Consider the following 484,183-nt stretch of genomic DNA (forward strand, 5'->3'; position numbering starts at 1 on the left):
AAAGACATTACTACTGTGTTTATTTGCTTTACATATCAGGTTTTTGCCACTTGTCAACAAGGGAAACCTGTTCAAAACTCAGTTTCTTGCATTATACAATAGGTCCAACAACTTGGGAAAATTTACTTTAATTGCATAACATAGTGTATGTGAGGAAAAGTTTGTTCAGGCATATTAATTTTTCTAGGGACATCATTTAGCGCCTGTTTTCTTCCTTTGTTTCTTCCTGAGAACCTTCTTTATTACAGGTTTCTATTAAATCTGTTTCTGAAATAAGAGTGGAGTGAGTTGACAGAAAGTCATGAGTTAAAATGTAGCCATCTACACTAACAAATTTTAGTTAATCAGCATCTGCCTCCCTAACTGTGTGGTCAGTGTGGGAGACTCAATGTGCGGGGCCCCAGGTTTCATTCCTAGACAAATCGGAGATTTTCTCCACTTAGGGACTGGTTGCTGTGTTGCCTTCTTCATTATTTCATCCTCATCAACACATAATTTGCCAAAGGGGCATCAACTAAGAAGACTTGGACCAGGTGACCAGTCTACCCAGTGTGAGGCTCTAGCGACATGTACATTTCATTTCATTAATTCAGCAAGTGCTGCTGCATTTTCTTGAGCTTCAATGGCCATAGAGCATCTTGTCCTTGCCCCCTAAAACCCACTTTGTAACAGTTTTAGGCTTTATTTCCCTTACTGCCAAGCCAATCCAATTTTGTGCATCCAGGAGAGAAACTGAACATGAAAGAGCAAACACATTTTCAGTTTCTTCAACACTGAGAATAAAAAACTGCATGAATAATCACATATAATGGAACTTGAACATGTAAATAATCCACTGGTCCATGGGTTATGTGAGATTGGTTGAACCTGGCAGGAACCTAGCCGATTTCACATTTGGTAATCTTACTTTCAGGTGGCAGGTTGAATTGTGCAGGAAAAGGAAAACTTGTCAATTTCTCTTTTTCATTTTGGCATTGAAAGAGTCCAGCCATTTTTGCATAAGACCACTCACCATCCACATATTTTTATTGCTTTGCCATGTAAGTGGAAGGTTACTGACATTTATGTTTTTGAAACAATGTGACTTTACCACCACCTCTCCAATCACCAGTGGCTTCTCCATTCCACCTAACATGTTTCCGCACAGCAGTACTGTGAGTCTTTCCTTGAGGGCTATTCTGCCGGTGCACTTATCACATCAAATTGCTACAGATTTTTAGGGCAGTGCAAGACAAAACAGTTCTGTTTCATCAGCACTGAACACATCTTCTGGGCCATAACTCACAATAAGGTTTTACATTATTGTATTCCATTCTGTTCTACTCCCTGCTCATCTTTAGCTTCCCCAAAACACTTCATTCCACACAATTCTGTGTGCCTACTTTGACATTATCCAGGCATTCTGTGGATGCCTTAAACTCTGTATTTCCAAGCTCTTTAGTGACTTCCAGAGGCTCACTCTGCAACATGGGTCTAGACAAATAAGTTTTTTTTGCCCATTTACTTACGAACCTTTCCCACACTGTCTCATTAGTTTCTTCATTTCCCATCTTCTTTGCCTTTCTTTTCATTCGCACATTCCCTTTCATCCATTCATCCCATATCTTATTCTTGTTTTTTAAGGTATCAGAAATTTCTGTTTTACCACATTTGAAACACAATACTATTTCATTCACATAAAGTTTATCTTTCTCACTTGCCTTAATTACCTTCATCTTTCTGTTAAGTGTTAGTGATACATACTTTTTGTTTGACATCATGTTATCAATTAAAGTGCTACTAATCAAGTGAAATTGGCAGAAAATAATGGAGATAGTGCATTTCTTTGGAATGCTTGGCTTTGCTGGGAAAACCATTTTTTTTAACAGAACAGCACCCACCTCTTTCACTGCGCAGATTGCAACAGTGTTTTCATAGGTGCGTAACACTGTTTCAGTCAGTGCAAGCGCATGTCGATTGTAATGGAACACAAGGAATGCTGATAGACGGGGCATTCTGGAACAAACCATTCTCTTTGATGTACCAACATGGCATGTAACTTGTTAGTTGTTGCACAGATTGGTGCAGCTTGCTGTCTACAACCGCAGTGTCACACTGGATCGAACCTCTTTTCTTGGTTTGCTACCACTTAACAACATTGTCATGGCTGTACAGTCTTTGTGCTAAAAGAAGCGTCCTTGTAGACTTATGAATAACTGATGTATGCTGTAATACAGTAGTACTGTTTAAGCTCTTTGCCACACTTACCACGGGTTATTAATTAAGTCTTAAAATTTGCATTTCATGCCCACCTTAAGCATGTTCAGCTTTATACAAATACTAGTATGTAAAAGTGTACTAAATGCATTGGGACTGAAATACTTGTATGGTTTGGGCAGATTTCTTAATTATATACGTTCCACTATGATCAAGTTTTACTGTGTATGTAAAATATATCTTTTTATGTTGTTACTAGCAATATGGAAGTCACCTTTTTTTATTTAGTGATCTGAAATTACATTCCCATATGATTAAAGCCAAGGTAGCCAATGAGTTATGAAATAAAGCTACAAAATATTCACAAAAATAATTTATTCACACTCCCACAATGCTAGGATGAAACTGAAAACTAAAAACATATGAAACAGGAAAAAAAGGAATGACTGAGAAAATCCTCCTGAACATTAACAAAAAGGCCACATTAATACCGTTTGATGTGGACAAACAGGGAATAAACAACGGAAAGTTCTTATTCAGTTTTGATGCTATCTCTAACATTTGATTTGCTTTTGAAACCTCACAGTTGTTCATGTTAATGGATTTATTGCATTATTTTCTCTATTTTTTTTAAATTGTGAATGTCATAACCGAAATTGAACAATGTTTAGAAAGTTACACTGTTGACTGGGTAAAGTGTAGACCAGGTTCAATATATGATTAGACAAATGTGGGAATCTTCCCAAAATATACTCAAATTGTTTGGTAGAATCAACATTCAGTAGCCTAGAACTGCATCAAGTTGATCCTCATCTCTCCAGTTTGTCACATTATCGTGCAGCATGTCAACTGAAATCCAAGATTTGTAGCTCTGTGACTGCATGTGGTACTGTGTTGCAACCATAGACTTTGAGGAGATCCCAATCCCAGAGAGCAGATCATCTTTTGCCTCAAAATTTCACACTTTTGTCCCTCTCTTCTAACACAGAAAATGTTTTTATTTTTTAAACTGATGTGTGGGACTGACATAGATCAGAGATGTGCTTCATGCTGCCCTTGTGTGCCAGACTGTGGATTACTGGCTTTATGATCTCTTGAATGTTGTCACGCACCACATTGCACTGCCATTTGGAACCACCCTTGCCAACCACCTTTCCTCCCTTGCTGCGCCCAGTCATTTTTCTCAAAAACAGCATGCAACAGGGTTTCTTTCTGCAACTCAGTAAGGGCTAAATGAGGGAGTGACAGACTGAAGACATATTGAAAAGGCATTGTGAAGTTATTTTGTAAAGGTACATGTCCATCTTGATTACAGATCAGTACCAAAATTTCAGCTGCACTTACATATTGACATATTTTTCCATGGACGGAGAGACAACTAAGAAAACCCAAGATATACAGAGAGTCCCAGTAGGAATTTTCAGTATTCAGAGATGTGACAGGAACGATCATTTAAAGCAAAAAAACTCAAGTAACCATGAGCTCTAAAATGTGTACCTTAAGAGTTACGAGTACTTGTTCATCATCGATACTTTGAAACAAATCTCTTCTACTGCATGCTCTTTACTTTCCTCATCATTGGAGGGGGAAGTAGGGACCAAAACAAGAAAAAAATGTCAAGTAAAAATGGGTTCTAAAATGCATATCTTAAGAACCATGAGCATTTGTTCGGTAGAAGAGATGTATTTCACAGTAGCAAAGCTGAACAAGTGCATGTTGCCCTTAAGGTGCACACTTTAGAGCCCATGGTTACTAGGCCTTTTTGCTTCGAATGATGGTTCCTGATATGTCCCTGAATATTGACCATCCCTCCTGGGATGGCCTGTGTTGTGACAGTTGAAGCTGCAGTATTTCTCATCACCAATGGCAATGTTACACCAGCAGTACTGTGGAGTTGCAGACAATGATTGCTACAAACTTGAGAAAATTTCATAATGTATAACAAGTTTGTATACAGGTTCCAGAACAGGGGAAGTGTCCCCTCTTTACCCCCAACCCTTTTGCAGACACCTATGATGATGAATATATATTTTTGTCATAACTTTTATTATGTGTTGCAGGTGTTAAAAATGTCATCAATATTATCTCAATATTTTATGGATTTTAGCTAACCATATTCTTTGCTAATTTGTAAGAAACATAGCTATAATAATAGGTGCTGAAACAGGTGATTTTGAAACTTCCACCAAACGTACAATTTATTCATAGCATTATAAAATAAATGCAACATAAATTGACATTGCTTGCAAATTAAAATGTCCATCACTTCAAAATGACAACATCTAGAGGCTGCCATTTTCCTTCACATACATTTCAAGTCCTTTATGGTATGTTTTGCATGAATGGCACTGGAATTCAAATAACTTACTCCCAAATTTGGTCCTTCAATTTCTGAATGGTCTGTCATGGGTCACACTGGAAGATCTGAGATTTCAGATTATGCCACAGGAAGAAATCAGAAGCTGAAGTATCAGGGGATCTTGGAGGCCGGGAAATGTCCTCTTTCTTGGAGATCAGATGACCAGGAAATATACTCTGTAGCGCATTACCCGGTTGCCATGAGATATTGCATTGATCCCATTTTGTTGGAAGAATGTGTTTGCAGTTACAGGAAGATCAGCAAGTTCCCACACTAGGAAATGGTTCAGTATGTGAACATTCTGCATTCACAGTAGCAGCATTCCTTCAGTCCTCTCCCTTTTTTTTTTTTTACACCATATCACCGGTTTTCTCACAGTTCTGTATCTACAGTTTTTGATAGCATTTGCCTATGGGACAGGGGCATGATGTACTAGACTCTAATGAGCACAAAATACATGCTGCATGACCATGTAGTTCTCCTTGGTTTTGTATTATGCCTTCATGGCAACACTGCTTTCTGACCAGTCCATGATGTCATATTGAGTGGACATCGATATCAGAGTCAATGGCAAATGTTTATTGTCAAGATGGCACCACTCCCATTTTCTATTCTAGGTCCAGGGTCGCCAAATTTCCTGTTTCACAGTCGCGACTGTTGAAACATTCACCCATATCCCGATCTGACCTGGGCACATCCTGGTGCAGTCTTGTGCATAATTCCCATGCACAGGGCTCTGGGGAAGTGTGTAACACCTATGGCAGATTGGGATAACACATACTAAAATCACTTATACCAGGACTAGTAATGTTTTTGGTCTTATTGTTGCTTGTTTTTCTTGTACATTTGCAGTAGCTGCTGTTTTTTTCTTCATATTTCCACTTCTGTGTCATGCAATTGTAGCTTTTGATCATTAACTCAATTTTATTGTGTAAATCATTGCCTATACAGAATTTTAGAACAAGTATTTTGTCAATAATTCTGGGGTTGGACATTAATATTTATTCACCTCAGGAGGTATGTTTGCAACAATGCACATGAGATGTGATAAAAACTAATGGGAATTTTTTAATTTTGTGGGTTTTACATATCCAGTTTTCATATTTTTTTATCTTGTTGACACACATGTTCCTGATATATGCTTGCATTTTTCATCTGTTTTGAAGATTTAGTTTATGGTTAATAGTTGAAAAGGCTATGTGTATTTTTGAGTGCTTGGCTAATTTTTACTTTAAAAAATATGGATCAAAGAACTTTCATTAAATTTTGCTTGAAAAATGGAATAAAATGCAACACCACATCCATAATATTGACTGTGGATTTTGGTGAATCTACAGGATGTCTCGCGAAAGAGTCTGGGAGGAGTCCGGGTCGCATTTGCCAGCTGTTGCCACTGCATCTGCCAGTTGTCGCCATGCTAGGCACTAGGACACCAATACTTTGTGTGTGTCCCCTGCACTGTGTTACTGAGTGTACTGGTGTTTTCTTCTGAGTTTTTTGTCAAGTTTAATCACTTCAAATACTGTTGCAAGATGTAATTATTGCAACAGCGCCAAGTCCAGGGCTCTCCCTGCCTATATGTTGCTGTGCCCTGTCCTCAGACAGAAAAACCATTCACCTGTCTTCTATCTGTACAACTGAGTGTTTGGGTGTTTTGTTTTGAGTTTCCAGGTTTTGTGTATGTATATGTGAAGGATCAATGAATGTTTCTTGTGTTGAACTATGCAAAAACAGAACTGTATGTGGAATGTCGGTTTCAATTCATACGAAAATTTCCCAGTGTGCATGTTCCCAATGATTCAATGATCCACTGATTAGTGAAGAAATTTCAAGAGCCTGGATCTGAATTATAGAAACAAAGCCCCAAAGAACCTAGTGTTTTAATTAAAAATAAATTAGGCAAGCTAGGGGAGGCCTTAGAAAGAAGTCTGAGAAAATCTCTGCACCCTTTGGCACTTCAGACTGGCATGTCAAGAGCATCTGCTCACAGAGCTGTGCACAAGTTGAAATTGAAACCTACAAAATAATGATAGTGCATCAACTGAGGAACTCAGACACTGTTGCTTGACATTGTTAATGCAACTGGCTGTTACAGTCTGTGCATGATGGGGAAGTTGATCCTGATATGTTTCTTTCTTTATGATGAAGAATGGCTGCATTTGTCAGGATATGTAAATTCTCAGAACAATCAACGTTGGAGCTCTGAAATTCCTCATGAATCACATCAACAACCTCTGCATAATGTGAAAACAGGAGTGTGGTGGGCAATTAGTACAAGATGAATTATTGGACCAATTTCTTTCCACAAAACAATACCTTCTGTCAGGTATGTGAATAACACACGGTATCCTTTCTTTTTTTTTTTCAACAACTACCGTCCAACAAAGAGGTATATGGTTATTTAATGCAGGACAATGCAATACCAAGCACTGCCAATTCTTCTATGACAGCAATAAGAAGTGTTTTTGCTGACAGGGTAGTTGATTGGTCTCCTTGTTCTCCAGATCTAAATCTGTGTGACTTTTATCTTTGGGAAATGTTAAAAAAGAGGTGTAGGCAACCAATCCCCATATGCTTGAAGAGTTGGAAGACTGGATCCGGCTAGTCATTTCCCACATTTCAGCAGCCGAAATTCGTTGAGTATTTGCTAATGTGTTCAGGAGGTGCCAGGCTGCTGTTACCACAGAGGGACATCATTTTGAGCAACTACTGCAAATAAAGGTAAGTTCAGTTAATCAGATGGCAACATTGTTTATGCTTAACTCAGAGGAGTTGCATACCTAGCCGGCTACCAGCAGAGTAGTGCCCGAGAGTCGGGCACGGCGGTGGATGTGGTGGTGGCGGCAACCGTACTATGAGTACTATGAGTAAGATGAGCTTGTGAGGGGTCAAATGTTACAAAGAGGGCTTAGAAGATGTTGAAGACAATGACTGCCCTGGTTACCCTAACAAATCAATTACTGATGACAATGTGGGAGAAGTAAAGGAAATGGTTCTTGGAAATTGCCAAATCATCATCAGAGAGGTTTTTCATGACGTTGGCATATCCTTTGGCTCAAGCTAAGCAATTTTTATGGATGTCTGGCCACGAAATATGTAGCAGCAAAATTTGTTCTGAGATTGTTGAATTTCCACCAAAAACAACATTGCTCAAGAATTGCTGAATAAAGTCAACAGCAATCCAAAACTTCTAGAGAAAGTTGTAACAGGAGATGAAATATGGTTATATGGGAACAACATCGGAACCAAGGCCCAGCTGTTGCACAGGAAACTGCACAGAGAGACACGACTGAAAAAAATTCGACAAGTTCGATCACAAATGAAGGTTCTTCTCATTGTTTTCTTTTATTACAATGGCATGATGCTACATGAATTCTTGCCCTATGGTCATATGGTCAATAATAAATACTACCTGAGAGTTATGCACTATTTGTGTGAAGAAATCCAAAGAAATAACCAGAATTGCAGCAAAAATACTCATGGATATTGCCTCAAGATCATGCTCCCGCTCACACCTCAATGCTTGTTTGTGATTTTTTGGAAAAAAACTAAACTGTTATTTTTCTTCAGTCACTGTGTTCCCCGGATATGGTCCCCTTCACTTCTTTCTGTTCCTGAGGCAGAAGAGAACCATGAAAGGATGTTGTTTTGCCACCATTGATGAGGTAAAAACAGAATCTCTGAAGGAACTGAACAGCATAAAGAAAAGTCGAGTTCCAGAAACGCTTCCAAGACTGAAAAAAGCGCTGCACAAGTATATTATACCTGGGGACAAAGTTGATGTTGTTGAACAAATAAAGATTCTTTAAGAAAAACAAAAATCCCTGTTACTTTTTGATCACACCTCATATAAATATTGAAAAGATGTTATTGATGGGATCTGTGAATTAATTAAAATATAATGACATTTTTTTTTTTTTTTTTGAAAGTCAACATTTAATTCAATTTCATATGAAAAAGTCACACAACCAAAGCTGTAATAATATCAGAAGCTTTTTAATGATTTAAACTATTATACAAGGCAAGAGACCTGCTGTAAATCACAAATTTTTGACTGTAACTTAATCAATGTAACACTGGCAATAAGGAAATGCAGGCTGTGTAATTGTCATGATTTTCTTTAATGTAGCATGGGTGTAACCACACAAGTCAGTATGGAGACAGAATTTTTCAGAGTTCAGCTAGTATGTGAAAGTCTTTGTCACAATCAAAATATTTTACCGATTTCAGTTAATGTAGTGCAAATGAACTCAAAAGTCATGTGTACATCAGTTCCTTAATTACAGTGATAAGTTTTTGTTCCACTGTGCATGATGAATCTAGTTATAAAAATTATATTACAGCAGAGTAGAATATACAATAACCACCCCTACAGGAACAAGGATAACTTAAAAGTAACATTCTATTGCAAACAGTTCTAATATTGAGCAATACCTTTCAAAAAGCAGTTACGTCCAAATGACATAAGGATTTGCTATTTTTTGTATAACAGGAAATGACCACAGAATTGATGCTGCCATTGGCCACAATAATAAAATACAGGGTGATTATAATTAAAGTTCCTGTAAAAACAAAGAACCAGTGATTAGGATGACATCAAACTGGAATGGAATGTTATAGAAGTAGGAGGAAACATTACGGTAACAAAGTTCATGAAAATTTTCCACCAGATCTCATTGTAATCAGCAGAATATGCATAATAAATTATGAGGGATACATGATTTACATCTGAGATATTTGGCATGATTGTTTAAATGCAGGATCATGCACCATTGGTAATCCTAAAGAATGACCACTGTGCACCAATCGAATTGTTGGATGCAATAGGCAGAAGACATCCTTCGTTGATACTGCACATTTTAGCAATATTGGTCAAAATAAACTTATGCTGCAGTATTCTTCAGCACGCAAGTGTAGAAGTATGTCCAGAATTGGCTAAGTGAAAAATCCATGCAATACACACATTTAGTTATTTACAACAGCTGACAGGAATTTTGCCTTGTGAGAGATGGCATGTACAAGATCGTCTGCTGATTTGAAGTTCTAGATTCACATATTTTACTGTTCATATCAGTTCTGTGTAATCTTTCACTAATTGCATCACCCATTTGTATTCTGAAATTTTGAATATTTGCGAGTGGCACGATAAACTACTACTTGTATTGTCAACTACCGACTTTAACTAAACTGTGCTCTTTTAAAAAAATTCAGAACAGTACACTATCTTCATTCAAAACAATCATTCTCTTACTTCATTGTACAACTGCTTGACAAACATGTTAATTTGAGAATTTTCAGACGCGTACAAAACTATATTTTAATGAATTACCAATACGAGTGTTTTGGTTATGTAATTTATTTCATAGCAAATCAGCATTGGTGGTTTACAGTTCAGCCAAATATTACATCACCTGTGAATTTCATTGGGTATCAATGCAAATAAACATGCATTTTTGAGAAGTTTTGGAAGCTACCATTGTCCTTTGCATAATCTATTATCAATCTGTAGTAAATCAGCATTTGTAACTTAGTTACAGTAGCAGATTTTCTAACTAACATATTGTGTTACATCTAGTTTTCCCTTAAATAGAAGCAGCCCTGTATGTTATGTGTGTTTATCATAAATTAACTCTGTTTTACAGGTTGCTAACAACTATAACTAACATCAAAACGTTTTAGGAAAATATTAATTTTTTCCACGTGTTTTTCTATTGCTTTAATAGAAATTTTGTTTTTATGTATCTGCTTCAGTTCTTATAGGTAATTATCACCTCTTTAGCTCAACAGATTAAAAGATAATCACTGGGCTTAATTTAAAGTTAATTGTTCATTGCCTGCTAATAAGTTTCACCAGTCAAAATGCAGGCCTACTGCGAATGCTGCTCTCAAACACGAGATGAGTTGCATGATGTTTGTAAGCAGCTGGAAATTGCCCTGATTACAGGTTGGTAACTGGTGCGAATCAATGTGTTGGAAGAAATCCCAAGAGTCATGTACCTCTGATAGATAGATCAGACATACCTCAAGTACTATCCTCTCCTGTGAATTCTGTCTCCTCCCAGAAAGTACAGGATATATCAGTACCTGTCCACTTGACTGCAAGTGGTGTGTCAATGGTACATCTAGGCATCCTGTACAGGGTGGACAGGCACCAGGGAGGACTCAGGATGCTGTACCGACCCCCCTAACCAACAAGACTGAGGTGCTGTCTTTCACTGAAACTGAGCCAGTGGGCCTCAATACACATGTTTTGGGGAAACTTGTTTTGTCCAGTGTCAGGAGGATGCAAACACAAAAGTTTAAGAGCCTATTAATCATCAGCAGTTCTTTAGCAAATGATTTTATCCTTAGGGAAATGGCAGCAAGGGGCAGGTGAGGTCATCAGGTGCACTCAGTCTCTATGCCTGCATGCAGCATTCAGAATGGTGAGGAGGCTATTCTAGCAGCCACAGAGAGCAGGGTGCGACCAATTGCAGATTGTGATCCACATAGGAACAAATGATGCCTGTCATCTGGGTTCCAAGGTCATTCTTGGGTCATTCAGGTGACTGGTAGAGAAGTTTGAGAAGACCAGAACAGTGTGTGGAGTTTCAACAAAGCTCACAATTTGCAGCAATGTCCCCAGAACTCATTGTGGTTTGGTTCTGAGTCAAGTGGAAGGATTGAACCAGAGACTTCGAAGGTTCAGTGACAATGTAGGCTGCGACTTCCTTGACTTGTGCCATAGAGATGAGAACTGTAGGGTTCCCTTGAAAGGGTCAGGTGTGCACTACAAGTCAGAGGCTGCTACTCAGATAGCTGACTGTGTGTGGGATGCACACAAAGGCTTTTTAGATTAGGCAGCTCTCCATCCAATCCAGAAAACAACAGCTATAGGAAATCCAAAAGTATCAGTGTAAGATTGGTAGAAATGCCTCCCACAGATGAAGGTATTAAAATCATAATGGTAAACTGCTGAAGCATTCACAGAGTTTGAAGCACTCATGAAAAGCATAGACGATCACATACTACTAGGTACAGAAAGCTGATTGAAACTTGAAATTGACAGCAATGAGATTTATGGGGAAATTAAGTGTATATCAAAAGGATAGGCAAATGGGAAATGGAGGTGGTGTATTTGTTGCAGTAGACGAGAAACTCAGATCCACCAAAACAAAAACTGAAGCTGGGTGTGAGATCATTTGTGCAAGACTCAGTATTAGGGGCTGGCAGAAAATGACAATTGGATCCTTCTATCACCCACCAGACTCATCTATTGATGTAACCAAAAACTTTAGAGAAAACCTCAGTTAACTTGTACGTAAGTTCCCCAATCATACTGTAATCATCTGTGAAAACATTAAACATCCAACAATTAATTGGGAAGCTTATAGTTTCGTTATGTTGGGCATGATAAACATCCTGTGAAACTTTACTAAATACTCTCTCTAGACTGATTGAAATTGGAACTGTGTGTAATGAGTGGCTGTTTCAGGCTATGTAAAAAACCAATGAACGAGATAAATGATGACAACTTTTCCCCAGAGAATTATTTATGGTGACAGTCTATGGTATGACCGAAGGAAAAAAAAAAATCATCGCTTGCTGTGGGAAGATTGCAAATCGTCTGTCGAATATCATTACTTGATGATAATGGACCAAATTCTCAGACTGCGCCGCTTTAATTCAGATGAGTAACTGTGCTTTTAATTTCCTAATTTTAAACAGTGTTGTGTAATTTTTTATTTATTTATTTATTTTTTGTTTGTATGATCAACAACGAGACTACAAAAATGAATGAAGAGAAGCATGTAGTCAGTGAATCTGTAGAAAACACTTCGGACCTAGGGTCAAGTATCAGTGAACTATCGTCCAACAATTACCAAGTGTACATCAAAGTTTTGATGGAGATGGTTCCAGCAAAAATGTCACCACAAGTACTCCAATTGCACAGGGAAGAGTAGGCACAGATGACTTGTTAATGTTATTAATGCAGCATATGAAAGAAATGAAGGAACAGATGGGATAGATGAGGCAAGAAGCAAAGGAACAGATGGGACAGATTAGGCAAAAAGTGAAGGAACAGATGGGACAGATTAGGCAGGATACTAGTAAGATAAGGGAAACCCAGCATGGTTTGGCAGCACTAAAAGTTACTGTTGAGACAGGGCAGGGTGAACTCAGTACTCTTGTAGGGGCAGTAGAAGGAAGGTTAGAGATATTAGAAACTAATTTCACACCAGAATTGTCCAAAAATGAGGAAAGATTCGAAAAACTAAATGAGCACATAGAAGAAGAAAATTCCAAACTTAAATGTAGAGGTTGTTCAGACTAGGAGAATCTTATAAGAAAAAGGAGAAACTTACAAAAGGAATTCTGAGTTAAAACTTACAGACATTTCTAATCTAATAAGTAATGTAGAACTGAAATGTGATGAAAAAATAGATTTGTGTAAAAATATTGCTGTAGATTTAAGTAAGAAAGTTGTAGAATTGCAAGAGGGTTTAGCCCAAGAAATTTTGTTAGCAATATTAATTGTGTATGGGGTGGTACCCCTTTAAGATGCTTTTCAGGAGATGGAAAATTGTATCTTGTTGATTTTTTAGAGCATAGTCAGGATAATTTTATTAATGACATGAAAGACAATGTTAAAATTAAATTTGTTAAGCAATTTTTGGATGGGGAGGCAATCTCATGGGCCAATCAGAATGTAAATTCTACCATGTCATATGATGAATTTGAAAGAAAGTTCTTAAATAAGTTTTGGTCAGAATATGAGCAGGCTAGGATTAAAAGTGAGTTTTTGAATGGTTGAATGTAAAGGGAAGGTGATGGTAGCTTGAAGTGTTTTTGTGAAAGCCAATTGAGGAAATTAGTACACTTAGAAAAACCTTTTGATGAACTAATACTAACAGATGCCTTAAAAAGGTTACCAAAAAGAGTACAGTGGGAGTTGATTTATGGACCAGACGACTCTGTAGATAAGTTCGTGAGACATGTAGGTAAGTTGGATAGAGACTTTGAGAGAAATGAGAGATTAAATAATGGCAGATTTGGCAGTCAACCATCAGGGGGTGGGGAAGGGGGAGTGGAATCAGAGCAGGAATCAAGGCAGGAATGATAATGAAAATCAGAATAATAATCGTGGTTACAATAGAAATGATAACAGATGGATCAACCATAGTAATGGGAATGCAAAAAGAGGACATGACAACAGGGAAAGACCTTGGGAGACTAGTAACAGACAATTAGATAATCACCCATCAAGACAAGGCAATTGAAACTGACAGACGGCCCATTGCGAGCCTGTAAGTTTGAGGCAAGAAATGTGTACCGAAATCAGGCTAACCACCACCGGCCAGAGACATTGAAAATAATTACACAAGACACAGTAATCGAAGATATTGGAGTGGAAATGCCAGAACTAATGAAAGAAGAGCACATCTACATCTTATAACATCCCAGCTGCTCAACACCAAATTAAAACATTCCACTTCAATTTGTTTGCACTTATAGCGATCCCAGCTTCCTCAACCAAATTATAACATTTCAGCTCCTCAACACCAAATTAAAACGTTGCATTAGGAGGTGTCTGCTTCGTGCAAAAGGTCTTGAGTTCATATTGACGACAACAAGTAATTCTTCATTACAGACGTTTATTTACAAACAGAACTGACAGACTTCACAGACTCAACAACTGACTCTCCGAGCTAACCGCACTGCATATCCGAACTGGCAACTGACAACTCCTAGGTATATTAATATCTTTCCAAACAATGAGAGTCTTTGACAATGTTTTGTTTATAATACGATAGCAATTCACGACTTAAAACTAAATTAGACATTATAGAATTTTAGTACAGATTAAAGTAAGTAAAAGGATCAGTACATATAAATTCTTACAAGCATAATTTCCAAATAGATTTTATAACATTTTTCTACCAGCTTCTGGGTAACCTTCACCAGATTTGTACCGATGTTTCCAGAAATATCTTGACATTTGATTCTGGATATTTCTTGAGTGATTTAGAACAACTATTTATATGTAAAATGATTTAAATCGTGTTTCAAAACGTAAATAAATCTTTTTAGCAATATTTCTTGATACAAATCGTCTTTTGAAATTAGGTTATGAAACAGTTTTCACAAGTTTTCGTATTTTTGTGATCATAATATAGAATTTCTCCATAGGAAGTTCCAGAAGTGTGCATTAAACGTTCATTTACGGACTTTCTCTTTAGCTGGTGAGTTTTTAAAAGTATCTTGTCCATATTATACGAAATAATCCAGCTCAAAACTGATAATTTATACAATTAATCAGAGCTACAGCAAACAGTGAGTCTTTCTTTTACAAAATGAAATATAATTACAAAATTGAATGAAAATAGGTTACTAACACTAATATATATTTACATTAATTCTATTTTTGTTCTTTCTGTGCAAAATGTCCTAATACAATATACAGTACAATATTTAAACATCACCAAAGTTTCCCTTTACATTTTGCATATCTGTATCGACATCCCCTAAAAGTCTACAGTATCGAATACTTCAGTATGTCCCAATATGTCCTGTAATATTACAATCTACATCTACATCCATACTCCGCAAGCCACCTGACGGTGTGTGGCGGAGGGTACCCTGAGTACCTCTATTGGTTCTCCCTTCTATTCCAGTCTCGTATTGTTTGTGGAAAGAAGGATTGTCGGTATGCTTCTGTGTGGGCTCCAATCTGTCTGATTTTATCCTCATGGTCTCTTCGCGAGATATACGTAGGAGGGAGCAATATACTGCTCGACTCTTCGGTGAAGGTATGTTCTCGAAACTTTGACAAAAGCCCGTACTGAGCTACTGAGCGTCTCTCCTGCAGAGTCTTCCACTGGAGTTTATCTATCATCTCCGTAACGCTTTTGCGATTACTAAATGATCCTGTAACAAAGCGCACTGCTCTCTGTTGGATCTTCTCTATCTCTTCTATCAACCCTATCTGGTACGGATCCCACACTGCTGAGCAGTATTCAAGCAGTGGGTGAACAAGCGTACTGTAACCTACTTCCTTTGTTTTCAGATTGCATTTCCTTAGGATTCTTCCAATGAATCTCGGTCTGGTATCTGCTTTACCGACAATCAACTTTATATGATCATTCCATTTTAAATCACTCCTAATGCATACTCCCAGATAATTTATGGAATTAACTGCTTCCAGTTGCTGACCTGCTATTTTGTAGCTAAATGATAAGGGATCTATCTTTCTATGTATTCGCAACACATTACACTTGTCTACATTGAGATTCAATTGCCATTCCCTGCACCATGCGTCAATGCGCTGCAGATCCTCCTGCATTTCAGTACAATTCTCCATTGTTACAACCTCTCGATAGACCACAGCATCATCTGCAAAAAGAGTCAGTGAACTTCCAATGTCATCCACCAGGTCATTTATGTATATTGTAAATAGCAACGGTCCTATGACACTCCCCTGCGGCACACCTGAAATCACTCTTACTTCAGAAGACTTCTCTCAATTGAGAATGACATGCTGTGTTCTGTTATCTAGGAACTCCTCAGTCCAATCACACAATTGGTCTGATAGTCCATATGCTCTTACTTTGTTCATTAAACGACTGTGGGGAACTGTATCAAATGCCTTGCGGAAGTCAAGAAACACGGCATCTACCTGTGAACCTGTGTCTGTGGCCCTCTCAGTCTCGTGGACGAATAGCACGAGCTGGGTTTCACATGACCATCTTTTTCGAAACCCATGCTGATTCCTACAGAGCAGATTTCTAGTCTCCAGAAAAGTCATGATGCTTGAACATAATACGTGTTCCAAAATTCTACAACTGATCGACGTTAGAGATATAGGTCTATAGTTCTACACATCTGTTTGACGTCCCTTCTTGAAAACGGGGATGACCTGTGCCCTTTTCCAATCCTTTGGAATGCTACGCTCTTCTAGAGACCTACGGTACACCACTGCAAGTAGGGGGGTAAGATCCTTCACATACTCTGTGTAAAATCAAACTGGTATCCCATCAGGTCCAGCGGCCTTTCCTCTTTTGAGCGATTTTAATTGTTTCTCTATCGCTCTGTCATCTATTTCAATATCTACCATTTTGTCATCTGTGCGACAATCTAGAGAAGGAACTACAGTGCAGTCTTCCTCTGTGAAACAACTTTGGAAAAAGACATTTAATATTTCAGCCTTTAGTCTGCCATCGTCTGTTTCAGTACCATTTTGGTCACAGAGTGTCTGGACATTTTGTTTTGATCCACCTACTGCTTTGACATAAGACCAAAATTTCTTAGGATTTTCTGCCAAGTCAGTACATAGAACTTTACTTTCGAATTCATTGAATACCTCTCGCATAGCCCTCTTCACACTACATTTCGCTTCGTGTAATTTTTGTTTGTCTGCAGGGCTTTGGCTATGTTTATGTTTGCTGTGAAGTTCCCTTTGCTTCCGCAGCAGTTTTCTAACTCGGTTGTTGTACCACGGTGGCTCTTTTCCATCTCTTACGATCTTGCTTGGCACATACTCATATAACACATATTGTACGATGGTTTTGAACTTTGTCCACTGATCCTCAACATTATCTGAACTTGAGACAAAGCTTTTGTGTTGAGCCATCAGGTACTCTGTAATCTGCTTTTTGTCACTTTTGGTAAGCAGAAAAATCTTCCTACCTTTTTTAATATTTCTATTTAAGGCTGAAATCATTGATGCAGTAACCGCTTTATGATCGCTGATTCCCTGTTCTGCGTTAACTGTTTCAAATAGTTCGGGTCTGTTTGTCACCAGAAGGTCTAATATGTTATCGCCACTAGTATATGTTATCGCCACGAGTCGATTCTCTGTTTAACTGCTCAAGGTAGTTTTCAGATAAAGCACTTAAAAATATTTCACTGGATTCTTTGTCCCTGCCACTCATTATGAACGTTTAAGTCTCCCAGTCTGTATCCGGCAAATTAAAATCTTCACGCAGAACTATAACATGGTGGGGAAATCTACTCGAAATATTTTCCAAATTATCCTTCAGGTGCTCAGCCACAACAGCTGCTGAGCCCAGGGGCCTATAGAGACATCGAATTACCATGCCTGAGCTTGCTTTAACCATGACCTTCACCCAAATCATTTCACATTTCAGATATCCAACAATTTCCTTCGATACTATTGTACTTCTTATCGCTATAAACACACCTCCTCCTTCACTGTTCAGCCTGTCTCTGCGGTATACATTCCAATCTGAGTTTAGGATTTCATTATTGTTTGCGTCTGGTTTCAGACAACTTTCTGTCCCTAGCACTATTTGGGTGTTGTGACCGTTTATTAATGAGAGCAGTTCTGGGACCTTTCTATAGACGCTCCTGCAGTTTACTATTAGCACATTAATATTGTTATTCCTTGTTGCATTTTGCCTACTCCTACCTTACCGCATCTCAGGAGGCGTCTTGTCGGGCTTAGGGAGGGAATTCTCTAACCTAAAAAACCCCCATGTGCACTCCACACATACTCCGCTACCCTTGTTGCTGCTTCCGGCGTGTAGTGCACGCCTGACCTATTCAGGAGGACCCTACATTTCTCTACCCGATAGCAGAAGTCGAGAAATTTGCACCCCAGATCTCCCCAGAATCGTCTGAGCCTCTGGTTTAAGCCTTCCACTCGGCTCCAAACCAGAAGACCGCGATCGGTTCTGGTAACGATACTCCAAATAGTTAGCTTTGATTCCACCCCGCGAGCGAGGCTTTCCGCCTACCTTGTGACGCACCAGATTAGCAAATTACAGTTTGACAGTAAATTCTGGAAAAGTATGAATGAAAGTGTGGAAGATAGAAGTATTAGCATGTGTAAGAAGGTTGAAGAAGTTCCATTAGAGGAGGAAACTATATCAAGCCTATATAATGGTGAAGAAGTTTGTGAAGAATGTGTTGGTAATCTTGATGAGTTTGGATTAAGTAAGTTAATGGAGGAAGACTCTATCCCTGTTAAGCACTTAAGTGATGATACCTGTACTAGTATACTTGTCAACAATTCTGGTGATCATTGTAAAGATGTTGTATAAGGGTCTAGTATTGGAGATGGTAACATGTGTGGTAATGTTGATAGTGAAAGTGTCAGTAGTAATGTTGAATGGGAGGAAGAATTAGACAGCAAGGTGTATATGGAGGTTAAAGAAGATTTAATTAATGGTGAAGAAGATGATGTCAGTAGTATTTGTGAAGAATATGAGTACCAGATTGTACCAATGGAAACTGGGAAGGTATCATCAGATAAGGAACATATGATTTAGATGTGATGCTAGAAACTTTATCGGATACTTACAAGGGTTATAGTGACAGTGACAGAGCAAAAAGAGTCATCAAGATTATTTGTGATTGCATTCCAACTGGGAAGATAGAACCAATCAGCAGGCTTACAGTGAATTCTGTTCCACGAAAGGTAGACAGTGTGTAAAAGAGGGACATGAGATCAAGCAATCATCTGATGTAGCTCCAAGTAAAATTCAGTCGAGTAAGAGAAATTGTGCAAGCAAAAATGGTACAAACGACTTGGACTTTAGAGTTTGAAGATGATTTGTTGCATGAAGATGAGGAAAGCAGGAAGGTAAAAGTTTTGGGTTGCCCGCATATATGTATAAAAGTTGCAGATTATGAGGGAGTTTGCCTCTTAGATACGGGTAGCCCTGTTTGTGCCATTTCTGAAAAATTTAGAGACCAGATAAGACACAGTACTGATTTTGAAGAATATCCTGTTATTGGAATCAAAGTTAAGGGGGCAACTACTAGGCACAGCAAAGTTGTAAACAGGCAAGCCTTAATATCTTTCACCATTAATGACGTACAGTACAACCAAGGATGTTTTGTAGTACCTGACCTCAATGAAAATATTTTGTTCAGAATGAATTGGATACAAGGAGTACATGCAGATTTTGACTGGAATAACAAAAAGTTATGGCTTACCAACCCAAAGACAGATGTAACACATGTGACTGAACTAATCATCCAAAATTGCCTAGAGAATAATTTTCAAATTAGAAAAGTGATTTGTGCAAATGAAAAGATTGATGTTAATGAGGAAGACAATGAAGATTAGATTAGATTAGATTAGATTAATACTTGTTCCATAGATCATGAATACGACACTTCGTAATGATGTGGAACGTGTCAGGTTAATAAAAGATGTCTGTACAAGAAATTACATTACACAAAATATTGCATGACACTAATGATTAAGTTTTTTTTTTTTTTTTTTTTTTTTACTTACTTTATATCTAAAAATTCAGCCAATGAGTAGAAGGAGTTGTCATCTAGAAATTCTTTTAATTTATTTTTAAATGTTAGTTGGCTATCTGTCAGGCTTTTGATGCTGTTTGGTAGGTGCCCAAAGACTTTTGTGGCAGCATAATTTACCCCTTTCTGTGCCAAAGTCAGATTTAACCCTGCATAGTGAAGATCATCCTTTCTCCTGGTGTTATAGGTATGCACACTGCTATTACTTTTGAATTGGGTTGGATTATTATCAACAAATTTCATAAGGGAATATATATACTGTGAGGTTACTGTGAGGATCCCTAGATCCTTAAATAGATGTCTGCAGGATGACCGTGGGTGGGCTCCAGCAATTATTCTTATTACACGTTTTTGTGCAATGAATACTTTTCTACTCAACGATGAATTACCCCAGAATATGATGCCATACGAAAGCAGTGAATGAAAGTAGGCATAGTAAGCTAATTTACTGAGATTCTTATCACCAAAATTTGCAATAACCCTAATAGCATACGTAGCTGAACTCAGACGTTTCAGCAGACCATCAATGTGTTGCTTCCAGTTTAACCTCTCATCAATGGACACACCTAAAAATTTTGAAAATTCTACCTTAGCTACAGACTTCTGTTCAAATTCTATATTTATTACTGGAGTTTTGCCATTTACTGTACGGAACTGTATATACTGTGTTTTATCAAAATTTAAAGAGAGTCCGTTTGCTGAGAACCACTTAATAATTTTGTGAAAAACATCATTTACAATTACATCACTTAGTTCTTGGTTTTTGGATGTTATTACTATACTTGTATCATCAGCAAAAAGAACTAACTTTGCATCTTCATCAATGTGGAATGGTAAGTCATTAATGTATATCAAGAACAGTAAAGGACCTAAGACCTTTACTGTTCTTGATATACATTAATGCAGTGAAGAGAAGTATGCTGAATTAGTGGCCACCAAACTAAACGAATCATTTTTCATCAAACCATATGGAGTACCCATCTCAAAAAGAAAAGCTGTGGAGATGAACTACAAAAGATGGAACTGTGGGAAGTGATTGAAAGATGCGATAGTGCATACAAAAACCCATTGGTGGTAGTTTCCAAACGTGATGGTGGAGTAAGACTTGTGCTGGATTCAAGACATTTAAACAAATACCTTAAGAGGGAAACTGTTCACCCTGAGAACATAGATGAGTTATTACATAAGATTGAACATATGAAGTACATGTCTAGTTTAGACTTAACAGCAGGTTTCCATCAGGTACCATTGGAGATTCAGTCTAGAAAATATATCGCATTTTTGTATGGAGGAAGATGTTATTGCTATTGTGCTGTACCATTTGACCTTAATGTATCAAATTGCAGAATTTATCTGAGCATTGAATTTTGTTCTTGGAAAAGAACTGTTAAGCAAACTAATCCTTTATGTTGATGACATACTTGTAACAGGAAACAGTTGGGAAGAACATATACATTTGTTGGGTGAAGTGTGTTACAGATTGAGACAGGGAGGCATGTCATTTAAACTAGAGAAGTGCAAATTCAGAATGAAACAGCTCAAATTTTTAGGCCATACCATCTCAGAAGAAGGAATCTTACCTGATGAAGAAAAACTTGAAGCCATTACAAAATTTCCTGTGCCCAAGACTAAGAACCAACTTAAATTGTTCTATGGAATTTGTGGCTACTGCCAGAAGTTTGTCAGCAATCAAGCTTTAAATGCACCATGTTTGAATAACTTGTTGAAGAAGAACTCCATTTGGGTATGGGACAAGGATTGTCAGGAAGCACTGGACAACATCGCCAATGGCCTTGCTGCAGTGGTAACACTGGTTCCCATCAGATCACCGAAGTTAAGTGCTGTCCGACTGGGCTAGCACTTGGATGGGTGACCATCCAATCTGCAGAGCGCTGTTGGCAAGTGGGGTGCACTCAGCCCTTGTGAGGCAAACTGAGGAGCTACTTGACTGAGAAGTAGCATCTCTGGTTTCAGAAACTGACATACGGCTGGGAGAGTGGTGTGCTTACCATATACCCCTCCGTATCCACATCCAGTGACGCCTGTGGGCTGAGGATGACACGGCGGTCAGTCAGTACTGTTGGGTCTTCATAGCCTGTTCGGGAGAAGTTTAGTTTTTAGTTTATTTGACAAAATCAAGAAACAGCTGAGGAATAGTAAAATGTTACACAGACCTGATCTTACAGAGCTGTTTTGCATTATGACCAACAGCAGTGACTACGGTCTCGGAGCTCATTTTTTCCAAGAAAAGATTGTAGATGGTGTGATGGAGCATAGGTCAATAGCTTTTGCTAGTAGAATTTTACAAAAACATGAGAAGTCATACTCTACTTAGTCCAGTCAAACTGTCAGAAAAAAAGCCTGTACCTTGCAAAAGGTGGGTTTTATTTTTTTAACTCGTTCATATTGTTGGAAAGGTTAGAAAACCAAGTTTTGTCAACAAAATTTCTCTTGGGAAAGCTTTCTGCAGTCAAAAAACTTGAAAAATTTTGGAATTTTTTCAGTTTTTTCAAAATATTTGTTTCATTTGCTCCTATCGCTTTGACAACTATTTTCTTTTTTAAAGAGCACAAAATTCTCTACAAATTTGATTCTTACCAATTTTTTCTAGCCCAGTATCCAAGGCGCTAAGCGGGTCAGAAAATACCAATTTTTCAAATTTCGAACAAAGTGGCAAATTACCTAATTTTTGAACACTGTTATTTCAGTTTTTATTTGTGTAGTATAAACATATTACTCATCATGTTATTCATTGGAATTTACCATCCCACTCTGCTGCAGAGCCAGGACAAACAGCATCATATTCAGTAACTACGAACACATTCACGTCGGATTGTGTGAAGTTTATTTTTGTTAGAATATGTAATACGATTGCATGCAGGTGACGTACATTTCCTACAGTTGATTTCGTTAATGATCAGTTATAAGAAAATAGCCCAAAGCTATGTTTCTTACCTGCTACGTCATTTTGGATCTCAATTTGCTATCGTCTTTGATGGGTATCCATGTGAGGGAGACAAATGTAGCACAAAGAGTGCTGAGAGGAATCATAGGTCCAAAAAACATTCTTCGGTTGACGTTGTGGTTGAATCAGAGATGGTGAACCAAGTCCCTCAGGACAAGTTCTTGTACAATGAATGAAACAAGATGATCACACTTCTTAAAAAGGAATTTCTGGAGTGTAGCATTGAAGTGCACCAGGCAGAAGAAGATGCTGACGTTATGATTGTAACATCTGTCATTGTAGGGGAAGATGTTGACCTGCTTGTGCTCATGACCGGTTTGGGGCAAGGCATTGAAAACTTATTTTTCTTAAAGCCAGGAAGAGGAACTGTAGAAGACAAGTGGTTTTCCACTGCATCTTACAAGTTTGACAGTGAATATATTCTGTTCACTCACGCCTTTAGCAGATGTGATATAACATCCGCTTTTTTTGGTCAAGGAAAAATTAAGTGCTGCAATATTGTTGCAAAAAATGAACACCTAACCTCAGCACTTTGCACGTTCAATAAACCACATGCTACCCGTGAAGAAATAATAACAGCAGGAGAACAGGTTACTATCACATTGTATAGTGGAGGTGTCAGCAGTTCCCACACACTAGGCCATTTGCGGTACCAGCTATTCGCCAGGTCTGCCACAAAAAGGAAACTGAAATTTGCACGGTTGCACCTACACATGATGCTGCACATCATTCGTTGCGGACTTACCAACAAGTCCAAAGTTGGATGGGAAACTGGAAACCTCCTGATAAATGGGGCTGGAATCACAGTGACCACGGTCCAATACCCGTTATAATGAGCCAAGATCCAGCACCTGAAGCACTTCTTCACATTGTTTCATGCTCGTGCAAGCTGAACTGTGGCGGAGCATGCTCCTGCAGAAAAGTGGGTTTGAAATGTTCTTCAACTTGCAATTAATGTATTGGGGGTCAACTGTGAAAACGTGCCAAAATTTTTATATGAAGACAGTGAAGAAGATGTTATGGAGGATGTTGAGGAAACTGCTGACGAAATCAACGAACTTGCTGAGGCTGACTCGCTGTTTAAAGATGAGGTCAATCTGGGATCAACTCTATGTACAGACCCCGAATCCATAACTCAAGGGATTTCTGGTGACACTGAGGAACCCGGTCCATCAAAAAGTTGGAAGTAATGCTCATATCTGTCTCAAGTGCGCTAAGTGCGATATTACAAGTATTACACACCCAGAAGTGTCAACATTTTTAAGTAACTGACAATGCATTTTAATTGTAATAAAGCTACTTATTTTTAATGTCTACTGTGTGGCTTTTATACACAAGAATAATTAATTACCTAATTAGGTTGTGTCTTAATGATGTATTTTTATATTTATAGTTTTACAAATACCAGGGCTCTGAGGTGGCCCATACTGAACTTCAGGTAGTGTTGTAAGAATCACAATAGTTGGGTGCCCAGCAATCCTCATGTTGCATACAGAGAAATTGAATACCTGAAAGTGAGGTGGTAAATTCCAACATATAACATGATGCATAATGTATTTATACTACACAAACAGAAACTGAAAAAATAGTGTTCAAAAATAAGGTATCTTCCCACTATGCTCAAAATTTGAAAGATGGGTATTTTTTGAGGCGCTGTAGCGCCTTAGATCTTGGGAGTAGAAAAAAAATGGCAAGAATCAAATTTGTAGAGAATTTTGTGCTCTTTAAAAAAGAAAATAGACGTTAAAGTTATAGGAGCAAATAAAACTGAGATATTTTGGAAAAACTGAAAAAAGGCCAAAATTTTCCAAGTTTTTTGACTGCAGAAAGTTTTCCCAAGTGAAATTTTGTTGGCAGAACTCGGTTTTGGAATCTTTCCAACCATATGAACGAGTTGAAAAAATAAACTCTTCTACCCCACATTTTGCAAGATATATCTGCTATTTGACTGGACGATCTGTCACCGAAAAAGAATTGTTAGCAGTCTATTGGGCTTTCACCAAATTCAAGAATTACTTATTAGAACATCAAATAGTGGTACACACAGAACATAAGGCTTTGATCTATATACAAGAGTATACTTTGCGTCACAGCAGGATAACCAGGTGGGCACTATTCCTCCAGCAGCTCAACTATACAGTAAAGTATATAAAAGGTGAAGAAAATCTAATTGCTGATGCTCTATCAAGATTGCCAATGGGAGGCGAAGCTGAAAATAACAGTGATAAGTGAGAAAAGGAATTTCGGATTATGTATCTAAAAGGAGTGACAGTTGAGAATTAAATCAGGAAAATTTGTAAAGTCATCTGTAGATATCAGAATCATGATTCCAACTGGAAGTTAGTTAAAAGTTATGTGGGTAAGAGAGGATATGAGAAAGTAGAGCAGTATTATAAAGTGCACAAGGGTATACAGGGTTATACGGGGACAAGGAAAATGACAGTATACTTTTCCTCGGAACTGTAAAACTTCTCAATCCTTTGAATCGTTATGGTTTTATACACCAGCGTAGAATTTTTCAGCCCTCTAGAAGACGAAACTCAGAAAAAAAGACAATGTACCCTGCACATTTTCGTATTACGACAGTATAAATTCGAATTCCACCAAACACCACATGTTACTTTCTGAAGCATTGAAATCGAGATTGTGGTGTGCTTTTGTAAGCCAGTCACAGCTCATGCCACTTGATCTCGCCAGCCCATGACAGCAGATATTCAGAGCTTAGGACACGTGATATAGTCAGCCAATAACAACATCACTGTTAAGTAGTGCGAACACACAAATAGAAAAAGTTAATGGTGTACATTAATGTGCATAGTGTTGCTACAAGAAAAGCAGAGCTTTCACATATAATATTGGTCTCGACGTTTAATAAGCTGCAAGAGAAGCTAAACTTTCACTTATAATGTTGATCTTTTTTTGTTATACTTTAAGATGCATAACACAAATGTGTCAGTAAAATTTTTAATACCAACATAAATGTCAGATCTTCTGGGCTCAAAATTTTTACTAAATGGCCCTCCTCAAACAGTCGATTTTTAAATTAGAGTCTAACGCTCTGTGATTTATAATTAAGAAATTCATCGCACATTTCCATTTGCGTAAAAGGAAATTTACTTTGAAAGTAACGCTTTTCAATCAATCATTCGCAGTATTTTCCCCGCGACGTTTCGGAAAGAGGTTCGTTTCAGCAGTTGCCAGATAACAGGCGTCACCGCACTTGCGCACCTACAGTGACGCAGGAAGTTCGTATGTGTAAAACATTAAAAGATCTTACATTATGTCATAAAAGAAACAAGACATCAGAGGAATTTCATGAACCATACCAAAATGCATAATTCGGCTTAAAGTGCACATTCCTAAGTCCAAATTCGGTTGTAAGTTTTCTTGGCTACCAGTACTGCATTATCTCATTTTTGGTTCTTTATTATCACATAATGATATATGTGCTAGAAGATGAAAACATGCTCTTTTAAATTGCAGCGAACAGTCTAAAGTAGCCAATAGTGTGGAATTAAACACTTCATTTCAAATAAATTGACTGCCTCAGCGGAAAAGATTAATAAAGCCATGTTTCTTTTGAAAATTGACAAAAATAACTTCATTGTTCCGCAAGGTGATTAATGGCTGACTGAAATTGCCTCCTGAGGTAGATACCCCGGTTTGCTCCCAGTGAATATGGCAGCTTGCGCCCGCCTGTGAGATTTTTCCGGGTAGCATCTTGCTGCTTGCTTATACAGCTAACAACCACACTTTTGTAGCCAGAAGCGGGAGAAGGTACATGCGTTGACTCAACTGCGCATGCACTTGATCCCGATCGCAACTGCTCAGAAGAATCTAATGTTAACAGTTGTGACACCATGCTCATCGGAGGCAATTTGTTGTTACGAAGCACTGCATAGTCTTCCTAAAGCCTTTGACACACTTTTCTGTTGGCAGACGCTTGTATGAGCACTGTTTTGTTGTTTTATACGGTGCATTTCCTTTGCAACTTAAGTTTTATTTTCGTTTTCTTTTTTCTCTCGTTCATGTTTTGTTGCTGCAGTATTATTTTTCAGTAGAGGGATGCAGTAATATCGCTTGTTAGAGTATTATTTCTTACCAGTCAAAATAACAAATATTTAACTGAAAACTAAAACAAAGAAATATCCCGGAATTCTACAAAATTCCCGGGTTTTTCCCGGATTAAAAAATTCCTGGGTTTTTCCTGGATCTCCCGGTTCGTGTACACCCTGGTATATTTTTTAGGTGATACAGTGCAGACAGTGATGCTTGGAGATTGTGTTAGCCAGAGCAGTATATTGAGGTATTGATAAGGTATGTACCTAAGAGTTTCGTACATTGTAGGACACTGAAATGCTTCCAAAAGAGCCAAGAAAATGCATTCTTTTACAACATTTCCATGAGACTGAGGATGCAATTATCTACATGTGACAGGTGCCAGAGGGTAAAAGTTAGTAATCAAACCTGCAAAGGATATATGCAAAACATCTTGCCAAAAGAACAACTACAACTTGTAGCAGTTGATCTTTATAGATCATTGCCTAAGGCTAAAGGAGAATTTTGTTACTTATTTGTCATGGTGGATCTTTTATCAATATTCATTAAACTACATCCATTGAAGAAAGCAACAAGTAAGAACATCATTTTGAAAATTAGAAGAGACTATTTCACAGAGGTAGGAAAACCAAAGAGCATACTTTCTGACAATGGGGCACAATTTACTTCTAAACTTTGGAAAACATTTGTTGAGAATGAGAACATAAACCATATTCTGATATCTGCCTATCACCCGTCAAGCAATCTGGCTGAATGTCACATGATAAAAATAGGGATATTATTTAGAACTTATTACAACAAAAATCATGTAAGTTGGATAGAGTATGTAGACAGCTTTGAAGATATACTGAACAGCTTACAACATCCGTCTACTGTGTTCTGCACATATGAAATAATGTACCACCAGAAATGACCGAATCTGATCAATGAATTAATTGAATTCCCAGCATGTACGGTTATGAGTCCACAGAAAAGAGAAGAAATAGTCAAGAAATTAATGGAACAACAAAGGAAATTAAGGAAAAACAAACATGATAAGAAGCTGAAACCTACAAATTTTAAAATCGATGATCGGATCCTGGTGAAAACACATGAAAAATCCAAGGCTACAAGTAATGAATTCAAGAAGTTCTTTGACATATATATTGGTCCATTCAAAATTCAGTCTATGCCACTCCCAAATGCATACAGGTTAGTTTATCCAAAGTCTGGAAGGTTATTTGGTTTACGTAACATAACTGAACTGAAACCCTATAAGCAAGTGTTACACACCAAGAAAAAAAAGATAATGTAAAAAGCTCTCAGAAGGACACATTTTTGTCACAAGTGCATGATAAGCACAAGGTCTCCAAGCTATGCAGCTTTCTATTTTCTTCTTTTCATTTTCGGATGCTACATCTTTCACTCATCTATAAACCTGTAATGAAGTTATCTTTTACTGTAAATACTATCCATTCTCTGTAGTATAAGTTTTCTATATGTAAAATGACTATTGAGTGACATTATTTGAAAATGTAAACTGTGTACTAAATTTGCTTTTCCTACAGTAGTAATTGACCAGTTGTTGTAGTTATACTCTGTAGAGCATGTATTTCATTTTGTGGGTAGTTCTTTGAGAGTTACAGGCATGGTCATGATTTTATGAATTTGCTAATAAGATATACAAATGGACAATGTTAAAGATGTACACGTGTTACTAAATGGACAAGTTGCACTGAGACAAAAGACATTTTGTGAAAAGTTTATTATTAGAAGATGGTGTGATGATGAACAGTCGGCGAGTTCATGTTTGATATCGTAAAGAGTTAAATGAGATCCGGGGGTGTCAAATATACTGTATAGTGGAATACACTGAAATATTAATCAAAAAGAAAGGATACATATATAATTCATTTTGTTCATTGATTTTAATCTGTATATTGCTAAATCTTTACAGTTTAGAGATGCTTGTATTTGTGTAATTTTGTTTATAAATATGCTAATCGTATAGGATATTATGTGAATGATTTTGACGTACTTATACCTGAAGTGACCTTAATTGAAACCTGCACGAGTACCTTGAGTAATGAGTTCATCCCTGTTCCTACCCAGAAAACCTAAATATGCTTATCGTATAGGATATTATGTGAATGATTTTGATGTATTTATACCTGAAGTGACCTTAATTGAAACCTGCACGAGTACCTTGAGTAATGAGTTCATCCCTGTTCCTACCTAGAGAACCGTATCCAAGATCCTTACCTGACCTGGATGAAAAAATTAAAAACTGTAAAACTAATAGTGGACTGTGCTGTTGCAGCATAGATACTGCCAGAAAAAGAGGGGTTGCAGACACAAGATGGACAGCGCAAAAGGACTGATGACTGTGAGCTGCCAATTCCTTAAGAAGTGCAATGTGAACCAGTGACTAGAGTAACAGCTAAGAAAAGAAAACTTTTTTTTGATTTTTTGGATTGTGTATATGTATTTAGCTGCCATTCATACAAGTAAACAAGTAATACTTGTAAGAGTGGCTGGGGGTGTTTGTATAGCAATAATACAGCCTTCCCCAATACGCTAATGAAGAGACTGGTACCACCTTTATTGTATGCATCCAGGTGGCTGCCTGGCGAGTCAGTGCTTCCTAGGGACTTGATTGTGTGTCTTTATATATATATCATTCTGTCCAGTTTGCTAAAACATTTGGTATTCATTGTGAAAGCATGTTGAATGTTCTGGAAGGATGTATATTATCGTGATTGTCTGTGGATTGTTGTCATTAACAAAATTATGTACAGGTGCTTAGTTAGATGTTTAATGAAGAAATTGAAGTGTTAAACATTTGGCACCAAATATTAAGAGGATGTGGAAATGTTGGCAAAAGTGGCCAGTGCTAATGACCTTAATTGCAGTTGGTCGGTGGGTTGACACAGAGAACCTCATTATCTTGAGAAATGGCTCAAAAGTTATTACCAAGAAATGTAGTTTCATTTGTTATCTATTTTTATGTTCTCCTTTGTAATTAATATCCTTTGTAATTACATTTCTAATTAACTCTCCAATTGTTTACATCACACAACTTTCCTATTTTCAGAAATTGAGACCTTATTTGTAAATTTTACGTATGTAGTCAGCTAAAGCACGAGATTTGTACTGTTATTGAGTGTTAGTAATCAAATCCAAACTGTGATTAATTATGTAACTGAAATAATACAAGAGACATTATGGAATTAAAGTTCAGATCGATTTTAATATTTAAAACCAGTGATGATACTATAAAAATTACATCAATTATATTGTATTTTACACCTTATTTGGCTGTAACATCAGTTTCTTTACGTTTTGTAAATTTTAATTGTAACATCAAAATCATACAAAATTAAAAATGGGTTATTTTGAAATTTATTACTAAAATTCTATATAAAGCGATGCAGCGAAGCTGCAAGGGGTCAGTTGTTGAGCTGCTGTTTTGTCAGTCAGTCAAATAGATCTGTGAAGTATGTCAGTCAGTGTTTTTGTTAAAGTGACAAGTATGAAGTTCAGATGTCAAATTTTGTGAATTTGGAAGCTGTTATATTCTTTCACCAAATGAACTCCAGGCAATAGAAAGTTAACTTAATGGGAACGATCCAAGCAGAACATTACAATGAGACACCTGATATGTCTAGATACTACTCTGACAAGTGACATGTACGTAGGCATCCTGCTCTTCTGAGTTTAAACACTTCGGCTGGCCACCGGACTCCCCAGACTTCAACATTATTGAGCATATCTGGGATGCTTTGCAACATGCTGTTCAGAAGAGATCTCCACCCCCTCATACTCTTACCGATTTATGGACAGCTCTGCAGGATTAATTCCCTCCAACACTACTTCAGACGTTACTTGAGTCCATGCCACATCATGTTGTGGCACTTCTGCGTGCTCATGAGGGCCCTACATGATATTAGGCAGGTGTACCAGTTGCTTTAGTTCTTCAGTGTGTATCCAATAAAACTTCAATCAAACTTGGCTGAAGTCTCTCATTAACAATATCATGACTGGCCTTACTCTAGCAAATTCTGGCATAATGCCACGGTCCTGACATCTCATTAAAAAACTTACAGAATAAAAGTTTTGCTCTCTTGCCACATAGCTTGTTGAAACTTTTTATATGTGAGGCCCCATCTCCTCCTTATAATGGCATCTTATGTGAAATTTAAAGTTTTCCCAGCAAATTAAATGTTCGAAGAGATTTTGTGACTGCAGCCTGTCATCGTAAAATTCACCCCATGATATTTTGACTGAACAACTGCCAATCATCCTCAGGTGAGCCATTGAAGACTGACGAAGAAGTTCTCTGCTTTGCCCTATGCAGCATGCTGAGAATATTGTGGTGCATGCACCAGAATCATGGTGACACATGGACCACACCGCCTAGCAGCACCATAAATGCACTTAAAACCCATGTGCATTGAACGCATACAGTGTCGGATGCAGACAGTTTGCCTAAAGAGCTTGCACAGTTAAAGATAGTGTTCAGAGACAATGGATAATTTACCTGGTAAATTAACACAGCATTCTCAGCTAAATCCAAGAACCCTGAAGGGGAAAGACGAGAATGTGCCTACAAAGTCCCTGGCTTTTCTTTCCTTCATTGGAAATATTTCCTTCACAATAGCAAGAAGTATTGCATAGCATTTTCAGGTGAAAGTGATTTTCCACCTACCATACAAGATTTCAGACCCACTGGAATAGTAAAGGATAATTTGTTATTGCAGCAGGTGGAAATTTACAAAATACCTTGCCAGTGTGTTATGGTCTTTATAGGACAAACAACAGGCACAGTGGAAGAATGCTCACAGAACATTGCACTCACCTTATGTAATCCAGCAAGTTGGCAATTGTGGAACCCTGTTATCTTCAACAGACATTCAACAGAATATGACAAAAGATTCTGTTGAAATATGTACCATGAATGTCTAATGAACCTTGACTGTGGCTACCAGCTGCATAATGTGTGGAATCCTGTTATCCCCGAGATTTGGTCCAGACGAAGACACCAGAATACTCTGATGGCTGCAGTGAACAGCAGTGCCAATGGCAGCTGACCTTTGCAGTGCCATTGGTGAGGCCACTGTTACTCGGCAGTGTGTTCCATCTGTCGCCATGACTCTAGACACATGCATGGCAATATTCTCCCTAGGTGCTATACTGGGCAGAGCTGAGAACATCTTCTTCAGTCTTTGATAGCTCACCTGAAGATGACGGGCAGATGACCCGTTGAAATACTGAGGAGTGAAGTTAACAATGACCAACTGCAATCTTGAAATCTCTTTGAACATTTAAGTCACAGGAAACATTTAGAATTTTACACTGGAACTTTCATTGCAATCATACAATCACTCTGTATACACACACAGTTCGGCCAAAGTCTCAACTAGCTTGCAGTCACACATTGTTTGAAACATATACTCGTATTTTGATAATCATTCATTAAAATTGCAGTAGTCTCTTGACAACGAAGAACAAGGTAATAATATCATGTAATCTCTGGAAACACAGAAATGTGCGTGCTCACATGCACACACACACACACACACACACACACACACACACACACACACACACACGCTCGCTCACACGCACTCACACACACACACACACACACACACACACACACACACACAAGCTTCTGTACAGCACAAATCACACCTGGGTATATCCTGTAAAACTGCTTGTGCAATCACACATGTGTATTGTCCACAAATTAATTTCAAAAGGGAACCTGGTTTAGATGTGGCAAGCTTGTTCAATCAAAAAGCATCTCCTTTTAAAGTTATTACCAAGACACTTATGAGACATTGAGCAAATGTAATTTTGCAGCTCCTTTCATGAAGCCATACGACTTATCGTAATAGATGACCTATAAACATTCCTTGATGTCACATGCATCATATCCACCACGTTTGCAGCCATGGTGAAAGCTGTGGCAAAACTTTTTGCCATGGAGGGGGAACCCAGATAACACACCTCAGTTATAAGCCATAGTATTAGCAGATTTTTGTACAATAAATGGTTTCGAGCACATCCTCATCCCATTTATAAGTGTATCTACCTCACCCCAACCAACAGCAGCTCTGAGGAGCTGAGATTTTCACTGTAGGCACCAGATGCTGGTACACTGTCTTTGGCCTACAAACTGCAACAGCAACCCCGTAATAACAATGTTCCTCTTCAAAGTAGACTCAGCAGTTTAATACTACACTTACAAATGCTCCCTGTGGTTGTCAGCTAGTACTATAGAGGCCAGAAGCTACTCACCATTAAGGCAGTTGGTGGTGATGTCACATGCCACCAAAAGCAGCTACTAACATGGTGGCCTGAAGAACCTACACCACCATTACAGGAGTCAACTTCTAGGCATTACCAGCCCTACCCACAACACACTAAAACCTACGATTTCCATCGATGTGGAGACAGTAGGAGTAAGAGCAGAGACCATGCCAGCGAAGTTACTTAGCAAAGTCTGGAAATTCAAGGTTGCAGGACCTCTCATGCCTGGAGATTTCTAAATTACCTGCATTTACCTCATCACCACTGATCCAGTAGACAGTGGAAGACAATTCAGTATGGCACAGTTTTATCGTTCTTAAGTCATATTACTCCAATAGCAGCTTTGGTATTTATGAACACATTCTGCTGATATCACTTCATCTCACCCAGTGTATGCCACAGTCATCTTCCAAATCCAGTGCACTACTAGTGTTATTTCCATATTTTCCATATAACCTGCTTTCTTTATTTAGTTCTAAGTAGCTGTTGTCAGTATCTTTGTGATAACCACAAGCTTCCTAAGTGACTTTTTGTAATGTTTCCCTAAGTATTCAGTATTCAATAATGTATATTAAAAACAAAGATTCCAAGACTTACCAAGCGGGAAAGCGCCGGCAGACAGGCACATGAACAAAACACACAAACACACACACAGAATTACGAGCTTTCGCAACTGGCAGTTGCTTCGTCAGGAAAGAGGGAAGGAGAGGGAAAAATGAAAGGATGTGGGTTTTAAGGGAGAGGGTAAGGAGTCATTCCAATCCCGGGAGCGGAAAGACTTCCCTTAGGGGAAAAAAAGGACAGGTGTACACTCGCACACACACACACACACATATCCATCCGCACATACACAGACACAAGCAGACATATGCACTTGCAGAACACATGCAACTACACTTTGACACAAATATTGGTTATTTTAAATTATAGCTGCTGGTAAACCTTTCAGGATGTGAGGTTGTGGTCCAGGAAACTCTTCTGTCCCTTGTGGACCATGACCTCAAATCCTGAAAGGTTTCTGAGCAGCTATGTAATCCAGTCATGAAAGCCTTCATTCTATTTTAAATTATGTTTACTAGTTGTCAGCTTTCCACACCCATCCCCAACACTATTCCTATAGGTAGTCATTATCATCATTGTCATCACAACTGTCACCCATCTGCACAGTGATTCTGAAACTTATGAATTTGATACCAACATCCATACCCTTAGGGGAGCTAAGGATATTTAAGCCCTGCACTAGTTTTTTTTCCCAATTAGTAAGTCATATCATACCAAGTGTGGGTGAAATAGTTCCAGTCATTCCAGAGCATAAGTGTAATTAAAAGAAACAGAAATCAATTTGGAGAAGCAAATTTGGTTGAGTATATCTGTGGGAGTTGGTTTCTCAGTTGACAAGATACCCATACAGAAACCCAAATGAAAATATTCAGAGCATTTTATGTATATTATGATAACGATGTGAATTAATATTTTGCAAGAATTTATAGTGGGACAAAATACCATTCCATACTTGACTATAAGATGACCCTGGATATAACATGGCCCCTGTTTTTGAAGAGGCTCCATGACAGAATTTTATTTTTACAATATTGTGAGTAATCAAATATGCAAAATGTTTTATTGATGTAAAGTATCTTAAGCTCTGCCTAAAAATATTAACATCAACCTATTGTTAACAGTCATAATGTTTTCTTAGATAGATTATATGATGTTGATACTCAAGTAGTTTTTGCCAAAGGCTGTGGGATATCACAACCTGGTGTTGTTCTGCATCGCAGCATAAGCCTCACCATTTTCATCATCATCATGTAGCAGCTCATAGTTGCTTTGAATTCAGATATGCATGAAGTTGAAAATTTCCTCTTTGCCTCCAGTGACTTCATTCAAATAATTGTGTTATGCTGGTGCTTACTGAACAACCTTCATGAATTCTTTCCTGATTTAGTCTCCTGAAGTTCGGCATGTAGAAATGGCGATCTAATTTGTTATTCTTTATCTGATGTCATTTATGGACATTCACTTTAGTGTCATCAAACTGTCTTCCTGCTGCACAGCTGATGGTAGCCACTGCTCTGTGAATAACCATTAACTTAAAATTAATGTCATGTACTCTGTGTGAACCATTTGTGAACTGCAGACTCTTAGATCCACGATGTTCAACAGGGTAAAAGCTGTGATTACTTCTATTATCAAGCACTACGACTTACCATTCTTACAGCACTAAGCAAAGTGAATATGCTACCCCTAGCCTTTCTAGTGCTACCATTTCTGGCTAATGGTATGTTTCATTATTTGTTACCAACCTTAAAAATCAACAGTTCTGCTTTATTGCTGTTGTTGAATCTTATGTTTCATTTATTGCACTGCATTTTGCATTCTATGTGAATATATTTACGTCAGAATTAAATTTTCACATGACAAATTTGGGAAAAAAAACACCTTATAGTGAATAAATATGATAAATAATGTGAGTGGGTAGCAACTGTCTTTGTAATGAGGTACTCTTTTACTTTCCTTCAGAATATCTGGGAAGTTTCAATTTCCTGCCCAATTCCTAATGGCAACCTATTATAGACTTTTACAACACAATACAAAACTCACTTTCGAAACCTATGTGGGAATACATAGACTATAAAGAAATTACTTTTGCTTCTTGTATTGTGAATCTGTTGTGACGTTGGTAAATTTGTGCCTGTTTGGGGTTTGAACCCATATTTCCTACATATTATATGTAATCACCTTAGCCATGGGACTATACACTTCATGGAAGTGTAAGCCTAAATGTTCAGAAATCATAAGTGGAAACATCAAGGCCAATGAACATCAAGTCTGACCTGGAGTCATACTCAGATAGCTTAAATGTTAAGGTGATTGCTTGCAGTATGCAAGAAATTACATTCTGAGTCCAAGTTAGGCATGATTGTCAATTGCCTTACAATTTAACTAAACAGTATATTCATCATATCTGAATAATTAACACTGGTATCATTTCACGTCCTTATGTTGTTCTGACTTCGTCCCCATTAATCCATTCATTTCATTTCAGTGCGTTTAATACATTTCTAGTATTGCAGTTGTGCATTGCACATGATTTCACTCTTATTATTAGTCATAAATAACATTAGAGAGTACATGTATTAGCACACAAAATCACTGAAGAGGCATTTGCAAAATGATTGTTTATCAGCTATACATAATATTCTCACTCCACCCTTCAGTAGAATAAATACTTTTTTTGATCTTAGCTATATTATTCCAGAATATTATGCCATATAATGCTGTTGACAAAGAATCCTAAAAATCTGGTCTGCAGATCAACACAATTAAAGAGATTTCTAAGTGTAAAGCAGACAGAACTGAGTATTTGTGGTCGTCAAGTTATCAACATGCTGGTGCTACCACATTTTATGTCATCTGGATGTCTAGGATCTTCACACATGAAGCCTCATACAGTATGTCCCCAATGGTCTCTAGTTCTGGCACCTGTAAGTCTTTTTCATTTGTTTTGAATGGCATAACATAGGCCTTTGTAAAATTAAAGTTTAAACTGTTTGCTGTGAACCTGTTCTGAGTTGTAAGCTTCTGGCTGTGCCTCGTTGGGATGTGTATGGGTTCTTTGTCATTATGTTTCTGTATAAGCAAACTTAACAATTTTTTCCGGTGTCTTGGTCACTGGGACTGTGCTGCCTGCTGGTAACAAAGGGATTGTTTTTGCTGATATCACATGCTATAACAACTGCATAAAACAGCACCATCTCACTCAGGGTGCTACGAAGACACATGCTCAAGCAACCTGAAGAGTTCTTGAGCCCTTTCTTGTGATGGGTTTCAGGTACTCAACAGTGTCGTCGATCATGTGTGTGTGTGTGTGTGTGTGTGTGTGTGTGTGTGTGTGTGTGTGTGTGTGTGTGTGTTTTGGGGGGGTGGGGGGGGCAACATGAAATGAGTTTAATTCCACACCATTCTGGTTTTTCTAGTACAATTTTAGGATCCACACGACTTAAAGCATTGGAACAATTGCAGAAAATGCTGACAGAGTAATTTTTCTTGCTCAGTTCCACCACATTTGAATTTATGAAGTAGTACCATAGAGAAACTTTAAGGAAGCTAACTGTCAGAAAGGAAGTTGAACATTTTATTACAAACTACTTCCTCAATTTTTTAAAAGATTCCATGGAGGAGAAGGGCCGATATTTAAAGTCACTTTCCTGTGTTACATTTTATAAATGGTTATCACATCACTCACTTCATTCTTTCAGGAAATAGGCCTTGACTCATTGCCTGATTGCAATTGATGCAATGACACAATGATTTTTGTGATGCTTTTCACAGTTTATTTAGCAAAACTGATGACTGGTTCTGAAGTATGCAATGTCTGTCCAGTTCAGTTTAATGGATATGATTTTATGGTGCATTTTTATCCCTGTATCTTCAGTTAATATTGGCAAGAATTCTTTGTATTCATAGGCCAGTTATCTGCCTCACTGCCACTGTCATCTGGGAGCTGAATATCGTTTACTATACAAGTAACTTTGTTTAATGCCTAATAATGCTTTAAATTGACTTTTTTCTTGGAATTTTGTGTTCTGTGTGTGTAGAGCATGATTTTTTATTTTATTACAGAGTGAAGAATCATGGAACATTGTTTTTTCCCCATCAGTTTCCTGATTAGTTTTAATGTGGCTCACTATACATCATTCTCCTGGACCAATGTCTTCACCACTGAGGAGCACTTACAATTATTCACTGGATATTTTCCAATCTCTATATTACCCTACAGTTTACTCCTCTACAACTCCATCCAGTAGCATGTAAGTTATTGCTGGGTGTCACAAATACATACTATTAACCTGTCTTTTCTTCTAGTCAGCATTTTCTACATACTCATTTCCTCATCAATTCTCAGGACCTGATCTTTTCAGCATCCCCCTATAGCACAACACCTCAAATACTTCAATTCTCTTCTGGTCTAGACTTCCCACAGGCCATGATTAGTTTACATACAATGCTGTGCTAGAGAACTACATTCTTAAAAATTTCTTTCTTCAGTTAATACATACATTAGGTACAAGTCAACTTGTTTTAGTGAGGAATCTCCTCATTGTCCATGCTCTACTTATGTCCTCCCTGTGTTGTCTGTCAGGCACAATTCAATGTATGTAACACCAAAACTGGGAACCACGTGGTAATTTTATTACTATCCTTGTTTCTATTCCTCCTCATTACTTTCATTTTACCTTAGTTTTACACTTGATCGGCTCTGTGACCATTAGACTGTTCATTTCACTCAAAAGGTACTGCAATTATTCTTTAAAAGTGAGGATAGCAATGTCATCAGTGAATCTACTCATGGATAGCCTTTCACCCTGAACTCACCCCACTAATGAATTACTCTTTTATTTACATCACTGCTAATTCAATGTAAGGGTTGAACAGTATGGTAGAAAGACTGAGTCCCTGACTTCTGACCTTTCTAATCCTAATACTGTACTTTACACTTTGTCTTCCATTCTTATTGTTCCCTCTTGATTCTTGTATATCACTCTTCTTTTTTCCTATAGTGTGTATATGAGGGTTGTACCAAAAGTAAGATTCCCAATGAGCTACAGCCTCGAGGGAAGGTGCTAGGCTAAATCTGACAACAGTGGCATGCACAGTGGTTCCCCCACTCTCAAGCCCGCCCATCCATGATTTGCTACATTGTTCAGTGTCGGCTCAGCAGCCGTCAAAGACTGAAGTGTTGATCACTGCTCCTGCCAAGTGCAAGATTCAAGCAGTAATACAATTTCTCCATGCAAGGAAGTTACTGCCCATGAAGAGTCATCAGTAACTGACTGAGGTTTATGGTGAAGAGTGCACATCCATTCAGCACATCTACAGTTGGTGCAAGGCTTTTGCTGAGGGTCGCATGGAAGTTCACGATGATGAACAGAGTGGAAGACCGCTGGTATTGGATGTGATTGTCCAGATCAACAGTGAGCTGTTCAAAATTCGAAGGGTCACTGTCCATGAACTTGCTGAATGCATTCCTGAAACTTCGCATGGCACAATTGAACAAATAACAGAAACGTTTGGTTATCACACAATGTATGCTCGTTGAGTCTTCCGGGTGCTGAGTGATGGACACAATGAGCAATGCCTTGAATGTGCTCGCAGGTTTCTTCAAAAGTGTGAGGGGGGAGGCAACAAAAAAAAGTGGTTGGACTCTATTGTCACAAGAGATGAAACATGAGTGTTTCATAACACCCCGGAAACAAAACAACAATCTCATCAGTGGTGTCACTCCGGTTCACCGCCGCAAAAAAATTCAAACAAATGCAGTCAGTAGGAAAGGTTATGGCAATTGTGTTTTGGGATCAGAAGCGGGAATTCCTCATCGATTTTATGCACCCTGAAATGACAATAAACTCAGACAGATATTGTGAAATATTGACCAAACTCCAGCGAGCAATCTAGATCACCAGAGGGGACGATTGACAGAGGGAGTAGTGCTTCTTCACAACAATGCTTGACCCCATGTCGCTTGTCAAACACAGGAGCTTTTGAAGAAATCTGGGTGGACTGTTATGCCCCATCCCCTGTATAGCCGGACTTAGCCCCCAGCGATTATCACCTCTTCCCCAAGCTAAAGGAACACTTAGGTGGCAAACGCTTCAAGAGCGACTATGAAGTCCGAGCAGAGGACACACCCTTTCTGAACGGGTTGGCAGGAGACTTCTTCGACTTAGGAATACAAAAGCTTGAGCCCCGACTTCAAAAGTGTGTCAAAAAATGGAGACTATGTTGAAAAATAGACAAAAGTGTAAGCTTTTCAATGATGTATAAATTAATAACAATAAACAATGTTTTCTATTTCTAAAAAATATAGGAACCTTACTTTTGGTGCAACCCTCATATATTTTTCTGAGAATTTGGAACATCTGGCACCCTTTTATGATCTCTTAACACTTTTTCTAGGGCAACATCCAATACAGGTATCTTGATTTCTTGTATACTCTGCAAACCACCGTGATGTGCATGCAGAAAATATGTCTCATTGTACTGGTTATTAGGGCTTTTTTCTGCTCCAATCATATATGGAGATTAGGAAGTAAATTCCTAGATTCATCACTTAAAGCTGGTTCTTCAGACTTAGTAAGTAGGTTTTCTCATGACAGTTTAGATTTTTCTTCATGAGTTTGCTAGTTCAGTTCTTTCAACATCTCTGTGACACACTCCTGCAGGTAAAACAAACCTGTGACCATGTGTACTACCCTTCACTGTCTGTGTTCAATATTGCCTGTTAGTCCGATTTGGTATGTGTTGCACACACTTGAGCAATATTCTATGATGGGTTGCACAAATGATTTGCAACCAATGCTTTTTGTAAACTGTGCACCATTCTACCAATAAACTGAAGTCTGCCACCTGCTATATCTATGACAACCTATATGATCATTCCATTTCATATTCCAACAAAGTGTTACATCCAGGTATTTAGATTAGTTGACAAATTCCAACTGTGACTCCTTGATATTATAGTCATAGGATACTATGGTTTTATGTTTTCTGAAGTGCACACTTTTACATTTCTGAACATTTAAAGCAAGATGCCAATCTTTGCACCACTTTGAAGAAGATCCGACTCAATATTTGTGAACCTTCTTTCGGGCAGTTTTTCATTATAGATAAATGTGTCATGTACAAAAGTCTATGTTACAATTAATATTGTTTGCAAGTCATTAATATACAACATGTACAGCAAGGGTCCCAATATTCCTTCCTGGGGCATATCTGAAGTTATTTATGTCTGTCAGAGACCCTCCTTGCAAGATAACTTGCTGCATCTTCCCCATAAAAAATGCTGAAGCCAGTGACAAAATTTACTGGATACTGTACAGGACCGCACTTTTGATAAGTGTAGATATGGGACTGAGTCAAATGATGTTTGGAAATCAAGAAATACTGCATCTACTGGACTGCCTCAATCGATGGTTTTCAGGATGGTGTGAGAGAGAAGTGCAAGTTGGGTTTCACTTTGAAATCTATGGAGGAAGTCGCTCTATTCAAGATACCATCTTATGTTTTCTTCCCCTTGACACAGGACACAGCATTTTGCCACAGGTGAAGTGAGCCTCATTAGCACACTTTTATTTTCATTGGAAGGCAGCACCTAAATTTGTTGATTAGGGGGACAGGAGCAATCAGAGTATATATATAAAAAGAGGAGGTAGGCCATTTTGGCCCATGGCAAGCAAGAAATTCCCAGATGCCCTTGTGCACTTCAACATCACTATGAGGACTGTCATGACTCTACATTCAGCAGAACTCTTAAGTCGTGGTGTGCATTCAAAGAAAATAACTCGTTTGGTGTCACTCATGGACAAGGGTCACTGTAATTGTACCATGGCAGAATGTATTAATACTGCTTGAAATATGACAACATTATTAATCACTGTTTTTCCAAAGATGAACAACTGCAACATGAATGGATAGTTCAATACAAATGTTTGGACAAAGTGAATGTGAAGACTGCACACATATGTTCAATACGTTTTTGGGCTGAAGTTTCTTGAATGAGATTAGAGACTCAAACTTCTACTTTCACCTTCAAGAAAGAAGCTACTGCCCATATCATAAACATTGCAAACTGGCATGGGAAAGAAATTACAGACAGCAGGGATGCAAGCAAAAAGGTGAGAAGTCGAAACATAAATACCACTCAAAATAATTACAACTGAAAAATTACAATAAAATAAATTCATTCACATAAATTCAATGCTTTTTTCAAGCGATACTGGATTACCCTGCAGCAGTGAATGACTCACTCCACTGTGGATGAAATAAATAAACTATGTTGTTCAGTTTCATTAGTTTTTTCTCCTGGATATTATAACTTCATGTTGTTGTTGTGGTCTTCAGTCCAGAGACTGGTTTGATACTCGATGTTAACAAATTTCTCTTCTTCAGAAACTCCTTTACTACTTTAAGTGTCTCATTTCCTAATCTAATTCCCTCAGCATCACCTGACTTAATTCAATTACATTCCATTATCCTCATTTTGCTTTTGTTGATGTTCATCTTATATCCTCCTTTCAAGGCACTGTCCATTCCGTTCAACTGCTCTACCAAGTCCTTTGCTGTCTCTGGCAGAATGCAGAATTAAAATGTCATCAGCGAACCTCAAAGTTTGTATTTCTTCTCCATGGATTGTAATACCTACTCTGAATTTTTCTTTTGTTTCCTTTACTGCTTACTCAAGATACAGATTGAATAAGATTGGGAAGAGGCTACAATCCTGTCTCATTCCCTTCCCAGCCACTGCTTCCCTTTCATGCCACTGAAATCTTATAACTGCCATCTGGTTTCTGTACAAATTGTAAATAGCCTTTCACTCCATATATTTTACCCCTGTCACTTTCAGAATTTGAAAGAGAGTATTCCAGTCAACATTGTCAAAACCTTTCTCTAAGTCTACAAATGCTAGAAACATAGGTTTGTCTTTCCTTAATCTATCTTCTAAGAGACGTCGTAGGGTCAATATTGCCTCACGTGTTCCAACATTTCTACAGAATCCAAAGTGATCTTCCCCGAGGTCGGCTTCTAATAGTTTTTCCATTCGTCCGTAAAGAATTCACATTAGTATTTGGCAGCTGTGGCTTATTTAACTGATAGTTCGGTAATATGCACATCTGTCAACACCTGCTTTCTTTGGGATTGGAATTATTATATTCTTCATGAAGTCTGAGGGTATGTTGCCTGTCTCATACATCTTGCTCATAAGATGGTAGAGTTTTGTCAGGACTGGCTCTCCCAAGGGCATCAGTAGTTCTAATAGAATGTTATCTACTCCTGGGGCCTTGTTTTCACTCAGGTCTTTCAGCACTCTGTCAAACTCTTCACGCAGTATCGTATCTCCCATTTCATCTTCATCTACATCCTCTTCTATTTCCATAATTTTGTCTTCAAGTACATCACCTTTCTATACTCCTTCCACCTTTCTACTTTCCCTTCTTTGTTTAAAACTGCGTTTCTGTCTGAGCTCTTGATATTCATACAAGTGTTTCTCTTTTCTCTAAAGGTCTCTTTAATTTTCCTGTAGGCAGTATCTATCTTACCCCTAGTGAGATACGCCTCTACACTCTTACATTTGACCTCTAGCCATCCCTGCTTAGCAGTTTTGCACTTCCTGTCAATCTCATTTTTGAGACGTTTGTATTCCTTTTTGTCTGCTTCATTTACTGTATTTTTATATTTTCTCCTTTCATCAATTAAATTCAATATTTCTTCTGTTACCCAACGATTTCAACCAGCCCTCATCTTTTTACCTACTTGATCTTCTGCTGCCTTCACTACTTCATGTTTCTTTCCCCCATTCCTGTCAATTGTTCCCTTATGCTTTCCCTGAAACTCTCGACAACCTCTGGTTTAGTCAGTTTATCCAGGTCCCATCTCCTTAAATACCCACCTTTTTGCAGTTTCTTCAGTTTTACTCTACAATTCATAACCAATAGACTGTAGTCAGAGTACACATCAGCCCCTGGAAATGTCTTACAATTTAAAACGTGGTTCCTAAATCTCTGTCTTACCATTATGTAATCTATCTGATACCTTTTAGTATTCCAGGGTTCTTCCATGTATACAACCTTCTTTCATTATTCTTGAACCAAGTGTTAGCTATGATTAATTTATGCTCTGTACAAAATTCTAACAGACGGATTCCTCTTTCATTTCTTACTCCCAATCCATATTCACCTACTTTGTTTCCTTCTCTCCCTTTTCCTACACTCGAATTCCAGTCGCCCATAACTGTTAAATTTTCGTGTCCCTCCACTATCTGAATAATTTCTTTTATCTCTTCATACATTTCATCAATTTCTTTATCATCTGCAGAGCTAGTTGGCATATAAACTTGTACTACTGTTGTAGGCGTGGGCTTCATGTCTATCTTGGCCACAATAATGCTTTCACTATGCTGTTTGTAGTAGCTTATCCGCACTCCTATTTTTTTATTCATTATTAAACCTACTCTTGCATTACTCCTATTTGATTTTGTATTTATAACCCTGTATTTGCCTGACCAAAAGCCTTGTTCCTCCTGCCACAGAACTTCACTAATTTCCACTCTTTCTCCTGATAACAACATTCTCTTGAGTGGTCCCCTGCCGGAGATCTGAATGGGGGACTATTTTACCTCTGGAATATTTTACCCAACAGGATGCCATCATCATTTAACCATACAGTAAACATGCTCTTGGGAAAAATTATGGCTGTAATTTCCCCTTGCTTTCAGCCGTTCGCAGTACCAGCACAGCAAGGCCGTTTTGGTTAGTGTTACAAAGCCAGATCAGTCAATCACATAGACTGTTGTCCCTGCAACTACTGAAAAGACTGCTGCCTCTCTTCAGGAACCATACATTGGTCTGGCCTCTCAACAGATATCCCTCCATTGTGGTTGCACCTATGTTACGGCTATCTGTGTCGCTGAGGCATGCAAGCCTCCCCACCAACGGCAAGGTCCGTGGTTCATGGGGGGAAGTATAACTTCATATCTTCTGGAAATAAATTCTCTCTCTCTCTCTCTCTCTCTCTCTCTCTCTCTCTCTCTCTCTTCCTCTCTTTACAATTTGTGTTAATTATTTCAGGGTAAGACTTGCAACTGAACTCTTATACCTGCAGATTTCACTAACTGCTCTGGAAGCCTTAATAATAACAGTGTTAATTGAAGTGTAATGGATAAGATCCACACCTGACATGCTGAAAGTTGCAAGTTTGAATCCTATTCACTGCTTGAATTTTTTTTTTTATTTTATAACTTTAGAAACTGTCACCAAACTAAAGTCAACCAGACCACAGCTACAGAAACTATTCATGAGCTCAGTGAAATAGTGAGTTCAGAAACTGAGGGCCAGGACTGAACTTAACAAAACTAAAACCACAGAAAAAAAAAGAGTGTGACGTAGCCTTATGAAGTAAAACAATGGTTCTTTGCCATTTTCTTTCATTGAAATGGATAAAAAGGTAACTGGTACAAAGAAAAAACCAAATTAACACAAAAGTGTAAGCAATGTATTGTCAAAATGTTTTACATCAGGCAAATATGATGCTGAATGAAAACAAAAGGGTGAAGTGGAATTCAGAGAACACAGCCTTAGCATTGACTTTAAGAACTCTAATGCCAAAATCCTATTCCTATTTGTGAAAGGGAAGAACTCCTTTGTCATGTAGGGCAACACTCCAAAAATGGACAAGGAAATTTAAATGCAGACTGGATAGGCAACTATACAGGAACTTTTTAAACATAAAAAGGTTTACTAATGATAACTACCACATTATTGAACTACACTTACATGCAACTGGATGAGCAAGGCAAAATGGCAGCATGCCTATTTCCATGATGAACAGCTCTGGCCTTGAAGTATTTTCTTATCAAAGACATTGAAAGTAATTTTACTGAACTCTTTGGCAATATATTGAACTCTAAAGAGTTCCAAGACATGGATGTTCAACATCATCTCTGTGTAGTGGATTTGGAATGAATCTCACAATCCAGGAGGATACTTTAAAGCGTTCCTAGACATTTTTTCAGCAATTCTAATTAGAGACAGAGACAGATTTATGTTTTTTCCCCCCCGAAAGAGGTTATATTACATCAATAAAATCTCTCTTCTCTGGAAACCCCGTCAGTTTCTGCAGAATTAAACACAGTGTATTCTCAATGTGACATTGAATGAAATTTTGCATCCCTATGTTTAATTGTCAGTGAGCTCTGAATAAATGTTGTTGATGAATCGCAGAAAGCCCAGAAGCCAAGTATGTTGAAGAAAATTTATTTACAGATGTGGTAACAGTGTGTGACGACTCTGTAATCTTGGATGTTTTTCCAAATGTGGTGAAATACACTGCAGGCTACATTGTACGTAAATGTCAAAACATTGATAAATAGTTAGGTTTTCCAGCAGCAAGAAATGATGTAGGAAAACATAATGCAGACTGAATATCAATCCTGTCTCATGGTTGTCTTTACTGATTTTCTTGTAAATGGAGTGAGCAAACAGAAAAATGTCAAAGTCTCTGAGCTTTCTTTTGAAACAAAAGCTTCCTGAGACATATGACAATTATAGCCCTTCATGTAAGGACATTACTAAAAATTATGTATCTGAATCAAGAAGCAAAGCTGGTAACTGTGAAGAAATGTGCCACATGGAGGAAACAGCTATGGATTGTGTCTTTATGCGGTAAACGGTAATTGAAATGTGGAACAGGTTACATTAATATCTGCTTCTTTATCATGCAAGTGAGCTATTTGTATCTTAAATATAATTTATTTAGTCCCAATGTGTAATACATCTGTCATGCAAGGCTTAGCCACAGGCTGGGGGATGTTTCCAGAAACATCCCCCACGTTGTGGCTAAGGCTTGTCTCCGCAGTATCCTTTCTTTCGGGAGTGCTAGTTCTGCAAGGTTCGCAGGAGAGCTTCTGTAAAGTTTGGAAGGTAGGAGACGAGATACTGGCAGAAGTAAGGCTGTGAAGACCGGGCGTGAGTCATGCTTCAGTATCTCAGATTGTAGAGCACTTGCCTGCACAAGGCAAAGGTCTCAAGTTCGAGTCTCAGACGGGCCTATGGGGTATCGTCTCAGTTGTGCGACTGGATTCATGATTTCCTGTCAGGAAGGTCGCAGTTCGTAGTAATAGACGGCAAATCATCGAGTAAAACTGAAGTGATATCAGGTGTTCCCCAGGAAAGCATCTTGGAACCTCTGCTGTTCCTTATCTATATAAATGACCTGGGTGACAATCTGAGCAGTTCTCTTAGGTTGTTTGCAGATGATGCTGTAATTTACCATCTAGTAAGATCATCCGAAGACCAGTATCAGTTGCAAAGCAGTTTAGAAAAGATTGCTGTATGGTGTGGCAGGTGGCAGTTGATGCTAAATAACGAAAAGCGTGAGGTGATCCACATGAGTTCCAAAAGAAATCCATTGGAATTCGATTACTCGATAAATAGCACAATTCTCAAGGCTGTCAATTCAACTAAGTACTTGGGTGTAAAAATTACGAACAACTTCAGTTGAAAAGACCACATAGATAATATCGTGGGGGAAGGTGAGCCAAAGCTTGCGTTTCATTGGCAGGACACTTAGAAGATGCAACAAGTCCACTAAAGAGACAGCTTACACTACACTCGTTCCTCCTCTGATATAATACTGCTGTGCGGTATGGGATCCTTACCAGGTGGGATTGATGGAGCACATCGAAAGGGTGCAAAACAGGGCAGCTCATTTTGTATTATCACGTAATAGGGGAGAGAGTGTGGCAGATATGACACGTGAGTTGGGATGGAAGTCATTACAGCAAAGACGTTTTTCGTCGCGGTGAGCTCTATTTACGAAATTTCAGTCACCAACTTTCTCTTCTGAATGTGAAAACATTTTGTTGACCCCAACCTACATAGGTAGGAATGATCATCAAAATAAAATAAGAGAAATCAGAGCTCAAACAGAAAGGTTTAGGTATTTGTTTTTCCCGCGCGATGTTCGGGAGTGGATTGGTAGAGAGATAGTATGATTGTGGTTCGAAGAACCCTCTGCCAAGCATTAAAATGTGAATTGCAGAGTAGTCATGTAGATGTAGATTATTTGTAATTGGGAGAACAAGAACACTTAAGAAAATTTGCACTCTTTATAGCCTATTAGTTAATAACTTGCCATTTTGCGTCATAAAATTAAATACAGGATACATAAAATCAATAAAGACAAGAGACAAGCAAGAAAGTACACATTTCTTCAATCCTTAGCTCCTAGCATTTTTTCTCTCTAATCTTGTCACAGCTTGACATGGTGTGGTTGCCTTTCCGTGAAACAATCTGTTATCTCATCAAAGTTCGTCAAACGTTTTGCTATATATAAAATCGAAATGTTGTTATCTAATACTTAAAAGGCTGTTAATACAAACAATGCCAAAGCCTAGAGGGTTTCTCGATCTGATTACTTCTATTTTGTCACTGTCTGCTAGATAAAATAAAATAGGCCTTTCTAATATTGCAGCACTTTTGTAACACACACCAGATAAATGAGACTGTTTTGCCACAAATGGTCATAACATGACAGAATATAATTCACGAAGTACCAATGTCAAATGCCTATTAGGCCTACTACAAGCAAGAAGCTTTATGTCAGGAAACAGTTTCACATTTCATTCAAATGCACCAGTTTCTCAAGCATGAGATCAAAAATTAATATTATGAAATTTTTATATAAATTTGGAATCATCTTATTCTTCCTTTATTTGTATGATGTCCCCAGTTTTTCTCCTTCCTCGTTCTAACAAACAATCCTGTCATGACTAATTCTGGAATTATTCCTGCCTTTGCCAAAACCTATTCGCCGGTTAACGTCACTAACCCTGACGGAATCACCGGTTTAGTTATCCCTGATTATTCTCCCGTTGCGTGTTGTTATGTTCGTACAAACCTTTTTCCATGCTACTTCCAGAATGGAACTTAAGTGGCTGCTAGATGGGGGCTGTACAACTAGCCCTTACTAGTGTAGCGATCTGGCCAAAAATTTTCTGACAAAATTTCATTTTCCTGGATACACCGAGAAGATAATACGTAATCTTTCTTATCTGTTAGTTGTTTATTTCCACTCTGGTAGTCTGAATCTATGGATTTCACTAGTAATTATAACAATGCTGATCATTCACAAACCCAAGCAACAACATAATCAGACAGTGATTGGCATTCACCCGTTCGGCTTTACTCTGCTCATCTCATATAGCCCCGTCCCCTTTCCTCTGTGAAAGTTTATTTCTAAATGCGGCGAAGATTTTCCTGACAGAGCCATCACGTGCACTATGCACGCATTCAAAAATCAATTTATGATTCATTCAGAAATCAACTTAAAATGTGTTCAAATACCTACAGGGATGAATTTAAAAATCATATGAATAATCTATAGACCAACATGTGCTGGATGCTAGGTGCTTTGTGAAACAAGTTTTTTTTCCCTCAAGAATATGAATTTGGTGCCCCCTTTTCCCGATAGCATCTATGTGCTTGCTGTGACTGCTTGCACAGTCCTGTATGTCTAGCTACCTTTGCACAGATAACAGTCACATTCCTGTAGCCAGAAGCGGGAGAATCTACTACTCAAATGCTACTCAACTGCACATGCACAAGAGCCCGCTCGTAACTGCTGAAACGAATCCAATTTGTTGTTATGAAGCTTTGCATAGTCTTCTTAAAGCCTTTGGCACATTTTGCTGTTGGCAGACACTTGCATGGGCACTGTTTGTCGCTGTTGTATATGGCGCATTTCCTTTGGAACTTAAGTTATTTCCATTTTTTTCTCTCATTTATGTTTTTTGTTGAAGTATTATTCTGCAGTGTATCCTTTGGTAGAGTATCTGTTCTTACCAGCCAAAATTACAAAAATTTAACTGAAAACTAAAACAATGAAAAATTCTCAGAATTCTAAAAAATTCCTGGGTTTTTCCCGGTTTTCTCGCGGATGAAAAAATTCCAGGATCTTTCCCAAATCTCCCGGGTCATGTACACACATCCTGGGTCATATACACACAGTGCTAGCCTCCAGCCAATGATATGGGATGACACAAAATGTTGTGGCGAGTTTGTTACTTGTTCTCAGATGGCAGTCGCAGATGTGAACAGGTTACAACTTGCTTGGTGCACAGTATGGCTATCCTCCCTTGTGGTGGTCAGATGTGCTCAACAGAAAGCCTGACGAGTATGCGTGCCCTCACATCCCATACAGTCCAACAATGGGCCACTGTCATATCTGAATGCCCCACAAATTATGGTATTCCCCAATTCGAACAGCCAGCCAAATGGTCCCTACCAGGTCTGCTAACTGCACAAAATATGAATGACACTAACGTACTCTGGTGGCTGTTTTATCTGTGAAAAGTGAATTGCAACTCTAATCATTACTATACCCACTGATGATGTGTGCATGTACAAAGTTGCATTTATGTCCAACCATTCTAGGAGCTTCACCTTTTTTTCTTTCAGGTAGTATAAATCCTCTGCAAAAGTGAGAGGTTACTATTAATATTGTCTGTCAAGTCTTTCATATCATTAATACTAATCATGAACAATATGGTTCCCAACACACTTCCCTGAGGCACACCTCAAGTTGCTCCTACACCTGTCATGACTCACCATGCAAGACAATATAATGCAGCCTTTTCTCACAATTCCATGTAAAGAAAAGTTAATAGCAACTCACGAACCTGTAAGAAGAGCCTTGCATGATGCCTACAATAATTTTTACAGTCAGATCCTGGCTAAAGGTTAATCAGAAAATTATAAGAAGTTATGGGCATATGTAAAATCAGTGAACTGATCTAAACCTTCTACTCACTTTCCCAGGGATCTGATGGTATTAAAACTTGAAGACAGCACACAGAAAGTAGAAATTTTAAATTCCACATTTAAAAGTTTATCTGCAAAAGAGGATATTACTGTAGTAATGTCTGATCACACACAGAATCACAAATGAATGATATCAATATCAGAACACCTGATATGGAAAAACGTAAAGTGAATGAGGCATGTTGCACCACCTGGCGCGCTGCATTTCTGGATTGATTTGCTGACAGGCCACTGCAATCTGCCTCCATACGTTGGCCAGATTCTGTGGTCTTCGTGCAAATGACTGTTGGCTTGACAAAACCCCCAGAACACTCTGTTAAGCATTAGGCTGGGGCTATTATGAGGCCAAGGGATAGATACACCATGGTACTGGCAGTACCAGTGATCACTGGTTATCTGGTTTCAGTTTTCCTACACTATGAGAACCCAATGCTGCAGAGTGCCATTCTGTTGATAGATAATGGTATCCAGTATCCCATCTTGCTATAACTGAGGGACCATATACTGACGGATCATTTCAAGGTCACTGACAGCACAAATAGTCTTATCCACAAAAAAGAATGGACCAATAATGTTGTACCAACATCTGAAAACTCGCTGTTCTCCAAAGAAGTGTACTAAAATCTATAATGTTTTCAATATACAGGGTATCCCAGAAATGTTGCAACAAATGTCTGGAAAAGGTGCAGCACATCATAACAATTGAGAATTGCACAGAAACCAATGGTTACAAACATCATGATATGACACTAGGTGGTACTGTACACGAGAGTATCAGAGGGGAATGTGAGGAGTTCCTTACTCAAGCACTAACCAGAATATGAGAAGCATGGAGCAGTACATGAATGGTGAGCTTGCAGGTATGCATTTAACATATGGAATAGTTGAGAGCAACGGACGAGGCACTGCACACATTTATCAGAACATTTACCAGACAGATATCAACCATAACACAGTTTGCATGTCTGCATTGAAATCTGTGCGAGTACAGGTCATTAAGAAGTGGCAGGACTAATGAGGGCAGGCCATGATTGGCACATTGTATCATTAGGGAAGAAAATTTGTTGAATACTGTGGAGACTAATCCAAGCACCATTCCCTCCGACACAAGAATGTTTTTTAGCGGTGTCCAGCAAATGATGAGTCCTTATACACCTTTCAGCTCCATACAGTGCAGTTACTGCACCCTGATAACCAAAACATGTGTGTGCATTTTGCACAGTAGTTTCTGTGTCAATGTGGCTGAGATGTGCATTTTCCAGCTTATCGGTTGTTCACTAATGAGGCCACATTCACTAGGGATGACAGATTCAGCCACCACAATGAGTACTTGTGGACATCAGAAAACCACCCTTCATGTGTGACACCATGCAGCAGAACATCGTTCCACAGTTAAAGTGTGGGCAGGTTTGGTTACTAACTGTTTAGTTGGGCTGTAATTAATACCATCTTGATTGATCACCACGAATTATCAGACATTTCTGAAACAGTTTCTTCCCGTCTAGGTTGAAGATGTCCCGGCAAATGTGAGGCACAGCATGTAGTTCCAATATGATGGGGCATCTGCTCATTTTGGACTGGCTGTTCCTTGGCATTTGAACAAGTGATTCCCACGTCAATGGATTGGGTGTGGTGGGCTGTTTCCCTGGCCCCCACACTCACTGGTTTTATCAAGCCTTGATTTCTTTCTGTAGGGAGCCATGAAATCTCTTACATACCACAATCTTGTGGAGTCTGAACTGTCTTACACCGTATATACTCATTATTCCCAATAAATGTTCCAAATGAATCACTCTCATTTCCTTTCAGAGCTTTGACCTCTGCTACTACTTACTACCCTGATGTTGGCGGCCATGGGTTGCTACACAATTCTCAACTGGCAATGATGTACCCCGCCCCACCTACAAATCCTGGGACATCCTGTATATAACTATCAGCAGCATTTTAAGTTGTTTGGTGATGATGAAGTTGTATATATGAAAGTACTGTCACTGGGCGACTGTAAGGGATTGCAAAAAAGACCTGGACAAAGTTTGCACTTGTTGGAATGAACGGTAGCTGTCTTTAACTGTAAGATGACGTGCACAGCAAAGAAAGAGAGTGGTATAATACCTGATTACAATATTGGTGATGAACACCCTGCGCATATAACCTGTACGTTTGTAGTGGTAATACTAAGAAGCCATATGAAATGGGACAATCATACAAAATTAGTATCAGGAAAGGAGAAAGGGTGATTTAGCTTTGCTGGAAGAGTTCTGGGAAAGTGCAGTGTATTTGTAAAGCAAATCATGTACAAGACACTAGTGTGGCCATTTCTTGAATACTGTTCCAGTGTTTGGAGTCCTTATGAAGTATACATGACAACAGATATAAAACGAAATCAGAGGCATTGTGGTAGGATTGTAACTGGTCAGTAGCAATGTTCAGAGAACTTAAATAGGAAAGGAAGATAACTCTGTTCTTATGGTACCATGCTGGGTGAATTTAGAGGACGTATATATGGAGATATCTGTACAACCATTATTCTGCCACTGATATATGTCTCACAAAGGAATTGTGGAAAAATGAGTTGTGTAGCTGTAATGTAGGTCAAGGAATCCTCAATCTAGTCACAAATTTTGTTTGCTACTCCATACTATTATAGTTTTATTAATAAGCATTGGTGTGGTACTGTATCAGATGCTTTTTAGTAATCAAGACACATCGTACAACATCCATTTGACTGTAGATCTGTAGCTTTCAGGATGTCATCTGAGAAAAGCAAAAGTTGTCTTTTGCAAGACCAATGTTTACAGAATCTATGGTTGTAGGCATGGACAGGGTCCTTTTGTTTGAGATACCTCAGTGCGTTTCAGCTGTGAATATGTTCTTTGATTCTATAACATGTGGATCCTTTTCTGCTACTTTCTCATGACCTGTGCTTTCTTACAACTACTGCACACAGTTTTTGTTCAGAGGATCTATGGTGTATAATGCTTAAATGAAAGGCTAACTTATCCACAAATACTGTATAGGATCCCATAAATATTCCATCAGACCCTGGCACCCTGTTAAATTTTAGCAATTTTAGATGTTATTTGGCACTGCTGACAATAATATATGCATCATTTGTCTTTGCAGTGGTATGAAAATTAGGCTGGGGTAGTAATTCTGTATCTTTTGGAACAGTTGAAAACAGAAGTGAGCACTTCTGATTTTGATTTGTTAGCCTCAATTTCAGTTCCAGTGTCATTCACGATTGTATGGATACTAATTTCGGTGCCACAGACTTCATGCACTGCCTTTTCTAACAGCTGAATGTGCTTCATTTAGTATATATCCATCTATAGCATTATGTTGCCTTTTAGACCTATTATAATTATTGTTTCCTTGGAGTTGCTTTACAAGAGATATTGTTTCCTTGGAGTTGCTTTACAAGAGATATTGTTTCCTTGGGGTTGCTTTAGAAGAGAATAACATGTATAGTCCTTCCCACCATGAACTGTTCTCATAAGTGTATATATATTCAATGCCTTGTGTGCTTTTACATTTTAGTCACAGTTCTTCTATATGCTCTTGCCCAAAGCTAATTGTATAATGTTCTTCATTGCAAAATGATGCTACTCCCTCTTTACCAAGTTTTCTGAACACATAAATTTTTTGACTTGTTTTAGGCACCTTTTGTACTTGGGCAATCTTTGTCTCATAGTTACTAACACCAGTTTAAACATGCGCATCCTCAAAAAGTTTGGAACTATTTGTTGCCATTAGATCCAGTATATTTCCCTAATGAATGGGCTTCATAAAAATTTGTTCTAGGTAGTTTTCAGAGAAGGGTTTAGTATTATTCACCAGATGTCTTATCATACTCATCACTTAAAAAGACTGCAATTATCCCAATCATTTGTTAGATAATTGAAATTCTGTGAGCAAGCCAGTACGTCTCAACCTTCTCCGCCAGTTGCTGGAATGATCCAAACATGACCTCAAACCCCAGACAACAGGCACCATTTGTTGCAACATGCATCACAATCTGCAGTTTGTTGCACTGTTCCTGGAATGGCTGCCTGAATAACCTCTTCAACATACTGAATGAGGCCTTTAGGCATACATTACAAGTGCACAAGATGATGCTTCCCATACCTTGCTGCCATTTCACTAAAAGGTACCTCTATTTACCATACTTTAGAACTGCTGATAATTAATAGGAGCCTATCCTCTTGAATTTGTCTTCTCTTGACATGGGACACACAAGATTTTTCAACAGGAAAAGTGTGTCTCACTGTAACAGTTTCAGTTTCAGCAGAAGACAGCACTTCAAACTTGTTGGTTACAGAGATGAGCGTAATATCTTCTGGTCCCTATATCCCCTGTACAGAGCGTCAAGAGCAGCCACCGACACATCACCCGCAGTCAAGTGGACAAGAGGTGATAGATCCTGCACTTACTGTAGAGGAGATAGTGTCTACAGGAGAAGATAGTAGCTTCAGTACCTCTGGCATGCATCTCTTGGTAGTACTCCGAGCACACCCATTCGAAGCAGCTTCTAACTGTATGACACCAGGCGGGGGGTTTTCCAGCCATGTGAAAACAAAATCTAGCTTGTCCCATGCCCAGAAACAGCTTTCACAGTGTGGTTACATTATGTCTGGTGCAATGTTTTATAGAACAGTAAATAAAGTTTTCTGATTGTCTTTTAATTTCTGTGTTTGTTATGCTATGAGCATTACAAGTTCCCTTTAAGAACTGGGCATTAAAAAAAATTTCTGTAATGACAGCAGAAATACACATGATGAAATCTGAGTTTTGCATGTGGTTCTTGGAACTTTTGTCTTTTTGAATTATGTTTTATTTATCTCATAACGTACATTTGCAATCCATTTGGTTTGCATACAGGAGACATGTCAAAAATTTATAGCACAGTTACAATGATTTTTTCCACTAATAAATAATAGCACTAAAATAAATAATAACAATAGAAGGATATTTCTTTGAATATGTAACACATTGTATCCAGCTCAAATTTTGTTTGTCCTGCATGAATTCGTCCACTGAGTAATAACATTTCAATGTCAATGCCTCATACAGCTTTGTTTTAAGTGGACCTCAATTCATCTGCATTAACTTCTTCGCTTTTAATTTATTACACATTTTCATTCCCATGTATTTGGCTTGCTGGGCACAAAGTCTGAGGTGGTGAATGGGGGGCATATAATTTTCTTTGTTTCTAGTATCATGTGAATGGACAAAATGTTTTCCCTCAAATAATTCATGTCTGATGTACAAAAATATAATAACCTCATATATGTATAGGGATGGCAGAATTAATATTTTAAGTTTTCTAAATAATTTATTTTAAGTTTTCTAAATAATGGATAACATGATACGTTATGATTTGCAGTGCACATATTTCGAATGACTTTTTTCTGTATTTGTAGCATCTGCACTATGTTTGTTGAGTTACTCCAAAAAACAATACCAAACCTAATAGAGAATTCAAAGTAGTTTGTATACACTACTTTTTGTGTCCATGTCAGTTGCAGTTAATAATATTTGCATTGAAAATCCAAAGCTGCTCACTTTGTTTGCTAGATACTCAGTGTGAGCCTGTCAGCTCAAATTTTTACCTACATTTATACCTAAGAATTTGACTGAGTCATTTCTTCTATATCTTGGTTGTTGTGAACAATCTTAATCTGCTCACATTTTGACTATTTGGTTTTGAATTGCATCATGTGAGTCTTAGATATGTTTAGATTCAACCTATTTAGCTGAAACCAAGTTTCTAAGGTACTGAAGGGACTGATAACAGATTGAGGTAAGATCACTAAAAATCTAACGTAAGAAATTAAAAAATAATGTTGAGTTACCAACACTTAGAAACATTATTATAGCCACATAGATGTACAGTACTCTGAAATATGGGGTGAGCACATTGTTTTGGTAAATATACTACAACCAAAACTGTATAAAGCATAAAAATAGCAATGGCAAAATCGAGCAAGGCAGCACAGCGGTCAGCACATTGGATTCACATTTGGGAGGACTATGGTTCACAAGTATGTCTGGCCATCCTGACTCAGGTTTTTTGTGATTTCTCTGAACTGCTTCAGGCAAATGCCAGGATGGTTCCTTTGAAAGGGCATAGCCGACTTCCTTCGCCATCCTTCTCTAATCCAATGGGACACGTGACCTCACTGCTCACTGTTTGCCCCCCCCCCCCCCCCCCCCCCCCAAAAAAAAAAAAAAAAAAAAAAAAAAAAAAAAAAAAAAAAAATAAATAAAAATAAAAAAAAAATAAAAAAATCAGCCAACCAATGGAAAAATGCTCCTGTCCAAACACAAAAAGGTGAACATGCTCCTGTGTAAAAGGCTGAGTGAAAAGTGGGATAGCAACTGCTTCATTCTGTCTTCCTCAGCACCTTTAAAAATTTTCCCAAAAATTTTGTCGTGTGACCATATTAGCTCACTTTTTAATGTACAGTTCATCTCTCACGCCCACAAACTCCCCTAACTGTAACTCGCACAAGCCCACCAGTCCATTTCTATGTCGCTCATACCCATCCTCTCTCAGTTTCCCATTCTCACTGACTCATTCAGCCTTATTCATTGTGTTTTTCTAACTGTCACTGTCACTGCCTCCTGTCTTACAGCCACAGTCTCCTTCTTTCTGAGTTACTGCTACTGTCTCTATCTCTCTCTTTATCAATGTCATTGTCACAGACTTCCTCATTCTTACTGGCTCTCCCCCCCCTCCCAATTTCTCCTTCTGTTTACTCCTCTCCCACTAGTACTGTCTCCTTCACTCTTTTGCTAGCACTGTTCTGCACTGTCAGCTATGTTCCACTGTCACTGTGACTCTCTCTTTCTCCCACACTTCCATTGCCTCTTTCGCGTTCTTTCTACAACACAATCATTGTCTACTACCTTCCAGTATTTATCATATTTCTGTTTTTTTCCCACTGCCACTCTCTTCTTCTCCCTCAGCTTACGGCGAGAATATGTTCACATTGCAAAATTTTTGGGAAAATTTTTAAAGGCATTGAGGAAGGTAGAATGGGGCAGCTGATATACCTTTTTCAGCCAATGACTTTTCAACAGGAGCAAATTCACTTTCTTGTACTCCAATAGGAACATTTTTCCACTGGCTCCCTTCTTTTTCCTGCCACAGCAGGGCATGTCACTTAAGAACTTTATGGGTCAGTAAAATTTTGGTAGTTTACTTACGCGAAACTGAAATAACGCAAAGATAATTTTGCAGCTCAGACCAGATTATACATACAAAAATATTTTTTTACATGCTTTTGTACTACAACAGAACACTTCTTACAATAACAGAAACATTTTACTGCATACTTCTCCATGCTATGTTACTTTATAAACAACATTTTTGACTCACACCAGAATTTTATGTGCGTATTTTATGTGTACAAGTAGGATAACTTTGAACCTCTGTCTCAGAATGGATAAAGATATTAAGAATATTTTCAGAGTTGTTTGAAATGGGTATCTTAGAAATATATCGAAACATTATTCCCATTTTCTATGCATAGCCATCTTGGAATCTGCAGCTTGGTTTTGTTACCCAAAAACCATGATTTTGGGTGTTTTTTGATAATGAATAAAGATTTTTGAAAACAGGAAGATGGCACTTCTAGATAAATGCCTAAATAATATAACACAAAAATTTGGGCAATTTTCTGTGGTTATTTATTATGCAGATTTTACCCCACATCAGATTTTACACGTGTATTTTACGTGTAACCCTAAGTTAACTTTGAACCTCTGTATCTCAGAAACCTACAAAGATATCAATAAAATTTTCAAGGTTGTTTGAGATTGAAATTTTCAAGGTTGTTAGAGATCGGGATCTTAGGAATATACCTAGAAAATTCCAGGCATTTGCTGTGCATAGCTTTTGGAAACTGCAACTCAATTTGGTACGAAAACACAGTAAAAAAAAAGAATAACACTTTTCTGAGTTTTCTAAGGAGTGGCCATGAGCTTATGATGCCTCCCAAAAGCCCCTTAAAACTTACAATTGACCACATCAAATACAAAAAGGACCACACAGTTTTCTCCATTTACCTAAGCAGGAGGAAGCATGTAATATTCACACTTTGACCCCCTGTATTGTAGTATAGTGATACTAAGCTGATCCTTTTTGTTGGATATACAAATAGTTCAAAGTCCAAGGACTTTCCCAAACAACTGACTGTGCCTTCTTGTCACCAACAGAACCTGAGGTATGAGCACTGGAAGAACCCCATTTTTGTGTGCGGCATTTTATATCATATTAGGCAGTATGCACCCACGGTCTAAGGGTGTACTCGCTTCGGCGGTACATGTACTAAAATTGGAACAATACAGAGAAGATTAGCATGGCCCCTGCGCAAAGATGACACGAAAAATTGTGAAGCATTCCACATTTTTGTAACTTTATTTTTAACGCCAGCATGGTAGCTCAGCGTGTTCGGTCAGAGGGTTAGCAGGCCTCTGTAATAAAAAAACTGAGTTCACCTGTCAAAGACGAACTTACACAGATGTCTTACAACGTCCGCCCCAAGCGCATACAATGAACGGGGAAAAAAAAAGAGGGGGGGGGGGGGGGTAGCATCTTTGATTAGTAGTCAAAACATCATCGGTCCTGAGTTAAAAACCCACCACTGCTTAAATTTTGATTAATAACCAGCACTGGTGGTTGAAGAAGTCTGGCATAAGAAGTCACCCTCCATCTGCCAACAGCCTTGTCAAAGAGAGTGGAGGAGTGAACACAGCAGCTTCAGGCCATTCTGTTGTCCTTGGCGTGGGAAACTGCCCCTAAACATGGAAGAATCAGCAATGATCATTGGCATGAGGGCGCAGAAGACAATGGAAACCACTGCATTAAAGACACGTAACTTGTGTCCACAGGACATGTGGTCTGTAAGTGTTGAGATGTCCTCTCCATTGGCAATAATTTACGGAATAGTCCCCCATTTGGATCTCTGACTGTCAAGGGGGAGGTGACCATGAGAAAAAGATTAAAAAGCCAATGAAAGGGTAACGTTCTTTGAGTTGGGGCATGGAATATCAGAAGCTTGAATGTAGTGGGGAAGCTACAAAATTTGAAAAGGGAAATGCAAAGGCTCAATCTAGACATAGTAAGTGTCAGTGAAGTAAAATGGAAAGAAGACAAGGATTTCTGGTCAGGTGAGTACAGGGTGATATCAACAGCAGCAGAAAATGGTATAATGGATGTAGGATTCATTATGAATAGGAAGGTAGGGCAGTGAGTGTGTTAATGTGAACAGTTCAGTGATAGGATTGTTGTTATCAGAACCAACTGCAAACCAACACTGACAATGATAGTTCAGGTATACATGCTGACATTGCAAGCTGAAGATGAGGAGATATAGAAAGAATATGAAGGGTATTGAAAGGGTAATATAGTATGTAAAGAGAGATGAAAATCTAATAGTAATGGGGTACTGGAATGCAGTTTTAGGGGATGCAGTAAAAGAAAATGTTACAGGGGAATATGGGCTTAGGACAAGGAATGAGAGAGGAGAAGGACTAATTGAGTTCTGTAATATATTTCAACAAGTAATACCAAATACTTTGTTCAAGAATCACAAGAGCAGGAGGTATACTTGGAAAAGCGCAGGTGATAGATGAATGTTTCAGTTAGATTACATCATGGTCAGACAGAGATTCTGAAATCTGATACTGGATTGAAAGGTGTACCCAGGATCAGATATAGACTCAGGTCACAATTCAGTAGTGATGAAGAGTAGTCTGATGTTTAATAGATTAGTCAGGAAGAATGAATACACAAAGAAGTGGGATATGGAAGTACTAAGGAGTAACGAGATATACTTGAAGTTTTCTAAGGCTGTAGCTACAGCAATAAGGAATAGTTCAGTAGGCAGTACAGCTGAAGAGAAATAGACATCGCTAAGAAGGGCCATCAGAGAAGTTCGAAAGAAAAATATAGGTACCAACAAGGAAACTGCAAAGAAACCATGGGTAACAAAAGAAATACTTCAGTTGACCAGTGACAGAAGGAAGTACAAGAATGTGCAGGGAAATTCAGGAATACAGAAATAAAAAATGCTGAGGAATGAAATACATAGGAAGTGCAGGGAAGTTAAGATGAAATGGCTGCATAAAAAATGTGAGGAAATCAAAAAAGAAATGATTGTTGGAAGGACTGACTCAGAATATAGGAAAGTTTCAACAATGTTCAGCAAAATTAAAAGCAAAGGAAGTAACATTAAGAGTGCAATGGCAATTCCACTGTTAAATGCAGAGGAGAGAGCAGCTAGGTGTAAGGAGTACATTGAAGGCCTTTGTGAGGTGGAAGATTTGTCTGACATGATAGAAGAAGAAACAGGAGTCGATTTAGAAGAGGATTAGATTCAGAATTTAAGAGAGCTTTGGAGGGCTTAAGATCAAATAAGGCAAAAGGGATAGATAATATTTCATCAGAATTTCTAACATCAATGGGGAAAGTGGCAAGAAATTGACTATTCAAGTTGGCATGTAGGAGATCCAAGTCTGGCAACAGACGATCTGACTTTCGAAAAAATATCATTCACACGATTACACACCGGAGCTAACCAGTGCAAGAATTATCACACAATCAGCTTAACAGCTCATGTAGCCAAGCTGCTGACAATAATAACATATAGAAGAACGGAAAACAAAATTGAGAATGTGTTAGATGACGAAAAGTTTGGCTTTAGGAAAGTTAATGGCATGAGAGAGGCAATTCTGGTGTTGCGGTTGATTATGAAAGCAAAAATAAAGAACACTCAAGACACTTTCATAGGATCTGTCAACCTGAAAAGTGTTCGCCAATGTAAAATGGTGCAAGATGTTTGAAATTCTGAGAAAAATAGAGTTAAGGTAGAGGAAGATATGGATAATATACAATACGTATAAGAGCCAAGAGGGAATAGTAAGAGTGGATGACCAACAACAACATGCTTGGATTAAAACGAGTGATTAAAACGAGTGCAAGACAGGGATGTAGTCTTTCACCACTACTGTTCAATCTGTACATCAAAGAAGCTATGACGGATATAAAAGAAAAATTCAGGAATGGAATTAAAATTCAAAATGAAAGGATACCAATGATATGATTCGCTGATGACATTGCTATCCTGAGTGAAAGTGAAGAAGAATGATGTTCTGAATGGAATGAACAGTCTAATCTGTACAGAATATTGATTGAGAGTGAATCGAAGGAAGATGAAAGTAATGAGAAGTAGCAGAAATGGGAACAGCGAGAAATTAACATCAGGATTGATGGTCATGAAGCAGATGAAGTTAAAAAATTCTACTACCTAGGCAGCAAAATAACCAATGATGGACGAAGCGAGGAGGACTTCAAAAGCAGACTTGCACTGGCAGAAAGGGCATTCCTGGCCAAGAGAAGTCTACTTACTAGTATCAAACATAGGCCTTAACTTGTGGAAGAAATTTCTGAGGATGTATGTTGGGAGCACAGCATTATATGGCAGTAAAACGTGGACTGTGGGAAAACCAGAACAGAAGAGAATCTAAGCATTTGAGATGTGGTGCTACAGATGAATGTTGAAAATTAGGTGGACTGATAAGGTAAGGAATGAGGAGGTTCTGTGCAGAATTGGATAGGAAAGGAATATGTGGAAAACACAGACAAGGAGAAGGGACAGGATGATAGGACTTCTGTTAAGACACCAAGGGATGACTTTAATGGTACTAGAGAGAGCTGTATAGGGAAAAACTGTTGAGGAAGACAGAGACTAGTAATACTGAGTCTGTATTCTCCGTTAACACTTTCTTCTATTCCTTTCCCTGCTATAATACCCCAATTACCTATGGTTATTAGATTTGTACTTCCCTTTAGATATTCTGTTACCCATTACTTACTATAACATACTCTTGTTATCTTTTTGTCTTCTGCTTGTGACATGGCATATATACCAGATCCACTGCTGTTGGTTTCCTGTCACTTCTGACAAGGATAGTCCTATCATTGAAATGCTCACAGTAATTCAGTCTTTGGCCTATCCTTCTACTTTCAACAAACATGCACCATTTTCTGCTGCTATTGATATTATCCTGTGTTCATGAGTGTTAATATCTTTATCTTCTTCCCAAGTCACATCACTAACTCCTACTATATCTAGATTGAACCTTGGAATTTCTCTTTTAAGGTTTTCTCCTCCCTACCACATTCAGACTTCTAATATTCCCTGCTCCAATTCACAGATTATTATTATATACCTGGTTTTATCTCCTTTTTTCCCACATGGTCAGTTCCCCTAGACAAACACCTCCCAGAACTAGATGGGTCTTTAATGCAATGCTTTCCATTGCCTTCTGCATTTTCATTCCACTGACTGCTGATTCTTCCACCCTCTGGGACATTTCCACTCCAAGGGCCCTGAACCTCCTTTGGTCCCATTGACTGGGTCTTGGCAGAATGATTGGGAAGAAATAAGTTTTCCATGTAGTGTTTGTCCATGGTAAGCTTCTTCCCAAATTTTCTCTGAATAATGTGACTGGGTGAGCATTTACAGTTCTGTGGAATTGTACAATTCCCTCCTTAGTTAAACCTGATTAGTGGTGATGCTTCATTGCTTTTAACCAACCACCATTGTCAGATAAACCACTTATTACGGGCACACATCTATTTTATGAAAACCAATTGGATTCAGAAATAAATTATCAGTTGCTTGTGTGTTATGTCCTTCTGATGTTGCTGGGAATGGTACTATTGTGAACAAACCAAAGATGGACATAGTTACCTCTATACAATTTTGATCAGTAGTATCAATGGTGAAATCAATATTGAAATCTCCAAATAAATGACTTCCCAATTATTTGTTATTAGTACTGTCTTTAATTGCTTAATCAAGCTTACAAACTTCCTGTGGGTTCCTGTACACTTTTAGGGCCACAGTTTTACATGTTTTCAGGTATACTGCAGATATATGTAGCACCAAAAGAACTGTTCAATGCAGCACTCCCTTAAGACTATGGCCTGGGACTTTGATCCACGCCAAAAGAGTAGTTGGCAGCCCTGGCACAATTTGCACACTCTTGAATATTGATCTCGTGAAGATAAGTACTTAATTTTGTGATAACTGTCAATTAAGTTAATATTACACCGTAAGGAATTTAATTACAGTCTATTTCGTATTACCTGTTGAAGGTTTCACTAGTTTCAAAGTATTTCTTGAATAAAAACAAAAACATAACCTAAGAGCTGGTTTTTGCATACTTTATATGTAGCTTTTCTTACAAATTTAAGACATTTGCATAATTATTAAGTGAAGAATTTAGCTTTTTTCCATTACACATATATTTAGTAGTGCCATATCTATTCACTTAATTAAAGATTTTAATTTCTATCTTGTTATTTCCTTTCAAAATACATAAACTACATACTGCACATATGCGATCTCAGGACTAATTTTTTGGGTATACAAATCATGATTTTCAACAGTTAGTTTAAGTGCATTATATTATTATATTAATAGTATATATGTATATTAGTGTTCCACATAACTTTGGTGACTATTGTGATCTGTAGTTAACAGAATATTACTTCTATTTCATAGATAAATTTTGTGAAAATATTGTAAACAACCAGCGAGGCATGCTGTTGAAATATCGTGTGAGAACAACGTGAATATCCAGCTGGATTCCAGAATATCCAAGATATTAACAGATCGCCGGGAAAGCATGAAGAATTACTTAAGAGTGAGAAGTGTTTGGCTGCTATAGGAAAGTTAGTTCTGGGACTCTGTGCAGCTGTTGTTACAGATGGTTACATTGAAAGGGGAGGGGGGGGGGGGGTATGTAGTGACATGGGAATTGGGGAAGTAACTGGGTCTCTTCCATGGGATTGCATAGTATGTTCAAGGGATAGCAAGATAGCTGAACTGGAAGGGAAGATTAGAGCCCTGAATGTTGAACTGGATAGTGCTACAGAGGAACTGAAGATGTTATGGGGGAAGAAGGGTGAAGGCAGGCGAAGTGGTAGTAAGCAACAGAGGCCACAGAAATAGAACAGTATTTGACAGTTTCATCAATGGCACAAACAACAGATTTGCCTTGCTACCTCAGTCAACAAAGGAAGAAGCTCAAGTAGATGTAAGTGTAATCAGCACTCAACAGACTTTCACTACGAAACCAGCTTATTCAAAAAAAGTAGAAAGTAGGAGGAAAGTTATGTTGTTAGATAGTAGCCATGGAAGAGGTGTGGGCCAGATATTGCAGGAAAAATTAGGTGACAGCTACCAGGTCACTAGTATTTTCTAGCCCAGTGCATGTCTTAGCCAAGTGATAGAGGATGTAGGAGCATTTTGCAAGGGTTTTACAAAGCAGGATCATGTTGTGGTAGTGAGTGCAGTGGAAAACAGTACTTATAGGGACCAGGGCTACAATGTCAAGTGCGACCTGGTAAAAATAGTGTCTGTGGTGAACCATACAAATTTTGGCTTGATTCCTGCTTTCATGCATTATTATTAGCCCCAATTGAACAGCTCTGTCAGGAGGGTCAATATGGAGCTAGATCAGCTGCTTTGGGTGGTTGCTTTGTAAGGCATAGGTTTGGTTCCTGTTGATAGTATTGGTTGGTGGGACTTCACAAGACATGGCCTGCATTTCAATAGGAAAGGGAAGGGTAAATTGGCTGGGATGATAGCAAAATATTTAAGGGAAGGCACTGGTACTCATGGGAGTACCTCTTTTTTAGGCTAAGATCAGTGTCCAACCACCCAGCATTGATTGAAATTAAGCTTGATGAGAAGCTCAGACAGACAAGTACTAGAGGATTAAAATATCATAATATTCTCATAACAGAATAATGAAAAATAAAGTTAGTATGTCACAAGATACTCATCAGAATATGGGGCATTAAAAAACAAAGTAGATTAGCTTTTTGTTTGTTTAGGAGATTTAGAAGTTGAGGTTGGAACAGATGTACTACGGCTGTCTGAAAATCAAATAGTTACAAGTATGACAATGGTAAATGTAGTTGGATAAATGTTTCCAGCACTTGTAAGTAGGGAAACAATGGAGAAAGGAGGAGTTGCCTTATAAGTTAACATCTGTTATAGTGTGAAAAATTTGGAAAATAAAAAAAATTGTGTAGAGCAACATATAGAAGCATGTGCTTGTGAGCTTACACTAAATAATGGTACTTTGATAATTGTAGCCATTTTTAGGTCCCCATTGGGAAATTTTCTGCTATTTTTGAAAAACTGGGTTTCTTTGTTGTGCTATCTGTCAGACAGAGGGAAGCAAATTTTTGTTTGTGGGGATTTCAATGTAGATTTTCTGAAAGAGTCCAATAGAAAGCTTGACCTTGTAATATTACTTGGTTCCCTCAATTTGACATCAGTTATTGATTTTCCTACTCGGGTGATAGATGAAAGCAGCACACTGATAATGTGTTTATAGAGCAATATAAATTTCCTCAAACAAAAACTTTTCCTGTTACGAATGGTCTGTCTGATCATGATGCATAGCTAGTTACAAAATTAAAACAATTTGGAATATTGTTTCTATCAAACTCAATGAAAAGTTTGTTAACAAGAAGTCAGAAATAAAAAACATTTTTAATAATCATTTTTAAGTGTTGTAGAGAAAACAGGATCCAGCTTTTCATTATGAAATGCAAGGCAGTATCAGGCAATACCTATGCAAATTTGATAAAATTGAAATTCAACCCGTCTGTATCCGGGCACCCCCAAAAACATATGTCTTCCATATTAGGTGCATTGTGATACCACCTACTGCCAGGTACTACACATCAGGGACCTCAGTAGTCATTAGACATCGTGAGAGAGAAGAATGGGGCACTTGGTGGAACTAAAGGGCTTCGAACATGGTCAGGTGGTTGGGTGTCATTTGTGTCATATGTCTGTATGCGAGATTTCCACACTTCTAAACACCCCTAGGTCACTGTTTCCAATGTGACAGTGAAGTGGAAACATGAAGGGACACGTACAGCACAAAACTGTAGAGACCAACCTTATTTGTTGAATGACAGAGACCTCTGACAGTTGAAGAGGGTTGTAATGTGTAATAGGCAGACATCTATCCAGACCATAACACAGGAATTCTAAACTGCATCAGGATCCACAGTTAGGTGGGAGGTGAGAAAACTTGGATGGCCTCATAAGCCACACATTACGCCGGTAAATGTCAAACAACGCCTCACTTGGTGTGAGGAGCATAAACATTGGACAATTGAACAGTGGAAAAACATTGTGTGGAGTAACGAATAATGATACATAATGTGGTGATCCAACTGCAGGATGTGGGTACGGCAAACATCTGCCAGCGGGTGTAGTGCCAACAGTAAAATTCGGAGACAATGGTGTTATGATGTGGTTGTGTTTTTTGTGGAGGGGGCTTGCTGCACATACAACCAAGAAATTCACGCAGCAATAAAAGGTAAATTTGCCAGTCTTCCACTTTTTCTCCTTTTTTTGCATATTTTTTCTGTTTCATTTCAATATTATTTTATGCTCAATCATAAAAAGTTCCATGTTGAAAAAATCTGCTATCAATGTTCATAAGGTGCTGACACATTGAATTTTGGAACTTGATTGAAGATCAAGCAGTGTTTGGTAATATTTCACTATCAACAAATGTAATACCACTCCTATAACTATTTATGGCATAGACCTAACTATCGGCGTAGGTTACCTGCCTTTAAATCACGTGTGCTGTTAATTAATGTTTCTAACTATACACGTATCTGAAGCCACAAGGTGTGTAAATTGCCATTAAGATAATTTAGGGCAATATGTAACAAAAGTGACAGGAATAACACCCAACATAAAGGAAAAGCAACCTCTCACCAATAGTAGACTGATATGGGGCACACAGAAACGTGCATCAGAAAACTATGTACACTCACTTTTGAGCTTTTGTTCTTTCTCTAGTGGAAGCACATACATTCACACACACAGAAACCACAAAGACACATGCCCATTGACCACGGTGATTCTGACTGTTGATTATTGACAGCAGTTGCCTGGGCAGTTGGGGATTGGGAGAGAGGGACGGACACATGAAGGAAGGAGAGGGTAGTGGGATAATGTGATGCAGGTCTTTCCGCAGATGACTCACCAGCTGCACAAGGAGTTCAGAGGGTACAGCATATAAAGGGAAGGGAGAGGGAGAGAGCTTGCTAAGGAAAGGGAGGGGTGGAAAGGAGAGGAATATGGAGATGCGGAGGGAAACAGGGAGAGAGTAAAAAAAGACATAGGCATAGAAAAGGCGGTGAGAGAGGGAGAGAAAGAGATGGAGGAGGAGGGAGTGGGGGAGAGAAAGAAAGAGAGATATTACAGATAGAGAGAGAGAGAGAGAGAGAGAGAATGCCCGCATGTGGTTGGGAAGGGGGATGGGTTGGGTTGTTCGCGGAAGGAGACCAGACAGCGAGGTCATCGGTCTCATCGGATTAAGGAAGGACAAGGAAGAAAGCAAGGGGAAACTACAGCCGTAATTTTTCCCGATGGCATGCAGCTTTACTGTGTGGTTAAATGATGATGGTGTCCTCTTGGGTAAAATAGTCCCCCATTCGGATCTCCGGGCGGGGACTACTCAAGAGGACGTCGTTATCAGGAGAAAGAAAACTGGCGTTCTACGGATCGGAGTGTGGAATGTCAGACCCCTTCATCGGGCAGGTAGTAAGAAAATTTAAAAAGGGAAATCCATAAGTTAAAGTTAGATATAGTGGGAATTAGTGAAGTTTCGTGGCAGGAGGAACAACACTTTTGGTCAGGTGAATACAGGGTTATAAATACAAAATCAAATAGGGGTAATGCAGGATTAGGTTTAATAATGAATAAAAAATACGAGTGTGGGTAAGCTACTACAAACAGCATAGTGAACACATTATTGTGGCCAAGATAGATACGAAGCCCACGCCTATAACAGTACTACAAGTTTATATGCCAACTACCTCTACAGAAGATGAAGAAATTGGTGAAATGTATGATGAGATAAAAGAAATTATTCAGATAGAGGAAGGAGATGAAAATTTAATAGTCGTGGGTGACTGGAATTCGAGTGTAGGAAAACGGAGAGAAGGAAACATAGTAGGTGAATATGGATTGGGGGTAAGAAATGAAAGAGGAAGCCGTCTGGTAGAATTTTGCACAGAGCATAAATTAATCATAGCTAACACTTGGTTCAAGAATCATAAAAGAAGGTTGTATACATGGAAGAATCCTGGAGATACTGAAAGATATCAGATAGATTATGTAATGGTAAGCCAGAGACTTAGGAACCGGGTTTTAAATTGTAGGACATTTACAGGGGCAGATGTGGACTCTGACGACAATCTATTGGTTATAAACTGTAGATTAAAATTGAAGAAACTGCAAAAAGGTGGGAATTTAAGGAGGTGGGACCTGGACAAACTGACTAAACCAGAGGTAGTACAGAGTTTCAGGGAGAGCATAAGAGAACAATTGACAGCAGTGGGGGAAAGAAGTACAGTAGAAGAAGAATGGGTAGCTCTGAGGGATGAAGTAGTGAAGGCAGCAGATGATCAAGAAGGTAAAAAGATGAGGGCTAGTAGAAATCCGTGAGTAACAGAAGAAATATTGAATTTAATTGATGATAGGAGGCAACATAAAAATGCAGTAAATGAAGCAGGCAAAAAGGAATACAAACGTCTCAAAAATGAGATCGACAGGAAGTGCAAAATGGCTAAGCAGGGATGGCTAGAGGACAAATGTAAGGATGTAGAGGCTTGCCTCACTAGGGGTAAGATAGATACTGCCTACAGGACAATTAAAGAGACCTTTGGAGAAAAGACAACCACTTGTATGAATATCAAGAGTTCAGATGGAAACCCAGTCCTAACCAAAGAAGGGAAACCAGAAAGGTGGAAGGAGTATATAGAGGGTCTATAGAAGGGCGATGTACTTGAGGACAATATTAAGGAAATGGAAGAGAAGGTACATGAAGATGAGATGGGAGATACGATACTGCGTGAAGAGTTTGACAGAGCAATGAATGACCTGAGCCGAAACAAGGCCCCGGGAGTAGACAACATTCCATTAGAGCTACTGATGGCCTTGGGAAAGCCAGTCCTGACAAAACTCTACCATCTGGTGAGCAAGATGTATGAGACAGGCGAAGTACCCTCAGACTTCAAGAAGAATATAATAATTCCAATCCCAAAGAAAGCAGGTGTTTACAGATGTGAAAATTATCGATCTATCAGTTTAATAAGTCACAGCTGCAAAATACTAATGCAAATTCTTTATAGACGAATGGAAAAACTGGTAGAAGCCGACCATGGGGAAGATCAGTTTGGATTCCATAGAAATATTGGTACACGTGAGGCAATAGTGACCTTACGACTTATCTTAGAAGAAAGACTAAGGAAAGGCAAACCTACGTTTCTAGCATTTGTAGACTTAGAGAAAGCTTTTGACAATGTTGACTGGAATACTCTCTTTCAAATTCTAAAGGCGGCAGGGGTAAAATACAGGGAGCGAAAGGCTATTTACAATTTGTACAGAAACCAGATGGCAGTTATAAGAGTCGAGGGGCATGAAAGGGAAGCAGCAGTGGTTGGGAAGGGAGTGAGACAGGGTTGTAGCCTCTCCCCAATGTTATTCAATCTGTATATTGAGCAAGCAGTAAAGGAAACAAAAGAAAAATTCGGAGCAGGTATTAAAATACATGGAGAAGAAATAAAAACTTTGAGGTTCACCGATGACATTGTAATTCTGTCAGAGACAGCAAAGGACTTTGAAGAGCAGTTGAACGGAATGGATAGTGTCTTGAAAGGAGGATATAAGATGAACATCAACAACAGCAAAACGAGGATAATGGAATGTAGTCGAATTAAGTCAGGTGATGTTGAGGGTATTAGATTAGGAAATGAGACACTTAAAGTAGTAAAGGAATTTAGCTATTTGGGGAGCAAAATAACTGATGATGGTCAAAGTAGAGAAGATATAAAATGTAGACTGGCAACGGCAAGGAAAGCATTTCTGAAGAAGAGAAATTTGTTAACATTGAGTATTGATTTAAGTGTCAGGAAGTCATTTTTGAAAGTATTTGTATGGAGTGTAGCCATGTATGGAAGTGAAACATGGACGATAAATAGTTTAGACAAGAAGAGAATCGAAGCTTTTGAAATGTGGTGCTACAGAAGAATGCTGAAGAGTAGATGGGTACATCACATAACTAATGACGAGGTATTAAATAAAATTGGGGAAAAGAGGAATTTGTGGCACAACTTGACTAGATGAAGGGATCGGTTGGTAGGACATGTTCTGAGGCATCAAGGGATCACCAATTTAGTACTGGAGGGCAGCATGGAGGGTAAAAATCGTAGAGGGAGACCAAGAGATGAATACACTAAGCGGATTCAGAAGGATGTAGGTTGCAGTAGGTACCGGGAGATGAAGAAACTTGCACTGGATAGGGTAGCATGTAGAGCTGCATCAAACCAGTCTCAGGACTGAAGACCACAACAAACAAACAACAAAGGAAGAAAGTCGGCTGTGCTCTTGCAAAGGAACCATCCTGGCATTTCCTGGAGCGATTCAGGGAAACCACGGTAAACCTAATCAGGATGGCCAAATGTGGGTTTGAACCGTCGTCCTCCTGAATGTGAGTCCAGTGCACTAGCCACTCCACCACCTAGGTCTAAGTGGTTGGGGATGGCAGTGACGGTTCTGGATTGGGGGGGAGGGAGTGGGGATGGCAGCACCTGCTCTGGATGGTGGAATGAATGGTGTGGATAGAAGACAGGAGGCAGTGGGAAACTGGTTAGTGGAGGTTTACGTGAGGGGGACTGCGAAAGCACAGGCTATGATGCAGATACAATCCTGTTCTGTACAGTTCAGAGAAGCTAGTGCTGGAAGGGAGTATCAAAATGGCTTGTAAGGTGAAGCACCTGTTGAAGACATTTGCATTTTGGTCTATAGTGTATTCAGCAACCGGGTGGTCAAGTCTGCAGTTTGTCACAGTTTGGCAGAGGCTATTCACGTTAAGTAGACAGTTGGTTAATTGTCATGCCCATATAAAATCCTGCACATTATTTGCAGTGTGGATGATATGCAACATGGCTGCTTTCACAAGTGACCTCGCCTTTTGTGATAAAGGAAATATCTATGAATGAACTGTGGTAGGATGGGTGTATGAGACAATTCTTGCACCTGGCTCAACCACCAGGGAATAATCCAAGGGGAAAATGACTGGAATAGTGACAGACAAGGATATTCTATAGATACATGGATGGCAGGACCCAACTTTGGGTGATGTGGGTAGGATATTCCTCATCTCAGGGTGCAACGAGAGGTGGTCAAGCCGCTGGCATTTCACGGCCAAGGTGATAATGGGTGAGTAGAGTGCTGGTTGGTGGCTGATTAACAGGCTTATAGGAGCCAGAGGAGATGGCATGAGAGATCTGTTTATGGCTGAACTGGATGGGATACCGTCTGTTAACAAAAGCTCTGGTAAAGATATCAATATATTTCGACAACTCGTGCTTCCTAGTGCAGCTATGGCATCCACAGGTGATGAAGCTGTAATGAAAAGACTTTTTGAAATGGAACCGATGATTGCTGTCAAAGTGGAGGTACTATTGGTAACTGGTCTGCTTGATATGAACAGACTATTTATGCAGTCATCTGAGGTGGAGATTGATGTCTAGAAAGGTGGCTCATTGAGCCAAGAGGACCATCCGATGAAGTGGATTTGGGAGTAAATGTTGAGTTATGGAGGAAAGCACAAAGGTTGTCCTTGTCATGACACCACAGCATGAAAATGTCATCAATGAATGCGAACCAGACAAGGTGATTTAGGTATTGACTGGAAATGACAGATTCTTCTATATGGCCTATATATAAGCTGGCATAGGATGATGCGATGCAAGTAGCCATGGAAGTACCATGGATTTGTTTATAGATTAGTCATTTGAAAGTGAAATAATTATGGGTCAGGGTTTTGAAAGAGGTGGTAGGTTTGGTATCAGGCAAGCAATGGAGATGTTGATGTATAAGGCCACCAAATATAGTGACCAACAAGACTTCTGGTGTAATGGGACAGGAACTGTGGAAAGGCAGTGGAGGAAGTGAGTGGTGTCTTGAATGTAGGATGGGAGGTTAATTATAAGAGTTTGGAGGTGTTTATCAACAAAAGCAGAGATTTGTACTGTGGGTGCACTGTACCCCGCCACAACAGGATGACCAGAAAGAAGACCTATGGAGCTGAGTTTGTGGAATAGGTAAAAGGTACGAGTGCAGGGGGAGGTTGCTGATTCAGAAATGACCTAAGGTGTTGAGGAGCTGCTGGAGGTCCTGCTAAACTTTGGGGACGGGATCATGGTTGTAAGTTTTGCTTCCAGAGGTATCAGAAAATTGTCAGAGACCATCAGTCCCCTAGTCACCATGGTTCATGACCTGTGTGGTTGAGCCTTCATGTGCAGGAAGGATTATAAGGTCTGGTTTGGTTTGCAGGTTATGGATAGCTGTTGGTTCCATAAGAATGATGATGGATTCACTGGGGACGGATTTAGGAAAGGAAGGTGAGACCGGGTTAGAAGTGAAGGATCTCTGAAAGGTTACCAAAGGAGGACTGGGTGGAAGGGAAGAAGGATCATGATTGGAGGGAGGTTGGAACTGTTTTAAACAAGGTTCTGTGTGGCTTTTGGTTGGCTGTTGTTGGTGGAGTGCGTGGCAAAGAAATGATTCTATGTAAAGAACAAGTAAAGGAAAGTCGTTTACAAGTCCGACATGGGTGAACTTAGTTTTAGGATTAACATGAGGCCTTTAGAAAGTGCTGAGATTTCTGTGGGTCAGAGTTTTGGCAGAAAGGTTGACAATGGTGACAGGATTTTTTTATGAGCAAAAGGCATTTATCGGGAACATCACATTTGTTAATTGTTCCAAACACATATGACATTTCCTATCATGTCTATTGTTACTCATACTACAGTTTGCACACACTTATCATAATGCATTTTGGTGTTAACTATTGCACTTGGTGCAAACTCATATTACCGGGAAAATAATAAACTCATCAAAGTTCCCTGTATATAAATGTAGATAATAAACTTCACTTGTGAAACAGCACCTCTACTGTTTCAAACATGACTGGTGTTACTCACTTCAAACCTGGCTAAAAGCCTCTACCAGTATCAGCCACTGTTCACATTGAGCTCATAACTGCAACTGCTCTGGTGGTACCAAAACTTGCTACCTCCTATCTGTGGGTAGGAAGTGCTCACAAGAATGTTGATCTATGCAACTAGGATAATGGTATATTTTGATAGGTACATATCATCCTATCACTATCACTGCCCTTACACAATGTAATGTATTTTACCACTTAACATAGTGATGTAGGATGGATGTTAGATTGTCTGGTATCACAGTTTTAATACTATCATTAAGATGTTATAAATCACTAAGATACCTGATGAAGACCTGAAGGAAGAAATTGGTTGTGAATAAAATAGAATTTAGTAGTAGCTCTTCTTGACTGACACGATGTTTTAAAAATTATAATGTATGTTTTTTAATTTGTGGATTCAAACTATGTCTTGCACAGGGTTTAATACCTAAAATAAATTATGCTGAATAATGCAATAATATAAACTGTCAGATATAACAAATGCAAACAGGCCTCCATCATAGTTTTTTTTTTTCAATCAAGCAAAATACATTTTCAGTAATGGGATGCTACAGTAGCTTTTAACAACAAAAATAAAGGTATAAGTGCACATCAATTATCTTTCAAGACAGATTTTATACCTCGACAACTGAAGCGGCCAAATCAATTCAGTACATGATGTCCAACATTAGTAGTTTCGTTGATAACATGAGTGATGTCATGCTTTCTCAAAGCATAAGATATATTAAAAGATTTTACATCAAACCTACCTTTTACTTCCTCCATGCATGATGATTCTGGTTCAATACGTAACTCTGAAATTGGGAGAACTGTATCCTCTCCCATAGTTCTCGAACAGTCTTCCGCGACACACCGAAAGTAGTGGTCAAATAAGAATTTAACTTCATTGTTATACTGCTCGATTACCTGAAACACATTGTTACTTACAAAAGAAAGTTCCTGCAAACTATAAATAAAGTAAGAAATATAAAGTACATCAGAAGATATCTGATAATGGACAGAAGTTTTATTTCAGGCAAATAACTAAGATTGTGAAGCCAGAAACATAATGAAGTAGAACATTTGTACAATTACATGTTTGTTCCTATCACAACTGCATACTGAAATAAGGACAGGAGCACACACAAATGAATGAGATTTTAAATTTCTGTAATCTCTACCCTACATCGCATTCCTTTCTTTTCAAGTAGATATCCATTTCAAATACTGCAGCTAATATACTTAAGTAAACGTTACTGTCACCATCCGTGAAATACTCAATCACATATCTAAAACACAGTTTCAAACTTACTAGCCAACATAATCAGCTGCCCCTCAACATATGACAATTATGGAATTCAATGGACCTGGTGCATGTTTCTAGAATGCCATTTGAATATACCAACACAAGTTCTGAGATGCCAGTAATCTTCATTACAAATAGATAGATAATATTACTAGATAATGCCCATAAATTTTACTTGCAGATGATTCATTTATATTAATTTAAGACCAGAAGTCAGAAAACAATCCTGTCTGCATCATCTGTACAATAAACCATCTAGAAACATGGTTTCAGCTCAACTGGGTAACATCTACAGCTACATCCACATCTACGTGATTACTCTGCTACTCACAATTAAGTGCCTGGCAGAGGGTTCAATGAGCACCTTCAAGCTCTCTCTCTACCGTTCCACTCTTGAACAGCGCGCAGGAAGAACGAGCACTTAAAATTTTCTGTGTGAGCCCTGATTTCTCTTATTTTATCATGATGATCATTTCTCCCTATGTAGGTGGGTGCCAAACAATGTTTTCGCAATCGGAGGAGAAAACTGATGATTGAAATTTCATGGGAAGATCCCGTTGCAGCAAAAAATGCCTTTGTTTTAATGATTGCCACTCCAATTCACGTATCATGTCTGTGACACTATCTCCCCTATTTCGCAATAATACAAAATGAGCCACCCTCCTTTGAACTTTTTCAGTATCATCCGTCATGGCGGACAAGTGTAGTGTAAGCAGTCTTTTTCGTCGATCTGTTGCACCTTCTAAGTGTTCTGTCAATCAATCATGGTCTTTGGTTTGCTCTACCCACAACATTACCTATGTGATTGTTCCAACTAATGTTATTTGTAATTGTAATTCCTAAGTATTCAGTTCAATTTACAGCCTTCAGATTTGTGTGACTTATCACGTAATCGAAATTTAGCAGATTTCTTTTAGTAATCATGTGAATAGCTTCACACTTTTCTTTATTAAGGGTCAATTGCCACTTTTTGCACCACACAGATATCGTATCTAAATCATTTTGCAATTCATTTTGGTTATCTGATGACTGTACAAGACATCATCTGCAAATAATCTAAGAGGGCTACTCAGATTGTCTCCTATGTTGTTAACATAGATCAGGAACAATAGAGGGCCTGTAACACTTCCTTGGGGAATGCCAGATATTACTTCTGTTCTACTTGACGCCTTTCCGTCTATTACTATGAACTTTCCGACAGGAACTCATGAATCCAGTCGCACAACTGAGACGACATTCTATAGGCACACAGTTTGGTTAGAAGACGCTTGTGAGGAACGGTGCCAAAAGCCTTCTGAAAAACTAAGAACATGAATTCAATTTGACATCCCCTGTCAATAGCACTCTTACTTCATGGGTATAAAGAGCTAGTTGTGTTCCGCAATAATGTCATTTTCTGAATTCGTGCTGACTATGTGGCAGTAAATAGTTTTCCTTGTGGTACTTCATAATGTTAGAATACAGTTTATGTTCCAAAACCCTACTGCAAATCGACGTTAGAGATATGGGCTTGTAATTCAGTGGATTAATCCTATTTCCCTGTTTGGGTATTGGTGTGACTTGAGCAACTTTCCAGTCTTTAGGTACAGTACTTTCTCTGAGCGAGCGGTAGTATATAATTGCTAAAAATGAAGCTACTGCATCAGTATACTCTGAAAGGAACCTGACTGGTATACAATATGGACCAGAAGCCTTGCCTTTATTAAGTGATTCAAGCTGCTTTGCTACACTAAGGATATCTACTTCTATGTTTCTCATCTTCACAATTGTTCTTGATTGGAAATCGGGAATATTTACTTCATCTTCTTTGGTGAAGGAGTTTTGAAAAACCGTATTTAATAACTCTGCTTTGGTGGCACTGTCATCAGTGACTTCTCCGATGTTACTGCGCAGTGAAGGTATTGATTGTGTCTTGCCACTGGTGTGCTTTATATATGACCAGACTCTCTTTGGGTTTTCTGCTAGATTCTGAGACAGAGTTTCGTTGTGGAAATTATTAAAAGCATCTCGCATTGAAGCACATGCTACATTTTTAACTTCTGCAAAACTTTGCCAATCTTCGGGATTTTGCATTCTTTTAAATTTGGCATGCTTTTTCATTGCTTCTGCAACAGCTATCTGACCCGTTTTGTGTACCATGGGGGATCAGTACCTTCACTTATTAGTTTATGTGGTATATATCTCGCAATTGACATCAATACTATCTCTTTGAAATCATTCCACATATTTTCTATGCTTACGTGATCACATCGGAAGGAGAAGAGACTTTCTCTTAAAAAGGCGTTAAGAGCATTTTTATAAGCTTTTTTAAATAGATGCACTTTGTGTTTCTTTTTGCTGGATGTGGGAGTTAGGGTGTTCAGCCTAGCAGCAACTGCCTTTTGGTCGCTAATCCCTGTATTCGTCATGATACTCCCTATTTGTCCAGGATTATTTGTTATTAAGAGGCCAAGTATGCATTCGCAACCATTTATGCTTCGAGTAGGCTCAGAACTAATTGTTCAAAATAATTTTCTGAGAAAGCATTCAGTACAATTGTAGATGACGTTTTATGCCTGCTGCCGGCTTTAAATGTATGATTTTTCCAGCATATTGAGGGTAGATTGCAGTCACCACTGACTATAATTGTATGAGTGGGGTACCTATTCGAAATACGACTCAAGTTTTCTTTGAACTGTTCAGCAACTCTATCTTCTGAGTCAGGGGGTCAGTAAAATGATCTGATTAACAGTTTTGTCCAATTGTCGAGTATAACCTGTACCCATACTATTTCGCAGGAACTATCTAATTCAATTTCACTACAAGGCAAATTAGTTCTGACAGCAATAAATATTCCACCACCAACTGCATTTAATCTATCCTCCCTGAAAACTGTTAGATTGTTTGAAAAAATTTCAGATGAAGGTATTTCCGGCTTAAGCCAGGTTTTGTACCTATAACTTTTTGAGCTTCAATGCTTTGTATTAGGGCTTGGAGCTCTGGTTCTATCCCAACACAACTATGACATTTTACAACTACAATACCAATTATTTCTACAACTATCTTACTGCATTTTACCTGCCCCCTTTTAGATGGACCGCTGTTCTGTGGTTTCCTGAGACCCTTTAACCCTAGACATCCCAGAAAACTAAATGATACAGTTCAGATCAAAACAGCCAAAATCCCTCAGTCAAATTCCTGGAATGAAATCTAGATATATTGTAATAAACAAGTTGAGTATCTAGAAAGCAAATTATGTAGCTTTGCATTTGAAATGCAAATATTAGGTACTGCCATTTACATGGACACCAAGAATTTATTTATTTATTTATGTAAACATTTTTTAAGCTCATTCAACATACTGCATATACTGAAACTGCCGAAAAGAAAGACCACAAACAGGTGTCTTGCACATCCAAGGGAATCATGTTGCTTGTTATTTAAAACCTGCAATTATTAACAGTTCCCTCTATATAGGTCTACGATATCATTGCCTTTTTTGCATAGGAATTTACAATCATTTAAGGAAAAATGTTCTGAACATAGATGTATTACAAAGAAGATAACTTAAAGCTCCCTGCTCATTGTTTAAATTTACATGCTTGCTCATTGTTTAAACTTACAAGCATGGTGCCTCTGCATATCAAAACTAAAAGGAAGGAACACTCTGAGTATGAAGCTACATTCATTAAAAAAAGCTCCATGATACTCTAGGTCAGAGATCATACTACTCAACTGCAGAGTTCAATGAAGGATGAATTAATTATCTGAGCAGAATATAGCTTTCAGTAGGCTTGTTGTGTAAATGTAACTGTGAAAACTTACATTAACATGAAAATATTGCTGAACCATGGACCTTGCCACTGGTGGGGAGGCTTACGTGCCTCAGTGATACAGATAGCCGTACCGTAGGTGCAACCACAATGGAGGGGTATCTGTTGAGAGGCCAGACAAACATGTGGTTCCTGAAGAGGGGGAGCAGCCTTTTCAGTAGTTGCAGGGGCAACAGTCTGGATGATTGACTGATCTGGCCTTGTAACACTAACCAAAATGACCTTGCTGTGCTGGTACTGCAAATGGCTGAAAGCAAGGGGAAACTACAGCCGTAAATTTTCCCGAGGGCATGCAGCTTTACTGTATGGTTAAAATGTGGTGCTACAGAAGAATGCTGAAGATTAGATGGGTAGATCACATAACTAATGAGGAAGTATTGAATAGGACTGGGGAGAAGAGAAGCTTGTCGCACAACCTGACTAGAAGAAGGGATCGGTTGGTAGGACATGTTCTGAGGCATCAAGGGATCACCAATTTAGTATTGGAGGGCAGTGTGGAGGGTAAAAATCGTAGAGGGAGACCAAGAGATGAATACACTAAGCAGATTCAGAAGGATGAAGGTTGCTGTAGTTACTGGGAGATGAAGAAGCTTGCACAGGATAGAGTAGCATGGAGAGCTGCATCAAATCAGTCTCAGGACTGAAGACCACTACAACAACAACATTGCTGTCTCTCATTAATTATAGTTTTATATGCATTTAGTTGTATTGCCCATTTTTTGATATATATCCTGTACTCTTAACTCGCTGATCAGAAACTGTATGTTACGTGATGAATAAATCTCAATTCTTTACTCCCAACATTTCATTTGAAGAATCAGATACTCTATAATAATTTTTACATGAAAAAGGAAGTAATTCTATTGTGTAATCAGGAAATAAACAAACACAAAAACAGAAAAATTTAATTTCCTATGGGAAATCATAACACAAACTGTTTGGATGAAGAAGCCCTTCAGGAATGACTAAACAAACTTAAGAAGGCCTACAAAAAATTATTTACAGGTTATATATTATAGTCCTGGGACCTATGTGTCACTGTGTTTATTGCCACTCTTCTTTCAGTTCTTTATATATCACAGCATGAATTTGAGAAATTTGATCATATGCAGAGAAATAAAAGTTAAATAAGTGCCCATTGTGCATTGCCAACTTTAGGAAGAGGTCAACATACACCGTTTATTGAATGACTTAGTGTACAGTCATTACAATTAATGTGAATTGTGACAACGTGGTATGTCTTTATCACTTGATATGTACATTGGCAGTGTTGGACATTGCAATCTATTACCTGATGCACAGCAGCTACAAGATGGCGGCCACGTCATATAGTCAGTCATTTTTATGTATTGTAAAAATTTTTAAAAAATGAACCACTAACTATTGTAATTAAATTATATAACCTAATCTAAAGAAAGAGAAAGCATTTATCCATCTGCTGAATGAAACAGTTCATTGTATTTTGTATTTATACATAAAGGAAAGATAAATCAATTCAGGTTCAAGACCAGTGAGTTAAATATGTTGCAATCAAGTGCTCTACTCTGAAAATATTATTTACTTTACCAAATTGAAGTTGATCTATTGGTATTTCAGAAAAAAGGAGAATGAAATAAGTGTTGAGTGCCCAATTTGAAATCTCAGAATAGTGTGATTCAAAGAAAATGTATAAGTAGTTGACAATAGAAATGAGCTACATTTGTTGATTAAAAAAAAATGAAATACTTAATTGGAATTTTTTTACAAATGTCATATTTTCTACAATATGACAATATTATGAAAAGGATATACTTCTACTTGCCATGTAGAGGAGGATATGAGTAGCAGATAGGAAAAACAAAAGGACTGTTACACATTTGAGCTGCTGGTTAGTCGGTTGGTTTAAAAGATGGGGGAATGGAGCAAACAGTTAGGTCATCGGTCCCTTGTTCTGAATAAGACAATGCCACAAGTGTGAGAATAAAACAAGCAAGACTGAAAACACAAAATTGAGAGAAAGGAAAAACCACAAGAATGACAAAGGGCAACAAACACTTCAATGGAAAAAAGGGTAGAAGAAAACTACAGAAATGCAAAAAAACAGATAGAAGAGATTAAAATGACAAAACAGATTACCATGGATAGCTGACCATGAGAATAAAAGGAGAAGCCAGCCTCTCTGAAACACATTAAAACCTCCACCCTAAAAGCACTAGGGTGGAGGACACAGAGGGACAAAGGACATGCGCTAAAACTTAGATCAAATGATTAACCCAACCCTCACGAATAAAATGTAAAACTAAATTAGCCAATGAGGCGTTGCCAGATAAAATCAGCGGCAATGAGTCTGGTAACTAAAGATTTCATTGCAGGACAGTCGAAGTGGGACAGTGCACCAGAATATGGGCCACTGTCAACCAGGCAGTGCATCAACACTGTGGTGGGTCTTCACGGTACAGGAGGTAGCCATGCATCACCTAAGCATGGCCAATGCGGAGCCAGCAGAGAACCACAGAGTCCCTGTGGGAGGCCCGCATGGAGGACTGCCACACATTCGTAGTCTCCTTAATGGCACGCAGTTCATTGTGTGTACTGAGACTTTGCCATTCTGTCTCCCAAAACTGAAAAACCTGGCAATGTAAAGACAAATGCAGGTCAGTTATTGGAATGCCAATCTCCTTAAGCAGTTTCCGTGTAGCCTTATTGGCCAGCCTGTGAACAAGTTCATTGCCTGGGATTCCGATGTGTCCTGGGGTCCACAAGAACACCACTGAACCACCGGACCGTTCCAGTGCACAGATGGACTCCTGGATGGTTGCTACCAAAGGATGACGAGGGTAGCACTGGTTGATAGCTTGTAGGCTGCTCAAGGAGTCAGTACACAGGAGAAATGACTCACCTGGGCATGAGCAGATGTGCTCAAGAGCACAAAATATAGCCACCAGCTCTGCAGTGAAAACACTGCAGCCGTCAGGCAAGGATTCCCTTCAATATGTCCTCCATGGACATATGCGAAGCCGGCATGACCATCAGCCATCCAGCCGTCAGTCTAAATCACTTCATGGCCTCAGTACACGTCAAGAATCGAGATGAAGTGACATTGAAGAGCTGCAGGGTGAACTGAGTCCTTTGGGAAATGTGAAAGCTCCAGGTGAAGCTGCAGCCGAGATGTACACCATGGAGGTGTACGTGATTAGACCTCGAGTATAGGTGGAATAGCAAGGACTCCAGTTCAGACATAAGGGACTGGACATGAATTGCAATTGTAACCCCTGACCTAGGCCGCCAATGAGAGAGATTAACCGCCATCTGTGGGAAAAGGAGACGGTAATTTGGATGTGCAGGAGAACTACGAACATGTGCAATGTAACTGGAAAGCAGTTACGCATGCCTGACCTGCAATGGAGTAACTCCAGCCTCCGCAAGGACGCTGGTCATCGGACTCATCCTAAAAGCTCCCATCGCTAGTTGAACGCCACAGTGGTCCACTGGGTCGAGTAAACACAATGCTGAGAGCGCCACCGAACCATAAACCAGACTCCCATAGTCAAGGTGGGATTGAACAAGGGCTCCGTATAGCTGCAGCAGTGTAGAGCGATCTGCACCCCAGCTGGTGTTGCTCAGGCATTGGGGACATTTGAGATGCTGCCAGCACTTCCGCTTAAGCTGACGAAGGTGAGGAAGCCAAGTCAATTGGGCATCAAAACCCATTCCTAAAAACTGATATATCTCCACTACAGTGAGGGGATCGTCAGAAAGGTAAAGTTCTGGTTCTGGATGAATGGTACGATGCTCTCAGAAGTGCATGACATCTACTATGTCTACATACATACTGTGCAATCCACCATACGGTGCGTGGTGAGGGGTACCTCGTACCACAACTAGCATCTTCTCTCCCTGTTCCACTCCCAAACAGAATGGGGGAAAAATGACAGCCTATATGCCTCTGTAAGAGCCCTAATCTCTCTTATCTTATATTTGTAGTCTTTCGGCGAAATGTAAGTTGGCGGCATTAAAATTGTACTGCAGTCAGCCTCAAATGCTGGTCTCTAAATTTCCTCAGTAGCGATTCACGAAAAGAATGCCTCCTTTCCTCTAGAGACTCACACCCGAATTCCTGAAGCATTTCCGTAACACTCGCGTGATGATCAAACCTACCAGTAACAAATCTAGCAGCCCACCTCTGAATTGCTTCTATGTCCTCGCTCAATCCAACCTGATAGGGATCCCAAACGCTCGAGCTGTACTCAAGAATAGGTCGTATTGGTGTTTTATAATTGGTCTCCTTTACAGACGAACCACATCTTCCCGAATTCTACCAATGAACCGAAGACGACTATCCGCCTTCCCCACAAGTGCCATTACATGCTTGTCCCGTTTCATACCGCTTTCAATGTTATGCCCAAATATTTAATCATATGAATATAATAGAGGAAAACATTCCACATGGGAAAAATATCTCTAAAAACAAGATGATGTAACTTACCAAACGAAAGCGTTGGTATGCTGATAGACAGACAAACAAACATAAACATACACACAAAATTCGAGATTTCACAACCTCAGGTTGCTTCATCAGGAAAGAGGGAAGGAGAGGGAGAGATGAAAGGATGTGGGTTTTAAGGGAGAGGGTAAGGAGTCATTCCAATCCCGGGAATGGAAAAACTTACCTTAGGGGGAGAAAAGGGCAGGTATACACTCGCGCACACACACACACACACACACATATCCACCCGCACATATACAGACACAAGCAGACATTGTAAAGGCCTATCCTGTGGTGAACATGGGTTGGTAAACAACAATGTGCACAAAGGTTAGGTGGTTGTGTTGCCGCCAAAACACGTTAAAGGATGGAGAAATTTGTGAAAATTTCGAAAAAACTGTGTGTAAATGCATTAAAAGGAGTGGTTTTGTGGTGCAGATTATGAAAATGAGGCTAACAATTCTCTGCCGAAGAAATAATGATGTTAAAACCTGTGGGAAGCGGCTAAAAATGATCAGCGATGTGGGAAAAATGGAAATGGAAATAAAGCGAAAGTTGAAACTTCCTGGCAGATTAAAACTGTGTGCCGGACCGAGATTCGAACTCGGACCTTTGTCTTCTGCAGGCAAGTGCTCTACCAAATGAGCTACCCAAGCACGACTCACGCCCCATCCTCACAGCTTTACTTCTGCCAGTACCTTGTCTCCTACCTTCCAAACTTTACAAGAGCTCTCCTGCAAAACACATGACTTTGCAGCTAAAAACTGAAAGCCGTGGGCTAGGGTCCATGACTGTGCCTTGTGGATGGCTCCCTGTAGGCACCGCTCAACAACACCAGTACTAGTGGAGCAGTACAAAATGCAGAAGTCGTCTGCATACAGAGAGGGTGAGATGGACAGCCGTAAAGCTGCTACTAGACTGTTAATGGTAACTAAAAATAGAGATACACACAATACAGAGTCCTGTGGGACCAATTCCTCTGGATATGGGGGGGGGGGGGGGGGAACTATGGGAGGCACCAACTTGGACATGGAAAATATGAAGCGACAGGAAATTCTGGATAAAAATCAGAATGGGCACCAGATACCCCACTGATATAATGTGCCAAGCATATGATGTTGCCAGGTCATGTTATACACTTTTTGTAAATAAAAAAAAGAGGGCAAAAAGGTGTTGGCATCTGGCAGATTCGAGGGACACAAGATTATCAGTAGTAGAGAGACCTATGCAGAAGCCACCATGGCACAGAGGCAGTATGCTACGTGACTCCAGGACGCAACCCAACCACCGACACACCATACGTTCCAGCAGCCTACAATGAACATTGGTGAGGCTGTTGGGCCAATAGCTATCCACATCAAGCGTGTTTTTGCTGGGTTTGAGCACTGGTATGATGGTGCTCTCCTGTCATTGCAATTGAAAGATGCCATCGCACCAGATTTGGTTGAAGATCGTGAGGAGATGTCGCTTGATGAGAGATGAATAATCATGTGACTGTGGATCTGATTGGGCCCAGGAGCTGTGTTGGGGCAATGTGCAAGGGCACTGAGGAGCTCCCACTCTGTAAATGGGGTGTTATCGGGTTCACTGTGGCATGTAGTAAACAAGAAGACTTACACTTCCATCCGCCGTTTGAGAGTGCGAAAGGCTGGGGGGTAATTCTTCGACACAGAGGCGCGAGCATAATGCTCAGCACAGTGCTCGGCAATCGAATTTGTGTCGGTAGATAACACACCATTTATGTTAACACCAGGAACACCTGCTGGGGTCTGATGCCCAAAAACTCATTTGATCTTTGCCCACACTTGGGAAGATGACTTATGGCACCCAATGGTAGACACGTACCTCTCCCAACACTCCTGTTTCGGCCTTTTGATAAGCTGGCGTATGGGGACACAGAACCATTTAAAGGCTATGAGGTGCTCCAGGGAAGGGTTCCACTGTAGGGCTCGTCAACACTTCTTAATTGCCTCAACGTCTTCTGGCAACCACCACGGGACTGTCTTTTGCTGGGGGCACCCTACAGAATGAGGGATTGCGTTTGCCACCACAGTAATGATCACTGTAGTTACCTGCTCAACCACCATATTGATGTTACTGTGTGAGGGAGATTCAACGGTGACAGCAGAGGTGAAAGTTTCCCAGTCCGCCTTGTTTAAAGCTGATCTGGGTAGGCGGCCATATGCATGACACCAGGGCACTGACAAGAAGATGGGGAAGTGGTCACTAGCATACAGGTCATCATGTGCTCTCCAGTGGATAGATGGGAGAAGGTCAGGTCTGCGAACCAAGAGATCAATGGCCAAACTTGTGGCATGTGCTACACTGAAATGTGTGGTGGCCCCAGTATTTAAGAGGCAGAGGTCAAGTTGTGACACTAAATTTTCGACATCTCTGCCTTGCCCAGTAAGAACTGTGCCACCCTACAAGGAGTTATGAGCATTAAAATCTCCCAAAAGCAGGAAAGGTTCAGGGAGTTGATAAATCAGTGCATCTGATGCGTTCAGGGATACTGCACCATCTGGAGGAAGATATATGTTGCAGACAGTTATTTCCTGCGTCGTCCAAATTCTGACAGCCAGAGGGGTTTGAAGGGGCCCAGGTTCACTGCATACTGAGTTCAGGACATAGACACAAACTCCACCTGACACTATTATAGTCACTACAGTTCCTGTAATATCCCTTAACTGCGGAGGGTAGAAAGAAGGTGTAAAATGTAAGAGTTGCCATAGCTCAGCCAAGTGGTGGAAAAAGCTCCGCAATTCCACTGGAGGATGATGTTATCGTGAGGCTTGGTAGGCGTGAAGTGCGCCAAGAGGCAGGATATGCCTCAGGGTCACCTGCTGCCTCTGACTCAGTATTTTTAGCCATTCCTATGGTGGATGCTTTCTTAGCAATCATATACAACCGCTTGCTTGACGAAAGGTTTGTTACTAAAGACTGGAAAAGTAGCATGGGTCACACCAATATTCAAGAAAGGAAATAGGAGTAACTCATTAAATTACTCACTGTACTCGAACATTATGAATCACTTTGAAGAAAATGACTTATTGATACATAACCAACACGGATTAAGAAAATATTTTTCTCATGCAACACAGCTAGCTCTTTATTCCCATGAAGTAATGAGTGCTGCTGACAAGGGATCTCAGATCAATTCCATATTCCTAGATTTCCAGAAGGGTTTTTATACCATTCCTCACAGGCGACTACTATTCAAATTGCATGCACATGGAGTATCGTTTCAGTTGTGTGACTGGATTCTTGATATCCTCTCAGAGAGGTCACAGTTTGTAGTGATAGATGGCAAATCATCGAGGAGAACAGAAGTGATATCTGGCATTTTGCAAGGTAGTGTCATAGGCCCTCTGCTGTTCCTGATTTATATAAATGATCTAGGTAATAATCTGAGCAGCCCCCTTAGATTGTTTGCAGATGATGCTGTAATTTACCATTTAGTAAAATCATCAGACAATCAATTCCAATTACAAAGTGATCTAGATAGAATTTCTGTATGGTGCGAAAAGTGGCAATTAGCACTAAACAAAGAAAAGTGCAAAGTCATCCACATGGGTACTGAAAAAAATCCAATAAATTTTGGGTACACAATAAATCACACAAATCTAAGGGTTGTCAATTTGGCTAAATACCAAGGAATTACAATTACGAGCAACTTAGATCGGAAAGAACACATAGATAATATTGTGGGGAAGGCGAAACAAAGACTGTGCTTCGTTAACAGAACACTTAGAAGATGCGACAAACCCACTAAAGAAACAGTCTAAATTACATTTTTCCGTCCTTTGCTGGAATATAGCTGTGCAGTATGGGATCCTTACCAGGTAGAACTGACAGAGGACATCGAAAAAGTGCAAAGAAGGGTGGCTCATTTTGTGTTATCGTGCAATAGGGTGAGAGTAACACTGATTTGATACATGAGTTGGGGTGGCAGTCACTGAAACAAAAGCCGTTTTTTTTGCGGTGAGATCTACTTATGAAATTTCAATCACCAACTTATTCTTCTGAAAGTGAAAATATTTTGTTGACACCCACCTACGTAGGGAGAAATGATCATCACAATAAAATAAGAGAAATTAGAGCTCGAACAGAAAGATTTTCCCACGCACCACTTGAGAGTGGATTGGTAAAGAAGTAGTATGAAAATGGTTCGATGAACCCTCTGGCCAGGCACTTAAGTGTGAATTACAGAGTAACACTGTAGATGCAGATGTAGATGTAGATCCCCACTGCATCCTCAAATGCAGAATTGATAGGGAGTGGTGGTTTTGGGGCCGTCAGAGGGTCTTGTTTCTTAGCAGACTTCTTCTTAGTGTGCTTGATCTCTCACTTCTCTTTAGGGGGTTGCTGGGAAGATTTCTCCGAAGCTTCAGACATGGAGGAAGACCATGAAGCTCTTCGTCCAGCAGCTTTTGGCTCCTTGAGCCACTGGCGATTGTCCACTGTGGCAGTAATGGAGACCTTAGAAGAGAGGGCCCCAAGGGACCCCTTCTGCACGAGAGGAGCCGGAGGACACTGTTGCTTCTCTAGCATGGGGGAGCGGACCGATGTCCCCTGCATTTGGGGAAGGAGAGGGGGGGGGGGGGGGCCTCACTCCCAAAGTAGGTGCTTTGACATGTGCCCAAACTTCCAGCACTTAAAGCGCCACATAGGGGAAAGGGTGTATGGTTTAACGTCATAGCTGTCAACCATCACCTTGACCTTTTTGGCAGTGAATCAACAGCCAGGATGAAGGCACTGGTGGCAACTCTGTTGTCTTTGTGTCCTCTGTAAACGTGCCAGATGAAATGAACACCCCGCCATTCTAAATTGGTGCAGAGCTCGTTGTCAGACTGCAAGAGGAGGTCACAATGGAAAATAATCCCCTGGACCATGTTGAGGCTTTTATGGGGAGCGACAGAAACAGAAATATCACCCAGCTTGTCACAGGCAAGTAATGATGCTCGGAATTGGGCTCTGGATGCTGTATGAATCAAGACTATGCCATTTCACATCTTGGACAGCGCTGTCACTTCTCCAAACGTATCCTCCGCTGTCACTTCTCCAAACTTATCCTCAAGGTGTTCAACGAAAAACTGAGGCTTCATAGGTAGAAAGGAGTCCCCATAGGTTCTGCTACAGAATAAAAACCGAGGCGAATATGGCTCTCTCCATTCTGTAGCTCTGTGTTCCTCCCATAGTGTAGCAAAGGAAGGGTAATGATTTAGGGTCATACCTGTCAACATTGTATTCTGTCTAGCCCTTCTTAGAGACTGCTGGTGCCATACGGTCACCAGCAAGAGTTGACTTAGTCTAGTTCATTGCAGGTCATCCACCCAGATGCTACCCACTCCGATCAGGGGCTCTCCCCAAGTGTGCCACCCACACACAGCAAAGGCCAACTGGCATGCTGGCTGTTGCCAGGAGTCCTGATGCCCCAGGCATCTATTCCTTGGCATCCGTTGGGAGTTTACAGCTCAGGCATCAGCAGTGCAATCCCTGTGTTGTCAGGGGGCTACCACCAAATGGGTACATGATGGCAGTCCCACCACAATGGACCGGCTACTGTGCTGGATATTGGGTGCGGAGAAATCCAATATTGTCATGGGGGCGGAAGAGGACAGGAGACAATGGAAGAAGATGACATACCCTGAAAAGTGTCCTCACCCAAATAGCTCAATTGCAGGTGGAGATGCAAAGCCACGACAAGAAATTCTGGAGATCAAATCCAAGGCCTCTCGTGCACCACATAAGGCATCCTTACCCATATGGCCTGCACTTCTGTAGAATTTTGAAAGTGGCAGGTCAAACAATATAATGGCCTGAAAAGTGTGAGACTCCGTTTAGTCGCCTCTTACGATAGGCAGGAATACCTTGGGCCAATTCTAACCCCTGCACCTGCAGGGGGGTTGAGCTGCTGGCCCAACACCTTCTTGTAAAGTAGACAAACAAACAAACAAACAGATACACACACACACACACACACACACACACACACACACACACACACTGTCTCTGGCTGCAGAGGCTGGACTGTATACAGCAACTGCACCTGCACCTGGGTTGTACTGGGGAAAGGTGTATTGTTGCTTGTGGGAGCACGTAGTGATGTAGTGGGAAAAGGGAGGGGGGGGGGGGGGGGTGCAAAAGGTGAGAAGCAGAGGACCGGAATGAGACTGGTGGTTGTGTTAGTGAAATGAATATAAGACTGTGGTAGTGCTGAAGTGGGAACTGGAAAGAGGACTGGTATGTGAAGAACAGGGGCTATTGAAGGTTGAGACCACGGAGGTCATGAGAATGTAGTATATATTGCAGGGAGAGTTCCCAACTGGGTAATTCAGAAAATATTATGTGGGCAGGAAGATTCCAGACGGCACAGGCTATGAAGCAGTCATTGAAGTGCAGCACATTGTGTTGGGCAGCATGTTCAGCAGCTAGGTGGTCCAGACATCTCTTGGCCACAGTTTGACAGGTGACTTGTTAGTTCACACGCCCACACAGAAAGTAGCGCAGTGGTTCAAGCGTAGTTTGCAAATCACATGACTGTTTTCACAGGTAACCCTGCCTGTGATGGGATAGGCGATGCCTGTGATGAGACTGGAGTTGATGAATGTGGGATTATGTATGGGACAGTTATTGAATCTAGATTTATTGCAGGGTTATGAACCATGAGGCAAGGCAAGGGGTTGGGAGCAGGGGTGGAATGGGGATCGATGAGGATATTGTATAGGTTTGGTGGGCAGTGTAATAAAACTGTGGGAGGGTTGGGAAGGGTAGTGGTTAGGGTATTTCTCATTTCAGAGCATGACAAAACCCTGGCAGAGAATGTGATTCAGTGCCCCAGTCCTGGATGGCACTGGGTCATGAGGGGGGTCGTACAATGGGAATATGGGAGGTGATTAAAGAGACAAGGCATAGGAGATCTATTACTGTACAAGGTTGGGAGAGTAATTTCACTCTGTGAAGACTTCAGTGAGATCCTTCGTATATTTAGAGAGGGACAACTCATCATTACAGAAACCACTGTGACAAATGGCTAGGCTGTGTGTGGAAGTATCTTCTTGGTATGGAATGGGTGGCAGCTATCAACATTGAAGTGTTTCAGGTTGTTGGTAGGTTTGATATGAACAGAGATACTGATGAGCCATCCTCCCTCATCCATCAATCTCAGTCTCATAACAGGCATTACCTATCCCATCAAAAGCAGGCACACCTGTAAAAATAGTCATGTGATATGCAAACTAATCTTGAACCACTGTGCTACTTTCTTTGTGGGCATGAAAACCAACAAGCCACCTGTCAGCATTAACAGCCACTGGAAAACTGTGGGCAAGAGACAGGTGGGCAACCCAGCTGCTGAATGTGCTGCCCAACAAAATGTGTTCTACTCCAGTGACTGCTTCACAGCCTGTGCCATCTGGATGCTTCCTACCAACACCAACTTTTCTGCATTACACACTCCAGCACTACAAAACCTTCCAGTCCACTACCACAACCACTAGTCTTTTTCCAGTCCTCTACTTCTCTCATTTTGCACTCTCCCTCCTGTCTCCAACACATCCCTACACATTCCTGCAGGGAGCACTACATCTTTCTCCATCCTACGTGCTATCCCTCCTCCTCCCCACCCAAGCCTCACGCTTACCTCCCACCACCCACAGATTGCTTCTCCTATCAGGCACAGCTGTTGTATGCACTCCAGCCTCAGCAACCAGACACAATGGTCATGTATGTGTATGAGAGTAGTACTTGCATGAATTTTTGTGTGCTTTTCACTTTAGAAGAAGGGGTTTTGACCAAAAGCTCAAATGTATAGCAGTCTTCTTTCTGTGCCTGTCTGCAACTGAAGCAATCTATTCTTTTCATCAAATTGTTGTTATGCCATCCTGGATTTCCCATTGTTTGATCTTCTATATTTCACTACGTGTACCAACTAGTAACAAAAATAAGTAAATTTACAAAATATTCTAAAAGTTACATATAAGAGAAGAGTTATTCTATGTTAAGTCTTTTTTCCCATATAACAACAAAGTTTTGAATATGAGTGTATTCCAAAAAATTCTTGAAAATTAACATAAGACAACTGTTTTAACCCTCGAGTGGGAGTGCCTGTGTATAAAGTGTGCCAACCACAAATAAAATTGATTTGCACCATTCCATTAATGTTTCACAATTGCGAACCCATTATTCATTAATAAAGTTACCTCCACTTTCGAAAATTGTTTTCCCTGAAAGGTAATTCAAATCACACAGAAGTGAAAAAATATACCATGGATTACCCAAGGGATAAAGAAATCATGTAGGGCAAAAAGGAGACTGTATCTACTATCTAGGAACAGCTCTGATGTTAGAATTGTAATGCATTATAAAGAATACAGGAAAATATTAAAGCAAGTAATCCAGAAATCGTGTTGTTGTTGTTGTTGTGGTCTTCTGTCCTGAGACTTGGTTTGATGCAGCTCTCCATGCTACTGTATCCTGTGCAAGTTTCTTCATCTCCCAGTACTTACTGCAGCCTACATCCTTCTGAATCTGCTTAGTGTATTCATCTGTTGGTTTCCCTCTACGATTTTCACCATCCATGCTGCCCTCCAGTGCTAAATTGGTGACCCCTTGATGCCTCAGAAAATGTCTACCAACCGATCCCTTCTTCTAGTCAAGTTGTGCCACAAACTCCTCTTCTCCCCAATTCTATTCAATACCTATTCATTAGTTATGTGATCTACCCATCTAATCTTCAGCATTCTTCTGTAGCACCACATTTCAAAAGCTTCTATTCTCTTCTTGCTCAAATTATTTTTTGTCCATGTTTCATTTCCATACATGGCTACACTCCATACTTCCATACTACACTTTCAGAAACGGCTTCCTGACACTTCAGTCTATACTCGATGTTAACAAATTTCTCTTATTCAGAAATGATTTCCTTGCCGTTGCCAGTCTACATTTTATATCCTCCCTACTTCGACCATCATCAGTTATTTTGCTCCCCAAATAGCAAAACTCCTTTACTACTTTAAGTGTCTCATTTCTTAATCTAATTCCTTCAGCATCACCCGACTTAATTCGACTACATTCCATTATCCTTCTTTTGCTTTTGTTGATATTCATCTTATATCCCACTTTCAAGACACTGTACATTCCATTCAACTGCTCTTCCAAGTCCTTTGCTGTCTCTGACTGAATTACAATGTCATTGGCAAACCTCAAAGTTTTTATTTCTTCTCCATGGATTTTAATACCTACTCCGAAGTTTTCTTTTGTTTCCTTTACTGCTTGCTCAATATACAGATTGAATAGCATCGGGGAGAGGCTACAACCCTGTGTCACTCCCTTCCCAACCACTGCTTCCCTTTCATGTCCCTCAGCTCTTATAACTGCCATCTGGTTTCTGTACAAATTATAAATAGCCTTTCGCTCCTTGTATTTTACCCCTGCCACCTTCAGAATTTGAAAGAGAGTATTCCAGTCAACATTGTCAAAAGCTTTCTCTAAGTCTACAAATGCTAGAAACGTAGGTTTGTCTTTCCTTAATCTTTCTTCTAAGATAAGTCGTAGGGTCAGTATTGCCTCATGTGTTCCAACATTTCTACGGAATCCAAACTGATCTTCCCCGAGGTCGGCTTCTACCAGTTTTACCATTCATCTGTAAAGAATTCGCGTTAGTATTTTGCAGCTGTGCCTTATTAAACTGATAGTTCGGTAATTTTCACATCTGTCAACACCTGCTTTCTTTGGGATTGGAATTATATTCTTCTTGAAATCTGAGGGAATTTCGCCTGTCTCATACATCTTGCTCACCAGATGGTAGAGTTTTGTCAGGATTGGCTCTCCCAAGGCTGTCAGTAGTTCTAATAGAATGTTGTCTACTCCCGGGGCCTTGTTTCGACTTAGGTCTTTCAGTGCACTGTCAAACTCTTCATGCAGTATCATATCTCCCATTTCATCTTCATCTACATCCTCTTCCATTTCCATGATATTGTCCTCAAGAACATCGCCCCTGTATAGACCCTCTAAATACTCCTTCCACCTTTCTGCTTTCCCTTCTTTGCTTAGAACTGGGTTTCCATCTGAGCTCTTGATATTCATGCAAGTGGTTCTTTTTTCTCCAAAAGTCTCTTTAATTTTCCTGTAGGCAGTATCTATCTTACAACTCGTCAGATAAGCCTCTACATCCATACATTTGTGCTCTAGCCATCCCTGCCTAGCCATTTTGCACTTCCTGTCGATCTCATTTTTGAGACGTTTGTATCCTTTTTTGCCTGCTTCACTTATTGCATTTTTGTATTTTCTCCTTTCATTAATTAAATTCAGTATCTCTTCTGTTACCCAAGGAGTTCTACTAGCCCTCATCTTTTTACCTATTTGATCCTCTGCTGCCTTCACTATTTCATTCCTCAAAGCTACCCATTCTTCTTCTACTGTATTTCTTTCCCCATTCCTGTCAATTGTTCCCTGATGCTCTCCCTGAAACTCTGTACAACCTCTGGTTCTTTCAGTTTATCCAGGTCCCATCTCCTTAAATTCCCACCTTTTTGCAGTTTCTTCAGAAATCGTGGCAGCTTTGTTATGAGAAAAAGATAATTACATCAGGCAACAAAATAAAAACTGGATGGGATATAGTGAAGACAAGAGAGTTGTGGGACCAAAAAGGAAGTGGAACAGAAAGCTCAAAAATAAATGAGACTGTGGTAACAATTGCAAGTAGTGTTGCAAACCTCTTAAACAAGTACTTCATTTCTGTTACTGACAGCTTGGGGTTATGAGGTTCAGTAACAGTGCTGGTTGTAGGTAGTGTTCTAAAAATGAACAGCATAGAGACAGAAGTGAGACAATTTCTGCAAAACTTGACCATCATTTTGCAGGACAATGTTCAAACACGTAAAGTGCAAGCTGTTACTGATTTGTTTGACTGATGGGGCTGCTAAGTGCTATACCACCTACTGCACCCCCCTGACTTAAGCCCTCGTGAGTTCAACTGAGTTTGTAAACTGAAGGAAGCACTTCACAGCATTCGCTTCAGAACTGATACAAATTCGTCAGGCAATAGTCTGCGTCGCTTGAACTGTCAACACAACTGGCACTGCTAAGAGTATCCTGCGACTTTCACATTGAATTGAATTTTATTTGATCCTGTAAGATTACATTGTGTACAGTAAATGTACGTGTAATATAGGACATGTCAAAGTGTTAACATTCCTTATCACTTATTTTTCTACACCTTTAGCTTACATTTTTACATTACTGATAATGAGTAACAATATATACAAATTTAATGGCATAAGTATTCTGCAACACTGTAAAACTCTTTTTCAATGAGATAGTCTTTAAGTTTCTTTGGAAAGTCATTGTGAAGTACACTATCTCGCAGGGTTTTGGGCAGACTTCTTAGTAGTCTGATACCAAAGTACTGGGGTCCTTTTTCTAGCATTGCCAGTCAGTGGGGTATGCTACGTACTTCATTCTTCTTTCTTGTATTGTGGGTGTGTACACTAGCATTTGTAATCCAGTCCTCACTACCTTTTGTGATGTACATCACTGGCAATGGGTTATACATAATGCTGGTGACCTCTTCTGAATGTCAGTAAAACTTAGAAACACATATCTATTTTGTACAAGCTGTAAACAAATAGTTGCCACTATTAAAGTTCCAATCCTCGTACAAACATTGCAATAAGTAATAAGTCAAGTACAGATTTAGAAATAGTCGCTTAACAAATTTTCACTGGCATTAATAAGTGGTTTAAAGCTAATTCACTGTCATTAAACTTTGAGAAGACCCACTGTATGCAGTTCAGAACCTGTAAGAGATTTCCATCCAGCATGTGTATAACATATGAAGACATGCCGATCGAAGAGGTACACAGTGTTAAATTTCTGGGATTACAACTCAACAGTAAAATCAGTTGGGAAAAGCATACCAGAGAATTGCTTAAGCAGCTAAACAAGTCTGTATTTGCAGTGAGAATGATGTCAGATGTAGGAGAAATAAATATAAAAAACTTGCATACTTTCATTCTATTATGTCATACGGGATCATATTCTGGGGCAACTCATCAAACTGAGCAAAAGTTTTTAGGGTGCAAAAGCATGTGATATGAATAATTTGTGGTGTAAATTCAAGAATATCATGTAGAAACCTGTTCAAGGAATTTTGTATTCTAACCACTGCTTCTCAGTATATTTATTCCTTAATGAAATTTGTTGCAAGTAATACATCTCAATTTCCAAACAATAGCTCAATGGAAATGAAGTCCCACACTACTTGTCAGAGTGTATGGGAATGATGCTGGACACCCGCACCACCGTACTACTCAAGGTCCTAATGAAGGTGGTTTGCTGTTGCCTTCCTCCGACCCTAATGAGGATAAATTTTAATACTGAAGGCAACACAATAACACCCAGTCATCTTGGGGCAGCTCAATGCATACTATCATTACTAGGAATAAGAACAATCTACATAAAGACCTAAATCACTTGCCTTGGTCCACAAAGGAGTCCAATATTCAGGAACACGCATTTTCAATAAATTGCCAGCTACCATTAAAAACTTGGTTTCAGATAAAGCATGGTTTATACAGAGTTTGAAAGACTTTTTGACAGCTAACTCCTCCTACCCTGTAGATGAATATCTTAACAGAAACTGTTAAGCTAGTGTATAACAGTGTTTCATTCTGACAGCGTGTTAATTCTATAAGTATTAGCTGTTCCAGTTTACCGCACTGTATTCACCTATTTCAACAATCTCTTGACAAATGATCAGGGTAGTAAGTATTATACTCAAATGCTTTATGTTTTACTTTCTGACATGCTCCACAGCCATGACAATCATCTCATTTTTGGGTCTATGGAACAAAAACTGAATCTAATCTAATCTACCTATTCCTTCAGTTAACATAGTGAGAAATTGTGTTCTTATACAAAATAAGTAGTGTGCTGCGTGAGAAAGAAATAATGTTCCGGGCAAGAAAATGACCCAGTAATGAGCTAGCAGCTCAATCCCATAATAAGACATCTGTCTATAAGATAATTAGTAGTCAAATAGGCAGTTGTTGGGATCTGATCTAACTGCACTGTTTCATGCTTCGAGTGGTCATTATTGTGGGACAACACCTGTCTGTGGTAACAGAGTGATATAATGAAACTTTATTTTTTTATTGTTTAATTGGACATGGCTTTAACTCATATAATGTAAATTTAGTTTACCATATTTTCATTAAGCAGAGATTAAAGTGTGTCCTGGCTCATACATGTTTACCTGAGTAACGTAAAGACAACTATTCTTTACACGTATACAAAGTAGTTCACGCACCTGCTTGTGTTATGAAAAATAACGTGCCCATTCAAGGGTTAATAGACAGTGTTTAAGGAAGTCTAATATTTTGAGAGGCAGCATTGGTCATCAAAAAAAGCAACACAAGTCCAATAAATATTCCCTAGAAACATGTACTTTCTGAGATCTGAACGACTGTTTATGAATGGGACTCACTGTAATGTCCATCTATGGCAATCTTTCTAATGTCCTTTGGCATAAGGAATCGCACACTCTTTGAAGTTGGGCTAGCTCTTATTGTGATGGCATGCATTGAACACATGATCCTATGATGTCTATATGTCACTGGTATGGTGCAGACCATTTCATTCAAGTGTCTCCGTAATCAAATCTTTAGAACTGAGATCTGGAGTATAAGAAATCCCCATGTGTGGGGCATCCTCAACCAATCTGAAATGTCTGTGAAATGTTCCTGCAAATTACAGTGAAAATTTGCTGTTTTAGTATTGTGGACGTACATCTGTAATCTTAGCTGACATGATATTTCATATACTAATATCAGTAATATATTACTGAAAAAGGCATAATGAACCCAATTTTATTCATGGGGTACGACTGTCAGTAACATCAGCTGCCATTTTGTTGACTGAGAAATAGTGCTGGTAATCTCTTTCTGTGACTGCAAGGGGATTTTCATCAGACCACACAAGATGATTATGAGAATTTGTGACACCACCTCTTGTGAACTTCAACTCATTAGAATAAAATATTAGGTCTACACAACACTTTTGCAATATCCTTTGGAAGAACTGCAAACTTCCATATTCGTCTTGAGGCCTTAGGGTCTGGATGTGGTGAACCTAGTGTGGATACAGCAAATGTTAGTGAAGTATTGCTCAGACAATAAGATGACTCACATGTTCTGCTGATGTCATCTGTTAATGTGTAGGTTCCACGATTTCTAATCACTAAATATATCAGGCAGACAAACTCAGAAAGTCTTAAACCATTTACCTTGTGGGGTGCTTGAGGAGCTGTGCCCTAAGACGATGGAAAATTCAGCCAAACAGCTTAGCTGTTGGTGTTGTATGATATGGATATTTTTCAGTACAGAGGGCATGAGCTCACAGGCTATTACCATTAGCTAAAAAATTGTAGACAATCATATTTCAACATCACTTATGGAATAGTACAGTTCCATGGATAACAAGATGTGAAAAAGAGAAAAGAAAATGTACTCAACCATTTTTATGTACAAGCAGCACAGTGACAGTAAACAAAAAATGAACCCATTTATTTAAGTAGGTCAGACATCACAACACATAACCAGAGTTGTGAGTAATTCACTGTACAGCAACACACACTAACATGAACAAAATGTCTTTCACTGCCTCCTAAGCACAAGTGTTCAGATTTCAGAAGGAACAGGTTTCTGAATCCATGTTTATTGCACTTTTCTGCTTATGCAGAATGCTACTACATTCCATAATATTTTAACACTTTTTTAACACCCTGTACATATTTTTTCTAATGGTGATTATAGTGGCTGCATATGACATAAATGCTGACAATAATAACCAGCATCCTTTATTGCATTGCACTAGTTATCTACCTCACACAGAATCTGCATTTCAAGTACTTGTCCCTCAAGGCAGGAAAAACTTAAAAGAGTATTTTCTTTCATGTGCATCTGTACACATGGGAATATAAAGAACTTAAGCTTTATCCACCAAGAATTGTAAATGAGACTTCACTATCATTTTCCGCCCTGATGTCCAAAATTTGATCCAGTGACTTCTGTTTGATTTTGGAAATTAATTGATTTAGTCAAAAGTGTGAAACTGAACAGAAGAATAGCTTGTTACCAATCAGTTCATTAACATCTCTCTAAACTCCAGAAAGTTAAAAAATGGTATATGCCTTCAATTTCAGCTCATTTAAATATTAAGAAGAGCATAGAGTAAATTTATATATGGTACAAACTCATTTTCTACTTACAGATCATAAGATGAGATATAAAACCAATAGGATAAAAATACTATACCTCAACAACTTCAGTTGGCAGGTCTTTTAGTTTCACAACAGAATTGCAATACCTATTCTTAAGCATTGCACGATGTAAACGTTTGTGAGTGAAGAGATGAGCCATCAAGAGAACAACATTTAGCTGTGTTTCTTTTGATATACTTCCATCTTTTTTAGTAACACATATTTTGTGTAGAAGTCCACTCCGCAACAGATATGCAAAAACAAGATTCCCTGGTTCATGATAATGTAAATGTGTCACTATCCCCGACGAAAGATGCTGTGGTCTGCCATTATCATCCAGAAGTTTCTGAAACAATAAACATGAGTAATCCATAAACCTTCAAACGCTGTGAAAAATATACAAGCAAGAAGGACACTCATTATGAAAAATTAAGATGGTGTACCAGGCAGATGAGATTAACTCACCTATTAAAATTAACTAATGAAATAAATGAGCAAATATTTTTTTCTGTAGTAGGAAACATTTTTTTTAGATGTATTATTTTCATAAACAGATAGTCCTGGATGGAACACAAGTAATGTAAGGAGCAGAGGTAACCTCTCACACAACAGACACACAAACAAGATTGAAAGTGATGCTGAACTTTGCAAAGAACTTCCTCTTTACAAGATTTTATATAAGCAGTAAATTCTTTTATGGTTCTAAGAATTTTTGAGATCTATTCCTATCTATGCACTCTCAGTGAAGTGGCACAATGCCATAAAAGGAATCACATAATGCACCGGTGAGTATGTGTAGGGGGTCTTAATGAAAATAAAGAAGCTGTCTAATATGCCACTGAAAGGGCAAGATGTAACCAGCTGTGGATTGTGGTGTACATTGGAACGAATGTTGGATTCCTATGGGTCTTACAATCAAACTGGTAGAGAAAACAGAGAAGTACAACTCTGCTTATAGAATTTCAACTAAGCTCACAATCTGCACTATTGCCCCTATGACTGAACATGGCTCCCTGGTTCTGAGTGATATGTGCCACAGGGTTGAGAGCTGGTCAAGTATCAGAGGCTGCTACCCAGGTAGCAGGTGATATCTGGGATGCATGCAAGTGTTTTTTATTTGGCGACTTTCTGTCCAGTCCAGATAATGGCTGTACTGGACCCCAAAGTATTAGTATAAGACCCACAGACGAGACTATTAAAATTCTAGTGATTGACTGCCAATACGTTTGAAACAAAGTCACAGAGTTTTAAGACCCCTTAAAAAGCAGTGGAGCTCACATAATACTAGGTACAGAATGACAAGAATGATAGCCCATACTTTAAACAGACTTCGTTGAGATATATGGACAAAATCTAAATGTGCATCAAAAGGATAGGCTAATGGAAAGTGGAGGTGGTTTTCCTGTCACAGCAGATGTGATACACAAATCCATTAAGACAAAAATTGCAGCTGCAAACAAGGCTTTTTTGGCAACACTCAGTACCAAAGACTGGGTGTGAATTTATAATGTGTCCTTCTATTGACCATCAGACTAATCCCCAGGTATAAATGAAAACTTTAGAGATAACCTCAGCTTGCTTGCAAGAATGTTCCCCAATCATATTGTAATGATTGCACGAGGCTTTAATCAACCAACAACTTGGTGTCAATTACAGTTTAGGAAGTGGTGGGTGTGAGGAGACAACCTGTTGAACAATGTAGATGCTTTTTCTGAAAACCAGTGGTATGTGCACGGAGTGGCAGACTTTGGTTCATTAGTTATGCAATCTGTATGCACATATATTGTTTACAGAATATTCATGGGACCCATCCTAGAATATTGCTCAAGAATGGGACCCATACCAAGTAGGATTGAGTGGGAATACTGAACTTAAACAAAGAAGGCAGCACAAATGGTAATAGGTTAGTTGACCCATGTAAGGGTGTCATGGAGATGCTGAAAAGCCTGAAATTGTACACATTTTAAGACAGATATCAACTATCCCCCAAAAACCTGCTGGCAAAGTGTCAAGAAAAAGCTTTAAGTGGGGCATTTGGAAATATACAACAACCCCTTTCATACTGACCAATCTCATTGTTAAAAATATTTTCCAAAATATTTGAAAGAGCTGCATGGAAACAGATAGTTAACTATAATAATCTGCATAATATTATCCAGAACAATCAGCATGGTTTCCAAAGAAGACACTGCACTGTGCAAGCTATAAATGAAGTTATTATAAAAATTAGTAGTAGTCTAGATAAAAATATGAATGTATTGGGCATCTTTTGTGACCTAAGTAAAGCCTTTGACACAGTAGATCACAAACTACTCCTTCACAAGCTACAAGCATATGGTTTTAGTGAAAATTCACAGAGATGGATGTCATCATACCAATTAAACAGGAAACAAAGAATAGTAATAGAAGAAACTGGTAAGAGAGTCTTCTCAAGTTGGAAAAAGACAGAACAAGGTGTGCCACAAGGATCTGTCCTTGGCCAAATATTATTCCTATATTATATAAATTACCTGCTGACTAACATAAATACAGACACTATTCTTTATGTGGATGACTCTACAGCAATAATCTGTTACAAGAAAAGTGAAAATTTAAATAGTCGTCTTCAGTAGTCCCTGGCTGAAATTGAGGCCTGGATGAGAAATCAGACCATGTAGATGCTATGTGTCACTGTCCAAATAGTCTAATATTTGGAATGAATGTTATAAGCAGTATAATTACAAACACCATTAAAAAAAGTTTTATTACATGTATATTTTGTATCTGTGATTAGGTATGGTATAATTTTTGGGGGATCAGAGAAAACAAACTTACAGACAGTCTTTAGGCTGTACAAAAAAAATCATTAGAGTCATGGTAGGTGCAGAAAAAAGACAATTGTGTTGACCTTTGTTCACGGCCCTTGATCTTATGACTGTTACTGGCCTCTCTATCCATGAGACAATTAAGTTTTCTAAACTAAATCCACAACTTTTTGAGGATAACCTGTTTAAGCATGATTATGAAACAAGAAATAAATATCAGTATAAGTTACCAACTCCTAGGCTAAAACTGCTGGCGAAGACACCTTACTATATGGGTATGAGGCTGGGGAATAAAGTCTGTGAAAAATTTAAAAATTATGAACCAGAAGAATTTGGACATCATTTAAAAAAATACCTAGCAAGTAAATATTACAATGTAGAAGAATTTATGACTTCTAATAATTTCCGGGTATGCAGCCGGATCCCGTCGACATTCTGCCACGATATTTCGGCCCAGAGACGTCCGGCCATCATCAGGTGAGTACAAAACTACATAATATTATCCAGATTATCCAGTTGTGTACTCACCTGATGATGATCGGACGTCTCTGGGCTGAAATATCGTGGCAGAATGTCGACGGGATCCGGGTGCATACCCGGAAATTATTAGAAGAACAAATATGCTGGGAAAATTTCATAAGTCACATCGAATTTATGACTGACTGTCACAAATAACTGTGTCTGATGTTACATTTTATTCTGTCATGCTAAAAGAGTACTGTAAGTAAATACTTACTCTTAATTTTACTTTATTTTCAGCATGATTATTTTAAATCATTTTGTGGTACTTAAAATTACAAAATAACTGTAATTATTCTGTATACTTGCAATTAGAAAGTAGCTTTAAACTGACAAGTCACCTATGTACCAATCATCTGATTGTGTATGACAACTTATGTGACAATAAAGTTTCTATTCTATTCTTTTGCTCCTACAGGAGCTATAAACATAAGATCAGCCTAGTTACAGTCTGCACAGAGGCATTTAAGCAATCATTCTTGCCACAGTCCTTACATCAATGAAACAGAAAGAAGTCCTCATAAGTGTTACAAAGGGAAGCATCTTCTGTCATTCACTTCAAAATGGTGTGCAGAATATACATATGAACATAGTTATAGACAGTTTGGAAGACCACTAATGATGGAAATTTATTAAGACTAATGTCAAACAAACAGACCTGACCCCTTAGATAAATAGGCAGTAGTGGCATATTTCTAAGAAGGACCGTGAACCTGTAGTTCTCAATTTCAGCATGTAGAGGAACTGTGACTGAAGTTTACAAAAACAGGTAACCACACATCAATAAATATGTACCTAGTTTAACAGTTCACAGTAAAAGGGACTGTCTATGATATTGCTAGGTAACACACTAGTGTAGCACTTGACCTTAATGTCTAGTTTAGCAACCAATGCAAAATCACAAATACTGTAATGTCCTGTAATTACTATTAGCATCTTGCATTCTTTGTTTATTGCTGTATGGGTTTACAAATGCTGCTGAATTCAAACACACATTATTTCCATTTTGGAGTACACATATATTAAGTAAAATTTACACTATAAAAACTACTGCAAAATAACAACAATAATTTCAGTTATGTTCAATAATGTATTTCACAACCAGATAAATTGAAGTGTGCAGAATGTGTGAAAATGTTAGCATTTAAAGTAACTGCATAATTAAAAAGTAATTTAAAGTCATCTGGAATTAACTGTTTACAAATCTCATTTTCTAAAAATATATACAGAAGACCACATTAAATCAAAATTCTGTTTATTTTAAATGTATTTGTACTTTTTGGTAAAATTCAGTACCCTAAACTTTTGTAAAACCACAAGTTTTAACGTCAGGTTTAGTTATGTACAAGTCTCAATAACAACACCATAAAAGAGCACTGTTGCATATTTATAAAGGCTTGAGGCAGCTGTGCTCACCAGTACAGCAGAGTTAAGTTGTTGACAGTGTTAAGTTAGTTGTAGCTCAGTTATTCTCAGGCCAGTGTTTGTTAATATGTAGAAACCTCCAGATCATATTTTTGAGCTCATATTATTTGTTAAACTTTTAAGATGTAACATGAGTTGTCTTGGATGTGAAAGTTAAATAAAGAATGTACTAAGTTCTGTTTTTGACTGCTACTGGAAACAATAAACACAGGAACATATGGAATTAGATGTCTAGCTGTTAAGGTACATGGAAGAACTTCGTTATTCAACAACCCATACTTTAAGTACTTTATTTAAAATTAATTTCTTTCTGCATTACAATTCAACGTAAATTGTCTCTCAATGATATTCATTGGCTTGATGTTTTGATAAAATCATCTAAAATTTCTAACTTAACTTCTTGCTTATTTCAATTAATGGCTTTTGTTATTCTCAGTAACCAGATAGTGACATTAGAATATACTGCCTTTGCTTTTACATCTGTTGCACAGTAGTAGTAGTTTCTTTACAAAGCACAGATCCAAGAGCTGCTAAATGAAATGTGTCCCACTGTCTGAAGAGCAATGCATGAAGGCTTCAATGATTTCAATAGCAGAATCTTATCAAAACACCTTTCACAAAACCCCTAGAAATTCTGGTTACTTGTACATATAAATGCTGTCAATGGCATCAAAGATAATATCCAGATAATCATTGATAACACAGGAACAGAAGCTGAGATTATCAAAGCAAAAGCAGAAGTGTCTCACTCTCTTTTCAACTATTCCTTTGTAGGAAGATACAGGACTACCATCCCATTCTAATTCTTATACCACTACCAAGATGAGCGAAAAAGATATTAGTATCAGCAATGTTAAGCAACATCTGGAATTGCTAAAATTGAATTAGGCTCCAGGGTGTGATGGAACCCCTATCAGATTCTATTTAGAATTTGTGAATGAGTTAGTCGCTCTTTTAACCACAATTCACCACAGATCCTACTGTGCCCAGTAGTTGGATGAAATCACAGGGCACACCCATCTACAGGAAGACTGACAGAAGTGATCCATAAAGCTACTGTCCAATATTAAATATGTGTAGTATACTCTTAGAATACATTTTCAATTCAAACAAATATGGTATCTTGAACAGAAATATCTCCTGTGGGCCAACCAGCATGGGTTCTGTTAACAACTTTTGTTTTTCTTACATGACATCCTGATAGCCACATATAAAGGCAGTCAGACAGATGCTATATTTCTTGACTTCCAAGATGCATTTGGTTCAGTACCATATCAAGGCTTGCAAAGGTATGCTTATATGGGGGTACCAAACAAAATTTCTTGTTCGGGTAGATGCATCCTGGTATCTTGGATGGAGAGTCAATGACAGATGTAGAAGTCACTTAAGGTATACTACAAGGAAGTGTGTTAGTTCCTTTGCTGCTCGCATTGTGTGTTAATGACCTTGAAGACAAGAGTAACTTCAGTATTTTGAAGTTGATTTTATTGCCTATAATGGAGAACTGTCTGTGGAAAGCTGCTCAAATATTCAGGTAGGTCTTGATGAGATTTCAAGGTGGTGCACAGATTGACAAATTGGTTCAAATGTCCAGGAATGTAAAATAGCTTTACAAGATAAAAACAACTAGTATCCTATGACTACAAAATCAGTCACAACTGCAACCAATCACCAAAAATTCAGCTTATATCAATTTGTGGTTATATGCAACTGAATAATCACATAGGCACAATCATAGGTAAAACAGGTGGTAGATTTTGATTCATTGGTAGGATACCAGGAAAATTCAGTCATTCTACAAAGAAGATTGCTTATAAGACACTTGTGTAACCCATTCTAGACTATTACACCAGCATTTGAAAGCAAATAAATCACCAGGTGTGGATGGAACCCCAGTTTGATTTTACAAAGAGTGCTCTACAGCATTGGTCCCTTACTTAGCTTGCATTTATCGTGAATCTCCCACCCAGCACAAAGTCCCAAGTGACTGGAAAAAAGCACAGGTGACTCCAGTATTTAAAAAAAATAAAAAATAAAAAAGTAAAAAAGAATTTAAAAAATTAAAAAAAGAACCGGGCCCGCAAAATCACAGACCAATATCAATAACTTCTGTTAGCCACAGAATCCTTGGTAGTCTCAGTTCGAATATAATAAATTTTCTTGAGACTGAGAAGCTTAACTCCATGAATTAGCAGGTTTTATAAAGCATTGCTTGTGGAAAACTCAGCTTGCTGTTTTCTCACATGGTATACTGAGAACTATGGATGAAGGAAAATGGGCATATTCATTATTTCTAGATTTCCGGAAAACATTTGACATGATGCCCCATTGCAGGCTGTTAATGAAGATACGAGCATATGGAATAAGTTAACAGATATGCGAGTGGTTCGAAGACTTCTTAACTAACAGAACACAGAATGCTGTCCTCGACGACGAGTGTTTGTTAGAGAGAAGGTTTTTGTCAGTAGTGTCCAAGGAATTGTGATAGGACCACAGTTGTTCTCTACATACATAAATAATTTGGTGGACAGGGCAGGCAGCAATCTGTGATTGTTTGTTGATGATGCCATGGTGTACAGTAAGGTGTCAAAGTTGAGTGATTGCAGGATGATACAAGACAACTTAAACGAAATTTCCTAGCCCTAAATGTGCAAATCTAACTTAATGTGGATTAGTAGGAAGATCAAACCTGAAATCTGAGCAGTTCTCTTAGGTTGTTCGCAGATGATGCCGTAATTTACTGACTAGTAAGGTCATCCGAAGACCAGTACCAGTTGCAAAGCAGTTTAGAAAAGATTGCTGTATGGTGTGGCAGGTGGCAGTTGACGCTAAATAACGAAAAGCGTGACGTGATCCACATGAGTTCCAAAAGAAATCCGTTGGAATTCGATTACTCGATAAATAGCACAATTCTCAAGGCTGTCAATTCAACTAAGTACCTGGGTGTTAAAATTACGAACAACTTCAGTTGGAAAGACGACATAGTTAATATTGTGGGGAAGGCGAACCAAAGGTTGCATTTCATTGGCAGGACACTTAGAACATGCAACAAGTCCACTAAAGAGACAGCTTACACTACACTCATTCGTCCTCTGTTAGAATATTGCTGCGCGGTGTGGGATCCTTACCAGGTGGGACTGACGGAGCACATCGAAAGGGTGCAAAAAAGGGCAGCTCGTTGTGTATTATCACGTAATAGGGGAGAGAGTGTGGCAGATATGACACATGAGTTGGGATGGAAGTCATTATAGCAAAGACATTTTTCGTCACGGCGAAATCTATTTATGAAATTTCAGTTACCAACTTTCTCTTCCGAATGCGAAAATATTTTGTTGAGCCCAACCTACATAGGTAGGAATGATAATCAAAATAAAATAAGAGAAATCAGAGCTTGAACAGAAAGGTTTACGTGTTCGTTTTTCCCGCGCGCTGTTAGGGAGTGGAATGGTAGAGACATAGTATGATTGTGGTTCGATGAACCCTCTGCCAAGCACTTAAATGTGAATTGCACAGTAGTCATGTAGATGTAGATGTAGATGAAATGTTTGGATACAGTATTACTAGTGTCCTGCTTGACACATCAAGTTGTTTAAATTTCTGGGAGTAATGTTTCAAACCAAATGGGGTGGAATGAGCATGTGCGAACTGTGGTAGGGAAGGCGAACTGTCAACTTCAGTTAATTGGGAGAATTTTAGGACAGAGTGGTTCACCTGTAAAGGAGATCACATAAAGGACACTGATGCGACATATTCCTGAGTACTGCTCAAGAGTTTTGGATCTGTACCAGAGTGGACTGAAGGATAACGAAGTAATTCAGAGGCAGGCTGCTACATTCATTACGGGTAGGTTAGAACAATCAAATGGGAATCCCTGGAGGGAAGGTGATGTTCTTTTCGAGAAACACTATTGAGAAACTTTAGAGAATTGAAGCTGACCGCTGAATCATTCTACTGCTGCCAAAATACATTACGCTTAAGGACCACAAACGTAAGATAAGAGAAATTAGGGCTTATACAGAGGCATATAGACAGCTGTTTTTCTCTTGTCCTATTTGCAGGTGGAACAGGGAAGGAAATGTCAAGTAGTGGTAGAGGATCCCTCTGTCAGACACAGAACAGCGGCTTGCGGAGTATCTGTCTAGTTGTAGATGTGGGACCTACATGGTCCAGTCACATTAGTGGGACCACTGTCATGGAGGACATATAAACATGTCAGAGGGATGCAGAAAACAGAGCAGTGATGCATAAACGAAGCAATTTATCCAACATACAAAAGGGCATGAACACTGGCTTTTGGGCTAAGGGTAGAAGCATTTCCAAAATGGCTAAGTATATAAAACTGTTTATGTGCAGTTGTGGTTAATGAAGCAGAATCTCAATTAACTAAATGATTAATGGAAAATCTCAAATAAAGATGTGAAACAGATACTAACAAAGAGATAGAGGGGCTGGCCAGTACTTACCTCAGCTCAGTACAGCCGATAGATACACAAAAAAACAGAACCAAAAAGCTGTTTTCCTTTCCCTGTTGATTCATAACCTGGGTTGTGAGTAACTGATTCCACTTTCCCTTCTTCCCTTTCTTTCCCCTCTCTCCTCCCTCATGAATGAACATTTGTTCCGAAAGCTAGGAACGTAAATTTCCGGTTCTGTTTTTTGTGTATCTATTGGCTGTACTGAGCTGAGGTAAGTACGTGCCAGCCCCTCTCTCTCTTTGTTAGTATTAATCTCAATTAACTATCATTTATGGACTATAGGGTGGCCAGGATGCTAAAAAGGTCAGTTAATCAGGAGATTGAAACAAGTCACTTAAAAAGCTCAAAACGCTCTAATAAATCAAAATTATTTAAAACAATTACATTTCTAATAAAAAGACAGGAAAACAGAAAATTTTAGACACTGAAATCAAATTAAAGAGTGTGAAATATTTTTTGTTTCAATTTCTTTGCTGCGTCATGCCACTTCTTTGCCCATAATCTGTCCATAGATGTAGCAGTTGAATGTTGTTCCAAGTATTTGAAGGCAGTCTCAAACACTTCCGTTTCCACATAGTGGATGATCTTTTCTTTCTTTTCTTCATCATCTGACTCCTCTTGCTCAACACTACACTGTTGGAAAACAAGATTGTTGATATGATCATCTTCAGTTTCTTCCCTAGTAACATCAGCAAAGTCACCTTCTGCTAGCCATTACTCTACATCAGCAGGCTGTATATCATTCTGAAGAATTTGCGAATCAGTGACTAAATCTGCAGTGTCTGTTTCATTAGTTTCTGGAAGTTCTTGTCCTTGGTTTAGACATGAAAAAACCTTCTTCCACGATTTTTGTAGAGTGGTTAAGCTCTCCCCAAGCTCAAGCAACTGTGTAAAATGAATTTTTTATGATAAGGCTTTTCACTGCTTCAAAACAATCACAATCCTCTTTTGTTTTCTCTAAGTGCTGACTTATTTCCTCCTATATTGTTTTAACCTCTCAGTAATACCCTGGTCCATTGGTCTCAAGATTTGCCAATTACAAATGTCTTTCCTGATAAAACCAACCCCACACAGTGTAATGCAAAAGCTAAAGTCCTCTTTTGTTTTTTCAATGCATTTGTAGTTTTGAAAGTGTTTTCACCATCTATGGTTAACAAAAATCTTCAAGATTAGTTTGGTTATTTTTCCATTCTTTAATAGTTGTCACTTCAACACCCATTTCAAAGGCTAATTTAGTGACTGACTCATCTCTGTCAAGTTCTTGAGAAACATTTAGTTTCCGTTCAATTGTGCATACAGCACCTTCTTGATCTGCAGCAATTTTTAGTCTTCAGCACATGTTCATAAATGATATAAAACTACATTTCTACTTTAAAATTAAAAGAAATACAGAAATAAACTTAAAAATGGCATGAATAAGACAACAGATTAAAGAGTAAAGTAAAGCAAACATTTCAACAGTACAGTAGTCTGTCAACTGAGAACATGTGAGGAGTGTGACTCTGATAGACACCTGCTGTGACAGGAGGAAAATTTATCGGTAACACTGGCACATTGTTTAGATGTCAGATGGATGGCAATATGGCACTATCTGCAATTGGTGGCAAGGCAACTGTGATGCATCGCAGGCCATAGATGACAGGGGTGAATGACAGCTGCAGAGATGTGTATCAGAGAATAGATATGACACTACTGAGGAACTGACCACCCAAATAATAATAATGGCGTGTGACGAGGGCCTCCCGTTGGGTAGACCGCTCGGCTGGTACAAGTCTTTTGGTTTGACGCCTCTTCGGCAACTTGCGCGTCAATGGAGATGAAATGGTGATGATTAGGACAACACAACACCCAGTCCCAGAGCGGAGAAAATTTCCAACCCAGCCGGGAATCAAACCCGGGCCCTTAGGATTGACAGTCTGTCGTGCTGACCACTCAGCTACCATGGGCAGACACCACCCAAATGAACCAAGGAGCTACCAATAGTGTCCCCTCAATGACTGTTCAGTGAACATTGCTGCATGTGGGTCTCTGCAGCAGGCACCTGGTTCATGCACCCATGCTAGCTGCTGTTCATCAGCGATGAAGACTGGAATTTGCATGCCATTACTGTAACTGAAAATCCATTGTGAAGCAACAGATGTACAGCTGGCCTTTTTAAATGAATCATATTTTATGTACCATCAGGTAGATGGCCATTGCCATGTATAGTGCGAAAAGTCTGAAAGCAAACAAAAGTCAGAAGGCTCTAGGCTGGAGGTGAGAGCGTTATGGTCTGTAGAATGTTTTGTGGCATTTTCTGGTTGATCTCCTTGTTCTGGAAGGCACCATGGACTAACATACATACACATCTATTCTTGGGACCATGTCCACCCCTACATGAGGTCTGTAATAACATTATGAGAAGGAAAGTTGCCTTCAAAGGCCAATGGCTGAAATCTTTAATTGTGAGAGTTTTTTTTGTTGTGCCCATCTGAGTCTCAGCATCTTCACTATATGGTGAGTAGCAACTTTCCTTATCATAATATTGTTACATTCTATCCTGGATTTTCCATTGTTTGATTTTTGCCTACATATGGTTTGTTTTTCCTTGGTACGATAGCATCTACAAGCAGGAAAATGCGATGTGTCACAGTGTACATACATGGTTCAAAGTGCACCGGAATGAGTTTACCGTACTCCCCTGGCCACCAAACTATCTGGATTTAAACACATTTGACAATCTGAGGTACCACCTCAATCGGGTTGAACATGCTGTGGATCCTTAAGTGAGAATCCTCCTGCAGCTGGACACGGCACTGGAATCGGCATGATCCCACAACCCCATTGATACCTTCCACAGTGTCACCGACACTCTTCCTGCATGACTTGCTATGGTCTGCACTGCATAAGGTGGTTATTCAGGCTTTTGACAGGTGGTCGCATTAATGTAAGCGGACAGTATATTTCAAACAGGTCTAACTAGGGATAACGAACATGTGTAAAAAAGGGTGAGCAAATGGTGACAGGTTTGTTTGTTCTATGGGAGGGCATCATGGAAATGCTAGACACTTGAACCAGGAGACATTTGTAAAGGGATACAAACTATGTTGTGAAAGGCTACTTACAAACTTTAAAGAATGTGCTTCAAATGAGGAATCCAAGAATATGACATGAAATGAAATCCCAGTGGTTTTTGGAATGTCATCAGTGTTATGTCTCTTGTGTGCAATCTTTAACCCCCTTAAGTTGGATATTAGTAGATTTATTTAATAAAATTTATTTTGATTGCTTCTCTTTACGTTTTTGCTGAGCTGCACCTGCTATTCAGTGGCCCTGCTACAGCAGTATTCACAGGACTCTTTCTTGTGCATGGATGGGTGCTGAAACAGAGCATGATTTGTCTTCCAAGCTAGTCAACTTTAAATCTCTGTATTCACTCTCTATTTTAAAACATCATCATTTTCCTTGTTTTTCACAATGCACTTTCATCTACTACAAGCTTGACAGACTGTCTTAAACATATGTAGCTTGTGCAAGAGCAAGACAATATGTGTATTTTAACATAAACCAATTCGACAGTTCTTTGTCACAACATCCATTGTAGCCAGCATCCACTGCAGTCAAGTCCTTTTGTCTTTTTCTCCTTCTCTTCAAAACACCTTCAAAGCTTGCCATCAAGGAACAAGCAGCCCCACACAGCAGGTGGATACGGTCACTTATCATCTTGCATTGTAGAACTGATGGGTTCAAGCTGTTCTCCCACCTGCACATAATGTAATAATATCTCCCACAGTGGGATGTTCCGACATGTATTACTAAACATAATGAACATGGGAGTGGGACATGTCATCACAAAAATGTGATTTCACACTTAATCAGATGTGATCACTTAATCACATGATCAGATGAAAGATGTCATGTGAACCATCTTAATCAACTAATTACAACAGGTTGATAACTGGGCCCTTTTCTTTCAATCCCCATCTCTATAACTTTCATTTCTGCTTTTATTAATCACGCTCTAGTTTGCAGAACTCTGTTTCTTATATTTATGATATGCATTGTCTTTGGCAGCATTATTTTGTATAAAATACAACTACAACATCAATTAAAAATTCTCTGTATACATGATTGTATGTAATCATCTCAATATAATTAAACTTTCTTTTCCAGAATCAATGAGAGCTTTTCTCTCCTCTTCAATCCTTTGCCCTTAAAGTTACCTTCTATTTGACGTCTTCTGTATGCATCATATTTCACTTTGCCACTCGACTATGTATCTTTAAATTACCAAACACTTATTGTGTCTGAAATTTTATGTTTATTATTTGTTTAGCCAATCATCTGTATAATTCTCCTGTAGTTGCCATAATCACTAATGAAATATATTACATTTTTATTAACTTACTCCCATACAAGGGTTTTTTGTTTGTTTGTGGATTGTTTACAAGTGAAATAATTCACAAGCTTGCTTTTGCCTTGTCACCTTATATTGACGAATGTATGCTGTGTATCTTTTATGCACCAGTGGTAGCCACTGCTGCTTCACTCCCACTCAATGAATGTTTAAGCATAGGCTAGCTACCTTCTTTCTTTTACGCATCAGAGGAGCTACATGCTTATTTGTAAATTCAATCTGCAACTGCTAACTGCAAATTGTGGACATTTAAAAAATCAAACGTGCACAGAAAAACTGCTGTCTTACTTTGACACTAATCAGGTAAGTCTCTTTACATTTTAATATTTTGGATAACCCTTGTTGACTGAGAACAACAAGTACTTACTTCTACACCACCATCTAGGAGCAGGTGTTTCTTCATTCTTTTCCATTTGAGATGTCAGCGTCCCTTTAAAAATCCACCTTCCATGATTTGGTTCAGGTCATTCTTTCTGTAGAGGCACCTAATCTAAGTGTTGGCCCTCCCTTCCGAAGGTCCATGTACCCTTTACTTTCCAACACATTTATCATATCAGGAACACTGCGTCATAAACACTCACCAATATGTGCCCACCCTTTTTCCTTATTCATTTAAACAAAGACAATGCTCCTTAACCCTCTGATTCTTCCTGGTTGCTATACACTTTCTTTCCCATATTCCTCTAAATTTACATTCATACCTATAATTCTTTTCATTTAGTATGTCAGTGCTGATATTCCATATATAGTTTATTTTTATAATACCGTATTTCAGATCACAGATGTCTGTAAACTCTTCACTACTAATGCTACCTAAAAATATTGTTGCTCTTATTTTAAATATATTAGACTGTCCTAGCACAAACGTATTCTCTTTTTAAAACTATAAGGAGTACACAAGTGTAAAGTTGTGGTTTCTCGTTACATATTAGCATGCCACAACCTCGTTTAGGGAATGGTTTCCCTTCCTCTATACCTCTTATATTTGATGTTCCCACCATGTTCTTAAACAATCATTTTCCATTTTAACTAAATCTGGAGGACAGTATGAGATAATATTAGTTGAAAAAGTAAGAAACTGCATCAAGTACATTGAATCTTTTTTTTTTTTTTTTGTTTTGTTCTTTTCTTTTTTATATGAGTAAGCTATATGAAAACTGAATGACTTATAGACCACAATGAAGATAAATTAAGCAGTCGTTTTGTGGCAAGGATAATGTTTTGATACATTTGCATTAAAAAAATAGAAAGGAAGAAGATATACGCTCTTCAATTTATTAATTCCTGTATCTTCTCTTGATTGTTTCTACAAGTGGTAGCGAGTGGATGTACGATTAAATCCATCATACCAGTATTGTTTAAAAATGTGTATTTCAACTGTACCTTAAATAAAGTTATAAAAAGTTATTAGGAAAGCAAAGTTTATTTGTACATTCAGCACAACCACACCAATCTGTTCATTATTTTGCCTGCTGCCAAGACTGTATCAGGAGGTATGCAGCAGACAAGAGGAATTTGAATGAGCGTCACAGAAGTGATCCTGCATCAGCATTGTTATAATCAGGACTACGCACAATGGAATTAATGTGAAGCAGTACGTAATTCAAATCATGCATATTGATCTTAAATGTACTGACATTGAAGGCCTGTTAATATTTGTACCAGTTAAAGTTTACCCAGGATATGTGCACAGATTCATAAATTACCTTCCAATTTCTTTCAACTATTCTTTCCAATCATTTTTTTAGTAATTCAAGCAGCAATTATTAATCAGTTTCCATTATTTGCCTGTCCACATATGTCACTCTTCACAAGGAAAACTAAATGGGATATATTGAAACAGTTAAATCGGTAAACCTGACATATTTCAAGCCACCAAGCTCAGTTTAAGTTTAGTTTCCCTAGGGACTTCATTTTCTTTATCATATCAGTAGCATATAAATTTTTTTCTATTATTAAATTGATATTACACAAATATTTTTCTTACCCTGTTTTTTGGGATCTACTAAACATACTCCTTCTGAATGTGGCATACCCACTATTTTAAATGGTCAATAATATCTCTAAAATTTTGCTACTCTTTCTTTATGTATGAGCTATAGTGATAATTCTTAATCAGTACTAACTTTCCATTGAAATACTGGTGTAAGTCACATTCTCTTTGTATCCCTTCACTCTTGTGGTGACATTTAATTGGCTTATTGTACCAGATGATCCATAACAGTTGAATGCATGGCTCACTTTGTCTATAAAGCAAGCCCCTTCACTCTTGTGGTAACATTTAATTGGCTTATTGTATCAGATGATCCATAACAGTTGAATGGATGGCTCACTTTGTCTATAAAGCAAGCCCAATGTGCCACCACCTGAACAGACTTGCAACTCAGTGGTTGAACTTCCCCAGGTGGGGACTTCTGGCCATCAATACCATACAACCATTTCATTTGAAACGCAAGCAAAAATATTACCATCACCATCACTTAACATAAAATAACTACTTACGAAAGGTGACTATTTTGCCTTGAGTAAGTGAATAAAACCACACAAATATAAAGAAAAGATTTCTATAAGACTATAATAAATAAAAGTATGCACAGCAGTGTACCAGGTTAAGTGTGACACCATGTCCATGATGATTGATGATGTCCTCAAGATTAACTATTATAACCTCCTCCAGGATGGGAGCATATACCCAAATTAATTCTCCTTCTCCTGTTCCTCTTACAAACATTACTACTCTCACTACAGAATATAATGTGTTTATCATATGTAGCATGCGTAATACCATGCACAGCCCACTATAACTAAACTTTTTTCTTCTTTATGGACAGACGTGTATACTTAATTCACACACTACATAATGAGTCCATGGCAATGCACTCCAGTACTTCCTACTGTTGCCACACTTGTTATCGTAACACTCAAAACACAAAAACCCCTTTATGCCACACCTGGTATTCTGAAACACTGTTTATAAATCTCAAATCTTCCTCAATGTATTCTTTAAAATTTAAACATTTTTCAAAGTCATGGTATTTACTATCACAGCTCCATTTGATATTTTTTATTTTTCCCAAGATTTTTGAAATTCTTTTCTATTTTAAACTTTTAGTTGTTTTTCTGTTCTACTAATTTCTGTTGTGTTGCTACAAATTATTCAATATGGTCTGAGTACACTGTGTTCTGCTAAATTCTCTACTCTCTCCTAATACCTCTACCCAACCTCAAGTATCTGAGATTTGATTATGTATATCTTCAAATTTCTGGGTTGACAATTCTCCTAGTTGTTGTATCTTATTGTTCACCTCTTTGAACTGTTCTTTAACCTCATTCCTTACCAAGTTGTGCTGTTTTTGTATCTTAACCAGTACCTCCTTAGGTAACTATAATAATTTCGCTTCTATATTAAATGTTTTGATATTTTCTATTTTTTCCCAAAATTTTTGAAAACACTTTCTATTTTCAACTTTTTGTTGTTCTTTCTTCTCTACTAATTTCTGTCTAGAGTCTACTTTTGTAGCTACTTCCTTCCCCTGTCTCTTTAAATCTGACAATGCTTGTCCCTTGTTGTAATAGCATTAGACACTGCTTCAAATTTTTTCAAATTTATCTGAAGTGTGCTGTGGATGGTGTGTGGAGATGAGACATCTTCTTGTCATCATCAGCTGCTTGAGCTATGATAAGGACTGTGGAGTGAGTTAAAGCACTTTGTCCCACACAGGAAATTTTCTTAGTTAAAGAATGACATCTTCTTGCATTTCCGTGTCTCATTTGATTTCAACATAGCTGTGTCTACCATTGCTGTTGAGTTTCTATGGAAAATGAAGTAAAATCTTGAAGTTACCTTTTTAATTCAATTTTCTTTTACAAATATTTGAAGTTACTTTTCTTCTTGTAGATCACTTTATTATGGTGCACTGCATACATTTATTCTTCTTTATTGTTTGTTGTTTGTTTCGGTCATATTTGGCAGTGACAAATTTTCCCAAATTATTTTTTTCAAAATTTGCACGGAATCTTCTTCTTCTCTCTTTCTTTAGCACCGATAACCAGCATCCTGTCACAGTTGCTAAAATGAAATGGAACCATGATGGCACTTGGTTTGGTATGGCATGATGTTACATCTCCTTTATGCAAACTGTAATCCCCTTGTTTGATATTAGCAGATTTATTTAATAAAATTTCTTTCAGTCACCTTTTTTTAAGTTTGCTCAGCTATATCTGCAATTCAGTACCATGTTATTGAGCTCCAGCAGTCTTTATAGGACTTTTCTCCTTTTGCATGTATGGGTGCTAAAAGAGAGCATTATTTGTCTTCAAAGCTACCTGAATGACATTTACAACTGAATATTAAACCTCCTGTATTAACTCTATTTTTTACAACATCATCTAATACAATACAATCTCGTATACTAAGCAGGTTGATAGATCCTCTTATCCAAGTACAACAAAAATTGGTAGATGTCATGCATGAGTACAGCCTTTCGCGGGCAAGTGCAAGTGCAAGTGGTAGAGCACTTGCCCAAGAAAGGCAAAGGTCCCGAGTTCGAGTCTCGGTCGGACACACAGTTTTAATCTGCCAGGAAGTTTCATATCAGCGCACACTCCGCTGCAGAGTGAAAATCTCATTCTGGAAACATCCCCCAGGCTGTGGCTAAGCCATGTCTCCGCAATATCCTTTCTTTCAGTTGTGCTAGTTCTACAAAGTTCACAGGAGAGCTTCTGTAAAGTTTGGAAGGTAGGAGACGAGGTACTGGCAGAATTAAAGTTGTGAGTTCCAGGCGTGAGTCGTGCTTCGGTAGCTCAGATGGTAGAGCACTTGCCCGCGAAAGGCAAAGGTCCCGAGTTCGAGTCTCGGTTGGGCACACAGTTTTAATCTGCCAAGAAGTTTCATATCAGCGCACACTCCGCTGCAGAATGAAAATCTCATTCTGGAAACATCCCCCAGGCTGTGGCTAAGCCATGTCTCCACAATATCCTTTCTTTCAGGAGTGCTAGTTCTGCAAGGTTCACAGGAGAGCTTCTGTAAAGTTTGGAAGGTAGGAGACGAGATACTTACAGAAGTAAAGTAAACAGGGCAACCAAGAGCACAGGAAGACTTTAGTGCCATAAAACTGAATGACAAGTGTACTAACAAACAATCTGAAATTGGAAATATTTTCAATAATCATTTTTTAAATGTTGTGGAGAAAATAGGATCTAGATCTTCACTAGAAGAGGCAAGGCTTCTAATAGAAGAGGCCATACCTGTGCAGTTTGAAACAACTGTATTTCCACGAACCTCTCCCTCTGAAATCAGTAAAATAATAAACTCACTGAAAAGTAAAAGCTCTTATGGAATTGATGGCATTTTCAGCAAGATACTTAAAGCTTGTAGGATTCTCAGCCACATATGTAATAGCTTTTGGAGCAGGGTGTTTTCCCCGATAGATTGAAATATGCCACTGTAAAACCATTGCATAAAAAGGAGGATACGCCGGATGTCAACAACTATCACCCAATCTCTCTTCTGACAGCTCTATCAAAAATTTTTGAGAAAATAATGTATTCAAGAGTAGCCTCCCATATTTGTAAAAATAAAGTACAAACAAAATGTCAGTTTGGTTTTCAGAAAGGCTTTTCAACAGAAAATGCTATATACGCTTTCACTGATCAAATATTAAATGCTCTGAATAACCGGACATCACCCATTGGTATTTTTTGCGATCTCTCAAAGGCCTTTGACTGCGTAAATCATGGAATTCTTTTAGATAAGCTAAATCATTATGGTTTGAGAGGGGCAGTGCACAAATGGCTTAATTCATACTTAACTGGAAGAATGCAGAAAGTTGAAATAAGTGGTTCATGTAATGTTAATACAACAGCTGATTCCTCAAACTGGGGAGCTATCAAGTACGGAGTCCCACAGGGTTCGGTCTTAGGTCCTTTACTGTTCTTGATATACATTAATGACTTACCATTCCATATTGATGAAGATGCAAAGTTAGTTCCTTTTGCTGATGATACAAGTATAGTAATAACATCCAAAAAAACTAAGAACTAATTGATGTAATGTAAACGATGTTTTTCACAAAATTATTAAGTGGTTCTCAGCAAAAGGGCTCTCTTTAAATTTTGATAAAACACAGTATATACAGTTCCGTACCGTAAATGGCACAACTCCAGTAATAAATATAGACTTTGAACAGAAGTCTGTAGCTAAGGTAGAATTTTCAAAAATTTTAGGTGTGTCCATTGATGAGAGGTTAAACTGGAAGCAACACATTGATGGTTTGATGAAACGTCTGAGTTCGGCTACGTATGCTATTAGGGTTATTGCAAATTTTGGTGATAAGAATCTCAGTAAATTAGCTTACTATGCCTACTTTCATTCACTGATTTCGTATGGTATCATATTCTGGGGTAATTCATCGTTGAGTAGAAAAGTATTCATTGCTCAAAATCGTGTAATCAGAATAATTGCTGGAGTCCACCCACGGTCATCCTGCAGACATCTATTTAAGGATCTACGGATCCTCGCAGTAACCTCACAGTATATATATTCACTTATGAAATTTGTTGTTAATAATCCAGCCCAGTTCAAGAGTAATAGCAGTGTGCATAGCTATAACACGAGGAGAAAGGATGATCTTCACTATACAGGGTTAAATCTGACTTTGGCACAGAAGGGGGTAAATTATGCTGCCACAAAAGTCTTTGGTCACCTACCAAACAGCATCAAAAGCCTGACAGATAGTCAACCAACATTTAAAAATAAATTAAAAGAATTTCTAGATGACAACTCCTTCTACTCATTGGCTGAATTTTTAGATATAAATTAAGGGAGGCAAAAAAATCTGACTTAAGCATTAGTGTCATGCGATATTTTGTGTAATGTAATATCTTGTACAGACATCTTTCTTTAACCTGACACATTCCACATCATTACGAAGTGTCGTATTCATGATCTATGGAACAAGTATTAATCTAATCTCTAAAACAAGTACCTTTTCGCCTGACTCACCTTACATATCTATATGAAACATCATTCATTAAAGAATGTTTATCTTTAATAACAAATATTTATTATTTTTTCGAGTATAGTTTGGAAAAAATCTTTTAAGTTCAAGCTCTAATGCCACCAGACATACACACCATCACGTCAGCAACCAGAGGCATGATGAATGTGTCAGGAGCATCAAGTTCTTGCTATGACTACTTTTGTTAAAAATGAATAAAGAAGAAAAGATATAATTTGTATTGAAAAACTTTCAGTGTGTTTTGAGACCTTGAAATGTCAAGTGTTGTAATCTGGTTTTGTAATGTCATAACAGTCACTTTATTGAAAATATGACACTGTATGCATGTTGTTGTTGTTGTGGTCTTCAGTCCTGAGACTGGTTTAATGCAGCTCTCCATGCTACTCTATCCTGTGCAAGCTTCATCTCCCAGTACTTACTGCAATCTATATCCTTCTGAATCTGCATAATGTATTCATCTCTAGGTCTCCCTATACGATTTTTTCCCTCCACACTGCACTCCAATGCTAAATTTGTGATCCCTTGATGCCTCAGAATATGCCCTACCAACCGGTCACTTCTTCTTGTCAAGTTGTGTTACAAACTCCTCTTCTCCCCTATTCTATTCAATACATCCTCATTAGTTACGTGATCTACCCATCTAATCTTCGGCTTTCTTCTGAAGGACCACATTTTGAAAGCTTCTATTCTCTTCTTGTCCAAACGATTTATCGTCCATGTTTCATTTCCATACATGGTTACACTCTGTACAAATACTTTCAGAAACGACTTCCTAACACTTAAATCTATACTGAATGTTATTAACAAATTCCTCTTCTTCAGAAATGCTTTCCTTGCCATTGCCAGTCTACATTTTACATCCTCTCTACTTCGACCATCATCAGTTATTTTGCTTCCCAAATAGCAGAACTCATTGACTACTTTAAGCGTCTCATTTCCTAATCTAATTCCCTCAACATCACCCAAAAAAATTCGACTACATTCCATGATCCTCGTTTCGCTTTTGTTGATGTTCATCTTATATCCTCCTTTCAAGACACTGTCCATTCCGTTCATCTACTCTTCCAAGTCCTTTGCTGTCTCTGACAGAATTACAATGTCATCGGCAAACCTACTCCGAATTTTTTTTTTTTGTTTCCTTTACTGCTTGCTCAATATACAGATTGAGTAACATCCAGGACAGGCTACAACACTGTCTCTCTCCCTACCCAACCACTGCTTCCCTTTCATGCCCCTTGACTCTTCTGGTTTCTGTACAAATTGTAAATAGCCTATCACTCCCTGAATTTTACCCCTACTACCTTTAGAATTTGAAAGAGAGTATTCCAGTCAACATTGTCAAAAGCTTTCTCTAAGTCTACACATGCTAGAAACGTAGGTTTGCCTTTCCTTAATCTTTCTTCTAAGATAAGTCATAAGGTCAGTATTGCCTCACGTGTTCCAAGATTTCTACGGAATCCGAACTGATCTTCCCCGAGGTCGACTATTACCAGTTTTTCAATTCGTCTATAAACAATTTGCATTAGTATTGTGCAGCTGTGACTCATTAAAATGATAGTTCGGTAATTTTCACATCTGTCAACACCTGCTTTCTTTGGGATTGGAATTATTATATTTGTTGTGATAGTGCCACGACATTTAACAGTGCCGCCACGACAGTACGCACAAATGGCGATAGAGGCGCTCCGCAAATCGGATGAGCGCGGGAGCGCCACCTAGCTACGAACGGCGCCGGCCGCATCTCACGGCACGGCAGTCGAATACGAGAGACTGAGTTGTAATCATGTGATCAGCTATTGTTTCTAAGAGAGAGTGTGAATATCCACGCAATTATTGTGATTAAAGGTTATAACACTTTTTGGCAACGAGGATGGGATATTTTCACTGCATTGTGGATTTGCGTGTTCGTGACGGGGCAGACATGGAACAGCTTATGCAAGCGCTCATTGAACAACAGACACAGCTGACGGCTACTATTCAGGCTCAACAAACACAGCTGACGGCAGCGATTCAGGCATTGTCGACGTCGCTTAGTCATCGTCTGTCTTCCTCTTCTACGCCTCCATTCCCTCCTTACGACGAGGCCGCTGAAGACTGGGAGGATTATGAGAAGCGTTTGCGGCAACACTTCTTGGCTTTCAGCGTTGTCGATGCTCCTATGTGTAAGTCGTTATTTCTATCTTGGATTTCCCCTCGAGTCTATCAGCTGCTATCTCAGTTAGCCCCTCTGCGGGAACCCGCCTCCCTGTCCTTCCAAGAAATGTGTGACTTATTGTCTGCCTTTTATCGAAAAAACACCCATGTCGTTGCCGCCCGCGTGGCGTTCTACCGGTGTCGTAAACAGCCCCATCAATCTTACCGGGCTTGGGCGGCGGAACTACACGGTCTGAGTAGGAAATGTCAGTTTGTCACGGACACTCATCACGAGTCTTATGCTGATTCAATGGTTAGGGATGCTATTCTATGGCTTGCTCCTGATAAAGAAGTTCGGCAACATGCCCTACAACTGCCAAACCCGTCGTTGTCGGAATTTCTAAGCATCGCTCAATCCTTTGAAGTGTCTCACGCTGCTGGCGCGCAAATAGACGCGTGGTGTGATGTAGGCGCTGTACAGTCAACTCTCGACAAGGACAATTTGCCTGTTGCACATGAGAACGAAGATGTGGCGGCAGTTCACTCGCGTAAACAACGTCGCGTTGGGCCGCAACGCTCGCAGCGAAACCAGCAACCACAGAAGCCGGTTCATTCCGCGCTTCCTTCTTGCCCCTGTTGTTTCGTACAGCACGACAGGGCAGTGTGTCCAAAACGTTGGGCCACGTGTAATTCATGCAGGAAAAAAGGCCACATTGCTTCTGTGTGTCAGTCCCATAAAGTTTCTGTCGATGAGGACGAGGCGTCGGACATGGATGTTCACTGTGTGGTTTCTCAAACAAATAAGTTGTTTGTTACTGTTCGTGTTCTGAGTAAAGACATCCGCATGCAAGTGGACACTGGCTCTGCAGTAACTCTCATGAATTCTCGCACGTATTTGGCGTTGGGCTCCCCTCCTTTGTCTCCAGTTACGCGAAATCTGAGGACTTATAATCAACAGAAAATTCCTATCATGGGCCAGTTTGATGCTTCCACTGCCTACAAGTCTGTTGTTCGGCCCCTCACGTTTTATGTGGTGGATCATGCGGGCACTGAAAACTTGTTCAGTTATGATGCTTTCCAGTTGTTCGGGTTCTCCATTGATGATGATGTGCACCTCATATCTGAGGACATTCCGTATCAACAGCTGGATGGATTGTGTTCTGAATTTTCGTCCATGTTCTCTGCTGGTCTGGGTTGTGCCAAGGATTTTGCAGCCCACATTACTCTTAAACCTACGGCTCGCCCTAAGTTTTTCCGGGCACGCCCTATTCCGGTGGCGTTGCGTGCACCTGTCAAGGCTGAGCTAGACAGGTTAACAGCTTCAGGGATTCTTCTTCTGGTTACCTCCAGCGAATGGGCATCGCCGATCGTGGTGGTTTCTAAACCAAACGGGAGTCTGCGATTGTGTGGTGACTTTAAAGCCAGTGTCAACGCTCAGAGCCTCATTGACACTTATCCTCTTCCTCGTCCTGACGAGTTGTTTACCAAGCTCGCTGGGGGCCAGTTCTTTTCCAAACTTGACTTATCGGAGGCGTACCATCAGTTGCCGTTGGACGCTCCTTCCAAGGAATTTCTCGTTATCAACACTCCTTGTGGGTTGTATCAGTACCAGTGATTACCATTTGGCGTCGCTAGCGCACTGGCCATTTTTCAGCGGTTTTTGGAACAGCTCACGGCTTCCGTTCCCGGCTGCATAAACTATCTGGATGACATTGTTGTCACGGGAGCCTCCACTGCGGAGCACCTTCGTAATTTACGTTCACTGTTTCGGGTTTTGCATTCGGCTGGGTTGAGGTGCAATCTGGACAAGTCACAGTTCTTCCAACCCTCCATTGAGTATCTTGGTTTCCACTTGTCCCGTGAGGGTATATGTCCTCTCCGTCAGCACGTTGCGGCCATTAACACTCTACCCCGGCCGTCTACGGTCAAAGAACTTCAGGCGTTTCTAGGCAAGATTGCTTATTATCACGAATTCATTCCATCCGCAGCGGCGGTAGCTTATCCTCTGCATCAGCTGTTACGCAAAAACGTCGCCTTCTGTTGGTCCGACGGTTGTGAGCAGCCTTTTGTCCACCTGAAGGCTCATTTGCAGTCGGTGCCTTGTCTTGCCACATTCCGTCCGGGTCAGCACTTGGTTCTGGCAACTGACGCGTCACAGTATGGCCTAGGGGTTGTTCTCACCCATCGGTATGAGGATGGGTCGGAACGACCCATCGCCTATGCTTCCAAGACCCTCAATGAGGCGCAACGGCGTTACTCTCAAATCAAAAAGGAGGCGCTCGCTATCATTTATGCTCTAAAAAAGTTCAGCCTGTTTTTGTATGGTTCTAAGTTTCACCTCATCACCGACCACAAACCGCTGGTCTCTCTGTTCAGCCCCTCGGCGTCACTTCCGGATAAGGCAGCTCACCGCCTGCAATGTTGGGCCTTATACTTGTCTCATTTTCATTATGAGATTCACTATCGCCCCACGGCCCAGCACGCCAACGCTGATGCATTGTCGCGATTGCCGATGGGCCCCAACCCTGTTTTCGATCATGATGAACTCCTCTGTTTCCACACTGATGAGGAAGAACGTCGTGCGGTCGAGGGCTTTCCACTTACAGGTTCGCATGTCGCGTCGGCTACTGCGCGGGACCCAGTCCTGCGTCGGGTGATCGATTTTGTTCAACGAGGTTGGCCGGACAGGACCAAGGGCCGGGCATCGGATCCCCTTCGCAACTACCGTGCCTTGCACCTTCGTCTGTCTGTTCGTGATGGTGTTGTTCTTCTGGCCATGGATGGCGCATCTCCACGGGTCGTGGTGCCAGCCTCTCTTCGCAAAGATGTTCTCAAACTGTTGCACGGAGGCCATTGGGGTATTTCACGGACTAAGTCCCTGGCCCGCAGGCACGTTTATTGGCCCGGTATTGATTCGGACATCGCCCATATGGTTGCTGCGTGTGGCCAGTGTGCTCAACAACTGGCGGCACCTCGTACAATGCCCTCTCCGTGGCCTGATCCAGCTCAGCCATGGGAACGGGTGCACGCCGACTTTGCTGGTCCCTTCCTCGGTACTTATTGGCTACTGTTGATTGACGCCTTCTCGAAGTTTCCGTTTGTTGTTAGATGTCCGTCGCCCACCACTGCGGCGACGACGCTGCTGGCTTTGTCCAAAATCTTTGCGCTAGAAGGTCTTCCATCCACGATTGTCACGGACAATGGCCCTCAGTTCTCTTCGCAGGCCTTCCGTGATTTTTGTACTGAACAAGGGATTCATCATGTTACCGCACCTCCCTTCCATCCGCAATCAAATGGGGAGGTTGAGCGCCTTGTCTGCACTTTCAAATGCCAGATGAAAAAATTCCTTAGTGATCTTTCCACAGATGACGCCCTGCCGCAATTTCTGAGTTCTTATCGCTTCACGTCTCTGTGTGATCGCAGCCCTGCTGAACTCTTGCATGGCCGCCAACCGCGCACTCTACTGCACCTGCTTCACCCTGTCAGGCCTTGTACTGTGTCCCCTAGTGCGGGAAAATACTCGGTGGGCGCCGACGTGTGGGCACGAGGGTTTGGATCTCGCCCTAAATGGATTCCAGGGGTGGTCAAGGCACTTCGCGACCGCCGGCTTTGTGAAATCCGTACGGGCGACGGCACGGTTGTTTGCCATTATGACCAGATGCGCCCACGAGTGGTGGCCAAGCCGGTGCCACCGCCCCATCCTTCGCCTCCACCAGCCCGAGATGCCAGTCCTGTCACTGCTGCCGATCTACCGTCCGTGTTGATGCAGCCGCCGTCGCTGCCGCTTCCGAGTACTCCAGAACCGGCCCCAGTCGCGACGCCGCCTTCTCCGGGACCCATCTCGCTGGAGCACACTCCGAGGTCAATGAAACCTATGGATGCTGCTCTGGAGTTTTCACCCATCATCTCATCCAGGAGGCACGTTCCACGCACGAGCTTCCGTCCTGGACATTTTCGACCATACTCTCGTGTCTCTGCGCTGGATCTCCTCAGGGCCTCACAAGAGGCCATGGATGTCTCCACGCTGTCCATGTCTGCAAGGAAGTGAGTGTTTATTTTTTTCAAGGGGGGAAAAGTGTTGTGATAGTGCCACGACATTTAACAGTGCTGCCACGACAGTTCGCACAAACGGCGATAGAGGCGCTCCGCAAATCGGCTGAGCGCGGGAGCGCCACCTAGCTACGAACGGCGCCGGCCGCATGTCACGGCACGGCAGTCGAATACGAGAGACTGAGTTGTAATCATGTGATCAGCTATTGTTCCTAAGAGAGAGTGTGAATATCCACGCAATTATTGTGATTAAAGGTTATAACAATATTTTTCTTGAAGTCTGAGGGTATTTCACCTGTCTCATACATCTTGCTCACCAGATGGTAGAAGTTTGTCATGACTGACTCTCCCAAGGCTATAAGTAGTTCTAATGGAATATTGTCTACTCCCGGGGCCTTGTTTCTACTCAGGTCTTTCAGTGCTCTGTCAAACTCTTCACACAGTATCACATCTCCCATTTCATCTTCATCTACATCCTCTTCCATCTCCATAATATTGTCCTCAAGTACATCACCCTTGCATAGATCCTCTATATACTCCTTCCACCTTTCTGCTTTCCCTTCTTTGCTTAGAACTGGGTTTCCATCTGAGCTCTTGATATTCATACAAGTGGTTCTCTTTTCTCCAAAGGTCTCTTTAATTTTCCTGTAGGCTGTATCTATCTTACCCCTAGTGAGATAACCCTCTACATCCTTACATTTGTCCTCTAGCCGTCCCTGCTTAGCCATTTTCCATTCCTGTCGATCTCATTTTTGAGACGTTTGTATTCCTTTTTGCCTGCTTCATTTACTGCATTTCTATGTTTCCTCCTATCATCAATTAAATTCAATATTTCTTCTGTTACCCAAGGATTTCTACTAGCCCTCATCTTTTTACCTACTTGATCCTCTGCTGCCTTCACTACTTCATCCCTAAAAGCTACCCATTCTTCTTCTACTGTGTTTCTTTCCCCCATTCCTGTCAATTGTTCCCTTATGCTCTCCCTGAAACTCTCATCATACATTTCTTCAATTTCTTTGTCATCTGCAGAGCTAGTTGGCATATAAACTTGTGCTACTGTAGCAGTCATGGGATTCGTGTCTATCTTGACCACAATAATACATTCACTATGCTGTTTGTAGTAGCTTACCCGCACTCCTATTTTTTTATTCATTATTAAACCTACTCCTCCATTATCCCTACTTGATTTTGTATTTATAATCCTGTATTCACCTGACCAAAAGTGTTGTTCCTCCTGCCACCAAACTTCACTAATTCCCACTATATCTAACTTTAACCTATCGATTTCCCATTTTAAATTTTCTAACCTACCTGCCCGATTAAGGGATCTGACATTCCACACTCCGATCCGTAGAACGCCAGTTTTCTTTCTCCTGATAACGACATCCTATTGAGTAGTCTTCGCCCGGAGATCCGAATGGCGGACTATATTACCTCCGGAATATTTTACCCAAGAGGACGCCATCGTCATTTAATCATACAGTAAAGCTGCATGCCCTCGGGAAAAATTACGGCTGTAGTTTCCCCTTGCTTTCAGCCGTTTGCAGAACCAGCACAGCAGGGCCGTTTTGGTTAGTGTTACTAGGCCAGATCAGTCAATCATCTAGATGTTGCCCCTGCAACTACTGAAAAGGCTGCTGTCTCTCTTCAGGAACCACACGTTTGTCTGGCCTCTCAACAGATACCCCTCCGTTGTGGTTGCACCTACGGTATGGCCATCTGTATGGCTGAGGCACGCAAGCCTCCCCACCAACGGCAAGGTCTGTGGTTCATGGGATGGTGGGGAGGGGGGCGGGGGGCGCGGACTGTATGCATAGTGCTGCAATAAAACTTTTGTGATGTGTTGAAGTTAATTCAACACTTGTATTGGTTTATACTGGCAATGTTGAGAAGAGAATACCCAAAGAAGTGGTACTAGCAAGAAAATGATGAGATTCACTTTGACACTAATGATAAAATGCAAGTTATCTTGGGTTAGTAAAAACTTGCACAACTGGGCACTATAGCTTTAATAATATGATTTGTGATAGGAGACCAACTCAAGGTGATAACTGATATTGAAATATTCTTTATTTATAACATTCTAAAATGTGCAGTGAAGTGAGTACTGATTTTTAAACTGAATTTGCATTTAATATGGAAACTGTATATTATGTATCAGAGACTATTTCATTCAACTGCACTGAGGTAGTTATGATATCGGGCAGAAAGAAATAACGTGGTTTATAAAATCAGAAGTGTGAATACTTGAAGTTTCATGAGATTATAAGACAATATACCTTCTGAAAGTGAAGAATATTTCAAATTAAATAATCTGTGTTCATAAAGAAACTGACAATGTGCTAAGCAAAGATTCTTTATTTCTTTCTCTTTTTGTTTTAGAACAAAGATGTTTTGACTAACCGAGTGAACTGACTGTAAAAATGCTGTAGTTGAGCAGGATGTCTTGGTTGAGACAGCAATGGAAAAATCAAATGGTTGAAATGGGTCTGCGCATTATGGGACTTACCTTATGAGGTCATCAGTCCCGTAGAACTACTTAAACCTAACTAACTTGAGGACATCACACACATCCCTGACCGAGGCAGGATTCGAACCTGTGACCGTAGTGGTTGTCGGTTCCAGACTGAAGCGTCTATAACCACTCGGCCACACTGACCGGCTGGAAAAAATCAAGATCATCTTTGACTGAGCATAACAAATTCCTTAATCCTGTTAGTGGTCAAAAGATATGCTTGATGTTGTGTCTTATTAAAAAAACTGGTTTTGAAAATAACTGCATTTTCTTAGTATCTTATAGAACTAATGCTCATATTGAGACCATAAGAGTGGATAAGAACATGTCTGTAATCACTGAATTCTCTTCAAATGCATGTGAGGAGCATTCTCCACAGGTGTAGCTCACGATATGATGAAGCATCAGCAATGTGGGCATAAAGTACCCAAACAAAAGAATTTTCAAAAAGAAAATTTCTTCTGGAAGAACCAAGATACAATTGAGAAGATGAAGAACAAAATCCACACAGAGGCTCAAGAGTAAAGAGGTGGCCCTTGGGCGAACAAGAGAAATTTGCGAATACACTTCTCGAGTTTGTGGCACATCATATTGTGCAAATCCCTCAATATTTCATTGATACAACTGTTCAACATCTTCAGGTGGTACTAGATGCTGTTGCCACTGCCGTGAGACATGACTGATTATATTCAAGCAGCAGCATCGACATTTGTCAGGCAAGGAGCAGGCAATACTTGTCCACAGGAAGACGCTCACAGTTGGAGGAAAGCAGAACACCATGCCCGGGGTCAGGAGCCAAAGAAAGGCCTTCGGCATATGTCCTGTGGGCAAAGACTGTGCTTCTCTGGTTAAAAAGTGAATTAAATCTCAGCAGTGCACTGCACTGAGCCATGAATTAGAAGTTCTTGTCCCTTTTGTTTGAATTTAACAGCAGCCAGTGCTGGATCCCAGGCAGTGCTTACCTGAAATCCTGCATCCCTGTTGATAAGATTGTCCACCATATGTATATGTATGCCTCCTTCAGAAAATAGCCCCAGAAATGTAATACTGCTGATGAAATTTCAGTCTTCTCATAAAACATGTTATTCCCCATTTTCAGGCAATGCTCCACTATTGCTGATTTATCAGGTTGCCCCGGGTGTGTATGTATGATGATAGTGTTAGCATTCTTGCACAGTTCAGCAAGTCTGCCCAATATTAGATTTCCCACATTAACATAGGATATTATATACGGCATGTTTCCTGAGGTCAAGATCATCTTTGACTCAACGTAACAAATTTCTTAATTCTGCTGGTGCCCAAAAAACACACACATGATGTCAAGCTTCTTGAAGATTCTTTCTGTTCTTCTAGACGAACTGCCAAAATATGACAAGAATGCCATTGCGAGTAGTGCCTCCATATCTTCATTTCCATCCCTGCTCTGAACTTGCTTAGAACGGAATGCTTGATTAGTCTGTGAGGCTCCAGCTCTTGGTTGATAAATATCTACAGAGCGACAAGTTAAGAATTTATCTTTTCCTGTGTTTTCCTCATAGTATATTTCTAAAATGTTGTGCATTTTTTGTGGTATAAGCTTGCATTCTGTTAAGAGTAGCACAGTTTTCATTTCTTCTGAACAGCCAACTACATAGCTAATTGAGGCATCAGCATCCACTGTTGACACATCAGGAGGGTAGCAAGTTGCATATCTGGGATCTGTCTGCTTTTATAGTTTATGTTTTCAGTTAGTCTTAGTTTACTTTTTCAGTCTTGCTAGGAGGAGTAGGATGTGTGCATGCTAAGTACGGACTCAGGAGGAGCTGGCCGCAGTTTGCAAACAGCTGGATGCACTTTTGGCTATGGCCAGTCACCTTCAGGCTGCTGCCTCAGTGTGTAGCAATGGGTCTCCACTTACAGGATGGTGAGAGGTGGATGGTAATGTGTTAGTATGACTCAAAGCTTATAGTCAATGTGGAGACTGATCACCTGGCCTTGCCCATTCACCCTGTGAGACGACAGGTGGCCATTCCTTCAGTACAGTCCAAGCAGACACATGGGTGGGGTGGGGTGGGGGGTGGGCGGGGTTGTTAGTTACCCGGAGCTCCAACGTTAGGAGTGTTATGGAGCTCCTTAGGCAGATAGTGTTCGAGGCTGCAAAGAAGCTCACAATTTGCAGCATCGTTTCCAAGGTTGACCAGGGTCCTTTGGTTTGGTGTCAAGTGGAGGGTCTAAACCAAAGGATTCATCGAATTTGTGATGGTCCAGGCTGCAGGTTCCTACACTTGTGTTATTGATTGGAAATTTGTAGGACTCTGCTTGATAGGTAAGGAGTGCACTATGTAGAGGAAGCAGCTACTCATAGAGCAGAGTACTTGTAGAGTGTGCATGAGACTAGGCAATAGTTTGAGATACAGTGGTGAACATTCACTAATCAGTACACAGCTAGGGAAGTCCGACTGCATTCAGAGTAAAGACATTTCATGTGTCAAAATTTTATCAGTAAACTGTTGAACTATTCGTAACAAAGTTCCCGAATTTACTGGCCCTCAGGAAAGTTCTCACCCTCAAATTATTGTCGGGACCAAGTACTGGCTGAAACCCGAAGTGGAAATCTCTGAGATATTTAGCATGTCATGGAACATATATCAGAGAGACAGATTAGAGCTCACAGGAGGGATGTGTTCTTTGCAGTTGAAAAAAATATTGTCTCAACTGAGGTTCAAATTGAGTGTGACAGTGAAGTTATCAGGTTGTGTACAACAGGTCTAGGAGAAACCAAGTTAACTGTTGGATGTTTTATCCAGTCACCCAATTCTGCTGTGATAGTCCAAGAGTCATTCAAAGAATGTCTATGGTCTGCAGCACATAAATACCCATATCATGCATAGCTAGTTGGAGGCAACTTTAACCTACTGAGTATACACTGTGGTACCTATGAATTCACTGCAGATGGTACAGACAGGCAGTTTTTTGAACACATTTTCTGAAAACTCTCTTCAGCAGCTAGTTTGGCAGCCCACTCATGATGTAAATATCATAGTCCTCATAGCTACAAATAGGCCAGACCTTACCAACGACGTCAGAATAAAAATGGGGTTTAGCAATCGTGATGTTACTATATCAATTATGCTTCCAAAAGTTAATAGATCAGTCAAGAAGGCTAGGAGAGTATTTCTGCTGGAAAGAGCAGATAAGCAGTTGTTAGCATCTCACATAGAGTATGGAGTGGCATCAGTTAGTTTCAGTATGATGGATGTAGAGGAATTATGTGCAGAGTTTAAGGAATTGTAAATTGTAGTCTAGAGAATTATGTGATTAGTAAGTGGATGAATGACGGAATAAGATTTGGAAACTGCTGACAAAGCAGAGGCTGTTGCACTCTCAGTTCACAAGAAAACACAAAAATGATGACAAGCAAAGGTTAGTAGAGATTTGTGCATCTGTGAGAAGACTTACATGCGAAGCATACAACTACAACCATCTTCACACCTTAGCAAAAGATCTGGTCCTACATAAAATTGCTAAGTGGATCTGAGGCTTCCATCCAGTAACTTGCTGGCCTATCTGGTGTGGCAGTTGAAGACAGCAAAATGAAAGCCACAGTTTTAAATTTCAGTTTCAAGAAATCATTCATGCAGGAGAATCATACAAACACATCATCATTTGATGATCGAATAGACTCCCATATGGGCAACATAGTAATGAACATCCCTAGCATAGAGAAACAACTGAAGAAGTTGAAAACAAGTAAGTCGCCATGTCTGGGCAGAATCCCAATTTGATTTTTCAATGAGTCCTCTATGGCACTGGCCCTTTACTTTTCTTCCATTTATCGCAAATCTCTCACCCAGTGCAAAGTCCTAAAGGACCTGAAAAAAGCAGAGGTGACTCCTTTGTTCAAGGGCATGAGAATAGACCCACAAAATTACAGATCAATATCAGTAACATATTTTTGCGTCACAATCCTCAAACATATTCTCAGTTCAAATATAATAAATTTTCTTCATACTGAGAAGCTTATGTCCACGAATCAGCATGGTTTTAGAAAGCATCACTCAGGCAAAACTCAGCTTACCCTTTTCTCATATGATGTACTGCAAACTATGGATAAAGGCAACAGGTAGATTCCATATTGCTAGATTTCCAAAATGCATTTGACACAGTGCCTCATTGTAGGCTGTTAAAGAAGGTACAAGCACAAGGAATAGGTTCACAAATATGTTAGTAGCTCGAAGACTTCTTAATTTATAGAGAACCCAGAATGTTGCCCTTGATAATGAATGTTCATCAGAGACAATGGTATCATAAGGATTACTGCAGGAAAGTGTGATAGGAACACTATTCTTCTCAATATACATAAATGATTCGGTGGGCAGCAAGCTGTGGCTGCTTGCTGCAGAAGCTGTGGCATATGGTAAGGTGTTGTTGTTAGGTGATTGTAGAAGGATATAAGATGACTTAGACAAAATGTATAGTTGGTGAGATGAATGTAGGAAAATGTAGGTTAATGTGGAAAAAGAAACCCATAATGTTTGGATACAGCATTAGTAATGTCTGGCTTGACACAGTCACGTCAGTTAAATATTTGGATGTAATGCTGAAAAATGAAACGAGCATGTGGGAATTGTAGTAGGAAAGCTGAATGGTTGACTTTGGTTCATTGGGAGAATTCTAGGAAAGTGTGGTTCATCTGTAAAGGAGATCACAGACTGGACTCTTCTGAGACCTATTTTTGACTACTGCTCTAGTGCTTGGAATCCATACATGGCCAGATTAAAGGAAGACATGAAGCAATTCAGAGGCGGGCTGCTAGATTTGTTACTGGCAGGTTTGAACAATAAGCAAGTGTCATGGAGATGCCTCAGGAACTCAAACAAGAATCCCTGGAGGGAAAGTGACATTCTGTTCGAGGAACTCTATTGAGAAAACTTAGAGAACTGGCATCTGAAGCTGACTGTAGAACAACTCTGTTGCCTCCAACATATATTGCAGAGAAGGACCACAAATATAACACACAAGAAATCAGGGCTCATATGGAGGCATATAGACAATTGTTTTTCCCTCATTCTATATGTAAGTGGAACAGGAAAGGTAATGACTAGTAGAGGTATGAGGTGCCCTCCACCAAGAATCGTAAGGTGGACTTCAATGTACCATTGCAAATGTAGATGTAGATGTAACTTCCTCAGAATAGCCGTTCTGTTTGAATACCATTCTTAGGTGTTGTAGCTCACCAGGTAGACTCTCAGTATCTGAAACCACATGTGCCATAATTACCAAAGAGTGTAAGACACTTACACATTGTGCAGGATGATGACAACTTGTGGCCTGCAAATATAACTCCGTGTGACTTAGTCTGCAATAGACACTGTGTCACAGTGTGTAACCATTAGATCCAGGAATGGTAAGAAGCCATCTTTCTCCATTTCCATGGCAAATTGTATATTTGAATGGAGTGAGTTCAGACACTGGAGGAATATAGCTAATATCTCTGTTCCAGGGTGCCACACCACAGATGTATCATCTAAAGACTGCCAGAAGCAGGAATGATGGAAATTTTATCTCACATAATTTGCTATCAAATGTGTAGTTCAGTTAATGGTTTAACAACTGAAAATGCTATATTCTCTTTTCTCTGTGAGGTACCGCATGGATTAAATAAAAGATTTCGAATGCTAGGCATCTTTTTTGAGTTACCTCTGGCTTTTGATTGTACTGATCAAAAAATATTGCTGCGGAAGCTGGTCCATTATGGAATACGGGCAATAGCTCACAATCAGTTCACATCTTACTTTAACAACAGACAGCAAAATGTCATTATTCACAGTGTTGAGAATGGCTTGATGTGGGGCCCAGTCAAGTGGTGGGTGCCCCAGGGATCAGTGCTGGGGCCACTTCTGTTCATTATTTATATAGAAGATATGCCCTCTAGTATTACAGGTAATTCTAAAATATTTCTGCTTGCTGATTAACCTAGCTTGGTAGTAAAGGATGTTGTGTGCAACATTGGCTCTGTTTTAAATAGTGCAGTTCATGACATAAGTTCATGGCTTTTAGAAAATAAATTAATGTTACATCACAGTAAGACTCAGTTTTTACAGTTTCTAACACAATTCAACAAAGCCCAACATTTTAATTTCACAGAATGTGCATATGATTAGCGATACTGAACAGTTCAAATTTCTAGGTGTTCAGATAGATAGTACACTGTCATGGAAAGCCCACATTCAGGCTCTTGTTCAAAGACTTAAAGCTGGCATTTTTGCTATTCAAATGGTATCTGAAGTAAGTGATAGTCCGACATGAAAAGTAGTCTAATTTGCTAATTTTCATCTGCTTATGACATATGGTATTATATTTTAGGGTAACTCTTCCCATTCTCAAAGGATATTTTTAGCTCAGAAATGGGTTTTTCTGGTAATACACGGTGTAAGTTCGCGAACCTCAGCTTTCACTCAGTTAATACTAGGCAATCTGCGTTGGACTGCACTTCCTTGACCCTTGTGCAGAAAGGTGTGCAGCATACTGCTGCCCCCATTTTCAGTAAGCTGCTACGAGAATTCAAAAATCTTAGCAGTAATCAATGTGCATTCAAATCGAAACTGAAGAGGCCTTGTGGGTCCCTTCTTTTATTCTGTTGAGGAGTTCCTTGAAAAATTACACTAATTCCTCTGTTATATTGTTGACTGCATTTACATAAACTTACGGCTTGTCTTTTTTTGGGGTTCATAAACATTTTGTTTTATCTGTTATTACTTTTATGTTGTAATTTCAAGTACTGACTTGGAGATTTGCTCCTCAATTTGGACCTACAGAATTAGATGTGTAAAATAAATAAAATAAAGCATTAATGTGATGGTCTATGTGAGATCAAATATGGGGCTTACTAGAGCGGATCTGTGCAAGACGGGTTGAAGGCATTTCAGGGCAGGGCAGTCTCTCTCTGTAACTCAATAATATAGGAATTTGTGAAGGACTTAACATGTTGGCAGGTCCCTGAGCATTGTCTTTCTGGAGCTATAATGTCCTTATCATGGGATGGCAATGGCAGTGAGAAAAATAATTAAAATGTATATAGTTTATGCTTTGTTTTTAATGTAAGTTTATAGGTCCATCCATGGAAGTAGTAGCTACTTTAGACTGTGTCTATTTAAAAGAAGCCTATAGTCGATAATATTTCATGAAGGTAAAGGTATGGGAGGATATATATGACATCCAGAAATCATAATATTAAATAAATTAAATTGAGCTGTGGAAGCCACATAAATCTTCAGCATTAGGTTAGTTTGATTGGTTGGTTTGGAGCGAATGGAACTAAATTGCAAGTTCATCAGTCCTTCACCTATTAAGTGGAAAACCAGGAGTGGTCATCAAACGAAGGAGGCAAAAGGCAAATAGGCGAAGGACAGATATCCTAGAAAGCCTATGTGTAACTAACTAACACACACACACACACACACACACACACACACACACAGGGAGAGAGAACAGCCTAGAAAAAAGACAGCACAGTCGTTAAAAGATCAGAGAAGGCAAGGCATTAAAACAGAAAAATGAAAAATAATGAAGAGAATAAAAAGGAGGGAAGTATAGAGGCCAGATTGGGCCACCGAGCAAGTGTCACCAAGGAACTCCTGGGTGGGCATGGAGGGGGGTGGGGGGTGGGGGGGTGGAGCGGGAGAGGGATGCCCTACCAAACCCTCAGGTGGTCACTGAGGCCATAAAGCCCTACCTTACAGGAATGAATAGAAACAACCTTCACAGGCAAAACATAACACTAGATCAGTTGCTTTGGTGTCATCTGCTAACACCAGAGATAGTGTGGCAGGAAGATTAAGGTGTTACCTCAAAGCAGCCAAATTAGAGTCTATGAGTAAATGAACTACCATCAGGCAGGCTCTGCATCGGCAGTGATCACGATCCTCATGTCAGAGAATATGAGTCAGCCAAGAGTGCCAATGCAGATTCAACAGAGGAGGATGTCTTCCCTGCAAGAGACATGCAGGGGAGACTGCCATTTGGTTGTTGTCTCCTTAATTGTTTTCAGTTTATTAGGGGAGATCAGGACTTATTATTCTGAATTCCAGACTTCCAGTAATCAATGGCATGTAAATGACCAAAGGTCTGCTTCGGGGGCCCTCATTCTCACAATCTGCATCCAGGTGGCCAACTTGTCCAACCGGTCAGCTCATTCATTTCCTGAAATCCCAACATGCGATGGTCCAAATGAAAATAACTGGCCATTCAGCTTGATGGAGGTCAGAGACAAAATCCTGGATACCTGTAAGCAGTGGGTGAGGAGAGTAGCACTAGTCTATAAAGTGAAGGCTGCTATGGGAGTTACTACAGATTAGGATACTCTTGCCAGTGCAAGAATGAACATGGTTAAGAGCTAGTTTTATGGCCATTAATTCAGCAGTAAAGACTCTGCAGCCATTTGACACAGAGTGGAGTTCACTGCACCATGCATGTGTGGATGCAGAGCCTGTTCATCTGTCGACTGTTGAGTCACTGATGAATACAAATTGTGAACCTGGGCATGTCTTGAGAACACCCAAGAACAGGCAGCAAAAAATTGTGGGGTCAGCAGAATCTCTTGGAACAAAGGATATTTCAAGACAATTCTGAGGTCAGGGCATATTGTGGCAGATGCGATGTCTCCCTGACCAGAGGTGATAATGGAGAAAGTTGCAGTTTCGTAGAGACAGATTGTAGGCACACAGCAATCATTAACCCAATTCTGGCTCACTGTTGTAGGAGGTAGAGCTCACATCCACGGAAAAGGAGATGGTAGTTGGGATGTTCTGGGAAGCTACGAATGCATATAGTGTAATTCATGAGCTGTTGTTAGCACCTGACAGGTAATGGAGGGTTCCAGCCTTGACTAGTAGGTTGTTTACAAGGCTAGTTGAGAAGGCTCATGTTGCAAGTTAAAACCCACAATGGTGAATGGGGTCTAGTATCTGCAATGCTGAGGATGATTCTGAACTATATGCAAGACTCTCATAATCGTTTGTCCCCAGTAGCTGAGTGGTCAGCATGACAGAACGTCAATCCTAAGGGCCCAGGTTTGATTCCCGGCTGGGTCAGAGATTTTCTCCGCTCAGGGACAGGGTGTTGTGTTGTCCAAATCATCATCATTTCATCCCCATCGATGCGCAAGTCACCAAAATAGCATCAAATCAAAAGACTTGCACCCGGCAAACAGTCTACCTGATGGGAGGCCCTAGTCACCAAGACATTTACATTTTTACTCCCATAATCAAGACAAGACAGATTAATGGCTTTGTAGAGATGCAAAAGAGTAGAGAGATCTGTACCCCAGCTAGTGTTTCTGAGGCAGTGAAGTGTACTGAGGTGTCGCCAGCACTTTCACTTAAGTTGGTGGAGGTGGGGAAACCATGTCGGCTGGGAATCTAAGACCAGTCCAAAAAATTGTGTCTCTCAACTGCAAGAAGTAATTAATTGTGTACGTAAAGGTCTGGGTGTGCATGGGCAGTACAATGGCAATAAAACTGCGTTGTATGAGTCTTGGTGGCTGCCCCTTTTGTATGGTGCTCTGTAGGCAACGCTCAGCGACACCTGTATTAGAGGAGCAACAGTAACAAAAAAATCGCTGGCATATTAGGAGGGAGATACCGAAGACCCCACAGCTGCCGCTAGACCACTGATGGACACCAGAAAGACGGGGACATTCAAATCACAGCCCTGAGTGAAACACCCACTTGAACTTGGGACATATGGTGCGACAAGAAGTTCTTTTAAGAAAATCAGGATTGGAGTCCACATACCTCACTCGTGTAATGTAGTAAGGATGTAATGATGCCATGTCATGTCGTAAGCCTCCTGTAGATCTAAAAACAGAGCGATGAGGCACTGGCGACATGCAGTGGCTGTCTGGATGGTGAACTCCAAGTAAACCAAATTATCAGCAGTAGAGCAGCCTTTGCAAAAACTGCCCTGAGATACAGCCAAAAGGCCCCAAGACTCAAGCAGCCAACATAGCCTCTTCCTCAGCATGCATTCAAGCAACTTACAGACAATGCCAGTAAGGCTTATAGGGTGATAACTATCTATCTTTGGGGGGTTCTTACCTAATTTCAGTACCGGAACTATCACGTCTTTCTTGCCACTGAGATGGGAACTCACCCTTGTTTCAGATCTGATTAAAGAGGGCAAGGACGTGACACTGAAAATCCACTGGAGGATGTTTCAGCATTTGGTTTTGGATGTGGTCTGGCCCTGGGGCAATATCAGGGCAATGGGATAGGACACTGGAGAGTTCCCATTCACTGACTGGAGTATTGTTTGGATCCAGATGTCTTGTAGTAAAAGGTAAGTGCATCTGTTCCACCCTCTGCTTTACGAGTGAAAAGGCAGCTGGTAGTTCTCAGACATAGATATATGAGCATAATGTTCAGCAAAATGTTCGGCAACAGTCACTGGATCAGTATAAATGCCACTTTGTACACCAGCAAGGGACTGGAAGCCGAGATGTATCTCATCTTTGCCCATAACTGGAGAGCTATGTGATCCAATGTTGGAAACTTAGCATTCCCAAGATTCTTGCTTTCGTCATTTTATGAAGTAGCGGTCAAGGGTATGGAGCCATTTAAAGGCAATGAGGTACTCCAGTGAAGTGTGACACTTATGCTGTTGGAGAGCACGTCTACAATCTCTAATGGACAAGACATCTCTAGGGTCCACCAGGACACCGTCTTCCGACAGGGAGATCCAATGATGAGGGGATGGCTTGGCTGGCTGCCAAAAGAATGGCTACCATTGTTCGCTGAGTAGCCACATCGATACTCCCTTGTGATGGAGAGGACAACAGCAGAGGTGAACCCATCCCTGTCAGCATGACGGAGAACCCATATGAGTGGGCGTCCAGGGAAGCAATGTCCAGAGAGGGACAGGAACATCTGGATGTGGTCACTATCACACAGGTCAATGGGAACTCTCCAGTGGATAGATGGTAGTAGATCAGGGCTGCAAAAGGAAAGATCAATGGCCGAATAAGTTCTGTGTGCCACACTGAAGTGTGTTGATGCATCAGAGTTTAAGAGGCAAAGATCGAGCTGTGCCAGTAAATTTCTGATGTCTTCACCATGGCCAGTGATCATTGTTCCACCCCACAAAGGGTTATGGGTGTTGAAGTTGACCCAGACCAGGAAAGTTGGGAGAAGCTGAATGAGTTATGTAGACAGTACACCCTAGGACATGACATCATCGGGAGGGTGATAAACATTATAGATTGTAAAATCCTAATGTGCCCTTACCTGAAGAGCCACAGCCTCCAAAGGTGTATCGTGAGGCATGAGGTCACTATAGATAGAGTCCAGAACATAAGTACACACTCCACACAATAGTCTCACACAGTCAGTATGATTCATACAACAATCTTGGTAGCCAAAAAGGACAGGAGTCTGACTTGCTTGAAAACACGTTTCCTGGATGGCAATACAGAATGCAGAGTGAGTGCTTGAAAGCTGCACAGCTCAGACAGGTGGAAGAAAATTATGTTACAATTCCACTGGAGGAGTCAGATAGTCTGAATACTAAGGGTGCATGAAGTGACTAGGGGATGTGGGAGGGGGGGGGGGCAGTTTATGATCTAGAGTCATGTGCTGCCACCGTTTCAGATGTCGGGGGATCCACTGACATTGCCTGGGGAGATGTGGTGCCTCAGGAGCCACCAGGATCTCCACTTTGGGCAGAGAAGGAATACAAGCAGAGTTCGGTGGCATGGGGCCCATCAGTTTTTTCTTCATGCTAGAGCACTTCCATTTGTCCTTTTTCTCCTTAGAAGACAAGGACTGGCAAGGTTTCCCTGAATTGGTTTCAGGGACAGAGGAAGGTCGAGAAGTCCAGCAGTGAACGGACTGTGGTTCCTTCAGGCACCGGTTGCAATCTGGCTGGGAACCAGGAGAAACTGTGGAGGATGGAGTTCTGAGTGACCACTTCCTAGCTAGAGAAGCCGAAGGAGAATGAGGCACCTCTGGCTGGGGGCAGGGACTTGTATGCCAGCACGTGGGAAGCCAATACTCCCAAAGTAGGTGCAGTGGAAGCACTGGAAGGACCCCCAGCTGCCTAGGGGTCAGGCATCAGTGGGCCACTCTGAGGGCCCACTGTAAGAGGCATAACACAGGAAAGCACCATTAACAGAGAAGGTGATGACCCTACGGCTGTAGCATAAGATTGGGTCATCTGTATGGGATTAAGTTGTTCATACTTTTTTCTGGCATCTTGATATTTGAGCTTCTCCAGTATCTTATACTACTGGATTTTCTTCTCATGCTTAAAACTGGAGCACTCTGATGAGCATAGAGAATGGAGCTCACTGCAGCTTACACAGCTGGAAGGAGGGGCACAACAAACATTCACATGCAATAGATGACCACAATCTCTGCAGGCAGGGGTAACCATGCAACCAGAAGGGTTAAGTCTGACTTACATACACTTGAAGCATCTCATAGGAGGAACATAGGGGTTCACATCACAGCAGCAGACCATTACCTTGACCTTCTCAGGCGTCATTTCACCCTTGAAAGCCAAGATGTTTTACTTTAGTTCTCTATGGACATGAAAAATGAAGTGCACATCCCACCCATCACTCTAAGTTGGCCTGCAGCTCTTTGTCAGATAGCAAAAGAAGATCACAGTGAAAGATGATGCCCTAGACCATATTGAGACTCTTGTGGGGAGTGACAGTCACAGCTGTGTCACCTAACAATTCACAAGAGAGCAGCATCTGGAGATGGCATTTTAATCAGGATGGAGCTGCTCTTCATCTTAGAGATGGCTGTAAATTCATTGACACAATATAAATGTTGTCACCAAAAAGGCGTCCCTGCCAGTCCTGGTACAGACCAGGTACTCAAGGGAGTATTTTTCTCCTTCTCATCCAATCCTATGTTCTCCCTCAGCATGGTCAGGGAAGGGATTGTGTTGGGATCAAATTTCGTGGCATCATTTGAGCTCTTTCCATTCAAAGAGATTTCTGGGCCTGTGTGACCATCAGCAGGAGAAAGTTTAAGTCACTTCATGTACGAACTATCCACCATGGTGACACATACTCCCCAGGAATCACCCAGCCTAAGCAATGCTACCTGGCCAGTAGTTTGTTGCTGGGAGTCCCCATGTACCAGTCATCATGGGCACATACATATTCCATGACATACACAGGGAGTGTACAGTGCAGGCAGTTTTGAGTGTACTACAACAACTGGAAGGAAGAGTGTCAGGGTGAAAAGGTACAGAGGCAGATGATACATCACAGTTGATGACCTTCTCTGCAAGACATGCACTTCTGTAAAAATTTGGAAAAGATGATATGTCAAACCAAATAATGGGGACCATATTATCATTAATGGAAGGTGAAGACAGTGCTGGGAGTGAAACTGGAAAGCAAGACAAAAATCGTGAACCAAGTCCAAGCAGGGTTTGCACCAAAAAGACCAACCAATGGAAAGTCAGAGGAGGTACAAGATAGTGTAAGTACAGGTTTGTAGCACAGAAAGAGGTAGCAGAGAAAAATGAAGAGACAAATATGCCAGCAGGTTGTTTCCCTATTTGTAATAGCAATGACTTATGACATTTTTGGTAGGAATGGAGAAGAAAGAAATCAGAAATTGCCTTAAATTATAATCTTATTTAAGAAATGCCTCACTTTTGTTGGGTAAAGCATGGTTATAATATAGCTTCCTCTACTTTTATAGGATAAAAATTAGTAAGAAAGTGTGTTTACCAAACTTATTGTTACGATTAGATATAATGTCGTGTCATGAAAGGAAATAAATAGAAAATTATTACCTGCAATACTGTTGATGGTAAAGTTTAAACAAACAGTTAAAAACATTTCCCTGTACAAAACTGTGTTAATAGGGTACATAAATGTCAGTGTAAGTGTGTAAAGATGGTACTAAATTTGGAAACAATATTAACATTTCAGCACCCGATAAGAGAAACAAGCCAATGTTAACAGTATTTGTTAAGGACTAAAGGTGAGCCCACATATACATGGGACATTCTAATAAACATACACTTTTCTACTTAGCCATAATCCCACTGAAAAGTGTCTCATTAAAGAACAACTATGGAAACAATAGGTATTTAGTATATGACATAAAATGTGAAAATGAGTTAAATGTACTATACTTTCACAGCAAGTACAATATGAGCAAACACAAGGTGCCTCCATACAAAAAATTAAAATAACTTGATAAAATCTATACCACTCTAAATTGATAATTAATGGTGTGGAATCTTTATTACTTACAATTATTTAGTATTAGAATAGTGTATAGTATATAGTAGCTTGGTTTTGGTTATAACAGAATCACAAATGGAATGATTGTTATTATGTTATTAGTAGCTGACAGATTTAAAAAGGTTGATGAAACCATACATCATTACGCTTAGAGGGCATATATCATTGTGCTTAGTGGGAGATTAATGTAGTGATATGAAATATTCGGTATAATTATTGATTTTTCCAGCAGCAATGATGTATGGTCAGTCAAAGCGATGTTTTAAAGTAATTATGACTTACAATTTCATGATAATATTATTTGTATTGTTTGCATATAATAACAAAAGATGTTGTTTTATTCTGTTCCATGAATGGCACTGCAAGAAATTCACATCTGTGAGAGCAGTTAATGCCAGCAGACACATTCACCATCGTGTCAAGTGGCAAGAGGGATGAGAAAGATGCCAAGAGCATCAAATTTTGCTATGACTATTATTGTTAACAGTTACTAAAGAAAGAACGTAATGATTTGTGTAGTACAACTTTCAGTCCAGCCTGGTTTGATATCTTAAAATACCAGGAGTTGCAATTTGGTTTTGGAATGTCGTAATAGCCACAATCTATTCCAAAATATTAAAAGTTGTTATGTGGTATGACAATGTACGCACAGTGCTGCATTTAAAACTTCTGTGAATTGTTGAACTTAATTTGGAAATCTTGGTGTGTTCTGATTTATGTTGATAATTTTGAGCAGAGAATATATAAAGAAGTAGTACTAGGAAGATTAAACACGAACAAAAAAATAAAAGTTATCTTTGGCTGGTAAAAATTTATAGAAGTGGGCACTGCAACTTCAATAATCTGATTTTTGATAGGAGATCAAGTCAAGGTGATAACTGATATTGAAATTTTCTTTATTTAGACCATTCTAAAACATTCAATGAAGTGAGTATTAAATTTTAACATCAATTTGTATTTAATTTGAAAAGCAAATAATATGTATCTGAAATTATAGCATTCAGCTATGCTGAGGTAGGTGTGATCTCTGGTGGATTATAAATCAGAAGTGTTAGTGTTTGAAGATTCAAGAAATTTTAAGCCCACATATCTGTTATATACAGAAGGGTTCAGAAAAATGCAGACACACTGCAATTCTCGCACAGGGGGAGGGGGGGGGGGGGGGGGGGGTATTATTTTCTGTGTTCAAAGTGACCCCCATTAGCAGCCAAACAATGGTGATGCCACTGCACTGTTGAACGGACTAAGGCTGCCAGTGTTGTGTCCATGTCATAGCTGCATAGTAAGCCTCCACAGATTCTCATAGATCATTCAGTGTAGCTGGTGTCTGTTGATAACACTTCATTTTAAAAGTGTCCCCCATAGATAGACATCAAGATGTGTGAGGTTTGGAGACTGGTGAGTACTCAACAGCTCCTCTTCGACCTACCCTTCATCCAGGTAGATTTTCATCCAAGGAGTCTCTGACCTCTCTGTGGTAGTGAGGTGGGGCACCATCTTGTTGAAAATACAAATATTTCACTTTCAAAAACCTCTAGGTTGGCAGGTAAAATTGATGTTTGCAGCATATGAAGATACACCTCACCAGTTACTGTACCTTAAAAAACAGAATGGGCCAATCAAACCACACAATGACAGACCACACCACATATTTACAACCAGTAGATTAACATGTCCCTGTGAACGTGAGGATTTTCAGGAGCTCAGTACGCAAAATTGTGGGGATTATAGTACCATTCAGTTTGAGCAGTGCCTCATCAGACGAGATAAACAACCCTGCAAACTGTTCATCCTGCAAAGCATGCCTTCAAACCACTCGCATCTGGGTCATCCTCGTTCATAGTATGCAGTGATCTTGGAATGTACAGTTAGAATTTGTTGTATGCTTGATTGGCTTACCCCGCTTTCACATACACCCTGCTTCACAGACACAAGCAGACATTTGTCTGTGTGTGTGCGGATGGATATGTGTGTGTGTGTGCGAGTGTATACCTGTCCTTTTTCCTCCCTAAGGTAAGACTTTCTGCTCCCGGGATTGGAATGACTCCTTACCCTCTCCCTTAAAACCCACATCCTTTCGTCTTTCCCTCTCCTTCCCTCTTTCCTGATGAAGCAACCGTTGGTTGTGAAAGCTTGAATTTCGTGTGTGTGTTTGTGTTTATTTGTGTGTCTATCAACATACCAACACTTTCGTTCGGTAAGTTATATATATATATATATTAAAAACAAAGATTCCAAGACTTACCAAGCGGGAAAGCGCCGGCAGACAGGCACATGAACAAAACACACAAACACACAAACACACACACAGAATTGCTAGCTTTCGCAACCGATGGTTGCTTCTTCAGGAAGGAGAGGGAAAGACGAAAGGATGTGGGTTTTAAGGGGGAGGGTAAGGAGTCATTCCAATCCCGGGAGCGGAAAGACTTCCCTTAGGGGAAAAAAAGGACAGATGTACACTCGCGCACACACACACACACACACACACACACACACACACACACACACACACACACACACACACACACACACACACATATCCATCCGCACATACACAGACACAAGCAGGCATATTTAAAGGCAAAGAGTTAGGGCAGAGATGTCAGTCGAGGCGGAAGTACAGAGGCAAAGAAGTTGTTGAAAGACAGGTGAGGTATGAGCGGCGGCAACTTGAAATTAGCGGAGGTTGAGGCCTGGCGGATATCGAGAAGAGAGGATATCCTGAAGGGCGAGTTCCCATCTCCGGAGTTCGGATAGGTTGGTGTTGGTGGGAAGTATCCAGATAACTCGGACGGTGTAACACTGTGCCAAGATGTGCTGGCCGTGCATCAAGGCATGTTTAGCCACAGGGTGATCCTCATTACCAACAAACACTGTCTGCCTGTGTCCATTCATGCGAATGGACAGTTTGTTGCTGGTCATTCCCACATAGAAAGCGTCACAGTGCAGGCAGGTCAGTTGGTAAATCACGTGGGTGCTTTCACATGTGGCTCTCCCTTTGATCGTGTACACCTTCCGGGTTACAGGACTGGAGTAGGTGGTGGTGGGAGGGTGCATAGGACAGGTTTTACACCGGGGGCGGTTGCAAGGGTAGGAGCCAGAGGGTAGGGAAGGTGGTTTGGGGATTGCATAGGGATGAACCAAGAGGTTACAAAGGTTAGGTGGACGGCGGAAAGACACTCCTGGTGGAGTGGGGAGGATTTCATGAAGGATGGATCTCATTTCGGGGCAGGATTTTAGGAAGTCGTATCCCTGCTGGAGAGCCACATTCAAGGTCTGATCCAGTCCCGGGAAGTATTCTGTCACAAGTGGGGCACTTTTGGGGTTCTTCTGTGAGAGGTTCTGGGTTTGAGGGGATGAGGAAGTGGCTCTGGTTATCTGCTTCTGTACCAGGTTGGGAGGGTAGTTGCGGGATGCGAAAGCTGTTTTCAGGTTGTTGGTGTAATGGTCGAGGGATTCAGGACTGGAGCAGATTCGTTTGCCACGAAGGCCTAGGCTGTAGGGAAGGGACCGTTTGATTTGGAATGGGTGGCAGCTGTCATAATGGAGGTACTGTTGCTTGTTGGTGGGTTTGATGTGGACGGATGTGTGCAGCTGGCCATTGGACAGATGGAGGTCAACGTCTAGGAAAGTGGCATGGGATTTGGAGTAGGACCAGGTGAATCTGATGGAACCAAAGGAGTTGAGGTTGGAGACGAAATTCTGGAGTTGTTCTTCACTGTGAGTCCAGATCATGAAGATGTCATCAATAAATCTGTACCAAACTTTGGGTTGGCAGGCTTGGGTAACCAAGAAGGCTTCCTCTAAGCGACCCATAAATAGGTTGGCATACGAGGGGGCCATCCTGGTACCCATGGCTGTTCCCTTTAATTGTTGGTATGTCTGGCCTTCAAAAATGAAGAAGTTGTGGGTCAGGATGAAGCTGGCTAAGGTGACGAGGAAAGAGGTTTTAGGTAGGGTGGCAGGTGATCGGCGTGAAAGGAAGTGCTCCATTGCAGCGAGGCCCTGGACGTGCGGGATATTCGTGTATAGGGAAGTGGCATCAATGGTTACAAGGATGGTTTCCGGGGGTAACAGACTGGGTACGGATTCCAGGCGTTCGAGAAAGTGGTTGGTGTCTTTGATGAAGGATGGGAGACTGCATGTAATGGGTTGAAGGTGTTGATCTACGTAGGCAGAGATACGTTCTGTGGGGGCTTGGTAACCAGCTACAATGGGGCGGCCAGGATGTTTGGGTTTGTGAATTTTAGAAAGTAGGTAGAAGGTAGGAGTGCGAGGTGTCGGTGGGGTGAGGAGTTTGATGGAGTCAGGTGAAAGGTTTTGTAGGGGACCTAAGGTTCTGAGGATTCCTTGAAGCTCTGCCTGGACATCAGGAATGGGATTACCTCGGCAAACTTTGTATGTAGAGTTGTCTGAAAGCTGACGCAGTCCCTCAGCCACATACTCCCGACGATCAAGTACCACGGTCGTGGAACCCTTGTCAGCCGGAAGAATGATGATGGATTGGTCAGCTTTCAGATCACGGATAGCCTGGGATTCAGCTGTGGTGATGTTGGGAGTAGGATTAAGGTTTTTCAAGAAAGATTGAGAGGCAAGGCTGGAAGTGAGAAATTCCTGGAAGGTTTGGAGAGGGTGATTTTGAGGAAGAGGAGGTGGGTCCCGCTGTGATGGAGGACGGAACTGTTGCAGGCAGGGTTCAATTTGTATAGTGTCTTGGGGAGTTGGATCATTAGGAGTGGGATCAGGATTGTTTTTCTTTGTGGCAAAGTGATATTTCCAGCAGAGACTACGAGTGTAGGACAGTAAATCCTTGACAAGGACAGTTTGGTTGAACCTGGGAGTGGGGCTGAAGGTGAGGCCTTTGGATAGGACAGAGGTTTCGGATTGGGAGAGGGGTTTGGAGGAAAGGTTAACTACTGAATTGGGGTGTTGTGGTTTCAGATTGTGTTGACTAGAATTTTGAGGTGTTGGGGGGAGTGGAGCTGGAAGTGGGAGATTGAGTAGATGGGAGAGACTGGGTCTGTGTGCAATGAGAGGAGGTTGAGGTTTGTTGGAAAGGTTGTGGAGGGTGAGTGAGTTGCCTTTCCGGAGGTGGGAAACCAGGAGATTGGATAGTTTTTTGAGGTGGAGGGTGGCATGTTGTTCTAATTTGCGGTTGGCCTGTAGGAGGATGCTATGTACAGCCGGTGTGGATGTGGGAGAGGAAAGATTGAGGACTTTGATTTGGGATAGGAGTTGACGGGTGTGTTCATTGGCCGAGTCGATGTATAGGTGAAGGATTAGGCGGGTGAGGGCTATGGATTGTGCTGTTTGGAACTGGTATAAGGACTGATGGAAAGAAGGATTGCAGCCAGAGATGGGAACTTTAAGTGTGAGGCCTTTGGGAGTAATGCCAAATGTCAGACAAGCCTGAGTAAATAAAATATGGGAGCGTAATCTGGCTAGGGTGAAGGCATGTTTGCGGAGGGAATGTAAATAAAATTTAATGGGGTCGTTGTAGGGATGTTGTGAGGTTGACATGGTGTTAGTAGGTGGAAAGGGTAATATGAGGTTAAAGTGAAAGTAAAGAGAGATTTATATAGGGAGAGATAAAGGTGTGAAAAAAGTCGAAAAAGTGTTGGTTTGAGATGAGCTATGTTGATCATGTGCTGAACTTAGGTTGGTGAACAACAATGGGTGCAAAGGTTGGGTAGTTATGTTGTCTCCTGATCACGTTAAAGGGTGGGGAAATTCAAGAAAATTTCGAAAAAAATTTTTTTTCGAAACAAGTTTCGAAAAAATAATTTGCGAAAAAATAAAATTCGAAAAAATTTTTCGAATAAAATCTCGAAGAATATGTGTGTAAATGTATTCAAAGGACTGGTTATGTACTGGCAGGTTAAGATAATGAGGCTAACAATTGTTTGATGAAGAAATAATAACGTGTAAACCTGTAGGAAGCTGCTAAAAAATGATCGGTTTTGAGGGAAAAACGGGAATGGAAATAAAACGAAAGTTGTTGGAACAAAAAAACTGAGATGGTTGTGTAATGGGTGAAAGGAACTGAAGCTGTGAAATAGTATTCATGAGTTTACACGAAATGTTTGTAAACTTGGAACAACGGATTTTATAGCAGCGGTTATGTTGAAAGCGTTGAAAATTTTAGGTTATGGTTTGGAAGTAAATTACGTATTATTGAGTATAATTAGGCAGGATAAAATGTATGGTAGATTACAGAAAAATGGAAGATGAATACAAAGTGGAACTTCTTGTACAAACGAAAAGAGAAAGTAAGACGATAGAGAAGATTTCGAAATGCAACAGAGACAATAACAAACGTAATTGTTGGGTTCAAATTAATGATGATGTAAATAAAATAGAAAGAAACTTCCACATGGGAAAAATATATTAAAAACAAAGATTCCAAGACTTACCAAGCGGGAAAGCGCCGGCAGACAGGCACATGAACAAAACACACAAACACACACACAGAATTACGAGCTTTCGCAACTGGCAGTTGCTTCGTCAGGAAAGAGGGAAGGAGAGGGAAAAATGAAAGGATGTGGGTTTTAAGGGAGAGGGTAAGGAGTCATTCCAATCCCGGGAGCGGAAAGACTTCCCTTAGGGGAAAAAAAGGACAGGTGTACACTCGCACACACACACACATATCCATCCGCACATACACAGACACAAGCAGACATATTTAAAGGCAAAGAGTTAGGGCAGAGATGTGAGTCGAGGCGGAAGTACAGAGGCAAAGAAGTTGTTGAAAGACAGGTGAGGTATGAGCGGCGGCAACTTGAAATTAGCGGAGGTTGAGGCCTGGCGGATATCGAGAAGAGAGGATATACTGAAGGGCGAGTTCCCATCTCCGGAGTTCGGATAGGTTGGTGTTGGTGGGAAGTATCCAGGTAACTCGGACGGTGTAACACTGTGCCAAGATGTGCTGGCCGTGCATCAAGGCATGTTTAGCCACAGGGTGATCCTCATTACCAACAAACACTGTCTGCCTGTGTCCATTCATGCGAATGGACAGTTTGTTGCTGGTCATTCCCACATATAAAGCGTCACAGTGCAGGCAGGTCAGTTGGCAAATCACGTGGGTGCTTTCACATGTGGCTCTCCCTTTGATCGTGTACACCTTCCGGGTTACAGGACTGGAGTAGGTGGTGGTGGGAGGGTGCATAGGACAGGTTTTACACCGGGGGCGGTTGCAAGGGTAGGAGCCAGAGGGTAGGGAAGGTGGTTTGGGGATTTCATAGGGATGAACCAAGAGGTTACGAAGGTTAGGTGGACGGCGGAAAGACACTCTTGGTGGAGTGGGGAGGATTTCATGAAGGATGGATCTCATTTCGGGGCAGGATTTTAGGAAGTCGTATCCCTGCTGGAGAGCCACATTCAAGGTCTGATCCAGTCCCGGGAAGTATTCTGTCACAAGTGGGGCACTTTTGGGGTTCTTCTGTGAGAGGTTCTGGGTTTGAGGGGATGAGGAAGTGGCTCTGGTTATCTGCTTCTGTACCAGGTTGGGAGGGTAGTTGCGGGATGCGAAAGCTGTTTTCAGGTTGTTGGTGTAATGGTCGAGGGATTCAGGACTGGAGCAGATTCGTTTGCCACGAAGGCCTAGGCTGTAGGGAAGGGACCGTTTGATATGGAATGGGTGGCAGCTGTCATAATGGAGGTACTGTTGCTTGTTGGTGGGTTTGATGTGGACGGATGTGTGCAGCTGGCCATTGGACAGATGGAGGTCAACGTCTAGGAAAGTGGCATGGGATTTGGAATAGGACCAGGTGAATCTGATGGAACCAAAGGAGTTGAGGTTGGAGAGGAAATTCTGGAGTTGTTCTTCACTGTGAGTCCAGATCATGAAGATGTCATCAATAAATCTGTACCAAACTTTGGGTTGGCAGGCTTGGGTAACCAAGAAGGCTTCCTCTAAGCGACCCATAAATAGGTTGGCATACGAGGGGGCCATCCTGGTACCCATGGCTGTTCCCTTTAATTGTTGGTATGTATGGCCTTCAAAAATGAAGAAGTTGTGGCTCAGGATGAAGCTGGCTAAGGTGACAAGGAAAGAGGTTTTAGGTTATATATATATAAGAGTGGGGAGGAGAGGATAGACAGATAGAGATGGGGGGATAAGGTGGAAAGACCAAGAGAGGAAGAGGTGGACGATTTAGAAAATGCTTGTTTTGTGAATAAAAATATTTCTGGTACCTTTTAGAACTAATGCCCTCACGCAGATAGTGGAAGTGGACAAGAATCTGCCTGTAATCACTTAATTATCTTCGGATGCATATGAATGTGATCTTTGTGGGTGTAGCTCATGATCTGACAAAGAGCAGGTATGTTGACTTAAATACATACAGTTGGCTGAATGATGAGATTACTTCTCATTAAGGTCATACCACTGAATTACTAAGCATAAACAACCTGACATGAGACACAGAAAATTTTTGAAGATATTGTTAAGCTTACCGAAGAGGTTAACGTATCAGTTTCATAGCATACCTGCAACATCAGCAACTGTGTGGAGAAAGCGAAGAAATGTTTCATTTGCTGCTTTAATTCTGCAAAATGCTGATAGATTAAGTTGCAGTTGAGGAACGCCAAAGCCCTGGGAGAAATGAGCGAAGATGTTAAGATATAAGTCTGGAAAACTGTTTTCAAGTTGAAGTTTGCAGATCTACAATATTGTATAAAAAATGCTCAATAAAAATATTTTTTTTTAATTCATACAATTTTATGTGTTAAAATTTTATTAATATGTGGCACCATTAGTTTAATTCAAAATGTGCAAATAACATTAGCTTTATGGTCTCTACAACAGGAAAAAGTACTATTGTCACTGTGATATTCAAGGAATTGTTTATCAATCTGTCATGTCCACATGCCAAAATGTTGGATGATTAATATTAAACTATATTAATGACTCCTCAGTGTTCTATTATGAAAAAAAAAACAAAAAAAACGCATAGCTGTATTACCAAAAATCATAAAATTTTTACCATAAGTAAAGTTTCATTATGCAAAAAACATCAATAACCATTGTTTACTGGACAGCAGTAATAATGTGTTATACTAACCTCGATATTGCCTCTTTCTGAATTGATTCCCTATGAGCATTATTTTCTGGCACTGACTCGTCACACAAGCTGACAAGGAGGAGAAGTCGTAGCACTAAAGATACAGTCATAGGGAAATTACCCCACATAATTGGCAGTTTTCCAGTGAGGAGACTCTGAATCTTTAATTCCTTTACTCCCCAAAATACAACATGTCCTTCAACATCAAATCCTCGTCTTCCTGCACGCCCAGATATTTGATGATAATTCAGTGGTGTTAGAAATGGACTATCTCCAGCCACAACAACTGTCTTGCAGGGCATGTGTATGCCAAGGGCCAAGGTAGCCGTCGCAAACACAACATTCAGCACTTTCATACGGAACATCATTTCTACTGTTCCTCTCTGTACTGAGTTAAGGCCACTATGATGAATTCCTATACCATTTCTTAAACCTTGCACAAATGGATGATCTTTCCAGAGGCCTTTCTTTATGAGACGCATTTCAATATATTTTAAATCATCACTGTCTACAACTCCAACATTGCGCATAGAAGAGGCATTTCCCTTCAACAGTCCCAAAGAATATGTTCTTCTTTCTCTCAGATAAACTTCTTTACCTTTCCTTATTGTCTTTGGTTGTGTGGCAGTACTTTTTCTATCATCGTCATCTGAAGAACTGTTCAAAACTTCTCGTGATTTTTCATCATAATATCCATTTAGTTCATTCAAAAATTTATGTATTAGATTACGATTAAACACGAACACAATTGCTGGAAACATTTTGTTTTTTTCCAAAGTTTTAATTAAAGATGGAAGTTGAGATGTTGCTTCTTTCACTGGTAAATTGTGAACAAGATTTTGTGTACCATGACCCAAATGGCTGACAACAGATGCAAATGAATCATTAAATTCATGTGCCCATTTACCCAGTAATTCCCTCAGTTCCTTTTCATACTCTTTAACTGCTGATCGGGTAATAAAAAGTTTCTGGCTATTTCTTCTGAAGAATCTTTCTGGTCTTAAATATCCTACATCTGTGTGTGTTTGTTCTATGCCTTGTAGAGTGACAAACAATGATAATGTCTCCTCAGCAGAGAGGGACAGATGAGCTGGAATACCATTGTAAGTGTCCCGTATCTTATTTGTCAGACATGCATATGGATGCATGTGAACCAATGAATTCTGTTCATGAACATAGATATGCTTCTTAAGATCATTATGTCTTTCACTGTGTGTTATAAGAGATACCATATAATGTGAATCATCCTGTTTGCAGCCATCGTGCATATCCCTATTCTTTTTAAAATTCATTGATTCTTGCAACCAACATTGCAAAATTTCAGGCTGTTCAATTGTTGCAGAAAGAGCTAAAAAGGGGCAACGTGTGAGCAACAATCCAGTTTCCCATGACAGCCCACCAGCAATTCCTGATAAACAATGAATCTCATCAAATATAATGTAACGCAACCTCTTAACCCAACTGCACATGCGAGGTGACAAAAGCAAGATCTCCAAACACTCAGGTACAGTCACCAATATTTGGCAGGTCAATGCATTTTCTCTATAATCACGTGTAAATATTCCATAAACTGATTGACCATCTCGCATAGAAACATTTTTAAAGCGTGCATACACAGTTGCTGCTACTTGATTAACAAGAGCTTTTGTGGGGGAAACATACACAACAATTCCTTCATATCCTTCCTCCAATACTGATTTCATGCAGTAGTAGGATGCATAAGTTTTACCCGAAGAAGTTGGAGCAACAACAACTGCAGACTGACGTTTTCTTACAACATCAATTAGCATTCTCTGCCAGTCATCTGGGGCAAAGCCTAGTTCGTCATCAATTTCACCTTGATTTGTTCGTATCAAATAAGGCCCTAAATGTTTCAGCTGAAATTCTGCCCAGGACATTCTTAGATCTATAATTGTCATTTTTGCATTATTTTGAACATGTGGCAAATTCCATTCACTGCTTATATCAGGCATGTTCAAAGAAGTTAGATAATATGCTATCTGTTTTTTGTTTTCAGTGGATAATTCATACTTGCACTCTGAACCAATAAGAATGTCTCTCAAGAGAAGGAATAGGTTTTTGTACAATTCAACAACATCTGAACTTCCAGCACCTTTCTCTTCAAAATAAAACTGTAATTTTTTATGCAAAATTTCTGCTTGCAGTATTAGCATTTCCAGTTCAAATAATTCAGTTTTTAATTTTTTTTTCAGGAACTCTAATTCCTGTAATGCCTCATCAAATTCAAATTTCATGCGAAACTTCTTAATTATTGTGCTGCTCTTTTTAAATGTAATTTTGTCATCATCTTCATGCTGACGCCTTTTTGCCTCATTATTCTGTTTTCTTATAATATCTGCCTTTTTTTGTTTTTCAGGCTTCTTCTTTTGATGCTTTTTACTTTTAACCACACTAGCAGTGTTGTTCTTTAGTGTGGGTTTTCTAATGATTACATCTCTTTGTATCAATCTTCCTTCAAGATTGGTTCCATAAATATTCATGTACCTTGCAAATTGTGCCTGATGTTTCTGTACTCTTTTCCTAGCATATCTTTGGTCTACACTGTTTCCAACTGTTGCTTTGTTGTCAGGTATTCTGCTGAAATCATCAGTCAATTTCTTCCGAGAATGCCAGTGATATCTTTCTTCAAACTCAAGGTTCCTAGAAATAAGTGACTGCATTTCTGCTGCATGATTTTGAAGTCTAACAAGATTGTTTAAAACTGCTTCACCACAAAACTCCCTTGTAAGACTGCACGATATTGGGAGAAGTTGATTAAACTGTGCAAGAACTGCAGTTTCAGTATTAAGTTTTGAATTTACATTCTGTTTAAATTTTATTTCCTGGGCCCATTTTAAGCCTTTTAATATTATTGGAAAGGGCTCCAATGTGCTTCCCCAAATAGCACTCAAAATATTTGTTAAATTAACATAAATATCTCCCATAACACTGCCAAGTCCACATTTATGTTCAAGTACACTATTTTTTAATATCACAAGAAGCTTAAAAAATAAGTTACCTTGCCAAATGTCAGGTACTGTACTAAAACAACAATCAGATGTCAGTACATTTTCCATTATTAAATGCATGAATTTGTGAATTTCTGCTATAAAATGTGAAGCTTCCTTTGGCACTTCAAGTGGAGGTGGAAACGCTCTGAATTTCAGGGGCATAACATCTAGAGCTGCACATTTCAGGAGGAGTATCTTTACTAACATTACAGCATCAGTGTCTTTGTTTGAAGTAAGATACATAACAGAAGAACCAATGTATAGGAGTCTTCTAACACTAAATAAGTCTTGTGGAATTTGAACCAGTGTCTCCACCATATCCTCGTCTTTTGTGATTTTCATAAACATCCTAGAGAAGACTGGAAGCAACTCACTGATTGTAGGTACAGAATCAATAACATATGCCCTAATAGTAGAAACATCCAGACTAATATCACGAAAATCAACACAAGGAAGACCTTGTCCAACACTGTACAAAATGTTTGCAGAGGACATCAGTTTCACCCATCTGTAACTATTCTCAGAAAAATATGAGCTACATTCTTCAGGTAAAATGTCACACAGCAAAAAACTGGGTCTCAATTGCATAAGAATTTGGCTAAAATCTTCACTCCAAATTGCTTTTACTTCATGAACAAAGAATTTTGTATTGTATCTGAAATGATGTTTTAAGACTGATTTGGCCAAATGGATGCTGTGGTTGTCCTGCAGTATTCTGTCCCACATTTTAAAAAACACTATTTCAAAGGTTCCACTAACTCTTGTAAAAATCTGAAGCAGGCACTCACATAAATACACGCAGTGCAACATTTGTCCACCTCCAGCACTTTCTAAACCGCTTCTTTCTACTGCATTTATCAACAAGGAATCACCATCCACTAAGAAACTTCGTCTGTCTGCTATCATATCATTTATATCATTGTATTGCACGTGGCGTGATAATATTTTCTCTGCAGTGTCTGTTACTGCAGTAAAAAATTTCTCCTCTTGAATTCTTGAAGCCTGTGACATTAAATTTGGTATGTTAACAAATTGCAAAATAAACAAAAGCAAAAAATTAGAAAATAAACATGAAAAATTTATAAATGTTACTTTTCTAAATTGTAAAATATGAAAAAAATCACAATTAGTAAAATATAATACAGAAAGACTTACTGTAACAAAAGAATTTATTCAAAAAAGTCAAGACAATTATAATAGCTGAATGTAACAATTAACAAGAATTATCTAAATACATTAATAATGCTGCACAGGAAACATCTGAGTCAATGAAAAATAAATACAAAAGATGGTGGAATCAAATATGTGAAGAAACTTTAACACAGATGGAAAAAATGGCTAAACTGGAAATGCTCAATTAATATTTAACATTATAATATATTTAAACAGCAATGGTAGGAAATAGCAAGGATAATTAGAAGAAGTAAAAGTGATTCTGTAAAGAGGAAACTTGCAAAAAATTGAGGAAAACAAAAAATATATACTCATGGTTTTATAAAAAATGTAAGGAAACAGATTCCAACCAATTGCCCATAATCTAGCCTCCTGAGTCAAAGATACAAACCACTTTCTTCACCATGTCTCCACCATCCATACCTCTTTACCTTCTGGATCCCAACTCATCACTGTTGATGCCATTCCCCTACATTTCAATATCCCTCATGTTCATGGTCTTGCAACTATTGAACACTACCTTTCCCAATGTACTTCAGACTCCAAGCCCAATACCTCATACACCTTAGTAACTATTTCTTCTTTGAAGGACAGGCATACAAACAAATCCATGACACAGTGATGGGCACCCACATGGCACACTCCTTTGTCAACCCATTTATGTGCCACCTAGAGAAAACCTTCCTAGCTTCCCAAAATGCCAAACCCCTAGTCTGGTTTGGGTTCACTGATGATTTCTTCATGATCTGGACTCAGGGCCACGATACCCTATCCTCATTCCTTTTCAACCTCAACATGTTCTCTCTCACTTGTTTCACCTGGTCCTCATCAACCCAGCATACCACTTTCTGGACATTGACCTCTTCCTCCCACATAGCTCCATTCACACCTCTGTCCATATTAAACCCGTCAACCACAAACAGTACTTGCGCTTCAACAGCTGTCATCTCTTCCACACCAAAATATCCCTCCCATACAGCGTGGCCACCCAGGGACAGTGTATCTTGGTGTTCCACCACCCACCCAACCTCATCCCAGTCCACCTCTGACCCACTCCCAATCCCAACCTTTCGCCACAAGGACGATACCCACGCGGAAGACCCAAGTGAAAGAATTTCCCATTCCATCCACCCAGCACTTTTTATTCCAGTCCTATCATAAGCCTATCCTATCCCATCAGAGGCCAAGCCAGCTGTGAAAGCAGCTGTGTCACATACCAGCTCTGCTGCAATCATTGCTATGACTACCAACCAGCTGTCCAACAGGATGAATGGACACTGCCAACCTGTGGCCAAAAGCAAGGTAGGCCACACTGTGGCACAGCATGCAACTGTAAATGACAGACTTGATTTCAATAGCTGTTTCACAATCCACACCACAATCTGGATCCTCCCATCCATCACCAGGTTTTCTGAACTGTGCAGATGCTATCCTTACAACACATTCTCCACTCCCTAAACTATCCCAGCCTCAACCTAAGGTAACATACTGTCCCCACACCCTCTACCCTACAGTTTCTGCCCCCTCCATCCTATCACTTCCTCACTATTCATGTACTTTTACATTTTTTTGTGTGCCACCCTCTGTCAATGCACCTGCATGTCTTTTCCCTTCCGTGCTCCTCTCCTTTTCCACTACCACCTCTCTGCCTACAGTCACCCGATGGATCACCTGCTTGCAGTCTTGTTGTGCCTCCTCCTAGCCCCTGTATGTTCCGCCAGACAGCACTCTTCTCTGTCTCCTACCTATGATCTGCAATACCTTCTTCCCCCCCCAATTCACCTTCCAGATGGCTGCTTTCATTCAACATGACACATGACAGTTGCATTCCAAGCTGAGCTGCCAGAGATGGCAGTTATGTAGGCATGAGATGTGCTTGCTTGTGTGTGTGTTTCTTTATCTGTAGAAGGCTTTGGCCAAAAGCTAAATGTGTAACAGTCTTTTCATTGTGCCTGTCTGCAACTGAACGTGTCATCTTTATGGTGAACAGCAACCTATATTTTCCGTTACACAGTTGACATTCCAATCTGCAGTTTCCATGATTTCATCAGACATTTAAGGACAGACTGAAAGGATACCAAACCTTGGTGGACTTGGCTGAAGCAGCACTGAAGATTTCAAAATACTTGCAAACTATTCGATTGAGTTTTTAATCATCCAGAAGCAATCCTTATGTTGGAATTTTGAGAACTCATGAAAATCTAGAAGATTTACATCCAGTTATTAAAGAAGTAATTAAAACCCTGAAAAACAATCAAACTAGTGGATGATGACAATGTTTGGTTTGGGGGGTGCTCAAGTGCATGGTCATCAGCACCCATACAAAGTCCCAATTTTTTTTACACAGTCCAATCTAGCCACTGTCATGAATGACGATGATGGTGATGAAATGATGAGGAGAACACAAACGCCCAGTCCCTGGGCAGACAAAATCCCCAACCCAGCTGGGAATCGAACCTGGGACCCCTTGATCTAGAGGCAGCAATGCTAGCCTTTAGACCATGAGCTGGAGACTAAAATTATTGGAAAAGACTATTACAGGGGAACTTTTGAAATGGTCTCTACCAAAAATTCAAAAAAAAGATGAGCTAAAAATAATATCTGAAGAAATATGAACAGAAAAAATCCTAGGAGAGTGGAAGGTAGCTCTGCATTAGAAAGGCAATAAGATGCTAACAACTACAGAGGAAGTTGTTTGCTACCAGCTGTATATAAAATATTTTCCAAGATTCTATTAAACTGAGTAGAAACAACACCAGACAGTCATTTAGGAGAATAACAAGATGGTTTTAGGAAAGACAGACCATCTCTTGAATAAAAATTTAATTTGATGTCTACCAGTTGCCACATATTACTAAATTCAAAAGATGTAGTAATGTTTGTTGATTTCAAAGAAATGATTTGATTGTGTTGACTGACAAATAAAATATTCTGACAATTTGGTGTGAAGTCTAAATCAGAAAATCTAGTTCATGAAACACTTACTGGCACAGTACCTAAACTGAATTTTACGGGGGAAACATCTCAGCTCTTCAAAACAAACACAGTGTATAGCAAGGGGATGACTTATCCCCAGTTATTTTTAATTGTATTCTAGGAAAAACAATAAGAAATTGGAATGAAATACTGAATAAATGTAAGATATCACCAATAGGGTTGTGAAGAAAAAGAAAAAAAAGGAATTGTAATGATCTGTCTTGTATTTGCAGATGACTTTGCTATATTTTCTATAGCAAAACTGAAGACCTATATAACAAAAATGTCTATCTATAAATGCAAATAAAGGCATTATAATACAGTAGTGAATCCAGAATGTAATATGAAGGTGAACATGTAGCATTTAACTATGTTGTTGGGAGGGGTTTTATGGCCCAGTCCACTGCAGCAAAGAGAAAGTAGAAGTCTTGGATTTCCAGGGTGTGAAGATCACGACAAAGATGAAAAGACAAGAATATTCACTCCAAAGAATCAATAAGGCTAGAAAGGTACCTCGTATAGACTTGATTAATTCTCTAACAGGCATAATCAATAAATTATATGAACTGTAGAGCCCTTTGAATGATACATGGAAGGAGCTATCAGCCCTCTGTGTAGTTGACATTTGGCTGTAAGAAATAAAAAAAATGTTCTGCTGGAATGTCAGATTTTCAGATGATTACCAGCTTGTGTAGCGAAACATAAAGAACTGGTGGAAGATGTGCTTATGTAAGAACTCCATCCAAACAGACCTTGGAAGGCTAAACAGTACCAACTGACCATCATGTCACCCTCAGCCAATAGCAGTCACTGGATGCAAGTATTGAGCATGTGGTCAGCACATCACTTTCCAAGTCGTCGTCAGTTTTCATGACTGGAGCTGCTACTTTTCAATCAAACAGCTCCTCAATTGGCCTCACAACGATTGAGTGCACCTTGTTTGCCAACAGCATTCGCCCGACTCAGACAGTCACCCATCCAAGTGCTAGCCAAGTCAGACAGTGGTACAACAGGAACCAAGTGTTACCACTGCAGTAAGGCCATTGACTTTATATGTAAGAACATGTATTAAATCATGGGAAATTTGATTTAAAAATGTCAAATGTATTGAAAAAGACTTTGAGTGTTGTTTATGTGAGCTACCAGAAAGTAAAACTATAATTGCCTAAACATATATAGTCCCATCTGGAAACTTGAAAGCGTTCTCTGATAATATGGAAAACCTCTCAACTGTCTAATCAGTAAGTAAAAATACATAATTTCTTGTGCTTCAGGTTTACAATGTTGATTTCAGAGATAACAGTAAACAAAGGGCAGAAACTGGTCGCTCTGCAAAGAACATACAATACATATATATATGTGTAGAAGATTACACGAGATACGACAGCAAAAGAGAAACTATAATTGACCAAATATTCATTGATACATCAAAATGTGGATATAAAGCTGACATCATAAATCCAGGTTTCTTGGTTTCTCTGATCGCCCAAAAATTAAACTGCTTTTAAAGAAATCTCACGAGAAATGCACCAAACATAAATATGTAGGGACAAGATTACTTAATAAAGACAACATTAGGGTCTTATGTTAAAGATGTAAGTTGAAGGAAGGAAATCTATAGTTCTGCAGGTGTCAAATACAACACATTGTTATATAAAAACTGTTAAAATAATTCATTCCCACTGAAGAGAATTAAAGTGAACAACAAAATCTAATGCATGGTGTTCGTTTTCCCCGCGCGCTGTTCGGGAGTGGAATGGTAGATAGTATGACTGTGCCAAGCACTTAAATGTGAATTGCAGAGTAGTCATGTAGATGTAAAACAAGGAGAGGAAGGGGTTCAAAAAGTCATCAGAAAGTCCCAAATGCTACATAAATATGAAAAACAGAAGACTACTTTGAAGACATATATTAAATGCTTTAGTATAAAGTACAAGGAAGTAATAGTAGCAGCAAAAAAGCTTAACCTCATCCCCACAGAAGTATCAGTTCTTCCCAAATGTCTCACCTTTTGCCTCACTCCTAAATTCACTCATTCAGGACTTGTTCATGTCCTTCTTACCTTTTCCCAGTTCCTATCAGACTCAATCGAAGACCAATTTTAAAACCTGCCTGACTCAGTTCACTCCTGCATCCAACTGTGATCCACTGCCACTGCCCCCAAGTCAGCCCCCCCCCCCCCCCCCCCCCCGTTATCTTTCCAGAATTTCTTAACCTTGAGCCTTGCCTCGCCATCATTTCCCAGATCCCTCAACTCACAAACTAACTTTACATCCACCATCTAAAAACTGATCCTGACCTTATAATCCTACCTGCCGGCAGAGGCTCTGCCACTGTTGTTTTGAACCACAAGGATTACCTGGCAGAAGGACTCCACCAGCTGTCAGATTCATCCACCTACAAACTCTGCCACAGTGACCTCATTCCATAAATCCAGCAGGATCTACAGTCTCTCCACAAATCCTTAGGACCATCCCAGAACCTCTTCCCAGAGTCAATCTCTCTCTTCACCCCTTCCACTCCCCGAACTCTACCTTCTACATGCTTACTAAAATCCATAAACCCAACCTCCCATGGTGCCCCACTGTGGCCGGTAGCTGTGCCTTGACTGAGAGAATCTCTGCTCCCACCAGACCAACACCTTGAGCCTATTATCCGCAACCTACCCTACCATATAAAAAGATACCAACAATTTTCTCCACTGACTCTGCACAATTCCTGTTCCTTTACCACACAGAGTCCTGCTTGTCACCATTGATGCCATCACCATTTACACTAACATCCTGATTGCCCATGGCCTTACCACTGTTGAACACTACCTTTCCCATTGTCCAACAGGTTCCAAACCAACAACCTCCTTTCTAGTCACCATGACCAACTAAATCGACACCCACAAGTACTTCCCCTTTGAAGGCGTTACCTACAAACAAATCTGGGATATGGCTACTACCTACAGGGTACTATCCTATGCCAACCTATTTATGGTCCATCTAGAGGAAACCTTCCTAAACACTCATAATCCTAAACCCCTCACCTGTTTTAGATTCACTGATGACATCTTTGTGATCTGGATCAAGGGTGAGGACATCCTATCCACATTCCTACGGAACCTCTACAGCTTCTCACCCATTCATTACACCTGGCCCTACTCAGCCCAACAAGCCATCTTCCTAGATGTTGACTTCCGCCTCAAAGATACATCTCTATCTCCGTCTGTGTCAAACCTACTAACCACCACTCTGCTTCAAAAAGCTGCCACCCATTCCATACCAAGAAGTCCCATCCATACAGCCTAGCCATCCATGGTCATCACATCTGCAGTGACCAGTGGTCACTCTCGAAATATACTAAGGGTCTCACTTAGGCCTTTACAGACCGTGATTATCCTATCAACCATGTACAAAAACAGATTTCCTGTGCCTTATCTTTCCAGTCACCCACCACCTCCCAAAGTCTCACCATCCAGCCACAGAGGAACATTCCCGTTGTAACTCAGTATCACTCAAGACTGGAGGAACTGAATTACATTCTCTGCAAAGGTTATGACTACCTCTCTTCATGCCTGATGACATCTTTGATGAGGCACCTGAGAAACGACATATGTCATATACCAGCTGTTATGCAAACACCATTTGGTTTTTTACATTGGCCTGACTACAACCAAGTTATCAGTTAGAATGAATGGGCATAGGCAGAGGGTATGTACCGGCAACACACAATATTCTGTTGCAGAGCATGCTCTACAACATGTCAGTCATGACGTTGTTGCCTGTTCCACTACATACACCATCTGGGTTCTTCGCCCGGACAACTCCTCAGGTGGGAACTAGCGCTACAACACATCCTTCCATATCAGTATTTTTCACAGTAACTACTCCTTTCTTCACTCAATTTTAGTTTTCTACATCTTTCATTTTATGACCTGTAAATTTTTTACTGTGCATACAATGCACTTAGCTTTTCACTCTTATTAACCCATGTTCGATGTTTTAGCAGTAATCTCTGTCTTGCATTTTATCCTGTCTTCCATTTTTAAGCTCTCAGGTTTTCAAATCTTGTCTGGTGCAGTTCCTTCTCATCCGGTTCAGTAAGCATCCCTGACCCAGGATTCTGGGTGACTTTTCCAAACTCTATCCCTTTTCAGAAACATAACCCATCCTTTTCCTTCATTAGCCACTGACTCCAAAAGCTTGCAAAGTAAAATATTTTTCATGTGTGTTCTCCTGCCACCACTTGGTGAGTAGATTTTTTTAATCTATCCAGTTACATTATACTGTCAAAAACTGATTATTTTTGTTGCTACATAGGATTTTAAGATTATGGGTAGACGAATATTTAAGGCATGCAACATATTTAGAAAAAGCTGTTACATATTAAGAACACTCGAAGACTGTTACAATGCTGACACAGTGTTAGGTGCTTATTATGCCTACATGCTTACTCTTCAAGGTGTAGTATACTCTACTGGGGAAATACCATGTGAAACAAGTCATTTCAATTCCAGAATAATGCTGTAAGATTAATAAAGGTGTTGCTTACAGACACTCATGTAAAGAATGACCCTGCCAGCTATATTAATGTTTGAAAGTATTTGTTTCATTAAGATTCACTGATAGTTTTCAACTTTGAACACTGAAGTTGACTAATATGAAGTGAGTAGCAGGTATGACTATAAGCATAGTCTGCTAAGGTATAGTGTACTAAACAAGTTGAAAAATGCTTCTGCTGGAGCACAAAAAAGGTAAATATGTTCATTTTTAAAGACTCTGATAGAAAACTGGGAAACCAGCTGCCTCATCCTCATTCCGCCTTCTTCACAAAACATTTTGGCATGAAAAACATATTCACACTCCTTTATAACACAGAACATTCTAATCTTTGCAGTGAATGCAATTATACTCAGTATCTACCTGTCACTGCCACTGTGTATAGTTGTCTCTTGCCCAATGTCTCATTTTTCTACCCTTGCCGCTTTCTCCTGTCTGTCTCACTCACTTGTCATTACTATTGTGTTCTTCTCTGCCACCTTCACTGTCTCTCTGTCCCATTGTCATTGTCTTTTTCCCATTCTTTTTCTCTGCAATAGCCACTGTCTCTTTCTACCTTGCTTACTGTCAGCCAACCACCATTATCTCCTCTCCACATGTTCTTAGGAAGGGTTTGCTCAGGTCTGACCCCTAGAGCAGGAAGCTGTAACCTGATAATTTTGGGAACTGGGGAGAAAATGGAAAAATTTATTCATGTTAAAGTTTGTCAGTCTAAGTGGGTTTTTCAGACTGCCTCCTCTAACTCTCTTATCATTTACACTGATTCCTCCATCTTTTGCTGCCACTTCTACTGTCTCCATTCATCTCTATTTCTCCTTCACTGACACTTTCTCTTCACACCATCACTGCCTCCTCTCTATTTTTCTCCTACTGGCACTGTCTATCTTCCACCATCACTTTTTCTCTGTTGCTCTCTTCCATCACAAAAAGTGTGAATATGTTTGCATGCCAACAATTTTGGTGAGGGAGGCAGGATGAGGATTGAGGCAGCTGGTTCTCCACTTTTCCATCAGAGTCTTTTAAAGAGGAGGATACTCAGTTTTTAGTGTTCTGACAGAAGCATTTTTTCAGCTGGTTCCTTATTGTCCCCCTTACAGCAGCCTGTGCCATTTATATAAAATGAATTCTGTAGGTAAGTAAAGTTTTGACAGCTTATATACATACTTTAGCTTTAACCTCCATCCTTGCTACCCTCCATGTTTACCTTTCCCTGTTGCTTCATAACCTGGTTTGTGAGTAACTAAATCCACTTTCCCTTTTTCCGCCTCTCTCCTCCCTGATGAAGGAACAAAGTTCCGAAAGCTAGGAATGTAAATTTTCTGTTCTGTTTTGTGTTATCTATCGGCTGTACTGAGCTGAGGTAAGTATTGGCCAGCTCCTCTATCTCTTTGTTAGTATTTGTTTCACATCTTTATATGAGATTTTCCATTAATCATTTATATACATACTTTGACACCTATGAACAACAAATAAGTACACAGTAGAAAATCATCTCCCATCCAATGTACTACTTTACCTAAAAATTCACATTTTTAGGTTACACCTACAGTCTACCAAAAACCTCTGTGCTTGATTTCTGAGAACACAGAATTTCATATGACAAAACAATTTTTTGTGAGGTGCTTACAGTGCCAGGTGGCATCATTGAATAATTTCCAGGTCAAGATAACCTGTATAGGTGTCAAGTGCCCATTATGCAGATACGGCATGTCATAAAGTTTTATTGGTTAAATGATTAAAGAGGCCAAACTATGAGGACATCAGTTCCTCCTACTGGGACAGGCAAGTTAACAAAACTACACACCAAAGAAGGGCCTAGTGCATGAAACCCATGGAAAGAAAACCGCAAGATCTTGCAAAGGTCAACAAAGCCTAAAGAAAGGGACAAGGAAGAAGAAAAGAGGGAAAGCAAGCAAGGTGGGAGAGATGCTCCATCCAGGGAGCAGGGGAAAGCCTCCAAAGGAAGAAAGTACAATGGCGGACATATCCAGCACTTACCAGAGGCATCCCAACTAACAATATCCTGAAAAGACTAACAACACAGATGGAGTGAGAGAAGCACAGGAAACAAAGGAAGAATCAAACAGAACAAGTGAGAAGGGGGGAGAAGAGCAATAGAAAGGGGAGAGCAAGGGCTGGAGTGGACCACCAAGCCAAAATATCCACTGCTCATTTGGGGCAGAGGAGGAAACAGAGTGTCCTGCCATAACCTAAATGGGCTGACAAGGCTGAGGTGCTGTCCCTTACAGAGAGTGGCAAAAATCCCTTCATATATAAACCATAAAACCAGGTCAGCCACTGAGGCATCATCCGTTAACACCAGTGGTAATGAGTCAGGGAGATTAAAGAGGCTGCTGCAAGATGGCTAGGTTAGGACAGTCCAGTAAAATGTGGGCCACCATCAAACAGACACCACAGCAACAAGAGGAAAGATCTTTGCAATGGAAGAGATGACCATGAGTCAGGCAAGTATGGCCAATGTTGAACCAACAAAGGATGATGGAAGTCCTCGTGAGAGGCCCACTTGGAAGACATCCACAAATTTGTGGTCACCTATATCACCCTATTTGTTCGGCAAAGTCACAGTATGCCATTCTGTATTCCAAATCCTTAGAACTTAACTGTGTAATACAGACTGAATGTCCAGTTTCAGATTACCAGACTCAAGAAGTGGTGTCCCAGTAGCCAATTTGGCAAATCTGTCAGTAAGTTCATTCCCCAGGATTCCAACATTCCCCGCGTCCAAACAAAGACCACTGAGGTTCCACTTTGTTTGAGGGCAAAAAGGGAATCTTGATCATTCAGAAACATAGGATGGCAAGGGTAACACTAGTCAAGAGCTTGTAAACTGGTCAAAGATTTGCTACAGATGAGAAGGACTTAGGTAGGGATATGCTCAAGAACATGACATTACTAGCTTCATAGTGACAATTCTGCAGCCATCCAGCAAGGAGCAGAGTTCATTACACCCCGCATGAACCTAAGTAAGGCCAGTGTAACCGGCAACCATTGAGCCATCAGTAATGATTACTTCTGAACTCCAAAATGTGCCAAGAACGGAGAAGAAATGATGACAGAGAGCCTTACGATGAGCTGAGTGCTTCGGATATAAAGACAGGTCAAACAGATGTGGACAAGGATGCACCATGGAGATGTTTGTGAGTAGATCTGGAGAAACTGGAGTTCAGAGGAAACTGAGCTGTCATCTACCTGCAACAGTGGAACCACTGCCTCCACCAGGAGACTGACCCAGACGCTTGTCCGAAAGGCACCAATTGCCAGTCATACCCCACAATGGTGTTATCAGGTCCAGCATCTGTAGCGTCAAAGGTGATGGCGAACTGTGCGCAACACTCCTGTAATCTAGGTGTGACTGGTCCAATGCTTTGTAGAGGAGTGTCAGCGTAGAGCGGTCAAAGTCCCAATTGGTGTTGCTGAGGCACTGAAGAGCACTGAGGTGTGACCAACATGTCTGCTTTAATTAAGAAAGATAGGGAAGCCAAGTCAACTGAGCATCAAAGACCAGACCCAAAAAACAATGAGAGTATACCACATGGAAAGGAAGCCAAGTCAACCGAGCATCAAAGACCAGTTCCACAAAATGATGAGAGTATACCACATGGAGTATACCATGTGGAGGGTCTGGCCATCAAGGCACAGATCTGGATCAGGATGGACTGTATGGCGAAGACAGAAATGCATAATACAGGTCTTGTCAGCTGAAAAATGGAAGCCATGAGTGAAATCATGGTTTTTTGGGTTTTCTCTGGAACTGTCCATGAACAAATAGTGCTTTTATAAGCTATCTAAGGCCAACCCTATCACACCTAATGGAAAAGAACCAAATGATTTGCACAATTAGCCTGGGCTGGAGAAAATGTGTAATGTTTAAATTTTGACTCTGTATTGCAGGATAGCTAACAAATGCCCATTCACCCTAACAAAGTAGTTACCTTCTGATTGCACACACTTTTTCCAGCACTTCTGCCATTGATGGTAACATTTCTGGAACTCATATTCGGCAATATCCTTCAAGACCCACGTGACAGCTTTTTGGACATCTTGTGCTGATTGAAAATTGTGTCCCTTGACCACCGTTTTGACTCTTTGAAATACAAAAAAGTTGCATGGAGTGATATCTGGTGAATAAGGTGGCTGTGGTAGCACTGAAATTTGTTTTGAGGTTAAAAATTACAGAGCAGTATGGGATGGAGCATTATCGTGATGCAGAATCCAATTATCACCAATGTTGGCACAGACACGAAGAACCTTTTACAGAGTCTCTGTAAAATTACTTTGTAGTAATATTGGTTAACTGTTTGTCCAGGAGGCACCCACTCTTTATGAACAATTCCCTTGGAATCAAAGAAGCACACAAGCTTGCATTTTACTTTTGACTGTGACATGTGAGCTTTTTTTTGGTCTGGGTGATCCCTTTGAACAACATTGGAAACTTTGGAGTTTTGTCTCTGGATCGTACTGAAAAAACCAACTTTCATCACCAGTGATAACACGGCTCAACAATTCTGGATTGATTTCCATTTGCTCTAACAGATCGACTGCCGCATTTTTCCATGTTTCTCGCTGTTGTGGCGAGAGATTTTTGGGGACCATTTTTGCAAAAATCTTTCTCATGCCAAGAACTTCAGTTCAGTTATTATTATACAAACCATTTCTTGATTGATGTTCAGTTCTTCTGCAATCATTTTCATGGACAATCTTCAATCAGATCGTACAAGTTCACGCACCCTGGCCAAGTTGACATCCGCCTGTGAGGTTGATGGTTGTCCACTGTCGTCTTCATCTTCAACATTCGTTCTGCCTTCACTAAACATTTTATGCTAACGAAAAACTTGAGCTCTTGACATAACCTCCTCTCCAAAAGCCTTCTGAAGCTTATCATAAGTTGTTGTCACATTTTCACCCAATTTAATGCAACAAGAAATGGCATACCATTGCGCAATATTATGCAGTTGCATTTCCGTGACAAGAGGCACAAACACGTGTTAACTTATTACAGCACAACTCACGACTGAGCAGTTGCATCGATGTGCTGCTTGGACTGGAAGCAGCTTATAGACCAAGGTCAAAGATATTGTGCCTACGCAAGCCTGCAGGGTTGCCACATCTTGCAAAGTAAATCAGTCTCATTACTTTATTGTCACACCTCATATGTAGATCTGAAGTTATGTTTTCTTATTCATATTTAACTAGAATATTGTTTCTTTATTACAATCAATCAAGTTCTGTTGATAAGAATGCTACCAGTCCAGATGTAATATTGCAACAAATTTGTGCTTCTGTTTTTGTACACATTTAAATGTAAAAGTTTTTACTATCTTGTACAAGGGCATGCTGAAAAGTTCTGCCTCTGAAAGTTTTATTCTGTTATCAAAAGTTGAGGCATTACATCTCAGGCACATTATTGGTCAAATTTCCCACTCTGCTGACGTAAGTTTCAACCCTTTGTCGCTAGAGGCCTCCAAGTTGTAGTGTGCAACATGGCAGTGTGTAACAGAACTATGTTGGCATGTTGGCACGTGAGATACAACGTGTTGTAATCATGTTTCAAATTTGAAGAGTTTTTCTACACATGGAGCACTTCCTCCTTCGGCACAACAATGCAAGGCCACACATGAGCACCGCGACAACTGAAACAATCTGACACCTCAGGTTCACTGTCATCAACCATACTCCTTACCACCTGACTTAATCTCATCAGATTTTCATCTACTTCCAAAACTTAAATAACACCTTTGAGGACTTCACTTTGACAGTGATAAAACGATGCAAGCAGAGGGGTGGTTGTGGCTCCATCGACAAAGTCAGACATTCTACAGAGATGCTATCAACAAACTCATGTCTAGCTGGGAGAACTTTGTATGTCACCAGGCAGACTAGCTTGAGAAATAAATAGGTAGACAAGAAGAATAAAGTTGCCAAACATTAATGAAGTTAGTTTTATTTAAGAACCTCAAAGAGTTCTTACAAAAAAAAAAAAAAATTCAGAGCTATTACTTTTCAGTGCGCACTTTTATTGTGCAAGTGCTATGTCATGAATATGACAAAGTGGACTCTAAATAAATAAAAATGATAGTGTGCTTTTGGGTGTACAGTTGGGATATTGTTTTTGTTTTAAGCACAATATCTTGACAACTGACTCAGCCATCTCCTTTCAAACTTGCAGTACTGGAAAAAGATGACTGGATCAGTTGTTGAAATATTGTGCAGAAAATAGAAACAACTTGGCTGAACACAAAATCACATCACGCACAATAGTGTCTTAGAAGCAATTTCTCTTTTGGATAATATTAATTTTTTCGAGAATGGCTCTTTTGAACCAGACAGTTCCAACATGTGTAATTCATAAGAGACTCTCAAACATGAATGCTCACCAGAGGCAAACATATCTCTAATGATAAAGTCACGTTGTGAACGGGATAGAAGTTGCATCGCTTAATACCCACTTCGTGATGAACATCTCCAAAATGTTTGGAAATTATTACTTCGTGCACTGTAGAGTAGAATTTCCCATTTTCATCCATTTTAAACCACTCATTTGTTGTCATTTTCTCTGTTTAGGTGCCAACATTGCCAGTCACATGTCTGTGAAGTAGTAGTTGTTAGAGAGAACTCAGTGTCATCAGTTACTGGATATAACTTTTTTTGTAAAAAGGTGTAACATTATAAGTAACTGGTTCAACTGCTGCAGGATGGACTGAATCTGTAATGTTAGCTGTCAGCCAACATGAATGTTTGTTGGGGTGGCCATCTGCCAGATGTGCTGTGGCAGGAGAGCTCAGTGCAAATAAAACTGGCTAGCAAGCCAAGAGGCCAATGGTCATTGGGGTTTTCCAGGCAGAAAGGCGGGGTATGTCCCAGCAGCATAATCATGAGACACGTGAAGATGGAGGGGCCTGTGACTTGGAATATAGTCACTAATACACTGAAGCACCAAAGAAGCTGGTATAGGCACACGTATTCAAATTCAGAGATACATAAACAAGCAGAATACACCACTGTGGTCGGCAACACCTATATAAGACCACAAGTGTCTGGAACAGTTGTTACATCAGTTAATGCTGCTACAATGGCAGGTTATCAAGATTTAGGTGAGAGTGAGGTTGAACGTGGTGTTATAGTCAGCGCATGAGCAATGGGGCACAGTATCTCCAAGGCAGCAGTGAAGTGAGGATTTTTGCATGTAACCATTTCATGAGTGTACTGTGAATATCAAGAAACTGGTAAAACATCAAGTCTCTGACATCACTGTGGCTGGAAAAAGATTCTGCAAGAACGGAAACAATGACGACTGAAGAGAATCATTCGACATGATAGGTGCAACCCTTCCACAAATTGCTGCAGATGTCAATGCTGGGCCATCAACAAGTGTCAGTGTGCGAACCTTCAACAACCCATTGATATGGGTTTTCAAAACCGAAGGCCCTCTCGTGCATCCTTGATGACTGCACGACATAAAGCTTTATGCCTCACCTGGGGCAGTCAACACTAAAATTGAATTGTTGATGTCTGAAAACATGTTGCTTGGTCAGACAAGTCTCATTTTGAATTGTATCAAGTGGATGAATATGTACGGATATGGAGACAACCTCATGAATCCATGGACCCTGCAGGTCAGCAAGGGACTGTTCAAGCTGCTGAAGGCTCTGTAATGGTGAGGGGAATTGGCAGCTGGAGTGATATGGGACCCCTCTGACACGCTACAAGTATGTAAGCAACCTGTCTAATCACCTGCATCCATTCATGTGCATTCCGATTGACTTGGGCAATTCCAGCAGGACAATGCGACACACCACACATCCAGAATTGCTACAAGGTGGCTTCAGGAATGTTCTTCCGAGTTCAAACACTTCCTCTGGCCACCAAACTCCCCAGACGTTAACATTATTGAGCATATCCAGGAAGTCTTGCAATGTGCTGTTCAGAAGAGATCTTCACCCCCTCGTACTCTTACAGGTTTATGGACACCCCTGCAGGATTCACAATGTTAATTCCCTCCAGCACTACTTCAGACATCAGTCAAGTCATGTTGCAGTCATGTTGCAGCACTTCTGTGTGCTCTCGGGGGTCCTACACAATATTAGGCCCATGTACCAGTTACTTTGGCTCTTCGGTGTACAATTTTAGTGAAAATATGTAAAATTTGTTACAAACACACTAGAGAAAAACCAATGGCAGTTTTGGAATTGCACCAATAGGATGAGCTCACTGAACACAAATCTAGTCTGAAGTTTCAATAGTTAAAAAGTTAACACCATTATTGTTTATAATAAACTGTAACAAGAACCCATCACAAAAGTCACACTTGTGATACACTATATGAAAGAGGATAATGCTTGCAGTATAATGGACAGATTATTTTTCTAATTAAACAAATAAGAAATGTTATAAAGAATTTACTTTATTTATGTAAACACTGCCATAACTATGGAATCCTCCACAGAGACACAAATGGTCTTATTAGCATGACTTTTCTTCTTTAATATTCCATTAAATTTCAATGTGTATTTAATTATAGTTATGATTTATAAAATAAGACAAGTTAGTGTTTTGACTCAACTATTGGATGTGGCAATTTATATGTTGAGACTTATTTAAAATTGTTGAAATAATAATGTGTAAGTGATTTATTTAAGAGGTTGCAAAACGAATGCAATGACTTCTACATGCTTTATCATAAGTATTTATATGAGATTACGGTGATAATTATAAACAGCGATCAGGATGAAAGCATCTGCACTGAACTGAAAAATGGTACATGACTGAGCATTTAAATAAGAATGTAGGGCAGAGCTCATGGTCTTCTGGCTGTTATCTTGTGGCTGGAGCTTTGGTTGAGCATTTCTGTCTTGGTTTCATTTGCAGTTGGTAAAGTTACGGGTGATGTGTATGCATGTTATTTTCAGCAGTGGGACTTGTATGTTATTATTTAGTGAATGCTGCTGAGTGTAAATACTATATGAAAATAATTCCAAATTTTGCACTAGTGATAGGTACTGAACTGTTATTCAATGAGTTATTTGATGTGGCCAGTACTTGCATATGTTGAGCTTTTCTGAAAAATGAAATGGGTTTATATTAATGTTAAAATCAATCTGTTTGAAGCGATACTATATCATTCATGATTTCCTCTAGAACATCTCGGTACATCTTTATTAAATTATTTGCTAAATTTCATTGCTAGTATAAGGTTCTGGTGTAAAAATTATTATGTTGTGTTGTTGGGCTATAGAGAGAGGGTGTATGGATCCCCCTATTGATGGTAGTGAGCCACGCTCAAGTTAAGATCCGTACGTTGTTCACAGTCTGGTGGAACTTACCACTATGCCACAACTGTTTGTATCAAAGGGATACACAATGTGAGGAGTAGGAGCAAAAACACCAAGAGAAATGTCATAAAGGCTTGTGGAGAGATGATAGAAAATTCTTCAAATGATATGAAATCCTTCAAATGGCAGATGATGTAATGAATATTGTGTAAATAATGTACCAGACACCAGGAAATGTAATGAATAGGAGGTGTATACAATTGGAACTTTGATGTTTCAACACTATACTGAGACCCACTCTCACTGAATTTTGTTACTTCCTCAAATTCTTCTGGGAACAAAGAAAAGAGATTTCAGTGTGGATTTTAATATATATATGATTGTGGGTGGCAATTACTTGCTGATAAATCAAATGTCAATACATAGTTGAAGTAAAAATTTCTCTGCATCCAATGAGAGCTAACTAAGTTGACAGCAGTAAAAGGAGCCTATATTGGCTCTACAATAACAAAATTGTTCTTAATATGGACAGAACAGCTCTTAATACATTATGATCCTCTAGCTATCAAAGAACAATAAAACACATAGAACCACCATTAGTCACAGGCGATAAAGTTACTCAGCAGGCCAGTGGGACTAAATTCCTTGGGCTTTAAGGCTGTCAACAGATAACAGAATATGCAGAATGATAAACTGCTGTACAACACAACCTGTGCTATGCCATCACAGATCTCAGTCAAAGGTGTATTTGACTACTATTAGAACTATGTACTTTGATCTGATTAACTAAGTTATTTCATATGCAGTTTATTTCTGGAGCTAAGTTATGCAAACAAACTGTCAAGATCATTTTTTCAGTGTCACCACAAGCATCTATAAAACCAATCTTCAAAGAACTGGGAAATATTACTTGTTCCATGCATATACATATTAGACTGTTTAAATTGTAAATAAGAATCTCCCTCTCTTTGAAACAAATAATAATGTGCATGATCACCACACCCATGCTAGTGATTCACTTGGTAAGCCAGAGACTGAGTAAATTCTGTGACAGTGTGAGGTACTTGCTTCTTATAAGCAAGTTCTCTTGATCAGCCAAAATACATACAAACACATTCAGGAAGAATGTTATCAAGATAATGAGCGAGTATCATTTTTATTCTGTTGCTGATTTTACAGACCCAATTTACCTCACACATAATCTTAATTTTGTCCATAATGTAATAATATTGAATGTTATAGAAGATAAACAGAGAATTAGTTCTTCTGATACATATACTTTGTCCTCCACAATATAAAAATACTGTAAAGAATAATTAGCATACACTATCCTTTACATTCTATGTCTTCCCTTTTAATTGTTGTAACAAAGTGATACATTTCTTCAACAACTGCTATAACTCACATCCCATAGTATGAACACTATTACATGGATAAATAAATAAAATGGCTCGACTGTCTTGTCAGCAGCAGTGTAGTTTCTTCATTGTGTGCTTAAAATGATTTATGACAAATACCAAACAGCAAGGCCAATCTCTCCAAAGCCTTTGGTAGAGTACACAATGACATAACTAAAGTTGAAAACCATGATATCAGTGAAATTATTTAGAAAATAAAAAACAGTGTTCAAATATTAGCTAAACTAAGGAAAAAAAGTAATACAAAGGATTAAACAAATTAAGATAATTGTATAAATTTTGAAGTTCTACAAGGCTCTATCTTGAGCTCATTCCTATCTATATGTTATGCCAATGATGTCCCAGGTGCTCTAGACAATTAATCTCTCATACAGCAACATATGGCAGTAATGCATTTAGCATCTGATGGGTTGACAGTACAGTGCACAGATGTAGGTCTTTACAGAAAATGCAAAACCACATTTTGAGACAGATAATTCAAGAGATAATTAACAAAAAACAAATCCAATTCATTTTTAAACCACATATAATCAAACTACTGTGAATGGAGATATCCTTGTAAAACCTCTTTTGGGTGAGTACATAGGTAAAAGTCTACCATAGGAATAACATGTTTATCATGTATGAATCAAATACCATACAATGATTGATATTTAATCAGAAGATTAGCTCCTTGTCTAAATATTAAAACACAAAGACCAGTGTATCCTGACACTGTAATCACAGATACACATTGATCAGCCAGAACATTATGACCACTGACCTACTATTGATATTAACTCCTCCACATTTAGTATCAGTGAATGTGCTGTCCATGTGTATTGTATTTATTTATTTATCCTGTGGATCACATATTGTACAAAGTACACATGATATAGGGCAAGTCATTTTTATTAACAAATATGTAGTTTGGAGAAAAAAATAGGCAATGGACTGCCATTTAAAAAATGTACACAAAATTGTTCATTGATGAATATAGTAACTTCACATACAGAGAATACAAACAATTTACATGGGGAACTAAGAAACATGTAGGCAATGTAGTGCTACTTTAAATTTACACAAATAATTACTGAGATTACAGAATAGTGAAAATGTCAACTGGAAACACAACAGAAGGATAATGTCATTTAAAAACTACATTAAACATGAAATTAACATTGAGATTTCACAGACAATTAAGTTTTAATACTAATAGAATGTGTACTTGTACATTCATAAAGCGAGTTGAAAAATTTTGGGAAGTGAAACTGAAACATAGTTGTGTATAGTAGAAATTAGGTTTTTATTTTGCCTACAGAATGTTTCACTCTAATCACAGTATTTTACTGATCACAGTATTTTACAAATGAACTTTATAATTTTTCATTTCCAGGAATTCTTGTACTGAATAGAAACAGTGCTTTGTCAGAAATGCCTTTAGTTTATTTTTAAATATTGGATCTGGAGCAGTTTTTATTTGTTCTGGAATTTTATTGTGTAATACGACACCCAGATGAGTTATATATTTTTGGTATGATGATGTCATTGAAAAAATTTGATGGATATTAGATTGACCTCTGGTATAATGGTAGAATGGGGAAGGCGTGCAGTCTACCTGAGATTGACCAAGATGCTCAGCATGAGCATTACAGAAATCATATGAATTGCTGGGTGTTCAAGGAGTGCTGTGGTGAGTATCTTCAACAAGTGGCGAAACCAAAATGAAATCATGTCCAGATGTTGTGGGGTTGGACAGCTATACCTCTTTACAGATGTTGGACATCATAGGCTGGGCATACTGGTAACACAGGATAGGCAACAAACTGTGGCAGAACTAATATCAGATTTTAATTCAGGTCTAAATACAATTTTGTCCAAAGACACAGTGCACCAAACACTCCTAACAATGGACCTCTGCAGTTGATGACCCACACGTGCCAATGTTAACACAACAACATTGGCAAATACGACTGAAATGGACGCATGACCAACAGCACTTGACATTGGTGCAGAGGCAGAGTGTTGCATGGTCTGAAGAATTCCAATACCTTATTTATCATGTCAATGTGGGGTGTGAAACCATCATTTACCAGGGGAATAGCTACTTGACACCTGTACTGCAGAAAGGAAACAAGCTGGCAGTGGCTCATTTTGCTCTGGAGAACAATTACGTGGGCATCCGTGGGTCCAGTGAAGCTTGTGCAAGGCACCATGATGGCCAAGGAGTATCATAAAGTGGTTGCAGACAAAATACATCCCTTCATGACGATCACAGTAGTGGCATATTTAAACTAGATAATGTGCCACGTCACAAGGCCAGGAGTGTGATGGCATTGTTTCAAGGAAGACAGTGGTAACTTCCAAGTGACTTGCTGGCCAGCTCACCAGATCTGAACCCAATCGAACACATCCAGGAGCTCAATGCCCCCTCCTGGAATTTACTGGAATTAGGTGACTTGTGTGTACAGGTGTGGTGTCAGCTCCCTCCAGTGACCTACTACGCCCTGATTGCTTCAACGCCATGATGCGTTGCTGCTGTTATCTGTGCCAAAGCTGGTCATACTGATTGTTAGATATGTCCTTGTAGTGTTCTGACTGATCAGTGTATACATACACCAACCACAAATGTGAGTGTCAGCGAAATTGAGGTCATTTATAGTAATATCATTGAAATATTAAAAAATATTAAAGTGGATATGAATGTAATTATTATGAGAGTCCACACTGAAGTTATTGATGAATGAAGGGAACAGAAAATAATGTTTAGTGGGAACACGTTGGCCATGAATAAACTTTTGGATAGCATTTGACAAGGAAGTAAACAATGAAGATGCCAGGGGATCAAAGAGGATATCACACTGACTATCTTCACTAAAACAAGGATTATTGAATTAAATTAAACATGGTAACAGGTTGGCACAGTGACCATAGCCTAATACTAATGAAATCCCAGAATAATTCAAGAAGTAAATAATAAAGCAGTTGAAACATTGGAATGTAGATAAGCTGGTGGAACTATAAACTCAAACTGCCTTGGAAGAACACAGGGCAAAAGAAATTATGGCACTGCAAGGAGATACTGTTCAGCAAAGACAATGGAATGCTCTTAAGACCTGTAGCAAATGCAGCAGTTAAAATCTTAATATAACTGGATACATACAAAATCTACTCAGAAAGTATTGGCAGGAGAAAACTCATAAAAATTAAGGAAATGTGCAAGTTTTTGGAGCTAGTGACTCCTTCTTCTGGTGTGTGTGTGTGTGTGGAGGGGGGGGGGGGGGGGGGGTCGATGGGGAAAGGAAGAGGGATGAAGGAAAAGGACTGGTGAGATTTAGAAAATGGGGAAGTTATGGAAAAGTAGTCTAGAAATCCCCAGGACATGGGAGACTTGTTGGACAGGATGAGAAGGAAAGATTGATCATTGGCGATCGCACTGGACAAGATTTGAAAACCTGAGAGCTTAATGGTGGAAGATAGGGTAATAAACAAGGCACAGATTAATGACAAAACTTCATGCAAGCGTTAATAAGAGCAGAATGCTAAGTGTTTTATACATGGTACAGTTGGGAGACAGGGAGAAATAGACAGATCAGGAAATATAAAGACACAGAAAAAAAGGTGGAATGAAGAAAGGAATAGTTACTGGAAGAAGCGCTGAGACCAAAGAAATTAATGTAAATTAAGGCAAGGTGGCTGCTGAAAAACATGTGCATGTTGTAATGCCAGTTCCTATCTGCAGGTCCTGAGAAACTGATGTCAGGGGAAGAATCCAGATGACACTTATGGTGAAACAAGCACCAAGATCATGACTCTCATATGGGATATTGTTTGTTGCCAGTATACTATCTCTGTCAATGCCCATTCATTCTAACTGGTAACTTCATGGCACTCATGCCAATTACAGTCATACCAATTACAAACAGTGCTCACGTGACAGCTGGTAAATGACATGTCATATCACAGGTGGCTTTCCCTTTGGTAGTATATATTTTGCCAGTTACAGGGCTGGTATAGGTGTTAGGAGGATGCATAGGGCAAGTCTTGCAGCAGGGACAGTCACAGGGCTAGATGGGTGCAAAAAGAGCATGGGTCTGAAAGGATACTGTGGAGATTGGGAGGGCTACAAAATACTATTGTAGGTGTGGTGGGATAATTCTCAGACAGAATGGATCTCATTTCATGGCATGTTTTTAGGAAGTCATGGCATTGTCAAAGTAGCTGATTAATACGTGAAAGGCTGATACTGTGTGACACGTGGTATGATCTGAAAATTTTTTGGAGAGATCAGTAATACCAGGACTGGATGTGATGGCCAAGGAAATCTACTTTTGAACTAGGCTGGTGGGGTAATTACGTCCAGTGAAGGCTGAGGTGATAATGGTGGCATATTGCTGTAAAGAGTCTGAATAAATAAGTCTGTGTGGTGGACGGGACAGAGTGTTTGACATGGAAATGATGACGGCTGTCAAAATGCAAGTAGAGTTGTTTATTAGTAGGTTTAAATGTGAACAGAAGTGTGTTGCTGATCCTTGGTGTGGATGAGGCCAACATCAAGGAAAGTGGCATAGGATTCAGAATAAGATGATGTGAAATTTAATTGGAAGAATGTAACAACAGATTTGAAAAATTTTAACCAGTTAGCCTCACCATTAGTCCACATGGCAAAGATGTCATTTGTTTAATGTCACAGGCGACAAAAATTGTTTGGCATGTTGGTTTAAAAGAGAGGGGAAGGAACAAAACTGCTAGGTCATCGGACCCTAGTTTTGAATAAAACAATGCCACAAGGTTGAGAATAAAACAAGTGAGATTGAAAACAGAAAATGGTGAGAAAGGAAAAACCACAAGAATGACGGAAGAGCAATGAACACTTAAGTGGACAAAAGGGGAGACGAAGACCACAGAAATGCAAGAAGCAGGTAGAAGAGATTAAAATGACAAAACAGATTACCATGGCTGGCTGACCATGAGAATAAAAAAGAGAAGCCAGCCACTCTGCAACACGTTAAAACCATCACCCTCAAAGCACTAGGGTGGAGGACACAGAGGGACAAAGGACATGTGCTAAAACTTAGATCAAATGACAAAACCCACCCTCACAAATAAAATGTTAAAACTAAATCAGCCATGGAGACGTTGCCAGATAAAATTAGTGGCAATGAGTCCAGTAACCGAAGATTTCGTTGCTAGACCATTAAAGTGGGCAGTGCACTCTTCACAGAGTGGGAGGCAGCCGTGGGTCACCAAAGTGCTGCCAATGTGGAGCCAGCAGAGAATCACAGAGTACCTCTGAGAGCCCAACATGGAGGACTGCCACACAATCGTAATATCCTTAATGGCATGCTGAGACCATGCGATTCTGTCTCCCAAAGCCAAAAAACCCGGTGGCGTAAAAACGAACGCAGGTCAGTTATAAGAATGCCGATCTCCATAAGTGGTTTCCGTGTAGCCTATTTGGCCAGCCTGTCAGCAAGTTCATTACTTGGGGCTCCAACGTGTCCTGGGGTCCACACAAACACCACTGAATGACTGGACTGTTCCAGGGAATAGAAGGACTCCTGGATGGTCACTACCAAAGGATGAAGATGTTAGCACTAGTTGATAGCTTGTAGGCTGCTCAAGAAGTAAGTGCATAGGAGAAAGGACTCCCTACGGCATGAATGGATGTGCTCAAGAGCACAAGCTATGGACACCAGCTCTGCAGTGAAAACACTGGAGCCATCAGGCAAGGAATTCTGTTCAATATGCCCCCATGGGCATATGTGAACCCGACATGCCACCAGCCATCAAGCCATCAGTGTAAACCACTTCATGGCCTTGGTACAAGTCAAGAATCGAGAGGAAGGGACAGCAAAGAGCCACAGGGTGAACTGAGTCCTTTGGGCCATGTGAAAGGTCCAGGCAAAGACATGGCCTAGGTTTACACCATTGAGGTGTATGCGAATGGACCTCAAGCATAGGTGGTAAAGGGAAGGACTCCAGTCCAGATAGAAGGGATCGGATGCGAACTGCAATTGTAAGCCTTGACCTGGGCCGCCAATGCGGGAGATGAACTGCTGTTGGTGGGAAAAGAAGACAGTAATTCGGATGCACAGGAGAACTATGAATGTGTGCAACATAACTGGCAAGCAGTTTCACACACCTGACAAGTAATGGAGGGACTCCAGCATTCACCAGGATGCTGGGCACCGGACTCACCCTAAAAGCTCCCATCGCTAATCGAACGCCACAGTGGTGCACTGGGTTGAGTAGACACAACACTGAGGGCACCGCCGAACCATTAGCCAGATTCCCATAGTCAAGGCAAGATTGAAGAAGCACTCTGTAGAGCTGCAGCAGTGTAGAGCGATCTGCACCCCAGTTGGTTTTGCTCAGGCAGCAGAGGGCATTGAGGTGCTGCGAGCACTTCCACTTAAGCTGGCAAAGGTGAGGAAGCCAAGTCAATTGGGTGTCGAAAACCAGTCCTAAAAATCAACATGTCTCTCCCACAGTGAGGGTATCATCAGTAAGGTAAAGTTTTAATTACGGATGAACAATGTGATGACAGAAGTACATAACACATGACTTTGTGGCCAAAAACTGGAAGCTGTGGGCTAGAGACCATGACTGGGCCTTGTGTATGGCTCCCTGTAGGTGCCACTCAGCAACACCAGTACTGGTGGAGCAGTACGAAATGCATAAGTCATCTGTATACAGAGAGGATGAGACGGACGGCCCTACAAATAAATATGTGCCAAGCAAAATCGTAAGAGATGGAAAAGAGCCACTGTGGTACAACAACCAAGTTAGAAAACTGTTGCAGAAACAAAGGGAACTTCACAGCAAACATAAACGTAGCCAAATCCTTGCAGGCAAAAGAAAATTACGCGAGGCAAAATGTAGTGTGAGGAGGGCAATATGAGAGGCGTTCAATGAATTCGAAAGTAAAGTTCTATGTACTGACTTGGCAAAAAATCCTAAGAAATTTTGGTCTTATGCCAAAGTGGTAGGAGGTTCAAAACAAAATGTCCAGACACTCTGTGATCAAAATGGTACTGAAACAGAGGAGGATGGACTAAAGGCTGAAATACTAAATGTCTTTCTCCAAAGCTGTTTCACGGAGGAAGACTGCACTGCAGTTCCTCCTCTAGATTGTCCAGGGGTGCGAAGGAATTTGCCCCCCTTCTTGCATCGGTGTACCGTAGGTCTCTAGAAGAACATAACGTTCCAAAGGATTGTAAAAGGGCACAGGTCATCCCCGTTTTCAAGAAGGGACGTCAAACAGATGTGCAGAACTATAGACCTATATCTCTAATGTCGATCAGTTGTAGAATTTTGGAACACATTTTATGTTTGAGTATAATGACTTTTCTGGAGACTAGAAATCTACTCTGTAGGAATCAGCATGGGTTTCGAAAAAGACGATCCTGTGAAACCCAGCTTGCACTATTCGTCCACGAGACTCAGAGGACCATAGACACAGGTTCCCAGGTAGATGCCGTGTTTCTTGACTTCTGCAAGGTGTTGGATACAGTTCCCCACAGTCGTTTAGAGACCAAAGTAAGAGCATATGGACTATCAGACCAATGGTGCGATTGGATTGAAGAGTTTCTAGATAACAAAACGCAGCATGTCATTCTCAATGGAGAGAAGTCTTCCGAAGTAAGAGTGATTTCAGGTGTGCCGCACGGGAGTGTCGTAGGACCGTTGCTGTTCACAATATTCATAAATGACCTTGTGGATAACATCGGAAGTTCACTGAGGCTTTTTGCAGATGATGCCATGGTATATTGAGAGGTTCTAACAATGGAAAATTGTACTGAAATGCAGGAGGAGCTGTAACGAATTGATGCATGGTGCAGGAATGGCAATTGAATCTCAATGCATAAAAGTGTAATGTGCTGCCAATACATAGAAAAAAAGATCCTTTATCATTTAATTACAATATAGCAGGTCAGCAACTGGAAGCAGTTAATTCCATAAATTATCTGGGAGCAGACATTAGGAGTGATTTAAAAGCATTATGGAGATAATAGATAAACTCCAGTGGAAGACTCTGCAGGAGAGATGTTCAGTAGCTCGGTACAGGCTTTTGTTTAAGTTTCGAGAACATACCTTCACCGAGGATTCAAGCAGTATATTGCTTCCTCCTACGTATATCTCACGAGGAGACCATGAGGATAAAATCACAGAGATTAGAGCTCACACAGAGGCATAACGACAATCTTTCTTTCGATGAACAATACAAGATTGTAATAGAAGGGAGAACCGATAGAGGTACTCAAAGTACCCCCCTGCCACACCGTCAGATGGCTTGCGGAGTATAGATATAGATGTAGATGTAGATACACTCAATATAGAGTGCTGCAGTACCCCATTCTCCTGGATATGGGGGGAACTATGGGCGGCACCAACTTGGACACGGAAAGTATGAAGTGACAGGAAATCCTGGATAAAAATCGGAAGTGGGCCTCAGAGACTCCTCTTGTATAATGTGGCAAGGGTATGATGTCACCAGGTCGTGTCATACGCTCTTCATAAATCAAAAAAAGATGGCCATCAGGTGTTGGCATCTGGAAAAGGCTGTTCAGATGGCAGACTTGAGGGACATAAGATTATCAGTGATAGAGCGACCCAGGTGGAAACCACCCTGGCATGGAGCCAGTGGACCATGTGACTCCAGGACCCAACCCAACTGCCGCCACACCATACGTTCCAGCAGCTTACAAAGAACGTTGGTGAGGCTGATAGGCCGATAGCTATCCACATCAAGGGTTTTTTTGCTGGGTTTGAGCACTGGTATGATGGTGCTATCCCAACAGTGAGATGGAAAGACGTCATCACACCAGATCCGGTTGAAGATCACGAGGAGATGTTGATTGCAGTCAGATGAGAGAAGTTTAATCATCTGGCGGTGGATCTGATCTGGTTTAGGAGCTGTGTTGGGGCAATGTACAAGGGCACTGAGGAGTTCCCACTCTGTAAATGGGGCATTATAGGGTTCACTGTTGCGCGTAGTGAATGAGAGGACTTTCCCTTCCATTCACTGTTTAAGAGTGCGAAAGGCTGGGGGGTAATTCACTAACTCAGAGGTGCAAGCATAGTGCTCAGCAAAGTGCTTGGCACTCACGTTTGCGTCAGCAGATAACACGCAATTTACATTAACACTGGTAACACCTGTTGGGGTCTGGTACCCAAAAACTTGTTTGATCTTTGCCCAGACTTGGGAAGGTCATGTATGGCACCCAATGGTCGAGACGTATCTCTGTGATAAGCTAGCAAATGCGAGCGTGGAGCTGTTTAAAGACTATGAGGTGCTCCAGGAAAGGGTGCCACTTATGCCGCTGTAGAGCTCGCCGATGGCCCTTAATTGCCTTCCAGCAACCACCAAGGGACTGTCTTTCGCTGGGGGCACCCTAAAGAACGAGAGAACAAGTTTTCTGCTGCAGAAACGATCATTGTAGTTAGCTGCTCAACCACCACATTGCTGTTACCATGTGGGGGAGATTCAACAATGACAGCAGAGGTGAAAGCGTCCCAGTCTGCCTTGTTTTTAAGCCTATCTGGGCAGGGGTCCGTGGGCCTGACATCGGGGCAGTGGCAGGAAGATGAGGAAGTGGTCACTACCACACTGGTCATCATGAGCTCTCCAGTGGATAGATGGGAGAAAGCCAGGACTGAAAACCAAGAGATCAATGGCCGAATATGTACCTTGTACCACACTGAAATATGTGGGGGTACCTTTATTTAAGAGGAAGAGGTGGAGTTGTGACAGTAAATTTTTGACATCTTTGCCTCGGCCAGTAAGCACAGTGCCACTCCACAAGGGGTTATGAACGTTACATTCTACCAAAAGTAGAAAAGGTTTAGGGAGTTGATCTATTAGTGCAGTCAATGCATTCAGGGATATTGCACCATCTAGAGGAAGATACATATTGCAGACAGTTTTTCCTGTGTCGTCCTTATCCTGATAGCCACAGCTTAAAGAGGGATTTGGAGGGGCACAAGTTCACTGCATATTGAGATCAGGACATAGACACAAACTCCACCTGACACTATTACAGTCACTACGGTTCCTGTAATATCCCTTATAGCAGCGGAGGGCAGGGTCTGCATTTCTTAGGATCCGGTTTCCTGAAGGGAAATGCAGAAAGCAGTTGTAAAGTTTAAGAATTGCCATAGCTCAGCCAGAAGGTGGAAAAAAACCGCCACAATTCCACTGGAGGATGACGTTATCATGACGCTGGGAAGGAATGAAGTGCACAAAGAATCAGGTTATGCCTCAGGGTCACCTGCTGCCACCGATTGATCATTGAAGCCATTTCTATGGTGGATGAGGCATCAGTGTGATCCTGGGACACAGGGGATGCTATGATCTCCATCGCATCCTCAGATGGAGAACTGGTAGCGTGTGGTGGTGTTGGGGCCAGCAGAGGGATCTGTTTCTTAGTAGACTTCTTCTTAGTTTGCTTGCTCTCTTGCTTCTCTTTTCAGCAGCTTTTGGCTCATTGAGCCACTATTGAGTACCCGGCATGGCATTAGTGGAGACCTTGGGAGAGAGGGCCTCAAGGGACTCCTTCCACATGAGAGGAGCCAAAGAAGGCTGTTGCTTACCTGGCATGGGGGGAGGGGACTGATGTCCCCCTCCCTGCAATTGCGGGGGAGGGGGGGGGGGGGGGCTTGCTCCTGAAGTAGGTGTTTTGGAAGCAACGGAGGAAGATTTGCTCTCTACCACCGAGGGGGCAGATGTATTCTGGTGGCCCGGAGGGCCCATTGTTCGTGGCACAGAGTGAGGAACAGCTGCCACTTGGGACAGTGAAGGTGACGTAGTTGCAGCATGTGTCGACATCATCCGAATGGGATGTAATCTTTCAAATTTACGTTTAGCCTCTGTGTAAATCAACTGGTCCAGGGTCTTGTACTCCATGATTTTCCGCTTCTTTTGGAGTACTGGGCAGTATGGCGAGCAGGTGGAGTGGTGCTCTCCAAAGTTGATACAAGTGGGAGGAGGCGCACATGGAAAAACAGGGTGCAGAGGACGTCTGAAGTCTCGACATATGCTGCTGGAAGTGCAGTGTGAAGATATGTGCCCAAACTTCCAGCACTTAGAGCACCGCATAAGGGGAGGGACGTATGGCTTAATGTCACAGCGATAAACCATCACCTTGACCTTTTCAGGCAATTAATCACCCTCAAAGGCCAAGATGAAAGCACCGGTACCAACCCCGTTGTATTTGGGTCCCACCTAAATGCACTGGATGAAATGAACACCTCACCATGCTAAATTGGCGTGGAGCTCATCATCAGACTGCAAGACGTGATTGTGACAGAAAATGATCCACTGTACATTGTGGAGGCTTTTATGGGGAGCGACATAAAAATGAATATCACCCAACTTGTCACATGTGAGTGACGCTCGGGATTGGGCTGGGGATGCTGTCTGAATCAAGACCATGCCGTTTCGCATCTTGGACAGAGCTGTCACTTCTCCAAACTTATCCTCAAGGTGTTCAACAAAAAATTGAAGTTTCATAGGTAGAAAAGGGTCTCCATCCATTCTGCTACAGATTAAATACTGAGGTGAATATGGCTCTCTTCTTTCTGTAGCCCTACATTCCACCCATGGTGTAGCAAGGGACGGAAATGATTTAGGATCATATCTTTCAGTACGGTCGCCAGCAAGAGATGATTTAGTCCACTTCATTGTGGGTCATCTGCCCTGATGGCACCCACTCCGATCAGAGGCTCTTTCCTTGGGTGCCACCCAGCCACAGAAAAGGCCACATGGCATGACGGCTATTGCCAGGAGTCCTGATGCCCCAGGAAGACAGGCATCTACTCCTTGGCACTTGTGGGGAGTTTACAGCTCAGGCATGAGCAGTGCGATTCCTATGTTGTCAGAGGGCTATCACCAAATGGGTACATGATGGCTCCACCACAATGGACTGACTACCATTCTGGATGTTGGGTGCAGAGAAATCCAATACTGTCATGGGGGAAAAAGAGGACAGGAGACAATGGAAGAAGATGACACAAAGTGTCCTCATCCAAATAGTTGAATTACAGGTGGAGATGCAAAGCCATGACAAGAGATTCAGGAGATCGAATCTAAGGGTACTGGGATAACTCTTGCACCACATAAGGTTTCCTTCCCTGTACGGCCCACACTCCTGTAGTATTTTGAAAGTGGTAGGTCAAACCATAGAATGGGTCCTGAAATCATAAGGCCAAAAAGTGTGAGACTCCTTTTAGTCACCTCAGGCAGGCAGGAATACCTTGGGCCTATTCTAACCTCCGGACCCGCAGGGGGACTGTCGAAATTAATCACAAGAGTACTTGAACGAAGAACTGAATGGAAAATCTAAAAGACATCAGGAGAGGACTAGGTTCAGTTTGAAGAGAAGTAGGGAAATTCAATACGCTGTTTTAGAGCAGTGATTAATTACGGAAGGCAGATTTTGGAAGACAAAGAAAGCACATCACATTTGTACATTCAAAGAAGACTTTTGATAATGTCAAATAGAATTTAATGTTTTTTTATTATTGGGAAATGTGGTATCAACTACAAGGATAAAAAAATGAATTCACTATTTCAATTTGAAGCAGACTGAAGCAGTGAACACTGACAAAATTACAAGAAGCCAAAAACAGTAAAAATGTAATATAAGTTTGCTCATTGTCACCAGTAACTTTAAATTTGCATGTTATCTTATTGATGCTCTGCAGTCATTAATGACTGTTAGTGAATAAAGCAACCAGCCATAAATATTTTTAAATGCTTAATTTACTTACTCCCATATGTATGTTCTAATGGCTAATATTTCCAATTACAATGAAGTTTAGGTCAGAAGCGAGTCATCTGCTCCTGCACTGTACAAGAATATTTGAATATTATTTTATTAATTAAAAAAACATGCTAATGAGCCTGCATTTATTTAGATACAAGATAAAACAGTTGTATACTCTTACATACATGCCACTGGATGGCAATTTGTTTATTTAGGCTCTTTATAGTTTTCCACGACAATGTATAAGCTGTTCCTTTCAAACAGAACACGTATTATACATAAATCAGTGGTAACTTCATAATAATCGTAATAAGAGCTTGAGCTTCACACAAGTGCATCACACTCAGTTTTCTGGTTTACAGTGCAGAGACATCCTTTAAGTAAAGATATAAAGAAATCAGTCATTTCCTGGTGAGCAAAGATGGCAACTAAGCATAGAAGATGTGTGGGATGTGCAACTTGTTAATAACAGAAAAAATACTTGAAATCTAAATGTGAACTTATTATTAAAGGACTGCTGTGCAAGTTTCTTTCGGCGAGGGTATATACAATTTTTTTCCCCCTCTACTGGTAGCAGAAATTTTAATGAAATTTGTATGTGGAAGATGTGATTACAAAAACAAAGGATAGTATCGTCATAGAAGTTCATTTTTTATTTTATTTTATCAAGGGCACAGTATCAATACAATACAGTTCACTTATTACACAGTAGTAGAAACTGGCAGGAAACAGAAACAGAACTGGATGCTTAATGAAATGAATAATGTGCTCACTAATAATTACACTACACACATAAAACTCCTAAGGTAATGGTATGAACAGGAGGTGCTGGATGTCTGAATGCTAGAACTTGGATGAAAGATTCTGATAAAGATGGAAAAATTTTCCAGTGCCAGAAGTAGAATACAAAAAACAACAAAGATGCAAGAAAGGCATAGCAGCACGCATTGCAAAAGTGCTTCTTACAAACAGAAATAGCAGTTGACATATAAAAGCATAAACCTTGAGGTGAGAACAAGACCTATGAAAACTGTCTTTGGAGCACAGCTCTGTATGGGAGCAAAAAATGAACAATTGTGAAGACAAATAAAACAGCTAGATGTCTTCGAAGTACATGTATTGGCTCTCAAGTGCACATGTGTTGGTTCACCAGATGGTACGAGAAGGCCACCACAGACCAGACACTAGCAATGCTGAGCTTCAACAATATTTTGGATGAACGCTTGCTCAGTTACTCCACTACAACTACAGTACAGATTTGGCAGTGTCGATGGTCAGTTTGCCAATGGTCTTTGTTACATATACTAACTATCTTAGTTCCCACTATGGCATACATGATGTACTAACTAACATTAGTTTCTGTTCCATCTTCTGTATCACTGTGGTCACAAAAAATGGATTATTATAAAAATTTATGTTATTATAATAGGAGTAGTCTTATCACACTCTCTTGACACACAAAAAAGCACTACTTTCACATAGATACTTGTTGTCTTACTGAGAAAGATGTAAATTGAGGGTGAAGGGGTTGGGCAAGAAAGGAAAGGAAAGGGAAGAGAAGAGATTACTGCTATCAGCTGCATTTGGACACTAGTGGAATCTGCAGCAATGAGTGAAAATGTGTGCTAGACCAGGATTTGAACTCAGAATCTAATGCTTTTCACTCATCACCGCTGATTTTTCTCCCCATTTCCACCTTCAATTTACATAAAATGTATCACAGCTGTGGATACCATGAACTATTGTAACTGATTCGCCTCAGTGGGCAATGGATCCATCTTCTTCAGCGTAGATACGCAAGATGTCTGACATCCTGCAGGTATCTCAGAGAAATGAGCATGGAGGAAACGGACAGGGACTCAGGATAGGTGGCACTCAGTGGGAATGTGGGTTGTCCATGAGGCATGTCAAGATAGTCTACACCACTGCGATAACACTGTGTCACGGATGGCGCAGTGGTTAATGCACCTGCCTAGTAAGCAGGAGGCCCCAGGTTCGAAACCCGGTAAGCACAAACATTCACTCATCGCTGCTGATTCCATGTGATGTTCCAATGCAGCTGACATCAGTAGCACCTTTCGTTTCCTTTCTCTCCCCCTCCACCTTCAATTTACATATAATGTATCACAGCTGTGTATTCCGTGTGGTGTCTGTTGTTTCTGACATGTCTGAAGGAACAGACAACATGCACTCATATAAATGAGAAAGATGTGTCGAGTTCTATCTCATTGGGAGTTCAATCAATTTGCTTGCTTGGTTGAATACTGAGTCAGCACATGTCCTGTTTAATAGATGACTATGAAGAATTATGCTAAATGCTTTCCACAAGCGAACAGACAAAATGTCAGTCTGGAGGACACTTCATGGTTCATGGTTCTAATGAATAGATCTAATGAATAGATCAAGCCAGAGAAAAAAAATGTTCATTGTCTTAAGGGCACCGTAAAGGAAGTGCCGTATCGCTAGGGCCACCCGTCGGGTAGAACGTTCGCCTGGTGCAAGTCTTTCGAGTTGACACCACTTTGACGACTTGTGTGTCAATGGGGATGAAATGATGATGATAAGGACAACACAACACCCAGTCCCTGAGCGGAGAAAATCTCCGATCCAGCGGGAATCGAACCCAAGTCGTTAGGTATGATATTCTGTCGTACTGACCACTTAGCTACTAGGGGCACTTAGATCACTAGAGATGAAGCACTGCTTTTGTTGATGAAGAAGGAAGAAGAAGGAAGAAGGAAGAAGAAGGAAGAAGGAAGAAGGAAGAAAGGAGTTAGTTATGGTCTGAAGAAACCATTCCAACATCTGCCATAAATGATTTGGGCAAACTGAAGAAAACCTGAATAGGCTGCCAAAACTGCTCCTTACAAACCACAGTGACAGCATGACTAAAATACCAACTCACCACAATGTGTAGTGCACTAACAGCAAACTAACTTTCTCTTGAACATTGTGGGATCCCAGTTCCTACTCATACAAAGCAGTAGTTCAAACTGAAAAAAAAAAAAAAAAAAATCACCACACTTGAAAACAAAAATGTTCAACTATTCCACTGCAAACGGAAGTTGGTCTGAATAAAATCTTGTTGGTTTTCAAGCCACATCAATTCCAATAAAATTCTTGCATTTTCAATGGCTAGTTCCACCTTCGTCATCAGGACTAAAACTATTGACTGCCGACGCTGGCACTATTTCCTGCTTATATACCTATGATTATGGGTATCCGAAACAATGTGTATGCGGAAGGTGAGTTGGGCAGCTCATGCTGTTGGTCTTTCTGTATTTACAAGCTTTTGTCCAATCAGGTTATTTATTTATTCCCAGAAGCTCTCACTCCATCTACAAATATCCCACCTTCAGTTTCAGTGTAGGTTACAGATTTACATCTAATTCACAGGTAAGGTGGTTGGTTGGTTGGTTTGGGGCATAAAGGAACCAAACTACAGGGTCATCAGTCCCTTTTTCCTGACAAAAGCAAGTCTCAAGGCACAAAAACACCCAACACCATACCTAAAAAGAAAATGAATGGAGCGAACCAAAAACGGGGAAAACATACACCACAAGGATGAGCCAGCCACTCTGCAACACATTAAAATGTCCACCCCAAAAAGACAAGGTGAGATGAACACATGTAGGGAAAAGATGACCACCAAGACAAACATATGCCAAGAAAGTGTGACAAAGTTAAAATGGAGGCAGGGTGGTGACCTCAGAGAGAAGGCTAATTGCCCACCCTCAGATGGTACAATAAAAACACCCCTCACAAATAAAACTTAAAACTAAATCTGCTGTTGAGGCATTGTCACCCAACACCGAAGGTAGGGTGTTGGGAAGGTTAAAAGTCCACCGGTGGTTAAAAGTGGTCAGTCCAGCAAGATGTGGACAACAGTCATATGCGAGCCACACTGAAACTCAGGTGGGTCTTCGCGATGGAGGAGGTAGCCATGTGTTAGAAAGTATGGCCAATGCAGAGCTGGCAGAGAACCACAGAATCCCTGTGACAGGCCCGCATGGTGGTCTTCCACACATTCGTACTTTCCTTATCGGCACGCAGTTTGTTCTGCTTTCTGACATTATGCCATTCTGTCTCCCAAAGCTGAAAAACCTTGTGGTGTAATAATGATCGCAGGTCAGTTACAGGGATGCCAATCTCCAGAAGCAGTTTCTGTGTAGCCTGTTTGGCCAGCCTGTCAGCAAGTTCATTTACTGGGATTCCAACATTGCCTGGGGTCTGCACAAACACTACGGAACAACTGGACCGTTCCAGGGCATAGATGGACTCCTGGATGGTCGCTACCAAAGGATGGTGAGGGTAGCACTGTTCGATAGCTTGTAGGCTGCTCAAGGAGTCAGTACAGAGAAGAAACGACTCACCAGGGCATGAGTGGATCCACTCAAGGGCACGAGAAATGGCCACCAGCTCTGCAGTGAAAACACTGCAGCCATCTGACAAGGAGTGCAGTTCAATATGTCCTCTATGAACATACGTGAAGCCAACGTGACCATCAGCCATCGAGCTGTCAGTGTAAACCACTTCATGGTCCCTGTACATATCAAGAATCAAGAGAAAGTTGTTCCTTGGGAGTAACGGAAGGAGTTTTTCCCCCTACCACCAAGGGGCAGATGTATTCTGGAGGCCCAGAGAGCCTATTGTTCGTGGCACAGAGTGTGGTAAGACTGGTACTTGGGGTGGTGATGGTAATGTAGCTGCAGCATATGTGGATGTCAACTGAACAGGGTGTAATCGTTCAAATTTAGGTTTAGCCTGTTGGTAAGTCAACTGGTTCAGTGACTTGTACTCCATGATTTTCCACTCCTTCTGGAGTACTATGCAGTCTGGCAAGCAGGGGGAGTGCTGCTAATACATGTGGGAGGAGGCACACAGGGAGTATCTGGATGCAGTGGACGTCCACAGTCTCAACATGTGGCACTGGAAGTGCAGCGGTGCAGTTGGAAGACACATGCCCAAATTTCCTGCACTTAACGCACCACATATGGGGAGGGATGTATTTTTTAATGTCAGAGTGGTAAACCAACACCTTGACATTTCCAGGCAATGAATCACCCTCAAAGGACAAGATGGAGGCACTGGTAGCAACTCTGTAGTCTTTGGGTCCCTTGTAAACGTGCTGGATGAAATTAACACCCTGCCATTCTAGATTGGCATGGAGCTTGTCATCAGACTGCAAGAGGAGGCTGCTTCTCATTTTAGGTAGCGCTGTCACTTCCCCAAACTTATCTTCATGGTGTAGCGAGGGAGGGAAATGATTTAGGGTCATATCTGTCAGCACTGTACTCTATCTTGCACTTCTTTCTAGCCCCTGGACTGGTAAGGGGGCAGGTAAGGTGAAGCTGTCCTCAACCCAAATGCTGGTTTAGACACCATAGTGCTTTGCTGCAATGAACATATTACATAGGGTATGATATTGCTTTCACGAACCTCTGAACTGACTTACCCAGCCACTTCAACAATTCAATGTGGACTTTGAGTCACAATGCAACATTTTTAGGTAATCACACAGAATTACCAATTTTCAAGCACAAAGTTCATTAAAGCAGGAAGACAAATGACTTGAGGTTATATAATCACTAAAATACTCAATATTCAGTGTTCAATATTATCAACAGCTGCAGGATCTAGCTTTCGCTCACTACCTACTTTGATGTGACAACCTTTCAAATTTGTTTCTGGTCATGCTTACATAGAAAGCTTATTACAATGTTCATTTTGACTAATATTTTTTACTTTCATATATGACATACTCTTTGATAAACTGACAATTCTAAAGGAGAAGACTGAAGGGAAGTAAGCAGTATGAAAGCATGAGACAAGTTTTATATCAAAACGTTTTACCAAGATAAACATACTCAACCAACACATAACGCCAAATCTGACACGATACAGTTGCAACAACTCAATACATTTCTCATGTGTATACTTTGCACCAAACACACAACACACTGTAGATCATAAAGATTGGCAGCAGTGATATAGAGCATGAAGCCAAACTGTAGCAGCTGATCGTTCTTTCAAATTTATGTTTTACATAGTGTATAGAAATTCAATGAGCTGACTTCTAACATGCTTGTAACGTCAATTGTAGCTGTGCCTGAGTAAACTCACTTTTTCACATCTCTGTTTCTCTCATCCAGCCTAAAATAACACTGTAATGGTGGTGAGAATGTGGAGTGCGGCTCATAAGAAAAGCATTAAACAATAACAGTGATGGTAGCAAAGTATGTCATTAAGCAGATGTCCGCATTTATGCTTACAGTTTAACCACTTAGCTGCCATGATGTTTTTGGTTTAATTCAACATGTTCATCAGTTTTTGTCTTTTTCTGGGTGATCACAAAGGATGATTTCTCAAAAATGTGTGTTTTGAACGTATAATTTGTTGTCATAGCACGTCGGCCTTTAACCCTCGGCTACTCCAGAAGAAAGAATTGTCAGAGAATTTAACACGTTGTTACATATGTATGCTCCTAAACAGCATAGGAAGTGGACTCAGTACATGCAAATATTTGAAAGTATATTATAATAATCTCCCTCATGAGTCTACTGGATTCACACCAGTGGAACTGGTGTTGAATAAGGAGGATCTCGATGAGTGGGCTAGACCACTCCCAAGGATCAAAAGAAAGCTAACCTTGGCTGAAAAAAAGACTAAAGCACTGAGGACTTTAGGGGAAGAGACGATGCTAGGCGGATATGACATGCATCCTCAAGTAAGACTGTTCATATGTACCAAACAGGAAAACAGGTCTTACTGAGGACTCATCCTAGAGCCTCCAGTGGTAAAAAAGGGAACAGGAAGTAGCAGTTATTGTATAGAGGTCAATATATAATAACAAACATTCTACATTATGGATGTTATATCCTGACACATCCTGGGACTTTAAAAGTAAAAGGACTTTATCCTCACCACAACATAAAATCATTTATAAAACTGGAATAGCTGTCAATTATGTCATGAAAATTACAGAGAATATGATTCTCTCAAATTGTAAATAGTAGCATTAATTAATTGTAAGATTTGGGCTCACCCTTATTTCTATCTTGTTCTCAATTCTGTATTTTGTAGTCAAAGTTTAATTTTTTACATAGGATTCAGCTTTCTACTGAATTTTCCACAAAATTCTCAATTTCAATGGTTTCTACCTAGGTTATTCACGTATTTACATTTTCTATCTTAGTTGTAAGTTTTATATCTTTCATTGTTTTCTGTTGCATAAGTATGTGTGTTTAGTTGTAGGTTGTTGTCACATGTTAAAGACATTTTTGTGACTGATTTAAAAACATTAAGCCACTAATAACAAACATTGTCAGATGCATTTTCAAATGGCAATTGATTTGAATTGTTGTGTAAAGAATTAGGTTGACCCCTCAGTAAGGTGATAAGCATGCCCCTGAGGCCACTAATTCTTCTTTTTGTCCTTTATAGAATCAGCACTTTCTGGGAGGTGTGGTTTTGCAATACTCTACTGGTCAAAGAAGTCTATTTTGGAGAGCCTATGTTTTTCGATGTTTATTTTAACTTCATTTTCATGAATTGGCATGAAACATCACACACAAATACTGTCCAGAATGGCCATTGGTCTATTTCGGCATGTGGGATTAGTTTCCATCAATTAAAGACTGATGTAACTAAAATGTAACCAGTTAACCGATTGTGATTTTAAATGTGAGAACAGACTATATATGTGTGTAATTATGAGTAAAAGCATCATTTTCACAAGGATGCAAACCTGTGACTGTGAAGTGATACTAAGAAATGTTTTGTAAAAGTGCACAGTGAATGAACTTCATATGCATGTCATGTAAAGTGTCACAGTGAAACATGAACTTATGCAATAAATGGATTTCAGAAGAATCAAAGTGATGGATGACATCTCACCAAGTTCATACTATTCAGCTGTAAATAGTTAGAATTAAACAAATACACGTGTCTGGTCTGACAGCACAAAATTGTTTAAGGGTATTATGGAATGATTGAACTGAGATCATTAAGTGATACAGTAAATTTCCTCAGACAAAAACACAGCTATGGTAAAACTACAGATTTACACTGACGCGAGTAGTGTTACCAACTGGAAACAACTACAGCACCGATTTACTATCCATGTGCATAGACACTCCCCACAGTGCATGCGACATAAAAGGAGATGAAAGCATCCAAAACTTTTCTGGGATATGTTACATTTGTGAGTACTAAACTGTGAGTGCTTGCAAGAAACCCAGAAATGTACAAAAACTGGACTGTGACACAACTATAGTTCTCCGTAGCATGCACGACACACACCATAAAGCATAAATGAAGAGCATGAGTGTGCAAATAATGAGCTTCTTTCCAACAACAACACTTTAGCTGGTAAGATTTTTAATGCCTGATATATTGGTTTTTCAAGTTTGTGTGGTTGTCGTGACTGCGACAAGCAAGACGGGACCAGCTAGTCCAGACAGAAGAATGGCGCAAGTGGCAACAGCTGATCGCAATGAGGTGTATTCCCACCACGGCCAGAAGGTATGAAGAGGCGGGACCTTCTCACTGCGCGGTGCCACACCACACTGCTCCTGTACGCCACACACCACTGCCCTTCCAGACATTGCATCACCACCAAGACGACATTCCAAAATTAAACATTCATTGTATTATATAACTGTAAATTCAACCTCAAGAAACATCTCAATTTCTGTAAAAATATTTAACACAAAATTCTGTAACCAAGGCAAAAAGTTTTGTTGGCATTCATATTTTGCCTGACCTTCCAGCACATTGACTTCTCTTGCATATTTGAATATTTTCTTGTCTTCAATGTTATCTGCAAACATTAACAGATTTTCTGATTTTAAATATGTTGTGAACTGTCGCAAAAACTTTGAAAACTTTACTTGGCTGGGATGTGGTAAAGCCTGCAAAAATCCCATCTGGAGGCTGCGGGTGAAGTTTCCCCAGGTCTTCTGGCATCTGTAACCCATATGGGGGAACCGACACTTTAAATGCCCTGGGTACAGCAATACCAGACTCAAGAAATGTGGCCAGTACTTAATGCCACCTGAAATTTGTATTTGTTCATGAACTTTTTTAATGCAAATAAGGCACAAATACAAAGCTGCATTAACTTCCAACATTACATGAACTTTAAAGACTCTTTTATTCAAGTATTAGATGAACTTCAACAATTTTACAATTTCAATGGTGCACAAACGGTAAAGTGACTGTCAGTGACTTAAATAAGTAATGATGTCAGGAACTGAAGCTCGTAAACTGGTGAGGGAATGATTAAATCACAAGTGACAAGCAGTACCAGTGTAAGCACTGTTAATAATACTGGACAGTAATTATGTACACTGCTTCCTGGGGGCAATGTATGACTTTCCTCCTGGAGAAGACACTTGTGTGATATATTCTCATGAAAGTGAACTTTATTTACTGTGAAAAACTTTGTTAAGAGCTATAAAGTGTCAAAAACTGATAATGATCAACTTGATTTACAAAAATATTATGAAAAACATTAATTAAATGTGTGAAGACCTACAAAAAACTGTTATATGTGAAACTAATATCTATGATCATTGTCATTCTTAGAACAAATGCTCTGATGATTTTTTCTTCTTTCTTCTTCTTATTCTTTGATTTCTGATGTTGTATCTTGAGTGTGTTGGAGGACAGATGTGACTGCTATTAAGTGTAAGTTCGTAATTTCAAGCAATAGATGAAATGTAACCTAATTTTGTACTCTTTCATTGTCGTGAATATTTTAAAAAATGCTGTAGAGGTGCAGATGCTATTCATATTGTTGTCGGCCCTCTTACGACCCAATCACATTATTTCACTGTATTTCTGAACTGATTGATAATGCTGAACTCAGACTTGAAAAAGATACTAATAATACTCCTTCAAGTGGACAGGTATTTTGCTTAATTTCTTGAAATTTTACATAGAAAACATTGTGCTTGTGTGTGCTGATATAATCTAGGGCAAAGATGATGTTTTATTAATACTTAAAGAAAGCAAATATTTATCAAGAGAAGTTTCAAATATTATGAAATGGTACATACAGTTGCAAATGCTAGGATGTAACCCATGATAGCTGGAAAATTTAATAAAGAATTATATTTGGTATTTAATAAAAATATATCCCTAAGAGCTTACTAGCCAGGAATTCTAGCTCTGTCCACCAAAGACAGTTCAATACCGTGTAGTTGCAGTTTGTGCATGTAGGTGAGATGCATTTTCTGATAAAGCAGATGAACAATTAATAGAATCTTGCCACCAAAGAGCACTCCTATTAAATATGTGCATGCTGCTTCACTTTAAAGGAAGTTTCAGAGATCTGCTCAATAATACATTCAAGATCCTCGCAGATTGTTTTCAGTGTATAATTTGAAAGTACCATGTAAAAAATTACACAAATAATACTAAACTAGGCACACATCCAAAGACTTACTGTGGACAAACAAGCTTTATCAAATTCGTAGGATACATTTCAGAGGGTCTGCATGTCTTTACAATACATTAATACAATAACATGATTCATACAGACAGATATTCTACATGCCATAACACAGTACACACTACAATGTGTGACAACAGCATTTCCTCTCTCACATCTCCTCTCTCCACAATGGCCTAAAATAATTCAACCACCTTTCATGGTGCAAATCCCCTCTCTTTTGAGCCACTTGTAACTTGCTCAGTCACATCAAATGTCAGTAGGAAGAAAAAGGGATGACATCGAGCAAGACATCAAGTAAGTACTGAGAATTGACTAAACCTTACTAGAAAGAATGTAAAATTGGGGAATTTTTAGCATTGATATTGTGGGTTTTTCACAATGGCTATGGGCTACAAATTTATGGTGTAGAATCATGAAAAACATAAAATAGGAAAATGTACAATCAAAGTACCAATGTTCATATAAAATGATGGGCTCCACTCTACCCTACCTGTTGAGGGAAAGAATTGAACCAGAATGCAAATGTCATCACGTGGAATGGAAGCAGCAACAAGGTGGAGGGGCAGAAAAGGGGTATGTATGGGTGTGGATGAGAAAAAACACAATCTGGAACAGTGTGCAGGGTCTAGACTGCCAATAGGGGCAGTGTTGAGAGGCTGAGGGGCGAGGAGGTGGGGAAGGGGAGGGAACAGAGAAAAAAAGAAGACTGGGGAAAGATGGGCGGGTGCTTTGGGAGCCATCTGGATCACCCCCTCCATCACAGCTTTTCTGAACTGCACATAAGGTAGTTATCTTTACAGCGCATTTCGCCTCTCGAAATTATCCTGACCTCAACCTATGGTAACATACTGTCCCCACACCCTTCACACAAACGTTACTACCCCCTCTGTCCTATTATTTCCTCACTATTTTCGTCTTCCACCCTATTAATATGCTGCCCTCTGCCAAGACACCAGCCCATCTTTTCCCACTCCTCTCCTTTTTGTTCCTTTTTTCTCCATCTCCTGGTCTCACAACCTCCTGATGTTGTACCTGTTTGCAGTCTAGTCTCTGCACATTCCACCAGACAATGTTCATCTCTCTCCCCACCTGTACACTACTAATTCTTCCTATTCCTATTTCCATTCCCATTCCCCTCCCCATCCCCATCCCCATCCCCATCCCCGTCCCCGTCCCCGTCCCCGTCCCCGTCCCCGTCCCCATCCCCCCCCCCCCCCCCATCCCCACCCCACCCCCACCTGTATGCATCCCACATGATGTTGTATTCCGGCCCTCCGTTGGAATTGGCGATCTGAATGCTTTCTTTGTGTGTGTGTGTGTGTGTGTGTGTGTGTGTGTGTGTGTGTGTGTGTGTGTGTGTGTGCGCGCGCGTGTGCGTGTGCGTGTGTCTTTACTGATGAAGCTTGTGGCTGATAGCTATATGTGTGTCTTTCAATCATGCCTGTCTGCAACTTGAAATGTCTTCTTTATGGTAAGTAGCAATCTATCTTTTCCTACATCGCTTGATTACTAGTTTCAATCATAGGCGATCATCATCTCCAAATCTGAAAATAAAATAAAATAAAACTTCAATCAATAACTATTTCTTTGAATTTAAAACAATCTTCTGCCACATAAGCCTGTTGGCAATCTAGTCCCTGCACACACTGTCACACAGCACTCTTCTCTCCCCCCACCTGTACACTGCTATCTCTTTCCCTTCTCTGCCCCCTCCAGACTGCTGCTTCTATTCTACATGACAGTTGCCGGAGATGGCAGTCATGTGTGAATGAGATGTACTGGCTTGTATGAATGAATGTATGTTGTTTCTCTTTCTTTTCTTGACAAAGGCTGTGGCTGAAAGCTAATTTGTAAGTGTTTTTTAATTGTGCCTTTCCGCAATTTAATGTATCATCTTTACAGCAAGTAGCAATCTATCTTCTCCTTGCATTGAAAACAAGCAACATGTTGGTTAAAATAAAATGTGTACTAAGTGGTGATAAGAACAATGTAGATCATAGCACTGAATGTCAATTTTGCAGACTTTCTTTTTGTATTGATGGAGTGCAATTGTGATGTGCATGTTTTAACTAAGGAATTTAGTCAAGGATTAAGCATAAATTGCAACTGACATAGGAAAAATGAGAGACTAGAAGAGTAACAGAAAATAGAGAAGACTTTCACAAACAATGAGCAGTTCATAGGGCTCTTCATGGCAACAATATACTAGTGATCACAATCATAGGCACGTTTCAAACATCCCCCTGACGGATACCCTGAATCTGAGGGAACCTATCAAAAAGAACATTCCCCACTCTGTACATAAAATGATGCTTGGCAAGGGAGGACCACAGAAAAATATCTGGGAAGGACCACATTCATGCCTTCTCAGTGTCACGGAAGATTTACAGTACATTCTTAATTTTTAGGAGTTCCTTGTGTATAGCCAACTCCAATAGGATTAGGTTACCAAGAGTGGAACAAGATCTTCTCAACCCACACTGGAAGTGGCTTATGAGATTTCTAGATTTCATAGGGGGGGGGGGGGGGGGGGGGCGGAGAAGCATGAGCTGATCATCTGCTTTAGCATCTTTCCTACACAGTTAGCAAAAATAACACTACAATATCTGCTAGGGTGTGTGCAGTCCTTCCTTGTTTTAAGAATGGGAATTATTAGTGTTTCCCTCCCAAGGGTCAGGATATTGACCATCACTCCACATTTTATTCGAAAAGGCAAGTAGGATTTCTTTATATTCAGAGTTAAGGTGCTGTAGTATACTGTAATGTATCAGTTCACACTGGCCTGTAGCTGATCTGGTGAGCTGCAGTAATGCTCCATTCAGTTCCCTCATGGCAAAGGGGAGGTTATAAGCTTCTTCAGTTTGGAGTTGAAATGATTTTTTCTCCTCTCCCTACCTTTGTGACTGGCCTAAAAACCTGGAACTGGACTCACGGACAATGCTTCATCATAAACATACCATGCCATGTTCTGTGCTATCTCCATACATTTAGGATTCCTTTGTCTGTATGTCAGCTAATGAACATTACATCCTTTTCCCAGAGATCTTCCTTACTGATTCCCATGCTACAGTGGTAGAAGTTGACTGGTTAACGGACTTTAAAAACTTGTGCCATGATCACTTCTTGCTGTCCTCCAATGTTTACTTAGCTTTTGCTCCTGCTATACAAAATGCTCTTAAGTTCTTTTCTCATGGATTGCACTAGAGTTTTTGCAGCACTGTCTGCTTGTCCCTTATTGGTAATGTGATCCACCCAATCTTGGACACTGTCTTGGGGTTCAAATATGGCTAACTGGATGTATAGCATCCAAACTGCTTTGCAGAGCATCCACTTTGGTGGCTTTCTCTCCTTCCTTTGTACAAGGAGGACAGATATAGGGAAGTGGTTGCTGGAGTGGAGGTCATCTACCACTTCCCACTGGACAGAACCTGCAAGTGCAGGAGAGCAAACACAGTCAGATGAATGGCTGTGCAAAAATGTGCCATCATCCCTGTATTCAGGAGACACACGGTTTCAGATCTTCACTAGAGCCCTTGGAAAGTTGGAGTTGCAACCCAATAGAGTACTATATGCATTGAAAGTTCCTAAAAGAAATAACAGTGAGGGATGCTAATTGAGGAACATGATGAGTGCCTCACTATCCAATTGCTCCTGTGCCAGGAGATAAATGGAACACAAGTGTCCTGCAGGCCTAGCCTGTGTTAGGAGCTTTAGTTCTTCCACATGATTTCTGAAGCCATTTAAACTCCATTGTTGTATGTCCATTTTCTCTTGGTGAGGTTTGCCTCCCCTTTTCCTTGCACCTTGGTGGAGAGTCCAAGGTTACTAACAGATGCTGGTAGTGGTATTTATTGCTTATGTCTGTGAGGACACACTGACCTGAAGTGTGGACTATTTGACAACTATCCACCTCCATAGCTCAGTAGTTTGCATACTTAATGGTCATAAAGAGAACCCATGTTCGATTCCCTGTGCTACCAAGGATTTGTTACTGGGTGCACTCCATGCCATGGTGCCCACTGAGGAGCTACTTGACTGAAAAGTAGTGGCTTCACAGTTTGAAGAGTCAGCAAAATGGCCGGGGGAGTGGTGTTCTGACCACATGCCCCTCCATACCGCACCCGTATGGTGCTACATGGCAGAGAATAAACTGGCAGCTGGTGAAGGTCACTTGGGCCTTCAAGGCCTGGACAAGGAGTTGTTGTTTCACAACTGATGCAAAGAGATAAGAAAAGATGTAGACTTCATGGCTTTAAACAATTCTTTGCTTCAGCATATGGTACCTGTTATGTAACTTTAAGTGTTTTCTTCTGTAAATGGGACACTCTCTGCCCCATACTTGATATGGGTTGAAGCAGTAAACACATACTGGTGAAGATGTGCACTCAACATCTGATTCATGAGGTGCTTGGCTACAGTTCCCAGCAGCAGCATGACCATTACATGCCACTATAGTATGACTAAATGTTTGGCCCTTTAACACCACAAATAGATTTGGAAAATATGGGCAAATGTTTAAGTGTAAGAAACCGAACTTTATATGACTGTGTAAAACTTGCAAACTGAAAGTTAAAATGAGTGTAGTTGTTCTTCCAATATTTCGATTCTTTCCCTTCATCACAATCTCCACATCTATAACACTTTCACCTGCCCATTACTTTTGTAGCACAACGAGGTTTTTTTCAATTATGTCTTCACATGATACCACCTCATGACTGGAATTTAAAGTTCTTTGCCGTTCATCTACAGTGGGGCATTTGTTCAGCATCTTTGTAATTGACCTGAAGTGTCAGTTTCAATAAACACTGTACCATTGTGTATTCTCTTTATTGACTTCAGGTCACTTTGAATACCATCTAGACCAATGGTCATCAAAATGTGGGCTTTGGACTGTATGCAGCACAATTCAAGTATTTGTGTGGCCCGCGATTCACAGCTGTACTTTACAATTATATTCACCTAGAAATAAAAAGCTGGATCCAAAAACACTCATTAACAAACAAAAATACTTACAGAGACAGTAATACAGTGTGTTTACAGTTAAACTTTCACTATTTGTGTCAGTGTACAAGAAAACTATTTACCACATAGGTTCCCAACTTTATAGTAATAGTGTTCAGACTAAGTACTGCTGGATTTGTGTTGGTAGTAGTACCAGTGTCATGACTTGCCATTGAGCACAGGTACTGGAATGATACCATAGGACTGGAACATGAGCATCAGTGTGCATTATAGTTGCAAACAGTCAACATACATCTGGACAAGGTTAGCAGAGCTTTACTCATAAATCCTTTTATCAAAACAATAGCAATAGTGCTGCTGCTCTTCATGAGTATCGAAACATTAAAGAAATACGAAGTAGTTCTCTTTCTTCTGCACCTTGGTAGCTGCCCCTGGGAGAGGACAATGGCCAATGCATCATAAACTGCTGAAAAAGTTGCAGTTGACATGGCTGAGAATGCTGGACATAATGTGCAATCTTCTGGCAGTGCACGAACTGTGCCATGACAACTGAACATTCCATGATCCACTGTTCAAAAAGTGCTGCGAACAATTATGAAATCATATTTGTAGTGAAGTCCCAGGCTGTTGTGGGTGCAGATGGTTGATACAGTGAGCAATGTTTGTAGCCTAGAATGTAAACATGGTATATAAATAACAAATGTTATCCTTTTAATTTGGAAATTAATGTTCCGCATTTTTACTGATGTTCGTAAATTCAGCCATGAACTAAGTGAACTAGTTGCTTACATCAAGGGCAGAGGGGTAATTAGCACAGCCACTTCGAGTTACAAGATGATGAGGAGGAGGTTAGTGTTTAATAGCCCCCCACGAGGTCATTTAGAGAAAGAGCACAAGCTCAGATTAGGAAGGAATGAGGAAGGAAATTGGCCATGCTCTTTCAAAGGAACCATCCCAGCGCTTGCCTGAAGCTATTTAGGGACATCATGGAAAACCTAAAGCGGGATGGCTGGATGCGGATTTGAACTGTCATCCTTCCAAATTCAACTCCAGTGTGTTAACCACAGCACCACCTCACTTGGTGTTAGAGGATGTGAGGGGGTGAATGTTTCATTTTTTGTCTTCCAATACTGACAAGTTACAGATGTGTGTAACATGTACTGACCAGCTGCTACATTATAAATTTCAACAAAGAAGTAACATCATTTTAGAATGAGCATTAGAAAGATGGTAAGCCTGCTGTAATATAACATAATGAGTAGAAGAAAAAGACATTCAGAACATTTAGTGAACACATGTGATTAGGTCTCATATCATATAATGCATTTAAGTATAAGCACAATTATTGTTGTTAACCAATTAATCATCCACCCACACAAACATCAACACCTCGTCAGGCACTTACTGTCTGCTTGTGTGACCAGTAAGTGGATTAAGGACTGAAAAGATTATGGTTTAACAACAAAATCCAGAATATGTTAAGGAAGCATAAGCTGTTGCCTCCTCAGTACAAAAGAGAAATAAGAAATGACAACAGGTAAATGTTAGTAAAGATTCATGCATCTGTGGAAAGATCTACCCATGAATCTTTCAATAACTACCACTGTCACACTTTAGGAAAAGATCTGGCTGACAACCTGGGAAAATTTTCATCATATGTAAAATTGCTAAGCAGGTCTAAGGCTTCCACTCGGTCACTCATTGACCAGCCTGGTGCGGCAGCTGTAAATAGCAAAATGAAAGCCAAAGTTTTAAATTCTGTATTTAAGAAATTGTTCACATAGGAGAAACATACAAACAAACCCATGTTTGACCATTGAAGAGAGTCCCGCATGGACAACATAGTAAAATGCATCCCTAGCACAAACAGCTGAAAGAGTTGATAGCAAATAAGTCACCAGGTCTGGATGGAATCCCAACTAAGTTTTACAAAGAGTACTCTGCAGCATTGGCCCCTTACTTAGCTTCCACTTATCATGAATCTCTCAACCAGTGCAAAGTCGCAAGTGACGGGGGGGAAAAAGTGAAGGTGACTCTAGTACATAAAAAAGGTAAAAGAATGGACCCATAACATTACAGACCAATATCGTTATCAGGAGAAAGAAAACTGGCGTTCTACGGATCGGAGCGTGGAATGTCAGATCCCTTAATCGGGCAGGTAGGTTAGAAAATTTAAAAAGGGAAATGGATAGGTTATAGTTAGATATAGTGTGAATTAGTGAAGTTCGGTGGCAGCAGGAACAAGACTTTTGGCAAAGTGAATACAGGATTATAAATACAAAATCAAATAGGGGTAATGAATAAAAAAATAGGAGTGTGGGTAAGCTACTACAAACAGCATAGTGAACGCATTATTGTGGCAAAGATAGACACGAAGCCCACACCCACTACAGTAGTACAAGTTTATAAGCCAACTAGCTCTGCAGATGACGAAGAAATTGATGAAATGTATGATGAGATAAAAGAAATTATTCAGGTAGTGAAGGGAGATGAAAATTTAATAGTCATGGGTGACTGGAATTCGAGAGTAGGAAAAGGGAGAGAAGGAAACATATTAGGTGAATATGGATTGGGGGTAAGAAATGAAAGAGGAAGCCGTCTGGTAGAATTTTGCACAGAGCATAACTAAATCATAAGGAACACTTGGTTCAAGAATCATAAAAGAAGGTTGTATACATGGAAGAATCCTGGAGATACTAGAAGGTATCAGATAGATTATATAATGGTAAGACAGAGATTTAGGAACCAGGTTTTAAATTGTAAGACATTTCCAGGGGCAGATGTGGACTCTGACCACAATGTATTGAACTATAGATTAAAACTGAAGAAACTGCAAAAAGGTGGAGATGGGACCTGGATAAACTGACTAAACCAGAGGTTGTAGAGAGTTTCAGGGAGCGCATATTGGAACAATTTACAGGAATTGGGGAAAGAAATACAGTAGAAGGAGAATGGGTAGCTCTGAGGGATGAAGTAGTGAAGGCAGAAGAGGATCAAGTAGGTAAAAAGACGAGGGCTAGTAGAAATCCTTGGGTAACAGAAGATATATTGAATTTAATTGATGACAGGAGAAAATATAAAAATACAGTAAATGAAGCAGGCAAAAAGGAATACAAACGTCTCAAAAATGAGATAGACAGGAAATGCAAAATGGCTAAGCAGGGATGGTTGGAGGACAAATGTAAGGATGCAGAGGCTCATCTCACTAGGGGTAAGATTGATACAGCCTACAGGAAAATTAAAGAGACCTTTGGAGAAAAGAGAACCACTTGTATGAATATCAAGAGCTCAGATGGAAACCCAGTTCTAAGCAAAGAAGGGAAAGCAGAAAGGTGGAAGGAGTATATAGAGGGTCTATACAAGGGCGATGTACTTGAGGACAATATTATGAAAATGGAAGAGGATGTAGATGAAGATGAAATGGGAGATACGATACTGCATGAAGAGTTTGACAAAGCACTGAAAGACCTGAGTCGAAACAAGGCCCCAGGAGTAGACAATATTCCATTAGAACTACTGACGGCCTCGGGAGAGCCAATCCTGACAAAACTCTACCATCTGGTGAGCAAGGTGTATGAGGCAGGCGAAATTCCCTCAGACTTCAAGGAGAATATAATAATTCCAATCCCAAAGAAAGCAGGTGTTGACAAATGTGAAAATTACTGAACTATCAGTTTAATAAGTCACAGCTGCAAAATACTAATGTGAATTCTTTGCCAACAAATGGAAAAACTGGTAGAACCCGACCTCGGGGAAGATCAGTTTGAATTCCGTAGAAATATTGGAACACGTGAGGCAATACTGACCTTACGACTTATCTTAGAAGAAAGATTAAGGAAAGGCAAACCTACGTTTCTAGCATTTGTGGACTTAGAGAAAGCTTTTGACAATGTTGACTAGAATGCTTTATTTCAAATTCTAAAGGTGGCAAGGATAAAATACAAGGAGCGAAAGGCTATTTACAATTTGTACAGAAACCAGATGGCAGTTATAAGAGTCGAGGGGCATGAAATGGAAGCAGTGGTTGGGGAGGGAGTGAGACAGGGTTGTAGCCTCTCCCTGATGTTATTCAATCTGTATATTGAGCAAGCAGTAAAGGAAACAAAAGAAAAATTCGGAGTAGATATTAAAATCCATGGAGAAGAAATAAAACTTTGAGGTTTGCCGATGACATTGTAATTCTGTCAGAGACAGCAAAGGACTTGGAAGAGCAGTTGAAAGGAATGGACAGTGTCTTGAAAGAAGGATATAAGATGAACATCAACAAAAGCAAAACAAGGATAATGGAATGTAGTCGAATTAAGTCGGATGATGCTGAAGGAATTAGATTAGGAAATGAGACACTTAACGTAGTAAAGGAGTTTTGCTATTTAGGGAGCAAAATAACTGATGATTGTCGAAGTAGAGATGATATAAAATGTAGACTGGCAATGGCATGCAAAACTTTTCTAAAGAAGAGAAATTTTTTAACATCGAATATAGATTTAAGTGTCAGGAAGTCATTTCTGAAAGTATCTGTATGGAGTGTAGCCATGTATGGAAGTTAAACATGGACGATAAATAGTTTGGACAAGAAGAGAATAGAAGCTTTCGAAATGTGGTGCTACAGAAGAATGCTGAAGATTAGATGTGTAGATCACATAACTAATGAGAAGGTATTCAATAGAATTGGGGAGAAGAGGAGCTTGTAGCACAAATTGACAAGAAGAAGGGACCGGTTGGTAGGACATGTTCTGAGGCATCAAGGGATCACAAATGTAGCATTGGAGGGCAGCGTGGAGGGTAAAAATTGTAGAGGGAGACCAAGGGATAAATATACTAAGCAGATTCAGAAGGATGTAGGTTGCAGTAAGTACTGGGAGATGAAGAAGCTTGCACAGGATAGGGTAGCATGGAGAGCTGCATCAAACCAGTCTCAGGACTGAAGACCACAACAACAACGACAACATCCCTAACATCAGTTTACTGCAGAATGCTTGAACATATTCTCAGTTTTAATATAACAAATTTTCTTCAGTCCAAGATGCTTATGTCCACATGTCAACATGGTTTTAGAAAGCATCACTTGTGCGTAACTCAGTTTGCTCTTTTCTTATATGATATCCTGTGAACTATCAATGAAGGACAACAGGCAGACTGCATATTTCTAAATTTTTTGAAAGCATCTGACAAGGTGCCACACTGCAGATTGTTAACAAAGCTATAAGCATATGTAACAGGTTCCCAGATATGTGAGTGGCTCCAAGACTTCTTAAGTAATAAAAACTTGTGTGTTGTCCTCGATAACAAGTGTTCATCAGAGATCGGGGTGTCATCAGGAGTGCCCCAGGGAAGTGTGATAGGAGCACTATAATTTTCTATATGCATAAATGATCTGGCAGACACAATGGATCACAATCTGCGGTTGATTGCTAATGTCGCCACAGTGTATGAGAAAGTGTCAAAGTTGAGTGCTGTTTGAGGGTACAAGACTACATAGACAAAATTTGTAGTTGGTGTAATGAATGGCAGCTACCTCTAAATGCAGAAAAAGGAAAGTTAATGTGAATGAGTAGGAAACACAAACCCATAACATTCAGATACAGTATTAGTAATGTCCTGCTTAACGGAGACACCACATTTAAAAATCTAGACATAAAGTTGCAACGAAATAAAATGGAATGGACATGAGAGGATTGTGGTAGGGAAGATGAATGGTGGACTTCAGTTTATTGGGTGAATTTTGGGAAAGTATGGTTTATCGGTAAAGGAGACCACATACGGGATGCTAGAGTGACCTATTCTGGATCTGTACCAGGTTGGATTAAAGGAAGACATTGAAGCAATTCAGAGGCAGGCTGCTAGATTTGTTACTGGTAGGTTTGATTTAAACATAAATTTTATGGAGATGTTTCGGGAACTCGAACAGGAATCTCTGGATGGAAGGCGATGTTCTTTTCGAGGAACACTTTTAAGAGAATTTAGAGACCCAGCATTTGAAGCTGACTGCAAAATAATTCCACTGTCGCTAACATACGTTTTGCATGAGGACCACAAAGATCAGATACGTGAAATTAGGGCTCGTACAAAGAAATACAGACAGTCATTTTTCCCTTGCTCTATTTGCAAATGGAACAAGAAAGGAAATGACTAGTAATGGTGCAGGATACCCTTTGCCATGCCCTGTAGGGCGGCTTACAGAGTATGTATATAAATGTAGATGTAGATGACTCACAACTTTGGGGTTGCTGAAGGTGGTAGCAATCTGAAACCAAGAACAGTTGACTCTAGTGTTTTAAATGGTGGAACTTTTAACAATCAGTACTTGGGGCCCAGCAGCCAATTACTGTTAGACTATTAGGGGTGCATAGCATACTAATTTATGCATGTTACCAATCAATAATAAGATTGATACATATGGAGCCCAAGATGCCACCTCGCAAAGTTAGTACTGAACCTTGAGCAAAAATGCTTGATGACCACAATTCTAGACCATTCTGTATGCACAACAAAGACACCTTAGCTGAAGTGCCCTTTTTCCTTTCAACAATCACTAAAACATTTTGACATGTCTCTGGTCTGGTACCATAACTTTTCCTAATTTGTGCACAGGTGAGCTACCTTCACTGGCTCTCTTGTTGGACTGGGTAGGAATGCTTATGAGCAGCTCAACTGATTCACTGAGAGCAGGGCTGCAAGCAGCTTGGATAACAGATGTCCACCCAGACAGAGCCCCACTTGCCTGGGTAAGTCTTATACAAATGAACTGTGTTGGGTTCTCAGGAGGCTGTTGGTAATGACAGTTCTGCCTCAATAGCCATCCATTCCATCAGCAAGCAGCACACCTTGAGAATGAGGTTCTTTCAAAAAGTTTTTCCCTTCTTGTCATCCAGAATATAAAGCAAAGATCTTAATTCCCTACACCATGTTCCACATGGTGTCCACTGAAGCATGCTAAAGCTTACAGTTACAGAGAACTGGTGGTGCCCGTCAGACCCCCGGATATGAAACTTGGGGTCACCAAGCCTGTATCCAGTCAGTAAAGACTGAGTTCCCAAAAGTACTCAGCATTTGAGCACGAACTGCGGGGTATATGCGGCTTATCAGATACCACACACTGTTTCTGACTGATATGGTCTGTGTGCTACACTAGCTTCTGTGTTTCTTTTTAGGGTTCTGTACCTCAAGTCGGTAATTTTTTTTTTTTTCTATTGTTTGAAATGGACACATGTTCCTGCTGCTTCACGTCGCTCAACAGCCTTCCAGGTGGCTCTTCATGTGGTGTTATCCTGATCCACTATAGCATGAACTGGGTATATTTCTCTCTGTGTCAAAAGAGCCTTTGTTATCATCATCAGTAATCCTGTGTTTCGCTACTGAAATTAAAATCTGCTCCTACTTTTTTTTCTCTCTGGATTCATGGCATTCTAAATTCCAAATGAACTGAAAAGCCCACAGTTTATAGATGAAAGATGACCTTTTTTATGCATTTCATAGATTTACTTAGAACAGGATAGTAAGAAAGGTACTGATCCATATGATCAACTCCTTTCATATGGGCATTGTTATGATTTACAAAGACGCTTCTCCAGTTTTTCTATTTTTCTTTCCTTTATTTGTGGCAGAAGAGCCATAAATTGTTGATACCATTCTGACAACCTGATTGTCTTTCCAGGTGAGAAGAAGAATGTCACCTTTTCTACAAAAAACTATGCCACCTTTCTCCATTCTTGATGCTAAGGCTTTCAGAGTTTACTGTAAACCTCTGTTAACCCTAATAGTACCACAGACTCCAGTTTTGTTTATCGGTAGTAGCTCTGCAGCAGAGTTACTGTTACTATAGTGACCCTGGCAGATGTGGTGCCACATACCAAGATAATGATGAACTGAGAAAACAGATTTGTCCAATTTCTTCACTTCACCAGTGTAAATCTCCATATTGCAGATATAGCTTGTGTCACTCTCACACAGCATCTTAACAAGTAACCCATACTCTGTAATCTTTCGAGTGTTGTAAGTTCCTAACCTCAGTCATCCTCTCCATGGAATCATCATTTTATCCAAGGAAAACTATTGCTCCAATTTGTAAAGCATCATGAGTTTAATCCAGCACAGGTTGAACTTTGAAGATTCTTCCACAACTATTTTTCAATTTAGTGTCATTAAAATTGCCAATAAGTCCAAATATGTTCAATTCTTTTGCAACTCACTGTGCAAATATTGGGGTAGCTATTACAGGGTCTGTTGGCCAATAATCTTTGCATCTATCTTTTCTTATTTGTCACATTAGAACCATCAGGGCATGGAGTTTCTCATGTCTCTTTGTGTAACAGGAGACCATTGACTGCTTTATGCGATGTTTTACATTTCACTGAGGTTTGATCATGACAAGTGCACAAACTGTTGCAAAGCAATTCAAAAAAGTCATCACTAACATATGTATCCTCACAGAGGCTACAGAATCACATTGCATTGGAAGTGTAATCATCCCAGAGTGCTTTCAAACAGTTGTGTACGTGGTTGCCTGTCAACTTCACACCTATCATCGCTGTCATAATGGCAACAAAAATAATTCGTGTGGACAGAATCACCAATGATATTATTGGAACCACTTGACAACACTGCCTCCTTATGCTTCTTTATAGGTCTAAAAAAAATCACTGTCACTGGTTTTGTCCTCAGAACAATACACATACTCTTTCACACAGTCATTCAGATAGTCAGACTCCCTATGAATGGGTGAACACTAGTAAAAAAAACACAGAAAGCATTTCCAACTCATTCATTTTCTTCTATTTTCTTAACTGTTTGAAATATCAAAATACACTCAAGATGCTAAGCAAGTGAAAGGTACATGAAGACAGGTATGTTTGCTACATTGAGTGCAGCTTTTATGTGGTGGTCATTGCAGAAGATTTTGGAGGCAGATAAGTATCAGTGCACTGTCTGGCATGCAGTCCCATACATTCAGCACAGATATGAGCCAGTCATGTTTTGAGTTGTTATTAAACACATTGGTGTAAACATCTAGCTAGACGTAGTCTACAGGTAATTTTTAATAAACATGAGTTATCTCACGATCCTTCCACACTAAATAGTGTACGAAAAAGAGTAAACTCTGGATCCATTCAGAATTTGTTAAGACCCCTTTTTCTCAGGAATGTATACATGTATCAAGTTGAAATTTATGTCACATTCTAAAGTTTACGGCCTCTTAGGGGTGTTATAAAATTTAAAAACTCTCATTTCCTGGGATGTATGAATTATCTATATTTAATTTAGTTTGTATAGAATCTGTGATGCACGAGCCCTACTCCACACTTATCCACATTTTTTTGGAGTTGAAGTAACTAATGTCTCTTTGTGTATATTATGCGAATGCAGTTTACCACTCTCAAATAAAGGAGCTGCTTTGTTCTGACTGAACCAAATTTCAAATCACCACTGCCACTATACAGATACATAAACTGCTCAAAAAAGTTTTTCACTGAATAGTTTTTTCTTTTAGATCAGATACCTCTTTCCCAAAACTCTTTTGACCACAGGAAATTACCTATGTAATGGAGGTAAAAGTGAAAGTACATTCACCACACAGTTCAGTAGAGCACACTGAGTGTCCAGCCATGAACTGGACAATGTGGCTTGTGTATAACCCTTAATTTGTCAGCATGCCTCACAGGACCATCTCAAGCTTAGACTGTGTGTTAACTGTGACTTAATGGCAGTGAGACGTACAAAATTTAAGATTTGCCTCACAGCTTCACTCTTAGTCAACAACACAGATGAAGACTGCTACCAAAAAATTATGGCTCATAAGGAAGATGAAGGCAAATGGAAGAGCAGCATCAACCCAGGTGGAGAGCACACAATGAAATTGGTGTCTACCTGCCCATTATGAACAACAGTTCAAATCTCTTAATACTGTGGTGGGCAAAGAAGGTGGGCCAGAGAGTACCTGGAGTGGACCTTGGACCAATGGAACTCACCTGTCTTCATTGCTGAGTGCAGCTTTTATGTGACCCCTGATGGTAATTGTAGAAGGATGTGGAGCCAAGAAGTACCAGTGCACTGTCTTGCATGGCAACCCCACACATTCAGCACGGATCTGTGTCAGTCATGTCTTGAGTTGTTATTAAGTGCAGATGTCAGTCATCAACTCTCACCCTTGCCCCAGGAGGCTGAAATCAACTGAACAGAAGGGTCTGTAGTATGTGATAAGATGACTCCAATTAACCATGCTAGGGATCATTTGAAACTTGCAATGCAAAGAGGTATGAATTTTACTCGTCCATTGGGTAACATCAGGAGTGCCATTTTTGAAGGGTGAATTAGGCTTGGGCAGCAATGTATTGACTACCTCACGGAAAGCACACCAAGGACAATCCTAACATGTTACAATGCATGAGATGGGATAGCATGGTACTGAATGTTATCCAGCAGCAGATTTTGACTTCACAACTGTGCATCGATATGCACTTTCAAACAGTTTGCATTTCATTCCTGTTTTTGTTTCACATACAGTTTCTTTTTAAATTTTTTAATGATATTTATTTATGACTCCATCTTTTCCCTTCACAGTTAAAAGTCAAAGAACCCATCTTTTAAACATGTTAAAAAAATCATCTTCCTGAAAGTAGATACTGTTAGTACTAAAACAATAAGTAATGAACTATCTTTTAAAACTAGGTTCCCCAGAAGCATAATCAATAGAAAATACTTCTATTCACTTTTACTGGATACTGTAAATCATTATTTCTTTTACAGATTCAGTAGCTAGAAGATAATAGATCATATAATTAAATATTTTCCTGAGACAATTAAGTCTCTTCATTATCTACGATAATGATCGAAGCACAAATTTTAATTCATTTCTTCTGCTTCAATCATTAGCGTAGATAAAAGATAAAACCTTACCTCATCCACTTTATTTTGTTCTTCCAATGTTAGGTTAGCTGCAGCTTCTACATTATAAAAATCTTCATCATCATCATCACCAATATAGATTTCACTTTCACTAACACTCAAAGAAGTGTTGGAGTAAACACTATCTTCATCATCTGATGATAAATCTGAAGGGGTAGGTGATTTTTCTTTCTCATCTATGTCCTCCATGTCTCAATCTATAAAAAACAGTAACACCATAAAAGTTACACAAATTCAATGAAATGTAAAAAAATGAAGTGATAACAATATCACCAATTCAGAGAGAGAGAGAGAGAGAGAGAGAGAGAGAGAGAGAGAGAGAGAATTAAAAGCACCATTCAAATCTGAGCTTATAACAGCATTCAATGTAGCGTACATAAATATTTTTGTTTTTTTATTTACCCCTTTTAAACTGACTGCTGGTGTTAAGCTCATTATTAACAATTTTGCTGTAAATACAAAGCTGACCACAGAAGTAAAGTAAGAAACACTTTAAAGAGCTAAGGTATTCCTCAAATATAGATATTCAACGGTTTTCTGCAACTATGTTTCTTGTGGCTCTAAGTAATAACAATAATTCTTTTTTTTATGAGCTCAGAACCTAAAAGAGAAAAACACATGAATATGTACAAAACTATCAAAGAAAAGACAAGCTACTCAGAACAAGGCAAAAGAACATTGCGTATTATTAAATTACACACCAAAAGGACAGAAACAAAGTGCAGCATACTGTGTCAATCAATCCTTTCTAAATAAAAAAAAAGCCAAGCTCTCAATGTAACTTCATACACGTACACATCACCGATGGATATGTAAATGGTTACATTTTCAGTTCTGTGTCACGGGTACAATGACCATCAGAGTATATTAGTGTTGTTTATCTTAAATGGGTTACCAAGTCTGATAGTTAGTTACATGTTCCATAGATCAGTTGAGCGATCCTTTTATTGAAATGATGTGGAATGAGTTAGTTTACTTGTATACATGATTAGTGTTGACATTAACGAGCTTATTTTTAGTCCTACTCATGTAACTATACTTAATTTTCTTCCTTTTTCTTTTCTTTTTTACTGGCTAACAGTTTTTAAATATAAATCTCTCAATGGAACATAAGGAGTTGTCCAGGAAAAAGGATTTTAAATTAGATTACAAAGTTGCTTTGCTCTCTTTCAAGACATTTTATGTTAATAGGCAAATGATCCAAAATATTTGTTCCTTCTTATTGAGCCACTGACAGCTTTAACCATAGGTAATAAAGGTCATTTTTCCACTAGTGTTGTAATTATAGATATTACTGATCTTCTAAAATTATGACAAATTTCAGTATTGAATATATGTACTGTGGCGGTGTAGTTCAATAGCCTAGCAGGTGACTACACGACTTCCAATGGTGAACACTACATATTCTTACTGCTCACTTCTCTACAATCAATTCTTTCTTTCTAAGTGGTGAGTTACCCAAGAAAATTATTCCGTAAGACATTACTGAGTGGACATATGCCAAATATGTCAGATGGTTGATATATTTGTTTCCAACATTAGTAGTTCTATCAAGTGCAAAAGCAGTCAAACTTCACTGTTTGAGAAGCCCAGTACTATGCTTCTTCCAGTTCAAGCTTTCATCAGTGTGTACATCCAAAAATTTGGAGCATTGTACCGTATTTACAAACCCTGCTCATATGGTACATTTACCGTTGATATGACTACTTGTAGTAGAGGATTGAACGTATTCTGTTTCTTCCTTTCTTTCTTTATTTTTTTTTTTTTTTTTAATGGGTGAGGCGATTTTCAGAGAATCACTTAACAATCCTTTGGAAAATATCAGTTACCAACTATTCTGTCACTTGCTCTTTAGTGAGATTTGTTATAACATTTGTAACGTCTGCAAAAAGTAATAATTTTGCTTGTTGAATGTGAAGTGGAAGGTCATTCACATATACAGGGTGGTCCTTTGATTGTGACCGAGCCAAATATCTCACAGAACAAGCATCAAATGAAAGAACTACAAGGAACGAAACTCATCTAGCTTGAAGGGGAAAACCAGATGGCACTACGGTTGGCACACTAGATGGCGCTGCCATAGGTCAAACAGATATCAACTGTGTTTTTTTGAATAGGAACCCCCATTTTTGTTACATATTCGTGTAGTACATAAAGAAATATGAATGTTTTAGTTGGACCACTTTTTTCACTTTCTGATGGATGGCGCTGTAATAGCCACAAACATATGGCTCACAATTTTAGACAAACAGTTGCTAACAGGTAGGTTTTTTACGTTAAAATACAGAACATAGGTACGTTTGAACATTTTATTTCAGTTGTTCCAATGTCATACATGTACCTTTGTGAACTTATCATTTCTCAGAACGCATGCTGTTACAGCGTGATTACCTGTAAATACCATATTAATGCAATAAATACTCAAAATGATGCCTGTCAACCTCAATGCATTTTGCAATATGTGTAACGACATTCCTCTCAACAGCGAGTAGTTCGCCTTCTGTAATGTTTGCACATGCACTGACAACGCATTGTCAGTGGGTCACAATAACAAATATCCTTCAACTTTCCCCACAGTAAGAATTCCAGGGACATGAGATCCAGTGAACGTGCGGGCCATGGTATGGTGCTTCGACGACCAATCCACCTGTCATGAAATAAGCTATTCAATACCACTTCAACCGCACATGAGCTATGTGCTGGACATCCATCATGTTGGAAGTACATCGCCATCCTGTCATGCAGTGAAACATCTTGTAGTAACATCGGTAGAACATTACGTAGGAAATCAGCATACATTGCACTATTTAGATTGCCATCGACAAAATTGGGGCCAATTATCCTTCCTTCCATAATGCCGCACCATACATTAATCCGCCAAGGTTGCAGATGTTCCACTTGTCACAGTCACCGTGGATTTTCCGTTGCCCAATAGTGCATATAATGCCGGTTTACGTTAACACTATTGGTGAATGATGCTTCGTCGCTAAATAGAACACGTGCAAAAAATCTGTCATTTTCCCGTAGTTTCTTTTGTGCCTAGTGGCAAAAATGTACATGACATTCAAAGTTGTCACCATGCAATTCCTGGTAGATAGAAGTATGGTACGGGTGCAATCAATATTGATGTAGCATTCTCAACACTGACATTTCTGGGATTCCTGATTATCGCGCAATTTGTCTGCTACTGATGTGCGAATTAGCCGCGACAACACCTAAAACACCTACTTGGGCACTTGCAGGTCGTGGATGATATTTCACATGTGGCTGAACACTTCCTGTTTCCTTAAATAATGTAACTATCCGGCGAACGGTCCGGACACTGGATGATGTCGTCAAGATACCGAGCAGCATACATCGCACATGCCCTTTGGGCATTTTGATCACAATAGCCATACATCAACACAATATCGACCTTTTCTGCAATGAGTAAATGGTCCATTTTAACACGAGTAATGTATCACGAAGCAAATACCGTTCACACAGGCAGAATGTTACATGATACCACGTACTTATATGTTTGTGACTGTTACAGTGCCATCTATCACAAAGCGAAAAAAGTGGTCCAATAAAACATTCATATTTCTTTATGTACTGCACGAATATGAAATAAAAAATGGGGGTTCCTATTTTAAAAAATGCAGTTGATATCCGTTGGACCTATGGCAGTGCCAACTAGCAGGCCAATCATAGTGCCATGTGGTTTCCCCCTTCAAGCTAGACGAGTTTCGTTCTTTGTACTTTTTTCGTTTGATACTTATTTCATGAGATATTTGGCCCAGTCACTATCGATGGACCACCCTGTGTAAGGGATAGAAATGGAACCAAAAATTGAACCCTATGGGATGCACTTTGTGATCTCTCTTCATCCACCCCCTCTATCACTTAAGTAAGTCTTCTACCTTTCTAACATTGTAACATTGGCTGAATTTACCTTTAACATTCTGTCTGTTATGTATGATTCATACCAGAAGTGCATAAAACCATCAATCACATAAAACACTAAGAGAGTAACATGATCTACAACATCAAACGCCTTTGAAAGATTACAAAAAATACCAACTGGCGATGTATTATTATTTAAGTCTTATACTTTTTGATAAGTGAATGTATAAATAGAATTCTCAGTCGAGCAACCCTTCAGCAATCCAATGTGTGATACACTAAGTAAATTGGTTCCACTTAAGTGTGTGACTACTCTTAAGTACTTCACTTTTTCAGAGGTTTTGAAAAGGGTGTCAGCAAGGGAATTACATGATAATGTTTAAGATGCTAGTCACCTTCTTGTGAAATGATTTACCAACAGCATATTTAAACCTGCATAAACATTGCATATACCACTAAGGACATAATTCAATTGGATTTTATTATTCCTGCAGGATTACATAGTGTACAGTGAATGTACATATAATACAGGACACATCAAAAATAGAAAACATTATTACATATTTCCTAACCATTTTTCATACATTCTAACATAACTGATTATAAGTGAAATATGTGTAAATTTAGTGTGATAAGTACTCTCCAATGCCATAAAATTACTTTTCCACCAGATATCTTTGAGGTTCCTTAAAAACTTCATGTCATACACATTGTCAAGCAGTTTTTTAGGCAGACTTCTTAATATTTTGTTACCTGAGTGCTGGAGTCCTTTTTCAAACATTGTCACTTGACAGGGTATGTCATTCTTCCTCCGTGTTGTGGGTGTGTACACTAGTTTTGAATTCCACTCTGCACTATTCATGGTGATATATAGTTTTATACATGCACAAGGATGCCAAAAGTAAGATGCCTAGTCTTTTGAAGCAATTTCTGCCTGTTTCAGACGTTTTTCTTCTTAATATGATATCTTTTAATTTCTTGAATGTTTGAGTTTCCCACACTATTACTCCATACTACAGGCAGGGTTTAAAGAATCCATTGTATACTGTGCACAGAAGCTGTTTGTCTGCATACTGTGTAAGCTGCCTCATTATGAATATGATGGCGATGAGTTTCTTACTGATAGAAGTAATATGTTGTTTCCATTTCAGCTCATTATCCACAGTAATAACTAAGAATCTCAAAGATTCTACTTCCTCCAGTATCATTACATAAACCTCTAAACCTATGTGCGCAGCCTTCTTTTGTAGGTTTATAACAAGTCCAGGAGCCACTGAGCTGTGGGGTTTGCAGATATGTTGAAATACTCTCTGAAGAGACTGATAGTTCCGTAAATCCAATCGTATCTAATAAGTGATATCACGTAATACATTAAATCTCATGAAATTTGCTATTTCATTTGTTTACTTGTATGTCATGTTTGTCAAACATGTTTGCAATATTTTGCATTCACTAATGAAGCCATAATCAAGAAAAATTAGGTTAGCATTGTTGTTTTTCAGTATTTTATATAATATGATCTACACTCCTGGAAATGGAAAAAAGAACACATCGACACCGGTGTGTCAGACCCACCATACTTGCTCTGGACACTGCGAGAGGGCTGTACAAGCAATGATCACACGCACGGCACAGCGGACACACCAGGAACCGCGGTGTTGGCCGTCGAATGGCGCTAGCTGCGCAGCATTTGTGCACCGCTGTCAGTGTCAGCCAGTTTGCCGTGGCATACGGAGCTCCATTACAGTCTTTAACACTGGTAGCATGCCGCGACAGCATGGACGTGAACCGTATGTGCAGTTGACGGACTTTGAGCGAGGGCGTATAGTGGGCATGCGGGAGGCCGGGTGGACGTACCGCCGAATTGCTCAACACGTGGGGTGTGAGGTCTCCACAGTACATCGATGTTGTCGCCAGTGGTCGGCGGAAGGTGCACGTGCCCGTCGACCTGGGACCGGACCGCAGCGACGCACGGATGCACACCAAGACCGTAGGATCCTACGCAGTGCCGTAGGGGACCGCACCGCCACTTCCCAGCAAATTAGGAACACTGTTGCTCCTGGGGTATCGGCGAGGACCATTCACAACCGTCTCCATGAAGCTGGGCTACAGTCCCGCACACCATTAGGCCGTCTTCCACTCACGCCCCAACATCGTGCAGCCTGCCTCCAGTGGTGTCGCGACAGGCGTGGATGGAGGGACGAATGGAGACGTGTCGTCTTCAGCGATGAGAGTTGCTTCTGCCTTGGTGCCAATGATGGTCGTATGCGTGTTTGGCGCCGTGCAGGTGAGCGCCACAATCAGGACTGCATATGACCGAGGCACACAGGGCCAACACCCGGCATCATGGTGTGGGGAACGATCACCTACACTGGCCGTACACCTCTGGTGATTGTCGAGGGGACACTGAATAGTGCACAGTACATCCAAACCGTCATCGAACCCATCGTTCTACCATTCCTAGACCGGCAAGGGAACTTGCTGTTCCAACAGGACAATGCACGTCCGCATGTATCCCGTGCCACCCAATGTGCTCTAGAAGGTGTAAGTCAACTACCCTGGCCAGCAAGATCTCCGGATCTGTCCCCCATTGAGCATGTTTGGGACTGGATGATCGTCTCACGCGGTCTGCACGTCCAGCACGAATGCTGGTCCAACTGAGGCGCCAGGTGGAAATGGCATGGCAAGCCGTTCCTCAGGACTACATCCAGCATCTCTACGATCGTCTCCATGGGAGAATAGCAGCCTGCATTGCTGCGAAAGGTGGATATACACTGTACTAGTGCCAACATTGTGCATGCTCTGTTGCCTGTGTCTATGTGCCTGTGGTTCTGTCAGTGTGATCATGTGATGTATCTGACCCCAGGAATGTGTCAATAAAGTTTCCCCTTCCTGGGACAATGAATTCACGGTGTTCTTATTTCAATTTCCAGGAGTGTATATTTTATGTAAAAATCTTTTATACTGTATATGACAATTTCAGCATAAAATACACAACGTTTTGTGGATAGTTACTAATAATATTGGTTGGAAAGCAGACAAGCTGGGATAAAGACTGAATTTTTGAATGGCAGCAAATATAGAGAAGGGAAAGTAAGCATGCACGAGTTTAGTGAAATACAGCTAAGAAAACTGATGCACCTGGACAACCCTTTACATGAGTTAATTCAGACTGACGCACTGCAACAATGTCTACCAAACCGGGTTCAGTGTGGCCTAGTTTATGGGCCAGATAACTCAATTGAAGAATTGTGTGTGGATGAGCTAGAGCATGTATGACAAAGTCATGACAGTTCAACAAAAGTAGGGGAGAGTACCAACACCAGAGTGGTGGGTTCTCTCAAAATAAAAAATATTATAACAGTAACAGACAAAATAACTATGGTAACAGGAACAATGGTCAAAATAGCAACTATTACAGACAAGACACCAACTCAAATCAGAACAGAGAGTATAGACAGGAAATCAGTTAAGCACCCCATTGAGGGTCTGTCAGTTTGAGGTGAGGAGAAAAACTCGTAACCAGGCTAGGAGTAGGTCACACCACCAACATCACACAGGTAAAGTAGGAACTGCCAAGCTAATGGAAGTGAGTGTGGAAGTGAGCGTTTGGCATCATTGGCAGGGAGGCCCCCTATAGGGCAGGTCCAGCGGCCTTGGTGCAGGTCTTATTACATTCGACGCCACACTGGGCGACCTGCGCACCGGATGGGGATGAAATGATGATGAAGACAACACAACACCCAGTCCCTGAGCAGAGAAAATCCCAGACCCAGCCAGGAATTGAACCCGGGCCCCTTAGGATGGGAGTCCGTCACACTGACCATTCAGCTATTGGGGCGGATAACAAGGTAATAATGTAAATAAGCACTATGAATTTTGGAACTATATCTTAAAAGAATGAGTAATGATGACACAAAGCAGTTATAAGCTTAGTGATGAGGACCTGACAAATTTATTTAACAAGTGTGTATCCAAGGATGGTTATAATGATTATTATAGTATTGCTAGTTTGTTTGTTAATGGTGATGATCCGGTTTTGTCTGATGTAGTAGCAAGCCAAAATGATAATTTTGTACACAAAAATATTGATGCTTTAGTAGCTGATCCATGTGACGATGATGTAGCGGTAGAGAGATTTGACATTGTAGCTGAGGTCCATGCAGGTGCATGTGACTCATATGATTATGATGATGATGATGACTACAACATTATCTTGTTTAAAGGGGAGCTTGATGGGATGATTTTTGTAGAAGTATTGGGAGATGACGTTAATAATAGACAGTTAGTAGGTATTGATGATTTGACGAGTGGTCTTCTACTGATGTCAGGGAGATTTTGGCTAAGAGTAATGATAAGAATGAATAAACTGAGCAGGTAGCTTACAATGTTTTAGAGGTTTTAAAAAAGCAAGAAGTCAGTGAAGAGAAATGTAGCAATGATGATGATTATTTGGAATTTGAGAACACACACAAATAAACAATAAGTGTTAATTCAGGCAGTCAGCAAAGTATAATTAGTGAGTCCTCTTACACAGAAAGCAGTAGTTTGTCAGATCCAGAAGAAATTCAGTCTAATAGTCATATGTCTTTGTATAATTTACAAAGAGCTTCAGCGAATAAGCAATAGTCACACATTAATTTTGATTTTAAGGAAATAGAAAAGGAAGTGAAAGTTGATAAACAAGAGGTACCTGGTAGTCTATATTTTGAAATAACAATTGAGAATTGGAAAAGCATGTGTCTAAGAGACGCAAGTAGTCCTATTTGTTGTACATCTGGTAAACTAAGAGACAGGTTGAAAAACAGTGCTTCATACACGGAATTTCCTGTAACAGATGTTAAAATTAAGGGAGCTACAGGTAAGTGCAGTAAGCCAATTTCCAAACAGGCTTTGATTTCATTTTTAACTGGGGATTTATTGTTTGAACAAGGATGTTTTGTGGTGGTAGACCTAAATGAAGATATTCTGTTGGGCATGAATTGGATGATAAAATCAAATACAATTTTTGATTGGGAAATTAAAAATATGTTTCACAGAACCAAAATCTGGTAGTTCTGGTGAGATCAAATTACATAATTACATTTAAAGTGTACAGAAAACTGCAGTAATCAGATAGGAAAAATTGAATTTTCTGATGACAAGTGCATTGAAGGTTTAGAGGAGGAACAGGAGGACAATTCTGATAGTAATAGTTTTTCACAGTTTGCAAATGTCACAGTCAGTCAATGATAAAAGTAAATATTGCAGATGGCTTATCTAATTCTGAGAGGGAAGATTTAGATCAGTTTCTGAGGGAATATTGTGACGATTTTTGTAATAAGCAAGGAAAGTTAAAAATTATGTCTGCAAATTAAAAATGAGACAGCATGATCCATTTGTTATCAAACCATACGGGGTCCCAATTTGCAAAAGAAAATTAGTGGAGAGATAATTACAGAAGATGCTAAAATGGAGGATAGGGGAAAGGAGCAGCAGCAAGTACACTAATTCACTAGTTGTTGTTTCTAAGAAAGATGGAAGTATTAAGCTTGTTTTGAATTCTCAATAAGTGTCAAATGCTTTGGAGAGGTCAGGAAACATTACAGATACAACATGTTTTTCATCTAAGGGCTGTGTATTCTGTCAGCCTGGCAATCACTGATTCTGTAGGCTTACTCTTTCTGAAACCATGCTGTGATGGAACATGAATGTTGTATTTGTGCAGATAATCAACTAATCTATTATACATAAGCATTTCCAGGATTTTGAGACCTGATATATCAGTGAAACTGATCTGTAGTTGTTGGGGGGGTCATACTTACCCCCTTTCATCCTTGTCCCCTTTCTTGTACACTGGTAGCATCCTGCTTATTTTCAGTTTTTCTGGAAAAATTCCTACTCTGAAGGAGCTGTTTGCTATATCCAGCAATGGTGAGATTATTTGCTCACTTACTTGCTTTATTATATGATTCGATATTTTGTCATTGCCAGCTGATTTCTTGGACTTCAGTTTTTGCATAATTTTCCTCAGTTCATCTTCTGTGACTGGTTTCAAGCCCATGGCTCTACTTAATTTTTTTGGTAACTTAGTAACTTTCCTTTTGTAGACTATTTCCTTCCAATTTTATATTCCCTACCACATTTATATGGTTACCTTTGAGTATGTTAGCTACATCTCTACCATCTGTAACCACTGTGTTGTCTATTTTCTTTGATCTGATATCTGTTTCTTTTCTATCAGCATTAATTGCATTCCAAGCTGCATTTACCTGCTTTTTGAGTTCATTATGGTGATATTAATTAATTACTCTTGCTTTCACCTCTCTTATTAATTTTCTTTTGTAGCATTTTATGATTTTCAGCTTCACCCCTCTGTCTCAGATCCTGTAGCCTTCTTTGTAGCTTTATTATTTCATTGCTAATCCACTTTGTCTGATCCTGCAGCCTTTCTCGTCTCTTTACTTTGGGGAATGCTACATTATGATGTTTAAGTATTGTAATAAATGAATCATACTTCTCATTTACAGTCTGCCACTGTAGAGATTCATTCCAGATTTCACTGCTTAATATTGTTAGAAAGGTGTTAATATGTTATACACTGATGTTCCTGATTTCTTTGGTTGTTCGTTTTGGTTCTGATATTATGTCCTTGCTTCTGTGCAAGCAGATCAGCTATCCATGATTATCAGACATTTCTTTTCAGACTACATGTGACTCATAGTTACTCCTACTAATATTAGTAATGATGTTGTCAACAAATGTCTGGCTTTGAGAAGTCACTACTGCCAGTGCAGATATTGTTGCCCCCATATTGTATTGCATTAACAATTCTTCAAAATCTTGTCTTGGTTTTGATCCTTGCCCCATGTCATTATTGAAGTCTCCAGTTATAATGAAGCCTTTCTTTATATTAATTCTTAGAAAGTTGTCAATTTTTTTCAGAAAGATGCTAAACTTGCCACTTGCTGATCTGTACAAGCAAAACAAACTAAAGTCATCAGTCAATTCACCAGTAATTTCAGTCTTTTTCTCTAGGCCTGGGTAATCTCACACCTTTACTGTCTGCAGTCTTCAGGGACTTGCCTGTTTTAACTGCACCATCTTTAAATTTAGATCTACAGAAGTAGCTGGGTAAGATAAAATGCTTTATTGTCAAGTCGCTATCTGACTTTCAGTTAGACAATGTTCACTGATACATGGTATGTCTGGTTGTATTTCACTTAGGACTACTTCTTCTTCTAGTTTCTGATGTAGTATTTTCATGTAACTTTTTTTTTTTTTTTTTTTTTTTTTTTTTTTTTTTTTTTTTTTTTTTTTTTTTTGCTGGCTTACATGTCGTGGGCTGTGTTCTGGGAGCATATTCTGTGATCCCTCCTTTTCTTATGTGGTGCTTATATTTTGCTTTTTCTGCTGCAGCAACTGATTTTTCACTCCCATTAGACCATATTAGTTTCCCTTCCTCAGATGCCATACTTTCCTAGCTAGCAGTTTTCACACAGAAATTTGTTTGCGTCTATGAAAACTGCCCCAAGATGATCACACTATTCTTTGACAGCATAATTTATCACTCACTGACCTCCTTTTTGTGGCTCCACAAAGTACCAGCCAGGATTCCGCATTGTCACTTGTTTCGTTAATAGTTTCTTGTTCATTGCTGCTTCTTCACAAGTTTGTTCCAATGTGAATAGAGACACAACAATAATTAGTCTTGGTTTCAGAATCTAGTTTTGTACTCATCTGTTTTGAATTTACCATATTTTTAAAGTTGGTGTGCTCTAATTCCCAATCTACGTTGATTTTTCAGTTGGGGACATAAATATTTTTCAGTAGTGAATCGTCAATTATTAGTAACTCATTTTTGTTCCATTGTGTAGCTGTGGTCTTGCCTTTCCTTTTATTGTACGTCCTCATCTTCCATTTATATATATCTACAGGTTTTTGGCTTGTTCAGTTTCTCGTGACATCAGAAATGCTGGCTGTGTTGTTGTTTTTAGTGTTCGTATGTGCACCTGTGTATTTTCACCTTGCTTTTCTGTTTGATTTGTTTCAATCACACACAGTAGTGCTTTTCACATATTATCTACAATTTTCTTTAAAAACAGAAGTATTGACAATAAATAGTGTTTCAATGTCACTTTGTAGTAGTTTTATAATTTCATTTTTTTGAGTCCACTGCACTTAAAAGATCGGCCCTTTTGCCACATAAACAGCTGTGGCATGTTTCAGAAAATCATCGCTGATGAATTCCAGATTTACTGTTGTGCACTGTTAATATAACTAGAAGCTGCACTTTAAACTAACATTAAAATAAAACAAATGTGTTCTTTGTTTGGAAAATGTAGCGTCCTTGATATGGGCAAATTGGATAAATGTCAGCATACCAGACACAGAATGCATCTAAATTATGAAGGAAAAAAATTTGTGTGTAAAATGATAAATGAAATCATTCCAAACAGGGAGAGAGTGAACAGCAAAATTCCATGTACTGGTATGGGACCAGTCTCAGCAACAGAAGAAGCAGCATCATCAAAAGCAGCAGAATCATCAGTGGCAGGACCAACAGGTGAAAACATCACCACATGCAGCAGAAACTGTTGTCCATCCTACATGCAACAGAAAGCAAGTCCAGCATTTTTTAATGGTGAATAACACGAGAGAAAAGGATTCATTGCGTGAAACATCTCTTTTGTGTGTTCAGTATGAGTCTTCCACACCTCAAGCAATACTATCAACTGTAGCCTCAAGAATAAAATAGACCAATTACTAATAAATTAAAAAGACGAGTGTGAAAGTGAGCCTGATATACAGTGTTTCTCAGAACATCATGTTATCCACAGGCTGCACATTACTGTAGATCTTTTATGAGAAAAGGTGGAGTTACAATATTTGTAAAAAAACAATGTAGTGTATAAATATCTAGATTTAAGCAAATATTGTGATGAACAGCACTTTTAGATGTGTGGCATTGAGTTAACAGCAGATAGTGCAGCAGTTATTGTACTGGCTATTTACAGGGCACCTGCTTGAAATCTGAATGTATTTCCGAGACAAATAGAATCTATCCATCCCATCTATGTAGGAAAACTAAATCAACCATTGTTATGGGTGATTTCAATGTGGACTTCTTAACAGAAAATAGAAACAAAATAGACTTTTAACACCTGATGTATTGTTACAACTTAGTACCAGTGGTGGACACTCCAACTAGAGTAACAGCTGGTTCTAGCACTTTAATAGATAATGTTTTTGTAGATAAGGAACTTTATAATAAGTTAACTGTGAAAAATATTATAAATGGCCTCTCTGACCATGAAGAGCAATTTATCACTCTAAATCAAATAAATGTACAAAGGAAAAAAAATTTCATTTGGAAAAACTTTAGGATTATAAATGAACACACTATTGAAAGCTCAGCAATTACAGCTAGTGGACTGGTCTCCTGTGTATGCTGCAATTGATGTTAACTCAAAATTTAATATATTTATCAATGAAGTTACAAGTCTCTTTGAAGGAAACTTTCCAAAAAAAGTCAGTAAGAGAAAACATGTTAAAAGGTAACAACAGTCACTGTTCAACAAATTGAAAGAGTTATTAAAGCTCTGAGAAGTAAAAACTCCACCGGGATTGACAATATTCCTAACAAATTGTTAAAATATTGCTGTGGCCATGTGAGTAAAGTCCTTTGCCACATTTTTGATGCATCATTTAAGCAAGGAATAGTTCCTGAGGCTAAAGTATGCACTTGTAAAACTGCTATATAAGAAGGGAGATGAGACATATGCTGCTATCAGCCAATATCACTACTGACAAGTTTTTGAAAGGTTTTAGAGAAACTAATGCATGCCAGGATAGTCAAGCATCTCAGGTATCAAAATATCCTCAGTGAAAGTCACTTTGGATATCAGAAAGGTTTGTCAATAGACGATGCAATATTTTCATTTGCTGGCAAAGCCTTGGAATCTATCAACAAAAAACTAAAGGTGGTTGGGATTTTGTGTGACCTAACAAAAGCATTTGATGGTGTCAGCCACCAGATTCTTTTACAAAAAGCTGCACATCTCGGGTATAAGTGGGTCATCAGGGAAATGGCTTGACTAGTACCTGTCAAAGAGGAAAGAGAAAGTTGTAGTGGAGAGTCAAAATATAGTCCCACTATCTTCAGAACGGGGTTCCATCATATGTGGAGTGCCCCAAGGCTCAGTTCAGGGCCCCCTACTTTTTATTATCTTTAAAAATGATCTGCCTCTCTGTACGGAATATTGTAGATTCACTATTTTTGCTGATGTCATTACATTACTTATTGATAATTCAGTACACAAACTTGAGGAAACAGCAAATAAGTTTTTAAGTGAAACAGTGAACTGGTTTAATATTAATGATATTTCTTTAAAAATTGCACTAAAACAAACTACGTTCAGTTCCACACAACATTCAAAGATGAAGAAATAGTAGTAAAAATAGGTGGGCAGGTGATAACCAGGGTTGATACCTCAAAATACTTAGACTTGCATATTGACAGCAAACTGAACTGGCCAAGCCACATCCTGGATCTATGCAAAAGATTGAGTTCTGCAACTTACACATTACACATTGTTTCTTCTTATAGAAGTATGGAAACCATGAAGTCAGCCTATTATGGTTATTTTAATGCCATTATGGCATATGGAATTATATTTTGGGGTAATCAGTTACTGGCAAAAAAGTAGTGTGCAGAAAAAAGAGCCTTAAGAGTCATGTGGAGTCCATCCTAGAGCCACATGGGCAAATCTTTTTAAGAATTTGGAATCCTTACATTCACTGCGCAATATACATTCTCTTTTATGTGCTTCATAAGGAAAGAAAACTCCATTTTTAAAGTGAATAGTGAGTATCATAGTTATGAGACGAGAAGAAAACATGATATCCACTGTGAACAGTCAAATGTAAGTATGGCACAGAAAGGAGTCCATTTCACTGGATGTAAGATTTTTAACGCCCTCCCTTCAAGAATGAAGTGTTTGGTAGAAGATGAGCTCTCGTTTAAGAAAAACTTTGAGACAGTTCCTATTAGAAGGATCATTTTATATGATAGAAGAGTTCCTGAACTACAGTGTTTGGCATTTTTGTATTGTTAAATGCAAATGTGTGCCCAAATCTACATTTGTAATCCTGACTATTGTGTATTGTAAACACATATTTTGCAATATTTGTTTTCCATAACACTTATTATTTTGTAATATTTATCTCTCAAAATTGATTTTCTGTAGTAGAACCTAAGTTACTGTTTACAAAAGGCAGCCAAGATGAAGCCGAAGACACGAAGCCGACAAGAAGCATGGAGGACCGGAAACAGAAACACAGTGAGTGAATGAAAGACGTTTGGGCAGCAAGAAAGGCAGCAAAAGGAATTGGGCCATGTAGTTTAGTCCAACTGCACTCTTTAAAAGCAAAACACTAATAATAATAATAATAATAATAATAATATATATGCTAACAAAGATTTCCGACACATTCCATATCCTGTGATACAGTCACAGCACGGATCACTGGAATAAGAAAGAAACATATAAATATAAATAAAGCACAAAACACCTTTCATCACTCGCTTTTCACATTCCCTGCACAAAGAACTGGTTATTTTTTGCCTTTTTAATGAGAGGGAAGGAACAACTTTTCGGACTTCTGTTAGAAATTCCATCAAGTCTCCATGGGCTTTTGTTTCTTAGAATTTTTATAATGGCTTTAATTTCAGTGACGAATATTGGTGCTATTTCTAGTTGCTTAAAGTTTTGTGGAATGACATTTTTAATATATCCTCTTGCTTCTTCAACTGAATCATTTCATCCTATATTTACTGCTACATTTTGATAGTGATTGTTAAAAGAACTTGCAACTTATGAATTATCTGCCACAACACTATCATTTAATTTGATTGATATGGAATTTTATACACTGACTGGCTGTCCTGCCTCCCATTTGACAATATGCCACATACTTTTCATCTTATTATCTGAACTATGTAGTTTTGCCAGGACATGCATTACTTCTGGAACTTTTTATGACTTTCTTTAAGATACTACAGTATTGTCGTAGTATGCAAGTAAAATCAGATCTTGACGTACTCTTGCCTTTACATAAGTTTCCCTCTTCCTCTTACACAAGACTTTAATTCATTTAGTTATTCAAGGCTTACTTCTTTTTCAAAATGGATCTTCTGAATACCTTTTTCAAAAAGAAACTTTAAAATATTGTCACAAATTTACATAAAGGGGTGAATAATGTCAGATGTTGAGAGATCACTGTGAAAGCCACACAGACGATGCATAGTCATGCGACAATATGAGAGAAGAAAAGTTGCTACTCACCATATAGCGGAGATGCTGAGCTGGGATAGGCATAATAAAAAGATTCACACAATCATAGCTTTCGGACATTAAGGCCTTTGTCAGCAGTAGAAACACATATACACACACACACACACACACACAAACACACACGGACACGCACATACACACTCACTCACACAAGCGCAACTTGCATACATATTTGCAGTCTCAGAGAGCTGAAACTACTGGTAGTTTCAGCTCCCTGAGACTACAAATGTGTGTGCAATTTACGCTTGTGTGTGTGTGTGTGTGTGTCTACTGCTGACAAAGGCCTTAATGGCCGAAAGCTATGATTGTGTGAATGTATTTATTGCCCCTATCATGGCTCAGTATCTCCGATATATGGTGAGTAGCAACTTTCCTTCTCTCGTATTGTTACATTCCATCCTGGATTTTCGATTGTTTGCATAGTTGTATGAGACAGCTTTATCAGGACATGACAGATTTTGAAAAGAGGATCATAGTGGATCTCCATTTGGTTGGCTAGTAAAATGGTGTAATTTGCTGATTTGAAGGGCATTCTGATATGACAGCAGCCCACTGTTGGCCAGCATGGGAATGTGAGGGCAGGGGTACTTGCCATCAAGGCTCCAGATGACAATGTCTGACCAACATAAGGAAAGATCACCACTGTGTGCACCAAGCACATCATAGCCCCTCCACACTTGTCCCTGTCATCTGAGAACAAGTAATGAACTCCATGCAACATTCTGGTACGCCCCACACCATTGCTCACAGACTAGCAGCACCCAGACTAGGAAATTACTGTCCCATGCATAGGCTGCTCTTAACACTAGAACACGAACTGCTGATAAATGGTCTCACATTGTGTTCAACAGTGAATCATACTTCTGTACTGCCCCGGATGACCATCACTGGGAATATGGCAATAACCTGGGAGTGTTTCCTTTCCTCCAATGTTTTGGAAAGTTTCTGCAATGTTACTGCTGGCATCATAGTTTTTGGAGTCATCAGTTATGACTTCAGGTCATAGCTGGTAGTGATTGAGGGAATTCTGACAGCACAAAGGTCCATCACGTACATCTAGTGTCAACACGTTACCTCTCATGCGACAATATCATGGTGTCCTTTTTCGATGGGACAATGCTTGTCCACACATGGCACATGTCTCTATGAACTGTCTGGATAATGTTGAGGTAAACCTGTAGCTAGCTAGATCCGCATGCCTGTTCTTTAAATTAAATGTAATAGGCAAGGACCGGAGACTACAAAAAAAAAAAACTGTGATATACATGAGTACTTTACCAGACAAAACAGAAACTTACAGATGACTCAAATCAGCACAGCACTGTGCCAAAAGGTATTTTTCACATGGGAGTTAAGCTTTATAACAAACTTCCTGAAAACATAAAAGCTATCACTGAGGTCAATACATTTGGAAAATCTCTAAAGTCATATTTACAGCATCACTGCTTTTACTCCATTGAAGAATATTTAAATTTATGAAATGTGTTATATAAATACTTACTTATGTGTAAAGTGTTTTATTGTAAGCTTACATATGTATGCCTTGAAATTACTTTCAGCCTGTATATTTATAACTTGACTTGTCCAATGTCTTGTGCATAAGCTGCTATGTAGACAACAGGACCAATAAAATACAATCTACAATCAAATAGAACAAATCAGGGACCAACTCTAATCAACTTTGTCCCAGCGCCAATATCCAGGATATCAAGCACTAGTTAAAACAGTAGTGGGCCAGCTTGCCTCAGGAGAAGATACAATTGCTTTATGACACCCTCCCCAATTGAAGCAGTGCATGGATCCAGGCCAGAGTAGGTACAGTCACAGTGATAAGTGGGTTCATACTGCCAAGTTCTTTGTCAATTTGAACATATTTTAAAATCACTAAAATAAAGACACATAGCTTCTCAATCCATAATTTTTTTTTTTTGTTCCTCCGCCCGTTCTGAATGCTTTTTCTTGTTGGGCAGTGTATAATAAAATTTCTAGGGCTTCCAGCTGCATCAAGTGGTTATACATCCATGATAAATCCAGTTGATGCTGGAAGAGACCTACTGAAAATTGTCACATGATCCAATCTCTAGGATAATGAGGAAGATGTCGCACTGCTCAAGTGGTCACCACTAGATGAGTATTATCAAGACTCTCCACACTTTGCCATCTAGGCCACTAATGGTGAAATGTGAATTATGTTTTATTCATCCCATGGCATACATTTGCAATCCATTTGGTTTGTGTACAGGAGACATGTCAAAAATTTATAATACAGTTACAATGATGTTTACATTAATAAATAATGGCACTACAATAAATAATAATACTATAAAGATATTTATTGGAATGTGTAACATATTGTATTCAGCTCAAATTTCTAGTTTGTCCTGCATGAATTCATCCACTGTGTAATAACGCTTGTGTCAGTACCTCACATAGTTTTCTTTTATATGAACCTAAATTCATGTGCTTCAACTTATTTCCTTCTAATTTATTACAAATTTTCATTCCCATGTATTGAGGTCCCTGGGCATACAATCTGAGGCAGCAGGTCGTGAGCATAAAATTTTCTTTGTTTCTAGTATCATGTGAATGGACAAAATAGTTTCCCTCAAATAATTCATGCCTGGTGTGCAAAAATATAATAATCTCATATATGTATAAGGATGGCAGAGTTAATATTTTAAGTTTTCTAAATAATGGTCGACATCGTTCTTTGTGATTTGCAGTGCACATATTTTGAATGATTTTTTTTCTGTATTTTTAGTATCCACACTATGTTTGTTGAGTTCCCCCAAAAACAATACTATACCTAATTATGGATTCTAAGTAGGTTGTATATGCTATTTTTTGTGTGTCCATTTCAGTCGCAGTCAATAATAGATAATATTTGCATTGCAAATGCAAAGCTGCTCAGTTTGTTTTCCAGGTATTCAATGTGTGCCTGCCGGCTCAAATTTTTATCTACATTTAAACCTAATAATTTGACTGAGGCAACTTCTTCCATATCTTGGTTGTTCTGTACAATCTTAATCTGCTCACGATTTGGCTGTGTGGATTTGAATTGTTTCACGTAAGTCTTAGATATGTTTAGATTCAACCCATTTAGCTGCAACCAAATTCCTAAGGTACTGATCACAGATTTGGGAATTCTTTCCGAATGGTTTATGACCTGACTAAAATACACAAGGAGGAAACATGCCTAGGATGTATCATTAACACCACTGAATCAGTGACATCATTGTAGTCTAGTTACACCAAGAATGGATCATTACACATACCCAATAAGGAATACAGATGATTTTACCAGCCAAATTAAGAATCCGTGCCTTGGAGAAAGGCATATTATGGTCAGTTTTGATGTGTTCACATCATTCATGTATTCCCAACAAAGGCTCAATAGATCTGCTCACCAAATTCTTTTATAACACAGTGGTGGATCTACTGAAGCACACCCTGAGTACTTCAATTCGACAGATGGTTTTCCAATGGGGTGTCATTTACCCCAACTATAGCTAACCTGTTCATGGAACAATTTGAGGACATGACTTGGACACAGTGCCTGCGAAAGTCAAGTTGGGTTTACCACTTTCCCAATGACACATTCAGTGTCTGATAAAATGGGTATGAAAAAGTGGGAAAGTTGTGGGGCCACCTCATTAGTATCCCTTATATCACATTTACAATGTGAGATTGAAAGAGACGAATCCTGCTCTTCCATAACCCTTAATTCACTAGGTGTGGTCACCTGGATCATACAAAAATTTTTGAACTTGCTCTCCAAAGCAAGTTGAAGTAGAATGCTTCTATACTCCCCCTACCCTCCTTAAATTGACAAGCATATGACGTTTTGTTGTCGGCTGCATTATCGCCTTATGTGTTTATTGTTGACAACCGAGCGAGGTGGCGCAGTGGTTAGCACACTGGACTCGCATTCGGGAGGACGGCGGTTAATCCCATCTCCAGCCATCCTGATTTAGGTTTTCCGTGATTTCCCTAAATCGTTTCAGGCAAATGCCGGGATGGTTCCTTTGAAAGGGCACGGCCGATTTCCTTTCACATCCTTCCCTTACCCGAGCTTGCACTCCGTCTCTAATGACCTCGCTGTCGACGCGACGTTAAACAGTAACCACCACCACCACCACCTATTGTTGACACTTGTTACTGACAGGTGTTGGAGCCTCCTAGGCCACGCCTCATGAACTATGTACCTGTTTTCTTCAGTACAGTATTGTTGTTGTTGTGGTCTTCAGTCCTGAGACTGGTTTGATGCAGCTCTCCATGCTACTCTATCCTGTGCAAGCTTCTTCATGTCCCAGTACCTACTGCAACCTACATCCTTCTGAATCTGCTTAGTGTAGTCATCTCTTGGTCTCCCTCTACAGTATTGTATAGCTCAAAATATGTTCACATGAATCTGTCAGTTTTAACTTTCCCGAGTTTGATGAAATTGTTAGCTGGTCTATGAAGGAAGACATCAGTGGTATAAATCAAAGAATAAACAAAAAAGAAAGATTTAACATTAGTCTGCTATCGAACAAGAGTATTATTCAGAGGAAGAACTTCAGGAAAGTTGTGATGGGTATCTGTCTGTTTCATCAATGAAATACTTAAAGTGTCTGTTAAAATTGAATGTGTTCTGACTGGTGATAAGAAAAGTGTAGTTCCCAGTAATTCATGTGAATTTGACATAGTTTCTTTTTGTAGCTATTGCGTGGAATCTTTATGCACAAATTAAAACTCTGGAATTATGTTCTATATGGAAATTTATTTGCTACAGAGATTGTATAATTTTTCAGAATGTCTATTTACATTACTAATTAAAATATCCACACAAAATCATGTGCTTTTGTGTGATAAGTAGTAAAATACTGCACACTCTGTTTAGTGCCATAAAATAAACTAGAAGCATTTAGACAACACTTAACTAATTGTGAAAATAAATGTTATATAGCATAAATTAAAAATCTCATGATTTTTGCCTTAAATCTCAGTTTAAACGTAGGAATCCAAGAGACTCCACCTCGTGATATATGCTACAGAAAAGTCACCTCATGAGTTAAGGGTTAACATCTTCATCAGTGAAAAACCCAAAAGTTGTCTTAGTCACAGTGTACACAGGACACCAACTCATATTGATATCAGCGCACTTCCAGCCATCATCACCTTATCCAAGGAAGCACTGTCCTAAAGATCTTAGTTCTTCTGCAGGAGCGCCTCTCATGCCGAAAAATTGCCACAAGAACTGAACCACCTACAAAGTCATCTGTGATAATGGTTATCCTGCTCTCACAGAGTGTGTCCACTGGGAAGCAGTAGATGACCTCCACTCCACCAACCAACTATTTCCCTGTTTCTGTCCACCTTATACAAAGAACAGAGACAGAGAGAAAAAAACCACCCAAGTGGATGCTCTGCAAAGCAAATTGGATATTCTACAGCCAGTTAGACATACTTGAGCACCAAGACAGCATCCAAGATTGGATGGGTCACATTATCAATGTAATCTGCTCTGTTGATGAATCTCTACTAAAATCCTCAGGGCATCACAGGAGGCAACCTCTTTCTTAGTTTGCACATCCGTCTCATTGTGCAGTTAGGGACAAGCAGACAGCACTGCAAAAACTCAAGTGCAGTCCATCAGCAGACAACTTGGGAGCTTTTCAGATAGTAAGAGTGAAAGGCCACTGGACAGTGAAGGAAGGCAAGAAGTGATCATGATAAAAGTTTGTAAAGTTCATTAACCAGTCAACTTCTGCCACTGTAGTATGGGAATCAGTAAGGAAGATCTCTAGGAAAAGCATGTAATGTTCATTAGCTGACATACAGACAAAGGAGTCCTATAAGTCACGCCTGTGGAGATAACACAGAACGTGGTGTGGTAAGTTTATGATGAAGAATTGTCCATGAGTCCTGTTCCTGGTTTTCAGGCCTGACACAAAAGAAGGGAGAGGAGGCAAATTCATTTCAACTCCAAAACTGAAGAGGCTTATAACCTCCCTTTTGCCATGTGGGAACTGAACAGAGCATTACTGCAGCTCACAAGATCGGCCACAGGCTAGAGCGAACTGATACATTACAGTATACTACAGCACCTTAACTCTGAATATATAGAAATCCTACATGCCTTTTTGAATAAGATATGAAGTGATAGTCAATATCCTGATCCTCAGGAGGGAATCAATAATAATTCCCATTCTTAAAACAGGGAAGGACCACACACAGCCAAGCAGATTGGAAATAATAGTATAATTAAAATCCAATTAAAAACATAAATTTTAACCATAAACATAGGGGTGTATGGAAATATGTACTTGTGGAAAAGTTACAAAGAAAATAATTATGGAATATTAATTACACTAATGTGTAGAAGCCCTGTAAATTAAGGGAACAATTCCCATGAAGGAGCCTCTAGTAATTAATAAAAAATGTAAATCTACTGTGGTAAATACATATTCGTGAAGTTATGCTCGAATTAAATAACAGACATGTACTTATATCGTACTGTACTAGCTGTTCTGGAGTAAACATACATTTATATATGTATTTTCAGTTTTTCTATGTCAATTTTAATTGTTAATTAATCAAAAAATGATTCTAAACAATGCCGAGGATTGTTCGGGATTTTTAAGAAAGTATAAATAGTTAAAGCCATGTTGGCAAATGGGGTCAGTACTTTGAGTGTATTTGGACAGAAAGCATGTAGCTTGTTGACCATGATTTATTTCATTATTGTAAGTATGTTACAACTTATTTCAGATTTGTCAAGATGCTTTTATTTACTTTGAGATTGTAATAAACCTACAGTGAAAACATTATACTAGATTAATTATTTTTTAAAAACCTTATAGTAGTTTATTTATTTATTTATTACGATAGTTGTTTTCCAGGAGTTCTGCTGCGACAGATTGCCAGGTATGATGAGTAAATTAACACATAGAACATTATAAGTAGTGTATGGAGCTGGGATGCAGTGTATTTCTGTAAACTAATCTAGTATTTCGTTTCACAGTTAATTTGCTTGTTAAATTATTATTCCATTTTTTCGAAAACTGAAAAACAAAGAAAGTGAGTAACACTACAAAGGACTTAATGATATTTATGTGAGAATGCAACTTGGAGAACCAACTGCAAGTACAAAACTTATTTGAATTTTTACTTTTGGAAATTGATTTTTCATCTGCATTGTCATTATGGAGGATAATAGGGAGGTTAACAACCATAGGGAAGTTGACGATAATGGGGAGGTTAATGGAAACATGCAAAATAGCATACATACTACTGATAATAATGTAGTTAATTGGGACAACGAAATTGGAGAGAATAGTGACCACAGTAGTGTATGTTCACCCTTTCATGGATACGTTAGTTCAGCTTATGGAAGAACAAAAATGGTCAATTGATGAGTATAGAATCACTCTTTATCAAAAGCTTGATTTGAGCGATAAAAAATTAGACAAACAAGGAACCCAAATTTGCGAAACAAAAGAGAGTTTAGAAAAATGCTGGGAAAAAGAAGACGAAAATTCCTGGGGAAATTGTCACCTTGAAACAAGTATACCAAAAATTCGAAGAGAGACTAGATTCCGTGGAAAATTTCTAATAAGTTGCTACTGTAGAGGTGTTACAATTGAAAAAGCTCAACAAAGATTTTGTAAAGAAATTTACAGAAACAGACCAAAATATACAAAATTTCACTAAAATTACAAATGAGAATTTTACAGAATTAGAAGAAGATGTAGGCACTTGTTCAGGCAAAATTTCGAACTTCAAATCTAAATTTCAAGAAATCGAAGATTCTGTTGCTGTGAAATCTTTCTTTAGTTTTGGTCTATTGTGGAACAATGTTAACATAAAAACATTTTCAGGGGAGGGCAATATACATCCAGTTGATTCATGTACCGAATAAAAGATAACTTCACTGATAAAATGAGCGATAGTTTGAAAATTAAATTTTTTACAAAGTTTTTTGATGGGGCGGCTTTGTCATGGGTGAACCAGTCAATCAAGCCAGAAATGTTGTTTAATGAGGTAAAACGAGATTTCATGAACAAATTCTGATCAGAAACTAAATAAGTGAGAATTAACTCAGAATTTTTGAATGGGCCAAATTTCAAACCGGGTAGTGGACACATGAAAATCTTTTGTGAACAACAATTACACTTTGGTGCATCTTGATAAACCACTAGACGAGATGATCCTGATAGATTCTTTAAAATGTAGATTGCCAAACAGGGTACAGTGCACTCTTGTCTATGGACCTGATGATACAATTCAACAATTTCTTAGATATATAGATAAATTAAATTTAGCATGAGAGAGAAATGAAGATGTAATGACAGACCTGATGATAGCAAGAATAACAATAACAGAGCTTTCAATGATCATTTTAATAGCAGATTCAGAAATGACGACAGAAGAAATGGGGAGAGGAATGATAGGCAGAGACCAGAGAACAGAAATTTCGAACCAAGAAATAGGCAGTGGGGACAAAATCAGAGAAACATTAGACAATTTTGAAAATTGAAGAAATGGTCCAGTAAACTAAGACCTGCCTCTTTCGGAGCCTGGCGAAATGGGGCAAATAGACAGGGAAATTGCAATCAGGCACATTGTAGCAAGTTCAGCAGGGGAAGGGGCAGAACAAGTAGAACATACCAAAATTTTGTACCCGGAAAACAATGTGAAGTGAATAGAATGAAGTTTGATAGGGAATTTTGGGAACTTTTTTTATCTGAAGACAAAGATGAACAAAAAATTAAAGAATCTGAATTTGAATTAGAAGAAAACACTTGGACAAATTTCTTTAACAGTAGTAATGCAGTAGTAGTTGTTAATAGTAATGAGAACAGATCTGATGAGTATGGTTTAGTGAGAATGTAGAGTGACTGTGAAATGAGTGAAGAAGCTGATACTGGTGCTGTATGTGTGAAAGCTGATGTTCATGTGCTTGGCAATGGAAATGAGAATGACAGAGTAATTCCAGATTAAATTGCAGTAGATAACAGACAGGAAAATGAGGATGTGGTAGAACAGAGTAGTCACAGTGTTGAGGTTGTTGAGGAAATGTGTGAAGAGAGAAATGAGTTTGGTGTTGAAAATAATATTAAGTGTGATGACAATGTTTTTGATGAGAATGTTTCAGATGATAATGATAATGATATTGATGATGATATGTTACTTACAGAATTAGATGGAATGGTGTAGGTAGAAGTTAAAATTAATGATTTGATGCTGAATAATTCTGGAAATTCTGGTGTGTGTTCGAGTAATGAGATAGAAACCAGTAGAGCAGTGCCTGACAGATTAATGTTACCAGTTGATGTTAGTGATGTTGTGTCCGAATGTGTTTGTGAAAATGGAAAAGAAGATCTAGTTAGTGATAGAGTACTAAGTGTAGTCAATGACTATAGTGGCAAATGTCAGTATGGTGATCAAAAGTGTAAGGTCTTAAGTCAAATTTGTCAAAGTGTGTGCTCAGATAACACAGTTGCTACGAAAAACTTGGAACAGTTACCTAAAAGGAATTCAATCAGTGAATGTGTACAAGTAGTGGAGGAAGGGAATATGTGTGTTGAAATCAGTGGCTTGCACACAGATTTGAGGCAGCTTTGCAAAAACAATTACCTAGTTAATGAAAGTACCACAAAACTGAATAAACAACAAGCAAATAGTAAACTTGTGTTGAAGAACGTATACTCCATGCCACACATACAAATCCGTGTTGTACACCTTGTCATGCCACACTATGAATATTCTGACCCAATAATAATAAAAGCACTAATTGAAAGAAAATTGCAACTCATAAAAAGCTCGATAAATGTTCGCTGCTTTTTGGCAAATTCGAACACTGAGAAGTGAGAACTCGGATAACTTAACACATTTGAAGCTCATACTGTAAAATATTTTTTTGTAGTTTATATTCATATTTCATTTATGTGTGAATATTTGTATATTTTTACCTATATTTTGTCTATTCATAGAGTAGGTGTTGAAAAGATTATATTTGAACATTTGTGTATGCTTTTACCTGGCACAGATTGGGGGTTGTTTGACTTTTATGTAGGACCATTTGAATTTGTTGTTATTTGGAGGAACGTGACACAGCTTTATCAACGGTTGAGCATCAGGATATTTGTTCTCTGATATTTGACACAGCACTGGAATTTTATCTGTTATGCATCTTACTTTACACAGTCAAGATCATACTGTATTCTTTAGCAAACTCTACGGTGAGTACTTTAACCCTGTGAAAGTGAAATAACCAATAAGAGGAAATTTATTTGCATTTTTGTTATCACTGAATATTTGGACCTTTTTTTAAATTTTTATGTCCATCATAAATTATGAATTAAATAGTGATTTGAGAAGTTGAAATAGTTGAGAATACATTCTGTGCACTGTATAGTCAAGGCAAAATCTGGGGGTGAACATCCCCTCAAAAACATTTCTCAGTAGTTTTGTGATGAAATTTAACAGGTATGGGAACTTTCATAGGTATACCATGTGGTATATGGTGCCTAACCCAGCCAGTGATTCCATATTTATTTTCTGGAATCACTCCCCTTTTACTATCCTATCTTGTTAGTAGAGCAGTTAGGATCCTTCTACTATCCTAGAGTATACAGTGTGCAATTTGTAAGACACAAGACTATATCCTGATCTGGCAATTAACTTAGAGTGTGAAAGAACAAAACAACACTAATTTCAAATTTTTAGCAACCTGTTTTTTCAAAGTGATATCCATTTTTCTTATTAAGATTCGTCATGTAGTGCTTTGCTACTGTGTACCAGTAAAATATGAACAGAGTAATTTAGTACATGGTCCTTCAGTGAGAAGGAAAGGATTTATTACATGAAACTTTCAATAAAAAAAATAATAATAAAAAAAAATAATAATAAAAAAAATATAAAAAAAACTGTTTGTGTGGTATCGATATTAAATATCTGACAAATGATGTTCAAAAATATTGTGTGATTCTATCAAAACTATGAATTCTGATGAAACATGTAGTAGCAAGCATAACAATTGTGTGAGGATAGTAAGAACAGATGCTATTTCAAATGATGACAACCTCAAATCATTCTAACGAAATGTTCCTCAGGAGGTTGCAAGATCTTTTTGCAATTTGAGGTTGGCGAACCCAAGGCTCCGAGCTGGTGTGACTCCTTCCTTTTCAAGTCACATCTTACTTTTCTGTACAAGCTCACCCTCTTCCACTTCCTGATTTGGACAAATAGTTAGAGACTGGATGCCAAAAGGAACTGGTGCACGTATCTCATACTAAGCCAGCTACCTTTTTCTGGTTATCTGGATATGAGTACAAACTTTGGGCAGGTTTAATAATGTGCAGTTTAATAATACAACCAGAGTATGAATTTTGAGGAGAGTTGGTGTAATATTTACTTATGATGTCTGTGCAGTTATAATGAGGTTCTGTTACTTTACATTTTGGGTGTGATACCCTCACTATGCTGATAATGTTATACTCTCATTGTGCGGATTGTTTTGTGAACAGTTGAGAAAATGTTTAGAGTTGGTGTGAAGTTTACTTAAGATATCTGTACTGTTATAGTGCCATTCTATCACTTTATAACTGAGATGTGATTACAATTAGGTTAGACTGTTTGTAGTCTTATATATGTGTTCTCATTTGGTCTATCCTGTTACTATACTTATTATGTGAAAGTCACTGGATAGACATTGATTTACTATCAAGTATGAAAATACTCTATGTCATGATCTTGTCCTTAGCATGTATTAGATCTACTGTGTAATTGGCAAAGGAACATTTATCAGAAAGAAATTTATATGTTTGTATTACTTCTGTAATCCATCAGTGGAGCATGAAGAAAATGGAATTTTATGTTGGAGATAGTGATTGGGACAGAAGTGTTTTTGATTCCCAGGATTTGAGATTCGCACAGTTTTAATTTCATGTTATTTCTACCGCTTCAGTGACCATTATGATCAACCACTGGTAGTCTTCTTTAATTATCCTATTGCCATCTTAGTACTATAAGATAGGGATGATGTTTGCTACATGTCTGGTATCTGCATACGTCATGCTATCTCCTTAGTATATACACAGGGTGTTCTTTGTCACAATTTCTACACAAATCTGAAAAAACAGCTCAGATATCAACTTCATGTGATACAAAATGTTTGAGTTAGGTACTGTTCAATACTGCTGTATGTTACAGCAAGTCAATGCTTTTTAAAATATACAAATGTTGCTTACAATCTGATTCATAATGAAAATTGGTTAAATTTCTCCAATATCTTTCTGAAAATACTCTGATGACCACTAACAATTCATATGTAATGAGTAGCAAAGGAAAAACTAAGGATTGAGAATTCGTATTCATGGTATAGTTGTGGTTCTTGAAGACATCTACTTTCAACTGAAGTCTAGTTGATTCATTAATATGTAACTGATGAGGAAACATATATTTCATACCTTTAGAATGGCTGAACTAACCATTTTACTCCTAATATTAACCCATTCATATGTAACCACAGGTACTTTACCCTTTGCCTTAACCTATGTTGGAATTTACCTTATCTGTGCGCAATTTTATTTACTGTCTGATCTGACGTTACTACATCACGTCTAATGTGGTGTCGATCTATGGTAAGTCTGTCAACTGGTTATTGAGCAGTATATAATCTGGAAGTATCTTGCTGGTACTTAATTTACCAATGTAAATCTGATTCTATGGTGGCATGTGGCCATGGTGGCTCTCAGCCTCTACAAGAAGATGCTGAAAAATTTGGGATGACGACTTTCAAGGTGCAAGAACAAGGTGCCTTTGACAGTTATTGTGGGCAAATCCCTTTATTCGTCCTTGTGGTTTCCTGACTCGAAATGTTCATGTCGGTTCAGTTGCCCTCAAGTCTGATTTTGACTTGTAAAGAAATGAGGAAGTTTGGTCCCACAAGTGGTACAGTTATTATATCTATGTGCATTTCAACAGTTTAAAACTGACATATTTTTCCCACGAAAATAGATGTCTGAAAAGCTAATAATTACAGTTTCTAGTAAATTGCTAGACAACTACCTTCACATGATACGATGCACACTATAATCGTCTGTTTAATCTGGTTTATCTAGACTTAATACAATGATACACTGTTACATGCAATATAATCCTTTATAATCACCTATTGTCAATGTATTCTCAAACTTATGAGTGTTTATTCATATGCACTGCTGTTTAAAATATCTTCTACCTCTACTTAACACAATGATATACTGTACTGTCATGTGCAACATGGTTCTCAGTAACCACTTATTATCAATGCTCTATTCCTTTCAAAAGAAATATATTTACTTTAATTAGATCTACAACTTACAGGCACAAAATTAGAACTAGTGATGTACTGATATATATTATACCATGATGTGCTATCACATGTAACCTAATTCTCTGTAATCATTCATTGTCCAAGAGGTTAACTGCTTTCTTGTGGCATACAGCCTACCCCAGTTATTATTAACAGCAATATCGTAACTATAATTGATTCTATCACTCTACTAATGACTGTTCATTTATACGTACTGCCACTATATATACAGTCTTGGCTTTATATAAAAGTTTGTAACATTACTGATGATGTAAATAAAATAGAAAGAAACTTCCACATGGGAAAAATATATTAAAAACAAAGATTCCAAGACTACCAAGCAGGAAAGCGCCAGTAGATAGGCACAATGAATAAAACACACAAACACACACACATAATTCTGTGTGTGTGTTTGTGTGTTTTATTCATTGTGCCTATCTACCGGCACTTTCCCGCTTGGTAAGTCTTGGAATCTTTGTTTTTAATATATTTTGTAACATTATAAACACATGAAATACGTCCTTGAACTTAATGTAAGACTTATATATGCCTTGTCAATTGGAAAGAGTACTTATAATTCACTTGGCTGAGAATCCAGTAGATTTAATTTTATATCTCAAACCTGCCTCCTGCTTAATTTTGAAAGTGTAACAAAAATTTCTTTTGTCATTATCGTACTTGACCCTGTGGTGTTTAGCAAATATTTTGATGCATATGAAAGTACTTCACATAATGTGAACATTGTAACACTTGGATGACCTGTCCAATGAGGCGGTTGACTTTGTCTATTTATTGATATGAGATATGCTGTAATTCGATGCATTTGGCTACCTTATTTCCATATTTTCATGTTTATGTAATAATTTATGCTTGAGCAGATCTCAGAGGAACATAGTAATTCTGTAGCTCGCTTTAGTATTTTCATGTTTATGTCTTGGATATACCACAGGTTTCAATATTTCATGTTTATGTAATTGGTTATGTTTGATAAATCCAGATACTAGAGGGACTGCTTGTAAGTCAGCTGGTACAATCTAGCATTTGTACTTGGGTTAACCAATACAGCATTATATATGTCATTTACTCTGTCCTGCAGAATGCTAATTGTTCAACAGCCATGGATCAATCAATAGGAAGTGTTGGGGTTAATTTTCGGGGACTGGGAAGGTGAAGCTGTGGCAAGTCCATTCTGCACGGAATGCCAAACACTCTTCTCCCTCCGGCACCACAATGAAGTACTGGAAGAGTGGGGGTCATGGGTAGGGGAGTTTCCTGTCTTTGGGGTCTGTCATATTTTCTTCTTCAACTCCACCACTCCGAACCTTCTATTTCATTTCTTACTTCTCATTAGAGAACCAAGCTATCCTTGCCTCTGTCTACATGCATATGTCCTTATTGCTGAGACTCTTCTCATTTATCGTGTCAGCCTATTAAATGACTAAAGCCTATTTTATAAGAGGAACCAGGAATCAAGCTAACATTTGTGTGTTATTAGATGTAACTATGCTCTGTCATATTATATTATTTACTTATATCTGATTTTGTTGTATGCTGTCACCCAAATGCTAAACATTTACTTATGTATTTACTTTGCTATATACTAGCACTTGAAGTTGTGAACACTTACTTATGTACAAATATGCTCTGTTAATATATATAATCGTGAGGAATGACTCACCTACTACACTCTGTACTACCATGCATGTTGTTGTTGTGGTATTCAGTCCTGAGATTGGTTTGATGCACCTCTCCATGCTACTCTATCCTGTGCAAGCTTCTTCATGTCCCAGTACCTACTGCAACCTACATCCTTCTGAATCTGCTTAGTGTATTCATCTCTTGGTCTCCCTCTACGATTTTTACACTCCACGCTGCCCTCCAATACTAAATTGGTGATCCCTTGATGCCTCAGAACATGTCCTACCAACCGATCCCTTATTCTGGTCAAGTTGTGCCACAAACTTCTCTTCTCCCCAATCCTATTCAATACTTCCTCATTAGTTATGTGATCTACCCATCTAATCTTCAGCATTCTTCTGTAGCACCACATTTCGAAAGCTTCTATTCTCTTCTTGTCCAAACTATTTATCGTCCATGTTTCACTTCCATACATGGCTACACTCCACACAAATACTTTCAGAAATGACTTCCTGACACTTAAATCTATACTCGATGTTAACAAAATTCCCTTCTTCAGAAACGCTTTCCTTGCCATTGCCAGTCTACATTTTATATCCTCTCTACTTTGACCATCATCAGTTATTTTGCTCCCTAATTCCTTCATCATCACCCAACTTAATCCGACTACATTCCATTATCCTCGTTTTGCTTTTGTTGATGTTCATTTTATATCCTCCTTTCAAGACACTATCCATTCCGTTCAACTGCTCTGCCAAGTCCTTTGCTGTCTCTGACAGAATTACGATGTCATCGGCGAGCCTCAAAGTTTTTATTTCTTCTCCATGGATTTTAATACCTACTCCGAATTTTTCTTTTGTTTCCTTTACTGCTTGCTCAATATACGATTGAATAACATCGAGGAGAGACTACAACCTTGTCTCACTCCCTTCCCAACCACTGCTTCCCTTTCATGTCCCTCGACTCTTATAACTGCCATCTAGTTTATGTACAAATTGTAAATAGCCTTTCGCTCCCTGTATTTTACCCCTGCCACCTTCAGAATTTGAAAGAGAGTATTCCAATCAACATTGTCAAAAGCTTTCTCGAAGTCTACAAATCCTAGAAACGTAGGTTTGCCCTACCTTAATCTAGCTTCTAATACAAGTCGTAGGGTCAGTATTGCCTCACGTGTTCCAACATTTCTACGGAAGCCAAACTGATCTTCCCTGAGGTTGGCTTCTACTAGTTTTTCCATTCGTCTGTAAGGAATTCGTGTTAGTATTTTGCAGCTGTGACTTATTAAACTGATAGTTCGGTAATTTTCACATCTGTCAAGACCTACTTTCTTTGGGATTGGGATTATTATATTCTTCTTAAAGTCTGAGGGTATTTCGCCTGTCTCATACATCTTGCTCACCAGGTGGTAGTGTTTTGTCAGGACTGGCTCTCCCGAGGCCGTCAGTAGTTCTAATGGAATGTTGTCTACTCCGGGGGCCTTGTTTCGACTCAGGTCTTTCACTGCTCTGTCAAACTCTACACCCAGTATCGTATCTCCCATTTCATCTTCATCTACATCCTCTTCCAATTCCATAATATTTTCCTCAAGTACATCACCCTTGTATAGACCCTCTATATACTCTTTCCACCTTTCTGCTTTCCCTTCTTTGCTTAGAACTGGGTTTCCATCTGAGCTCTTGATGTTCATACAATTGGTTCTCTTATCTCCAAAGGTCTCTTAATTTTTCCTGTAGGCAGTATCTATCTTACCCCTAGTGAGATAAGCCTCTACATCCTTACATTTGTCCTCTAGCCATCCCTGCTTAGCCATTTTGCACTTCCTGTCGATCTCATTTTTGAGACTTCTGTATTCCTTTTTGCCTGCTTCATTTACTGCATTTTTATATTTTCTCCTTTCATCAATTAAATTCAATATTTCTTCTTTTACCCAAGGATTTCTACTAGCCCTTGTCTTTTTACCTACTTGATCCTCTGCTGCCTTCACTACTTCATCCCTCAAAGCTACCCCATTCTTCTTCAACTGTATTTCTTTCCCCTATTCCTGTCAATTGCTCCCTTATGCTCTCCCTGAAACACTGTACAACCTCTGGTTCTTTCAGTTTATCCAGGGCCCATCTCCTTAAATTTCCACCTTTTATGCATAATGTTTGTTAAACATTGTGAGGAATGGCTCACTTACTAATGTTTGTTAATTATCGTGAGGAATGGTACACTTACTAATGTTTGTAATTATCGTGAGGAATGGCTCACTTACTAATGTTTCTTAATTATTTTGAGTAATGGCTCACCTACTATACTCAGCATTACCATGCATAATGTTTTTTTTTTAACTATTGTGAGGAATGGCTCACTTACTATACTCAATACTATCATGCAAAATGTTTCTTTTTTAATTATCGTGAGGAATGGCTCACTTACTAATGTTTGTAAATTATCGTGAGGAATGGCTCACTTACTATACTCAGTATTACCATGCATACTCTATATCACATAACTATATTCATTGACTGTTGTGGGATATAATACCACTACATGTTAACACATACTGAAGAGGAAGAGGCAATGACCGTACTTCGATAAATATTCATAAAAAATAATCATTATATGTTTTGTAAAGCAGAAATGAAGCATCACAAGTGTCTTGACAACTGAAAAAATGGAAAGATTGGACATTGGTTAGACATTCCATTCTATGCATGTAGGATTAATTATGCTAGCTGTTCAGGAACTATACTCCAAGAATTTAATTGTACTGTATCATAATAATATATTTAGTTATTCAATACCGTATGTAAATTTCAATTTAAACTGCAGAGAATAGTAACACAGCACTTGAAAAATATTTGTACTAGTATGATTTTAGTGATATGTTATCAAAGAAAAAGTTAAATTTGCAATATGAGATTTAAGACATGAAATGTTTAAGTATGAACAGTTGGAATTTTGCTGAACTGAACTATTCTATTCAAAACAATCATTTACATAATACATATGAAGGTCATAAGGAGTGGAGTATGAGCAACATTTCAGGTTTTTGCAACGAAGAACTTTTGACGAGCAGAGATCTACAGTGTACTTCAGTTCAGTGCTCTTCATTGCACATAGAGCAGGCTGACCTCTTTGTTATATTATGGTCTAATAGTAGGTGTACTTGCCAAAGATAAGAGGTGACTAAATCAAAACTAATATGGATTTTGAGTACTAACATTTTGTTTAATCTAGTTGAATCTCATATAAAATAATTTATGATAATCTCACATATTTGGTTGCTCATGTCTTTCGTAAACTCTTTGTTCATCCAATTGATTGTAAATTGAGTACTGTTACGTACAACTGTCAGAAAAGGTTTTGTTCAACTTTCCATTGCACAAAATCCTTTTGGGGGTTGTTGAAATGTAACAGTCTAATTGAAATCCATTTAAACACACAAATTTTAGCCATAAACAGTAAGTTCTGACACAGAGGTGTATGGAAATATGTACTTGTGGAAAAGTTACAAAGAAAATAATTATGGAATCTTAATTAAACTAATGTGCAGAAGCTCTGTAAATTAAGGGAACAATTCCCATGAAGGGAGCCTCTAGTAATTAATAAAAAATGTAAATCTATTATTGTAAATACATATTCGAGAAATTATGCTCGAATTAAATAACAGACATGTACTTATATCATACTGTACTAGCTGTTTTGGAGTAAACATACATTTATATATGTATTTTCAGTTTTTCTATGTCAATTTTAATTGTTAATTAATCAAAAAATGATTCTAAACAATGCTGAGGATTGTTTGGGATTTTTAAGAAAGTATAGTTACAGCCATGTTGGCAAATGGGGTGAGTAGTTTTAGTGTATTTGGACAGAAAGCATGTAGCTTGTTGACCATGATTTATTTCATTATTGTAAATATGCTACAACTTATTTCAGATTTGTCAAGATGCTTTTATTTACTTTGAGATTATAATAAATGTTCAGTGGAAACATTATACTAGATTTAAAAAATAAATAAATAAATAAATAAATAAAAACTGTTTTCCAGAACTTCTGACGCGACAGATTGCCAGCTATGATGAGTAAATCAACACATAAAACATTATAAGATACTGTTCTGTTACTCTAGCCAATTGTGTAGGAAATATGCTAACGCAGATGTTCAACTCTCTCTCTCCCCTTTTTTTTACTCTGGAATCTAGAAATCTCATAAGCCACTTCCAGTGTGGCTTGAGAAGATCTTGTTCCACTCTTGGTAGTCTAATCCTAGTCGAGGTGGCTATACAGGAGGAAAGCAGCACTTACTATCACTCTTTTTCGACCCTGAAAAGGCACGAATGGGGATTTTTTTGGACGTCTTCAGATTTTTGTCTGCACTCCTCCATTTCCAAGCACCATTTTAAGTACAGAGTGAGGAATGCTCTTTTTCTTAGTGTCGCTAAGGTTCAGGGTATGCCTCACAGGGATGTATGGAGCGCGACTTTGTTCATGATTGCGACCGATAATATATCATGCTCAGTGATGAGTCCTGTGACATGCTCATCGTTTGTGTATGACTTCTCTATTTTCTGCTACACTTCTCGTCCCACATTTTCCTCTTGTCAATATACTTCGTGCTTAAGAACTGGAAGAATAGCCTGCTGGTGATTTTTCTCCCACGACAAAACTGTGTGTATTGATTTTAATCATGACTGTTCTCTCTTTACATACCATTAACAGAGGCTCTGTGATACTGTTTTACATTTTAAGGACACAGTGTGGTACCTGCATCTCTTATTGGATGGAAAACTGTCTTGACTGCCACACTCCAGGGAACTAAAAACAAAAGCCCTTGAAGCACTGGATATTGGTGAAATGTTTGAAAGGGAAGAACAGGGGTGCAGACAGGTTCTGCTTTCTGCAATTCTATAAGGGTTTTGCATGGGGATTTTTGGGCATAAGTTAGCTCCTATCACAGCTAAGAAGATTTATAGCCATCCGCAAGTGATCCACTGTCCTCTCCCTCCGTTTTAATTGCTGTCATTGCTGAGAAGGTCCATTATTTGTCTTTGAGGGAAGAGTGGTTGAAGGTGATGAACAGCAGGCCATGATCATTAAAAGGGATTATACGGCTGTGGCACACTTTTTTCCATCCAGTTAGAAGTAGGGAAATCTGCATGACATGTCTTTGAAAAAGACACAGCCCCATGACACATGGCTTCCTTCTTTGGCTTTGAAGAGCCACACATGTAGTGTGCTGGTTACAGTTCTCGACATTTTAACTGAGTGTAGTTTACACAATGACAGTAGGGTAGAAGTTGGTTTATTAACAGACCTGTTCTCAGTTGTAAGTGGCAATGAGATAAATGTATCACGAGTTCTATGATTTTGTGTTTTCATGACCTTCTGCCTAAGCTAAATTAAGCAATGGAAAACTCCAGGATGGATTAACAATGTTATGAAATGGATAGACTGCTGCTCGCCACATAGAGAAGACATTGAGTCACAGACAGGCACAATGTAAAGACTACTACACTTTTTTAGGATTTGGCCAAAAGGCCTCTTTCTGAAGCAGCAGACAGAGACAGTGATCATGTGTATGAGGTGTACTTTGGTGAATGCGTGCAGTTTTGTACTTCAGAAGAAGGTCTTTTGGCCAAAAGCTATTACATATAGCACTCTTTTCGTTACACCTGTATGTGACTCAATGTCTCGTCTATATGGTAACCAGCAATCTATCCTTCTGCCTAAACCGTCAAGCAAGATGTGTAGGGGATGACTGGCTTGTCCAGTTATTATATTAGGGATCAGCAAACCATCTTCTCTGGGCCTGCTTCTCAGTGGCTGGTAACAATAATTTAATAATCCTTCTTCTACTGATATTCACTTTTTTACCATAAGAGTGACTACTTGTGCTAATGTGAGGAAGAGCATGAATGTAATGTGACCTTATGTAGCTTTTTAGCATGTCTGCATTATTTTATGTTGTAACACTAATAACCTCATTTGATAATCACAAGGACATTATCACAAGGGCAGAGTAACCATAATTCTGAGCACTCTAAACAAATAACAACAATATGTTAATACCATATGTTTCATGTATACCTAAGCTGTGTCTTTTGTTTTCATACTAGTTACTTGCAAAAGTCACAGCAAATTACTGTCTCTCTTTCTCTCAGCAAGTATGAGAAAATGAACCACATTGTCGTATATATACAGCGTGTCCCATTTATCCTGACCACCCTAAATAACTGTTTGTCCAGATGCAAATTACAAAATGTTTCAAGCAAATGTTCTTTAGCTGTCAGGGGGACATCAATCAGTATGACTGCCTTCATTGCAGCTTTGATTTTTAGAAAGATATGAACAGCACTATGGCTTTTTTAAATGGCACCCTGTATTTTTTTATTTGGTAATTCATTTCCTCTCCTAAAGACCTATTCAAAAATGTATCACAGTGTACCATTAACTGAAACAAACTGTTACGAATTACATAACACAACATTGACTTTAAGCCCAGGATCACAACTCACCCACTTGCTGGAGTTGTCATAAAACAAATGAAAACCAAGTAAAAACTTATCACAAAACTGACTTTGACTCTCCTGTACCATTGCCCAGGAGAAGAACATTCAAAGGTACTCAAAATGGTGACCCTGGACAGCCATACACTGGTGCAGTCACTGAATGAAAGAATTGTTTACTGCTTCCAGTGTTGCCTGCTGAAGAGAACTGCAAGCAAGCACAATATGTTCCTGCATGTCCTTTGGAGTTGTTGGAATATACCAATAGACAACATCTTTAATACATTCCCAAAGAAAAATGTCCAGAGGATTTAAATCAGGAGAGCTAGCAGGCCAAGTAACTGTTCCAATCCATCTGGCAGGATACCTTCGGTTCAGACCACAACATGCACACAAGGCATTATGTGCTGGACATCCTTTGTGTTGATACCACATAAGCATTCTGGTTCTTAGCAGCACTTCATCCAGAAGAGGAAGAAGAATTCATCTGAGGAAGTTGGTATACGCTGTGTCGTTTAGACTACCATTGATGAAATAAGGCTCAATAATTGTAGTACCAATAATTCCACACCAGACTAACTCTCCACTGATGCTGATGTTCCACCTGTCGAAGCCATAGTGGGTTGTCGCTGGACCAATAATGCATGTTTCTGTATTAACCTGTCCTTTGTTTGAGAAGGAACGTTCATTGGTAAATAGAACATTGGAGAAGTAGTTCAGGTTGGTGAGGATTTGCTGCTGTGCCCACTGACTGGACTGTACACAATTCTGGAAATCATTCCCATGCAATTCTTGATGTAGGTGTACATGGTAAGGATGGAACTGGTGACATCTAAGAGTACGATGTACACTGGCTTTAGGAATGTCAATCTCTGGAAAATCCAGGATGGAATGAAACAATATTATGAGAAGGAAAGTTACTAGTCACCACATAGCAGAGATCCTGAGTTGCAGATAGGCACAACAAAAAGACTGTTACAATTATAGCTTTCGACCATCAAGGCCTTTGTCAACAACACACACACATATGCACATGCATACACACTCACGCAAACGCAACTCACACACACACGACTGCAGTATCAAGCAACTGAAGCAACAATGCGAGCAGCAGCACCAGTGTATGATGAGAGTGGCGACTGGATGAGGGTAAGGAGGCGGCTGGGACAGGGAGGGGGAGGGATAGTATGGTGGGGGTGGCAGACAGTGAAGTGCTGCAGGTGGGGAGGGGGGGGGGAAGTATCTGAAAAGGAGAGAAGTAAAAAGACTGGGTTTGGTGGTGGAATGATGGCTGTGTAGTGCTTGAATGGGAACAGGGAAGGGACGGGATGGGTGAGGGCAGTGACTATCAAATTTTAAGTTCAATTATGTTCAATTTATATATTATGTAAAGTGATCATGTAACTGCTGTCTGTTACAAAAGGACCAGTGGCAGCCTTCGGTCAGTTTTGGGTGTCAGTCAGTTTTATCTGCAATGTGATGCAATAAAAAATATTTTCCGTGTTTCAATTATGCTATTTAATGGTGAATACATTACAAAGTTCCTGTCAAAACTGTAACTGCCTGTAAAACTGAACCCAGACAAAATTTTAAGTGGAGAAATAATGTAACGCTGAATTATACATCTCAACCTCTCTTCAACAATCAGTAAGTTAAGTAACTAAAATGTAGCCACTAAAACATTTTAATATGCTGTTTGGAGCAGAAAGTTGCTGAAAAAATCAGGGCGGTCATGCTAACTAATTTTTGGGTTTCAGGTTTCTACACATCAGAAAAAAAAATTCTAAATTATGGATACAATGTTACTGATCAAAAATAAGACATACCAGTCAACAAGGTATGTAACAATATGACTGACTCAAAATTGATTAAGTGAGGCATCAGCAACAGAAAAAGATAAAGAGTGTAATTTTCATATTTTCATTGTGCAGTAACAGAAACAGTGGTTACATCATGTGATTTTTTATTTTATTGTTATTATTACTGGTTTGTTACGTGAAACTGTTCAACATGCAAAATCAAAATAAAGAAGTCAATCAATTTTTACACAATTATTACAAAAAATTATTCGATTAATTCATGAAGATTTTTGGTGAAAAAACTGATATGCTAAGTAATGATTTAAGTAATTAGAATAAAGTCTTGCATGGTAAAATCAAGGCAATGACAAGTAAACTAATTAACAGCTTCTGATAATCAATAAGCAACCTAAATAACAGTTTAGGACAGTCGTGGAAACGACTAGAAGAGATGATGGGACGGGAGGGGGGGATGAGAACTTGACATTATAAACAATGAATTAAAACAATTGAGAAGAGAGATATCAGACCTTAGTAACCGAGTCACAGAACTAAAAAAGGAACTTTCAGTAGGAGGAGGGCACAAACAATTGGATGCACAGTTTGGTCTCATCAAAAATAATATTGTAACAGCAGAATTAGATCAGATACATGAAGCTGAAAAAGTTTGTATTGTAGAAAATATAGTTCTGTGAGAAGAAGGTGAAAATTTAATTTTGAATGTGGATAGGTTGATGTAGTTTGTCAACAAACTGTTACGCATGTCAGAAATGAAGCTGTTTGTACCAACATTGCACCCAATGTTTACACAAATGTTAGCAAAAGTAGAAATGAAATTACTGAAAAGATATTAAAATATAAAAGAATTTGGGTAAACAGGAAATTTTAGGTAAATGTATATGGAAACATTTTTCAAATGAAGATAAGGTAGGATTTGTGAACTTAACTGAAACTAGAACGAAATGTTATTTCAAAAGTAACCAGTAAAAAAAATTATTTGCTTAAAAGAATGATAAAGCTACGAATATTACCATGGAATTCTAAAAGTGTTATGAATTTAAGGAGTACAAGACTGCGTAGTAGCTATGTAATGTACAGTTATACTATGAAATATTTAAATTCAAGGGGATATTCCTACCAATTTCTACACTTTTCCATGTGTACATATAATGTCAAGTTGAAATAAGTGCTTCCAAAGAAATTTATCTACATCTACATTCATACTCCGCAAGCCACCTGACTGTGTGTGGCAGAGGGTACTTTGAGTACCTCTATCGGTTCTCCCTTCTATTCCAGTCTCGTATTGTTCGTGGAAAGAAAGGCTGTCGGTATACCTCCCTGATTTTATCCTCATGGTCTCTGCGAGATATACGTAGGAGGAGCAATATACTACTTGACTCCTCGGTTACGGTATGTTCTCGAAACTTCAACAAAAGCCTGTATCGAGCTACTGAGCATCGCTTCTGCAGAGTCTTCCACTGGAGTTCATCTATCATCTCTGTAATGCTTTCGCAATTACTAAATGCTCCTGTAATGAAGCGCGCTGCTCTCCGTTTGATGTTCTCTATCTCTTCTATCTGGTACGGATCCCACACTGGTATTCAAGAAGTGGGTGAACAAGCGTACTGTAACCTACTTCCTTTGTTTTCGGATTGCATTTCCTTAGGATTCTTCCAATGAATCTCAGTCTGGCATCTGCTTTACCGATGATCAACTTAATATAATCATTCCATTTTAAATCATTCCTAATGCCTACTCCCAGATAATTTACGGAATTAACTGCTTCTAGTTGCTGACCTGCTATATTTTAACTAAATGATAAAGGATATTTCTTTCTATGCATTCACAGCACATTACAATTGTCTACATTGGGACTCAATTGCCATTCCCTGCACCATGCATCAATTCCTTGCAGATCCTCCTGCGTTTCAGTTCAATTTTCCATTGTTACAACCTCTCAATATACTACAGCATCAGCTGCAAAAGCCTCAGTGAACTTCTGATGTTATCCACAAGGTCATTTACGTATATTGTGAATAGCAATGGTCCTACGACACTCCCCTGCAGCACACCTGAAATCACTCTTACTTCGGAATACTTCTCTCCATTGAGAATGACGTGCTGTGTTCTGTTATCAAGGAACTCTTCAATCCAATCACACAAATGGTGTGACTGTCCATATGCTCTTACTTTGTTCATTAAATGACTGTGGGGAACTGTATTGAATGCCTTGCAGAAGTCAAGAAACATGGTATCTACCTGGGAACCCGTGTCTATGGCCTTCTGAGTTTCGTGGACAAATAGCGCGAGTTGGGTTACACACAATCGTCTTTTCCGAAACCCATGCTGATTCCTACAGAGTAGATTTCTAGTCTCCAGAAAAGTTAGAAATAGAAACAGATGAGAGCAAAAACAATGACAATTTATGCACACTATAACTTCAAAGACTCCAAGAGTGTGCATAACCATTTACATACTATGTGACTGGTTAATGCAAAGCCCCAAACTAATTTGGTGTATTTTTCCAGAATTTCCAATTTTTACACCACATTCACTCCCTGACTACTCTGTAAATCTTTTAAGTTATCATATTGCTACCCTTCTTCATAAAACATTAGGTGTATGTATACTAGAAGTTTTTTCCTAGCATACTTACATGGCTGTATTAATGAAAAGTTAATCTATTGTCCTCGGAGTCTATTATTTGTCCAAAAGTTTTTTTATGGTGTTTGAGACGAAATTTGTGTCTGTTTATGTTCAACCGGTTAAATTTGATAACAATTGAAACATGCTTACAAAAAAATGGTTCAAATGGCTCTGAGCACTATGGGACTCAACTGCTGTGGTCATCAGTCCCCTAGAACTACTTAAACCTAGCTAACCTAAGGACATCACACACATCCATGCCCGAGGCAGGATTCGAACCTGCGACCGTAGCAGTCGCACGGTTCCGGACTGCGCGCCTAGAACCGCGAGACCTCCGCGGCCGGCACTTGCTTACAGTTATGGTACTTGACGCGGCTATGAATTGGAAGATATATTTACATTTATGATTATATAGTGAAGAATTTATCTTACATTTCGAGGAGGATTGTTTTTTGGTTGTTTCTGAGGATAAATATTTTTGTATTTGATGAAATTACATATACTTTGAATTTCAGTGCTGTTTGATTTTATGGAAACTGCATAAACATAAATTATGGAAATACGAGAGCTTGGGTAGATTTTGCCATATATTTGTAACTGGAAAGACAGGAAGTTGGACTCATCTGTTTGCAATGTCATTTTCAACTCTATAGTTAACATTTGAATACAGCTATTAAAATTAAAGTATTGATAAGGATTTGTTGTGAGGAGAGAACACTAAGTTGAAATTTCAAACTGAAACAACTTTTGTCGATTATCTCAAGTGCATTTTACTGTGAAAGATGCTTAGAGTGAGGAAATTATTTTTCAGAGTACCCGAGATTTTGAAAACTGTTATAGATGAAAACTTTGTTATATATCAGAACTTTATAAGTTAACTTGAATTATGTTTGAAAGTTGCTTGAGAAGAGATTTTGTACTTTTTGAAATTATTCAACATATATTGAATGATTATTATTTAAGAATTGATACATCATGGCCAGAACATTTTGTAATGTGGGGAAGAAGGCTGAGCATTGTTGTTGAAGTAAGAGCTGACAGTTGAGTATTATGATGTTACATTAAGTAGTCTATAAATGCTGTGATGATGAAATGTGCGGATTCTGTTTGTATTTTAATAAGATACTAGTGTTATAGGTGCACTGTAGTATTTTGGAGTTTACGATTATAATGAGATTGCATTTGTGTAGGGAACTTTATTCCGTAGTGTGGTGGGTGTGATCAGTTGTATCATGTAATATATTTTTGTTTAGCTGCAGTGTGAATGAATTAGGTTCTGTGTCTCTGCCATGCCTGCTACAGAAATTATACGTACACCAGGATATGTTAAACTAAATGATGGAACCTTATTTTTGTGTGCAGCACTAAAATACAGAGCTCACCATTCTAGTAATGTTCAGTAGTCTAGTTGAGGTCAGCAAGCTCCTCATTGGCAGCATTACTAAACACATATGAGGGGAACACACATTAGAGAAAGAGAGAAAAAAATAGAATAATTTGACACTTGTACACTAACAAACACACACATGGTATGTGGCTGCAGGTCGCTACATCAGCCCACACATGGTATGTGGCTGCAGGTCACTACATCAGCCCCCTCTGCGGGAGCGGAGCGCCATCCAGAACACACACCAGGATGTGTACATGATGGCCAGATCTCATGGTAAGCTGTGTTGCAGGAGCTTCTGGCGTAGTCAGTGCGGGTGACCGGGTCATTTCTGTTGCTGGAACGGACAGTGGGTGAGGCAGTAGTTGTCTGTTCACTGGGGGTGGCTCGTAGAAAACTTAGGCCAGCTTCACTCTGCCAGTGATAACAGTGGTATGTTTGTCCTTCAGGAGGATGTCCAGTGTGCAGTCTCCTCTACTGACAACCTGATGTGAACTGGTGTAGGGGAGCTGGAGAGCCGGTTTGATGTCGTCACCACATAACATCGTGTGAGAGCATGATCTGAGGTTCTTGTGCATGAACAGTAGTCTGGTGATGTGACTGGATTGCTGTGGGGGCTGTATAATCTGAATGTGCTCTCTGAGATGGCCAGCGAGGGAATAAGGATCCACTTCTTGTCTTGGAGCTGCTTCTACAAAACCACTGTGTAGTCTCAGCATTTCCCCATATACTAGACTGGCCAAGGAACCACCCAGGTCAGGTCTGTATGTGTTTTGAAGTCTGAGTAGGATGATTGGTAAAGCCTCAGTCCACACATTTGCATGGCACATCAGCATTACGTTTAGGGTGTGATGCCATCATTCAACCATTCCATCGCTTGCCGAATGGTAACTGGTTGTCCAAAGATGTTCACACCGCAAAGTACTGACAGTTTTACAAACAATTTGGACTCAAATTGTCTGCCTCTATCAGTGGTGACATGGAGTGGGCATCCAAACCGAGACATCCAATGTGACACAAATGCATACGCCAAGGTTTCAGCTGAAATATTACCTATTGGTACTGCTTCTGGCCAATGAGTGAATCTGTCGACATCAATGTGAACTTGTGTGAATTTCACTGTGATGTCAGGGAAATTACCTACTGGTGCATGTACGTGTCTGCCAACTTTACTGCTTTGGCACTGTAGACAACACTTCATCCATTCTCTCTTTGCTCCCAGCCACATGAAACGATCTAGAACTAGACACAGTGTAGATCTCGTACCTGGGTGTCTCAGGCTGTGTAGGGAATGCTTGCCATCAGAACTTTGGAGGCAGGTGTGGAAGTGGCTTGGCCATGGACACATTGCAATACTGCTGCACGCCAGTGCCAGGAAGGTCTACGGGTTGCAGTTGCAATGAAGGCAGCGTAGCGAGTGCTGCATAGTCCAGTGGAGAGACGCTTCCAATGTGAGAGAGAGACAGTCTGTGACGATGTTGTCAGTTCCAGAAATGTGTTGAATGTCTGTGGTGAATTGGGCAATGTATAGCAATTGATTGTGTTGCCTCAGCAAGCACTTCAGATTACTTTGCTGGAAGGGGAATGTCAGTGGCTTGTGGTCTGTAAATACTGTGAAGGCACGAGCCTCAATGTCAGGACCAAAATATTTGACAAACTCTTACATCGCAAGCAGTTTGCTGTTGCCTGCATTCCATTGTTTTTCTTTTTTTTGGGAGGTGGTCAGCTTTTTAGAGAAGAACATTAGCGGCTGCCAGGACTCATCAATGCGTTGTTGAAGCAAGCATGCTGCCTATTGCTGTCTGGCTCACATCTACAACTGCAGTCAACAATGCATTCAGCTCAGGATGCGTCAATAATGCCGGGTCTGCTACCACTTGTTTTGTTTTCTGAAATGCCCTGATCATGTCATCGATCCTGATAATTGTCAAATTGCCTTTAGCCTCAGGCCTGCCAGCTTGGCCATCAGCAGCTCCTGAACTTCAGCTGTAAGCAGAAGATGCCGCCAATAAAAGTTCAACATTCCTAGGTAGCATCTTAATTCCTTGCATGTGACCAGCCAGGGCGGCCGGTGGGTAGCCTCTATTTTGTCCAGTAATGGTAGCGAGCCTGAAGGAGTAATGTGGTAGCATAGGAAGTCAGCTAGCGACTGTCTGAAGATACACTTTGCCACATTCCGCACAATTCCATACTTACTTAGTCATTGAAAAACCTCAATAAGATGCTGGCGATGTTCTTCTGGTGAGGCTGAGAAGACCAAAACATTGCCCAGGTACGCAAAACAGAATTACAGGCCTTGCAGCAGTGAATCGACAAACCTTTGCCACGTTTGCATGCATTGCGAAGACTGAAAGTCATAAATTTGCTTTCAAATAAGCTAAATGGTGTAATAATGGCTGTCTTCAGTATATCTTCATTGGCCACCGGAATCTGTGCATATACTTTGGCGCAATCTAGTACACTATACACACAAGTGCCGCCCAACATATAACTGAAGTCATGGAGAAGAGGCATTGGGTACCCGTCAGGATTTGAGCAGGCATTCAGTGCTCTGTAATCCCCACAAGGCCACCATGCACCACCCTTTTTGGGGACAAGGTGTAACAGTGAATACCAGGGGCTTTCAGACAGATGCACAATGCCCTCTTTGATCATGTTATCAAACTCGGTCTTGGCTATTTTCAATCGGTGCGGCACCAGGCACCAGTTGCCGTGGGAGACAGGAGATCAGTGGCCCCTCAGTTGTCCTGATACAGTGCTTAGTGTTGTGTCTGACAGCCTTCAGTATGCCCAGTGGCTTTGTTAACACTGGACAGGCCTTCAAAAGCACGGCATACTCATCGTCAGTGGCGGTAATCAGCCAGACTGATTGGGTGGATGTCTGGTGCTCGAAACCTGTCGCCGTCAACCTGGTGATCTGGTCTACAAGGCAGGTGTCAGTCATATCTGGCAAAAGGTTATAGTATGCCAAGAAATCCACTCCTATTATTGGCTTTGCCACATCTGCCACCGTGAAATTCCACAGGAATGTGCGGTGGAGGCCAGGCTCCAGCTCTTTTCTCTGCAAGCCGTATGCTGCACTAGGCAAATTACTCGCAGCCACCAGGCAAAATGACATACGTGGTCAGCATTGATGTAGCATCATACATGGGGAAATGTATAAGTTGGAGCCAGTATCAATCAAGTATTTACAGCCAGTGTGTCAATCACTGACGAATAGATGCTGTGATGTTGGCCAGCAATTGGACGAAGTTCCTATGTTCAATTTCTGCTGGCAATTAGAGAGATGCACAGTTTGGTGCAGCATTGCACACAGTCCCCAAAATGGTAGTACCAGCACACGTCCTTATGTGTGTCAGGTGACACGCAGGTGAGCAGGACGCAGCATTGCTGCAGGAGAGTCTCCGTATCTTGGCCGGCTCTGATCACCAACACTGCAACATACTACGAGCTGGCTAATCTGTTGCGTCAGTTGATCGACCTTCACCACTAATGCATCATAGTCAGCTTGTGATACCATGGTGGCTGTACTCATGCTCTGCACGGCTGATACCATAACAGACGCAGGTGAGATGGCATCCAGCACCTTGTTGGCCAATTCTGCCGAGGCATCTAACGACATCTCAGACTGCATTGCGATAATCATGTTGATAGATGGAGGTAAGCAACTCCTCCATATTGTACGCAGCAGATGATCAGATAAGCTACCAGCCTCAATTTTACTTCTAAGATGCCACAGATACTGTGATGGTTTTTGGTTTCCAATATCTTCTGGAGTTACTACCTGACAGATCAGTTCCATCTTCAACCATTCATAAGCATTCTCTTCAGGTGGTGCGACAATAGTATTTTGCACTTCTTCCACATACTGCTGCTCCAACTGGCTCACCACAAATGCAAAATTAGATGTGTCTGCGGTAACGCCTGAATAAAAAATTAAAAACCTCTACCTTGACAAACCGCAGTGGCATATTTTGTGGCCAGAACAGCAGTAGCCTCATGGCTAGTCTAGATACTGCCAGGTTACTAGCTGTTTTGAGTCTCATTCATTCTTTACTGGTGTTACGAACATGCAGGCAGGCCAGATCATGTCGCGGTCACCACTTTAGCCACAGTGTAAATGAATTAGGGCCTGTGACTCTGCCACACCAGCTACAGAAATGATGCATACATCAGAATATGTTAAAATAAATGACATAACTTTATTTTTGTGTGCGGCACTAAAATACAGATCTTGCAATTCTAGTAATGTTCAACAGTCTAATCAATGTGAGTGAGCTCCTTGTTGCTAGCATTCCTGAACACATATGAAAAGAACACACACTAGAGAAAGAGAGAGAAAAAATAGAATAATATACACACAAAAACAAGGAATAAATAACCCGCGCGTCGCATGAATAAACCCAGCACCTCTGGCTGCGCGTGGAACTACTGACGTAAATGCGAAAATTTCACACACACACACACACACACACACACACACACACACACACACAGTAGGCAGCTGGGGTTCACTAAATTTGTATCCGGGAAGCAGATGAACATTTGTAAAGAGTTTACTGAGTCTGATGGTAATATTAAGATGTATAATGATCTCATGGGTTTATGATAGAACATGTCTTGACACAATTAAACTAGTAAAACAGTTAATTACAAAAAATGTTTGGGAAAATGTGCTGTTGCTGACCAATAAATTTTTACACAGTACTCTAATAACACTCAGACAGATAAAACACCGTGTGGAATGTTGAGTTTTTGGCTTATCAGCTTATGATTAGAATCCTACTACAGAATCTGAATGTGCAATAACAATAAACAAGACTCAAGGTCATAAGAGGGGGAACAGGAGATGGATTGGGGGTGAGAGGAAAGAGACATAGAAAGTGGAAAGGAGGAGATGGACAGAGAGAGGGGCAGCAGGAAATGGAGAGATAAGGGGAGGAGGGGAGGGACATAGAAAGACAGAGGAGGTGATGGACAGAGAGAATGGGAGAGAGAGGGGACAGGGGGAGATGGAGAGAGAGGGAGGAGGTGATGGACAGATATAGGGGGAAGGGGGAGATGGGCAAAGAGAGGGGGAGAGAAGGAGATTAGGACATTAGAAATGTTTGCTTTTTCTTTTCCATTTCACCAGACTATGCCACAGCAATGTGTGGTCTGGAACAGCTAGTTGTGTCGTGAGCATTTTAAAAACCCATGAGTGAGTCACGGAACATCAAAAGCTTGACCTGTGGCACTTCACATTCAACATATTTTGGTTCATCCTATGTAAACACAGGCTGTTGGAAAATAAGACTTATATATTTTCTATATGGCAAAATGATTATTGCAATTTAAGATACATGATTTTTGTAATGATAGCTTTTATATGGAGAGTATTTGTAATATTTGTCATTTATTGTTATTGTATGAGATGAAAATTTACCAAGTTATTGCCATGATAGGCAGGACTTTGTCATTTCATATGCAAATGTTATGCTTGAAAACTTACACAAATTATGTTAACCAAAGGAGCCTAGTTATTCCAAGTTTCCACAGCTAATGAAGAACTCTCAAAGACCAAGAAAAATCTCATCAGAAAGTGTGATAATTCTTTGTCAGAAGATGAGCTTCATGTAACGAAATTGCCAGAGACTTTGGAAACAGATGAAAGTGATTTTGATCATTCAGATGGTACAGTTGTCAAAGATTTGCTGCTCATTAACTACAAGTGTCAAATAATCATTTTCCAAATGACTTTGTTATGGTCAAAATAGTTGGTGGTAAAAGAGAGAAGCAAACTTTCTACTATGTTTGTATTATTAAAAAAGTTGCAACAATGGAAAACGTAGTTGAAGTAATGAGGCTTCACTCCACTGATTCAATGAAAATTACATTTGAGCCAAAAGAATGTGATATATTCACTGCCACATTCTGTTACATGATTGGCAAGCTGCTTCCACCAAGCTACGGGCTGATTGGACATAGAATCGTGTACAACTTTCCAGGGAGGATTTGAGTAAAGAAGTTTAAGGTTTTTTGGCAGTAAAAGTTTTTTATAGTGTGTTTTGAATAAAGGATTGATAATTACATTCATAGAAATGGGTGTTCCACTGATACCTAGCATATAAACATTTTACAAAACATTCAGCTGTCAATGGAGGTCACTGAGGTGCCTTTACAGGGGTCATAATCATATTGCACTACACTAACACCTATCCCAAGACCATTCTGCAAGGGTTTTATTATAAAACAAATTTGAGGGGTCAATGTAGCCTCACATCATGGGGTGGCATTGACCCCTTTAGATTTTTTATTTTTTTCCTACTAACCTATGAAAATCATAATATACGAAGTGCACTATGGATGTTTGTATAGAAAAAATGTACAATAATAAATATCACCATTAACAGAAATTGATATATGCATGAAATATTCTGCAAAAACATCAAGAAAGTCGCCAATCTTCCGCCAAATGACAGTATAAACCAAATGTAGCACTGTCTGAAATGATACTTTGCAGAATCCATATATGAAACAGTAATAGTAATAGAGCCAACTGTAAAGCCACCGGATTCATGTTAGGACCAAAAGTTATACTGTAACTGTAAAGTAATTAACTGAAATAATTTAGAGTATTGTTATCTGTGCATACTTCATGAAATTTTAAATGTTGCCACTACAGTCGGTTACATTTTGACCTCTATCATTACAAAGAGTAACAATTTCTAGAACAGGGTAGTTAAAGAAGCTACACAGGTCAAAATATCTGCTGATGTGGTAATTAAAAATGGCAATTTGCAGCTAAATACATCATGGGACCTGCCCATCAGGAAGTTAAAGCAAGTGCAGCATATGTGGATAAGAAACATTGTCTTATGTACTTGCAAACAGAGCACCAGTATTTTCACAGTCAATACCACAGCTGTACAAGGATGAGGGCATCAATCATAAGGGGAACACTCAGCCAAAAAATTGTGTAATGTATAACCACTTGAAAACTCAATAACATTTTATTCAGTCGTTATCACTGTGAGGCTATACGTTCATTATAGAAAGGTTAGATCATTATTTTTCCAATCTAATTAAGACCAAGATCAGGCATAAATAACATTCAGTGTTCAGCTGACATTACACAAGAGAATCCGAGCTTCCCTTTGTGATTACACCTCATTGGGCCTGATTTGATTCGTGTGTTACACTTCCAACTCTGTGGGGAGTGGCTTTGTTTCCATCTTGTCATGGGGACGAATATCATCTAGGACACTTGATTATCCACAACAATGTTACATGACCTGCTAGTGATTGCATTCTACTGCCACCAATGCTCTTCAATATCTTTCTGTGTCATGCTGTATATAATTACAGACAGTTCCTATCTACTGACTGTACAATGCGTAACACAATTAAGGGATCCATTTTTTTAAACCCTGTAACTGTCTCCCACTGTGATGCAGATGTTTCACATCTGACTCAGAAGTGCCTACAGCCTTCCCCTGTAAAGGTGCAAAAGTGTGGCACCCTGTAACATCACTCTTGGGCTCAACAACACATCAAACAGCAAGGTGTCAACACGTCAAAACATGTGAAAAAAACTGCCAGAGCTCAGTTCATGTGATGTGTAAGGTGGGTTAATGATGTCACATGGCACCAAATTTCACCATAATTCTGTCCATCTCCACCACAGTCGTGTCACACAATGGGATGGTCATGAACCTCCTCTTACCCACATTTCATCCCTTCTTCTAATGCTGCTGCGATGAAAGTCAGAAGTGCAACACCTAGCATTGATATCTCATGGTTTTCTTAAAAGTGGCCACAAAAAACATTTCAGGCACACCACTGCTCAGAACCGATATCAAAAGGGCTCAAGGCGTGATATAAAGGTTGTCAATGAAACTACCCCTTTCAATGGGCACTGATTCCCATATACTTTGCAGTAGAAAATAGCAGTTCACAGTACAATGAGCAATAGATGGCATTCTTGACAATCTTTGATGCTGCTGATATTTTCAATTCTTCTCTAAGGACATTGTGGGGTTGCATCTGCACTGAATGTGATTGCATCATTTTGGAGAGCAGCATGACCACGGTTTGACTCGTGTACAGGTTGGAATCACTAAGGACTGTTTAAAACCATTTAACAAAAAGTCAATGTGATCCAAAATAGCGAAAGGGTGCTTATGCATTTTCAGCCCTGCTATTTCATGACCTTCCGTGGCATTATCACAAAGGCGTGTGACATTGATACATGCATGAATAAAACAGCAAAGTACCTCTATGACATCTCAGTTTGGCAACACCATTGACGGCAACTGCCCACCTTTATTAAGAATTTTAAAAATATACCTACACAGAGAAAACCTAAGAATTAGTCCTAGGCACCTGAGAACAGGCACACCCTTGAAATCCCTCCAATTCTATATTCCTGCCTGCTCACAGAAACCCCACAAAGAATGTCTGGTCAGAGGTGAGAAAGCTAGTGAGATCAAATAATCGTGTGATTCATCCATAATCAATAAATGACTTCCGGAACTGTGTACTTCATACAGCCATTTTATTGGTTATAAATTCTATGTGGCACTGATATTACAAAGTACATAAAAACTCAGTTGCACAGAGGAAAAAAAAATAACTCAATGGAATGGCATGCTCTTTCAGTTATGATGTATACCTACATCCACATAATACTCCGCAAGCCATTATGTGATGTATGGTGGATGGTGAAGAGTACCTTGGGCCACTACTAGCCATTTCTGTTCCAGTTCCACTCGCAAGTGCCAAACTCACAAAAAAGGACTGTGTAATACTGATTGATGGTGCAAACGATGTCAACAAAAACAATGCCAACAAATTCATCAAGAAACTGATCTTAGTAATACAATACTTACACTTCACCAATGTTACTGTAGCCACTCTACCACTCAGGTATGACTTGTCTGATTGGTCATGTGTCAATACAGAAATTAGGCAAACTAATGATAAACTGAGATATTTTTGTGCTAAATTTACAAATGTAAAATTATTAGATATTAGTGGCTACAAAAGGAACAGTTTCACTGGACATGGTGTGCACCTGAATCATCATAGCAAAAGAACACTGATCACAAATATAAACCAAGCTACAGAAGATTTATTTATTTATTTATTTATTTATTTAGCGTATGGTGCTACACATATGGTTTACAAGCTACAGAAGAAATGTTTCGGGGAAAAAAAACACCATTATTAAGCCTATAATTGTGCTGGGTGCTCCTTTACAGGGAAACTGCTGAAACGGACCAAATCGTACGGGGTTTGGCCCAAAAATAGCGACAAGCTTCCTGAAGAGGAAATTAAAACACACAAAAGTAAAAAACAGTATCTTAATGGCTCAGAGAGGGAACAAAATAGATGTAAAGTAGGCCCACTTACCATCCTGCAAGTCAACATTTGCAGCATTAAGAACACACTGTTAGAGTTGGAACATATTTGTAAAAAAATAGCAATTTACTCTGTGTCTCAGAACATTGAATAACAGAATATAAAGTAGATAAAATAGAAAGAAACTTCCACATGGGAAAAATATATTAAAAACAAAGATTCCAAGACTTACCAAGCAGGAAAGTGCTGGTAGACAGGCACAATAAAATAACACACACACACACACACACACACACACACACACACACACACACACACACACACACACACACCTCTGCCCAAACTCTTTGCCTTTAAACGTGTCTGCTTGTGTCTGTATATGTATGTGTGTGTGTGTGTGTGTGTGTGTGTGTGTGTGTGTGTGTGTGTGCGCGCGCGCGAGTATATACCTATCCTTTTTTCCCCCTAAGGTAAGTCTTTCCGGTCCCGGGATTGGAATGACTCCTTACCCTCTCCCTTAAAACCCACATCCTTTCATCTTTCCTTCTCCTTCCCTCTTTCCTGACGAAGCAACCGCCAGTTGCGAAAGCTCGAAATTGTGTGTGTGTTTGTGTGTTATTTTATTGTGCCTGTCTACTGGCGCTTTCCCGCTTGGTAAGTCTTGGAATCTTTGTTTTTAATATAGAATATAAAGTAGATTTGTTTATACCTCACAAGTACATTCTGGTGGCTATAATGTGTAGAAATGAGAGAAAAAATGAAGGGGCCCCAATATTTATCAGACAATGTATACAATTCTCTAAAATAGATGTAAGTTCATTCTCTTCACAATTAAATAGCAAATTTACTTGTATAAGACTGATAGACCAAAATATTGTTATTTTTAGCTACGAAAGATCTCCAAACAGTGATGTTAACTTATTTTTCAAAAAGTTTGAACAGCTGATGAGAAAAGTCTTAAAGATCAAAAGAAATGTAGCAATATGTGGTGATGCCAACATTGACTCGCAAGACACAAAGGAACTCAACACAGAAACATTCTTAAACCTACTCAGATCACTAAATCTATATTATACCAACAATAGCCTGACATGTGGAAATGCCTCTTTGGACAATATTATAGTTAATTTTTCAAGAGACTTACATAGTGTAAGCATTGCAGATGACTGTTTTGCAGATCACGATCCTCTACTCCTAACATACCAGTACATACAGTCAGATACGAATTATAAGGTTGCAAATAAGAAGACAAGCTTGACATGGGTTAGAGATCAGAAAGAGTAATATGTTAAATTATTCAGACTCCTTCAGAAGGCTAAACTGGGACTTTGTTTATGAATATGGCACAGACCTATCAACTGCTGAAACTCTATTTCATAATTTCCGTAAGACATATACTGACTTACGGCACTCTTGCTCACCAATGAAAAGAATCAGTACTAAACCAAATAGAAAAGGTAAAAAGTTTAAATGGTACACTGATGACCTTCCTAGTACCCAGAAAAGATGCTTTCACCGTACAAAACACACAAAAATGATGGTAAATGGGGAACAGAACAAAATGATACTTATTATAAAGACTACCTGAAATGTAAAAAACATTACGAAGCCAACCTTAAACTTGCTAAACAAGCTGCCTATGAAAATTACATAGAAGGAGCCCCAAACAAATTCAAGGGTGCTTGGGATATTATAAAATGAGAAATACTTCTAACTGAACACAAGATGTTCTACTTGAGCCAGAAGAGCTCAATAAATATTTTACAACTACAGTAAATGAATTACAGTCATAAATTAAACAGTCAGAGATACTAGCAGTTGACATACTTGCTGGTCAGCTACATAAAGTCACACCCACAGATATAATAAATATTGTTAGAAAATGTTCAAACTCGTAAAGCATTGACTACTATTGGGTTTCTAACTACACAATAAAAAGGACAATACACTTCATTTGCAATCCTCTTGCTTTCTTGCAGAAGTTGGAGTTTTCCCTGATCAGCTAAAAAATTCCAAAGTTATACCTATATACAAAAAGGGGGAAAAACACCTCCCTGACAACTATAGACCAGTGTCTATTGTACGATCCTTTTCCAAAATATCTGAAGCATTTTTCCACAAACAGCTAACCAACTATTTGGAGAAGTATGGACTTCTCTGTAACAGACAGCATGGTTTTCGACAAGGGAAAAATACCACCTCTGCAGTCCTTGAAACAGTTAATCAGACATTAACTGCATTTGAAAATAAACAAACAGTCTCACTTGAACTTTGTGATCTGAGTACGGCTTATCCCCTTTGCCATCCTACTAACCAAACTAAAGTATTATGGTATAAATAATAAACAGTTAGAAATAATCAACTCTTATCTAAATAACAGGAGACAAATTGTGTCAATTCAAAATAGACACTCTTTTATGTATAGTGTCACATCTGGTATACCTCAGGACTCTCTCCTGGGTCCTTTCTTCTTCATTGTTGAAATTAATGATTAGTTAACACTAAACTAGTTCTCAGCTAACAAACTTCTATGTAATCCAGAGAAAACTCAGCATCTGCAGTTGGGACTGGCTAAAGAGGCAGAACCAAAATCTGTAAAATTGCTTGGAATACACATTGATTCCAAACTTAACTGGCAACTCCATATCAATCAGGTCTGCAAAAAGTTATTAAGGGTGTCCTATCTCACCTGGAAACCGTCTGGTCTAGTGAGTAACAGAACAGCTTACTTTGGATTTTTTCAGTCTCATATATCTTATGGGCTGTTACTATGGGGCCGCTAATGTCATGTCAGTGATTTACTACTGATGCAGACAAAGGTGCTACGAATAATGTGCAAGGTTGGCCCAAGGGAAAACTGTCGTCTCTTATTCATCAAAATGAAAATAATGACAGTGACAAATCTTTATATTTATGCATCACTGATATATGCTAAAAAGGACACAACAAAATTTAACACCAGAGAGAATGTACACTTTCATGACATCAGAAACAAAGAGGGTACTGACATTCCTAGACATAGGCTGACAAAAACAGGCAACTCTCACAAAGTGAACGGTTTGAAATTATTTAACAGATTACCATTTACTGCACTCAATACACTTTTCAATAATTCTAAAAGTGAACTGCACAAACAGTTAACAGACAATCCATACTACAGTCTTACAGAATTCTTGGATACTTTTAACATAGAAATTGAGTTTAAAGTCTATGACTGTAATACTGTACAATTGATCAATGTAGCATAAATAATTTGTACTTGTAATGTAAACACTAACTAATATAGTAAATTCTTGTGTATCTTGACATCATTATAAAGCCTATTTCACTACATGTGGTCAATGGCAAATAAAGATAAAGAGAAGTATAATTGCCAGAACCATCCACCGAACACAATGGTAGTGCCACATGGCGTCTAGAGTCATCTTAAATTACCAGCAGTGGCTAAATTCTCATCAAGTCTTCCTGCAACATTGCAAAAGAAACATACAGCTTCTCATAGCCCTATTACAAGACTTCATTCAAATGCGGAGAGGTGTTGAGAATGGCATCTTTGTTCCCATAAAGGCATTCTTGATTAACATCAACTCAACATGTCCAGTGTCAAAGGTAACTATTGCTCATGAATATTATAGCATATATTTAAAGCAAACCTGATTGCATCCTCATAGATGCACTACTACTGCCACTCTTATGCAACTGGAGCAAAATTTTAACAGACATCATCTTTCAGATGTCAAAACACACATACCAACTTTAACACACGTCGCAGAACCCCTCCTTGGTGTTCCAATTATCTTTTCGTCAGGTATACCTGAATGACCATCATGAGTGAACAATTTTTTTTAAATACTTCAGCTTCCCTTTTCATGTCTTCTATTATCACACCACACTGGTCAATGAGTGACTAGATAGACACATTTGAGCAACTTAGTGATTTTACGTACGACCAGAATTTCCTTGGGATCTCAGAACGATCTTCTGCTAATGTATGACAGTGGCAGTAACTGTATGCTTTGCACATAAGACATGCTATCCACTGTGTTCTCAGCTACACACTTTTCTTTGTCATAAACTGGTTAAGTGTGAGATGTCTTCCAAGTTACACAATTATATACAATTCTCTCCTTCCAACTTATGCAATTACTAGCCTTTTCCTGCAGCTTCACCTGCACATGTGTTTGACACATATATTGAACAGATCTCCTCCTGCCCCCATGTTCACCTCAATCTCCCTCTTTTGTCCATCTTATCCTCCCGTCTCTACCCATCTCCTGCTTCCCACTGTCTGTCCCTTTATCTCCTGCTACCCCTCTCTTTGTCCATTTCCTCCACCCCTCTCTCTGTTCACACTTTCCTCTCCCCTCCCTCTGGCAATATCCTCCTCCCTCTCTCTATTTCCATATATGACCCCCCTCTTTCTTTTCCACCTGACCACTATCCCTCTAAACTCTCCACCTGCCTCAACCATATTGCCCTCCTTCCCTCTTAACTGTCCACTTCCTCCTCTATCCCTTTCAATCTATACCCAGCCATGCTCATCGGCATGCCTAACACCTGCAATACAGTTCAATAAAGCAGGCTGTTACTGCCCTCACAACAAGTCTGTCATGCCTGGCAGGCTACATATCACGGGCTTGAAAATCCTTTATTTGCATTTGACATACAAGCTGCTCTGCAAAGCTTGTTGATTAAGCAGTCCAATACCACTCCAACACAATATACCTTTAATGTAGGGGAGCCTACATGTTGGGACTGGGAAAACTGTATCACGTAAGTTGCCCTGCAAAGCAGGTTGATTTGACAGGCCGATACTGTTCCTAGACAAATGTCTGTCGTGCAGGGCAGCCTATATGCTAGGAAGGGGAAGAAAAAGTTTTTGCCCGTATCTCTAAGACTACTGGTGCTCTGAGATTATAAACCCCACAGTGCTGATACTCTTGACGACTGCTGTTTCTGCACCAAATCTGTCTGAAATTGTTGGGAAGATATCCCAAACATATGTACACTCTGCTTTCTGTATATATAACAGATATATACTTGTACCATTTTCTTCTTCCAACTTATGCAATTACTTACCTTGTCCTATAAGTACTGCCATTATCAATGCATGTTACACATATGTGAGACATACAACAGAAAGCTGAAGATTCAAAGGAGTACTTATTACTGGAGAGATTAAACAGAAGTCCAGGCTGTTTAAAAAAAACCAAGTTTATCTTTTGACAAGACATATGAAACAGAGCATACTATTACCTGTTTAGTACACACTGCAAGCAATAACATTCACGATTAGGTGTGTCAGCTTGCTGTTAAGATTATCATGTTAACCAACTGTCAGGAGAGCATACACCATCATTGAAAATAATGACTAAAAGTGATTGCAAGGTGTTACAAAGTGCTGAGAAACAAGAATATGTGAAATACGAGGGGGTACCCAAAGAAAACTGGAACAACATTGCCGAGGGTGTGTAGTACACATTTCTGCCACTAAGTGTTTATAACACAACTCATTGCCAGTTCAATGCGAACTGTGCTGTTGACCTGGCTTGTTCTGTTCATATGCAGTGATTGTTTTTAATTGTGCTGTTTTGTTCTTGTTTCATTTTTTTATAATGGCAAGTTTCAGTGAATAATGTGCAGCTATGAAATTTTGTTTTCTGCTCACTAAAAATGCCGCTGAATCTGTTTCAATGTTGAAAACAGCTTACCAAGCTCAAGTACACTCAAGTGGCTTGCTCAATTTAAAAATGGTGATATGTCGATTGATGACAAACCCCGTCTTGGACGTCCATCAACTGCTTGAATCGACGAAAATACTGAAAAAAATTGAAAGCTTGTGCATGCACACCACTGGCTGACAGCTGATCAACTATCCAAGATTTTGACATGTTCCACATCCACAAGGATCTCCTCAACACAGATCTATGGAACGAAAAACTAATCTAATCTAATCTAAGATTAGTGGGTTATCTTGTATTTCAGTTCAGAACCGATTTGTGACAGACAGGAGAGTGGTTCTTCCACCACAACAAACTGACACACAGCCATCTCTGTTGACAGTTTTTGTCTAAAAATGGCATGGTTCTACTGCCCCATGCACCTTTCTCACCTGACCTCTCTCTGTGTGACTTTTTCTTATTTCCATACACGAAGAGGGGCATGAAAGGACACTAAATTGTTAACATTGAAGAAGTCAAGGAAAAAAAAAACAAGGCAGTAGTTATAAGCCATTTCTAAAGATGACTACAAAAAATGTTTCAAAGAGTGGAAGCACCAGTGGGGCAAATGTGTTAGTTGTAACAGAGAGTATTTTGAAGGGGATAAGGCTTTTTTGTAAACAATTTGAAAATACATAGTTTTTAAGAGATAATTCCAGTTGGTTGATTTTTTTGGGTGCCCCCTCATACAGTGCATGGTGCAGTGTATTATTTCAATACAGTCAACAAGGAGAAGAAAGAGAAGCCAAAGTGCTTAATTTAAATGCACCATGAGAAACCAATATAAATGTCCTATCCCCGCCCCCCCCCCCCCCCCCCCCCCCCCCATGAACCATGGACCTTGCCGTTGGTGGGGAGGCTTGCGTGCCTCAGCGATACAGATGGCCGTACCGTAGGTGCAACCACAACGGAGGGGTATCTGTTGAGAGGCCAGACAAATGTGTGGTTCCTGAAGAGGGGCAGCAGCCTTTTCAGTAGTTTCAGGGGCAACAGTCTGGATGATTGACTGATCTGGCCTTGCAACATTAACCAAAATGGCCTTGCTGTGCTGGTACTGCGAACGGCTGAAAGCAAGGGGAAACTACAGCCGTAATTTTTCCCGAGGACATGCAGCTTTACTGTATGATTAAATGATGATGGCATCCTCTTGGGTAAAATATTCCGGAGGTAAAATAGTCCCCCATTCGGATCTCCGGGCGGGGACTACTCAGGAGGATGTCCTTATCAGGAGAAAGAAAACTGGCGTTCTACGGATCGGAGCGTGGAATGTCAGATCCCTTAATCGGGCAGGTAGGTTAGAAAATTTAAAAAGGGAAATGGATAGGTTAAAGTTAGATATAGTGGGAATTAGTGAAGTTCGGTGGCAGGAGGAACAAGACTTCTGGTCAGGTGACTACAGGGTTATAAACACAAAATCAAATAGGGGTAATGCAGGAGTATGTTTAATAATGAATAGGAAAATAGGAATGCGGGTAAGCTACTACAAACAGCATAGTGAACGCATTATTGTGGCCAAGATAGATACGAAGCCCACACCTACTACAGTAGTACAAGTTTATATGCCAACTAGCTCTGCAGATGACGAAGAAATTGAAGAAATGTACGATGAAATAAAAGAAATTATTCAGATAGTGAAGGGAGACGAAAATTTAATAGTAATGGGTGACTGGAATTCGAGTGTAGGAAAAGGGAGAGAAGGAAACATAGTACGTGAATATGGATTGGGGCAAAGAAATGAAAGAGGAAGCCGCCTAGTAGAATTTTGTACAGAGCACAACTTAATCATAGCTAACACTTGGTTTAAGAATCATGAAAGAAGGTTGTATACGTGGAAGAACCCTGGAGATACTAAAAGGTATCAGATAGATTATGTAATGGTAAGACAGAGATTTAGGAACCAGGTTTTCAGTTGTAAGACATTTCCAGGGGCAGATGTGGACTCTGACCACAATCTATTGGTTATGACCTGTAGATTAAAACTGAAGAAACTGCAAAAATGTGGGAAATTAAGGAGATGGGACCTGGATAAACTGAAAGAACCAGAGGTTGTACAGAGTTTCAGGGAGAGCATAAGGGAACAATTGACAGGAATAGGGGAAAGAAATACGGTAGAAGAAGAATGGGTAGCTCTGAGGGATGAAGTAGTGAAGGCAGCAGAGGATAAAGTAGGTAAAAGGACGAGGGCTGCTAGAAATCCTTGGGTAACAGAAGAAATATTGAATTTAATTGATGAAAGGAGAAAATATAAAAATGCAGTAAATGAAGCAGGCAAAAAGGAATACAAACGTCTCAAAAATGAGATCGACAGGAAGTGCAAAATGGCTAAACAGGAATGGCTACAGGACAAATGTAAGGATGTAGAAGCTTATCTCACTAGGGGTAAGATAGATACTGCCTACAGGAAAATTAAAGAGACCTTTGGAGAGAAGAGAACCACGTGTATGAATATCAAGAGCTCAGATGGCAACCCAGTTCTAAGCAAAGAAGGGAAGGCAGAAAGGTGGAAGGAGTATATAGAAGGTTTATACAAGGGTGATGTACTTGAGGACAATATTATGGAAATGGAAGAGGATGTAGATGAAGACGAAATGGGAGATACGATACTGCGTGAAGAGTTTGACAGAGCACTGAAAGACCTGAGTCGAAACAAGGCCCCCGGAGTAGACAACATTCCATTAGAACTACTGACGGCCTTGGGACAACCAGTCCTGAGAAAACTCTACCAGCTGGTGAGCAAGATGTATGAGACAGGCGAAATACCCTCAGACTTCAAGAGGAATATAATAATTCTAATCCCAAAGAAAGCAGGTGCTGACAGATGTGAAAATTACCGAACTATCAGTTTAATTAGCCACGGCTGCAAAATACCATTCTTTACAGACGAATGGAGAAACTGGTAGATGCAGACTTCGGGGAGGATCAGTTTGGATTCCGTCGAAATGTTGAAACACGTGAGGCAATACTGACCTTACGACTTATCTTAGAAGAAAGATTAAGAAAAGGCAAACCTACGTTTCTAGCATTTGTAGACTTAGAGAAAGCTTTTGACAATGTTGACTGGAATACTCTTTTTCAAATTCTAAAGGTGGCAGGGGTAAAATACAGGGAGTGAAAGGCTATTTACAATTTGTACAGAAACCAGATGGCAGAACTTTATTAGAGTCGAGGGACATGAAAGGGAAGCAGTGGTTGGGAAAGGAGTGAGACAGGGTTGTAGCCTCTCCCCGATGTTATTCAATCTGTATATTGAGCAAGCAGTAAAGGAAACAAAAGAAAAATTTGGAGTAGGTATTAAAATTCATGGAGACGAAGTAAAAACTTTGAGGTTCGCCGATGACATCGTAATTCTGTCAGAGACGGCAAAGGACTTGGAAGAGCAGTTGAACGGAATGGACAGTGTCTTGAAAGGAGGATATAAGATGAACATCAACAAAAGCAAAACGAGGATAATGGAATGTAGTCCAATTAAATCGGGTGATGCTGAGGGAATTAGATTAGGAAATGAGACACTTAAAGTAGTAAAGGAGTTTTGCTATTTAGGAAGTAAAATAACTGATGATGGTCGAAGTAGAGAGGATATAAAATGTAGACTGGCAATGGCAAGGAAAGCGTTTCTGAAGAAGAGAAATTTGTTAACATCGAATATAGATTTAAGTGTCAGGAAGTCATTTCTGAAAATATTTGTTTGGAGTGTAGCCATGTATGGAAGTGAAACATGGACGATAACTAGTTTGGACAAGAAGAGAATAGAAGCTTTCGAAATGTGGTGCTACAGAAGAATACTGAAGATAAGGTGGATAGATCACGTAACTAATGAGGAGGTATTGAATAGGATTGGGGAGAAGAGAAGTTTGTGGCACAACTTGACTAGAAGAAGGGATCGATTGGTAGAACATGTTTTGAGGCATCAAGGGATCACAAATTTAGCATTGGAGGGCAGTGTGGAGGGTAAAAATCGTAGAGGGAGACCGAGAGATGAGTACACTAAGCAGATTCAGAAGGATGTAGGTTGCAGTAGGTACTGGGAGATGAAGAAGCTTGCACAGGATAGAGTAGCATGGAGAGCTGCATCAAACCAGTCTCAGGACTGAAGACCACAACAACAACAATGGTAGATATCTATGCAATGAACAGTAGAAGCAAATCCCTGGAAATATTTCTACTTCTCCTCTCTCTCTCTCTCTTGTTTGTTTTTTTTCCACAAAATTGCTCTCTATGAGTAAGAAAGAAACAACTACAGTAATTTTGCCACTTTGTATGACAGAACATAGTACCTAGTTTGAACTTCTAGTGGACATATTAACTACAACTTCAGTACATCTATTCCTTTGTGAAATTTGTCAGAAGTAGCATACACCTCCTTGAAATCAACAGCTCCACTGATGGAATGATAGGAATTAGGATTATCTTCAGAATTATAATGTAATAATAATTATATTGGTTTGTTACCCCAATTACTACAATTTCTGTCAAAATAACTCCACGACACCAAAACACCATGTGATATGCTCTCACTGCAATACACAACACAAAACACAGAGTAATGCAAAAACTTACTGTTACATGGTGGTAAGAAATTAAACGAAATTCAATAATTCTTTAAGAAAGACTCTAAAGACCACAGATCCCTTACACTAAAACACTCAGGAAATATAGCTGAACACCTCCAAAATTTTGTTAGTGGAATTAATGTTAATCTTGTATAATTGCCTATATCAAAGAATATGACTTCATGTTCATTGCAGAAATGTTGTCTATGTAATTAAAGCTTGTAAAGTGTTTCTGTTATCATAATGTTTGGTTGCAATAGAGTAATATAAGAAGTACCTTGTACACTTGGTATGTGATCAGTTTTGCAATTATATCTACTATTGTGTGTCTCCAAAGAGTCATCAAGCACATTTTCCTTGGTCTTTTCACAGATATTTGTAATTTCTGTTTTCCTGTTGTGTAGCTCCCAAATAAATACTGCTCAGTCACATCTTTCCTACGACACCCAGTGTCAACTGAAAGAGCCAGTTTGTTTCCTATCAAAAACCAAATTATTTTTAAAGCAGAAACTTATGCACCCATTCAGGAAAACAGACCCAATTAAGTCAAATGCAATATTTGATTTATTAGTGTATATTAACAGGCACAGCAGAACACTAAGTGTAACCAGTATTCTACCAGTAATAGCACTGTTCTCATCCACGTTGACTTACCATCATGCAGCAATACTGCTCAGTCATTGCTTAAGTACTCTTTGTTCTTTGTGTTTTACTGTCCATATTAGGACATGTTCATAAAAGAAGCCTCACACTTGACTACTTTGGGGCAGCTCTATCCAACAGACATGTAAAATTCATCTTTAAAAGTAATTTTGTTTGTAACAGAAAAGAAACAGACACCACCCACTGACAATGGGTGTTGCATGAAAGATGTGATGAGCAGTATTTGTATGGGCTGACTCCAGGTACAAAACAGCAAAAACGAAATTTCAAATATTTGGCAAGATACCAGAGAAAATGTGGCTGATGAATCTTATGAATGATGCTATATATATAAATTGTTTACAGACAATAAGTGGTATGTGTACCACTTTTGGCTGAAATCTGTACAGAAGTTTAGGGGATGTCGAACATACATGCAGTTTCATAATACAAATATAAGAAAAATGCACGTATGTGTGTATGCTCCTCATCTCCTAAACCACTGGATTGGTTGGTTAGTTTGGGGTATAAAGGAACCAAACTACAGGGTCATCAGCCCTTTTTCCTGAGGCAAGCAAGGCTCAAGGTACAAAAACACCCAACACCAGACCTAAAAAGAAAACAAATGGAATGAACAAAAAATGGGGAAAACAGACACCACAAGGAAAAGTAGAAGGCGGAATTAAAACCATAGAGCATTTGCTCTGGGCTGGCTGATCACAATAATAAAATAGGATGAGCCAGCCACTTTGCAGCACACTAAAATGACCATCCCAAAAACACAAGAAGAAATGAACAAAGATGACCTCCAAGGCAAACAAATACAAAGAAAGTGTGACAGAGTTAAAATGCAGGGAGGGTGGCAACCTCAGAGAAAAGGCTAAATGTGCACTCTTAGATGGTACAATAAAAAACTCCTCACAAATAAAACATAAAACTAAATCTACTGTTGAGGCATTGTCACCCAACACCGAAGGTAGCATGCTGGGAAAGTTAGAAGTCCACCCCAGAGCTACTGTAAGTGGGTAGTCCAGCAAAATGTGGACAACAGTCATATGTGAGCCACAGTGAAACTGAGGTGGGTCCTAGCGATGGAGGAGGTAGCCATGTGTTAGCCACATATGGCCAAAGTGGAGCCGTCAGAGAACCGCAGAGTCCCTGTGAGAGGCCCCAATGGAGGTCTTCCACACATTCGTAGCTCCCTTAAGGGCACGCAGTTTGTTGTACATACTGAGATTATGCCATTCCGTCTCAAAAAGCTGAAAAACCTTGTGATGAAATAATGATCGCAAGGTCAGTTACAGGGATGCCGATCTCTAGAAGCGGTTTCTGTGTCACTTATTTGGTCAGCCTGTCAGCAAGTTCATTTCCTGGGATTCTGATGTGGCCAGGGGTCCACACAAACACCACGGAACAACTGGACTATTCCAGAGCATAGATGGACTCCTAGATGGTTACTACCAAAGAATAGCGGGGGTAGAACTGGTCAATAGCTTGTAGGCTGCTCAAGAAGTCAGTACAGAGAAGAAACGACTCACCAGGGCATGAGCGGATGTGCTCAAGAGCGCAAGAAATGGCCGACAGCTCTTCAGTGAAAACACTGCAGCCATCTGGCAAGAAGTGCTGTTCAATATGTCCTCCATGGACATACGTGAAGAAATGTGACCATCACCCTAAAGAACTGACAGTGTTCCGGTACATGTCAAGAATCGAAAGGAGGTGACAGCAGAGAGTTGTGGGGTTTACTGAGTCCTTAGGACCATGTGAAAAGTCCAGGTGAATCTTCAGCCTAGGTGTACACCATGGAGGTGTATGCGAATGGACCGCGAGTAAAGGTGGTAAAGGCAAGGACTCCACTTCAGACAGAGACCTGGGCCTCCAATGCGGGAGATGAACCGCTGTGGATGCAAAATGGAGATGGTAATTCGAATGCTCAGGAGAACTATGAATGTGAGCAACATAGCTGGCAAGCAATTGTGCATGCCTAACCTTCAATGGAGGGACTCTGGCCTCGACCATGATGCTGGTCACCAGACTCACTCTAAAAGCTCCTGTTTCCAGTCGAACGCCACAGTGGTGCACTGGGTTGAGTAAACGCAATGCTGAGGGTGCTGCCGAACCATAAACCAGACTCCCATAGTCAAGGCAGGATTGAACAAGGACTCTGTAGAGCTGCAGCAGTGTAGAGCGATATGCACCCCAGTTGGTGTTGCTTAGGCAGCAGAGGGCATTGAGGTGCTACCAGCACTTCCGCTTCAGCTGACAAAGATGAGGAAGCCACGTCAAATGGGCATCGAAACCCAGTCCTAAGAGACAATGTCTCTCCACTACAGTGAGTGGATCATCATTAAGGTAAAGTTCTGGTTCCAGATAAACGGTACGATGCCAACAGAAGTGTATGAAACATGACTTTGCGGCTGAAAACTAGAAGCCGCAGGCTAGAGCCCATGACTGTGTCATGTGTATGGCTTTCTGTAGGCACCGCTCGGCAACACCAGTACTGGAGGAGCAGTACAAAATGCAGAAGTCGTCTGCATACAGAGAAGATGAGACTGACAGCTGCTGCTAGACTGTTAATGGCCATTAAAAATAGAGATACACTCAATACAGAGTGCTGCAGTACCCAATTCTCCTGGATATGGGGGGAACTATGGAAGGCACTGACTTGGATATGGAAAGTATGGAGCAATAGGAAATTTTGGATAAAAATTGGGAGCAGGCACTGGAGATCCCACTCCTACATGTGGTAAGGATATGATGTCCCCAGGTCGTGTCGTAAGCTTTTCGTAAATCCAAAAGGACGGCAACTAGGTGTCAGCATCTGGAAAACACTGTTTGGATGGCAGACTCAAGGGAAACTAGATTATAAGTGGTAGAGCAACCCTGGCAGAATCTGCCCTGGAATGGAGCCAGTAGGCCACGTGACTCCAGAACCCAACACAACTGCCAACTTACCATATGTTCTAACAGCTTACAAAGAACATTGGTGAAGCTCATGGGCTGATAGCTGTCCACATCAAGAGGGGTTTTACTGGGTTTGAGCACTGGAATGGTGGTGCTCTCCCATTATTGTGATGGAAAGCTGCCATAACACTAGATCTGGTTGAAGATGACTAGGAGATGTCGCTTGTAGTCAGACGAGAGATGTTTGATCATCTGACTGCGGATCCGATCTGGCCCAGGAGCTGCGTCAGGGCAATGTGCAAGGATGCTGAGAAGCTCCCACGCTGTAAATGGGGCATTATAGGGTTCACTGTGATGTTCAGTGAACGAGAGGGCTATCCTTTCCATCCGCCCTTTGAGGGTGCGAAATGCTGGGGGATAATTCTCTGCCGCAGAGGCTCGAACACAGTGCTCAGCAAAGTGCTCGGCAACTGCGTTTGCATCGGTAGATAACATGCCATTGATGTTGAGCCAGTAAAACCTGTTGGGGTGTGGTACCCACAAACATGTCTGATCTTCGTCCAGATTTGGGAAGGTGACGTGGCACTGAATGGTTGAGACATACCTCTCCCAACACGCCTGTTTCCATCTTTTTATAAACTGGCAAACGTGGGCAGGGAGCCATTTAAAAGCTATTAGGTTTTCTAGGGAAGGGTGCCACTTAAGTCACTGTAGAGCTTGTCAATGATCTTTAATGGCCTCAGTGATTTCTGGCGACTACTAACTTACTGACTTTCGCCGGGAGCACCCTAAAGGACAAGCAATTGTGTTTTCCGCCACAGAAACAATTGTTCTAGTGACCTGCGGAACTACCATACTGATGTTACCATGTGGGGGAGATTCAACAATGACAGCAGAGGTGAAGGCTTCCCAGTCTGCCTTGTTTAATGCCCATCTTGGTAGACGTCCAGGAGAATGGCACTGGGGGAGTGACAGGAAGATGGGAAAGTGGTCACTACCACACAAATCATTGTGGGCTCTCCAGTGGACAGATGGGGGAAGTCCTGGGTTGCAGAGGGATAAATTAATGGCCAAGTAAGAGCCATGAGCCACACTGAAATGTGTGGGGGCCCCAGTATTTAAGAGGCAAAGGTTGCATTTAGACAGGAAAGTTTCGACATCTCTACCTTGGCCAGTGAGCACAGTGCCACCCCACAAGAGGTTACGGGCATTAAAATCTCTCAAAAGTAGGAAAGGTGTAGGGAGTTGATGAATCAGTGCAGCCAATGCATTCAGGGGTACTGCACCATCTGGAGGAAGATATACATTGCAGACAGTTATTTCCTGTGTCGCCCTTATCTTGACAGCCACATCTTCAAGAGGGGTTTGAAGGGGCACAGGTTCACTGCATACTAAGTACAGGACATAGACACAAACCCCACCTAACACACTACAGTTCTTGTAATACCCTCAATAGCCAAGAAGAGGAGGGGTCCGCATTGCCGGGAACCAGGTTTCCTGGAGGGCAATGCAGAAAGCACTTTAAAGTTTAACAGCTGCTATAGATCAGCCAGGTGGTGGAAAAAACTGCAGCAGTCGCACTGGAGGATGATGACGTTTCAAGGCTGGCTAGACATGAAGCATGCAAGGAGGCAGGCTATGCCTCAGGGTCACCTGCTGCCACTGATTGAATATTTGTATCCATTACTATTGTGGATGAGGCATCAGTGAGATCCAGGTCCTCAGGGGATGCTGAAATCTCCACCTAATCCACAGGTGCAGAACTGGTAGGGAGTTGTGGTGTTGGGGCCACCAGAGGGTCCTTTTTCTTAGCAGACTTCTTTGTTTGCTTGCCCATTCACTTCTCTTTGGCGACCAGCTGGGAGGACTTCTCTGAAGTAGCTTCAGGCACGGAGGAAGACCATGAAGCCCTTCGTCCAGCAGCTTTTGGCTCCTTTAGCACTGGCGAGTGTCTGCTGTGGCAACGCACCTTGGGAGAGAGGGTCCCAAAAGACCCCTTCTGCACAAGAGGAGCTGGGGGAGGCTGTTGCTTCTACAGTGGGGGAGGGGGGGGGGGGGTGAGGTCCCCTGCATTTGGAGGTCCTTGCCCCTGGAGCAACCAATAAGGGGCAGATGTATTCTGGAGGCCCAGAGGGACCACTGTTCACGGCACTGTGTGGTATGACTGGTACTTGTGATGGCAATGGTAATGCAGCTGCAACCTATGAGGACATCAACCAAACAGGGTGTAATCGTTCAAATTTAGATTTAACCTGTTGGTAAGTCGACTGGTCCAGGTTCCTGTACTCCATGATTTTCCGCTCCTTTTGGAGTACGGTGCAGTCTGGTGAGCAGGGGGAGTGCTGCTCTCCGCAGCTGATACAAGTGGGAGAAGGCGCACACACACACACAGAGTATCTGGATGCAGTGGATGTCCACAGTCTCGACGAAGACATGTGCCTGAATTTACAGCACTTGAAGCACCCATAGGGGGAGGGATGTATGGTTTAACATCACAGGGGTAAACAATCACCTTGACCTTTTCAGGCAATGAATCACCCTCAAATGCCTAGACGAAATCACTGGTAGCATCCCTGTTGTCTTTGGGTCTCCTGCAACTGTGCCAGAATGAAATGAACACTCCGCCATTCTGGATTGGCATGGAGCTCATCATTAGACTGCAAGAGGACGTCGCAATGGAAAATAATCCCCTGGACCATGCTGAGGCTTTCATGGGGGGTGACGGAAACAGGAATATAACCCGGCCAGTAACATGAAAGATTGCGTTGGGGATGTTGTCTGAATCAAGACTGCACCACTTCTCATCTTGGACTACGCTGTCACTTCCCCAAACTTATCCTCGACATGTTCAACAAAAACTTGAGGCTTCACAGGTAGAAAGGAGTCCCAGTCCATTCTGTTACAGACTAAATACCAAGGCGCATACAGCTATCTTCTTTCTGAAGCCCTACATTCCTCCCATGGTGTAGTGAGGAAGGGAAAAAATAGAGATTCGTTTATCTGATAATCTTATTAATAGAGAGAATGGTTACCTTTTAAGTAAGACTTGGAACCCGGTGTTATCAGGCATTAAAAAACAACAGTCTGTGTTTCGATCGTCGGAATAATTTTTAATTTTTGATAGCGATATCTCTATTTCGCCTGTTTCCACCACTGGCGGCACGGTAGGTTTACTTGCACTAGAGGTCAGTTACGGCACCTTCTCACGTACGCATTGTGGGCCTTCTGCGGTCTATATAGGGGCCACCGCTTGTGCTGAGAAGTCAGTTCCAGCAAGATCGTGTACCAGCACTCCACCTGAAGATGGCGGCCAGTTGGACTGCTGAAATAGTGTGTCAAGATGACGTTATGATCCACCTGCACACCCGAGCAGAATATTATCAATTATTACACCAGGAAAGCCTTTGTAATCACAAGTACAGTGGTGTAAAGAACCAGCTCACATTGTGGTGTTGAAAATAAGAGTGACAGAGAAAATGGGCGGAGGGGGAGGGGGGGGGGGGGGGGAAGAGATGGATAGAAAGAAGGAGAGTATATGGACAGAGAGAGGTGGGAAGAGTATTCAGACAGATAAAGTGGGAGGAGAGGAGGAGATAAAAATAGGGGAAGAAGAGATGGACAGAGAGACGGATGAGGTAGTGTTGGAGGGGGAAGGGAGAGGAGATGGAATAGAGAGGGGGATGAGGTGACGGCAGAAAGAGAGGGGGAGGGTGATATGAGTGTAATGTACGTGATATATATACATGTAGGCAAAATCGTAAATAAAATGCTGGTCTAGAATAAATTGAAGCAAGGAGTCAATGCTTCATAAAGAAGATGTATAATGATACAGTGTGTAATGAACTGGTGGTGGAAAGGTGACAGCTATGCAACTGTAGCGGTTCATCTACTTTATTTCTTTCTTCATTTGCTGTTCTCGGTGTCAATGTACTGCATTGCTACATTGGCTGAAAGATGGGTTTTGGAAGTACAACACAGACTACTTTAAATGCTGTAGCTGACAGAGGCACAGTTGCGTTTCATTGTCTTTTACTTTCACTTTTCACAACCCCCAATATTACACAGTTATGTGGCCAGTGCCCTACTGTTTAAATTTCGATAAGCCTCAGTCAAAGGTTGCAGGTGAACATCCACATACTGCTACCATAGTTAACTGTTGAATATCTACTAGCAGTAAAAGTTCACAGTTCTTGAAGAATAAGTAGGTACATATGGAAACAGAAAATGTCCTTGTTTTTACACACAGCCTATCGATGTAACACTTATTCACTGTTAAGTCGATTCATTGTCGACGTTCAAACCAACACAGGTTCCTCGTCTGAAATTCGGCCATGGACTTACTGTCTCATGACCAGAAACCGGGTCCTTGTATACCCTCACAATAATAGGTGCTGGAACTACACATTGTTCAAAGTTTAATTTACAGAAATTACAATTAAAACTTAACTCATTAAATTAACTGAACACATCGAAAAATTCGTTCCTTTTAACAGTTTCTTCTACTACAAGGTTTCGGCCAAATTATTTGTTTAAATGATGAAATTAACATATATATAGTTATGGAAACAATACTGTTGATGAAACTGTTAATTACTTTGGAATTATTTAAGGGCTGGCTTTGCTAACATGTTTTTGAATAGAACCAAATAGATGCTTTAGAATACTATTAGTTGTTCCTCCAAATGTTTATCATTAGTACAGAATTTATATTCATTTGTTATGTCAGCACTAGAAATTAAGTTACGCAACAATTACTGTTTTCACCCTACACAAAAAGATACTAACTAGGAATAGTCAAAATAAATTAGAAAATCAATTACATACATAAATCTAAGCGCAAAATTACATCTGGTGTTATATTCTTTAAAACTAAGGGCCAATTTTTCTCTTTTATGAAAATGCAGATTATATTCACATATGTTAATGGTAATTATTTAAAATTGAAAAAATGAATTTTATTTACAGAGGCAGATGGCAAACCAAGAAGGGAAGTTAAAATATCCCAGCTTGCTTCATCACACAATCCTGTTAGCAAACAACAGTACTGGTGAAGTTCCACTGCTTACCTTCACCTTTGTATTCAGTGTACAACATTCATTAAGAAAAATTTTTCAGCATTCTCTGACAGCCACTGTATCATTCACATTGAAATCCATATATACTTGCATCACATTTTGGAAAAAAGGGAGTAATGTTTCTCCCTTACAGGATACAAAAATGGTATTTCCGTGTGATATAACTTCAAATGAAAATTGGTAGATCATGTTGTGTGTGATGGTCACTGCATGAAATGGGGTTCTGCAGGCAATGAAACATGATATATGATTAAATCAGAGGGCATGTGCCCCAACAAAATCATTACAATCAGTATAAGACACTTCCATAATTAAGCTGACTTAGACCATGCTATCAGAATAAAACCTGTTGCATTTACAGAACCACTTATGTGAGCAGCAAAACACTTGGGAAGAGCAGTCTCTATTCTTGTAGTTGGCCTACTTCACCTGAACTCACCCACTGGCCCTTGACCTCATATCACAGTTGTTAGTCAAAATTTTGTATAAGAATGTACCTAATGGAAGAGGGTTAAAATATATTTTTCCAGAATTATTCGATCAAAATTATAGTTAGAAGACCATTTTGAAATGTAGGTCATTTTTACAAACTGACGAGAAACACAGTGGCTTAACATAAAATTATTAAAATGCTGGAATTATGCATACAAATATTTACAAATCTTTAATGAGTATTATTTCTAAAGATTTTTTTTCATTTTGAAAATTTCAGGACTCTTTTCACCAAAATCTTAAGTATTACCAACTTCATTTTTGATTCACATAATACCTGCTGTCATTCTCTTCAACATAAAAAATCAAAGGGTATCTCTCTTTTCTTGCTAGTTCTCATATCATTTCAATAAAGCTGCAACAATTGTTACATCACATGGCTGATCAAGAATACATGAAAAAACTATGAAAAATTCAGTCTAGCAGCACACACACGACTCTCTCTCTCTCTCTCTCTCTCTCTCTCTCTCTCTCAAGAGGGTAAATTTTGTCTTTTAATTTCCCACTTTCTACATACCTGTCAGCTTCTTCCAGCACCTCTTGTGCCTGGTATGTTATTTCAAAGTAATACACTTGTCTTAGTTACAGAAGTGTGACTGCTACAAATTGGCAACAGTTTTTCAGTTGTTCTTATTCTGAGCATGCTTCACAGAGATTTCAGCTACATCAGGTATAAATCTTATGTTTTCTCTTACATAAGTGTTAGAGAGCAAATAAAGCAGTCATTAACTCCCCCTTCTTTCCCGTTAGAGATTCTTCATAATCCATATATCACTAGTTAAGGTGCCAGAAAAAGTTTAAACCTAGTCCTTTACTGCAGCAAAAACATTGGATATAGAAATCATCATGGAAAACAGACGGTTAATTTTGTGTCAACAGAATTAATAGTAGGAACGAGAATGATTTAAGAGACATGTGAAGTCTGAATCAAACTGACACAGAATTTGTTGCATCCTATCACTGGTCCAGTCCACCTATAAATAGTCACTGTGCCCTGCATAGTGCAATCAGGATATTGACAACAATGGGAATTCATGGTGCTGTTTTAATTAGTCTTTACAGTGAAGATTAGAGGTATAAAAACCTTCTTGGTTGCTTAGAATTTTTTGCTACTGGGGACAAGGGGTTGCATTTGGTAGGAATGATCTAATGAAGTAGCAAGTTATTAACCTTCTTTAAGCATATTTATTCACATCTAAACACAGTGACAGGAAGTGCCTGACCAATTACACCTGGATACAAATATAGTCATTTAACTTCCTTCAGATTCAGTCAGAACCCATTCTCAGGATACATCTCTTTATTACACATGAGCTACAACTTCTCTCAGACAAGTGCACTTGCTGTCACTTGCTCTGCTACATACTGAATCACTGGCCACTTGGTCTAATTAATCAACCACTGGCCCCTTGGCTTAATTCATTACTGCTCAGTGGCTCCTTAGCCAAACTTACAGGAGACAAGTATCAATCAGCGATTTGTACCTCCTGTTAACTAAAATGCTCAATAATAACTATTTGAGACAGAGGTGGATTGTCTCCGTTGAACACTATTCCAATGAAAACACGAAGTGCTACTTATCTGACAGGTGTCGTCACGTCCACCAGAGTATCCTACCATCTTCTCATAGCTGAAGTTCCATCAGTTGCCGTTGCTACCCTCCACTGTCATGTGTCAATGCCCAATGACCCCTTGATGCTGGATGGGAGCTTACTGGATACTGGCTTCCTACTGCTCAAGGCTTCTCTTTTATATGCCACTTTGAATGGCTTACCTACTTGGGCACAGTTTACCCTAGCTTATTTTTCAGTGCTCCAGGAATATTCTGTCTCTGCACACCCATATTGGCTTACTTCTGTCTGGCAGAGTTCCTGCTCAGAATCTTCCTACATGTACATGAGATTCTGGGACCTTCACTTTGCATGGCCCATCACGTTTACCTCATAGTGACTGTTCCGAGTTGCCTCACTTTCCCCAGACATGCTTGTCTGGTTCCCTGTGGACATGCCTGCTCAGAGGTATTGACTGAATATTTACACATGCTTTATCAGTGATATTTTCTCCCATGATAATTGTATTTGTAATTAAATTATTCTTAGGTCACAACAAATTACTGAAGCTAAGAAGTAGCTGTGGAAAGACTGATAGTGTTCATTCTTCCCATCAAAGGTTCTAATTTGGAACATTTGAAGGTGGATAACAGGCCACTTTATCTTCTACATTAAACAGCTTGCTAGAAATAGATGATTGTGAAGCTTTCAATACACAGTATTCATCAGATCCATGTACAACCCTCTAAAAACTTAATGAAAGTCATGAATTTCTTGAAATTTCACTATTTAAGGTTACCATAAGAACACAAGACAAGTCACACAGAATACATTTGATCCAAGTCTTGTCACTTAGCATTAAAATTCCAGCAGAAAGTATGAGGAGTGCTGCATGTCCCTGTGGAAAATGTCTCTGAAGAACGTGGCAGTGCTGAATGCACAAACTATAATAGTTTAAAGCAAAAATGTAAAGAGAATTTTAAAAGAAGAACTATCACAGAAAAACTGCACACACTTAGCTTAGTACCAGCTTCACAGAGGCCAAGAAAAAATATGAATCTTTTTCAATGCTCATGTGCCTACACATGTCCAGATTTTTTACTATGGCTTTTACTATGACAATGACATAAATTGAATTCTTGAACGTAAAAAGGATTGTTTACATGTCCCTTGAGAAATTGGCAAAAGAGTGTACAAGACAAAAAAAAAAGACTCATTTTGCACAATCTGAGTGTGCACTTAGGTTTCAAAGAAAAATATCCTTCTGATCAAATTGGTTTTACAAAGTTTTGTTAACTTCAGATAAAAAAAGAATGCATTACTGTATTCATCTTTGAACGTGTATCCTATGTGTATGTATTCAAAACCAAAATACAAAACTGATGATGCATGCTGAACATGTTAAAGAAACATTCACTGAACTTATACAGAAACTTAACTACAATCTAGAAAATGAGGAGTGAATGCTGCATCACTGAAGAGTACAAACTGTTTTAATTTCTTCCTTGGAATCCTTATGAGATTCTGAAAATGTTATTGACAGGCAATGTATCCATGCTGATAAAACTACATTGGACACATTAATGAAGACAGTCAATGATTTTGTTGATCATCATGTCTAAAAACTTCAGAACTTGACACAACTTCATTACATACCGAAATCTCCGAGTCACTACTTAAAATCAAGCAAGAGGACACTCCCTGATACTTCATGCATCTTTACAGTGGATTTTGTAGAAAATTATGCATATTTACTTCTGGATGCTGCACAAGAATTTCACTGGCAGAACGTACAAGCCACTCTTTATCCTGCTTTTTCAACTATAAAATAGAAGATCATATTATGGCAATCTCACTGTGGTTGTTTAAGTGACTGTTTGCAGCTTGGTACAAATACATTCTGTGTTTACCAGAATGCTGCTCTCACCTATATAGAGGAGCAAATACCATACATCCAACACATCATTTACTTCCATGACAGCAGTTCTGTACAATTTAAATACCAAGAATTTTGTAAATTTGGGCCAGCATAAGAAAGATAATGGAGTTACTGCATAATGGAATTTTTTGCACTAGTCAAGGGAAAAATGCATGTGGTGGAGTTGATGCTATAATTAAATGTTTAACCACAAGCTCAGGTTTCCAGTGTCCATATGACAGTCACACATTAAGTCCAAATATCAGTTTACGTTTGCCGAAACTCATATTCCACAGATACAAACATTTTATACTACATGAGAAGAGATAACAAAATTCACAAACAAGTTGCAAAAATGATATGAAACTGGTTCTACCATTCCTGGATCAATCATATTTTCAAACCAGTGAATCAAAGCATTTTGCTAATAAATGTGTTTCATCATCTACTAAATTCATACACATTCATTTTGACCCTCAAAACAAGGCATCTATCATTGTTAAAGAATACAGGTTCATTGCAGCTATCTATAATAAACAATGGTGGTTTGAAAAATTCTGAAACTCTGTACAGAACATAGAGACGCAAAGATCAAATTCATGACGTCAAGTGGTCCTCCTCCAGTTTATTCATGGCCACTTCATGCTTCTGTTGCTGGATCTGTTATGAAAATATTTTAATGACTTTGCCTGCTCCTAGTGCAAGCACAAGACCAATTGCTTATATACTTTCAGATCAGATACAATATTCTCCATTGATAACATGTTTAAAATAATAATCACTTTTTGGAATACAGTATCATGAATATATATTTTATATGAACTGAAGATCATTTTTTGTACACTACCTAAAAGCATGCAAAAAGTAAGTATGAAAATAGGCACTGTGAGATTAGGTCAATGCTAAAGAAATGGTCACAAAATTCTTTACATGTCATGAGCTTCATAAATATATAATTGTATGAATTTTATTGCCCAAAATTACAGCTCAACAACTGATGTTGATAAACACATTGTTTTTAAGCTGTATTTCTGACATTGTCACTCATCTTTGATGATGATGATGAGGTCCCATACTCTGAGGAGTGTAGGGAACAATGCGGGAGACCCGCACCGCTGACTAGGCAAAGTCCTAGTGGAAGTGATTTGCCATTGCCTTCCTCCGACCATAATGGGGATGAATGATGATCATGAAGACAACACAACAACACCCAGTCATCTCAAGGCAGGGAAAATCCCTGACCCTGCCGCGAATTGAACCTGGAACCCCATGCGTGGGAAGTTAGAATGCTACTGCAAAACCACGAGCTGCGGACCACTCATCTTTACCAAGTTTCTTAATTTTACTAGTTTAAATATCGACTCTCTTCACAGCAACTACCACCATCTCTACATTCCCTACAATTGCCAACAGACTGTTCCATGAAAATGTAGTCTAATTGGTATGCATGCGAAACCTTGCTTAAGAAGAAGTCCCAAAATGCCGTGCATCAAAATGGGATTTTCCAGTGCTCGTACCTCGGGTTCTATTGATGATTAGGGTGAAGTGTTCTGGATAGTCCTGGGGCTAGGAACCATTTGTATACACAACAGAACGATCATCTTAGTGTCACTATCCTACAGTACAGTATTAATGTACAGTTTAATACACTTCCTTCTGGTTACGCAAATCTGTTGGTCAGTTTTTGCATTTGATGTAGTGTATGGAAAGATTGATGATACTTTATGGAAATACTGTTAGTTCATGGGCGGTCCCTCAAATATATTTAGTATATTTTTGCCATCACCCGCGACCAAAACACAATCAAGGATTCCAAGATGGCTATGCACAGCAAATGGCTGAAATTTTTATGATATATTGTAGTGATTCGAGAATTTCTGTGTAAATTCTGGAACCACTCAGCCTTCTACCATCTCAAACACACCATATTCTAGATATGAGTGTGGGATGGTAAAATCCTACCGACTCAACGTCACATGTTTGTGTGTGCAGGATTAAAATCAGTCATGGGAAGCAAGTAGACTCAGCGGTCTAACGGCACCGACAAGTACCTGTTGGGTAATCCATAGAGGTTTTAGTGTGTGTAATGAAGAACCATGGAGTTTACATGCCGCTCTGTGCTTATTGTGTCACTGACTATTGTTATGTGAACCAAGAATAGTTGAAAGAGTACTCTTATAGACTCTTGACTCAGCCTTGGTAGAGACAAGACGTATTTTCTGATTCATTTTAAGAAACTCATGGTAGTCCAGCCAACTTTCTTTTAACTGTAACTCATTTTGTTTCTAATGTTTGACAGTATGAGGCACTTACAGAAAGTTACATATGTATGTTGAAAGTGTGAATTATATTGTGCATGAAAAGTCAGATACATCGTTAACTGACGAAAAGGAAAGTTTGTATGTCTACTCTAGTATGTCTACTAGAAAAAGGCTTAAAAGTTCCTGTGCCTAGCACTATTCGACAGAGAAGAATTCAAAAGATTTTCCAGCATCCGACTGTCCCATAAAGAAGAGGGGCTGCAAAATTCCACATAAGTCACCTCGTAAAGAAGTGAAAGGTGGTTTGGGGAAATAAATCAGTATAACCCACACCCACACTTTAAGTCATCAGAACCTTACAATATTCCTAAGATCCAGATCTCACACAATCTTGAAAATTTTCTCTATATCTTTATCCATTTCCAAGACACACAGGTTCAAAGCTACACTATTACCATAAGTAAAATATGCATATAAATAACCTTGAAAATTTTCTTGATATATTATCCCTTTCCCAGATACAGAGATTTGAAATTATTCTACTCATACACGTAAAATATGCACGTAAAAATTAAATAAACTGATTGGTGATGGGAATACTCATGATAAACCCATAATTTAATTAAACTGATGGGTATTCCCATGAATGAATGGTGTACTTTTCAAAAATTCATGGGCAATTCTTGAGGAAACAGCCAAAAAGGCATTTCTCACCGTTTTTTCACCGTCAGCAGCACACCAAGTCCCAGTTGTTGATTCAAAGACAGGTAAGCAGTGTAAACAGCTGTAAATTTTATGGTAAATTCCTAAAATTACAGTCTCATAGAACCACAAAAATTCTCTACGTAGCTTTACCCATTTCTGAGATACAGAGGTTCAAAATTACCCTACTTGTGCATAGAAAATGCAGTGTGAGGTGAAAACATAATTTACAAACTACGGAGAAATATGATTTAAAGTGTCTCCATTATAATCATATGGGATCTCAGAATTCAATGTTGCAGTACTGAAGGACATGCCAAATTTTCATGCACATAAAATTTGGTCTGAGGTGTAAAATTACTTTTGTGTTAGCTCAGTTTCACATATGTAAACTATCAAAATTTTACTGACCCATCAAGTTGTTCTTCTATGCATCACTTGCCCTGCTGTGATAGGAAAAGGAGGGAATAAGAGGAAAAAGTTTCTATCAGAGAGAGAGAGAGAGAGAGAGAGAGAGAGAGAGAGAGAGAGAGAGAGAGAGAGAGAGAGAGAGAGAGAGAGAGAATTGCAAAACCAAATTTCTCAATTATTGACAAAACATCTAAAAATCAAATATCTTTCATACAGGGTGTTTGGAAAATCCCATTACAAACTTCTAGGGCTTGTAGAGGGGAGTGAGTAGATAATATTTTGAACTGAAGCACATGTCCAGAAAGGTACCATTTCCATGCTACAACCATTTGAAGACATGTCGGTAAGAAACCACTTTTACAAGTAACTGAATAGTCGTGACGCATTGTATCACTTGTTTTACAGTTCCCCTCATTAATAACTAAAGAAATTGCTTATTCTACATCTACATCTATATATATATTCCGCTAAGCACCAAGCGGTGTGTGGTGAAGGGCACAATTTGCGCCACAGTCATATTTCCCCCTTCTGATGCACTCGCAGATCGCGCAAGGGAAAAATGACTGTCTGAACGCCTCAGTACAAGCTCAAATTTCCCTTATCTTTAAATAGTGATCATTGCATGATTTTAAAGTTGGTGGTGATAACATATGCTCTACATCCTCAGTGAAGATTGGATTTCAGAATTTAGTGAGCAGCCCCTTCCGTTTAGTGCGCCGTCTATCTTCAACTGTGTCCCACTTCAAACTTTCTATGAGATTTGTAACATTCTCGCAATGGCTAAATGTACCAGTCACGAATCTTGCTGCTCTTCTTTGGATCTTCTCAATCACTTGAATCAGACCCAACTGGTAAGGGTTCCTTACAGATGAACAATACTGGACGAACTAATGTATTGTAAGCTATTTCCTTTGTTGAAGGACTGCATCGCTTCAGGATTCTACCAATAAATTGCAATCTAGAGTTCGCCTTACCCATTACTTGTGTAATCTGATCATTCAATTTGAGATCATTTCTAACAGTCACACCCAGATACTTGATGGATGTTACCACTTCCAAAGACTGGGCATTTATTTTGTACTTGTACAGCAATGGGAATTTTTGCCTTTTTATGCACAGTAGATTACACTTACTAATTTTGATAGATAACTGCCAGTCATTACACCACATATTTATTTTCTGCAAATCCTCATTGATTTGTTCACAACTTTCATGTGTTACTACTTTCCTGCACACTACAGCATCATCGGCAAACAGTCTAATGCCGCTGTCAATACCATCAACTTTTTGATGGGTTCTCTTCAACGTGATGCAGTATGGCATCTTCCAACTCAGGTGTGCTGCATCACCATGTCATGCCTGCAAATTGTGAAGATACCTTTTTTCGAAGCCACTGCGCCAAAGAGGGTATATGATGGAGTCGGACATTGTGGAGAACATTGTTGATAAACATGAAGAGCAGCTCTTCCATCACCACCCAGAAGTATCATATCAGTGTATTCTGGAAACGTCTAATCAACCATGTTGCTCTATCACTCACAGACAGGAGATTGAGGCTCAAACCCAGACATAGAGGTAGGACAAGACATCAAATGACACAAGCTGATCCTGCATAACAATCCCGCCCCCCCACTCCCACCCTCATTACTGCCCTGTTGCATACCTACCTAGTAAACACATTTTCAAAACGCTATAGCACACAAAAATGGTACATTTCTAGACATGTGTTGTTATTCAAAATATTAAGTACTCACTCCCCTCTACAAGTCCTAGGAGTTTGTAATGGGAATTTCCAAACACCCTGTATTATATATGAATTTTTAACTTCTTTGCACATTTTTTTAAAGCGTGGCCAGATATATGACATTTTCGAGAAGTTTCCAATGTCAAATAATACAATGAATATTATGGTTTAATGGTCCAGTACCAATAAGGTCATTAGACATGCAGCACAAGCTCAGATGCAACAAAAGACGAAGTGTTTTCAAAGAGTAACAAATTGCCGCCTTTCCTATGTAAACTAATGAAGTGTGGGAGACTTTCTCTGGATTACATGTGGTGGGGGATATCCACGTGCAATCATGGAGTTTTTCCTGCCATCAGGAAGTATCAATAACTGACAATCAGCCTATGAGTAATGACTGGTAAAACAAGAAAGGAAGATTAGTGCATACCATGCCATTGACAACGAGGTTATTAGTGATGGAGCAGAAGCTCAGATTAAGAAAGAATGGGAATGGAAATAAAAGGAACCATAACAGAACTTGCCTTAAGTGATATAAGGAAATCATGGAAAACCTAAATATGAATGACAGGACAGGGATTTGTACTGTCATCCTCTAGAAAGAGAGTACAACTTGCTAACCACTGTGCCACCTCAGTTGGTAGATGACATGTAGTGAGCACCCTCTGAATTCCAGTAACTTGTAAAATTACTGAACAAATTGAGTAGCAATACTGCATGAAATTTAGGCAAACAATATTCAACAGGATTTCTGAGTCGATGCCACGAGCGATTCATGGGTAAAAGTGTAGTGGCCAGTGGACATCCTGACCATTCTCTTCATTTCTCATGGGTTGGTGCATCATGAGTATGCACTACAAGGTCACACAATCACAAACAAATACTACCAGGTCTTTCACATCATGTTTGTTATGCTGTGCAGCACAAAAAAAAACAAAAAAAGAGAGAGAGATGAAACCTTGGCAGCTCATGATAATGCACCCACCCATGCTGTACTTGTCCCCTTAGCAGCATATTTCTTAAATTTTGTGTGCATTTTTCCTCTATTTAAGAGGTTTAATTTCAGTTATGTAGCTAAGTATAAATTCAGACAGTCATCGTGCACTAGTCATTCATTTGCATGTTTTAAAGAGACGGAGACCATTTGTTTGAGCCTAGTTAGCATCAGTCAGACTCTAGCTAGCACCTGGTACACATCTGGAGAGTGGTAAGTAACATATTTAACTTCTTCAGTGTACCCCTAAGTAGCATATTTCTTATATTTTGGGCGTTTTTTTCTACTTAAGAAGAGTAATTCCATTACTGTAAATTGTTGTCAGGCAGCCCGTAGAGCAGTTTTCATTTTGCTAACATCGAGCTACACAGCCATAAAGCATCAGCGTCCATTGGTGGCACGTCATGAGGTTAGCAGATGGCATATCTAGGTTTCTGTCTGTGTTATTATTGTCATTTCATAAGTTAGTAATACTGGGATGGATATGATGTGTGTATGCTGTGTGTACAGATGCAGGAGGAGCTGTCCACAGTTTGCGAACAGCTGAATGTGCTTTTGGCCACGCTCACTCTTCAGGCTGCTGCCTCATGATGTATCAATGGTGCAAAATCTGGCATGTTGCACGAGATGTATCAGGAGTCACTTGTTTCGCCCATGGACTTTTGCGCTGTGGCACCGCCCAGTATACATGATACACTGGATCCGCACTCACAGGAGGGTGAGTGATAGGTGGTAATGCTTTCACATCGTTTGAGGCAGTGGGTCAATGTGCAGACTGGCCATGTGGCCTCACCCATTCACCCAGTGAGTGGACAGGTAGTCACTCTTTTAGCATGGTCCGAGCATGCATGTGGGGGCGGGGGGGGGGGGGGGGGGGGTTTACTGGTTATCACAAGCTCTAACATTAGAGACGTTATGGAGCCCGTTAGGCAGATAGCGTTCAGTGCTGGAAAGAAAGCTAATGTACACTGGGGTATGTCTGCCAGGGGGCCTCATCCAAGTGTGGAGGGGGCCTTGCCTGTGGCTGTCGAGCAAGTAGGGTGCATTCATCTGCAAGTTGTGGCTGAGGTCAGCACCAGTGGTGCCTCTTACTTTGGTTCTGAGGCGATCCTCAGTTCACACGGGTGGCTAACAAGAGGTGGTGAAGGCTGGTAGACTTGTGCACAGGGTGTAAGCAGAGCTTGCCATTTGCAGCATTGTTCTCAGCATCAATCAGGGTACTCTGGTATGGAGCCGAATAGAAGCTCTCAATCAAGGCTTTCTCAACTCGACTCTGTGAGTCTTGGCTGCAGATTTCTGGACCTGTAAAATCAGGTGGAGAATTGTTGGTCCTCTTGATAGGTCAGAGTTGCACTACACAAAGGAAACAGCTGCTCGGGTAGTAAAGTACTTTTGGAGTGCACATGGGGGTTTTTATGGCTAGTCAGTATACTGAGGATCTCTGGTGAACACTCACCAGATGCCTTGCTGATAGCAAAATCAGACTGCATTCAGAGTAAAGACTCTTCAACTGTCAAAATTTTATCAGTAAATTGTCGAAGAACTCATAATAAAAGTCCCGATTTTATTGCCTTCCAGGAAATTTCTTGTGCTCGAGTTATTCTCGGGAACAAGAGGTAGCTTGAAATGTGAAGTAGAAAGCTCCGAGATATTCAGCAATTCATGGAACATATATTGAAAACACAGATTAGATGCTGTAGGAGGGGTTGTGTTGGTTGCAACTGACAAAAATATTGTCTCTATTGGGTTCAAATTTGAGTGTGATAGTGAAGTTATGTGGTAATGTATAATGGGTTTACAGTGAAATCAAGCTAATTGTAGCACATTTTTAATGGCCACCTAATTTTATTATGATGGTTTTAGAGTCGCTGGAATAAAATCTGTGCTCAGTAGTGCAGAAATATCCAGATCACGCAATATTAGTTGGAGGCAACTTTAACCTACAAAGTATTGACTGGGACGTCTACAGATTCATTTGCAGTGGGTACAGATAGACAGTTTTGCGAAGTTCTTTTGAATACTCTTCCAAAAACTGTCTTGAGCAGCTAGTTCAACAGCACACAAGCCATGGAAACATTTTGGGCCTTGTAGCTACAAGCTGAACTAATCAGTATGGAGGCAGGGATTAGTGACCATGATGTCATCATAGCAACTTTGGTCAGTAAAGCTAATAAATCAATCAAGAAGGCTAGGAGAGTATTTCTGCTTGAAAGAGCAGATAGATAGCAGAGAATCCAAGAAAATTTGAATCCTATGTCAAATCGGTAATTGGGTCTAAGGCTTCCATTCAGTCACTTATTGACTAACATGGTGTGACAGTAGAAGACAGCAAAATCAATGGAGAGGTTTTTAATGTTGTGTTTAAGAAATTTTTCACGCAGGAGAACCATACAAACATACAATAGTTTGACCACTGTACAGAGTCCCATACAGGCAACACAGTAATAATCATACTTGGAACAGAGAAACGACTTAAAGAGTTGGAAGCAGATAAGTCACCATGTCCTGATGGAATTCCAATTCAGTTTTCGAGTACTCTACAGCTTTGAAACCTTACTTAGTTTTGCATTTATTACATATCTCTTGCCCAGCACAAAATCTCAAGTGACCGGAAAAAAATGTGCTGGTGACTCCATACATAAAAAACGTAAAAGAGCGGGCCCGCAAAATTACAAACCTATATCCTTAACATTGGTCTGCTGTGTAATCCTTGAACTTATTCTCAGTACAATAATAAATAATAAACTTCCTTGAGAAGCGATAGATTCTTCCCACAAATCAGCATTGTTTTAGGAAGCATCGCTTGTGTGAAACTCAGCTTGCTTTTTTCTCACATTATATACTGCGAACTATGGATGCAGAGCAACAGGTTTCCATAAAGCACTTGACAGGGTGGCACACTGCTGTCTGTTAATGAGGTACAAGTACATGGAATAAGTTCCCAGATATGTGAGTGGATCGAAAACTTCTTAAGTAACACAACCCAGTATGTTGTCCTCGACAGCAAGTGTTCATCGAAGACTGGGGTATAGTCACGAGTGCCCTACAGAAGTGTGTTAGGACCACTGTTAATTTTCTACATACATAAATGACCTGGCGGACACAGTAAACAGCAGTCTGTGGCTGTTTGCTGATGATTCTTTGGTGCATAACGTGTTGGTGTGATGAGTCACTGTAGGAGGATACAAGGTGACTTAGGCAAAATTTCTAATTGGTGTTATGAATGGCAGCTAGCTCTAAATGCAGAAAAATATAAGCCAATGCAGATGAGTCAAAAACAAACCCATAATTTTCCAATATAGCATTAGTAGTGTGCTGTCTGACAAAGTCACATCTATGAAATATCTAGGCACAATCTTGCAAAGCAATGTGAAATTGAATGAGCGTATAAGGAATGTAATAGGGAAGATGAATAATCGACTTTGGTTTTCGGTTTACTGGGAGAATTTTAAATAAGTGTTGTTCATCCGTAAAGAAGACCGCATATAGAACACTAGTGTGACACATCGTTAAGTACAGTTCATGTGTTTGGGATCTGCACGAGGTCAGATTAGAGGAAGACATCAAATCAACCAGAGGCGGTCTGTTAGATTTATTACCAGTAGGTTTGAGCAACATGCAAGTACTACAGAGCTGCTTCAGGAACTCAAATGGGAATCTCTGAAAAAAAGTCAATGTTCTTTTTGAGGAGCACTACTGATAGAATTTAGAAGACTGGCATTTAAGGTTGACTGCAGAATGATTATACAGCCACAATGGACATTTCATGTAAGGACCACGAAGGCAAGATTAGAGAGATTAGGGCTCATATAAAGGCTTTCAGTCAATCATTTTTCCCTAACTCTATTTATGAGTGGAACAGGAAAGAAAATGACACGGTAGCCACCATGAACCATACGGTGGCCTGTGGAGTATGTATGTAGACGTACCTCCAAATCAATACATTTAATTCCGCCAACAAAAGATTTGATACTTTTTAAACACACTCCATATAGGGAAGAAAACTGACCATATACTTTTCAATGGCCAATTTCAACAAGGTCAGCAGACATGAAGGACAAGCTCAGATACAAGTAAAGGGAAGAAATTAGCCATTTCCTCCTCAAAGGAACCACTGAGTATTTGCCTTAAGTAACTTGAGGCACAAGGGAAACCCAAATCTGTTGCTCCCAAACGGAGGTCCACACCACCCAAAGTTTCGAACACTACAGCAAGTCACTAGAATTTTCATGTATATGATAAGACTTTCATCATTATGTTCAAGGCACATAAGCCTAATGGAATTACTGTCTTACTGCAATCCAACACATTTGTATGCAGTTCTAATAATTTATTACGAATTACATTTTGATCTTTAATGTCAACCTATTGTTATTTACTTCATTATAACATAATAATGTTTGTTGGTTTCATTTTGTTTAGTTGTACATTGCCCATTTATTCCCTTTCTAACTGTCACTGGTTACTTTTTTTCAGTTTTCAAATATAATGTAATTTCGTATTAGTATTAGCCATGGTATCCATTCCTTCTCTGTCCTGAACCTGAATTGAACCTGTTCAGCTACTTCTTGTGGTCTTTGATATTTCTTTCTTTCACATCTCGTTTGCGACACCATTCTACTATGCATTCTGTTTAACAGTCTCCTGTGTAGCATATACCAGCACACTTCGGAGAAAAGTATACAACATAAAATTGATTAATACGTAGGAACTGCCTATAGAATGAAAAGAGTGGGATTGGTGATTCAACTCAATTTACATATTTCATCCATTACACACATCCATTTCAGTCCACCTGCCACTGCAGACATACACGAATCATTCAGAAACTTCAACAAGGTCACAAGACATGAGAATCCATTTGTCTCTGTTAATATGACACACTTAAATCGGACCAAGTAGTTGGATTTAATAAAAACACTGAATTTTGTTAAACACATTTCATCCATCATTTTAAATTATTTCATAAACAGTACACATGGAGTATTGTGCATAAAAATATCCTTAATCTGCAATTAACACTGCGGCTATCGCTGGCAGGAATGACACTGTAAGGAGTCAGGTCTCTACAGGAGTGTGTGTTTTGTGCTCAACAAACATTTAAAGTGCTCATTAATTCCCTTACCGTGTTCTAACTTCTTTCACAAAAATATTAGTGGACTAATGTACCACCTATTCATGGTAAGCACTCTGAAATTATCTTTAACAGGTTGTCCTTGAGCCACTTGTCCTGCATTTAACACATTGAGAACTGCAAAGATACCTCTACAGTCAAAGGATGTACAACGTCCTTCCTCTTCTTTTTACGAGCATGTTATGAAGGATACAGTATGCACAGTTTATTGATAGCTAGCAACAGTTTAATCTAAATAAGGTATCTCATTTCTCATTTTAACATAATAATACCAGAATTAAAATTTACCATCATGTCTATTGTGTCTGTTGGTAATAGTTTATCTTGTAGTGAAGTTGAAACAGATAGTTCCTGCGAATTACTATGGGTAGAGGTTATACTCAACAGCCATACCAAAATAATAACTCCTGCTCCTACCAACCCCCCCTCCACCCCCAAAAAAATTCAGATGATATAATAACTGAACAGTTCAAAGAAAACTTTAATCTCATTACAAATACGTACCCCACTCATACAGTTATAATTGGTGGAGACTTCAATCAACCCTTGATTTGTTGGTGAAAATACATGTTCAAAGCCAGTAGTAGAGAGAAAATATTTTCCAAAATTGAACTAAATGCTTTCTCTGCAAATTACTTTAAACAATTAGTTCATGAACCCACACGAATTGTAAATGGTTGCAAAAACACACTTGACCTCTTAGCCACAAATAATCCCGATCTAATAGAGTGTGTCACAACGAATACAGGGACTAGTGAACACAATTTCAACTGCCAACTTCCTCTCCCGAATATATTTTGTTGACACCCACCTAAGTAGGGAGTTATGATCATCATCATAAAATAAGAGAAATCAGAGCTCAAACAGAAAGACTTAGGTGTTCCTTTTCCCCACGCTCCATTTGGGAGGGGAATGGAAGAGAAGTAGTATGAAAATTGTTCGATGAAACCTCTGCCAGGCACTTAAGTGTGAACTGCAGAGCAACCACGCAGATGTAGATTGCTCAATTCAGTTCACTCTCTTCACTTAAATCAACACACCTCCCAATCTTCATACTACTTCTCATGTGCTGACTGCTGACAGTGGGGCATTGGTGCATAATTACATGGAACTGTACAGCACTGCCTCTCCTTCCCTTGTAAGAAAACTTCTAGTTAATGAAAATGTCTAGCAACACCATTGAAGTTCAACACCAGTACATCCAGGCTAAGCACAATACAATACAGTTGGTTCTGGTGGGAGAGAAATATCTGCAGATAAAATGACACGAAGGTCTGCTAATAATGGCATCCAGTACTTTGAAAAGTTGGGATTTAATAGTTTCATTTAACTTAAGTGTTCAATGACCTATTAAAAGATAAAGCTCTACTAATTCACGGAATGGTGTACGTGACAACTGCTGAATGCACAAAACTTTTATCAAAATTTTATGAGCTGCGTTAAAATCAAACAATAAGAATTTAAGTTCCAAATTCCACTGTACACACATTGTTAGAGTAAATAGCTGTCATGGATTTGCTCACAAACAAATCTATCAGAGAATACCTTTCATTTATGGTTACTGTCATAAGCATTCAACCCTGTCAACAAATACTACTAGGCATTTAGAACAATCCTATTCCTTGTGATGACTAAGAACATATTAGATCAACACTGAATAACATATGAATCAACTACCAAGTATTATGTTTTGAAAATTCAGTCTGTTACTGCCCGACTAGTTTCATATTGGTTTGCTCATTTTTAACCCCCCCCCCCAGGTTTCATTAAATTAATCTTACCCTGTGCTCTACATATTCCACCATTAAGGAGTATGAAAAGAATCAAAATCCATATCAACAGATAAGTAGGAATTGTAGTACTTCTTAAGCTATTGTATCATATCTTCAGTCTCCTGCAGTTTATTTGTGTTACAAAAGCAATTTAAATGAACCATTCAATTAACTGTAAAATTGCTACTCTGAAAATAAAATAAAAAATATCTATCTTTCACTCAGCTGCAATATCTTATGCCAATCTATGTCCATTTTCTTCACATATGAAGTAATGACAGTAACTCATTAAACAGCTGTAAGAGTGAAAGCCAATTATTTACAATAAGCACAGTTAAACATCAAGCTACCAATTTACTTTCGATAATCTTACTTAGAAAACTGGATAATTCATGGGAGACCTGGGTGACTGATAAAATGACATTATTCCTATTCAGTTGCATGTATTACTTTGTTCCCTCACATTTGTAGGCAGCTTGCAAAAGCACCTTTCAACAATATAATAGATACTGACAATAACAGAAATGCAACGCCAATCTCCAAATTTCGATATATGTCTGGAGAAAAGCTAAGAAATAAATTGTTAGGGCATGTGATAACCATCTACTGCACAGACATTCCAACTTAATTACTGTCACTTCCAATGACAGAAATTATTGGTCTGTAATAATGAACGATAAGTAAGCTTTCATTCATCAATACATTGCAGCCTGTTTATTACGAAAGCAGTGTGGATCAAACTAAAATGTACATCACCACATAAACGAAAATGTGGTGGGCGAACTCCACTGATTGGTGTGAGATACCTGTTGCATGAACACTGTCAAGTTATACAAAATGTGCAAATTTGAATACAATGCTGCTACATTTTTTGTAGTATTTGTCTTACAGTCATTTCTTACAATACACTTAATTACATGATACGCACTGTGTAATCGGGATACATATTTACAACGTGCAATGGACAACAAATGCAACTGCAGTTGCAACTACGAAGAGACTGTTTCGCTACTTTTTGGCGATTTTACTCTGTGTAAGTACACGCGTTATGTAGTCTTGCAACATATTTCAGACCGACAACCCGCAGCTCGTGGTCTCGCGGTAGCGTTCTCGCTTCCCGAGCACGGGGTCCCGGGTTCGATTCCCGGCGGGGTCAGGGGTTTTTCACCTGCCTCGTGATGACTGGGTGTTTGTGTCGTCTTCATCATCATCATCAATCATCCCCATTACGGTCGGAGGAAGGCAATGGCAAACCACCTCCACTAGGACCTTGCCTAGTATGGCGGCGCGGGTCTCCCGCGTCGCTCCCCTACGCTCGGTAAACGGAGTATGGGACTCATCATCATCATCAACGAATACTGTATAAGGCATTACAAAGCACAGAAATTCGTTTTCTTCTGCGTGTCATCACGTTCCAATGCCACACTGGTTTGCTGATTTGCTCTTTTAAAGTTAACAAAACAATTTCAATACTCTCCTTTGCTCTTAAATGATTTATCAATGCCTGGGTGACACCTCGTATTCATCAGTTGATTCAAGGTTATTGAAAGGACTAATTGATCACACGCACACAAAAAAATAATCGCATTCGTCTCCCAATAACTTGTCACCCGGCTGCATTCCCAGTTATTTGAACGTTGCATACGCCAGAAAAAACTAAGGTCTCTAATCGCATCCATGTACACGAACAACCACGGGCAGGCGGCATCTACCATCTTCGCTGGGAGTTGCTTATGCTGTCATCTGTTCGCAACTTACGTAACAGGCTGTTTACCGCGGTCGCGTTGTCATTCTCGATTTAAATAGCTAATACCAACAGACACATTAATAACATATGTTCAAACAGTTACATAGCTTTCATTGCAGCGCGTTAATTGCAAGCCCAAAACTATTAGGTAGGTTACCAGAAAAGGAAGTATTAAAATAAACATTGACTGAATGAAAGCCATTCAATGTAACTAACTCTCCACCTTCTTCACACAATTCGAGTTTCTACAGCTAGTGGTAAAAAAGTAAACAACGTACCTATGTACTTTCGTGCTAGTTTCCATTGACACACGTCACACTGGCACTTACTTTCTCCTCATCGCGCCTAGCAGCTTAGTCCCTTGCTCTCAAGTTCTTTAAAGTTATCTTTCAGTGATTTACCAGTCAGGCAGGCCAATCGTACGACAACATTTACAGGCATTTTCGTATCCGCGAAACCAAAGGCTCTACAAAATAAAATAAACAATTATTACTCGTTAGGGACGTGCCATAAACGTTTAATTAAAGGAATTTTCTGAATTACCTGCAATTTTTAGTTACCAGTACTTGAAAAATGCGCCAAAGTATGTTTAAAATTCATTAGTGATAATTTACAATGGCCCTTTTAGAACAATACCCGTATTTAGCATTGGCAGTGAAATCAGAAGATGAAATTATAAAAGTGCTGTTACGTGATATAGAGATTCTGAAAAGTGAGATCCGATTATTGACGGAGGAAAATGAAGACCTGAAGAGACAACAGAACTGTAGTTGCGTGAAAACACCAGTTGTTGTGGACTATAACCAAGAAAATGAATAAACTATCAGTAATGGACAAAGACGCGCAAATCAGCGAAGCGATATATTATATGTTTTGATGCGTAAGTTTGCGAATATCAAAGTATGTGGCATAAATGACCATATCTTTTGATTGCAGTGACTTACAGCCCCAAGTGACTTTAATATCTGACATAAATCTGAACTTGATAGACCTACCCATTCCTGAGAAAAAGGGCTCTTAATAGTTGGACAGATAGCAACACAGTGAGCCTATAAGGCTTCCCTTTTTACCAATTGAGGTATGGAACCCTAAAAAGGTTGGAGTACCAAATGCAAAAATTAATGTACATCCAGGAATCCAACCTCAGCAAAGTGTAAACATATGAATAACATATTGTGTTTGGGAGAAGCTTCACATGATGAATGCAGTTGGGACCACAAAGCTGTATTCAGACACATGGAGACAAATTATCTCTGAAACAGCATCGAGGAATAAATTTACAGTGAGAGAAGAAACATCATTTGAACAGCCAGACATCTACAAAGCTTCCAAACTTATTATAACTGATGTGATAAACAGAAGGTCAGTACAGAGCAAAGATAAATTCCCATATCAAGGAACATTACAGCAGGTTAGGATAAAGTTAGTAACCCACAATTACTTCTCATTTGAAGTGAAGGTATATAAACAAATCCATGGCACAGCCATTGGCAATGACATGGCACCCTCTTATGCCAACATTTTTATGAGTCACCTAGAGAAGACCTTCCTAGCCTCCCAAAACACCAAATCTCTAGTCTACTTCAGGTTCATTTATGATATCTTCATGATCTGGACCCATGGCCAAGATTCCTGAAAAAATGATCAAGAGTAGATATGGGAAGTTATTCTCCCATCTCTCTTCTTCCAATCTTGTCAAAACGTATTTGAAAAAAGCTGCTGCAGTTGTAGAAAAGTATGAGATCATTTTGAAAAACCAGTTTAGCTTCCAGTGTAGATAAAGCATTACATACGCAATGCATAAAATTGTTTACAAGAGTAACAAATCATTTGACAATAAGAAGAAAGTTGCACAGATTTTGAGTTCACAAAAGCCTTTGGGTCAGTAAATCATGTACTTTTTATCCATTAACTTGACAGGTATGAAATTATTCTCAGCGTTCTACATTGGCTTACTTTGTGCCTATACAATAGAAGAAAAGAGTGATTTTCTCCACAAATGCAATGAATTATTCTACTAAATGGAAGACAGTAACACAAGGAGTCCCTCAATGTTCTATCTTAGGACATATTTTATTTCTGTTTTACATTAATGCCAAACCAGTGAATAGAAATGACCTATCAGCTTTATTTGTATAAGACACGTGTGTATCAAATGAGGACAATGAGTCAGAAAATAACCCTGTCTGCATTGTAAATAGATCATTTTGAAATATGGTTTCAGCTCAGTGGATTAAGCCTGAACATCCCAAAAATCCCCTTGACACAGTTCATAGTAAAACAGTCAACATCACGGGAAATTAAAATAAACTATAAAAATCTAACTCTAGACGAAGAGGATTCTGTGAAATTTTTAGATTAAACCTAGACAATAATTTGAACTAAAATAATTATGTGTAACATCTAGTAAACAATCTAGCTTTACATTTGCTTTACAAATATTAGCTAATGCCACTGACATGGAGACAAGGAAAATTGCATACCATAGCTTTTTCCATTCAGCCATAAGGTATGTTACTGTTTTTTTGGGAATACTCAAGCAACATATTGTGCATACTGAAATTACAGAAAGAATCATTTAAAATGTGTGCTGTGCATCCAAGGAAATCATGTTTTCCTTTATTTAAAAATCTGAAATTATTAATGATCCTCACCCTGTATATCTATGATATAACTTTTTCATAGCAACTTAGAACTATACAATGAAAACTGTTTCGATCACACTTATAATACAGGAAATAAAGATACTCCCTGTCCACAGTTTAAATTAATGTCTTATTCTTCCCAATGTATCACAATGAAAATTTCCAATAAGCTAAAAGCCATGAAGATTTTGAATATGAACGTATATTCACTGAAAAGGACACTAAAGATACTCTGCTTCAGTGATGCTACTATTCAGTTGAAAATTTCATGAAGAATGAACTGAATATGTGTTATTCAGGTGAAGATTTAATGATGGATGAACTGAATATTTGAGCAAGATGTATTTATCAACTGTTTTTTATGTAAATATAGAAGTATTTTCACAAAAATGTTACATTAATGTTTAAATACTGTTCTATCTTACTAACTGCTGTTTTATATGAGTGAAGTTGTATAAAGCATATATTAACTTGTCTCCTGTACTCTAATGAAATGACTAGCATCTGTATGTTATGAGACAAATAAATCATAGTTCACAAAAACTGACACAGTTTTCTCTTTCCTTCTCAGTTATTGGTTAAAAGGATATTCTGAGTAGGTAGCATGGCCGTGGTTGAGTTATTTCCATCAAATTTTGTTGTAAGCTAGTGTTTTAAAAAATAGAATTCTATAAATGATCCACATATAGGTATGATTTCACACAAAAACTTATATTATGTGTGAACGAACGATGTTCCACATCATGGTGAGTTGTCGCAATGAAAATAAAACTAAACGAATTAAAGGGCAATTACCAATTTCCATCACCTCACATCAAAACACTCCACAATGCACTCCCAATGGCAGTATTCATACAGGCTGTGAACTTCAACTCAAAGTTTCTCGAGATGAAAGTTCTTATTGTGACGTTTGTTAGCTGAGGGGGAGGTGGGGGAAGGAAGCCGGAAATGCGTCCTGGTCTGCTAAAATCAGATGCTAACATATTTTCCGTAAGCTCACTTCTGTTATAGTATCCTATGTTGTGCTTTTGTGCCTTCCTAATCTTAATTTTTATTATTTTGCTTTGTAAGCACTACAAACTGCAAATGTTTCATGATTAATTGGATATTCATTTGAGTGTTCTTCCATAAGCGGGGGTATACATGTAAAAGAGTAAAATTATTTAAGTTTTATAATAACAAAACAGAGCTAACACCTCCTCATGTACAAATAAGAACAGAAATTGATGAAACAATTTTCATTATATAATCTTCAATTAAGTGACAAAGGGAGTTCTATTGAAGGAGATGAACACAAGTGTTATTTGTTAAATGGGAGGAAACATAATGGACAAGGTAAACAGGGTCTATCTATTCCTTTACAAATATTGTTGGACAAGTTTCTATGTATATATTCTTTGCTAGCCAATAAATATTGTGGTTTTGGAATGTTGTTTAACTCATCAAGAATATCCATAATGAAATTTGCTTTGGGTATTAATAAGCTTCATCATCATAAATTCCTCAATTCTAGTGCTATACTCCTGTTTTTTCTATAATGGATAATATCTTGTAATCTCACTTTCATTGTTCGATACTGGGCTAAGCTGATTGGTGTGATGAGATGTCCAATGTGAATACATCTTGATGTTGACATGTTGTGGTGTGATGGTCTGTTGATGGCTAGTGTGAATCAGCCTTAACTAATAGCAAGTGGCTGCAGCTACCAATCAACTATATAACAGTGTCAAAAAGAACAATAATGCTATCCTATTTGAAATCAACAGTATAACAACAATGGAAATTCTTGGATGGAGCAATATGTAAAATTAGTGAAAGGCGATCACTCACTTGTAGTGAATTGATACATGGAACACAGTTGCACATAACAGAAAACAGCATTCGCACACACATTAACACACACAACCACAGGGGCACATTTCTGTGGCAATGGCAAAACTCATCTGATGTGGCCATCGGAGTATGTGTTTGAATGCCTGTGCAGTTGTGTGTGTGAATGTGTGTGTTATTGCTAGAAAAAGGGTTAGTATCCGAAAGATTGTGTTAGTACATTTTTAGGTCAGTGTGCTCCATGAATCGGTCTGCTATAGGTAAGTGATTGCCTTTTCCTTATTTTATGCAACACTAGTATCTCAAGTTTTCACCTCTTGTTGTTGTATAGCAACTTTGAACTTGTATCCAAAAACATCAACATAAGGAAACATACCATTCCAATTTAGCTTATTCACATAATAAAGTGAAATGCACTTTCCTTGATATGACATTACTTTTAAAAATTAAATCAGCAACTGTTTTAAGCGAAGTCTGCCTCAAATCACACAGCAGTAAATTATATCTCAATTGATTGTAAATATCAGCAGACTAGGTACACTGCCTTAAAGCAAAAGCTGTCTTAAACGATTTTTTAAATTATATGTTTCAGCCTCAGGTCACACAAATGGTATTATTGCTACTTTCAACTTCTGAGCAGGTCATCATCAGATGATTATTTTAATAATGGAAAAATTAACCATATTGGTTGTGAAATGAACAAAGTAAATTCTGTAAAAAGTTTTTTCGAATTATTTGCTAATATGTTATTATGTCTCTTCTGCCTGTTGTTTGACTTTTTCTTTTGTTTGATTATGTTTTTCGCTGGCACACACTTGTCAAACTGCTATTAATTTAGCAGTTATTTCATACTGATTGTTTACAGTGTACATGTGCGATTGCCTGAGACGAGTTTACCACAAGTGTATCACATATATAGGCTACTGTTATTTAACACGCTTTTTGCACATCTAGCTCACCAGTACCTGTATTTATGTTATATTTCACCAGTTTGCAGTTTGTGGAAGAGGTATTCAGCTCTCAGTTTTTTGTGATGAATATTTTAAGCTCATAGTGACAAACTTTATGTAATGATGTAGTTAACTGTAGCTTTCAGTTCAAACTTTCACAGTGCAGATATGTTTACACACTATCTCTCCTGGCATATTTTGTTGTACATTGATGTGTTACTACTTGACGTATTCAAGTGATTGTAATTGTGTATAGAACTTAATATAATTTTGTATTTCAGCTTCCTAGTATTTTACTATCTCTCTTAGTCTTCCTCTGTAGATAGATCACCTGATAATTATTTGCTAAGAAGTTGAAATTGGCAAAGATACCATTTGAGAGTGAATTGAGGCTCAAATGTGTTATGAAAGAGTTTCAGTGTACATTTCAGCCCACTAAATAGATGAGGTATTATTATGTACTCACAAGAATGGAAGGCAAAATTAAGATAGTGCTGATTTTCTATATACTATCAGAAATTGAAGTTATATGAATAATGAGATTGGTGCATTTCTTCAGTCACTCTGACTATTTAAGGTTCAGTATCCTGCGAAACTTCACTGGCTCCTTTCTGTAAGGTGAGTGCAAATTCAGATGCCTATAATTCTTTGAAGTTAGGCGAGGATACGGCCAGAAATAACTTGAGACCTCAGATATCTCGTTATTAAATCATTAAAGAAAAATATGCTATTGTTAAGAGAATATGCTGGTATTAACAGTGTCCTTTTTTATATGAGTTAATTTGATCTTGCTACAGGACTGTTTTTCTGGAAACCGTCTCAAAACATGTGCAGATCCACAAAATGAATCCCATTTGATTGGAAGACTTAACTGACACCCTGAAAACTATGATAAACAACAGTACTACTGACTGCTGGGAAATAACTAATGCAGCCTTACCACTCTTTTCCGTTAATTAGAATTTGAATGCCCTATAGAAGCAAGAAAACGTTGAAAATAGCTGGACTGTGAAAAGATGTGCAGATCGCCTGAAGCAATGCAGTCTGCCACGCCTCAGTGCCAGTCCTTGGAAGACCACTGGACAGAGGCTCGAGGATCAATGGCCCACTGGGCAACAACTATTGCTTTGTGGCACAGCCGCAAGATGTTAGGTTTTGTATAGAAACACAGACAGTATACCCAGTGGAACGAACTCCTGGCGAAATCATATACGATCTGGAAATGGAATTACGAAGGTAGCTCACTTCAGCAGATGGCACTGAACTCAAAATGTAGAAAGCTGGCCGTTTTCCCAGAAAGCACTGAAACACTAGAGATAAACACCTCAAAAACAGATAGAGAACGTGCAGTCATGGGATTTGAAAATGTGATACACCACCAAATATTTCGGCTGTGCAAAAACCAAATGTGTATGCAATGTAAGACCCGTCAGCACTGGTTCACGTAAAGTTAGGAGGAGACACCGACGGTAACAATGCAGTGCACCTCATTTCTCGAAGTATCAGAGAGAGAAAGAACGAAATTCTTTTTCTGTAAGGGATGGTAGCACACATGTTACTGGTTAACCATCTAGAGGAAGAGGACTAGTTTCTGTAAGAAACAGTTTGATCGGTCGGTGTTTGGAAGATACATACCCAAGCAAATGAAAATTTAGTGTGAGACACAAAATCCGGCAATGTGAGGTTTCCTTTTAATTATCACTCAATCAGAAACCAGGCCATCTTCAGAAGCCTTCAGCGCCAGTTTCTTTTGTTGACAAGGAGAGAATCTAATGTGTCTATCGACAATTTTGATCAAGTTTTACAAGGATGTTCTATATCGAAAATAAAGAGGCATATGTTTAGACTTCTTACTAGACATGCTCTAGTTTTTGAAAAAATAATTGAGTTCAAATTTGATGATTGGAAATTATATGTTCAGTGCTATGCAGTGAAAGATCAGCTGAAAACAAACATTTTGTATTATTGTAATATGGGATCAAAAGTTAATAACATTCAAGTTATTAACATTTTTTATTTTCATTTTGTAGCTTGGTACCCATCGTTCTAAATGTCTAGCATTGCAAGGTTGACAATTGTGTGGTCAAGGTGCTAGATTTCATAACCGTTGGTCCATGTTTGATTCCTGGTCATGGCTTTTTTTCATTAGAGTTTTTATTTTGGGTGTCTCTCATAATTTTCTGATCTTTGCCCTTTTTTAAGTAAAACATTGCGAGGTGTGACTAATAATCAAATAAGTATACTGTGTATAGCATATTTACAGTTACTTTCATTGTGACACATAGCACAAAAATGTATTTTTGCAGAATCCTAACTGATCATCTACTCACGAGTATTCTCATAGAGTTGGTGAAACTTACCTTCTAAATATGCAAAATATAAATACTTCTCACACCATGCATAAGACATGAACGAAATCTCAACCCTTTGACACTGTTCATGGAAAACATATCTGATTCACATTGCTAAATGCAGATCAGCTGCATATCAATTTTGGTTGGGTACAAAACACATAAAAGCATATCGAAAGACAGGTGTGGCAGCTAATTATGGACCAATGCATAAATTTCTATCAGATCAATCTTATTTTGTAATTCTCTGTTCTGATGTGATATCACATAATTTTTAAGATGTGCAATGAAATTCTTTACCTGTTGGCAAAAGTAAAAGTTACATGACTGACAAAGAAAGATATATTACGGTAGTATAATTTCACAGTGCAAGACGGTTAAGCATCATTATCTACAAAAGTCCAGTCATAGCACATTATGTAGTTTTGGCCACCCTATGAATCAGGTATCAGGCAAAATTTATTTTGGCGCACATGAGATTTCAAACTGTGATCCAAATATGATTGATATAGTTGGAAGGTCAACTTCCCCAATTTTGATCACATAACGAACATGTTTGCAAATTTCCTCTGTAGAGCTTCAACTTCTTGATAGACCAGTAAACCAAATTTTCCACTGTGTTCTTGCAAACCAAGAACTCTGTCGGCAGCAGTTTCCTGGATGCAGTGACAGAATATTGTGCAGTGTACGAGTGTGTCACATTATTCACATTACCATTGTCAACAGACGTTTTTTTTCTCGTCTTAATTTGTCGATGTACATGTTATACTGACACGATATTCACATCCAGTCTGGTCGGTGTTTATGACAATATATCGGTCATGGGTTGCAATCAGGGCTTTGAGCTGCCATTGGAAGAGCTAGACAACTTCAAGTACTGTCACTTCTTGCTCAGAAACGTATTTGTCGACATGACGTTGGTGTATTTTGTATCTTCCTTTGAACAGCTTTGGCCATGATGATGATGCCATGAACAGATAACCACTCTTCTCTGCTTCCTACTGCGTACTTGTTGCTATTGCCCTTTGCTGAAAAGTTTTTGTTGCTACATGCTCTGCACCCTCTTTGGCTTCAACATATGTGTAGAACAACCATTTAACTAAATGAGTTAATTTACTGACCTCGTTTTGAATGTTTGCTTCCCATCTCTTCAATAAGTACTTTCTCATTAACCTTAAAGTTTCTCTCTTCCTCTATAGAGTTTTCAAATTCCAATTGCGATGTCGCTTCGCCAATGTAAGTAACTACAGTTATTCTGATGTCCAGTGGTACTTGCTTCCAAGCCTTACATATTTGATTCTGGTTGGTACCCTAAATCTTCATCTTCTCGTCCTGATTTCGTAGGTGACGACGTTAATGCCCTTGAACTGTGGTCAGTGTTGGTATTTTCGACGCTGTCGGGAAGAGGCGCTGTTTCGTGTTCATAGAGAACCTCTTTGAATTCTACAAAAGTCATTTCCCAGTGCATAATTCAAAACTACTGATACAGTTCGTTATTGATCAAACGCGATCTTTTAGAAATCGATGCCCTCACAGCTGACAGTACAAAGCCATTGTCTTGGAATAGATTCGAGACAACTTTTTTGGGTCAGCAAGTTCCTTTCTGCTTACTTCGCTCATATTTTCTTCGATATCTGCAACATCATTACCATTTTGAAATTCACATTCCGTGGGCGAGCCTCTCAAAGGTTATTGATTCTCCGCCATTGCAGTAGTTGGTAATACCAAAAATGCAGATAAAATACCTTCTGCACCATCCAAAATTTTCGCTGTTTGATATCCGTTGATAACTTGTACTGTACTTCTGACTTTGAATCTGTAAGCTGTATTACAGAAACTATATTTAATATGTATTCCATGTAATAGTGTATTTGTTTCTGATTCTATACAATTGATTGCAAATATAATGAAATTTCTGGGCAATAGATAAGGGAACTTTATTTAAATTTATCGGTAGCAACAAGGAAATGGCAGTAGCTGTGCCATTGTTTATCTTTGGGTATGGAGAGTCTCTGTTGCATTCAGAGCAGAGAGGATGCAGAGTAGATTCAGTCATGAAAAAGTGCGGAAGCGTTTGTTGGGCGCTCCCACAGATGCGGGATGCAGCTATGATAGTGTCAGTGTAGGTGCATCTATTTCGTTAACCCCCAAGTATTGAGATTACGGTAGGAGTGGACAGGAGGAGGAAGCTGAAGTTCTAACGATTGGATGTCCCATAATTATCCCTGACTCTGGAGAGGACTCTGGGTTCTCAAACAGCAGCAGCAACAACAGGGGCTGGTCAGCATTGTCGTCAGCTGCATTCTTAGTCATCTGCACATCTACTGCAGCATAAGACTGCTAACTGACAGATATAGGACTGTAGAGGCTTTATCCAGTTGAATTTCTTTCACAAACTTTGACTAATATGAATAATAACTTCTAATAGTTAAAACTTGTAAGGCAGCTGTCTGGTCGTTGTCCTCAGACATTATTACCAGACAGGGTACCTCTCCTTTCCACACATTCACCAAGTGTCATAAAAAGGTGAAAACTGATTAACGATTTACTGCCAGTTTTGTGTCTTTACTAATGACCACTTTTCAGTCTCAATTTTCTGCCTCAGTGACTGTTCATTCTTGTTTTGGGTAAGAGATATTTAAATAATTTGCAGCTTTGCGTATTAACTCCATTCATTTAAAGTAATATAAAATTTTACTAGCAAAACTAATAACTAAAGATACAGCACAAATTAAGAGTGTGTATTTCATTTATTCTGTAGTTAATTTAGTTAGTGATTTCTGTTGGCTTGGTATGGATCTTATTGTTATTTTAAAAATGAAATCAGTTGCTCATTTGGTTAGAGTAAATTCAATTTAGACTTTCAACAGTCAAACCGGGATTACTTGCCTTTTTCTAAGTTTTGCATTATATTACACCGAGGTTACTGAAAGTCATTTTTTACATAACACAGTTTAGCTTAAGCCAGTCATTGAACACTACTTTCAAAATTTTCTATTTCAGAATAAGTAACTACAAACTCAGTGCTTTCTGATTCATTTATTTTCTTGTGAACTGTTGTGCTGTGGAAAAGCATGACAAGTTTCTTTTGCGATGCCAGTGATTATTTGCTGAATTTCTTTGTCATTACCTTTCTTCAGGTTCTGGAGATTCATTGCCTTGGGGCTGGCGACCGTTAAATATCCCCTTTTTAGCTAATCAGTGATTTCTTTGTTCTATCAGCAAATTTTGTAGTAAATATTATGTGGCACCTTTTCCCCCTGTGCAGTTTGTGAGCGATTGCACTATATTCCACCCATTTCAAAATTGTCACCAGTATTTAGCTTAAAGTAAGAATAGATTCTTCATTTAGAAGGATCTGCTGTACATTTTCCTCCGACTAACTAGTGTTATTTTCCTTCAGTAGCGATAGCCATACTCACTGTAAAATTTCATTACGCACATACGATCACAGTCAGTTATATCGCTATCCAGTAGGCCAATTAGGAAGGGGGAGGTTACATGTAGCGATGCTAGTGGCAGGAGAATATCAATTTGGTATAGTTCTTGCCATGAATCTTCCAGGTCCTTTGCTGTCTATGACAGAATTACAATGCATTGGCAAACCTAACCGTTTTTATTTCTTGTCCATGGATTTTAATTCCTACTCCAAATTTTCCTTTTGTTTATTTCCTGCTTGCTCAATATACAGATTCAAAAACATCGGCGATAGGCTACAACCCTGTCTCACTCCCTTCTCTATCACTGCTTCCCTTTCATGCCCCTCCTCTCTTATAACTACCATCTGGTTTCTGTACAAATTCTAAATAGCCTTTCACTCCCTTTATTTTACCCCTCCACATTCAGACTTTGAAAGATCATATACCAGTCAACATTGTCAAAAGCTTTCTCTAAATCTACAAATGCTAGAAACATAGATTTGTTTTTCCTTAATCTATTTTCTAAGATAAGTCGTAGGGTCAGTATCGCCTCATGTATTCCAACATTTCTAAGGAATCCAACCTGATCTTCCCCGAGGTCAGCTTCTACCAGTTTCTCCATTCATCTGTAAAGAATTTGTGGTAGTAATTTGCAGCTGTGACTTATTAAACTGATAGTCTGGAAATTTTCACACGTCTCGACATCTGCTTTCTTTGGTATTGGAATTATTATATTCTTCTCGAAGTCGGAAGGTATTTCGCCTGTCTCGTACATCTTACTCACCAGATGGTAGAGTTTTGTCAAGGCTGGCTCTCCCAAGGCTATCAGTAGTTCTAATTGAATGTTGCCCACTCCCAAGGCCTTGTTTCGACTTAGATCTTTTAGTGCTCTGTCAAATTCTACGTCTACATCTACATGGATACTCTGCAAATCACATTTAAGTGCTTGACAGAGGGTTCATCGAACCACCTTCACAGTTCTCTATTATTCCAATCTCGTATAGCGCGCGGAAAGAATGACACCTATATCTCTCTGTACGAGCTCTGATTTCCCTTATTTTATCGTGAAGATCGTTCCTTCCTATGTAGGTCGGTGTCAACAAAATATTTTCGCATTTGGAGGTGAAAGTTGGTAATTGGAATTTCGTGAGAAGATTCTATGGCAACAAAAAATGCCTTTCTTTTAATGATGTACAGCCCAAATCCTGCATTATTTCTGTGACACTCCCTCCCATATTTCGCGATAATCCAAAACGCGCTGCCTTTCTTTGAACTATTTCGATATACTCTGTCAGTCCCGTCTGGTAAGGATACCAGACCACGTAAAAGTGTTCTAAAAGTGGATGGACAAGCGTAATGTAGGCAGTCTCCTTAGTATGTCTGTTACATTTTCTAAGTGTCTTGCCAATAAAACGCAGTTTTTGGTTAGCCTTCCCCACAACATTTGTCTAAGTGTTCCTGCCAATTTAAATTGTTCATAATTGTAATTCCTAGGTATTTAGTTGAATTTACGGCTTTTAGATTAGACTGATTTATCGTGTAACCGAGGTTTAACGAGTTCCTTTTAACACTCATGTAGATGAGCTCACACTTTTCGTTATTTAGGGTCAACTGCCACTTTTTGCACCATTCAGATACCTTTTCTAAATCGTTTTGCAGTTTGTTTTGATCTTCTGATGACTTTATTAGTCGATAAACGACTGCGTCATCTGAAAACAACCGAAGACGGCTGCTCAGATTGTCTCCCAAATCGTTTATATAGATAAGGAACAGGAAAGGGCCTATAACACTACCTTGTGGAAAGCCAGAAATCACTTCTATTGTACTCGATGACTTTCTGTCAATTACTACGAACTGTGATCTCTCTGACAGGAAATCACAAATCCAGTCACATAACAGAGACAATATCCCATAAGCACTCAATTTCACTACGAGCTGCTTGTGTTGTACAGTGTCAAAAGCCTTCCGGAAATCCAGAAATACGGAATCTATCTGAAATCCCTTTTCAATAGGACTCAATACTTTATGTGAATAAAGAACTAGTTGTGTTTCACAGGAACGATGTTTTCTAAACCCATGTTGACTGTGTGTCAATAGACCATTTTTTTCTTTGAGGTAATTCATAATGTTCAAACACAATATATGTTCCAAAATCCTGCTTCATATGGACGTTAACGATATGCTCCTGTAATTTAGTGGATTACACCTACTGGCTTTCTTGAATATTAGTGTGACCTGTGCAACTTTCCAGTCTTTGGGTACGGATCTTTCGTCGCGCAAACGGTTGTATATGAATGTTGAGTATGGAGCTATTATTAAGTGATTTAAGTTGCTTCACTACTCCAAGGGAATTTACTTCAACGATACCCAAGTTGGCAGCTGTTCTCGATTCGAATTCTGGAATATTTACTTCGTCTTCTTTTGTGAAGGCATTTCGGAAGGCTGTGTTTAGTAACTCTGCAAAAAAATGGCTCTGAGCACTATGGGACTTAACTTCTCAGGTCATCAGTCCCCTACAACTTAGAACTACTTAAACCTAACTAACCCAAGGACATCACACACATCCATGCCCGAGGCAGGATTAGAACCTGCGACAGTAGCGGTCGCGCGGCTCCAGACTGTAATGCCTAGAACCGCTCGGCCACTCCGGCCGGCATAACTCTGCATTATCAGCACTGCCTTCGACAGTATCTCCATTGCTATCGCGCAGAGAAGGCATTGATTGTTTCTTGCCACTAACATACAAGTCTATTCACACTCAACGGAACGTCTCCGTCACGTGACGAAACATCAGTTGCCACAAGATCGTCCGAGCATTCGCACTACCAGGAACGTCAGCGTAACGTTCTGTGACGCCACAGAAGGTTATTCAATTTAAGAAGTTTAGCAGTGATTGCGATAGCACTTGATGAGGAAGACGAATTGCAGCGGAGGAGGATATTGATTAGAAATATGTTGAAACATAGATACAGCGTTGGAGAGTTCCACACACTATAAAAGGATCTGGAAGATTAGGAACAGTCCTTCTTCAAGTATTTTAGAACGTCGAAACAGCAGGTTTTTTTTCTTGTTAAATAAGATCCATTTCACTATTACAAAGAATGCCTTGATGTTCAGACAACCAATATCACCACGGCAGAAGTTGATGATGTGTTTAGGTTAAAATCGGTTGGACATTTCCATGAAAGTATTTTTGCTGTCACTTCTGTTACACGCAATTTGTCGTAAACTACTCGTATTAAACATATTTTTAAATTTTGTCACCACACAGACTTAAGTTACTGTACAGTTTTAGTTAATGCTCTTCCACATGTGAAACTGTGAGCAAAATACAAGTAACTGCATCTGTTTCTTTTTTGTCCCACTCTGTGTATTAACACAGTTTTAGTTCTCAAGAAGTACTTTGCGAAAAATAAGTGGTGTTATACAATACTTATTGTTGTCAGTTTATAAATTTTTGCCATTTGAACCAATATAGGATAGTTTTATGCGTAAGTCCCACACTGTACTTGATGTAATATTTGTTAACTCTGTGAAGGCCACTATTACACTCGCTACAGCTCCACCATCTGTACTAGAAATTGGTCTGAGTTTGTACGTGAATGCTTTGGTTGGCTGGATGTAAAGAAGCAGATACTTCTTCATACCTGTTACAAAAAGTTTTGCTATTGAAACAACTTTCTAGCTTTTCGTTGTGTTTGTACTGTATGACAAATACTTTACATCCTGGATTCCACAGAAACCTATATATAGGTTTCTGTGGAATCCAGGATGTAAAGTATTTGTCATACAGTGCAAGTGCACTATAGATAAACTGTGACAACAGATGGGAAGTATAGAACTTCAAAACTTTTGAAAATTCAATTTGTGTACTAATGTACATGCATGTTCTGTCATATATAGCAAATTGTGAAAAATTGTATACATTGTAAGTTATGCTGGATAACTTTTCTATATAACTGTTCATTCATCACTAATGTTTTTCAGGTACTGGGCAACTGGTTATTCCTTTCTGACAATGGCGTTCATCTACTGAAGCTTATGACTTGGGCATTCAACTGTCCATTATATAATGAAAGATGGCTGCCTGAAGTAATTCCAACTCCAACAGAAGAAGACTGGCAATGCATAGCACAACAGTTTTGAGATGTCAGGAACTTCCCCAATTGTATAGGTGCAATTGATGGGAAACATATTGCGATTGTGGCTCCACCAAACAGTGGATCCCAGTTTTTTAATTACAGACAAGCATATCCTATAGCTCTTCTTGCACTAGTTGATGCAAACTATAAGTTCATAATCGTAGAAATTGGGTCTTACAGTAAAAATAGTGATGGCAGCATATTTGCCCATTCCAAGTTGGGGAAAGCTTTGGAACTTGGCAAATTGTAAGTGGCTGAAGATAAGAGACATTCTAGTACTGGTGTGCCACATGTGATTGTTAGTGATGGAGCCTTACCATTAAAACATTATTTATTAAGACCGTATCCGAAAAATCAAGCAAGTGGAGATATTAGCATCACTGCTTTTAATGCCAGGCAATCCACAGTTCGTCAACTCTCTGAAAATGCGTTTGGGCAATTAGCTTATAAATTTAGATTTGTTTAGGGAGAATTAACGCAATGCCAGAGAATGTGGACAGGATAGCTATGACGACATGTATTTTGCCTAACTACATTAAAGAAAGTGTTCCTGCACAACTTGAAGCAGCAAATGGGACCCTCTGGCTGCAGGAATTAGATGGACAAGGCAGTTCCGCTACATCATCTGCTTTTATTGTGAGGGAACAGTTCAAAAATTTTATTTTAATTCCCCTACTGGTGGACTCTGTAGGGTGCCTCTTACGTGAGGAAGATATTTTTATCAGTTTTAATAAATTATTGTCTCTGATTGTATTCAAGATAGTTAGGAAGTGCTGTAGTCCGTAGCCGGCCATGAATCAAGAGCATTTCCCACGCTGGCTGCCTAGGTGATGAAAGGACCATGTGTCGCGCGTAGTGGGGTGGGGCTCGGCGCTGGAGCGTAGCAACAAGCGTTAGCCTGGGAAATATACATGACGGGAAGTACCGCCATCTTGGCGAGAAAGTCACCGATTTTGTTTATTTATATTTAATTATTAAAGTCATTTATGACAACATGAATACTAGGACGAGCCTCTGGATGTTTAAAGCTATTTATCATAATTTTGCTTCATTAATATTCACACCCATTCATTAACAAATGCATATCTCAGTAAGTACGAACTTGATCGGAAATCCACGAACTGTGACGAAACTAGTAAGAAATACAGACTGCGCGCCAAAGTCGGTAGTCGGCGTTAAGAGCTCTTCCTGTCTTGTTCGATGGTCGTCATGCTCTCGGTTACAAGTAGTTTGTGACATGAGTATTTCATTATTGATCTAATAGGAATAAAAGTGATATTACGGCATTCTCAATGTTAATTTCGAGTAAATAGATACGCCAATGTTGATCGACAGCAATTTCAGATAATTAGCTTCCACCGACAGACACATCCAATGCGCCAATGAAGAATCTACACGGGACGACATTTACGGGAGCTGCACCACGCACAGGTAGGAGGAAATCCGACGACATGACCCATCAAGGCGAATCAAGGAAGGTCCGACTTACACTCGCAAATTCTGGGTGGAAATGCTGATCAGTTATACTGTACATCACATATACCACCCTCTACAGACTCGAGGTTAAGCTGAGTAATAACAGTATCAGTTTAGAAGCGAGGGGATCTTTCAACTCCCATGGGAGTAATTTAAATTTGTGTTCAAAAGGTTTCCAAACAACTTGCTCTCTTTGTTTTTAAAAAAGTCTGTAATTCCACTATATGTTACAGTGAGTGACTCCCTATGTGTGTAAATTATTCTGGAACTTTTTCCTAGTACCAGATCACTTGAAGTGCTCAATTGTGAGTCATTAAAGATAAAGTTTGAAGAAAAGGGGTGTCATGTATTCAACGATTTAATACTCTGGTAGCTTCCTACTTCATTGGGGCAGTGATAACTGAACAATAAAGAAATTGAAATACTACAATTTTTGTGTTTTATTCATAAATTAGTGGCCTCATACAATTATTCCCCATCCCTAACCTGGAAATTAGGATTGGGCAATACAATTTTCCATAAATGTTTTGCTTTGAATTGGAGTTAAAAAGTAATATCATTAGGGGCATTCTCACTATGAAAAGCAATTCATATCACAAGAAAAAAATTGTTGTTACTGTAGCTTAGCCTAGCTTGAAAGAAAATCCCTTTTTAATGTTAAGTCATTATTGACTTGGCTTTTTGGTTCTTTAAAATACTAGTCACCAGCATAAATAAGTCACAAACACAACAAAAAAAACTTTGGGTTTAAGGAATAGGTGATCATCTCAAAAATTTGGTTGGTAAGACAGAATATCATTTTCAACAGACTTTTTATTTAATTCAATTTATACATACAATCAACATTACAGGTTCTAACAAACTACACTGTTCAAGGTGAATTACCATTTATACCTTCCAGTACCTGCTCCCTTTCTGAGGCAGACACTTTTCCATAAATTACGTCTATAGCTTTTATCTGTCACATTGGGGACAATGTTTTTATACTGGCACTTATCCCTGAGGAAAACAGTCAATATCATTTTTCTTTGGCTATGTTGTTAGAATATAATTCATCAGAGAAGCTGATGCAGATTCTGTAATTCTTCTCTTTACGCCTCTTGCACTACGCTATTGTCCATTAATTGTCTCTGGCCTCGAATCACTGTCAGTTTCACTGCCCAGAATAGGCGATGACATATCTTTGTTTTCTTCCTCATCTGAACAAATGTCAACAGTCAAATTAGTAACTGTTTCCTGATCCTGCATGTATGGGCGCAGGTAAGCCATAATCTCCTCATACTTCCACAGCTTCTTGGGTATGGCACCTAGGCCACTCTTTGTCTTTTTGTTAACAAATTTTCTAAATTGTCCTCTCAGTGACACCTATTGTTGCTTTCATGCAGGGACTGAAATCAGAGAATATATACAACCGTTACTAGAGTGCATGGAGTACTCAAAAGCTTTTTTAAAAATGACTTAGGGTCACTCCAAACTTATAACGAGAACACCACCTATAGTTTGCTTTCTTATATTTTTACAGCTTTCTAGGAATATGAGGTAGTTTTCATGTGCTATGCTGTTAAGCAGCACATAGTCTTATACTGTGTTAATTTTCTGCGTCACTTTTGCAAATGAAATGATTATTTTCTAACAACACCATAACATACCTTTTGCTATATTTTATAGTGTTGTTGCTAACAAAAGGAATGCAGTTGGCAGGCGTGTATAAAAACATATTGTTCAAAATTTTTCAGTGTAAACACACACTACAAAAATATCAATTATAGCCTACACACAGCTGAAGAAACTTTATAAGCATAATGAAGTAATGTATAAAACTACAAACAAACATATTTGCATCCTGTAGACTATTTCTGACTCCAAATATATCTTAGAATAGGACAAACAGCAATTCTTTAAATGCTAGCTACCACAATGATTGCCTATGTATTTCATTGTCACATAGCTTCATTTTTACAAATGATTTAATGCAGTCAGTTACTGTATATTCTGTAATCCCTTTAAATGTTTTTGATAACTATCCAGAAACAGGGAATAAGAAAGACTTTCAGAAATGTGTCTGTCTCAAATTATAATTAATGCTCCACAAATGTGCCTTTCATACATTAAAAATGTTGCTTCCTTCTGTTGAAAACAGCAATAACACTTTTGTGATTTAAAACATGCCAATATGTGCAACCCATGTCCATTTTCCTTCACTGGAAATTACAGAAATATTAACAGAGTGGAATGTTTCGAAATTACAGGTACAGTGTTGCATTTTATGAAGCATGTCTTTTACTTTTCGGATTTGTACACTGTACAGCATAAAAATTTCTGCTCAGAAAAGTACTGGAAATATTCAGCGCAAAAAATCGGACAAACTATTTGCTGTTCTAAACAGGATCCATATGCAAAACACAATTTAACAGGTCCTGAAATGCTAGGTTCAAGTCAATACAACAAAAATTCGGTTAATTAACACTGTGTATTTATGTTGCTGGCGTTTGTAAATCTCAAAAAAAAAAGGTCGTATGTAACGTTTTGACCATGGCACATTGCATATGGTGGTCCACTTGTATATATTTATCGTTGTACAGAAAACTTTCGCACATACATGTAAGTACCATTTAAAATTCCTTGCCAGAAGTGTTTCATTTACCTGGACGCTCCATCTCTAATCCAATTTCCTTCCACAGTGATTCTTTCCTAACAGAATCACTGTATCTACCGTCGCTCATGTTGTACAGCTCTGAATGTGAAGGAACTAATTCCATTACATACTCGTCGAAGTCCACAAGCTAAACAAAAAACGAAATAAAATAAAACAACAAGCACAGGAAAATACATGTAATTGGAATAAATAACATAGCGAAATTTGGAGCAATAAAAAATTGATACTTACATAACCAAATCGTTCGTACTTCTCCTCTCTATAACCTCACTCTTTCCAAATATTTAAATGGCTCGAGCAAACATGGAGGCGGCCCTTCGCTAGAACCAGAGATGTACATCACGTCGACTCGCTGTCATGAACGGGGAAACATTCTCCAAAACAATGCGTGACGTTGATGTTACGGAGACGTTCCTGGCCGGTGACGTCGAGTGTGAACAGCGCCATTAGAAACGCAGGGGGAATGTTTTGACGTTACGGACGTGACGGAGACGTTCCATTAAGTGTGAATCGACCATGCTTCACATACGATCAGAATCTCTTTGGATTTTCTGCCAGGTCCAAGACAAAGTTTCGTTGTGGGAATTGTTATAAGCGTCTCTCATTGAAGTCCGCGCTAAATTCCGAGCTTCTGTAAAAGATCGCCAATCTTGGGGATTTTGCATCTGTTTAAATTTGGCGTGTTTGTTTCCTTGTTTCTGCAACAGTCTTCTAACCCGTTTTGTGTACCAAGGAGGATCAGTACTGTCATTTGTTAATTTATTTGGTATGAATCTCTCAGTTGCTGCCGATATTATTTCTTTGCATTTAAGCCACATCTGGTCTACACTTATATTATGAATTTGGAATGAGTGGAGATTGTCTCTCAGGAAGGCATCAAGTGAATTTCTATCTGCCTTTTTTGAATAGGTATATTTTTCACTTATTTTTCGAGGCTTTGGGTATTACAATATTCAATCTCGCTATGACAACTCTGTGTTCACTAATACCTGAATCGGTTTTTATGCTAGTTATGAACTCAGGATTATTTGTTGCTAAGAGGTCAGGTGTGTCTTCACAACCGTTTACTATGCACGTGGGCTTATGAATTTACTGCTAGAAAGAATTTTCAGAGAATGCGTTTAGCACGATTTCAGAATATATTTTATGCATACCTCCGGAATTAAACGTTTATTTTCGCCAAGTTGTCGAGGGTAAATTAAAGTCACCAGCAACTATTATCATATGAGTCTGGTACGTGTTTGAAATCAAACTGAAGTTTTCTTTGAACCTTTCAGCAACTGGATCATCTGAACTGGGAGGTCGTTAAAAGGATCGAATGATTATTTTACTCCGGTTGCCAACAATAACCTCTGCCCATACTAACTCAAGAGAAGTATTTTCTTCAATTTCAAGTTAAACTGCTTCTAAGAGCAATAAACACACCACCGCCAATCGTGTTTAGCCTGTCCTTTCGGAACACCATTAGGTTCTTCGCAAAATTTCGGCTGAGTATATATCCGGCTTTAGCCAACTTTCATTGCCTGTAACGATTTGAGCATCAGTGCTTTCTATTAGCACTTGGTGCTCTGGTACTTTCCCAACACAGATACGACAATTAACAACTGTTATACCAATGATTCCTGTATCTACGTTCTTCCTGTGTTCAGCCTGCACCCTTTGTGACGGAAGCCCTTCTTGTGTTTTCTGAGACCCTCTAACCTAAAATACCGCCCAGTCTACGCCACACAGTCCCTGCTACCCGTGTGACCGCCTCCTACGTATAGTGGATACCTGACTTATTCAGCGGAACCCAAAACCCAACCACAATCGAGGAATCTGCCGCTTAACACGGTCTCAGGACCGTTTGAGCCTCTGATTCAGACCCTCCACTCAGCTCTGTACCAGAGTTCGCAATCGGTCCAGTCGACCCTGCTGCAAATGGTCAGTTCTGCTTTCATCTTGCAAGCAAGACTGGCAGCCTTTACCACTTCTGTTAGCCACTCGAAACCAGAGAGAATCTCTTCTGAGAGAGATAGTATGATTGTGGTTCGATGAACCCTCTGCCAAGCACTTAAATGTGAATTGCAGAATAGTCATGTAGATGTAGATCCAAAGCGACACACATCATTGGTACTGACGTGAGCAACCATCTACAGTTGGCTGCACCCTGTGCTCTTTATGCCGTTTGGGAGGACCCTTTCCACATCTGAAATGACTCCACCCGCTGTGCACATGGAGTGCACATTGGTTTTCTTACCCTTCTTGTCAGGCAAGTCCCTAAGGGGCCCCATAATGCGCCTAACATTGGACTCCCAACTACCAATAATCCCACACTCTGTGATGGTCCATATCTTTCAGGCTGATTCAGCGAGTGTCAGCCACAGACAGCACCTGGAACCTGTTTGACAGATAAACCAGGGAGGCCTTACATGCGGCCACCAGAGAAGTCTTTCGCTGCCTGCGCAGTATCATATCTCCCATTTTGTCTTCATCTACAGCCTCTTCCATTTCCATAGTATTGCCCTCAAGTACATCGCCCTTGCATAGACCCTCTATATACTCCTCCCATCTTTCTGCTTTCCCTTCTTTGCTTAGGAATGGTTCCTCATATGAGCTTTTGATATTAATACAGGTGGTTCCCTTTTCTCAAAAGGTCTCTTTAATTTTTCTGCAGGCAGTGTCTATCTTACCCCTAGTGTTATATGTCTCTACCTCCTTACATTTGTCCTCTACCCATCCTTGCTTAGCCATTTCGCACTTCCTGTCGATCTCATTTTTGAGACGTTTGTGTTCCTTTTTACTTGCTTCATTTTTGTATTTTCTCCTTTCATCAATTAAATTCAATATTTCTTCTGTTACCCAAAGATTTCTACTAGCCCTCGTCTTTTTACCTACTTGATCCTCTGCTGCCTTCGCTATTTCATCTCTCATTGCTACCCATTCTTCTCCTATTGTATTTATTTCCCCTTTATTTGTCAATCGTTCCCTAATGCTCTCTCTGAAACTCACTACAACCTCTGGTTCTTTCAGTTTATCCAGGACCCATCTCTGTAAATTCCTACCTTTTTGCAGTTTCTTCAGTTTTAGTCTACATCTAAAAACCAATAAATTGTGGTCAGAATCCACATCTGGAAATGTCTTACAATTTAAAACTTGGTTCCTAAATCTCTGTCTTCCCATTAGATAATCTATCTGAAATCTTCCAGTGTCTCCCAGGCCTCCTCCATCTACATACAAAGTTTCCTGACTCTTAAACCAAGTATTAACTATGATTAAGTTATGCTCTGTGCAAAATTCTACAAGGCAGCCTCCTCGTTCATTCCTTACCCCCAGTTTATTTTCATGTACTAATATTTCTTCTCTTCCTTTCCCTACTATCGAGTTCCAGTCGGCCATGACCATTACATTTTCGTGTCCCTAAATTATCTGAATAATTTCTTTTAGCTTATCATACTTTCTTCAATCTCTTCATCATCTGCAGAGCTAGCTCATCATAGTTTATGGAATCAGCTCGTTTGTGCTCTATAGAGATTATACTGAGATTTGTTAATCTTTGTTGTGCAATCACGCTCCTCAAATGATTTTTTATTCGTTTCAGCTTGCTGAAACGTCTTTCTCCAGTGGAAACAGGAACTGATATGGGAAGGAATATTCTTAAGTCTGTATTAATGTTGGGATACCCCTCTACCAATTTATTTTAATAAATCAAACTTAATGTGGATGATGCAGTGGCATTTTGCAAGTCTGTTTCTATTACCAGGGCATGGTGTTTGAAACTTTCAATTTCAAAACTAAATTCTTCCTTGTTTAGATCTTCTGTGTAGGTATCAGACAGTTCTGCTGCTTTGGCCTTTAAGTCCTCCACTTCCATTTCTTGAATTTGGACACCACACAGAAAACTAAATTTTTGTACTAATGTTCTCCAGTGCAGTAAACTGGGTACTCAGCTCCATTATGACTCTGTAGATTATTTCTTAATTGAAACCATGAACAAAATTTTCTGTGAATGTTTGGATACTTCATTCTCACCAAGCTCATCAGTCATATTTTTTTTCTTCTGATCCTTTTCTCTGAGAATACCGTTGATACCATATTATCTTCTGCTAGAACTTTGGCCTCAGAAATAGCTACAGAAGTACATGAGTCTATGGAAGTTTTCAGAAAGTTCAAAAGGCCTTGAATGTTTCGAACAGCTTTATCAATTGTAAAGTCTTCTCTTTGCACAAACTGATAAACATGATCATTTTTTTCGATGTTGCACACCAGGAACAAGCTAAGGCAATAAATTTGAGTTGACTCATATTTTTTAAACTAGACCTTGCCTCTGTTTTTGTTTCTGGTGATGAGAATTTATAAGTTTCAGTTTCTTCCAGAGCCTTTATAACTTTACGAAAATGCTTATAAACTGCGACAACTCTATACCCTTGCAGACCAGCTAGTCTTGCTCTGTGGGTATAATGTTGTGGGTGCATGTTTTTGTAAGATTTCCCATCTTGATGTGGAACCCACAAAGAATACACACAAATGGTGGACAGTTCCAAAAAATGTTTGGGCTTCAACAGATGTGTCGGCTGCACGTGCTCCTACTAAACTTAAAGAGTGATTAGCACATGGCACGAAATAGGCCAGGTTACTCTTCTCAAGTATTCCTGATTGGACCCCTTTGTACTTTCCAGCCAGGTTTGTCCCATTGTCATAAGACTGACATCTGCAGTATTTAATGTTCAATCCATCTTGTCCTATTTTTTTCAGTTTTTCTTGACTAAGACCTTCTCCTGTTTTGTCTGTAACTACAAAAAAAGTCAACAAAACTCTCCACAACCGCTGAGTCATTTGCCTTGATACAGCGAACTACTTGAGTCATCTGTTCATTGTGGCTAATACCTAGAGTGCAGTGAAACATCAATGAAAAGTATGTAGCATCTAAAATATCTTTAATCCTTTGTTTCCTGACATAAGAAAAAATTTACTTTTCAACATTTTCTTTGCAGAATTTATGCTACTGTGGTCTGAAATGAAGGTAGGATTTTTTTTAAAGTTTTATTTTATTTTTCACAACTTTTTTCTCTCCTGATACTCAGAAGTACCCTCTGACTCCATGGACAGAATCACAATATGTGCAGAAAAATGCTCCAATTTTTATAACTTGTACTTTATTCCACATAAATATTAAATATTTTTACATTAAAAAATTAATTAACAGAAATATATTTCTGAATTTTTTAAAAAAATGTCGTATAAATTTATTCTAGAGCAACTTCACAATACATAGTAACTTAGCTACACATTTTTGACAGTATATACATATCACATATTTAGTGATACCTCATGAAATTTTGGGAAACAGTTCTTTTTCTCATTGCAGCACAAATTCACTTTACATGTACTACATTGTGAATGTGGTCTCGACTGAGTTTTATTTTTCGCACACATTTTGCATAGTCCTCTTTTACAACTGAACACTACTAAATGGTTTCCTCGGTTGCCAAGCCGTACGTCCTTCAGAGCAGAAAAGTTATCCTCCCTTCTCTTTGGGGGAGTTATTTCATCTTTACCAGAGTTACTCTTTTTGAGATTTGGCACTTGCTGTTCGTTCATTGGCTCTAGTGCCACAGCACTCATGAATTCCAGCAGTGGCAGTGCCCCATGTAAATCACTAAAATGACGTAATTATTGACAAAAGCAATTTCTATTGCTTCCCAGAAGAGATGGTGTCACCATTTCTTTGATCGTCTGTCAAGACCATAAGTTCAACGTAATCTGTCTGCATGATCCACACCACCCATGTTTTTATTGTAATCACAAACAATAAATAGTCATGGTATAGTCATACTAGTTCCATCTTTCTGTTTTCTTGTCACTACGCTCTGTTCAGTGCCATGGAAGTTCGACGCAAAATACACTACTTTATTTTCCCTCCATTGAAATACTGTTAGGTCTAAAGACAACTTTTTGTGATTTGATTCATCATGCTTTAGACACTTTTCTTTAGGTAAATTCTCTGGCAAACCTTTCATGTTTGTTCTAATTGTTCCACAGGCAAATGTATTTACAGATTTCTGTGTGAGAAAAAGTGGACAGAACAACTAGTGAGAGGTAACGCATTGTTGCTACAATAAAGTGTTCGCACAACCTGACGGTACTAATAAGTCTGCCTTATATTTTCCACTTTATCTCATTCACTTGGAACGTAATGCTTCAAACTATTATAGAAAACAAAGTCGGTAAGTATGTACAATGGAAAACTCAACGGAAGTTTCAATAAATTGCACACAAATTCAGGCAACACCATGGAAACAAGCACATACAATCTTCTGTTTTCACAGCAGCGCGCGAAAAACAATTTCAAGCTCTGACCGCCAGAGAGGTCTATGTATTGCACAATAGCATCTATGAAATAGTAGAGCAGAGTTACTGTTACGTAGCGACAGGCTCTCAGATCACGAAACTGCACCACGAGAAAATAATGAGAGTCAAAACTTATTGGTACTTTTAAGTACCGTCAGGCAACAAAGGGTTAATTACGTCTTGTCTTACTTTTGTCGGCAATGAAGTCAAGTAACTCGTCTTGTATATGTTTGGAGACATAACTAATCTGCCTTTTCTTGTGGCGTTCAATATGCAGACGAAGGGGGACGTAAGATCAATGGTATTTAGAAATTTTCCACTCTGTGGATCACCAAAATCACCAACTTCCTTTGTTCCTCCAAACGGACTTCCTGGCTTTGCTAGAAAAACGACAGCGTCAATAATACAGTGCAACACTCCTTTCCAGTGAGATCCCTCTTTTTTTATCTGGTCGTGCAGCTGTCTGTCAATGCCTCTGCTTCCGAGAGAAGACTCTAGAGACTTCCAAGAGCAAAAACAAAATTTATTGTTTGCTGAACTTTCATGGGCAAGCAATTTATCTCTAAGCTTTTTCCATTTAACAATCCCTTCCTCTTTACCTATGAATTATTTTGATTCAGAACATGAGCCTAAGTGACAAGATAATCTGCAGGGAATACAATATAAAGCGTTTTTGCTCTCATTATAACCTAGCCGTGATCTTTTAACTTTTGTTCCATTTTTAACTGCTTTAGAAACCAAACTTTACTTAAAATGCGACCTTCTCTATAGCTCTTACTGATGTGAGGGTCACGTTCGTTTTCTGCTCTCATTTTTATAATGTCACATCTTTCAGAGTCAGAAAACCTCTTCGGCCATGTACTAGGATCTTTAAAATCGAACTGAAACTCAGAAGTTCATCCTTTTGCTGAAAACTAGCTGATGTTCCAGGAAGTAGTGTTTCACTTTCCTTCACAGTGTCATCTATTACCTTCAAACTCGGGCCATCTTCGGTTTCACCTGAAACCAAAAAATATATAATCCATAATGAACTTGAGACATTTACTGTCTTTGAGTAATTTGGTTACGTCCTCCTCTGTTGCCCCTCCCCACTACATCTGGCCCTGCATTCACTATGCTGTTTGTAGTAGCTTATACAAGCTCCTATTTTTTTATTCACTATTAAACCTGCTGCTGAATTACCCCTATTTGATTTTGTATTTATAATGGATTGACTCAGGGATCAATCCCTTACAGTACTGTGTCAATCCATATGAAGTGGTCCAGTGAGGATTGCTTGATAATTTTCAAATAGTTTGATTTTTGTATGTGATTACCCTATAACTGAGAAGTTCAAAATAGCTTTAAAAAATTACCTTAGACCTTTACTGAATGGCAGCCATTGTTATTTGTAAGTGCAAGACGATTTTCAAGTTTGGATAGGTTAGCGATAAACTGAAGATCGCTGGTTGGGATTAAATTACAACTTGCAACTGGTATGCTAGTTTATAGAAGAGTCTCCTTTACAACACTTTCCATCACACAAAATACCCTAAATTCAATTTATATGTGCTTAACTTTGTTTTCTTTACTGACAGCAGATTTTGTGGAAGAGGAATCCAATTTTCGTGTCTGAGATAACAACACTGTGCAGACGCGGACACTTAGAGTATTTGCTGCAATAAATAATTATAAAAAAGCGTTGTTATTAAGCTGTTTTTAAACGTTTACAGTTGTAATAAATATAATCTAAGTGTTGTTAAATTAGTGGAAGACTAAAATAAGATTAAACTGGGTAAGAAGCGTATTTTTCTTCTCGCGCCTGTAGCACGAATCCTAGGCCTAATTTCGCTCGTGCGAATCGTAAGTAAGCAGTGAATCAAATTTCTAGGTAAACGTTTCCAGTTGGTATAAATATAATATAACCGTTTTCACATTAGTGTAAGTGTTAGTGAAGTGTTAAAGAAGATTAAGAGGGGTAAGAAGTTTATTTTCCTTCTCGTGGCTATAGCACGGATTTTAGGCTTAATTTCATGCACGCGTATTGTAAGTAAACAGTGACTTAAACTTATATGTAATCACCAGTTTTTTTATTCAGTACTCTTTCAATTTATTTATATCTGCCTGAATAGTTTCTAGGGTCCTTTGTTTACGTTTTAGACAGTGCTTAAATCAGTTTATACAATTTCTGTTTTTGCCATGAGTGAGAAGTGTGTGACATGCCGTAGAATCGTTAGTTCCGGGGTGTGGAGTGATGGGTGCTGTAGTTTCTCTCGTTGGGGCGAATGTAGTGGTGCGGGAAATGGAGAGATAAACGAGACTCACCAGTGGTATTGTAGGATCTGCAGTAGAGACAGGAAAATACTGGAACAGGAAGGGAAAATTGCAGCTCTTCAAGCTGACTTAGACAAGGCAAGGGAGGATCTGGACAGGTTAAAGATGGAGAAGGGTAAACAGAGGTGGAAAGTGGCAACAGGAAATAGGGGAAACAGGTAAAGGAGAGCATCAGACAGCTTTGTCATAAATCTTGAAAATATATTTGACCTGTTGCCTCAGTCAGAATCGGATGAGCCTCATGTAGCTGAAGCTGTAGAAAGGGCACAACAAGCTTTCAAGGACTTGAAAAAGATAGGGAAATTTGTAAAGAGAAAGAAAGTTCTGTTGTTAGGTAGTTCCCTTGGTAGAGGTGTTGGCCAACTACTGCAGGAAAATCTAGGTCCAGAGTACCAGGTCATAAACTTTTTCAAGCCTTGTGCAGATCTGGGTCAGGTAACAGAGGATGTAGGTTCTTTATGCAAGGATTTCACAAAGGAGGATACCGTGGTTATAGTGGGTGGTCCGGGAAATAGCATTGACAGAGACTCTGAATATTCCATAGAGACCTGGTGAATACAGCATTAGCAAAAAAGCTTACGAGTGTGGGATTTATACCCGGGCCGCTGAAACATTGCACTTGACGTTTGCGTATGAAGTTGGCAGCGTAACAGAGTAACAAGTGAAGAACGATAGGCGCTAGGCGTTCAGCGTGGGGCGCCAGCCAATCACAGCGCAGTGAGCACTGCTGTTACTCACGTGCTGTGACGTCAAAGTTCCCGCGTTGCCGGCTTTGTTTAGTGCATGTGTATACAACGTGAGTTGTGTGTTGTTTACCGCGTGTTTTCGTTGTACTGTGTGCTATATCGTTGTGACTTTTGTTACGTTGTGAGTTTACGTACTTGGAAAATGCCACCGAAAAGACTTCGTTCACCTAGTGACAATCCTTTGCGTCGAGGGGTGCCACTAAGCAGCCAGGCACTGGAGTTGCTACGCAGAACTCGTGAGTTTTACGAGCAGGAGAAAAACTACGTAAGCATTCATGGACAGCCATCAATTCCTGCCGACAAAGTGGTGGAACGTACGTCGAAAACTCTTGGTATTAGTGCAAGAACGGTAGTAAGTAAGGGAGTATTACTACAAAACTTGGAAGATACTGAGGTGAGCCGTAATGATTCCGGGCTGTCTGGATCAAATAATACATTTTTATCAACCCCGGGAAAGAAGAAAAAGCGGCGAAGTCCTGTCACAGATTTAGATTCTATCCAGACTGATGCAGTTCGTAGGCATGTTTATGCTTACTACAGCAGAAAAGAGTATCCGACTGTAGCTAAGTTATTAATCTCTTTAAAAGAAAGTGAACTCTTCAGGGGTGGTAAAACATCACTAAAAATTGTGCTAAAAAATATGGGTTTCCGTTACAAAACGCTAGACGGACGCAAAGTACTGTTAGAGAGGGCACATATTGTTACCGCTCGTAGCATTTTCTTGCACAAAATTGTGGGCAGAGACATTCATTCCATAATTTGGCTAGACGAAACGTGGGTTAATGCCGGGGAAGCTGTCAGTAAATGTTGGACGGATAACACACTCAGCAGTAGCGGCCATCAGCCGACGGGAAGAGGAGCTAGATTAATTGTGGTCCATGCAGGCTCCTCCAGTGGTTTTGTCCCTGACGCACTTTTAGTTTTTAGATCCAAAAAGACTGGTGATTACCATGAAGATATGGATCACGCACGATTTGTTGAGTGGTTCAGGAACCTTTTAAAACAATTTCCTGTCCCTACAACAATTGTAATGGACAATGCTCCATATCATTCGGTGATACAGAACAAAGCCCCAACTACAAATGATCGGAAAGAAGTTATGGTGCAGTGGTTACAGGATCGAAATATTGCAGCGGATATGGGTATGACAAAGGTTCTGTTATATTCTCTTGTTAAAGAAAATAAGCCTACGACACCTACATACGTAGTAGACGAAATTTCCAAGGAGCAGGGTCATACTGTAATAAGGCTGCCACCATATCACTGCCATTTCAACCCTATTGAGTTAGTATGGAGTGACGTAAAAATGTATGTAAGGAACAACAACAAGTCCTTTACAATAACAGAGGTGGAAAAGCTGTTGCGTGAAGCTCTTGTGACTGTGGATGCAGCCTCATGGAGAAAAAAAGTAGAGCACGTCGAGAAGCTTATACGAGCAGCACAGACAATAGAAGGCATTATCAGTGGCCATGAACAATTAATGATTTGTCTTGCCGATGACGACGATGAAGACGGTTTTAGCGATGAATCGGACAACAGTGACGATGGCGAGCTGGATGGAATTGCGCCATTATCACTGTAAATTGGTGAGTGAAAAAATTCTAATATTGGTTATTTATTGCAATCTCGGTTATTATTTATTTTGTAAGCTACGTACATTATTGATTTTAAAGTACCAGTCGTCAGATGCTTGTTTTTTGTATTTCTTTGCTCCGTTATCGAAAGGGTGCGCATTGTTATGCTTTTACATGCATTATTATACGGTTGTTTACTTCCTATCATTGTAGTACAACTAAAAACGAGTTTTTATATACATTGTAATTGCTCAATCGCTTGCATTTACGAGACGGGACGGAAAACTGTATCGTCTGCTGTGTGTATAGAGGCTGCTGTTGCAACATCGCTATTACAGTATAGCCAACCTAACTAGACAAAAAGCGAACTGTCAAGTGCAATGTTTCGCCGGCGGGGGTATATGTCTGTTTTGAGACTTCATCATTGGCCTCATTTGAACTCTTCTGTCGGGAGGGTGAACTAGGAGTTGGAGTGGCTGCTTAGGACGGATATGGGGTCCCATATTGGTTTGATTCCTGTGGATGCTATCGATAGGTGGGACTACATTAGTCATGGCCTTCACCTCATAAGGAAAGAGAAGGGAAAACTTAAGGGGGGGCACTGTCACAAGTGTAAAATACCAGTGGTCACAGGTGTCAGAGGGATGCCTTTTTTAGGATAGGGAAGGGGGAAAGAAAACGAGTTTTAAGAGAGATTGGCAGACACACTCAGTTTCAGAAAACAGATGAACAGGAGTCATATTTTAGCATACAGCCCCTATTTAAACAATGTTTAACAGAAAGTAATCAGAAACTGCCAGTTCATCTTCGCCAAAGCGTTAGTATGCAGTATCAGTTTTCTTTATTACACCAAAACACTCTGGGACTCAGAAATAAATTTGATGAACTACTCATTTGTATTGATGAAATAAATATATATATCCAAATTGACATAATATGCCTCTCTGAACATCAAGTGACCACTGGTATAGATATCTTAGACATTTCAGGATTTAAACTAGCGTCCTACTTCTGCAGAGTAGATATGGATGGAGGAGGAGTAGCCACATTTATTAAAAACTGCCATAAATTCAAGAACATTGACATTAATAAATTCTGTTTAGACCAGCATCTAGAAGCATGTGCAACAGAAATAGAGTTCCATAACAGATCCTATATAATACTAACTATCTACCAAGCACCTGCAGGAAATTATAATCTATTCATAAATCATCTAGAAGCTCTTTTGGGTCATTTAACAGGAAGAAATAAATAAATTTTGATTGCGGGTGACTTTAATACAGATTTTCTAATGCAATCTTCCAGTAAACATTTACTGCAGTTAATAATGTTGTCTTTCAATCTAACTCACATTGTAAACTTTCCAATTAGGATCACTAAATCCTCAAGGAGAGCCATTGATAACATGTTTATAGACAAATCAAAGGAACAAAATCATATCATAAAACCTGTAATAAATGAACTACCAGATCATGACATGCAGCTCCTTGTTGTAGATGTAAATTCTAAGCAGATTATCAAGACTGCTAAATCTGAGTACAGGAGAGTAGTCAATCAATCAAAAATTGAGTGTTTTAGAAAACTGCATTAGATACGAACTGGAAAGATGTTTAAAGTGCTCATGACATGAATGAATAATATAACACATTCATGAACAATGTCAGTACCATGTTTGAAAACTGTTTTCCTATTTGATTTTGTATTTATAATCTTGTATTCACTTGACCAGAAGTCTGTTTCCTCCTGCCACCAAACTTCACAAATTCCCATTATATCTAACTTTAACCTATCCATTTCCCTTTTTAAATTTTCTAACCTACCTGACCCCTTTAAGAGATCTGACATTCCACTCCCCAATTTGCAGAATGCCAGTTTTGTTTCTCCTGATAATTACATCCTCCTGAATAGTCCCTGCCTGGAGTTCCAAATAGGGGACTATTTTACCTCTGGACTACTTTACCCAAGAGGATGCCATCATCATTTAATCATACAGTTAAGCTGCATGCCCTTGGGAAAAATTACGGGTGTAGTTTACACTTGCTTTCAGCCACTCGCAGTACCAGCACAGCAAGGCCATTTTGGTTAAAGTTACAAGGTCAAATCAGTCAGTCATCCAGACTGCTGCCCTTGCAACTACTGTAAAGGCTGTTGCCCCTCTTCAGGAACCACAGTTTTTCTGGCCTCTCAACAGATACCCCTTCCTTATGGTTGGAACTTTGGTATAGGTATCTGTATCACTGATGCATGTAAGCTCCCCACCAATGGCAAGTTCCATGGTTCATAGAGGGGGGGGGGGGGGAGATGTAACCAATAGATTTTACGCGATGCTCAAATAACTATGCATGGCCTCGCCTCTCTAGCATTCCCCAGGTCGAATCTACACACTACAGGGTTGAGAAAACTTCATGGAAAGACATTTATGTGCTCACGTCTCGTTGCTGGTCGTAACCATATTCCCAAGAACAAAATAGTCTGTATTTTTAAAAACACCACACAAATCTGATGATACCAACCATATCGAATACTTATTCAGTGTTTAAAGTAAAGCTCAATATTTGTTGCTGTATTCATTGTATAAGAGATAACCATTTCACATGGTAAGATATACAGAGTTGTATCATCAATACTATATGTTATGTAAAATGAGCATAAAACAGTGTTTACATAAGAAACAAAGATGTATAGAGATTTCAATGTAGATTAGCTGTTTGACACTTTCATGGGTAGTCAGCGCTCACAGTAGTTAGGTTTTGACCCCTTGATTGTTTGATAGTGCTCAACCTTAGTTCAGCATCGTGGTATGTGATGTACTGCAACTGCTTTCCTCTTCACATACTTTCACACTATTGCATTCATGTGTATCATAAACTCATAACTATATTTGTCTTGGAGTGTGGTCCTTCTTGCGTCTCTAGTTTCTTATATTCCTGAAACATAATTTGTATTATAGGTATGGTGCTCTCACTTATTCAGATTGCTACTTATATTGCACTCGCTTGTTTTCTTACAGTAAGACTTTTCTGGTCCATCAAATATAATTAGTCGGTTCACTTTCAATAGTTAAATATGTAAATATTGTACATATATAGATATAATGTATATAGCAGTGTAACTTAAGTAAGTATCTCATAGTTTAGGATCTCTTTCCGTGTATATAACCCCTCAGCTTATCTTTGTTTATTTGTATTGTGTACATAGTCATAACTGTAGTATAGACTCTCCTATAATTTTCTATGTCCCTGTTTATACAATAGGCTTCACAAATGCTAGTGCAGTCTGTAGCTTATAGGATTGGTTTGTTTTTGGTGCTCCAACACTTTAATCTGTGTCTATCTGGCACGCACGCACTTGCGATTTGTTGATCAGCTTGTTCCCCAATGTGGACGAACTGCATTGCTCTGACACCACTAACGCCACGGCGACTTGTATATTGCATTTCACACTACCGTTTGTTTCACATATTCGTTTAGTCGTTTACAACTGGACTACGCACAGGGCAAATCATTGTATTTAAAGTATCTTCGTCTGTAGACACATAAAAGTAAAATTCTTCCTTGTTACATCCACTCATCTTATCATTTATACATTTTACATATAAGAAAAAACGCAAACAAAACTTTTTATTATCACCTAACAACATAAATTCCGGAATGTGATTTTCCAGCATCCTAAATCTAATATATATATACACAACGTAAAGAGTATACAGCCCTTCTTTAGTATATAAACATTCTCAAGTCTTTGTGTGGATAAAGGCCCTTGTCTTTACGTGTGTTCTCGTGTACCAATGTGTACGCTGCCAGGTAGGGGATTTTAGTAATTACGTATGGTCCGGTGTATAGTAGTTGCCACTAACGGTTCAGTTTTCCATTTTTGTGGATCTGGGATGTGTTCTAAGTAGCACCTTTTGTCCTATATGAAATTGTGTTGTGTGTTTCAGCTTTCAGACGTAAATTCCTTCCCTATATTTAGCCCAGGTTTCAAGGTTGACTACAGCTTTCCATTTTTATCATCAGTAGTGGGACAAAGTACATGTCACACCACTCTGCATTGTTACCAAATTTATTCAAGACTACAGATCCAAGATGAAGGTGATAAATATGGCAATGTCGCAAAGACATCATGGTGGGAAGTTAAAACTTTGGTGGGATAATAGGTCATTGGGCTACCTGCACTAACCTAACCCCCTGTACTCACTCCTCTACCGCCCCTCGCCTTTGGAAAATCGCGGGAATTTCAAATTTTGGGAGAAGAAAGGTCACATGGGTTACCTCCACGAACCTATAAAAATGGCGGGAAAAAAGCTCACTTGGGCGACCTCCACTAGCCTAAGTCATACAACCACCAAATCGTCCTATGAACGGGAAATGGGCTCAGCCTGTGCCAGGCTGCTGGTTAGGATGCAGATAAGTCTATATTTTGCATGCAGCGTTTATTTAAACAATTTGATGCAGTGAGTCAATACAGTGTGTTTATCATGAGGTCTGGAGTCCAAATGATCTAGTACACAGTACTGCCACAAGAGGACGATTCCATCCTATGGCGGTCTGAGGGGAATATGGCGGGAAAATGACTCAGCATGCTTTGGGCTTCTGGAGAGAGGAAAGAGTGAACTTTGGAACAGTTTATTTTTGGGTGGATTTCAAGTAGTTTATTTACTACACTGATACAAACCACTTCCTCTGACGTGCTTGGGGTCACAATACACAGCCTACAGACCTGCAAACTACTCGTAAATTATCGAAATAGTGCAGTACACCGATATACAATCACATGCAAACAACTCGCAAATGCACACCCTCCAGACCTGCAAACTACTCGTAGATCACTGAAATAATGCATGTAAACCACTCTGCAGACAAGCTCACTAACTGCATATTGTCGAAATAATACAATGAAGAGGCCGCAGACCTGCAAAGTACTCGTAAATCACTGAAATGGTGAATGTAAAAGGCTCTGCAGGCACGTTCACTACTCGTAAACTGTCGAAATAATGCACTGCACAGCATACAGCAAATACTAGTATATTACCAAAATAATGCAGTAAACTGATGTGCAGACCTTCAAACACCTCTTAAACCACAGATATAATACATAGTACAGCCTACAGACTTGTTCTCAAAATAATACAATAGACTCGATTTCTATGCGTAAATAGCCGAAAATAATGCAGTGCACAAACACTTATTGCACGTAAAAAACTACTATCTTCAACCACAACATATTAGAGGCTCCAATACATGCATGCACTGAGCCTCCACTGGACAGACGAACACAGGGACGCGAACCATTGCTCTTGGGCCACTGTTGCCTACAGTCAGCAGGTGAAAGCCGAGTCTGTTTTCGGGTAAACAGTTAGAATTCTTCGAGTGTTTTACTGATGTAACATGTCTATGTAAGTAAGAGCCAAGCCACACTCTGGACACGCAATGTGTTTACCATTGCTGATGCAATGCCTCTCTACATGCAATCAACCGATGACCTAATTGCTGAGTAACTCACCCTCGCAAATGCAGCTGGTAGGTTCTCAATTACACTCATGTCACAATCACGCTATAGAAATCTGTTCCAGTGCTTCACAGAATAGCACAGGGTGCATTGTTCCTAGCAATCCTAATGGGACATGCTATCTGCACCTAGCTGTGCATGCCTTTACTTGCCCAGTGTCGCTGACGCATCGCCATGAAATATTCGCATAGTCCCTCACCATCGCACGTGCATCCAAAAGGTTCCCAATGTTACAATAGAGTCACATGACTATGTAAATAGGAGCGAAGTCTGCCTCTAGGGAATTGTTAAGCCTTGCAGAAATAGTTAATGGTCTCTTTTGCTGGAGCTTTCGTGATGTCTCAGCTTGTCTGCATGGAAACTTCTTATCCTAACAGGACCTGTTTACGAAAATATGCCAGAATCACGCCGAATGCATTTCTCATGATGGTCGTAACGTGGCACAATGACCATCATGTGTTACCCTTACTGGAAATCGTCAAGTCCTGCTTTCAACAAACATCTCCAAAATGCAAACGTTCTCACCACTATGTAGAGGCTCCTACATCCCAGCACAAACGATGTCCTGTTAATGAATGGAGCATTATGATTGGCTCTTACTGAACTTAAACACCAAATTACTGATGCTGCTGGTGTGGAAACACTGTCTGCCTTTTTATTTCTGCAGACGCGACTTTCAGTGGCAAAACTATTTTGTACAGATCACCATATTGCACTGACAGTTAAACCCTCCAAAAGTCACCTACAGATCGTCAAATATGGAAAGACTCTTGCTCAATTGCACTGCTCTGCCACTGAGGATGGAAGCTTGGATATCAGAGTGTGAAACCGATCTCCAACCCGGCAATATATCGCTGTGTACCATCTCGATGTAGTAAACACACAATTTGTATCCTGAACCATACAAAATCGCTCCTTTTGCATTATGCACATAGCTATCGACAGCCAGACATTTATACATATAACGCAAAGACTGACAGCATAACCGCATGCGCCGTAGGTAGACTCCTTGCAGCACTATATATTTCCCGCAAGGTCGGGCGGTCATCCACCGCTGCTGACAGTCATCTGTTCCCAACGTGCGAACAGACCAAAGTCACTCTGTGAACTGTTGTACAAAGACGGCCTCGTTTCACCTCCGTACAAAGGTATTACTGTTTCTGGGCCCGACCTGCATGGTTGCTTGCTTTCTACAGAAGTAACCAGACCCTGGAGATACAAGAACATATGTAACTTCACATGGTTTGCCAGAATATCACACCATTTACGAGATACATCTTGATATCAAGCATACAGCAATATCGCTTGCATAGCAGTAGTGACGGTCGTACAGTACAATTCTGAAGATATAGACTGGTAATTGTTCCTCTAGAAACCCAAAACTTTACTCATGTGTAGCATGCTGTAAACCATTGACTAACTAGAAACTTACACTGTCTGCAAAGACCTTTATGTGGAAACTCGAAAAAATAGAGGAAACTGATACTTCCACTCCCAAATACCAATGTCAGTGATAAGAACGATTCCAAATCGTTCTTATAATTTACAAAATCGTCTAAGGTGTTTCTAATGTCTAGAGAAGCACCGAATGTGTCTTCCACCCATCTTTCACTTGCTAGATACACACAACACAATCGATGTCCCTTCAACTAAATAAAGACGCGAGATATGACAAGCAGTCAACTGGGCAATTTACATGGGAGGGAATAAATGTCCGGCGCAAACACATGTCTATATTGAATCTTCTCAAAATTCCATGCAATCACGAAAGCTATCTAACACATACAAAGTATTAGTCCGCTATTCGGCCGTCAAGAGGACGCCATGGTTAAGTGAGCTACATTCATGCATCCCAACAGGCCTCTCCATTCGGACAGCTCTACCATTACCCTGGAAAGTGAATCATTTCCGCCACAGGCCACCGGCGAAGACAGAATCATTGTAACAAACCGGCCACACACACACACACACACACACACACACACACACACACACACATATATATATATATATATATATATATATATATATATATATATATATATATGTTCGCTGTTTGAGGCGCCAAGTTGCGTCCACTGTGGTCCCTCCCGCCGGAGGTTCTAGTCCTCCCTCAGGTATGGGTGTGTGTGTTGCTCATAGCATAACTTAGATTAAGTAGTGTGTAAGTCTAGGGACCGCTGGCCTGAGCAGTTTGGTCCCTTAGGAATTCACACACATTTGAACGCGCACATCTCTGTACTTGAAATTGAAAATACGGTCATGGTCTCAATTGGACGACATTCAACAGTGAGCCAAGTATCGGAAATACACCCTGCTGATGGCTATGGCTCTGGAAATAGAAATATCTGTACCATTCTCCTTTGCTATCACAATATTCCACATCAAATCCATATCTTCATTACGACTGGATATAGTCCATTTGTACATGTTCGAACACACACACACACACACACACACACACACACACACACACATACTTTATAAGCCTGATGATCAAGGTGAACGTATCACGCGTCCCCTACTACTAAGTATAATACTCCTCCAATTACCAATTGCTGGCGATAGGAAATGATTCTGACCGAAAATCAACTATGGGTGGACATGTCTTATATTTTGTTTCCTGCAAGCTAAACAACACTGAGAGAAAATCAGCGATGGGTGGACATGTCCCATAAGTTTTTCCTGCAAGTGCTACCACTGTATCTTAGAAACAGAGGCGTTATCGTCTTACAAAACCGATATATGTTAAAAAAACACGATCTCAACGACCATATTACTATCACAATTGGTCTTAGTTCTACAGATGCACACAAGAATTCATGTTAAAAGCTATTCTGGCTTTATAAATCGACATTTGGCATTGCCTCCGACAAATACCGCGTTGTTGAATATATAGACGGTGATCGCTCTAGTGTATATTATCCGACCAACAGGGCAATTCCACGTAGCCCATGATGCAATGTTGGGATAAAAATCACTGAATTTTGAAAGTGATTCGGCTAATGAATGTGGTATGAAAAAAGTATTTGCAACTTCCTCATGGCGCCACTAGATATTTCTCCAGTATTTGTAATATATTCCATCTATATGCCTGTCACAGGTCCTGCAACACATCCACTAGGTTACAGGCGAAGGTTGATTGAGAAGGATCACAAACTGTAGATGATGTGCTGATTGAGGTCGTAAGAAATGTACAGAGGCTTTTCAGATATCTAGTGCTACACTCTCTGGTAGAAATGCTGCCTGGAATTAGGAATAAAGTCTTTCCATTCAACTACATACCTGCATTATGTCCTGTGGAGGTGTCCCTTAAAGAAAACTGTTACTAGTGAATCATATTTCTAGCACTCTCATATCTCGAAAGGTATCACCTTTTTCGATGTATCAGCTGCAGCGAAATTTTACATAGTCGTTATGCATCTTGCAACTGCCCCCTCAGACTCTGCACAGCCAACCTGCACCTTTGTGCCTGTTATCATTCCAAGTCGTAACTGAGCAGAAGGCAGAGAGATCTGTATCTACCACCTCCTGCAACCCGTGTAGAAAGAGAGCAATCTGAGTTAGTGCAGTAGGAGTGTGTTTTGACCTTTCGGTGGAAATGGGGCCACCAACAGTGTGCAATGTGTAAGGTCAGCCCCAAATCAATCACGCTCCTGCAAAGTTAGAGTCTGAAAGGTCCCCTCGCACTGTTTTTGAACGACTCACTCTGCAGTAATGCCACCGTTATAATCGGCAGCTGGCCAGAAGTTGAATTAACATCTATATAGGAATCACATGGCATATTTCTAAAGCATCAAACAAACACACATCTGTTGTAGTGGTAAACTCTAATGTAAGGAATCCATCTTGTTTATGATGTTGGATATTAGGTGAGAGGATTTTTTCTTTTTGTTTGTAGGTACAGAAATATAATCAACTTAATCGACATTTATTAACTCATAAAGAATAATTATATCGTCATCATCACCTTCATCATCTCGATATTCCTCTGGTAGGATATACACAACCTTGGTGGTGATGGGTTCTGCAGTGCTGGTGGTGGTGATAGCGACGCCGTGCTATCTGGTATAACTCCTGAAACAAAAACAAATAAATAAATAAATAACATAAAAATAGAATGAAATTAGTTCTATGCATGATTTCTGTGTATTAGCAGACCCTGTCATAGATCTAAGGCCGCTTTGAACGAGACAATACCACATTTATAATGAACCTCATACTGCAGGGATCGCTAAACAAAACGACATGTGTGTGCTGTATATTTAGGAAACCAGTACCATCGACATAAATGGAAAAACGAAAATGATGTATAATTCGACTTATATTAGACGACTAGCAATTCAGTCCATATGTAAAATTGGTAAGCGAATCTAAGGATTCCATTCAACTCCTTGTTGACAAGTCCAGTGTGGCAGTTGAAGATAGCAAAACCAAATTTTACATAACATAGCGAACTAACTTAAGGATTGCAGAAAGAAACAAATCATATGGTTCGGATGCCATCCCAGTTCGATATTTGCAAACAGTACTCTAAGGCATTGGTCCCTTAGTCAGTCTGTATTTATCATGAATCTCCCTCTTTCTTGTCCAACACAAAGACTCAAACGACTGGAAGAAAAAGAGAAGTGACTCCAGTATATATATATATATATATATATATATATATATATATATATATATATATATATATATATATATATATATATACACGAAAGGTGAAGCAATAGACCTGCAAAATTGCATACCAAGAGCCCTATTTTCTGTTTGCTGCAGAATCCTTGTAGGTATCCTCAGTTCAAATATAATAAACTTTCTTGAGGCTAAGCTGTTTATGTTCATGAATCAGCATGGTTTTTAGAAAGCATCACTCGTGCGAAACCTGACATGCCTTTATTTCACATGATATATCGAGAACTATGAACAAAGGGTAACAGATAGATTTAATATTTCTAGATTTCAGGAAGGTATATGACGCGATGTCCCATTGCAGCCTGTTAATGAAGACACAGGCATATGGAATATTCTTAGAGATATGGGAGGGGCTATATCCAAAATCCTGTCCTCAACAGCGAGTGTTCGTTAGAGACAAGGGTATCGTCAGTAGTGCAATAGGATCGCTGCTGCTCTCTTTATACATAAATGATTGGGCAGATGGTAGTCTGCTGACGAAGTTGCGGTGAACGATAAGACATCACAAAGTTGAGTGACGGTAGGAGGACACAAGGCGACTTAGACAAAATTTCCAGCTGGTATGATGAATGGCCGCTAGCATTAAATATGGAAAAATGCAAGTTAATGCTGATGAGTAGGAAGAACAAGCCCGTAACGTTCGGATGCAGTATTAATAGCGCACTGCTTACTTCATGGATGTCTTTGATCTGTACCAGACCAGACTGAAGCAAGACATCGAAGCAATTTAGTGGATGGCTGTTACATTTGTTACTTGTAAGTGCTATGGAGATGCTTTGGGAACTCAAAGAATCCTTGGAGGACGGCGTACTTTTCTAGGAACACTATAGAGGAAATTGAGAGAATGGCATTTGAAGCTAATTACCAAATGATTCTACCGCCGCCAATATACATTGCACATAAGGACCACTAAGACCACATACGAAAAATTAGGTCTCATACGGAAGCGTACAGACAGTCATTCTAACATCGCCCTATTTTAGATTTATTGCACGTCAAGTCCACAAACTTAAAGAATTCGAAACATGCATTGTTATAGACGTGTACAAAGAAAAAGATCTCTGATAATACCTGCTGCATAATGCATTAAAAACACGTATATGTGAAAGCAGAAAATTCGCCCGTCTCAAACTCAGCTAATATCGACTCCAGCACTGATCAGCACTTGCATGATTGGAGGAATTGAAAAGTATTTTCAACAATGTGGAAAATACGCAAGATCAAATTATTTTGTATTAAACACTATATTGATGACATTAAGAGAGCAATGGGGATTTCACTTCCAAAGGCATTGATTGTCGCTACGAAATCGAGGACCTCTCTGATGTTATGATAGGGCAGGGCTTAACAACTGGCCGATTTTGAGCGCCAGTACTCGCGTCTGCTGAGGCACGTGCTCGCGAGCAGGTGCAAGGTCGCTGAGTAGGGTGGGAGGGGAGGGAGGGGAAATGCGCGCGCATGTTTGAATAGGACTGCAGCGTGCCTATTGAATTCGCGCCGACAGTGTAACGTTTAAAGTACTACGATCAGCTCTAACAGTCACTTCGCTGGTTAAGAATCATGTCAAGTCGTCGTTGTGTAACCCCAACCATGCTTTCGCAGTTCAACCCCCCTTGGGAGGAATTGTATCTGTTTACAGAAAAAGGTGGTGTTGCAAAATGTTTAGTATATCACAAACCGCTGAATTCTTTTAGGAAATTTAACTTGCAGCGACATTATATGTCGTACCACGCGAAAGACTACGGAAGTGGAAAATGTGATGGATCAGATCGAGCACAGTAAGTTATTAAACTGAAAAGGAAGCTATCCGAAGAAGATATGGACGACGAAGAAAAATAAACTGAGGCAGCTCTCAGAGTGAGTTACAAAATTGCTTTGCTGTTAGCAAAATCCCTGCGCCCCTTCACTGATGGCGATTTAATAAAAGAATATTTGGTAGTTGCAGCGGAACATTTGTGTCCATCTCAAGTTGAACAGTTTCGAATTTTGCCATTATCTAACATGACCATTGTGCGTCGCATACAGGACATGGCAGACGACGTCCAGAGCCATCTTGCAAATATCTGTAAAGATTTTATGGCGTATTCTCTAGCTCTGGACGAAAGTGCTGATATCACTGGAACAGCGCAGCTTGCCATGTTTATTAGAGATGTTAATAGAGATCTTCAAGTGAGGGAGAAGGTCCTCAATGTAGTAGCCATGAAGAACACAACAGCTGGAGGTGGTATTTTAAGTAGTGTTGAAGAAAGTGTTGACAAAATAGGATTGTCGTGGAATTCTTTAGTTTCAGTTTCTACAGACGGTGCACCAGCGATGACAGGGAAAAAATCAGGTTTCGTTGCGCTGTTGAAGGAGAAAATGCAAAAACTGACCGTGCCGAATGAAATAAGGGGCGTTCACTGTGTGATCCACCAGGAAAACGTATGTGCAAAGAATATCACTCTAAAAAACGTGATGAGTGTTGTTGCTCGTACAACCAATTATATAAGGAAGCATGGGCTACAACACAGGCAATTTAAAAGCTTTCTTGAGGATGTAGAAAGCCAGTATGGTAGCCTGCCTTATTACAGCAAGGTCCGCTGGCTTAGTCGTGGCGAATTATTAAATCGATTTTTTTGCCTATTAGATGAGATAAATATGTTCATGGAAATAAATAACATGTGTGTTCCTGAATTGAAAGAGCCTTCATGGAAATGTGATCTCGCGTTCTTAGCAGATTTAACTAGCCATCTGAATGCTTTGAACATTTCACTACAAGTTAAAGACCTGCTAATTACTCATTTCTAGATCGAATACGAGCTTTTAAAAAGAAATTGACACCTTGGGCGAGTCAGCTGGAAACAGGAAATCTAGCTCATTTTCCTAAATAATAATCCACGCAAGATGTTCACAAAGACTGTGAACGTTATTCACATAGTTTAGTTGCCCTCAAGGAAGAATTTGATCAACGCTTTCAAGATCTGACAGCAATAGACAGTGATTTTGATCTGTTATCCTCTCCATATTCAGCAAATATTGAAGAGATTCGTCCTGAGGTGCAACTAGAAATTATTCAGCTGCAATGTGACAGAGAATACAGAGACAAATTTCAGAACAAAAAAAAAAAAAAAAAAAAAGTTTTGTAATTCTACAGACACTTCCCTCAGGATAGATTTCCTCGTTTGCACAAACTGGTGGCTACAATAATATCAGTGTTTGGTTCCACGTATGTTTGTGAACAACTGTTCTCTGCAATGAAATGTAAGAAGACGCGCCTGAGAAACGCATTGTCTGATCGAAATTTAAACTGCACACTGTTCTACAATTCACAAGAACAATTACTCCGAACATAGACGCAGTTGTAAAGGGCAAAAGTACAAGATAACCGAGAATCCCAGACTTCAGTGACACCTTTTATTGTGTAACAGTTCACAAATTAATACGAATGTAGAAGCATACACTAAGCTAATAAAATTATGTGGTGCGTGTACATTCTCCCTTATTTGTTTCAAATGTCGCAGTAATAACTCCGTGAGTGATATCCCTGCAGGTGGCCGCGGATTTACATTGACTGGCGGTAGCTCTTGTGTGCCCCACGTGCCTCTCCCCACTCTCCGCTCTGGTCCGGTAGTGGGGGTAGCGTGCTGGCGCTGCTCCGTGCTCGCGCCTTGCTGCTCACAGCTTGTTCCGCGAGCACGTATGTTGTGAAGCCCTGTGATAGGGGAAGCAGTAGTCGATATAGAATATATATAGGTCCCAGTTATGAATCGGAATGTAAGAAAGCTTTGGGAGTGGACTAACATTCCATTATAATTTCTAAAATAAATGGGGTGGGGTGACAACAATTCGATTATTCGCGTTAATTTGTGGAATGTATGAGTCTGATGATATGCAACTGAAGACAGCAGGAGCTGACCAATTTGGAAATTGTCACACAATCATCTTAGCAATTCATGTAGTCAACTTGATGACAGGAATAATATACAGAAGAATGGAGATGATAATTTAAAGTTGTGTGTTGTATGGCGATCAGTTTAGCGCTAGGAAAGATGAAGACAGCATAAAGACAGTTCCAACACTGCACCCGATAATGCAATCAAGACTAAAAAAAGAAATCACTACATGTTTGGTTTGTAGGATTCGCTGACGTGGAAAAACCGTTCGAGAATGCAAAAATACTGCAGTATGTTCGAAATTCTGAGAAAGTAGGGGGCAAGCTATAATGTGAGATGGGTAATATACAACAAGTATAAAAGCCAAGAGGGAATATTGAGTGCTCGGATTATAAAGTGTGTAAGACATTCTCAAAATTTTTAGAAAAAATAATGTACAGGCAGCTTCTCAACCATCTGACCACAAATAACATATTACCAAGAACACAGTTTGGATTTCTCAAGGGTCCTGATATCGAGAAGGCTATTTACACCTACAGTGAAAATGTACTTAATTCGTTAAATAATAAGTTACAAGCAGCAGGTATTTTCTGTGATTTGTCAAAGGCATTCGATTGTGTGAACCACAACATCCTTTTAAATAAATTAGAATTCTATGGTGTCACAGGCAGTGCTGCAAAATGGTTGAAGTCATACCTGGCTAACAGGAAGCAAAGGGTGTCACTGCAAGGGACTAGTGAATTAAATCATCAGTCATCATCAGAATGGGAAGAAATTACATGTGGTGTCCCACAATGATCATCTTAGGGCCATTGCTTTTTCTTGAGTACATTAATGATCTCTCATGAGTTACACTGCCAGAAGCAGAGTTCGTTTTGTTTATAGATGGCGCAAGTATTGCAATAAATAGTATGTCGAGTGTAGTTCTAGAAAGATCTGCTAATGATATTTTCATGGATATTAATAAATGGTTTAAAGCCAACTCACTGACATTAAACTTTGAAAAGACTCACTATATGCAATTGAGAACCTGTAAGAGATTTCCACTCAGAATATGCATAAAGTATGAAGAAGAGCAGATAGAAGAGGTTGACAGTCTTAAATTCCTGTGATTACAACTTGATTATAAATTCAGTTGGGGGGAGCACACCACAGAACTGCAGAAACGCCTTAACAAATCTGTATTTGCAATTCGAGTGTTAGCAGATATAGGCGATATAAAAATGAAAAAACTTGCATACTTTGCCTACTTTCGTTCCTTAATGTCATATGGTATAATATTTTGGGGTAACTCTTCAAGTCAAACAAAAGTTTTCAGAGTGCAAAAGCGTGTAATATGTATTATTTGTGGAGTAAATTCATGGATGTCCTGTAGAAACCTCTTCAAAGAACTGGATATACTAACTACTGCCTCTCAGTATGTTTACTCCTTAATGAAATTTGTCCTAAATAATATATCTCTTTCCCAACAAACAGCTCAGTTCATATGTACAATACCAAAACAAAAATGATCTGCACTAGGACTTGAAAGCACTTACTTTAGTTCAAAAAGGGGTCCACTACTCAGGAACACTCATCTTCAATAATTTGCCAGCAAACATAAAAAATGTAGTTACAAATAAAGATCAGTTTAAAAGGAGCCTGAAAGACTTACTAGTGGTCAACTCCTTCTACTCCATTAACGAATTTTGTAATAGAAACAAATGATGTATTGTATATATTCATACTATTAGTATTGATATTTGTGCTTAAAAAAAAGAAAAAAAATGTCATGTTCCACATCCACAAGGATCTCCTCAGCACAGATCTATGGAACGAAAGACTAATCTAATCTAATCTAATTATCAATGTAGTCTTCATCCCTACTGATCAATCTGTATATCGAGGGAGCAGTGATCGAGATAAAAGAATGGTTCATAGGAGAGATTAAAAATTTAAGGTGAAGATATATCAATGACGCTATTCATTGATGGTAATGCTATTCTGAGTGAAAATGTGGAAGAATTACATGATGCGCTGCATGGAATGAACAGCCCAAGGAGCACAGAATATGGATTGAGAGTAAATCGATGAAACATGAAAGTAATGAGAAGTTGCGGAAATGAGAAGAGCTAGAAAGTTAACATCTGGATTGATGGTCACGAACCAGATTAACTTAACGAATTCAACTACCCAGACATAGAAATAATTAATAATGGACGCTGCATGGAGGACAACAAAAACAAACTAGCTGAGAAAAAGAATCTGAATATTTTAAAATTTTTAAAAAAGCGCTCACCATCAATCAGTTCCAACTCCATTTGTTCTTCTTCTTCTTCTTCTTCCTATGACTGGAAGAGCTGTCTGTGGATAGCAACAAGAAGTTCATGAATGCAAATTATTTATTTGTGATTACATATGGGTCAACTGAAGATGCAGCAACTAGATTACTTACTCCAATGAAATCACAGAGGAAATGGCATATCATTCTTCTTCTTCTCCCCCCTCGACTATACCCATCCACACTATTGTGTGAATGGGTTTAACGTCCTCATCATGGCTGATTGTAACAAAATGAAACAATCACAATCACGATTTTCAGGCTACGAATATATGTGCAGAAATAAACACGTGGAACTGATCCTAATAAGAGAGAAAGAGGTACCTACAGCAAATTCTAGGACTCATGATGATGACTCCAGATCACAGGCTTACTCGTGATGACTGTTAACGAGTGACACGGTGATGGATGGTGAGGGTGGTGGAGAAGGATGTCCAGTGCATCCCTATTGGACGAGCTACCCTGGGGTAAACTCCACTGATGCCACCGATAATGGAAATGCTGATAAAGAATGTGATTTACTTAACTGCCTGTGATATTTATGTTAATCTACCTCATGGCTTCTTTCAGTCTTTCTTGAAAAAATTTACACTCTACCTTTGACACCATAACAAGACTTGCTTGACAACAGCAATCTCCTTCGCTCTGTAATACTCTGTATTTGGGATGTAATAGAGACTCCACCCCATTACACAAGCCTACGTTTCCATTTCGAGTACAGTTGTCACTTTCATAAATCATTTCAACCACAGCACCTGATCAGTGCTGTAGTCAATATTAACTAAGTCTGAGACGGGTGAAATTTCTGCTTTTCACATATACGTGTTTTTTTAATGCATTATAGAGAAGGATTTATCAGAGATCTTTTTCTTTGTACACGTCTATAGCAATGCATGTTTCGAATTCCTTAATTTCAATGGACTTCATGCACAATTAATCTAGATAGAGCGATGGTAGAATGACTGTCTGTACGCTTCCGTATGAGACCTAATTTTTCGTATCAGGTCTACGTGATCCTTATGTGCAATGCATGTTGGCGGCGGTAGAATCGTTTGGTAGTTAGCTTCAAATGCCATTCTCTCAATTTCCTCTATAGTGTTCCTAGAAAAGAACGCCGTCGTCCAAGGATTCTTTGAGTTCCCAAAGCATCTCCATAGCACTTACAAGTAACAAATGTAACAGCCATCCACTAAATTGCTTCGATGTCTTCCTTCAGTCTGGTCTGGTACAGATCAAAGACATCCATGAAGTAAGCAGTGCGCTATTAATACTGCATCCGAACGTTACGGGCTTGTTCTTCCTACTCATCAGCATTAACTTGCATTTTTCCGTATTTAATGCTAGTGGCCATTCATCACGCTAGCTGGAAATTTTGTCTAAGTCGCCTTGTGTCCTCCTACAGTCACTCAACTTTGTGATGTCTTATCGTTCACCGCAACTTCGTCAGCAGACTACGGTCCGCCCAATTTATTTATCTATAATGAAAGCAGCAGCGATCTTGTCGCACTACTGACGATACCCTTATCTCTAACGAACACTCACCATTGTGGACAGCATATTGTATATAGCCACTCCCATGTCTCACAGCCTATTCCATCTGCTCGTGCCTTCATTTTATTTATTTTTTATTTAAATGTCAAGTTCCATAGGACCAAATTGAGGAGCAAATCTCCAAGGTCATGGAACGTGTCAGTACATGAACTTACAACATTAAAAGTAATAACAGATAAAAATAAATGTTCATGAACCTGAAAGAAAATCAGTACATAAGTTTAAGCAAACGCTATTAGCAATACAATGAGAATCATCTTAATTTTTCAAGGAACTCCTCGACAGAATAGAAGGAGTGACCCATGAGGAAACTCTTGAGTTTCGATTTGAAAGCGCGTGATTTACTGCTAAGATTTTTTAATTGGAGTGGCAGCTTATTGAAAATGGATGCAGCAGTATACTGCACACCTTTTTGCACAAGAGTTAAGGAAGTCCATCCAAATGGAGGTTTGATTTCTGCCGAGTATTAACCGAGTGAAAGCTGCTTATTGTTGGAAATAAACTAATATTGGTAACAAGAAGGACAATATGGAATATACATATTCAGAGGCCAATGTCAAAATACCCAGACTTGTGAAAAGAGGTCGACAAGAGGTTCGTGAACTCACACCACTTATTGCCCGAACCACCTGTTTCTGAGCCAAAAATATCCTTCTAGAATGGGAAGAGTTACCCCAAAACATAACACAGTATGACATAAGTGAATGAAAATAAGCAAAGTAGACTAATTTACGTGTCAAAATATCACTCACTTTCGATACCGTTCGAATAGTGAAAATGGCAGTATTAAGTCTTTGAACAAGATCCTGAACGTGAGCTTTCCACGATAGCTTACTATCTATCTGAACACCTAGGAATTTGAACTGTTCAGTTTCACTAATCATATGCCCGTTCTGTGAGATTAAAACGTCAGGTTTTGTTGAATTGTGTGTTAGGAAACATAAAAACTGAGTCTTACTGTGATTTAATGTTGGTTTATTTTCTACAAGCCATGAACTGAGGTCACATAGTGCTCTACTTGAAACTGAGTCAATGTTGCACACAACATCTTTTACTACCAAGCTAGTGTCATCAGCAAACAGAAATATTTTAGAGTTACCCATAATACTAGAGGGCATATCATTTATATAAATAAGTAACAGGAGCGGCCCCAACACTGATCCCTGGGGCACCCCCCTCCCCCACTTGACAGTACCCCACTCAGACCCTACATCACAACCGTTACCAACATTGTGAATAATGACCTTTTGCTGCCTGTTGCTAAAGTAAGAGGTGAACCAGTTGTGAGCTACTCCCCTTCTGGAGCAATATTGTGTGATCAACACAGTCAAATGACTTTGTTAAATCAAAAAATACGCCAAGCGTTTGAAACTTTTTGTTTAGCCCAGCCAGTACCTCACAGAGAAAAGAGAATATAGGATTTACAGTTGTCAAATGACTTCTAAAGCCGAACTGTACATTTGACAGCAAATCGTGTGATATAAAACGATCAATTAACCTTACATACAGAGCCTTTTCGGTAACTTTTGCAGACTCTGATGGCATAGAAATAGGTCTAAAATTATCTACATTATCACTTTCTCCCTTTTTATAAAGCGAGTCTTTACTACTGAGTACTTTAATCGCTCAGGAAACTGACAATTCCTAAAGGAAAAGTTACAAATATGGCTAAATACAGGGATAACATGTGCAGCACAGTACTTTAATATTCTACTAGACACTGCATCATAACCATGAGAGTTCTTAGTCTTCAGTGATTTGATTATTGTCTCAATCTCCCTCTTGTCTGTATCACAGAGGAGTATTTCAGATGTCAATCTCGGAAAGGCATTTGCTAAGAAATTTATATGATTTCCTGTAGATACTAAATTTTTATTTAATTCACCAGCAATGCTCAGAAAATGGTTGTTAAATACTGTAGATATATCTGATTTATCAGTAACAGAAATATTATTACTGCAAACTGACTCTATATCGTCAACATTGTGCTGCTGACCAGACACTTCCTTCACAACTGACCATATGGCTTTATTTTTTTCCTGTGAATTAGCTATTCTATTTGCATACCACATACTTTTTGCCTTGCTAATAACATTTTTAAGCACCTTACAATACTGTTTGTAATGGGCTACTGTAGCTTGATTGTGACTACTTCTAATATTTTTATATAATTCCCTCTTTGTTCTACATGATATCCTTATCCCACTAGTCAGCCAACCGGGCTGACCATTACTGCTATTACCCGTTTAGAATGTTCTAATGGAAAGCAAGTCGCAAAGAACATGAGAAATGTGTTATGGAAAGCATTGTATTTATCATCTATATTATCAGCACTATAAACATCGTGCCACTCTTGTTTCTTGACAAGTTTTGAGAAACTCTCTATTGCTGATGGATTAAGTTTCCTACATAGTTTGTAATTAAATGTGACATTGGTTAGAGTACAAAAACCTTTTAGTGTTAAAATTTGTGCATCATGGTCTGAAAGGCCATTCACCCTTTTACTAACAGAATGCCCATCTAGTAATAAAGAATGAATAAATATACTGTCTATGACTGTGCTACTGTTCCCCTGCACCCTAGCTGGAAAAGACACAGTTTGCATCAGATCATATGAATTTAGGAGATCTACCAACATCCTTTTTCTTGCACAATCATGTACAAAATTAATATTGAAGTCACCACATAGAACTACTTTCTGGTACTTCCTACAAAGTGAATCAAGAACCCTCTGTAGCTCAAGCAAAAATGCTCTGAAGTCAGAGTTAGGGGACCTATAAACAACAGCAATTAGAAGTTTAGTTTCACTAAATTCAAGTAATGCTGCACAACTTTCAAATTCCTGTTCAGTGCAGTGTCGTGATATGTCTATGGACTCAAATGAAATACTGTTTTTTACGTACAGAGCCACTCCACCACCCCGCAAGGAACTCCTTGAGAAACAGGCAGCTAATCTGTAGCCTGGTAAAGGAAGCCTCTGAATTATCAAATTATTTAAGTGGTGCTCTGATATACCAATAATTTCAGAGTTAACATCTATTATAAGTTCACTAACTTTATCTCTAATACCTCTTATATTTTGATGAAATATGCTAATTCCTTCTCTACTTGGAAACATTACATCCTCTGGAGGTGAGCCCTTACTTAGAGGCTCTTCCATTAAGCAGGTATACCTATCAACTGACTTCAGTCTAAAAAAAGGTGCTGCTCTAACACCAACTACTATAGGAATTTTTCCATGAGTGATACCACTACCACCATCACCACCACCCACTACATTGTCACCTATAAGCTTAGCCAGCCTCCCCTTTCCATACCTATTGACAGGTTGCAATGGGACATCACATCATATACCTTCTTGAAATCTAGAAATATTGAATCTATCTGCTACCCTTCGTTCATAGTTCTCGATATATAATTTGAAATAAAGGCATGTCAGGTTTCGCACGAGTGATGCTTTCTAAAAACCATGCTGATTCATGAACATAAACAGCTTAGCCTCAAGAAAGATTATTATATTTGAACTGAGGATACCTACAAGGATTCTGCAGCAAACAGAAAATAGGGCTCTTGGTATGCAATTTTGCAGGTCTATTGCTTCACCTTTCGTGTATATATATATATATATATATATATATATATATATATATATATATATATATATATATATATACTGGAGTCACTTCTCTTTTTCTTCCAGTCGTTTGAGTCTTTGTGTTGGACAAGAAAGAGGGAGATTCATGATAAATACAGACTGACTAAGGGACCAATGCCTTAGAGTACTGTTTGCAAATATCGAACTGGGATGGCATCCGAACCATATGATTTGTTTCTTTCTGCAATCCTTAAGTTAGTTCGCTATGTTATGTAAAATTTGGTTTTGCTATCTTCAACTGCCACACTGGACTTGTCAACAAGGAGTTGAATGGAATCCTTAGATTCGCTTACCAATTTTACATATGGACTGAATTGCTAGTCGTCTAATATAAGTCGAATTATACATCATTTTCGTTTTTCCATTTATGTCGATGGTACTGGTTTCCTAAATATACAGCACACACATGTCGTTTTGTTTAGCGATCCCTGCAGTATGAGGTTCATTATAAATGTGGTATTGTCTCGTTCAAAGCGGCCTTAGATCTATGACAGGGTCTGCTAATACACAGAAATCATGCATAGAACTAATTTCATTCTATTTTTATGTTATTTATTTATTTATTTGTTTTTGTTTCAGGAGTTATACCAGATAGCACGGCGTCGCTATCACCACCACCAGCACTGCAGAACCCATCACCACCAAGGTTGTGTATATCCTACCAGAGGAATATCGAGATGATGAAGGTGATGATGACGATATAATTATTCTTTATGAGTTAATAAATGTCGATTAAGTTGATTATATTTCTGTACCTACAAACAAAAAGAAAAAATCCTCTCACCTAATATCCAACATCATAAACAAGATGGATTCCTTACATTAGAGTTTACCACTACAACAGATGTGTGTTTGTTTGATGCTTTAGAAATATGCCATGTGATTCCTATATAGATGTTAATTCAACTTCTGGCCAGCTGCCGATTATAACGGTGGCATTACTGCAGAGTGAGTCGTTCAAAAACAGTGCGAGGGGACCTTTCAGACTCTAACTTTGCAGGAGCGTGATTGATTTGGGGCTGACCTTACACATTGCACACTGTTGGTGGCCCCATTTCCACCGAAAGGTCAAAACACACTCCTACTGCACTAACTCAGATTGCTCTCTTTCTACACGGGTTGCTGTTGAGGACAGGATTTTGGATATAGCCCCTCCCATATCTCTAAGAATATTCCATATGCCTGTGTCTTCATTAACAGGCTGCAATGGGACATCGCGTCATATACCTTCCTGAAATCTAGAAATATTAAATCTATCTGTTACCCTTTGTTCATAGTTCTCGATATATCATGTGAAATAAAGGCATGTCAGGTTTCGCACGAGTGATGCTTTCTAAAAACCATGCTGATTCATGAACATAAACAGCTTAGCCTCAAGAAAGTTTATTATATTTGAACTGAGGATACCTACAAGGATTCTGCAGTAAACCGAAGTTAGGGCTATTGGTATGCAATTTTGCGGGTCTGTTGCTTAACCTTCCGCGTATATACTGGAGTCATTTCTCTTTTTCTTCCAGTCGTTTGAGTCTTCATGTTCGACGAGAGAGAGGGAGATTCATGATAAATGCAGACTGGGTAACGGACTAATGCCTTAGAGTACTGTTTGCAAAAATCGAACTGGGATGGCATGCGAGCCAGATAATTTGTTTGTTTCTATGACCTTTAACTTGGTTTTCTATGTCAGGTATACCTATTTATATGTTGTCCAGATGCAGGGTCCGTCCGAAGGTCAAGAGACGGCATGTTTGTACGGTTCTTCATGCGATAACGATGTCTCAAAGATAAAATTTAATACTTAGTCTTTGTTTTTGCTATCTTCAACTGCCGCTCCAGACTGGTCAACAAGGAGTTGAATGGAATCCTTAGATTCGCTTACCAATTTTACATGTGGACTGAATTGCTAGTCGTCTAATATAAGTCAAATTGTACATCATTATCGTTTTTCCATTTATGTCGACGATACTTGATTCCTAAATATGCAGCATACATGTGGTATTGCTTAGTGAGCACTGCAATACAAGGTTCATTATAAATGTGGTATTGTCTGACTTGACGTGGCCTTAGATCTATGACAGGGTCAGCTAATACACTGAAAATTCGTGGTGAATTTCAGTGCATAACTGACACTGTGTGTAAGTGATGCATAGAACTAAGTTCATTCTATTTTTATATTATTTATTTATTTATTTATTGATTTTTGTTTCAGGAGCTATACCAGATAGCCCAGCATCGCTGTCACCACCACCATCACTGTAGAACCCACTATCACCACCAAGGTTGTATATATCCTACCAGAAGAATATCAAGATGATGAAGGTGATGATGACGTAATTTTTCTATCATCATCATCAGCCAATTCAATCATTAAATGATGTGGCCTCTTCGAGTCGTGGATTCAGGTAGGCTTTCAGCAGTCTTCTCCAAGTGGGACGGTCTTGGGCAGTTCTCTGCCAGGTGTTACCAGCGATCTTCTTGATGTCTTTGTCCCATCTGTCTAGTGGTCTTCCTCTAGGCCTCCAGTGCTTTCTCGGGCTCCACTCCAGTACTAGCTTCGTCCATCTGTTCTCTTTTCTTCTTGTGACGTGGCCAGCCCACTGCCATTTCAAGGAACCTATTTGATCAATGCATTCTTCCTGTGATGACGTATGGCTGCGAGACATGGACACTGAACTCATTTGCAAAAGGGAAACTTAGAACAGCACAGAGAGCCATGGAGAGATCAATGCTGGGCTATACAAGAAATGACAGGAAAAGGGCAGATGACATCTGGTATGTGACGAATTTTTCTTTATGAGTTAATAAATGTCGATGAAGAGGGCTATATTTCTTTATATGCAAACAAAAAGAAAAAATGCTCTTACCTAACATCCAACATCGTCTACAAGATGGATCCCTTACATCAGAGTATACCACCACAACGGATGTGTGTTTGTTTGATGCTTTAGAAATATGCTATGTGATTCCTATATAGATGTTACTTCAGCTTCTGGGCAGCTGCCGATTACATCGGTGGCATTACTGCAGAGTGAGTCGGTCAAAAACAGTGCGAGGGAGCCTTTCAGTCTTTAAGTTTGCAGGAGCGTGATTCATCTGGCGCTGACCTTAAACATTGCGCACTGTTGGTGTAGCTATTAAAACATGTCCCAATTTCCACTGAATGGTCAAAACACGCTCCTACAGCACTAACTCAGATCACTCTCTTTCTATTCGGGTTGCAGGAGGTAGTAGATACAGATCTCCCCGACTTCTGCTCTGTTACGACTTAAATTGGAATGATCAGAGGCGCAAAGCTGCAGGATGGCTGTGTAGAGTCTGAGGGGACAGTTGCAAGATGTATAACGGCTATCTAAAATTTTACTGTGGCTGACAGGTTCGAAAAAAGTGACTCGTTTGAGATATGAGAGTGCCAGAATTATGATTCACTAGTGACAGTAATCATAAAGGACCTCTCCATAGGATCCAACGGATGTATGTCGTTGACTGGAGAGACTTGATTGCAAATTCCAGACAGCATTTCTACCAGAGAGTGTAACACTAAAGATCTGAAAAGCCTGTGTACATTTTTTACAATCTCAATCAGCACATCATAGTTTGTGATCCTTCTCAATCAACTTTCGGCTATAACCTAGTGGATATATTGCAGAAATCTGACATGGCATCGAGACAGAATACGTTACAAATAATGAAGAAATATAATCGACGGCAATGAGGAAGTTGCAAATACTAGTTTCATACCACATTCATTAGCCGAATCACTTTCAAAATTCAGTGATTTTATCCCAACAATGCATCGCGGGCTACTGTAACACCACTGTTGGTCTGATAATATACACTCCAGCGATCGCTGTCTACGTTAAGTATAGCGGTATTTGTCTGGAAAAACCAATCCATGTGGAGGTAATGCCATATGTCGATTTATAAACACAGTATAGCTTTTAACTTGAATACTTGTGTGCACCTGTAGAACCAAGATCGATTCTGATAATAATATAGTCGTCGCGATCGTGTTTTTTTTTTAAATATATAGCGGTTTGTAAGACGATTACGCCTCTCTTTCTAAGACACAATGTTAGCACGTGCAGGAAAAACTTATGAGACATGTCCACCCATCGCTTATTTTCTCTCACTGTTGTTTCGCTTGCAAGAAAAACTTAGGAGACAGGTCCACCCATCCCTGACTTTTGGTCAGTATTATTTAGTATCGCCACCAATCGGTTATTGGCGGAGTATTACAATTAGTAGCAGGGGATGCATGATAGGTTCACCTTGAGCATCAGTCTTATAAAGTGTGTGTGTGTGTGTGTGTGTGTGTGTGTGTGTGTGTGTGTGTGTTCTGACATGTGTGAAGGATCTATGTCCAGTCGTAAGCTAAGTATGGTTTCGATGTGGGGCCGCTCAGGGTTGCGGTGCGATCTGAGGCGTCTTCTCACGGTTTGTGGGGTTCCTCGCTTCCACCTCGGGCATAGGCGTGTGTATTGTCCTTGTGTAAGTTAGTTTAAATTAGATGCAGTAGTGCGAAGCCTACAAACCGATGAACTCAGCACTTTGGTGGCATAGTCCTTACCACAAATTTCCAAATTTGTTGTGGAATACTGTGAAAGCAAAGGAGAAAGAATGTCAAGTCCTAAGAACGGTCAGATATTTCTATTTCCAGAGCCATAGCCATCAGCAGGGTGTATTTCCGATACTTGGCTCACTTTTGAATGTCGTCCAATTGAGACCATGATCGTAATTTTCAATTTCAAGTACAGAGATGTGCGCGTTCAAATGTGTGTGAATTCCTAAGGGACCAAACTGCTGAGGCCAGCGGTCCCTAGACTTACACACTACTTAAACTAAGTTATGCTATGAGCAACACACACACCCATACCTGAGGGAGGACTAGAACCTCCGGCGGGAGGGACCACAGTGGACGCAACTTGGCGCCTCAAACAGCGAATGTGTATATATATATATATATATATATATATATATATATATATATATATATATATATATATATATATATATATATGTGTGGCCGGTTTGTTACAATGATTCTGTCTTCGCCGGTGGCCTGTGGCGGAAATGATTCACTTTTCAGGGTAATGGTAGAGCTGTCCGAATGGAGAGGCCTGTTGGGATACATGAATGTAGCTCACTTAACCATGGCGTCCTCTTGACGGCCGAATAGCGGACTAATACTTTGTGTGTGTTAGATAGCTTTCGTGATTGCATGGAATTTTGAGATGATTCAATATAGACATGTGTTTGCGCCGGACATTTATTCCCTCCCATGTAAATTGCCCAGTTGACTGCTTGTCATATCTCGCGTCTTTATTTAGTTGAAGGGACATCGATTGTGTTGTGTGTATCTAGCAAGTGAAAGATGGGTGGAAGACACATTCGGTGCTTCTCTAGACATTAGAAACACCTTAGACGATTTTGTAAATTATAAGAACGATTTGGAATCGTTCTTATCACTGACATTGGTATTTGGGAGTGGAAGTATCAGTTTCCTCTATTTTTTCGAGTTTCCACATAAAGGTCTTTGCAGACAGTTTAAGTTTCTAGTTACTCAATGGAGTAAAGTTTTGTGTTTATAGAGAAACAATTACCAGTCTATATCTTCAGAATTATATTGTACGAGCGTCACTACTGCTATGCAAGCGATATTGCTGAGTGCTTGATATCGAGATGTATCTCGTAAATGGTGTGATATTTTGGCAAACCATGTGAAGTTACATATGTTCTTGTATCTCCAGGGTCTGGTTACTTCTGTAGAAAGTAAGCAACCATGCAGGTCGGGCCCAGAAACAGTAATACCTTTGTACGGAGGTGAAACGAGGCCGTCTTTGTACAACAGTTCACAGGGTGACTTTGGTCTGTTCGCACGTTGGGAACAGATGACTGTCAGCAGCGGTGGATGACCGCCCGACCTTGCGGGAAATATATAGTGCTGCAAGGAGTCTACCTACGGCGCATGCGGTTATGCTGTCAGTCTTTGCGGTATATGTATAAATGTCTGGCTGTCGATAGATATGTGCATAATGCAAAAGGAGCGATTTTGTATGGTTCAGGGTACAAATTGTGTGTTTACTATATCGAGATGGTACACAGCGATATATTGCCGGGTTGGAGATCGGTTTCACACTCTGGTATCCAAGCTTCCATCATCAGTGGCAGAGCAGTGCAATTGAGCAAGAGTCTTTCCATATTTGACGATCTGTAGGTGACTTTTGGAGGGTTTAACTGTCAGTGCAATATGGTGATCTGTACAAAATAGTTTTGCCACTGAAAGTCGCGTCTGCAGAAATAAAAAGGCAGACAGTGTTTCCACACCAGCAGCATCAGTAATTTGGTGTTTAAGTTCAGTAAGAGCCAATCATAATGCTCCATTCATTAACAGGACATCGTTTGTGCTGGGTTTGTAGGAGCCTCTACATAGTGGTGAGAACGTTTGCGTTTCGGAGATGTTTGTTGAAAGCAGGACTTGACGATTTCCAGTAAGGGTAACATATGATGGTCAGGGTGCCAAGTTAGGACCATCATGAGAAATGCATTCGGCGTGATTCTGGCATATTTTCGTAAACAGGTCCTGTTAGCACAAGAAGTTTCCATGCGGACAAGCTGAGACATCGTGAAAGCTCCTACAAAAGAGACCGTTAAGTATTTCTGCAAGACTTAACAATTTCCTAGAGGTTGACTTGGCTCCTATTTACATAGCCATGTGACTTCACTGTAACGTTGAGAACCCTTTGGATGCACGTGCGATGGTGAGGCACTATGCCAACATGTAGTGGCGATGTGTCAGCTACACTGGGCAAGTAAGCGCATGCACAGCTAGGTGCAGATAGCATGTCCCATTAGGATTGCTAGGAACAATGCACCCTGTGCTATTCTGTGAAGCAATGGAACAGATTTCTATAGCGTGATTGTGACATGAGTGTAATTGAGAACCTTCCAGCTGCATTTGCGAGGGTGGGTTACTCAGTAATTAGGTCTTCGGTTGATTGCATGTAGAGAGGCGTTGCATCAGCAATGGTAAACACATTGCGTGTCCAGAGTGTGGCTTGGCTCTTACTTACATAGACATGTTACATCAGTAAAACACTCGAAGAATTCTAACTGTTTACCCGAAAACAGACTCTGCTTTCACCTGCTGACTGTAGGCAACAGTGGCCCAAGAGCAATGTCTCACGCCCTTGTGTTCGTCTGTCTAGCGGAGGCTCAGTGCATGCATGCATTGGAGCCTCTGATATGTTGCGGTTGACAATAGTCGTTTTTTATGTGCAGTGAGTGTTTGTTCACTGTATTATTTTCGTCTGTTTATGTGTAACGAAAGTGTCTGTTGTATTATTTTGTGAACAGATCTGTAGGCTATGCTATGCATTATTTCGGTAATTTACGAATTCCTTGCATGTCTGTACATCAGTGTACTGCATTATTTCGGTGATTTACGAGTAGTTTGCAGGTCTGTGGGCTGTGCAATGCATTATTTCGGCAGTTTGCAATTAGTGAGTGTGTCTGCAGATTCTTTTAGAAGAATTACTTAGGTAATTTGCAAGTTGTTTACATGTCCGTACATTAGTGTACTGCACTATTTCGATAATTTACCAGTAGTTTTCAGCTCTGGTGGCTGTGCATAGTGACCCTAAGCACGCCAGGGCGAGTGTTTTCTATAAGTGTAGTAGATAAAATACATGCAATCCACCCCCCAAATAAATAAAGTAGACTTCTTCCACTGTCCAGCAGCCCAGCACCAGCTGTTAGGGTCGCGAAATCGTGTTCCACCAGTGCTCCAGATGCGAATCCATAGATAATCACTTTCAGACCAAATTTGGATTCATCTGTGAACTTCGTCCCACTACTATCTACCTGGTTGCAATTGAACATCAGGTCATTTGGTGTAAATCCAGTTGTTGTATGGGGTAGGTTGTTATCAATTTTTAAGGAAGGAGTGACATATTTAATCCACTTGGTATGTTTATGAGGTTTATACGTCCTCACAAACCTGCTGAATTCCTTAAACACCTTTCTATGGGGGATGCTGTGGGATGAAATTTGGATACTAAAATGTGTTTGATTTGATTGGAATCTACAAACACTTTACATTTACATCTAACAAAATATGAGGCATTATCTGTTAACATGACTTCCAGTTTTCATATTCTTGAAGAATAATCCTATTTAATTGGTCTTATAATGGCACTGGCTGTAACATTCGGTACAGCATACAGTTTTAAGTATTTTGTGAAGATATTATACAGGTCTACTATATATTTTACTCCCATCTTACCTCTGAGTAGGGTCCAGCCACATCTAATGTGGAGATGTTAGAACGTTTTGCTTTCTGGCAAACAATACACTTTCTTACCACTTCTAGTACTCTTTGCCTAAGGTAGGGGAAATAACCATATTTACCTATTTTGTCAATGCATTTTGCAGTGCCATAATGGCACCAAGTGCTGTGTGTGTTTATGATAAAATCATCCACGAATCCCTTTGGTAACACATGCGCCATTGTTCTAATCAGGAGGGTTCGGGTAGAACAGAACACTTTTGTGAATAGTGAAGAACCTTTTTAAATTTTCATCACCATCAAGTATAAGTCTCGCTCTCACCTTACTCCAGCGTGTGTCTGTCTGCTGTAGCTGCTCCATGTTTTTACACATGTGGACATAGTATGGGCGGATTGTTTTCTTCTCCATAATCATAGTTCTTATTCCACCTTCCTGCTCTAAAAGACTATTGAATTCCTCTAAACCTCGTGGTAGTTGAGAAAGAGCATCAGCTAATCAGCTATTATGTTTTGATTTCTTTTTATATATATTATTTCAAAATCGAATTCTTGAAGATACATGCATCACCTGGCTACCCATCGGTGTAGCAAGTTACAAGTTAACAAAGACGATAGGCATTTATGGTGACAGTATACTTTTGTGTGTTTACCCAAACGAAATATTCTAACTTATTAAAGGACCAAATTTCAGCCAAACCCTCCAACTCTATGACTGAATGTGAATGTTAGGCTTCGGATAAGGTGCAACTGGCGAAGCTAATTGATAGAAATACTTCTTTTGTTGTAATCCTTCCAAGTAATTTTGTGTACTTTTTGTAGTTTCGTGATCCTTTCTTCATTGGATGTTGTGTTCAGTCCTGTTTTCTGTATAATCTCTCCCAAGTATTTGAAACTATCTGCTTGGGTTACCTTTCCATACTTCGTTACCAGTGGGTGACTGTCTGTGGATTTTGCATTCATCTATTACCTTTTTTTCACATGAGATTTAAAGTCCTGTTTTGTCTGAGATTTCGGTTGTGTCTCCTGGAACTTCCTTGGCTTCTTTTCTGTTATGATGGCTATATCATCGGCAAAGACCAGAGATTTAATTTTGACGGTTCTATCCTTGTGTCTCCTAAGCTTCACTCCTGTCTTGACTTCCAATGGTTCCGAGATCTATACGAGAAACTTCACTTTGGATGTTGTATATGTTAATGTCTCCTGGATGTGCTTCGTAGTGGGTCAATGTTCCTTTCACAGATGAATCCAAATTTGGTCTGAAAGTGATTATCTATGGATTCGCATCTGGAGCACTGGTGGAACACGATTTCGCGACCCTAACATTGTGGAAAGAGACCGATACCGAGAAGGATTCCTAATGCTGTGAGTAGGGATTATGTCAACCACTGGAAACCTTCATGAAATTGTGCGAGTGACACGAGGATAGTACTGTCAACATTAATTCTCTGGGCTTTGCCGATGATGCAGCCATCATAGCAGAAAAGAAGCCAAGGAAGCTCTAGGAGACACAACCGAAATCTCAGACAAAGCAGGACTTTAAATCTCATATGAAAAAAGGTAATACATGAATGCAAAATCCACAGACAGTCACCCACTGGTAACAACGAAGTATGGAAAGATAACACAAGCAGACAGTTTCAAATACACTCCTGGAAATTGAAATAAGAACACCGTGAATTCATTGTCCCAGGAAGGGGAAACTTTATTGACACATTCCTGGGGTCAGATACATCACATGATCACACTGACAGAACCACAGGCACATAGACACAGGCAACAGAGCATGCACAGTGTCGGTACTAGTACAGTGTATATCCACCTTTCGCAGCAATGCAGGCTGCTATTCTCCCATGGAGACGATTGTAGAGATGCTGGATGTAGTCCTGTGGAACGGCTTGCCATGCCATTTCCACCTGGCGCCTCAGTTGGACCAGCGTTCGTGCTGGACGTGCAGACCGCGTGAGACGACGCTTCATCCAGTCCCAAACATGCTCAATGGGGGACAGATCCGGAGATCTTGCTGGCCAGGGTAGTTGACTTACACCTTCTAGAGCACGTTGGGTGGCACAGGATACATGCGGACGTGCATTGTCCTGTTGGAACAGCAAGTTCCCTTGCCGGTCTAGGAATGGTAGAACGATGGGTTCGATGACGGTTTGGATGTACCGTGCACTATTCAGTGTCCCCTCGACGATCACCAGAGGTGTACGGCCAGTGTAGGAGATCGCTCCCCACACCATGATGCCGGGTGTTGGCCCTGTGTGCCTCGGTCGTATGCAGTCCTGATTGTGGCGCTCACCTACATGGCGCCAAACACGCATACGACCATCATTGGCACCAAGGCAGAAGCGACTCTCATCGCTGAAGACGACACGTCTCCATTCGTCCCTCCATTCACGCCTGTCGCGACACCACTGGAGGCGGGCTGCACGATGTTGGGGCGTGAGCGGAAGACGGCCTAACGGTGTGCGGGACCGTAGCCCAGCTTCATGGAGACGGTTGCGAATGGTCCTCGCCGATACCCCAGGAGCAACAGTGTCCCTAATTTGCTGGGAAGTGGCGGTGCGGTCCCCTACGGCACTGCGTAGGATCCTACGGTCTTGGCGTGCATCCGTGCGTCGCTGCGGTCCGGTCCCAGGTCGTCGGGCACGTGCACCTTCCGCCGACCGCTGGCGACAACATCGATGTACTGTGGAGACCTCACGCCCCACGTGTTGAGCAATTCGGCGGTACGTCCACCCGGCCTCCCGCATGCCCACTATACGCCCTCGCTCAAAGTCCGTCAACTGCACATACGGTTCACGTCCACGCAGTCACGGCATGCTACCAGTGTTAAAGACTGCGATGGAGCTCCGTATGCCACGGCAAACTGGCTGACACTGACGGCGGCGGTGCACAAATGCTGCACAGCTAGCGCCATTCGACGGCCAACACCGCGGTTCCTGGTGTGTCCGCTGTGCCGTGCGTGTGATCATTGCTTGTACAGCCCTCTCGTAGTGTCCGGAGCAAGTATGGTGGGTCTGACACACCGGTGTCAATGTGTTCTTTTTTCCATTTCCAGGAGTGTACTTGGGAGAGATTATACAGAAAACAGGACTGAACACAACATCCAATGAAGAAAGGATCAGGAAACTACAAAAAGCGTACAAAACTACTTGGAACGATTACAACAAAGTAAATATTTCTATCAATGCCAAATTACAACACTACAGTAGTCACCAGAGGTCTTGTATGCCTCAGAAACTACAGTATTGAAGGGAAGAACGAAATTTAAGAAGGCGGAAAAACAAGAGAGGAAAACACAGAGAATGATTGATGGGCCAGTTCAGAAAGAGGGTATCTGAATAACGAGACCGTCAAAAGTACTGTACAAACAGGCAGAGACAATTACAGAAATTTCAGCAAACGCCCAAAGAGAAGAAAACAGGAAAGCAGTGAACAGAAGAGAGGAAGAAGAAACACAGTGAATCTCTTATCAGCCCATCTTTCTTCTCATCCACTACATCTCTTCATCCCCCTCGCTATCCATCTCCAGCTCCTCCCATCTCTGTCCACTTCCTCCTGCACTTCTCTGCCTGTCCAGCTCCTCCTGCTCCTCCTCCTCCTCCTTCTCCTCCTCCTCCTCCTCCTCCTCATTCTCCTCTCTGTCCACCTCCACCTCTTTTATTTCTCTGCCCATATCTTTCTGTCCCCTCTCTCTATCCAGATTCTCATCTTTCCTTTCTCTGTCCATCTGCTCTTCTCCTTCTCTGTAGCTCTGCTCCTTTCCCTTCTGACCATCCTCTCCTGCCCTAAGTCCATTTCTTCCTTTCCCACTCTCTGTTCACCTGCTGCTCCACCCTCTACCTCATCCTCTTTCCTTTCTCTCTCCATCTCCCCTCGCCTGTTTTTCTCACCATCTCGTACTGACCCTCTCTCTGCCCATCTTTTCCACTCTCTCTCTGTCCATCTCCTCCTCCACCTTCTATCTCCATGTTTCACACATATTTGTGCACATAGTTCTCCTGTGTCTCTTGCGAATTTCGCCCTGCAGTTTTCACCTGCATCTCAGTGTTTATGATCTCACATCTCCTAGGTACATTCATGCAACTATACACTTTGAAGGTACATTTAACAGTATAATTGGACACTGCCTGCGAATTGTATTGCTAAAAGATTTGAAAGGAAAAAAATTTAAACGTCATGAATTATGTCATAGCTTTTCACGCATCTCAGTGTTTATGACGTAGTACCTCAAGAACTATACGTTGAACAATGATATAGTGTTACAGGTATATAAAGCGTCGTATGTGGATAATGTTTGCTTAACGTGTTACGAATAGAGTTAGTAACAAATAAGTAATAAATTTAAATGTCTTCCATGGTGTGGCAGTTCTTCACGCATTTCAGTGTTTATGAAGTAATATCTCCTGAACTATGTGTTGTACAATGATATAATTTCCTAGATAAATTCAGCAGCTTATAGGGATACTGTATGCCAGATGTGTTGCGAATAGGGTTAATAGAAAAGGAGTAATAAATTTAAACGTAATGCATAATGTGGCAGTTTCTCAGGCATCTCAGTGTTATGACGTCACATGTTCTGAACTACGTGTCGTCTAGTGATATAATATGCAAGTGCATTCAATGGTATATGTGAACACTGCCTGCAAAATGTGTCGACAATACAGTTATTAGTACAGAAGTCATAAATTAAAACAATAAGCCTTATGTGGCAGTTTTACTGCATGACCAGATAAAACGTCGTAAGTGATAAACTTTTTCCCTTCCATAGTTTTGTATGGATTGTCTGCTAGAAAAAGTTTCAAAAGGTTTGATAGTTTGCTGCAAGACAACATATACTCTCATTCCGAAATACTGGGTGAATAAACACAGTGTATTCGTGCGTCATGGGCTTCATTTCTTTTTCACTCCCACCTCCACCATTTGATAGGTAGGTGGTTCTTACTACACAGAAATTCTTTCCAGTCAATAAGCTATACGTGAAGTCGAGTGGGATAGGAGGAGACATAGGGCATATATTCATCTACTAGAATGAAAAATGGCACTATCACAGCACAAAAAAATTCAGATGTGTCCTGGGCAGAGTTAGGGATGTAAGAGAAAGAGAAAACCTTTTCGACTCGTCTGGCAGTTTCAAGGACGTTTAAATCAAAACACCTTAACATATTCATGCTTTTTTACTTATTAGTGTTATTACCCACGTCACATAATATCATGCATCGTGTCAAGTAACGTGATATATGATGTCATGTCACATAACATGACACATGCCATCATGCCATCCAATATGGCATTTGTACCGTCGTGCTGTATGACATAACGTATTATTAAAGGTTACTATACACGCATCGTCACTCTGAGATACATTCTATTACACCTGCAGATTCATGCCAAATCTCGAATACTTCCTACTGTAGATGCATTCCACTCTCTATTAACACATAAATTTGTGTCTATTTGTTCTCACACCTTCACCATACACTGAGGTGACAAAAGTCATGGGATACCTCCTAATATCGCTTCAGACCTTTTGTCCGGTGTGTATTGCAGAATCTGAAGGGACATAGACTCAACAAGTCATTGGAAGTCAGGTGGAGAAGTATTGAGTCATGCTTCCTCTATAGCTGTGCAGAATTCCGAAAGTGTTGCTGCTGCAGGATTTTGTGCACGAACTGCCCTTTCGATTTTGTCCCATAAATGTTCGATGGGATTCAAGTCGGACGATCTAGGTGGCCAAATCAAAGACACCTAGTCAAGGTCACATGTCCGAGGGAGTTTTTGTTTTATTTTTTACTGTTTTATTTTTCATATCTTGTTATTATTTTTATTAAATTATTTAGTCTTATACTTTTTTAAATTCTGTTTAATGTTTTATTGATTTTGTTTTTCAACTTTTCGATTTATAATTATACGCATTTTATTCATACGCGCGTGCGATTGTGCACACAACTGTATGAAAAATAGGAGTAAATACTTAATACACTGCATAAAATAACGTAAATACGATACGAACTGAATATTTAATAAAGTATGTAGTGTATGATAATAATGTATGTAAATAATTTATATTACGCAGCTAAACTTACGATACGACCGTATTGCATAAACAAACATACATAAAAGCTTATTACATCGCAAGCTGAACGATTCAAGCAACAAATAATAAACTAGCATACCTCTTGTTATTATCTCTTATCTTAAAATTATTGTCATTGTTTATTTAAAGTATGCAATAATGAAAGTTGAAAGTTTAAAAACCGGGCACTAGATGAACTCCCGGGAATAGTTTTGCGTGAAATGTTGTAACAACGAATCCAAATTAAGTACAGATATAATTGGCTGAAAGAAGCAGTACAACTGCGAAACAATAGGACAAAATACTATCAACTTACCTTTATGAATATTGACTAACTCAAGCAAGTTGTATCTGGAAATAGTTTTTCTACGAGACAGCATAGTAGTTTTTTAAGAAAACGCAGTAAAACTTTTCTACAGGTTACAAATAAGGTGACCTATTTCCTGGCGGTCATTGTTATAGCAATTGTCAGGTTAGTTCAATTTTCTGCGTATTCGTCAGTAAAGCTTCAAGCAGTACATCATTTTGTACAGCGCTGGGCATAATTCTGGTTGGTGCGTGTATTGTTTTGCAGGTACATAGGTTTTCCGATGATTTCAAGCCACTGGTGAATAAAATCTTTAAAGTATAAACAATGAAATGGTAACTGTAACAGCTAGTTTTTAATTGAATCCAAATGCAGCGATTGAAATACAAAGCATTTCTACGGAACTTAGTTCCATGTGCAAGCGCGTGATTTGTCGCTTGTAAAACCCGAAGGATGAAAGACTTTTGCAAATCCTTCCTGTAAGTGCGGTAAGAATATATTTTTCGGTATCATCTGTATAACTTTAAATCGTCTCAGCACGTGCGATTCGCGTAAAACCGGATTTTACATGCATTTTATGTGTAACTAAAGGCCCTTATATCGTGGCAACGGATAAAGCTTTCACAAAACAGCTGGACAATCATTAAAAACATGCATTTATCTACCTTCTTACAAAATTTGAACTGATTCGCTCAAGTCTGAAACATGAAACCGGCGCACGAGAAAAAACTGACAAAAACTTGTTTTTTGAACTTATAATCCGAATAGAGCTAGATTTTTATGCGAATTTTCAATTTATCGTAAGAATGCATTTTTTATTTATTTAATTCACTTTAAACCATTTCCGTGCATTCAGTTCATGTAAAGACGATTTTACGTGCTACGAGGGTAATCCCAAAAGTAAGGTCTCCTATTTCTTTGTAAGTACATAGACCTGTTTATTTGTACAATGGTTTACATCATTTTACAGCTTGAACATTTAGCTATTTTTCGACGTAATCGCCATTTCTGTCGATGCATTTTTGTAGACGCTGTGGAAGTTTTTGTATGCCCATGTCATACCAGCTCGCCGCCATGCTGTTCAGAAAGTTATGAACCTCTTCTTTCACCTCCTCGTCGGAGCTGAATCGCTTTCCGTCCAAATGTTATTTTAACCTATGGAACAGGTGATAGTCACTGGGCACCAAGCAGGACTATAGGGTGGATGGGTGATTATGTTCCACTGAAACTGTTGCAGGAGAGCAACGGTTTGCCGAGCGATGTGCTGGCGAGCGTTGTCATGGAGAATGTGTATGCCCTTGCTCAACACTCCTCCGGTTCTGAATTGCCCGTTTGAGTTTTTTCAGAGTCTCACAGTACCTGTCAGCGTTAATAGTGGTCCCAGTGAGCATAAAGTCGACCAAAGATACCCCTTTCCGATCCCAAAAATGGTTGTCATGACTTTACCGGCAGACTGTGTTTGTTTGAATTTCCGCGGCTTTGGCGACGTGATTGTTTCTTGGTCTCAGGTGTAAAGTGGCATGCCCAGGTTTCGTCACCCGTGACAATTGAGTCCAGAAAGTTGTCCTGTTCAGCTGCAAGGCGGTGAAGAAATGCGCGGGAACCATCAACTCGTTGCCGCAAGTGGTCCTCAGTCAGCATGCGTGGCAACCATATTGCGCACACCACACACGAAAAATAAACATTGAAATACTATACTTGAACCAACAACACAAACGTGTTTCCAAACTCTCATAAGTAGTATGGTAATGGAGAAATATAGATGTTTATTGCTATCTATTGTATGATTCTGTCTCAGTTTTTGTATAACGTCTTCAGTTGTTGAGTGTGTCTGCTATCCTTATATGACAATATAACACTGTTATAGTGATTTTATTGTTTGTGTGTCCAGATAATCCGCTAAAGGCCTACCAGCGTATTCTATATGTAACCACAGAATTGGTTATCAATGTTCATTACTAACGATGTCTGTTATCAGGTACGTCTATAATGCATTTTATTTCATCCCTGAAAAGAGTAAGAAAGATGCATTAATTCTGAAATATTGTTGTGCTGAAACTCACGAACCTAAGAGGAAGAAGAACCAAGAGCTTAAAGGAAAATTTACCACTTTTGAATACAATATTGTCAACCAGAGGGGTAATAATCTGCAAGTCTGTTGTGAAATATTCCTCAAGTAACTAATCACAGATTCGTTGGGAGTATTCAGAAACTTAAAGAAAGGTAACTCTCATGTCACAATAGAAACCTGAGGTGGAATCACAATGAAATCAAATTTGGCCCATGTAGAGAAGCAGTGAAGACCTTCATTTGTAGTCTAAATGCCTACAAATTGCATTGTTCAAGAGGAAAAACATCCCTTGTTTATCTGCTAACACATCTCAACATCAGTAATCTATGCAGAATGTCCAGTGCAGAAAGAGAAGAGCAAGAGAAGGATCGTGTATGTATTGAACTGGGAAACAGAATTTCAATGGAACAAAATGAGACCGCGAAATCAGGACTAAAAATTAAATTGGAGCTACAAAAGGAACACGCACAAGCTTTAGAACTCGCGTATAAAACCAACAAGCTATTTCTCTTGAGCTTCGACTGTCAACAGAACTTTGTTCTCCCTAGAGCAACAGACCAAATTGCCAACTATTCCACACAATTTTATTGCTACAATATTTCAGTTGTTCAAAGCTCGTCATGTGATTGTCTTAACTCTGCTAAACAGCTGGGCGGAAGATGAAGACAAGAAATCCTCGAATGAGGTAGCGCCCGTCGTATTCGATGAGTTGAAAGCTGTTGATCTCTTAGGATGGGTGGCAGATGGATGTGCAGGGCAACACAAGAATATCAACATGTTAACAATTTCGAACAAGTTCTTGGTTAGGCATGCACCCGCAAACATAATGAGGACTGAAATAGTCTTCGCAGTTACTGGGCACCTTTTCCTACTTTCAGAGTGCTCGGCCTAACAGAAGGAGATTAAGAAAAAAAAAGATACCATACATAATAAAGCTTAGTATCACAGAGTTTTTGAGAAGTATGGAACCCTGAAACTAATTGGACAGACTGAGTACCTCAAGATTGGGATGAAGAGGCCAAATGGCATGTGACGTTAGCATGTCAGCTCCACTTCAAACTATTAGCATGTAAGCGCATAATTTTCCGGAAACTAAGTCAGAAAAGTGGTGGTCAAAGGAGAACTTTTTTACAACATAGATATGGGAGCAGAGAGACCAATTTCTAAGGCCAATAGCAAACTGGAAGAGATAAACTGTCAGAATATTCCCACTGGTATTGCAATAAAAGCACAAAAATTTCGAGATATTGACAGACTGCTGGCAAACATTTTGGAGAAAACTGCAAAAATATTCCATTGAATGGTACAGAAACATACTGTAAATCTCAGTCATAGCTTTTCCTGACGATATATAAGACTGTGAAATGATGACCTATGAGACAGTGAAAGACAGCAGAATGATTTTGGCAGTGCTCATGTTTTAATGTCTATTTTAGATCAGATTCATGTCTATTTGCATTTAAATTTTCAAATATAAATTGAAATTTTTAAGTCCCTATGGCAGTTTTCTCATAATGTAAGAACTTTAAAATGCAGACAAGTTATTTTACTACCGAAAATCCTGTAATTGAGCAAAATATGCTAAACTTCATTAAAATTTGCACTTAGATTATTGTAACTTTTACTTTTTTCAGTAATATGATAGAGATACTAGTAAAGCTAAAAATACATAAAGCAGCGTGCAAATACGCGACATCCCCAAGTCTTTCACAGATCACTCAACATATAACGGTGTTCATGTCCCTTACAAACTCTACCAGTTTGGTAACAACACTAAACAAAAATAACACTAATGCACTCTAGCGGCCGTTTTACCTGTCACCGAGAATTGGAACCCAGATTTTTTACATAAACGCCGATAGTGTGTACGTGTACGAAGTTACACTGACTTCTGACCATATCTTCATGTATTAGTTCCACAGTTAATAACAAAGAAGACATTTATCTCAATTTTTTTTGCAAATTACAGATGTCCATCTTTGATAATAAGCTACTCATAGTTCAATGAATCTTGAAATTCACAAAGCGTGCCAATTTAAGCCTGCATTAAGACGTAGTTTGCGATTTCCGAGTATAAAAAGTTATATAATATTAACACCGTCCGCCTGCTTAGCTGGGTGGTAACGTGCAGCGGGCTCGGGTTTGATTCCCGGCCGGATTGGAGATTTTCTCCACTCGTGGACTGGGTGTCTTGTTGTCGTCATCATCATTTCATCCTCATCACCGGCACGCAAGTCGCCTAATGTGGCGTCGACTGAAATAAGACTTGCAGTCGGCGGCCTAACTTCCCCGGATGGGGCCTCCCGGCCAACAATGCCAATACCCTCGTTTCCATTTCCAATATTAACATTTAAAATTATCGACAGTATGCGTACAATTATTATGTCTTATATCCTAAGCAACCTTGGAAACAATTTAAAGTGAATATTTTTTCAAACTAATTACTGTTTCATTTTTATTGCAAACAGAAATGAATAGCCTAATATACACTCAATTTCATTTAGTTTCTTTTTCAAACATTAAAAATAGACTTAGAAACACAGACGGAAAAATATGAAAAATAGGAATAAATATGGAAGTAGTTAAAAAGTCCGATAATCTAGCACAGTTCATCCTATAGTGATCCACATACTTTTCTCATTTTGCCAAAATTGGATATAAATACTCTAGCAACATTTCTTAAGTCTGTTTGATCCATCAGGAACTTGTGCTCACTGCAAACTGTTATGTGATTGAACCTCTGTTGTGCCACTAAAATAAATAAATGGCGTGTGATGAGGGCCTCCCGTCGGGTAGACCGTTCGCCTGCTGCAAGTCTTTGGATTTGACGCCACTTCGGCGACTTGCGCGTCGATGGGGATGAAATGATGTTGAGTAGGACAACACCACTCCCAGTCCTTGAGAGGAGAAAATCTCCGACCCAGCCCGGAATCGAACCCGGGCCCTTAGGATTACAGTCTGTGGAGCTGACCTTTTTGTTTTTTCGTGGCGGACTTCCGATGACACCCGTTCAGGTTCTTTGTTGATCCGTTCACTCAGTTTTTTTTTTTTTTTTTTTTTATTACAGAGGGTAGCTACACCCTCTCACCCAACACGCTGAGCTACGATGCTGGCAAAAAAACACTCAGCTACCCGGGGGCGGACAGCTGTGTCACTGTCGAACGCAGATAGTTCTTCAGTCGTAGAGCAGTAAAACTGTTCTGCTTCGCAGCTTGAAGCTCAGCACATAAGCCTAAATCTCACAAATGCTTCAACAGTACCAAATAATTTTCGAACTTCTTTTTTCATAGAAAACAAAGCACCTTTTGTGTCTTTCGGGAATTTTGGTTTGTATGGTAGATGAACGAGTTGTGCAGTATCGGCCGCTGTCCGGTCGGCCGCACTTTCAAATTCGCTCGCCTCCAATTACGCATCCACGTTCCCTACATGCGCCGCTGCGGCACGAGGCCGCGACCACGGATGATTACGCTGCTGCCAGGGAGATGCAGGCATCGCCTCTCCGGAGATCCAGCGGGGGGTGTACTTAAATTCGAACACTGATGTACTGAGCCATTTTGTGTGTGCCACTTGAATAACATTTACCTACTGTCACAGTGACCGGGGCTCGTGATATTTGTGAGCCCCACACCGAGCCCTAGGAGGTCATGATTGCAAAATTAGACGAATTCTTGGAAGTCAAATACCTGTTGTTGCTAAATGGTATAATTTTTTCCCCACGCAACATCTTAGTGATCGATCCTATAAAGAATGGACTGTGGAACTGCAGAGCATGACTAGAGACTGTAAATTCGATTGTGTTTGGGGCACAGCTTACCAGGATGAATCACTTCGCGATGATATTATTCAGCATCTATCAGATCAGAGATTAAGAGCCCAAATTCTGAAGCATCATAACCCTAGCCTCAGTGAGTGCCTAAAGTTATCGATGCGCGCGAAGTTCAAGATTTAGCCTAGCAAGATTTCTGTCTAACAGTTATCCTTTCACTTGAGACAAACAACCCGAGCCCCGTTCACAGCCCCGGCCCCAGCACTCGCAAGTAAACAAGGCCGGACACACCGCATACGGCGTTTGCCGCGATGGCGTAACGCTAATTACACCACTCCAGCTCCGCGCAAAAAGTCGTTTGTGAAATGGTATGTCTATATGAAAATGGTATCTGTTCTTTCGGACATGTCCGAAAGGACAGATACCATCTTCTTATATACGTGGTGTTACAAAAAGGTACGGCCAAACTTTCAGAAAACATTCCTCACACACAAAGAAAGAAAATATGTTATGTGGACATGTGCCCGAAAAAACTTACTGTCCATGTTAGAGCTCATTTTATTACTTCTCTTCAAATCACATTAATCATGGAATAGAAACACACAGCAACAGAACGTACCAGCGTGACTTCAAACATTTTGTTACAGGAAATGTTCAAAATGTCCTCCGTTAGCGAGGAAACATTCATCCACCCTCCGTCGCATGGAATACCTGATGCGCTGATGCAGCCCTGGAGAATGGCGTATTGTATCACAGCCGTCCACAATACGAGCACGAATAGTCTCTACATTTGTAACGGGGATTGCGTAGACAAGAGCTTTCAAATGCCCCCATAAATGAAAGTCAAGAGGGTTGAGGTCAGAAGAGCGTGGAGGTCATGGAATTGGTTCGCCTCTACCAATCCATCGGTCACCGAATCTTTTGTTGAGAAGCGTACGAACACTTCTACTGAAATGTGCAGGAGCTCCATCGTGCATGAACCACATGTTGTGTCGTAGTTGTAAAGGCACATGTTTTAGCAGCACAGGTAGCGTATCCCGTATGAAATCATGATAACGTGCTCCATTGACCGTAGGTGGAAGAACATGGGGCCCAATCAAGACATCACCAACAATGCATGCCAAAAGGTTCACAGAAAATCTGTGTTTGCACTGAAATGAGGATTGACATATTGTTGGATGAACCATTCGCAGAATTGTACCCGTGGAGGCCGATCAGCTGCTGATAGTGCCTGCACACGCAGTACATGGTACGGAAACAACTGGTTCTCCCGTAGCACTCTCCATACAGTGACGTGGTCAACGTTACCTTGTACAGCAGCAACTTCTCTGACGCCGACATTAGGGTTATCGTCAACTGCACGAAGAATCGCCTCGTCCATTGCAGGTGTCCTCGTCGTTCTAGGTCTTCCCCAGTCGCGAGTCATAGGCTGGAATGTTCCGTACTCCCTAAGACGCCGATCAATTGCTTCGAACGTCTTCCTGTCGGGACACCTTCGTTCTGGAAATCTGTCTCGATACAAACGTACCGCGCCACGGCTATTGCCCCGTGCTAATCCGTACATCAAATGGGCATCTGCCAACTCCGCATTTGTAAACATTGCACTGACTGCAAAACCACGTTCGTGATGAACACTAACCTGTTGATGCTACGTACTGATGTGCTTGATGCTAGTACTGTAGAGCAATGAGTCGCATGTCAACACAAGCACCGAAGACAACATTACCTTCCTTCAATTGGGCCAACTGGCGCTGAATCGAGGAAGTACAGTACATACGGACGAAACTAAAATGAGCTCTAACATGGAAATTAAGCGTTTCCGGACACATGTCCACATAACATTTTTTCTTTGTTTGTGTGTGAGGAATGTTTCCTGAAAGTTTGGCCGTACCTTTTTGTAAAGCCCTGTATATATAGGGTGGTCCATTGATCGTGACCGGGCCAAATATCTCACGTTATAAGCATCAAACGAAAAAACTACAAAGAAAGAAACTCGTCTAGCTTGGAGGGGGAAACCAGATGGCGGTATGGTTGGCCCACTAGATGGCGTTGCCATAGGTCAAACAGATATCAACTCCGTTTCTTTAAATAGCAACCCACATTTCTTTATTACATGTTCGTGTAGTACGTAAAGAAGTATGAACGTTTTAGTTGGACCACTTTTTTCGCTTTGTGATAGATGGCGCTGTAATAGTCACAAAGGTGTAAGTACGTGGTATCACGTAACATTCGACCAGTACGGACGGTATTTGCCTCGTGATACATTACCTGTGTTAAAATAGACCGCTTACCAATTGCGGAAAAGGTCGATATCGTGTTGATGTACAGCTGTTGTGATCAAAATGCCCAACGGGCGTGTGCTATGTATGCTGATAGGTATCCTGGACGACATCATCCAAGTGTCCAGGCCGTTCGCCTGATAGTTACGTTATTTAAGGAAACAGGAAGTGTTCAGCCACATGTGAAATGTCAACCACGACCTGCAACAAATGATGATGCCCAGGGTGTTACATCAGTGGTAGACAAATTGCGCGAGAATCGGGAATCTCAAAAACGTCGGTGTTGAGAATGCTACATCAACATCGATTGCACCCGTCCCATATTTCTGTGCACCAGGATTTGCATGGCGACGACTTTGAACGTCGTGTACAGTTCTGCCACTGGGCACAAGAGAAATTACCGAACAATGGCGACGAAGCGTCATTCACCAACAGCGGGGACGTAAACCGGCATAATATGCATATTGGGCAACGTAAAATCCACGATGGCTGCAACAAATGGAACATCAGCGACCTTGGCGGGTTAATGTATGATGCAGCATTATGGGAGGAAGGATAATTGGCCCTCATTTTATCGATGGCAATCTAAATGGTGCAGTGTATGCTGATTTCCTACGTAATGTTCTACCGATGTTACTACAAGATGTTTCAGTGCATGACAGAATGGAGATGTACTTTCAATATGATGTATATCCGGCACTTCGGTTCTCTAGACCCGAACGGTATCGCTACCGAAATGCATACTGAATAATGCACTGGCTCTAATTCGAGTACTAGACCGTGCGGTGCTCTTGAGTATCGAAACGATCGGCACAGTGGCGGAAAGATACAGAATAGTTATCCAGTGCAGTTTCCCTACCGCTCGTAAGATGCAATGTCGGGACGTGGGTTGGTCTGCTCTGCCCCAGCCTCATCGCTGTCCACGGCGCAGGCCTCCCACCCCCCCCCCCCCCCTCCCCCCCCGTACCTTCCAAATTGGGTGAGGAGGGGTGCGATATCGGCCGCTATCCGGTCGGCCGCACTTTCAAATAGGCGCGCCGCCAGTTAAGCTACCGCGACACGAAGGCGCTGCCACAAACGATTATGTCGCTGCCAATTAGACGAAAGCATCCCGCCTTCGGAGCTCCAGCTTGTACATTTAAATTCGAACATTCGGGCACTGAGACCGTTTAGTGTGTTTGCCCAGTTGAATAACATGTAAGAGCGTCTTAGTGGTCATGCCTCGTGATTTACTGAATAGTTATTGCAATGAAGACTGACTGATTTGTAAATCTGCGGTATCTGCATACATGTATGCATTCAAAACTACTGTTAGCATCTGACGCTGCAAATACAGCAACAAAGTTATATATTATTTTTACTATTTGATATAAGATGAAGAATAAATTAATATCTTAATTCTCTGTTCATAAACAGCATCTGTGCCTTGCTCCTGTATCCACTAGAACCACACAGCGTGCAAGAAATTTATAACAAGTTCACATTCTGTTTTCGAAGACTGAACATCGATTTCCGGGTATTAGTCCTTTTTCCTCCAATAATATTTTTTCCAAGTAAATCTGTTTTTTCACGCCAGGTTGGTCACGTATTTTATATCTAAGCCCTTGGGCAGCCATAGCAATGACTTCAATATATTCCTACCTGTAAAATTTTTCAAGCGATACAAATGTACATCGATTCGTGCCTTCGGACAACAACTTAGGGACTCATTTTTATCCTTGGAAGTTGCACCTGTTGTTAAGACAAGCCTGAATAACTTAACATTATGTTCTTCGTATAAGGAAGAAAACGTTTCATTCGTCCTGAGTTTGTTAACGCTCTCAATTATAAATTCAACTGTTGAATAAAGTCCTGAGACTGGCCTTATTTCTCCATGGAAACTCTTGTTCAAGATTTCTAGAAGGTCAATTTGTAAGTAGGCCGTTTAGGTTTTTTATTGGTTACGCCACGTGGCGCTCTGTATGAAAATCACTGGCTGTGCTGTGTGCAGTCTGTGGCTGGTTTGCATTGTTGTTTGCTATTCTAGTGTTGCGCAGCTGGATGTTAACAGCGCGTAGCGTTGCGCAGTTGGAGGTGAGCCGCCAGCAGTGGTGGATGTGGTGAGTGAGACAGCGGAGCTTTGAGAGCGGATGATCTGGAGAGAGACAGTAAATTTGTAAGACTGGATGTCATGAACTGATACATATATTACGACTTTTGAACACTATTAAGGTAAATACATTGTTTAATCTCTATCAAAATCTTTCATTTGCTAACTAAGCCTATCAGTAGTTAGTGCCTTCAGTAGCTAGAATCTTTTATTTAGCTGGCAGCATTGGCGCTCGCTGTATTGCAATAGTTCGAGTAACGAAGATTTTTGTGAGGTAAAAATTCATGAAAGGTATAGGTTATTGTTAGTTAGGGCCATTCTTTTGTAGGGATTACTGAAAGTCAGATTGCGTTGCGTTAAAAATATTGTGTGTCGATTTAGTGAATCCCTGAGTCGTTCAGTTTTGCTCAGCTGTTTGGAAATCAAATAACATAAGATATTTATCAGCACAGTAATTCATTAATTTTTCTAAGGGGACATTACGTATGTCGACCCTTAGCCGAGGATACCTCACTGGAATCTTCTGATTTTTTCTTGTAGTTTGTATAATTAGTGTAGCTATTGTTTATTGCTAGTGCGTGATTGTAGAGAGAATCTTCTTTGTAGTTGTAGTTTTCATTGTTGTACAGTAAAACAGTTGTGGCATGCATGTAGATGCAAGTATTTTGCAGGTGCGCTTGCAATTAACTAGATATTATTTTTAGTGCTATGTTAATGTGTTTTCTGATTTTACTCTTCCAATTATGCTTTTCTGTGTTATTGTGTGAAACATTGTGACAATTATGGCATGTGAAAAACGTAATACTAGGCTCAAAAGTAAACAGAGAAATGACAGTGAAGACGATAGCAGTGTATCACCATCACCGTGTAATGAATTAACTAATGTTCAACATATTAATTTGGTAATTGTGCAGAGGGAAATGGAGCAGGCGGCAAGTAATGGTGTAGACACTGAAACAGTTAGTGAACAGGGAAGCATTATCGATCTATCGGTCGGCAACAGTTCGCCTCATGTATCCGAAATGACAGGACACAATCTTACAAATACTGTAGATTCAGGTTTTGCGTCCTCGCCGTTTTCTCAAATAAGTCAAGACACATTTTCTGCTCAACAAAATGTGAAAGTTGCCGGAACAAATGCATAGAGCATAGAGGAACAGATTCCAGACACTAATACATTATTATTGCAATTAATGCAACAAATGAAACAAAATCAGAGACAAACACAGCAACAGTTAGACACAATGGAACAACACCAGAGACAAACACAGCAACAATTAGACGCAATGGAACAAAATCAAACACAGTCACAGCCACAGCTTCAAAAGTTAGACACCACGCTTGAACAAACACGTGAAGGTTTAACTGCTGAGTTACTTAAAATCGAATCGAAATGTCAAAAAGTCTGCAATGACGTAAAAACACAAATTTGTGAGCATTTCCAACCTATTTTTTCACGTCATGAAAATGCATTACAGAATCACGAAGCAGCCATCAAAGAACTGCAATCTATTGTTCATGAAAATCACGACACCTTGCAAGCTAAAATTGACTCAGTTGCATCTACCGAATCGATTACGCAACTTGCAAAATCTCAGGAAAACTTAAAGGACACAATAGATGCGATTTCAACACAAATGGACACTCTGAAACTTGGTTTAGAAAAACACACTGAGGAAATAAGTTCTCCATCGGAGAAAGTAGCCGAACTTTCGGATCAGTTCACCAACTTATCCACAAAGATAGATGATGATATGAATGACATAAGACCCGTAGCCTTCACTGACACAGAAGAGTATGAACAAATTAAAAAATTCAAATAAAATCAAAATCAAATCGATACACAGTACAAAAGAGAAATCCGGGAAGTAGAAGATCAGTTGACACAGGTAATACATGAATTACGTATTTCAGAAGAGACTCGCGCTCCAACACAGGAAGAGGGACTTAGAAATACGGAAAGTCACAAAATAATAACACAGGGCATTTCGGAAATTATGAAAGAAATTGGCAAGGCGCACTGAATTTTGAGACTGAACTGCCGAAACGAAGTAACAATGACCGATATACGACTCGCCGACATGATTATTTAGACTATAAGTTGTTCATTACTACACGTAAATTCAAAACATTTAAGAATTCTGGCGACGACATTCATCCACAAGCATGGCTTCATCAATTCTCTCATTGTTTTCTTCCCAACTGGTCATTGGAGCACAGGTTAGAATTTATATGTGGCTACTTAGAGAATGAACCAGCTGTAAGAATGCGATCGGTCATTCACGATTGTCACAGTGAAAGAGAATTTCATCATGCATCCTCTAAGCATATTGGTCTCAAGCTACACAAGACCGATTAAAACATAGCATCATAATGATGAAACATGTCGAACAATCTGAATTTTCCAGTCTTGTGAAATATTTTGAAGACATGTTGCACAAGAATCAGTAGCTGTCAAACCCATACAGCCCCTCAGAACTCATCCGCATTTGCTTAATCAAATTGCCTGAACATTTACGACATATAATTGTGGCAGGACGTTGCAAAGACGACATTGGAGCTTTTCGGGGATTCTTACAAGAGTTAGAAACTGACACTGACAATTGCGGGACGCAAAATCAGGAACACAACGATTACAGGTCACATCCGTCACAATTCCGCGATGAAAGAAATAATAACTGGACGCGACAAGGCTATTCTTAAAACGCAAATCGTGACCAAAACAGACACCACCCGTATGACAACCGTTGGCAGAGTAGTAATAATTACAGAGAAAGATCGCATTTCCATAGTAATGAATGTGACAGAGATAACCATAGAAACAGACAATATGGGAACCAAAACAATTATTATCAAGGGAGACAGAATAACTTCAGACACAACGGTCCTCCGCACAGTTACGACTCAGGGAGAAGTTCTCCACCACGTGACCAACAAGAAATTAATTACAGAAATTACCGACATGACGACAGACGATATAATCGTAACGACAGACCTGAATTGCATCAGAACTGGCGGGATTCAAACAGGGCAGGGCCCTCTCGACAAGGTGAATTTGTAGAAGTTAGGTCTCCTACTCCCAATAACGACGCGCGCCAACAAAGAGACAGACAATGCCTCGCACCGCAGGCAGCCACGTGCGCCGGCTGGCTCAGCGAAAAATAACATAGACGCTAACCTTGAGAAAATTTTAACATTCCTTACCGACGTATACAACATGATAATTACTTTGAAGTTGAAACTCTGCTTTTTAACTTAGTCTTTGCCATAAAATTTTTCACTTCATGCTACTAGTACATTTGTCACAATGAGAAACTGTTAACATGCAACAATGTTTTGAAGTTAACTATCCAGTGTAGAACCTAGGGAACATATTTAGACAAAATTTACAAGTGCATTGTTATAGTGAACAGAGGACACATTGTTATTGTGTGTGTACATTCTTCCTTGTTAGTTGCACGATTACTTAACGACTGTAAGGATCACATACTTAGAACATATACCGGTACTTCTAATGAGATTTTAATGCAACATTTTGGTTTACTTGAAAATACATTCTGGATTTAAAGTACTTTCTGAGAGATACCAGATGACACAGTGGTTAGTTTATTTGACAGCTACACGATTATATCGCGACGCTACTAATGTGTGACCCAATTTACATCGTTGCTTTTGCAGTGTATCTGTTTTGCCTCAGCACAGTTTTTCTGAATTCTTCTGGAAAGGAAAACATGTTTTAGTAGTAACTTTGTGGTATATGTACAATGAGACACCCTTTTCCGTAGTACACCAACACGTTACAGTACAGTACTTACTTAAACACGGCAATAAACGTAACAACTACGATATCTATATGCATAGCAATTCACTTTGTTTATTACGAGGTAAGTACATTGACTTCTACAGAACTTTGCTTACGGACGACGATAATTACGACACTTGGCACATTTTTAAACCTTAAGTAATGACAGAGATTGCCTTACATCAAGATGCACAGTTTAGCGCTACAGTACACGTATTTGAGTGATTGATATTGTACTTAAAACATTTATGTTTAAAGATTTTTGAATTACAATGCTACAAAGGTTTTCCGTGATACATTTCGTTCCATAGCTGTAATCTGTAACACCTGAGGGTATAATTACATTAATCCTCAGGGGGGTACACACTTACTTTGTGTGCCATATGTTTGGCAAGAACAAGGAGCCCTAGCTAATATGGTATTCGCTTATACAACTTTACACATCGGTACCATATTTCTCTAACACATAAATTACACAGCTATCTGATCATTTAACTTCACACTGATGAAATTGTATTTTGTACATACATTGTGAACTGTTCATATATTTTTCGGAACCATTGTGATACTATGATAGCTTTGAATTATGTAATTGGCATGAGATCATGATTTTTAAAGTACGTTTGAGGTAGATGACACTATTGAAATGAACAGAGAATTTTTTTTTGGGTTTTGACATTATTGCAGAAACCTACGACGTTTTTGAGATTTGACTGAGGTGTTACGATGTTATTTTTACAACGACGATGTGTATTATGCTGTTGAGGTATGTTTATGATCGATAAGTTGATGCTATATGAGGAATTTGATTATGCTACATATTTATAAAAATGAAATATTGAAGAATGTCGACGAATATGTATATGTGTAATAAGGTAAGGAATAATGAGTAGTGGTTAAGGACGCTGATTTGTGAAAAAGGATGTTGGAAACCAAGAATCGTACTTTAAGAGTTATGATTTGTGTGTCCATGCGTGAATGTATTGCAATGCCAGCGAAAATTTTTTGGACACTGTTATATTCATAGGATTTTGTTTTTACACATTTGCAACGCAAATTCTCGACCTGTGAAATTTTTTTATATGAGACTGTCACTGTAGTGCAAACTGGTGTCGTAAATATTTCGGTTAGAAAGCTAAGTGACCTTCACGTAATGCGTCGTGGGCGCCCAGCTGTGCCACCTGCCTGGAGAAAACGCCATTAGGTGGAGAAAAAAGAGGTCATTAACCTCGCTATTGATATTCCTTTGTAGAAAGCATCGCAAATATGGCTCACGATTACTTGGAAACATATGATTATACTGTGGAGCATGTACTTTGTGCTACTTACTGAAATGCTTATGAATTGATGGGAAATATTCTTACATCCGCACACCTGATTATGACAAGTGTCTTTCTACGAGAATTGAGAGAATTTCTACTAACTTATGGAATGCCACATGACTATTAAATTATATTGTTAGGCTTTGCTCTACATAGTTGGTTATTTCATTTCATATCTGTTTTCCAGCTGTGTTGCAGCATTGGTTTTATAAAATAAAATTAAATGCCTTTGCTAATGTGAACACTTTCTGTCAACAGATCTATTAAATAATAATTTTATGATCCACATTCTTCGAAAAGGCGCACTTGGAAAGGAAAGAACAATAAGAAGGGGCTAATAACAGTAATTACATACATAATTTTCTTTTCAAGTACTTGGTATTTTTTTTTTTTTTTGTAGAATAAGTTGTGGTGCACCACTTTAATTACATAGACATTAAGATGTGAATGTACATTTCCCTTATCTGCATTGTTGTCTTTCATGTACTATTTTTTCTGCTTGTGGGTTTGTCATGTTTAGACATAAGTTATTGCATTTGCTGCTGCTGCTGTTTGCCAGACATAGTGCTACTGAATTTCACTTTGTATTACTCTGTTAAGCCAGTTTTATTACTGATTTATTTTTCTTAATTGCTGAACATTGCCTTATATTAGTTGTAATGTTGCATTTGCTTTCCTAATTTAGATATACTGCTGCTTGCTTTGCCAATTTGCATTTTTTTGTCATTCATGTTTGTGTTAATTGTTTTGTACTGCTGCATTGCCTCGTCCCTTAGTTTAGTATCTGAGCTGAGTAGATTTAAGTTAGCTTAAGAGGGGGTAGACTATATAAGAGAGTGAGTTGTGAGGAATTGGAAAAAATGCATTGACAAGGTATTAAAAAAAAGTGAAATAAGAGGAAACATCTATGACATGAAGTTTTGGGTTGGACTGCAGTACCAAATGTCACACTGAAAACAAACCCTGACCTGTCCTTTGTGTTACTCCACTATGTGTCTGTGTACCTTGTGTATTTGTGTTCTTCCTGTCTTTATGTGTTTATCCGATAAGACTTATGTTGTAGAATTTTTCTAATACTCAGCTACATTCACTATGATGAGGAATACTGTTATCCTCAAACATAAATTGCATTTATAATATGTTATTTACTTTGTAAAGATGTTTAGACATTATTTATTCTGTTTTGTTTTAATGCTCACATGTGAAGTTGATGTTTCGAAAGTTATTCTGACCTTTTATATATTTACTTATGTCATAATTCCTGTAACACTAATGTATGTGTTTTTCTTTTGTAAAGCCCGTATTACTACAAATGTTATCTGTATTGTTATGTTCTTTAATGATGTATTTTTTACCTTTGTAATTGTATTCTCACGTCGTAAATTTATAACTGTATAGACACCAGTCCCTCAAATTAAGTTTTATTTCACTGCACGTTTCTGTTGGTCATAGTATATGCATGTGAGAAGTTAGGACATGCACGTGTGTTAATAATTCAGCAAGGGACTGGTTAACAGCATTGCTGGTTCTATGAACAATTCCAAAAACTTTGTGACTGCACAAGTGGTGGTTTATGGACTTGTTATATTATCAGCCAGGTTGGTCATGTATTTTATATCTAAGCCCTTGGGCAGCCATAGCAATGACTTCAATATATTCCTACCTGTAAAATTTTTCAAGCGATACAAATGTACATCGATTCGTGCCTTCGGGCAACAACTTAGGGACTCATTTTTATCCTTGGAAGTTGCACCTGTTGTTAAGACAAGCCTGAATAACTTAACATTATATTCTTTGTGTAAGGAAGAAAACGTTTCATTCGTCCTGAGTTTGTTAACGCTCTCAATTATAAATTCAACTGTTGAATAAAGTCCTGAGACTGGCCTTATTTCTCCATGGAAACTCTTGTTCAAGATTTATAGAAGGTCAATTTGTAAGTAGGCTGTTTAGGTTTTTTATTGGTAATGCCAGGTAGCGCCCTGTATGAAAATCATTGGCTGTGCTGTGTGCAGTCTGTGGCTGGTTTGCATTATTGTTTGCTATTCTAGTGTTGCGCAGCAGGATGTTAACAGCACGTAGTGTTGCTCAGTTGGAGGTGAGCCGCCAGCAGTGGTGGACATTGTTTAATCTCTATTAAAATCTTTCATTTGCTAACTATGCCTATCAGTAGTTAGTGCCTTCAGTAGCTAGAATCTTTTATTTAGCTGGCAGCTTTGGCGCTCGCTGTATTGCAATAGTTCGAGTAACGAAGATTTTTGTGAGGTAAAAATTCATGAAAGGTATAGGTTATTGTTAGTCAGGGCCATTCTTTTGTAGGGATTACTGAAAGTCAGATTACGTTGCGTTAAAAATATTGTGTGTCAATTTAGTGAATGCCTGAGTACGTTCAGTTTTGCTCAGCTGTTTGGAAATCAAATAACATAAGATATTTATCAGTACAGTAATTCATCAATTTTTCTAAGGGGACGTTACAAATTGTTTCTTATCCCATTATGGAATCAAGTTACGTTTTGACAGCCTGAAAAACACCAACAGGTTCTTCATAACCCTGTTCTGTTAATTCATTCAGTGGCTGGAGAACCAAAGGATATTTTTACAAAATTTCATTGATTTGTAACCGCCATTATAGTAATATAATAGGAAACAAAGACTTCAGCTTGGCAACCTTACTGACATGTCCTTCAGCCGCATATTCAATAATATGCATAAACTTATCTTTTGCTTATGCATTTCAGAAAGGAATTCCTCATTGATTAGCTGATTCGTGTAGTTTTTGCCAGTTCTTGAAACTTTGAAGCTTGTTTTTACAACCAAATAATAGCAATGAGCGCCACAGGGTATATAATACGCCAAAGGCTGCTTGTCTGTTATAACTGGTTGAGTCCCATTATGACTCCATGCTCGATCATATATCATATTACTTACAGGTAGCAGCAACCTATGAAGAACGTCACAGACGAGTGCAGCCAAGTTCTGCACATACGTAATGATATTTACAGAGCCCCAACTAACATTCATGGGAATCTAAATTGTCGTCACGCCATACTACACAAAAAGTAATTTGTTTCTCACCTGAAACATCCTTTGTGCCGTCACAAATCACTGAATAAATCAAAAGATTCACTGATCTAATTTTTTGATCTACACTGTCTACAACTTATTTACCAAGGATTTCAATTAATTCATTTTGTATCCTTGGATCGGTGTAACTTTGTTCTCTTCGAAGCCACAATTTCAAAGATGATCTTCACTGCGGAGTTTCAACAGTTCCATTACGTTTCTTTCAAAGTGAGTGTGTCCTCTGATAGCCAATATTTGTCTGATAAGATATTTAAGAACACTAACAATGATCATCAATGATTCTAAAACAATTTATTGTTGCTGAAATGTCAGTTGAGATAGTTTCAATTCAACAGATACTTTTTGAGCGTTTCTCAATGGAGCATAAGAAAGCACTGACTATAGTATAAGAAAGAGCAGCAGTATTCTCCTGCGCTTTCCATTTTTCAGTAGCCTCTCTCCAGTTCTTAAATCCTTTTCTGGCAAATGTTGTCTCAGCTTTAGTTGCAGTTGTTCTGTTGTCGCTAACTTGCTATATTTTGCGTAATAAAAACCGCTTAATCCACAGATCCAAGTCCAGCAGTGTAAAGCCAAGGAAACGTCCTAAATTAACTTTTATTAGAGCAAAGTTCTCGGCCTGGAATATGCACAGGGAAATCATCTCGTAGGATTTCAGGCTGATGTGGAGAAGGGGAGCAAGGCGTTACCAACTCTTTCGCAGCTGCAGCGACGAGTTTCGGTCTCTCAGCTGTTGACAGGGGCGATTCTAGAAGTCGGTCAGGGGGTGGGGGAGGGGGGACTAATGGAGGAGGGGACGAGGTTTGGGGGAATGGAATATCGCTTAACAAAAGGAGAGCTGACAACCTATACTGCTGCATAATTATAAAAACAGATTGAATCTGTTGGAGTAATATATTCCCTGATTTCTGAAGTCATTTTATTCAGTGTAATATGATACTCCATTCGGAGGGGGGGCGGAAAGGGAGGGTGGCTACAGATCCCATAACCCCCCCCCCCCTCCGCCCCCTCCCCCTTGCCACGGCCCCTGGTTGTTGATGAACATGGCAGTCGCAGAAACTGCTCTTCAGATTTTTCTTTAGATGAAAGTTCACCAGCATTCTCTTCCTAGTTATCTGAAAATGAGAGTACATTTTATGGGAATAGAATCATTATTGTAAATGAAGTCAGATATTTGTTGTAATCCCCAAAAAAGGTGTTTCAAGATAGTGAAAAATATTCTATTTTGTTTTGGTCACCTAGATGGTCACCTATCCTTCATACGGGTAAAAAGAGGTTTTTTCGCAGTTCCCTACATTACCTGAAGAATACAAGGAAAATGTAATCGTATGACGTTTCTATTTTTTAAAATTTTTTTAGGATTTTATTGAACCGTTTGCGAAGGACATAATCACTCATGATTGAACTTGAGTGCAATTACTACAGTGTTTTTCAGTTGAGTGTATATTTGCTTAACGTTCTCAATGGAAGCAATGGATCAGCTCCTCACATACTGTTACTCACAATGCAAATCACCGAATTGGCTATTGCCGTGAAACATTGAGATATTTTGGAACTGCTACAGTCCTAATTTCCTTCCATATGTATAAAAGGTTTACTAATGCAAAATTGCGGCTCAGTTGGTTGAGTGAAACAGTAGTAACAGACAAGACTTCTGATTACAGCGGGTGAAGCCACGACACGTAATCTGCTACTTTATTATAAACGTTTCTATAGGGAAGAACTGGAATACGTTTCGTAATAAACATTTACTTTCCATGAATCCCTGTCTTTTGAAAAAGACAGTACTGATGAATTGCTTGAGTTCTCTCGGTAGCAATTCCTCTTTACACGTGCACTGAGTATAGCTTTATTATTATACCGACATCGGACTGTAAGCTACTTGCACGTGGCCTTCAGTTGTCAGCCGTCTGCCTCCCGGTCACCCCTCCAACGGACTTACACAGCAAAACCAAGCAGATTTGTACTTATTTGCCCAGGACCTTCATGATTCATAGTCGTACCAGCGCGATTCTCTGAAGCTCAGAATGTTATCTTTTTAGTGAATGATATAAGTCGGTTTGATTTACTGGCACATTACTAAATCCGGTAAACCGTTAGCTCTTACTGCTCAATAGATATATGTGTAATTAGTTAAACTTCTATATACTCATTCAACCGTTTCACTTTTGGCAACTAAGACTCTAAAAATTGAAATTGATTTTCAAAAAATACTGGGGTGGGTGTGGGTAATTCACCCCCAGGCACCCCTCCGCCCTCACCTCCCACCTCCCACCTGGCGATGATGCCCGTAGTTGTGTGTGCCAAGTTTGGCTGAAATCGGTCCTATGCTTCAGGAAGAGATGTGGTACAGGGTGGTCCGTCTGAAGTTCTGGAGGAAATTATCTCTAAAACTATACATCAGGTAAAAATAGTGAGTAAGACAAGTTCGTAAGCTCAACGGGGGACATCAAATGATACTACACGTGACACCCGGCCCACGCCCCCTTGAGTGGGGCTGGGGGGGGGGGGGCAGCTTTTAAATCTTAAAGGATAACCCCCATTTTTATTGCAGATTCGGATTCTCCATAAAAAAGTAATCAAGTTTTGTCTGAAAAATTTTTTGAACCATTGACAGATGGTGCTGAAATCGAGAAAAATTAAAATTGGGAAAGAACTCCGATTTCTTTAGAATGATACGAGAAGGACGCATCAAATCGATATTACATGTGCACCAATTCGTTCATTACGCCAAATTAAACTCTTTTTCTACCAAATGTATCCTACCCGCCACAGTTTTTGATGGAGGGAGGCGGAATGGCATTAAAATCTCGTTAGGAAACTCTTCACAATTGCATTAGTCACACGACTGTGGCGCTACCGTGGTCAAACTGCGAATTATGCCTCAGTATAAATGTCGGTGCAATGCCAACGGCAGAGGTGACAATGATTTTTTTTTTTTAGATACGTTCTATTCGCCGATGAAGCCACATTCAAAATAATGGCGAATTAAATCGTCATGCTTGTCATTATTGGTCCCCTGCGAATCCACATTGGCACAGACCCGTTGACAATCAACGCAAATGGTCGTTAATGGTCTGGTGTGGAATTTTAAACGGTTACTTGATAGGACCGTATTTTTTTGACCGAAATGTTACTGGGGAATCTTATTTACAACTTCTAAGCGATGATTTGTTGGAGCTAATGGAAGATATTGATTTAGAAACTAGGCAACGAATGTGGTTCCAACAGCACAGAGCAGCTTCTCATTATGCTAAAAAGGTTTAGAACGTTTTAAATTTACGGTACTCTGGTCGGAGGATGGACGCGGCGGACCAATTCAGTGGCCTCCACGTTCACCAGACTTGACAACTCCTGATTTTTTGTTGTGGGGTTGTTTAAAAAATATTGTTTATAAAAGACAGCAAACAACCCGAACCATGTGGATCAATATATTCGAAGAGTGTGTGCGCAGCCATACCACGGGATGTGCTGCTCAAAACTGTGGACAACTTTCGCAGGTGATTGACTTTATGCATTCAAGCAAATGAGGATTATTTTGAACAATTTCTTCGTGGCTAATTTCATTAATTAAGCACCCCAAATTGTGAGAGGCAAGGGAACTCACACTAATGAAGCACCACAACATGTGAGAGGCAAAACAGCTTAATTTGGCGTAAAAAAAGAATTGGTGCACATTTGTTATCGATTTGATGCGTCTTTCTCAGATAATTCTAAATAAATCAGAGTTCTTCCCTAATTTTACTTTTTTCTCTATTTCAGCGCCATCTGTCAATGTTTTAAAAAAGTGTGTCAGACAAAACCTGATTACTTTTTTATTGAGAATCCGAATCTGCAATAAAAAATGGGCGTTTCCGTTTAAGATGTAAAAGTTGCCCCCCGCCCCATCCAAGGGGGCAGGGGCAGGAGGTCACGTGTAGTATCATTTGATGCCCCCCCCCCCCCCCCCCTTTGAGCTTACGAACTCGTCTTACCCACTGTTTTTACCCAATGTATAGTTTTCGAGATAATCTCATCCGAAACTTCAGATGGACTACCCTGTATACACATTGTTCCTGTGACCTGAAAGTAACCCTAGGTTGTACTAATGTGGAAAACAATTTCCGGTGTAAGTGCTAGCGCAAAAACCAGAGGGTCACCGATTTTAGTGAGTTTTTGATTAAATACCACAGTTGGTTGTCTACTCAACAAAAAATATCAGCAACTGCATATTACGCTTGACTTCTTGTGGTGATAACAGAAAAGAATTTACCTTTCTTACAACATTTTTCCTCAAATAAGGCGAACCTGCAAACATTTATATCATAACGATATACAGTCAATAAATATTACATGTAAGAAATTGCAGTGGAGACGGAAGCACATGGCCGATTCATAAACCATACCTCTAATTAACAGTGGGGACCCATTTCAACATACATAGCACTTGTTATAAAAACACTAAACAAATGGAAATAAGTCGAGTTTCACCCCTGGGCCTAAGGGCAAACTGTCATTCTTCCCGATTCTTCCATGACTGAAGAACCTTCGAGTACACACTTATTGACAGCAAAGAATTATTCCACGCATGGATACCCGATGAGGACATCAAATGGAATTAGTTCTGGTTGACATCGTTTCACGACACATGCTATGAACATAAATGTTATCAGCCTGCCGTCCGTTCCCGAGACTTATCAGCCAACAGTCAAAGTCCTTGAAGTGAGGAGCAGATGGATACACAAAGAGCATTGAGCGGATGCTGCGATAACTACGTGTGCTTACCCGTGATCTCAGATATTGATAACGTTCCTGACACGCATAGATAAAAGAAACAAATAACGATTAAGATTTGCCTGCTGGTACTTCAAGGCCGTTATTATCTGGTTTCCATAAAACGTATGCAGAAGAATAGATTACAAAATACGAGTATTTTAATTCTATAGCAAAGTGCCATATGGGCATTTTCACAAGATTACACATACTTGTATACAAGCATTTTCTGTGGAGAAGTCCCGTTTCCACTACGTCTTTAAATGGTCCGTGAGCTGTTTCCACGAAAACATGTACCTAGTCTTCCGACATGCGCCACTTCAAAATTTCAGACTTGCTGAAATAATTTTTACTTTGATTCCTCTGGTCTTCATGGTTTAAAAATTAAGTCATGATGCTCTTATTTCTTTTATGAAGATTGTGCGATAGATCTCTGCAACAGCAAGTACCTCCAAGTTCTGACCAACGAACTACTCAACTTCACCCTCTAATCCAAAGGTGTCCAATATTATTTGACAAAGTTGTTAACAGAACTATTTCCCATCTTAGTTACTTCCGTATTTAATAATCCTTCTGGCATTCCCGAAAATGAAAGAGCTCCATCAGTCGTTAGCTCTGACTGATTTGTAAGTTCCAAACCAAGCCTGCTTATGGTTTCAACATCGCCCTACATTAAATGTTTGGATTTGTGGTGCCTTCATGAGCGACCAGAGCACCCAATTGTCCGTAAGATTAAAATCTTTGTCGATTACTCACACGAAAATTTCAACTGCGCAGTATCGCTTGCATCACGGCTATCATTGAATATAAGAGAACAAAATTCAAACTCTGTGGCTCGCCGTTTTGAAGTGTTATCAGCGGAGATGGCTTATTCGTCAGTATGGTGAGCTAGAGTGCCTGCAGCCATAAACTTAAGTCAGTAAACTGCACCTTCTTGTCATATGCTAAAATATCAGCAACACTTTCAAGGCGATTTTTGACATACCGACATATGGAAATGGTTTTTATTTCATTGCAATAATTTCCGCAACGGAGTAACTCGCACTGAAGAGTGAGTCGGGCTGTGAGGATATATATATATATATTTTTCAAAATTAATTGCTATCCCCAGAGTTTAGTTCTAAGTTCGAGCACTTTGTCTTGACGAAACTGTCCCTCCAATTTATCATATTATGAAGCATGTTTCATTTTGTAATGTCGCTTGATATATTCCTTGTGAACTGAAGCCGTTTCGTTATAAATCAAACACACTGTGTTTTATTTACGTCAGTAAACAATGTTTGGCCACCTGATCTTAAATAATATGCTTTCCTTCGAAACTTCTTTATTTTCTTACTGTATCCAGCAGCTGTAATCATTTCCCTTTGACACGGACTAGAATAGCACTGGAAAACAGAACCACCCCCGCCCGCAGCTCGTGGTCTAGTTGTTAGCGTTGCTGCCTGTGGATCACATGGTTCCGGGTTCGGTTCCCGGCCAGGTCGCCGATTTCCTCCGCACGGGAACTGAGTGTTTGTGTTGTTCTCATCATTTCATCATCCAGGAAAATGGTGAGACTGTACAGTGAAAACATTGGGAGTGCCCCACAAAGCAAAATCATCACCATCATCATCAGAATTATTCGTAGCTCAACACAGTTTACACTACGCATCTGACAACAAATGCAGCGTGAAATATCCTTCGCCATTATAACCAAAGATTATATACGAGTGAGAACTCGAACCACTTTACGTTCGAAGACTACCAAGCATCCAACGATGGACAAAAATATCAAAGAACTAGTGCTTTAAATGTCGGTGCTTTAGGAGGTCACATTTGGCTGCATAAACACGTTTTCTTTCTTCATAATTTAAAATTCGCAGACACTTGAATTATATGCAATTTTGGTTTTAGGAAAAATTCTCTGGCTTACACATAATGTTCCTGAAAACAGCCTCGGGCCACAAACGCCGTAGACCAATGCAGTACGTGGCCAGCGGTCCTCCATATTGCGCACGTCTGCTCTAACCCAAGATAGATCCAGATTTGAAGCTATCTGCCAGATTAAAACCGTGTTCCGGACCAGCATTCACATGTTCCTCTGGGGTTTCAGAAGACAACTGCACAATAACTACATACAGAAAAAAAAGACAATTCAATGGATTGAGCTTCTCTCCAAGTTTTTAAGTCACATAACAGATGCATAATATGGTCACAGTTTGTGACTCTGTAACCCTAAACCGTGTGCGTGATTATTTTAAGGGGAGTTGGAACGCCCTGTATCGACGATGTTAAATTTTGTCACTTGGCTTTCCTGTATTTCAGAAACAACTGTATCAGTGGAGATGAAACTTTTACGGAACATTAAAAGTGATGCTCATCGCACAATGAACTAAAATCATTGCAGTAATTTTTAGCTTGAGCTTGTGTGCTCTAAATTTTGACTGTTGGCTTCTCGCAGTATAACTTTGAGAAAGTAACCTTTCTCCGTTATGATATTTTTCATTTTGGTTAATGTTTCCGCCAAATTTATTTTTCTATATATTATTTATAGGGCTTTTAAAATTCTCATTTTGATGACTGCATCCTTTTGAGGTATCGAAATCTAAGTAAATGTATTTAACACGTATTTGCAGCCGGTTATCTGTGTCATTTCTCCATTGAAAATCAATGTATATTTTGTTTTTTATTTTCACTCAGAAGCACCATGTACCGTACTCTGTACCATAGCCTTGATTATTTTCCTTGGATCTCGTTCTTTTCTCTTTTCTGGACTCCTTAGTGGCCATTTCGTCTGAATACTGTTTGTTCTTTATCGATACGAACCTTAGCCATCCGTTCAAGTCTTGTGACACACTTTGCTGTAGCACTTTCACCGTATTAATGTTGCCACTATTAAAAGCAATAACAGAATCACAGACCGGACTTTAGTGTCTGTCTCCTGCGAAAATACTTTTTGGTTTGAGAGTCCTTATGGTTCAAATGGCTCTGAGCACTATGGGACTTAACAGCTGTGGTCATCAGTCCCCTAGAACTTAGAACTACTTAAACCTAACTAACCGAAGGACATCACACACATCCATGCCCGAGGCAGGATTCGAACCTGCGACCGTAGCAGTCGCACGGTTCCGGACTGCGCGCCTAGAACCGCGAGACCACCGCGGCCGGCAGAGTCCTTATGAAATTGTTGAAATACTCATTTGGATTCTGAGTCTGCCCATGTCGACACTCCAACAAGTCAGGATGTGCCAATCTCGGTAAATGGGACGTATGAAGCTGTATGAAGTATTTGCGTTTTGGGCCTTGCATTACTTGCACCATGAACCCGGTCAGGGAGAGCAAAGTTAATGTGTTAGTTTGTCATATGTTGACAGTGTGTGGAATAAGCTTGTCCATACTCCCTGCCACATTCAGAACAAATCATCAGTGTGATTCCTAATACTTACACCATATTATTGTTGAGTCCTAGTCACCTAAGAACTTCCAATAGCAAACACCCGTTTCACGGATTGACTGAAAATTTGAATAGCTGCAGAGGTCTTCAGTCCACCACTTATTCCTTCACGGCTCCTGTTACAGATATGTTCCACTTGGTTCGCTGATTTACATTATAACAGTGTTTTGTCAGAATCTAAAGGTCGATAACCTTTCCGGTATCCATAGTGGTCACTGCAGGAACAGAATTCTTAAAACTTATACATACTACATGTGTTAATATTATGAATAGCTACTGTATTGTTTTCGACAGTGCTGTCAATAGCATCAACACAACTTCTTCTCTGTAATTTGGTGGAAGAGAACAAATAGCGTGGTCATCGGTGTCATCAGATAATGGAAGGATGAGGAAGAAAGTCGTCAGTGACCTTTCAAAGGAACCATCCCGGCGTCGGCCTGAAGCGATTTAGGGGAATCACGGAAAACCTAAATCAGGATGCCTGGAGACAGGATTGAACCGTCGTCCTCCCGAATGCGAGTCCAGTGTGCTAACCACTGCGCCACCTCGCTCGGTTCTATAATCTAGGTTTAAATTAAGTTTCACAAAAGAGAAAACTATCAAAATGGTCTACAGTGACCCTCAATTATCTTTAATTACTTATCTAACTTGTTGTAAATTACAGTGGCTGATGTGGCTTCTCAATAATTATATAACAGAGAAATCATCGTGTTTCACATTTTTACTTCAGGTGGCAAATGTGAACACCGTGAGCTTTAATTTACGATCGACACTAGTATTACGCAAAAAAAGGGGTGTAACAGATGAGACTTCTGCAGTTCTGAGTGAAGCCTTATGCGCTCTAAAATGCGGCATCGCGTGCGTTCATTACCTTGTCGGTGTTGGTCAGGGGAGCGGCGGCCGGCGCAGCTCCGCTCACCTCGCCGTCTCGGAAGCAACTCTCCTAACTTCTCCTTACTACAATTTACCGAAGTTGGTTTAAAAAAAACTATCTGGCTGTGTTTTCATCTGACCAATCAGGGTCTCAATGTTAACCTTAAGCTCCGCCTACAAAAATTTTGTCTATCCAATGAGAAATGTTATACTTTTCGTGGTGGGGCAATGTTTTTAAAGTTTGCAACGTAACAGAGACGCGAAAAAGCCTCACGCTAAAACTTGCAGCTGGTGTGGCCCTTTTTGTGTTATCGTAAGATCTATACTGTTTTTCTGGAGGGCTTTAGCTTTTAACATGGGCTGGGGGATGGTCCTAACGTAACAGAGACGCGAAAAAGTCTCACGCTAAAACGTGCAGGTGGTGTGGTCTTAGCAGTAGTCTGGTGACGTGGGTGTCCAGTCCGTCCCTTATCGTAGGGCCTTCTAGGTTAACACGGTTCTGCTCTCGGCTTCTGTTCTCGTTTCTCCTCTCGGAACTGCGTCTGTCTCACGGTGGGAAGGTATGACATGCATTTAGGCATTCTTGTGTTAGTCTGTGGTATTCCATTTACTAACTCGTTACTCTTATTACTTTGGTTAATTTAATGTCACGATTTATTCGGAGCTGTGTGACATACTACTGGATTTGCTTATCATGTCTGGGTTTTAATGGAAGGTGTTGGATTTGCCTGACACCTTACAACTTGTGCCATTTAGAAGTGTTTCTGTTGACATTGTATTTATAAAACATTTTATTCTGCGTCTGTGTAACACTTCGAGATTTTTCTCTTATGTTATACTTTCGTGTAGATGGAGATACGTTGATGAACATCTTGGAAAGTAATTTCTCTTATTTACTGCGTTGTTAATATAGGTCACGTATTTACCTTATACGGAAATTTCGTGTTACTTTTTGACATTTAAAAATTAAAAACAGTCTTGATCGCAACTTCTTATTTTTATTGGAGTGACCGGTTTCGATTCTGTTTGAGAACCATCTTCAGACTCTAGAACGGCGGGTGGACTTCGTGGCGCAAAGTTGCGCCGAACCTCGACGCTGGAATAAATGATCAGTTATTCCAACGCGAGGGTCAACTTAACTTGCACCACGGATCAATTATTCCAGCGTCGAGGATCGGTGCAACTTGCACCACGGAGTCCAGCCACCGTCCTGGAGTCTGAAGATGGATCTTAAATAGAATCGAAACCGGTCACTCGAATAAAAATAAAAAGTTACGATGAAGACTGTTTTTAATCTTTAAAGTTTAATTTTAACGATCGCTGATAATGTTTTCAAAAATTTTACTTTTTCACAGTTTTCAGTTGACAGATCATTCAATTGATGCATTATATTTAGAAGTAAATTATATCTTAGATAGCAAGAGATTTTTTTTGCCAGAGATAACTGTGCATGATCTAGATGTGCAATCTTAATGTTGCCTGTTGTTTCCTGTTTATCGTGTTGTGTTCATCCTTTTCTTTATCGATTATGTTAATAAAGTTTTCCAGATAATGTTTATGTTTGAGGTCCATTTGTTCGTTTAGGATATCATTACGATATCTATTTGTGTGTGTGTGTAAGGTTGTGTGTGTGTGTGTGTGTGTGTGTGTGTGTGTGTGTGTGTGTGAAAGGTTGTGTGTGTGTGTGTAAGGTTCGAGTTCTTACATAATGTTTGATTTTTTGGTATCCTGTGTAGAATTTTCGAAGCGTATCCTGTCGTGCTCACTGTGGTTTTTATCTCTTAAATGTAGATAAAAACTTGACTGGTTGCTTTCGCACGCTCGTGTGTTCTTTAAGTATTATACTAAAGCTTCGTCCTGTTTGTCCAATGTAAAGACTACTGCAGTCGTCGCAGGAAATTTTGTATACGCCTGGATTAGAAAACATAGGGACGTTGCTTTTCCTGATAGCAGCTCTGTTTTCAAGTTGTTGGTTGTTCGAGATGCTAGCTGCATTTTCGTATTCTTTAAGAATTTATTTTGTCAGTTATGCTTCCTATATACTGTATGCTGTTGGTAAGTATATCGACTTAACTTTGGTTTTGTCATCTCTTTTCAATGTTATTTCTTTATGTATGTTGACTACTTTAGGCTTAATATGATCTTAGTAGATTTTGAGTACTAAATTTGGGTCGAAATTATTTTTCTCTGCTACATATTGTAATTTCTTTTTTGTTGCTTGTTTTTCCAGCGGTAATTTTATGATTCAATTAATCATTGGTTTAAAGTATGCGTATTTATGTGACCTGGTGTGACACGAGTTTTTATAGTTATTCTGTAAATTTCTAATTTGTGTTGGTTATTATCATAGCTTATTTTTAGGTCTAAGAAAATGATGAATTTTTGTGTTCTATCAGTAGTAATGTGCCATCTACATACATGTAGTACTAGATAATTTTGTTGAGGGATGGAGAATTGGAGGTGAAAACATTTTCTTCTAGTGCACTGAGAAATATGTCTGCGATAGTACTTGCTACACGGTTTTCCATTGCTACCCCATCTTCCGTATCTAGGCAGAAACAACAAGAAATAGGATATTTGACGCTAATTTTGTAAAAGTATAAAGGAGATGTCAAGCAGGTATGTGTTTCAAACTCTCTCTATGCACTTCTTTCTTACTCGTAACATCCGTCTCTGCAAACATCTGCTTCCCTGCAGTGCATATTCGATTTTCAACTCTTACAATATACTACGATTTTACTATTCGTACCTTTCTTGCATATTTTACTGGTATTCTCAGTCCTTGCAGTTATGTGCCTTTTCAAGAGCGCACCATAACGATGAATAAGTGTCAAACAACGATACCAAGGGCTGTCGCTAGACTCGAGCACTGAAAAGCAAACCGGTATAGAACAGATCAATTCTAGCTAGCTTTAAAATCTGACCTGTAATATCCTACAAACAAGATAAAATCATCGAAATATTTTTGTCTTTGAAGGACGGTGATAGAACATCTGTATTACTAAATCGCTCAAACGGTCACCCGGTGGCACAATCCCAGTCGCGGTTTGCTAGCTAATGGCTTCCACGGGCAACAAAAATTCAGTAGTCTGTGTTTCATAAATTATTGGTCGAATTTAAAAATTTTAAATGCTGCCATATTTACCCATTATGAGGTGCAATTTCTTGTTAAAGATTCAACATGTTGTTGTTGTTGTCTTCAGTCCTGGGACTGGTTTGATGCAGCTCTCCATGCTACTCTATCCTGTGCAAGCTGCTTCATCTCCCAGTACCTACTGCAACCTACATCCTTTTGAATCTGCTTAGTGTACTCATCTCTCGGTCTCCCTCTACGATTTTTACCCTCCACACTGCCCTCCAACGCTAAATTTGTGATCCCTTGATGCCTCAAAACATGTCCTACCAATCGATCCCTTCTTCTAGTCAAGTTGTGCCACAAACTTCTCTTCTCCCCAATCCTATTCAATACCTCCTCATTAGTTACGTGATCTATCCACCTTATCTTCAGTATTCTTCTGTAGCACCACATTTCGAAAGCTTCTATTCTCTTCTTGTCCAAACTAGTTATCGTCCATGTTTCACTTCCATACATGGCTACACTCCAAACAAATACTTTCAGAAACGACTTCCTGATACATAAATCTATATTCGATGTTAACAAATTTCTCTTCTTCAGAAACGCTTTCCTTGCCATTGCCAGTCTACATTTTATATCCTCTCTACTTCGACCGCGGCCGGCCGCGGTGGTCTCGCGGTTCTCGGCGCGCAGTCCGGAGCCGTGCGACTGCTACGGTCGCAGGTTCGAATCCTGCCTCGGGCATGGATGTGTGTGATGTCCTTAGGTTAGTTAGGTTTAAGTAGTTCTAAGTTCTAGGGGACTAATGACCACAGCAGTTGAGTCCCATAGTGCTCAGAGCCATTTGAACCATTTGAACTTCGACCGTCATCAGTTATTTTACTTCCTAAATAGCAAAACTCCTTTACTACTTTAAGTGTCTCATTTCCTAATCTAATTCCCTCAGCATCACCCGATTTAATTTGACTACATTCCATTATCCTCGTTTTGCTTTTGTTGATGTTCATCTTATATCCTCCTTTCAAGACACTGTCCATTCCGTTCAACTGCTCTTCCAAGTCCTTTGCCGTCTCTGACAGAATTACAATGTCATCGGCGAACCTCAAAGGTTTTACTTCGTCTCCATGAATTTTAATACCTACTCCAAATTTTTCTTTTGTTTCCTTTACTGCTTGCTCAATATACAGATTGAATAACATCGGGGAGAGGCTACAACCCTGTCTCACTCCTTTCCCAACCACTGCTTCCCTTTCATGTCCCTCGACTTTTATGACTGCCATCTGGTTTCAGTACAAATTGTAAATAGCCTTTCGCTCCCTGTATTTTACCCCTGCCACCTTTAGAATTTGAAAAAGAGTATTCCAGTCAACTTTGTCAAAAGCTTTCTCTAAGTCTACAAATGCTAGAAACGTAGGTTTGCCTTTTCGTAATCTTTCTTCTAAGATAAGTCGTAAGGTCAGTATTGCCTCACGTGTTCCAACATTTCGACGGAATCCAAACTGATCCTCCCTGAGGTCCGCATCTACCAGTTTTTCCATTCGTCTGTAAAGAATTCGCATTAGTATTTTGCAGCTGTGACTTATTAAACTGATAGTTCGGTAATTTTCACATCTGTCAGCACCTGCTTTCTTTGGGATTGGAATTATTATATTCTTCTTGAAGTCTGAGGGTATTTCGCCTGTCTCATACATCTTGCTCACCAGCTGGAAGAGTTTTGTCATGACTGGCTCTCCCAAGGCCGTCAGTAGTTCTAATGGAATGTTGTCTACTCCGGGGGCCTTGTTTCGACTCAGGTCTTTCAGTGCTCTGTCAAACTCTTCACGCAGTATCGTATCTCCCATTTCGTCTTCATCTACATCCTCTTCCATTTCCATAATATTGTCCTCAAGTACATCACCCTTGTATAAACCTTCTATATACTCCTTCCACCTTTCTGCCTTCCCTTCTTTGCTTAGAACTGGGTTGCCATCTGAGCTCTTGATATTCATACACGTGGTTCTCTTCTCTCCAAAGGTCTCTTTAATTTTCCTGTAGGCAGTATCTATCTTACCCCTAGTGAGATAAGCTTCTACATCCTTACATTTGTCCTCTAGCCATCCCTGTTTAGCCATTTTGCACTTCCTGTCGATCTCATTTTTGAGACGTCTGTATTCCTTTTTGCCTGCTTCATTTAGTGCATTTTTATATTTTCTCCTTTCATCAATTAAATTCAATATTTCTTCTGTTACCCAAGGATTTCTAGCAGCCCTCGTCTTTTTACCTACTTTATCCTCTGCTGCCTTCACTACTTCATCCCTCAGAGCTACCCATTCTTCTTCTACTGTATTTCTTTCCCCTATTCCTGTCAATTGTCCCCTTATGCTCTCCCTGAAACTCTGTACAACCTCTGGTTCTTTCAGTTTATCCAGGTCCCATCTCCTTAATTTCCCACATTTTTGCAGTTTCTTCAGTTAATACGGCAAAAATATTAAAGTCAGAAACCGTATTACAGAGTTTTCCAAAGCGAACATACGACTGTCAAGGCTTTGTAGAGTTTATTACATACAACTTACAGGTTTAAGGAATACTTAAATGAAAGAGAAACTCAGTTTTGTTTGTATGCTTGTGCGGAAAGGGAAGAGTTTGGAACGACCAGGAGTGACTGAGGAACGTGTTGAACTAGTGTGAGTCTTTCACGCGTAGCCCCAATACATCAGTTCGGAAGGCTAGCTGTTAGTAATTGCAGTGACGTCTGCGAGGAGACTTAAGTAGACCACGTCCTTAACTGCAGTTGTCACAAGCTCTACAGCCTACAGACTTCGCTAAAGAAATTTTGCTGCATGACGAGGATTTTCTGGATCGTGTCGTCTTCAGTGATGATTCGACATTTCATCTCAGAGTAAAAAATGTGAACACACAAAACGAGCTCGCCTGGAGTTCAGCAAATCCCAAGAGATGGTATAACTGCAACGAGACACCCATCACTTAAATGTTTTTATGCCATATCCCTGCGGGAAATTTATAGGCCTTTCTTTTCCGGTGAAGCAACTGTAACTGATGTTTCTTATCTTGATGTGCTACAACTATAGTTATTTGCTCAGCTGGATGCAGCTGACCCATAGATCTTCATTTGACAGGAAGATGGTGCACAGCCTCAATGGCATACCTCGAACGCGACTGGTTAAACGACGTTGTACCCGACCACTGGATTGGACGCAAGGAGAGTGACTTCCAAGTATACACACGATCTGACGTCATGTGATTTTTACGTTTGGGGATTCGTAAAGAATCATGTGTGTGAGCTTCCGCTACCAGCTGATGTACTCGACTTTAGAAACAGCATTGTTACAGCAGCAGACACACTTAGCAAGGTTTGGGAAGAACTCGCCTGTCGACTCAATATGTATCGACTGATGCTCATATTGAACACTTGTAAGAAAAACGGTCTGAGTTGGTCTTTCATTTGAAGTACTATCGATAAGTATAAGCTGAATGTAATAAATACTACAAAGTCCTAAAACCCGTAAATTCATTTTGAAACACCCTACGTTTGACACGAGAGCACTTTGCTACTTCCATTTCAAACCTTTTCGAACCATTATCTCGCTGAACCTCTCCCCCCCCCCCCCCCCCCCTACCACCACAAAATACTGAAAGTAAAGAAGAGTGTTGATTATTACTTTTCGCTGCTCATGCAGTAAAACCTCAACATCACGCTTAACGTTTTAATCTATTACATCTGTGCTAAAACTTTATTCACAATACAGTTTGTAGACAGTTTCCACATACACCGTCGACTGTACACGGTCCAGTAACGTTGATGTGAGCACTTCCTACGGTCGTTGCTAACGAGCAATAACCACTCTTAGCCAGCAGGTGGCAGGTGGCAGGTGTCAGGTGGCAGCTCTAGCAGTGGAGGAGAAACAAAGCGTGTCAGGCAGACAGAGACGACAGTGCAGTCACTGTCTTAATGCGGGGACGGAGCGATTCATCTGACATTTAAGAGCGCCTGATCATTGTTTTTCGTGTCTAAATGAAAGTAATTTCTAAAAGGCTAAGTTTGTAAATGTTCTCGTGCTGCCGTGGTTAAAGTGTACCGTGCATGGCAAAATGGCGCTGTCGAAAACCGGCGCTGAGGCAACTGTGGTGCACCAACGGTCACGGTTAACGACGACTGGGGAAAACTGAACCGGCGAACAAAAATGCAACTGTTGAACAACTAACCGCCCAGGAACTGTGGGGCTACCAACAATGTGTCCCCAACGACCGTTCAGCGATCGTTGCTGCATGTGGGCATCCGCAGCAGGCACCTGGTTCATACACGCTTGCTGACGGCTGTGCATCGGCGACGAAGGCTGGAATATGCACGCCACTACCAAAACTGGACGTCCACTGAGTGCCGACAGCAGATCATTTGGACTCGTACGGAGGCACACAGTCGTTTTTCCCGCGCTCTATTCGCGAGTGGAACAGGAAAGGGAAGGACTAGTAATGGAACAGGGTACCCTCTCACAGGCACCATAGTATGGCTTGCGGAGTGTGTACGGAGACACAGACGTAAATGATCACAGGATAAACTACACGATTCTACACAAAAATTGCGGACGAACTTGCTACTTTTCTGACAGCAGTGGGTGGCTGAAGGGTCTAAGAGTTCCCATTGAATCACGTCATCTGCTCCGTCGGACAGATGGCCGTTGACGTGTATGGCGTGAAACAACTGAAAGCAACGATTGTAGGAAGAGTCCAGGCCGGAGGACATTCCGTGGGTGATCTCGTCACTCTGTAAGGCATAATGGATCAACACAAGTATGCATCTATCCTCAGGGACCGTGTCCACTCTTACATTCATTTCGCGTTTCCTCGGCACGATGACATCTACCACAAGCACAACGCGTCACACAGTTCACAATGTACGTGCTTAGGCCGAACACCACCAGGATGAGTTCACCGTACTCCCCTGGCCACTGAACTCTCCGGATTTAGATGACGTCGGACATCTGTGGGACCACCTCGATCGTGCTGTTCGCGCCATGGATCCCCGCACGAGAAATTTAGCGCAGCTGGCCACGGTATTGAAGTCGCATGGCTCCACGTTTCTGTCGGTATCTTCCAGAAGCTCACTGACTCTCCTTCGGCATGTCTCACACCAGTCCGCGTTGCAAAAGTTAGTTGTTCAGCATTTTGGCAGGAGAACTCATTAATGTGATTAGATAGTGCATATCTTTATTGTATGAGATATGCACACATTAAAAACGTTTTGCATCACCTCGGTTCCGACAGCTTTGGGACCTGTACAGAAAATTGGAATAGAGATCAACATAAACATCATTTCCGCCCTTTCTATTGCTCATTAAAGCCACACATTGCATGTTGTACCACCATACAGTGAGATCTTCAAAGGTCCAGATTGCTGTACACACCTCTCATACCCAGTAGCACGTCCTCTTGCATTGAATGCATGGCCGTATTCGTCATTGCATAATATCCACAAGTTCATCAAGGCACTGTTCGTCCAGGTTGTCCCAGTCTTCAACGGCGTTTTGGCATAGAGCCCTCAGAGTTGTTGGTGGGTCACGTCGTCAACAAACAGGCCTTTTCAATCTATCCCAGGCATGTTGCTCGAGATGACAGCGTGTTGTTGTCTTCATCATCATCATCATTTATCCCCATTACAGTCGGAGGAAGGCAATGGCAAACTACCTCCGCTACGACCTTGCCTACTCGGCAGTGCGGGTCTCCCCCTTCGTTCCCTACCCTCCTAGGAATGTGGGACCTCATCATCATCATCATCATCATCATCATCATCATCATCATCATCATCATCATCATCATCATCATGCATGTTCGATAGGGAACACGTCTGGAGAACATGCTGGCTACTCTAGTCGAGCGACGTCGTTATCCTGAAGGAAGCCATTCACAAGATATGCACGATGGGAGCGAGAATTGTCGTCCACGAAGACGAGTGCCTCGCCAATATGCTACTGATATGGTTGCACTATCACTCGGGTGATGGCATTCACGAATCGTAGAGCCGTCACGGTGCCTTCCATGACACCAGCGGCGCACGTCGGCCACACATAATGCCATCCCAAAACAGCAGGTAACTTCCACCTTGCTGCACTCGCTGGACAGTGTGTCTAAGGCGTTCAGCCAGACTGGGTTGCCTCCAAACACGTCTCTGACGATTGTCTGGTTGAGGGCAAATGCGACACTCATCGATGAAGAGAACATGATGCCAATCCTGAGTGGCCCATTCGGCATGTTGTTGGGCCCATCTGTGCCGCGCTGCGTGGTGTCGTGGTTGCAAAGATGGACCTTGCCATGGACGTCGGGAGTGAAGTTGCTCATCATGCAGCCTATTGCGCACAGTTTTAGTCGTAACGTGACGTCCTGTGGCTGCACAAAATGCATTATTCAGTATGGTGGCGTTGCTTTCAGGTTTCCTCCGACCCATAATCCGTAGGTAGCGGTCATCCACTGCTGTAGTAGTGGCCCTTGGGCGGCCTGAGCGAGGCATGTCATCGACAGCTCCCGTCTCTCTGCATCTCCTCCATGTCCGAAGAACATCGCATTGGTTCAGTCCGAGACGCCTGGACACTTCTATCGTTGAGAGCCCTTCCTGGCACAAAGTAACAATGCGGACGCGATCGAACCGTGATATTGACCGCCTAGGCATGGCTGAACTACAGACAACATGATCCGTATACCTCCTTCCTGGAGGAATGGTTGGAACTGATCGGCTGTCTAATCCCCTCCGTCTAATAGGCGCTGCTCATGCATGGTTATTTATATCTTTGGGCGGGTTTAGCGACACCTCTGAACACTCAAAGGTACTGTGTCTGTGATACAATACCCACAGTCAATGTCTATCTTCAGGAGTTCTGGAAACCAGAGTGGGGCATAACTTTTTTGATGTGTGTAGTTCGGGAGATATGAGCTCATAAACACTGAAATGTATGAGAAACTAGCTTTTATTAAAACGGAGTGCATATTACCAAGACTATTCTCACCCAATGTCTGATAATAAGATAACGTAGCGACTTCCGATACATTGACTCATTTGCAAAGTTGTCTGACGTTTGAAGCCGTTTGCTACATGGCATTAGATTCTTTAAATAATCGGGGGTGAGGGGGGTTGTCGTCTAACAACCGATTGGGAATTTTCAGCCAAAATACTAATGAAGTTACCGCTCCACGACAACGGTGATGGAGGTGCGGAACAGCAATGCGATGCGATGGGGAGGTTCCCTTGTTAGAAATCTTGTCATGCCGTTGTACCAACTTTCCAATAGGATTGACACAGAAGGCAGACACCTTTGCTATCCGCCACTTCGCTACGCTGGTGTGCAGTTCGTTTGTCTGTGGCAAAATGTTGCCTTTACAGCCAGCAGTTCATGAAAGCACAGATGAACTTCGGAAGGAGCCAAGTCCAGGCTGTATAGTGGATGATCAGACGCTTCCCATAGAAAACTCTTCAGGTGAGTCGTCATTGCCCCTGCTGGATGCGGCCGAGATTTGTGATGAAGAAGGAAATGCATAACATGTACGTTATGTGAGGTTGCATGAAAACAGGCAAAACCTCGCAGCGGGCACTTACCCTTGGCGTGAGACACTATTGTTCTAGTCATCTTTCCGTGCTCGCTGTGTGCTTAGAACTGAAAAGAGCGACGTGACACGATTGTGGGGAACACTAGAGACACTACCCAACACATCTGGGCAAAGCTTCTCCGGATTTTGTGTTAGTTCTGTTAGTCGAGTTTGGAATAACCGTGATGCGAGGTAGCCCAACAGCTAACACAAAAGTATAAATCGGCATGGGATTTACGTAATGAGAGATAATTACTGCTTGCAGTACTGGAATTGAATCATTAGTTCTTGTTGAAACTAAACGTGGTGCCATGAAAAGTCTTCCTCGCAACGTAAGAAAAATACAATGGAACGTACCAAGTCACACAAACCGTATTTTGCAGCAACTTCTTGGTGTTTAACAAAAAGTCATATTTAAGTTCCAACACTCATATATATATATATATATATATATATATATATATATATATATATATATATATATATATATATCGGGGCGGTTAGTAGACCTGCAACCGAACCCCTCCCCAGGTGGGGAGGAAATGAAATACTCGGTGCGTACCAAAACTACTAGCAGCGTCTGTATCATGATGGTACAACGAGAAAAATCTCATTATCCCAGGCCCCAGTCAATAGACTGGGATCGTCATGAGCTTCGGATTCCGGGGGCTCACGGACATCATGAGAAGAATCGGAGCTCCTCAAACTCCCTCAAGACCAAACGCAAACACTACATCGGCACGCTCAACGTGACCATACTGATGAAGACAGGAAAGATGATACAACTCACAGACACACTCGAAAAATTTAAAATCAAAATATGTGCACTGCAAGAAACATGATTCACAGACGAAGACCATTTCAACACGAAGAACTTTAGAATATACAAAGGAAAACATCGAAACCAACTGAAAAACCTACGGCTTTTTGGCACAGGATTTGCACTACACAGCAAAATCGACTTTTCGTCACCAAACGAAAGAATCAGCACCATCACAGTGAAATCAGCCAACAAATCCTACACAATAATCAACGCACATGCACCGACTAATGACTACAACAGGAAAAACCCGAACGAAATTGATGACTTCTGGACGACAATGGAAGAAACTATCAGGAAAATTACTGCACATAGAGTCAAAATAATACTGGGAGACTTCAATGCTAAACTCGGAAAAGAAAAGATATACAGACATACTAAAGGAAAACATACTCCACACAAGGAAACAAACAAATATGGAAAACACCTGATAGACTTTTGCAAAAGCCACGACCTCGCCCTAATGTCAACAAAATACAAGAAACCACACTGAAACTTACCACATGGAAATTCCCCAAAATTCGACCACGTAATAGTCCAGAAAGACTCACAGAAAGAAATTTTGAACATAGACACACTTAAAGGCTACTTCGACTCAGACCACCACCTACTACAGATCAGGATTCGCCTTTGCCCAAGAAAAAGCTCCAGAAGAACAAAATTGTTAGACCAGACCCAGAATACCTTTCTTTAAACCAGACACAAATATTAGACAAAATTAAAATGGAGAAAACGACATATTTGACAACTTTCAGGAAGAGTCTGAGGGGCCATGAAACTAGCACAAGCACCACGCACAAGGAAACACCGTTGGTGGAACCACACTTGTGACTAAGCTATTGACCGACGAATCAGTGCATGGAAAAATTTAGTAGCCATAAATCCCCAGAGAACTGGATGAACTTCCTGAAAACACAGAAACAATCAAGCAAAATCATTCGCAGTGAAAAACGATAGTGTGATAAACGGCGACTGACGTGGATCGAATCGGACTTCACGATGAACAATTCAAGAAACTTCTACAGAATGTTCAGAGAAAATATGACCGGTATCAACCACGCAACGTGTGCTTCAGAAGACCGGATGGAACCCTAGAAGCCAATACCAAAAACAGTTGTGACATCCTGGCAAAGTACCTTGAAAAACTCCTCAACACGGACCCCCTATGGAAGAACTGATGACAGAAACGAGCAAGTACAATCCAGATAGTTAACCTCCAACTCTAGAAGAAGTTAAAGAAATAATCAAGATACTCAAGAATCGTAGAGCACCAGGAGAATACGGCATCATCGCGGAAATCTGGAAGTTACAAGACACAGGGACGTGGCAGATATCTGGGAAAACATGAAAATTCCTGAGGACTGGAAAACTGCCCTGATACACCCACTACACGAAAGAGGTGACAAGATTGACCCTAGCAACTACCCCTGCTACCGGTCACATACAAGATCCTCTCTAAAGCTTTACTAAACAGACTAGAATGCCAGACTGACCACTTGATTGGGGAATACCAAGCAGGCTTTCGTAAAAGGCGGTCTTGTGCGGAACAAATTTGGAACCTGAAAATGATTTTACAGCACAAACAGAACCTCATCATTACCTTTGCCGACTTCAAAAAGGCGTACGACTCTATCGACCGGAATACTCTCTTCAAAATTCTTGCTGAATACAAAGTAGACAACAAAACACGGACTATCATAGAGCAAACCTTGACCAACAAGACCTCCAAAGTAAAGTTTTGTTGGAAACTTTAGAGCCCTTTGAAATTCGCAGAGGTGCCCGACAAGGCGATGGCCTATCACCTCTCCTTTTCAATATAGTTTTAGAGAAGGTAATAAAAGAATGAGAAATATCACAACAGGGGATAGCCTTAGGAAATCTACAGATTAAATGCCTGGATTTTGCAGACGATTTGGCGATTGCCACGAAAGGTATAAACGAAACAAAAGAAGGTATTGAAAAACTAGACGAAATCGCTTCCAAAACTGGATCACAGATCTCTTACGAAAAGACACGGTTTATTAGCACAACGAAACTCTCATCTCTGAACACAAAATACGGTACGATTTACAAAACGGCAAACTTCAAAAACCTCGGTGAAACACTACAAATGAGCGGACATAAGAGAGACTCAAACGGAGAAAGAAAAAGTAAACTGGACAAGGTATACAAAGTAGTGTGGAATCATTACAACAAGAAATCTATCTCACAAAAACCCAAATTACGCCACTACGACACGGTGCTGCTCCCCGAAGCACTGTATGCAGCAGAGACCACACTAATCCTAGGGCCTACACGTATCAAACATCTAGAAAAAGTAGAACGGAAAATACTTAGGGAAATATTTGACGCAACTAACAACAATGGAATATGAATCAAGAAACCTACAGAGGAACAATACAAACATACGGAGACAATCACGGAAAAGATTGGAAAACCTATACAGAATGCCATCACACAGATTGACCAAACAGATCATTGACTGAGTAACCACTAGAAACAGCAAATTGGTGGCAGAGGTAAAAAAACGACCTGAACCAACTCAACATCACACCAGACACAATAAACGACGGAATAAAATTCAGAAACGTCATTAAGAAAAGTAAACTACGTGAGATACACTATGACAAACGAACAGGCGTAAAATGGACCGAAGAACGCAAACAAGATCGCAGCCGGAAGATGAAAGAAATATGGGCAACCAAAAAGGCAACCAAGATGAAGCCGACGACACGATGCCGACAAGAAGCATGGACAGAGGACCGGGAACAGAAACACAGCGAGCGAATGAGGGAAGTTTGGGCAGCAAGGAAGACAGCAAAAGGAATTGGCCATGTAGTTTGGTCTAACTGTGCTCTTTAAGGGCAAAATACCAATATATAAGAGGTCTTACAGAATGGAAGAAAATACTGCCTCTTCTTATGATTGCAGGTGAAAGTCATGCCTAGAAGGTATGTTCTCGAAACTTTAACAAAAGCCCGTACTGAGCTACTGAACATCTCTCCTACAGAGTCTTCCACTGGAGTTTATCTATCATCTCCGTAACGCTTTCGCAATTACTAAATGATCCTGTAACGAAGTGCGCTGCTCTCCATTGGATCTTCTCTATCTCTTCTATCAACCCTATCTGGAACAGATCCCACACTGCTGAGCAGTATTCAAGCAGTGGGCAAACAAGCGTACTGTAACCTACTTCCTTTGTTTTCGGATTGCATTTCCTTAGGATTCTTCCAATGAATCTCAGTCTGGTATCTGCTTTACCGACGATCAACTTTATATGATCATACAATTTTAAATCACTCCTAATGCGTACTCCCAGATAATTTACGGAATTAACTGCTTCCAGTTGCTGACCTGCTATTTTGTAGCTAAATGATAAGGGATCTATCTTTCTATGTATTCGCAACACATTACACTTGTCTAAATTGAGATTCAATTGCCATTCCCTGCACCATGCGTCAATTCGCTGCAGATCCTCCTGCATTTCAGTACAATTTTTCATTGTTGCAACCTCTCGATACACCACAGCATCATCTGCAAAAAGCCTCAGTGAACTTCCGATGTCATCCACCAGGTCATTTATGTATATTGTGAATAGCAACGGTCCTATGACACTCCCCTGCGGCACACCTGAAATCACTGTTACTTCGGAAGACTTCTTTCCATTGAGATTGACATGCTGCGTTCTGTTATCTAGGAACTCCTCAATCCAATCAAGTTATTAAGAAATCATTTTCTTGATGACGGAATCACTTTGCCTGATGTTACTGTGATTACAAAAATGGTTATAGAAGATATTCTTCGACATCAGAAAGGCGATATTTCGATCAATCATCACATATCGGAGGTTCATCTTAACGTTAGTGATCGTCAGAATGTCCGAAGGGCTGCACAGATATTTTCGCGTCGCACTGCCCAAGCTATGAGATATGTTCTGCGTAAAGATCGCGAAGGAAGCTTTATTGAGCTCGTGAACGATGTTTTCGATGAGCTGAATTCGAGATACCCTCAAGATGACAAAGTTCCCCTTAGAAGTTGTTACGGGTTTAATATCAGAAACCAGGAAAATTCTAAAACGATTTCTTGAAATGTGCTCTAATATGCGAGTAGAAAAAAGAAACAATCTTCTCCCGTTTCAGAAGGGATTCGTTATAACAATAAATTCACTTTTTGGACTTTACAGTGATATGAAAAATTCTTGAGCTACTTATATATTGACAGCCAGACTTAATCAAAATTGTCTGGAAAATTTCTTTTCCAGAATCCGTGGCCTTGGTGTCTTCTACAACAATTTCACTCCTTTCGAGGTCAAATACAGAATTCGTTTATTGATACTGACTGGAAGTGCAAGTGAAACACCTTTGTCTTCTGGTGCTTCGACTTCAGAGGACAGAAATGAGAATTCTGCTTTTGAAAACTACCCGACACCAGCTGATGAAACTGAGGAAGTTTTGCACGTTTTCTCTCGAGTGAATTATGTGTAAGAGTAACTGATAAATCATTTGACGTCGCTACGGATAAGGAAAACTTGCTCTTAGATTTCGAGATCAGTGATTCAGTGTGTACCAGTGAAGACGTGAATGATGCTTTAAAATATTTAGCAGGATATATAGCATTCAAGTGCAAAAACGTTGACATTTGATACAGAATTAAGTCTGAAGCAAGACTGGATTACTATTATTTGAAAAGGGGGCCTCATTTCTCCCTCTACTGACTGGTTTGCTAAAATACGCGAGTTAGAAATTACCTTTGCTGCTTTTCATGGTTCAAATGTTTCTCACTGTAATAGAGTGATGGCAACCTTAGCAGATCATATAAGTGCGAAATTTCCCGAACTTAATAGCAAAATAGTTCAGTTATATGTCAGAACAAGAACTTTTATACGGATTTGACATTTAAACAAAAGAGCCAAAATTGATGCAATGAAACGGAATTCGGCAAGGAAGAATCGGCTCTGGTCGCCTTCGACATAGCTTCTGCATCAGCTTTGTAAGGTAAGTTCGAATATTACTATCTTTTTATTTACATAAAAATGTGTAAAATAGGCAGTACCCAACTGTAAAACATTTACCGTAGTCAGATGCCTAAAACACGAGCATGAATGTGGGTGCGAACATCGGCCACTAGCTTCGCGTGGCGATATAACATCATTGCTACTAATATTTAACGTATTTCTTTCCCAAAAACATTTTATAAAATGTTAACATGAAGTGTATTCAACCCTGTGAGCGCGAAGCTTTAAGTTATATGAGAAGAGACGTGAAAACAGTTATTTTGCAATGTCTCATATTCTACAAACGATGACTACTGCCGTCTGGCTGCCGGGTGACGTAACAGGTCGCTGACCAATGAGAGCCCACTAAGCCAATCTGGCATACCTTTTTTATTCTAATGTTCCTTGGAGCTGAGCTGCCAGCAGTGAGGGAGAGAGATGCCAGAGTTTTGAGAGGTTCCTATGAGAGGACGATCTGGACATGTCCGTCACAAAAAGGAAATTTGTAAGACAGGATGTCATCAACTGAGGATGGGCGTATGGGCAGGCGGTGGGCGTTATGGAATAATAGGGTAATTTTTGGAGATAGGCCATTTATTGGCTAAAGCATGTTGAACGGGGCTACATAGGCCTAGGGAGGTGAGGGTAAGCCAGAGCTTATAATTTGGCGAACATTGTTCGCAAAGCTACCGAAAGTAGTTGTCTGCCAAAACTAAGTCCACAGTGCCGCAGCACCGGGAGAAGCGGGAGATGTTCAATGCTACAGGGCGCGCATCCGACTGGCGGGTGAACAAGAATACAAGAGAGCGGGCCCGGCGACTGGCGGCCGGCTATGTTCGATTCAACACGCGGTTTCCTCCGCTCTGATTGGTCAGGACCGAGCAAACCATGCGGGCGGCGTGGAACTTTCCAGAGCGTTGCCTGCTAAGCGACGCCTTGGGCGCCGTTACCTCGTAAGCACATGAGAGAGGCACGTGAACAAGGTGCTGACTTCCTGTTATTAGACCGTGGGAAGAAAGAATTTACAGGCAGCTAACACTGCCGGCCATGGCTTGGCCGTAATGGAAAAATGAAGTTACCGTTTGGAGGCTCATATAATAAAGTAAAATCTCCTACTGTCTGGCTCATCCTTTACAATATATATGACTTTTTAACACTATTAAGGTAAATACATTATCAGTAGTTAGTGCCTTCAGTAGTTTGAATTTTTTATTTAGCTGTCAGTATTGGCGCTCGCTGTATTGCAGTAGTTCCAGTAACGAAGATTTTTGTGAGGTAAGTGATTCATGAAAGGTATAGGTTATTGTTCGTCAGGGCCATTCTTTTGTAAGAATTATTGAACGTCGGATTGCTTTGCGCTAAAAATATTGTGTGTCAGTTTAGTGATGATCAGAATAAGTAAAGAGAAAACTGAGTACGTTGAGCTTTACTCAGCTGTTTCTGTATCAAATAACATAAGAGTTTTCCAGCACTGTCATTCTTAATTTTCAAAGGGGAAGTTTAAATTAAAACCTTCTGAGCGCGGCTTGCATTACACGCAACCCAAAAAATAACAAACCCTTCAGGTGACAAAAAATTTCTATGTCCCAAAGTAGGAACTCTGAATAATTCACACTCTCGAACTAGCGGCTATTTTACCCATGGTCAGATAAAACTTTCTCAAAACACAAACACAGCCTGATCGCCTCCAACAGCGTCCAAACATAGACCTTTCCCCCTCCCCCCTGAAAATGCTGTTATTCACCCTCTAAATCTTGGTCAAGCAACACTGAAGTCAGATAAACTACTGAACATGAAAATTACTGAAATTCTTAATTTTAACCTTTTACACATGTGATACATCAAATTAAAGGGAAATTAACAGCCCCCTGTTTGTCTGCGGTTGCATGTTTGTGACTGTATAAGATGTCTCTTCACTTTACAATAGGTTGTTGTGTTACAATAGCCCCAGTTGCTACACTATGCACACATTAAATGATGTCGCAAGTAGCACCAAACATGCTATTGATTATTATAAATAATTTACCCCATAAACTCTCACACGAAAACCAAATGAACTCAACTAAATGAATCTATAAACGAACTTATGCACCAATACTTCCTAACTAAATCCAAACATTGTTATCCTAAACAGATACAAATAACATTACACTCTATCAAATAAAAAATGAACGAATTTAATGTCTGTGGACAAGTTTCACCATCAATTTAACTTTGCACTTTTACTTATTTCTTTCACTGTAAAAAATGTACACAAACATTACACAACACCTTTCGTTGTCTTCGTATGTGCCTCATAGTAATTCTGATGCAGCTTATACTTTTGGCGCAGTTTTCCGAGGTCTCCTACCAGTCAATTGACGTGAAACTAGCAAGAAACAAAAACCACCCAATCAATTTCCTACCAGCAAAATCGTCTGAATGGCAAGGATCGGTCAGAATAAAAACTCAGCCCCTTTCCATCCGGACTTGACAAACAAAATTTGCAGGGCGAACGTACAGATTTTTCATGTTTGTAGCAACAACGTGTTCTGTTCAAGGACAGAAAAAACCCAAATCATTGCTACTGTACGACACAGAGAGAATGTTTCAACAACCAAAGTAAAATGAAAATGTGACAAGAATGGTACTCGAAATTTCTAGACACATGATGGGTTTCATGATAGCTGTCAGCTACAATCTTGGCTACTCCTTCTGAAAATGTGATTAAGTTAACTGCTATTTATTACTATTTGACCTAAATTTTGTGCAAATGAATAAAAGTAAACATTTATAAATATCCTATTACACAATACAGTACACAATATGATTCTAACCTCACCAAATAAAGTAACCCACGAACAAACAGGTAGAAAAGTATATATAACAAAAAAAATTAATCTATTCAGGTGACGTACTGTACACTATTTCATTCCCATCTTCTGGCCCGTAAATCCCTTATGAGCTACAAACACCACGAATAAGCTTTGTGTGTGACCAAAATAACCATCTATACAAAAATGTAGCTGCATTTGTCACCTTCCAAAATAACAGCAAATAAAATTTTATCCATAAAGATCCTCAGCCTTCTTCCATATCCTATCATACTTTGTGCTGCTGTAGCTTGTAGCACACCAGTCTTAAGTTCTCCACTAGCTGTATCTCACATCAATTACGCCACAGTTCTCATTCCCCAATATACTTATCCCCTTCAAAATTCTTAAATCTAGGTTATGCAGTAAATATTACCCCTTAAATAAACAAATTCCCGTATCAAAAATTACCATTCCAAAATTCTTAAGCTAAGCACACATATATACACTAAAGTGACCACCACAAAAAATTAAACTAAGTTAAACTAACATACACATGACAAAATAGCCCCAAAAATACTAACCTAAATACAATTCAACAAACATCTATATTTCACATCATCAAAATTATGTAACACTCATTACATTGGCGAATTTAGGGGTTTTCAAGTGTCCTTACACAGCAGCCGCCACTGGCAGCACCTATTCCATAGTCAGTCTGTGGCAAGGTAAAAAGAAGAGTCATTATTATTAAGAGTCAGTATTATTAGTCAAACTATCTTATTTGTATTAAAATCCCTATCACACTCAGTTGTCCACACCCATGGTGCATTTTTCTTAAGCAAACATACAAGTTTGGTGAATTTAGACTTAAATGACCCCCAAATATCCAGCAGAAACTCACAATTCCGAGGAACGACTTTAACTGCGTACAATTCCTCAGCTGGGCACCCTCTGTTATTGCTTATACTTTGTCTTTATTAGCTACAAGACCTGTTGATAACAACACATGTCCTAAGAAATTTATTTCTGCCTTGACAAATTAACACTTTTTATGTTTAGAGTCATACCAGCATTTCGCAAAGCTGCAAACACATCCTGCAACAACCAGTACTGCTCCCTCCCAACTGGAAATCAGTTGTCGTCCATGTGATATAGTCAGTCTTCTCATCAGCTCACTTCCCAGCATGTAGCTTAGAAACCTCACAAATACACCAACAGATATGCAAAATCCAAAAGGGACTAGAAGAGAAGGGCAGTATATTTTCTGCTTTCCACTGCCAATGGGACCTGTCAGAATCCAGCATTAAGATATATTATTGTTAATAATTTTACATTTTTGAAACCTAGGATTCGTTCACCCATATTTTCAGAAGGGTCTGTTTGCCTTACAGTTATTTTATTTATCCTGCTAGCATCTAGAACCAAATGCACAGGTTTGTTCTTCTTGACAGCTACTACTGCGTTGCAATACTCATTTCTGCATTGTTCAACAATTCCCCGTTGCAAGATATGCTGTAGCTCTGTTCTGACTCTTTGTCTGCTAATGCTGTTGGGTATTGCCTGAGCTTAATGGGTTCATGTGGTTTCGTCCTGAGTGAGTATTCAAAAACTGTCACCATTCCCGATTATTCTGAGAATATATCTCTGTTTATAATTAAAAACTGATATAATTCTGCATTTTCAGTTTCAGAAATCCCCTTAGTATTATTTAATTTATTCCTTATCTCTTCCTCAACCTCCATTTCATCCATTAAGCATTGTGCCACTTGCAAACTAGCTACTAAATAGTTACTGAGTACACTTTTAAATTTAAATCTTTCCTCCCCTCAACAGGACTAAGCTCCAACACCTGATCTGTACAGTCTACACTTTCCTCACATTTACTCAAAAAAATCAATGGCAAATAGCAGATTTATATTAAATTTGGGACCATCAGAAATGCATGAATAAGTAATTCTCCATCAATAATTACATCTAATATAATCTCCTTTCTTCATGAATTACTGTAATTCCCTGTAGCATCTTTAATTCTCACCCCAAGACTGACAATTCAACAGTTTTTTGTGTCCATAAAAACTCCGCCATCCCACATACAGAACTTCCAGTGTCCACCAGAGCAGTTTCAAAAACCCCTTCTACTTCATTATTTATTATTGATTGTACTTTTTCGTTAAACTCCTGCTTCAATTCAGTTTCAGATAACAGATGCTCCTCTATCTCATGTACATAGTATTTAGTCTTAGTACACATGTGATGTTCACTAGAATGTTCTATAGCATTATCTTCTGCAAATATTACTTCAAAAGCCTCTCTAAATTTTAAACTTACTATACTCAACCCCTCTAGCTTTCTGGCAACCCTATCTTTCTCTTCCTACCAGGTCTCTGGCATTAACTATTGGTGAAACTTTGCAAAGTGAGTCCAGTCGTCACTGTCATAATGACACTCACCATTCCCCATCCAATCAGTATTTAAATCAATTATCTATAACCATTTGCTGTTAATCACTAGGAATAACAAAGGTTTTAGCTCCATCCTCATGTTGATAACTACCACTAATTAAATCATTATATTCTGGATCATTATTGAACACACTGCCTTTTCCTATCATAAACACATTTTTCCCCACTAACTCAAAACCCTTTATCCCCATTGAATATTTCTTTACTCACAGTTTTATACTCATGAATCCTGTTATTTAATTCACTAATTTGCCTAGCATCATTACGCTTGATTCAATCCCAGTCCTTAAGTGCCTACTTCTGAAACCACTTGGCCCTGTCTACCCAATCTTTTATCAAAATAGCTTTCCCTTTTATTTTCCTAGCTTCCTTAATTATTTTTGCCTGTCCACTTTTTCATACATACCATTTGCAACAAATTATGTAACTGGATTCTGTAGAACTACTCACAGCATCTATCATAACACAATCCTCTGCAGCCCCATTCTGAGTATCATAAACACTATCAATAAAACTATTTGATGCAGGTTCTCCAGCCTGCTCATCACTATCATCTTTCTCACTACTAAAACATATTCCTTCCTCCACATCTCCAACATAACAATACAAGAAACAGGCACAACTGCCTTTACATAAATAACACCACTTTCTACTGGAGTAGTCTCAACTTCACCCATTTCAATGTTTTTATTTCCTCATTCACACACTCATTCTCTTCCTCACAGCACACATTCATTTTATCCATCTCTACAGCTGATACATTTTCATGACTGAACATACCTGCCAAGCCAACACTATTTAGTTTATTATCTACCACATAACCTCCTACTGGAGTAGTCTCAACCTCTTCAATTCATTGTTTCCCAGGTCTTCAGTCACACACTCATTCTTTTCCTCATGGTACACATTCACCTAATCCAGTTGCACAGTCGATACATTTTCATTATCTAACATAGCTGCCAAGCCAACATTGTTTACTTCAGTATCTGTCACATTGTGATCCCTCTCATTAAACAAACGGCCAAATTTAATTTCCACCCCTTGAATCATAGGTTTTCTGTTAATTTTTTTCAAGTCTCTCCTGTTATCATACTGATTAAACCATCCACCAAATAGCTCATTGTGGCCTATGATGGACTCCACACCAAATATCCTTTCCTCCTTTACTGCCTTACATACTTATTTTGAAACCCCCATTATTTTTCCTAATATTATTTTCCTGTTCCTGTGTAATTGTGTATTGTTCCACATCAGACCCCAGTTGGAACATATAGTTTAAAAAATTCTGTTCCTACGGCCCTCTATTATTCACCTTCCCTCTCCTATATCTTCTCACACTGGCCTTTAATCTGGTAGCCATTCCCCTCTGCATCCCACTGGTTCCTATTTTCCATGACTGTATGTTCCTCTGTTTTCTCTCCAATTTTTATTTTGATTTCTATCCCCATATGTGTTCTCCATCCAGTTTCCATTTTGATTTCTACACCTGCTTGAATTTTGGTGATTGTTCTCTCAACTCATGTTGTTCCTTTTCTCCCATGCTCCCTACAATTATTTCCTGTATCATTACCCCTAAGTGGATTAGAGCACATTGCTTCATCAAATCCAAAAAGTTTTCAATAGAATCAGTGAGGTAATGTATAAGTTCCCGCTGAAAGTTTCCTGGTAATCTCCTCCTTAAAGTAGAGGTTTTAGTTAACGCTCCAAAAGATCTGTCTAAATGTACTAACTTCCTTAATTCTTCCTAACAGATTTCTCACTGAATATTTGCCACCCTTATAAACTGGCTCATTTAGAAATTCATTCTGTAGCCTAATCTGCTTTGCTTAGCTCCAGTCTCTAAAAATATTTATTCAAACACTTCACATGAAGTGAACTGTTCAGCACACTGATTTTCCCATGTCTGAGCAGGAACCTCCGACAACCTTCAAACAAACTCAATTTTACACTTATCACTCATTCCCTGTATGACAGTCCCTGCATGCTGCAAGAAAATCTACAGCATGGGTACTTGCTCTCCACTGAAAAGGCTTTACCACTGTGTGCCTGCATCATAAGCCACCCTACATTTCCATAGCACCAAATAATTCAAAATTACTTGTCCTCCATTGACTTTTTTAGTTTCATTATTATTAACAGCAATTACATTCTCCATTTCTTTTCTCAGAATCTAAGCACCTACCGATTCACCCATCAATAAAGTTTTTGTTTCATCACAGCTAGCCACAATTTTTCTATCCACCTCAACAAGAGCTTGCCTTGTCTCCTCATCCCTTGCATTAATCTCAACCCTCGACTCAGTCTCAACTGCACCAATTCTGGCAAATACATTATTTTCCACCTTCTCTCATTTTATCGATAAATCCTCCACTTGACTGTTTAATCCCTCAATTTTATCGCTAAATTCATCTTATAAACTCCCACACCGGTTCTCAGATTTCTCATCTCGCTCATCAATGACCGAGGTATGTTCATCATTGTTGTATCCTCCACTTTTTTCTGTCGAGCCTCTGAGATTTACTTCCACTAGCTGTGTATTCACAATCGCAAGGAGATTTTTTATTTCCCCAAATTCATGCTCCATGGGTCTGGTTGGTAGAAACGCTGAAATTACAAACGAAATTGTGCATATTCCAACACTTAACTTGTAACTTCGACTCCGCCACTGCTGCTGAAGAATGCCGCACTGAGAGAGTGGGGGCCTGGACCTCTGAGTGCAGATGGTTGTGTCGCCGCGTCGAAGTGTGTAGCGCTGGCGGCGATCGCACCGAGTGGTACCTCAGCAGCGCGGCAGCGGTCTCGGCTCACTGTCATGCAACGATGTTCAATGAAACTGTTCTACCGTTGAGGTACTGCTTCACACGATGCAATATATGCCACATGCGGCCGTACGGGTTGTATGCGAATGTGCATCTGGTGTGGATGACTAAACAAAATAAATCTACTTCATCAACTCGCCGAAGGTCAAAGTTCTAAAGGATTCAAAAGTCCTATAGCAGCTCGGAGCCCCCACGTGCTGCTACATGAGAAGCTTTACCCACACATTACACAACTAAAACACTTCAAATGGCCTCTGTAAATGTGGTCGGACTTACAAGTTTTGTTACGGTTAGTCTGTGGGCCGCCAACTTAAATTCGTCGCAATGTACCCAATGTTCCACAAGAGTATTTAATACAAATGCAAAAATCACATACGCATTCAAGTATTTTTAAAAGTTTCACAAATTTGAGCTTATTTCGAATAATAACATAAAAAATCGCGAAGTCACAGTTCACAGTAAATTAACTTGTGACTGCGACTCCGCAACTGCAGCTGACGAATGCTGCTGCACTGCTATGCTGCTGTTGCGATTGGGTGTGGAGTAAGATGGGCAAACTCGTTCATCCTTGGGAACTAGTTCACTTCTGATCGTTCTTTTTTGGGAACTGTTCATTTTTACTCGTTCGCCATTCATTTGTGCGTGGTATATGGTTCTTATGAAAAACTGAAAACTAGTAGTGACTTAAGGACGGTGGGCACCAAGAGGGGGGGGGGGGGGCACTTGCCTCCCCCATGGAGTATAGAGTTTTTATTCATTACAGAATTGTTATTCACTTTTAGAAGTAATTTCTGTGATTCTGCACAACCTCTGGTTTAGCCAACCGTAGCCTTGGCGGCTGATCGCAGGGAAATCATATAGGGTGGCGCGCGGAAAACCGGCTTCGAGTACAGACTGCTCGCCAATTACGGACGATGTGTTGCCCGTTACGAGCAGATACAATAAACAAAGATGTAGGCAGTTAAGAAATAACAAGCTAATGCAGACAAAACTTGAGAAACAATCGATGAAGATGTGTAGAGAGCTGGAGAAGAGAACATGAAAATCTCACGCGACGCGCATGGGCTATAGCTCATGTTGTCTTGTAAACCTGTTGGTGGCTGTTTCCCAACTTAATAGACCACAAATGTCTTGTAGAAAGTTATTCGATTCGACTTCCACTACATAGCTATTCTACATTGTAAACAATCGTTTGCACCCTATATATATTTCACGTTTTCTCCGAGTCCGTAGGCGAAGTAGAGACTTTATGGAAGCATAAAATAAAATGTGGTTTTCTCATACTTGCGTTACACGCTTAGTAAAAATTAGGTTTTTACGTTGAATTATTAAAGTTAATGCAACAATAATAATAATAATAATTAAGTTCGCAGTAATGAAGTTTTTGGTTTGAAAGCTCCTTCTCAACAAATGTTTTTGAGATAATAAGTAAATACGATTTTATGGCAATCTATGTCTTTTCAAATGGAGAGGCACCGTTTTTCCTACTGAGCCAAAATGACACACAACCCATCTTTTTTTCTCAAAGAAACCAAACTAGCAGGTAATGCAAATTGGAAACAACCAAACTTAAAAATATTTAGAGCCTTCCTAAATGTAATGTTTTGTATATGAAAGATACATGAAAATCGTTTCATATGAATTTTCTTACACTAAAAATTAAGTAAATTATTGAAAGTTAGCTGCTAAATCAAGTCGGTGAAACCAAAAAATATATGAACAACAAAAAAACTTGCCCTGTTATAAGTATGTCTTCTGCTGTTCATCGATATAATGAAGTGAGCTGATATGCCCTTTTGTTACCTGAAAAGACGTAGCCTACCTATTACATACAACGTAATTTTTATATAATTTACAATACTATAAAATACTTTTTGATTATCAGTCGTGGACGCTGAATAGCCAGAACCAAGTGCAAGAACAGTTTGCAACACATGTAAAATAGGCGAGCGCAGTGAACGAAACGAGCAACTGGATACTGAACTAACTAGGAGCAGTCGGCAGTGGAACTGACAAAGAACGACGAGTGCGGCCGAGGGAGACCGAGACTGAGACGAGCACGCGATCGGGGCTGGAACGAGAACTGCCGTACTGACCGCCGCGACCGAAGTGAACTAGTGAACTCTGAACCGATCGTTCCTCGTTCCCGGAAACTATAAGTAGACCGCCGCGGCCGAAGTGAACTATGAACCGATCGTTCCTCGTTCCCGGGGACTATAAGTAGACCGCCGCGACCGAAGTGAACTATGAACTGACCGTTCCTTTAAATTCGTTCCTCGGTTCTTTCGTTCATCTTGGTGAACCGTTCCTTTGTAGTCGTTCGTTCACGAACTACACGAACTACCCATCTCTAGTGTGGAGCGGCTTTAGGCCGGCTGAGCGAGCAGCGACGGGGACTTCTGGGTGCAGAGGCCTTAGCATTTGGCGCACCGTGCGGCAAACTGGAATCTAACAGCGTTTTGTAAGATCGTGGAGGCGGCTGAATAAACCACAGTTAATTGCGTGAGTTATCTTTAGAAAACTGCTAAAGTTCCACAGTATCTCAAACCATAAATTCCACAATGGCTACACAATAAAACCTTCTGAGCGCGGCTTGTATCACACGCAACCCAAAAATTCACAAATCCTTCAGGTGCTGAAAAATTTCCGTCTCCGAAAGTAGGAACAGAATAATTCACATACTCGGACTAGCAGCTATTTCACCCATCATCAGATAAAACTGTCTAAAAACACAGACTGACATGGCCTGGCCCTTCCAAAGGTGTCCGAACATAAACTCTCCCCCGAAAATGCTGTAATTCAGCCACTAAACCTCGGTTAAGCACCACTGAAGTCAATTAAACTACTCACTACGAAAATTGCTGAAATTCTTAATTTTAACATTTTACACACATATGATACACACAAATACAAATAATATTATCAGTTTGCTTTTATCTGCCATAGTTTATTTATGAACAATAATTACTTTGGTTTTCCTCCGTTTCTCAGATTTATAAGTGTAAACGTTAACAAACAACTTAAATTGTAGATTAAATAGATTAAATATTTTCCTGTATATCTAAAGTTTGCAGTACTGCCGCTACTTTGAAACTTTTTCTGTTTATTCAGTAAGAAAAACTATTTCGGCCTCTCATATAATTATGTGAATAAGTTCAGTAAATCTACTGTCACAGTCCGATACAGTTGTACGAGATGTATCCGTAGACAATTCGTTTGATATAATCGTATTATGCGCTGCCAAGATATTCACTTCTGCAGTTCAGAAATTAGTTATAACATGTAACACACAGTAACTTTAAACTAATGCAGATATCGAAGGCGCGTCTTCACACGCGTAATCGTCCATCTTTTCCGCTCTCATTGAGCCTACTGGCTCTTCAGTGACACGTGTGGTTAAACATCCATCAATTTTGGGCTAAGCTTCAATTTTTCACTGGACGTGAAAGGTGGCCATGGGAAACGAGCAGTCACTGTGATGCCCTATGGACGGAAGTCCAGTGTCAACCCCATCTGTGCTCCTGTCAAGCTGATTTCATCTGTCAACACGATCTTAGCCGCCGCCTATGCGTCCATGATTGCGTGGTTTCATGTTTGTGTTCGAATGAAGTGTCTCTTCCCTTTACAATAGGATGTCGTGTTACAGAAAGTTGATTGAGATACGGTATTTCAGATTGTGAAGCTATTAGGGATGAAATACATCGAGTCAAAGTTTATATATATGATTTGTACGTAAGTCAGACTGCAGCTATAAGAATCGAAGGACATGAAAGGGAAACGTTAATAGAAAAAAGTAAGACAGGGGTGCAATCAATCACTGTGTTCTTCTATCTAGCAAGCCGTTATGGGAAAGAAATTTGAAAAAAAGGAGTTTAAATTGTAGGAACAGAAATAAAACTGACATAATTACAATGTCATTGGTAAACCTAAAAGCCGGGAATAGACTTGTGAGATCAGTTTAACGGAAGGGGGAATGTCTTGATGAGAGGTTATAAGTTGAATATTAATTACGGTAAATCAAGGATAATGGCGGACTGAACAGGGGAATTAGAGAAGGGAATGAGACACTAAAGGCAAGTGACAATGGCAGATGCAATAAAGACAAAGTGCTGGTTGTCAATAGCAAGAAAAAAAATTATGTGAAAGAGAAGTATTTTAATGTCTAACATAAATCTAAGTGTTAGAAAGTATTTTCTGAACGGCTTTGCTTGGAGTGTTGTCTTATACGGAAGCGAAATCTGGACGATAAACATTTCAGGTAAAAAGATAATACAAGCTTTTTAAATGTGGTTCTACAGAAAAATTCTGAAGATTAGATGGGTATATCTTTATAACTAAAGAAGAGATCCTGAAGCGAATTGGGGAGAAAATAAATTTAGAACATAACTTAAAGGAGGATTTGGTTGATAGGACATGCTGAGGCAAGTGTGGGGGTTAAAAATTGCAGAGTACACAGGTTCAAATAGTTAGTTGTAGGTTGTAGTAGCTGCGCAGCGGTGGAGAGGTTTGCAATGGATAGTCGAGTGTGGGGCTTTGCATCAGAATAGGCTGAACACCACTACAAACAAATAACTAGACGAGTTATCTTTCTGTTCAATGTAACCTATCAGTAATTAACAATACCTTCGATTAGCTAGGTGAGCTGCGCATTTCGTGCTCAAATATTTGTTTAATATAGGCTCAGCACATGTAACTTGTGAAGTGTACGTTTTACGCATCTCTGTTGCTCACTGCAATCAGCCTTATACTGTGAAAAAAAATTGCAACTGTTACACAGTTTACTTATAGTGTTCGTCAACAAATGATGATGTTTAATTACCGTGTGGGCCACTCTGTAATTTGTGGTTTGTCAAATTCTGAGGGACACTATCAGTTTCTTCCTGAAACAACAATCAATGACAGGTTACATATTACCCATGACCGAAAACACTGGCAGCCCTCAAACTGTGTAGGAGCCACCGAGGCAGATTTATCGGAATGCAATTTTGCAAATGGTGCCATACGTATTTGGAGGCTTTCTCCAATGACTTCAGACATCGTGTGGCTATATGCTGGTCGATTAAAGAATGCATCGATTTCATACGAAAGTATTTCTAAATTCTGTCTATCGTGGTCAAGCAGTTCAGTCAAGAAACAAATTGTGTATTGTGACTAGAAAATGTGAAACTGAATGTTGTATAATAACAGCGAAAGTGGAAAGCGTCATATAATTATAGTGGGCGTAAATAACTGCTTGAAAGACTGAAATCAATGAAAATTCCCGTCTAATGTGTTATATTGTCCTTCAGAGCTTTAGATATTAAAGACGATGTGCACGGTATTATTTTTGGTATTTGGTACCGAAGGAGGATGCAATCAGTGATATACGATCTCTTGGTAAAACAAACTCTTACAGTATCAGAGGCTATATGTCCTGCCAATAAAGATAATTTAAACAGTGATGATGGAAAGACTAGTTAGCAAACTGGTCTTGTAACATGTGCCTATAAGGTATTCTTAAGGTTGCAAATAAACAAAAGTTATTAATCCAAAATGAAGTAGCTGAAAGTTTTAGTTACTTAGCAGTCACATTTACGACATACCAGCAAATTGGTTTCGTTTTAAGTTCTGTAGTCCTCTACAGAGTATCGGAAATATTAATGTGATCTACGTCACTGTACTTCATTCCTGAGCTATTAAACGCTGTTAAAAAAGTAACTGATTCACGGGAAAATGGCACTCACGTTCATATTTCTATGGATAAAAAACTGACATTTAATCATACTGCGAAATGTGTACCTCTTTGCATGCTGTAATTTGCAAAAAAAAAAAAAAACTTGTTTCGATAAGTTCCACCATTTACGAGATATGACAGGTGATACAACTAGGTGATTTACGTTTTGCTCGGAGAGGACTGGGTGCCTCACGTGCCACGTTTACGCAACATATACAAACCAACATTTCGAGAACGTGAAGATATATCGCTCTACTATCAAATTTCTATATGTTAGCTAGATTTCCTAGGGAGCACTGTGTTTAACGTGAACCAAACCAAAGTATACGCTAGGCGTGAGCAACCTCAGTTGACCCGAGGGCCTGATTCATATACTTATTTAACCCTTTCCGATCTGAATTTTTTCTGGAGGAAGAAAAATTTTTCTTTGTGTGGCAATGCTCTTAGGTGACCTTTATAACGATTTTAGAAGTAAGATTTCTGTAAAAATTTGTACCCGTTTTCCAAAATATATTTTCTACACTTGGCTTCATTTTATTGACTAAACTAATTTCACAATATTCTCTATGGCAATAAATAGCATCTAGATCTACATGACTACTCTGCAATTCACATTTAAGTGCTTGGCATAGGGTTCATCGAACCACAATCATACTATCTCTCTACTATTCCACTCCCGAACAGCGCGCGGGAAAAACGAACACCTAAACCTTTCTGTTCGAGCTCTGATTTCTCTTATTTTATTTTGATGATCATTCCTACCTATGTAGGTTGGGCTTAACAAAATATTTTCGCATTCGGAAGAGAAAGTTGGTGACTGAAATTTCGTAAAAAGGTCTCGCCGCGACGAAAAACGTCTTTGCTGTAATGACTTCCATCCCAACTCGTGTATCATATCTGCCACACTCTCTCCCCTATTACGTGATAATACAAAACGAGCTGCCCTTTTTTGCACCCTTTCGATGTCCTCCGTCAATCCCACCTGGTAAGGATCCCACACCGCGCAACAATATTCTAACAGAGGACGAACGAGTGTAGTGTAAGCTGTCTCTTTAGTGGACTTGTTGCATCTTCTAAGTGTCCTGCCAATGAAACGCAACCTTTGGTTCGCCTTCCCCACAATATTATCTATGTGGTCCTTCCAACTGAAGTTGTTCGTAATTTTAACACCCAGGTACTTAGTTGAATTGACAGCCTTGAGAATTGTACTATTTATCGAGTAATCGAATTCCAACGGATTTCTTTTGGAACTCATGTGGATCATCTCACACTTTTCGTTATTTAGCGTCAACTGCCACCTGACACACCATACAGCAATCTTTTCTAAATCGCTTTGCAACTGATACTTCGGATGACCTTACTAGACGGTAAATTACAGCATCATCTGCGAACAGTCTAAGAGAACTGCTCAGATTGTCACCCAGGTCATTTATATAGATCAGGAACAGTAGAGGTCCCAGGACGCTTCCCTGGGGAACACCTGATATCACTTCAGTTTTACTCGATGATTTGCCGTCTATTACTACGAACTGCGATCTTCCTGACAGGAAATCACGAATCCAGTCGAACAACTGAGACGATACCCCATAGGTCCGCAGCTTGATTAGAAGTCTCTTGTGAGGAACGGTGTCAAAAGCTTTCCGGAAATCTAGAAATACGGAATCAACTTGAGATCCCCTGTCGATAGCGGCCATTACTTCGTGCGAATAAAGAGCTAGCTGCATTGCACAAGAGCGATGTTTTCTGAAGCCATGCTGATTACGTGTCAATAGATAGTTCCCTTCGAGGTGATTCATAATGTTTGAATACAGTATATGCTCCAAAACCCTACTGCAAACTGACGTCAATGATATAGGTCTGTAGTTACACGGGTTACTCCTACTACCCTTCTTAAACGCTGGTGCGACCTGCGCATTTTCCAATCTGTAGGTACAGATCTATCGGTGAGCGAGCGGTTGTATATGAGTGCTAAGTAGGGAGCTATAGTATCAGCGTAATCTGAAAGGAACCTAATCGGTATACAATCTGGACCTGAAGACTTGCCCGTATCAAGCGATTTGAGTTGCTTCGTAACCCCTAAGGTATCTGCTTCTAAGAAACTCATGCTAGCAGATGTTCGTGTTTCAAATTCTGGAATATTCCATTCGTCTTCCCTGGTGAAGGAATTTCGGAAAACTGCGTTCAATAACTCCGCTTTAGGGGCACAGTCGTCTGTAACAGTACCATCGGCACTGCGCAGCGAAGGTATTGACTGCGTCTTGCCGCTTGTGTACTTTACATACGACCAGAATTTCTTCGGATTTTCTACCAAATTTCGAGACAATGTTTCGTTGTGGAACCTATTGAAGGCATCTCGCGTCGAAGTCTGTGCCAAATTTCGTGCATATGTAAATTTTAGCCAAGCTTCGGGATTTCGCGTTCTTCTGAACTTCGCATGCTTTTTCCGTTGCTTCTGCAACAGCGTTCGGACCCTTTTTGTGTACCACGGGGGATCCGTTCCATCTCTTACCAATTTATGAGGTATGAATCCCTCAATTGCTGTTGCTACTATATCTTTGAATTTGAGCCACATCTCGTCTGCATTTGCATAGTCAGTTCGGAAGGAATGGAAATTGTCTTTTAGGAAGGCTTCTAGTGACACTTTATCCGCTTTTTTAAATAAAATTATTTTGCGTTTGTTTCTGATGGATTTGGAAGAAACGGTATTGAGCCTAGCTACAACGACCTTGTGATCACTAATCCCTGTATCAGTCGTGATGCTCTCTATCAGCTCTGGATTGTTTGTGGCTAAGAGGTCAAGTGTGTTTTCGCAACCATTTACAATTCGCGTGGGTTCGTGGACTAACTGCTCGAAATAATTTTCGGAGAAAGCATTTAGGACAATCTCGGAAGATGTTTTCTGCCTACCACCGGTTTTGAACAAGTATTTTTGCCAACATACCGAGGGTAGGTTGAAGTCCCCACCAACTATAACCGTATGAGTTGGGTATTTATTTGTTACGAGACTCAACCTTTCTCTGAACTGTTATTCAGTAATTAGCATTCAAAATAACAATAACAGTGCCGCCTACTGTGGGGGTCGGCACCGACACAAACAAGGAAGGAGAGAAGCTGCGATGACCGATGGCAGGAATCCAAAATTATCTGTACATGACACTTATTGATCACTAGAGCATTAATTTCTGAAAAAGGAAAGAAACATAACTTCTCATTATGAGGTGGTTTGATGTGCTTCCTGTGCCTCGTACATGCAATTACTTTTACACAGTACTCGTAGAGCCACGCGGGATTATTAGCCAAGCGGTGTAAGCTTAGGGACTGATAACCTTAGCAGTTAAGTCCCATACGATTTCACACACATTTGAACATTTGAGTACTCGTAGAACACAGGTTAGGTATAAATCAAATGTTCAAATCTCTGGCAAATCTTATGGGACTTAACTGCTAAGGTCATCAGTCCCCTAAGCTTACACACTACTTAACCTAAATTATCCTAAGGACAAACACACACACCCATGCCCGAGGAAGGACTCGAACCTCCGCTGGGACCAGCCGCACAGCCCATGACTGTAGCGTCTTAGACCGGGTTAGGTATCATCTTCCTGTTATTCAGTACTGATGCTCTCGAAGTCTGCGATCGAAGTGGGGCCGACCAGCGATGGGCGGCTTGTTAAATCAGCGTTAACAGGGGGAGCTGAACTCTTGTCTTCCTGCAGATGTGGCGCCGCCCGCTCTTTCCATTGGCGCGCGGGTCAGCGCCTTCTTGATGCCGTTTCATGTCGCCGCGCTGCTCGGTGTGTAGCCGATGTTTTAGGACTGCACACAATATTCAGTTAGCTAGTACAATATAGCGAACTGACTACAACCTTGTATTCCGGTGGTCACGAGCTGCTGCACACTACTGCACTGGCTTGCTGGTAGTTTCAAAGTGATGGTCAACAGTTGGCAGCACTTGCGCATGATTGAAAGGTTGAACATTCGCAAATGTGTACCTCAGGTTTCCATTGGGGAAAAAATACTTCTGTTGCAGCTAAGACACAGTAATAGTTAATGTAAACGATTGTAACCAGAGGGCCTGAAAGGGATAGGCTCACGGGCCAGTGCATCACATCACGTGCGAGCAGTGGTCCCGGTGCATAAAGTCAAAAGTGTAGCGCCCACGAAGTTAACGTTTATGGGGGAACGCACCAATACGAACGACATCCCTTTGCCGGTACGCCACACCAGCCAACTTTTGCCTCAAAATACGAATTTTGAAGAGTACATCCATTTTACGTTCACTCCATCCTCAGATGTTTACATTTATTTACGTGTCGTGAACATTGTTTCTTTACTTCTCATGTTTAAAATGGCAGTCTTCTCTAACACTGTTAGTGAAAATACAATGTTCATGACACGTAACTGTATATAAACATTTGAAGATGGGATGCTAGGCATCTTGAAATGTCATCATGGGAAAATACACGACTGGCCATTAAAATTGCTACACCAAGAAGATGACGCGCTACAGAAGCGAAATTTAACCGACAGGAAAAAGATGCTATGATATGCAAGTGATTAGCTTTTTAGAGCATTCACGCAAGGTTGGCGCCGGTGGCGACACCTACAACGTGCTGACATAAGGAATGTTTCCAACCGGTTTCTCATACACGAAGAGCAGTTGACCGGCGTTGCCTGGTGAAACGTTGTTGTGATGCCTCGTGTGAGGAGGAGAAATGCCTACCATCACGTTTCCGACTTTGATAAAGGTTGGATTGTAGCCTATCGCGATTGCAGTTTATCGTATCGCGACATTGCTGCTCGCGTTGGTCGACATCCAATGACTGTTAGCAGTATATGGAATTGGTGGGTTCAGGAGGGTAATACGGAACGCCGTGCTGGATCCCAACGGCCTCGTATCACTAGCAGTCGAGATGACAGGCATCTTATCCGCATGACTGTAACGGATAGTGCAGCCACGTCTCGATCCCTGAGTCAACAGATGGGGACGTTTGCAAGACAACAACCATCTGCACGAACAGTTCGACGACGTATGCAGCAGCATGAACTATTAGCTCGGAGACCATGACTGCGGTTACCCTTGACGTTGCATCACAGACAGGAGCGCCTGCGATGGCGTATTCAACGACGAACCTGGGTGCACGAATGGCAGAACGTCATTTTTTCGGATGAATCCAGGTTCTGTTTACATCATCATGATGGTCGCATCCGTGTTTGGCGACATCGCGGTGAACGAATATTGGAAGCGTATATTCGTCATCGCCATACTGGCGTATCACCCGACGTGATGGTATGGGGTGCCATTGGTTACGCGTCACGGTCACCTCTTGTTCGCATTGAGGGCGTTTTGAACAGTGGACGTTACATTTCAGATGTCTTACCACCCGTGGCTCTACCCTTCATTCGATCCCTGCGAAACCCCACATTTCAGCAGGATAATGCACGACCGCATGTTGCAGGTACTGTACGGGCCTTTCTGGATACAGAAAATGTTTGACTGCTGCCCTGACCAGCACATTCTCCAGATCTCTCACCAATTGAAAACGTCTGGTGAATGGTGGCCGAGCAACTGGCTCGTCAAAATACGCCAGTCACTACTCTTGATGAACTGTGGTATCGTGTTGAAGCTGCATGGGCAGCTGTACCTGTACACGCCATACAAGCTTGACTCAATGCCCAAGCCTATCAAGGCCGTTATTACCGGCCAGAAGTGGTTGTTCTGGGTACTGGTTTCTCAGGATCTACGCACCCTAATTGCGTGAAAATGTAATCACATGTCAGTTCTAGTATGATATATTTGTGCATTCAATACCCGTTTATCATCTGCATCTCTTATTGGTGTAGCAATTTTAATGGCCAGTAGCGCAAATGTCTATGAAACCAAGTGGCTGCGGTAAATCATTATAAATTACCTTCAGTTTTAACTGTTGCTGTGTTGTAATATGTCCACAACTGAGAAGAGTCATTTATTAATGTTCATACCGGGAAGAACTGAAAAATAAAATACGGCAATGAGACAGGTAATCTCAAGCCACAAACAGTTAAGGGTAACTTTGGGTTTTTTGGCAACAGGTAAATCTTTCTATTTTTTTTTAATTTAGTGTGTTACTATCCATAAACACAGTTCAAGCATTTTTTAAACACTGGTCCAAAAATACTTTTGACGCCTGATCGCACAGGCATGGTTCGTTTATATGACAATAAATATATGAAATCATTATTTCTTTTGTTCATTTTAAAGCGTTTAAAAGTCTAAATCGCTTGAATTTAGCATGTATCAGCTACGTTACATAAATCCAAACTAGAATAATCTGTACAACAGAAAGGTGAATATCCGAAAATGCACCCCGAGGGGGTACAATTCGAGCGCTTTGCTGTCTCTCCCACCAATCTCCACATCGTAACCAATTGCAGGCCAGTCCTGCTCCGCTCGCCACCAGTTACCCACCCATGGTCTACGCATCGCGTTTTCACCACCGAAAGCTGTCAAAATTTAGTACAATGGGTTGCTTAATTTCAATGCAGCACAGTAACTAGAATAACGAAAAGAAGTCCAGTCCATTATCGATCGAACGTATGAGGCTGTAAGATGTGACACAATCACTATTTCTCAGATGATGCTTCCATTAAAACTAGATGACAAGAATTGGCATAGCAGCAGTGGCTGCCCATTATGCTACAATCAGCGTATTCTGTGATTTTTGGTGTGCACCTCTGGTACGGCAGATGAGTTTGGCATCAAGCTATGCTTCATGCACATAATCGCGTCTCCATGACAACCCTGCCGCTGCTGCTGTTTTCATGTGGCGTCTTGTGCCAACCGTCCTTGACACAAAGACCGGAGATGTTCCTGAGAATGGATATCAGAGAGTTATGACTTTAATTATAAACGTTAATAACAATAACTCATTTTTATATAGAAAACCTCGCAGGAAGTCTATAAGTCATTGGCCACAATAGTGGCGTTATTTCAATGCAGTTGTAAGGTGTCAGGCAAATCCAACACCTTCCATGAAAACCCTGACATGATAAGCAAATCCAGTAGTATGTCATATAACTCCCAATAAATCGTGACATTAAATTAACCAAAGTAATACGAGTAACGAGTGAGCAAATGGAATACCACAGACTAACACAAGTATGCCTAAATGCATGTCGTACCTTCCCACCGTGAGACCGACGCAGTTCCGAGGGGAGAAACGAGAACATAAGACGAGACCAGAACCGTGTTAAGCTAGAAGGCCCTACGGTACGGGACGGACTGGACAGCCACGTCGCTAGCCTACCTCTAAGACTACCACCCGCACGTTTTCGCGTGAGACTTTTTGCGTGTCTGTTATATTAGGACCACCCCCCCAGCCCATGTTAATAGATAGAGCCCTCCAGAAGAACAGTATAGATCTTACGATAACGCTAAAAGGACCACACCAGCTGCAGGTTTTAGCGTGAGACTTTTTTGCGTCACTGTTACGCAGCAAACTTTAAAAACATTGCCCCACCACGAAAAGTATAACGTTTCTCATTGGATAGACAGAAGTTTTGTAGGCGGAGCTTAATGTTAACATTGAGACCCTGATTGGTCAGATGAAAACACTGCCAGATAGTTTTTTTTAATCCAACTTCGGTAAATGTAGTAAGGAGAAGTTAGAGAAGAGTTGCTTTCGAGATGGCGAGGTGAGCGGAGCTGTGCTGCCCGCCGCTGCCTTGACGCTGCCTAAACACCGACAAGGTAATGAACGCATGCGATGCCGCATTTTTGAGCGCATAAGGCTTCACTCAGAACTGCAGAAGTCTCATCTGTTACACCTCCTTTTTGCGTAATACTAGTGTCGATCGTAAATTAAAGCTTACGGTGTTCACATTTGCCACCTGAAGAAAAAATCTGAAACGCGATGATTTCTCTGTTATATAATTATTGAGAAGCCACATCAGCCACTGTAATTTACAACAAGTTAGATAAGTAATTAAAGATAATTGAGGGTCACTGTAGACCATTTTGATAGTTTTCTCTTTTGTGAAACTTAAATTAAACCTAGATTATAGATGTGATATGACATAGGTCATCCTTCGATCGATTGTAGAACTTGGAAACCCATTCAGGGAATATTCGTTCACATTTTTGTTGAATGCAGTTGGTTTTTACCATCCTGTATTAAAACACTTCCTTTTATCGATAGTGCAATTTATAAACAATGTTTTGTGAGTAGAATAAAATTTCCAATCGTAATCTTAACTGCTTTTTCGACGTTATTTTACCAGCTAACTAAAAATAGGAAAGCCTTGAACCCCTTCCACTAAATTTAGTTAGTATTAAGACTCTTTTACAGGGAGTGCAGTGGAGCTGACGCTGAGATCATTTAGTATTTGGTTATATCATCCCTAGTTTCACTGAACTCTTCTGAATTCTACATGTCATGTGTGGTCTGGCGTCTCCTTACCAGCAACAGGTCCCAGGTTCAAACTAGTCAATTACCTAAAAAAAAAAAAAAAAAAAAAAAAAACACGCTCAGAGCGTCGTAGCGATAAAGTGGTAGGGAGACACGATATAGAACAAAAAGACACCACCACGAATGTTTAGACAGTAAACTTCGAGTTTTGATGAAAGTGACTGCAGAGCACAGGAAGAGGTGTGAAACAGTACTATGCAGTGTACTACATTTTTTGGCATGTAAGTCACTCAGCACGTAGCTGAGATCTCTGGACGATTATAATTAAACTGATGGTGTCTCAAGTGCTACAGTGCGGACTGTGTTCATCGCAGGACGCTGATACATCGTAGGTATTTTCATTAATCGGTGTGCTCACAGAATATGCTAAAAAAAGTAATAGTTCCACTTTCCACCACCGAGTGTTAATCGGTATAGGAAAAAGGAAGGAATAATCTAACACTTGATAACGGTGGTTCTGACACGTTTGTTATAATACGGTCACAAATTACAACCTGTCTTCAATAAAGTCTCCCGAACATGCTGCATCTGTGACATGGTATGGTCGACAGATGCCCACAGTAAATCCGGTGAAATTAGAGTGTCATGTCATCGTATGCTACCCTTTAGATCAGGAAGAGTCCGGATACATTCTTGGTATACACGACCTTTCAGATATCCCCATAACCAGAAGTCACGTGGGTTTGGGTAGGGGAATCCCACAGGCCACACATCTTGAAATTGCCTAGAGATGATGCGATCATTAGCAGTGGTTTCTCGAGGCAAATCTTTCACCTGGCAAGCGACATGATGGGTCGGCGTATCTTGTACGAAAATGGTGGCATGGACAGAGTTGCGTCCTTGCAAAGCTGGAATCACGAGTTGCACAAGGACGTCCTTATAATGTTACTCTACACGATGTCACTCAACACCTAACAGGCTGTGTCATCTTCTCATAGAAAAGCGGGCCGAGAATGAAGGAGTTTGTGAAACCACACTACACAGACACATAAACTGGATGCAGTGAATGCTCGCGCACAGCGTGTGGAGGAGTTCTGTACATTCACGGCACCGTGCAAAGCACAGTGTGCCTCGTCCGACGGAAGAATATTACCCGGATACATGTCATCCTTTCCTTGAGTGCCAAACAACGAAAGGCAAGGTCATGACGTTGGAGCTTGTTCACCATTGTGAATCTTGTACGTTACTAGTGAAAAATGGACCGCAAAATCTTTTGAACTGTTGACCAGGGGAGAGACAATTCCTGTGACATGGGTCGATCACCGGTTGCAGAATTTGAGGCATATGCTGCACAGTTGGCTACAGCTACAGCAACTTCATCAATAATCGCCATGGGAATGGGCAGCCTCCCTCTCCCAGCTGCACCACCTAATTCACCTGTTTCTTCAATTTTTTGATCATATTCCTTAGCCTATTTATTGACATGGAGCCTTTAGCAGCTGTCGGCGATATTCTCCCAATACAGCGCCACTATTGATGCCGTTCTGATAAAACAACTTTACGAAAAGTTACATTAATACTTGTTACACAGATCGTGAATATGACATTTCGTAATGATGTGGGCCATGTCGGCAGCAATGCACGGTCATTCTTCTCAATATCCATTGCATTTCGAATAGAAAACTTCAACCTTCTGTACACCAACAGTCACTACACAAAGGAAATCAACATGTGTCGCCATGTGCCAAACACCGTAATGACGCCAAAACAGGAATCATTTCACATTCTGACTGCTTACAGCGCCGTATTATCACCTGGTTGCAGAGAGTGGAACTATTATTTTATTTTAATGAACGTATCTAGGATGTTTTGGCGATCTTTGATGAATAGAGCCCGCAGGACAGGGTCGGAACAACGACGTTTAATTATAACCATCCGGTATTTTCCATTCTCGAATTAATTATATTCTTTAAGATCAGAAGTTTATTTTTATAAATTTCACGATGTTTACTAGCAATAAACATACCTTGGGAGCATCCCTGTTTTTCATACGTTAATGATAGCTGCCCACAGTCCTATCACTATAACTTATTAGTTTGCAACATGGCAGCACTACTGCCTGCTAGGGATTTCACCAGAAGAACTGCAACACAAGAGTAGGCAGAAGAATGTGTAAATGCTTATTATAGGTGACAATTGCCTGCTTCTCTGCACACAGATCAACTGCAGGGGTCGTCAAACGAAAGTAAACTGCTGCTTTGTGTGTGATCAGTATATAACTTGTTCCAAGAATGCCGCTACGAGCATTTGAGCCATCTCATTGCCTGTTCCTCATTGGTCTTCCATGTATTACGTCCCTTATTAAATGTAGCTATGATCAAATTTCTTTACATCAGGCCAATGACACCTGTTTGCGGTACTAGGGCGCACAACAAATCACATGGGGACGCAAACATAAATGGGGAATGTGGCATTATAGACAGAAGTTCATAGCTTACGCGTGAGACTCTTATTACGTTGGCATCTTTTGCTGACAACAGATATCTCTTCGTAAATACGAAGGGCGTTTGAAAAGTCCGTACAAAAATAAAAACTACTTACGTGTTTGGGGTAAACCTTTTTTTATTTTTCGACATAGTCTCCTTTTAGACTTATACACATCGTCCAACTCTGTTCTAATTTGTTTATCCCTTCCGAATAATAGGCATTGTCGAAGTCTGCAAAATAGGTATTAGTTGCTGCAATCACCTCCTCGTTTGATTAAAACCTTTGTCTCGCCAGCCATTTCTTCAATATGGGGAACAAATAGTAGTCCGAGGGAGTCAAGTCTGGAGAACAGAGGGGATATGAAACGAGTTGGAATCCTATTTTAATTAATTTTGCGACCACGACTGCTGAGGTGTGTGCTCCTGGTGCATTGTTGTGATGGAAAAGGACTTTTTTGCGTTTCTCTTGCAGCTTGGTTTTCAAACGGTCCAATAACGATGAATAATATGCGCCTGTAATAGTTTTACCTTTTCAAGATAGTCGATAACGATTATCCCTTGCGAATCCCAAAAGACAGTCGCCATAACTTTTCTGGCCGAAGGACTGGTCTTCACCTTTTTTAGTGCAGATTTTCCCTTGGTAACCCATTGTTTGGTCTCAGTAGTCTAGTAATGTATCCATGTTTCATCCACAGTGACGAAACGACTCTTAAAGTCCTGTGGATTCTTCCTGAACAGCTGTAAACCATCCTTGCAAACCTTCACACGATTAAGTTTTTGGTCAAGTGCGAGCAATCGCAGAACCCATCATGCGGATAGCTATCTCATGTCCAAACATTTGTGCAAAATATTATGTAGCCGTTCAATCGAGATGCCCACAGCATTAGCAATCTCAAGCACCTGAACTTTTCTGTCATCCATCACCATATCATGGATTTTATCAATGATTTCTGGAGTCGTAACCGCCACAGGGGTCCAGAACGTTCAGCATCACTTGTGCCCATTTTTGAAATCACTTGTAAACTGTTCTAATCGAAGGTGCATAGTCACAGTAATGTTTATCAAGCTTCTCTTTAGTCTCCTGAGGCGTTTTGCATTTCATAAAGTAATGTTTAATCGCCACACGAAATTCTTCTTCGTCCACTTTTTGACAATCACTCGACTTGCTTGATTCACACGAATGCCAGACACAAAGAAATAGACCAATATGGCTGAAACTTGGTGTGCGTTCTTTCCAAAGATGCGACTAACTAAACATGATCTCGATACGCGCCTGTGGTGCCATCTCTCGGGCTTTGCACGGACTTTTCAAACGCCCCTCGTACCAATGTATTAATAAGAGCGACTAAATCTCCGGAGGCGTACATGATCTGGCGTGACATCGCAATTTAAAGGAGTTTTGTTAATGCTGAGCCGCAATTTAATTACGTTAAGCTGAACTAACGGTCAATAGGTTAACAGGGCAATAGAACATGTTCAGAGGTCAATTGTAATTGAGGTCTAGTATATGAAAAACCAGGCGACCTTTCGATCATCACTGGGGACAGCATCACGCAACTCAGGAGGGGTGGGAGGGGGCAAACCAAAAAGAAAATTCTATAAATGCTTGAGGTCTGTTCCTTCGGACATGTGCGAAAGAACAGACACCACCCATTCATGTAAGTGATCTGCCTCAAAGGGCTACGGATCCAACCTCTTCAGCACGTACATACTAATATGTCCAACCCCTGCAGGAACCTCAGAGTTGTAAGCACGGAGGAAATGGACAGGGACTGTGGGTGGGTGGCGCTTGGTGGGACTGCGGGTAAGCCAGGAGGTGTGCCGAGATATATAGCGCAGTGGCAGTAACCCCTGTTTGCGAGTGGTGCAGGTGGTTAGCACGCCTGCCTGGTAAGGAGGAAATCCCGGGCTCGAATCCCAGTCCATCACACATTTTCACTCGTCGCTGCTGACGCCGCAAGAAGTTCTGACGCAGTTGGTACTGGTAATCCCTTCCCATTCCTTTCTCCCCCATCCCCCTTCAGTTTAATTCATAATTTCTACGGCTGCGGATTTGGGATGTCGAGAAAAAGACAGCACGCGTTCATATCATTGGTTTGCCTCGATGGGGATTGGATCCACCTTCTTCAGTGTAGATGCACTAGCCTACTGCGAGAACCTCAGAGCAGCGAGTATGGAGGAAATGGACATGGACTGCGGACAGGTGCCCCTTGGTGGGAACGGTGGTCAGCCTGGAGGCGTGCCGAGATAGTCTGTGCAGTTGCGATAAGCAATGTGTCTGGATGGCGCAAGTGGTTAACGAAATAGCCTAGTATGCAGATGATTCTATGTTCGAATCCCAGCCCAACACATATTTTCACTCGTCACCGCACCAAGACCTGATGCAATCGATAACGATAAAACCCCTCCCATTCTTCTCCTTCCTCCACCTTCCTCCTTCAATTTAATTTATTTGTTTCCTAGCTGTGTCTTCCATGTGGTGTCTGTTCTTTCGAACATGTCCAAAAGTACAGACACTACGCATTCATATAATTGCCTTGATGGGCAAAGTGTCCACCTTCTTTTGTGTGAATTCACTAGTATGTCCGACCTCCTGTGGGAACGTCAGAGTGGCAAGCATGGAGGAAACGAACAAGACTGCAGATTTGTGGTACTCGGTGGGAATATGTGTAGATCAGGAGTTATGCCCAGATAATCTGCACAGTTGCAGTAAACACTGTGTCCGGGTGGCTCAAGTGGTTAATGCACCTGTCTAGTAAGCAGAAGATCCCAGCTTCGAATCCTGGTCCAGCACACATTTTCACTTGTCATTGCTGATTCAGCACAAGTGCTGAATGATAATTAATTGAAACCCTCAGCTGACGAAAGGTGTTGTTGATATATCTCGATGGGGACAGCTGAAGATGTGTGCCCCATCCGGGACTCGAACTGGGGATCTACTGTTTACATGGCAGACGCTCTGTCCATCTGAGCCACCGAGGACACAGATGAATAGCGCGACTGCAGGGACTTGTCTCCTGCACGCTTCCCGTGACACCCACATTCCCAGCTGTCCACAATCTACATACGTAAAGTACGTAAAGTGTGGGGGAGTAATGAGTGGATGTGCAAAATATATATTAGGTACATTGCGTTTCTAGATTGTGGACAGTTGGGAATTTGGGTCTCACGGGAAGCGTGCAAGGGATAACACCCTGCAGTCGTGCTATTCATCTATGTCCTCTGTGGTTCAGATGAGTCGTGGCCGGGCACTCGGCCAGTGCACATCGCGTGGTCACGGGCGGTCTCGCGGACCAGTGTTTACATCGAGAGCGGTGCAGAGGTGGGGAGCCGAGCAGCGTGTGGGAGAGTTACTTAAGTCTGTTTTCTTTATAACTGTTGTAAGTACGATGTCGACTATTACCAGAGCCAACAGCGTTCAGTGTGTTTTCGAACGCGCTGCATTGTGGCCGGCGGCGTTTGAAGTTAAAGAGTGGATTTTTGAGTCTGTTGGACTTTGTGCAGTACTCGTTATATGTCAAATTTAATTCAAGTGAAGCTTACGAGAAATTCGTTGAGGAGCATGTTGGCAAGAGGCAATATCGTCATACTGATGGTATTATTAGTATTGTCCAGATCGTGCCTTCGGGATACGGAGTGAGAACTGTCAGGGTATTTAATGTGCCACCTGAGTGTCCTAGTGAGCTCATTGCACGTTCTCTGTCTCTGTACGGCGTTGTTTTGTTGGTTACCAATGAAAAATCGTCAAGTGCATATCGTTACCAAGTTAACAGCGGCATGAGAAGTGTACGTATAGAATTAAAAAAGCATATACCTCCGTATGTTGCCATATGCGGCTGTCGCGCGCAGGTAACTTACGTTGGTCAACCTCCTACCTGTTCGATCTGCCAATCAACAGAAAATCTGACAGATGGACTGCGCTCGTCGACGTCCAGTCCAGCTTCCATGGGAACGTCCTGCAGATGGCAGTGAAAGGCTTGTTCCATTACTGAGTGAGGTAGTCGTGGAGGCTGTACCACAACCCCGGCAGCCGGAATATGTTAACTGTGGTACCGATAGCAACGATGCCACGGAATAGTTTCGCAAGTTGGGACTACGAGAGACATAGACGACAGCGCCCTCTAGTCAGTGTTGCGACCACTTCAGCCCATTTGATCAGGTGCGGCCAGCCAGGACACTTCGCTTCAGCATCGCACCTACGTACAAAGTTATGTAATCGTTTATTACCTTGTTTTTGCACCAGTAAACCAAGTTCTTGCAGTACCGACTTGTATTACCTTTTCCCGTTCCTACCCACGCGCCGCCTCCCAGGCGGAATACAAAATTAACAAAGCTGCAATACCAGCACTGGTAGAAAGCAGTGACAAAGACATTACCGGTAGGACGGATGGCACTTCGGCCCCATCATCCACGCTGGGACGGCTACTGCTGGATACCGACGCTGCGCTGGCCTCTGAAACTCAGGTGTGAGACGCAGGAGCAGGTGCAGATCAGTTTGCCTGAACCACCCGTACCGGCAGAGACTGCAGCATACACGAAGAAAGGACGTCGAAGGAGAAGTAAAGGGAATAGCGGCAAAGAGGAAAAGTCGGATGTTTTGATAGCCGTACCTATGTCAGAAAGTGGCGGCGAGACTGAACGTCAGTCTTCTTGCTCAGTGCGCTGCGAGAACACCGCGAGGCAAGAACGCATTTGTGAACAAACCAAACACCTGAAGGCACTATTGAGCGCTGATAAACAGAGCACCGTAACGGCTAAGAGTAAGAGAGAGCAGAGCAGCGAGCAGCTGCCGCAGCGCTCCCGCAGGAACTCGCTGACGTCAGTCGCAACCCCGAGTGATGTCCAGGCGGCTGCGGCAGCGGTGACAGACTCAGCCGGCGGTGGCGGGCAGGGCGGCGCGCGTGGCAGAAGAACGAGGAGATGCAGCTCTCGCTCATGACTATCGCGTTGCGACCCTCTGCCACTCCCTGACACGTTATTGCTCGGACGTATCGCCTCATACTCCAGTCGTTGCAAAACGAGCCTGGTTTGAAGCTGTCGAGATGGATGATCCGAACACTCGGACCTCATCGCCCTATGTGCCATTATGTGCGATATTACCACACTTAACATCAATAGGTTCCAAAGTGCGGTGAAACTCCGATCGCTAATTGATTTCTTGTATGGTACCAGCGTTGATATTGCCCTGCTACAGGAGGTAGTCGCAGTCTTTGTAGTGACCGGTTATGTACTCATTGATAACGTCAATATGCTGGATGCTGTTGGCACTGCCATACTTTTGCGCGATGGTACACCCTTTACGGACGTGCAACGGCTGCCTAGTGGTCGTGGCATTTCTCTTCGAGTGAATGATGTGCAGATTGTTAACGTGTACACCCTCCCCCCTCAGGTAGCAGTCATGAGAGAGAACGTTCAACTTTTTATAAAAGCGAGGTTCCCCTGCTCCTTAGCGCATATCGTGTACTTCTCATTCTTGACGGTGACTTCAGTTGTGTGCTTAACGACAGAGACCAAACTCCTAACACGAACAGAACTTGAACATTTAATTCATGGCATGCGTCTTCACGAGACGTGGGAAAAACTGCAACTGCACGGTGAACAGGTAGCGTACACCTTCGTAACCAGTCATTCTGCCAGTCGGCTGGATAGGATCTATGTGTCCGATTCCCTCCAGCATCTCTGAACATTGCGCATCTCAGCGTTACCTCAACCTAGAACGTCAGCAAATCTACCGGGGTAAAGGCTACTGGAAATTGAATGTCAGCCTTCTGCAGGGTGCTCAACTTGAGGAGGACGTGAACATAATGTGCAATAGCTCCAGTGGCACCGATGTCGTTACGCTAGCGTTCTTCAATGGTGGATTCAGTGTGCCAAGCCCAAATTGCACCTCACCATCATGACATATGCTCGACAAAAAAGCTTTTGGCTGAACCAGAGTATGGAATTTTATTATCGCTGTTTGAGAGAACTGTGGAGTCACACTACCAATCCTTCTCGCGATATCGATGTCAAGATCGAACGATGTAATGCAAAAATCGCGGCAATCCAGCGCAAACGAATGGAAGAAATCATCGTGCGAGCCAACCCAAAAGAGGTTGCCGCCGAAGAACATGCCTTTCCGTACCACATTTTGAGAACGACGAAACGATGTAAAGCCACGTTGATTGAAGCCGTCGTTTATGACGCTGAGAATACAATCACGCAGCAACGTGACATCATCTCGCACGTCTACGACTACTATAGTCAACTTTACAAGAAGCAACCACTTGATGATCACTTGTGCGCCAATTTTCTGAGGACCTTGAGCTGCCGCTTGTTACACGACGATGATGCACATCTGGAATCTGTTTTCACGGAGGACGAGATCCTACTAGCGGTCCACAGTGCAAAGAAAGCGAAATCACCAGGACCCGACGGCCGCGCTGAGTTTTACTAGCACCACTGGAACATTCTCGGCCCGACACTCCTCGACACAACGAATGAAATCTGGCACCTGGAAGTAATACCCAAGGCATTCAAAGAATGTATCATCCTGCCCTACAGAAAACAGGTAACAGCAGGAAGGTAGGAAACATGCGACCCATCACACTCCTGAACGCCTATTTCAAAATCATTACCAGATCAATTAAGCTTCGGATGCAAACCGTTCTAGGTCATTACCAATATAGTGCAGTGCAAGGCCGAAGCGCAATCTCAACTGCTTGTGATTTCTTGTGATTTGAGGGACATCATATCCTGAAACCAAAGGAAATGACGCCCTGGCCTTTCTAGATTTTGAAAAGGCGTATAATCGTGTACGTCATGACTTCCTCTTTAAAAGCATGACAAAACTAGGTTTTGGACCTCATCTCATAGACTTAATTCGCAAACTTAATACAAACGCCTCTTCGAGGATTCTCATCAATGACCATTTTACAAAAGAAGTTTCCATTGGGCAATCCATCAGATATGGACGTCCTCTGTCAATGATTTTGTACGTCATTACAGTACAGCCGCTAATGCACAACGTAGTGCACTGTGGAATCGGGATTAGCATCGATTCTGTTACTATCCCATGCATATCGTATGCTGACGATACATACGTAGCTGTTTCAACGTCACAACAACTTATGTCAGCAAAAACTCTTCTACAAGCATTCAAGTTCTTTCAGGAGCAGTATTAAATAGAACTAAAACCACAGCTTTGCCCATCGAAGGTGGTATCGGAGATATTTCCCATGTTACTTGGTGCAATGTAAAGGATTGTCACAAAACTCTCGGCGTAAACTTTGAGGCCAACCCAGACAAATCCCTGACGAAGAACTGGTCACAAATGCTTAATTAATTACGTTATACTTCACTCCAACCGTGATTTGAACATACTGCAGAAAGTTAAGACCATAGGGATCGCCATTACAAGCCAGATAATCATTTGGAGCAAATTCTTCCTATTTCCGAACAGCTAGCAAAGAGTATACAACAAGCACTATGCAGGTTTCTTTTTAGAGGGCACATTTTCAGAGTTCAATTTGATACACTAACTTTATCTACGTCTAAAGGTGGCCTTAACCTCATTCAGGTACACAAAAAGTGTTTCACCCTGCTCCTAAATCGCATCAGAAAGGAAGTTCGTACCCGGAGGACCAATTTCATCACAAACCTCATCCAGCGATGGAAGCCTCATAGCTTTGATCCGCCCGTTGATATCACCGGCATTCCGTTTTATTACCGACATGTGCGACTGCACTACATGGAACTGAGCTGCATACGACAAAACATCGTCGATACCGGCAGTCTGACCAACAGGAAACTTTACAACCTTCTCATCACAACAAACCACAGGAACCGTCTAGAAGACAAATATCCACATTTAACATAGAGCATAGTATGGCGGAATGTGCACAGCGACATGTTACCGTCACGCATAATATCCGACTGGTATCTCACAGTCAGTGATAAAGTAGCAACGAATGACAAGCTACATAAGATAGGCCTTCATCCGAAGCCCAACTGTGACGAATGCGGAAGAGTTGATACACTCCATATCTCACAGTCAGTGATAAAGTAGCAACGAATGACAAGCTACATAAGATAGGCCTTCATCCGAAGCCCAACTGTGACGAATGCGGAAGAGTTGATACACTAATACACAGGCTCAAGTGTGGACCTGCAGAAGAAATTACAACATTTCTTCTTCAAAGATTGTCGGTGATAGACCGCACGACGCCCAATAGTGTAGACCTCTTAGAGATCATTCAGCCGCAAACACTGGGGTATCCAAGAGCAAAAAACAACGCTGCAACGTGGGTCATGGACCACACAGCATCGTTTATTACACAGAATAGGCTTGCTACTTTCCTAGATTCTTATTCTTACATCGAAATTGAACACCATAAAATAAGCCAACATCGTGACTACAGGAGACTATTTGGAAATATGCTGCACATCATAACCAACGGTTAAATACTTCAAATACAGAGTTTCGGATAGTAGAGGTTAACACGTTTCTATATAAAGACTCCTAGTTGATTCCTGAGACTTAAGTTATCGCTGAACTTTTACGTTATTATTCCAGGCGCTTACCACTGCAGAAGGCAGGTTTATATCACGCTTACATTTCCTTTCTCTCGCAGAACAGGAGAGCAAATTTCCCTCAACAATGTAGTGATAGTCCTTTGCGTTATTTAAGTTTTTCTGTTTACCACTTGGGAAAGAAGGAATCTCAAGAAGAAATTTCATTTCATACATTGCGTATCGGAGATCTACAAATAACACATACTTTTGTTAATTCTACTCACATTACAAATTGGAGAAAATGTTTATTTTTCTTTCTTCAATAATGTAATTCCATCCTATTTTGATTTCTTTTTTCATCCAGAATGTAATGATTTATTTGCAAATAAAGCTTAGAAGCTGGCCGATGAAGGCAACACAGATGATAGATTAACTTGGCTGTAAGGAGAGAAGGGTGGTAAAAAAAATAAAAAAATAAAAACGGTGGATAGAGCGTCTGCCATGTAAGCAGGAGATCCCGGGTTCGAGTCTCTGTCGGGGCACACATTTTCAGCTGTCCCCATCGAGGTACATCAACAACACTTGTCGGCAGCTGAGGGTTTCAATTACTTATCATTCATTCTAGAGAAGCTGCATGGTCATCAATGGTATCTGTCCTTTCCAGAATAGTTACTATCTTCATATACAAAGTGCTGAGCCTGCTGATATCGATAAACGCTCTCCTTCCCCCCTCCCCCCTCCTCCTTTAATTTAATACATATGTCTCCCAGCTGTTGATTGCTCCGAGCAAGGTGGCGCAGTGTTTAGCACACTGGACTCGCATTCGGGAGGACGACGGTTCAATCCCGTCTCCGGCCATCCTGATTTAGGTTTTCCGTGATTTCCCTAAATCGCTTCAGGCAAATGCCGGGATGGTTTCTTTGAAAGGGCACGACCGATTTCCTTCCCCATCCTTCCCTCACCCGAGCTTGCGCTCCGTCTCTAATGACCTCGTTGTCGACGGGGCGTTAAACACTAATCTCCTCCTCCTGTTGATTGCACGTAGTGTCTGTTCTTCGGACATATCTGAATGGACAGACAAAATGCATTCCCGCAATTGTTTCGTCTCAATGGGCAATGAACCACCTATAGTGCGGGTGCAATATTATGTCTGACCTCCTGTGGTGAGTTCAGAGTGGCGGATATGGACGAAATGTACAGGAACTGCTGATAGCTGGAGCTCTTTTGTAATGCGGGTTACACAGGAACGTGCCGAAATAGTCCGCACAGTTGCGATAAACACTGTGTCGGGGTGAGCAAGTGGTTTATCCACCTGCCTACTAAGCAGAAGATGTCGGGTTTTAGTCCCGGTCCAGCACACATTTTCACTCATCGCCACTTCTCTTTCCTTTTTTCCCCCTCCTTCCATCAATTTAATTCCTATGTTTCGTAGCTGGGGATTCCGCATGGTGTCTGTTCTTTTGGACATGTCCAAAAGAAAAGACATCCATCTTCTTCGGCTTGGTTGCACTAGTATGTCAATCCTCCTGCAGGAATATCAGAGTAGAAGAAATGGACAGGGGACGCGGATAGGTGGCCCTCAGTTTTAATGTGGGATGGCCAGGAGGCGTGTCTAGATAGTCCGAGCAGTTGGTATAAGCGTTGTGTCTGGATGGTACAAGTGGTTAACGCATCTGTTTGGTACGCCGGTGATCTTGGATTCGAATCCCGGTCCAGCAAGGATTTTCACTAGTTGCCGCTGACGACGTAAAAAGTGCTGACGTGGCTGATATCAATAATCCATTACCTTTGCTTTCCGTTCTCGCCCCTCCTCCTTCAATTTGGTTCATATTTTTCACAGCTGTAGGTTCCACATGGTTTCTATACTTCCTGACTTGTCTGGAAGAACAGACATCATGCATTCATATAACTGTTTCGCCTAGATGGGCTATGAGTCCATCTTCTTCACTGCGGGTGCACTGGAATGTCCAACGTTATGCGGAAATCTCAGAGTAGCGAGCTTGGAGTATAGGATAAGGACTGCGCATAGGTGGCGCTCATTGGTAATGTGGTTCGGCCAGGAGGACAGCCGAGATAGTGCACACAGATGTAAGGAACACTATGTCCGGGTGGAGTAAGTGGTTAAAGCACGTGCCTAGGCAGCAGGATACCTCGGGTTTGAATCCCAGCCCAGCACACATTTTCACTGGTCGCCATTGGTGCCGCACAAAGTCCTGATGAGTTGATATCGATAGTCCCTTTCCTTTCTCCCCCTTTTATGCCAATATAATTCAAAAAGAAAAATCATTCACACATCAGTCCACATGCAAAATAAGAAGAAAAACATCATTCTCCATCACGACTGGTAGCCACACATAGCAAGCCCATCGTAGAGAGAGCGTCATGACGATTCCATGTCACATGTCAAATCTCGTAAGTAGAGAGAGTGTCATGACGATTCCATGTCACATGTCAAATCTCGTAAGTCGATTTTGAGAAAATGAGGGGTAATTATATAGACCTACGGGAACTCGTTCGAAAGGAAAGGCCGCGCATTAAGCACTGAACAAACAGGTTAATGTGCTCATTGGGAAAGTAGAGCCACGTGCACCTCTCTCCACCTAGATGTCACACATAGAGGGGTTAGTTGTGGAACCAATCTTCGCAGAAAAAGTTTGTTACCTTTGTTTTGATCTGGACTCTAATTCAATCGTGGTGCCCATGAGGAAAAAGAAGTTTCTCTGTCACGAACGTTTTTGAAACTCGTTTCAAAATTGTGAGTAAACGCTTTGTTTAAGAAATACTGGAAGCACTGGCATCTGAAACTGGCTGGACAACCGGGCGACTTAGATCCCATTCAACACCACAAGGGAAGTCGTTGAACAAAGAAACAACTCGAACCAAGTTATACATATGTAAAACTACATTGTTCGAACCAATTAACTTATAATAAGTTTATACAAGAGATCAATTTAGATAAGTATGACCGTGACCACACTGACCTATTAGTTATTGTGGCGGCAGTTCAGATCAGAACTAAGTGCCCTCACATAGATCCTCCCAGCGGATTAGTGTCGAGGTCCGGTGTGCCGGCCAGCCTTTGGACGGTTTTTAAGGCAGTTATCCATCTACCTCAGCGAATGCGGGCTGGTTCCCCTTATTCCATCTCAGTTACACTATGTCGGAGATTGCTGCCCAAACACTGTCTCCATGTACACGCACACAATCATTATTCTACTATTTGGGGTTACACTCGTCTGGTATGAGAAATCCTGGTGGAAGGGAGTGGGAGGGGGGAGGGGGCCCACTGGGAGGCGCAACCGCACAATAACCCTGGGTCTGTTGTGGGATGGCGGTGGGGTAGGTGGACTGCTGTGGCCTCTTTTGGGGCTGTGAACCACTGAGGGCTACGGCGGGGCGGAGCCTCTACGTCGTTTCTAGGTCCCCCGTTCAAAACACAGTACACAACCCATACTCAAGGAACATAAAAAAAATCCAAGTAAGTCCGAGCAGTACTCGCACACTGAGGGTTTCGTACAAACTTGATTGGTATATCGATAGTTCATCCATCATGAGAACAGAGAATTACGACGATTTTTGCTTGTTATTGATACCGATACCGGCGATATATCGGTCCCGGGAATTGCAAGACTTTAGAGAAACATAAAAAAAAATTTCGCGTGGTATAGTTACAAATTAACAATTTTCGGGCTTGGTCATTTGCTTGTACTATGAAACCTTGTTTCCTGTCATATTTCATGATAATAGGGTTTGATGAGTGAGTTTGCGAGAGTTAAAATATGTTACATAGATGGCCACTTGAGGCAATACTGACCCTACGACTTATCTTGGAAAATAGATTAAGGAAAGGCAAACCTACGTTTCTAGCATTTGTAGATTTAGAGAAAGCTTTCGACAATGTTGACTGGAATACTCTCTTTCAAATTCTAAAGATGGGATGGGTAAAATACAGGGAGAGAAAGGCTACTTACAATTTGTACAGAAACCAGATGGCAGTTATAAGAGTCGAGGGACATGAAAGGGAAGCAGTGGTTGGGAACGGAGTGAGACAGGGTTGTAGCCAATCCCCGCTGTTATTCAATCTGTATATTGAGCAAGCTGTAAAGGAAACAAAAGAAAAATTCGGAGTAGGTATTAAAATCCATGGAGAAGAAATAAAAACTTTGAGGTTCGCCGATGAGATTGTAATTCTGTCAGAGACAGCAAAGGACTTGCAAGAGCAGTTGAACGGAATGGGCAGTGTCTTGAAAGGAGGATATAAGATGAACACCAACAACAGCAAAACGAGGATAATAGAATGTAGTCGAATTAAGTCAGGTGATGCTGAGGGAATTAGATTAGTAAATGAGACACTTAAAGTAGTAAAGGAGTTTTTCTGTTTGGGGAGCAAAGTAACTGATGATGGTCGAAGTAGAGAAGATATAAAATGTAGACTGGCAATGGCAAGGAAAGCGTTTCTGAAGCAGACAAATTTGTTAACATCGAGTATAGATTTAAGTGTCAGGAATTCGTTTCTGAAGGTATTTGTATGGAGTGTAGCCATGTACGGAAGTGAAACATGGACGATAAATAGTTTGGACAAGAAGAGAATAGAAGCTTTTGAAATGTGGTGCTACAGAAGAACGCTGAAGATTAGATGGGTAGATCACATAACTAATGAGGAGGTATTGAATAGAATTGGGGAGAAGAGAAGTTTGTGGCACAACTTGACAAGAAGAAGGAATCGGTTGGTAGGACATGTTCTGAGGCATCAAGGGATCACAAATTTAGCATTGGAGGGTAGCGTGGAGGGTAAAAATCGTAGAGGGAGACCAAGAGACGAATACACTAAGCAGATTCAGAAGGATGTAGGTTGCAGTAAATACTGGGAGATGAAGAAGCTTGCACAGGATAGAGTAGCATGGAAAGCTGAATCAAACCAGTCTCAGGACTGAAGACAACAACAACAACAACAGATGGCCATACCTTTCGATTGCGATGTCTTAAAATCTTGAATTTTAATCACCCACTGAGACAGTAGACCTTAGTATCTGACAAGAGGTGAAACTTGATACATCTACCCATTCCTAAGGAAAAGGGGCTCATCAAAGGAGAAAAAATATTTTTGTCGTTGTTTTATAATTATATGTTGACAATTTTAGATTTTTTTCCTTTACTTGGACTATGAAACATTGCTTGCCATATTTCATGGTGCTATATGAACAGGAAGTAACCTATAGGTTTTGATGAGTGACTTTGCGAGATTCAAGATATGTGATATAAATAATCGTATCTTTTGATTAGACTGACTTAGAAGCTCCAAGTTTTTACAGGGACAAGTGACCGTTGACGTTAGCATGAGACAGTTTTCAACTCGACATATCTACCCGTTTCTGGGACAATGGGTGTTTAGCAGTCGGACAGACAGACAGATTGACAGATGGAAAACAAAGTGATCCTACACACCTCAAAAAAAGTTTTATATCACTCCGGTTCCCATAACTCCTAAGGATATCCGTTGACTGTGAATATTGTATCACAGACACAGTCCCTCTGACTGTTCAGAGATGTTACTAAACCCACCCAAAGATCTAAACAACCATGCATGAGCAGCGCCTATTAGACGGAGGGGGTCCGTCAGCCAGTCAGCCAATTAGTTCTCATTCCACCAGGAAGGAGGTACACGGCTCGTGTTGTCTCTAGTTCAACCATGCCTAGACGGTCAATACCGCGGTTCGATAGCGTCCGCATTGTTATTTCGTGCCAGGAAGGCCTCTAAACAAGGGAAGTGTCCAGGCGTCACGGTGTGAAGCAAAGCGATGTTGTTCGGACATGGAGGAGATACAGAGAGACAGGAATTGTAGATGACATGCCTCGCTCAGGCCGCGCAACGGCTACTACTGCAGTGGATGACCACTCCCTGTGGATTATGGCTCGGAGGAGCCCTGACAGCAACGCCACCATGTTTAATGATGCTTTTCGTGTAGCCACAGGACGTCGTGTTACGACTCAAACTGTGCGCAACAGGCTGCATGATGCGCAACTTCACTCCCGACGTCCATGGCGAGGTCCATATTTGCAACCACGATACCATGCAGCGCGGCACAGATGGTCCCAAAACATGGCGAGTGGACCGCTCAGGATTGGCATCGCGTTCTCTTCATCGATGAGTGTCGCATATGCCTTCAACCAGACAATCATTGTAGACACGTTTGGAGGCAACCCAGTAAGGCTGAATGCCTTAGACACACTGTCCAGCGAGTACAGCAAGGTGCAAGTTCTCTGCAGTTTTGGGGTGGCATTATGTGGGGCCGACGTACGCCGCTGGTTGTCGTGGAATGTACCATAACGGCTGTACGGTACGTGAATGCCATCCTCCGACCGGTAATGCAACCGTATCGGCAGCATATAGGCGAGGCATTCGTCTTCATGGACGACAATTCGCGCCCTCATCGTACATATCTTGTGAATGACTTCCTTAAGATGACATCGCTAGACTAGAGTGGCAGAATGTTCTCCAGACATGAACCCTTTAGAACATGCCTGGAATAGGTTGAAATGTTTTTTTATTTTATTTTTAATGCTCGGCGTGACCCACCTTCCACTCTGAGGGATCTACGCCGAATCGCCGTTGAGGAGTGGGACAATCTGGACCAACAGTGCCCTGATGAACTTGTGGATAGTATGCTACGAAGAATACAGGCACGCAGCAATGCAAGAGGACGTGCTGCTGGGTATTAGAGGTACCGGTGTGTAAAGTAATTTGGACCACCTCCTCTGAAGGTTTCGCTGTGTGGTGGTACAACATGCAAAGTGTGGTTTTCATGAGCAGTGAAAAGGGCGGAGATGATGTTTGTTTTGATCTCTATTCCAAATTTTCTGTACAGGTTCCGGAACTCTCGGAACACAGGTGATACAAATTTTTTTTGATGTGTTTAGAAGGGTCCCGGTTTTACTGATTGACGCACTAAACCCTAATAAAGAAGGAAAGAAACCTCAATAAATATCTTTAACATTACCTAATCAAAGAGAATCGTTTAGCGATACGATTACCCAGAGAAAAGTCTTCATGATACCTGTACCCAGAACATATTCGGAGTGTTCGCTAAAACACAATTAACCAATCAATTTCGTGTGCAGCCTATACATGTCTCGACCGACTTTAAACATCAATTACAGCCAGTATCACCTAAAAAAGGAGGTGATGCTGTTACAGCACCGCATTGACAGAAGACGAACTTTCGTCGGGCGATTGGCACGACAGAGCTACAAAAGGCACAATTTTTCGAGTAAAGTGTGTGTGTGTGGGGGGGGGGGGGATGGTGAGGGGAGGACTTTTAGGTAATCGTAACCGACCGCCCGCAGAACAAGAAAAGTTACTCGGTTGGTTGGCTAAGGCACCTACATACGTCCAATTTGTCGGTCGGTTGATGCGCGTGTAGGATCATGAAGTGAAGAGGCACCTTGCAGACTCGGGTCAACTTAATGATCCGAACACGAGGGCTCTCCTTGGTGTGCCGTATGGCTGCAGACAAACTTCTCTGCTTCCTTCCATCACTATCTCAAGTTGGCAGAACTACCACGACATGCCATAGGTTCCATCTATTCCGCAAAAGTTCAAACTTAACCCAATCACAGAATCATGCGTCCTTGCTTCCGTACATAGGAGGAGTGCAGGCACAGAAATCTTCTCATATTATGGGCATTAAAAGGTCATCTCTCTTCGCAGCCATGTTACCATCGCATACACGTAATTTGTGGTGTCTGAAGCTACAGATAGTGCTCACAGTCAGAAGAAATTTGTCTGAAGCGGTTCTAATTAAAAGTGAGGAATCTAGGAATATGCTTTTGTAGCGATCTCTATAATACGACCATTAGGGTCCACAAAGGGAAATAGCGTCTACACCGCACTTCATAGTTGTTTTCAGACTCCATGTGTAAGTTGCATTTTTTTCTGGGGAAACACCCAAAGAGAAAAATAAAAGCTCTTCTCTTCCTTTAGTAATAGATCACAAAAATAAACGACTAAAGAGAAGATAAAGAAGACACAAAAATGGAAAATGTAGTACAATAGTATGACCGACCTATGCGAAAATATATTCACTTTTACTTCTACATCGTAACACTGGTAAGGACTGTGAAGAGCAGTGCAGTGTGTGCCTCGTGTTAGGTGTTCATTTTCGTACGGGGAAGGGATGAACGATTGCTTAAACGCCTCTGTGGGCGTTGCAGATATTCTAACCTTGGTCTCGCGACATTCCTCTCTTAATACTGGTTCTTATAACTTCGTAAATACATTTTCGTGGGATAGGTGACTGTCATAAATGGTCTCTTAATTCAGTTTTTTCAGTTCCTCCATGAATCAAACAAATCTGTGGTCATTTATGCTGCCCTTCTCTGCGTGCTTTCAGAGTCCGAGTTACTTTGTGTTGGCTCCACTCACTTCAGCAGCATTCTAGGATAGGTCACACATTTGTTGTTTAATCTACGTTCTTTTTAGACTGTTTGAACTTTCCCACTATCCTACCAATGAATTGATGTCTGCCACCTGATTTATCTACAACTGAACCTACTAGACTGTTCCGTATCAGACACCCACAAGCTGTTACATCCAGGTATGCGCTGACAGGTTCCCATTACGACTTATCGATACTGTAGTAGTAGGATGACTTATCGATTTTGTCGTACAGAACACTACGTTTCTTTGTGTAGATGGTTGCAGATTCACGTTTCCGAACATTTAAGGCACGCAGCCAGTACGTGCACAGCATTGAAATCTTGTCAAGCTCTACTTGATTATTTGTATAGCTATTTTCAGACAATATTTCATTGTAGATAACTCAGTCATCTACAAAAAAGAAAAAAAGGAATAAATAAATAAATTGAGATTACTGATAATGTCTACTGGCTTGTTGTTGTTGTTGTTGTCTTTAGTCCTGATGTAAGGTGTCAGGCAAATCCAACACCTTCCATGAAAACCCTGACATAATAAGCAAATCTAGTAGTATGTCACATAGCTCCGAATAAATCGTGACATTAAATTAACCAAAGTAATACGAGTAACGAGTGGGCAAATGGAATACCACAGACTAACACAAGAATGCCTAAATGCATGTCGTACATTCCCACCGTGAGACCGACGCAGTTCCAAGGGGAGAAATGAAAACAGAAGCTGAGAGCAGAACTCGGTTAAGGTAGAAGGCCCTACGATAAGGGACGGACTGGACACCCACGTCGGCAGCCTACCTCTAAGACTACCACCCGCACGTTTTAGCGTGAGATTTTTTCGCGTCCCTGTTACCTCAAGGACCACCACCCAGCCCATGTTAAAAGCTAGAGCCCTCCAGAAAAACAGTATAGATCTTACGATAACACAAAAAGGGCCACTACCACCCTCAAGTTTTAGCGTGAGCCTTTTCGCGCGTCTGTTACATTAGGCTCACTCCCCAGCCCATGTTAAAAGATAGAGCCCTCCAGAAGAACACTATAGATCTTACGATAACGCTAAAAGGACCACACCAGCTACAAGTTTTAGCGTGAGACTTTTTCGCGTCTCTGTTACGTTGCAAACTTTAAAAACATTGCCCCACCACGAAATGTATAACGTTTCTCATTGGATAGACAGAATTTTTGTAGGCGGAGCTTAAGGTTAACATTGAGACCCTGATTGGTCAGATGAAAACACAGCCAGATACCTTTTTTAAATCATCTTCGGTAAACTGTAGTAAGGAGAAGTTAGGAGAGTTAGTTCCGAGACGGCGAGCTGGATGACTGGTGCGGCGGCCGCTGTCAGCCTGACGCTGCCTGAACACCGACAAGATAATGAAAGCATGCGATGCCGCATTTTTGAGGGCATATGATTTCACTCAGAACTGCAAAAGACTCATCTGTTACACCCCTTTTTTGCGTAATACTACTGTCGATCGTTAATTAAAACTCATGGTGTTCACATTTGCCACTTGAAGAACAGATCTGAAACGCGATGATTTTTCTTTTATGTAGTTATTGAGAAGCCACATCAGCCACTGTAATGTATGACAAGTTAGATAAGTAATTAAAGATAATTGAGGGTCACTGTAGACCATTTTGATAGTTTTCTCTTTTGTGAAACTTAAATTAAACCTAGATTATAGATGTGATATGGCATAGGTCATCCTTCGATCGATTGTAGAACTTGGACACCCATTCAGGGAATATTCGTTCACATTTTTGTTGAACGCAGTTGGTTTTTACCATCCTGTATTAAAACATTTCCTTTTATCTATAGTGCAATTTATAAACAATGTTTTGTGAATAGAATAAAATTTCCAATGGTAAACTTAACTGCTTTTTCGACGTTATTTTACCAGCTAACTAAAAATAAGAAAGCCTTGAACCCCTTCCACTAAATTTAGTTAGTATTAAGATTCTTTTACAGGGAGTGCAGTGGAGCTGACGCTGAGATCATTAAGTATTTGATTATATCATCGCTAGTCTCACTGAACTCTTCTGAATTCTACATGTCATGTGTGGTCTGGCGTCTCCTTACCAGCAACAGGTCCCAGGTTCAAACTAGTTAATTCCCTAAAAAAACACGCTCAGAGCGTCGTTGCGCGAAAGCGGTAGGGAGACCTGATATAGAACAAACAGACACCATTATGAATGTTTAGAAAATGGCGACCCTGCCAGGATGGTAAAATACCATGTTTGAAGGTCGACCACATGCCTAACTAGATCAGAAAAATATTTGCTGAAAAATTTTTTTGTAGTAAAAAAAATTTTTTTTTCCTAAAAGCTGCAGCGATAGATAGTAAGAAAGTATTCAAGAAAAAGTGAGAATTCTATCAGTGACAGTAGCATAATTAAGTTATGAGTTTTGAAAATTGTTAGAATGAAGTTTTCTCTCCAATGCAAGCGCACAGGTGGCGTATACATCGTTGACAAGTTGGTTGTGATCCAACAAGTAAGTGAATGGATTGTCAGTCTTGATAGTGTCAAGTCGTGTGAACAAAAAGTTTATGAAACGTGTGAGATCGTATGAGCGCATGTTGACGCGAAGTAGGGCACTTGGATTGCTTTTAAAACAGAAAATAAGGGATTCGGAAAGATTAGCAATGGCAAATCGAGACCTTGACCGAATTGAGTTAGAGACCCAGCATGAAAATCGACAGAGAATAGAGGACAGTACAACAGACGATGCAGTATCGCGAGAAGTAGGTCAGATAACGAACCATAACGAGGATCATGTACGCCAAGGCACAGAAAACCTAGGTCAGCATACGACAGATGTGCAGGAAAGTAGAGAGACAGGCGATGAGGATTCTAACTTGCGTTTTGAATACGTAGAACCCATAGTACAAGTAATCAGAGCTCCCTCACCACAGAGTACAAGAAATGCGAGCAGAAACGTGTCACAGCAGAGGTCAATGCAATCGGTTGCGAACCAACACTTGGGCGAAAGCACAGAACGTAGGACGTCGGAAGAAAACGCAATAGGACCCACCAATCTGGCAGAATTATTACAACAAATTACGGAAATCATGACAAGGCAAAATAAAGACATAGCGAACCAAATTCAAATTCAGAATGCAGAAACCACGAGACAAATGCGTGAGACTAAAGAACAAAACAAAAAAATTCAGTTACACCTAAGTCATATTGAAGACGAGGCAAAAGAATCTTGAGAAGTGATAGGAAACTTAATAACAGGTCACAATCTATTGAGAACAGACATTGACAAGGTAAAAGCTGACGTACAAACATTGCGTAATGACATTCAGGAGGAGATCAAAACATTACGTAACTACATCCACGAAGAAGTCAAGAAAGTAGAGAAACAGATAAACGTAATTACTAGACAAGCAGCAGGTACAGCGCGTGAAATTGTTGAAAAAAGTGTGCTACACAAACGTATCACAAAAGCAGCGCTGAAAAGATATGATAACCGCATAGTCAAAATAGAAGCGCAAACGAAGCGACAATTTCAGAAATTGCGAAAAGAGTTGTTGCAAACCATTGAAGAGCATAGTGAACAGGATCGAACAAGCACAGAGTCTGCAACCACATCCGCAGCTGTAACAGCACCGGAAAAACAAGCAATTAACGAAAATTTACGCATTTGCGATTCCAATCACAGGCGGAAAGTAGCATATGTGAAATCAGACAGCCTGCACCGCGGGTACGCGAAAGTTACAGTGGACAATATCCAATGGATCTACCACAACAGGAAAGAACGTCGGGAGAAATGATCACAAACAAAAGTGGCGAAGAATCGCGAATTTCACACGGTACTATGACGAAGTACGACAACGATCATTTCCTCACAGTCAGAAAATTTCAACACTTTCGAGAAGGAAACTCATTACATCCACGAACTTTTATTGATCAATTCCGAGTAGGATTACCAGAACACTGGACGTTAGCACACAAATTAGACTTTATATGTGCACACATGTCAGGAACAGTCGCAGAAACCATGCAGAATGTTGCAGCGACATGCCGATCGTACGAAGATTTCAGAGAGAAGTTTCTCTCACGATATTGGTCCAGCGAAGCACAGAACAAAGTGAAGTACGAATTATTACAGAACCCATATTATGAAAATTGAGGAGAGAAGAGTCCCGTGAAATTTTTCGAAGTAATGGCAAACAAAAATCAATGCATAGATGTACCATACAGTGACGGAGAGTTGATTAAATTATGCGCGATGAACCTACCATTGAAATACCAGCAATCATTAGTAGGTCGCGGAGGCAATGACGTCGAAGCATTTAAAGGTACTCTAAGGGAACTAGAGTTCATATTTTCGGAAGATGACGCAAGAAAAAGACTAAGCGCACGTGAAAACGAAAGCAAAAAGCAGTGGAACCCACAAGACATAGTACGAAGAAACAATAATTACGAACCACGTGATAACTTCGCACCAAGAAACGACAATAGATTTCAACAAAGAACCGGTTATGGGTTTAGAAGAGAATATGGTAACTATAATTCACTTAGGAACGGCAACAACTATTACAGAGGGAATAACAACAACCGGAACGGGTACTGGAGAACCAATAGACCGCCAAATTATCAACAAAGAAACCACTATCAACAAGCTGAACAAGAATAGCGAATACAGTTAGAAGAGGTTGAGGTAGAACCACCAAAACCCGATAAACGTTCGAATTGACAACTAAGCGCCCATGCCAAAGAGAATGACGCACCGACCCAGGACAATTGCAGCACCTTGAACAGAGAAGTAAAAATCTTATCACGTGAAGAGAAGAAGGAAGAAACAAATCCACAGGGACCAGATGAAAACGAAGACAAGAAAATAAGAATATCATGTTGGGACGAAATTAATTGGGAGAATACTGACGAGGAAGATGAATTACCAGAGGCATGCACAAAGAATGTAGGAGGAAAGGACGAAGTAATGAGTATTGCAGAGCTATTTAACATGGAAACCAGGGAAAGCGAATTCAATGAGGATAACGCGCAGTCGACATAAGTTGAAAATAAGTTATGAGTGGGCACACAACCCAACGTATATAATGAAGGAAGTTATGAAGCGATAATTAGTGCATTTAGATGCGATTATGTGGAAGTAGCGACGAAGAAGGAGAAGATAGACGAGGATGAGGAAAAAGTAGAGGATGTTGAAGAAAGCGTAAATGAAGGAAGAAATAGAGAAGAGGGAATAAAAAAGAGAGAAGTAGCAGTCGAAGCTTAACCTACAGAAAGTTCGAATTCACAAGGGAAACTCCTAAAAAGACTCATGTATGATTCAGTGGAGGATTCGTTGATGCAAGAAGAAGAAGAAGAGAACCAAACCTTTCAAATTCAACCAATTGTGAAGGCTATGGTAAAGCATATCCCAGTCAATATTGTAATTGATAGCGGAAGTGAACTGACTGCGATCTCAGAAAATTTATTCATGCAGTGTAACACCAACGAGGAATTGCCAGTTCTGAAGACACGTAAGATTAAAGTAAGAGGTCCTATTAGAAACGATGCTGCGGAAGTTACGAGACAAACATGGTTAACTCTGTCGTGCCAAGGTCAAAAGATCGAAGCCAACTTCGTGATTATACCTAAACTAACTATAGATATGATTATAGGTGCAGATTTTTTAAATGAGAGACGAGCGATAATAGATATGGGGAAAGGTAGCGTAACATTCAAGAATGTCACACTTCTCTTTGAGCAAAAGATAAAATTAGAAGAGATACCAGTTATAAGCAAACAATTAAGAATGATGAGAGATAAAGAGGATGAAGAATTAGAATGGTATGCACAAAAGGGAGAATCGCCTCAACTCATGTTAGAAGTCCATAAAGAAATCGACGAAAAATTACAAGAAGTTCAAGGAATTTCGGAACACAGTAAAAGAGAATTAGAGGGTATTTTACGAGATAAAGCAGAGGTATTTTTACCTAAGACTGGCAGTATTAAACACCTTCAGTACAAGATTGAAGATTAATTTTATTACTGGTAAATAATCAGCGCAATATTCCAAGATTATGTTGCAGATAAGATCGTCAGGAGAAAGAAGAATGAAGAGAGAGAAAGGTCGGAAAAAGAAAGTAGTTTCAATAATAACACAATAGTACCAAAGATTAAGGTGAAGGGAGAAAGTGTAGATAGTATAACAGCATGAAATACTAAAATGCTATACACCACGACACTACACAAAAATAAAAAACGAATTTGAGGATTCTTGAGTAGACGTTAAGACTCCAAATATCTTAGAATTGTAACAAGAAAAGGGCGCTGAAATTGGTAAAGTTTTTTAAGAAGGCGTAAAACAAGTAGGTACTAGATATATGTTAGATGATTATAAGTAAAACTTTTTGTAAGAACCATTGTAAAAACTCCAGCAAGAAAGAGATGCAATGCCCCACAAGTTGCAACGCGAGATGTATCAAGAAAAAAAAGGTTGTAATTAGCAACACGATTCCTACATAGCAGGAGCATCGAGAGAAGGGAAAGGACAGCGAAACCAACAGAAGGCTCTTGTATAGAAAGTGGGCAATAAATTTGCCCGCTAGGAGGAACCCTGCTGGGATGGAACACCAAGCCACACACTGACAGACCCCTGCAGAGACGCGAGGGAACGCCGAACGTCAGTATGGACAGACAAGAAGACACCCCACTTTCGCCGCCCGTAAACCCCAGGGCGCCCCCGACTCAGTGGAGCGAGCAAAAAACGGCCGGAGGAGAAGACCGCTTGGGCAAGCCACCACTGGCAAAAAAATATGCATAAAAGTCACACTACTGCTATTAAAGAGCACACTGATGCACAAAACTGAAGAACAACTTACACAAATTAAAAATGACGCACCCAAACAATTTATCAAACTGTTACTAGGTATAGCTTCAAAGCAACTAGTTATCAATAAATATTTCCATATCCTGCCCAGAGAAGAACCACGAAGCAAGTAAGAAGCAGAGAAAAAGTGGGAAGAACAGAAGTTGAAGATTCGCAAGATTGAGAACAAGAATGAAGATGGGTGAAGAATAGACGACATACCTTCCCAAATGCCTATCCTATTGTAAACTAGTCGTCTGCGAAGTATTGCAACGAAAAACGACCGCTTTCAGCGACATATAACGATGACTTTCATGCATACAAAGCCAGTAAACCACGAGATTCTGCACTCACAGCTCCTTTCCATTATGGGACCTTCACAACATCAACACACAATTGCAAAGCCAACAAGGAACGACGAACGAAGCTGTACATCAAATACTTGCCCACATCCATCTCTCTCAAGACCATCACCTTCATGCAAAAACATTCGCCAAACTCTTGCTTAAACATTCACAGGATTGTGTGAACATGTGAAATAAAATTATGCGATGTAGGAATTGTGCAAAAGAAACGTGTGAAAAACTAAATAAGTTAAGCACACCAGACAGCTAATAAACTACAAAATAACAGTCATTGACTATGGACTTAAATAAAAAATAGACTATCGATAAAAATAAGTCATTAGTTCTGAAATGGACAGTATATAAAGAAACAATATGCCACTTATTTTCTCCTCAGAAAAATGAAAGAATAACTATATTTTACTTAGTTTCTCCTTATAAAAACAAAGAATAAAAAATTATCTTGTTGGATGTTTTCCTTTTTTTAACATTTGTACCATTTAGTAGGATAACATCTCAATACTTGTGTATGTATATTTCTTTGTCAAAGCAATTCTTGGAAATAATTCTTATTTGTTAGTGTAACAATGTTGAAATGCGTGTCTAGAAACAAAAACATTTTACTTGTACATGATATTTAGAAAATGTGTTAGGAATACATTTTACTTAATTACTACATTTATAAAAACAATATTTCTAAGAAAATCGATGAGAAAGACTCCTCACTTTCGATAACAAACTTCTTAAAAAACAAACATCACACTTAAATAAAGAAAGAAAATAATTAAAAATTAATAACAGTATTAAAATATTCTTCTCTTGTCATTTTTAATTATAATGTGGAATAATATAAAAATATAAATTAGTAATACAAACTAGCATACAACAGAATAACGTGGCTGAACAATATGCAACAAAATTTAGATAAATTAGAAAATTTTTGACTGACTTAGACAACGATTCAATCATTGCCTAAATTCAGTGCAAAAATTAAATTCGAAGAGTGGTGATATGTAAGGTGTTAGGCAAATCCAACACCTTCCATGAAAACCCTGACATAATAAGCAAATCTAGTAGTGTGTCACATAGCTCCGAATAAATCGTGACATTAAATTAACCAAAGTAATACGAGTAATGAGTGAGCAAATGGAATACCACAGACTAACACAAGAATGCCTAAATGCATGTCGTACATTCCCACCGTGAGACCGACGCCGTTCCAAGGGGAGAAATGAAAACAGAAGCTGAGAGCAGAACTCGGTTAAGGTAGAAGGCCCTACGATAAGGGACAGACTGGACACCCACGTCGGCAGCCTACCTCTAAGACTACCACCCGCACGTTTTAGTGTGAGACTTTTTCGCGTCCCTGTTACCTCAAGGACCACCACCCAGCCCATGTTAAAAGCTAGAGTCCTCCAGAAAAACAGTATAGATCTTACGATAACACAAAAAGGGCCACTACCACCCTCAAGTTTTAGTGTGAGCCTTTTCGCGCGTCTGTTACATTAGGCTCACTCCCCAGCCCATGTTAAAAGATAGAGCCCTCCAGAAGAACACTATAGATCTTACGATAACGCTAAAAGGACCACACCAGCTACAGGTTTTAGCGTGAGACTTTTTCGCGTCTCTGTTACGTTGCAAACTTTAAAAACATTGCCCCACCACGAAATGTATAACGTTTCTCATTGGATAGACAGAATTTTTGTAGGCGGAGCTTAAGGTTAACATTGAGACCCTGATTGGTCAGATGAAAACACAGCCAGATACTTTTTTTAAATCATCTTCGGTAAACTGTAGTAAGGAGAAGTTAGGAGAGTTAGTTCCGAGACGGCGAGCTGGATGACTGGTGCGGCGGCCGCTGTCAGCCTGACGCTGCCTGAACACCGACAAGATAATGAAAGCATGCGATGCCGCATTTTTGAGCGCATAAGGCTTCACTCAGAACTGCAGAAGACTCATCTGTTACACCCCTTTTTTGCGTAATACTACTGTCGATCGTTAATTAAAACTCATGGTGTTCATATTTGACACTTGACGAACAGATCTGAAACGCGATGATTTTTCTTTTATGTAGTTATTGAGAAGCCACATCAGCCACTGTAATGTACGACAAGTTAGATAAGTAATTAAAGATAATTGAGGGTCACTGTAGACCATTTTGATAGTTTTCTCTTTTGTGAAACTTAAATTAAACCTAGATTATAGATGTGATATGGCATAGGTCATCCTTCGATCGTTGTAGAACTTGGAAACCCATTCAGGGAATATTCGTTCACATTTTTGTTGAACGCAGTTGGTTTTTACCATCCTGTATTAAAACATCTTCTTTTATCAATAGTGCAATTTATAAACAATGTTTTGTGAGTAGAATAAAATTTCCAATGGTAAACTTAACTGCTTTTTCGACGTTATTTTACCAGCTAACTAAAAAATAGGAAAGCCTTAAACCCCTTCCACTAAATTTAGTTAGTATTAAGATTCTTTTACAGGGAGTGCAGTGGAGCTGACGCTGAGATCATTAAGTATTTGATTATATCATCGCTAGTCTCACTGAACTCTTCTGAATTCTACATGTCATGTGTGGTCTAGCGTCTCCTTACCAGCAACAGGTCCCAGGTTCAAACTAGTCAATTCCCTAAAAAAACACCCTCAGAGCGTCGTTGAGCGAAAGTGGTAGGGAAACCCGATATAGAACAAACAGACACCACCATGAATGTTTAGACTGAGACTGGTTTGATGCAGCCCTCCGTACTACTCTATCCTGTGCAAGCATCTTCATCTCCCAGTATTTACTGCAACCTACATCCTTCTGAATCTGCTTAGTGTATTCGTCTCTTGGTCTCCCTCTACGATTTTTACCCTCCACGCTGCCCTCCAATGCTAAATTTGTGATACCTTTATGACTCAGAACATGTCCTACCAACCGGTCCCTTCTTCCTGTCATGTTGTGCCACAAGCTCCTCTTCTCCCCAATTCTGTTCAATACCTCCTCATTAGTTATGTGATCTACCCATCTAATCATCAGCATTCTTCTGTAGCACCACATTTCAAAAGCTTCTATTCTCTTCCTGACCAAACTATTTATCATCCATATTTTACTTCGCTCCATACAAATACTTTCAGAAACGAATTCCTGACACTTAAATCTATTCTCGATGATAACAAATTTCTCTGCTTCAGAAACGCTTTCCTTGCCATTGCCAGTCTGCATTTTACATCCTCTCTACTTCGACCATCATCAATTATTTTGCTCCCCAAATAGAAAAACTCCTTTACTACTTTAAGTGTCTCATTTACTAATCTAATACCCTCAGCATCACCCGACTTAATTCGACTACATTCCATTATCCTCGTTTTGGTTTTGTTGATGTTCATCTTGTATCCTCCTTTCAAGACACTATCCCTTCCGTTCAACTGCTCTTGCAAGTCCTTTCCTGTCTCTGACAGTATTACAATGTCATCAGCGGCCTCTAAGTTTTTATTTCTTCTCCATGGACTTTATACCTACTCCGAATTTTTCTTTTGTTTCCTTTACTGCTTGCTTAATATGCAGATTGAATAACATCGGGGACAGGCTACAACCCTGTCTCACTCCCTTCCCGACCACTGCCTCCCTTTCATGTCCCTCGACTCTTATAACTGCCATCTGGTTTCTGTACAAATTGTAAATAGCCTTTCGCTCCCTGTATTTTACGCATGCCACCTTTATAATTTGAAAGAGAGTATTCCAGTCAACATTGTCAAATGTTTTCTCTAAGTCTACAAATGCTAGAAACGTAGGTTTGCCTTTCCTTAATCTATTTTCTAAGGCAAGTCGTAGGGTCAGTATTGCCTCATGTGTTCCAGCATTTCTTGCGGAATCCGAACTGATTTTCTCCGAGGTCGGGTTCTACCAGTTTTTCCATTCGTCTGTAAGGAATTCGCGTTAGTATTTTGCAGCTGTGACTTAGTAAATTGATGGTTCGGTAATTTTCACGTCTGGCAACACCTGCTTTCTTTGGGATTTGAATTATTATACTCTTCTTGAAGTCTGATGGTATTTCACCTGTCTCATACATCTTGCTCACCAGATGGTAGAGTTTTTTCAGGAATGGCTCTCCCAAGGCCGTCAATAGTTCCAATGGATTGTTGTCTACTCCCAGGGCCTTGTTTCGACTCAGGTCTTTCAGTGCTCTGTCAAACTCTTCACGCAGTATCATATCTCCCATTTCATCTTCATTTACATCCTCTTCAATTTCCATAATATTGTCCTCAAGTGCATCGCCCTTTATAAATGTGCATTTCTTTAGGGCAGTCCTGAAGTTACAAAATAAGGGGAAGGGGGGGACGAAGCACCATGAAGGAATTATCCGAATGGGATGGAAATCGGTAGATGGGAAAGATCCGGCGATGTGGAGCTCAGTGTACGGCTTGGCAAACACGAAAGCAAGCAGTAGAAACTCTCGACATGTGCGGGCTTTATCTTGCTGAAATGTAAGCCCAGGCTGACTTACCATGAAGGGCAACTAAACGCAGCGTAGAGCATCGTTGACGTGCCGCTGAGCTGTAAGGGTGCCCCAGATGACAGCCACTAGAGTCTTCCTATGAAATGACATGACACCCCAGACCAGTGTTCGGCAAGTAATTTTAGATGGGGTCTGGATGCTTCTGAATATTTTTAACGAGAACCAGAAGTAAAATCTCATATTCCTTACTAATTTTGTACTTCAGTTTTCAGTCTTTTTATTTTAATTTTCGCTCTCAAACTAATATGAAATATTTTTTGGCACATGTTTAGTTCAAAATTCTTCAGCGAATGCAGTTTTGTACGTGCGCAAGGAAATGTGTTCCTGCAAGTCTATTATCTCCATTTGGAGCAAGGTTTTGAAAGGCAGACTCTGCAGCCACATCCGTCCATTCTGCAGCTGGAGAAACTTAAAGTGGCGATTTTAATTGTCATGACAGCTTCTCTACCTGAGAAAAGTCTTGGAATATTGCTGAAACTTCCTTCATAAGATCTGACATAAAAATTTGAGATTACAGAAATGTCTATTTCGAAATGATTTTTACCTTCAGAAATTGTTGGAAAGTGAAAAAATCCTTGATTTGCAGTGAATTTTTCAAACATATCAGCATGCGACGGAAAGGAGACACACTTTGTATCGGATCACATGTTAATTTCTCATATTCTTGTAACTCAGTACTGAGCGCATTTAAATGCTTCGGAATGTCTTTCAAGACCACAGCAAGCATATTGCGTTCGCTTGCTATAAACTTCTTGTGAATCGAAGTTATCAAAGAAGAATGTTACTTCTTCTTTTATTTACCAAAAACGTTTAATCACTTGACCTTAGTAAGGGGCAAGGGTGGTGCCAGGCCACGCCGCATGGTTGCCAAATTTATTCAAGATGGCGGCGACGACATTATTTAAGATGGCGGCATGTAGACTTGGCAACAGCGCATGACGTAATCCAAGATGGCGGATCTTGGCGGGAGAATAGTCCAATTGTGCTACGTCCACTAGCCTAACCACAAGAAAAAATGGTGGGAATTTTGAATTTGGCGGGAAAATAGTCCAATTGTGCTACGTCCACTAACCTAAGCCTCCACAAGAAAAAATGGCGGGAAGTTTGAATTCCAACTGCATAATGCATGCAAAGACCGTACTTGTCTTTATTATTATTATTGCTTATCATTTATTAACATTCATTATCATTCATTATCATTCATTATCATTTATTATTATTTATCATCATTTATTACTATTGACTTGCCTCCACTAGAAAATTCCATCCAAATTCAAATTCCAACACGATAATGGCTGCAAAACCTTACTTTTGTTAATTATTATTCATTATTATTTGTTAACATTCATTGTCATTTATTATCATTCATCATCATTTATTATCATTCATTATCATTTATTACTATAGGCCTACCTCCACTAGAAAATTGCGCCAAATTCAATAGTACAATGGGGTAGGGCTTTTCATCAGTAAAGAAATGGAACCCAGCGTAGTTGCAATAAGGTATGTAAACGAACGACTGATGTGGATAGATTTGACAGTGTCTAGCAAGAAAATTAGGATTGTGTCAGTATATTTGCATTGTGAAGAGACAGATCAAGATAAGATGGATAGTTTTTATGAGGCACTCAGTGATGTAGTTGTTAGAGTAAAGGACAAGGAAAGTGTTCTGCTCATGGGTGATTTTAATGCAAGGATGGGAAATCGAACAGAAGGGTATGAAAAGGTTATGGGTACATTAGGAGAGGATATGGAGGCCAAAAGGAATGGGAAACAACTCTTGGATTTCTGTGCCAGTATGGGCTTAGTAGTCACAAACTCATTATTTAAACATAAGAACATTCACCGGTATACTTGGGAAGGCAGGGGAACCATATCTGTCATTGACTATATAATAACAGATCAGGAATTCAGGAAGGTTGTGAGGGACGTGTATTCAGGGGATTCTTTGATGACACTGATCATTATTTAATCTGCAGTGAAACTGGGATTGTGAGGCCGAAAGTGCAGGAGGTCAGGTCCATATGTAGGAGGATAAGAGTGGAGAAACTTCAGGATAAGGAAATCAGGCACAAGTACATAACAGCGATTTCAGAAAGGTACCAGTTAGTTGAATGTAGTCAATTACAGTCATTGGAAAAGGAATGGACAAGGTACAGGGACACAGTGCTAGAAAGGTGGCTAAAGAATGTCTTGGAACAGTAGTGTATAAAAGTAGGATGATGCAAACAGCTTGATGGAATGACATAGTCAAGGCAGCCTGTAAAATGAAAAAGAAGGTGTATCAAAAATGGCTACATACTAGAAGTCAAGTAGACAGAGAAAGTTATGTTGATGAAAGAAACAAAACCAAACAGATAATTGCAGCATCCAAGAAGAAATCTTGGGAATACTTTGGAAACAGGTTGGAGACTATGGGTCAAGCTGCTGGAAAACCATTCTGGAGTGTGATTAGCAGTCTTCAAAAGGGAGGTAAGAAGGAAATGACAAGTGCTTTGGACAGGTCAGGAAAACTGCTGGTGAATCCTGTGGATGCCTTGGGCAGATGGGGGTAATATTTTGAAGAGTTGCTCAATGCTAGTGAAAATACGATCAGCAATGTTTCAGATTTCGAGGTAGAATGGGATAGGAATGAGGATGGAAATAGGATCACATTTGAGGAAGTGGAGAAAATAGTCAATAGATTGCAGTGCAATAAAGCAGCTGGGGTGAATGGAATTAAGTCGGAACTTAACAAATATAGTGGAATGTCAGGTCTTAAATGGCTACACAGGATAAATGAAATGGCCTGAAAGTCGGGACAGGTTCCGTCACACTGGACAAAAGCAGTAATCACACCAATCTTTAAACATGGAAACAGAAAACATTGTAACAACTACAGAGGTATCTCTTTAATCAATGTTGTGGGTAAAATCTTCTCAGGTATTGTTGAAAGGAAAGTGCGAGTATTAGTTGAGGACCAATTGGATGAAAATCAGTGTGGGTTTAGGCCTCTTAGAGGTTGTTAGGACCAGATCTTTAGCTTACGGCAAATAATGGAGAAGTGTTATGAGTGGAACAGATGCTTTATAGATCTAGAAAAGGTATATGACCGGGTTCCTAGGAGGAAGTTATTGTCTGTTCTAAGAGGTTATGGAATAGGAGGCAAACTTTTGCAAGCAATTAAAGGTATTTATATGGATAGTCAGGCAGCAGTTAGAGTTGACGGTAAATTGAGTTCATGGTTCAGAGTAGTGTCAGGGGTGAGACAAGGGTGCAACCTGTCTCCACTGTTCTTCATATTATTTATGGATCATACGTTGAAAACAATAGACTGGCTGGGTGAGATCAAGATATGTGATCACAAAATAAGCAGTCTTGCATATGCGGATGACTTAGTTGTGATGGCAGATTCTCTTGAAAGTTTGCAAAGTAATATTTCAGAGATAGATCAGAAATGTAAGGACTATGGTATGAACATTAGCATCTCCAAAACGAAAGTAATGTCAGTAGGAAAGAAATATAAACGGATTGAGTGCCAAATAGGAGGAACAAAGCTAGAACAGGTGTACGGTTTCAAGTACTTAGGATGCATATTCTCACAGGGTGGCAACATAGTGAAAGAATTGGAGCGAGGTGTAGCAAAGCTAATGCAGTGAGCGCTCAGCTACGATCTACTCTCTTCTGCAAGAAGGAAGTCGGTACAAAGACTATCTTATCTGTGCACCGCTCAATCTTTCGACCAACTTTGTTGTATGGGAGCGAAAGCTGGGTGGATTCAGATTACCTTATCATCAAAGTTGAGGTTATGGATATGAAAGTAGCTAGGATGATTGCAGGTACTAGTAGATGGGAACAATGGCAGGAGGGTGTCCACAATGAGGAAATCAAAGAAAAACTGGGAATGAACTCTATAGATGTAGCAGTCAGGGCGAATAGGATTAGATGGTGGGGTCATGTTACACACATGGGAGAAGCAAGGTTACCCAACAGACTCATGGATTCAGCAGTAGAGGGTAGGAGGAGTCGGGGCAGACCAAGGAGAAGGTACCTGGATTCAGTTAAGAATGATTTTGAGGTAATAGATTTAACATCAGAAGAGGCATCAATGTTAGCACTGATTAGGGGATCGTGGAGGAATTTGATAAGGAGGCTATGCTCCAGACTGAACGCTGAAAGGCATAATCAGTCTTAAATGATGATGATGATGAAGAAGATGATGATGATCGAGTATACCTATCACTCTCATACAAAAAACACTCGCCCTGATACACCTAGTGTCATGTTGCACATTCGGCAGACACGGAAACAGCTCCTAATTTCAGTGCACAATATCAAACTGCTCCTAAATAATGCAGTACACATAATTGTAAACACCATCAGTACTCGTATTCTGTCCAAATAACGCACAGCAAAGTAACTCAACAGACGCGCGCAATCAACCTGTCCCACACTAAGTAACACGTTCGACAGCTCTCAACTCGCTCAAAGGCCTCTGTTCGACCCTTCAAACATGACTTGATGATAGCCGCATTCACACCGAACACCTGAGAAATTCATATCACCTACGCGCCGAACATGACTATCCAAACCAGGCCACGCGAATCGTCTGTCACCGTCCTAACTCAGTGCGGTCCAACATACGTTAAGACCGCATTCTCTTGCTTTCCGGCCTATATGCGACACATCTCCACCTTCACATCTGTTGTCAGAATAACCGAGAGCGAGTTCACACATACACCGTCCGCACACATCCTCACAATCTAAAACGGTCATTTGAAAATTAAAAAAAGAAAGAAATAAGAGCCCAGTCAACCTCTCCGAAATTGTATAGTACCCCCAAAAATAGTTAACAGTCGTTTTCGTGTTTTCTCAGCTTATTTTTAAATTCAAATTCTTACCCTAACACAACTTGTTCACCAACATAATACTGAATGCTCTCTCCACCTCCTACCTTTCCAGCTCTCAACATACGCAAATGTTCTCAACCCTCCTACATCCCAGCACAACCGATTAATCATTCTTATTCCTTCTTATCGAATTATCTGGCCTAATTTCCTAAGGACGCGTTATCGAAGTACCATCCTGCTTTTCTTTCTGGGGCTTCCTGTGCTTACTTTTACAGAGATCGCTAAATTACCTACACAGGCCACTCAATCCACACAGACACACACACACACACACACACACACACACACACACACACACACGGTCATCCTCTCTACTCATCCCATAATATAAGCAATAGAAAACTTTACAATCCATTAAATACAAATCCTACACAATGTAAGCCACATTAACTTTACAATGCCCACTACATGCCCCATTTCTCTCAATTCCTAACGAAGCACTTTGAACCTGCTCTTTCTTTCTACACACGCCACACTCAGCGGTAATCAGCCCTTCTGCATCAACGGACGGAAGTCCCTCTCAGAACATCCTTAGACTCATAGACTGCAATAACACATGTACTTTCTCCATAATATTACACCATTTTAGCTGTACTTTTCAATATCATGCATTAGGCTACACCCTACCGATCACTAGATCATCATAATTCCCAAGATATAGATTTCAAATTAATTCTCTACAAACGCTGAACTTTATCTATGTGCAGCATGCTGTAAACCACTGACTAACTAGAAACAAACATACGCAAAATGATATTTCCACTCTCAGTCATGTACATTTTCGAGATCTTGGCTATAATTTACACGTCAACTAAGGTCTGTTCCAGGTCTAGAGAACAGACAAGCATGTATCCAACACACCACACTCGATCTTCACTCAGCTAAATAAAGGAAGCAAATGTGCAGAAGTAGTCAATGGAACAATCTACATCCCATCTAATAACACTCCAACCCCAATCAATCATCTTTCCAAATTCTGACTTGATCACCAAAGCCGCCCAACACATACTGTTACTTCGCTATTCGGTCGTCTAGAGGACATCAAAGTTCGCTCTTACAGATCCATACACTCCATCAGGTCTCTGCATTCGGACAGCTGCTCCAGTTATTTAGTATCATTTATGGTCATTTATTATTGTCTATTATGATTTATTATTATTTATATCATGTTACCTAACAAAAATGGCTCCAAGTTCAACTGTGTTTAGCTCCTAGGACAACCACCAGAGCGCTCTGTCATCACGTCAGTTGATTACGCAATTACCATTATTCAAGACGGCTGCACCCAGTGCGAAATGTGTTGGGTTTCCCAGACCTGCATTCTACATTAAAATTCCAACTTGGCTTTAGTCACACCCTACACATCGTTCAGCTGATCCCATATCAGATCTTTGCCCATCTGATATATGCAATTTAAGTAGGGAAAATACATATCAGTTACCTTCTGCAGCGTGTCTACAAGCAGAATGACCTCAGTTACTGCCACAGGACCTTGTCTTGACCATTCGCCTGAAATGCAAGCGCTGCTGGCGCATGTCAAAGCCACGTATCTGTCCATCTAAACAACCGTCCACTAAGCCCCAGGACCAGCATTACGTAGTGGCCTCTCTCTCTATACCTGCTCTCCAGCTATTGTCTAACGACATACACTGCACAGATGGATTCCTGAATAGCGCAGATCTCTATCCTCCCCTGCATCTCGAACTCGACATGTAAACAGTGTCTCCCCCAGCCAGCGAACTCGTCGTCATTCACGCTGCGCCGACAATTCTGTCAAAACTCACTTTCTAATCAAACATGATTATGCATTTAGAACAAATAGACAAACATAACTCCAAGCAGAAGTCATATATATGATTAAAAAGAAAAAAATGACCTCAATTTAGATTATCCGACATTTATTTACATGTCCTAATGATACAGTCGTAGATGAGTCGTGTCATCCACTCGCTCACTCCTTCTACACACGCTCTCACAGAACTTGTTCTACTTATATGCTACCCACCCTGTTATAATAATTCTGAACAAGCATTTACGCCCCCACTTACAACCCAGCTCAATAGAACATAATAATTCCTTTTTCCACAGACAGTCATAGTCAGTGAACACTTAAATGTACTAAATCACGCATACATGTAGTCAAATAAGCAAATAGTTTTACTGACATACACACCCCTCTCACTGAGGATAGGGCATTCAATATTATATACTTAAACACAAACCAATGATAACAATATTCCGACGCGCACCTTGTCCTCGTAATAAAGCACACTGGCCAATCATGTGACAGCATGTGTTCCTAATTTCAATGTCATACCTCCTCTACTTCACAAGTATCATTGCTAGCACTGATAGATGACTGCTCAGTACGTTCATTCTCACTTAATTTTCGAACACATAAAAACGATCAAAGTATACCACACAACGATATAGATATTTCTAAGATCACGCGCATAGTACTCAATCAATCTCTCTGACTATGACGGCCACAAAGCAATATCGCCCTCTTACGTTAAAACACCATCCTGACTTCGGCATTGACCACTCTACCCCGCAACGTCGCTACCCAATTAATCCTCAACCGAGCAGAGAAATATAGCTACACTTCACCTCTCTTGTCTGAATACAGCTTTCGCAGGCCTAACCCCTCCAAGTGCACCACATTTCTCGACATGTACCCAAGTATTGGAGCTTAGCACACCATATCGATCTATAGTAACAGATCTCAAAGTGCCTTAACTTAATAGCATAGAGTTAAGAAGAACAAGAACGGGGTGATTTTTACACACAACGTAGTTCGACAACTGTTTACGTAAATCATCCAATCTACCACGTGTAAAACACTGCAGCTGCATAGAACGCAGGCTATATCACGTGACTAAAGCATCCAGATAGAACACTGGAAAAGATTGACCTTCATCAACTTTTCCTTCTCTAGAATAAATGAGTCAGCGTTTAAATCGTACCTAGTTACAGCTCTATCTAAATCTATCATCCCGTACACTCTCTGTTATCATTTAACACAGATGTGAGTAGGTTTAGACGTGAATGATTCTCTGTTCTCCTGAAAAGCATCAAATACAGTATTCAACTCACTTGTATCACTCCACCTTAGTAGACATACACTATAATACAAACTCACCTGATTCAGCTCGCTTCGATATCATCGTTTTCCTACATTCCTCTTGTTGCCGCATACTTGACTCCATGTACAAATTGCTCCCTGCGAACCAGAAGATAAGCAAGCACGTCCTAACTTTCACCGCATCTCGGTCTATATTAGGTCAGTTTACACGAATGCGCTAATCAGTTTTCGCATTTCTTTCGATTTTATGTCAGATCGATCCATGCGACCGCGACATAACATATCGTTCTGTGTTCTAAAATTGCATGTAAATGTAACCCATGGTTATCCAGTAACCTCTACATTCGGAGAACGCTTGCTCTGTTTTCTGTATATCTGTGTACATTCACGCCTCCACCCTTTATTTAGCTGAGTCAAGATCGAGTGTGGTGTGTTGGATACATGCTTGTCTGTTCTCTAGACCTGGGACAGACCTTAGTTGACGCGTAAATTATAGCCAAGATCTCGAAAATGTTACATGACTGAGAGTGGAAATATCATTTTGCGTATGTTTGTTTCTAGTTAGTCAGTGGTTTACAGAATGCTGCACATAGATAAAGTTCAGCGTTTGTAGAGAATTAATTTGAAGTCTATATCTTGAGAATTATGATGAGCTAGTGATTGGTAGGGTGTAGCCTAATGCATGATATTGAAAAGTACAGCTAAAATGGTGTAATATTATGGAGAAAGTACATGTGTTCTTGCAGTCTATGAGTCTGAGGATGTTTGTAGAAAAGCGAACAGATAAGGAAGGAGAGACAGTAAGGCGTTTGTGCTGAGGGAGGGAGGGGGGGGGGGGGGGGGAGACAGGATACCGAATTTTTAAAAAGAGTTGTGAGGGTGACTTAGGTCCGCTGATGTAAGAGGGAAGATTAGCTCTGAGTGTCGGATCTGCAGAGAGAACAGGTTGACGGTGCTTTCCTACGATTGGGGAGCATTGCTGTATATAGACGCTGTAGGAATAGGATATTTTTTCGCATGCTGTAGATATAAAGTGCACTGTTTTGGGTCAAAGGTGTATATAATGTATTGTGAAGTTAATGTGGTTTACATTGTGTAGCGTTTGTATATACTGCACTGTACAGTTAATATTGATTATGTTATGAGACGAATAGAGAGGAAGTCGTAAGGATGGTAGAGATATTTCCAGAGTAACAGCGGTCAAGAGAGTGTATTTCCGATACTTAGCTCATTGTGGAATGCCAATCAGATGAGACCGCAATCGTAAGATTTAACTGTATAAGTATAATGAGATCAACGACTTCGGTATTGGTCTGTTTGTTGCTAGTTATTCAGTGATTTAAAGGATGCTGTACTTAGAAAAAAATGGTGTGTCCTTGTAGTCTATGCGTCTGGATAAGTTTGTAGAAAAAAAGCGAGCAGGCAAGGAAGAAGAAGAGAGACTAACGTGTTTGTGTTGGGGGGGGGGGGGGGGGGCGATCGCCGAATTTGTGGAACAGTTCTGAGAGGGACTTCCGTCCGTTGATGCAGAAGGGCTGATTACCGCTGAGTGTGGCGTGTGTAGAAAGAAAGAGCAGGTTCACAGTGCTTCGTTAGGAATTGAGAGAAATGGGGCATGTAGTGGGCATTGTAAAGTTAATGTGGCTTACATTGTGTAGGATTTTTATATAATGGATTGTAAAGTTTTCTATTGCTTATGTTATGGGATGAGTAGAGAGGATGACCGTGTGTGTGTGTCTGTGTGGATTGAGAGGCCTGTGGAGGTAATTTAGCGATCTCTGTAAAAGTAAGCACAGGAAGCCCCAGAAAGAAAAGCAGGATGGTACTTCGATAACGCGTCCTTAGGAAATTAGGCCAGTAAATTCGATAAGAAAGAATAAGAATGATTAATCGGTTGTGCTGGGATGTAGGAGGGTTGAGAACATTTGCATATGTTGAGAGCTGGAAAGGTAGGAGGTGGAGAGAGCATTCAGTATTATTTTGGTGAACAAGTTGTGTTAGGGTAAGAATTTGAATTTAAAAATAAGCTGAGAAAACACGAAAGCGAGTGTTAACTATTTTTGGGGGTACTATACAATTTCGGAGAGGTTGACTGGGCTCTTAGTTCTTTCTTTTTTTTAATTTTCAAATGACCGTTTTAGATTGTGAGGGGAGAGAAGCGCTGGGATGTGTGCGGACGGTGTGTGTGTGAACTCGCTCTCGGTTACTCCGACAACAGATGTGAAGGTGGAGATGTGTCGCATATAGGCCGGAAAGCAATGGAATGCGGTCTTAACGTATGTTGGACCGCACTGAGTTAGGACGGTGACAGACGATTCGCGTGGCCTGGCTTGGATAGTCATGTTCGGCGCGTAGGTGATATGAATTTCTCAGGTGTTCGGTGTGAATGCGGTTATCATCAAGTCATGTTTGAAGGGTCGAACAGAGGCCTTTGAGCGAATTGAGAGCTGTCGGACGTCTGACTTAGTGTGGGACAGGTTGATTGCGCGCGTCTGTTGAGTTGCTTTGCTGTGCGTTATTTGGACAGGATACGAGTACTGATGGTGTTTACGATTATGTGTACTGCATTATTTAGGAGCAGTTTGATATTGTGCACTGAAATTAGGAACTGTTTGCGCGTCTGCCGACTGTGCAACATGACACCAGGTGTATCAGGGCGAGTGTTTTTTGTATGAGAGTGATAGGTATACTCGATGTGTAAACAAAATGTAAGGTAAGTATTTGTGGGACGATATAGAGTATGAGAGAGTTCGAGTTGGTTGTTATTTTTTGTACTTGGGGGGTTTGTAAGATCGAATTGCTGAGGCGAGTAGCTACGAAAGCCCGAGGGGTGTGATTGCAGCATATCTCCGTCTCTCAGTGGTTAACTAAAGATGGGGCGAGCAATGTTCTCGGCTTAGCTACTGGGGGTGTGCTCTGGCCATGTGCTAGACCGTGTGGATTGAACAACAGTATTAGGGTCATAGTTTAGCTAGAATATTGATAGAGAAGAATGTCCGACGCGAGTATTAAGGTCCAGACTGTGATGTGGTCGGTCTCACGCTCGTTGTGTGTGAGAGAGGCAAAGCAGACGATTTTGAGTCATCACAGGTGTCTTAGGTTAGTGGCTTCGTTTGCCACAATTTTATTGTGTTTGGTAGCGAAACACGAACTGGCCATCAGAATTGAAGCGTGGTTTATTTGTATAGACAGAATGTAATATAAGTTAATGTAGGTTAGTACACGTTAGCCAACGAGCACGGGTCGGTAAAAGGACGTGGTGGTCGGTAGGGACTTTAACTATTTCATTTCACGTCCAGGTGGGTGTGGCAGTGGCGAAAATTGATTCCAAGTCTAGGTGGACGTGGGAGTTTTCCGCATTAGAGAGGTTAATTAGTTGATCACATTAATTAGTCATGCGGACTTTGTTACATTCACTTGCAGAGGTACTAAGCTAGGTGCGCTCGATGGCTCATGTGTACGGACGTGCGTTTTCGTCAAGATCCTGGATTAGATAATCGAAGCATGTGGGCTGAATAAAGGGAATCAGGTGATCAGTTAACTTAGTGATGGCGTTCTTTGTCCGACAGGGCCACGTGGTCGGTCGCGCGTTGTGACGTCAAGGAAGTTTCCAACTCGGTAGAAAAAACAGTCCAGTTCGAGCGTGTCGGATCCTGTCTATCGGTCTTGAATTGCAAAGTTTATGGGGATGAGGGCGTCCTTGGGCTCCATCACACGTACTGGTGGGGTGGTATGTGGCGTGAGGGTGGTTTGGACAGAGCTAGTGTGTCGGTTCCAGGCCGTCGGTGCTGAGAGTTTGCGAACTTTAGGACCGATATAGCTTTTAGCGTGTCACGTGATAGAACTTTCCAAACATTTCGGGCGGTTGTGTGAGGTAGTTATCGGCAGGTTCGAACCTGCTCAGAAAAATAAATTTGAGGTGGAACGTGTCCTTTGTCCAGCACGTGGTCGACAGGATCTATCATGTCTAGCATTAAGTGCTCGCGGGCGCGGAAAGATGTTTACGTAGTCGGACTCTGAGGCGAGCGGGCCTGGCCGTTTGTGGATGGACTCTGTGACGCCGCTCGCAGCCTACTTGGCGCGCTGGCCGTGGGGGCTGTGCGGGCACCGCTGGCCACTTGACGTCAGCCGGCCAGGGAGCTGCCGATGGAGCGGGCGCAGCCGGCCGCGCGTACGTCAGCTGCGCTCTGGAGTTTCGCTGTGTGAGCATGGAGAAGTCAGCTGGGACACACCTGCATGACCGTAATGTCTGAAATAAAGAGTCATTTTCCAGGTATTTACAGAAGGCTATGTCCGTCGCGTGTATGGAGGGTGTGTGACGTAAGCGGGACGGCGGCGCAGCGATTGTACAGTTACTACGCGCGCGCGAGAGCGAGTCAATTAGCGGGCGTTGTAGTGCGGTCCAAACGTGCTGTTATATAGTCATGGTGGATTCCACTGTCAAGCAAACTATGCAGCCAAAAGTGTAGCACTGCGTTCTCGCTCGCACAGGGACACGTGGTGGACGGTGAGCAGTCGGCATCGACAGGTTTGAACGTGGCGCCAAAAGTGTGGCAGCGAACGGTCGACCGTTGTGTCATTCAGCTCCGATGCAGACAATTTTGGCGGGAAACGTGCGGAGGCGACGAATACACGTGGTGAGCAGACAAGGGGCCGCTGTGACGTCAAACTCGAAACTCGACAAGTTCCAGCGTGTCCAGCGAAAACTTGTTTACGACATGGGAGTGATCGCAAGGCTCCGTCAAATCCAGCCTTGCTGGATCTCTTCAAGCATATTTTGACATCGACGTACTTCCTTTGTGGAGGCCAATTCTATGAGCAGACTGAGGGAGTGGCCATGGGCAGCCCCTTATCTCCGGTAGTGGCGAATCTGTTTATGGAGAAATTCGAAGATGAGGCACTTACAACCGCTGCCTACCAGCCGACGTGTTTCTTCAGATACGTTGATGATACATTCGTCATCTGGCCACATGGCAAGAGAAGACTGGATGAGTTCCTGGACCATCTGAACACAAGACACCCCAACATCAAGTTCACCATGGAACTAGAGAGTGATGGTCAGCTCCCATTCCTCGATGTCCTGGTAAAGAGGAAGGCAGACGGCACCTTAGGCCACAGTGTGTACAGGAAACCAACACACACTGACTTATATCTACAGGCTGACAGCTGCCATCACCCAGCACAGAAGCATGGAGTGCTGAGAACACTCGTGCACCGAGCCAAAACACTCTCTGATCCAGACAGTCTGACAGCGGAATTAGAACATCTACAAAGAGTGTTCACCGACAATGGATACTCCACCAGGGAAATCCGCAAAGCGCTCCCTCCCACCAGACGACCTGAGGCAACAGAAGAGGAGCAGGAAGAAGAGACCAGGAAAGTAGCCTTTCTACCATGTGCGGGGCCTATATCTGCCAAGATCAGCAGAATCCTGAAGAAACACAATATCAAGAGTGTGTTCTGCCCACCTAACAAGATCAGGACGCTCCTTGGAACTGTCAAGGATGATTTTGGGTTATGGAAACCTGGTGTCTACATATACCGTGTGAATGCGGGATGGCTTACATCGGTCAAACTACAAGAACCATTGAAATAAGATGTAAAGAACACCAGAGACACACCAGGTTACGACAGGTAACTAAATCTGCAATAGCAGAACATTACCTTGACCTTGAGCACACCATGGAGTATGACAAAACTAGGATCCTGGCTCAGACCCCCCGATTCTGGGCTAGTGTCATTAATGAATCGATTGAAATCAAGATGACGGAGAACTTAATCAACCGAGAAGCAGGATATCAGCTTAGTACTGCGTGGAATCCTGCTTTGGAACTACTACAGAAACAACGGAAGGAAGTTCCATCCTCCAGGAATGAACTACAGACGTCCAAGCGTATAAGTAACGGAACAGAAAGGCATACGCGACACCAGGCGGCAGCAAGCTCCTTGGAGGATGGCCATCATAATATGCAGCTCCAACAACAGCCGGATGCCACAGGAAGCGCACCTCACAGGCGCATACCGGATTCAGAAGACCAGCACAATGGCTCGGCCACGAGAGAAACTCGCCGCGGTCGCGGACAGCATAAGGAGCTTCAGCAGAGCCATGATAGTGCTAGGATCGCGCCTATCGGGCGCGGACCCAATAGGGAACGCCGTGGGACGTCCGATACCTCAGAAGAGAGCCGCAACGGGCGCGGACCGAAGAGGAAGCGCCTAGAGACTGATACCACCGACAGAAATGGCCACAGCGGGTGCGGACGGCATACGGAGCACCACACACCGCCCAGGCATAAATATGGGACGAGGTCAGCTCGCCAACCAGTCTCAGGGAACACCTGATGAAGACGCCGAGTCACGACGTCGAAATATCGTGTTGGGAAGACGCGGACCACCCGGCAGTACACCCTATTTTACGAGATGTCAAGTGATGACCGTACTGCTTGAAATAAAGTCTTCAGTCCCTTCCCGCCTGCAAAATCAAAGGACGTGACTTACGTTACTATAAGAGCAGTTCATTATTTGACGCGAATATGATAGGCTACCAGTGAAAAAAGGTAAGTGAGGGAGAAAGTTCGTACGTTGATCAATTAAGGTGCTGGGATTTGAACTTGTGATAGATTTTTGTTATGGCTTTCTCACCGAGAAAATCGGACATGTAGAATAAATAATAAATGAGAATAATAAATAGAAGTACAGTTTTCGAGAGAATATCGTGTTGGACTTTGAAATTGGCGCAATTTTCTAGTGGAGGTAGGCCTATAATAATAAATGATAATGAATGATAATGAATGTTAATAAATGATAATCAATAATAATAATAATAAAGACAAGTACAGTCTTTGCATGCATTATCGTGTTGAAATTTGAATTTGGATGGAATTTTCTAATGGAGGCAGGTCAATAATAATAAATGATAATAAATAACAATGAATGTTAATAAATGATAATCTGTAATAATAATAAAGACAAGTACGGTCTTTGTCTTTGCATGCATTATGCAGTTGGAATTCAAACTTCCCGCCATTTTTTCTTCTGGAGGCTTAGGTTAGTGGACGTAGCACAATTGGACTGTTTTCCCGCCAAATTCAAAAGTCCCGCTATTTTTTCTTGAGGTTAGGTTAGTGGACGTAGCACAGTTGGACTATTCTCCTGCCAAAATCCGCCATCTTGGATTACGTCATTCGCTGTTGCCAAGTCTACATGCCGCCATCTTGGATGATGTCATCGCCGCCATCTTGAATAAATTTGGCAACCATGCAACTTGGCATGGCACCACCCTTGTCCCCCTTCTGAATTTTACTTAGCCAGTGGACATTGTTGTACTGCAGTAAATCAGAATGCGCCGAGTCACAATCAGAAAGAAACGCTTTGAACTGTATTTTCTAAAGAGCAGAACAAGACCTCATAATTAATCAGCTTGAACAACCTGTTCATTACTTCTTCCAGAGTCACAGCATGTTTTCCACAAAGGGTTGCCTGGTGAATTATGCACTGATAAGATAGTAGTCCAGTATTCTCATCTTTGATTCTCTTTACCAGTCCTTTTTATTTGCTGATCACCGCTGGGTCCCTATTAGTTGAAACAGACACCATTTTACTGTCACTATTGTTTAATTTCTCATGATGCCATCAAAAGTCTTGAATAAATGTTCTCCACGAGGCTTGTCTTTCAGCGGCAATATTGTTAACAATTCTTCCCTAAATTCTTTTTTTTTCAGTATCCCAGAATCACACGACAATGGGCATTTATTCTATTTATTCTTCATCAGCAACGTCGCATGATTCATCTAGTACTATGGCGTAGCGAGACACCTTCTGCAGAAGTTAGAGCAAACTACTTTTATTATCAGCAGCCAAAATTTCGATTCTTACTGTAGTTTTTCCTTCCGACACTGGAAACCTTGAATTGCAGCAACAACATCCCTTGTCTCTTCAGAAAGAACCACGGCCACTTCCAACATACTTTTTTTTCTACTGTCTCAGAGTCTGAAAATGGCTCCTTTTGTTTGTGAAGTGTTCAACACACACGCATCACTGCTTCTGTAGATTTTCCCAGTGTTGCCAACACCTAAAAAACCTTCCCCCTAGGATCAGTTCGAAATCACCCTAAATTTTCCTTTGAACTCCTTAAAATTCCGAATAGGCATCTATGTTTGATATAAACATTTAACTATTAATAAAAATATTTGGGTGGGAAGAAATTATGATTTCATTTACAAAGTTGTCTTTTACACAATGCAACTTATAATCTAAATACCCTATTACGATAAACAGCCATTGGCGAATTTTTAAGCATTGTGATGATGTTAATAGATATAAAAATAGATATTTTTTATGAACGGTTGTTTGATTCAGTATTTGAAAAACTTAGTAATGCTGTTTGTTAACTAAATTCTAGATTAGTAAATCTGAATGTTTATCAGTGCAAATTAAACCAGATTGACAAGTTTTAGACAATTTTTTAATGAGTTTCAAAGACCACCTCAACTACCTGAGGAACGGAATAAATGTAAAAACATTAGTTAAAAAGAACTTTCACACTAGCTCCATATCAAACGTCATGAGTGCAAGCATGAAAATATTCAAAATTCCGTGCCCATAAAAATATTCCCATGATTCATTCGTAAGTTAGACAGATTAACGAACTCATTTAGAAAAACAAGCAAGCAAGTACATGTAAACTGAACAAAATTAATGCCAAATCAAGCTCCTGTTCAAAGGCATCCCACGAACTGAACTGAAACACACTGACAACTGACATACTTAACCTATTTTAACTTTATTAAGAAAATATTGCGAAAATCTTGGCTAGTTTCCTGGTCTGGAAGCTTTGAACAAATTCTTGCATAATAAATATTTATCGAAAGAAGCAACATTTACATGATTATTCGTTACTTATTGCTGCAAAACAATGACCGATGGAAACAATCTGACTGCGGAAATTATGTTATCTCCCTATCAATTTAGATTTTCCGTGATCACATTCGGTTATTCCTTTTCTCGGACGGAGTATGATGAAGATAATATAATATATAATATTTCGACTAGAATGCTATATATTATCTCCAATTTAAAAAAAAAGCTTGGCTACAAAACTTTGAGTTCTGGATCAGTCTCCCAGCAGTTCGCATATTTTTGTTGATATCGTTTCGTGGGTTCTTTTGGCATTCTAGAATGAATAGTCTATAAGCACCAACCGTTATTCATTGATGTTCTTGTTCATTT

The 484,183-nt window shown here is 40.0% G+C and overlaps 1 protein-coding gene, 1 long non-coding RNA gene and 1 other non-coding gene across 4 annotated transcripts; 2 read left to right on the plus strand and 1 right to left on the minus strand.

The window, feature by feature from the left end:
• The first annotated feature begins 14,318 nt into the window (after positions 1 to 14,318).
• Positions 14,319 to 30,229, plus strand: LOC126353265 (uncharacterized). Of its 2 annotated transcripts, XR_007565195.1 has the most exons (3): positions 14,319 to 14,403; positions 14,726 to 14,778; positions 29,149 to 30,229. It is a non-coding gene; the product is annotated as an uncharacterized LOC126353265 (long non-coding RNA). The 2 variants fall into 2 exon arrangements; XR_007565196.1 differs by lacking the exon at positions 14,726 to 14,778.
• A 4,933-nt stretch (positions 30,230 to 35,162) lies between these two features.
• Positions 35,163 to 303,500, minus strand: LOC126354836 (probable ATP-dependent RNA helicase DDX60). The gene is made up of 7 exons (XM_050004837.1): positions 303,380 to 303,500; positions 212,609 to 212,814; positions 151,131 to 155,143; positions 150,556 to 150,661; positions 98,537 to 98,827; positions 74,410 to 74,566; positions 35,163 to 35,218 (listed from the first exon to the last, which is right to left on the minus strand). The coding sequence occupies exons 2-7, from the start codon at positions 212,804 to 212,806 to the stop codon at positions 35,163 to 35,165; spliced, it is 4,821 nt and encodes a 1,606-aa protein (XP_049860794.1). The 5' UTR covers positions 212,807 to 212,814; positions 303,380 to 303,500.
• LOC126286398 (U6 spliceosomal RNA) lies at positions 58,830 to 58,936 on the plus strand. Its single transcript, XR_007551692.1, has one exon. It is a non-coding gene; the product is annotated as a U6 spliceosomal RNA (small nuclear RNA).
• Positions 303,501 to 484,183: the final 180,683 nt, after the last annotated feature.

Source organism: Schistocerca gregaria, chromosome 1 (assembly GCF_023897955.1).
Source record: "Schistocerca gregaria isolate iqSchGreg1 chromosome 1, iqSchGreg1.2, whole genome shotgun sequence".
In the NCBI taxonomy this organism is placed as follows: Eukaryota; Metazoa; Arthropoda; class Insecta; order Orthoptera; family Acrididae; genus Schistocerca; species Schistocerca gregaria.

What these genes read in the sequence shown, in the direction of transcription:
- LOC126354836 (XM_050004837.1), bottom strand. Translation starts at nt 212,806, where the DNA reads ATGGAGGACATAGATGAGAAAGAAAAATCACCTACCCCTTCAGATTTA. An exon ending in AACAAAATAAAGTGGATGAG is followed by an intron (nt 155,144 to 212,608) that starts GTAAGGTTTTAT and finishes TTAATGTCACAG; the next exon opens with GCTTCAAGAATTCAAGAGGA. An exon ending in CAGAAAGAGGCAATATCGAG is followed by an intron (nt 150,662 to 151,130) that starts GTTAGTATAACA and finishes CATTTCTCCCAG; the next exon opens with GGCTTTGGCGTTCCTCAACT.